The sequence below is a fragment of the Podarcis bocagei genome, assembly GCF_964188305.1.
Source record: "Podarcis bocagei genome assembly, chromosome: 7".
Classification (NCBI taxonomy): Eukaryota; Metazoa; Chordata; class Lepidosauria; order Squamata; family Lacertidae; genus Podarcis; species Podarcis bocagei.
Genome location: NC_138132.1, coordinates 35,169,589 through 35,737,636, shown reverse-complemented (window position 1 = coordinate 35,737,636; position 568,048 = coordinate 35,169,589). Strand labels below are relative to the sequence as shown.

At 46.2% G+C, this 568,048-nt stretch overlaps 20 protein-coding genes and 6 long non-coding RNA genes across 59 annotated transcripts; 14 read left to right on the top strand and 12 right to left on the bottom strand.

Annotated features, from left to right (window-relative positions):
• Positions 1–124,573: 124,573 nt before the first annotated feature.
• LOC308590730 lies at positions 124,574–154,497 on the bottom strand. The gene is made up of 4 exons (XR_014009890.1): positions 154,378–154,497; positions 130,836–130,971; positions 128,756–128,843; positions 124,574–126,685 (listed from the first exon to the last, which is right to left on the bottom strand). It is a non-coding gene; the product is annotated as an uncharacterized lncRNA (long non-coding RNA).
• Positions 154,498–209,712: 55,215 nt separating this feature from the next.
• LOC308592350 lies at positions 209,713–213,505 on the top strand. The gene is made up of 2 exons (XR_014010475.1): positions 209,713–209,935; positions 213,275–213,505. It is a non-coding gene; the product is annotated as an uncharacterized lncRNA (long non-coding RNA).
• A 7,169-nt stretch (positions 213,506–220,674) lies between these two features.
• CSF3R (colony stimulating factor 3 receptor) lies at positions 220,675–246,131 on the top strand. Of its 5 annotated transcripts, XM_081203654.1 has the most exons (17): positions 220,675–220,778; positions 221,649–221,739; positions 226,905–227,000; positions 227,880–228,182; positions 230,180–230,303; positions 230,568–230,758; positions 230,974–231,128; positions 235,189–235,360; positions 236,640–236,722; positions 237,388–237,601; positions 238,698–238,907; positions 239,143–239,244; positions 240,253–240,399; positions 241,774–241,914; positions 242,720–242,810; positions 243,727–243,808; positions 244,495–246,131. In XM_081203654.1, the coding sequence occupies exons 3-17, from the start codon at positions 226,931–226,933 to the stop codon at positions 245,008–245,010; spliced, it is 2,601 nt and encodes an 866-aa protein (XP_081059780.1). In that variant the 5' UTR covers positions 220,675–220,778; positions 221,649–221,739; positions 226,905–226,930; the 3' UTR covers positions 245,011–246,131. The 5 variants fall into 5 exon arrangements, with proteins under 5 accessions (XP_081059780.1, XP_081059782.1, XP_081059779.1 ...); XM_081203656.1 differs by lacking the exon at positions 220,675–220,778 and having other exon boundaries at positions 221,212–221,739; positions 227,883–228,182; XM_081203653.1 differs by lacking the exon at positions 220,675–220,778 and having other exon boundaries at positions 221,212–221,739.
• Positions 246,132–247,828: 1,697 nt separating this feature from the next.
• On the top strand, positions 247,829–253,543 carry MRPS15 (mitochondrial ribosomal protein S15). The gene is made up of 8 exons (XM_081203726.1): positions 247,829–247,997; positions 249,565–249,627; positions 250,144–250,219; positions 250,522–250,570; positions 250,830–250,914; positions 251,686–251,744; positions 252,463–252,654; positions 253,334–253,543. Exons 1-8 carry the CDS (start codon positions 247,886–247,888, stop codon positions 253,457–253,459), a joined length of 762 nt encoding a protein of 253 aa, XP_081059852.1. The 5' UTR covers positions 247,829–247,885; the 3' UTR covers positions 253,460–253,543.
• Positions 253,544–262,041: 8,498 nt separating this feature from the next.
• Positions 262,042–275,703, top strand: OSCP1 (organic solute carrier partner 1). 2 transcript variants are annotated; one of them, XM_081203696.1, is made up of 11 exons: positions 262,042–262,272; positions 265,686–265,715; positions 270,057–270,211; positions 270,580–270,747; positions 271,657–271,737; positions 271,904–272,007; positions 272,309–272,437; positions 272,529–272,598; positions 273,591–273,730; positions 274,168–274,231; positions 275,118–275,703. In XM_081203696.1, the coding sequence occupies exons 1-11, from the start codon at positions 262,161–262,163 to the stop codon at positions 275,265–275,267; spliced, it is 1,203 nt and encodes a 400-aa protein (XP_081059822.1). In that variant the 5' UTR covers positions 262,042–262,160; the 3' UTR covers positions 275,268–275,703. The 2 variants fall into 2 exon arrangements, with proteins under 2 accessions (XP_081059822.1, XP_081059823.1); XM_081203697.1 differs by lacking the exon at positions 265,686–265,715 and having other exon boundaries at positions 262,043–262,272.
• On the bottom strand, positions 266,205–277,902 carry LOC308592352. The gene is made up of 3 exons (XR_014010477.1): positions 277,586–277,902; positions 276,655–276,905; positions 266,205–266,507 (listed from the first exon to the last, which is right to left on the bottom strand). It is a non-coding gene; the product is annotated as an uncharacterized lncRNA (long non-coding RNA).
• Positions 277,903–277,954: 52 nt separating this feature from the next.
• Positions 277,955–281,049, top strand: LSM10 (LSM10, U7 small nuclear RNA associated). Of its 3 annotated transcripts, none has more exons than XM_081203737.1 (2): positions 277,955–278,055; positions 280,320–281,049. In XM_081203737.1, the coding sequence occupies exon 2, from the start codon at positions 280,340–280,342 to the stop codon at positions 280,709–280,711; it is 372 nt and encodes a 123-aa protein (XP_081059863.1). In that variant the 5' UTR covers positions 277,955–278,055; positions 280,320–280,339; the 3' UTR covers positions 280,712–281,049. The 3 variants fall into 3 exon arrangements, with proteins under 3 accessions (XP_081059863.1, XP_081059862.1, XP_081059864.1); XM_081203736.1 differs by having other exon boundaries at positions 277,976–278,055; positions 280,327–281,049; XM_081203738.1 differs by lacking the exon at positions 277,955–278,055 and adding an exon at positions 278,357–278,515.
• Positions 281,050–285,213: 4,164 nt separating this feature from the next.
• Positions 285,214–309,501, top strand: STK40 (serine/threonine kinase 40). Of its 2 annotated transcripts, none has more exons than XM_081203677.1 (11): positions 285,214–285,339; positions 298,424–298,537; positions 300,749–300,834; positions 301,148–301,291; positions 302,440–302,667; positions 303,243–303,295; positions 305,721–305,836; positions 306,077–306,221; positions 306,322–306,441; positions 307,264–307,348; positions 308,330–309,501. In XM_081203677.1, the coding sequence occupies exons 1-11, from the start codon at positions 285,336–285,338 to the stop codon at positions 308,546–308,548; spliced, it is 1,314 nt and encodes a 437-aa protein (XP_081059803.1). In that variant the 5' UTR covers positions 285,214–285,335; the 3' UTR covers positions 308,549–309,501. The 2 variants fall into 2 exon arrangements, with proteins under 2 accessions (XP_081059803.1, XP_081059804.1); XM_081203678.1 differs by lacking the exon at positions 285,214–285,339 and adding an exon at positions 291,242–291,356.
• Positions 309,502–315,628: 6,127 nt separating this feature from the next.
• On the top strand, positions 315,629–329,801 carry EVA1B (eva-1 homolog B). Of its 4 annotated transcripts, none has more exons than XM_081202178.1 (4): positions 315,635–315,950; positions 320,483–320,535; positions 326,928–327,013; positions 328,118–329,801. In XM_081202178.1, the coding sequence occupies exons 3-4, from the start codon at positions 326,947–326,949 to the stop codon at positions 328,537–328,539; spliced, it is 489 nt and encodes a 162-aa protein (XP_081058304.1). In that variant the 5' UTR covers positions 315,635–315,950; positions 320,483–320,535; positions 326,928–326,946; the 3' UTR covers positions 328,540–329,801. The 4 variants fall into 4 exon arrangements, with proteins under 4 accessions (XP_081058305.1, XP_081058304.1, XP_081058306.1 ...); XM_081202177.1 differs by lacking the exon at positions 315,635–315,950 and adding an exon at positions 318,502–319,034; XM_081202179.1 differs by lacking the exon at positions 320,483–320,535 and having other exon boundaries at positions 315,629–315,949.
• A 633-nt stretch (positions 329,802–330,434) lies between these two features.
• On the bottom strand, positions 330,435–335,602 carry LOC308592363 (IQ domain-containing protein C-like). The gene is made up of 5 exons (XM_081203744.1): positions 335,309–335,602; positions 334,374–334,517; positions 333,877–334,186; positions 333,497–333,579; positions 330,435–332,982 (listed from the first exon to the last, which is right to left on the bottom strand). Exons 1-5 carry the CDS (start codon positions 335,372–335,374, stop codon positions 332,944–332,946), a joined length of 642 nt encoding a protein of 213 aa, XP_081059870.1. The 5' UTR covers positions 335,375–335,602; the 3' UTR covers positions 330,435–332,943.
• Positions 335,603–335,658: 56 nt separating this feature from the next.
• LOC308592351 lies at positions 335,659–339,526 on the top strand. The gene is made up of 2 exons (XR_014010476.1): positions 335,659–335,870; positions 336,962–339,526. It is a non-coding gene; the product is annotated as an uncharacterized lncRNA (long non-coding RNA).
• A 1,294-nt stretch (positions 339,527–340,820) lies between these two features.
• DCDC2B (doublecortin domain containing 2B) lies at positions 340,821–362,199 on the bottom strand. Of its 5 annotated transcripts, none has more exons than XM_081203688.1 (11): positions 361,722–362,199; positions 351,348–351,405; positions 349,877–349,953; positions 349,127–349,258; positions 347,920–348,066; positions 347,436–347,475; positions 346,762–346,830; positions 343,529–343,706; positions 342,078–342,181; positions 341,539–341,617; positions 340,821–341,097 (listed from the first exon to the last, which is right to left on the bottom strand). In XM_081203688.1, exons 1-10 carry the CDS (start codon positions 361,997–361,999, stop codon positions 341,546–341,548), a joined length of 1,155 nt encoding a protein of 384 aa, XP_081059814.1. In that variant the 5' UTR covers positions 362,000–362,199; the 3' UTR covers positions 340,821–341,097; positions 341,539–341,545. The 5 variants fall into 5 exon arrangements, with proteins under 5 accessions (XP_081059814.1, XP_081059813.1, XP_081059815.1 ...); XM_081203687.1 differs by having other exon boundaries at positions 340,821–341,094; positions 361,722–362,196; XM_081203689.1 differs by having other exon boundaries at positions 341,555–341,617; positions 361,722–362,196.
• LOC308592358 lies at positions 343,686–347,913 on the top strand. Its single transcript, XR_014010486.1, has 3 exons — positions 343,686–343,818; positions 346,695–346,864; positions 347,775–347,913. It is a non-coding gene; the product is annotated as an uncharacterized lncRNA (long non-coding RNA).
• Positions 362,200–363,891: 1,692 nt separating the features above from the next.
• CCDC28B (coiled-coil domain containing 28B) lies at positions 363,892–376,056 on the bottom strand. 6 transcript variants are annotated; one of them, XM_081201811.1, is made up of 7 exons: positions 375,932–376,056; positions 374,603–374,746; positions 372,136–372,371; positions 370,332–370,504; positions 369,925–370,079; positions 367,976–367,998; positions 363,892–367,655 (listed from the first exon to the last, which is right to left on the bottom strand). In XM_081201811.1, the coding sequence occupies exons 3-7, from the start codon at positions 372,294–372,296 to the stop codon at positions 367,601–367,603; spliced, it is 567 nt and encodes a 188-aa protein (XP_081057937.1). In that variant the 5' UTR covers positions 372,297–372,371; positions 374,603–374,746; positions 375,932–376,056; the 3' UTR covers positions 363,892–367,600. The 6 variants fall into 6 exon arrangements, with proteins under 6 accessions (XP_081057937.1, XP_081057939.1, XP_081057935.1 ...); XM_081201813.1 differs by lacking the exon at positions 375,932–376,056 and adding an exon at positions 375,587–375,839; XM_081201809.1 differs by lacking the exon at positions 374,603–374,746 and having other exon boundaries at positions 375,896–376,055.
• Positions 376,057–381,533: 5,477 nt separating this feature from the next.
• Positions 381,534–393,454, bottom strand: LOC308592435 (alpha-taxilin-like). 2 transcript variants are annotated; one of them, XM_081203906.1, is made up of 11 exons: positions 393,272–393,454; positions 391,478–391,725; positions 390,409–390,735; positions 389,776–389,867; positions 387,976–388,150; positions 387,215–387,405; positions 386,043–386,162; positions 385,686–385,760; positions 385,160–385,252; positions 384,852–384,947; positions 381,534–383,828 (listed from the first exon to the last, which is right to left on the bottom strand). In XM_081203906.1, the coding sequence occupies exons 2-11, from the start codon at positions 391,689–391,691 to the stop codon at positions 383,484–383,486; spliced, it is 1,728 nt and encodes a 575-aa protein (XP_081060032.1). In that variant the 5' UTR covers positions 391,692–391,725; positions 393,272–393,454; the 3' UTR covers positions 381,534–383,483. The 2 variants fall into 2 exon arrangements, with proteins under 2 accessions (XP_081060032.1, XP_081060033.1); XM_081203907.1 differs by lacking the exon at positions 393,272–393,454 and adding an exon at positions 393,051–393,109.
• Positions 393,455–398,235: 4,781 nt separating this feature from the next.
• KPNA6 (karyopherin subunit alpha 6) lies at positions 398,236–432,290 on the bottom strand. Of its 3 annotated transcripts, none has more exons than XM_081203910.1 (14): positions 432,086–432,290; positions 414,259–414,395; positions 413,120–413,215; positions 412,693–412,792; positions 410,423–410,517; positions 409,202–409,333; positions 408,189–408,277; positions 406,362–406,461; positions 405,582–405,745; positions 404,885–404,963; positions 404,439–404,564; positions 402,731–402,858; positions 400,837–401,015; positions 398,236–400,149 (listed from the first exon to the last, which is right to left on the bottom strand). In XM_081203910.1, the coding sequence occupies exons 1-14, from the start codon at positions 432,087–432,089 to the stop codon at positions 399,962–399,964; spliced, it is 1,617 nt and encodes a 538-aa protein (XP_081060036.1). In that variant the 5' UTR covers positions 432,090–432,290; the 3' UTR covers positions 398,236–399,961. The 3 variants fall into 3 exon arrangements, with proteins under 3 accessions (XP_081060036.1, XP_081060034.1, XP_081060035.1); XM_081203908.1 differs by lacking the exon at positions 432,086–432,290 and adding an exon at positions 417,417–417,487; XM_081203909.1 differs by lacking the exon at positions 432,086–432,290 and adding an exon at positions 417,425–417,466.
• A 1,982-nt stretch (positions 432,291–434,272) lies between these two features.
• Positions 434,273–437,214, bottom strand: FAM229A (family with sequence similarity 229 member A). The gene is given in 4 exon segments (XM_081203946.1): positions 434,273–434,510; positions 436,277–436,414; positions 437,036–437,130; positions 437,134–437,214. Coding segments are annotated over 4 exon segments (402 nt in total). The 5' UTR covers positions 437,200–437,214; the 3' UTR covers positions 434,273–434,407.
• Positions 437,215–440,230: 3,016 nt separating this feature from the next.
• On the top strand, positions 440,231–443,948 carry TSSK3 (testis specific serine kinase 3). The gene is made up of 2 exons (XM_081203934.1): positions 440,231–440,576; positions 443,221–443,948. Exons 1-2 carry the CDS (start codon positions 440,405–440,407, stop codon positions 443,880–443,882), a joined length of 834 nt encoding a protein of 277 aa, XP_081060060.1. The 5' UTR covers positions 440,231–440,404; the 3' UTR covers positions 443,883–443,948.
• A 1,374-nt stretch (positions 443,949–445,322) lies between these two features.
• On the bottom strand, positions 445,323–461,065 carry BSDC1 (BSD domain containing 1). 5 transcript variants are annotated; one of them, XM_081203913.1, is made up of 12 exons: positions 460,702–460,794; positions 460,447–460,506; positions 459,294–459,354; positions 458,378–458,494; positions 457,967–458,134; positions 457,821–457,875; positions 452,969–453,084; positions 452,368–452,436; positions 451,234–451,315; positions 449,392–449,922; positions 449,012–449,115; positions 445,323–448,199 (listed from the first exon to the last, which is right to left on the bottom strand). In XM_081203913.1, exons 1-12 carry the CDS (start codon positions 460,743–460,745, stop codon positions 448,167–448,169), a joined length of 1,440 nt encoding a protein of 479 aa, XP_081060039.1. In that variant the 5' UTR covers positions 460,746–460,794; the 3' UTR covers positions 445,323–448,166. The 5 variants fall into 5 exon arrangements, with proteins under 5 accessions (XP_081060039.1, XP_081060043.1, XP_081060042.1 ...); XM_081203917.1 differs by lacking the exons at positions 460,447–460,506; positions 460,702–460,794 and adding an exon at positions 461,014–461,065; XM_081203916.1 differs by lacking the exons at positions 460,447–460,506; positions 460,702–460,794 and adding an exon at positions 461,014–461,058 and having other exon boundaries at positions 459,294–459,378.
• Positions 461,066–469,044: 7,979 nt separating this feature from the next.
• On the top strand, positions 469,045–483,356 carry ZBTB8B (zinc finger and BTB domain containing 8B). 3 transcript variants are annotated; one of them, XM_081203920.1, is made up of 5 exons: positions 469,085–469,282; positions 473,730–474,706; positions 476,162–476,340; positions 477,700–478,021; positions 481,953–483,356. In XM_081203920.1, the coding sequence occupies exons 2-4, from the start codon at positions 473,761–473,763 to the stop codon at positions 478,006–478,008; spliced, it is 1,434 nt and encodes a 477-aa protein (XP_081060046.1). In that variant the 5' UTR covers positions 469,085–469,282; positions 473,730–473,760; the 3' UTR covers positions 478,009–478,021; positions 481,953–483,356. The 3 variants fall into 3 exon arrangements, with proteins under 3 accessions (XP_081060045.1, XP_081060046.1, XP_081060044.1); XM_081203919.1 differs by having other exon boundaries at positions 469,045–469,163; positions 477,700–483,356; XM_081203918.1 differs by having other exon boundaries at positions 469,086–469,282; positions 477,700–483,356.
• A 5,295-nt stretch (positions 483,357–488,651) lies between these two features.
• ZBTB8A (zinc finger and BTB domain containing 8A) lies at positions 488,652–495,834 on the top strand (the record flags this gene model as incomplete). Its single annotated transcript, XM_081203912.1, has 3 exons — positions 488,652–489,591; positions 491,123–491,292; positions 495,114–495,834. 3 exons carry the CDS (start codon positions 488,652–488,654, stop codon positions 495,444–495,446), a joined length of 1,443 nt encoding a protein of 480 aa, XP_081060038.1. The 3' UTR covers positions 495,447–495,834.
• On the bottom strand, positions 492,187–495,119 carry LOC308592460. Its single transcript, XR_014010513.1, has 3 exons — positions 494,373–495,119; positions 493,320–493,793; positions 492,187–492,219 (listed from the first exon to the last, which is right to left on the bottom strand). It is a non-coding gene; the product is annotated as an uncharacterized lncRNA (long non-coding RNA).
• An 11,688-nt stretch (positions 495,835–507,522) lies between the features above and the next one.
• Positions 507,523–517,677, top strand: LOC308592453 (ferritin heavy chain A-like). Of its 2 annotated transcripts, none has more exons than XM_081203940.1 (4): positions 507,523–507,972; positions 509,493–509,639; positions 516,640–516,765; positions 517,306–517,440. In XM_081203940.1, exons 1-4 carry the CDS (start codon positions 507,871–507,873, stop codon positions 517,354–517,356), a joined length of 426 nt encoding a protein of 141 aa, XP_081060066.1. In that variant the 5' UTR covers positions 507,523–507,870; the 3' UTR covers positions 517,357–517,440. The 2 variants fall into 2 exon arrangements, with proteins under 2 accessions (XP_081060066.1, XP_081060065.1); XM_081203939.1 differs by having other exon boundaries at positions 507,526–507,972; positions 517,430–517,677.
• A 247-nt stretch (positions 517,678–517,924) lies between these two features.
• Positions 517,925–525,137, bottom strand: ZBTB8OS (zinc finger and BTB domain containing 8 opposite strand). 3 transcript variants are annotated; one of them, XM_081203941.1, is made up of 7 exons: positions 524,674–525,132; positions 523,877–523,901; positions 522,465–522,586; positions 521,443–521,525; positions 520,750–520,802; positions 520,092–520,128; positions 517,925–519,903 (listed from the first exon to the last, which is right to left on the bottom strand). In XM_081203941.1, the coding sequence occupies exons 1-7, from the start codon at positions 524,759–524,761 to the stop codon at positions 519,817–519,819; spliced, it is 495 nt and encodes a 164-aa protein (XP_081060067.1). In that variant the 5' UTR covers positions 524,762–525,132; the 3' UTR covers positions 517,925–519,816. The 3 variants fall into 3 exon arrangements, with proteins under 3 accessions (XP_081060067.1, XP_081060068.1, XP_081060069.1); XM_081203942.1 differs by lacking the exon at positions 523,877–523,901 and having other exon boundaries at positions 524,674–525,137; XM_081203943.1 differs by lacking the exons at positions 523,877–523,901; positions 524,674–525,132 and adding an exon at positions 523,426–523,850.
• A 1,195-nt stretch (positions 525,138–526,332) lies between these two features.
• RBBP4 (RB binding protein 4, chromatin remodeling factor) lies at positions 526,333–538,073 on the top strand. 2 transcript variants are annotated; one of them, XM_081203927.1, is made up of 12 exons: positions 526,333–526,610; positions 528,810–528,957; positions 529,642–529,787; positions 530,394–530,567; positions 531,507–531,622; positions 531,724–531,884; positions 532,044–532,170; positions 532,353–532,430; positions 535,569–535,645; positions 535,735–535,792; positions 536,390–536,500; positions 537,087–538,073. In XM_081203927.1, exons 1-12 carry the CDS (start codon positions 526,595–526,597, stop codon positions 537,150–537,152), a joined length of 1,278 nt encoding a protein of 425 aa, XP_081060053.1. In that variant the 5' UTR covers positions 526,333–526,594; the 3' UTR covers positions 537,153–538,073. The 2 variants fall into 2 exon arrangements, with proteins under 2 accessions (XP_081060053.1, XP_081060052.1); XM_081203926.1 differs by lacking the exon at positions 526,333–526,610 and adding an exon at positions 526,750–526,905.
• A 1,025-nt stretch (positions 538,074–539,098) lies between these two features.
• SYNC (syncoilin, intermediate filament protein) lies at positions 539,099–554,377 on the bottom strand. Its single transcript, XM_081203928.1, has 4 exons — positions 554,155–554,377; positions 549,229–550,189; positions 544,269–544,393; positions 539,099–539,570 (listed from the first exon to the last, which is right to left on the bottom strand). The coding sequence occupies exons 2-4, from the start codon at positions 550,180–550,182 to the stop codon at positions 539,510–539,512; spliced, it is 1,140 nt and encodes a 379-aa protein (XP_081060054.1). The 5' UTR covers positions 550,183–550,189; positions 554,155–554,377; the 3' UTR covers positions 539,099–539,509.
• Positions 554,378–568,048: the final 13,671 nt, after the last annotated feature.

The following is a 568,048-nucleotide window of genomic DNA, read 5'->3' as shown; positions in this document are numbered from 1 at the left end:
TCCAAAAATGAAGGGGAAATGTGCCTGCGTCCTATGGGGCGAATGCAGGCTTTCGCTGAAGCCTGGAGAGCGAGAGGGGTCGGTGCGCACCGACCCCTCTCGCTCTCCAGGCTTCAGGAAGCTCTGCGCAACCCTCAGGAGACCGGCTCCGAGGGTTGCGCAGAGCTGCCTGCAGTCCCGGGATCAGCGCAGCTTTGGGCGGCCACCTGGAGCGGGGCGCTAAGTCCCGCCCCGCTCCCGGTGGCCGCGCAGAGCTGCCTGCAGTCCTGGGACCAGCGCAGCTCTGCGCTGCCATCCGGAGCGGGGCGCTAAGTCCCACCCCGCTCCGGATGGCGGCGCAGAGCTGCCTGCCATCCCGGGATCAGCGCAGCTCTGCGCGGCCACCAAGAGCCGGGGGCGAAGCTCCGCCCCCTCCCGGTGGCCGTGCAGAGCTGCCTGCAGTCCCGGGATCAGCGCACTTCTCCCCATCGCCAGCCCCACAAGCTCGGGGGACAGCGGGGAGGCAGAGCGTGCCTTCCCACTGTTCCCCGACCTGGTTCTTCCAGCCCCGCACCTGGGGGGGGGGGGGAAATAAAAATTTTTTTCTTTATTTCCCCCCAAAAAAACTAGGTGCGTCCTATGGGCCGGAGCGTCCTATGGGGCGCAAAATACAGTAATTATTTTTAAAGAAATAGGTGGCACTGGGGAATGAGTTGTATGGGGACCCAGTGTGCGTATGTGGGGCGGCTTTAACCATTTGCTACTGCTGTGGTCCCTACACCCCACATGCCTGCAGTTTGGTAGCTTTCCTCCCATTGTAAAGGGATCCAGGGGCCAACAATTCCGGTGTGGAGCCTGCTGCTGTCCATCTTCTGAAATGCTATTTATTTCTTCAAAGAGCCTGTCAGGGCCCTGTTTTATCCGTCCTCCCGTGCCTGTCGAACACATTCCACCTGCTTCTCTCGCGCTCACTCAAACCCTGAAACTGCCTCTGGAACTCCATTATTTTCTACCCAGCAGCTGCTATCTGCAAGCTTTATCTTCCTTTAGAATCCTCGGCTCTAATACTTTCTTAAAACTAATTTGGCATCCTGCAAGGCCTGTCTCTTCTCTCCCTTTTTCTTCCTCTTATGGGGCAAGGTAATCTCACCAGGTTGGGGGGGGGGGTAAATCTCAGGTGCCATTAGGAGGGTAAAAGTTTAATGATGTCTGTTAGCACTTTTGTTACTTCAACCCAGTGTGTAAATTATAGAATAACAAGTGGGAGGGGGGCTCTAATCAAAATCCTGATGGAAAGAGCATATATTAAAGTCAGTTACCATGAAGTGGGGACAAGATTTGTTCTCTCCCCCCCCCCTTTCTTTTTTTACCTGTCCACTATCAGCCCCCTTATAGCTACAGTGATAAACCTTTTCATCTACATCAGCCTTTGCCAACCTGGTGCCCTACAGACAGAATGATAGAATTGTAGAGTTGGAAGGGACACCAAGGGTCATCTAGTCCAACCCCCCGCAATACAGGAATCACAGTTAAAGAATCCCTGGCAGATGGTCATTCAAACTCTCCAGACCTCCAGCGAAGGAGAGTCCACCACCTTCAAAGTAGTCCATTCCACTGTTCCTCTTACCATCATAAAGCTCTTCGTAATGTTTAATTGGAATCTTATTCCTTGTAATTTGAATCCATTCATTTGGTCCTACCCTCTGGAGCAGCAGGGAACAAGCTTGCTCCATCTTCCATGTGACAGCCCTTCAGATATTTGAAGGTGGTTCTCATATCACCTCTCAGTCTTCTCTTCTCCAGGCTAAACATACCCAGTTACCTTAACCGTTTCTCATGACTTCTTTTCCTTATCCATTATCATCTTGGTTGCCATCCTCTGCACACATTCCAACTTGTCAATATCCTTCTTAAACTGTGGTTTAAGAACTGGACACTGGACTCCAGGTAGGGTCTGACCAAAACAGAATAGAGTGGTGCTATTATTTCCCTTGATCTGGACACTAGACTTCTGTATGGTCTTAACACTACAAGGACAGACCTTTTCATCCACATCAGCCTTTGCCAATCTGGTGTCCTCCAGCTGTTGGACTGCAACTTCCATCAGACGACAGGGGATGATGGGAGTTGTAGTCAACAACATCTGGAGGGCACTGGGTTGGGAAAGGCTGACCTCGTGAGACTTTCAGCCTTTGCTTTTTGAAAAAGTAGCAGTGTAGCCACCTAGTGGATAGGATTGAAGGCACAAAGCACATTGGTTGGACTTGGGCAAGGCCTCACCATTTTCTCTCAGCCTAGCCTACCTCACAGGGTTGGTTGCAGGTTAAAAGAGTGGGACAACCACCCTTCTGGGAGGAAGGAAGTATAAACGTAATAAATAATGATAATTTAAGTAAGATGCCCATGTGGGAAGAAACTCCCCAGAAATGCAGCTCAAATGTAGACGGTGAATTAGAGGTGGGGGAATTTTGAGGGGCAGAAGCAGAGGAAGAACCCAGCTGAGGTGCAGAGCAAACTCATTGCCATAGGTGAATTTGCATAGGGGAACTTCCTGCAGTGGCGGATCTCAAATTTCAACAGCACCCTGTGTGACACCAAAATTCAGTACCCCCACCCCGCTTCTCACCTTCCATTCTACATAATACTTGTAGCACCCCTCAAGGCTCTGTGTCCAGTTTGACTGACCTGGTTGCGCTCCCCATAATCCGCCTCTGCTTCCTGGTGAGTTTAGGTTTCCTACCTCAGGCACCAAAATGTTTAGGGCAGACCCTGAAGAAACTTACTGCCTCCTGGAGATTTATCAGACCAAGACACCCCTGTGTGGTTATCAAGAGACCAAAACCTTCCACAAAATCCACAGTCCTGCAAAACTTGGACAAGGGCCTCTGCTCAGTGTCAGAGCACCTGTTGTGCATGCAGAATGTCCCGGGTTCAACCCTCCAAGGCATCTCTAAGTTGGGCTGGGAGAAATCCTGGCCTGAAACCCTGCGGAAATGCTGCTGCCAGTACTGAGATAGATGGATCAAGGGGTCTGACTCAGTATAAGGCAGCTCCCCATCTTCCTGCTGTTCCTGTTCAGCAAAACAAAGGGAGACAAGCAGAGAGCAATAGTTTCTGGCTTGGCGGGAGGTGGGGGGTTGCCTTGAGTGCAAACTATGCAGCGTTCCACCCTGCTTCCTCCCAGCCTCAGCCAGCACCCTCCATATCATGGCATTTCATCTTCATTTCTCCCCATTGTCCTGAGCAGAACAAGCAACCTATTAAAAGCGTATAATCTGAGTTGTCCGCCAAGCGCCAAGATGTAGTGAAAATACATTATCTTCCCAGGGCCTGGTTAAAACCGAGATTCAGCTCTTTGGTGACAGTTCAAGATAATTGTTTCAAAGGAGCTGGAGGTAGAAAATACTTTAAAACAACTTTAGAATCAATAGCCATTTTAATTTGTAACGTGCAGCCCATATGCTGACAAATAACCTCGCAGGATGGCTGAATAATACGGCTTCAATTATATTTCTGTACAATATCTGTCTTATTTTGTGTCATGGTGCTGCCAAGCTAATTCAATTTTCTGCTGCCAAAGCTGTGGCTTGTTCCCCTTTCAATTGCAATACAGAACATTATGAAGAGCAGCAAAAATCTCTTGCATGAGAATGACACCTCTGCCTCCGAGCTGAATGCCATCAAAGGAGACAAGGGCTGGGAGGGAAGGCTTTCTTCCCAGCGAAAATGCCTAGAAAGCCGGTTGTGGGTTTCTTCTGAATGGGAATGTGGTACACGAGGGAGGAGAGAGAATGTGGCCATCCATGGGGGACAGCAGCACCTCTGAGGGTGTGAAGTGATGTCCTGGCTCCCTCTGTCAGGTATGGAGCTCTTGCTCTCAGCTTGAGAAAACCTGAAAGCTTTAGTCAAGAAATCAGCACATGACTTCAGCATGAGCACGAGTTCAAAGTACAGGGTACAAGATTCATAAGTTCTCAGATTCATGGCTAGGTGGGCGCTAAGACATTCCCAGCACTTGACACGCCCCTCCTGTTTGACTTTTGAAGAGCAGGGTGGGATCAGTCCTTCACACAATTCTCACCCCTAGCAAGAAGACTGTGCTTGCTAGCATGCCCTGCTTGGGGTGGGCAGGCAGGTCTGTTCACAGCATGGGATAAAATTTCCTTTAAGGGTCACACCAAATCCCCAATTACTCAGACTTTATTCAGTAATGTATTCCAAGAAAGGGTCCAAAAGAGCCTGCAAGAGCATTTCCATTACCACACACCCTATATGGGAAAAATATGTCATCTTGACTGTTTGTTCTGTAGTCAACCACCTTCTGCCACCCTAGCTAGCATCTCACTATTTATCATCCAACCATAGTCCTTGAAAACACTTACTCTTTTTTTAAAAAACTATACATGCAGAGCCCTCCTTGCACCTTCTCTGGAGCTGTTTTTCACAGTCAGCCTAGGTTCCTCAAAAACGGGTTTTGTGGTCAGGCTGAAACTGGCCTCACTGATAATGAGTCTGCAGAATTTCTACCTCAACACTGACAATCAGTGGTGCATCCTTGGAGACAGGACCTGAGTCATTCCTTTGAACTCACCATCAACCTCTGACTCAGCCAGCCCTGCTGATTGGCCAGCTTCCTCCTTGGCTACTGTGGGAACATCACTCTCAAGGGACAGAACAGAGGCTGACTCAGAGAGGCTCCTCTCCTTCTCTGCTATCTGGCAACAAAGCAGTGGACATCTCTCTGCTTGGGCTTTCCTTGCCCCCAGCCTTTGGTTTCTACTTCTCTGCCATATCTCGCCTGCCCCGCCTCACCCCAGTTGGTGCCACGGGACCCATGACAGGCAGTGGCATAGGAAGGAGACTGCGGTGGGTGCAGGCCACCCCGGGTGTCATCACTGAAGAGGGTGACAAAATGGCAAAAATATGTGTCACGAGCCTGCTTTCTCTGGGATTCTCCTCCCTCCTTCCATACCTACAGGGCAAAGAGGCAAGAGAGGTTCTAGTGCATCCGGTTTCAAGCTGAGGGGATGCAGCGTCCCCTTGGGCTCAGCTGCCAGTCACCCACAGGGCTTCCTCCAAGGAAGTCCCCTCAGGAGCATAGCACAAGGCAGCTCACGCCTGCCTTCATTCATCCTCCCATCCTCCGTCCCTTTCCACCTTTTCCCCACTCACTACCATGGAGCCCAAGAAGGAAGCGACGAACACTCAGAGCACTATCTTGCCTCCCTGCCTATATTCGCCGCACAGCTGTGGTGGCTCCTGCCCGGGCAAAGGCACGCCAGCAGACCCCTCTATCGCCCCGGTGGCTTAGTGAGGGAAAGGTGAGGCAGGCTTGGCGAGCAAGGCACCTGCCCAGCGCAGGCTTCAGCCACAGTCCCACCCTCACCCACACAGCTCTTCTCAAGCACAGAGGACAAAGTTAGGGGGGAAATGTTTTAAGTGCTTATGCTCACAATGTTAAGTAAATAAACCAGAAAATAACACTTGCAACTGTATCTTATTTTTCCTTCTTTTAATAAGTGACAATAAATTTTCCGCACTGGGCACCACCTGACCTTGCTACGCCACTGATAACAGGCAGCTTATGGCAGAAGAGGGTCCTTGGTGATGATGCCCAGCCAGCTGTTCCCCTGACCATCATCTGATACAAAAATCTTCCACGTGTTACTTAAGCAGCAGGGGTGTGATGGGGACAAGAGTTAGAGCATGTTTCAGACAGAGCCACTGTGGTGTGGTGGTCCAAGTGTCGGACTAGGAGCTGGGAGAGATCAGGGTTCAAATCCCCACTTGGCCATGAAGCTCGCCTTGGGCCAATCACTGTCTCTCAACCTAACCTACCTCACAGGGGTGGTTGTGGGGTTTAAATGGGGGGGAACCATGTATATCACCTTGAGTTCCTTGGAGAAAAATGAGGGAGATAAATGCAATAAATAAATAAATGATGCATGTCCAATCCTTGACATCTCTTCCCTTGATTGCTGTGTACTTGCTAACATTATGAGCAGCTGCTGAGCATGGGAAGTGACTTATTGAACAGTGTCGGGTTTGAAGTGATGTGAAAGTACTCCCTTGTGGCCCCTCATACTAGCAAGCCATCATGTTGCAGCGGTCAAGCAGTGAGTGTGTGCATGGGAGACAACCAGCCTTCACAAAATGAGCATTCATGTGTGAGTGAGCAGCATTGTGGAGAAAAGAGAGGAGAATATGCTTGATCTGCATTTCACAAATTCATGTTTTCTGACATTGTTGCTCTCGAATGGAGTCTTTTGACTCTTTTGAGCCTGGCTTTTCCTCTTGACAGGCAATCTCATAAAGAAGACATAAGAGGCTGCTGGTCCAGACCAAAACCTGCATAGTCCTTTTCTCACAGTAGCAAGCCAGGTGCTCCTGCAAAGCCCACAAACAGGACATTAGCACAATAGTTCCCTTCACCCATTTGTGTTCCCTAGAAGCTAGTGTTCAGAGGAATGGTACCTCTGATAATAGAGGGGATATATAATCATCATGGCTAGTAGCCATTGATAGCCTTCTCCATAAATTTGTTCATAGTCTTTTAAAGGCATCTGACTTGGTTGCCATCACTGCCTGTGGAAATGAGTTCCTTAGTTTAACTATGCACTGCATGAAAAAGTATTTCCTGAATCTTCCAACCTTCACCTTCACTGGATGTCTATGAGTTTTACTGTATAAAATCAATAAAAATGCATAGTACAGATGTGGTCTTAGGAGAAATGTGAATGAAAATGCTGATGAAATTTCACCATGACTCCCCCCCCCCAAATAATAATAATAATAATTTGCAAACTAGTGTGGAAATCAGAAATAAAACTTGAGGAATTGAGAATCTCAGAGGAAACAAGATCAACAGATTATGCACACTCCTATCTGAACAGAGTTAATTTTCATGGGATGTTCCAGTGTGAGTTTACAGTCAGGTCCTTCCAACTCTGGAACACTCTGGTGGTGTGTGGAAATGTAATCATTTTAGGTATGTTTACCCAGAACTAGATGAATGTTGTTGGTAGTTTTCCTTGCTGTAAGGTGTAAATAGGTATTTCTGTAATACACATTATAGGTAACAGTTTCTGTAATTCTACTTCTTCAACCCTGTGTAAGTCTTAATAGGAAGAAGTAACTTTTAACAGACTGAGGTGGAGGAGGAATCCAGTCATTTGGTTGAATGAGTGTGTCAGAGGAGGTAATTTTTATGGGAGAGTGGCTCTTTTCCTTGCCTGCTTGTAACAGCCTTCTCCCTATCCCCCTCCCTGTTTGCAATTAAGGCACCATATTTGTCGCTGTTGTCGTCGCAGTGACACTCAGCCCAGGCACCGCTGTCTGACACTAACAGGAACACCGCCACCATTTGGACTGCCAAGGACGGAAAGGAATGAGAGGTTGCTGCAGCCCGACAAGCTACAGACTGACAGTTCTTTAAGTCTGGTGGATGAATTCCCAACTGGACCCAGCTAACAGCTTAAGAAGAAACTGCAAAAAGCCCAAGAAGTAAATTGATTTCAAGACTGTGTGTTTTCTTGGGAAATCCTTCCTTTGAGAGGCTCGACCAGAGTTGACATTTCCACAGGCCCGGACAAGGAGGCTGCCTCGCTGGTGGTAAATGAAGGCCTCGGCTCTTGGCGAGAGGCAGCCCAGAGAGGGGAGTGACACCTCTAAGAGCTTTTTCTTGCTGTCACAACCAGGCACGCTGTCACAATTGTCTGAACACCAATTAAGTGGCTGCTGTGGGCTGTTTGAGACAGGCAGCTTCAGACCAACACTACCAGGGCCTATGAGCTGAGTCTGTGCGTTGGAAGGTATGGGGGGTGCTAAAAAGAGCCTTCACTTCCCTCCACCCCACTCCAAAGGTCACTGGTGCCATCAGTGTCCATTATGATTTCTTAAAAACATCACATTCAAGCTAGAGAGCAAGGAGAGCCATCAGCCGAAATAAATAATTAACACACTTCACCTGTGGATGACAATCATCACCACTAAAAAGCAGAAACCTACCAGATATGCCATTTCCCCACAGTTTTCTCAACCCCATGCTGCTCACCAGAGTGTTCCAATTTATCATAATTTAGAAAGTGGTGTTGATAGGGCCATCTATGCAGCAGCAGCAAATGGAAACAGGCTTTGATGTCCATTATGCCTTGCCTTTTTCCTTTTTACTGTACAGTACAGTGGCATAAAAATGACCTCCCAGATGTGCTGCTTCCGGAATGACTGGTATGGTAAATTTAAGCCTCCTAGTTTTTCATCCATTGACAAAATAGAATGATGATGATGATGATGATTTAAAAAACAAACACTTTATTACACTAATATGGAAGGTCTTTTCAAATGCCTTTGTTGGGCTTCATTCAGAAATGCAGGGAAGGGAGAGGGTCTTCAAAGCAGCAAAAAGAAAAAGTGGTGGTGGCCTTTGGGGGCCTCATATGAGGAACTCAAAGGGCACCTCTTTCCAGCAATTTTTGTGGGACATGATCTCCTGGGTGGCTCTCTTGCTGAGGCTTCAGTGCAAAGGCTCTGGAACTTTGCAAATGCTCTGTGTGATCAACCATGTGCAGTGCACTAGGCCACAGAGCTCCCATGCACAGGCCAGAATTGTAGAATTGGAAGGGACCCTAAGAGTCATATAGCCCAACCCCTTGCAATTCAGAAATCGGAGCTAAAGAATTCCTGGCAGATGGCCATCCAGCCTCTGCTAAAAACCTCCCATGAAGGAGAGCCCATCACCTTCTCAGGGAGTCTGTTTCACTGTTCCACAGCTATTACCATCAGAAAGTTCTTCCTGATGGTTAGTTGGAATCCATAATTTGAATCCACTGGTGTAGGTCCTACCCTCTGGAGCATCAGAAAACAAGCTTGCTCCATCTTTCCATGTGATAGCCCTTCAGATATTTGAAGGTGGTTCTTAGTCTTCTTTTCTCCAAGCTAAACATACCCAGCTCTCTCAACTGTTCCTCCTAAGTCTTGGTTTCCAGACCATTGATCATCTTGGTCACCCTCCTCTGACATTTTCTAGCTTATCAATAGCCTTCCTATTGTGGTGCTTCTCCCTCTTCACTCTCAATAGAGCATCTGGAATGAAATGCTGCTCGTTTAGTGTTTTCATTTCCATATCAAACATTTTCCTTTTACAAACTCATTTATAAACCATTTATCTAGTTAAAAATGCAGACTGCTTTAGAAAAGAAAGAAAAAGCAATCCAGAACAAGAGCGGGGAACCTCCAGCCCTCAGGCCAAATTTGGCCCACCAGCCCTCTCACATTTGACCAATGAGGCTGTTTTCCCCAAACCACATCCAGCTGCCCTGCCCCTGACAACAGATATTGCATCAGCTTCCAGGAAGGTAGATTCTCGGCTGGAAAGAAGGACCAAGTCTAAATCACCCAAAGTAAGTGATCTGACAAAGGACAGGTTAGAAGTGTTAGGTTGCAACTCAACTTGTACTGTAGGCTGATGGGCTGACTGCATGGTAAGGGTAGATAGAGAGGAACCTCCAGGCTTCCTAGATTGTACTTCCTGTGCTGACTGATTGAACTTCCTCCAGTGTTAGACTGATACTCTTAGGGTTGCTGACCTCACTTCCCATCCTTGCCTCCCTCCCTGTTTTTGGATCTCTCTTCACCTGCAATTCAAGAGCAAGAAAGGCTCATTGTAGCTAGAACTAGGATAATTTCTATCATTTCCTGTAATAAACATAGATTTCTTATTTTTATAAACTCAGATTATATCCAGGGTAAAGTGTGCTCCTCCAATAGGGATTCAGCATTCAGTTCATCTTCTGTCAGCATTCTAACTCCAAATGCTAACAGGATACACATACTGACCCTCCATGCTCAGATGACTACCATCACGCCAGAACAAAAAAAAGGGGGGGATTGTTTTCAGCTACGTTTTACTCAGAGTAGACCCATTTAAATTAATGGTGTTGGTCTATTAATATCAGTGGGTGAGTAAAAGCCAATAGATGACAACCCCATCTCCAGAGTGTGTCCTGCTATGACCCTTTGAACAGTTCTAAGACAAATGCTATTAAGCATAAACCAGTGGGGTGTAGTGATTAGTGTTAGACTAGGTCCTGGGAGACCAGGGTTCAAATCCCCATGAAGCTCACTGGGTGAGCTTTGGCCCCTCAGCCAAATCTATCTCACACGCTTTGGGGGATTAAATGAGGGATGTACACCAATGTACACCATCCTGATCTCCTTGGAGAAGAAGGTGGGATAAAAACGCAATAAACAAAGAAACCTTCTCTCTGCTTGTGACACACCATGATTTAGGCTGTTGAAATATAGTATGGAGGACGGCCTGGTGATGGAGGAGGAGGTAGACACTCAGCATTGGGGTTAGACCAAGCTGCCTTTTGATGCATTTTAAGATCTCTCCTGACACACAAGCAAATCCAAAATAAATTCATGAAATCCCTGTAGAGAGAGAATAAGGGGAACGAGTGGCCTCTCTTTCATTAAACACAGGCAATCTTTCTTCAGAAAACAGCTATCCAATTACTAGCATTACTTATTGACCCAGTAGTGTTTTCTATTGAGTTGGACATAGCGCCAATCAAATCAGACAATTCAGCAGTCAGATCAATGGCACCACATTTAACTCAGTCCATTGCAGTGCTTAGTAAATTATACCCATAAGAATTAAGGAGATGAATGTACTTGCGGCTCTTGCCGTCTCTGGGCTCTACCATTTTGGCACGTCTAGCCTAAAAGTAAGGGAAGATCGATAGGCAAGAGAAAATGTATTTGACATCAATCACAACTTTTAATACATTAATTTCTCCACCAGATTAATCAGCTATTGATCAAGTTTCAGCTTTCTGACAAAAACGTCATGTCATTGCAATGAGTTTTCTCTCCCCTTTGCAAGCCAGCAGGGTCCTCTGGAGCAGCCACCATCAATGTAATTACACCAAGGGTCAGGATATGCCCCTCCTGGGTTGTGTGCCAGAGGCCACATGACAAGCCCTATGGTTTGGGGCAGTGGAGGGAGAGGGAGGGAGAGGAATAGGATGTCAGCTGGCTCACTCCCAGCCATGACTCAGCATTCTGGAGCTGATCCAATATGCTTTGCAGACTAAGGCAAAGGACACAGTGATGCACCACTCTTCCATTCCGAACAGACTGTCAGCTGAGTCTTCCTCTGATGCTGAGCCCTGGTCAGCATCCTCCACTGCACAGGTTAGCTGAAACAGGGCAGGGAAGGGCCCATGGCCCACCCAGTTCTGACCTCCCAACATCTTGCCTCCACACCCTCAGCATCTGCCACCTGAAGCGGCTGCTTCACCCTCCCTAATGTTAGGGCCACCACTGTGATAACAAGTGCCCTGCTGGATGAGGCCAATAGCCCATCCGGTACAGCATCCTGTTCTCTCAGTGGCCAATTGGACAGGAGCCACATTGTGCCCAAGATGTCTTTGCATTGATATCATGGTCCCAGGCCCAGCTTTCCAGATTTCCCAACTGGTGTTGGCTTCCTTTCTTCCACTTCTCATGTGCATCTTCTGTCTCCTACCTTCCTGCTCAAACATAGGGACCCTCCTCTCCCTTTCCTCCAAAGCCTCCTCCACTCCTCATATCTGGGATACAATGGCCTGCCTTCATATATTGGGGTGATGTGTCTATGCATAACTATTAGTCACCTAAACTGTTAGTCATCAAAATGCAACCTCCATCTTCAGCAGCTTTCTCTACTTTTGGTCCCCAGGTGCTACGGGCAAGTGACAAGGAAGGGCTATCTCCTTGTTGGTTTATTTGCAAGTTTCTCAGAGGCATCAATGTCTTCGAGTTACAAGAAAGGAGATTACAACTAAGCAGGAATAACTTTTTGACAGTAAGAGCTATTTAACAGTGGAAAAGACTCCCTCAGAAGGTTGTGGACTTTCCTTCAATGGAGGTTTTTAAGGTGAGGTTGGATGGTCATCTGTCATGGATGTTTTAGTTGAGATTCCTGCATTGCCCTTGGGACCCTGCCAACTCTACGATTCTATGATCTGGACGCACCTTCATCTGATCCATCATAGGCAGCATTAGTCTCCTTTATAAGAACCTAAAGGTAAAGGACCCCTGAGAGTTAAGTCCTATAAGAACATAAGAATGCATGAATGTAAGAACAGCCTGGTGTCTCAGGCCAATGGCCCATCTAGTCCAGCATCCTCTTCTAACAATGGTCAACCAGATGCCTGTTGGAAACCAGCAAGCAGGATCTCCTGTGGTTTTAAGCAACTGGTACTGAGAAGCATTCCAGTGGTACTTCTTTTATGTGCCCTGAATCTTCAATCATTCAGCTTTGTTGCAATGTACACAAGTTCTAGTGATAGAAGAGAGAGAGAGAGAAACTTTCCTCCATTCACTCTCTCTTTTTCATTTACTCTGCTCCTTCAAGTCCTTTCCTGGACCACTTTCCAGTCTCATCTGAACCTCTTCCACCTTTGCCTCTGAACTATCCTCAAGCCACCAATTCTACTTGTCCCTCTGTCTCATCTAGGTCTTATGCACCTGCGGCCGACTTTTAATACATCTTTGCTTCTTAGGACCAGTGATACATTTAGCAACTGTAACCATAGCAATTTTGTGGTCTTACCCCACGCCCTGCCCTGCTCTTCATTGTGCAGTAGACAATTGCACAGCAAAAGTGCCTGCTTCACCAGCTGGATGAGGAATCTGCTGCTGCTGCGGTACGAGGTGCTCCTCCTGGATCCTGCCTCCAGCTGCTTTGTAAAAGGCAGCAAGCACCATTTTGCGACAGCAACATGCGCAGGAGGCTGACACAGGACTGAATGGAAGCAGATGTTTTGTGCAATGCAAAAGCAAAGAAAGAACAAGTAGGAGGGGGGAGTGAAACCCTGGAAGCCATAAATCTTCGAAGTTGACAGTTTCTTTAAAAAAAAAAACCCAAATAGGAAAAGCTGGCAAAAACTTTCCTAGGAGCAGAAATCAGAAAGCAAGGAAGGGGGGAGGGGGGAATGACTGATGAATCTAGTTCCAAGAATTAGCACACTGCTGTCGCTGCTCACTGAGGGTCACTGCTGAGAGGGGAGCAGTTTCCCACCGTCCTCCCCACAGAGGTGTCCCAGCTGGGGCCAGCAATGCTCCAGCTTGTGTGCTGCACTGCCAAATCAACAGTCCAAAAAGCTGTCATCCAGATGAGTCCCAGAGCAATGGTGTTTTTAAAGGAGCTTATGGATAAATTTGGAAGGCAGGCGGGAAGCACATCTGGAGAATCTGAGAGCTAATTTGAAGTTAGCTAGCAGGGCCTCCAAAACCCCAATCATCCTTCCTGGACAATGTGGTTACAGAAAGCCTCACAGGCCCAAATGCTGACAGATAGTTGGCTCTTTCTCAGCTTTGTGGGACAGCTTCTGGCCAGGATAATCCTCCCTGCCTGGACTACAAGTCAAGCTGCCAAACTGTCCAGTTCCAAGCTGAAGCCCACAGGGATGTCCTGGGAAGTCAGAAGCACACTGCAGGCTCACTTGCTGATGGTCAGGACCATGGAGAGCTCTCTGCTAGGACGGCTACAAAGCAATGAGCTCAGAATGCTGCTCCAGCCACCATCTGGAGTCCAGGTAGCCCTGCAATAAGGAAAGGACCACCTCTCAAGCACCCGCTCAGAGGACCACTGCTTTTGCTTTATGGGGCTGTGCTACACTCTACACAAGTGTAGAGTGCTGGGAGCTCTGGAGAGTTTCCTGCTGCACCACAACTTTGCACACAGAGAGCAGCCTCTCAGCAATCTTGTCAGCTGCCTGCCTAGCACAAAGCAGTTTCTCCACCATTCCTCAGCTAGTAAAAAAAAAAAAAATCAATTCTGCAAGGCTTAGGATTGCCTGGGCTTGAGCAAAAAAGATGACGAGCCTGATAAAATTAATTAGCAAATGGAGAGACAATCCGCAAGGCTGTTTGACGGGCTCAGTATATTACATATCAACACCGGCTTTATCGCCCTGACAAAAGAGGAACACTCTCGCCACTGAAGGTTATCTCAGGTGATGTGACAGGTACAATTGTTTTCCTTTCAAGAGTCAGCGTGACAGTTTATTGAAACGAAGAGCGTTTCCAGCTAACACTTGGCTGTCAGTCATTCAAATTAGCAAACACAGCCCTGCTGGAATCCTCTTGAATTTATATTAGAATTAGAGATGAACTGTTTCTAACAGAGTTTGCATCCCTCTTGGTCTGAACTGAGCAGCTGCCGGTAAACTCCAAGGGAGCAAAGGAAGGATTCACTCCTCTGTGGAGCCAGGGTGGGATAAGTGCCCTCAGTGATGGCACAGAAAGCATATTGGTGAAGCCTCTCCCAGCCTTGATCAGAACAGCCAGTGGTCAGGCCGGGGTGGAATGGACAAGATGAGTTGTCTCAGGGCCCATCTCCTGGCAATGTTAGCAAGATTTGTCTCAAACTAGTCTTTCTTTTGGATTCCTCAGACCCCAGGCTTTAACACCATTCCACCATCATTTGCTGACTCGGGCTGATGGGAATTGTTTCCCAAAACATCTGGTTGGGGAGACAAGTGTAAATAAATAATGTGTTCATTTTGATTCTCCATGGACTTCAAATCACCATCCACAGGGCGTTCACTGATTTCCACCCTCCTATCTCAAACCACTCCATGTAATAACAAGCATATTTCCCCCGGAAACAAAACACTGGATGTATATCTACCTAAATCTGCTTGATAGGGCACTAGGAAGTTATATGTGGGATCAGAATTATTTCATTTCACAGAGCCCAAAGCCAACCTTGCCGTCTTCTGCAAGACTAGCATCTTCTCAGTTTGGGATGTTCTTTGTGGTCCCAAAGTCACCTCCAGCATCCACTGGTCCCTCGTTCCTTTCTGTCCTTCATTTGCCGCAATCAATAGCTCATCCACAGCAAACGATAGCTCCTCAGGTCTGGTTCCCCAGGTTACCTTGTTAAATGCAACTTTCGCTAAAATTGAGCGGTACATGATGTCCTCTCATCCTATCTTCTATCCTCAATAGATCACCTAACCTTTTCATTACAGACCTCCCTCAAAAGCTACCTCCTCTCCTCTGCCTCAATTCCCCTCCCTCTCCTTTTTTTGCTGACAGGCAGATATGTTAAGGCCGTGCTTTGTGTTGTGCTGAAGTGACAAAGTTTCTTAGCGACAAAATTTCCCCCGATTCCTTTAGCAATAATGATGCCACTGAGCGGCTGCAAGCTGAGGTCTGATGAGCCCACTGAAGCCACTTCCCAGCCACAGCTGCCTTTAGAGAAATATTTGCATTCGTGATATCAGGCTGGGGGGAGGACTTATTAACACAGTGCATAGCTAAACTATGAAATTTGCTATTATAAGATGTAGTGATGGCCACCCAACTTGGACAGCTTTAAAAGAGGTTTAGATAAATTCATGGAATATAAGGCTATGACTGGCTTCTAGCCATGATGTCAGTGCCTCCGCTGTTGGAGGTGTCCCATTATTATTTATTTCATAAATTTCACCCAGTACTTGATTGTAAAAAGAAAAACCCAAAGCAGTTTACGAAAAGGATAAAACATAATAAAAGTTAACAATGATCATTTAAGACTTTCAGAAAGTTTTTTTTAAAGCAATAGAATAAAAATAGATTAAAATGGACACAACTTTCTAAACATCTTGGTAGGCTTGTCTAAACAAAAAGGTTTTCAGCAGACACTGAAGAGAGTACAGCGAAGGCACCTGCCTGGTATCCCAAAGTGTAGATGCTGCCAAAGTGTAGATGCTGCCACAGTAAAAGATCCATGTCTGACAAATATGGAATGGGCATTATGTGGTATCTGTAACAGGGCCAATTCTTGCAGTTAAGGCAATCTTGCAGTTAAACTGGTCCCAAGTTGTAAAAGGCTTTATATATTAATAGTAACACCTTGAACTTGGCCCAATAGCAGATTGGCAACCCACGCAGATCTCTGAGCACAGGCCTCACTCCTGTCAGCAATCGTGCTGCAGCATTCTGCACAAAGAGCAGCTTCCTGGTCAAGCCCAAGAGAAACCCTACATAGAGCATGTTGCAGTAATCCAATCTTGAAGTAACCAAGGCATGAACTACTGTGGCCAGGCTTTCCCAGTCCAGGAAGGGCCGGAGCTGCCAAACCAACCGCAGTTGGTAGAAGGCACTTTCCACTGAGACATCTGGTTGGCCACTGAGAGAAGAGAATGCTGGACGAGATGGGTCATGGTCCTGATGCAGATGCAGGGCTCTTCCTATGTTCCTATGCAAAAGCCAAGAAAACAAATTCTGACAAAGGACAGGAAAATGGCTTTGGCTCTGAGAAGGCCACTCCGGCCTCTCTTTTGCCAGATGAATAGTTCCCTCTGTGTTACTCCTTATTGATCAACTGTCCGCTTTCATTATGTGCAACACCCCTTCTTATACGGCTCAGAGCATACTTCATTGGGGGAGATTTGTCATTCCCTTTCCTTTTATTGACAAAGGCGTCATAAACCTTAATGGTTCTGGGGCATCCATTTGCCCAAGGAAGGCGAAAAGGCAGGAGACAAAGTTGAGGTTGACAGATGCAAGGCAAAAGTGGGAGGACTCAGGCAGGACATCCCCTAAATCGTAAGGAGGGTGATGGGGGATAAAACTTAATTAAGCTAGAACTTAATAAAGAATTGGATATCAGATGAACCATATTGCAATGGTGCGGGAAGGTTTGGGACAGCGTTGTTACAAAACTTTCCACAAATGATACCTGAAGGACAAGCACAAAATATATTTATTGCAAAAATGGAGCTTGTTTGTTAATCATTAGATTATAAAATTCCAAGATAAAGGTCAATCTTATACAATTTTTTCCACTTCTGTTACTTGACATTTCTCTTATGAGTAATAACAGTAACCAAGGATACCTAGTAAGTCACAAATTTATGCTTCCTGAGCTTTAAGTTGGCTATGTATTATTTGTATTGTGACATTCATTTTATGTTTTATGTGTATAGGTGCAATTATCTTTGTGGAATGAGATTACCTTTTGTAATTTTAAAAAGCAATTTAGTAATTAAAATTTAGTAACTTTAAAAAGAGTTTTTCTAGAATTTATATTTTCTCTCCTGGGATCAGAGTTTATAATCCTGGGGACCCGAATGCTATAACTGAAGGAGTGCTACACAGGCCCAGAGGGGCTATACAGGTTCAGCAGTGGCATAGTAGTTAGAATGTCAAACTAGGATCTGGGAGACCAGGGTTCAAATCCCCACCTGATCATGGAGGTCACTGGGTGACCTTGGGCCAGTCACTCAGACCTGATAAGGCGAAAATGTTGCTTATGAATTCTTGTCTTCTATTAACATTTTTGTACGAAATGTTATTTGTCTTTTTTTTCAGGAACAGGAATCTGTTTGCTTCTCAATACTATTGAAATGTTTTTTCATTTACATCCTTTGTATTGTCTGTATTCTCATTATTTTGTGTTTGCCTTATTGCATTTGTATGTCTGTACTTATTTTTGGGAGCCACCATGGGAGCCTTTTTGGCAGAAAGGCAGCTTATAAATAAACAGCAACGTAATGTAACCTGTCTCTCAGCTTAGCCCACCTCACAGGGCTGTTGTGAAGATTTCAGACTTACATAGTTGAAGGCTGTTTGGTTGAAATCACACAAATTAAATGCCTACCAGGCTCTGGGATGCTCTCAAGCAAGTTCTGGAATGCTTTGGCAAGATCTTATGGGAACTAGGACAGCCCCACAAGATCCCTTGAGAGCCTCCCAGCCCAAGCAAGAGCATCCCTGAGGTCCCTGCTCCTGCCAACTTAGCAGTTCGAAAGCATGTCAAAGGGCAAATAGATAAATAGGGAAGGGAAGGGAAGGGAAGGGAAGGGAAGGGAAGGGAAGGGAAGGGAAGGTACTTCCAGTGGGAAGGTAAACGGCGTTTCCGTGAGCTGCTCTGGTTTGCCAGAAGCAGCTTAGTCATGCTGGCCACATGACCCAGAAGCTGTCTGTGGACAAACGCCGGCTCTCGGCCAGTAAAGCAAGATGAGTGCCACAACCCCAGAGTCGTCCATGACTGGACCTGACGGTCAGGGGTCCCTTTACCTTTACAATCCCCAGAACATACCCCCTTCCCCAATGCAGATCATGATCGTACTGTATATAATTTTATCATGTCAGCTCCTGGAGGCAGGGATGTATCCTGTTATTTTTCATGAAGCACCAGACATGTTGAAGGTGCTGCATCACTATCACCTTGCATCACTATAACCTCTGTATGTGTGAGTTGTATGCTATCACGTATGTATGAGTTTATGTATGCCAGACTCCTAATAATCCCCAGATCCAGTAAGTGTTAGAATTTAATCTAGGCTTGGAAGGTTAAGATGGTTTCCCAACACAATTGCACTATAAAAAACCCTAGTATTTTTGAACCACAATCTTAGATGCAAACAAAAATAGTTTTGGGGGATTTAGCCCCCCTCCCATAAATCTGTAGTACTGTACTTGAAGGTGAAGCCATAAAAAAAAAATATGTATGTGAGGGTCTAGACTCTAGACCAGTGGTTCCCAAAGTAGGCAGTACTGCCTTCTGAGATGCAGGTGGGATTACCTAGGGGTGCTTAGAGGAAAGAAGGTGCCCTGGGGGTACTGGAGGTATAAATGACTATCAGACTTTGAAAAGCTGGTATCACTGGATCAAGTTCATCAGTTTTGTTGAATTAATTAAGCTAAATGGTTTCAATTGGATTTTGCATAACTGGGCAATTAATTGTTACTGTTTTGATTTTTACTGTGCTGTTATCTTCCTTAATGGGTCATGCAAACCACCATTCTGAATAATGCATTTTATAGGGTAAGGGACACTGGGGATGAGTTCATGGGTGGTGTCCCAAAAAGTCTGGGAATGATTAGTCTAGACTCTTCATGCGGTTTGAAGGACTCTGTGGTCCTCAGGACGTTGACCCCTATCATCCTTGACCATTGGCTAAGCTGGCTAGGACTGATGGAATCCCAGAATACCTAGGTATCGTCAGACTCAGATGCTTTCCACCTCTGCTGTAGCCTAAGACATTTCAAAGTTTGGCAAATGTCACATCTCCTATTAAACAGCTTGTCAGGATGACACAAAGTGAAGGTGAGTGCAATTTCTCTTCTTATTTTAAGATCAAAGGAGATGAAACATACTTAAAGTCAGATCAGGAAAGAGGTTCTCATTCGTTCATTCTCCCTCTCTCTCTCTCTCTCTCTCTCTCTCTCTCTCTCTCTCTCACACACACACACACACACACACACACACTTCTCTTAAAGGCCATTAGTTACTTGGCCTATTTTAGAGAGCCCAGAATAAAACTATGGCTGATCAAATGCCCCATGATAAATTCATACAGCAGAGTTGAAAGAGGGCTGTTCCTGTCAGGATATGAAAGGTGCTCAGGGGGGTTCTCCTGTCACTTCCATTCCATTAAGAGCTGCAATGCAGTTAATGACATTTCTCACTCCTGGTTGGCTAACGAGGCAAGTCCTGAATATTCCTGGCAGATCCAGAAGCTTCGTCAACTTTATCCTCTATAGTTCAGAGTTATATCGGTAGGAGCACAGGATCTACCTCTCCATCACCAACTTTCAGTTTGATTTCGAATGCCCATTCCCTGCTGTTTCCATAGGAATGTATGAGTCAGACCATCTGACTCAGTACTGTCAATATGGGGGAGGGGGGAGAGAGAAGGAAAGAAGCCCCCAAACTGTGAATAAATGGTTAAGTGCTGAGGGAAGAGGCCATCTATCATCTATCTATCTATCTATCTATCTATCTATCTATCTATCTATCATCTATCTACTGCATTTACATCTCATCTTTTCCTTCAAGGAGCTCTAGTTGGCATTGATGGTTCTCCTTTGCCTTGTTTTCAATCCCCTGTGAGAATATTTAGGCAGTGAGGCAGTGACTGGCATACAAGGTCTCTCAGTGAGCTTCATGGCTGAGTGAGTATTTGAACCCTGGTCTCTCCCAGGTCCTTGTCCAACATTCTACTCACTACAACACTCAAGTTCTCTAATGTCAGCATGTAGCAGCACTGTGCCCAACCCTCCATCTGATAAATTGGCTTGAACTCGGGACCTTCTGCATGCAAAGCAGATGTCCTGCTACTGAGCTATGGCCCTTTGCATGCTGCTTCTGTGACAAAGAATCATAGAATTGTAGAGTTGGAAGAGACCCTGAGGATCATCTAGTTCAACCCCCTGCAATGCAGGAATATGCAGCTGTCCCCCATATGGGGATCATACCTGCAACCTTGGAGTTATCCAGGCTGTGACATAAGTGGAAGGTCAAGGAGGTTGAGGAATAAGCATTGCAGAGGGTTGGACTACATGACCCTTGGTTCCCTTCCAACTCTACAATTCTATGATTCTATAAGCTCAGGAGGCGTAGAGAGAGGTAAGGTGTCAGAGGGACTAGGAGATGATGCACCAGGGAGGTCACATGAGAGGAGAAACCAGCAGGATTTCTGATACTGGTTCAAGATAAGCGGTCAAAAACTACAGATCCCTATTTAGGAAGCAGGCAGAGGGAACTTTCTCCCCAAGAAGGCTTTCCCTCTAGAACTGGGGCAGAGGCCTTGTATAGCCTCCAAAGGGATGCTGGAGCTCCAGGTTTCTTTGAATGTCCTTAGCAGTGTAACTTCCACACATGGAAGCGATTGTGGCATTTCCCTTTGGTACCTCCAAGCCCGGCCTGCCATAAATCAGCAATGTGTGTCCAAAGAACCTCCCTCTTCTCTGTTTTGCATGCAGAAACATCTAGCAACATGGAGCAATAATCAGTGACAGATAGGGGCCATGGTTGCTTAGGCAGCAACTCTTACCATGCTTAATGATGTAAACTAATTGTAAATTGCAGCAAAATGAGGAGCTTAATGGCACTTTTAGAGGGATTTAAAGACTGAAGAACTCAGTAATACGTCTAGCTGGCAGGTGGAGGGAATTATCAAAGAATCTACCCAGATAACTCAGCAGGACATGGTGAAGTTTGGCCCTGGCCTTATACAGCATTTCAGGGACTGATCCTCCTTTGCTGCTCCCTTCTCCCAGGGCTACACTGTGGTGTAACTCTCTCCCTGCCTTCAAATTCAGAAAAACACCATTTCCACTCATCTCCCAGCCATCATCCCTAAGCATGAGGCTAAGTTTCCCCGTGTCCCAGTCAGACATGCCGGGTTCCACATTGGGGGTGCCTGGGGCATGTGTGCTGCAGAAAATATTGGCCAAAAAAGCCTGGAGGGGTTCTAAGAGGGGATGCGGGAATGTGGTTCTCATGCTCCCTTCCAGGGAAGCCTGCGGTTCTTGAACATCTGGTCAGAGATTCTTCGTGAAGGCCATGGGGTTCACTAAGCCTGGTTGGTGTTCAGTATCAACAGAATGTGTCCTAGAACGCAGTCTGCAGTTCCTCAGCAGATAAGTCAGAGTAGAAAAGATTACCTGGAGGAAGAAAGTAAGGGGCTATAGAGACAAGCAAGTGGGATGGGCATTTAGAGGTCTTTAAAGACATCAGCAGCTGTGAGCCCTCACCCCAACCCCAAGCCTCTTGATCTGTCTGAAAGGGGAGGAAGCCAGCCTAATTCTTGAGGGTTTCTTTAAGAGAGCTCACTTAGTAAACCTGAACCTTTGCTGCACCTGTGGTAGGACCCTCATACTGGGAGTGATCTACTCATTATTCCCTTTCCCCATAAAAAGTGGGAAAGAAAGCCCCACCCAAAACCATTAGTGATGAGTCACACTCTGGATACAGAGTGCAACACTTGCTGGATTGGTTCATCTAGAGATGGTTAATGTGTCAGACTAGGACCTGGGAGACTAGGGTTCAAATCTCCACTTGGCCCCACTTGGTGTGACATTGGGGGCCAGTCACTGCCTTCTATCAGCCAAACCTACCTCACAAGGTTGTTGTGGGAATTAAAAAGGAGGAGGAGGAAAGCCATGTGCACATGAAATCCTTGGAGAAAAAAGTGGGATAGAAATGGAGTGGGATAGAAAAGTGGGATAGAAATGGAGCACATTAATAAGTAATAAAATGGTCCAGCATGAATTGGAAAAATTCAATACTGCTGGCAACTGTGTGAGAAGCCCTCTTTTTGATGCTGCCTTTGCGAGCGACAGCTGACAGCAAACACAAAAGCCCAGCCAATGACAACAAGGGCCTAAACAGAAATCCTTCCACTTCCCAGGCTTTCCCAGAAGTGCTTGTGGTATCAGGGGCAGCATTAAAGCGTTGAAGAGCTTGGGGTGACTTGCTCCAGCTTGAAAGGTCAAGGCGGGAGTCAGACTGGAGACTCCTCTCCTCTCCATCTTAAGCAGATGATCAAACTGTGCTTGGCTCTCTCTCTCTCAGCTCTGAGAAAGCCAATTGCCTGATTGGAATTCGCTGGATGCTTCACTGATGGAAAAGCGATGAGGCAAATGAGCAGAAGCGGCCCAAGCAGAAGGACGTGGCGTTGTGCAAAGTGGCTGCCCTTGCGTCTTTAAGCAGGGCTGTAGAGGGGGGTTCCAGAGCCCTTCTGAATCACCTTCTGCTTTTTTATTGTCTCTTGAACTTGGGCAGCTGCGAGCTAGCTCCCGAAAAGCAGACGGGGAGCCGGCTCTTCCCCTCCTTTCCCATCTCTCTCTCTCCCCCTTCTTTGCAGCACATAAAAGCTTAATGCTTTTTCAAGCACCTGTAGGACTCAGGGAGAGAAACGGAGCACAGCAGGACTGGAGACGTGGAGGAAAGGAGGAGAGAGAAGTGGGTAGGGGGAGGTTCAAAAAGGAGAAAAATTCCAAATGAGCTTGGGGTGGTGAACCAGAAATAGCCAACATGTGGCCCGAAAGGAGCTGCTGGTGCATTTGACTCACCCAGCCAGCCAAGGTGCAAACGACCCTTCAAGATATGCAGAGCTTTCTGCAATCCGGTTGCCCTCCATAAGTTCTGGACCACAGCTCCCATCATCTGGCTGGGGTTTACAGGACTTGTAGTCCAAAATAGCTGGAGGATGTCTGATCGGGGAATGCTGGCTTAGTTTACAGCCAAGGGTGGCCCATCCCATATCATCACCTGAGGCAAAATGGGAATGTGCCTCTCCCTGCCCTCCCTTCTGTCACCTCCATTTCCACCATCACTTGAATGCCCCTCCCTCTTGCCGAACTCAGCAAGAGCCAGGGCATTCCTCAAAGCCTTACCACTTGTCTTCTCGTCCCAAAGGATGAGGGAAGAAAAACAACAAAGCTGCATGCAGGAACACCCCAACTTTCACTGAACCCGGTGAGAGCCAGGGCACCTCTCAAAGCACTGCCACTTGTCTACTCCACTCTGGGTGGGAGGAGACGAGCAACAAATCTGTGCACAGGAGTGCCCTGGATTTTGCTGAACCCGGCAAGAGCCAGGGTGCTCCTCAAGGTGCTGCCATTTGTCTTCTCCACCCCTCCCTCTTGCCTGTGAGAGGGGGGCATTCTGGCGGAAGCAGTGGGGCAAAGGGGTGACACCTCTTGCACGTCTACTGCCTGAGGCATGTTCTTCAGCCTGCCTCATCAGTGGGCTGTCTCTGTAGACAGCAGTATTGAAAGACTTCTGGTTGATGCAGTCCCCCCCCCATCTGCAAAACTTGGAATGTGCCTTCCTTGAACTCTTGCATCGTACTGGAAGCTGGACACCAAGGCCCTCCTCTCCGATGAGCGCTGCAGAATCCGAGCCAAATTGGAGCTGCCGATAATGAACAACCCATTTCAGTTGCTCACCTCTGAATCTACCCTCTCCAGCAGGAGGGGAGCAGCCCATCTGTTTGCGCTCTGCTGCAAGCCGCGTGGCCGGGCTCATATCTTCGTTAGTAGTCTGCTAATGAGTCATTTCCAAAGCATCCTCCTCGCTACTTTTGTCTGCTAATTACACACAAACAGATGCACTGTAATATTACCAGTGACACTGATGAACCAGGCATTTAAATAAGTGCATTTCGAGCCAGCCTCGCCTTCTCTCTCACTTCAAATTGCTGCACCAGACAAAGGAGCAGACAACAGAAGAGGAGGCAAACCTGTTTGCATTTGGAAGGATAGCATGGGGGCGGGGGGAGTTCCAGTTCAGATACACCTTTTGTAAAGAAAGCAAGAATTAACTTCCAAATGAAAGATGGTGCATTTTTAAAATTAAACACCTTAATAACAGCCACACATCATCATCATCATCATCATCATCATCATTATTATTATTATTATTATTATTATTATTATTATTATTAGTCATTTGATTTCTTGCCCACCCATAAGCTTCCAGGGTGGGCTACAAAATTTAAATGGCAGCATTAAAACAGTTTAAAACAACTTACTGCCACAGGAAAGAGGGGCCCCTCTGTTGATTTTTTTATATATATAAAAAGATGTGTTTATTGCGTTTTCAGAAATAACAATGTACAAGCAAAATAAACGGTAAAGCAAGTAAGAGCAACAACTGTGTGGAACGTTTATTGCAGTTGGAAGGAAATGAACAGGTTCCCTGCACTTTTGCAAGACATCATAATAAAATAGATTCTGCAAAGAGACATCTTGGAAATCAGAGTCATGTATCAGTAAGGTAACCTCGCCACATAGAGGCCTGTGTCATTTGGGATCCTTCCCCCTGGTAATCTTAATGCTCAAAGGAGTCTCTTTCACATATTTGGGGCCCAAATCATATAGGGCTTTAGACGCTAATGTGAGAGCCTTGAACTGGGTCCAGAAACCCACCACCTCAAATTGGTTTAACCATCATTTTCTCTTCCCCAGGAGCCTGCCAGCTGTGCTCCTGTGGAGATGTGTTAGACCAGTCAACCTGAAGGTTCTACACTTAGGCAGGAATAACCAGATGGACAAATATAGAATGGTGGCCACTTAGCTTGACAGCAGTACATGTGAAAAGGTTCTTGGGGTCTTATCAGACCATATGCTTAACATGAGTCAACAGCATGACACAGCAGCAAAAAAAGCTAATGAAATTCTAGGCTGCATCAACAGAAGTATAGTGTCCTGATCAAGGAAAGTGACAGTACCGGTGCTTTTTTTCTGGGGGTATACGGGGGTACGCATACCCCTAAACAGTTTGTGAATAAGTTTGACCTCATTGAGGGACAGTATTTCAATATGAGTAGGAAAATGAAAGTACCCCTAAACATTTTTAAGGGGGGGGGGAAGCACTGGATAGTACTGCTCTATTTTGCCTTGGTCAGACCCCACCTGGAATAGTGTCAAGTTCTGGGCACCGTTGTTGTTGTTGTTGTTGTTGTTGTTGTTGTTGTTGTTGTTGTTGTTGTTGTTGTTCACTTCCACCCAAAGGAGCCCAGGGCATAGCTGGGCTGGCTGGCTTCACTTTGTAATAAAGCAGTCACCCACTCCCACCCCATCCTCCCTCCCACCCCTCCCACACACCCCACCCCATACAGAGTGATAGCATGAAATTTACAAACTGATCTCTCTGGGTTAAGCTGACATCTTTCAAACCACCTTTGACCAGAACAGTTGTCAAGATCTCTCCTCCACAGAAGCTTATCCAAGGAGAGTCTTTGGGTCCCTCATAAGCTTTAAGTTGCGTAGGTCATTGACCTAACGTTTCAACCAGGGTGTGTGAAAACTCCCTTTCTGATAAGACTGCACAGAGTCTCTGCAGTGCTCAAGGGAGCTAAGTATCTCCCAGCCTCAGTCTTGGCATAGGAAGGGTTGATGAAGCAAAGCTTTCCCTAGGCCCATTCCCCAGCTCAATAAATCTGCCTTCTTGCTCTGTAACCCAAACCCCACACCTCTGGAAGCTAAGCTTGCCTGGGTCACAGAAACAGTGAAGTAGAGATTTGATGGGGACCTGAAGTGTCATCTAGCCCAACCTCCTGCAAAGTAGGACTCACAGCTAAAGAACCCTGACAGGTGGCCATCCAACCTCTGTTTAAAATCCTATGTCATGTCAACTCCATGTAACACAGACTCCCAGCTTCCAGTTTTCACTGCCTCTTCCCCACCCCCTTTTGATTCTCCCACGTTGCAGCATCACTGGGACCCAACTCTGCTAAGTCTCCAGCTTTGCACAATCCCTCACAGCATGAAAAAGGCAACTCACCAATGTTTAAAATGTCTAAACATTCTAACATCCTACCAATGTCTTGGCTGGAAAGCCACAGTTGTTCAGAAGAGCTCTGCTGGTTTGGGCCAATGACCCATCTAGTTCAGCATGCTCTTCTCACATTGGCCAACCCAATGCCCCAATGGCAACAACACCCTTCTCTCCTGTGGCTTCCAGCAACTGGTTTTCATTTTTTTAAAAAAAAAATATTTATTGAGAATTTAAAATTACAGAGAAAAAAAGCAAAAGAAAGAAAAAAAGAAAGAAAAGAAATTAAACAATACAAGTCAATAAAAAGAAAAAAGAGAACAAAACACACAATACATCAAAGCCAAAAACAAAGGCAAACAAAAAATTAAAAACAAATCCAATATTCCCAAATCTTTATCTTTTGTTATCTTGTTTCATCGACCTCCTCACACCTCCCTTTTTTGTATTCTAGTTATTAATTATCTCAGCAAATCCTTTCCATCTTTCACTGTGTTCTGTCATTAAATTGTCTTAATTTATTTTAACCTTATCTTGCCATAAAAAGCCCTAAAGCTTAAAACTTATTTGTACATAACTCCTTATAGCATTTCTACTAAAGCCAAATAGTTTCATTCCAACATTTTTTCTAACACTCATTAATTTTACAATATTTCTCTAAATGAATTTTTAAACTTTCTTCCAATCTTCATCCACCGTCTCTTCTTCCTGGTCTCGGGTTCTGTCAGTCCTTTCTATCCATTCCATTTAGTCCATCAACCTGGTGATCTTCTATCCGAGGCTCTTAACTCTTTTCCATGTCCCTTCTGCAGATCTTCTTCATAATTATACCTGCACCTTACTTTGTCTTCTGCTGATCTTGTTCTTAGTTTCCTTCCTTTATCGCTGAGGAGTAGATCTCGGGGAGACTCCATCCTAACAATGTCTTTATCCCTTCTCGACAGGTCGGCCCATTCTCCATAGTCAGCACTAAAATCCAAAAGATATTTCAAGGCATGTTTCAAAGTCCCTCCAAAGTTGAAGGCCCCCACAACTCCAGACTCCCCCTGGCACAAAACCAGATCCCAAAAGCCAGAACAGCCCTGCATAGGGGGATCTATCCAATTTCCCATCTCCAATCCAAACGAGACTCCATCTCTCCAAATCTGACTTTCTCCAGGTTCGGTCATCAAAAACAACAGCTTATGTTCCTGCAAAGCCTCGGCTCTCTCCACTTGTATTACTTGAGGTCCAACAGCAACATGCCCTGTCAAAGCAGATTCCTGGGTCGGTTCCTGAGTGGTTTCTATATAGGTATTCACTGTTTGTCCAAAATAATTAACTGCAACAGTCATCAAATCCATCTTCTCATGTAGCTGTTCCAATAAAGCGCTTGTCTTGCAAAAAGCAATCACTAAGGCTTCCTCTGGGCACATTCTTGTTCAAGGTCAATGTCTGGTTCTCATGATCTTTAATCTCTACAGCTGGAGAATTCCCCAGATCGACTCCAACAACAGTTCTCAAAGCTCCCTCTAGGGGAAACAATTTCTATTTGTATCCGTCCTTTTAAAAGCAGATCCAGCAACAAAATTACTTTCGTTTTTCAAATATTTTGTTCCATTTAAATGCAAAAGGAAACATTGGAATCAATATGTTTTTCTTTTTTAACTATCTATCAACAAACATTTTATTCACAGTCAATGGACTTTCCCAAAACGTCTGTCTTCCTAGCAACTCGTTCCCAGGTTCAAGGCGGTGGAAATTTATCTTTCTTTACTCTCTCTCCTGCAGGCTTGAACAATCTAAGATTTCCCCCCTCTTCTCCTGCTTCCAAGGGGGGGGGGGTTAGTAGTTTCAGCCAATGGAGATTTAGTTCTTTACAAAAATCTTTCCAGACTTTAGCTTGCAATGTCTTTGCTTCAATCTATTTACAAAAGCGGAAGGCGGACTTCCTGTTTAGAACCTTCCCGCTTCGGTGCCAAATTAAGATATTTCATAGTCCAATTTTCCAATCTACTCACGGGTAGTTGTTTAAAGTCCAATTGTCCACAGGAAAAAGTCAGCGCTCTCTGGCAACAGCAATGCGGTTTCACTCCATGAAAAGAGCAGTCGATTTGAAGCACCGCGCCGCTCACCCCACGTCGCTCTGGATCCCCGAAACCGGGTTTCCCCGCAAGTAGGGGAGGCGCAAAAGGTGCCTGCCGAATCCCATGTCCACAGGCTTCTCCCGCCTGTGGTTTTTGATGGGTCTCCGCCTCGCCGTGGTGGTCCAGACCCTAATTTCCACGAAGCGGATTCCTCCCGATCAGAGGAAATCCGCCATTGCCGGAGGCGCTAACCCGGAAGTCGACCAGCAACTGGTTTTCAGAAGCATTACTGCCTCTGATCATGTAGGAAGAACCTTTTGTCCAAAAGTTATGCTTTGCTTTGTCCTCTTTTCTGAGCAGTGTGGGGAATTCCAGGATCCAAAGGCTAGGGGCAGACTTGCAGTCACAGTGGCAGGGATGGAAAGAGAGATGAAAATATTGAGGTCATTCATGTCTAGAAAGGACCCAGACTCCTTTACCTGAGTTTTAGGACAGACGTGCCATTTCTTCAGATTGCATCCACACCCTGCCCAGATTCCTTCTGCCACAGAAGTTTCTTGGCTGTTTCTTGGCAACTTCACACAGTTGGAGACGTTTCAGCCCCTGGTGCCATCCTTCTGCTCAGGCGAGTCAGCCAGGATTCTCATCAGGCATTCCAGCCGCCAGATGCCAGCATCCTTCTATGATGCTCTTCTGTCACAAACTAATGCCAGCCCCCTTCTTCATAAGGCTGATCAGTCACACAAGGGGGGGGGGGTGTGGTTATAACATGCCCCGTAGGCCATCATTTCATCTCTTGGAATATTTTGAAAACTGATGGCTGGATGGCACTGTAAAAGAAAAGAAAAAAGGTAAGCACAGAGATACTGAAGTTCCAAAACTGTAAGTGCCCCCCCCCCAGCAAAAAGATATGCTAAATGTGTGGAATCAGTTTATGGTGCTGCTGGTAAGGCCACTAAATCATGGCGTGCCATGGGCCCACTGTATCTTAGAGAGGCCATTTCCAACCTTTACCTTTGATAAAATGTGATGGCTAGTGGCAGCTACCTACTAGACTTACCTCCATCTACCTATGGCAGGGGCTGATGGGAACAACTGGACAACTGGAACATGACCAGTGAAGGAGACAGAAGCATCGATTGTAGCTGGTGGGCAAGAAGCCATCTTTGAGGGCTGGCAATGCATGCTGCTTGCTTGAAACGTAGGAAACTGCTTTATACAGAGTCAGACCATTGGGCTATCTGACTCAGGGTTGTCTGCACTGATTGGCAGCCCCTCTCCAGGGGCTTCCCAGACTAGCCTAAAGATGCCACAGAGAAGCATCAAGCATCATCTTTAAGATCCACCAGTGTTACCCACTAATGCTCAGGCTGATCTTCAGGCAGAAAGCAAAATGAAGGTGGCCCTCAAGGGGGAAAATGTTGTAGTCATGGGTGACTTCAGTTACCCACCCACCCACCCCAGGCTTGGTAGATGACTGTTCGGGTCACAAAGAAGCAGTAAAAAAATTCTATGTGCTCCAAGCAACTCTGTCCAAGAACAGACATTCAGTAATTCATTCAGCTATAGCTAAACTGTTGAATTTGCTACCACAAGCTGTGGTGATGGCCACCAGTTTAAGAGTCCCACTGGATCAGGATAAAGGACCAAGTAGTTCAGCATCCTGTTCTCACAGTGGCTAACCAGATACCCATTATGGGCAGTTAACAAGCAGGACCTGAATGCAACAGATTTCTTCTCACTTGTGATTCCCAGCATCTGGCATACAGAGAAGACAGCCATCCTAGCCAGGCCCTCTCAGAAGTCCAGAGAGGCCTGAACTTCTTCCAGATTTTGAGGCCCCTAGCCACAAGAAAATTAAAAAATGGTGATACACTGAAAACAAAAGAAGGCACCAGCAAGAGAGGGAGGGGTGGGTTGTTTATATAATCAGCTGGTCTGAGAGGACACTTCCATCTTGTGCCATCAGAACTAATATGGAAGAACCCCGACCAAACCCAAGAGGAGGCGTGTAGTGGTGATAGGGGATTCCCTACTGAGGGGAACAGAAGCAGTGATCTGTGGGCCTGACAAGATGTCTCGGGAAGTGTGCTGTCTCCCCGGGGCTAAGATCCAAGATGTAACTGAACGACTGCAAGGAATCATAAAACCCACTGACAAATACCCCTTCCTCTTGGTTCATGTGGGAACCAATGACACTGCAAGCAATAGCCTCCAGAAGATCAAAAGAGACTACGAGGCTCTCGGCAGGAAATTAAAGCAACTAAATGCACAAATTGTCATCTCGTCTGTCCTCCCAGTTGAACGACGTGGCCCAGGGAGAGAGGGGAAAATAGTGGAAGTGAACAGCTGGCTTCGCAAATGGTGTAAACAGGAACGGTTTGGATTCTTAGATCACGGACTGCAGTTTCTTGAAGATGGACTTCTGGCAAGTGATGGGCTGCACCTCACAACGGTTGGGAGGAATGTTTTTGCCAAAAATCTCAGAAACCTCATCAGGAGGGCTTTAAACTGACTAATGTTGGGGAGGGAGACAGTGCTCCTGAAGGTAGGAGTCTATCAACTGATGAAGATGATCATCCAAATGTCATAGACCAAATGGAGCAAACAGCACGCGGACCTAGTGGTGGGAGGAAAAAATCCTTAAATAAGAGACACGGGGGAATGATTAATGGACTTCAGTGTCTGTACACTAATGCGCAAAGCATGGGAAATAAACAAGATGAGCTTGAGCTCTTGGTACAGCAAACTAAATATGACATAATAGGCATCACTGAAACCTGGTGGGATAAGTCCCACGATTGGAATGTAATAATGGGGGGATACAATCTATTTCAGAGAAACAGACCAGACAAGAAAGGAGGAGGAGTGGCGTTATATGTCAGGGATGTGTATACCTGTGAAGAGATCCAAGATTTAGAACCTCAAAGCCAATGTGAGAGCATTTGGGTCAAAATTAAGGGAGAGAAGAATAACAGAGACCTCATTGTGGGAGTTTACTATAGATCCCCAAGCCAAACGGAGGACATAGATGATGCCTTCCTGGAACAGATGGCCAAGCATGCAAAAGGAAGGGAGATAGTAGTAATGGGGGACTTCAATTACCCGGATATTTGTTGGACGTCAAACTCAGCCAAGAGCATAAGGTCAAACAGATTCCTCACTGGCCTTGCAGACAACTTCATTGTCCAGAAAGTGGGAGAAGCAACAAGAGGAACAGCCATTTTAGATCTGGTCCTAACCAATGTTGATGACCTGGTTAGTGGGGTAGAAGTGGAAGGATCATTAGGCACGAGTGATCATGCTCTTCTGAAGTTTACTATACAGCGGAAAGGAGCAGCCAAGCATACTAGGACTCAATTTCTTGACTTTAAGAAAGCCGACTTCATAAAACTTAGGGAAGTGCTGGGTGAGATCCCATGGACAGCAATACTAAAAGGAAAGGGAGTTCATGATGGCTGGGAGTTTGTTAAGAGGGAGATAGTAAAAACACAACGTCAGGCAATACCAATGAGACGGAAACATGGAAGGTGCCTAAAGAAGCCAGGGTGGCTATCTAAAGAACTTTTAACTGAATTAAGATTAAAAAAGGATGTGTACAAAAAATGGAAAAGGGGGGAAACCACCAAAGAGGAATTCAAACAAATAGCCAGCACGTGTAGACACAAAGTCAGAAAAGCTAAAGCACAGAATGAACTCAGGCTTGCTAGAGAGGTTAAAAGCAACAAAAAAGGCTTTTATGGGTATGTTCGTAGCAAAAGGAAGAACAAAGAAACAGTGGGGTCACTCAGAGGAGAAGATGGTGAAATGCAAACAGGGGACACAGAAAGGGCTGAACTCCTCAATGCCTTCTTTGCCTCAGTCTTCTCTGATAAAGAAAACAATGCCCGACCTGAAGAATTTGGAGCAAATGATTCAGCAAAGGAAACACAGCCCAGAATAACTAAGGAGACAGTACAAGAATATTTGGCTAGTTTAGATGTATTCAAGTCTCCAGGGCCAGATGAACTGCATCCAAGAGTATTAAAAGAACTGGCAGATGTGATCTCAGAACCACTGGCAGTCATCTTCGAGAAATCCTGGAGAACAGGCGAAGTCCCGGCAGACTGGAGGAGGGCAAATGTTGTCCCTATTTTCAAAAAGGGGAAAAGAGAGGACCCAAATAATTACCGCCCAGTCAGTCTGACATCAATAGCAGGGAAGATTCTGGAGCAGATCATTAAGCAAACAGTCTGTGAGCACCTAGAAAGGAATGCTGTGATCACCAATAGTCAGCATGGATTTCTGAAAAATAAGTCATGTCAGACTAACCTGATCTCATTTTTTGACAGAATTACAAGCCTGGTAGATGAAGGGAACTCAGTGGATATAGCCTACCTTGATTTCAGTAAGGCATTTGACAAGGTGCCCCATGATATTCTTGTAAAGAAGCTGGTAAAATGCGGTCTTGACTCTGCTACCACTCAGTGGATTTGTAACTGGCTGACTGACCGAACCCAAAGGGTGCTCATCAATGGTTCCTCTTCATCCTGGAGAAGAGTGACTAGTGGGGTGCCACAGGGTTCTGTCTTGGGCCCGGTCTTATTTAACATCTTTATCAACGACTTGGATGATGGACTCAAGGGCATCCTGATCAAATTTGCAGATGACACCAAACTGGGAGGGGTGGCTAACACCCCAGAGGACAGGATCACACTTCAAAACGACCTTGACAGATTAGAGAACTGGGCAAAAACAAACAAAATGAATTTTAACAGGGAGAAATGTAAAGTATTGCACTTGGGCAAAAAAAATGAGAGGCACAAATACAAGATGGGTGACACCTGGCTTGAGAGCAGTACATGTGAAAAGGATCTAGGAGTCTTGGTTGACCACAAACTTGACATGAGCCAACAGTGTGACGCGGCAGCTAAAAAAGCCAATGCAATTCTGGGCTGCATCAATAGGAGTATAGCATCTAGATCAAGGGAAGTAATAGTGCCACTGTATTCTGCACTGGTCAGACCACACCTGGAGTACTGTGTCCAGTTCTGGGCACCACAATTCAAGAAGGACACTGACAAACTGGAACGTGTCCAGAGGAGGGCAACCAAAATGGTCAAAGGCCTGGAAACGATGCCTTATGAGGAACGGCTAAGGGAGCTGGGCATGTTTAGCCTGGAGAAGAGGAGGTTAAGGGGTGATATGATAGCCATGTTCAAATATATAAAAGGATGTCACATAGAGGAGGGAGAAAGGTTGTTTTCTGCTGCTCCAGAGAAGCGGACACGGAGCAATGGATCCAAACTACAAGAAAGAAGATTCCACCTAAACATTAGGAAGAACTTCCTGACAGTAAGAGCTGTTCGACAGTGGAATTTGCTGCCAAGGAGTGTGGTGGAGTCTCCTACTTTGGAGGTCTTTAAGCAGAGGCTTGACAACCATATGTCAGGAGTGCTCTGATGGTGTTTCCTGCTTGGCAGGGGGGTGGACTCGATGGCCCTTGTGGTCTCTTCCAACTCTATGATTCTATGATTCTATGATTCTATGAATATATTTTATTAATATTCCTGAACATTTTAAACTCTTTACTGTGGCAAATTTTATATAGGGTAGCAAAAATAGGGGGGGGGATCAAGCCTTTCCCCCAAATCACATCTCTTAATTGCTTACATGTGCAACTCTGAGCTGAGAGAGGGTTTCACATTTTCATAGAATTGTAGAGTTGAGTCGCAAGGGGCGTCTACTCCAGCCCCCAGCAATGAAGGAATCTCAGCTCAAGAATCCCTGACAGAAGGCAACCCAATCTCTGCTTAGAGATCTCCAAGGAAGAAGAGTCTACCACTTCCCATGGTAGTTTGTTCTGTTTTCAAACAGTTCTTGCCACCAGAGAGTTCTTCCTAATGTTTAGTCCAATGTTTGGTTCGATGCACATAGTAGCAAGTTGTGAAGCTCATCGAATGTAAAAAATAAAATAAAATGTCCACATCTGAGGGGCCTCTCTGAGCTGGAACCCCAGGCCAATTGGCCTCCTCTGAATAGCCCTGATCGTGGCTAGTAGCTACTGGTAACTTTATCACCCATCTTAACTTTTCTTGTTGTTTAGTCGTTTAGTCGTGTCTGACTCTTTGTGACCCCATGGACCATTGTCAGGGGGCTACTTGGCTGTCAAAAATGGCTTGTGAGGCCAGTTCTGGCTCATGGGCTTTGAATTCCCTGCCTCGCTCCATGGCAAGGTCTTGATCAAGAACATCTGAACAACTTTCGTGTGTGTTTTTGTGTTTGCCTGTGCAAACTGATCTCTAATCACACTCTGTTTCAAACCCTCTGATCTGTGTTGTTTGTCACAACTGGTCACCTTGCTTTCACCTGACCTTTTCAGTCCCTCCGTTCCACCAGTCTTTGGCTTGGGGTGGGGATCAGTGCAATTTGCATCCAGCAATCCTGACACCCGACTTGAACAAATTACTTTCTTTCCAAACTGCCTTTGAAGTATCTGAACTTAATGGACTATAACATTTATGAACATCTGAGTTCTTCCCTCAGCAGCTGTACCGGGTTATTGATGACCTAATTGAAATGCTGGCAAATATATTCCAGCAGTATATGGGAAGCAACAGACTACCCAGAGAGACCCTAGAGTCTGGGAAACCGTATGGTGTGCCTGCAATTTATTAGATGCGTGCAGGAGATCCTTGGCGATGTGAAAACAACAACAAGCTGGTTTTAATCAGAGAAAACTGCGAGCAAAAGCAGACTCTATCGGGAGCCCATCTTGATTTGGGATTTGCCTCTCTTTGCTGGATTCTCACCCATCTTACACCATTTCACCATCTCTCTGTCTTTTTGTTGTTCACTGGCCCCAAAATTGGGGAAATGAATTTAGATGGCTATAAGGCAGAAACAAAAAATATTTATTATTAATTTTAATAAATTATACAAGCCAGCAAAGCCATAGGGTAGAGACCAATGCTATCTGTTTTACCTATGACAGCTAAGCAGACCCTCTGTGATCAAAAAACAGTATATGTTTTGTCTAAATGGCAGCTGTGCCGTGGGCATAAGCAGAAGGGGGCTTCCTCAACTGACTCATGGGCTTCTTGGAGGCTGCTGCTTGGCAGCCTTTGGATGCAAGCGGGATGGTGGATTGGGTGGGCCCTTAGCTGGATGAACCAGCAGGACTCTTGTTACATTGTCAGCTTCTTGCTTTCAAAAAATGTGTAGACTCAGAGGCAAAGACCAGCAGTAAAAGCAGATCCCCACTCACTATGCTAAGAATGCCCTGGTTCATGCTAGAGCCAAGTTCAAGGTCTTAGTGTTAGTATATAAAGCCCTGAATAACTTGAGACCAGTTTATGTACGACATCACCTGACCCCGTATGTGCCCACTCAACCACTTAGATCTGCAGAACTGGAAGTTGCAGATGCCGCTGTAATAATATCTGTTCTGCATTTGTAAGAAATTGATATTTTAGTGAAGCAGCACCTACACTTCGGAACTCCCTGCCTATTGGTAGTTGCCATCCCTGTACTGTACCCTTTCTGGCACCTGCTAAAGGAAATTTTTAGTTTAGACAAGCCCACCCGGATACGTAGAACATTGACATGGCTTTTAATCTGTTTTCAGCCTATTGCTGATTTTAGTTATTACTTGAATGTTTTATATAGCAGTTTTTACTGATAATTTTATTCTTTTTGTAAATCACTTTGAGAGCGGTCCCCCCCCCCCCGCGGTATATATATCACTTTTATACACAAATAACTAGAATGCCAGGTTGAAGCACAGTGAAGATCTCAGAATTTAAAGACCAGCCTTTCTTCAAAAAATAAAGAAGACGCCATCAAACGTCACTCATCTTCTCTCCCATCTTGGATCCTGTTGGCACTTCAAGTTCTAGGTCTCTTACCATGGAAGTTAGTCTCTCACAAATCCAGAATTTTGAGCCACAGCTCTCATGTGTCCCAGCCAGTACTGTCATGGAGTTGTAGTCCAAAATATCTGGAGGTCGCCAGGTTGGCCTTGTGGAATATGGGCTTTGGATCCCAAGTATAGTCGTACCTTGGAAGTTGAATGGAATCTGTTCCGGAAGTCCGGTCGACTTCCAAAACATTTGAAAACCAAAGCATGGCTTCTGATTGGCTGCAGGAAGCTCCTGCAGTCAATCAGAAGCCATGGAAGCCCCATCAGATGTTCAGCTTCCAAAAATAGTTCACAAACCAGAATGCTCACTTCCAGGTTTGCAGTGTTCGGGAGCCAAAACGTTCAAGACCTAAGCTGTTCAAAAACCAAGGTACAACTGTACAGTACAACCCACTGGGATTGTCTTTTACTCACAGGCCGTGGCTCAGAAGGATGAATCCAGGCTTGATTCATTTCACCGTGCCTACACAAATGTTTCTAGTGTATTGGAATTATAATGCTTAACATCCAATAATTCATATTTTTGGAGATAGCAACAGCAATATAAATGCTTACAGAGGGGAATATATGGGGTGAAAGCTGTCAAATGTGCATCAAGGTTTCACAGAGCTACAGGTGGCCAACTGTATTTTTTCTTTTTTAATTCTCAGGGATGTTTCCGTAAGTCCCGAGACGAAGAAAGTAGTCAGTGAAAAAGGAGAGGGAAAATCAGACCCAGAAAAAGAGAACAAGCAAAGGAGAGAAAACATCAACTTTATCATCTTGAAGTGGAGGAAGGTTTAGCTCTCTGACTTCATCCACATGACTGAATTCTCACCCCTCCCAACCCCGTTTTGGTGAGAGGAAGCAGATAAAAAAAATAAAAATGCAAATTAATTTTCTACACCTTAGTGGACATCTCTAAATGGAGGGTGTCACTCAAGAGGCAATCTCTCCGACACATTTAGAAAAGCATCACACAATTTATATCTTGTGCTTGACAGAGCATCCAAAAGTAATTCCATTGCTGGGTAGTCAGGGCGTGATTATTTACCCGGTATGCCAGTCAGAGCTGGGAGGCTGCAGCCCCTGTAAAAGAAGGGCCCCGGCTCTGTGCCCATTTCAACGCTTCTCTGAGTCATCTTGTGCCTTGCTTGCCTCTGAGTCTTTGTCAAAGAAATATACCCAGGAGGCAACATGCTGAAACTATAGTCAACTGCCTGGCGGCCACATCCCCCCACCAACTTGGCCCTGGGATCCTGGCTATGGGTCCATGGTGTGTCTCTGTGAAATGGCTGGCAATAATAGCCACAGAACAGGGAATTTGTGAAGATGCCACCAGCCCGCAGCTGGGTCAGGTACTGGACCATCCAGTTTGGGAACCCAGGGGGATTCCTGCCTACCTGGCAGTGGTCCTACCTGTGAGGCAAAATAAGAACATAAGAAGAAGAGCCTGTTGGATCAGGCCAATGGCCTATCTAGTCCAGCATCCTGGACAGTGCTCAGTCTGATGCCCCAGTGGGAAACCCACAAGCACCTCCTGCGGTTTCCAGCAACTGGCACTCAGAAGCATTGCTGCCTCTGGCTATGGAGACAGAGCATAGCCATCATGGTTAGTAGCCTCTCTGAACAGCCCTCTCCCATCTGAATTTATCTAATCTTATTTTAACATCTTCCAAGTTGATGGCCATCACTGCCTCCTGTGGGAGCGAGTTCCATAGTTTACTATGTGAATAACACTTTTATCTTTAGGAATGGGGGTGGAGTCAAGAGACCCAAAGAGGTCAAGGGACCATGCCTCTATCTCCTTGACTTGTAGGAGCCACTATGCTGCTCAAGAAGCCCATAGCTGAGGATTGCAATGCGTCTTCCAGATGGTGCTACTAGTCATGCCCAGCTCTATGACTTACGCTTTGCTTAGTAAGATCCTCAGAATGCTCTCAAAATTCTTTCTTTGCCAGTGCCCCCTCCCACATCTGCAGGCAGTGCAACTTCCAAGAATGCCCATTAGCATCCCATCAGTCAAATCTATTTGAAAGCCTCCCTGATACAGCTGATGGCCTCTTCAATCAACCTAAATTGCCCTCATCAGCCAACAGGTCCAGGGAGAAGGCAGTTCCCCTGCACTTGGGCCTGACAGATTGCTGGGCCATAGCTCCATATTAATCAGGTGGCTTGTCACCAAAAAAAAGAACAGGACCATCTTATGGACTAGAACATGCAAAGCAATGGGTACAGGGGAGGGGGTGCTGGGATGGGCTGGCCAGACTGAAATGGAAGAGGGGGCTTTTTTGAAGCTTGCCCCCATGAAAGGTCCCTGTTTCGGTGAACTGGTGTGTGTGTGTGTGTGTGTGTGTGTGTGTGTGTGTGTGTGTGTGTGTGTGATTGAACAGTGACCAAAATATGGAGCTTTTTCATTTGGAGGGAGAAGGTAAGTGGGGCATGATAGAGGTTTATACCATTATGCATGGTGCAGAGAAAACAGAGAGGGGTGTTTCTGTTCCTCTATCATAACACTAGATTTAAGCAGACATTTGCCAGAAAGGTACAGTGAGCTTTACTAGCTGTAGGAAAGGTTGGGTGTAGAGCATTTTTAGCCCAGTAGCACATTGTTGGATGGTTGCATAGATTCCGAAAGCAGGATAAATGGAGAACACTTTGGTGTATAAAATGCCACTGGAGGACCAAGCCTCAGGAGCCTAGAAGCCATATTTTTCTTCAGTGAAACCCGAATACATGTTTTTTCCCCCTACACATTTCACCTTCAGTTCTGAATCTTTTCCATGATGCTCCCACAAATTATTTAATGTTGTTACGAATTGCTTTCAGTCAGGACCACCTCAAGAAATTTGGCTGCCTGAGACAAATTAATGCCCCCTTCTTCCACATACAGAAGCTAAATGGCTTGACAACTGAATCATCCTTCAACATTAGTAACAGGATAATGTTCCTCCATAGAATCATAGAATCATAGAATCATAGAGTTGGAAGAGACCACAAGGGCCATCGAGTCCAACCCCCTGCCAAGCAGGAAACACCATCAGAGCACTCCTGACATATGGTTGTCAAGCCTCTGCTTAAAGACCTCCAAAGTAGGAGACTCCACCACACTCCTTGGCAGCAAATTCCACTGTCGAACAGCTCTTACTGTCAGGAAGTTCTTCCTAATGTTTAGGTGGAATCTTCTTTCTTGTAGTTTGGCTCCATTGCTCCGTGTCTGCTTCTCTGGAGCAGCAGAAAACAACCTTTCTCCCTCCTCCATGTGACATCCTTTTATATATTTGAACATGGCTATCATATCACCCCTTAACCTCCTCTTCTCCAGGCTAAACATGCCCAGCTCCCTTAGCCGTTCCTCATAAGGCATCGTTTCCAGGCCTTTGACCATTTTGGTTGCCCTCCTCTGGACACGTTCCAGTTTGTCAGTGTCCTTCTTGAATTGTGGTGCCCAGAACTGGACACAGTACTCCAGGTGAGGTCTGACCAGAGCAGAATACAGTGGCACTATTACTTCCCTTGATCTAGATGCTATACTCCTATTGATGAGGCCCAGAATTGCATTGGCTTTTTTAGCTGCCGCGTCACACTGTTGGCTCATGTCCTCCAGTGCAGAAGTGCCAACTTGGCCCCGCCATTGTGGGTGCCTGGACCATGGGTGCCATGCAGTGTGCATGGCCCTGACACCAAAATTTGTGGGTGCTCAGCCCCTTCATGGGGAATTTTGTGGGTGCTCAGGCACCAAGGGCCCCAGGGAGTTGGCACCTATGCTTCAGTGCACCTGAAAGCAGCAGGCTAATTTAGGAGACGCATGAAAGACTTGTGGTCTTCAACAGAGGGTGGGGTCTTAGAGAGATGTTTGGTGTGGGCTGCTGCTGACTGCCAACATCTGCCACCCGAAGGAGGGCCTCACTCTGCCTCATGGTGGACCCGGCCCTGCTTTCAGTCATTTTGAACTCTCCAGAGCCCATCCTGAACTAAAAATATGAACGTTATAACCCAAAACTTTTACACCGACAACGTTCAGTTTTCTATTTGTTCCTTTAAATGTATTTTAGGAACAACAACAAATACCTCATAGGAAATTTTGCAGAGAATGTTTACTCAAGGACTGGAGGGTTATCACCAGAAAAACTTACAGGGGTGCCTCAAAATTCTTTGGTTTGTTGCCTTTTAAGGGGGATCAGACAAAATTGTGCAGGAAGAGGACGAGGAGAAGTCTCTCAACAGTACAGTGGTACCTCGGGTTAAGAACTTGATTCATTCTGGAGGTCCGTTCTTAACCTGAAACCGTTCTTAACTTGAAGCACCACTTTAACTAATGGGGCCTCCTGCTGCTGCCGCACGATTTCTGTTCTCATCCTGAAGCAAAGTTCTTAACCTAAGGTACTATTTCTGGGTTAGCGGAGTCTGTAACCTGAAGCATCTGTAACCCAAGGTACCACTGTATATGAAGCTGTTTGCATGGACTTGTGTGAAAGTGTGAGCCTGGGGGTGCTCACATAAGGCCCCTGCCCTAAATCTTTGTGCCACACCCTCCTCTCAGTCCCCAACTAACCCCATGTCATGTGACAATGTGAAAAGCCTGCACTTTGGTTCATAACTGGACTAAACAGTTGGCATCAGTAGTGAAGCATGCTGGATAACCACCCCCACGCTACCTATTTCCTCTCTGAACCTCTCTGCTGCATGCCACATGACCAGCATCTCGACAGTCTTAACGGCTGCAATGAGCAGACAAATTGATAAACCACTCAGCACACAAAAGATAATTAAAAGTACTATCTGTCCCCACAAGAGAATCTCCCTTCAGCTAGGCTCCTGATGGAAGACTGTGGTTTTCCTCTCTCTCTCTCACTTCCCCATGTATCTAAAGGGCTGCCACATGAAAAATGGAGTCAGCTTGTGTTCTGCTGCTCCAGAGGGTAGGACCTCAACCAAAGGATTCAAATGACAAGAAAGGAGATTCCAATGAAACATTAGGAAGAATTTTCTGAGGGTAAGAGCTGTATGACAGTGGAATGGACTCTCTCAAAAGGTCATGGCCTCTCCTCCATTGGACGTTTTCCGACAGAGGTTGGGTGGCCATCTGACATGGACTCTTTCGCTGTGATTCCTGCATTGCAGGGGATTGAACTAGATGGCGCTTCCAACTCTACAATTGTATGATTCTACGTTCTTAAACTTCGCGTCTGGTAAGGGTGCGAGTCACAGGGCCACAGCAAAAAGACTCTCATCCTGCAGCTTTCAGCCAAGGGTGGGCAGCCCTGGCATGGCACACTCACCAGCAAGACAGCAACAGGGCATAAAACTGAGCAGGCCAAGTTGCTGGTGGAGAAGGAGCCCAGCATCTGGTTGGCTCCAAAAGTTGGAGTTTATGGTGACCTTCACAGCCACCACCTTGAGTGTGAGGTGGATATTTGCTACTAGGGCTGACTTCTGATCAGGTCCTAACTATGTCAATGTAGTTTGGACAGTGAGTAGGTGGAAGAAGTCCTACACCTTCTAGGGGTGAGAGCTTGCTCTAGCATAGGTCTGGGCCTTCCTCAGCTGAGAGATGGGAAAGGAGATGACATAGTTCAGAGGATGTGCAGTGTGAGTCCATTAATGTTTCAGAGATTAGGAGAAGCTTGGCAGTGGCCCTTTGCATGTGGTTTATAATATTGTTGGGTGTGAGAGCAGTTTATGTAGCGTGGTTGACAGAGGTAGTCTCTGAGGTGGTGAATGGCTGTAGTGGTTTTGTGAAATGGATGGTGCGTGAGATTAGGTGAGTGATTGTAGGCAGGTGTTGATTGAAATTTAATATTATACTGCCTTGCAGGGTTCTCTGGTTGTATTTCTTTATTTTATTGTTATTTACTTTTTTATTTTGTACAGCCAAAGTCATTACAAAAGCTAATATACATAAAACAGAATAAAATACATTACACAGCTAAAATAATTATTAAGAAGAGGCATTCTGTCAGATAAGAGTTTTCTGCCCTGAATAATTTAACTTATTGTGCACACACCCCACTTTTCTCCTTAAAACTGCTGTTCTGAAGGAAAAACAGGACACTTTGCAGAGGTGTAGGGGGACCTGTCCCCTAATAAAAAGTTAATCAAATGCCCAAATGATCTCCCAACTGGGAGATTTAAATCTTTGCACAAGGCTCTTAAGTCCTCATAGTCTGGGCAAACCAGTAAGTAGTGGGGTATATTTTTAGGCACATTACCTCCACACTGGCAAACTCTCTCTTTGTAAAAAAATATATCCAGGGACAGCATCCTTCGACTATGGCAGAGTGCACAGTGGAGCTGCAAAGCCTTTTCTCCATTTCACGTTTGTGTCGCTGGTCACATAGTGAGGACAAGGAGTCTGAATGGGTAGCTTGGCATCCCAAGCGGTGTATTTGGACAGGCAGGTAGAAGTGCACTTTGGTATTATGCTTATGGATAGGGATATTGTGTATTTTGCTATGTGAACCATTTGACATGGCTTCATTGTACCTACTGTGTATATATGCCAATGTATTTATCAACTGCAAACAGCTTCAAAGTATTTCAGAAAGCAAGCAGTCTGGAAATGGAAAAAATAATCAATAATATTTTTTAAAATCTCTTCTGTCAAATACAGATGCCACTTAGGTGTTAACTCAGCTAGTTAAGAGCACAACAGTAGCCCAGGTTCTCGGAGAACTGAAACCACACATAGATCGTGATTGTAAACAGGATGGCATCTCAGACACCCACTTTGCATAGCCTTTTGAATTCTGACATTTTCCAGAAGAGATCAGGGGATTATCCCACCTTCTTATCCTTTTTCATTGCATCACCAAACTCCCTCCCTTTCCCATGCACACCTATGAGAATTAAGAAAAAACTTATTTAAGGGATAGAATTTCATAGAACTGTGGAGTTGCAAGGGATCCAAAGGCTCATCTAGTCCAAAAATCCTGCAGTATCTTGTTATTCCACAATCCAGGCTTCACATCTATACAATGTTCTCCAGGAACATCTTTAGCAGAGCAAGAAGTCTAGGTAAGGGTTCCATTGTTTGGTTGTGTGAAAGAGCTGGATTCACTTTAAGGCACATAATTCCTGATCCTAACTTCTTGCCCCAGCTTCATCACATACTTACACTCACAAAGCTGCAGGACCAGTTTAACTAGAGCCAGAAGAGGTAAATTTTGCAATCACAGAATCACAGAATTGTAGAGATGGAAGGGATCATGAGGGCCAAGGAATCCCTTGCCCAATGTGGGGCTTGAATCCATGACCCTGAGGTTAAGAATCTGAGGTATCCTAGCAGTCTTTGTCTCATTACAAATTGTCCTACTCCACCACTTCTATTTCACCTACTAGGATAGATACCCTTATCTATTTAGGGTGTTAGGATTAAATGAATTTATGTGTGTGCTAACCCACATCAATTAATTTGTGATTAAAAATCTCTTTGTTATCTCTTTGCAATGAATGGGTGTTTCATTTGGGCATCGAAAGAAATTTTGGTGTGGCATTTCTGAGTTTCAACAATTTAGATACAATTCATCCAAGACAGAGAGTATCTGACACTTCTAAGTTCCGCTCACCCCCTCCCAACAGGTGGGCGGGGTTTGCGACACCCAGCGGAGCTTACCTGGCCAGGTGCCACCCACCTGCGTCAAGGGGGCCGAGTATCTGACGCTTCTAAGCATCTGCCAGAGATGTTTGCTGGGCAAAATCAGCAGCAGAGAGGATGAGGCTAAATGAAGAAAGTAATCGTTTGAAGGAAAGGGGCATGCTCCGTAGTTCAGCATCTTGCATCACTCAATTTTCTGGTGCTTCCCAGAGGCAAAATATCTCACTGCCCAGTTCCACACCCAGCTTCTCGCAGATTCCTCTTATCACAGTGCAGAGAATAGAAATAATTTACACGACTCCCTCTCTCCCCTACAACTTCTTCATTTCCAAGCAGAGGTCAAAAACCCTTGGTTTTAGAGTGCTAGGGGGTGCTCTTGGTGCCAGTCTTTGCTTTTAATTTTCCCCCAAATGCATTTCATCTAGAAACTGCAACGTCCCCACTCCTGGTTAATGTACATTCTAATGACAACTGCTCTCTTTTCTCTCCTGAGTTAACTGATTTCCTTGGGCACTCTGCAAATAAATAGATTGGGGAGGGGGGAGGGAGGAAGAGAGCCTTGCTTCAATTTTAAACGATCTCCCCTTCTTGTTGCCAGCAGCATTCTGCGGAGTTTGTCCCCTTACAAGGTCTTTGAAAGTGGCTTCTATGCTAACGTCTTGAGGCTACAGTTGCATTTCAAAGACTCGGATGCAGGAAAATGCAAGCAGCGAGCAGAAAGGAAGGAGCAGCATTTCCAGCGCAACAAGCTCAGGTGGGGTCTGCAATCTGCCAATTTCCATTTGTCTGCTTACACAATGTACCACAGAAGCAGACTAAGCTGGATCTGTTTATGCTAAAATGAATACATCCCACAAGACTCACCGAAGAAGGACAACCTTTCCTTAGTTGGTCTCTATGGTGCTACTGGAAGGATTTTTATTTATTTTTTTGTTTTGTTTTGTTTTGTTTCAACCTTTCCTCATACATCATTTTGCACTTCCTCTTATCCCAGCCTATTTCTCCCTCTCTCTCTCTCTCCCTGTCAAGCACACACACACACACATTATGGTTGAGAAATGATGGGTAGCTTGGTGCTGGAATCAGGAGTAGCGTCCCTGTTGGGATTTTCTGGAGCTCATATGTTAATTTTTAAAATGTTTGCACAACTGATAAAAAACACACACAACAGTATTCCCATAGCAGGAAAATAATTATTTACTTTGACTTCAGCTGGATAAATGGGTCTTTATCACGAGGGTCCAGTTGTTAGGATTTTAATCTTGTTTTCAAGATATTTATTGTTTTTGTGTCTTTAAACTTTTTAAAAAAATTATCTTATGTGTAAATCACCTTGAGATAGTGGTTTAGAAGAATTATGATTGTATCAATTGTAATAATAATCATTGTAATTTAAATGTTCTGATTTGGGATTGACCCCACATAGAACAGCCAGGGTTAATATGTTATGGTGCAGAAAGGTATCGTTTACCTAGTAGGACCAGTTTCAACCATGTTCCCATTCTCTCCCTTCCCAATCAGAAAAAAGTAAACCCCATCAAAGTCGGCCAGACTGCATAATCTGAAATTGTTGTTGTTATTGTTTATTTGCCCCTCACCATGGGCGTAACCAGGATTTTTGTTAGCGGGGGGGGGGAGGCTTTTGTTGGGGGGCAGGCTTTTGTTTGGGAGGGCAGAATATCAGATTTGTATGATTTTTACTGGTTTTTATTGGTTTTTGGGGGGGCAGCTGTGGGATGTATTTGTTCAGTGTCTGTTAATTGATTCTCATGGAACTTACAGATTCTGGCTTCACACAATTAACTCAAGGCAGTGTCAATTTACTCTTGGCAGAAAGCCAAGGTCTGCTTGACCTAGAAACTACTTACTCTGATTGGTTAACGACCAGCACTCAACTCTGTTATCTAGGAATGCTAGCACAGTTTGGTGTGAGGTGTGTTAGGAGTAGAAGTGCTGTGTATGGTTAAGAGAAAGAGAGAGAAAGAAAGGATTTATTTTGCCTTGTTTTGTATGCAGAAACTCTGCTGGTTTTATTTTTCCTTTTAATAAATCCTGTAAATAGTTATTCTGAGTCTAGCTGACTGGTCATTACCACCTCGACTAGCTTCTTCGCTGTGCAGGAAAACTCTGCTACGTTTGGGCTAAAGCCATTAGAGCTATGCCTGACACTTCAAAGTTCCATGAGTATTATTACTAGAGTAGTCAAGTCCAACATTTTCCTGTTGCCTAGAATGGACACACAGGGGAATGTGGCTCCAGACAGGGAGGACTTCCTGTCATACCTGCTCTGGAGCTTCCTCCCTCTGTGTGTGACCAGGTGGATGGGCATGAATCTAGCTGAACAGTTAAAATGGTTGGCCACACAAGTATCTCTCTCCTGGTCTTGGACTCTTGCTCTCCTGGCTTTTAGCCAGCGCATGACTCAACCTTCACATAGGATGTAGCCCACAAGCAGAAAGTCTGAGATGTAGCTCAGACTTCTTTTCACTGTAACCACAAGATAAAGCCTGCCTTCAGATTACTGCTGTGAACGGAATGTGAGTAAAACTTTATTCTTACTTTTAAAGAAGACTGTGCTGTGTTATTATTTTAAGAGGGAAATAAAGGGGCAGGGCGTAGGAAGGGGGTGGGGGTGGTCCGCCCCGGGTGTCATCCCTGAGGGGGTGACAAAATGGCACACCGCGGGGGATAGCACTTACCGTGGGGCCTGGCTTGCAGCATGCCCAAGTGACACAGTGGCTCGGGGCCCTGTGCTGCCCAAAACGGCAGCCTGGGGCTTGCATCCGCCAGGTGGACTCTGTGGGCAGCTTGACACACCGCCCCCCTGGGCTGATTGCCACGCTGCCCCCATGTGCAGATTGCTGTTGCGCCCCCCTGGGCGGATTGCCACTGTGTCCCCATGCATGGATCACCGCAGTGCCCCCATGGGTAGATCACCCCACCCCCACCGTTCTGGGTGCTGGAGCATCTAGCTACGCCCCTGTAAGGGGGAAACTTACTGGGAACAATCCAGACTTGACAAGCCAGAGTGGATTGCTTAATTAAAGGATTCTAATGAATCATAGTACTTCCAATAAGTTGAAAAGGGAATGTGCTCTGCTGTTTACTCACTAGCATGAGTGAGGAGGGATAATATCAAAACAATATATCCTCTCCTACCTTCCTTAACATTCCCACAATAGCTGCTCCCCTGCCCCCCCACCGGCTACACCTATGCCCTTCATCCTGAGGTCCCAGAGCAGGTTAAAGGTAAAGGGACCCCTGACCATTAGGTCCAGTCGTGGCCGACTCTGGGGTTGCAGCGCTCATCTCGCTTTATTGGCCGAGGGAGCCAGCGTACAGCTTCCGGGTCATGTGGCCAGCATAACTAAGCCACTTCTGGCAAACCAGAGCAGCACACAGAAATGCCATTTACCTTCCTGCCAGAGCGGTACCTATTTATCTACTTGCAGTTGGACGTGCTTTCGAACTGCTAGGTTGGCAGGAGCAGGGACCGAGCAATGGGAGCTCACCCCGTTGCGGGGATTCGAACCGCCAACCTTCTGATTGGCAAATCCTAGGCTCTGTGGTTTAACCCACAGTGCCACCTGCGTCCCCCAGAGCAGGTTACAACTATTTAAAAGACAACATTAAAAACAACTTATCACAAAATAGGGTGTGTCCTAAAAATATGCATCTCATAGTTATGTTCACAATTTCCCCAACAAATACAGTTTGCTTCATCCATGTATCTATGATTTAATTGCTGGTTGTTGATTCTGGAAAGGGATTTGGTGGAAATCTCCCACCCTGAAAATGCCCCACTAGTGCAGCTCACATGAGTAGCAGTTTTGGAAATGCCACAACTTTTATAAGATGTAGATATCCAAACCTTTTGTACCTTATGAGGTGGTTTTTTTGGCACCAACCCCTGGATTGAAAGGGTCATGAAAAAGATGGGAAAGTCGTCAGTCATACAGACATCCATGGGACCCAGAAAGGAGCAGTAGAGGAAGCAATGGGATGGAGGGGGAGAGTAAGCTTAAAAAGACACATAAGATCTACTTCAAGGATACAAGGAAAACAAATGGACCCAGTGCCCTTGCATCTGACTGGGAAATGTCGGAAAGCACAGAGAAAGGGCATGGAAGGGCAAATCCCCAAAACATCCTAAGGATCACATTAGACCATCAGATAAATGACAAGCAAGAAAAAGATGCCAGGGCGTCTCAAGCACACCTAGACCAGGAGAGAGAGGCTGAGGCCTCTGGTTCCAAATGGATACAAGCCTTGTCCCATTAGGACAACCATTTCCCTGAGCTGGTTTCAGATCTGCTCACTGCCAATTTGGTGGTTGTGTTTGTCTCCAGACGAGAATCAGGACTCCCCCTTCATCCCACCCACCACTGCCACCCTCACGCCTTCTCTGGCAAGTTTCCGTTTCCAAGTTTCATGTTCCTGGACATCCGACAATTATTTTTTCATTTGAGAGTTTTTAGTTCCTAAGCGAACACAGCGTGGTTTATGATCTGCATTTCCCTGCTTTGATCATCCATTCAGCGGATCAGTTTGCATGTTTAGAGGTACAGAAGGATCTATAATGAATGCAAATGCTATGCATTAGGAGACAAGCATCAAGACATCTGAGCCTAATCCTTGTGAATCTCTTTCTTGCCCCCCTCCCCTCCACCACTGATACAATGTTTTCATATTTAATACATACAGGGAGTTTTGCTTTTATAAATAATGAACTGATCTCATCTGGAAGGCATCACATTGATGTTTTGGAATGGGCGGGGGGAGGGATGCAATATTCTCAGAACCCAGAGAGATCAATTTGAAATGATACATTAAGCGACTCCCCATATTTTTTTCAAAGTCTAGTCAAACTACAGTTTCCTTCAGTTAAAAAAAAATGGTGACAGCAATAAAGCATGCTACTTTGGTTTACCGGGGGGGGGGGGGAGAGAAGTAAGGCTTGTAGTGAGACAGCATGTTGGGGAAAGACTTTAAAATGTTGTTTTCTCATCTGACAAAAAACTTCCCCACTTAATTTAGCTTTAGTTGAGTTTTGTGTGTGTGTGGCAACGCTGTTTACTAGTGAGTTTCTCAGTTTATGGCAACATCAGATTGCTCTTTGGTCAATGGCAACCTCAGCTGCAACCTCAGCTCAGCCCTACCAGCAACTCTGTGCAGAGACAAGCTGTCTCATAAACAAGCTGTCTTACTAAAGGCTTTAGTAAGCCTTATACTGAATCAGACCAGTGGACTATCAAGTGTAGTACTCTCTGCTCTGATTTGCAGTGACTCTCCAAGGACAGCCCACCTACCTACGAGATCTGTTCCACTGGAACTTTTGGGGACTGAAGGAGGGACTTCCTGCAGGGAATGCATTAGCTCAACCCCTCACATATGCATTCTCATGTTAGAATTACAATGCCTCGGATGCATGTAGCTTCTTCTGAAATAACGTGCAGCCACAGGCCGCAACTTCATGCTTCACTTTCACCTGATGGCAGTTACCAGGGTCTTCAGCCTGTCCAGAAACAGAACCAATCAACAGATAGTGTTGAGCAGGAAGCATCTACTTGTGTGCACAAGTGGTTGCAAATTTCCCATCCTGATGCACCCTTCCTCACATTCCGGGTCGCATTTTTGGTCTTGAGGGTCCCTCAGTCTGCAGCAGAGGTTTGCAGTGAGGGCAGAGAGCTGCGTGGAAAGGATGGAGCAGGAAAAAAACCCAGTGCCTGCATGCTACTGCGTGTTCAGCTCTTGGCAACCCTTTTATACTGTCAAAAAAGCTTCCTTCAAGTCAGAATGTGTTCTTAATCTTGTACCTGGGATCTTTTGATAAAGAGTGGTATATAAATTGAATTAGTAATAAGAATAGGAATCCCAAGCCATTTACTGATAACCTTGCACCCGATGAAATTTTAATTCTGTAGCAAGAATTATTGAACTTCGCATGCATACTATGCAAACCAGAGATGGCTAACCTCTGACTCTCCAAAAGTCTTTAACTCCAACTCCCATTAGCTCCCACTAGTCCAGCATCATCTGGAGAGCTGCAAGTTCCCCATCTCTGATCTACACATTGGCATTATTTGTAAAAATGCTTGTGCTCCAATATATGGGTTGTGTTGTTTTTTGTTGTTCTGCTTTGGGATCTTGCAGATCTGACTAACTAAGATTATGGGTGAGCCCATTGTCTCTGCTGCATTCCAGTTGCTTGACAAAGACCTCCCTGTTTTAGCAAGAATTTTAAGGTAGTTTTCTATTTCAAGGGTGGATTGTAATTGTGCTTATTCTTTGTAAGAGACTTTTTTTGTAATTTATGCTTGGGACTTGTCCCTGCTCACTGTATACCCCTCCACCCCACAGCTCACCCCAAACCCCGTCCCCTTCCCTCTGCAGCTTACTAAAGGTTTAATAGAGGAGGGAAAATGTTAAGAGAGGGGTTTGACAAACCCCTCTCTGAAGCGCTTCCCCCACCTTTAACTGCCACTTCAGCAAAATTTAATCAAGATGAACCACTTTCTGATGTGCCTTCTATGCTTGCTTGCTTGCTTGCTTGCTTGCTTATTCATTCATTCATTCATCTATTTCATTGCTTTTCTGTCCCCCCTTTCTTTCTCCAAGGAGCTCAAGGTGGCAAACATGGTACCCCCCCCTCCTCATTCAATCCTCACAACAACCCTGTGAGGTAGGCTAGGCTAGGTTGAGAGGCGGGGACTGAATCAAGGTCATACCCAGTGAGCTTCATGGCTGAGCAGGGATTCAAACCCTGGTCTCCCAAGACCTAGTCCAGCACTCTAACCACTACACCACCACTGGTTATCTTTAAACATCTCTCTCAGCAGCTCATGTGGGCTGCCCAGCACCCACACCACTTGCTTGCTCACTCGCCTGCCTGCTGTTCTGTCTTGTCGCTGCAGTTGTTGCAGCTGCCTATCAGTGACCAGAACTGAAGCATGACAGCATTTTCCTTACCAAAAAATAGTATGGAGAGATGCACTGCTTAGAAACGTTGAACCGACTGTTTTTTAAGGAGAGGGCTTTTAATAGTGCTGTGTTACTTTCATTATCTGTCTTTGAATACCTTGTTATATATGGTTTTCATTAAATTACTTTTTAATGATTGCCTTATATATCTTTTTAGCTTTTCTTATTCTATCTGTGACATTTTAATTTGTGTTAAGCGGCCTTTGCATCCGCCAAAAAGGTGAGATATAAATCATTACAGGGAACCAGGCAGAGGGCCTTCTCGGTAGTGGCACCCGCCCTGTGGAACACCCTCCCACCGGATGTCAAAGAGAACAACAACTATCAGACTTTTAGAAGACATCTGAAGGCAGCCCTGTTTAGGGAAGGTTTTAATGTTTGATGCATTACTGTATTTTAATATTTTGTTGGAAGCCGCCCAGAATGGGCGGGGTATAAATAATAAATTATTATTATTATTATTATTATTATTATTATTATTATTATTATTATTATTATTATTATTTGTTGTTTAGTCATTTAGTCGTATCCGACTCTTTGTGACCCCATGGACCAGAGCACGCCAGGCACTGCTGTCTTCCACTGCCTCCCGCAGTTTGGTCAGACTCATGCTGGTAGCTTCGAGAACACTGTCCAACCATCTTGTCCTCTGTCGTCCCCTTCTCCTTCTGCCCTCCATCTTTCCCAACATCGGGGTCTTTTCCAGGGAGTCTTCTCTTCTCATGAGGATTATTATTATTATGAATAAATATATAAATAAATAAATTTCAAATAGTACATAAAATTTATACAGAGCTGTTTGACCATAGAATGGACTCCCTTGGGAGGTTGTATATTCTCCTTCATGGGAGGGTTTGGGGGTTTTTTAGTAGAGTTTTGATGGCCATCTGTCATGGCTGCTTTAGCTGTGATTCCTGCACTGCAGGGACTAGATGACCCTTTAGAACAGAGGTCAGCAAACTTTTTCTGCAGGGGGCCGGTCCACTGTCCCTCAGACCTTGTAGGGGGCTGGACTATATGGGGGGGAATCTTCCCCCCCCCACTGACTCTCCCCTCTCTTCTCCACAGTACCGGACGAGCCCCAGTGGCTGCTTACCTGTGCCTTGCAAGCAGCAGGGGCTGGCAGCAGCAGGGGCGGAGGGATGATGAGTGGTGCAAAAGGACTGGCTCCAGAGAGGGGATGCTTAAAATGGCGTTCAGCCAACCACGGCTCAACAAAGCCCAGCCCCCTTCCTCCTCTAGGCAGGGCGGGGAGAAGCCAGGAGGAGGGAGGGAGGGAGGAAGGAGGCACCCCCGGTTTGTGTGTGAGGGGGGGGGAATGGCACAGCCCGAATGATCAGAATCCCCACACTGCGGCAGCAAGAGTCTTAATAGCACAAGGATGGAAGAATGAGGAAACACCGACTAAAGAACTGTGGCAAGAAAAATTGATGGACCATGCGGAACTGGCAAAATTGACACACAAACTACGTGACAAGGATAACTGTGACTTTAAAGATGAATAGGAACCTTTTATAAAGTATTAGAAGAAACAACAAAATGAACTGGACTCCTTGGCATGTTTTGAATAAACATTCACAAATCCTTTATTGGTAATATACAGACAGATAAACTGAGGATCTTTACAATTTTATAATATGCAGATAAAACTATGCATCGAGAAACCAGAGAGAGGAACTGAGGGAAGTCTTGGGGGGGGGGGAGGGAGGGTTATCTTTTTTCTTTTTCGGGGGGGAGGTGAAAAAATGGGAGGTGAATGGGGATGATGTATTTTTGTTAAAATTTGTTAAAACTGTTATGTTGAAATTCCTAATAAAAATATTTTTTTAAAAAAAATCCCCACACCGATCCACACGGCGATTCCCGGACCATCCACGGGCCAGATCCAGGAGGCCATTGGGCTGAATCCAGCCACCCGGGCCTTAGTTTGCCGACCCATGCTTTAGAACTTCTATGAGTTTATGTGAAATATGCATACTTTCTGGAAGAACAATGCATGTGGAAGAGCTTTGCATGTTAGCTCAGGAGCAGCCATCCAGCAAGCAGCAACTGCGTTGTTAGGATGAGCTATTGTGCTGCTGCTTCTTTTTTTGCTGTGAGTTGATATTTTTAATTTTAGGTGCCAGTATTTCTGGCTTCCACATTTCCACTCTCCCGCTTTGCCCACTTGCTCTCTCATTATTGTGAGGAAGCCGGTGGGGAGCTCGTCTGTTTTCCCCACCCCACCCCTTCCATTTTCCTGGCTAACCCACCCAACTCAAGAAATGCTGGACAGAATCTTGGAAATAACCTTTTCCTCTCCCCTCCCCCCGCCAGAGATTCCTGCTGAATTTTAGATTTAAAAGGCAGTTTGCCTTTCAATAATGCATTTCCCCCTCAGCTGCCTTTGCTTTCAAATAAGTTCCTCAGAAAAGAAACCTCAAAAGATGAAGTTTCCCAAATACAAAACTCCTGAACTGAAGCTGCCTGCCTCCCAGAAGGGCTTGTTGGAGAGAGCAAAGAAATCAATGCATGAATTTCACAGGCCTCTCTTGCTCCTGTGCTTCTGAGACCTTGACCAGAGAAAGCAAGAGGTTTTGAAAGAAGGGTTTAATTCAAGGGGCTTGAAAGGAAGGCCCTCTTCCCTTCCCTGCCTCCCCCAATCTCAGCTATACAAGCTGTTTCCACAACAAAGCATGTGACCCTCCAGATCCCGTTATTCCTAAACCCAGAGATTATAATATGTGGGTCCCATAAGAGGAAGCTTAGCATATCATGGGTTGTACAGGAAACGGAAACGATTTGCATAATCCCTTTCTGATTTCATGTAGGGTTTAAAACCTGCTCGAACAGGGTTTGGGTTGGGCAAAATAAACCACAGCGAGAGCAGATGAAATGGTAGCCCTGCTTCCCTTCTGCAGAGACACTCAGGTTTTTCATATATATCTGGCATTTTAGACTGTGCAAACATGTGTCCCCCACCCCAGTTTCAATGCTGGTTTTAAGAATCTTTTTTTTTTATTTACAAAATCGGATTTGGGCTGATGCTATCTAGCTTTTCTGAAATACAAAATCTCCATATCATTAGTTGGAGGTGAAAACTGATCTGAAGTTTAGTGAAAACCCATTGCAGAGCAACAATGTGCATGTGCGTGCCCTCCCCAATTCTAATAGTATGGAATTCCCAGAATATATTCCCATGATTGTTGCTGTGGCATCCATCCATCTTGAGAGACAATGGATTGGGCTTCCAGGGGTGAAGCACTGGTGCCAACTGCTTGGGGCCCTGGGTGTCCGAGCACCCACAAAATTCCCTATGAAGGAGCCAGGCACCCACAAATTTTGGGGCCAGGGCCAGGCACACTGCATGGCACCCACAGCCCTGGGCACCCATGGCTGCAGGGCCAAGCTGGCACTCCTGGGGTGGTTAAACCACTGAGAAGTTCAAGGGTGTGGAGAATGTTACAACACCTCCAAGTTGCAACACTTCCTTGCATGCTGTAAATGGGACATGAAAAAAAGTGTGACATAATGTCCTGAAAACTTCTGCTATAAATATTATAAATGCCTTTGGGCAAAAGATGATATCAGAAAGTGCTCTCTCTCTCTCTCTCTCTCTCACACACACACACACACACACACAAACACACAAAATACACAACCTCTGTGGTCAGTACAGAGCATGGAAAGCCACCAGCTTTTAGCGATGATTACTGCATTGCAAGGGGTTGAGCTGGATGATCTCTTGGGTTCCCTTCCAACTCTACAATTGTATGATTCTATTATTCTTCCACAGGCGGCTTGTTTGGCTTCCGTGCTGTGGACTCAGCACACATGACACGAAGAAAGCAATCTGCAGTGGGACTCAGCCACTGGCAAGCCTCTTCCCTGCTGCTGAGCATTTTTTTGCAACAGCAGGAGGGGGAGTTGGCAAGAAGAGAAGGCTTAAGCCAGGGGTAGGCAACCTAAGACCCATGGGCCAGATGTGGCCCAATTGCCTTTTCAATCCGGCCCACAGACGGTCCGGGAATCAACGTGTTTTTACATGAGTAGAATGTGTCCTTTTATTTAAAATGCATCTCTGGGTTATTTGTGGGGCATAGGAATTTGTTCATTCTCCCCCCCCCCCCAGAATATAGTCCGGCCCCCCACAAGGTCTGAGGGACAGTGGACCAGCCCCCTGCTGAAAAAGTTTGCTGACCCCTGGCTTAAATCTTCCCTCCTCACCCACCCTCATTGGACCGCTCAGCCAATCCAAAGGAAACAAATTCAGCCGGGTGAGGAAGGGGTCCGGGAAAAGAGGACCTGAGGATTGCATCTGGCTTGCTTTCAAGAGGTTGCCCAACCATGAATCCAAGAATGTGTCATGCCTGAGAAGCATTATCAGTCCCTTGAACAGGAAAATCAGGTGCTGGACTAGAATAAAACTGGAGGCACTGAAAAAAACCTTCTGAGGTTTACAGAAGCCCAGATTATTAAATAAATAAGGGAACAAAATGCCCTTGAAATACCCGCTTGGAGACTGTGGATGCTCAACAGCCATGATAATTCTGAAGGTCAGCTAGAAAAGAAAAGGCGAGAATCATAGAATTGTAGATTCGCACAGTTCCCCAAGGGGTCTGTAGTCCAAGCCTCTGCAGTGCAGGAATCACAGCTAAAGCAGAGGGGATGGGAGTGCCCAGCTTGATGCCCTTGCAGCTGACTATATCCTGGGGGACAGCTTGGCTGGCTGGCTGGCTGGCTGGCTGGAGAGTTGTGATAAACTGCAACCTTTTGTTGCAGGCACTAAACCCCCCATTTACCATTCTAAGTGTGCTCATTCTTGCTATTACAAATGAGTGTTTGACAGAGTTGGGAGATTCCGCCATCATATCTACCTCGATCTACCCACAGGCTGCCCACTGTGCCACAAACAACTCTCCAAATATCCTCCGTTGGGAGCCCGCATGCTTCAGGTATGCATGGGAAAATGTGAGCACCCGGGGATAAGTGTGCTTAATTCAAACTGCTCTCTCCAAAATGGATCCAGTGATAGAAACCTCCTCCTGTGGAAATGAATTGCTAGTGGGTGATTTGCTGTAAATGATTCATCCCATTCGGCATAATCCTATTGTGTTAATTAGCAGCCTTGTGACAAAGTAGCTTTCGAGCAGCCCCTGAAATATTAAAATGGAAGCGCTTATGAATAATGGCGGGTGCTGTGCAGCAAACAGGCTGTTCTCCACTTAGAGACATTCATCTCAACGCAAGCTTGTGTGCACCTGGAGCAAGGGCCAACAATATATATATATATATATTAAGAATAACTGTACTGGAATCCAGCCGCATACTTACTTATAAATATAAAAAACCTCTTTTTCCTCATGGGGCTCCTATGTGGTATCTGTAAGATGTGAGATTTTGTAAGCACAATAAAAACAGTGGTGAGATGAGTGGAAAACACATTCTGCATCAGGAGAGGCGGGTGTTGGAGCAATGTAGCTCTGATGCTGCTGTTCTGGCAATCCCAAACCCATCTGCCAATTTCATTGGAGCCTGGGAGGGTTTTTTGCAAGGGGAGGAGGCTGAGAAGAGTCTCCTTCTTCCTCATAGAATCATAGACTCATAGAATCATAGAGTGGGAAGGGCCCCTAAGGGCTATATAGTCAACCCCCCTGCAATTCAGGAATCACAGTGGTTTGGGAGCTGCATGGTCAGGGGAAAAACAATGCTGTCCAGGGTTGTAAAGACTGCAGAGAGAATAATTGGGTGCATTCTTCCTACCTTGGATCAAATCTACGCTTCCAGGTGTCATACGAAAGCTGCAGAGATAGTGCAGGATAGTGCACACCCCGGAAATGATCTCTTTCAGCTTCTGCCTTCTGGAAGAAGGTACAGGGTTATTAAGATTAGGACTAGCCGCCTGAGAAACAGTTTCTATCCAAATGCGATTTTGGTTTTAAAGGCAGTGTAAGGTAGTCTCTATAGGAGTATATTGTATTTAATTATGGGGTATCAGAGTTTTTAGGGGGCTAAACAGGCTGGGATAGCTGGGATAGCAGGCTTGTTGGTTTTGAATGTCTGGTGTAGATTTTTTCAATTTCGTTGTTCTGTATGGGACAATGACAATAAAGATTATCGTATCGTATTCATATCGAAAGAATCCCTGACAGATGGCCATCCAACCTCTAGGGAGCAGGTGGCACTGTGGTCTACTGAACACCTTGGGCTTGCCAATCAAAAGGTCAGCAGTTTGAGTCCGTGCAACAGAGTGAGCTTCCATTGTTTTGTCCCAGCTGCTGCCAGCCTAACAGTTCGAAAGCATACAAGCACAAGTAAATAAATAGGTATCGCTGTGGCAGGAAGGTAAATGGCATTTATGTGTGCTCTGGCACTTGTCACAGTGTCCCATTGTGCCTGAAGCAGTTTTGTCATGCTGGCCACATGACCTGGAAAGCTGTCTGTGGGCAAATGCTGGCTCCCTTGGCCTCACAAGCAAGATGAGCGGCACACCCCATAGTCGCCTTTGAGTGGACTTAACCGTCCAGGGGTCCTTTACCTTTACCAATCTCTGCTGAAAAGCCTCCAGTGAAGGAGAGTCCACCACTTTCTGAGGGAGTTCATTCCACAGTTGAATGGCTCTTTTCATCATAAAGCTCTTCCGAATGTTTAGTCAGAATCTCCTTTCTTACAATTTGAATCCACAGATTTGGGTCCTACCCTCTGGAATAGCTGAAAGCAAGTTTGCTCCACCTTCCATTTGACAGCTCTTCAGATATTTGAAGGTGGCTATCCTATCTCACCTCAGTCTTCTTTCCCCCAGGCTAAACATACCCAGTTCCTTCAACCGTCCTCCTATGTGTTGGTATCCAGACCCTCAATAATCTTGGTCACCCCTCCTCTGCACGTTTTCCAGCTTATCAACGTCCTTATTACTGTGGTGTGTCCCATTCTGCATTCTCAACAGAGCCTCAGGAATGAAATGCTGCTCTCGTTTTAGTGTTTTCACACACACACCATCACCACCACCATCAAATCCTTCTCCAAAGCAGTCCCACACTTTAAGTTACAATCCCACCACCATCACTTCTTCTTGACAGCTTAATGAGTGGTTGTTTTGTTTACTCCAACATACTTTGGAGGAATTCACTCAAACAGCACAGTTCCTCTTTGCTTGGCAAAATTTGACGACTCATAGCCAAACTCTTGGGGGAGTTCTTTTTTTAAAAAAAATAAAATTATTTTTTTTTAGTTTTATATTATTATTATTTTCCATAATTACATCATGGCAAATAATGACAAATTAAATTCCCCACATTCCCCCACCCCACCCCTACCCCGTGACTTCCCTCAACTTCCCCTTCTGGTTTATTACATTTAAACCTCTCCTGCTTACCATACTATACTTCAATATTATATCCTTAAATTAAATGTTGTTATATTCTCATTATTTTAACCTCCTCTTTACAACTTCTATGTTTATATTATTAATTGTAAGTGTTTACTCAAACACTGCTAGTGAGTCCATTTCTTTACATTGATTCCAGAGATACAGCACATATGGTTACCAATCTTCTTTAAAGTCTCTGTTGCCTTTGTCTCTGAGTCTTTCAGTTAGCTTTGCCATTTCAGCAAATTCCATCAGTTTTTCTTGCCATTGTTCTTCGGTTGGTATTTCATCGCTTTTCCATCTTTGGGCTAGTAAGATCCTAGCCTCTTGCAGCATACATGAATAGTTTTTTTCATAATAATAATAATAATAATAATAATAATAATAATTTATTTATACCCCGCCCATCTGGCTGGGCTTCCCCAGCCACTCAGGGCGGCTTCCAAAAGAATATTAAAATACTATAATACATCAAACATTAAAAGCTTCCCGAAACAGGGCTGCCTTCAGATGTCTTCTAAAAGCCTGGTAGTTGTTGTTCTCTTTGACATCTGGTGGGAGGGTGTTCCACAGGGAAGGCGCGACTACCGAGAAGGCCCTCTGCCTGGTTCCCTGTAACTTGGCTTCTCGCAATGAGGGAACCGCCAGAAGGCCCTCGGCGCTGGACCTCAGTGTCTGGGTAGAACGATGGGGGTGGAGACGCTCCTTCAGTGCAGGAACCACATATTGGACCAAGGCCGTTTTTTGGCATATCTTGACCTGAAATGCCTAATAAAAAATGCTTCTGGTCTTTTAACAAAAGTTATCTTAATATTTTTTTTTTCAATTCATTATAAATCATTTCCCAAGCTCTTGGAGGATATCTACCTTGCAAACAGAAGAAGTCTTGCATCAAGAAGAGCTAAAGGAAGGATGGATGGACAGATAGAAGGAAGAAGAAAGTATTTCTTTGCACTGGTGTCTTGCCTGATCCCAAGATATATCTCCCTGTGAATCAATGAGCACCACAGCAAAGAGATCATTAAGAAAATATTAAATGGGTAGAAGAGGAATCTTGCCATGGAGAGCTTATGCCAGCTTCCAACCAATTTACTAAACAGCACTTGCAGGAAGAGGTTTATCATCTCATAACACTGCCTGTGCAATTGAATTCCTAGAAAGCCAAGCAAGGGAATGCATTCCTGCAGCAAGACCCCACATTTTCCAAGATGTGGGGATGTTTTTGGGTTTGGTTCACAAACCACCTCCCCCCAAAACACAGCCTGAGCTCAGTTGGAAATGAAAGCCCCATTGAATGATGTTATCAACTTCAAGTTTGGACTGGCCTTGTTGCTTTGCAACCCATTTCATTTCCTCATAGAATTGTAGAATTGGAAGGGACCCCAAGGGTCATCTAGGTCAACCACCTGCAGTGCAGGAACCACAGTTAAAAAATCCCTGACAGATGCCCATCCAACCTCCAGTTAAAAACCTCCAGTGAAGGAAAGCCCAGCTCACAAGAAGGAGGGAGGAGAGCACCATGCTCATAACCCCCAAATGTGCAAAATATGCCATGTGCAAAAAGGTCCAGTCAAAATTAGAATATCTTTAGAAAGACCAAAACATAAGGCTGCAAATTTTGAGGGGCTGAGATTCAGTCATGTATTAACAAATTCAGGTAGCAGAATGAAAGCTGATTTGGCACCCTTGAGCATTAAGCCCACTTCTTCCCCCAAACAGACTTTTGTGTTAAGGGGAGTGATGAGAAAATCCGGGGGGGGGGGGGGGAGATTGTCGGACAACACTTGTGCAGATGTACCAGTTTCTTGCCTCCCTGCTAACAAATCAGAATGGATGCTCATTACATAGCCGAAGGCATCTAACCTCCCTGCAAACAAATCAGGATGCATGCTGAATAAGCAGTTTGTCTGGAAGCCCCCTGAGCATCAATCCTCATTCTGCCATAGTCCACCCTTCCTCTTTCCATATTCAGGAAATCTAGCAATCATTGGCCCCAATTGCAACACTGCTTTTCCCTTTAGCAGCTGATTACAAGAGGAAAGAGAGGAAGGTTAAACACAAACAAAGGGGAAACTTTTCAAGGAGGGACCCGAGGCATTCAAAAAGCTATTGGCAGTATTAAGTAGTCCATTAAATTGTCCCCGGGAGTGCTGAAGAGGCAGTCTGTTTACAGTGTCGGGGGCAGGAGGCTAAAGTACTTTGCTTGGCAGGCTGGTGTGATTTAAAGCCTCGGCTTCATCAAGTTGAAACACAAACCATGTTTGAGTTTTCTGGCCTGTGCCATAAATATTGGCGAAGTGAAAGCTGAGAGAAAGATGTGGCTCAGGTCGAAGGGTGTTTGGATAATCGCCGTGCCATGCCTGGACCGGCAGCGAGGTGGACGTTTTAATTATGTGACCTGATCTCAGTGCGCACAGCATCCAGCCTCATAGCCACATGGCACCATTTCCCAGGACAGAGTCTGAGACTAGGAGGTTGCCTTGAAGCCTTTCCCAGGTGGGTATAACAACCAGAAGGACCAGTATGGATTTCATGTGCCTGGCAGGTTTGTCTGATGTCCAGTTAGGGGTGGGAAGAGAATGGTTTTAGTTTGTTGTGCAAACCACTATTCTGGATAATGCTTTTTATAGGATAGGGTAGAGGGCACTGTGGGTGAGTTTACTGAACTTAAGGAGGCAGCGGACCATAAAAGTTTGGGGACCACTGGTGTAGACTGACCAGTCATTGCTTTGGAAGTTGCCCCACCTTGTAATAGAGGGTTGATGTCAGGGACTGTGCTAAGGAGGGCTGCACTAAGGCGGAATGCTGCTCCTGATCAGGATCCTGAATCTTCCCAGGAGCAGGAGGACAGTATAGGTTTGGAACAGTGGTTTGCAGAGGGACATAGTTCAAAAGGCAGAAGCTGGGAAGTACTGGATGGGGAACAGATAGGAGGAGAAGCACTGGGGGAGGGAGGGAGTTAACAGACTCACTTTCTCTGGAAAGTATTCATCCGCTTAGCCGAAGGTCAAGAAGAGCAGATAAGGTGGCAGCACAGAATGCACAATGGTAATGAGATCAGGTTACAAGACATGGAAGTGACATGAGTCACTAGGAAGGAAGTGGGTGGAACCCTTAATTAGGAGTACCTTCATTCCTAGGAAGGGGGTTCTTTGTTATCTTGCCGTGATCATTAAAGTTTCTAACTGTTAAGAAGACTCCTTTCTCCTTGTTCTGAAGCCTGACAGTTGGACTAGAACCAGTGGTTGGCAACTTTTGGGGGAGAGCGGATTTGAGATTTCAAGAGAATGCCACAAACACCCCCCACTCTGGTTGTACTCACATACACCCCGGCTCAGTTTCCCTGTCCCAGACAAATGGAGAGGAAGTCCCATGTGTGCACAAACACACACATTGTTTTTCCAAGAGGTCTGGGTAAAAGTCAGAGGCAAAATTAAAATGGATCCTCCTGAACTTGCATGGTTTTAGAGTGCTGTCTCCTCCTCCACCACCACCACCCATGCAAACATCAACATCAAATGAAAGCTTCCTGCACAGCAAAAACAACAGCCAGAATCACAAAACCATCTTAGGTGCCACCTACCTTTCCTGGACTGATCACATCCGTGACCAGTCAGGAGTGTGCTGGCTCTCCACTGACAAGGCAATCAGGTTTCCATGTGGCAGCAGCAAAAACCACAGCCAGCACCAGAAAACAATTGATCCAGAGCACACAACACTCATGGAATTTCTTGGATTTAGGATGACAGCCAACCAGCAGCAAGTGACAGAACACATCTGCGTACACATTTGAAGATCCATAGGGATATCTGCCCCAGTTCCAGGTTTTTGTGCCATGTCAACACTAGAACTTACCAGAATCACCATGATTGTTACAGTTCAGTCAATGGAAACAGATGTGATTTCAGGGAGGGGGGCTTTGGGAGGGCAGCAAGTCATGCAATTTCAACAGAATATGTTTTATTGGATCCTTCATGCCTATGGGTGAATCATCCTACTATCCCTCCCTCCCTCCCCCTCTCTTTCTTCCACTCAACTCTCTGTCCATTCGCACTCCCTCCTGACTCCAGTGGCATTCTCTCCATGAGCCTCATCCTCCCCACTGTCCTTTCCATCCCCCCTCCGTCCCCCCTCTCCTACTGTCTTGATCCCCCACACACAGACACTTTATGTTCAGTGCTCAGACCTCAATCTGAGCCTTGAAATGCACCTAGAGCTGAGAGAGGCAATGGGAAAGAGCATCCCTTTCACCTTCCACCTTCAGTTTGATGTTCTATGGTCTACTTAAAGGGCAGGGGGCAGAGACACAAACCATGAGCCCCAGTGCAGATGTAACCTTGAGCCAAGCCATGGCTTAGCTCTAAGTAGCAGGGCAACAGGGGGGGGGCATGGTAGGAGTGAAGGAACTGTGGTTTTCACTGTAATTTCCTGCACACTCTGACATTCATACTTAGCCTCGGTTTGACTTCGTTTTCTGTTAACACTGGGCCATTAGGCAGCTTTCAATGAACCTGCACTTCACTGAATATGCTACACATGGACAGATGCCAGAAGGGTAATAAAAAATACCAAACGTGCCAAGTGAAAATGAAATGGCATTTGGAGGGAGAAATCAAAAGCAAGTTTCTAAATCAAGATTGCTGAATAAACACACATGCAGAGAGAGACAGAGACAGAGACAGAGACAGAGACAGAGACAGAGACAGAGACAGAGACAGAGATAGAGATAGAGATAGAGATAGAGATAGAGATAGAGATAGAGATAGAGATATTGCTGTTGGTTGGGGGTGAGACTGGTTGGTAGATATGATTGATTGATTGATTGATTGATTGATTGATTGATTGAAGATGATGATGATGATGATGATGATGATTTATAATTTATACCCCACCCATCTGGCTGAGTTTTCCTAGCCACTCTGGGCAGCTCCCAATCAAGTATTAAAAACAATACAGCGTTAAATATTAAAAACTTCCCTGAACAGGGCTGCCTTCACATGTCTTTTAAAAATAGGATAGCTACTTATTTCCTTCACATCTGAAGGGAGGGTGTTCCACAGGGTGGGCGGCACCACCGAGAAGGCCCTCTGTCTGGTTCCCTGTAACCTAACTTCTCGCAATGAGGGAACCGCCAAAAGGCCCTCGGCGCTGGATCTCAGTGTCCGGGCAGAATGACGGGGGTGGAGACGACTGAGTGAGTGAGTGTGCCCCCCCCCTTCTGACTGGGTTGCCCCAACAGAATATTAAAAAATCCCACAGGCTACTTTTAAAATGAGGCTGCATTTTAAATTGCATTTTAACCTGTATTTTAAATTGGGTTTTCTCTTCTATTATGATTTTACTGTAATTTTACTGGTGTTAGCTGCCCTGAGCCCGGCTCTGGCCAGGGAGGGCGGGGTATAAATAAAATTTATTCTTATTCTTAACAAAACAACAACAACAAAAAATCCCACAGCAACAAAACATCAGGCAACTTCCTGATACAAGACTGCCTTCAGGTGTCTACCAAAGGTTGTATAGATGTTTATCTCTTTGACATCCAATGGGAGGGCATTCCACAGGGCAGGTGCCACTACCAAGGAGGCCCTCTGCTTGGTTCCCTGTAACTTCATAGATTTAAGTGATTTAGAAACACCAGGCATAAAAAATTGCATTTGACAAGTTAATTCTTGACTTCAGATTTGTCAAAAAGCCTATGACCCTTCATAATTCAAATTTTAAAAGCTCAATAAGAAACACTTTGCTTTATTGTGCTAAGAGCTTCTGAGGACAACAATGTATTATACGAAGTGGTTTGAAAAAGTATTAGGACTACAGATATATCTGCATATGAGTTGAAATGCACTGGAAGATAAGCCAGGTTAACAAAGTAGAAGCTAAAAAAACAACAGGAATGTTTTAAACCTCACACATTTTAGTGTCTGCAGCCAAGGACTAAAACTGCATACATAAGATAATGGGGGGGGGGTTGGATCCCACACTGAATAGGACTTTGCAAGAGCTTTAATTTTGTTTTGAAAGAGGAGAAAAAGTGAATTACTGAAACCATCTTTTTATAAATTAAAAAGGGGGGGGTTCTTCCAGAAGCAGTCCTGAGAGTCTGAGGCAGCAAATCTAGCAAATGATGCATCATTCTTGAGATTTTGCAACAAACACATGGCAGTACTGGTCCCTAAGAGAACAGCGAACAAGGAGGCCACTGGGAGGGAAACCCTGATTTTTGCCCCATGTGATGCCTGGAGTTTTTCTTGGTATTAAGCCCAATAAGAGTGGCTGAAGAAATAGACTGGCTGGGTAACACTGCCATCTATAGAAGGCCCTCAGGAAATGCAAAGTTTACTGGAGGCTAACAACAGATTGCAGGACATGTCTCAAAAATATCATAACCAGCACAGTGCTAAATCACAAAATCATAGGATTGAAGAGCTGGAAGGGAGCCCAAGAGTGATCTAGTCCAAACCTTTCAATGCAGGAATCACAGCTTAAGAATCCTTGACAGATGGCCTTCCCACCTTTAAAAACTTCCAAGGATGGGGAATCTGTCACCTTTCGAGGGAGTCTGTTCCACTGTCAAAACAGCTCTTATACTCAGAAAGTTCTTCCTAATCTTCAGTGAGAATCTCCTTTCTCCCAAGGTATAAAACTACCACCACTACTCTTGACCAATTTAGAAATGACATTTGAAAATTATGAAAGGGGGGAGGGAAAGTCAGAGAAATTTTTGTAGACAGGGTGCAAGGCTTCTTTCATATTGTCCAACTTTCAAGGCTACAAATAAGCTTAAAGGAGGTCTGGACTTCCCTGCAAAACAAATCTGTGGTTGCACTGATCTCAGGCACTTCGGATAAAGCTCTTGTGGTGAAGGAATTCCTCTCAGGGGGCTTCTCCAGATCAGGAAGCGCAGGCAGCTGAGGAGTCAGCTGAGCACCGGAGAAACATTTGGTAGTTGGGGGGGGGGGCAGGCGGGAATGCATGCTCTACCAATGGCCCTGTCACAACCATACCACATACTCCACCAATGGCCACCTCACAATGATAAGATGATGATAAACTGCTTTTGATGTTATTTTTTAAATTGTTCTGTCCTGCCCTGAGCCTTTAGGTTGAAGGGTGGGTGGGTAAATAAATCAAAATAAAAACAGCAACCTTGCACTTACCAAAATTCTTAAGAAATCATAAAGTACCCTGAGAAAGAGTCTTGAGAAATTCAAGGAAAGGTTTTGTCACAGCCTAGATGGCAACATTTGGGAAGTACCTCAAGCACTTACCTCAGCAGTATGTAAGAAGCCAGTGTTCACAAGAGTAGCTGACACCCAATCTGTGGTGTGTGTTTGTGCATGAAAAACCTCTCTGGAGATGACGGAGAACAGAGGAGTGGTGCCAGTAAATAACCCTTCCCCTGCCTGCTACTTTGATGCTTCCAAACACCCTCTTCCAAACAGGCTTTTCGCCTGCCTGTGCCCACACTGCTGAATGCAGTAAGTCCTGCCCCAAGAGTGGAAGTGCATGGGGAGCAGTGGGGCACATCAGCTGTCAAGTCATGAAGCCATGAAGGTCATCGGGTAACCTTGGACCCACCTCAGATGGTTGTTGTGTGGATGAAATGGGGAGAGAGAACCATGTACGTCAGCTTGAGGTCTTGGGTGGGAAGGTGGGATATGACCTAATAACAAATAACAAATAATAACAGTAATAGAATAGAGAATCAGGAAGGGGGGAGACTTCCGGTCGGTGCCAGCGCTTAATGGCGGTCCTACCTCCGAGCTCCGGAGAAGGACTGCTTCGCAAGTTCGGGTCTTACCCGCTACGGCGAGCGGGGGACCCCTAAAATCCCAGGCGCTGAAGCCTGAGAACAAGGAGACTCGGTGGGCACCTTCGCGCCCCCCGGTACCGTGAAAGAGCCTTTTTAAAGGCTACGGATCGACATCGGGAGAGAGCGCGGTGCTGAGAGTCGCTACCCAGCCTGCGAAGTGAAGCCGCGTCGCCATAAGCGGAGAGCGCCGATTCCTTCCTGAAAAGAAAATTTTGGACTGAATTCCCGTGAGTAAGAGCTGGAAAACAATCGGGACCCTTTAAATTTCAGAAATTGGGCTAAAAACGGGGAGATTTAAACAAAGGAAGTCTGCCTCCCCCCGACTGCATGAAAGTGAAAGCAACGGAACTCTAAACCTGCATCCGTTTAGACCTGCTCTTTGATCATATAAACCGGACATTTAGACCCTTGATCTCCCCTCTAGCAAGCAGGGCAGAGGGGAGGTGAATTTGACTAACAACTGCATGATTTATTTGGAGGAAAAAACCTCTGCTATCTCACCTATTTGAAAGCTTGAAAAGGTCTGCCTTTTTAGTACACTGATTTGACTTTTCCCTGTGAAGTGACACTTTGATACAAAGTTTCCACAGTGCCTGACTTTTGTATATTATAAGAAGAAACAGTATAAACAGTATACTGGGCAACTGTTGCAATTTGAAGTTATAAGACTTTAGCAACATTGACTTTGACTGTGTTAATCTCCTTTCTTTTTACATCTTGGACTGTCTCCTTTGTTCTTGTATTTGGAAACTTCCTTCTATGGCCATTTTGATTTGCTCCCTCTAGAGGATAAAGTAAAGTCCGGCACGGCCTAAGACAGTGGAATTTTCCAAGGGAGAATAAATCCCGTGGGAATTGACCTTGACATGAGTGGACCACAAGAAGAGATAGTTACAAGAGCCAAGATCAAGCAACAACAACAACAACAACAGTTGCAGCTGCAACAAGCAAAGAAAAGAGGCTCAATTTCAGGCGCAACAGCCGGATTAGCTGGAACAACAGGACAAGACAAAGGAGCAGCCGTTTCTATGGAAGCTGTGACAGAAGCCTTGCTTAAGATAAACCAGACTCTGGAGTCTCTGACAAAACAGACTTCAGAGAACACACAAAAATTAACAGAAATATCAACAAGATTAAACCAGAATACAGAATCTATAAACAAACTGGTCGAGGAAAACGCCACCACGCGCCAAATTGCCGAAGAGGCCAAAGCCACTGCTGGAGAGACGCAGGAGAAATTAGAGCCACTTGCCAAGAAGGTCTATGAGCATGATGCAACTTTGGCCTTGTGGGAGTTACAGAGGAAAGAGAGAAACTTAAAATTAAGACTGATTCCGGAGAATGAAAGAGACAACCTTGTGGAATATTTGACACGGGAGTTTGCGGATTGTTGGGACCTTGAGGAAGACGAATTCAAAATCACAACTGCCTTTAGACTGGGTAAAAAGCAAGATAGAAAGACACCGAGAGATTGTCTGATCACACTCAGATCTAAGGAGGAAAGAGATAAAATTTTAGGACTACACTTTGAAAAGGCCTTGCAAATTGGAAATTCAGCTGTACAGATCTTTAAAGACATACCAAAATACATTTTGGATTTAAGAAACTTCTACAAGGACTTGGTTCTTTTGTTAAAGAAAAATTCTATCCGCTTCAGGTGGGAGTTCCCACAAGGACTGTCATTTGACTACAAGGCAAAGAAAGTGAAAATAAAGACAATTCAAGACAAAGACAAATTTTTGGCAAGATACCAGGAGGACCTACAGAAGGGGACTGTGGACGTACTTGCAGAACAGAGGAGAGCATTGGATATCCTGAATCTCTCGATTGGACAAAAACCACCACCATCAGAAGAAGAGCAACAACTTGGAGCTGTCGGAGGAGCCTTAAGAAAATAGCAAGATGGCTCTACAATTCCTTAGCTGGAATTGTAATGGGCTCAATGGGCCTTTGAAGAGAAGACAAGTATTTCATATATTGAATAGAGAACAACTGGACTTGATATGTTTACAAGAAACCCACATAACCAGAGCCCATAGGAGACTACTCACAAATAAAAGGCTGGGACAAGAATTTATTTCATCAGATAAAGTTAAGAAGAGAGGAGTGGTAATATATGTGAAGGAGAAATGGGCTCCAAAAATGATATTCAAAGATGAACAAGGGAGATACCTGGCTGTGGAGATACAAGTACAAGGAGAAAAATTTCTAGTTGTGGGAATTTACGCACCAAATGAAGGCAAATCTGACTTCTTTAAGAGACTCCATGAAACTTTGATGGACTATCTGGATTACAATATGATAATCATGGGAGACATGAATGGTGTGGTCTCCACTAATATGGATAAGGCACAAAGACTAACAGTCACCAAAGAAGGGAGGCTCCCTAAGACTTTTTTCGAAATGACTGAAAATATGGATTTGATAGACATTTGGAGAACAAGGAACCCTCTGGAGAGAGAGGGAACCTTTTTCTCCCAAGCAATGATGACCTGGACCAGAATTGATCAAATCTGGGTTACTAGTGGAATGGCTCCAAAGATTAAGAAAGTGGAAATCTGCCCAAAAACTTGCTCCGACCATAACGCCGTGAAGATGGAGATGAAACTTACAATAACTGGTCAATTTAGATGGAGAATGAATGACACCCTCTTTCGAGATAAGGAGATTCTCAAGAAGGCCCAAAAGACTCTAAAAGACTATTTTGAAATAAATTTGAGGACCGACGTGGAGAAAAGAGTGATCTGGGACGCAAGTAAAGCTGTTATGAGAGGATTTTTGATTCAACAAAATTCAATAAAGAGGAAAAAACAAAATGAGAAAAAAGATAAGATCTTGGAAATGATAAAGGAAGCAGAGAGGAAATTAAGAACAAAACCAAAGTCTCAGGACATTTTAAGAGAGATCAAGTTATATCAAACTCAATATATGGAATTGATGAACCAAGAGATTGAATGGAAGATAAAGCAAATGAAGCAAAAGACTTTTGAATCAGCAAATAAATGTGGCAAACTTTTGGCATGGCAATTGAAGAAAAGGCAGAAACTAAATACAGTTACAAGCCTAGAGGTGGATGGAAAGAACATATCTAAACCCAATGAAATTAGAAATTGCTTTTTAAGTTATTTCAAAAAACTCTACACCCAAGGCCCGCAAAATGAAGAAGATATAGACAAATTCCTTGGAAGATACGGATTACAAAATATCTCTCAGCAAAGTAAGATGGACTTGAACCAGAGAATCTCAGAACAAGAGATAGAGGCTGCCATTCAGAATATGCAACTGGGCAAATCTCCGGGACCAGATGGACTGACTTCTAGATACTACAAATCGCTGAAGGAATGGCTGATTCAACCACTAAGAGAAGTTTGTAATGAGATTCTTGAGGGAAAAAGGGCACCTGAATCGTGGAAAGAGGCATATATTTCACTCATACCAAAGTCAGAGACTGAAAAGACCCAACTCAAGAACTACCGCCCAATATCACTCCTTAATGTGGATTACAAAATTTTTGCAGACATTTTGGCAAAAAGATTTAAAAGAGTTTTGATGGAGAAGATTCATAAAGACCAAGCAGGCTTTCTCCCTAAAAGACACCTAGCAGATAATGTAAGGAATGTAATAGACATCTTGGAAAAGCTGGAGGTGAATATAAACACTAAAGCAGTATTGATCTTTGTGGATGCGGAGAAAGCCTTTGATAACATCTCTTGGAGTTTTATGAGGAAGAATCTTCATGGGATGGGGGTAGGCCAGGGTTTTGAGAATGGTATGGCTGCAATATATTCTGAACAAAAAGCTAAACTGATTGTAAATAATGTTGTGACTGAGGAACTTAAGATAGAAAAAGGAACACGACAGGGGTGCCCAATTTCCCCATTACTTTTCATTTCGGTTCTGGAGGTGTTGCTGAATATGATAAGAAATGACCAGCAGGTCAAAGGTGTGCAGGTCGGAGCTAAACATTATAAGTTAAGAGCGTATGCAGATGACCTAGTATTGACTTTGCAAGAGCCAAACACTAGTACGAAAAGGGTCTTAGAAATAATACAACAATTTGGCCAGGTAGCTGGATTTAAGTTGAATAAGCAAAAAACTAAAGTTTTAGGGAAAAACCTAACAGATATGGAAAAGGAGAAATTTCAGGAGGAAACAGGTTTGACAGTGGTCAAGAAGGTGAAATACCTAGGGGTTTACTTAACACCTAAGAATGTCAATTTGTATAAGGACAATTATGAAAAATGTTGGTCAGAAATTAAAAAAGATTTAGAAATATGGTCAAATCTGAAACTGTCAATGTTAGGCCGAATTGCAGTAATTAAAATGAATGTATTGCCTAGAATGTTATTTTTGTTTCAGACCTTGCAGATTCTTGACAAGATGGAATGTTTTAAGAGGTGGCACAAAGACATTTCGAAATTTGTCTGGCAGGGCAAAAAGCCCCGAATTAAATTCAAAATACTGACTGACGCTAAAGAAAGAGGGGGTTTTGCCCTGCCGGACTTAAAATTGTACTATGAGGCAGCAGCTTTTTGCTGGCTGAAAGAATGGATGCTCCTCGAGAACACGGACATCTTGGATCTGGAAGGTTTCAATAATGCTTTTGGTTGGCATGCATATCTTTGGTATGACAAAGTTAACAGTACTTTTAAAAATCACATTGTTAGAAAAGCATTATTTAATGTTTGGTTAAGATATAAAGACCTATTGGAAAATAAAACCCCTAGATGGGTGTCACCAGTGGAGGCTAAAGCAGTGAAGAAACTCAATATGGAGGTCGGATGGCCGAAGTATTGGGAAATTTTAGAACAGGATGGAGACAAGTTTAAACTACAAAGTCAGGAGAAATTGAAGCACAAAGTAGAAAATTGGTTTCAATATCGCCAAATAATGGAATTTTTTAAACAGGATAGGAAAATCGGTTTCCAGGTGGAGAAATCAAAACTAGAGACCGAATTGTTAGAACCCAATACTAAGAATTTATCTAGAATGTATAACTTGCTGTTGAAATGGAACACACAGGATGAAACAGTTAAATCGGCTATGATTAAGTGGGCGCAGGATGTTGGACATAACATTATGTCAGATGACTGGGAATGGTTATGGAACACCGGTATTAAATTTACGGCATGTAATGCCTTAAAGGAAAACATTATGAAAATGGTTTACAGGTGGTACATGACCCCAGTCAAACTGGCAAAAATCTACCATTTGCCCGATAATAAATGTTGGAAGTGTAAAGAGACTGAAGGTACTTTCTATCACCTTTGGTGGACATGCCCGAGGATAAAGGCCTTCTGGGAAATGATCTATAATGAAATGAAAAAGGTACTTAAATGTACCTTTCCTAAAAAACCAGAGGCCTTTCTCTTGGGCATTGTCGGCCAATTGGTGACAAAGAAAGATAGAAATTTCTTTATGTATGCCACAACAGCAGCAAGAATACTCATCGCAAAGTATTGGAAGACACAAGATTTACCTACTCTGGAAGAATGGCAGATGAAAGTGATGGACTATATGACATTGGCTGAGATGACAGGCAGAATCCGTGACCAACGAAAAGAGACGGTGGAAGAAGAATGGAAAAAATTTAAAAGCTATCTTAAGGACTACTATAAACTGAATGAATGTTAAAATGTTGTGGTTGCCAGAAGCAATAGGGTACAGGGATACAAGGTTAGACAATAAAAGAGAACTAAGATGACAGAGATTAGAAAGTAACAATTGGGAGTTGCTAGTTGAAATATGGACATTGGGATGCAGAGAGGGGGGGTATGGGGAAGTCCAAGAAAAGAGGTTTATGAAAATATCTTTGAAACTATTCGTGTATGTTTGTCATTTTTTGTGTTTGTTTGTTTTTCTTAAAAATGTTGTAAAACCAATAAAAATTTATTTAAAAAAAAAAAAGAGAATCAGGAAGGGGGGGGGGAGATGGTTTTTCATCTGTGCCAGGCAGATATTCATGTCATATCGCTGGTCTTGCTTATCTCAGTATGGTCTACTGACCAGCAGCAGTTCCCTGCGGCTTCAGGCAGAAATCTTTCCCAATCTCAGCTGTGAATGGCAGTGGAGAAGGGATTGAACCCATGATCTTCTGCATGCCAAGCACAGACTCATAGAATCACAGAATCACAGAGTTGGAACGGACACCAAGAGTCATCTAGTCCAACCCCCCGCAATGCAGGAACCACAACAACCCTTCCCCAGAAGCTAGGGACCCCTAGCTTTGGGAACTTATTTCCATAATTCACAATTGATATTTGGATGTGGCAATGGATCCTGGCTGAAGAGGCTTTACAGAGGGGGCAGGGATTTGTGATGGTAGAGGAAGAGGAGATGTACCAGCCCCAATGACATCTAAAGGTAGCCACCCAGTTCAGAAATAGATCCCTGTGGACCAGATAATGGAGATAAGCACCAAAAGCATGGGGGCTGAATAGGAGCCCCAGCTCTGTTCCAGAACCTCTTTGAACTACAGAATACATGAGAGGTAAGAAGAAGAAGAAGAAGAAGAAGAAGAAGAAGAAGAAGAAGAAGAAGAAGAAGAAGAAGAAGAAATAGAGTGTAGGCAGTGGAAGTCACACTGAAAAACTACTTGTATCTTATTGTGATAAAACTTTTATATGGAGAAAAAATAACAAAGAGAGAATCTCTGAACATGTTCAGATTGCCTTAATTAATTAATTAGCTCCTCCTGCTTCTTTTTCTTATTAAAAAAGATAAAGTATGAACAAGGACCTCTGGTGATAAATAGCATTTCAGCTTCCAGAACCCAGAGGGAAGGGTCATGAATATTCAAGATATGCTAATCTAACCATCTTTCTATCCCTTTTCCCAACTCATAAGCCGGATTGCTGGCGATTTCCTGGGAAGCTGGACATCGCAGGCCCCCCCCCTTATTGCCATGAAAACCCAGCCGAAGAACAAAAACAAAACAAAACACCCCAATAGAAATAATTGTAGCCTCTCTCGTCTGCCGCTCCCTTTTCTCTAATATGAAAAGTGCCTGGCAAAATGAGATGTCTAATCCTTGGAACATCTGCTTGGAACAGGCAGCAATCCCTTAAATGCCAAGGCACACTTAACAGAATTCTTCTCTTCTCTGTGGGGGCCTCGGGGAGAATTTCGCTGACATAAAGCACCCCCCACCGCTGATGCAGATGATCACAATACAAATGATATTTGCATGCTATGATATTCCTGTAGCACAGCCCCAGGGAGGTACCGCAGAGAGCCAACACAATAACATCTATTAATCTCCTGCAGTTCCACGTTCCCCTTCACTTGGAAATTCATTTCCCGATCTAGCAAATAACCTGTGGCAACCATGATACTCATTTGGGCTGGGGAGGGAAAGACGCCGGCAGGCTGATGGGCCTCCCCCCCCCCCCACCGCACACCGCCTGTTTGAGCAAAGTGCACTGGGGTGAACTCTTAGAATTGGACAATGTCCTGTGTAATTTGATTGCCACCATTTCACAATCTTTCAACTGCACAATAAAAAAGAAAGATAAGAAAGAAGAGGGGAGAAATGCCCAGCAGATCAAATCACATTGCCAATTTTACGTTGTTTAATCTCCCTTTTTTCCCAACCTTATTTTAAGCGCAACTTTTGGACCATCCTGACAAATTTCATACACTCCAATAACTGCCTGTACTTTGCCTCCCGATATCATAGAACTAATTTTAATAGCACAGTAGGAAAGGCTTTTTCAACTGCTGGGTGGGAATCATTCTTCAGCAAATGGGATTGGGAAAGAGCTACAGAATCATTCCAAAAATGTGCAGACGCCTTTGCTGCCGAGAGAAAATACGCATTTGGCACCATCCTATGTTCCTAACAAATCCACGCAGTCTGTTAGCTGTTGTGTAGAGATGCATGTGAAAGGCTGGCAGTCAAAATGGGTTTCGGAGAGCAAAGGAGGGACTTAAATATTCCATGAAAGCGATTGTATGGCGAGAAGCAGCTCTAGGGAACAGCAAGGATGAAAATGAAACCCAGGGAAGCAGCCATTTTATATCATTATAGAACTTGCACTGTGCTTAGGTAAAGTTCCCTTTCTACATACATCAGGCTGCAGCCCACATCACTTGTAAAGTTTAGAGCAGCTATTGTTACCGTCTGCGGAGAAGGAGGCTGCCTTTTCGCTGCCAATCCAGCACCAAATGAGGACCGCCCCCATTTTATAACACCAGCATGGGAATTTCAAAAAGGAGAAGAAGGGGGGGCACAGTGACGCCTCTCCCTCCTCCTCCCCTGACCCCCAGCCTCCTCTGCAAGGCTGTCACCCCACAGCAACCTGCCAATGGAATTCTAGATACCAACCTGCACCGCTATCTTGGAGAGAGATAATAGCACTAAGGGGAAATGCAACTAAGGTTTGCTTTCATGGGACAGGAGACCTCTGAGAGATGAGCAGCCTGGTGCATGGAAGGAACTGAGAATGTACTCATCGGTTATCTGAATGTGGATTGCAGTTACCATGGAGGAACCCGGTTCCCAATGTAAGAGATATAAAGGGGAGCGGGAATGCAAAGACGACAACGACAACAACACCTTCGCAACTGATGTGCACTCAGTAAGAAATACAATTCCATTTGCAAAAGCATCAGTGCTACATGGATGCTGTTGTAGCACCAGATAGCAGGCAATTTCTGCTCACAAAGGAGCCAATAAGGCTGAGGAGACAGGACCCGAGAGCCCCACTCTGTCAGGGTCCAGCAGGCGCAGAGACGTTGCCAGCAACTGCTAACGGGGATTGTTGTTGTTTTTGTCCGTGTTTGTGTTTCTGAGTTAGACTCCCTCTTTGCCTCCCCCCTTGCCCTCCTCCAAGCTGTGCTCCAGCCTGAACCATCTGGCGGAGAGAAATGCGCCATATTAAAGACATATGCAGAGCTGCCTAAGAGTCCCCCCAGCTCTTCCCCGGGCTACTGTGACCATGGTGTTTTTTGTGCACAAGACTTCTTCAAGCAGGGGGAGGCCAAAGGGGGACACTCACAGGCCTCCATGGCGATCACTTCCTCTCCCCTCTTCCCCCCAATTGCCTCCTCCACATATTATGTTAGATGCAAAGATGGCTGAAGGAACACTGACAAGAGTGGACCTGGAGGTCAAGATAGCAGGCCTTCTAGCCTGGATTTGAGGTGACAACATGGGGTCTGCCATTAAACTCTGAAGGGTAAGGTGGCATCGCCCACAACTACAGAGCAATGAGATGGGAGTTGCAGTCAAGAGAGGCAGTGAGGCAAAAAGCACATTCATTCATTGCATTTCTATTCCATCTTTTCATCCAAGCAGCACAAAGTGGCATACATGGTTCTGCCCATCCTCATTTAATCCCTGCAGCAACCCTGTGAGGTAGGTTAGGCTGAGAGGCAGTGGCTGGCCCAAACTCATGGCTGAATAACTGTTAGGATGTTATATATGTGGATCTGGGTGTCCTGGGTTCAAATGCCTACTCAGCCATGAGACTCACTGGGTCACCCTGGAACAGTCACTGCCTCTCAGTTTAACCAACCTCACAGGTTAGCTGTGGGGATTAAATGAGGATGCAGGCCACAGTAAAACACAGAATCCCCAACACATGCCAATAGCTTTCCTGGGCATTTGCCCCTGTCTCTGCTGCGCTACCCCAATGCAATCTGAACAGAAATGTATACGCCCCAAGGATGTAAAACGTGCCAGACTTCAAGAGCTCCACTGCAGTGTTTCCACCCATCACCTGAAAGCACTAATGATCCCTCTCCTGCCCTGCAGGAGAGCAGGCTGAGGACTCAGCTAGTCTGGATCAGGCTGCTCCCCAGCCCCATAGGAGTGGAGGTGTTCTCCTCCTCAGCCACAGCTGCCCTCCCTGCCTCCGTGCTGCACCAGCAGCCAATTATCCCTCCCCGCTCTTTGGCCTTCTGCAGCCCCCCAGGGTCTCAATCAGAGGATTTGGTATCTTATCAGAAGATGGAGATTTCTCAGAGAAACGGCTTCTTCATCCCTCATTCTCCCACTTGGATGAAGGGAAGAGGAGGAAGTTCAAAGGCAGACTTTCTGGATGAATATTTTATGTTAGAATATTTTCCCTTGTTGGCCTGTAAGGAATGTCATTCAGTGGATGTTTCTCTCTCTCTCTCTCTCTCTCACACACACACACCACATATGCAAGTGATTGTGTTGGATCAGTGTTTTGTTTTTAAATCAGGCATAAAAGCCATTTAAAATTGGGCTGTTTGGGGGGAGGCACCCCTCCCTCACAATATGTTCTTGTTCTTCATAGTAGAGAAAACACTGGATCACCATCATTAAAAAAAATAAAATTAAATTCCGTGGGTTGTTTCCATGCTAAAGCCCTTTAGCAGTACTGGACCACTATTTTCCTACAATCAGATGAAAGTGTCTTAAAGCAGAGGTTCCTCACAGTTGTGTATGTACTATACCTTTAAAGCACATTTGAAGCACATTCTTTCCCGCAAAGAATTCAGGCACTGTAGTTGCTGGGAACTGGAACTCTGTGAGTAAAGTATAGTGCCCAGAATTTTTTGAGAGGAAGAATGTGCACCAAATGTGCTTTAAAAGTATACAGTGTGTACACAGCCAGAATGTATTATCCAGGAGGAGCCAAGGTCCTTCCATTGATTTATATGGATTTGTATACGGGATGGTTTCCATTTTTATACAATTGATGTAAATAAAGGAAGGATCTTGGCCATCACTGGGCAATAAATAATGACCCCTGGGCACTTAACAATAAAAAGTTGAAAGCCAGAAAGACCATCAACAAGAGCTCTTAAAATTAATCAGAGCAAATTAACATTACAAAACTAATAAATACAAATAAAACCAACAAAAGCATAGGTGCCAATTCCCAGGGGCCTTAGGTGCCCAAGCACCACAAAATTCCCCATGAAGGGGCTGGGCACCCACAAATTTAAGTGCCAGGGCTATGCACACTGCATGGCACCCAATACCCCAGGCACCCACGGTCATGGGGCCAACCTGACACTCCTGGACCTAAGCAAAACATACTTTAACAAAGCACAGCTGAAAACAGTGAAGATCTTAAAATGAGAGGATAGAAAGGCATTTATCTGGCACTGAGAAGCCTAGGCTCTCTGGGGAACGACATTCCCCAGTTTGGGTGCCACTGTCAAAAAGGCCCATCCACCTTATCTCATTCTCTAATGTTCGCTCCAAAGAAAATGAGCCCATTTCTCAATGCAGATCCAGCCCACTTTGTTGTTTCCTCTTGTGAGGTTTCTGGATGAATGTCCCTTGGCTATTTATTTACTTATATTTATATCTCACCTTTCTTCCATCGTGGAACTGAAGGAGTTTTCCAGGGAGTGTCCCATCCAGGTGCCAACCAGACCCAGACCTGCTTAGCTTCAGGAAGGCATTAGCCTCCTCTCCCTTCAGGCCAACTCTTGTCTGAAGCTCCTTGCCTCCTACTTGCCCTTAGTGTCAGTTTCCATCCACACAGGGATGGGCTCCCTGTAATTACTAATTCCCCTAATCCCTCTGCTACCCAAGAAAGAGAACTTGCCCTGTAGCTGCTTTCCATAGCACAGCTAATAGCCTTGCTTCTGGCATATTTAATAGAGTTGAGCCAACCAATGTCATGGAAACAAATCTCTTGATCTCAACTTTGGGGGGATTTTTTGCAGCGACCCTTTCATTTGGTAGCTGTCACTTCAGCACCATTTTTTCTTTCTTCTTATATTTCCTTCCTGGAAATTTGAACAGGGGCGCCGTAGTCAGCACAAGGCAGGTGGTTAGAGCCATTTTTGGTGCCACCTACCTTTTCCAGAAGTGCAAGCTGGATTTCAAAGGGGCAGAGGAATCAAAGACCAAATTGCAAACATGCACTGGATTATGGAGAAAGCTAGAGAGTTCCAGAAAAACATCTACTTCTGCTACATTGACTACGCAAAAGCATTTGACTGTGTCAACCACAGCAAACTATGGCAAGTTCTTAAAGAAATGGGAGTGTCTGATCACTTCATCTGTCTCCTGAGAAGTCTCTATGTGGGACAAGAAGCTGCAGTTAGAACTGGATATGGAACAACTGATTGGTTCAAAGTTGGAAAAGGAGTATGACAAGGCTGTATATTGTCTCCCTGCTTATTTAACTTATATGCAGAATTCATCATGTGAAAGGCTGGACTGGATGAATCCCAAGCCGGAATTAAGATTGCCGGAAGAAATATCAACAACCTCAGATATGCAGATGACACAACCTTGATGGCACAAAGTGAGGAGGAATTAAAGAACCTTTTAATGAGGGTGAAAGAGGAGAGTGCAAAATATGGTCTGAAGCTCAACATCAAAAAAAAAAAATGAAGATCATGGCCACTGGTCCCATCACCTTCTGGCAAATAGAAGGGGAAGAAATGGAGGCAGTGAGAGATTTTACTTTCTTGGGCTCCATGATCACTGCAGATGGTGACAGCAGTCACGAAATTAAAAGACGCCTGTTTCTTGAGAGAAAAGCAATGACAAATCTAGACAGCATCTTAAAAAGCAGAGACATCACCTTGCCAACAAAGGTCCATATAGATAAAGCAATGGTTTTCCCAGTAGTGATGTATAGAAGTGAGAGCTGGACCATAAAGAAGGCTCATCGCCGAAGAATTGATGCTTATGAATTATGGTGCTGGAGGAGACTCTTGAGAGTCCCATGGACTGCAAGAAGATCAAACCTATCCATTCTTAAAGAAATCAACCCTGAGTGCTCACTGGAAGGACAGATCGTGAAGCTGAGGCTCCAATACTTTGGCCACCTCATGAGAAGAGAAGACTCCCTGGAAAAGACCCTGATGTTGGGAAAGATGGAGGGCACAAGGAGAAGGGGACAACAGAGGATGAGATGGTTGGACAGTGTTCTTGAAGCTACTAACATGAGTTTGACCAAACTGTGGGAGGCAGTGGAAGACAGGAGTGCCTGGCGTGCTCTGGTCCATGGGGTCATGAAGAGTCGGACATGACTAAACGACTAAACAACAACAACAGCCTTTCTTGGACTAATCACAGCAGTGACCTGAACCAATCAGGAGTGTGCTGGCTCTCCTCTAACAAAGCAGTCAGATTTTTAGATGGCAGGAAGGATGGGCCACGCTGCTGTATTGCCTCCTTTAAACTGCCAATTTACAGATGCTTTGCCCATTTAAATGAGACATTCTGCAGCACATCACAATCCCTTCACCTCTCTTGTGAATCTGAAGCATCCTGCTTCTCAGGCAAAGAGAGAAGAGAGTGCCAGCAAAGTCTCCCCTTTAAACTGTTGGCAACCCCATCTGCAAATAAGAAACCAGGGAAAGTGTTTGATGCTCAGCCAGTTGCTTAGTGTTCGACATCATTCTATGTGCTGCAGTTCCCGGTATACCAGCTATTTCAGCACACTGAGATATCGGCAACTTTCATCGGTTTTCAAATCAAAACTGGAAATAAGCAGATCATTTGTTCCAGAAACATTACTCCAAGGTTTCAGATTTTGATTATTGTTAACAAAATGACATTTCCTAATCCATACTGAATCTAACATGGGGAAAGGAAGGAGGAGAAACAGTCGGATAACATAAGCTTGGCACATAAACGATTATTAATAGCACAAATCTTAACTGTGCTAAGCTCAAAATATCCCAGCCAACATGATACTTAAAAAAGCAAAAACAAATATCCATTATAAAGAAAGACATTACAACCAAGGATGTTTCCAGTTCCAAGTGAGAGTGATCGTTAGGTGAGCCAAATATGTTCATAGACACCAGGAGGACAACTGGTTGATCTTAGTCTGTATGGGTAAAAAGGGCCAGGAGTATCTGCATAGCTAAGGCTCTGGTCAACCTTTGGAGGTCAAAGTCACAAACAATTTTTGACTTGTTCAGCCATCTGAATCTGCCCCAAATAAGCCAAATTTTATTTGATTCATTCTGTAACTATCAGCAACTTCACACACACAAAAGTGGGGTAGGGTTAAAAAAATCTTAGTGTTTGCTTGGTGACATCAGTTCCACTTGCATTATGACATGGATCTGTGCTTGACTATCTTGGAGAAACCCCTGGTCCTTCTATTGACCACAGTCATCCACACTGACTTGCAGGTGTTCCTGAGAGTTGTTCTTGCCTATACTGGGACAATAAGCTATTAGAAGTTTGTTTGTTCCAGTGTTTGTGCCATGGCTATTTGCCACTGAAAAAATGGAAACAAAAAAAGGTCACGGTTTGCAAAAAATAATAATTGAAACCTCTTGGCCTTAATATCTCCTTTGACAAAAGACATATTGGCTGCCTTGCCAATATGCCACCAATATACTGAGTTTTAGATTGTGGCATCTGGGTGAAAAGAACCATGTAAGCTACAGCTTGTGGAGGGGAAACATTTGTTCTCTCTGTGGTTTTAAATCTCCACAGCACCTAATTTTTATGATTAAAAGCAATAATGTTTAAATTTAGCAGCAACAACAAAAAGACTGGGGGAGGGAGACATCAGGGAAAGAAAATCAATGGGAAGATATTACTGCTCTGAATGACCAGTGTAAATTTTTTGAGGTTTCATTGTTTGCTCAATGTAAAATGAGGGAAGCATCCTGATTGACTAATATTGCCTTAATGAATTAAAAACTCTTGGCAGGCTCAATGTTTTGCTTATACTCTGCGTACTGCAGAATGGAGTGCACTTTAGTTCATTCACGCTGGAAAAAGAGGCCTGTAATGATGGGCAGGAGGTGATGCAGACATCTCTGAGGCTGGACTCGTTTCTCATTTTTACAGGCTTCTGCTGTCTCCAGGAAGCTGCATTTAGTGCAAAGAAGAACATGGTGAAGATGCTTCTAAGGGCCAAACTAGAGAGGAGGCCAAATAACTCCCTAACTTCCTTTCCCCCACTATTTGTCCTCTTAAAAAGAAGTAAACTATGCTCCAACACTGCTTTTCTTCCATTGAGGGGTAATGTGCCAAATCTCCCTGCTTTCCTGTCATTTAAAACCTCTTTTTCAGCATGTTTCTTCAGAAAGCATGAGCTTTGCTCTGTGTCTTTAATTTGAACTCCTATACCTGATTACCAAAGCTGGAGCTTCCGAACCAGGCCCAAGGGCAGCTCCACAAAGATCACATTATAGTAATCCAGCCTCGAGGTTGTGAAGAAAGGCCTGAGCTGCCCATCAATTCCCTAAAGTATCTCCTAAGGAACCTGAGATACCTGACCAGGAGAGGAGAGGGAGGCTTTAAAAACTGAGCTGTCTTTGCAGTCTTTGTTCCCTCTCAACCTCAGGGTTCCAATGAACCTTCTGTGAAGCTGAACTCATAATTGCATTGGAATTATTGTACAGCAGCGGCTAGGCTAGGGCTGGATCTAGACACATCAAAAAAGTGTTTCAGGAAAATGCCTTGTAAATCTCAAAGTGGGAAATCACCTTGGCGAAAGACAGCCATCTGGTGCCACAGTGTTATAACGCATATAAAACACTTTCTCTACTAATGTAGCTGAGTCCTAGGGTTAGAACCGCTTCAGAACCACAAGGCTCTGGTTTATTTTGTATTCTGTCTTGACCTTCTGCCTGTTTTCCCCCTACCTTTATTCCTAATAAAGTTTCTTAAATTGACTACTGGAGTGTGTGTGGTTGCCAGCCTCAGGGTTTTAGAATTCCCACATGCCATTCAGGCTACTGTACATTTAGAATTGGAGTTGCAAGTGACCAGCACACTCTCTGGGAGAGAGAGAGCACGAGCTGCCTTTACACTCTGTGTAACTCCTAAGGGAACCTCAAAGTGTAATGGCTTTAGTGCATCCCAGGCCCCCTCCCTCTGGGCTGCAGGAGAAGTAAGTGGTGGCAACAACTACCAGAGAGTAAACCTACTGGAAGCACTGCGGGGCTGTTGTGTTGCAGTTGGGCAATGAAGGGAGTGTGAGAGGCTTCTCTTGAGATTTCCCCCTCTTTGTCACAGAGGTTACCAACAGGTGGACTACAGTGGTCAGGCTATCCCTGTTCAACAATGTCCATAGTTGGCAAACCAGACGAAGCTGGTAAAAGGTCTGGAGAAGCCACACTTTGTAGCATTTGTTTGTTTGTTTGTTTGTTTGTTTGTTTGTTTGTATGTTTGTATGTTTGTTTGTTTGTTTTATATACCGCCCTATACCCAGAGGTCTCAGGGCGATTCATAGAATAAAATCAAAATATAAAACCCCAAAATACATAATCAAAATAAAAACAACAACCCAATAACACCAACACCCCAAAAAAACACATTTTAAAAGGGCATAGTATCTTCACAACATTTAAAATACGACAATTGGGATCTTGCTCCTTGACTTCCATTTCCTATGTGGCGTGCCTTTTCTTTGCTTTTCAGGAGTGGAAGTTCATATTGATGCATGTTTATTCATATGGGTTCTGAGAAAACTAGTGTTGGCAATGTGGCTTCTCAACTTTTGTTACAAGACCTGGTTGTTTGTCGAATGTGCCCACTGTGCTCTTTCGGCACCATATCCTTGCATCACCATCCCCACTACAACTTGTCTGCTCTCTAAAAACAGATCAGATCAATGCAGCAATGCCCCATTGGCTTCCAAGTGTGACATCACACGGGTCACAGCAACCTCTGAACCAGCATGAAATGCCAGCTCAGCCCAACTCCTCCACAGTCATAACCTCAGCTCTGCCCAATTAGATCTCCTGCACTCATGGCATCACGTGAGTGCCACAGTTATAGCAGCGCAACTCTGACATACACTCACACCACCTGCACACCTTTGCATTCTGCCCTTGCAAGAGGATGTAGCAGAGATCCTATCCTCATCCAGCCAGTGTAATTCAAGGCGGGGGTGGCATGTTAATCTGCTTTTATTTTTATCGTAACATCTTTACACTGCCCTGGAGCAGGTTCGTTTAAAAGGCTTGTATCTTGCAGGCTTCGGCTAATACAAAGCACATTTTTAACAACTTTCCCCCAGAGAATTCCCAGAAAAACGCTGTCAACCCGGGGAAGTGTCAAGCTCAGTTAGCAAAAACAGAGTAAGGCACCTGGCACTGAGGGAATAAGGGTGCTTGCCTGTTCTCTCCCAGGAAGCCTGTGATCATTATAGTTAAAATTCAACAAGATTTGAACCAGGAAATGGTGTGGTGTGTGAGAGAGAATGTGCTTTTTTTTTAATGCTGCACTTTCTAGGGTTTATTTTGAAGTGAGCATAAAATTCCACTCCAAGGATGCATTTTACTAGACAGACTTTTATTAAGGCCAGTGGCATTTCTTCCTTCCTTCCTTCCTTCCTTCCTTCCTTCCTTCTTAGCATCCAACTGTATGATCAAGCTGTGTCAATGTGACTAGAGATTTTCAAGTAACTTAGTCATCATCACTATAGCTGTGGATTCACTACATCCTCTAACAGCAGAGAAAAATGCAGCTCCGCACCATACATTTAAAGTCCCTCCAATGCACATTTAAAGTGGATGACTTTCCCCATAGAATCCTGGAACTACAGTTTGTTAAGGATGCTGACAGCTGTCATTCTGTGAGGGGAAACTATGGTTCCCAGGACTCCTGGGGGGGGAGCCATGTGCTTTAAATGTACGTTGGAGGGGCTTTCAGTGTGTGATGCTCAGCTTTAGTGCATCTAACTCTGAATCTGCCAATAGGATTAAGTGAAGTGTTAAGCCTTATTAAACCTAATAAGTGTTACTTACAATAAAGCAGGCATTGGGTCTGACTGTGTATTAACTGATTAGATTTGCCCTGTATAATGTTGTGAGTTTCGGGGGTTAGTCTTCATGATGCCTGTGTTCAGTGATATCTTTCTAGGGAAAGAGATACCAGAACTCACCATCAACACTTTCCTTGTTGCCTTTATAATGGCAATTGTGCGCCTCTGAGAGGTGCCAGAACTGAGTTTCAGTGAGTTCCAGCTGGGGAAAAGCCCTGCCTGTGTCCCTTCTAATTCCTGGCATCCTGGATCCAGCAAGGGTTAAAAGTGAATGGTATATTCCATTGAACTAGTCAGGCAAATTGCTTTGTGAGATAGTTGCCACCTAAGTACCACTAAAGATCTAAATAGTTAAAGCTATGGTTTTCCCAGTAGTGATGTATGGAAGTGAGAGCTGGACCATAAAGAAGGTTGATCGCCGAAGAATTGATGCTTTTGAATTATGGTGTTGGAGGAGACTCTTGAGAGTCCCATGGACTGCAAGAAGATCAAACCTCTCCATTCTTAAGGAAATCAGCCCTGAATGCTCACTGGGAGGACAGATCCTGAAGCTGAGGCTCCAATACTTTGGCCACCTCATGAGAAGAGAAGACTCCCTGGAAAAGACCCTGATGTTGGGAAAGATGGAGGGCACAAGGAGAAGGGGACGACAGAGGAAGCGGTGGTGGGACAGTGTTCTCGAAGCTACCAGCGTGAGTTTGACCAAGCTGCGGAAGGCAGTGGAAGACAGGAGTGCCTGGCGTGCTCTGGTCCATGGGATCACAAAGAGTCGGACACGACTAAACAACAACAACAAAGTACCACTAAGCATAGTTGTTAGTATAACAAAGGAGGTTGCTGTGTGCCAGAGAGCAAATGGGTAGGTCCTCTCCTTCACCTGGCTGGTAGTGAGAAAGACTAAAGCAAGAGAGAGCTGGGATAGAAACAAGCAGAAGCCATGATTGATTTCTGCCTGGTTCCAGGACTGTGACTATGGGAAAACTTCTGGGGTGTTAATGCTGTGAGCCCATCCACTGTAGGCTCAGGTCATATATATGTGAAAATACACCATATATCATAAAGACACCACAGTCTCTGCTGTCCATCAATCTGAGGAACCCCTGGAATCACTTGGACATTGTGGTGGGGTGGAACAATAATAGTTTTGTAGTTTGTAGGGCAGCAGTTGAAGAAGGAGCAAAAAGGGTTTTCTTGTGTGTGTGTGTTTCTTGTGGCTGATTAGCTGTTTTCCCTGTGTAAAGGTCAGAGGGGGCAGGGTTTCTGTTGAGGCAGGGGATTAGCTGTGGGAGGAGCTTATCAGAGTTTGTAGGGCAGCAGTTGAAGAAGGAGCAAAAAGGGTTTTCTTGTGTGTGTGTGTTTCTTGTGGCTGATTAGCTGTTTTCCATGTGTAAAGGTCAGAGGGGGCAGGGTTTCTGTTGAGGCAGGGGATTAGCTGTGGGAGGAGCTTATCAGAGTTTGTAGGGCAGCAGTTGAAGAAGGAGCAAAAAGGGTTTTCTTGTGTGTGTGTGTTTCTTGTGGCTGATTAGCTGTTTTCCATGTGTAAAGGTCAGAGGGGGCAGGGTTTCTGTTGAGGCAGGGGATTAGCTGTGGGAGGAGCTTATCAGAGTTTGTAGGGCAGCGGCGCGCGCCTAGCGGCGCGCGCAGTTATATCCATCTTTTAGATTTAGGGGAGCTAGTCTCAAACGTTTGTTGGGGAAGACCTAGGTTTTTTTTTTGTGGGCGAAGTTATTTGTCCTGTCTTCAAGCTTTTTATGATGGAGGACCTCTGTAGCCACCCCCAACAACACGATCTCAGGATGGAAGGGGAGGGAACAGCTGCAGTCGCCTGCGATTCCTGCGCAATGTTTGCCATCTTGCCAAAGGTTGCAGGCAGCTTCACCTGCAGCAATTGCATGTTGATTGCCCTTTTAAAAGACAAAGTCCAGCAACTGGAGGAACGTGTAGCTACGCTCCAAAGAATTAGAGAGCTGGAGCTCTTCTTGGAAGCAACAGAGCACACCGTCCCCACCAAGGAGGAGACAGGGGACTCCCCTGAGAAGGAGGCTAGTTCATCAACACAGGAGCCAGATATATGGAGAAACGTGACTCAAAGAAGTAGGAGGCCCAGGGTTCACTCTGATTGTTTAGAAATACACAATCGCTTTGAGGTCCTCTCCCCTAGCATGGAAGACGAAGAGCAGACTCCATTTGAGGATCTCTCCCTCATTACAGTCGATCAGGTATATGAAGACGAGCAGCAAAGTCAGTCCTCAGGGAATGTGCAGGCGACCTTGGAACGGACAGCTCACGGAAGAACCCCGACCAAACCCAAGAGGAGGCGTGTAGTGGTGATAGGGGATTCCCTACTGAGGGGAACAGAAGCAGTGATCTGTGGGCCTGACAAGATGTCTCGGGAAGTGTGCTGTCTCCCCGGGGCTAAGATCCAAGATGTAACTGAACGACTGCAAGGAATCATAAAACCCACTGACAAATACCCCTTCCTCTTGGTTCATGTGGGAACCAATGACACTGCAAGCAATAGCCTCCAGAAGATCAAAAGAGACTACGAGGCTCTCGGCAGGAAATTGAAGCAACTAAATGCACAAATTGTCATCTCGTCTGTCCTCCCAGTTGAACGACGTGGCCCAGGGAGAGAGGGGAAAATAGTGGAAGTGAACAGCTGGCTTCGCAAATGGTGTAAACAGGAACGGTTTGGATTCTTAGATCACGGACTGCAGTTTCTTGAAGATGGACTTCTGGCAAGTGATGGGCTGCACCTCACAACGGTTGGGAGGAATGTTTTTGCCAAAAATCTCAGAAATCTCATCAGGAGGGCTTTAAACTGACTAATGTGGGGGAGGGAGACAGTGCTCCTGAAGGTAGGAGTCTATCAATTAATGAAGATGATCATCCAAATGTCATAGACCAAATGGAGCAAACAGCACGCAGACCTAGTGGTGGGAGGAAAAAATCCTTAAATAAGAGACACGGGGGAATGATTAATGGACTTCAATGTCTGTACACTAATGCGCAAAGCATGGGAAATAAACAAGATGAGCTTGAGCTCTTGGTACAGCAAACTAAATATGACATAATAGGCATCACTGAAACCTGGTGGGATAAGTCCCACGATTGGAATGTAATAATGGGGGGATACAATCTATTTCAGAGAAACAGACCAGACAAGAAAGGAGGAGGAGTGGCGTTATATGTCAGGGATGTGTATACCTGTGAAGAGATCCAAGATTTAGAACCTCAAAGCCAATGTGAGAGCATTTGGGTCAAAATTAAGGGAGAGAAGAATAACAGAGACCTCATTGTGGGAGTTTACTATAGATCCCCAAGCCAAACGGAGGACATAGATGATGCCTTCCTGGAACAGATGGCCAAGCATGCAAAAGGAAGGGAGATAGTAGTAATGGGGGACTTCAATTACCCGGATATTTGTTGGACGTCAAACTCAGCCAAGAGCATAAGGTCAAACAGATTCCTCACTGGCCTTGCAGACAACTTCATTGTCCAGAAAGTGGGAGAAGCAACAAGAGGAACAGCCATTTTAGATCTGGTCCTAACCAATGTTGATGACCTGGTTAGTGGGGTAGAAGTGGAAGGATCATTAGGCGCGAGTGATCATGCTCTTCTGAAGTTTACTATACAGCGGAAAGGAGCAGCCAAGCATACTAGGACTCAATTTCTTGACTTTAAGAAAGCCGACTTCATAAAACTTAGGGAAGTGCTGGGTGAGATCCCATGGACAGCAATACTAAAAGGAAAGGGAGTTCATGATGGCTGGGAGTTTGTTAAGAGGGAGATAGTAAAAGCACAACGTCAGGCAATACCAATGAGACGGAAACATGGAAGGTGCCTAAAGAAGCCAGGGTGGCTATCTAAAGAACTTTTAACTGAATTAAGATTAAAAAAGGATGTGTACAAAAAATGGAAAAGGGGGGAAACCACCAAAGAGGAATTCAAACAAATAGCCAGCACGTGTAGACACAAAGTCAGAAAAGCTAAAGCACAGAATGAACTCAGGCTTGCTAGAGAGGTTAAAAGCAACAAAAAAGGCTTTTATGGGTATGTTCGTAGCAAAAGGAAGAACAAAGAAACAGTGGGGTCACTCAGAGGAGAAGATGGTGAAATGCAAACAGGTGACACAGAAAGGGCTGAACTCCTCAATGCCTTCTTTGCCTCAGTCTTCTCCGATAAAGAAAACAATGCCCGACCTGAAGAATTTGGAGCAAATGATTCAGCAAAGGAAACACAGCCCAGAATAACTAAGGAGACAGTACAAGAATATTTGGCTAGTTTAGATGTATTCAAGTCTCCAGGGCCAGATGAACTGCATCCAAGAGTATTAAAAGAACTGGCAGATGTGATCTCAGAACCACTGGCAGTCATCTTCGAGAAATCCTGGAGAACAGGCGAAGTCCCGGCAGACTGGAGGAGGGCAAATGTTGTCCCTATTTTCAAAAAGGGGAAAAGAGAGGACCCAAATAATTACCGCCCAGTCAGTCTGACATCAATAGCAGGGAAGATTCTGGAGCAGATCATTAAGCAAACAGTCTGTGAGCACCTAGAAAGGAATGCTGTGATCACCAATAGTCAGCATGGATTTCTGAAAAATAAGTCATGTCAGACTAACCTGATCTCATTTTTCGACAGAATTACAAGCCTGGTAGATGAAGGGAACTCAGTGGATATAGCCTACCTTGATTTCAGTAAGGCATTTGACAAGGTGCCCCATGATATTCTTGTAAAGAAGCTGGTAAAATGCGGTCTTGACTCTGCTACCACTCAGTGGATTTGTAACTGGCTGACTGACCGAACCCAAAGGGTGCTCATCAATGGTTCCTCTTCATCCTGGAGAAGAGTGACTAGTGGGGTGCCACAGGGTTCTGTCTTGGGCCCGGTCTTATTTAACATCTTTATCAACGACTTGGATGATGGACTCAAGGGCATCCTGATCAAATTTGCAGATGACACCAAACTGGGAGGGGTGGCTAACACCCCAGAGGACAGGATCACACTTCAAAACGACCTTGACAGATTAGAGAACTGGGCAAAAACAAACAAAATGAATTTTAACAGGGAGAAATGTAAAGTATTGCACTTGGGCAAAAAAAATGAGAGGCACAAATACAAGATGGGTGACACCTGGCTTGAGAGCAGTACATGTGAAAAGGATCTAGGAGTCTTGGTTGACCACAAACTTGACATGAGCCAACAGTGTGACGCGGCAGCTAAAAAAGCCAATGCAATTCTGGGCTGCATCAATAGGAGTATAGCATCTAGATCAAGGGAAGTAATAGTGCCACTGTATTCTGCTCTGGTCAGACCACACCTGGAGTACTGTGTCCAGTTCTGGGCACCACAATTCAAGAAGGACACTGACAAACTGGAACGTGTCCAGAGGAGGGCAACCAAAATGGTCAAAGGCCTGGAAACAATGCCTTATGAGGAACGGCTAAGGGAGCTGGGCATGTTTAGCCTGGAGAAGAGGAGGTTAAGGGGTGATATGATAGCCATGTTCAAATATATAAAAGGATGTCACATAGAGGAGGGAGAAGGGTTGTTTTCTGCTGCTCCAGAGAAGCGGACACGGAGCAATGGATCCAAACTACAAGAAAGAAGATTCCACCTAAACATTAGGAAGAACTTCCTGACAGTAAGAGCTGTTCGACAGTGGAATTTGCTGCCAAGGAGTGTGGTGGAGTCTCCTACTTTGGAGGTCTTTAAGCAGAGGCTTGACAACCATATGTCAGGAGTGCTCTGATGGTGTTTCCTGCTTGGCAGGGGGTTGGACTCGATGGCCCTTGTGGTCTCTTCCAACTCTATGATTCTATGATTCTATGATTCTATGATTCTATGATTCTATGATTCTATGATTCTAAGGCTGCAATCCTAGGCACATTCACATGAAAGTAATATGCTACTCAACACAAGAGCCCATAAGGAAGCCATGGAGGCAATGGGTTGTTCTGTGTCCATCACCTGCCTTTCTGCAGAGGCAACAGCAGTGATGTCCAAACAACACAAATGAATACAGTCGTACCTCAGTTTTCAAACAGCTTAGCTCTTGAATGTTTTGGCTTCTGAACGCTGCAAACCAGGATGTGACTGTTCCGGTTGGCAAACTATTTTTGGAAGCTGAAAGTCCGATGGGGCTTCCATGGCTTCCAATTGGCTGCAGGAGCTTCCTGCAGCCAATCGGAAAGCTGTGCTTTGGTTTCTGAACGTTTTGGAAGTCGAACGGACTTCCGGAACAGATTCCGTTCAACTTCTAAGATACGACTGTATATTAAATCAGCAACAGTCCTCCTAGGAAAAACATGAGCACCAACACAGCACTGAGCAAATTAAAACCACACAAACCCTACCGTAAATGCCTGTTGAAATACAGAAAGTTTCCTGCCTAAAACAGGGAAGGAGGAGGAGCCCATTGGGTTTCCCTAGGGAAGGAGTTCCCCCTCTGGGGCTCAGCCTTTCACATGCCTGCTTTATTCTACAGTCTGGATGGTGCAGGTTCCTCTCGCTGACCTGCCATCCGCTGTGCCTTCAGTTGCCTGGCCCCACGCATGCACAGGGGTGCTCCTTGGGACTTAACCCAGAGGAGTCGAATGGAGCAAACCTGCAGCTTTTAATATTCCCCTGGGGGACTTGAGATAGTCACCAGAGGAGGCCCAAACTCAAGATCTTCCCAGGAATCATAGTGTTGGTGAAACCTCTCGCTGCTTGTCAGGGCTGGTGATTCATGAGTCAACCCTTGATTTTGAATCCCATATTCTTTTTGCTTTATCATCTTAAAGCATCCAAGACCTATTTCTCTTGCTTGCTTGCTTGCTCAATCACTTTCATCTTTGCTCTGCTTCCTCTTAGGCAGGGGACAAGAGTGAGGGTTGCAAGCTGCACCCGGCCTCTGCCTGTCACATGCAAAATGGAAAAGTATTGGGTAGCCATTTTCCTCTCTTACAAGGCCAGCTTATGACAAGATGAGGATTCCTGCAACTGATCGCTCTAGTGGATTCCACAGGCTCATGATTCTTCCCAAATCAGAAAAAAATTAACCCCTTGCTTGCTTGCAGTCTTAATGCAAATAGGACATCTTTACCTGTTTCTCGGATTAAGCAAGCAACAACCCTGCAGATTGTAATGGAAACAACAACTAGGGTAGACAATCAGTGGTAGCCTGGATTGGACCAAGCTGATTAGATGTCCCATTTCTCTCTCTGGGGACTAAGGGCAGGCAGGCGACCCATCAGGGCAGATCATCACCATACATATAAAGCACATTCAACCCCCATTCAAAATGCATGGCTTCCCCCAAAGAATCCTGGGACCTGTAGTTTGTTAAGGCTGCTGAGAATTGTAGCTCTGTGAGGGTGAAACTACATTTCTCAGGAGTCTTTGGGGGAAGTCATGTGCTTTAAATTTTTGCTGCTCTGCATCTCGAAACCTCATTTTTACATGTGATTTTTCTGAAGATTTTCATTTCCTGCTCTTGGCTGCCAACTGACTGGGCCCTGAGGCTGGTCTCAAAGACAGAAGGCAGGACTGGCAAATGCTGCCAGCCATTTTTAAAGTGCTTGGCTATAATTCTGTTCCTTCTCTTAGATTTGACCAATGAAATTTGTCAGGTGAAACTGTACCTGGCCAGGGAAAGTGAGGAAATTCAGTTCTCCACGAACTGGCCTTTTTCTCCTCATTCAGAACACACAAATTTCTATTTAGCATGTGGCTATATATATATCTGCAACATCTGTCTCAAATGGACACACGTCCACCTGCCTGTGAAGGGATTGTGACTGCTGTTTGCAAATCAGATGGGAGCTGGTTTGAGGGGAAATGCATCAAACAGCAGTATTACTCAAGGAAATACAGGATGGATATGGATTTGTGGCTAACACCAGCAGTGGTAGTGCACAGGAGCCAGAACAAACAGTAATATGCACACCACGATGAGACTTACCACCACATCAGCATGCTTAGGAGTGTGCTGTGAATCTCAGACATGCAGAAGGCTGATTGGGGAGGGGGAAACTGTTTGTCCATGCTCATAAGAGCCAGTGTGGTGTAGTGGTTAAGAGTGATAGTCTCGTAATCTGGTGAACCGGCTTCGCGTCCCCGCTCCTCCACATGCAGCTGCTGGGTGACCTTGGGCTAGTCACACTTCTCTGAAGTCTCTCAGCCCCACTCACCTCACAGAGTGTTTGTTGTGGGGGAGGAAGGGAAAGGAGAATGTTAGCCGCTTTGAGACTCCTTCGGGTAGTGACAAAGCGGGATATCAAATCCAAACTTTTCTTCTCTTCTACGTCTTCTCAAGGATACCTTCAGTATGACTTTACATGTTCCAGGTGGCAGCGGAGCATATGCCCGCCCTGTCCAAGGCAGGAGTTCTCCCAAGGGGGACGGGGCACGGAGGGTGCCCTCCCAACCATGGGATAGCCGCTTGGGTGTACAGAGCAGCGCGCGCACCCTGCAGCCAGGGGCGGAGCTAGCCGCCAATGGCGGACATTCAGCATACCACCCGGCTGCAACTCAAAACGAAGGGGGAAGTGGCGCAGCTGCCCCCCTTCCCCCGACGGCTTGGTGTAGGCTTGGAAGTCACGGGTGGGCAGCATGCCAAATGTCAACCCCTCAGCAAAGACACCCTGGGTGGTCCGCCCCCACCGCACCCCCTCCCTCTGCTCCTGGTTGCAGGGAGCAATGTAGTGAAATTCAGCCCTAGCCCTATCTGACTCACACTTCCAAAACCAATACAAACTGTCCATTGGAATTACAGTGGTACCTCAGGTTACAAACGCTTCGGGTTACGAACACTTCAGGTTACAAACTCGGGTAACCCAGAAGTAGTACCTTGGGTTGCAAACTTTGCTCCAGGATGAGAACGGAAATCGCATGCCGGCGGCGTGACAGCAGAGGGAGGCCCCATTAGCGAGAGCGCGCCTCAGGTTAAGAATGGTTTCGGGTTAAGAACGGACCTCCGGAACGAAATAAGTTCATAACCCAAGGTACCACTGTAAAACTTCCCCAAAATTGACAGTGCAGTTGTCCAACAACAACAAAATCTTCAAGATTGCATGACTAAGCAGAAGTGCACAGCAAAATGTATCTGTTAATGGAAAGAACATACAAAGAGGCAATATATAAGAAGAAACAACCTACAAACGTGTCAATATTAGGAGAAATGCTGAGGGATTTTCATGATGACTTTATTTATTTTTTAAAATGCAAACTTTAGCAAAAATGTGGCAAACTGAATTTAAGATTGAAAAAAAATGTAAAACTGAAGGAAACCAAGGCTAGTATGTTTGCCCATCCTCGTCACAGCTCTGGGGAGCTCTGTCACAAGCTAAGCCCTGGAAAATGCAACAGTTCAGGATCCGAACTTGCCGGGCACGTAAGATGAGCCTGCTGAATCAGGCCAACAGTTCATCTGGTCCAACATCCTTTTCTCACATTGGTTAACCAGATGCCCCGGTGGAAAACCCGCAAGCAGGATTCAACCACAAGAGCCCTCTCCCCTCCTGTGGTTTCCAGCAATTGGTGTTCAGAAGTAATGCTGCCCCAGACCCAGGAGGCAGAGCGTAGCCATCGTGGAAGCCCTTAGGAAGTCACTGGAACCCATTTTGCACGAAGCAACCCAAGCCATGTGCTCTGAGGGATGCAGGAAGCAGTCTCCTCCTCCCCTTTCTGCTCTACTTCCAGACAACTGAGCAGCAGCACTGACCTGGAAGCAGCTCAGCTTCCTTTCCATCGCGGGGAGGCAGTTTTCACCTGCGGAGCAAACTTCTGGCCCCTTCTTCTATCTCCTTCCCTTTAAAGAAAATAAAAAGCGGCAGTGACATTTGCCTCAGCTCCTCCTCCCTGCCCATGACCCTCCTGTCACACGGAGAAGTGGGACAAGACCCAAACTGTCAAGTCATTAGTCACCTCAGTGGAGAAGCTATTTGTATCAGGCGGGCCTCCTGCAGAGGCAGCAGCAGGTTCAAAGCAGGCAGAGCCGTGCGCTGCTAAGCACTCCCCTCTGGATCAAGCAGATGCTTCACGAGGCCCACCACACAACGCAGAGCATTTCAGGCCCAATGCACACAGAAAACCAGATGCACGGGGGAGCCTGTCATTTAGAGAAGGTGGTGGGATCATCAGAACAGCTGGGTTCCCCTGCATTAAACACAGAATTGGGGAGCTTAACCTTTCCTAATTTGATGTAAGGATGGGACGTCGCCAACTTAAATAAATAGGCTCTGATGTAAATTGTATGCTGTCTGATCTTGATGTAAACCAATGTAAAATAATAAACATGTTTTCAAAAATAAATAGATAGATAAATTATAAATAAACCACTCTCCACAAAGTGCAGGGAACTTTGATAAACAACAACTCTGAAGATCCATACTTCACTAACTACTGTTTTCCCCCTCATTTCCTGCCTTGGGCCAGTTGCCAGCTCTCTCTGACCTACCTAAGATGGCTGTTGTGAATATGTAGGTTATAAAATGCTTGCAAAAGGGTAACCTAGTCTGTGCAGAACCAATGTGGTGTAGTGGTTAAGAGCGGTAGTCTCGTAATCTGGTGAACCGGGTTTGCGTCCCCGCTCCTCCACATGCAGCTGCTGGGTGACCTTGGGCTAGTCACACTTCTTGAAGTCTCTCAGCCCCACTCACTTCACAGAGTGTTTGTTGTGGGGGAGGAAGGGAAAGGAGAATGTTAGCTGCTTTGAGACTCCTTCGGGTAGTGATAAAGCGGGATGTCAAATCCAAACTCCTCTTCTCAATTCCTTTAAACTGAGTGATATGTCTTTAAATTGTAAAAGGCCATGTTTTTCTGTGTACGCATACCGCCACAAATTAGCACACCTCCAGGGTTCCAACCAATCTTAATCTGGCCTGATTATTACCTGTTTTAGATCCATAAATCCCGGGAGGGGGGAATAGAACCTGCTCCCCCTTTCCGGTGGAAATAAACATCCCCAGTCAACAGAAAATTCAAAACCCACATTTAGCACTGGGCATTTTGAATTAGTCAGATTTTCTTGGTCTCTCACACATGGCGGCTACTGACAAAGAGAGCAGATTCCACCACCACCTCCTTTCCTCAGCGAACAAGAAAATGTGTCCAGTGAACTGCAGAACATGAGCAGGAAGGATTCATTGCTCATGTCCACCAGCAGCTGTGCATTCAGAATTGTAGGCCCAATTTTATGGAACACCCTTCCAGGGGCCCAGACGGGCTCCCTCCCTGCTGAACATCTAGCACCAACTGGAGATGCTTTTATTCCAGCAGGCACTGCAATTGAATTCTGATTTTATAGTTTTAACTGATTTTCATTTTTATTGTATCGAGTTATTTGTAAACCACTTAGAGATGATTATAATTAAGCGGTACATAAATTGTCACTAAAAAATAAATAACATGCTTTGTTGCTTCTATTTTTATGGCACTTAAATGGGAAAGTGTTTTAGCATAAATTTTATTTTATTTTTTAAAGACCTGCTGCTTTCCAATCAGCACAATTTAGCACAGGGAGAAATTAGGGATTTATAAAAGTCTTTAAAATAACCATTTTATTTTTTTTAAGTCAGCTCTAGTGTGTGCTATCCTTTTCCTGCTTTAGCAACCTTGACATACTCACTTTGCATGAAGACAGTGCAGTTAGACCAGGATCACTGTAATATGCTCAAATCATCTTGCCCCTGTGAGCAACCTGGCTGCCAAATTCTCACCCGCTGAAGTTTCCAAACCAACTTCAGGGGCAACCCTACATATAGAACATTGCAGTAATCTAATCTAGAAGTTACAGAACATAGAGAACAGAACTTAGGCTATCCCTGTCCAGATAGGGACACAGCTGGGCCACCAGCCAAAGCTGATGGAAGCCACTCCATGCTACTGAGGCCACCCGAGGGGACCCTCCAGGTGTCTCTATTTTCAAAGGACAATTCCAGATATACAGAAGCTGCCCCTGTTTCTGATTTGATCTCAGAATGTCCCACTTTTCCTTAGGACATCCCTATTTTCATCAGAGAAATGTTGGAGGGTATGGAGCTATGCAACCCCTGAGCCAAGGAGATAAGTAATTATATAACCTTTAGAAGACATCTGAAGCAGCCCTGTAGAGGGAAGGGTTTTTTAAAAAAAATGTTTAATGTTTTCTTATGTTTTTATATCTATTGGAAGCTGCCTAAGAGTGGCTGGAGCAACTCAGTCAGATGGGCAGGGTATAAATAATAAAATTATTATTACTATTATCATTATGGAATAGGATGTCCCTATTCTTCTGACAAATGTTGGAGGGTATGCCTGAGCCTCAAGCAACAGCAAAAGGATCCAGAAGTATGCCCAAGCTACATGCTTGCTCCTTCAGAGGGAGGGTAACCCCATCAAGAGCAGGCAGCCTCCCATCCATTTGGTCTAGGGAACTGCCCACTAACCAGTGGCGTAGCGTGGGGGGTGCCAGGGGTGCCGGCCGCACCGGGCGCAACATTTGGGGGGGCGCGTTTGGCCGGCCCCCCTCGAGGAAGCGGGAACCTCTCCAAGGCGCAGCGCGCCGTCGGTGGAGGAAAAGAGCCGCGCAGCAACAGCAGCAGCAGCAGCAGCAGCAGCAGCAGCAAAGCCGGGAGGAGGAGGAGGTGGAGCGAGCCTGCTAATTGCTTGCTGGGAATTACCGTAATTTTCGCTCCAAAACACACACTTTTTTGCTCCTAGAAAGGAAGGGAAAATGCCTGTGCGTGTTACAGAGCGAATGCACTCACTGGATCCATGGCTGCCGTCAGTCAAGCAAAGCGGGAGCTGCTTGCAGGGCTTTGCACGGCTCTAACTTTGCTTGCTTTACAGCCAGGAGGAGGGGGTGGAGCTGAGGAGGAGGGAGGGAAGGAGAGCCATGCCAGCAAAGCGGGCAGCAGCCGCTTACACGCGAGGAGGGACAGACGGGAGCCATAGCGAGCCGGAAAAAGCGCCACGTAGCCAGCAACAGCTGCTGCAGCCTCAGCTAGCAAAGGTCCGTGCGCTCTAAACGGAGCAATGAGGCTGCAGAGGGACGGCAGGGCACAGGAGGGCTCTGAGCCACGAGCGCAGTGAAAACCAGTAAAAAGGTTTTTTAAAAGGCTGCTGGGGACAGGAGGGCACGGGATGAGGGAGAGGGGGAAATTACAATTCTCCCAGCGTCTCAGCTGATCCGCTGAGCAGGACTTGGGTTGCAGGGGATTCACCATTAGCTGTGTAAAGCAGCAAAGAGGGAGAGAAGGAGCAAAGCGGGAGAGGAAAGGAGCTGCTTACACTGCTGTAAGTGGCTGCTGTCCGGTTGGCTCCTTTAAAGCAACAGTGCTCTTTCCCTCCCCCCTCCCCACTCAGCTCTCCGAAAAGCTCCTTCTCCACCCACCCCATGCGAGCTCCTTTTCCCCTTAGACCCCTCTCCTTCATCATTAGCAGCATCCTTCTCCACCCACCCCACGCGTGTTCCTTGTCCCCTTAGACCCCTCTCCTGCATTATTAGCCACATCCTTCTCCACCCACCCCACGTGTGTTCCTTGTCCCCTTAGATCCCTCTCCTGCATTATTAGCCACATCCTTCTCCACCCACCCCACGCGTGTTCCTTGTCCCCTTAGACCCCTCTCCTGCATTATTAGCCACATCCTTCTCCACCCACCCCACACGTGTTCCTTGTCCCCTTAGACCCCTCTCCTGCATTATTAGCCACATCCTTCTCCACCCACCCCACGCGTGTTCCTTGTCCCCTTAGACCCCTCTCCTGCTGTGCTGGTCCCGGGGGTAAGGTACCGTGAGTGTAGCAGAGTCCACACGAAGCGGGGCGAGGTCCGATGCAGAGAGACGGGTGGGGAACAGGAACGCTGGAACAGAAGGCTGAGCAGGTAGCAGGAACACCGGATGGTCGGGAACAGGAGGCCGAGCAGGGAACAGGAGTACTGGATAGTCAGGAACAGGAAGCCAAGCAGGGAACAGGAGTACCGGTTAGTCAGGAACAGGAGGCCGAGCAAGGATCAGGATCACAGGAAGGTCCGAAGCCAACAACGACGTTGCTCCCGCAACCTGGGGCCGGGATGAGTGGGCTTTTATCCTCTTCTAAGGTCAGGGGCGGTCCCGACCCCCAGGAGTCCCGCCTACTCTGGCCTTAAGGCGAGCACTCCTCCTGGGGGCAACTAGTTCCCTTCGCCTCTCTGCCCTAAGCCTCTGCAGATCAGGAGAGGCCGAAGGGTTACTGGGCCCTGGAGGAGGCTCACCTGTGGCCACTGAGTCATCAGGCCCCTCTGGGGCCAGGAGGACTTCACCTGGGGCCAGCTCCTGCTGTACTGCCACAGGTGCAGGCTCTTCAGCCTCTAGGCCTTGCCCCAGTTCAGCCGGCCCTGGAGGCGGGGACTCCTGTGCAGGCTGGGATTCCTCTGTTTCATCCTCCGAATCGGAATCCCAGGCCATCACACCATCCCCCCTCCCAGGCCCCCCCTCAACCGAGGGTCCGGACCCGGCTTGCCGGGGTACGTCGCATGGAACTCTCGGAGGCAGGCAGGTGCGTGGACGTTGGCCGCTGGTTCCCAGGAACGGTCCTCCGGTCCGTACCCCTTCCAGTCAATGAGATACTGTAGCTTTCCCCTGCGGTATCGGGAGTCCAGGATGCGTTCCACCTCGTACTCAGGCTCTCCCCGAACCAACACTGGCTGCGGTTGGGGACGGTTCGGGTGGAACTCGTCGGGTGGGGCCACAGGACTCAAAAGGGACCTGTGGAAGACCGGGTGAACCTTCAGGGTTGCAGGTAACCGGAGACGGAATGCCACAGGAGAGACTTGGTCCACGATAGGGAACGGGCCGGTGAAGCGGGCGTCCAACTTCCGCGAAGGTCGAGAGGGGTGGAGATGGCGAGTGGAGAGCCAAACCAGGTCACCGACGCGAAGTTCCGGCCCCACCTGGCGGTGGCGGTCGGCCTGGGCTTTGTACGCTTCCTTGGCCTGGTGCAGTTGCTCCACCAAAAGCTGTTGCTGGGACTGGAGCTCTTGAAGCCACTCCGTCACTGCCGGGACCGCGGATGCCGGCAGCACCTCTGGAAACAGCCGTGGATGATAACCATAGCTGGCCTGGAACGGGGTCTGCTGGGTGGACGCATTCACCGCGTTGTTATAGGCGAACTCCGCCAATGCCAGGTGGTCGACCCAGTCATCCTGCTGGTAGCTGCAGTAACACCGGAGGTACTGCTCTAGCACCGCGTTCGCCCGTTCCGTCTGGCCGTCGGTCTGTGGGTGATAGGCTGACGAGAGGCAGACCTCTGTCCCGAGGGTCTGGTGTAATGCTCGCCAGAACCGGGATGTGAACTGAACGCCCCGGTCGGACACCACACGCTCAGGTAGTCCATGCAGGCGGAAGACATGCTGAAGGTACAGCTGCGCAGTTTCCTTGGCTGTGGGTACAGATGGACAGGGAGCGCAGTGTACCATCTTCGTGAAGTGGTCGGAGAAAACTAGAAGGCAGGTGCAGCCACGAGACGGGGGTAACTCCACTACAAAGTCCAAAGACACTGTGTGCCAAGGGCGTGGTGGAACCGGCAACGGCTGAAGAAGGCCGGAGGGTCGCCCCGTAGGCCCCTTGGCCCGCCTGCAGACGTCACAACCAGCAACGTAGCGAGCCACGTCAGCCTTCAGGCGGGGCCACCAAAACTCCCGACTGACCAAATGGGTGGTCCGATACCGTCCAAAGTGCCCCGCTGCTGGGGCATCATGGGCCATCCGGAGAACCTCCAGCCGTAGTGGCCCTGGCGGGACGTACAGACGACCGTGGTGCAGCAGCAGGCCCTGATGCAGGACCAGCCCCGGATATTGTGGACTGGACCCTTCAGCCAGCTCCCGAAGACGATCCTGGGCCCAAGCGTCGACCCGCTGCTGTTCCCGCACCCGAACCTGCAGTGGCTGCGCCTCCTGGGTGGCCAGGAATGCAGCCGGAGGTAGAATCGTGGTGGGTTCTGCTTGCTGTACCGTGTCTGCGTTGTCTTCAGGTTTCCGGGACAGAGCATCCGCCTTCTGATTCTGAGAGCTAGGGATGTAGCGGATCCGAAACTGGAACCGGGAAAAGAACAACGCCCACCGGATCTGTCTTTGGTTCAGCTTGCGGGTGGTCTGGAGGTACTCCAGGTTCCGGTGGTCGGTTCTCACCTCCACCGGATGTCGTGCCCCCTCAAGATGGTGGCGCCAGACCTCAAAGGCTACCTTGATGGCCAGTAGTTCCCGCTCCCACACAGTATAGTTACGCTCCGCTGGGAGGAGCTGGCGGGAATAGAAGGCGCAGGGTAAAAGTGGCGCTTCCGGTCCGTGCTGCTGAGACAAGACAGCACCGAGAGCCGCACTGGAGGCGTCAGTCTCTACCACAAAGGGTCGAGAAGGATCCGGATGTTGCAAGATTGGCGCTCTCTGGAAACAGGCCTTCAACCCTTGAAACGCCTCCTCCGCCTCCTTGTCCCAGGAAAACGGCGTCTTGGGGCGCAGTAGTCGGGTCAACGGGGTGGTGCGGTGAGCATAGTCCGCAATGAAGGTTCGGTAATAGTTGGCGAACCCCAGGAAACGCTGTAGGTCCTTGCGGTTCCGAGGTGCCGCCCATTCTCGAACCGCTGCCACCTTCCCAGGATCCATCTGCACCCCACCTGGTGAGAGTCGGTGACCCAGGAAGTCCACTGACCGCTGATGAAACTCGCACTTGCTGAGCTTTGCATACAGACGATGCTCGCGCAAGCGCTGCAGCACGGTCCGGACATGGCCTTCGTGGCACGCCGGGTCACGGGAGTAAACCAGAATGTCATCCAAGTACACCACCACGTACTTGTCTAGCAAGTCCTGGAACACGTGGTTGATGTACCGTTGGAACACAGCAGGCGCGTTGCACAAACCAAAGGGCATAACCAGGTATTCGAACTGTCCGTACCGGGTCCCAAATGCAGTCTTCCACTCATCCCCGGCGCGGATCTGAATCAAATTGTAGGCACCCCGGAGGTCTAGCTTGGTGAACACCTGCGCCCCTTGCACCCGCTCCAGTAACTCCGAAATAAGGGGCAAAGGGTACCGGTCCGGGATGGTGATTTTGTTCAGGGCCCGGTAATCATGGCAAAGGCGGAGCTCCCCACATTTCTTTTTAACAAAAACACTGGCGCAGCAGTGGGCGAGGTAGAAGGCCTAATGAACCCACGCTCCAGGTTCTTGCGCAAGAAGTCCTGTAAAGCCTCGCGCTCTGGCTCGGTTAACGAGTATAAGCGACTCACCGGTAGAGGCGCTCCGGGCTGGAGGTCTATGCCACAGTCAAAGGACCGATGCGGCGGCAGCTGGTCTGCCCCCCGTTCCTCAAACACGTCGTGATAGTCCCGGTATTCAGCGGGGAGCGTTGCAGCAACCTCCTCAGTGGGCGCAGCTGCTAGCATCTCAGTCTCAGCAGGAGAACTGGGGTCTGGGAAGTGTACAGTCCGTTTGACCCAGTCAATCCGCACATTGTGAGCCTCCAGCCAGTCCATCCCAAGCACCAGGGGGAACCGGGGCATGGAGGCAATATCCAGAGTTCGCATCTCACGGTGCTGCTGGAGGCACAGGACCAGGGGCTGGGTCTCCTGAGTGACGGCACCCGAACGCAGGAGCCGTCCGTCGATTGCCTCCACCTGCACCGGTTCTGGCTTGTTCCGCAGTGGCACCCGATGCTGGGCAGCAAAAGCAGCGTCCATATAAGAGCGGGTTGCGCCCGAATCCACCAGCGCATGGATAAGAATCCATGGCCCCCCTGGAGGGTATAGATGTACCGGAACCATAAGGTGTTGTAATTCAATTGGTGCGGCCCCATTCTGTGCTGTTTGGGACCCCAGGTAGCCAGGGCCATCAGCTACTGGGGTTTGGTGGTTTCCCTGCGGCTGGCGTTTCTCAGGACAGGACCTTGCATAGTGTCCGCTTCCGCCACAATAGAGACAAAGATTCCCCTCCCGACGCCGCGACTTCTCTGCGGGGGAGAGGCGTGGCCGCACTGCCCCAAGCTGCGTAGGTTCCTCCAATGACTTAGCTGGGCCCGTGGGGCTGCTGGTCGACACTGGGGCCAAGAACTGGAGGTGCCGGCGGTCCCGAGCCTGACGCCGGTCCTCTAGCCGATCGTCAATCTGTAGACTCCATTGGATAAGGGTGTCTAGCGTGGTGGGGCGTTCCATCGTGGCCAGCTGGTCCAGTATCTCATCTGAAAGCCCCTCGAGATACTGGTCCCGGAGAGCCGAGTCGTTCCAGGCCAAGTCCTGTGCCAGCAGCCGGAATTCTGTGGTGTATGCGGCCACCGTGGACTTGCCCTGTCTCAACCGCCGAATCGCCCGGTTGGCTTGACTCCCTTTCTGGGGGTTGCCGAACGCGGCCTCCAAACGATTGCAAAACCCCGTATAGTCTGCCAGCAAGGGGGAGTCTTGCCTGAGTAGCGGCAACGCCCACTTGGCCGCCTGGTCCTTTAACAAACTAATCAAAAAGTGCACCTTGGTGCGGTCGTCAGGAAAGTTCCAGGCTCGCCCCTGAATATATAGCTTGGCCTGGGGCAGGAACATAGGAAAGCTGGCCGGGGCTCCATCAAATTTCTCAGGCAAAGCCACCGGGTACTTGCCAGGAGTCGGGGCGTCGGCCCCAGGAGCCGGTAGGGCTTCTAAGCGTTGCTGAAGTGCCACGACCGCGTCACTGAGCTGCTGCATGGTGTGAGTTAAGGCCTGGTTCTCCTGGGCCAAAGTCACCAGTGCAGCCGCCTGGTCCTCCATGGCCTCTGGCTCTTCCCGAACGCACCTCTACGAAGGGGGAGTGCGGGTGTGGCGGGAGCAAACTGTGCTGGTCCCGGGGGTAAGGTACCGTGAGTGTAGCAGAGTCCACACGAAGCGGGGCGAGGTCCGATGCAGAGAGACGGGTGGGGAACAGGAACGCTGGAACAGAAGGCTGAGCAGGTAGCAGGAACACCGGATGGTCGGGAACAGGAGGCCGAGCAGGGAACAGGAGTACTGGATAGTCAGGAACAGGAAGCCAAGCAGGGAACAGGAGTACCGGTTAGTCAGGAACAGGAGGCCGAGCAAGGATCAGGATCACAGGAAGGTCCGAAGCCAACAACGACGTTGCTCCCGCAACCTGGGGCCGGGATGAGTGGGCTTTTATCCTCTTCTAAGGTCAGGGGCGGTCCCGACCCCCAGGAGCCCCGCCTACTCTGGCCTTAAGGCGAGTACTCCTCCTGGGGGCAACTAGTTCCCTTCGCCTCTCTGCCCTAAGCCTCTGCAGATCAGGAGAGGCCGAAGGGTTACTGGGCCCTGGAGGAGGCTCACCTGTGGCCACTGAGTCATCAGGCCCCTCTGGGGCCAGGAGGACTTCACCTGGGGCCAGCTCCTGCTGTACTGCCACAGGTGCAGGCTCTTCAGCCTCTAGGCCTTGCCCCAGTTCAGCCGGCCCTGGAGGCGGGGACTCCTGTGCAGGCTGGGATTCCTCTGTTTCATCCTCCGAATCGGAATCCCAGGCCATCACACCTGCATTATTAGCCACATCCTTCTCCACACACCCCACACGTGTTCCTTGTCCCCTTAGACCCCTCTCCTGCATTATTAGCTACATCCTTCTCCACCCACCCCACACGTGTTCCTTCTCCCTTTAATACTTTTCCTTCCCTCCCCACTTAAAATGTGGTTACAAAGCACGGATCCACATGGATCCTCAGGATTTTTGCACTGGGTCACCCCAAGTTCACCATCAGATCATATAGCATATGCATGGCTACAGCCTGCACCAAAACACACACACGCACCCACTGTTTCATGGGGCTGCAATGGCACAAAAACGTGGTTACAAAGCATGGATCCACATGGATCCTCAGGATTTTTGCATTGGGCTACCCCAAACTCACCGTCAGATCACGTCTGTGGCCACAGCATGAACCACAAAAATCATACATCCACTGTTTCGTTTAGAATATTTTTTTCTTGTTTTCCTCCTCTAAAAACTACGTGTGTGTTATGGTCAGGTGCGTGTTATAGAGCGAAAAATACGGTAAGCGAAAGGCTGCTCCAAAGCCTGGCGGCGGGAGGAGGTCTCTCCGCCCCACCGCCAGCCTTCGGAAGGCTCCTCCGAAGCCTGGCGGTGGGGTGGAGAGACCTCCTCCCGCCGTCAGCCTTCGTAAGGCTGCTCCGAAGGCTGGCGGTGGGGCAGAGAGACCTCCTCCCTCCGCCAGGCTTCTCTCCACCCCACTGGCAGCCTTCGGAAGGCTGCTCCGAAGCCTGGCGGTGGGGCGGAGAGACCTTCTCCCGCCGCCAGCCTTCGGATGGCTGTCCTGAAGACTTGTGGTGGGAGCAGTGGCGTAGCGTGGGGGGTGCAGGGGGGGCCTGCCGCACCTGGCGCAACATCTGGGGGGGCGGAAGAGACTCGAGTGCTAAAATCCACGGGTTAGGGGGCGCAAATTACTTGCCTTGCCCCGGGTGCTGAGAACCCACGCTACGCCACTGCCACTAACAGGGCCTCAGTCCTCTGGATTGAGCTTCAGCTTCTTGGCTCTCATCCAGTCCATTATTGTCTCATTCTCCTGGAGAGATGAAAGGCCAAGCTTGGATTTTTGGATCTCCAGCTTAGTTAGCCAGAATAGGAGCTCTTCACTATCTAATATGCATTCCCTACAATAAGCATAGGCTTTCTTATTTTCCCAAAATTAAATTCTCAGTGTGATGTATCTCAGAAGTGTCCAATAACAGCCAGCTTCCAAGTTAACTCTGCTAAGTAATTCCAAGACATAGCAGGTTATACCCAAACAAACACGGAAAAAGTGCAATACCCTGCAAAGTGTGGCAACTCAACTGCCCTTCCTTGTGGAGCTCACAGTGGAGGAGCAAGGGTTGTGTAACACTAGGAGGCACCAGTCCCGAAGGACCCTATTAAAGCAGCTATTTGCTTCTTCTGTCTCAAGCATGCTGTTATCTTGAGCAAAGAACATATCTGTGCCAAGTTCAGGGATGCTGGCCCATCCGAGGAAGATGCAACTGGGCTAGGGACTGAGCGCAGGCCACCCAGGGTGCCTCCTCCCACTGAGCAAGGGGGACAGTGGCTGTCACACCAGGATAGATGAAGTGGACGGCACACCATCATGCAAATAGCAGCAACGCAGCGATAACAAGGGATGGAGCAGCATTAAAAATGCAGATGGGAACAGATGGCCCTGTGGAATGATGGACGGGGTGTTGAGAAGAGATGACAAAATCCAGAGAACAAGTTTGGTCTTTTTTTTTTTCCTGGCTCTGCTGACAAGGAAAACCCACCAGAACTTTGGAACCCTAAGCTGGGCTCCGCATGTCATTTGTCAGGGAGGGTCGGTGTGTGAATGACACAGATTTGGCCAGGGGTTCAAAGGCAGATCCACACCATACATTTAAAGCACCTTCAACCCACATTTAAAGCACATGGCTTCCCCTAAAGAATACTTGGGGGTGTAGCTTCACCCGCACCGAGCTACATTTCCTAGCATCATGGGAAAAAACTTCAGTTCCCAGGATTCTTTGGGGAAAGTCATCACCTAGTTGTAGCTCTTGCAACCTGCCCATTCTTTGTCATGGTTGTGAGGACCATAGCTGTCAACTTTTCCCTTTTCTTGTGAGGAATCCTATTTAGAATAAGGAAATTTCCCTTTAAAAAAGGGAAAAGTTGACAGCTATGGTGAGGACACTTAAGTGGCCAGAAAAGTTTGTTGTATTACAAAGTAACTTGTCTGACTAGTTCCACAAACTCCTCTTGTCAGATTCTAACTTTCTGGGGTACAGGAGCTCAAGAACTGGAAGGGGCTGCAGGCACCATGCAGAGTCTCCAGCCAAACTCACAACAACGATTTTCTCTGAACCTGTGAATCCAAAGCAATTGCTACATGTGCAGCAATGCAAGAGATGCAGCAAATGATTAGATAGCTCAGGGCTCAATCCACCCCATAATGTTTTGCAAGTGGGAGAGTTGCAACTGTCCAGGGACATCCTCTACATTGGGGCATCTGCAAGAACACTGCTGGACAGCTGTGCCACCGAGCTGGCTCTAAGGACAGAGACCACAAACTACGGCACAAGAACTGAGGAGCAAGTCCTTCCAGCTCTGAAATCCTTGAATTCAGTGAGAAAGGAAGAAAGAAAAGCCTTAACTGCCTCTTCCCTCTCCAGATTTTTTATTGTGACATCTAATATATTGCAATGGTTCCTCCCATCACCTCCAGATTATACAGGTTGTAGTAAACAACTCCCACGTCTACGTGGCTTGCTAAACTTTTTGGTCCATGGAAACTGAAGTTGCTTGTAAACCCAGAGGCCAGTGAAATTATCTCTAAACAAACCTTAAATCACAGCCCCCAAGAAACAGCTTGCAAAAGTGCAGCCACTGGGTTTTACAACTCAGAAGTAAATCACCTTTAAGACAGTAGCAACTTCTCCCCATAGTTGGCTCCAGGTAAGTCATCGCCATAACTGTCTAGGCACACACATGCACACACAGGGATCTCAGATACAAAAGATATATAATGGTGCCTGCTCTGAGTCTTTTCCATTCTGCAGTGGCTAGAATTGCACACGCTTTTCGTCAAGAGACTCAAGGACAGCCTCTCTTCATATAAGGCAACCTGAACCCTGCAATCAACATCTGAGGCCCTTCTCAGAGGCTTTTCATTCTGATTTTCTGCCAGGCACCAAAGTGTCTTGGGACAGCCCAAAATGTCACTTTTGATGTGAAAACGGGGGCAAGTGTGAAATAAATAAAGTATTCGATATAAGTGACCAACTTTCACAAATGCATGCATGTCTAGGGTAAACAGATCCAGTATCTAAAAATATAGGACATTTGATCTGCATATTGTGCCAATGTTTTTGCATATATTTTCGTGTTGTCAGTATGGCATATGTTCAGGCTGTTCTCTCCGAATAGTTTTCACATTTTTAACTGCAATATGCTAATGTGTAAGAATGAAGGCACAAAGAATCCTGTACACTGAAGTCTCAGGAGGACCTGCATCTGGACACAACACAGAAGCGGAGGCGGCCCTCATTTGCATTCCCAAGCCAAGCCCAGAGGAGAGTTGTAAATCCGCAGCTAAACTTCACTCTGCCTTGACACAAATCAAAGTTGGTGGCTTGTCACAGGCACTGTTTATCTCCTGCCCCTCCACTGCAGTTGCAGTACTCGGGGCAGCTGAAAACCATTTGAAAATAAATAAATAAATTGTGTTAAATAAAAAACAATGAATCAACCATCATAATCCACAAAAATAAAACAGTGGCAGAAACAGGGCAGCAGCAATAACCAGCCTAGTTACACTAGGACCAGACCATGTCATTACTGAGGAGCCAAATTTAGTCGCCATCCGAAGACTATCCCTGCCTATGGATCTGGTCATAAGCAGAAGGATACAGGTATCAACAAGGGTGTCCCACATGATCTTAAGGTGCTACTGTGCAATGCCAGGTCAAGGATTCATAAGACTGCTGCCATCCAAGACTTGATCGTGGGTGGAGGAACTGACCTGGCATGTGTAATAGAGACTTGGTTGGACATGGCAGATGGACCTGTTCTTGCCACTGCTTGTCCTCCTTGAGTCCCAATCAAGAGAAGGGGGGATATAAATAAGGAGGAGGTGGTGGTGGAAGACTGGACATCATCTAAGCACTGCTTAAGCTCTGTGTAAGCAAATCAGGAGGGATGTTGTCTGGAGGAGTCATGAGATCGATTGATCAGACCATGCACTGGTGGTGGTGGTGGTGAGGCTCCTGGAAGCATGTAAAGGATTGCTGTTTGGTTCTCTGGGTTTGAGGTCCCCCTCCCCACGCTAAACATCAGTTTCAAATGGCAGAGCACTCCTACCGCCAAGGGTCCTCCAGCAGAAGCAGGAAGCTGTTCTAGGCATTGCCAACCCCCATGCATGCCCCTCCACCAAGACTACCACTCATCTCCCACAGCTCACAAGATGGATCACTGGTGCCCAGAGTCAACTTCCTCAACCACTGCACATCTGACGGTCACTGTGGTATTACTGGAAGTGAACACTGGAGGAAGACCTCTGTGTTCTAAATTGGCTCCTTGCCACTGGGATACAAGAATGAATCCAGGTCCCTCTTCCAAATTTTTTCTCTTGCAGGAATAGTTTTGCTGCCTTCTTCACAGCTCTTGGTGTGGGGCGGGAGGAGGCATCCTGTTTTCTGCCATCTTCATGCAGATCTGGTGTTTTCCCTGCAAAGTCACCTGGGCCTCCCTCTTCCTCGCGCCCTGTCTTCTGCAGCATCTCTCCTCTTGACAAAAGAGGCCCTGCTATGATTGGCAGAGGACTACAGCACCCAGATCGTGGCAAATGAAGCGCTTTCAGCACAAGCAAGTGGCTTTGTTTCAGCCTGCCAAATGCCATTAATCCAAGAAGAGGAGAGGAGAAAAAAATGACAAGAATATTTAGCACCGGGACAATGTTTCATTGTGTTTGTACACTGTTCAACAAAACCCAGCAAGCTGTAATCTCTCCTGGTTCCTATTCAACAGCTCCCCAGCCATCAGGTTGCTGCACTCTCTGAGCAGCCTCATTAATAATCTTGCCTCAGGCAGGGCCTCTCGGTTGCAATGTGATTTACCAGAGGAGGACTTCAGGCTTTGCTCAGGCGCATGACGCACAAGCTCAGGGCCATAAAGCAGCCAGTGGGATTCCAGTGGCAGAGGCTCCTGGCTGGAGTAAACCCAGCTCATCTCCCACACAAGCCCAGTGAGACCAAAGCAATACCTGTAGCCCATCCCTCACCTATGATGTATAACGTTCCATTTGCCTATATCACCCCATGCAGAAAATGTACCCTGTATGGAGAGTGAATTCTCATTTCCCATTCGGAGAGGGTATTTTGAGAAATTCACAGCGGATGTTTTTTCTGGGAGAGGTTCTGAGTATGCAGTTTATTTCAGCTGTAAGGCAATAGGGCACATCCTGGCAGACTGGTGCCACCTACGTACCATGTGCCTAACTGGGGCAACGGGTCTCCAGCACCAGTTAGCAGCAGTCACAGGCACTTGGTGAGGCAGAGAAGCAAAGTATGGTTTTTATGTTAGCAAAGCCGGATACTGATTTTAGAAACAATGAAGTTGGTTGTTCCCAAGCCATTTGTCAGGGCACACTAGTGTGCCATAAGAGAACTGCCATTACAAATAAACTAGATACTAAATTGGTCAGGGTTGTTAAAATAAAGAGATCGTGAAGAGCTGCAAAAGGACCTCTCCAGTCTAAGTGAATGGGTAGTAAAATGGTAAATGCAATTCAGCAAAACAAGTGTAAAGTGATGCATGTCAGGGCAATTTTTATTATTATTAATTTCACATATATTCTCATGCCGTCTGAACTGGAGGTGACAGACCAGGAATCAGACCTTGGGGTCATATAGTAGGCAGCTTGATGTGGCAGTCATGAAAAAGGCAAATTCCATCTTAGGGATCATTAGGAAAAGAAATTGAAAATCTAGAATGAAATCAGCATGTTCAGAATAAGCTTATATTATTCCAGACTGAGGGGGGAAATACCCTTTCATGCTACAAATGAGTTAGGGTGTACAAGAGTCCCGCTCTCTCCTACTCCCAGTCCTAAATTCAACTCACCACAGTTACTCATCAGTTTGCGAACTATTTTTTAAATAGGAAGTTCTCGTGAAAAATCATTAGCATTTTTGTGTGCATTTCTTCTAATACGTAGTACACTTTTTCACACTGTTTTTACTTGTTATGGACACTGTCCCCTATTATAGACATTTTCTCCTGCGCATTTTCTGCTTGCAGAACTGCAGAATTGCAAAATTCAGACATGTGACTCTGGAAGGATCTGTGTGTTTTGGTTCAGGCAGTGGGAATTAGGGAAGTTCACATGAAAATGTAACCTGAATGGCATTTCTCCACACACACACATAATCCCCAGCTTCCAGGAACCAATCCAGCCTCCCTACAATTCTCATCTCTTTGCCTTAGCTACCAAGGAGTGAAAGGCTTAGCACTCAGCAGTGCTGCAGGATTCTTCCTTCATGACCCTCCTCTGCCTCCTCTCCCCTCCAGGTGAGATTGCAAGGGGGGTTGCCAGCTCTCAGCTGACTTCTAATGAATTCCTTGCCTTTATTAAAGTGTGCCGACCAGCCCCTGTAAATATTCCATCTCTCCTCTCCATTGCACTGCATTGATCACGGGGGCCTGTAGACCAGAGATAAACTTCCTCCACATTTATTTTAATAACTTCCCCTCTTGTTGGCATGAAATGTGACCAGACTTTTGAAGGAGAGAGACTGATGTGAAGTCAGGAATCCTTGGCTCCCTCTCCTGCGGAAAGAGAAAAGTTGGCAAGCAGGAAGAATGGGGGTCTGGCTGCTGCCAAGGTGGCCCCCTCCCTTCTCTCCAGGAGAACCCCCTGCAGCTGAGGCCTCGGGCTGCTGAGCCGGTGGAGGAGGCTCAGACCATGTTGGATGCTGATTGAAAGAGGAGGGGGAGAACTATGTATGCCGCACCTGGAGATACTGGGAGGAAAAGGTGGGATAGAAATGCATTTAATCACTCACTTAGTCACTCAATCAATCAATCAGGTGATCACAGGGTTAGTTACAATAACTTAAAATACAGTAAAGCAATACAGTGCAATTAAAACTACCCAGTGTTTGAGGGCTATCAGAGTGATCAATAAACACCTGCTGGTAGAAACAACATAAGAATATAAGAGGCTTCTGGATTAGGCCAATGGCCCTTCTAGTCCAGCATCCATTTCTCACAGGGGCCAACCAGATGGCTCTTCCGGGAAATCCTCAGGCAGGACCTGAGCTCCCCACCCCTTGCGTTTTCCAGCACCTGGGATTCAGAAGCTTTCCTGCCTCCAACTGTGGAGGTAAGTACCTAAGAAGTGCCTGCTGGATCAGGCCAGTGGCCTATCTAGTCCAGCATCCTGTTCTCACATTGGCCAACCTGATGCCCCCAAGGGAAACCCATAAGCAGAATTTGAGCACAAGACCACACTCTCCTCCTGCGGCATCCAGCAACTGAGATTCAGAAGCATCACTGCCTCCGACCTTCGTGCCCAATGTATTGTTCTGCTTTCCTCTGGACTACATCTGTTGTCTGGGCATCCCAGGACCTCCATACACACTGCTCAAGCTTGTGCCCCTAGGAGGTCTCTTCAGTGCTGCTAACACAGCAAAAAGAACACGGAAGGCAGCAGATACTAGTTATCTATCTCTGCAGCCACAGCTGGCGCTGTGATTCTCCAGTGGTTTGACTTCACCAACAACTGCCTCTGACCTGCAATTTCCTCCGACCTTGGCAGCAGAGCACAGCCGCCCTGGCTAGAGATGGGTAGATTCTTTGCTGGCCTAGAAAGTCCGGGTGCAGGATACCATCCAGTCCAATCTGGTTTAAAAATAATAATAGCCTGGCAGTGGTTTATTGCCCTATTTGAAAACTTCCCTTTCATGTTCGCAGCTCCAGGCACACCTGAAGAAGAGCAACCATCCTCTTTTGATCCTCTGCTGGTCTGGCTTCTGACTCGCTCATGAGGCTGCCAGCAGATACCTGGCTCACTATTTCCACCTAGAGATTGCCAGGGCAACTGTACCCTTTTCAAGGTGACCCAGTGGCATTCTTTGTCAGGCTCAGCTCATGGGAAGAAGGAGGGGGTGGAGGAAAAGGCTTCTGCATTTCTCCTCCACCTCCTGCCCTCCCCTCTCCCCCACCCACCAAAGACTGTTGTTTTCAATTCGGCTGCAGCTGCCGTCTAGAGGAATGCACAGCAAAGAGGCCCCATCTCCTTTGTTCCCCGTGGAAAGGCTGTGAGCAGTTTCATCCAACCCGCCATCTGGGACTGGGCTCCCTCCAATTAATTTGCCAGTCCCTTGGGCATGCTGGAAGGGGAATTGAAACATGAAAAAAGAGAGTGTGTAAATCACATCTTAATAGACTCATAAAACACACGCAGGCGTTCAAAGTGAGGTCCGAGAAAACTGCACAGACACCGAACAGGCAAGGTGCATGTCTGTGGACCTGCCACTCAAACGGCCAGGAAGTTCCCCTTCCAGAAACTCTCGCAGTATAAATCTCGCTGATCCCTCTTGCCGGATGGAGGCTCCAAATGCGATTCAGGAGTTATACTGCTCTGTCATTTCCTCTTCCTGGGAATGCCAATCACCTGGCAGTAATAAGATGGGTTACATCTGCCACATGCCAAGTGCGCTAACTTAATAAATGCCAAATCATAGACACAAATTTGTTGAATCGCGGAGCGGTGGGGGTGGCGGTGAGGGAAATCCTTCAGATAACCCATTTCAAGCCTTGCCTAACAAGCATCTGCCTAAAGAGGGCAGTTTTCATGCTGGGGAAACCCCTCGTGGGGGCTTCTCCTGGAAGCCAAGCATCCCTAAGAAACAGCAGTGCCTCAACTCCTGACCTTCCTTCTTTGTTAACTGCATTATATCCCGTCTTCCTTCCAAGGAGCAGAAGATGGCATGCCTGGGTCTCCATGTCCCCCTTAACGGATCCTCACAACAACCCTGCGAGGTAGGTAGTGGGCCGAGAGAGATGGCCCAGGGAGCATTGTGCCTGAGCAGGGATGTGAGCGTGGCTCTTCCCAACCCTCACCCAACACTCTTAACCACTAGGCTGTGTGAGTTTCCTCCAATGTCCTCTGCATTGTGCAGCTACAGTGGAAAGTTGGAGGTGACTGAAGAGGCCAGAAGGCTTGGCTAGCATAAACCTCTATGGACTGAGGATGCACCCCTGGGATATGCTGCCCAATCCTATGCAACAAGCAGTGGTTCCTTAGCAGGGCAGTCAGTTTAAAGAATCGTAGAAAAGACTCCCTGGAAAAGCCCCTGATGTTGGGAAAGATGGAGGGCACAAGGAGAAGGGGACGACAGAGGATGAGATGGTTGGACAGTGTTCTTGAAGCTACCAACATGAGTTTGACCAGACTGCGGGAGGCAATGGAAGACAGGAGTGTCTGGCGTGCTCTGGTTCATGGGGTCATGAGGAGTCCGACACGACTAAACGACTAAACAACAACAACAGAATTGTAGAGTTGGAAGGGTCCTGCGGGTCATCTAGTGCCAACCCCCTGCAATGCAGGAATTTCAACTGAAGCATCCATGAGAGATGGCCATCCAACCTCTGCTTAAAATTCTCCAACGATGGAGAGTCCACCATCTTCCGAGGGAATCTGTTCCACCCTCAAACAGCTCTTACCCCCAGAAAGTTCTTCCTAATGTTTAGTCGGAATCTCCTTTCTTGTCATTGGAATCCATTGGTTTGTGCTCTATGGTCTCTATTAACCCACCACACAGCAGCAAGGCGGGATAGAAATGTTTCAGCCAAGCAATAAACCAGCTGATAAGTGGATGCCTCTGGAATTCTTCTTTGTGGATTAGTATTTTCTCCATTGCCCCAAATAAAAGACTCCGCATGTTTGACACCCTCCCTTTTGATGCCATATGTAAAGCAGAGTTGTTGCTCGGTAATTATTTCCAGGCCCGGTTTCAAGGTCGCCGGATCAAACGGTGTTCAAGAGGGAGAAGCACACGCTGCATTGTCCTTCATGTTATGATTAAAAGAAGTGAGACCAAGCGGTAGCAGGAAGCAGGGGGGGCACCTGTTCAGCAAGGTAGCGCTCTCCTCTCACACAGAGGAGAAGTCAAGGGTTCCTTTGAGGGCTTTGAAGGCAGGAAACTCCGCACAGTGCCGCGAGAGATTAAATATCCCCCTCTGCCATTTCACTAGGCCTGCAGGAGGGGACAAAGCGGAGGCAGTAAACTGTGTGTGTCAATTCAGAGGGCAGCTGGTGGAGGAGGTTGCCAAGCTAAAACACAGACACTTTGGCAAGTACCGAGTTTCTCTCTCTCTCTCTCTCTCTCTCTTTAAGAAGAGTTTTATTTGGAAGGTATCTGGAAAACCGCTCCCCCATCCTCATCATAGGTGAGAGAAATATTGTCAGCACTTTGTGTGTGGCTTCTCTTATGCCTCATCTATAAAGTCCAGTTAGTGCAGAATGCCTACTTTCCAACACGATGTGGCCCAAATCCAGGACGCCATCTTCTGGGTCCTCACTCCTGTGTGAGTCACGTGACCTAAAAACACTTTTTCCAGCACAACATCCCAAAACATGTGTTTTTGGGGGCCATGCCCCCAAAAAGTGCTGCCCAAAATTGTGCAAGATTGTGGTAGCCATTTTGGCCACTGTCCTCCTACAAAAAATACCCCCTGGGGTGTCCCATTTTTTTCTGGGGCAGTTGATGGGTATGCAGAAATTTGCCCCATGATTCCTCACAGAAGTGAGGCCTTGTCAGCATATGACACCTGTGTGTATTCTAAATGCATATCAGAGGTCCAATCTGCTTGCAAAACTCAACTTTATGTTTTCCTAATTGTATTACTTCCTCCCATCTCAGTTTCTCCACCTATGCATGAATGTTGGATACTGGGTTGAAGGGAGATTGGGGGGAAATGCATTTAGTGTGGTCTTGCTGATGCCTAAGAGGCTTTTTTAAAAATCTGCCTTTTCAAACTACGTAGCTCTCAGAGTTGTAATACATTTTTTAAAAAAATAGAAATCCTAATTTTGAATTCACATTCCAAACGTTTGCCAAATTTTGCGCCTCTGCCCAGTCCCAAGGCAAAACTCTCATGACCCTGAGCTCAATCTCCTACTAAAAGGGCTAGGGAACCAACACCCATATGCCACTTCCTGAGAGTTCACAGGGTGTAGTGTTTGGGTGTATGGGTTCACTCGGGTGCAGTGTTTGGGTGTATGGGTGTCAAAAAAAAAGTATCAAAACCCTGCAAGAAGAAAAACTGGATGTGGCAATCTGTCTTTCCTTCAAAAGTTTCATCTCTCTGAATTTTGTGACACAACTCCCCAAGCAAAATGCATACATGAGGGGAACGTGTGCATGAAAAACCTGAAAGATGCATTAAATTAGAGGGAAACGCCTGCAAAAATGTGCGTAAAATGTAGGCCTCAGGAGAAATTTACACTAAAATGTTGATGAATGTTCACAAGAACCTTTATTTTTTAAAAAACCAAAAAACCTCACTAACTATGCTGAACTGAATTCAAGACAGGAAAAAAATGAGAAACCGAATTTGAGGAACCTACCCACCCCAACTGTTAATTACGTGCATTAAAACAATTGTGCACAATTTCTCTTATTCTGCAGCATCTGCTTTATTCTGAATTTTTGCACAATTAACTCTGCTGGGAGTGGGGCAAAAAGGGAAGTGAGTGCTTGACCACTTGAAATGCCATCCCACAACTCTTTTGGCTTCTGACAGGGTTTGCTGCTGCTGCTGTTCAATGAAACCTTTGATTGTCAGAAAGCTAAATTTTTCATCCAAGGCCCCACCTAGTGGCTTTTGTGCCTTCCCTCAGTATTGCACCAGGTACCAAAGGGCCCGGCTTCATTTTTTCCCGCAGGGAGAAAACGAGGGAGGCTTTTTGCAATGGCCTTTACAAAAGGAGAGGAGTCCCATCCAGCAAACCCAATTTTATAAAAATCCAGCCAACGGACCATGGAAACAGGAGCACAAAAGATATTAAATGTTGCCACCAGCTAGGAAATCTGCCTGCATCTTCCAAAGTACAACTGCAGAAAAATTCCTTCCATACTTGTTGCACAATTCTATTTAATGACAGGTTGTCAAATAAGCTAGCTGACAGGTGAACAAAGAGCTGAGGAGGGAGAAGAAGATAAGGCACAGAGGCTGCTGGCTGTGTGTTGATGATGAGGACTGTGAGGGCTACTAGCCATAGGTGGCTATGCTCTGCCTCCACAGCTGGTGGCAGCAATGCTTCTGAATACCAGTTGCTGGAAACCACAGGAGAGGAGAGGGCTCTTATGCTCAAGTCTAAAACCAGCAAGATCCAGGTTCAAATCCTTGCTCAGCCACAAAGCTCACCATGGACTGATGACTTTCCCCCAGCCTGACCTACCTCACAGGGTTGTTTTGAGGTTCTAATGGGATGTAGGGAGAACCAACATGAGAAAAGGGGAAGGAAAGTATAATAAATAAGCAACTGCTGTGCCCAAACACACCGCTTTCCTTCTGTGCTTTTGGCCCAGAGCTGCCACCTGGCTGGTTTTCAGCCACCTGTCCTCCTGCTGCCGCCCATCACAGTGTTTGGCTTCTCTGTTGCTTCATGTTTTCTCTGCAACTCTTTCTCCACAGCCTGTTGCTCCTCTGACAAGAAGAGGCAGAGATTTCCAGAGCTGTCAGATGCTGCCATCTATGGCAAAGAGCTTTGCAGAGAGGAGGAGGAGAACAAGCAACCGCAAAAGAGCTTTGAGGCTCAAGAGTCTGGCACACCCCCCAGATTTTTACTGGGAATTTCCAGCAGGGCTCCATCCACCCCAGGGCCATTTCTGCTCTTTGCCACATCTCCTCACAGAGCACAATGGTCCTTGTGAATTTCTGTGGTGCTGAAGTCTGCAGTGAGGAATCAGAAGCCCATCCCAGACACAGAATTTCATCTTTACCATTCTGGGAGTTTGTGCCATTTCATTGTCATGCAGCTCACGCCAGACCCTTTGAGCGATTAGCCGCACCTAGAATGAATCACAGGCATGGGGAGGCTGGGATCCTGGTATCACCCTCCCTCCCTGACACCTGCACATTGGTAAGCATTCAGCGATCGGGGTGGAGCAGGAGATCAAAACCCCCGCCTACTTAATTTAGTTCTATATACAGAATGAATTCTGCAAAGGGGTCACGTCTGTCTTTGAAACTTCCTGCTCGGTTTTTCACTTGTTTATGTTATTTGTTTGTTTGTTTGTTTATTGTGTCTATACACCACCTTTTTTCTCAAAGGAGCAAAAAGTGGCGTACATGTATCTCCGCTCTCCCCCATTTTATCCTCACAACAACCCTGTGAGGTAGGTTAGGCTGAGAGGCTGTCCCTGGCCCTCAAATGAGATTCATGACCAAGTGGGGATTTGAACCCTGGTCTTCCAGGTCACAAAGCTTCCAGCCACTACACTGCACTGCCCCTCTGTTTACTCAGTGGGCACCAAGCTCCCCCAACCAGGTGCCCTCCAGATGGTTTGAACTACAAATTCCAGCTGGCAATGAGAACTGTTGCTGGTCTTCACCACGCAGGCGGCAGCCTTTGTCCATGTAGCCCTGTTTTGCCCACTCGGACTGGCAGCGCGTCTCCAAGGCCTTGGACAGAGATGGGTGGGACTCATTGCCCCCTGCTATCTGCTATCTTTTTAATTGGAGATGCTGCCGGAGAATGGAGGGTCTTCTGCATGCGAAGCAGCTGCTCTGCTGCTGAGCCAGAGACCCTCCCCTGCCTCTGCAATCATAACTGATGCCTCATGCTGCGAGGTGGGAAGCTCTTAAATTCATATTCTACGCTCTGTGATTAGCAGAGTCCAAATTCCTCTTCTAACTCCAGCCCATCAAGCACAACATTGAAATGATCAGTTGCGGCAAGAAAGGGAGGCGGTTGAAGTTAAGGCGCAGGGAACTCCGACCCGCTCGCTGCAGGGAGGAGGAGGCGGGTTGCCTGAACAGAAGATGAGCTACTGAATACTGACAGGTTGCTATCCAGCCTCTGTTTACAACCTCCAACAAAGGAGAGTCCACCAATTCTGAGGGAGTCCATTTCACTGCCAAACAGCCCTGAGTTGGAATCTTCTTTCTCGTCATTTGAATCCATTTGTTCGGATCCTGTCCTTCAAAGCAGCTGAAAACAACCCCTTTGGATATTTGAAGACAGCCATCATATGACCCACAGTCTTCTCTTCTCCAGGCTAAACATACCCAATTCCCACAGCCGCCCCTCATAAGGCTTGGTTCCCAGGCCCCTTATCATCTTGTTCACCCTCCTCTGCACAGAGCCAGACTCCGAGTTTTGTTCCCTGTAAGGTGCCCAGGGAAGGGTTGAAATGGGGACTCTTCTCAGTGGGACCCCAGAGGCACCTGACTCTCTGTGCCATTGTAGCAGTTGGCCTGAAGCACTGCTGCCTCTGGTGGCCGGAGGCTGATACTGCAGATACATGCTTAGCAGGAATCAAGCGACAGGGAGCCAATGGAGTTCCTTGTAGTCCTATAAAATTATCAATGCCTTGCAGACACAAAATGATCCACCTGAGACTGCCCCTGCTGGACGCATAAAAGGGAATCCTCCTTCACAGAACATGCAGATAAACTACGGAACTCACTTCCACAGGAGGCAGCAGCGGCCACCAACTTGAATGGCTTTAAAAGAGGATTAGACAAATGCATGGAGGAAGAGAAGGCTATATGTTCCTACTGACCATGATGTCTATGCTCTGCCACCACAGTTGGAGGCAGCAATACTTTGGAATATCAGTTGCAGGAAGCCACAGGAGGGCAGAGGGCTCTAGTGCTCAGGTCCTATTTGCCGGTTTCCCTTACGGGCATCTTGGTCACTGTGGGAACAGGATACTGCCCTGAACTAGCAAGCTCTCCTTATGTTCTTGTGTTTCCTGGCCCACTTCCAGACCCCAAAGACAGACCCCAGAATCGTGGTTTTGTGGGTCCTTACAAGTGATTGAATTGCACAGCTGAAGCCCTATAAATGCTCCAAGGGGTCTTCCGGGATGCAGCTGGTCACCTCCTGCCCCCTATGGGCCTGTTTCCCCCCCCCAGTCCCCCTGCCATGTACCCCTTCTCCCTGAGCCACTCACCCCGCTCCCGGTCTGAATGGCAGAACAGTTAATAAGGAGTGCTTTTCCTCTATTCTACTCAGAGCCGTGATGGAAAATACATTGGCTGGAAGTGAGACAAAAATCAATAGCCCATTCCATTTAACAGGGCGACTGCCACAGTAACTAGATTGAAGTGGATTAGGTGCCTGCTGTTTGGCTGACCCAGGCAGCCGCAGCATTCCAGGGCAGGCGCAGAGGACTGGCCTGCCGCAACAGCCTGGAACCCCACCTGCTCTTATCTATTAAATACCAAGCGCCCAGCAAGCGAGCGAATGAAAGAGCAAGCGCTCTTCCTCTCAGGCTTGTCACCGTTTGCTTTCCCCGGCTGTGGAAGGAGCAAAGTCTACAGCAGCATTACTAGATTCATGGGCAGCTTGCAATATCGCCCAGCTTTCAGAAAGCGGGGGGGGGGTGTTAATGTGAGGTGCCAAGCCCAAGGAGTTTGGGCTCTGTGAAGAGGAGGGGGATCTGGATTAACCCCCCCCCAGGGGTGCCTGTTGCACCTGTGGTGTGCTGATCAAGGTGTTTATTATGAAGCAGGTGGCCAAGGACGCAGGTTCAGCCTGTGTTTGCTAGACAGGGCGCCACAGAAAAGAGATGACTTTTTATTTTATTTAGTTATTTCATAATATATATATACACCATTTGATTGTTGCTGGGTTGTTGTTGTTGTTTTAAAAAAAGTGAAGTGGTTTACGAAGAGAATAAAACAATGAAATTATCAATAGAACAGCATTCAAAAGATAAAATCAGCAGTAAACTAAAAACAGATCATCACATGCATCAACATTCTGCATGTCTGGGTAAAAACAATAATAATAACTTTACAGTTTGTACCCTGCCCATCTGATCAGGTTGTTTGTCTAAACAATAATGTTTTTCGCAGGCACCGAAAAGAGTCCAGTGAGGGCACCTGTCTGATGTAAATAGGCAGGGAGTTCCAGAGTGTATAATAGAGGTGAAAATGTCAGGATGCTCAGTCCGTGCTTTAGAGGAAGGAGGGGAACTGTGCTGCAGTGTAGTTTCATCTCAAATTCAGTTGTGATTCTGCCTGCATTTACATAAAGGGGCAAAAGCTTTCCCTCTCCCTCTTCTCATGGGAGAGGGAACTTTTGCAGGAAATCACATCGCCGTTTGGAATTGAGGGCTGAGGTGGACAAGAGCAGCACTCAGAGAAAGATTAACCAGAAGCTGTGAACACGTGAATGCAAGCCACAAGCTGGGAAAGCTTTATTGAGATACCAAAGTGACGCCCCCTGAGGTCAAATGACTCCAGGCAAACCCAGGTGGATCTTCAGGATCAGGACACTGAAGATAGAGAAAGCCTGGGGAAGATGATCGAAATCAGTCACCCAGCATCCCAAGGGGGAAGACAGCTGTCAAAGGATATGAAAACTTCGCATGTTAATAATCCTCACAATTTTGCCAAAGACTTAATGCCCAGCCTGTCAGTAACACTGACAGAAGCTATTATGGAAACAAGATTGGAATATTTCAGTAGCACCGGCATCACCAAGGCTTGGCTGCAGATGGGACACACTCTCTCTCACACACGAGAGAGAGAGAGAGAGAGAGAGAGAGAGAGAGAGAGAGAGAGAGAGAGAGAGAGAGAGGCCTTATCTTGGATGCACGACACCAGCAGAGCGGCTGGGAACGGGCTGGATAATTGCAGATGAGATTAATTCACTCTGTATAGATTTTTCCCTTAGTGCATTTTAATTAACTGTTTGAATCAGCAAGCCTTTTCCCCAAAACATCGTTACATCTTTATTAATATTATTATGGCACTTTTTCTTCATGTTCTATCTATCTCCCTCCATCTCTCTTCCTCTGCCTCTCTCGGCTCTTGAGCATGGACAAAATCCGGATCTTGGATAGATGTGGATTTCATCTCCTCTGTGTTATCAAGGTCTGCCATCGCTAGAGCAGGATTTCCCATCCTCCTCGTATTGGATTCCCCAGCAGCCACCCCCCTTTCCTTCTCCTTCCCCCACAGAATGCAGCTTGGCTCACTCACTTACTCACCATCTGGAGCTCTGTGCCGCCCCTCTTGGCAGATCACCTGCTCACTGCTCAGGGCCCACACCTCCAAAGGTCAGATCAAGGTGTGGCCCTGATTACCTAGCAGAGGGAGATGTGGAAACCCCCCCCCCCAGCTGAAAATGGGAGCAAACAGAACACACCAAAATAGCAGGATTTGACCAGTTAGTCAAACCAGTTAGCTTTGCAGAGGAGCTAACCTTGGAAAATAAGGCCAAGTCTATGTTTCAGCATGTCCTGCATTCTTTGAAGAGACGAAAGAGTTCTGGTCCAGGATCAATGTAGCCCCCTCACTTTACTACCCAAGTCCTTGCAGTTTTAATTGATAATTGATTCTGCAAATTTCCAAGGAAGCCTGTGGTCCCCTCCCCCTGCCCCTCACCACCTTGGATGTTGTTTTTTAAAAACAAGAACAAATAATATCATTTTTCAAGGGCTAAAATATAATTATGAGCTTTGTCTACACGAATTCCCAGAGGGATGGCAGGCTTCCTCCTAATGTTGTAACAGAAAAGGCAAACATAATAATTAAAGGAGCCCACTTAATATATTGCCGGCAATTATGTTATTAGCGAGATGCAGAATTGAGGCATTAAAACAGCAGAAAGCAAGAAGACGCTCTATTCTGACGCATTTTTCATTACCGCAACCCTGCCTCGCAGGGCTGTTGTGGCGATGAATGAGAGAGGAATTTCACAGCGCTCTGCATGCTAAACAGGCCATAAAACTGGAAAATATTCGGGCAGCAGTGATTAAAAATTAAGATAATATCACAGGAGCTAACAGGGGCATTATTACACAGTGTTGTGTGAGCAAATTAAAAGCAAGCCGATTCTGAGTACACATTAGGGAGAACATCCTGGTGGTGAGAGCTATTTGACAGTGGAATGGTCTCCCTCAGAAGGTGGTGGACTCTCCTTCATTGGAGGAGCAGAGGCTGGATGGCCATCTGCCAGGGATTCCTTTGCTGTGACTCCTGCATTACAGGGGTTGTGCTAGATGACCCTGGGTCCCTTTCCAACTCTACCATGCAGATGTATAGGAAGAGAGGGGAGGCAGCCTGATTCAAAATTCCTGGTTGGCTTCCAAAAAAGAACATCTCAAGGGGATGTGAACAAGCGAGACGTCCAGCTCTGGGTTGCCCACTCAGTGAGGAAGGGAGGTGTGAGGCCAGCCTTGCCCCCCCACCCAAACCCTCCACACTGGCTCGGCTGGACACACCACCTTGCTTTGCTTGCAGGTAACTGCTGCATCTCACGGCCAGCAATCTCAGCCTGGGCACAGGAGGATCCCAGCTCTGCATGCAAGATGGGAGGCAACGCAAGCCAAACCCGCCCCCCACCTCGTTGCCTCCAGGAAAGGCCCAGTGGAATGCCCCTATTTCCCTCTCTTTTTTACCCAAGTAAGAGTCCCGAACAGACACATGCAATCTTGCAGACGGGAGATTCAGGCTCTGTGAGTGATCCAAACCAGGCAGCCAATCATGATACTCAATTAAAGTGAGGAGGAAGGGAGGGGGGATGGACCACCAGGGGCTGCGTTGGAAAGAAGCACAAGAAACATTCTCTAGCTCTCAAGTTCTCAATGTGGCTCCCAAAGGCACCACAGTGACCCTCTGATCTACCCCTTGCCACCCACCAATCGCCCCTCCCAATTTTAATATATGTAAAATAATAATACAGTGGTACATCTGGTTAAGAGCTTAATTCGTTCTGGAGGTCCGTTCTTAACCTGAAACTGTTCTTAACCTGAGGTACCACTTCAGCTAATGGGGCCTCCTGCTGCCGCTGCGCCACTGGAGCACGATTTCTGTTCTCATCCTGAAGCAAAGTTCTTAACCTGAAGCACTATTTCTGAGTTAGCGGAGTCTGTAACCTGAAGCGTCTGTAACCTGAAGCATCTGTAACCTGAGGTACCACTGTGATGTGTGTTTCCTTTTGTATTTGCATTGGTTGGAGGGGGTGCATATTTTTTGAGGTGCAGGACTGCTTTTTTTCCACCTGAGCTTTTTTTCTTCTGGGGTATGTGTTTTGCTCGTTGGGAAGGAGAGGTCCTGAGTATCTCTCTCTCTCTCTCTCTCTCTCTCTCTCTCTCTCTCTCTCTCTCTTTTTCTTTTACAAAATGGGTATTTAGTGCTGCCCATGAAACTTTCTTAGGTCTCCAGTTCTGCCTCCAGATTCAAAATTCTGGGGGGCCCCTGCTCTGAATTCATCCCTTCAAGAGAGGGACAAGTGAGTGGGGTGTGAGCCTACAGACCATCTCAGGGTCAGCTGAGGGAAGGTGGGGGGGTCAGTTGCTGGAAGGAGGGGGCAAGGAGCCTGAGGCAGCCCTGGGGCCAAATGTAGCCCTCCCAGCTAATCTATCTGGACCTCTGGATTCTCCGCAAGCCATGCCCCCTCACTGGCTCGGCTCTGCACCATCCTCTGGTGCTTTTGTCTCACTGGGATGTGCCCTTGGCTTGCAGTGCTGTCTCTGGCTTGCCCCTGTGTATGCTCACACTCATACGCAGGCGGGTGCAAAAATGTCAGGCCTCTGGATGGCTGAAATGTAGCCCTGCTGTACAGTCACATTTAGGGCTGGGGGGGGAGGATTTGACTCGGTTCACTTTTAGCAGCAAACATCCCAAACCCCCACTTTCCGAAATAATACGGGAACCAAAATGCAGGAATTCGCATTTATCTGAATTTTTCAAAAATGTACTCCAACCAAGCAATGTTTGCAAAAACAAACTGGGAGGGGGAAGGTTGTTCATCAGAATAAATGTGTCATTGAAAAGAGCATGCAGGAAAATGAATTATATTTGAAGAAATTGCTTGACCTAAGGTACACATCATTAGGAGAAATCAACACTGAACTGCTGGTGAATTTTCATGAGAATTTTTTTTAAATGCAATTTGATGAAGAATGTAGAGAACCAAACGTAAAATTGGATGTATAAGAAGCTGAGAGAATCCAAAGGGACAGGCCCACCCATCCCTTGCCACATCAGTTGCCTCACCCAGTTTTGCATCTGGCCCCTCCAGTTTTGTATGTGGCCCCCAGAAGGCTGACCACTAGGGAATGCAACCCTTGGGCTGAAAAATTTCCTTGACACTGATGTTGGGAAATATACACATACCCAGCATTTATCTCCATATAGTCGGGGGGGGGGAGAAGATGGCCAGCTGGAAGGGAATCCATGGGGCAGAAGGGACTATGAGGGAAGCTGCAGGTAGGCAGAAAGATCTGCTTTATTAACACATGTTCAGCCCCAGGAAATACAATTAAAATGTGATAACTGAGAGAATGTTTGCTCATCCAGTCCTGTTAGACAGGACTTGTGGATTTTGAGGGCTGTCACTGGGAAGCGGAGTTCATAGCTTATTAGAACTGGATAGAAAAACTTTGAAAAGGACTGGCCTGTCATCAGCAGCGTGTCTTCACAGAAATGTTGTCTTTTCCGTTATTAATTTCATATAGCCCAGGCAGCATTCAGAACGCTGTCTTAAGTTTCATTCTATCTGTCCATTTGCCCTCTTTTCCTGACACTTACTTTTTAATTTAATTTAATGTTACACCTGTCTTTCAGGCTGGATGGTGTTTCCACCTCGTGCCTTTTAGCTGCATTTTAAACAGAGCGGGTTTGATCCAGCCAGATTTAAGCACTTCCCTTTCAGCATTGACTTCAGCAGGAGAGCGCTGCAACATGAGACTCTGTGATGTTGCTTTGAAGGGAGTTGGACTAGATTAGCCTTTGGGTCCCTTGCAACACTACAATTCTATGATTCTATGGCGTTGCCTGAAGCTGGGGGCTTTTGCCTTTGATAAATTAACACAAGTACACACACTAATAATAATAAAAACAATCAGGCAGCATTTGAACCCAGTCCTGTTGACTACCTGGATGATATCTTGGCAGGAAATTTATGGCAGAATTCTATCAGTTTTAACACTTACAAGCAGCCCAGACTTCAAGAGCTAAGTTTAGATGAGGGCTATTAAGTACTGTCGAGTGAGACCCGGAGGACACTATAAAGGGGAGGGGAGGCATTAAATTCAGGCACTGAAATGCAGAGGTCAAGGCCATCTGCACACACACACACACACACACTTCCAGCATCTGCTCCAGTTGTGCCTTCTGCAAGCAGAGAGGGCTTTCCGCCGCTGCAGCTTTCTGGCTCAACGCTCGGGAGTCACCTCCATAAACATTTGTTTTAGGTCAGCTTCGGAGTGTAAACACTCCTGTTCACACTGCTCAGGGGCTGAAATTATTTAGATGTTGACACTGAAACAGGATAAGCTACTGATCTGTTTGAAAAATGCTTGCACCAGGCAGAGCCTGCAGGGCCCGGTAATCTCTGCGCAAAGTTTATACAAGCACCAGCTGTTGAGGGGAGTAAATTGAGAGGATAAACACACAGTGTCAGAAGCCTTGGCTCCGTGGGGTGGGGCGGGGGGGGTACGTGAGTTCCCTCCTGGGACCCAGAGGTGCTCTTCAGTGCTGAAGCATACCTGCCAAGCTGACTGGCTGAGGATCGTCATCCCAGATGTACAGCTCAACACTGACCGCAACATGCTCAGAGGCAACTCGACCGTGTTTCCACCAGCTTCATTTCCACCAGCATCCCTACTTTCTCCTTCAGAGTTCGGCTGCAATAGTGTCTGGTCATTCCCTCCCCTCAAGGAACCCAGAAACTGTTGTTTTGTGGAGATGGGGGACTGGGAGCTCTGTAGTGGAGGGTTCGTGGTGCCTTCCTCAAACCACAATTCCCAGATCCTTTAGGGGGAAGCCATAAGACTTACATAGATATAAATGTGTTGTGCTCATGTCCTTTGCCCATTTCTCATACAAATGTGCCGCTGCTGTCCTCCTTGCGGGATTCTGCTTTGGGGTTGTGTTTTGAAAGAAACCTGCGCTTCTGTTTTAAAAAAGCAAGCAAACAAACTTTGTGCAATTGCACCCACAATTCTCCTCAGCATGCACAAATAATGTTGCTGTTACATGCAAAAAGCAGGGGCAGGATTATGCATCAGCCAAAGTGGTGCAAGATCAGAAACAAGCATGAGTGATGGAATCTATGGCGAATGGAACCTGGTGATCTGCCCAACTATCTCTTGCTGTTGCAGTCAGCTCCTGGTAAGCATGCTTGTGTCTTGTGAACTGGACCCAGGTGATCTGATTATGGGACTAGAAAGGACCAAAAGGTGATCTAGTCCAAGCGCCCCCTGTCTGCCCAGCAGCCCCTATCTAGGAACCATTTCATGGCATCAATCCACAGGGTGACACAGAACAAACAGCAGCCCTGCAGTTTTATCATATGGGTCAAGGAACCTCCTGGAGCCAGGAAGACAAACAAGGGATATTCATTCATTAACCGTGGAAAGTGCCCTTTTCAGATACTGAAGGGTTTCTAATTGATTGCTTGATTGATGAATCGGTTAAAAAAGTAAATGATCAACTGAAAATCTTCTAATGGGTTGACTGTTCTAATCATCGCTAAAGATGGCCAAGTCATTGTAATCAGCAGAGGCAAATGAGCCAATGTAGCAGAGTAGAGGGGATTTAATTTGGATTGCAAAAGAAAAGCCGCCACACACTGTTCAAAGAAAAGGCCGCCATCTTTAGTGTTTTCTTCTTTTATTCCTTGCTCCGGTACACAACAGAACAACAGCGAGTGCCTCAAAAATAAGCAAGGGGGCCTGGGCTCCTAATTCACATCCACACTGATTGTAAGAATATGGGAACGTAAGGTCCTGCTGGATCAGGCAAATGGACCATCTAGTCCAGCCTCCTGTTCTCACAGTGGCCTACCAGATGCCTCTTCTGGGATACCCACAAGCAGGATCTGAGCACAAGAACCTGTGTTTCCTGCAACTGGTGTTCAGAAACATTGCTGCTTCCAACTGTGGAGGCAGAGCAGAGCCATCATGGCTAGTAGCCATCAATAGCCCTCTCCTTCTTGAATTTGTCTAATCCTCTTTTAAAGCCATCCAAGTAGATGGCCATCAGTGCCTCATATGGGAGCGAGTTTAAGTCCTTTGAGAAGCTCAGAGCAGTACAGGCTGGTCTATTGGGGCAAAATCTTACCCTACCCACCAGCATCAGTCTGTCCTCAGTGAGTTCACACCTATATGCTTTCTTACCTGCAACCAGTCCAGTGGTGGTACTACCTATCAGCTTCCTCTTCCTTACTTTCAGTGTTGGTTTTGCAACCTTAGTGGGGAAGAAGGGGCTGAGGAGGATGGGGACAAGCTGTCAACTGTCATGGTGATGGTTGTGTGGCTTTCTGCACCAAACCACACATTTGTCAGGTTGCTGTGCACCACAGTCTGAATCCAAGGCACAAACAATACCTCCTAATACATTGGCATCCATTTCTAGTATATCTACAAGTTGTTATGCCTATGGGCTTTTCTTGCCATCAGCAGACTTGCTTGCCTTGACCAATGTGCCAGCCTACTTTCCACAGGACTTGGAATCTGTAGATTTGCCTTTTGCCAAACTGAAACTTGGCAGCAACCTCAACACGTGTGTTGAAGTTGTTCAGTTCACTAGATGTGTTCCTCACTTCCCACAGCCAAAGGAGTCCTGAAGTGACCTGCAAAAATAAAATTAAAAAACGGAAATCAGATCATAACTAAATGCTTGTTAAAAGGATGTGAGTGGTGCATTTTGTGTTGAAGGAAGATTTTTTAAGCCTGCACATATTTCTCATTCTGATCTGAGCACATTGCAGAACGTCAGCTGAATCTGTCCTCCCTTGTAGCTTCATACAATCTGCACACACAAATTCTTCAGCTCTGGACTGCATCTGGCCACCATCTGGTGTGTGAGATGCTCCAAACGGAGACAAGAGATGGAGCATTTCACAGCAGATCTTCCAAGCAGCCTTTTTAGAAATCCCTGCAAGCATCTAATGCTGGTCTGAAAGCCCAGCAGTCCATCCCTCCCTCCACTGCAGTGTGCCACCTTGTGCCCATCAATGTGTTCCCCAGAATATTCAGCGTGCCTAATTCCCTCCACAGACTAGTGCTGAGACAAGGACAGAATAGAGAGATGTCTGAGGAACTGGAATCCTCAGAATCCCAGTGGAAGCTGACTTAGGGTGCAATCTCCCATATGGATGCATGGACTGAGACAGACTCGTCCTCCAGATCTTGCAAACTTCTCCAAACTTTTGCTCAAACGAGGCACATAAAGTTTTGCAAAATGCAAATGTTAAGACAAAATAAGTTTTGACTTTCATACATTGAGATAAAATACATAACATACATGTTAGAATTCCTGCTCCATGGTTGCAGTCATGGGATTTTTGTCTATCACACGGTGTATGTTTTGACTCCACAGAGTGGGAAGTGACGGAAACAGGACGTTTGTGTTACTGTGTTCCGTGAAGTGGGACTATTGTCCTTTGTTCTTTTTCTCTTTGCTGTCTGATGCTAGAGAGAGGGGAAGCCATGTTGCAGTGCTCCATGTGTGTTTATATGTAAATAAAGTAGATTAGCCAAAATGCTAAGTTGCTGAGGTCTGTTACGTAAGCTGTGAAAACTCTGCGGATCCCTAAATGTGCCGATGTCTGTTGACATCAGTTGCTGTGATGTTTGGGCAGAAGAAAGCTTTTGAAGCTCCCGAACAAATGACCAGGAGGGAGAGAACATGCCAGTCGGGCATGTGTCCTCTGCCAGGACAAGCTCCTGACACTTAAATGTAAGCAGAGGAAAGGCAAGTGTGGATGAGCCCTTGGATGACTTTCAAAGTGGCTTATACAAGCTCATTGAGGAGAGGGCTGTCAATGCCTTGATGCCAAGCTCTGCTTCTGAATACTAATTGCTGGAAACCAGAGGAGAGGAGAGTGCTTTTGTATCCAGGTCCTGCTTGTTGGTTGACTATTAGGTGTGCTTAGTGGGACTGACAGGGGCTGGAGTCCCACAGGTAAAAGGTAAAGATAAAGGACTCCTGGACAGTTAAGTCCAGTCAAAGGTGACTATGGGGTTGGGGCGCTCATCTCACTTTCAGGCCAAGGGAGCTGGCGTTTGTCCACAGACTGCTTTCTGGGTCATGTGGCCAGCATGACTGAACTGCTTCTGGTTCAACAGGACACCAGCCACAGCGGTACCTATTTATCTACTTGCACTGGCATGCTTTCAAACTGCTAGGTTGGCAAGAGCTGGGACAGAGCAACGGGAGCTCACCCCGTCGTGCAGATTGGAACTTCTAACCTTTCAATCGGCAAGCCCAAGAGGCTCAGTGGTTTAGACTATAGTGCCACCCGTGTCTCACAACATCCAGAGGGCCACCACAGAGGGCTGAATGTGGCATAACCAACTCTCACAGAGGCTCAGAAGCTTTTCTGACAGCTCTCCTCCTCTGGATGACCCTCTCCCCTGAGAGGTTCCTTCTCCTGGTCTTGCCTTCGCCTCGTGGCTGCTTCCTGTAGTCCTGTAGTACATATTAAGGTATCTTAATATGTAGACTTTATTGTGATCAGAAACCCTGATAATGCAGGGAGGCTTCTAACTGTCCTCAGATAAACATGCTGAGAAGTTCCCTTCAGACTTCTCATAGCAGGAAGGTTGGGGCAGAGGGGGGCACCCATTCTACACTAAGATGGGGGGGCAAGGGGGGCAGTTTAAGCCTGAAGAGGACTATATAGGTTTCCGTAATTCACCTTCATATCATTTTCAGCAGTAGAAAGATGGGTTTTCTGGTAATAGCAGCATTACACACAGAAACACATCTGGTTGTCCCCTTGCCAGCTGCAAGAAAGGAATTGGTGGGTCTGGGGAAAAACTGTTGTAAGCACAATTAGCCTTCTAATTAACAAAAATTCATAATGAGCACTCACAAGTCAAATGGGTGTTTTGTACATGAGATAGATGGGACACATCCGCCATTCAAAAATGAATATTTATTTCGTATGAAATTTTAATTTTTCAGCATAATGAAAGGCTAATTCATTATGAATTAGAGATGAAAACATTTCAGGACTTTGGTGACAGTAAATGAGGCCAAGACAAGCGCCTTGCCAATTAGCCATGGAAGACAGATTGGCTGAGCCTACTCATCCATTTCCGAAACAGAATCTAAGGCAAACACGTTCACAACATGCATTCACTAACACTAACCGGGTTTGAAGCCAAGAATGTATTACTAATCACTTCCCCATAGAAATGCTATTTGCTATGCAACCTCTAGTGTGTTCACCCTGGAAAACATGTAGTGATTATTCCGTTTTACAGACATGGAAGTAAAACTGGGAGAAAATGATTTGTCCAAGACCACACAATGAGCACAGGAGACCTAACAGAACCTACTGGTCTTGTTCCCCAAGCAGAAGTAATGTAATGCAAAACAACTGTTGTTAAGACATTTCATTCTGAAACTTCTAGACAGAGCCAAACAGGGGTTGATGACAGGTGGGTGTTCTGAACCCCTTAACATAAATCTTGACTACCTGACCCGCTAACATAAATCCTGGCTAGGTAGTCAAGATTTATGGGGACTTGCTTTATTTTGACCCCAAGTGCTCAGAAAAATCTGTCAAAATCTTTCTACAATTTCCATTTTTAGTTAAGTATTTTTTTTTATTTACAGGATTTAGGAGGGGCAGCTGCCCCCCCTTGGCTCTGCTCATGGTCACACCCCCATTGAATGGGCACTTGTTGCCTTTCCAGCATTGGCTTTTTAATCCATGTTCACACAATACTATCCAAAATGCATATTTACTGTAGTGTGTACTTGGTTATAAAATGCTGCTGTTTGACGTCGTTTCTCAGACCAGCTTCACACTGCTCAAGTCCTTCAGCCATTCCTGATTCATCTCTAGCCAATATGTGAAAACCTTTGCAGAGGGTAAATATGTCCCTGTCCCATCAATGCCACCTAGTGCCGCCATCCCCAAACTCGGCCCTCCAGATGTTTTGGGACTACAATTCCCATCATCCCTGACCACTGGTCCTGTTAGCTAGAGATGATGGGAGTTGTGGTCCCAAAACATCTGGAGGGCCGAGTTTGGGGATGCCTGACCTAGTGTGTTCACAGATTGAAAGGTAATGAAGCCATGCTGATGTGAACAGCTGGAAGTAGGGGAAGAGCTGTGAACACCACACACAGGGGTAGCACTTCACTGAACTTTAAGGCTGTAATGTAACCACACCCACAGTTGGACTCCAACTCTCATCATCCCTGATCATCAGCCATGCTAGTTGGAGTCAGAGCCCAACAATATCTCAAGGGCACCATGATGACAAAACTAGCCCCTTGGAGCTGTGCTTTCTATATCAATTCCATGTGATTCCTGGCTTGTTGTTCTCTGTTGTTCTCTGTTTGGTGGTGTAAGGAATCCAAAGGCCTTGTCCAAAAGCAGCAACATGGAGAGCTTTTGAGTTGCTCCCCCAGGAGCTGGCCCTCCCTTCAGATCCTTCATCATCTTATTTGTATGCCATCTTTCCGTATAAAGAATCATTCTCAAAATGACTTGCAACAAAGAAAGCAGGAATGCATTTCAAAATCAAACTTCCCCCCAGCCCCGGTTTTAATAAACACATGTCTTTTATTTTATTTTCCTTTCTTTTCATGGGTTACTTTGAATTGCCCACGGCAAAAGAAAAGGATTAATAAATTTAACAATAATAATTGTAAGAACACTTGCATAATAATATAGTGCAACATAACAGCATACTGAAAAAGCCCCAATATTTCAGTACAGTACTATAAATATAGCAAGATTACATTAACATTACACCTACCAGCAATAGCAGAAATAACAAGGGAGCTTGACAGCGCATCCTTTCCAAAGGGCAATTCATGTAAAATGCAGGCATCAGAAAGAGCGCCGGGTGAATATGTATTTTAAGACACCAAGCAAAGAGATATTTGAACCACCTGAAACAAGAAACAACCAAGGCTGTTAGTCCAATCACACAATGTGCACATTTCCAGTGATAGGGGCTTTGATGCTGGGAATGCATCAGCAGAGAATATAACCTGTTTTCTGCAGGAGAACAAATGGAAACAATGTAGTGGAAACACCAGTAGGTTGTAATACCTAAATCAAGAAGAAGGAAACATTTCTTAATCAGCTGCAGCCATGTGTATTGGAAATGGAAATGAAAAAGATAAAATCCCACCTGCCTTAATGTTAAGCTCTCAGGTAATTCAGATACGGAAAAAGGATCTTCCACGTTCTTCTATTGCTCCCACATCCCAAAAACCCACAGGCTCATTCTGCAGGTTTTCTTTGCGGTCCTTGCATAAGCCCTCTTTTCAGAGCAAGCCATTTACAAACATACACAGAATTCTAATCCAGCACAGATTTAAAATTTTACAAATTTTCAAAGATGTTCAGGTTCTGGAATTCAGTTGTCAGGAGTCCAGACTGCTCACCACTTGACCATTGCTCTCCACCCTGCTTCCAAGCCTTTTGTGGTGTCTTAGACTTTGATGCCACACACTTCTTCATGGTATATATGCAAAATGTTCTATTAAGCCATAAGGCTAGAAACTGGGTTTGGCTTTTGTTTTAAGTTTTAAAACTCTGTTTTATTGTTAACATGAGATGTAGTACTAACTGCTATACTTAACTCCCTGAGAAATTGAGTTTTCTTTTCTAAGTTATTATCTCTAGAGGTTAGGACTTGCTTTTCTCAACAACTAGCAAAACTAGCTGAAAGTATGGTTAAATAGTCAAATTGCAAAATAAACTGCAAGATGATAAATTCGTCAGCAATCTGTATAATTTGCAAAGGTCACAGAGGCACCATTTCTTAATGCAGAATGTGGAATGCCAAAGTGAAGGTTGTTTATTATTTCTCTTGCGCACGGCCTGGTGTTCAGTGCAGCTCCTCCACCCATCTTGCTCTTGGAATCCGCCAAACTGCCATGGATTTGCCGGTTTGTTTCTCCTCATATATTCTTTTTTCAACAATCGCTGCGGCTGCCTTGGCAACCAGAGACCGAAACTGACAAAACACCGATCAGTCTATTTCCATTGTCCCAGCTGCAATAAATCTAAACTGTGACATAAATTAAATTAAACTTTCAAAATACTTTTAGTTTTATTGGTGGGAAAGGGATTTTAAAGTCTCCCCCCCCCCCAGTTCTAGTAGCAAACACACACACTCACTTTAAAAGATCAAAATAAATGTGCTATTTGACAATGGCACATCAGCTGCTGGCTGATTTATGAGAAAGTCACAAACAGCCCCTTCTCTTTCCCCACATTTAATTTGAATTTAGTACATGTTACCTCCAGTTTAATAACTCGCTGCTCTCTTGCTAGCCACAGGCTGCCAGTATTAGCATTATGGACAATGGAGCCCCAAAGGCCCTGCAGGGGGCACTTGCTGGCTTCTGGGGAGATATAAATAATCTGAAAATCTTATCAGTTAGTCTTCACATGTAGAGCATCTCAGTGTGATGGCCTGGGACTCGGAACCAGAGGAGACTCAGTCTGCACCGGATCCTTTGCCTCAGGCATCATCTGAACCAAGTCTGGGGCCTGATCCTAAAGAGTCGCAGTCTGCACAGGTTCCCCTGCAACAAACACCAGCTGGGCCGAGTCAGGGGCCTGAACCTGCCCTGACTCCAGATGCGGGGATTACCTCGTTGCTGTCAGCTGGGCCATCAATTACAGCTGCTCCACTACCAGTTTGGTCAAGGGAGGCTGAGGCGGCTCCTGGGTCTAGTAACCCACCGACGTCTCCTGAGCTGCAGAGACTAAGGTCTGAGAGAAGGAGAGACCTGAGTACTCGCAGGAGGAGTGCTCACCTTCAGGCAAAACAGGGAGGTGAGTCGCCGGGTGATCAGGACCGGCCGCTACCCCAACAAAGATAAAAGGCTGTCGGACCCCGCCCCAGGTTGTGGGAGCAGCACTGCTGTATGTTAGATCCTGCACTTGTCCTTGCCTGGCGTCCTGCCTTGGCCCTGTCGGACTGACTCCTAGCAGAACCTTCGGATTCTGGACTGGTCCTGAACCACGTTTCATGGAGTATCCCTGGGCCCAGCACACTCAGAGCTGCTCTCTCCCATTCTTCAGTGCCATCATAACCATCCATATGAGTTCCAGGAAGTTTGTTTGATCAACCCCTCATAATGAGTGAGATGCAATGGAGCCACCAAGTGTGGCCATGCCAGGCACCAGAGCTGGGCTGTGGATGGGCTGCTCCCCAGCCTCAGCTGAAGGTTGGCCAAGGACAAGAAGAGGCAGCCACCACTCTTCCAGCATTGACACCAGGCCTGGTCAATGCAAAGACTTCATATAGTCTCCCCTGGGTTGATTCTGAACATGCCTCCTCCTTCCAAAACCAAAGAGAGCTCTGACTCAAATCAATGGATTCAAGTGACAAGAAACGGCATTCTGAGTAAACACTGGAAATAACGTCCTGATGATATGAGCTGTTTGGCAGTGGAATGGACTACCTCAGAAGGAGGTGGGTGCTTGCAGGGGATTTGGTGAGGTGACCCTTGAGATCCCCTTCCATCTGTAATATTCTATGATTCTATTATTCACTGGAGGTTTTTAAACCAAGGATGGATGGCCATCAGCTTTAGAGTGAGACAGAAACCAAACTGTGGTGTCACAGGCAAGAGAGATTATGAGCTGAAGTGTCAAACCAAGGGGAAGGCAAGGGGGCAGCTGCGTCCCAAAGGGCAGCAGAAGGATGAGTTTAAAGTTCAGGCAGAATTCTGTGAGATGCAACTCATGGTCAGAGAAGAAGTTTCTAGGCCTACTGAGTGACCTACAGAGGAAGCAAGGTTTGGCTGATGGAAGAGAAGGGGAGAAGCTGTGATTTCTGTGTTGCAGGGTATTGCATCAGATGACCCTTAGGGTCCCTTCCAACTTTACAGTTCTATGATTCTATGATTTAGTGGAGGCTTTTAAGCAGGGATTCTTTAGCTGCGATTCTTGCAGTCCAGGTGGTTCTGTAGAGTAGAGCACAGCCATCATGGCTAATGGCCTTCTCCTCCATGAATTTGTCTGATCCTCTTCGAAAGCCATCTAGGTCGGTGGCCATCTCTGCTTCCGGTGGGCGCAAGTTCCATATTTTATGCACTGCACGAGGAAGGACTTTCTTTTCTCTGTCCTGAATCTTCCAACATTCATCTTCCCTGGACCCCCATGAGTTCTAGTGCTATGAGAGAGGAAGAAAAACTTTCCTTTTTGCACTTCTTCCACAGCCCCCCGTTTGGCCTGAAAGTCTTCCTCTCACCCATCCTAGATATTCCTGGGGGCCCTGCAGCTGGAGACAGCTGAGCCTTCATTGCAAGGTGGCCAAAGTTTATGCTGCTGAGAGTTGTCTCTGCTGAGCAGACTGGCAGGAAATCAATCCCAAGATATAGAAGCATCCTCTCTTTCATCCTTTTTTATGATTGTTTTAAGGTGAATTATTAAAGGTCATGGAGGGTCAAGTGCACAATGTAATAAAGTTGGAAATAGCTGCCTCTATCAACAGCTGAGAAAGTAATACCCTGTTTATTCTCCGCTACCATAGCGAGATTCTGGTCATCTCGCTTTGAGAAATAGACTTTGTGGCATGTAGAAGGAGATTAGGGATTGTTGCAGCTTGATCAGTGGCAATGATCTAACAGTATGACTTGACCCTCTAAAAATACCTAAGAAATCATAGAATTGTAGAGTTGGAAAGGACGTCACCTAGTCCAACACCCTGCAATGTAGGAATAACAGCTAAAGAATCCCTGACAGATGGACATCCAACCTTTGTTTATAAACCTCCAATGAAGGAGAGTCCACCATCTTTCAAGGGAGTCTGTTTCAAATGGTGGGATTCTACACCCGCAAGACTTTCTGGGAAATTCCCGGAATGCAGAACCTTCCTTCTATGAATATTTATAGCTGGTTTGTCCTGAGGCTTGGTCATATAGCGCCCCCTCTCTGGATGCAAAATGTGGTGGAAAAAGAAGAATGCAGTGGTACTGATTGAGGTAATGGAGATCCCTCTTCAGAATTCTCTCCTTTTTACAAACCCCCACAAGCAGAAAAGGAGCACAGGAGGAAGCCAGACAAGGAGATAACATCTATCCTTTATCTGCTAGTTTCTTTTTTTCATTTGAACTTGCCTAGATTTATTGCATAGGGATGCATTCAGAATAATTGGGTGTTATTATTAACTGGGAGCAAAACCTCCCAGCTTCAGTCCCAAACATCACACAGAGCTGGGAACAAGTCCTGTGTGCAGCCGTGAAAAGCAGCTGCAAGTCACTGTTAATAATATTGAGACAGGTGAGCCAAGAGTCTGACTGATAGGGACCCACCACACATACTTATTCCAGGGCCCCCAGATTGGTCAATTGGCCCTTACCTGATCCTGGCTGAACTGGAGAATACCTAGCGTGGATCTAGGCCCAAATCATTTTGGGCTAATGTTTAAATAGTCTTCCTTTAACCCTAATTGAATATGGAAGCGAGTGGGTGGGGGAAGAAGCTGTGTCTCTCCTGTAAGCTGGCACAGGCTGGGGCATTTCATTTTTTTTATATATAAATTTTTTTATTGGTTTTTCACAATTTATATAAACACAAACAATACACAATACAGACATACAAACACAAAGACAAGCATGTATAATTTCAAATCCTTTTTTCTTAAAACTTACTTCACCGACTTCACCGTACCTCCCCTTTCTGCATCCCAATTCCCAAATTTGTTTCAGCAAATCCTCCCCCTTAATTTTATCTAATTTTTCCTTATTCTTTTCTTTTACTTAATCTTTTACAGCTGTAGTCCCCTATTATCTATAGCCACAACATTTTAGCACTCATTAATTTTACAATATTTCTTAAGGTAAATTTTAAATTTCATCCAATCTTCTTCCGCCGTCTCTTTCCCCTGGTCTCAGATTCTGCCAGTCATTTCAGCCAGTCCCATATAATCTATCACCTTCATCTGCCATTCTTCCAGAGTGGGTAGTTCTTGTGTCTTCCAATACTTTGCAATGAGTATGCTTGCTGCTGTTGTAGCGTACATGAAAAACGTTCTATCTTTCTTTGGCACCAATTGGCCGACAATGCCCAAGAGAAAGGCTTCTGGTTTCTTAGGGAAAGTACATTTAAGCACCTTTTTCATTTCATTATATATCATTTCCCAGAAAGCCTTAATCTTTGGGCATGTGCACCAAAGGTGAAAAAAAGTACCTTCAGTTTCTTTACATTTCCAGCATTTATTATCAGGCAAGTGGTAGATTTTTGCAAGCTTGACCGGGGTCATGTACCACCTATAAATCATTTTCATAATATTTTCCTTTAAGGCATTACATGCCGTAAATTTCATACTGGTGGTCCACAACTGTTCCCAGTCAGCAAACATAATGTTATGACCAATATCTTGTGCCCACTATATCATAGCTGATTTCACTGTTTCATCTTGTGTATTCCATTTCAACAGCAAGTTATACATTCTACAGCAAGTTATACATTCTCAGGCTGGGGCATTTCAGAACCTGAGTCAAAATGCCCTCTGCTGCCCCTGTGATGGGGGTGCAAACTCCATAAGGAATCTTCACTGCTTTGCAGGGAGGAGATCCTTTCTGAATGCCATCCTCCTGCCTGCCCGTGGGGCTTTGTATCAGCTCTTCCCTTTAAGAGAAGCTGGTGCAAAGCCCTGCCACACCACCTGATGGGAGGGCAAAGCTGGTGGCAAAACTGGCTGGTGAAACAGGAGTGATGACCCTTGGGAGATGCCACCTAAGGCAGCCGCTTCATCCAACCTCATGGGTGGGCTGGCTCTGCCTGCCAGTGCACTGCAGAGAGCAAGATTCAAGCTTCCACTTAGCAACTGTTTGTTACAGGGACTAACAGTGTAATCCTATGCTAAACATGTCTACCCAGAAGTAAGCCCCATTGCATTCCAGGAATGTGGATGTAGACTGCAGTCTAAATTATGTTACATATAAAGATGTTGTCGTTCCACATGTCAAGACAATCTTGAATGGTTCCACCCTGTATAAATTGTTATTCTTGTTCCTGTTTGTTTCTTAAGTGTTTTGATTGCTCCTATCTTATAAAACCGTCTTTTTTATGGCAGCCTTGCCATTTTTTTCTGATAAAATAAAAATAGAAACACTCGTGAGGATTAGACATATTACATTGCTGTAACCGTGTCTTGCAGAGGAGAAGAGTGAGCTCTCTCCAAGAGAAAGTTTGGGAAACTTTGCAAATATTGCAAGATCTTTGGGGCTGGAGAAAAGGCTGTGAATGTGGAGTTATGAAAGTTTCAAAAGCCCACCAGTGCCCCTTTCGATAACTTCCTGTTAATTCATTTATTGGAGTCGCCCAAAGATAAATCAATATGAAGAGACCAGTAAGTTCTGTTCATCATCATTGCCTTTTTTCAGGCAACGGAAACGCCGCACTTCTGTTCTGCTCAACTCAATTATCCCTCGGCTCCATTTTTAGAGAAAAGAGTCGTGATTACTTTTTCTCTCCCCTCCCCTGCTGGCTTCTGCCTGGCTAAGTTAATAACATTACAACTTGGCTTGGATGCACCAGAGGATTTTGCAATTACTCAGTGGGGAATTCAGATAGTTATGGGAAATGCCACCCCCACCCCTTCCCCATTCCCTGCATGCACCTGGAGCGCAGGATAATCTCGGGATTCAGGAACACCCTGGACTCTTTGCTCTGTTTTCTCACAACACAATAAAACTCAGTAAAACAGCACAATAATCTTAGGGATCCCCGCCTCCAGTGTTTGCAAGCTCGGAGAATCAGCTGGGCAGGGCAAGCACAGCTCCTGGATTATTAAAAGCTGGGTTTTGAGCAGCAGGGACTGAAACGGTGTTAAATAATGATGTACTACATTAGGTTAATCTAATTTGTTCCCCCGCTAATAGGGCATGTACATGGTAATAAGCAATATCACGCATGGAGCCATGAGGCTGTCAGTGATATAGGGCTGCTGAAACTTGCTTGCCCAGCCCCAGAAATTTGTGTGGAACAACAAGGAAAGCAGCCTAGACCCAACAAACAAAATGCTCATCATGTCAATGGCGGGCAGCATTTGGGTGTGTGCAGAAGTGTCTCAAAAACCCAGAGGTCTGTCCTTGGCATAACACTCCCCCTCCCTGAACTGACACTGGGGCAATTTTGAGAGGCAGCTCAAGAGGCAATTCAGAGGCTGCCCAGGAGGAGGACTGGCAGCTCCCCTCCCCTTATCGATAGGAGGGAAAATGGGCTGAACTTACCAACAGGAAGCTTTCACTAAATGTCAGTAGGGCCCCTTTACAAATGGAAAAGGGTCTTGGTCGTAAGGAGGGCAATGGCTCGATAATATACCTGTAGTGGTATGTTAAGTGCTGTATGGAACCTCGGTTTTAATGGAGATGCACTCCATTGTCTCTCAAGACAGACAGGTGCCAACAATCTGGACCTCTTGCATAGGTGGGAGAAGTCAAAATAGCATTGTCAAGCTCACTGCAGAAAAGCAGTGCCTAGGCTGCATCAAAGAGCATTAGTGTGGAAACAACCAGAGAGGTGGTGGTGGAAAAGTTTTTGCTTGGAGACAAAAGCAAAATTTGGAGCAGTGCTCATTTTTAAAGAGTAGCCGAATTTTGGTTTGTATATTGTTGCAGGAAGTGTGAATAATAATAATAATAATAATAATAATAATAATAATAATAATAATAATAATAATATCATTTTTATGTATGCCCCATCCATCTGGCTGGGTTTCCCCAGCCACTCTGGGTGGGTGGCTTACAGCATATCTAAAAACATAATAAAAACACAAAGCATTAAATACCTTCATATGTCTCCTTGACATCTGAATGGAGGGCGTTCCACAGAGAGGGCGCCACTACCGAGATGGCCCTCTGCCTGGTTCCTTGTAACTTTGCTTCTTGCAGTGAGGGAACCAGCAGAAGACCCTCAGAGGAGGACCTCAGTGTCTGGGCTGAGTGATGGGGGTGGAGACACTCCTTCAGGTATACTGGGCCAATGCTGTTTAGGGTTTTAAAGGTCAGCACCAACACTATGAATTGTGCTCGGAAATGTACTGGGAGCCAGTGAAGATCTTTTTAGGACTTAGGTGAATTTGGAAATGTAAACCAAACCAAATTTCTCCCCCACCCTTACACATGGGGGCTATTTGAAGCAGATAACTCTAAAGCCCCTTTGGGCATATACAGTAGAACTCATTTGGATGAATCTGTGGGTTGTAGCTCTTGAAAGGATAGAGATGCAACCTCCCATTTCCCTGTGATGCTTCTGCCTGGCTTCCCTGATTCACTGTATCTGACAGACTCTCTGGTATTTAGCTTGCCACACAAGTTCTTTGCCTTCAGAGTGCTCACCAAATGAGAAGTATGCAAGGAGGGTGTGATTATAGTGCAGCTCATTAGCCAAGCTTAGTTTACCACATTACAAATTTGGGACTGGAGAAAGGTCAGCGCTGATCCAGTGGAGTAGGAAGGTCTTGCGCACAGAGTCTGTTTGGGAGATCTCTTAACACCACCTCCAATCAAAGGGAGCAGAAGGATGCCTATGTAGAGCTTGCCATTCAGACAGGAAAACCTGGTTTCAGGTAATGGGTGCCAAAATGTGTGTAGATTTTGCTCACAGTTTCAAGGCTGCAGGACTATCTGAAGTTATGAGTTCTTCTGCGTGCCCTTTTTTCTTTTTCCGTAGTGCAGTTGCAGATTCTGCCTTTTGTGGAGGGAACGGAATTGAGGACCCCCAACTGCTCTGCTCTTTGTAGGACTGGGGAACTCTTCTTCCACTGCAATGAATCTTTTTCAGTCCCTGCAGACTATCTTCCCTTCTGGGCCACATGCCAAGAGCCACGTGCCAGTGGTGGGTGAGGCAAGAAGTGAAGAGTGGGTGGACATGTGAGTCTTACCTTTCTACATAGAATCACAGAGTTGTAGAGTTGGAAGGGACCACGAGGGTCATCTAGCCCAACCCCCTGCAGTGCTGGGATCTTCTGCCCAAAACCATGACCGTGAGATTAAGAATCTCATGCTTGACTGAGCTATCTCAGCAACATTCCCACTGCACAAAAAGGTGTCCTATATATACAGAGAGAAACCTCTATCCAAATGAGTAAGAAGCATAATCACAGTTGCAGCCACTCATGAAGGAATGATCGCCAGGTGTGGAGCACACTTCCACCCACAGACAAGCCACAGCTGTCTGAACATCATGCCCTCTATCTAACCTTTGCTCTCTTAGTAGCGCCCTGTCTGTGACCTTTGTTCAAGGGGAACATTGTTCAAGGGAGAAATGACACGGTGGAAACAGGTGCCAAAATAACTTTGTATCACCCCATGATCACATGATTGGAAGATGTGTAAAGGGCACCGTCCAAAATGTATCTGACTGGTTTTGCATATTGTGCTAATAAAAAGAGCCTTCGCAGAGCTAGCTGGCAGCTTGCTTATGCACAGCTCACCTGATGACCAACACCTGTCTTGTGTCCTTCACTTCGCACTTAAAAGTATTTGAAGAGGCTACAGAGCATGTACCCTCCAATATTTCTCCATTGAAAATAGGGACATCCCATTCCATAATGATAATTTTGCTATTATCATTATTATTAGGTTGCCCCAGCCACTTTGGGTGGCTTCCAACATGTATAAAAGCATAATAAAACATTAGACATTTTAAAAACTTCCCAATGCAGAATTGCCTTCAGACAGCTCGGGGGTCGGATAACTCCATACCCTCCAATGTTTCTCCAAAGAATAAAGGGACATCCTACCATGTGTGTCTAGGAGGTGATATTTGGATATTTGGATCTCTGAAACCAGACTGTCCTGTGCTCCACTGTCCAAAGAGGGAGGCATCCCTCTGTCTCCATCCCTATCATTAGCACATCCTCTCATTAGGCCTGAATTCTTCCCTGGATGGTTCTGAAAGTCCGTGGCTTCAGACACTGCTTCCATTAAGCATCATTTGATGGAAAGTTCAGTTTTGCCTGTCATAGAAAAGGGAGGGAGGTTGTGGGGAAAGTGCATCGTGCGGCTTGTCACTCTGCGTCTGACAAGGCAAAATTACCCAGAGCCGAGCATCTTTTCTTATTTATTTTAAATACTGGGGGAGAGTTTATTTCGTTGGTGCCTGGGGCCCGCAAGGTGTCATTTGCCGCCAGGCAGCTGACATGTGATTTCATGAATGTCAGGCCTTCTGGTGGAGTGGAAGAGTTTCCTTCTGGAAGCACAAAAGAAATAAGTAATTGGAAATGGGGAGTGAATTCATCTGAGGGGGGAAACTAATCAAGCCGGCCAACACCTGAATCCTTGGTGGATGCCCATCACCATTCCTGCAATGTGCCAGGGGCACGGGTGAGGAAGCCTCGTGCAACTGGGGAGGGTCACGTGGATACCTTGTGCACATACGTGCCTCGGGCATGTCCTGGGGGTGTGAGGTGTCACTGCCTACACACACAGTTCTGTGTGGCCTTTGCCTCCAACTGCCCCTTCTCATATCACTTTTCCAGCTTCTAGCTAAGCAAACATTCTTGCCTTTCAACCTGAGTTTCCCATTATACATTTCTCATTATATGTTCTGATGTGGCTATTCCATTATCCTCAGAATCTAAGGCCGATTGCCTTATAGTGTCTCCTTCTCCACCTCTTGGTTCAAGACCCCAACACAGCTACAGGAATGTTCTACAGGGGGTTGGGGGGGGGGACAGAGGGTTGGAATAAATCATCCTTTGTTAGCTTGGCACCCTCTAAAATCCCCATCAGCACCAGCCAGCAGAGGTGCCATCTTCTCAAGATGATTGAGGGGCCCCGATGTGAAGTCCTGACGTCATGCATGCAATGTCATGAGGAGCCAGGAGGTGGAGCCGATCTCCTTCTCAGCAGTGGGGATTGGGCTCCTCAAAAAAACACCATAGGGGGCTCAAAGTGCCTCAGCCCCTAGGAGCTGGCGCGTATGCCAGCCAGTATGGCCAGGGCAGAAGGGAGTTGTCATAACCCAAAACATCTGAAGGCCATCAGATTGGCAAAGGCTGGAACAGGAACCTTGGAAGCTGCCCAACACTAAGTCAGACCCATAGGCCCATTTAGCTCAGTATTGTCCAGACTGACGAGGGCTCTCCAGGCTTTCAGTCAGGGTTCTCTCTCAGCCCTACCTAGAGATTTCATGGGGGGTGGAACCTGTGGTCTTCTGCATCCAAAGAAGATGCTTCTACCTACCATTGAGCTATGGTCCTTCCCAGTGCTTTTTTCTGGGGGGGAACGCAGGGGTACGCATACCCCTAAACATTTTGTGAAAATAAGTTTGGCCTCATTGAGGGACGGTATTTCAATATGAGTAGGGAAATGAGAGTACCCCTAAACATTTTTTTAGGGAGGGAAAGCACTGGTCCTTCCCCTAACAAAATGGCGCCTGGGTTCCTTCCACCTCCATGAACTATCATCTCCCTCAGTCACGTCACAGCGGAGAAGTTTGAGTCAGCAGCTGGGGAACTTTCTTCCCTGCTTTTGCTGATGTCTGTCATGGGCTTGCTCCTCCTGAAGGGGTTTTTTCCCTCCTCTTTTTCTTTTCTTCTCTCCCCCCCCCCATTTGTAAATTTTTCCAAACAGCTTCCAAACTGTGATGCGACTAGTAATGAAGAGGATGAGGAGAAATCAATAGAGCAGCCGAGTGAGGGGAAACTAATGAGATTCTGTATCTGAGCCTCAAATGCATCCACTTGACAGAGGAAAGAGCCAGCAGAGGGATCCACTTGTTGCTCAGGGCCTTCTTGGCTAACGGGCGATATTGACTCACGATGAGCAAGAAGTATGGAAATAACAGCAATGATTTAGTGCCTGCCTGCAGAGCCAGCATGAAGAGGAAGTGGAGCCAGGGAAGGCTATTTGGGGGGTGCCACCATAAAGAGTGAAGTTCCCCAAGAATGTGTTTTGTGCCAGCATGCTTCTGAAGTATCCAATGACAATGCCCTGTTGGACTCCTCGAAAGAAACCCAGGGATGTTGACGTGACCTGCGGTGATTTCTTTCTGGTAACTATTGCTCATATCAACTTCATTTTGGAGAAATCCTCAATATATGCGGGTGTTTGCACACACTTAAATTACATTCCAGAGAAGATAGACAACAAAAGTGGTTTCTGGGAGTGAAATGACTTGTGCTGCATGGCTAGAAGGACTAATATCCACCATCATCTCATGGTCTGAAGATCTTACTGCCCTTTCTGCATTTGAACACAACCAATAACAACTGCTACAGTTTGTTATTCTCATTCTTCTTCCATTTTGCTATATTTGCAGATAAAGATGGGATACACCTGATGGACCATGCCTGCCAGCTTGCAACCCAAAGATAGTGTATTCCCCTAAAGATTTGAGGTTGCAAAAGATGTGGCCATCCTGGTTTCTGCTATCCTGCCCATCAATCCCTTGGCCTGTCCCTGTTTGTCTCCTGCAGTAGTGCTGAGAGAAAGACCAGCTCTCTGGGTTGCAGCCGGCAACTCCAGCATGGATGTGTCTTCTTCTGTCCTCTTGGACAGAAATGTTCATGTGAATGGCTTCCACCTTCTTCTGATGGTTCTTCAGAGCCCCAGGGATTTCCTTGCCTTCAAAAGAAAACTGTGGAGCTCTTCATTCAGGTGAGTTGCTTCCCCATTGACCCCTCCATCATCAGATGTGTAAGTAGTTTTTCCCTTACATCAGTTAACCCTTCCATCAGTTAACCCTTCCCCCCTCCTTGACTCTCGACTGGGGTGGCTAGCCCCAACATTGCTGCCTTGGCCTTCCTCCCAAACTGTGTGTGTCCCAGGGGTCTGCAACCTTTAAGACAAAAAGAGCCACTTGGACCTGTTTCTGAAGAAAAAACAACTGGGAGCCGCAAAACCATTGCGACATTTAAAACAAATATATCTCCGGAGCCGCGATCTGACAGCGGGTGGGAAGGTGACGTCAGGACGGTGCGTGACTAACGCACGCACCGCCCCCATGCGACGTCACAGCCAGTACAGCGCCCGCCACAGTGGGGAGTGTCGGGGCGCACAATGCGCCTCCTCCCCTTGCTAGTATCCGCCCCGGAGCCGCGGCAAAGGTGTAAAAGAGCCACATGTGGCTCTGGAGCCGCGGGTTGCAGACCCCTGGCCTAGCCGTTTACTTTGCTGTTCCTTCTCTGTCCTTGCTCCCTCCCTGCTTAGAACCCCCTCTAAATATGCCACCTTGCCAAGCCATTCTCCTCCAGCTGGTCGAGCATCTCTCCTCCTTCAGCAGGGCCACCCTGCCCAGCCTCTTCTGGCCTGTTGGGCTCACCTGTGCAGCTGACCCTTGGGCTAACAGTGTGAGCACCAGCTGCTCCTGACAGTCTGGTAAAGTGATATCTTCAAAGGCAGGTGCACCCCACACCTCTCCCAATACTGGGGGAGCGGATCAAATAGCTACAACTTCCTTCTCTACAAGGGACAGATGAACAGCAGCAATTAAGTGATGCACTATCCTAAACTATTTCAGACCACTGCCCCCATGCTTCCATCAACTCATCCTCAGTCCTCACCCCCTACTCTATGAAAAGCATTATTCAGAATAGCAGTTGGCATGACCCACTAAGGTAGATGGAATTCAAAACAGTAGCAATTAGTTGCACATTTATTAAAAATCCAATTAAAACTGTTTTGTTTAATTAATTTAATGAGAATTGTGAATTTGATCCAGTGATGTCAACTTTTCAAAGTCTGGTACTCATTTACACCTCCAATGGTCCCCTGCCACCCACTTGCTTCTTGGTGCCCCTACTAGGTAATTCCACCCTAGGGGTGGTACTGCCAACCGGGAGCCAATGCAATATAGTCTAGTAATTTCAGTAGCTGTATTTTTGACTTTTATTGCAAGGGGCGGAATGTGCCCTATAGTGAGGTTATGGAAAGAGTATAATTTCTTTCTTTCCATATGTTTATACCCCACCCTCATAATAGCAGCCGGCGATGGAGGAGGGGAGGGGATGATAACAATATAAATTACAAGACAAACAGCCTCACTTAAAATATCAATAAAAACATACAAGGAAGCATAATAAAACAAGCAGCAGAGTCAGCAAGATATATATATATTGGTGAGGGTTTTTATACCCCAAAGGTTTGGCAGAATAAAAAAAAACTTTTTACATTATGTCTGAACATAGAGAACAATCAAACAGAGATCAGGAGGGAGTAGAAGAGCCCCAGAGTTGGTATGAGAGGAAAGCGATACTGTTTAAGAAGATTACTGTTTTTCGTTGCTTAGGAAGCCATTGGGAGGAATGGAGGCAGGTCTGTCCCTCAGGAAATTAGACAGCTCCAGAATGCAAGGAAAGAAGACCCTTCACAGAGGGGAGGTAGCTGTCCACTTCTGGGTCCTGCCTCACTGCTGGGGAGTAGAACACAGCATCCCCCCCCCATTGCTATCACAATGATGGTACCTGAAACATGTAGATGTCACCAAAATCTGTTTTGACCCCAGTGGTCCCTCTCTGTAGCCTTCAGAGTAATCACGAAATATTTATAACCAGGAGAGTGTTTTGATTTGCGAATATACATTGAAGAGCCTTCCTTAAGGTGGCACCCACCTCTCAAAGGTGGTCCATAGCGTGGGGGGATTTATTAATCCATATTACGGACCGGATCCAGTTCCCCACGGTTCCTGTATACGTCATTTCATGCTGGCAGAGTTACACTCGAGACAGATCCATGCATTTGAATTTATGGGGTAGGGCTTGCTTGAGGCAACGACCTCTGAACTCCCCGGGAACAAATCAGACTGAATCCTCAATAAATTGGCAACGTCGTGTAATCTCCCCACAAACATCATGCAGACAATTCAGGGTGGATGCTAAAGAGAGAGGTGGTCTGGAAGTGACCCAAACAAAAGTTGTGCAAGCACACAGCTCCCCATGAGGCCATTTGTGAAATGCCACCTTCCTGGCACTTTGGGAAACATGGAAGCAAGTTCAATGTCTGGCTGATACACAAATCAACAGCCACACCATTTTTATCTGACATCAAATGTCTTTTTTTCTTTTACTTTGAGGCTCTTGAGTGTCGGTGTGATATAGTGGTTATAGCATGTCAGAATAGGACCTGAGAGAGACCAGGATTCAAATCCCCACTGAGCCATGAAGCTCACTGAGTGTGGCCTTAGATGCCAGTCACAGTCTCTCAGCCCAGCCTACCTCACAGGATTGTTATGGGGATTAAATACAGAAAGGGAGAATCATGTATGCCATCTTGAGCTATTCGGGGGGGGGAGGTGGCCAATAAATAAATGCAATAAATGGAATGAATGAATGCGAGCATACCTCTACCCATGGGGGCTTTAAGCAATCCTACTTGGTGGAAGGAGGGCAGGAGATGGCAGCTGTCCTCATGGCCTCCTTGTGGGCTTCCCAGAGGTATCTGACAGCTGCCCATTGACAGCAGGACCCTGGGCCAGATGGACCTTCTCGGTCTGATCCAGAAGGGCTTTTGTGACATTTATCAGCACAGAAAGCTACTACTAGTCTCCTGCTCTGACTGGTCGTGACTTTGCACAGTTTCAGGTGGGAGACTTTCCCAGCCCTGCCTGCATGAAGCTGCTGCCAGGGTGACCGAACCTGGTATGTTCTGCATGCCAACCATCAATCCTGCCTCTGAGTTCTCTGAGTTCTCTGAGTTCTGGCCAAGACAGAAGGGTGTTTGTTTGTTTGTTTGTTTGTTTGTTTGTTTGTTTGTTTGTTTGTTTGTTTGTTTTAATAAACCAAAATCTAATGCCTTGAGCAAGGCCAAAAGCAGGCAAGAAGCTCTAGGCACCTGGAAGAAGCTTTAATTTCATTGCCTTGTTTCTCACCCAGCGGCGAAGGTCTCTTCCTTTCCACTTTGTCAGATTGTCTTTTTGAACCCAGGAGAAAACAGCTCAAATGCTCCTCTCTAGCGCAGATAGATTTAACTTCACCTTGATTAGAAATTCAACTCTTTCCTCTATGCTGGCTTATACTTTTTCAGAGACAAGGGCCCCTCCCCACCCCTCCTCCCTCCTCCCCCCTCTCCACCCCCACCCCTTTCTCTTTTTCTTTCCCCTCCTTGATTAAAAAAGAAGAATCAATATTTAAAGGGAGGGGGATTAAATCAGAAGGCAGGCAGGCATTTTCTGCTCTGGCTCCTTTCCTGGAAGGATGCCATTTTCTCTGCTCTTTAGAGAATACAAAACCCATAATAATAAGCGGACGGGATAAGTCTCAGACCTTAACTCCCCTCTATGGTTAATAAAAGTCTAGTGTTTCTTTATCTCAGCCTGACCCTCACCAATTCTATTCGCTCTCCCTTCTTAATGCATTTTCCGGGTCTTCTGACAAAAGCGTTTTGCAAGATGGATATACATTTGGTGCCTGGCTATAAGAAGGAAGGCGGGCAATGAATATGATGGACGGGACATACCAGTGGACAGAAGATGTGACGTCGAACAGAATTCTCTCTCAGAAGAAAGAACTGTACTGTGGGTTCCTTGCAGGCAGCTCGCCCACGACGAGAGTAAGCAGCTCGCGTGAATAAACCATCAACTAGCCTATAGATTGCCTGTTACCTTCTTCCTTCCTCACAGTCCCCAGCTTGAGGACTAGAAACTTGCCTTTTTAACAAAAATAATGCAAGTGTTCTTTGGGGCTGTGCCCACAACTCTGCACATAGATTGAGAGCCCAACTAGAGGGGGCATTAAATGTGTGTGAATGCATTTAACGTGTTTCAGGTGGAATTGCAGAGTTGGAAGAGTCATCTAGTCCAACCCTCAGCAATGTAGGAAACACAGCTTGTAGGCTTGTCTCTGGGCCTGGCTGGCATCTAGAGGCTTGAGGTCTGGCACTTCTCAGTGGTGAGAGAGTGCTGAGAGAGTGCTAAGGAAAGCATCCTTCATTCCAGCAGCCATCTTTCCTGGCCTGGGGACATAAATATCTGGATCAAGCGCAACTGCCAGGAAATGTACCTGCCTATACCTTGGAACTCCCTACCCACCATACCCATTCGAATACTTTGCATCTGGCTCTATGGAAAGGCCCATTCTTCAATCTCAAGAACACTTATGTGTTTGTCTGGGATCAAAATGGAGCAGCTGCCCTCTGACAGCCTCTTGCCTAGGAGAGATCCCTCAAAACCTGATGCTCTGGACTTGGGCCTGATTGTCTTGCACCAAGACTCTCCCCAAGTGGGATGATGAGGAGAGCCTGCTGGATCAGGCCCATGGCCCATCTACTCCAGCGTCCTCCTCTCACAGTGGCCAACCAGATGCCCCAGTGGGAAACATGCAAGCAGGATTTGAACACAAGTCCTCCTGTGGCTTCTAGCAACTGGTACTCAGAAGCACTACTCTCTCCAACTGTGGAGGCAGAGCATAGCCAACATGGCAGGAGCCATCAATAGTCCTCTCCTCCATTAATTTGTCCTGTCCTCTTTTAAAGCCATCGCTGCCTCCTGCTGGAGGGAATTCCATAGTTTAACTATGTGCTGCTCAAATGACTTGTTTTTCCTCTGTCCAGATCTTCCAACATTCAGCTTCACTGAACATCCACAAGTTCTACTGTTATGAGAGAGGGAGAAAAACACGGTTATGAGAGACGCATCAGCTGTGCTTCAACTTCCCCGATTCTAGGCTTGTCTGTTCCCCTTTGGCTCCATAACAGCGCATCGGCGCAAGAGGAGTTAAACCGCTTTCAAAGACAATAAGGCTCTTACCCAGAGAGCGCGTCCCAATTAGGTTCGGCAGCTATGAAATCCATTGACAAAACTAAATCCTGTAATCTCTTTTTAAGAACCCTTGTAATGACTGGATTAGAGCAATGCTCCTTTGCTACTCAGAGCATAATAGCTAATGCTGGGGGTGGGGTGGGGGGGACATGACCCCAATCCAACAACCTTAATCAGGGTGCACCTCCCACCTTCTTATCCCATTGACAGATTGATAAAATTGCCACTTGCAGACTGTGTCCAAAACTGCTAATTTTGGAAAGGTCTCGTTAAAGTGCACTTAACGAGCTGATCATTTCCCAAGCGGCGCATGTCCAATGCACACACACATACACACACACACAATTGCATCATTATTGTTGTCATTATTAAACCTATTCCCCGCCCTTCACTGACAGGTCGAAAGGTGCATTTGTAACCATTTTTAATTCAGTGTTAAAAACAGCTATAGCAAATCACAGGAATAGTGTGAGTCCTATAAGTACACATACCCCAGATGTCAAAGGACAGGGGAAAGATGGTTTCTGTATATTAAGAAACAACATCCCAGTGATGGTAAGCAAACCAGTCATGGTTGTTTGGGGGGGTGGACAACCAGGAGGGGGGACCTCCTTTATTTCAAGGGTGTTACTTCCAAGTGCAAGAAAAATCTCAGGTCAAAGAGATTATACAACCAAAAAAACAAAAGAAGAAGAGGAGGAGGAGGAGGAGAAAAATCTCAGGTCAAAGAGATTATACAACCAAAAAAACAAAAGAAGAGGAGGAGGAGGAGGAGGAGGAGGAGGAGGAGGAGGAGTTTGGACTTGATATCCCACCTTTCACTCCCCTTAAGGAGTCTCAAAGCGGCTAACAATCTCCTTTCTCTTCCTCCCCCACAACAAACACTCTGTGAGGTGAGTGAGGCTGAGAGACTTCGAAGAAGTGTGACTGGCCCAAGGTCACCCAGCAGCTGCATGTGGATGAGCGGGGAAGCGAACCCGGTTCACCAGATTACAAGTCCACCGCTCTTAACCACTACACCATGCTGGCACAACATTTTGGCTGCCACACTATCATGTAGGTCCTTGGAGCTCCTTAGAGAAAAAAGTGGGATTGAAATGCCTTAAATAAATAAACAATAAACACACTTTTCATAGAACTGCAGAGTTGGAAGGGATCCCAAGGGTCATCTAATCCAACCCCTAGCAATGCAGGAATCTTTTCCTCCTCTTCTGAGATGTACACAAGTAAGGAGAATGGGCGGCAAGCCTTCCTAGAAGCATTTTGTTGTGGGCTGGGGAAATCTCTGTCTGGAAAGGAGAGGAAGGGTCTATGTTATAGTCCTGGGCATACTGGCAAGAGGCCCTGAATGGAGGATACACCCTCTCCTTTTTGGGTGGGAGGGAGTGGGGGTGTCTATTGCCGACCATTAATTGAGCTCCCTTTCGGGAAACCCAGGCTCCCTCCCTCCTGCCCACCCAGAGCACAACTCCACAGGAGCCGCCACTTAGCCACAGTATGAAAATCCACTGGGCCTTTTGTGCAGGCTGGCGTTTCGATTATTTTTAATGATGTGCAGCCGTGGCTGGGGAGGAGGAATCAATGGCAAGTTCAAAAGACTTCTGGTGGGGAGGGCTGCCGTTTGCTTTCCAGAGGCGGGAGCTTCCCAGGGGGTGCTGGGCAGCCTCTGAGCTTTGTTTAAAGGGGAGACGGATTCCGCCTTGATGTTCTCCTGGGCGGCTCTTCCCATCCTCCAGCTAACAGCAGGCATTGATTTCGGATTGCGTGGCGGGGCTGGAGGTGAGGCGGCCGCCGTATATTTCACTGGTGGGCCCCGGCTTGAAAGGCTGTGTTATTCATGCGGTGCCTTTGAGTTACAACCATTTTTGTGTGTCAAATGTACCAATTCCGGCAGATTTAATGGAGTTGGCCTCTGCAGCCCCTCTCTCAGTGGCAGTTGATATTTTCTACATATATCAATTGTATCTACAAGCACATGGCAGATCCATTATCCTTGCAGTTGTGGCTTTTTCTCCCTCTCTCTCTCTTTTAGCAGAGGAATGGGAGACATTGAGGATCCTGGTGGGAATGCCACATGGGGAAAGGGGGAAGATATCTCTTGTTCTACACCCTTTCATTTATCCCATGTGAATTTCCCCTTCCTGTTACCGAGGAGCTCACAGTAAAAGAAGCTCTCCAGGTTTAAAAAGGTAAAGGGACCCCTGACCATTAGGTCCAGTCGTGAACGACTCTGGGGTTGCAGCGCTCATCTTGCTCTATAGGCCGAGGGAGCCGGCGTTTGTCCGCAGACAGCTTCCAGGTCATGTGGCCAGCATGACTAAGCCGCTTCTGGTGAACCAGAGCAGCACACGGAAACGGCGTTTACCTTCCCGCCGGAGCGGTACCTATTTATCTACTTGCACTTTGACGTGCTTTTGAACTGCTAGGTTGGCAGGAGCAGGGACCAAACAACGGGAGCTCACCCTGTTGCAAGGATTCGAACCGCTGACCTTCTGATCGGCAAGCCCTAGGCTCTGTGGTTTAACCCACAGCACCACCCGCATCCGCATCTCCAGGTTTAGCCTCTCCCAAAAAATCAGGGCTGCAGGTGAGGCAGAGACAGAGCAGCTTGCAAATGAAAGGCGGAGCAAGCTTGTTTTCTGCAGGGCAGAAACTCGAATCAACGGATTCAAATGGCAAGAAAGGAGGTTTTGACTAAACATTAGGAAGAATTTTCTGATGGTCAGAGCTGTTCAACAGTGGAGCAAGCTCCCTTGGAAGATGGTGGACTTTCCTTCATTGGAAGTTTTTCAGCAGAGGTTGGGTGGCCATCTGTGAGGGATTCTTTAGCTGTGATTCCTGCATTGCACTAGACTAGATGGCGTTTTGGGTCCCTTCCAACTCTGCGTTTCTATGACTCTCACCAAATTTCCTGGCAGATTCTACTAAAGCTGCAAGCCCTCATGACAGTGCTCCACCTCAAGTGTCAGAGGTGGTATGCACCTGAATTCCAGATGCAAGTGAGAAGTGTGCAGCTGTGCTCAGGTTCTGCTTTCAAGCTTCCCATGGGCAACTGGTTGACCACCGGGATAACATGCTCCTTTGGACTGATCCAGCAGCCAGGATCTTCTGGTGCTCTTAATTAACAAATTTGGGGCATCTGGAAGATCCACCAGGAGTCATTCAAGAAGAAGGTGGGACTTCTTGGAGAATTGTGCCTAATTACATAAACACCTGGAAAGAAATTCAAAAGGAACTAGATATTTGGAATAGGATAAAACTCTCTTGGTCAGGTAGAATGGCAGCAATTAAGATGTGTATACTGCTGAAACTTCTATTTTTATTTCAAAATGTCCCCGTGATTAGAGGAAATTCTATATTCAAAAACTGGCAAAAAATTCTCTCCAAATTTATATGGCAAGGTAAAAGACCGAGAATTAGATTTAAATTGTTAACGGACAGAAAAGATAGAGGAGGATTTGCAGTCCCAAATTTGAGATTGTATTATGAAGCCTCGTGCCTTTGTTGGCTCAGAGAATGGATTGTCTTAAAAAACACAGATGTGTTGGATTTAGAAGGCTTCGATTTAAGATTCGGTTGGCACGCCTATCTCTGGCAGAATAAGGAAAAGGTGCATAAAGGCTTCTCAAATCATATCATCAGAGGATCCTTGTTAGAGGTGTGGGAAAAGAATAGGAAATTGTTGGGGGGGAAATACCCCTTGGTGGTTATCGCCCGTTGATATCTTAACCATAAAAAAACGAATATAGAAGGTGAGAGATGGCCCTATGAAGACCTCCTGGAAAGATCTGGAAAAGGATGGAAAATCAGACCCTACGAAGAGTTAAAAGACAAACTAACAGGCTGGCTGCAGTACCATCAAATTAATGCCTTATGGAAAGAAGACCAAAAAAAACTGGGATGAATGAGAAAAAATCTAGGTTCCAGGTAGAGATTATAGAAAGTAAAACCAAACTTCTATCCAAAATGTATAACCTGTTACTAGAATGGGATACTAAGGATGAGGAGGTCAAGGAAGTTATGATAAAATGGGCAATAGACTTTGGATATAATTTGGATTATGATAATTGGACGAGGCTATGGAATAAAGGTATGAAATTTACTGCCTGCACCACCCTTAGAGAAAATATGGAAAAGATGATGTACCGTTGGTACATCACCTCCGTGAAATTAGAAAAAATGTATAAGACCAGGGATAATAGGTGTTGGAAGTGTAAATCCAAAGAAGGCAGTTTCTATCATATGTGGTGGAAGTGTGAAGAAATAAAAAAAAATTGGGAAGCCATATACAATGAATTGAAAAAGATACTTAAATACACCTTGTTAAAAAACCCGAAGCCTTCCTCCTAGGTATGATCGGAGACGAGATTAAAAAAGAAGACTACATAATGTTTCAATATGCAACTGTAGCTGCTAGGATTCTACTAGCCCAAAATTGGAAAACCCCTAATATCCCGACCGTTAAAGATTGGCAAATTAAACTAATTGAATACTTAGAATTGGCAAAAATGACGCAGAATATCAGACAGCAAAAAGATACAAAGTTTAATGACGATTGGACCAAATTTATAACATATATGGAAACAAATTCTAGAAATCTAAAAATCACAGTAGGTTTAACATAATTCTTGCGATGCATAGATGATATAAAATGAAAACTGCAGAATGGAATTACAATCTTATATAATCCAAAACCGAGATGGAGGGAAGTCAATTCGTGTGTTTCTTTTTTGGTCCGTTTACGTTTTCTGTTGTTTGTTCTTGTTCTTGTTTTTGTTTTTGTTTCCTTTTTTCTCTTTTTTATGTACGGTTGTTTTGTTTTTCTGTTTGCTTATGAAAATTAATTAAAAGGATTTTTTTTAAAAAAGGAGAATTGTGCCTAGAGGTTGGGAGTCGGGAAAATGTTTCTAGAAGACTGTCTTCTATAGAAAGGCGAACAGCTTCTCAGGTTAATCCTGAAGGAGCTTCATCATCATCAACCAAGCCCCATTGGGTAGCCTCTTTTAAGGGGAATAAATATCCCCAAAAGCCAAACATTGAGATCTTCGAAGTCATCGAAAGAGCCTCTCCTTTCATAACCAACTGGCAGTTTTCCCCACCTTTAATTTTTCTTTCAGCTAATTACCTCTAATTATCTCTCATCATAACAGACAGCATGTAACTAAATAATTAATTGGTGGAATATAATGCACGGGGAAAGTGTGCTTCACTTGCACAGCCAGCCCCCCCCCCCCAGTTGTTCTCCTCTGATTAAAATTATTGCTCTTCTCTTGAACTTCATTTAATCTGTTCCTCCTCATTTCTTTTTAGGGGGTGGGGAATGCAAGAGAAAACTTCAGTACAGTTTCTTCCCAGCAGAGTGGGGAATATGCAGCAGGAAATAATTGGTATCTTTTCCTTGTTCCTTCATCTCTAGAAAGAGGGGTGCTGTGGAGGGGGTGGGTATGCCTGTTCTTCCCATTCCCTCTGGCCTGCAAGACCTTCACCCTAAAAGGGTGATTCTGGGCAAATGCAGCTCAGCCTCCCAGCCTCACTCAACTTAGCCTGCTGGAGCGCAAGTCCCAGAAGGGTGGAATCATAGAAATTTAGAGTTGGCAGGGAGCTCAGGGGTCATTTAGTCCTACCCTGGGGGATGCAGGAATCACAGCTCAAGAATTCCAGACAGATGGCCATCTAACCTCTCCTTAAAAACCTCCAATGAAGGAGAGTCCAACACTTCCCAAGGGAGCCTCTGCCAATCAGCTCTTACCATCGGAAAGTTCTTCGTGAGGTTTAGTCAGAATCTCCTTTCTTGTCTTTTGAATCCGTTGCTTCATGTCCTCCCCTCTGCAGCAGCAGAAAACAAGCTTCTCCCGTCTTCCGTGAATCAGTGCCAACAAAAGGAACAGATGCAAAGTCAATGAAAGATGACCACCAGGGCGGTTCACCCAGGCAGATGTTCCCAGAGATCTCCATCACAGCAGGGGAGTCCTTCCAAATGGCTCCATCCTCCCTTATTCCCAGGGGTGGGCAGTCTAAAATTGTAACTTACAGCATGCTCAGTAATGCAGCACTGTCTTTTTTTATATCTCACATGAGAATTAACAGCACCTACCTGCTGCCTGGAGGTGAATATGCGGCTGCATTTTTGATCCATCACCGGCTGGCACCTTCCCAACCGAGAGGTACGGCTCCATTCTGAACTTGGCTGCCATATGGAATCCTACAGGGAAGCTGATTAGAATATATATATGAGAGATGCAAATCAAACTCTGTTTCCGCTTTGTGCGGGGGGGGGGCAAACAACACTTTGTCTAGAGTTTTGCATCTCTTCTCCCCTCCGATTCGTTTCCTTTTATGAAAAGAAGCTTTAAGTCAGGAGCAGGTGGGGAGGAAAGGTGCTTAACCCTTTCTTCTCATTCTGTCTTTCCCCAAATCACCCCGAGTCACATTTATTTATTTATTCTTTCTTTCTTTCTTTCTTTCATTGCATTGCTATTCCACCATTCTTTCCAAGGAGCTCAAGATGCTGTACATGGCATAGGTAAAGGTAAAGGGACCCCTGACCATTAGGTCCAGTCGTGGCTGACTCTGGGGTTGTGGCGCTCATCTCGCTTTATTGGCCGGGGGAGCCGGTGTACAGCTTCCGGGTCATTTGGCCAGCATGACTAAGCCACTTCTGGCAAACCAAAGCAGCGCACGGAAATGCTGTTTACCTTCCCGCTGGAGCGGTACCTATTTATCTACTTGCACTTTGACGTGCTTTCGAACTGTTAGGTTGGCAGGAGCAGGGACCGAGCAACGGGAGCTCACCCCGTCGCGGGGATTTGAACTGCCGACCTTCTGATCAGCAAGTCCTAGGCTCTGTGGTTTAACCCACAGCGCCACCATGCACGTTTATTCAAAATCCAATTAAAACTATGCAGTTTGATTAATTCAACAAAACTGATGAACTTCATCCACTGATACCAGCTTTTGGAAGCCTGACAGTCATTTACACATCCATAATGCCTCCTGCCATCCTCTTGCCTCTGAGCACATCCTCATGTAATCTCATCCGCCTAACGGCGGCCATACAACCCACTTTGGGAACCACTGTGGTATCCCATGATTGGCCAACCCCACGGCTGACAGTGCAGTCATACACAGGTGTACTCAGAAGGGTGCCTGCCCACTAAGGGCTTATTCACACTCACCTTTTACCCCACTCTTTCCAGGCACTGGTCCACACTTAAAAGCTCCATACCTGAGTGTGTGTTTTTGCCCCAGAGCTTTCCCTGCAAAAATCCTCTCTTTAGCGCTCAATCAGTTTGGGTTTCCCATGGATTGCCATTTGCTCTGATTGAGCTTTAAAGAGTGGGTTTCCACAGGGAAAACTCTAGAGCAAAAACAGAGGCACTCGAACACAGAGCTTTAAAGCGCAGGCCATGCCTGAAAAGAACGGAGGAGAGGTAAGTGTGGATAAGTGTGGAGGTAAGTGAGTTCAATGAGACCTAATCCTAGGTAAGGGCATGGAAGGTGGCAGCCTAAGAAGTGTTGTAGACTCCTTTCCTTTCTTCTTCTTCTTCTATATTATAATTTTATATAATTATAATTATAATTTTACTTTTCTTTATTAATTTTTGATTCTTTTTTTATTCACTTAATCTGTTTGATGACTGTAAGTTTTGTTTTAATTGTTTGTGTATGCTACAGTGTTGCTAGAGCTCTCCTCCGTGAGCTTCTCTGGTCCTTTTCTAAAGCCATCTAAGCTATTGAGAATCACCACATCTTGCTGCTACATAACTTTCTTATTATACTGAGAGGTACTTTCACCAGTCTGGTACTTTCATTCAGTGATCTCAAGACCTACTTTTATGAAAGAGGTAAACAGAAAAACAAAAAAAAAACCCACATTCCTCTCCATTAGACCTCTCACAGATATGAATTCTTGAACGTGTTTCTAGAATAAAAGACACCTCAAATCATCCTTGTGTGAGCCAAATACTGCAATCAGGCAAAAGGACCATGTAGTGACACTCAAAGAATTATCTCCTAGGAGGGGAAGGTGAATTTTAGGCAGGTAGATCTGAGATAGCAGACAGGGACAGTTGCAATTCTACGCAGGCGCAGAACATAAGCAAGAACCTCAGAATCTATTTTAAGCAAGCTACTAGTCCTTATGGCTGCAAAACTCCAGGGCCAGTATGTTTTCTAGTGGGTACAGAGTCATTACTTTTTATTTTTATTTTTTTTAAATGATATTTATTAAAATTTCAGAAAAAAGAATTACATAGAAACAAAAAGTACAAAAATAACAGACAAAACTAAAAATACAAAGAAAATATAAAATACAAAATACAGAATAAAAAAGTAAAAACACTTACAAAGGAAAAGAAAAAAGAAAAAAAAGAATCAATCTTTCCATGCCTTACATTCATATCCTTGTTTCCCTGACCTCCTCATACCTTCCTTTTTTGTGTTCCAATTCAATTAGTTAATTCAGCAATTTCTTTCCCTCTTTATTTTCTCCTAATCCTTTAACTTAATATAGTATAACTTTAAATTTTTACCTGATATCAATCCATTTTTACATACACCTTTATAGCATTACTGCTTAAACCACTTAACTTCATTCTAACATCATTCTAACATTCATTAATTTTACAATATTTCTGTAGATAATCTTTAAATTTCTTCCAATCTTCTTTCACCAACTCTTCTCCCTGGTCTCGGATTCTGCCAGTCATTTCCGCCAATTCCATGTAGTCCATCACCATCATCTGCCATTCTTCCAGAGTAGGTAGGTCTTGTGTCTTCCAATACTTTGCAATAAGTATTCTTGCTGCTGTTGTGGTATACATAAAGAAAGTTCTATCCTTCTTTAGCACCAATTGGCCGACTATGCCCAGGAGAAAGGCCTCTGGTTTCTTCAAGAAGGTATATTTAAATACCTTTTTCAATTCATTATAGATCATCTCCCAGAAAGCCTTAATCCTTGGGCACGTCCACCAAAGGTGAAAGAATGTACCTTCAGTTTCTTCACATTTCCAACATTTATTATCTGGCAGATGATAGATTTTTGCAAGCTTGACTGGTGTCATGTACCACCTGTATATCATTTTCATAATATTCTCTCTTAAGGCATTACATGCCGTAAACTTCATACCTGTGGTCCATAACTGTTCCCAGTCAGCCATCATTATGTTATGTCCAACATCTTGTGCCCATTTGATCATAGCAGATTTCACCGTTTCATCCTGAGTATTCCATTTCAACAGCAAGTTATACATCTTTGACAAAATCTTAGTTTTGGGTTCTAACAGTTCTGTTTCTAATTTTGATTTTTCCACCTGGAAGCCAATTTTCTTGTCCAAATTATATGCCTCCATTATCTGATAATAATGAAGCCAGTCTCGCACTTTGTTTTTTAATTTCTCAAAACTCTGCAGTTTCAGTCTGTCTCCATCTTTTTCCAAAATTTCCCAATATTTCGGTCATTTGACCTCCATATTGAGCTTTTTCTGAGCTTTCGCTTCCATTGGTGACAGCCACCTTGGGGTTTTATTTTCCAATAAATCCTTATATCTTATCCAAACATTGAACAATGCTTTCCTGACAATATGGTTTTTAAATGCTTTATGTGCTTTGACCTTATCATACCACAGATATGCATGCTATCCAAATACATTGTTAAAACCTTCTAAATCCAAAATGTCTGCGTTTTCAAGAAGCAGCCAATCTTTCAACTAGCAAAAAGCTGCTGATTCATAGTAACGTTTAAAGTCTGGCAGGGCAAATCCACCTCTTTCCTTTGCATCTGTTAGTATTTTAAATTTTATTCTAGGCTTCTTGCCCTGCCAGACAAATCTAGAAATGTCTCTCTGCCACTTCTTAAAACAATCCATTTTGTCTACAATTTGCAATGTTTGAAACAAAAACAACATTCTAGGCAATACATTCATTTTTATCACAGCAATACGGCCCAGCAGTGAAAGCTTCAAATTTGACCAAATTTCTAAATCTTTTTTCACTTCAGCCCAGCATTTTTCGTAGTTGTCTTTAAATAAATTCCCATTTTTTGCTGTCATGTTAATCCCCAGGTATTTCACTTTCTTAGCCACTGTTAAACCTGTCTCATTCTGAAACCTCTCTCTCTCAATTGGTGTTAAATTTTTCTCTAAAACCTTGGTTTTTAACTTATTCGGTTTAAATCCTGCAACCTGACCAAATTCTTGAATCAGTTCTAAAACCCTTTTGGTACTAGATTCTGGCTCCTGTAACGTCAATACTAAGTCATCTGCAAATGCTCTCAATCAGAGGCATTACTTTTTAAAGCTGCAGTTCCCAGAGTTCCTTTGAAAGGTGGGCTAATTGTTGAACCTCGCTGGGAACTGTAGCTCTGAGAGGGGGAACAGGTGTCTCCTAATGAGGAAATCCATGGCTGTTAAGAGTGGCATAATAGGGCTTTAAAATGAAGGTGAGGATGTGGCCTTTGTCTTTCTTGCTTCAGGCCTTATGCACAGCAGGAAAACATTCAACCAAACAGGGTCAAACTTCCTCAGAATTGCACACCTGTTCAGGGCACATGCTACTCCAGCAAACATCATGCCCCTCTGCCTACCCTACTCTTGCCTAGTTGACTTTAGAATTAACCCTTAAATTACAAACTGGATGATCCCTGCTGTTGCACTTCCAGCAGGCACTGCCCATCCTTGGTGCAGAATATTACTTTACTTTGTTCATATATACTTTGTCTCTGCATGTTCTGTATTATTTCATTAATACTATTGCCTGGTACAAGTTTGTCATGGCCTTTGGCTAAAAAAGAAAAAAAAGCTTGTGCACTTGAATTAAAACAACAACAACAAAATTATCTAACACACAAAACAGCCCTGAAATTCAGATCCCCACTTCAGAGGGTCAGCAGACAGACAATGCTGCCTTCCTGTCACTTGCTGGTGTTTCCTTTGCCGAAGGACCAAATGGTGAAAATTTGAGGCGTCCTTGTTCATTGGAACCCACAAAGTGCAGCTGGGGGATAGGAGGAGGAAGGTCAGTGAAACTCTTCCCTGCCATTCAAAGCGGGAGGGATTAAACTGCAATTTTGTTTCAAAACAAAACGGGGAAAGTGTTGGGAGAACAGCGGGGGAACCCAAGATGGATAAAGGCTGCCAGCCCCTGCGGCTGCTTCCCTTGCCTAATTGTGAGCTTGCCCAAAGCTGCCAGGTAGAGGCTGACCTTCCAGCCTAAGTCCTTGCAGGATTAATTCCATCTCTGGGCACCTTGCAGAGAGACATTTACCTCCGCAGCCTGAGAAGTCATCAACAGGGCAGCAATTGGGTCTGTCTGTGGGGGAAGGAAAGTCAGGGAAAGGTTATCAATGTGTTCTTGCCTGTGGAAAGAGAGGGGAGGGTCATTCAGAGCAAGTGATGGAGGAGGCTTCCAGCACCATCCTGGAAGAGGCACCCTCCTCCCCAGAAGGCTGGCTCTTGGCTCCACGATTCCTGGGCCAGAGGCAGCCTGCTGCTCTTTGCATTTAAAGGAGTTGAATCTGGACCTTCTTTCCAAGGCTCACTGATGCCGACAGGCAAAGCCCTTTTTTATTTACACAGGTGTTTGGCCTGATGGACTGCTTTGTTCAGCTCTGCTGCTTGGTGTTTTATTCTGTATTTTTCTTTTAATTATGCTTTTTAACAAGCTGCCATTTTTATCTGCTCTTATATGATTTTATCTTCGTATTGCTTATTTGTTTGTGAATTGGTTGCTGTGGTGTGTGTTTTTATTGCAGATTTTATTGTTGTTAGCCACCTTGGGCGTTCTTTTTTATGGAAAGGAAAGGTATAGATGCATTAAATAAGCAAACGGCATAGACAAGGTACTTTTTGCAAATATTGATTTGTAGGCCTGCAGCATCTGTTTGAGCAGAAGGGGCTGAGGTGGGGGCCAAAGCTGGTGCCCCGTCCCATGAGTCGCAGTGCGATTCACGATACTCCCTCTGGATTAATCAATCGCAAGTGTATGGTACAGAGAAGCAAACGTGTTTGAGCCAATCCCAGGTCCTCTTCTGTATTTCCCAGAATCCCTTCCTGCCCTGCTACTAGCACGTGGAGGGCGCCAGCGTCAACTCTGTCACTGAGGAATGAAACCGGGAAGGACATGTGGGGAGGCGGAGAGAGAGAAATAGAAGAATGGATCACTGAACCTGAAATGCTTGTCCCACTGGGCTGGGACTGGAATCAAGGTAATAAACATCACCTCCTCCTGCGAGCGACGTGACAGCCAAACCAGAGAAAAACCACTCAAACTGTGCAGTGCCCAGGCTGGCTGGCTGAGCAGACTGAGAAGCTACACACACAAACACACACAAATATCCCTACGCCTGCATGGCAACAGAAGGGCAGAGCAGAAAGGGTTTTCCTAGAAATAAACCAACCCATTGCAGACCCTTCTGACCCTCCTACCACAGCAGGGTGATGGCAGAAGGAACAGGAGGAAGGCAGCTGTAGAGGGCACACTTGGCCACCCTCTAGTTTTTTGAACACTCATCCTGGTTAGCTTGGACAAAGCTTTAGGGACCATTCATTCTGATTTATTTGCAGGGCAGTTCTCAGACAATGAGTATTCATCTATTTCTGCACCTTCCCATTCATCATTTGCTCACCACACACTTTTCAATGCCTCTCTCTTTTACACAAATTTTAAGGTGCACACATAGCGGACACACACTCCAGAAAACCAATCCTTCACCCTTCCAAAATTAAGAAATATCACTTGAGGGGGGACACTTTATTTGAGTATATTGGACACTTTATTTAGAAGTTGTGTCTCTTAAAACGTGTGTGTGTAAAACAAAAAGTGTGTTTTTTAATATTTCAGAACTTGTGTTCTATCTGTGCAGATATGTGCACACAAACAATCAATGAATTGATTTACAACTCACAAGATTCGTTGACTAATATTTCCTTAATATGTTGCTGGGTGTCTGTTTTTGGAGGGGAGGGATTTAGCTGCATACTGAAAATTTAGGGTTGCACAATTAAAGTGAATTAAAGCATTTGGTCACTCTGGCACAGCAAATCAATTTTTAAAAAGCAGAGAGCTGTGCACAATGTTAGTCCTAAGAGTGGAACTTAGTTGGGTACTACCGACACTTTTTGCCATTGAGAAAGAGTATGGAATGAATGAACAATTAACAGGGGGAAGCACAACCTTATTGAGAGACAGTGTGGGGTAGTGGTCAGCATGTCAAACTAGAACCTGGGAAGACAGGGTTTGAATCTCCATTTCGCCATAAAGCTGAAGGGGCAACCTTGGGTCAGTTGCTGCCTCTCAGCCTAACCTACCTCACAGGGTTGTTGTGGAGATAAAATGGGAAGGAAGAGAACTATGTATCACCACCTTGAGCTCCTTGAAGAATAAAATAAACAGCCTGCAAACAAATCAGGAAGTGGAATGCAAATGCTTGACAAAGGCCAGACATGGTCTCCCCTCCATGCAGGCTCTGTGCAAGCAAATCAGGATGGATGCTCCATAAACAGAAGCCCCAGTTTACACCGATGCCTCTCTGCATCTCCCTGGCTGTGGTCTGGGGGGGGGGGCTTGCGAGGTAAGCCAGGAGCAAAAGATGCAGCTTGGGGTCTGGAGAAAGTGGTCCGATGCTGCCACCTACTGTCTGGCCTAGCTAATTTACCGCCCCACCCCCCTGGCTCTAATTAGCCCCTCGGATCATCAATCAGCTGACAAGTTGTCAGCCCTGCGCTCCCAGAAGGGGACCCTGGAGGGCTTTTCAAATTGACTCTGATTACAAGGGGCACTTTGCCTTTCTGCCTGTTTTGTGTCTTTAGTTTTGCTTTGTCTTGGCTGCCACCACGGCTAATAGATTTACATGGGGGTTGCAAAACGACATTGCGCGAAGACCTGGGTAACCCCTGTTGCCTGGGAAATCCTGTAAAAAGCCTTGGAACTCTAAAACCGTGTCAGTGGGCTTGTCCACACTTCGGTTTGCCCTGTGCCTAGAAAGCACAGTTCCAAGCACTTTTCCACTCGTCCCATGTTTTTGAGGCATGGGTCTGAACGGTTTTGCCTTTGTCCCAATGCTTTCCCCAGGGAAACCCACTATTCAGCACTCCATTGAAGCAAATGTCAATCCAGAGAAAACCCAATGGACATTTGCTCCGATTCAGCAGGAAAGATCAGGTTTTCCCAGGAAGAAGGGGTGGGGAAAGTGGAAGTGTGGGTGGGCCCTGTCTCAGTTCTCTGCAAGGGCCAGTCCACAGTGTGTACAGTTGAGAGAGAGAAAGAGAGAGAGAGAGAGAGAGAGAGAGAGAGAGAGAGAGAGAGAGAGAGAGAGAGAGAGAGAGAGAGATTGGCTTCTCTATCAACTTTCTCAAGGCCAAGCAAAATTTTATAAACTTCTATCACCTCTTACTCAGCCTTTTCTTTAAACCAGGGTTTCCCAAACTTGTGTTTGCTCCAGCTGTTTTTGAACTACAACTCCCATCCTCCCTAGCTAGCAGGACCAGTGGTCAAGGATGGTGGGAACTGTAGTCCAAAAACAGCTGGGGACCAAAGTTTGGGAAACCCTGCTCTAAACTATAAATCCCACACACTGCGATCTTTCTTCATGGGAGAGTTGCTCCATCCCCTGCCTCATTTTGGTTGCCCCTTGCTGAAACTTTTCCTGCTCTAAAATATCCTTTTTGAGGTGAGGCAAGTGGAACTCTACCCAATATTCCAAATGTGGTTGCACCATAGATTTGTATAACAGCTTTGTGATATCCGCAGTTGTATTTTCAGCCTCCTTGGATAGAGTTAGTCCAGGGCCTGAGGGTAGTTCACTCATCCGATCAGATTCATTTATTTGTATCCAGTCATCAGACCATCACAAAACAATAGCACTGGTGTAAAACAAGATAGCATCAATAGAAATTAGCTCAGACTCAAATAAAGCAGTATACAACAAAATAAATTTGAAGCGCTGGCTTTTTTTCATCCTGGCAGACTTCACCATGCCCCTTTAAAAAACATGTCCCTCTTTTAACAAATATTAAAATAAAAGACTAAAATAGAAATGAAATTAATTTAAAACAAATCTGCATTAAATTGTGAAAAAGCTAAAAGCATACTTTTATAAACTTCTTTCATGTTGCCTCTTATTGCCTTTTCTTTAAACTAAAAAGTTTCCATTGTGCATCAATGGTTTTTCCAAAAAATTGTACTGGCCTTAAGTACACCTTCAGCAGATTATTTTGCTGATGCTGCATATATCATACAGGAAGCCAAATTGTGAATTATATTGTTATAGCTGTTGGAATATCTCTTCCATCTCTAAGATAGTAGAAACCTACTATGAATTTCTGCTTTGGATCTTTTGGTGCCTCTTCTTAATAATATAATAATATAAATTTATTATTTATACCCCGCCCCTACTTGGGCCTCATACTAAAAAATGCTCTTTGTGGCTGGATTATCAATTTTTTTGTTTAAAAGACAGAAACCTCATTTACAGGAACAGAGAGGCAGCCCCCCAGATTTCCTTGTAAAGGAATCTACCACTGTCTGGAATCTGGTAGGTTCATGATCTGGCCTGGGTCCTGATCTGCCCAGTTCAAATCAGGTGAGTCCACTTAGGAATTTGAGTTTGTTGGATTACTGGTTTTAGGAGCCTAAGGGACGCGAGTAGTGCTGTGGTCTAAACCACTGAGGCTCTTGGGCTTGCTGATCAGAAGATCAACGGTTCGAATCCCAGTGATGGGGTGAGCTCCTGTTGCTCTGTCCCAGCTCTTGCCAACCTAGCAGTTCAAAAGCATGTTAGTGCAAGTAGGTAAATAGGTACCACTGTGGTGGGAAGGTAAACAGCATTTTCATGCACTCTGGCTTCCATCACAGTGTCCCATGCACCAGAAGCGGTTTAGTGATGCTGACCACATTACCTAGAAAGCTGTTTGGACAAACTCCGGCTCCCTCGGCCTGAAAGCGAGATGAATGCCACAACCCCATAGTTGCCTTTGACTGGACTTAACAGTCCAGGGGTCCTTTACCTTTTTTACCTTTTTAGTAGCAACCTATAACCGGTATAGGTTAAGTCCTGTTTGCAACCTGGTTCTAGCGATGGAGCTCCTTGTCACCATGTGCAGGAGGGGAAAGCAAAGCACTCACAGTAATGAAGTATCTTCTGCTGATGCCTTTTAATTCCCCAAATGATTAATTTTCAGTGGATTAGAATCAGGATGGCTATTTAATTAACAGGAATGTCAAGCTTACTTATGAGTCATTTTAAAAGCCCTAGTGATTGACATATTAATATGTAAGAAATCAATTAGTGTGTCTCCTCCTGCATACGCACACCTTTCTCACTAAGACTCATTCCCCCCCCCCCCAAGTTTAGAAGGAAGAGGAAAAGAAGTGCAGGTTTAGAATGAAGGCAGCCTCTGGATAGATTGGCACCCTTGCTCAGCAGATCTCTGATATGGGGCTCGTGCACCACCACCACTTCATTTGTGGCAGCTGTGTGAGTCTGATGGAGACCAGCAAAGCCTCATGGCTTCATAACCTGATGGGGTCCATTGTTGATGCTATCCGCTTGGGATTATGGGAGAAAAAGCTTCAGGGTTTTGCAAAACATTTCTACATTTAGGGGAAATTCCTAGGCATAGATTAACTACTCTTTAACAATAAATAAATAGATAAATTATTATTATTTATTATTATTATTATTATTATTATTTATTTATTTATTTCTTCTTCTTCTTCTTCTTCTTCTTCTTCTTCTTCTTCTTTTTCTTTGGTGATCATTCGTAGCTGAGTAAGATTGTCTTCCAAAACAGGGTTTTAGCAGTGAGTCCGTAAGTGACTGTGGAGGCCAGTTCTGGATCCACACATCCTTCCACAGTGGGGACATAGGTTTCTGGGTGGGAGTTGATCATGGGGAGGGTTTTCCAAGCATGCCTTCCTCTTAGCACCTTTCTCCTTTTCGTCCTAAGTTCGAGTGTCTTCAAAGACCATGACACCTTTGGTAAAGGCTGCTCTCCAACTGGAGCGCTCGCAGGCCAGTGTTTCCCAGTTGTCAATGTTTATAGATAAATAAAGAAACAATAGTTAGTATACAGACACACATCATACCTTATATACTTATGTAAAATATGTTTAGCCCACCCTTCATCACCTAGGGATACCAGAGCTGGGTACAACCAGAAACTGAAAATCATAAAACAGTTCCCAGTTGCAAGCCAAAACAACCCAAAAGCAAGAGCAATAGAGAGGGGAGGAGGGAGGGAGAAGTGGAGAGGGGGAAGAGAGAGAGAGTCTCAGATAAGCCTGCTGGGGAATGCAAGTTTTGAGCTGGTGCCTAAAGGTCGTCCATTTTTCAAAGCTGGGGGCATTCCATAGTCAGGGGGCCACTGCAGAGCACACCTTTTCCCTGGTTGTGGCATAGCACATCTCCCTTGGATGCAGGTCAGCCAGAAAAGCCCCTGCTGCCCTCATTCATATGCAAGCCGAATGGCACAGGAGGTGACAATCCTGCAATCCCAAAGTCGTCTAGCACGTTGAAAGTTCACCTAGCAAACAAATCTGAATCGTGGAAATTTGCTTTCCAGAATTTCCCCTACCAAATAATTTCTGCTTCAAAAGCCCGTGTTTGATCTCCCATAGAGCTGTGACATGATTTATCCTGGTTTTAACACATAATACTTGGCACCACACGGCATAGCAGGTGCATGAATGGAAGATAGATGAGACTTCCCTGCCGATTTAATACATCAAAGCTGAGAATGACACAAACCGTCTGAAGCAGCTGCCGAGTGACATGACAAAGCCACACAGTTTAGCCCAGCTCTGGGAGTTTGCAGCTTTGTTAGAAAGAAAAGTAAGAATAATTGCCACCATTGCCAGAGACACTGGGTGCTTCCTCCATAGGCTGCATGGGTTGAGAAGGAGGCTGGTGAAAATGGACAAGGGAGAGGTGTGATGGACACCCCTCGGAATGATCTCTCTTAACCTTGGAAGCAAACCCCTTGGAAAACATGCACATCTCTCTGCAAGACATCCGCTTAAGTACTTGCCATCTGTTTGCTCACATGAATTGCTTTCCCTACTCTGAAGAAGCTTGTTTAGGACTGTTTGCATGTTCTGTCCCTGAGAGGTTTGCAAATGAGATGAGATGCCGCTTGGGTCTGTTTGCACAGCAGCTGTGCGTCTTGGCAACCGAGATGGCAAGAAGGGGACTGGGCTGCTGTGGGTTGCTGGTCCTTACCTCCTGGACCGAAGGGCAGGTTGTCTTCATTCCTCATCCTTCAAAGTAGACTGGTGTGCCAATTGACAAAGGCCATGCCCTAGATTCTCGCAAGGCTGCCTTTGAAGAGTCTTCGGAAATTGCAGCTGGTCCATGTGAATATTGATGGGTGCTCATCTAAAGGGTCTACAAGGGCTGCACTGGCTACCCTTTTGCTACCAGGCACAATACATACTCTTGGTGATAATGGCCTTCAAAGCCCTCAATTGCTTAGGTTCAGAATGACCACCTTCTTCCGTACTTTCATTCTGACACAGAAGCCCCACATCTCATCTATATAATTAGCCCAGCTGAAGGCAACTTACAGTGGGTGCCAGTGTGACCCTTCCTTCACCCAAGTCATTTATAAAGATATTGAATAACAACGGGCTCAGAACAGAACCCTGAGGCACTTGTCACTTTTTCCCAGGATGATGAGGGATCATTAGTGAGCACTCCTTGGGTTCAGTTAGTCAACCAGCTACAAATCCACCTGACAATAACCTTGTCCAGTACATATTTTACCAGCTTCCCTGCAATAATATCATAGGGGACTTTGTCAATAGCCTTAAGGAAATCAAGATACACTATGTCTACAGCATTCCCCTGATCCACCAAGCTTATAACTGTATTTTAAAAAGAAATAAGATTGGTCTGGCATGACTTGTTTTTGATAAACCTGTCCTGGATTTTAGTAATCACAGTCTCCCTTTCTACATCAACCATTTAATGATCTGTTTTAAGACCTTTCCACCTATTGATGTCAAGTCAGTAGTTACCTGGGTCTTCTTTTTTTCCCCTTTTTGAAGATGGGGGGACAACATTTGCTCACCTCCAGCTTGCAGGGACCTCACCTGTTCTCCAAGAATTCTCAAAGATTATTGACAGATTATAGATGCCGTCATTATACACCTTTAGGTGCCAGGCAAAAATGTTCCTCATCAACCAAGCCTTTGGGTTATTAACACTTTTAAATGTGTTTGTGGGAGAAAGGAGGGGTGCGGGGATGGAAGTTTATTGGTTTGAGGGCTTTGTTCTTACTTGTAAAAACACATGTATTTTGTGTTTTTATATTGTATTTTATGTTGTGAACCACCCTGAAATCTAAGTATGAAGGGCAATATACAAATTTGATAAATAAATAAATAAAATATTCAACACTTCTGTTTTAATTTGCTGCAATGGTCTCTGTATTTTTAATAGCTTTTCCGAGAGTGCTGAGAGGTAACAGCCACACACTGGGGTTCCTACATCCACAGGAAAACAGGTGGGTGGAGGGTTAGTATCTCAGCCTCTCTTTTTGTGGCCACGGTGGCTTGGTCCTCTTATCTAGGAAAAGGGGAGGAGGCATTGCATTCAGAAGATCCCAGTTTCAATGTCCAGCTGAAAGGCTCAGGTTTCAGGGGAAGGTAAAGACCTCTCTCTACCTGAGACCCTGCAGAATGCCAGTAGGATACCATGTGCCCAACAAAGGTCATTGATCAAGGTGACTAGGCAGTATCAGTCCAAAAGCAGGACATGGAGCCAAGTCGAAATGAGAGCAGAAACTCTGCTTCTTCCAAGCATGTCTGAAGTTCTTGAGAATCTTTAGCCCAAAAAGGAGGCATGCGTGACAGGGCAATAGTTATCCAATACATCCAGGTTCAGGCCCTCTTGAGGAAAGGTCACACTAGCACCTCCTTTAAGGTTACAGGCACCTGCCCCAGCTTCAAAGCATCTTTCTATCTATGCTTTCAAGGTGAATATCGGGGAGAATCATGCAAAACGCTTACATGAAGCTTGCTAACAATGATGTCTGACTGAGATATTCAAAGTGTTCATCATCTATGGTCCCCCCCACGCCCACCCCAATTTCCAATGTGCTGGGCTCACCACCCAAATTGCTAGCTTGAAATATGTGCTCACTGTCTCTCTCTTTCTCTCTTTCAGCTGAAGAATGAGCAAGAACTGAAGGGTTAAGTCAGTGACTGTTTCACAGCTCAGGCTGCAGGGCACTGGGAATCCAGGCGCTGATTGCTTAAATTGTAGATTGCCTCTTGACATTAATTACTATGTAAATCCAACAGATTAACATTGTTGGATGATGAGTGACAAGTTTCACTTGGAGCTCGTGTTCTCAGGTGTTTGGCTGCTATGGAAGTTGCCATGGCAATCTTCTCACTTGGAAAGAAAAAAAAGATACTGGTAGCCAGCATCCCAGGCTGCACACAGAGGCATTGTCTGGCTGCCAAAGCACACAGTGCAAGGTGGTTGATGGTGCCAAGACCCCAGGGTCTCCCCTCTGCTTCCCCAGAGATCCCATTTTTGAAGGTCCCTTGCTCCATAGATGTCAATGTTTCCTTTTTTTAAGGGAAATTCCCTTATTCCAAATAGGATTCCACGCAAGAAAAGGGAAAAGTTGCCAGCTATGCTCTTGCTCCCTCTCCTTCCCATCTCATCATCTGTAGATCAGAAGGTAAGGACATTGTTAGCTATAATATTTTTCACCTTCAGAACCATGGAGAGCAAATCCACCACACCACATCATCAATGAAAGTCCCCTCTCTTGATAGGATTTCAGGGAGACTGGCAGTTGCATGACCACTTTCCCTTATTGTGTCAATCTGTGAAAAGGCCTCTCTTGGCTTCCATGGGGCATGGCATGGTGACCACCTTCACTTTGGGTATTGAAACCACCGCCCCCAAGAATGGACACGAAGGATCACCCAAGGTGGCTGCCCCAAGGTCACCCAGTGTACTTCATGACTGAGTGGGGATTTGAACCCTGGTCTCCCAGGTCCTAGTCTGATACTACCCTGCACTGGCTTTCATGAATTGAACCCCACCCACCCCCACCCCACCCTGCAGACAGTGGCAGCCTGGGAGCTCCCAAATGTATGTGAAGCTTCAGCTGGTTCCTCTTGGACATCTCAAGGCCTGATTCTTGGAACTGCTGTGACAACTATTTCCCTTTTGGGGAGAACATCTCTCCATCACCTACAAGCTGCCGTCTGGTGTTTGACAGAGTGTCTGAAACAATCCCAGTGCAATCTTTCTTTGTTGCTGCATTTATTTCCTCGTGGTGTCACTCAGTCTCTTGGCAAAGTATGATGAAGAGCTACTTGTTTCTGTCTCCTGCCTCCCCCGCCCGCCCGCCCACCCACCCACCCACTCACCCACTGGTCTCTTCCCTTCCTCCTGCCTTCACCTTGCCCAAGTGACAAGAGGGATGTCTTTGCAGAAGAAGCTATTGTGAACTGATGGGGCTAAGAATGAGCCTGTGCCAATCTGTGATAATCAGAGCATGACACAGTGATGTGTAAGGGAATGGGCTGGGCTTGGTATTATTGGTGCCAACTGTAGCTAAACTCTTGCTCAGTTCCTTGTGGGCATCTCCTGTTAGAATCTATCTGTGACAGCAGTGGATGGATGTCAGGCCTCAAGTCCCCTGCCAGTGACTAAACAACCTCTCCCCTTTTCTTTTCTTTTCTTTTCTCTGTGCCACCATGGTGCAAAAAGGACACTGCAGTTGGCTTGATTGATAGATTGATTGACTATAGCGCTTGCACCCCTCTCTTCAGACAAAAAGGCTCCCCAAGCAGCTTACATACAATCAAAACAAGACAGTCCCTATCCACAAGCTTACAATCTAAAACAAAAGCAAAAACAGAGCACACAAGGGGAAGGAGTGGAAAGAGGAAAGATCAACAATCAACAATGAGGCATCAGTTTCTAAACAGTTGCTTCTGCACTGACCAGCTGGCATAGTTCAGGGGCTGGAGGTGCCTGATGGAGCTGGGCCTCCAGCAAAATTGATGAAATGAGCCCTGCTTCCTATCAGCTGCTGCTGCTGCTACTGCATCACTTATAAGGTGACACATGGGGCTCAGAGGGCTTTTTCACCCAACTTCTCTGTCTTGAGTGAAGATGACATTACCCTCACACTGGCCATGTAGCTCAGCCCTCACAGTTAAAATTGGCAAAACAGAGAGGAAAACATTCTGCAGTTGTGGCTAATTGTTTTTCCCTGCAATTGTTGGGTTCCAGCACAACAAATGGGGTGTTTCATTGCTGGTAAACGTAAGGTTTTTAGGGGTGCTGCTGCGTTGGCTTGTGAGCCAAAGTCCAAGGTCTGGGAGTCAGCAGACAGGAGGTGCCAGGTGAGACATGAAAGGAAAGAGAGAAGGTGAGGGTGGCAGCCAAGGGACAAGCAGTCAAGGAGGTCAGAGTTCCAGACAAGAGATTCCACAACATTAGCAGGCTCGGAGATCTTGCAAAGGTAAAGCGGTGAGTCATTGTGAGGATTGCACAATATTAGCCTTATATTGACATGCTGGAATGTGCGCAGAGGATGGTGACCAAGATGATACAGGGTCTGGAAACCAAGCCTTATGAGGAACGGCTGAGGGAGCTGGGGTATGTTTAGTCTGGAGGAGAGGAGAGGATAGCTATCTTCCAATATCTCAAGGGCTGTCTAGTGGAAGATGGAGCAAGCTTGTTTTTTCCTGCTCTGGAAGGCAGGATCTGAAGCAATGGCTTCAAGCTGCAAGAAAGGAGATTCTGACTAAACATCAGGAAGAACTTTCTGGTGGTAAGAGCTGTTTGACAGTGGAGCAGACTGCTGGAAGGTGGTGGGCTCTCCGTCTTTTGAGGTTTTTAAGCAGAGATTGGATGGCCATCCACCAGGGATTCTTTCACTGTGATTCCTGCATTGCAAGGCTAGATGACCCTTGGGGTCCCTTCCAGCTCAACAATTCTGTGCTTCTATGAGAGAATACTCTTGAAATGCTGAAGAAGGGGGGCTGTTCTGAATCCATCTGTGGTGCAACATCAGGACCAGGGTGATGTTTTATTCCATTTGTATCACTTGTCTGTTTGGTTTTAGTTATTTAATTATGTGAGCTTATTTGCACCGCTTTATACTATGCCCTTGAGGGTAAGAGCTTAAGTTAACTTATTTGCATCGTTTTACCCAATGTTGTAAAAGGGACGTGGGTAGCGCTGTGGGTAAAAACCTCAGCGCCTAGGGCTTGCCGATCGCATGGTCGGCGGTTCAAATCCCCGCGGCGGGGTGAGCTCCCGTCTTTCGGTCCCAGCTCCTGCCCACCTAGCAGTTCGAAAGCACACCTAAATGCAAGTAGATAAATAGGGACCGCTTTCTAGTGGGAAGGTAAACGGCGTTTCCGTGTGCTGTGCTGGTGCTGGCTCACCAGAGCAGCTTCGTCACACTGGCCACATGACCCAGAAGTGTCTCTGGACAGCGCTGGCCCCCGGCCTCTTAAGTGAGATGGGCGCACAACCCTAGAGTCGGACACGACTGGCCCGTACGGGCAGGGGTACCTTTACCTTTACCTTACCCAATGTTGTATGGCTTGATATTTTTATTCCTTGCATTTAGTGATATTGTGATTATTTATAATTGTTTCTAACAAGCTTTGAGTTGTTATACTTATTCATTTGATACGTTGTAAGCCAACCTGGGCACAATTTTGTGGGTGAGTAGTCTAGTGGTAAGAGTGTCAGACTAGGATGTGGGAGACCAGGGGTCAAATCCCCACTCAGCCATGAAGCTCACTGGGTGACCTTGGGCCAGTCACTCACCTTCAGCCTAACCTACCTCACAGGGTTGTTGTGAGCATAAAATTGGGAGAAGAACTACGTTTGCCCCCTTGCGTTCCTTGGGTGAAAAGGTGGGATATAAATGTAATAAATAAATAAATGGGTGGTGATGAGATGAGGATGCTCTGCAAGCAATTGGGAACTTTAGTGCTGCCCCATAGAGAGGGAAGCAACAGAAGAAGGAGTAACATCATCTTCTTGAACGTTTTGAAAAGGTACCTCTGGACTGACCTTTGCTTGAGCGCTTATACCAGCAAAGACACAGTGTTGGTGAACACCTTTTAAAGCTGCTAGGGGAGCAGGGCATGAAGATGGCCAGTAAAACATCTCTTCCCACCGCACATTCAGTTTCAAGGGATATTTTTTCTTTATTATGCACCAGGAGTGCTACAGATTATTGGAAAATGGCATACACTTTCAGCTTCTGCTCCTTCCCTGTAAACCTACACACCCACTCACCCCAGACGAAATATTATTTCATGTGAACTGCTTGACCATGCCGGCTTTGGAAAATCAGATTTTGCCGGGGGCAGGGGAGGCAGAATGAAGAGCAAAGGTGGAGCTGCTACTCCATCCTTTGTTCTGCCTGAACAAATACGTGGAGAGAGGATAAAAGAGCCTTGCAAATTATAGGGGCAAAGGGGTTGTCTCCAGAACCACAGGTAGGGCAAGCCCACCGAAAGGCACCCTAGTGGCCTCTGCCACAGGGATGTAGTGGGACAAGAGAACATCTCTATCATTATGCTTAATTAGAGCAGAGGTATAATTAGGGGTGATGCATGTATTGCAGGAAAAGACTCTCACAATGGACAATTAGCACTTTGGTGAGCCCCTGGGAGAAAGAACTGAGGGGGGGATTGTTGTTTCTCCTTCTTTGTTTCAGAGGAGAGGTCAAAAGGTGTCATTTTGTGTGCTGGGAGGGCGGAGGAAAGCGAGTGTCCTTCCCCAACAGCCTTCCCCAACCTGGTGCCCTCCAGGTGTTTTTGACTCATCAGCCTCAGCCCAGCCATTTGATGCAGGAGCTGATTGGAATCGTAACATCTATAGAGCAGCAAGTTGGGGAATGCTAGTCTCTATAGCCCATAATGTATGGCAGAGAGGATGTTGATGATGTGGGTCTTTATAGGAGAATGATGGTCCAGTTAACTTGTTGCTCGGTTAAATAGGAGCCAAAACTAAGTCAGACTTCCAAACCTAATTGCAGCACCAGGACATAGTTTCAGTTACAGTAACAAGGGATATTTCCCCCAGAACATATGCTGAGTGTGATTCCATATCCACTAAGCTATCCACAGCCTGCCTGTCCCTTTCTGGGTGACCTGGTGAAAGGTTTCTACTTTATGCTTCTTTTTTGAAATCCACCACAAGTTTTGCCAACAGCTCTCCCCCCTCCACACACTCACACACACACAAAAATACATCCAGGAAGTGTCTTCCCAGACTCTGACTTCCTCCTCCAAATTAATCTGCTGCCAGCCTGATCGTCTTGACTTCTCCACCCATATTTGAAGAGGCGTGGAGTAATTAGACAGGCTGCACTAGTCTAAGTGGCAGAGGACATCTAGGACTGGGCACATCCTCCTGCCACAGGCTCGTGAATCCTCGCCCAGCTCTGCCTCCGTGACTCCCTTAATGAGCAGCCTTGTCTGCTCCTGACAAATTTGGAAGGCTCTGTGAAAAGGCCTGGCTGCTCCTTCATCTCTGGACCGTGTGCGCAGCAGCAAAACGACTGCAGAATATTTTCTAATGGCTTCCCACTCGTAATGCCTTGTCTTTGGAGGGGTGCTGAGGGACTCTGGCACTAAGCTTCTGAGGCTGCGACCTTCCGAAATCCAGCTTACAGCTGAATTAACCAGCTTTGCTCAGGTGGATGCCTGCAGAATTTCAATGGGGTGCCTGCCCACAGCTGTGCAACAGGTGCAAAAACCCTGATGGAAATGAGGTGGCTGCTTTAGCTTGCGGAATCAGGTGAGGTGGGAGGGAGGGAGAGAAGCAATGCTATATTTTTTCCATCATGCCAATTGATCACCAAGGAGCCCAACATGATAGCAGATTGCCCAGAAATCAAAATAGTGTTGTGTTTACCTGGGGTAGGTTTGTATTTGTCTGGGGCAGGGAATAGGAGAGATGTCCCTGTCAAATGGGGTTTGGTCGTTCAGACCTTTTCTACCTTGCACAAACCAGTCTAGAAATAACAACTGAGAGGATTAAAATGTTCTCTTCTGGACAGAGTCCCTCTTGCTTCATCTTTCCAGATGTTCCATCAATAATTCTGGAGGCATCTCCATAAAAGGCGCACAAGTGTCTCTTGACTCCCAAAACTGCTAAAGAGAAAGGTGAGGGAAGTGGTCATGTACAAGATGCACATGCTATATCTATGTGGCAAGTGGAGTTACTTCTAAAGCAGAAACAAATTTTCACCCAAACCGAACAAAATGGTCGAAACTTGTATTTGAATGTCCAAATTTTGATTTCAACCAATATTTCCAAATTAATAATGAAAGTTAAATCAATAATGCTAAGTTCACTTCTTGATTTTAGAAGGGAAATAACCCAAGTGGTTATGTGGTACCAAATATCCATGATTATAAATGTTGCAAATAAAATAATATGAATTCACCATTTCAAATAAAAAATCAGGTTCGGGAGACCTACTTTTTCCAGACATACCTTCAAGTCAAATTTCACCTTAAAGTGTCATAGGGATGAACCCTCTAGTCTTCAGATGTGTGAACAGGCAATAACATCAGGCATTCCACACACCCCACTACCCACTGAGCTGCCGTCAAGCCCCCACAATTTTGCTGCCTTAAAAGGAAGGAAGGAAAGGAAGCTGAGTTCCCTTTTAGGAGGGGAAAGGGAGATGGGCATCTGTTCTAATGTCCTCCCCTCCCCAATTTCCTTCTCCCAACACTCTCTGTGAGTGTCCAGGTCAGGCTGTAACTCTCAGCTGCAATCACAAGCACAAAGGCACAAGCTATTACTGTCTAATCACAGTGATAAACCACCAGCCAGAATGAGTGCAATAGGGGAGAGAATCGAAAAAGCTACTTTCTCCACTTAGGTACAGAGTAGATTCTGAGAAAGCAATCTTTCTGCCAATCAAAAACCCACGAGGCTCTCCGGCTGCCCACAGTACGGTTGTTGCATCTTCTTCCTCTTCTCCTACCTGGGTGGCAGCCATTTTCCAGAGTAGAAACAAGCCCTGAAGACTCAGGGTCCTTCTCAGATCATCTGTTTGTTTGCAAATGTACACATTGAACAGGTATTGTGTGCGAGCAATGACAGGAAGTCAGAGCTAGTCCCAGTTCTTCAGCAATATCTGCCACAACAAGATTGTGGCTTGAGGCTCAGGTGGTCTCACTGGCTCGGAGAGCCTTCCATCAGCTTCAGCTGGTGGCCCAGCTGCACCCCTATCTGGGATAGCCTAACTTCTGCCATCTATGCTCAGGTAATCTCTAGGTTAAATTATTGTGATGCACTTGATGTAGGGCTGCCTCTGAAGACAGTTCAGAAACTTCATCTGCTGCAGAATTCGGCAGCCAGGTTGCCTGCTCACTGGGGCAAGACAGTTTGAGCACATTACACCAATCCTGGCCCAACTGCACTGGCTGCCACTTAGTTTCCAGGCCCAAGTCAAAGTGCTGGTTTTGACCTATAAAGCCTTAAATGACTTAGGACCACAATACCTCAAGGGGCCATTTCTCTGTGATCTTCATCTGAGGCCCTTCCTCGTGAGAGGTAAAGAGAGTAGAAACACAAGAATGGGCTTTTTTCTGAGATGGCTCCCCATTTGTGGAAGGCTCTCCTCAGGAAAGCTCACCTGGTAACTTCATTACATATCTTTAGGCACCAGGTGAAAACTTTTCTTTATAATCAGACCTTTGGCTTATTAACATTCCATGGCCTTTTAAACGTGTTAGTGGGAGCGGGGTTATTGGTTTTCTTCTTATTCTGTTTTATTGTGTATTTTGTGCTCTCTTTTTGTATTTTGTGTTGTGAACCACCCTGCGATCTTCAAATGAAGGACGGTATACAATTATAATAATAATAATAATAGATTCTCTTTTTCTTTCTTTAAAATAATTTTTAGTTGATTTTACAAGTGTAGAGTTGTTACAAGTGTAACAATTACATATTCATATGTAATTACATATCCATATTTAGAGATTTCTCTGAATCTCTAGACTTCCCACCTTCCCACCTCCATGCGGCCTATTATAAACCTTTTCAACTGCATATTATTTCATCATCCAAATTTTATGTCTCTCCATTTTGTCCATAATATCTTCCACATTACAAGTGTTATTGCAATCCTGCTAATGTTTTCATCTGCTTACAGTGGTCTCTTAAGTAAATTATAAATTTTACCCATTCTTTATTGAAGTTTTGGTCTTTTTTCCTGCGCTCTCCGGTCCGTTTTGCCATTTTGGCATAATCCAACAGCTTAGTTGCCATTCTTCTCTGGTAGGGGCTTTGTCTTTTTTCCATTTAGTAGCATCCGTGTGGCTAATAATAATAATAGATTCTCTCCTTGGCTCAGTGAACAAGGAGCAGAAAGCCAAGGCCATGAGTTAGCCCAAGCCATGCGGAAGAAAAGGGGCATCTTGTCAAGGTGGGTTGAATGGAGCTGTCCAGCATCTGCCATTTACTGAACACACACTGCCTTTTCAGCTCAGTGCAAATGGATGCTCACCTCTGCTTATCGGGGTCATTGTTTCCAGCAATGAAGACACTTGCTGCTGTTGCTTCTCATTTCCCATGGCTGAGCCCTTGCATCATGAGCAGGTTCTGCGGCTCACAGCCCAGTGGCCCCCTGTCTCATAATAAGCTACACTGGTGCTTTCCAGGCTAGTGAGCCTCTTCATGCCCCTGCCTTTTCCCACAAAATCTTCAAAACAGCAGAACATGCTTGTGCCTTTCCCTCCATACCTGGTGGCTTGGGCCTTATCTAAGTTCCCAGAAAGAACCAGCTCCCCCCCCCCTTGCACACTACTCTGCCCACCTGCGTCTCATCGCACAGCCCAGCTTCGAGTCTTTAGTCTTGTGGCCAACATCCTCTTTGTACCGCACCCATGTGCTGCCTGCATTGAAGCTCCTGCCAAGAGGCTGTGCAAGGATGGAGATGCTTTTCAGCACACAACCACAGAGGCCTGCTGTGTGTAGCCACAGCCAAGTTCCCTTCAAGATGCCAACACACCAAAGGGATAGTCCACGCAGGGAGTTTTCTGGCTCTCAGGCGACTTGCAGGCAGCCAGAGACAATGGGAGCCCTTGCAAACAGTGCAGCCTGGATGGTGTGGGCAGTTGTTGACTTTTTTTGGTGCTTAGAAATACCACAATGTGACAATAGTCTTTTTATCGCTTTTTAGGATTTACTTGACTTTCAAAGGGCTTCCCATTTTATTTGCCACTTTAACTACATTTTTAAAAAGCTTTTCAGATAAATGTTATATATTCATGACATTTTTATCTTACCTTCCCTCCAAGGAGCTAAGGATGCCATATATGGCTTCACATACCTGCATGTGAGGAAAGTTAAGCAGAGAAGAAATTACTGGCCCAAGATCGCCCAGTGAGCTTCATGGCTGAGTGAGGATTTGAATCTGGTTCTTCCCAGTCCTAATCTGCCACTCTCCTAACCACCACACTCTGCTGGCCCTCAAATGCATCCTTTATGAACTTCTCCTGGCCTAGTCACAGGGAAATCAACAATATATTGAGGCCTGGTCAGTCTGCCTATGGAGCAGCTCAGGGCTTTGTTGGAGGATGAGTCCCAGGACCATAGACAGATCTAAGAACAGTCAACCTTGCCAGACTGAGCTCTTTCTTGGGCAATCATGCCAGGACAAAGCGAGCTCCCTTGCTTGCACTCCAGCCACACTTGGCAGGCCTTTGGGCATTTCTGAGTGGGTGGCCTCTGGAGCACGTCCCCAGGGGTCTGTGGTTAACAGATTGGGCCAGGTAGGACATCCCCTCTCTCTCCCTTCCTTCCCCTTCTATTCCTCCTGGACCTTGGTTCCTCTGGGCGATGAAGGTCTCCCATCTCTTCCTCAGGGGAGTTGGGGTCTGCTCTGGGAGCCCCGTTTTCAAGGCTGTTACCCAAAGATACAACTGGGTCAATCAGTCTGCAAATGGGTGCCTCTCCCTCCCACCCACTGCAGGAGGGAAACTTGCATTCTGAGTACATCTGCAACTGCCGTTGGAGGAAATAGACGGGGAAGTGTAATTCATTAGAATCAATTTCATTGCAGAATTTGCCACTATCTGGGTGTGATCCATCTTCCGCTGTTAATATCCAGAGCATAATCTGAACATACTTGAGCACTGGGAGTATTATAGGATGCCTGTGTGTGCCTGATTGGCCACCCACTTTCTGCACCTCCTGTTATTCAGATAGGCATGTTCCAGACTAAAATGGACTGGCCATTTCCCCATCCTGCTTTAAAAAAACCCCTTCTCAACAGCACACATATTCAGCTGCTAGAAGAGATCCATCAGGCATTCTCACTCTGTCAGCTCAAATTGCTTCCCAAGAGCTTTCTGCACCAGCTCTGAGCTCAGCTGAATTGTTTGCTCACTGAGGTTCGCCGGCACTTTACTGGCTATACTCTTAAGGTCACCCAGTGCTTCACATTCATTTTCCCCCAAGTTGGATCCGAACTTCAGAGTTTTAAGTAGCTGCCAAAGTCTCTCAGGGCTGTTCAGAGCTGCTGGGAACTTGGCAGAGGATGGAGGAGACCTGGCTTTTGCAAAGCAGAAGGCGCAGGCAGAAAGTCATGATCCAAGCACTCCAGCTGTCATTGAAGGGTATTCATGTCATGCACAGAAGAACAGTTTCCCTGCTGGGGTCAGGTATGAAATGAGGAGAGAATGACTTTCACGGTCCTGGAGGAAACTTTTCAAAGGAGAAACAGAGAAATCAGAGCACCTGCAGAACAAAACAAAAAAAAAATTGGGGAAGGACCCCCACCCTGCAAAATACAGGCAATTGGGGAGCCATGTGAAGATCCAAATGGAACCTTTTTGCCGCAGGGAGGTCTGCAAAGGAGGACTCGTTCTGACAGTGCAAAGAGGAGTGTCTCTACTGCTAAAAGAAAAAGGGCAAAGAGCACTTTTATTTTAAAAAGCGCAGACAGTCTGCCTGAAATGGTGGGGAGAGCAGAGGCATTCAAATCATTGCTAGGCACCTCAGTACAGAGTGTTATGCAAGTGGAGTAGGAAGCTGGCCTCATTCTGGGTGGGAGTGCACAGAGTGTCCTCCTCTTTGAAGGCACATCTGAACACAGCCTAAGGGCAAGCGATGGGACAGGAATTCAGTTCAGCTCACGTTTTAATGCCAACCTAATTAGCACCTTCTATAACGATACATGAACCAAAGCACAGCTGTCCAAGTTTTGGGATGAAGTTCACCAGCCAAAAAATGTGGTACAAAATGGGGGGAACTGTGCATAGAATGCACTTAGTAGCGAGAATAACATAAAATGCATTATATTAGGAAGAGTTGCTTACAGGTATGTGTATATTAGGAAAATTGTGTACCCAATTGAATATACTAGGGAAAAGGAGCGCTAAAGTGCTGCTGTATTATATATTGGTGTAGAAATATGGCAACCCAAACTTGTCATTTGAATCTATTGTTTCAGTTCCTCCCCTCTGGAGCAACAATAAGCAAGCGTGCTCCATCTTCCGTGTGACAGCCCTTCAGATATTTGAAGAAACTGTAATATCACCTCTCAGTCTTTTCTTCTGCAGATAAACATGCCCATCTCCCTCAACCATTCCTCATACGGCTTGGATTCTAGACCCTTGATCATCTTGGTTGCCCTCCTCTGTCCATCTTCCCATTTCAACCATGGTGCCCAGAGTTGGGCACAGGATTCCAGGTGGAATAGAGTGGCACTAGTACTTCCCTTGATCTGGACACTAGATTTCTGTGGATGCAGCCTAGAATAGCATCAGATTTTTTCCTGTTTCTATAATATGCCTTTTTATCCTGAGGCTGGCCTTGATGCTTTCCCAGTAACCAAATCCCAGAGTCCCCAGTCATGGCCTGCGGATTCCCACTGGTCAGCAATGGGTTCTCATGCCTCCCAGCTCTCCAGTAGCATTCTGCCTGCCTCACTGATTCCTACCTCCTGGTATGGGCAAGGATTCTGTCACTGTAGTGTTTCAGTCCCGACTCAGCTGAGAATCAGAAAGCAGCAAGTGCCTCTACATCACACTCTGAAAGTTTCCGGTGCCAGGGGAAATCCCCACTGGTACTTTCCCCTGCTTCCCCCCACCCTCCACAGCTATGAACTATATATTCAGTTTTCTGCAGATTATGTTTCCCTCTCAGGCAATGTCTCCCTGCTTTTCGACCCACACAAATGGGAAGATAATAGGGCCCAATTGAAATAGATACACATTAATCTTAACAGACTGAAGTGTTTTCCACAAGGTGTTCTCTTTGGCTGCAGCGAGCTGTTCCAGCTGGCCTTTATCTGTATCATTTCTTTGCTCTCCTTTAACAGGATTAAGCACATTCTCCACATGCCCCCCCCCCCCGTCCCTATAATAGCATCACACTGAATACATGATCTTCCCTTCAGATATAACAGCAGGCCAAATCTGGGAATCCTCTTTTCCATTTCTTTCCCTCCCCACGCGCAAGCTAAATCCCGTACAGTTGCTGAAGCAGCAACATTGACGGTGGCAACAGCAGGAGGTCAGACATCTTGGCTTGTGAAAACGGGCCCCAAAGTAATGGGCTATGAGGCATCATTCTTGAAGAAGTAAAACAAGCAGAGGGGAATTTATCTTCCCCCTTTGTGGCACTGAGTTTCAGCTTTCCTCGTTCTCTATTTTGTCAGACGAGCTTTCAAGGCCAGGTGGTGACCTATCAGGGGTGCTGCATCAGCAGGGGGTTGGACTAGATGTCCTCTGAGGTGCCCTTTCAAGTCTCTTCCAACTTTACAATTCTATATCTTCCCAGAGAAATAGGGGTCCTCAGGGCCCCCCACTTACAATTCCACCAAAGGAGTGCTGAATTTTAGAAATGAGAGTTGATGTATCTTCAAAGCAGCTTTCATTAACTCACTAGAAAACCTCCTTCCTAATCCCAGAAGTGTGAAGAACACGCTTTCTGTTTCCAGTCATTCTTGGTGGCGCAAATCTTTGGCCGCCAGCGCTGGTCTGGGCCGTGGCATCATTTGCACGTGCAGCTTTGAGCTGCAGCTGATCTGCCGGGGCTGCTGAGGACCCATTTTCCTGCTTGACAGCAACAGCCTCTTCTTTTGCCCCTGTTTCAGGGCCAAAGATGCCCCTTGAAGGCCCTGGCTGAGGCTGAGCACCATGTGCAGGTCCAGCCACTCTCCTCTGAACAGCTGAGAGGCTATAAATCAGCTGCCGAGACACCTAATCCATTTTGCCGACAGAACCGTGGCAGGCCCTACACCGCTGGTAACTGGATGCTAAGCACACTTATCACTGCTTCTATTGTTGCCCGACGAGGATGGTTTGTTGTCAGCAAATTCCAATTAATTTCACCAGAGTCTGCTGACAAGACAAATTAAGGAGTCTTCCCTTCATCCCAGCTTCTGCCAGGAGCTCGCTGTGGAAGGCGCTGGCATTTTGGCCAGGCAGAGACAGGCACCCGCCTCTCTTTCTCATCGCTAGCATTATCCCCACGACTAGTGATATATCTGCAGAGGTCAATGGTTCATCCCAAAATGGTCTGTGAAGGTGGGGTTGTGGCAGATACCCTTGTGGCATGCATTTTTCAGACAGGTGCCTGGGAAACACCATTCCTTCTAGACCAGAATGAGGCTCAGGTCTTTGGTATGCGTGACAGTATTATATAGTGGCTAGTCCTGGGAGACCAGGGTGCGAATCCTCCCCCAGCCACTGTGTGAGCTCTGGGCCAGTCACTGCCTCTCAGCCTAACCAACCTCCTCACAGGTTTGTTTGGGGGATTAAATGAGGAGGAAGGAGAACCACCTTGAGCTCCTTGGAGGGGGGGAAACGGGACCTAAATGCAGTTAACAACTAAGTAAATTTTATGTCATAATAAATGTGTTCATTTAAATGTTCAGGATTAGACAGCGGAGAAACAGGTTTTTGAAGGCTCACAGTTTTTTGTGCATGGGATTCAGAGGTATTGAAGTACCACGGCTAACTGTGACAATAATCTACTTAAATTCCCTCCCCCCCAAAAATAATTATTATCATTTAGAGGTAGCTTCAATTTGCCTTTCAAAAGCATATTTAGAACAGCTGCCATGCCCCACAAATGTCACGGGGGAAATGAGGCACAGCAGCCATTTTGAGTGCTGTGTTCTCACATGATTTCATGCTGAGATCTCACCCTTAAAAAGCACTTCTTCAGGGTGGTGATCTCAAAGGGTGCCCCAAAATGCACGTTTTTGGGTGCCGTGTTCTTTGGGGGCAGTATCAACTCCCCCTCTCAGCTGTCCCTAGCCTGCGGTATGAGGCTCATTGAGACTCATTGAAGCTAATGGGTCAGTTGTCCCCAATCAGGGCCCAAGCCACCATAAATGGGCCTCCTACCCAATGGAAGCAAGAGACTCTGGCACACAAAACGCACACACCCAACGCAAGCTCAGAGGAAACCCTGTGGATGCTGCCTGCTTTTAGTTCCAGCAAGGGTTGGGAGTTATCACAGGGTGGTAGTCCACTGAGCATTACTCAGAGTAGACCCACTTAAGTTTATGAACATGACCAAGTTAGGTCCATTCCTTTCAGGGAGGTCTGCTTTGAGTAAAATTTAGCTGAATACCACCCAAGGAAACAAAAGGTGGTGGGTGTTATGTATTCAGTGGTCTGTGTCTGCCTGAGCTTGAGTCTGGACAAAGGATTCTGAGCCCCTGTGTTCTGATTCGATACATGATATCCAGTCACAGAACATTTCAGGATTTGGGCCTCTGCCATTGGCCCTTAAACTCTGAGTCATGATTCGGAAGTTTAGACAGTCAATCACGGTGGGAGTGGGAGTGGCCCAGACCTTCAGAAATGTATATACAGTGGTACCTTGGGTTACAAACTTAATTCGTTCCAGAGGCCCATTCTTAACCCGAAACTGTTCTTAACCTGAGGCACGCTTTCGCTAATGGGGCCTACCACTGGTGCGCAATTTCCGTTCTCATCCTGGGGCAAAGTTCTCAACCCGAGGTACTACTCCCGGGTTAGTGGAGTTTGTAACCCGAAGCATTTATAACCCGAGGTACCACTGTAAGCAGTTGCTTTGTCCCTGTTGTCCAGTTCTGTTAGGTCAATAAAGGTTCTTGCTGTTATCACTGTGTCTTACCTCGTGAGAACCCACTTACACTTCGGTGGTATTCAACAGTAGCCCTACTCAAGACCCATTGAAGTTAATGGGTTTACTCTGAAAAGGACTCAGCTGAACACAATCCAAAGTTTCCTATCTTGGTCAGGGCTTTCTTTCAGACCTTGTCATGACACAGACATGCACAGCAGTCACCGGCCACTAGAGGGGGCAACACAGCTCCTCTGATCTCACTAGATTGGGTACCCTACAAGATGGGCTGATAACAATCTGGATTTCCAATGTGGCCAAGACACAAAAATCTGAACAACCTTTTCATGTATATGATGAAGAAAGAACTGGCAAGATTTGAAATATCATTCCTTACATCAAGGCTAACACTACATTCAGCAACTTGCCAGGCTGATATTTGGGTGGGTGGTGTTAAAAAAGGATTCTCTGGGCTTTTCCCCCTTTTGAAATTAAATCATTGCTTTCCTTCTGTCTCCCCCGCCTCCCTTTGCTGGGTTCGGTGGCCCAGGCCCCTGTGGAAGAGCTCTGGAGAAGCATCGCAAGCTTTGTTTCCACCAGCTGGGAGGCCTCACTCTCACCAGGCAGACTATCAGCAATGCCACATGCGATCTGCGCTATTCATATGACATCTGCGTGCGTCCCCAAGATGGACAGCCGCCCCAGGAAGCCACTTTCCATAATCAAGTATCATAATAGCCAAGCCTCGCTCCCCTCGCCGTCTCCATCTCCCCTTCCTCGGGGGGCCAAATGGCTTTAATTTGACAGCAGGATGCTCATTAAGGTCAATTATGGGCCATTTTGTTATTATCTGAATTACCTTAGGGTGACATGTCTGAAGAAGGCAATTCATACTTCTTGTTTAGCAGCTTGGGAAGGGGAGGTGAGAAATTTCTACAGCCACTTTGTTTGGGCAGCATCACTTTCCTGAAACATTGATAACAGAAAAGACACAAGGTGGGCAGCTGGCATTATACTTACCTGTGGGCAAAGCAGTCTGTATTTCATAAGAAACAGAAGCAAATATTTTCAATTGTTTTAGAAATCACTTTTTAAGTAGTTCAAGATGCTTTGGTTTTCAGGTATGAATTCTTTCAAAAATGGATTTCCAGGACTTCTTGCTAAAAGTACTGTTGTGGGTTCAGTCTAGGGTCAGTCTAGATGATGCCTTGAGATAAACAACTACCTGACATCTAGAAAACATCTGAAGGCAGCCCTGTTCAGGGAGGTTTTTAATGTGTGACATTTTGATGTATTTTTAATCTTTTTTGGAAGCCGCCCAGAGTAACTGAGGAAACCCAGCCAGATGGGCGGGGTACAAATAATAAATTATTTATTTATTTATTTATTTATTTATTTATTTATTTATTTATTTATTTATTTATTTATTTATTTATTTATTTATTATTGAGTCCCATCCAATTATTGGGATCTTGTATTATTGGGGTAGAATGTATGAGAGCCAAACCAGTCCCTTTGTCTAGGTCAGGGTTTGTCAAACTTGGGTCTCCAGCCGTTTTTGGACTACAACTCCCATCATCCCTAGCTAGCATAACCAGTGGTAAGAGATGATGGGATTTGTAGTCCAAAAACAACTAGAGACCCAAGTTTGGGAAACCCCGGTCTCGGTAATGGTACAGTCATACCTCGGGTTGAATGCACTTCAGGTTGAGCGCGTTCGAGTTGCGCTCCACGGCAACCCGGAAGTAACGGAGCGCGTTACTTCCAGGTTTCGCAGCTTGCGCATGTGCAGACGCTCAAAATGATGTCACACGCATGGGCAGAAGCGGTGGGAAGCGACGCGCGCATGCGCAGACGTGCCGTCACTAATTACGTTTGCTTCTGGGTGCGAATAGGGCTCCGGAACAGATCCCCTTTGTATCCAGAGGTACCACTGTATTGGCTACTATTTAAGCACCACAATTAACATAACCAAAGAAGTTGTTCTGTGTCATAGAACAAATGAGTGGATCTTTGCTCCACCAGGGGCAGACCTTGGTAATCTGGCACCTTGTGTGAGGTGAAAATTTGACAGACACCCTTGTACTGCCTTCCCAGAGCCAGGTAAGAGAGGTGCTGGGCTTTAGGAAGGAGGCACAAGGACTCTGGCAGGGAGGCGGAAGGACTCTAGGACCTTGTCATAGCAGCTCACGCCTCCTTCCTGAAGCTGGGTCAAGCACTTACTGGGCTTTGAGAAGGCACCCCCTCCACTCAGCACCCAGTGCAGGGAAACCAGCCAGGCTGCCCTAAATCTGCTTCTGCCTCCACCCTCACCTAGCTGCTAGGGAGGCGAACAATAGCCAGAGCAGTGTGAGAGAGCTGAGCTGGAAGCTGGATACACAGAGACTTGCTTGCTCTGTGCCAGATCAGAAGCTGTGACTAATGGAAAAGCAAGATCTGTTAATGCTGTGAGCCTCTCTCTCCCATGCTTGGGTTGTATACATGTGTAAATAGCACCATCTATCCTAAATACACTATCTCCACTAGCCTTCATCCCAAGGGAACCAAACACTGGGTAAGTGCAGGAAGCCTTGGGGTCTCTTACCACTCAGAGATGGAGTGGCAAGTAGCAGTACTAAAAACATACTACATGTTTTGTCATTTCCAGAAGGTTGTCCCACTCCCAAGGTTTCCACAAGGTTTCCGTGAGAAAACAGCTCACAAAAGTTCTGCAATGCCAGGTAAGCGGGGAGGTTATGCTCAGAGTGCAGCTCCCAGCCCTGCAGGCATCTGCCAAACCCACAAATGTGGAAAGTGTGCATTGGCTAACTGACCCACCTTCCCTCAGCTGGTTGCCACAGCGTCCCCCACAGAGCAGCGAGAGGGGAAGCCTGCATTGTGCAGAAAGCGGGGAGGTTTTTGATCTTGAGACTCCAACATGCGGGTAAGTTTCCACTGTGCACTGGCAGCACAGATGGACACCAGGAAATCCCCACCACAGGTCTGGCCCACTGGTCACCCTTTCTGCCCTGCAGGGTCACAGGTTGGTCACATGAGAGCCTACAGGTTAGAAACCTCACACGTCCTGCACTTGTGCCTTAACCTGCAGCTCCATCAGTCTCTGTGCACATGGCCTGGGTTACTGAAAAGGGGTTGGCAAATGTCCATTCCTCATCCCAGCAAAACTCAAGCCCCCCACTTCCTGTTTCCCATCTCAACCCTCTTCCCCAGTGAGCTCTTGGGGAGATCAAAGAGTTGCTTCCTGTGTATGTGCAACTGCGGTTTCCATTCCCACTTGTCGAAACACGTCCCTGCCCCACCGCATTGCTGAATCTTGTGGTAGCCAGTTCCACAGTTTAACTACATGCTGCCTTCCTTTTGTCCATCTTGGCTCTTTCAGTGTTCAGCTTCACTGGACAGCCCTGCTGGGCTCTAGAGAGGAAGGAAGACTTCTTCCTCTACACCATGCCTTGGTCCAACTGTCAAATGAGCTGCAGCTTTATCATGTTGATCTGCCAATATAATGGTTCTACCCTGAAAATCTGTGCAGTAATCATAATTGTGACCATGTGCACAGTTCCTTTTTGAGCAAGTGCAAGTAACACTTCTGAGACTGAGGAGGGAGGGGGAATCGCGGGGCAAACAAAACCGTAGCTGTCAACCTTCCCTTTTTTGTGGGAAATTCCCTTATTCCAGCGCTGTTTCCCGCTGCTTCCAGCTGCTATCCCGGATTGTTAAGATATCCCGTAGACTGTTCCCGGGACAGGTGAGGCTGCTGATCCTTTATTTTTGAGGCTGCTGATCCCTTATTTTCAAATCTGAAAGTTGACAGCTATGAACAAAACTACCTCATTTGGCACTCTCCTTTTTCTTTAAGTGAGTAGATGCGGTGTGGAGAATCTTTCCTTCCAGGGGGGGAGCAGAAGGAGAGACTCTAGAAGCTGCCATGTTTGGGTAGTTGATTCCTCCTGATTAAGGAATGGTCTGTCTCTGAGTAGATGCCTGCTTTTGACCTGAAAGCAGAACCATGGCTTTGGGGTGCTGCAGACTTTTCTTGGCTATTGCCCTCTTCTGAGGATCATGGTCTCCTTACCCCCTAAGCCCCCTTTTCCACCTCACTCACCTGGTGCATCTCACACATTAGCCGGGCACAATTATTCCCCAGGGAGCACAGGAAAGTGGGGCATGGGAGAGACCTCCCTTTCCTTCCCCCACTGCTTATGCTTTGGAACTGGAAATTTCACAGCATGATTTAGTCCCCGCTATGAAAATCACAGCTATTTCGCTCTCTCCTGCTGGGTCAGAAAAAGAGGAGGAGGAGGAGGAGGCTGCTGCCGCCACCGTGTGGCAAGAAAAAAACACCTGAATGGGCAAGCCCCAAACATATATTTTTTAGATGTCCTTTTTACGTTGAGATTCGTAGATCCTTTGCTGAAGAGGCTCGCCGATCTTTCAGACAAGTCTAAACTTAATTCTCTCCTCTTAGGCAAAGATCACAAGACGACCTGGCTGGTAGCCAGATTCTGCGCCCAGATTTGTAGGCACAGATCATCCTCTAGAACAAAATAGCTTACTAGGGAAATGCTGAAGTCGCCCTTTGGGGTGCCTCAGGGTCATTTTTTTATGGTAGCCCAAATCTCAGCTGTATGGGTACATATCTCAATTTTAACTCGTGAGCTATTGCTGCAATCTGCTCCAATTATATATTTTATCTTTATGAACGCTGCTTTTATTGTGTTTTGTTATGTGAGCTGGTTTTTTACTGTAATAAATTATCTATCTATCACCTGAATGGGTATTGGAGGCAGTTTCACAAGAGAACTTAAGAAAAGCCTGCCAAATCAGGGCACTAGCCCATCCAGTCCAGCCTCCTGTTCCCACAGTGGCTGCCCAGATCCCTGTGGGAAGCCTGGGGCCTGAGCACAAAGGACTCTCCCCTCCTGTGGTTTCCAGCAGTAGGATTGTGCCTCACATGAGGGCTACGTTCGGGGGGGGGGTGTAAAGGCAAAATCATGCAAAGTCAGAATGACCCCCTGGAACCATGTGAGCAATCTTACCTTCTGGCATCAGCGCAAGATCTCATGAAGGCCAGCAGAAACCACACATGACCTTCCCAGAGCCCAAAAAGCAAGGCGGTGGGCTTTAAAACCCTTTCCACAGCTCTCTGCCTTGCTTGCCTGGCTCTGGGAAATGCTGCCACAGGCTCTGGGTGCTTGCAAGATCTCAGGCAGCCCCTTCTGATGCTTTCCCCCCACCCACTCCTCCCACCCCTTAAAAAAATGTCCAAGTGCATAAAACTACAATCACGTAAGTAAAATCCATTTAAGCTGTGATCCTACTGTATTCAGAAGCATTGCTGCCTCCGCCTGTGGAGGTACAGCCTAGCTATCATAATTCATGAAGTCCAGGCATATAGGGGGCTGGTTGCCCATTACTTCCTGAATGGCCCCCTGCCATCTACACTGACTTAAGCCCAGCATGCCTCCTTTTTTAAATCATAAACTGCTGGAAAAGTGGCAGTGCAACTGTGCTCGCTTTGCAACCCCAGAGTGACACTTGCAGTAAGTTTGATGATTTCTCCCTGGTCCCCTTTTCCACTAAACTCTGGCTTTGATCAATGGACAAATTGAGTTACACTTAAACTAATAAGAGAGATGGCTGCTGAGGGACTTCGGCAGAGATCTGGGCAGTGTTGACAGTCCTCTCTCAATATATTTTGCACCGCGAATCCATGAAATCAGCAAACCTCACAGTAACACGGTTGTCCTTGTGAACTTTTCAGAGCATTGACTGAAGCCTTGCGGCTGCAAGGCATCCTGCTAACGAGACATGGCTGGTCCAGGAAACCTTCCTTAACTGGATTTTTTTAAAAACCTTCCAGGCAGCTTCTTGTGCCGCTGGTTCAACTCTGTACAATCAGGAGAGAAGAAGCAGCATGGGGAAGAGCCTGGTGATGGTGCTATGGTGAGTGCTAGGTCATAAGAATGTAAGAAAAGCCTGCTGGATCAGACCAATAGTCCATCTTGTTCAGCATCCTGTTTTCACAGTGGCCAAACAGATGCCTCAGTGGGAAAGCAGGAAGCAGACAGAAGAGCCCTCTCCCCTCCTGTGGTTTCAAGCAACCAGCATTCAGAAGCATGGCAGCAGAGCACAGCCATCATGACTGGTAGCCATTGATCGCTCACTCCTCCATGAACTTGTCTGATCCTTTTTAAAAGCCATCCAGGTTGGTAGCCACCACTGCTTCCTGTAGGAGTGAGTTCCACAGTTTGACGATGTGCCGTGCAAGGAAGGACTTCCTTTTATCTGTTCTGAATCTTCCAACATTCGCCTTCATTAGCTGTCATGAGTTCTGGTGTTATGAGAGCCTTTCTCTAGCCGCTTTCTGCATTGCCATGCATTATTTTACATTTTCATGTCACCTCTTCCTTGCCTCTAAACTACAATATCCTCTTTGAGGTGAGGTGACCAGAACTGCAAACAGGATTCCAAATGCAGCCGCAACATAGATCTCTATAATGGCATTATGATATAGGTCAGGACAAGACGAGCCAGGCAGATGGCCCTAAACAGAGTCAATTGCTGGGTTTGAGGATGCTAGAAGGTAGGCACAAAGAAGGGGTGCTACTGGGTGCTGCCTCCAGTGCCCCAAGGGTGCAGTTCAAGGGATATTTCAAGGTGCAGTTGAACCAAGTTCCCATGTTGGCTTGCAGCTTGCCTGCCTCTTACCTGAGTGGTCAGGAGATTCTGCCTGCTCTCATTTCAGTGCTGCTATTGCCATGCTGTCCAATGTGGAGAAACTCCTTCTGAGCAAGTGCCAGGCGTGGGGGGGAGGGGAGGAAGAGATGTGCTCAGTTTCTGAGAGCAAAATTTTTTGACAAGAACTGGGAGCAGACTTTGTGGGATGAATAGCTTTCAAGATCTCGAACATCGGCAAATGTGTAGCTGGCACGTGACTCCGGCATGTTTTATTCATCCTTTCCTAAATGGTTTCCAATGTTTTGTCAGGAACAATTCACCGTTTTACAAAGCATCGATTACAGCTGCCTTTGGGATTCCTGTTTGGTGTCACCACAGTGAAATATTTATAAAGACGTGCTCAGCAAAGGACAGAGAAGACTTGCCAAGAAGCTCCAGCTTTAGCTTGGACAGTAAGCAGGAGGGTGCGACTTAGGCTGCCTGTACCAAAAGAAAGTCGCAAACCTGCAGCCCAATGTCCCTCTTCCTTATACAACAAAAGCAGGATTCCGCAATCTGTATAAATTATACCAAGCAAGCATGTGTACACAGTTTATCTTGCTTTGCAAAAAATATTCTGCAGTATTTAATATTATTTCTCATAATCTCTTGAGAGCCAGTGTGGTGTAGTGGTTAAGAGCGGTAGTCACGTAATCTGGGGAACCGGGTTCGCGTCTCCGTTCCTCCACATGCAGCTGCTGGGTGACCTTGGGCCAGTCACACTTCCTTGAAGTCTCTCAGCCCCACTCACCTCACAGAGTGTTTGTTGTGGGGGAGGAAGGGAAAGGAGAATGTTAGCCGCTTTGAGACTCCTTAAAGGGAGTGAAAGGCGGGATATCAAATCCAAACTCTTCTTCTTCTTCTTGCATTGCAGGGGGCCCTTCTACCTCTGCAATTCTATGATTCTATGGGAGGAGGTTCATTGCTCATCTACAGCCCTTTTCTGCCTCAATACCCCTCTTTGCCCCCTGGAAATCTTATTCAGTCACCCACTGGGGCTCAGATTTCACCAGATACTGCTCACACATTTTCAAGCAGGTCCTGTCAATCCTAAGAGGATCATAAGACCTAGAAACTTGCTTTCGTTTTGCTGATGTGAAAGCCCAGGCTCTTGGGAAGCACAGTCCTGTGGCCAAAAATACATTCTGCAGCATTTCTGAACTCTCGCGGAATCACAGCCCTGATTATAGGCAAATATTCTGCAAGCAACCAGCCAGAGAAATAACCCCTTGTCTCAGCAAACAAAATCCCTCAGGTTCTGCCACAAACTCCCAGAGAAACCTTCACTATTTCTTGTTGTGCCTATGTGTGCGTATGCAAACATATTAATGGATATATATATATATATATATATTACCTCCAGTGTCAGTGACATTCCACTTGCAGGGAATTATGACCAGAAGAGTGCTATTGCACTTGGGTCCTCCTTATAGGTTTCCCACAACTATCTGGTTGGCCGCTGTGAGAGCAGACTGCTGGACCACTGCATTGCAGGGGGTTGGACTAGATGACCCTCAGGGTTCCTTCCAATTCTACGGTCCTATGACAAAGGACCATATAGTTAAAGCTATGGTTTTTCCCAGTAGTGATATATGGAAGTTAGAGCTGGACCATCAGCTGATCGCCAAAGAATTGATGCTTTTGAATTATAGGGCTGGAGGAGACTCTTGAGAGTCCCATGGACTGCAAGAAGATCAAACCTATCCATTCTTAAAGAAATCAGCCCTGAGTGCTCACTGGAAGGACAGATCCTGAAGCTGAGGCTCCAGTATTTTGGCCACCTCATGAGAAGAGAAGACTCTCTGGAAAAGACCCTGATGTTGGGAAAGATGGAGGGCACAAGGAGAAGGGGGCAAGAGAGGACGAGATGGTTCTCAAAGCTACCAGCATGAGTTGACCAAACTGCCAGAGGCAGTGGAAGACAGGAGTGCCTGGCGTGCTCTGGTCCATGGGGTCACGAAGAGTCGGACACAACTAAACAACTAAACAACAACAAATGATTCTATGACTAGATGGAGCATTGGTCTGGTCCAGCACCCAGGTTCTTCTTATGTATCCATCCAAACAGATGCCTACAAACTAAAACACGACATTCTGCCCACCCAAATAGCTGATTGTGTGTATTTAGAAGGCAAATGTGTCCAACTCAGAAACACCAGAAGGGGCTGGGGCAAGGTGCCAACTGCCTCATGGTTTTGGTAAGAAAGGCAGGCAGTTCTAGCGATGCAGCTTTCAGCAGTCAGCTATCTCAAGGGGCAGTTGATGCCAAGTTCCCAGGGACAAAGTAACAAGGAAATGTGGGAGGAGCTAAAACTGCCAGCATCATAGTGCCATTATACAACTTTATGGTGAAAACACATTTGGAATCCTGTCTACTGTTCTGGTCGCCTCAGCTCAAAAAGGATACTGTAGAGTTGGAGAAGATTCAGAAAAGGGCAAGCAAAAATGATCAAGGGGTTGGAGCTACTGCCCTATGAAGAAAGGATGCAGTGTGCAGGGCTTTTGAGTTTACAGAAAAGGCAAGGAAGAAGCGACATGATAAAACTTTGTAAAATTATGCATGGCATGGAGAGAGTGGGTAGAGAAAAGTTTTTCTCCCTCGCTCATAACACGAGAATTTGTGGGCATCCCATGAATCTGAACATTGGAAGATTCAGATCAGATAAAATAAAGTTAAACTATGGAACTCTCTCCCTTAGGAGGCAGCAGTAGGCACCAACCTAGATGGCTTTAAAAGAGGATTAGACAAATTCACAGAGGAGAGGGCTTTCAAGGGCTGCTAGCCATGATGGCTTGGCTCTAATGCTTCTGAATATCAGTTGCTGGAAACCACAGGAGGTGAAAGTGATCTTGTGCTCAGGTCCTGCTTGCAGTTTTTCTGGAAGAGGAATCTGATTGGTCACTGTGAGAAGAGGATGCTGAAATAGATAGACCATTGGGCTGATCCAGGCAGTTCTTTTTATGACTTTGTGCAAGGGAGGGAGGAATTGATGGCTCTCGACTCTGAACCTTTGCCAGGGATGCAATAGCTTTGAAAGCAGCTAACATTTGCCACAAATGCCAGCATTTATGTCTGTATCAGCTGGGTTAGGTTTCCTAGACTGGGGTCAGATATTATTAAAGGTCTGCAGGGGCTCTTTGCAGCGTTATGAAGGGAGGGGGCTTATCGGAGAAGGAAAATAACGTCTGCTCAAGCTTCCGGGAACATCTGCCTGCTGCTCTTTCAAAGCTAACAGGCCTCCTTTTGCAACTTCTGAATGTGAGTCAATAACCACCGGATATTTTCACCCAGCCCAGTAAACACTGCTGGCACTTTGCCATGTGTTTGAGGATGCTTCTTTGAACAGGATAAAAATAATTGCTCTCCTGGCACTTGTGGCCTAGTTTCCTCGAAAGGTTGACAACCTGCCAGGTGCAGATTAGAAGCAGAGTGGAAAACGGACGCCCCATTAGCAGTAGAAGGACCTGGACAGAAAATGAGCAGCAATACATACCAGGCAGCCCTCTCCCAAAGGTGTGGTGGTATGGTGCTGTAGATGGATGGGCCAGGGCCCAGGGGCAGGACACCTGTTTAGCCCCAAGGAGGTTCCAGGTTCAATCCCGAGGTAGAGCAAGATATGTTTCCACCTGAGCTCTATAAGGAATACATAGATTGATGGGTGTCTATCCTGGCTGGCTCACTTACTGCCATAAACAACACAGGCCAAATCCCCTCTGTATAGAAAATGAGTATCATTTTCCTGATTTATAAGAAAGGAGATAGGGAGGAGCCACAAAACTACTGGCCAATTAGTTTGTTAGGCATCTCCTCGAAGCTATATGCATGGCATTTCCCTCAAAAATTATCAGACTGTTTGCAAAGTAACATTATCCATGAAGAACAAGCAAAATTCAGAGGGTGACACAGTACCAGTGATCAATGTTTGAACTTTAACTGTATTATAAGGAAATATACTAAGAACATTAAGAATAATTTTATTATTCTTATTCTTATTTGTTTTTTTTTTAAAAAAAAAATTTTTATTGGGTTTTCACATTTTATATAGACACAAACAACACACATAACACCAAAACAAACAAACATAAAAAACAACAAAAATGAATAGTTCCCGAAAATCTTATTTTCTAACCCTAGTCCTTGACTTCCCCCCACACCCTCCCCTGCATCCCTGTTCCCAGATTTGTGTCAGCAAGTTGGCATTTCTTCCGTCTTAGTATTAGTCCTTTTATAAAAAAAAACAAAAATAAATTTTCCCTAAGTTGGACCCCAATTCTCTTCCCTCGATTTCTCATTTTTTCTTACATAATTTTCTTATTACTAAACCCCCTGGTCTTGAGTGTTGTTTAAATTTAGATACTTCCCTCCCTCCCATCCCCGCTTTGCGTCCTTTCCCAAGACATGTCCAAAATAACAGTTTTTAGCCTGGATTCCGGACATCCGAGGCTCTCAAATCTCTTTCAGTCCCTCTCCGCCAATTTTGTTGGTAGTCCTTTTTGTCTATCATCGAGTCTCGAAAGATTTCCTTAACCATCAATCCAATCAGTCCATAGTCTCTTCCCATATTTAAAGGCAACTGCTGAGGAATTTCCACAAGGCCTAAGTCTTGGTGATAGTCAAAAACAAAGTCTATGTGGAGGCCCCAATTGTACTTCTTTATTTCAAGTTCCTGAATTCCATAAAGTCCCAGGGCCTCCACTTTCGTCTTCTGTATCTTTCGTAGGCTTAAAGTAGATTTAATCCAATAGTCTCCTTGCTTGTGTTCTCCAGATGCCGACTTCTGGTTAGTATTTTCCCAGATAACTTGTTCTCTTTCTTGTTTTGTCTTCTCCTCTTCTTTGTTTATAGTTTCGAATTCAGCTGTGGGTTCTTTCTCACTCAGGCCCTCATTACATTCAGCAGAACTACTTGTTTCCAAATCCGAGGTCGTCAATTGTTTACTCATAGCTGTAGTCTGCTCCTGTAAGGTTCCCACCAGTGAAAACATCCTTTCGATTTCTCTCAGTATCTTTCCATCCACAGCCATTGTAATTCCACAGAATTCCCCCTAGAGGGAATCTGGTTACTGAGTAATCTTTTCTCCAACAATCCTCTGTCCTATTGTTGTTTCTTTGTTTCCCAAAATTTTAGTTCAATTGTAACTCCTTTTAATCCGGAGAGGTCTTAAACAGCGATTTTTTTCACTATTAATAGTCCATTTGACAGCTTTTGACAGCTGTCAAATTCTGCTCCTCTATACAGGCTCCAAAGCAGGTCGCTCCCGGGCCCGGGAAGGAGGGTTGTTTGCCACAAAACAAAGACTCTTCCAACACTCCACTCTCCTGCTCAAATTTACCTTTCTAAATCTTGGAAGTTACTGTCTTTTTAAAACTCACCCTTTACAGGGTAGGCACTCCAGCTTAGCCTTATTTCATTGCTCTGGATCGTCTGCAAGGGGGGGTGTGGGGACTTCCTTTTGGCACACCCCCCGGTCGTCTCAAATTCAGAAGGTAAAAATTTTTAAGTTCAGTTCCAAATTACTCACGGGTTCTTTTTTCAGTCCGAATTTCAAGGAAGGAAGTCAGCGCTCTCCAGTTATGGCTCGCGGCTTCGCTCAGCGGCGGTAGCGGTCGACTCTCAGTGCCACGCCGTCCCCTGTATCCCCTCCGTAGCCTTTAAAAAGGCTCATTGCGAATCAGGGGGGGCGCTTAAGGCACCCGCCGAGTCTTCAGTCCGCAGGCTTCTGCGCCTGCGGTTTTTAAGGGTCCCCGTGTCGCCGGCACGGCAAAGACCCATCCACCGCTGAGCCGATTCCCTCCGGAGCTCGGAGGGAATCCGCCATTTCCCGATCGCGCCAACCCGGAAGTCTATTCTTATTCTTATTTGAGGTCCCGACTGGGCCTCAAAAATCTCTTGGAGATTTCCAGCACATACGGTAAACAGAAATGCATATCTATAAATTACTCTAAGACCAAGAGTGTGATTTTTGGCAACACAATCCTAGCTATAGGTGGATCAGCAGGCTATAAAACAAACTCACTCATTTACATACCTGGGTTGCACAGTGCTTTTTTTCTTTTAAAAAAAATGTTTAGGGGTACTCTCATTTTCCTACTCATATTGAAATACTACCCCTCAATGAGGCAAAACTTAGATTCACAAAAAATTTAGGGGTATGTGTACCCCTGCGTCCCGTCCCCCCCAGAAAAAAGCACTTCCTGGGTATACTCTTAAATGAAAGTCTCTCTTGGAAGTGTTACTGTATTTGGAGGCAGTGAAAGTCAAAGCACAGTAAACTATTGGGGCACTGACGAATTTATGTTATAATAAGGGAGGGCAGCTGATTGAACCTGCCCTAAAGATATTTGGTAGTAAAGTACTTACTCAAATGCTCTGTGGTGTTGAAATCTGGGTCTCTGATTCCAAGTCCGTTAAAGTTTTGGAAACTGTGCAGAATTTTTTTAAAAAATCAGAAGCTATACTCTACCATCAGGAATATCAGCAGCTCTTCTTTGTACAGAATCCAGGTGGCCAACATTTAAGGCAAGAGCAGACTGCACTGAGTTAAAGTATATTTTTTAAAATCCAACTATAGTGGTTCCTTGGTTGTTGAACAGCTTGGTTCCCGAACACCATAAACCTGGAGCTTCCGATTGAGTGCAGGAAGCTCCTACAGCCAATTGGAAGCCGAGCCTTGGTTTTTGAACGGTTCCAGGAGTCGAACGGACTCCCAGAACGGATTAAGTTTGACAACCAAGATACCACTGTATGCCTATTGGGCTTTTTCCTGCTTTTTGCTATACAGAAATGAATGACAACCAGCTCTGGAAAGCAGCTTGTCAAGATGTTTTAGTCTACTATTATTTTCCAAGACTGAGCTCTGCTTTGACCTTGAATAAGTGTCAACTAAGAAACTGGCTCTTCTGGGTAGAATCTAGAAGGGACCTGCAACTAATTAGAAATATCACATTTCTAATGGCATCCATTCTTGAGAACAGAGCATTTTAGAGCTAGTTGCAGTGCTGGTGTGAAGGATTAGAACTCCCTCGCCCTGCGCACAGGTCACAATCTCAAATTGACCCTGCCTGTAACAGTGTGTGATCCAGGGGCAATCACAGATCTCTGGGGTTGCGACTTCCATTTGGCCCAAAGGGGACCTAGCAGGCAGCTCTTGAATGATTCCCAGGATTCTCTGGGGATGCCTAGACAGCTAAAGCTGTATTGAAATCATAAAATTGCAGAGCTGGAAGGGACCCTGAGGATCATCTAGTCCAACCCACTCCATTGCAGGAATATGCAGCTGTCCCATATCAAACCTGCAACCTTGATGTTGTCAGCACCAAACTCTAACCAACTGAGCTAATTGCAAAAGGTGTATAAAGCACAGCACGGATATGCTCTTCTTTTTTTTCCTTTCACATGTTGGAGACATCAAAGCAACATTTAGGCAGCTTTTCCTGTTTACAGTGACCAGCTGGCAGAAGCCTACATCTCTTACCCCAGTGAGATGGCCCTCTGGCTGATTCATTCAGCATTCCCCAGGCTGATGCTTCGGAGGCTGCCCCACCGTCAGGGTAGTTCTCAGCCTCAGAAAATTTTGCAACCTGCTTTCAGCATGAGACAATATTAAAGGCTTTCTCACCCATAATCCTTTTGGCTTGGAAAACCCATTAGGGACCAGGAAGGATGCATTGTGGGAAGAGGGCAAATACTGGGATACACAAGCACTGCTTCATGAGCTGCAAGGAAAGGAGAGGGGGAAATCTATGTTGCCTTTTTATAAAGCCATTGTTTTCATTTTTGACAGGTGCATCTGTGGCTGGCTCAAGAAGCGGCTTTCGGTGCCAGGACTCAGCTTAGCGACATGTAAGCTGATAATGGAGAGTGTTGTTGAACATATGCAGAGTGCCTGTCCCTTACCACCAAGAAGGAACAGGTGGCCACATCGAGTCTGGGATTTGAAAGAACAACTAACAAGTCAGAGTGAGAGTTGACTGGCTGGAATTTGGCACCAGGTGCAGCAAAACAAGAATTGTGGATTGAATCCTGGCAGTGAGCTTGCTTCCATCTGAGACAGATCAACATTTGCCAGCAATAAGTGCACTCACAAGGCCGTTGCTTGAATTTCCTGCGATGGCATCAAAAATGCCAGATGCCAAAGGGAAGGCTTGTGCAACTTCTGTGGGAAAGGTATGTTTTGTTGGCAGAGGGAAATCTAATCCATCAGGTGTCGGAAAGAGTGTGTGGTACAAGGTTACTACTACCTGAAGGAATTTGGAGTTGGGGATATTTAGCCTGGAGAAGAGAAGCTGGGAGAAGGAGTGATATTATATCCACCTTCCAATATCTGAAGGTCTGTCACATGGAAGATGGAGCAAGCTTTTCTCCAAAGAGTAGGACTCAAAGCAATGGATTCAAATTACAAGAAAGAAGATTCCGACTAAACATTAGGAAGAACCTTCAAACAGTGAGAGCCATTCCCCAGTGAAACAAACTACCTCAGAATATGATAAACTCTCCTTCCTTGGAGGTTTTTATACAGAGGTTGGATGGCCATCTGCCAGGGATTCTTTAGCAGATTTGGAAAATAATCTTCTCAAACCAGCTTGGGAGAATGAAATAAGAGCCGCATCGTTTGCATAATGAAGAAGCAGAAGTTGAGCCACGTGCATCGAAAGGAAGAAGAGAATTCCTTCACTCAGATTCCTGCATTCCAGGAGGTTGGACTAGATGAGCCCTGGAGTCCCCGGCCAACTCTATAATTCTATGATTCCTCCTCTGACAATACAGTGGTACCTCAGGTTAAGTACTTAATTCGTTCCGGAGGTCCATTCTTAACCTGAAACTGTTCTTAACCTGAAGCACCACTTTAACTAATGGGGCCTCCTGCTGCCGCTGCTGCATGATTTTTGTTCTCATCCTGAAGCAAAGTTCTTAACCCGAGGTAATATTTCTGGGTTAGCGGAGTTTGTAACCTGAAGCGTATGTAACCTGAAGCGTATGTAACCCAAGGCACCACTGTACTAGAACACGGGATCATCCAATGAAACTGGCTGGCAGTATATTCTGGCTAAAGCAAAGTGTTTTCCCTGCACTTTGGCTTATGCATAATTGGCTTATATAATTTAGCTTATATATTTAATGTATTTATATCCCATCTTTCTCCCAAGTTGGTATTTAAAGGTATTTAAACCCATCATTATAAAATACAAAATGATAAAGACAAACTAGTTAAAAACAATAGCTCAAATACATAAAAACACTTTTAGAATCAGCAATAAAATACCTATGGCTCTGGCAGTAGCCCCATGGTCAGCCTCATCTGTACCTAGATTTCAAAGGCCTGTCTCAACAGGAAGGTCTTAGCCTGCCAGCAGAGAGATAACAAGGAGGAATCCAGACTAACCTCTCTTAGGAAGGAATCCTACAGCTACAAAAATGATGTGGTGCTGAGGAGGGCCACACACAGGCTTAGAGGCTTGTGTGTATAATTTTATTGAATGTTAACAAACAAGACTAACAGAGTCTTCCAACAATTCAGCGACTGAGCATGTGAGGGTGTTCTTACATTCCAAATGAGAACTCACTTCAGAAAACCCCTCCAGGGGGAGCAGGGCGCAGAATAAGAGCCACCCAAGTGGTACTGAAGGGTTAAGCACGCAGCATTTCAAGGCACAAAGTGCCCCCCTTGCTCTCTCCCGCCCTGCCCCCCAAATTCCCTGCCCTGCCTTTTCGCAATTTCTCATTTGCGGCAGCCTTGCCAAAGTGCCTGCCTCAGCAGCCTGCCAGCTCTCATTACCCAGCAGGTAGGAGAAATTGCTGGTGACACCTCACTTTAGACTGATAACAGGGGCGCACCTGGTACATTGTTCCTTTTCCTGCCATCAAAACACCGGCCAAGGCTTGACTTCGGCTTTCAGCCCTGAGCAGCTCTTTATTCCAGGTGGCAGAATAAGAAACAGCAAGGCCTCGGAAGACTGGTGCCTGAGGCAGGAAATCAAAAGGACGGACGTCATTCTCTCCCCTGCCTGCATCGGCTGATCACATCATGCACACATTAACACACGGGAGGCACCAATCTCCTGGGACGTTCTCCTGCACAGGCCTCCCTGAAAGGAACAGGAAAAAGCATGCAAGAGCCAAATACATGCATGAGCAACATGTAGCGACTCAGCATCAAAATAGGCATTTCTGTGCCTGTTTGACTCCACAGTAGGGGTGGGAGGAAGTAATACTTAACTGTGCCACTGGCGGGCAGGTTATTTTAGACCAAAATGAGTGGCAGCACCCCCTGCGGAGCGGTGGGATTACCTAGGGGGCACTAAGAGGCAAGGGGGTGGCAAAGGGGCATTGGGTGCCACACTGCTAACCAATGCCAGAGTGAGCATCTTTTGGTCTGGTGCTTGTACCAGAGTGCCTGCTTGACCGAAATACGGGACATTCCGGGATCAAAACAGGAATTTGGGCATTTGGGCATTCTTCCTTCCTATCTTCCTTCCTTCCTTCCTTCCTTCCTTTCCTTTCCTTTCCTTCTTTCTTTAAATTATTTATTTGGTTGTTCAAATTAAAATTTTACAGTCACATTATCCAACTTACAACATAAAAACAAGACTCCAAGGAATCCCTTGGACTTCCCTTCTCCCCTTTGTGAGTCCTATTGTTAATCACTTCCTCCTGCATCTTTTATGATAATCCAAATCGTTTACCACTCCATTGTGTCCAAAATTCACTGTTAGACTATTAGTGATATTCCAATCCTACTAACAATTTTAACTGTTTACAATGGTTTTTAAGATAAATTATAAATGTTCCCCATTCCTTATTAAAATCTTTCTTTTTTCCTTTCTTTCTTTCTTTCTTTCTTTCTTTCTTTCTTTCTTTCTTTCTTTCCATCTATCTAAACTTCTTTCCCTTGCACTGGATAATTTTTTTAAAAAAACCCACCAAAAACCACCAATTAGCATCATGTTTGTTTTTATCAGATTAAGTCGACCTTCTCCAACCTGATGCCCTGTAGATACTTTGGACTACAGCTCCCATAAGCCTGGCTGAGGCTGATGGGAGTTGTAGACCAAAACATCTACAGCGCACTTGGTTGGAGAAGGCTGAATTAGGCACACAGACACAGGAACACAGACCAGCCACCTCTCGTGCAATGCCATTTTGCACAGCCCAGGTTGGGGAATTCCTTGTTAGGTGACAAACATCTGCTTCCCGCCTTACTATGTGAAACCTCTGGCATAAGAGGAATGGAAGGCTGCAAGTGCAACAGCACATTCTCCCAATCCCACCTGGTACACTCTTCCTAGGACTGGCTGGTGTAGACTACAGCGCCTCCTTGAAAGAGTGGGGGACCACTGCCATCTAGTGAACGAGTCTAGGAAGGACAGGCAAGAGTGAGGTATCTAACTAGTGTAGAGATGTCCTGAGCCATGCCTGCTCTTGCATCTCAGCTGGAGACACATGTAAAGGTGGCTTCTCTCCTAAGGTGAGGGCAAAGAAGAAGGAAGAGGAAGGGGTCAACAACCCTCAGCAACTGTGGTAAGGTCAACACAGGTTAGGTCAGAAATGATAGTTGAGGAAACGTAGAAGAAGCTGTCTACCAGCTCTATCTGGTTCGCAGGCTGAGACCCTACCTGCCTGCAGACTGTCTACCAGAGTGGTGCATGCTCTGACTATCTCCCGCTTGGACTACTGCAGTGCGCACTATGTGGGGCTACCTTTGAAGGTGACTCGGAAATGACAACTAATCCAGAATGCAGTAGCTAGACTGGTGACTGGGAGTGGCCGCCGCATATAACACCTGTCCTGAAAGACCTTCATTGGCTCCTAGTACATTTCCGAGCACAATTCAAAGTGTTGGTGTTGACCTTTAAAGCCCTAAACAGCCTCGGTCCAGTATACCTGAAGGACCATCTTCATCCCACCATTCAGTCTGGATACTGAGATCCAGCACCAAGGGCCTTCTGGCGGTTCCCGCACTGTGAGAAGTGAGGTTACAGGGAACCAGGCAGAGGGCCTTCTCGGTGGTGGCGCCCGCCCTGTGAAATGCCCTCCCATCATATGTCAAGGAAATAAGCAACTATCTGACTTTTAGAAGACATCTGAAGGCAGCCCTGTTTCGGGAAGTTTGTAATGTTTGATGTTTCATTGTGTTTTTAATATTCTGTTGGGAGCCACCCAGAGACGGGTGGGGAAACCCAGCAGATGGGCGGGGTATAAATAATAAATTATTATTAGTCCATCTGTCATCTCTTTCCCATGCAGACTCTCTTTCACATCAGCCTCCAGTGCAAGCTGCATTGCATCCCAACAATTCCAGCACTATAGGCTAATGGTGAGCAGTGCCAGAGGTCAACATGGGTGGAACAAACATTGTAAATATTACCTTTGTACAGTCACATTTGACCTCAAAAGAGGAAGTTTCCCCAAAATGAGGAGATTGGTAAAAATGAAGTTAAAAGGAAAAGCCAAGAGGGTCAGTCATTCCAAAATGCTTGAAAGTTGTTTAAAAACACAATATTAGAAACGCAACTGTGTACCATACCGCAGATCAAAAAAAGTACCATGAAGACACTGGCTTGGTTAACAAGCAAATAAGCTATTAGAGGCAAGAAGGCTTCATTTTGAAAATGGAAGTCTTTTGCAGATGAAGAGAACTAAATGAAACACAAACTTTGGCAAAAAAATAAAGTGCAGGCAGACAGTAAAGGATGCTAAAAAAAGAATCGGAGGAACACATTGCTAACAGCAACGACTTCTTTAAATATATTAGTAGCAGGAGACTGTCTAGGCAGGCAGTTGGATTCTTAGACGACAAGGGATTCAAAGGTGTGCTAAAGGAGAATAAAGAGATTGCAGAGAAGCTGAATGATTTCTTTCCATCTGTCTTCTCAATGGAAGATATGGGGCAGATCCCAGTGTCTGAATTAACTTTTGCAGGAGGCAAAACTGAGAAACTAAGACAGATAGTGGTGGTGAGAGATAAAGTTCTAGACCTAGTGGTCAAAGTAAAAACTGACAAATCACCAGGTCCAGATAGCACCAACCTGAAAGTTCTCAAAGAACTCAAATGTGAAATTGCTAATCTTCTAATAAAAATGTGTAACTTGTCCCTCAGATCAGCCTCCATACCTGAGAACTGAAAAGTAGTGAGTGTAACACCAATTTTTAACAGGGATTCATGTACTGTCCAACTTTTTCAGGTCAAAACCTGGAATGAGCATCTTCCAGGACACACTCTCAGGTGAGTCACATGACCTGCACCATGCTCTCACACACATACCCCAAGAAAGTGGTTTTTTTCAGGGTTGTGATCTCGTGTGTTTTGGGACACCACATGAGACTGCATCCCCAAAAGGCACTTTTGGGGGGCTGAGACCATAGCGCAAGAGTGCATGAGATCATGGCACCCAAAATGGCTACCATGATCTCATGTGAAAAAACAGGATGTCCCATTTTTTCCAGAACACGTGGCGGGGATGGGTTCATGGGGGATCCTGGAAATCACAGGCTGGTTAGCTTAACATCTGTCCCAAGAAAACTGGTGAAAAGTATTGTTAAAGTAAAAATAACCAAGCATATAGAAGGACAAGCCAGCATGGCTTCTGTAAGGGAAAGTCCTGTCTTTCAACCCTTTTAGAGTTCTTTGAGAGTGTCAACAAGCATATAGAGGTGATCCAGTTGACATAGTATACTTGGACTTGGAAAAAACTTTCAGCAAAGTACCTCACCAAAGACTCCTGAGTAAGCTTAACAGTCATGGAATAAGGGGAGAGGTCCTTCTATGGACAATGAATTGGTTAAGTTGCAGGAAGCAGGATGTAGAAAATGGAGTCCCTCAAGGATTGGTCTTGGGACCTGTTCCTTAACTTGTTCCTAAACAATCTAGAAATAGGAGTGAGGCAGCCAAGTTTGCTGATGATACTAACTTGTTCAGGGTCATTAAAACAAAAAGGGATTGTGAAGAGATCCAGTAGGACCCCTCCAAACTGAACAAATAGGTGGTAAAATGGTAAATGCAATTCAGTGTAAACAAGTGATGTGTGTCAGGGCAAAATAAATCTTAATTTCACATATAAACTCATGGGGTGTGAATGGGTAGTGACTGACCAGGAATGAGGCCTTGAGGTCACAGAGGATATCTCAATGAAGATGCCCACCCAGTGTGCAGCAACTGTGAAAAAGAAATTGAAAATAAAACTGCTGGTATCATAATACCATTATACAAATCTATTGTGCAAGTGGATAGAGAAAGGTTTTTTCTCCTTCTCTCCTAACGCTAGGACTCATGGACATCCAATGAAGCTGGAAGATTAGGGACAGATGACTTCTTCACACAGCACACAGTTAAACTTAGGAAGTCACTCCCACAGGAGGTTGTGACGGCCACCAATGTGGATGGCTTTAGAAAAGGATTAGGCATGTTGGGCTATCCATGGCTACTAGCCATGGTGTCTTTGCTCTGCCTCCAGAGGCAGAAACAGAAAGTCCTCTTGTGCTTGGTTCGGCTTACAGGTTTCCCACAGGCATCTGGTTGGCCACTGTGAGCACAGGATGCTGGACTAGATGAGCCATTGGCCTGATCCATCAGGCTCAGTTTGGAAAAGTCCTCAAAGGGCTGCCCGGTTTAAGGATAACCTTGAGAAGGGAGAGCTGGGGAAGGAGCTTGAAGTTTCCTGTGAGCATCTGGTGAATAGACTGGACATGGAATAGACTCACCAGGTCCCCCTATGGTGAGAGGCATTCTATTTCTATGTACATTACAGTAATCATTTCTAAATTTGTGCCTATGCATAAAAATGAGGATACGTGAGTTCTATGCAAATATTTGTCCCCTGTTTGTGATGCATTTCATTGTTTCTGGTGAGGCACTGGTGTCCCCGCTAAGCTTGGGAGATGACTCATCCACATCTGACTTGCTACCAGAAGCCACGTAGACTTTTACTTTGCTGCAATGATGGGAAAGCCTCACTTCTTCTTTGGAGGTTCCCACTTGCATTTATGATAAAAAGAAACCTCGCATCTCAGCTAAGCCTTCCCAGCCAACAAACACCTCTATGTCGTCATCCAACTTGTTTCACAAACAAAGGAGGGCTGGCCTGATTCCTTGCTGCCAAACCAGAAATACCCCTACAAAGGTCTAACGGGCTCTGCCCTATATCTTCCATTGATCTGAGAATATAAACCACTTGTTACCTGACTGTGAATGCACTGGAGCACATTGTGTGGATTCTGGTAGCCAGTGCAACAGGTGCACAACCGGCATTATGTGTTCCAGTTTCAAGCCCTCATCAACAGAAGAGCATCCATTTTTTGCACCAAGTGAAGTTTCTGAACCATCTTCAATAGTAGCCGTACATGAAGCACATTACAGTAGTTGAACTTGGTTAGCACTAGTGAATGAGTAATTGAAGTCAGGTCCAGCCACTCTGGATACGGTCGTGCTTATGGCTCACAGCCTAGCATAGCAGCACAAGTCAGTGAAAGTCATCTCCCTGTCCCCATCCCGTCCTTCAGGGGGTATGCGACCTCATCAGCCAGCTCCCCAGCACACATTACCTCCCATTTCATCTGGTTTAAATTTCAGCTTGCACTTCCAAACAGCTTCCATACACCTGTCCAAGAAAAGCACAGATCCTTGGGTGGGTGGGAAAGGGAGGTCAAGTTGTATGCCATTTGCATACCTGTGACTCAACACGGAGATCAAATCTCCAAATAACTTCTCCCAAATTTTAAAGAGCAGGTGGGAGGAGACTTCTCTGTGTGAATCACAAAATGCTCTGTCCAGACAATCAATGAGCTGTCAACTGGTTGTGCAGTGGCCTCGAAAAGGGCAAATTCCATGATAATGGATAATTAGGGATAGAATTGAAAATAAAGCTGCTGCTATCATAATGCTGTGATACACATCTCAGGCGTGAACACATTTGGAATCCTGTGTACTGTTCTGGTCCCCTCACCTAGAAAAGGATGTTGTAGCATTGGAGAAGATTCAGAAAAGGGCAACCAGAATGATCGAGGCGATGGAGAGAGTCCCCTATGAAGAAAGATTGCAGTGCATGGGACTTTGTGACTTAGATAAGATGCAAGTAAGAGGCGACACGGTAGAAGTTTATAAAATTAGGCATGACACGCCGGCTCCCTCGGCCAATAAAGCGAGATGAGCGCCACAACCCCAGAGTCATCCACAACTGGACCTAATGGTCAGGGGTCCCTTTACCTTTACCTTTAAGAAAGTGGAGAGAGAAAAGTTTTCCTCTCTTCCTCATAACACTAGAACTTGTGGATATCCAATGAAGCTGAATGTTTGAAGATTCAGGGAGGACAAAAGAAAGGACTTCTTCAGACAGTGCACAGGTAAACTATGGAACTTCCTCCCACAAGAGGTACTGACAGACCTGGATGGCTTTAAAAGATTATTGGACAAATTCATGTAGGAGAAGACGATCAATGGCTACTAGCCATTGATCCTGAAGGAGCATCTCCACCCCCATCGTTCAGCCCAGACACTGAGATCCAGCACCGAGGGCCTTCTGGCGGTTCCCTCATTGCGAGAAGTAAGGTTACAGGGAACCAGGCAGAGGGCCTTCTCGGTAGTGACGCCTGCCCTGTGGAATGCCCTCCCAGCAGATGTCAAAGCAATAAACAACTATTTTACTTTTAAAAGGCATCTGAAGGCAGCCCTCTTTAGGGAAGTTTTTAATGTTTGAAGCTGTACTGTTTTTAATATTCAGTTGGAAGCCGCCCAGAGTGGCTGGGGAAACCCAGCCAGATGGGCGGGGTATAAATAATAAATTATTATTATTATTATTATTATTATTATTATTATTATTATTATTATTATTATTATTATTATTACCCTGTGGCAATGCTTCTGAAAATCAGTGGCTGGAAACTGCGGGGGGGGGGCTGTTGTGCTCGGATCCTTCTTGTGGGTTTCCCACAGGCATCTGGTTGGCCACTGTGAGAAGAGGATGCTGAACTAGACGGGCCACTAGCCTGATCCAGCAGGCTTTGCTTATATTCTTAGGAGATGGTTCCTTCTGCCCTTTTTCAATCTGCGTGTCTCTTCCTCCCTTCGCCTTTCCCCAGCCACTCCATTGCATTCCCCTCCCTATTTGGTCCCCCCTCCTCTTTTTCTGGTTTTTCCCCCTGATTTGTTGGCTCTGCTCCAAAAGACTGTGTTTGTCTCCATGGTCCATGACCAAGGAAGAGGAAGGAGCAAGCAATGTTTTCCGTCTGACACTTTTCTGCCGGCTGGTCCCTCGAAGCTTCTTCCCGCAGAGATGGGTGATGCACGTCACCATAGTTACAAAAGAAGCTTGTTTTTCCTGTAACAAGCTGCGAGAAATTGCATCACCTTTCCAGGCCAAGGTGGGTGGTTACAGCAGTGACTCATCTCTGCCCAGCCACTGGTGGATTATTTGATATTAACAAGGAGCGCTTGAGGACCCCAGAAGGGAATAAGAGGATATGAGATCCAAGAGCTGGACTGATTTTTAATCCAGCTCCTGACATGCAGCCATATATAACTCCCTTCCATCCAAATCAGGAGGGGATGTGGAGGTGTTGAACAGGTGTCTGGAAGCAGTAATAGACTGCATGGGGGCTAAGAACTGAGGCTGAATGCTGATAAGATGGAAGCGCTGTGAGTGGGAGGTGTCCCAAAATGGAAGTGCATGGGTGGGTTGTCCCCATGTCCAGGAATTATGTGTACAGCCAGAGGCACCAACTTGAGCAGAAGATTGGGGGAGCCGACGATGCACATATTGTTTGTTTGTGCGACTCAGGAACGCAGGGAGGAGCCAAGGGGAGGAGCAGAACGCAGCAGCAGTGCACCTTCAATGACTGGCGGGTCCTCCTCTATGGCGCTCAGCCTCCTACCACCACCACCAGCCCAGGGCTGCTTCCCCCTTCCCTCCCCTTCAAGGAAGTTCTCAACTAGGACCAGGGCCTTTTCAGTACTGGCCCCGACTTGGTGGAATGCTCTGTCACAAGAGACCAGGGGCACGCGGGACTTGACATCTTTCCACAGGGCCTGCAAGACAGAGCTGTTCCACCTGGCCTTTGATTTGGACTCAGTCTGACCCTTATGTTTCCCTCCCCTTATGGTTTTGATCTATGGGCTACCAATAAAATGAGGCTGGATTTTAAATTGTATTTTAACCCACATTTTAAATTGGTTTTTTCTTTTCTTTCCCCCCCCCCCCTTATGTTTTTATTGTAATTTTACTGGTATTAGCCGCCCTGAGCCCAGCTCTAGCTGGGAAGGGTGGGGTATAAATAAAAAATTATTATTTTTATTATTATTATTATTATTAGCCCTTGCTAGCCACAGAAAGTAGCAGCTTCTCCCAGCCTCTCACCCTGGGAGACCAACATTTCACAGTCTCTCACCCAACATCCCTCCATGAACCATCAACCATCCCCATGGTGTCTCTTGATTGTTCTGTCCACCGCATATTATCAGTATACTATGCTATCAAACATACTGCTGATGTGGCATATCACTGAACATTGTCATAAGGCAAACCCTCAAGCAACCCCTATTTACAAGGCACAGTCCCAATGTTCTGGCATCAATGCCCCTGTTGTAAAATGTTCTTGTACATTCATTGCCATTCTTCTATTCATTTATTTATTTTTATTGCATTCAAAGACCACCTTTCTCTCCAAAGTGGCATACATGGTTCACACACCCCCTCCTCAATCCTGCAACAACAAGGTAGGCTAGGCTGAGAGGCAGTGACTGGGTCACCCAGTGAGCTTCATGGCTGAGTAGGGAGTTGAACCCTGGTCTCCAAGGTCCTAGTCCAACACGCTAACCACTATGCCACACTGGCTCTCCATTTTCAGCCTCCCCCCACCCCACCTGAACATCTAGCAGTTCAGTTTTAGAAGACATGGGGAGTGGGGGGTCTTGTAATTGCAAACATCTAGCCAAAATTTTGCACCAGCTTCCCTCCCATTCCTGCTATTTTAATATGCAATAGTAGGTAATCCTTAGTATGTATTTAACATAGCATGCAATGGTATATCATCCTTAATATATATTTGACATGCAATGACGTGTACTCCTTAGTATCCAATGCTTGTCATGCTCAAAGTCGCTGCATAGATTCCAGTTGCAGCTATTCTAGAAGTACAGCCAGATCCATTGTGACATCAAACATTCTTTTCAAGAAAGAGGAACTGTTACGGTATGGGCAGTTTACTAAGACACTGTGCTCCGGAAGTCAGGATGGGACAGGCTGTTACAGAGTAAATGAATACAATGCACAGCAGGCAGAGAAGAGATTGTGTAATATGTGCAAGAGGAGAGAGTCAGGCAGTGATCCTTGATGGGTGAATAAGGGATGTTCCAGCGACGCCAGTGCTGTGTCCAAGAATCAAGGCAGAAGTAAATAACAAGGGCTTTGTTCTAAGATTAAAAAGTACCGGGTAACACACTCAACAAGTGTGCCCCAGCTTAGCGAGTCCCCATTGTTACTTCCCATCTCTTGTAATAGGCTGAATCCTTTCAGTTGGCTATTCCTTCCAGCTGCCTTAAAAGGAGACTTAGGGGGAAACTGCATGTTAAATCACCATATTTCTCCCTCTCCATACTCCCACAACCCAGCACTACAAAAGATAACCCTTAGTCCATGCAGGTAGTTATTTAGCTTGGACAGGCCATCTCTCTGGTTCATTCTCTGTCTGAATGGTTGAGGGAGTTGGGTATGTTTAGCCTGGAGAAGAGAAGATGGAGAGGTGATATGATAGCCATCTTCAAATATCTGAAGGGCTGTCACCCTGCTGCTCCGGAGGGTAGGACTACAACTAATGGATTCAAATTGCAATAGGGGAGGTTATAGCTAAGCATTAGGAAGAACTTTCTGACAGTAAGACCTGTTTGACAATGGAATGAGCTCGCTTGGAAGGCGGTAGACTCTCCTTCCTTGGTGGTTTTTAAACAGAGTTTGGATGGCCATCTGTCAGGGATTCTTTAGCTGTGATACCTGCATTGCAGGGGATGAACTAAATGACCGTTGGGGTCACTTCCATCTCTACAATTATGTGATTCTATGATTCAAGGCAGGTTCTGGTGTCGTCTGTAGTGCTGATGACACAGTGAAATCATCCGGCACAGCACAGCTCACCTGCCTCACTTTCCTACTCTGATGGAGCCGAATAAGAAACATCCCACACACAGTCATCAGAAAGGTCATGAGTATAATGTTCTGTTCTTTCAACCAGCTTACAGAGAGATGTTAATCTGTATTCTCCCTTCCACAATATCCCAGGTTTTTCGAAAAGTATGCTTTATTTATGCATTTTCAGTAGTAAATACAGTTAAAATGTCTAACTCAAAAGCACCCCCATTTCCCCTCCCCCTCCTTCCCAGCCATCCCATATAATTCATATAATTTGCATAGACTTAAGGTGTTTAACAAATCATGTGTAAATATTGAGATCAATTGTAAATATTGGGTAATGTTCATTCTCCAAGTAGATTGCTCCAGAGAGTCAATGGCAGTGTCTTTGTCCTGTAGTTTCTGACATGGGGGGGGATGTACCATATGTCATCAAAATCTTAGATAGCTTTTCTATGAGTGCAACTCTATGAGTGCAAAATCTTAGATAGCTTTTCTATGAGTGCAACTCTTCTCATAGCATGGATCCTGTATCAAATTAGCAGCTGATTTCCAATTTTGAGCTAAAACCTGTCCAGCAGCCACCATAAAAAGGATTAATAGTTCTTTAAACAAAAAGTCTTTTAAGCCTTCAGTAAACAAGTTTAATAATGGTAGTTTGGGATCACAGGGAACTGTTCCACTTCGTCTATTCTTAAGCTATGAAAACCTTGAATCTTCTTGCAGCTCCACCACATGTGGCAATAAGGTCCCAATTCTTAGCAACCTCTCCAACCTGGTGGGTTTGCTTGTGAGTTTGTTTTATAGCATCTGAGACCTATGTTGCATTTCTTTCTGTCCTTGCTGATATAGACTTAAATGGTTGTTTCCCCAAAAAAGTTATGCCGCTCACTTGGCTCAATATTACAGATCAAATCTGATTCCTACAGAGATTTTAAGGAACCTAGATTACCATGTGACAGTAATTTTTAGATGTGTAATAGTTAGGAGAAGCTGTTCTATGGGTTTGAGTGGTCTGATGGCTTGAGACATCCCTATAGGGTTGGAAGTAAAGTGTTTTACTTGAAGAATAGTCAGCCAGTCTGTAGCCTAGTTTTTCTGTTAGCTGAGTGCCTATCAATAGGGTCTTTATACAGATCCCTAATGGTATAAAAAAAAGTTTCCAGTCATTAAATTGTTGCTCCCTAGTTTTGCTATAAAACAGGGTGTGGTGATAGAAAGCTATAAGAGAAAGATGGCGGGAGCTAATCTTTTAATAGAGTCATAGAACTGTAGAGATGGAAGAGACCCAAAGGGTCATCTACTCCAACCCCCTGCAATGCAGGAATCTTAGCTAAAGAATCCCTGACAGATGGCCATCCAACCTCCATTTAAAAACCTCCAAGTCCATCACCTTTTGAGGGGGTTTGTTCCATTGCTGAATAGCTCTTACTCTTAGAAAATTCTTCCAGATGTTGCGCTGGAATGCTTGGTCCATGTGGTTTGCAAATGCAGTTGGTTTTAATGCGTCAGGAATGGAACAGCTGCTGCCTGTTTGCATTTGAAAGAATCTCATTCCAGTGAAATTCATGCACATTGCTGTGTTTCATCATTTAACATGTGCTATGTATATGGGCTGTATTATGATCCCTTGTCAGAATATCCTAGGTTTCTTAACTCAAACAAAAAAGCTGCATTCAAATTGTTGTTCATTCGCACCCCAATGTTGCTCTGTTTACACTTCAGATTCCATTTGTTTTCCCCTAACTATTTCATTCATGACAGATTCTGAAGATATGCCTGGTTTAGATTTTAAAACTCCAGCAACATTCACTTCCGGAATGCAGGCTCCCCCTCCTTCCCTGAACTGAAGGTGACATCATTGGTGACTATGACAGAACAATAGGCCTAGGCCAGCCTTGGTCTGGATCTGGGGTGTGGAAGGCTCAGAAACCTGTCTTGCTCTCTGTGCTGAGTCCATAGAAAGCTGTGGCTTTCTATGTTCCCTCCTAGAAACCTAATGGGGGAGGAAGATATGCTCCATATGAATAGATGTGTAAATAAAACCAATATTACAAAGACACCACAGTCCCCACTGATCTTCATTCTAAAGAAACTGAAAGGAAACTGATTCAAGTGTTACGGAACATAGTTTTGTTAGCTCTTTAAAAACGATGTGGGCCACAAGTTTGCTGGCCTCAATCTTTAAAGCCCCTAAATGGCTTGAGAATAGAGTGACTAGGTCCCACAAAGACTTGCCTTTCTCAGAGGACTCCCACACATGTTTTTTGAACTAAGGTGGATGGCAACAAGAAGTTTTACCTCTGGAAAGATGTTCCCCTGGCCACATTCCTGATGACTTCTAGAAAGAGGCTGAAAACATAATCTCTTCCACTTTTAATGTAGCTGCTGTTTTAATGCTGTCATTGGGGGTCTTAACTGATTAACTTTCCATTTTGTTGTTTTATTGCTTTTGTGGGACTAAGTCAAAGAAGCTCGGTGGTAAGAGCATCACACTTTGCATGCAGAAGGTCCCAGATTCAGCTGCCAAGAAAATCCTGGGAAGACTCCCAACTAAGATCTTAATATTAGTTTTCTGATATATCCCCTCCCCACTGATCTTCCAGGATGAGAAGAGGTCTGAAGAGGGTGGAGCAGAGACAGCCATGTCAGCAGAGTTCCAGATTGCATGGGAAGGACCCACAGGAGGAGGAGATTTAGGCAGCTGTGGGAAGGCGGGGATCTTCAGCCTCCACAATGGCCTCATAGGAGCAAGACCTACTGAGAAGAGTTGTTGTGCTCATTAGGCCTGGCTTTCCTGAGCTGACCTGGTTTCTGCTAATAAAGAGTTAACATCACATACTGCGTGTGATTTATTGCTGTCTGGCTCCCTGACAGTTGAATGCCTGTGGGTAGTCCCAAAACAGAGTCTGTTTCAACAAAATTTAAGGAAAGAGTGAAGATGGCGAACGTAGTCATGAATTTAGCCCAGAGCAGCAGAGTGAAATTGACAGCTTAAAAATGGCTATCTGGGATCTTGAACATCCAGTGGAGAATAGGAGGATCAGCTTTGGGCAACTGGCATACGTGAGACCTGCCCTTGCTCTGGAGTTGCTTGTTTCCTGTTGGTTTCGCTTGTTTGTTATATCATACTTTGGGTTCAGTGTTTCCAGTTGCTGGAAATCACAGAGGGGACAGCGCCCTTGACACCCAGCCATAGTTTTATTATTATGTTTAATGGTCGTCTTGTTATAATTTTGAGGATCCTTTGGGTGGGTTATAAATGAAATAAGGGTGTTCCAGAACCAGAGTTACTAAAAAACATCTGCTCCAACTTCAGTTTGTTTAAAAGCAGTTCCTTTCAAGCCCAAAGTCTCCCATGCAGCCCTTGGAGTACCCTTAAATCCTTTGTGAGCAAGAGACGTGCTGATTCAATTAAAATGTATAAAGGGAGCACGATGCTGACAAATTCAGTTGAATGATCAGCCTTGAGAGACAGGATGGAGTTATCTTCCAGGGGTTTGCTTTTTGTTACATGGCATCCCAATCTCCGTGAGTCGTGCAAGATTCTGGGAGTTCCAGGTTGTGTTCAGGGTCGTGTTTCCATTGCGAATTCAGGGCACAGTGGAGTCTGTAGCACTTTAAGATATATGGTTTATTTTACACCTATATATGCCTAAAGTCTTCCAAGGATGGGTGCAGAACATTATACCCCAATAGTGTCTCTCCTTGCCCCTCTCATAGTTCAGCAGCTGAGGTTTAAAGCAGCTGCCAGACATGGCTGCTAGTCTCTCAGTGCAGTCTCCTCCAGCCAGAGCCAAGATGGTTTTGCCCTGCCCAGCAGCTCATGGAAGTCTGGGTTTGTTCTCCTTCTTCCTCCCAACACATCCTTCACCAAAAACCCAGCCCTCCTGCAAAACAACACTCCTTTTCAATCACCTCTCACACACTCATCGCCTTGGCAACATCTGTTTGGTACTAACCTGCGCAACTTCTTTGGTGTTATGGGTACCTGACCATCATTTCATAATGACCTACATTCAACCACCCCAGCCAGACAAATTTGCACAAGCTAAACCCAGGAATTTCCGTAGGCACAGTTCAGGAAAACTGCTGCAGCCTGTATTTATCCCTTCAGTGTCCCAAATATTAGCTATATTCAGACATTCATTCATTTCTTGGGTTTAGCATACCTATCAATTGCCCTGGAAAACCTGGGACTTCCCATTTTTTCTTATGAGACCACGGCGGCCATTTTGAGTGCCTTGCTGTCACGTGATTTTGGGCCGAGATCTTGCCCCGGAAAAAGTGGTTTTCCAGTTCCATGATCTCATGTGGCGCCCCAAAGGCAAGTGGAACATCCTCTCAGAGGACCATTTGGCCTATGTAAGCAGACTCACTCAGTGCCTGACTTCATCATCTTCATTTTCACCAGTGCTATATAGCAATATTGTTATTACTTACAGTCGCCAGCCTGGCTGCTGAGCTTGCTGGATCAGAGCAGAATACATGTGGGGGTTTGGGGAGGGCAGTCCAGCAGCTTCTAAACTTTCATTAACATAAGCTCACTGATTTCTGTAGCAATATTGTTGCTAGCTCAGAGGAAAATGCACTTGGGGGGGGGCTGGGGGCAGTCCAGCTTCTTCTGAAGGGTGATTACAATAAGTGCTGGTGGGTGTGAACTTTTACTTTTTGCTTTTTCACCGTAAATATAAATCTTGATTAAACCTCAAGTGTGGAATTGTTCAAACCTTTGGAGTTACGAAGCAACGTTTACTCCTTTGAGCATCAGGCACACCTGGCTATTTTATGCCTGGAAATCAGTAGAAAAACATGTTCCATCCCTTCAGCAGAAACAACTCAGTCGGGGATAATTTGATTGTCCTCTATTTTCTGGCTTTCTGACACTTCCCAATTGATTGTGTTTCCTTGGGCAGCGGTGTTTTAACTCTATGCCGGTTGGTTTATCTTGTTAACTAGCACTTGCTTGGGGATCAGACTGTCCTCAGCAAATGCTGCCTTAAGACCTGCCTGGTGAGTCATGCATCCTCTTGTCTCCTGTGTGAACCCCAGTCCTTCCATCCTAGGCTCAGGTTGTATATATGTGTAAATAAAACCACATATCCTGAAGATACCACAGCCTCCATTGACCCGCATTCCAAAGTAAATGAAGCCTGGGGAAAGCACATGGAACTCCCAGAGTTTCTCACCACATGGAGGTTAGGGTGGTGTGTAACAATGCATTGAGATGCAGTGTGGAGTAGTGGTTAGACCTGGGAGACCAGGGTTCAAATCCCCACTCAGCCATGAAGCTCGCTGGGTGACCTTGGGCCCGTCACTGCCTCTCAGCCTAACCTACCTCCCTAGGTTGTTGTGGGGATTAAATGAGGAGGGAGGAGAACCATGTACAACACCTTAAGTGCCTAGGAGAAAAAGGTGAGCTATAAATGCAATGAGATAAATAATAAATACTGTCAGGGAACTGACATCGGAGCTAGAGGTGGAGGGAAGGCTCTCAAATGATGCTGGAGAAGGGCCCAGCAGGGAGAGAGGCAGCTCAACAGATGGGGAAGCAAATCAGCGCAACACCAGGGATAAAGGGGGGCAGATGGGGGAATCGGCGAGAGGGCTCCAGGACTCTTCACCAGACACCAGCGGGGAGAGCACGGGTCCTCCGCTACCCACGCCCTCCCTGCGCAGAAGACTTCCGCGCAGGGAGAGTAGGAGGAGACTTGGCGTCAAACAACTTTTATGTTGGAAAAGGTTTAAGAAACGCCCACTGACGGATTCTGCTAGCGACTGAGGCAGCCACGAAGTGAAGGGCTGTCCAGACAGAAAGGTTTAACCAGGCAACATAGCCAGGAGAGGCGGCAACTTACGCACGAGCAACCCATACTCATTACAAATACATTGGGCTGTCGTGTAGAAAATTGGCAGATTAGTGACTGCAATTTGGCATTTTAATATTTTGCTTTATCTTTGTCCTTGTTGTTACCCACCCTGGGTCTTGCAACAAATGGTGGGATATGTTTGTTGCTTTCTTTTTTAAGGTTTATTAAATTTTCTCAGAAATACAGTCATACCTTGGTTTTCGAACAGCTTAGTTCTCGAACATTTTGGCTCCCGAATGGCGCAAACCCAGAAGTGACTGTTCCGGTTTGCAAACTATTTTTGGAAGCTGAACGTCTGACGGGGCTTCCGCGACTTCTGATTGGCTGCAGGAGCTGAAAATCAGAAGCTGCACTTTGGTTTTCCCGTGTTTTGGAATTCAAATGGACTTCTGGAATGGATTCTGTGTGACTTCCAGGGTACAACTATAGCAGTACAGTAGAACCTCAGGTTACAGACGCTTCAGGTTACAGATTCTGCTAACCCAGAAATAGTACCTCAGGTTAAGAACTTTGCTTCAGGATGAGAACAGAAATTGTGCGGCAGCAGCGTGGCGGCAGCAAGAGGCCCAATTAGCTAAAGTGGTACCTCAGGTGAAGAACAGTTTCAGGTTAAGAACAGAGCTCCAGAACGAATTAAGTTCTTAACCCGAAGTACCACTGTATAAAAATGAAATAAACCATGTAGAAAACAACCAGAAACTGTGTTACAATTATGGTAATGCAAGTAGGCAGATCCAGACTTGATTTTGCACATTTTAGTCAATGAAGGAACCAATAACCAGAGTGTCTAATACAGCTGTAGAAGCAGGAAATCGCAACCAGACAGCCTCACCAGCCGTGTGTTGCTGGGGGTGGAGGGTTTCCAGTGCACGATTCTTGCTGATGAAACATATGAAAGGGAGCCATGTAACACTGAAGTGGCCGTGTTTCATTACCCCTTCAGCATCCTCTGTGGATGGGTTAAGTGGACGACGCAATATCCCACACTTTCTTAAGCCACCTTTCACAAGATGAACAGGTAGGAGACTTCTGGAATCTGGAATCCCTTTTCTTTTGCTTTCCTTTGACACGTTTATTGAGTTTTCAAAAACTACAGTGTACAAATGAGACAAACAATAAAGAAACAAAGAACGATGACTGTGTGGAGCACATTGTTGCAATTGGAATGAACAGGAGGCTTACAGTTGCATCATAATAAAACAATAGATGCTGTAGTCTTGGATGCTACAAAGGCAGACTTTTATTCACCAGGGTTTTTTAAAAAGAGGTTGGATTCTCTAGCTGTGTTCCCGGCATTGCAGAGGGTTAGACTAGATGATCCTTGGGATCCCTTCCAGCCCTATGATTATATGATGTTATTATTCTATGAAGGGACATTTTAGAAGTCAGAGTAACATATCAATAAGGCAGCCTCACCACACAGCGCCACTTGTTGTTGGGGGCCTAAGCTGTCAGTGCACTCATTGCATTTATAAAGCATCTAATCGGAAACCATGCATCCTCAAAATGGTCTCATTCCCTAACCCCTCTTAGAACCCTCCTCTGTTGGGTTAAACACTCAGACAAGACCATGTCCTGCACTTTCTCAAACCAATAGGGACACCATGCAGACTCCCAGCATTGGGAGATTTTGAATCTGGCTGCAGGCGGCAGCAAAGCAAGCAACTCCTTGTTTTATATGGGTGGAATTTGAGACACTTTCCATGGCTTAGCAATCTCAGTTCGGTCTGCAGCTAACAGCAGCACTACCAACTCTTTGTGCACAAAAGGGGGGGTTAACTCACTTTCAGTGACTAGGAGTGCCAAGACTGGATCAGGAGTGAAGGTTTGGTTTGTTATTGTGGAGAGATCCACAAATATAGATCACCAATAAGATGTTAGTTTTTCACACCCTCTCCCTGCCCCCCACATATGGGGAAAAGTGCCCTTATGGCCACAAGCTCTCCAACATAGTGGCATGAGATAAGTTGTTTTTTAATAAACAGGCAATAAAAGAAGAAATATCAGCTTGCAAAGCAGGGAGGGGGAATCAGCTCTGCAAGCAGTTATGGTGAAGATAACCATGAGGACTAGCTTCCAGAAGCCCAACCTAGTGGAAATATTCTCTGCCTTCAGTAGGCACATGACAGGACATCATTCCGTAACAACTCCTTTGCGCAGGAAGTGACACCATCCTAATGTGTCAAAAAAGTGGTGTGGAATTGTGCAATTTGCCTGTTTTTCACAATCACACTCCGCTCCAATGAAGTAAACATAGAGCTCAGTTGCCTCTTTGTGGAGCCCTGAAAAGGAGTGCAAGCTGGCAAGACCTGAGCCCATTTCAGATGAGAGGTGTGGAGCTATCAGTGGAGAAGAAAACTCAAGCCCCCCTCCCTTCCAACCCCACCCCTCACCATCCAAGTGTCCCTTCTAAAGCTGGGAAGAGAGTCTACACACCTGGAAGCTGTTCTCCCACTTCCACCTTCCAAGCGTGGATATCTCTGCATATGCCATCAAAACACTCCTTGAATATAGTACTTTGGTCAAATCGATCCCCAACAATATGACCTGTTCAGGCAATTCCAAGTTTTGAAGAACATAAGAAGAGCCTGCAGGATCAGGCCAATGGCCCATCCAGCCTAGCACTCTGTTCTCTCAGTGGCCAACCAGATGCCCCAATGGGAAACCTGCAAACAGGATTTGAGCCCAAGAGCCCTCTCCCCCCCCCCCTGTGGTTTCCAGCATCTGGCATTCAGAGGCATTTACTGCCTCAAACAATGGAGTCATATCATATAATCATCATGGCTAGTAGCTATCAATAGACTTTTCCTCCATGAATTAGTCTACTTCATCCTCACATCCTTGTGGGAGGGAGGGTTATTGATTTGTTTCATCTTTGCTCTTGTTTTTATTATGTACTTTGTGGGGGGGGGGTTTCTGTGAACTCTCGTGAGATCTGCCCCGACAGCAGTATACAATATAATAAATCAATTAAAAAAATTAAAAAACATGGAAGGGAGGCAACTGGGTTTACTTTCAGGCAACCTGTTTATTTATTGAGAATTTTGTCCCCTTTTTTGTACAACATATGTAGCAGGTTAAACAACACTGGCTTATTTATAAAACTAAATTCTGATTTGTTTGTGGGGAGGTTATACAACGTCTCATCAAGCATTTGGTATCCCACACTTCCCAGTGCATTTTCCTGTCACTTTCCGTATGGCAAAAACTTCAGGGTTTTTTTTTTGTTTTTTTTGGGGGGGGTGTTGGAGCAGGGAAGCAAGTTGGCTGCCCAAGAGCACCAAATTAGCTTTAATTGTACAACAATAATTTGCCAGCATGTGATTGAAACCCACACAGAAATAGTGACAGTGAAGCTTCCAAAGCCCTGTGCATGTAGAACCTACCAAGCTCCAAATTCCCTCCATTCTGACCACTGGAGCATCTTTGGATCTGTACTTTGAGCAGGTACCATTGTTGAGCTTTTAAGCTCTCCCCCTTGCTGGGGTGGGCAGCATAGCCTTCTCAATGTGCTTGCTCTAGAAGCCTAGAGATGCTCATGTGAGATTTCACAGGAACTTGGATGGCCCTGCAAAATCTCAAGGGAGCATCCCAGAACCCATGCGCTGAGCACCCGCCCCCCAGCAAGGCAGAGAGCTGAAAATGTCTTTCCATGCTGGGAAATGCCAGTCAAAAAGAGCTTTCAAGATTGTTTGCACTTAACTTGCATATTTTCAACCAGCCAGCCTTCAATCACATAAGGTTGAAATCCCTCTAGTTAAAGGGACATAAGGTGTTGTCATATTGTAATGAAGCCTAGATACTATTTTCTACTGCTCAGCTCAGTTGCTTCGAGCATGGTACCGAAAATGCCAAGCTCATGGGTTCGATCCCCATATGGGCCACCTGTATATTCTTCCAACTCTACAATTCCATGATTCTATCATTTTAATAGAAATAAGTTAATCTTTGACTTGTTGCAAGCACTGAAGGATGCCAAAGACAGGGACCTAGAATGCATTCCAACTTTCCTTACCCCCCACCCCTCCCGGGTCTCGTGGCTCTTTAAGAAGTCCTCCATGCCAAACTGATGTCCCTCTTGCTTTGGCAGAAGCTGCCCTGCTGTTCAGCATTCTGTGGCCGACTCCTTCCCCCAAGCAAGTTGCAATTTGGGAGCTTTCTGGGGCAGCACAACAACAGCTCTGACGCTAAGGAGAGATTGCAGGGAACCTAACACACAGTTCCGAATCAATTTTATCAAGTGAGTCTCTTGACGATTTTTCATAATCATATGCACACTTCAATTTTATTTTATTTTATAAACTACTCCTGATCCCCCTTGCTAACAGAGCAGAGTCAGCGGGCAGTACCTCCCCTTTGGGGGCTGTGAGATTGTCTGGGGGGGGGGACACTAAGAGCCAAAAGGGTAGCAGGGGGCTCCTGCAGGTGTAAATGACTATCAGACTATCACTGGATCTGTTGACTGAATTAAACAAAATGGTTTTAATTGGATTTTGAATAAATGTGCAATTAATTGTGACTGCTTTGAATTTTATTGTGCTTTTATCTTCCTTTGTGGGTCATGCAAACTATTATGAATTATGTTTTTTTTATAGCGTATGGTAAGGGGCACTGGGGATGAGTTTATGGAACCAAGAGGATGGTGACCCAAAAAAGTTTGGGGGCCACTAGTCTAAATCCTAATAGATCTTGCTGGGCTGCACAGTCAGGCCCAGTCACACCTTTCTGCCCCCCACCTCCACCTCCCGAAGATCACCCATGCGGCTGTCTCTGCTCTGACAGTTTCTGAGCCGTCTCTGCCTGACAGCAAAGGTGATGGAGATTGCCACACCGCCTGCACATTGCAAAGCCCCTATAAAGCTGTGAAGGTTGGGGAAGTTGAGGCAGGGGCTGCCTCTCCCAGCCCTGCGTGCCATGTGTGTGTGAGTGTGCCAGCCACACAGTTCCTTCCTTCCTGAGAGACACTGTTGGGCAGATAACGCCTTTGGAGAAGCATTTTGCAATTACCTTGCTGAGAGGGCGAGAGAGAGGAGCGGAGTAACGGCAGTCCTTGAGCTGGGAAACAGAATTTTGTGTGTTTTCCCCACTCTCTCTTTACAAACTTATTGAGGGGAGTAAGCACATTGGCAGGTGATTCCACTCCAATCTCCAGCATCGCCATTTCCCAGAATGAACAGAGAGTCAGTGGAAAATAAGCAGAGGTAAGTTCTGGGGATCCCAGATATTTTTTATTTTTTAATTGCTTGCCACTCAATGCATGGGGCCATGTGCTCAGTTGTGTCGTCAGATTATGACTGTGTTTTGCCCTGTCCAGGGTCTGCTGTGTTAGAAAATGTCGTCCTAAATATGTTCTGGGGCTCACGGGGCATTATTACCCCTTCTTCCTCTGTTAGGTGGTAGTTGTGTGTGCCAGTTGTGGGTGGGAATGCCCAGCCAAAGAAGAGTGGCCAGCTGGCATTTTGGTGCTGGGTAATGCTGACATGTAGAGCTAAACATTGTACCAGGAGATAGTTGGAACTCTGCTCCAGATATGTGGGACACAGGACAGCTCTGCTTGTGATGGAAACATCTCCAGAATGAAGTTGTGGGGTAGAAATCAGAAGAATGGTCTTGCTAGGTCACAGAACTGTCTAGTCCAGACCCCTCAGCACCCACAAGTAAGGCTTGAGGGGATGACCATTTCCCCCTTTGTCCCCATTGTCTGGTATTAAAGCAGAGTGCCCCAGCACATGGAGGTTCCATTTAGGCTCCATGGCTAATAGGGAACAAAAGTGGGACCTCCAACCAAATGTTGGGGTGTACCTCCTTTGCCCCCCAAACAGGAGTTTGACTGCTGTTAAATCCTACCCTTGCATTATGTTGGGAACAGAGAGAGGCCAGTGCTGTATCTAGCGCTTGCTCGGGAACAGAAGAAGAGGAAAACACACAACTAGGAAAGACAAAAATGGCAGGAAAGCAGCAGGCATGCCCTGGACAGATCACTTATTCCCACCAGTGAAGGATTTTGCCAATGGGATGAGGGAGGAATCTGATTCCCTTCTCACTTAAAGGCAAAGCTCCCTAATTCACCCTTTACGAAATGAAGCTGCCCTTTGAAATGGTCACTTCTCCGAATCTTGCAATGTCATTCTCCAGCCAAGTAATGTGTGCAAAAATGCATATTCTGGGATAAAATACATTGAAATGTATATATCAGTGAAAATAACAGACAGAAATGCATGCTATAATAAGGAGAATTTTTTTGCAAGAATGTGTAGATTGGGGAAAACCATGTGCACATTAGGAGAAATTCACACTAAAGCGCTGGCGTATTTCCACGAGGACATTTTGTATTAAAAAAAACCAAATCGCAAGCTGATGCATGGAAAATTTAGAGAATTGAACTTAAGACTGGGAAAACAAGACACTGAGATGAACCGAAACTGACTGACTTGTCCCTCTGTAGATGCCACCCACCCGTGAAGGGAGCCAATGACTGCTCACAACATCAGCCACCATTCCAGAAACCAGCCACTTGTCATGGTTGTGGGGTACCCAAGCAATTAGGCCAATCAGACCTGGCATTAAAGAATGAGTGGTGGCTTGTGGGTTTTGCCTCTTTTGAAGTATGCAAGAGTTGTTATTTAAGAGTGGTGATCCTAGCCTACCTATCCACAGAACTACTAAGTATAGGGCCCTAACCCACGCACCAAGTCACAACTCAAATTTCTATCAGCCTCCCCTAGCTGTGAGCTAGCCTTATGCCTGTGAAGTTGCCACAACCCTGTGCCTTATCCTTGGCATTCAGACATGCATCTGTTGCTGGAAGAACTAGCTATTCATTCTGATGGACCCATCACAGCAGCTGAGCTTGGGGCACTTTAGATTCTTCTTCTGAGTTCTATGACAGCATAATTTAGTTTTGCTACAAGCGTCAACACATACAAGTGTCGGGGATCCGACAATAGCAGGCTCAGAATGTGATGCAGGATTGGTGGGGTTGTTGTAGAAGTGTCCTTGGTTTTCTCCCAAAATGTTCAAACTACATATCTGCAAATAAACTAAATTGTGCAAAGCGCCTGATGCTCTCTATCATCTAAAGCTAATTAAATCCAGCAGCACAGTGCCTGGAACTTTTCTCCACTCAAAGAAGTGAGGAGCTCAGAGCAGTTGTTTTTATGCTATAACTAATGTAAAAAAGATAAATGGAGCAGAGAGTTGTAGACTTGAGGCATAGCATGACAATCCCTAATTTGCCTGTCAGCTCACCAGGGGTGGCCTTCAGAACTATCCCAATATCAGTGATTCATCTCATTGTTTTTGTCTAGCCTTTTCCCCCCCTTACTTCTCACCAAGAAGGTGAGCATGTGTCTGGCCTCCCTCACTGCCCCAGAAACGTCATTGGGGACCCACATAATTAAATGCCACACACACAAAATTCTGCATATAGTAAACTAGCAGGTCAGGAAGAAGCCTAGGCCAGAAGCCCTTCTCTCTGACAGACGGGGGGTTACAAATCTACAAGGCCTGCTTCAACCAAAGGCATTAGTACCCTGCTTTCCATCCCAGGCTCAGCTTTGCAGCAGCAAGGGGGAATTCCTCTGAGAATGTGAAGAGTGCCTTTCCCTTGCTAACCAGACACAACCCTCCCACACCTGGGATTCAGAGACAAAGGTCACATCCATGCCATACATTTATAGCACACTTATACTACTTTAACAGTCATTACTTTCCCCACCCTCAAAGAAACCTGAGAGCGGAAGTATTTAATGGGGATGGGAATTGTACGTCTGTAAGGGGTCCCCTAACAACTCTCAGGGACGTGGGTGGCGCTGTGGGTTAAACCACAGCTTGCCGATCATAATGTCGGTGGTTCGAATCCCCACAACGGGGTGAACTCCCGTTGCTCGGTCCCTGCTCCTGCCAACCTAGCAGCTCGAAAGCACGTCAAAATGCAAGTAGACAAATAGGTACTGCTCTGGCGGGAAGGTAAACGGTGTTTCCGTGCGCTGCTCTGGTTTGCCAGAAGTGGCTTAGTCATGCTGGCCACATGACCCAGAAGCTGTATGCTGGCTCCCTCGGCCAATAAAGCGAGATGAGTGCCGCAACCCCAGAGTCTTCCATGACTGGACCTAATGATCAGGGGCCCCTTTACCTTTACCTTTAACAACTCTCAGCACCCTTAATAAATGACATTTCCCAGGATTCTTTGGAATAAGCCATGACTGTTAAAGTGGTATAAAGGTGCTTAAAATGTGTGGTGCAGATGTGAATGTAAAATAGAGGCAATCTCCAAAAGAAAGCGGAAGGGGTAGTGGAGAACATTAGCTCCCCACCAGGAAGGTGTGTGTGTTGCATTGGTTATGTAACACCTGCCTTGGATTCACTTGACCAACAGCAAATCAACACCTGCCCCTTCTTACACAACAGCTCTCCTCCGGGGCTGATGCTGACATCTGAACCAGACTTGCAAACTGCCTTTCAGATTCAGTATTGATATCAAGGGTGGCATAAAACAAGGCTGTGTTTTAGCCCCACTCCTACTTAATCTCTGCATAAATGACATCGTTCAGGAGCTCTCTTCTCCCTTTCCGCACACGCAGCTCGATTTCTGCAGATGGTTTGGCTCCTGTTTCATTCCCCCAAGTAGGTGTGAGATTATTATTTTCCAAATCTGGAACTTATGGCAATCAGGGAGGTTAATTTGCTGATTATATTGACTAAATTGGTGGTGTGCATCAAAAGGCATACACAGCATAAGCGGTTGTATAATTGAACAGTGTTGCCCACTTAAGTACTTTGGCTTTATCTTTGCGAAAACTCTCTGTGGCGCATTTATTTTGAGGTGCTTAAAAATTCACCTGCCTGGTCATTGCAGGGCTAGAAAGACACTTTATTATACTTCAGACCACCATTCATTTGAATCAATAATAACAGTTTCTGCTGCTCAAACTGTATCCTGCTTGTTGTATAGTACAGCTATCTGGGGCAGCTCTAGCAGAGATTAATTGGATAGCATCCAAAATAAGGCTGTGTACAAATAAGAATAACAATAACAATAACAATAAGAATAATTTATTATCTTTACCCCGCACATCTGATTGGGTTTTCCCAGCCACTCTGGGCAGCTTCCAACAAAGATTAAAAATACATTAAAATTAAAAATACATTAACATGACGTTAGCTGCAATCCCTGTTGTTACATGCCACCCCAATCTCCAAATAGTAAGAGGTTTTTATTGTCTGATTGACCTTCTGACAATTCTGGAAAGAAGATTCCTGCATTGGACTAGATTATCATCATGGTCCTTTCTGATTTTATGTTGTTGCTGCTGCTGTTATTGTTGTTTTTAAAAAAGAGGGACTAAAGAAAGCGTGGATAAGCCCTGAGTCCTACTCAGAAGAGACCCACTGAAATCAATGCACCCACGTTCATAAATTTCAAAGGCTCTTCTCAGGGTAGAAGTGACATTGGTTACAACCCTCTGTCAGCATTTTAGTGCAAATTTATCCTGATATGCACATTTTTGTATGTAGTCTTGACTAATTTACACATTTGCAAGCACTTTCTCCAAAAATAATGCGAGCTTATGCTGTTTTCACTAGCGCATGTATCTTTTTGCACACTTTTCCCTAATAAATGTATTTTGGTAAACATTGACCAGTTGAAGAACTGCTTCACAAAATATGGATAAGTGGAAATTTTGAAGTTTCTCCTAAAATATGTATTTTTATACACATTGGCTAGAGAACTGCATCTATATTTATTTGCTTGTGGGGTGTTCATATGCCATCTTGTTATTAATTTGTTCATCCAGCACTTTTCAATACACTTCCCTAATGACACATACACAAAAACCTGTTTGACTATATCTGGCTTTCTTTAATTGTAAACTATTGATCATGAGAGTTGCTAGCACACAGAAACAACAACTTTTCTAACACAGTTGGATAAATGTCACACTGCTTATGTCAATCTTAAGGATTAACAAAACTTTGCAACTGCATTGTCTCATCACAGCCTCTGCATCTTCTGTTCTTCCTGTGTCCCAAAGATGGGACACAGACCTTCTAAAGCCAGGTCATGGATATTTTTGGCATGCCTGAAACCAAACGCAGAGGGCGCAGAGCAGCCCAGAACATTGCCTAGCAGGTGCTAATGCCTCGTGATAATCCTCTTTGTGCAATGCAAAAGGGGGTGAAATTCTAACTGCACACCTTCTTATTAGATGTGTCCCCTTCCTCCAAGGTAAATCCCACCTAGGTTTAGGACTGGCAGCATTTATTGCCAGTTGCGTGAGGTGAAAACATCCCCCTCCCCCGCCATAGTGTCATGAAGGGATTTCGAAGTTCTAAGTGCCTGAAAGTGTTTCTCTCTGGATTCCAGGTGATGCCTGAACCCTGAGCAACACCATGGCAAGCCCTAAGAAGCAAATGATGCTGCTTCTGGGGTGCTCTGCCTGCTTCTTTCTGCTTCCAGGAGGTAAGTTGCCATTCTGCTGTCTAGATGGAGCCAATTTGGGGCATAAGCACAGAATTATAAAATTGTAGAGTTGGAAGGGACCCCAAGTTCCTGTAATGCAGGAATCACACGTAAATAATCCAACCTCTCATTAAAAACCTCCAAGGCAAGAGAGTCTACCACTTTCCAAGGAAGTCGTACAAAAGATTAAAAAGGGGTACAGTGGTACCTCGGGTTAAGTGCTTAATTTGTTCCGGAGGTCCGTACTTCACCTGAAACTGTTCTTAACCTGAAGCACCACTTTCACTAATGGGGCCTCCTGCTGCCGCCACGCCGCCGGAGCACAATTTCTGTTCTCATCCTGAAGCAAAGTTCTTAGCCTGAAGCACTATTTCTGGGTTAGCAGAGGCTGTAACCTGAAGCGTATGTAACCTGAAGCATATGTAACCCGAGGTACCACTGTACTTAAATACAATTCATCATAATACTTAACAGTATAGAATAAACAGCCATGTCAAAGTATTCACAATTGCATGTGCCACCAACCACATACAGCTGTAGTGGTGCATTTTGCCACAGCTGCAGCAACAGGTGGATTTGTGAGGCCTCCTTCCCTGAGGTTTGGTGAGAGCCATGTTGCTCTCCCAAGCCTATGTGTTGCATAGTGGTTAGAGCATCAGACTAGGACCTGGGAGATCAGGGTTCCAGTCCCCATTCGGCCATGAACCTTACTTGGTGGCCTTGGGTCGGTCACTGCCTCTCTCAGCCTAACCAACCTCACGGGGTTGTTGTGAGGATAAACCAGGGAGGAGGAGAACTACATAAGCCGCCTTGAGATTCCTTGGAGGAAAGGTGGGATTCAGATGGGATAAATCAATAAGCCTTTCTCTCCTTGCCCAGCAGGATCCATGGCCTGCAGCAGCATCGCCACAGACTCCCCAGTGGTTCTCTTGGGAGCCACAGCAAGAGCTTCTTGCACCATCTGGAGAAGCTCCTGCCTCATCCGAGACGATGAAGAAATCCAGATGATGTGGAAACTGGACGAAGAGTTCCTGACAGGGACCCAGTACAGTTTACACAATGGGGTAGAAGTCTCCAACATCACCATCGGGCCCATCAATGAGACCGTGACCACTTTGAGCTGCTATGTAAAGAGGAAACAGAAGCCACAGATGATGAAGGTCATCCAGATTCGTGCAGGATGTAAGTGCACCCTGGTGTTGCAGAGCAAGGGACATGGGGCAGGAGGGATCTTTGATATACGTGGGCATTCATTTTAACAAAAGAATCAAGGTGGTTTACAATGATAAAAGCAGTAAAATCATGATCGGTGCAAAACTTCCAGAAAGCAACAGTAAAAGGAAATCCTTGTTAACAAGGGAATCCCGGAAAAGTCCACTGGTGTAAAACCTCTGCATTAAAAGGAGAACTACTTGAAAATGATTTACAGATGGTATTTAACTCCAAGTAGGCTTGCTAAGATGTATAGCACTGAATCAGATGTGCTGGAGATGCAAAGACGTGGAGGGAACGTTCTTTCATATGTGGTGGGCTTGTAGAAGGGTAAAAGAGTGTTGGGAAATGATCCATAATAAATTGGGAAAAAATGTGTAAAAGTACTTCCCCCCCAAAAAACCCAGAATCCTTTCTGTTGGGAATAATTCAGACTGAAATTCCCAGGTGTCAAAAAAGGTTATTTATGTATGCCACTACTGCAGCCCGTGTTCTGTTAGCCCCAAAATGGAAAACAAGTGAGGTCCCAACCAAAAAAAGAATGGCAACTTAAGTTGACAGAATATGCGCAGTTTGCAGACTTAACATATAGAATAAGCGAACAAGAAGAACATATGTTTAGAGAAGATTGGAAAACATTTATTGAATTAATGGGAAATAACTGTGTACAGCTGAAAACGCTGGCAACATTAAGATAAATTCAACAGTGTAATTAAGTTTTGATGGATGTAATAATGGAATACTGAATGGTATAGTTTTTGTAAAATATGCAGGGATTTATGATATGTAGAATGAACCATGGAAAGAGAAGAAGGGAAGTCATTGATATCTTAAGCATGTAAAAATGAGTACCAGTACTTTAAATTGTAAAACAGAAAATTTAATAAAAATTATAAAGAAGAAGCAATGGGGGCCAGGAGTACCTCTCTTCAGAAGCTGACCTAGATCAGAAGCAGCACAACCCCCCAAAGGGCCTGCGTCTTCTCTGATGGTGGGTCTTTTGAAGTAGAACTAAGTGTTTATTGTCAGGAGGTAGGGACATTTTTTGATCTATTCTAGTCCCAGAGTATTTAAGATTTAAAAAGTCAAAACCAGCACCTTTAATTGAACCCAGAAGCCAATTGGTAACAAGCCCAGCCCTACCATGAGGTAGAGTGAGGTGGGAAACCCTGGTGAGTGGGCAGTGGCGGTGAGGCATCGGAGATGAAAGTGGTATGTGCCCCCACAGTCTGCTGTCCACAGGTGGGGTGGCAGGCATTGTCCCATTGCTTGTGTTGAAGGAAGACTTGGCTGCCTGTCAGGTCAGCTTCAACATGTGGATCGGGCCCCTTTGCCTCAGGCAGCAAAAGATCTTGGGCTGAGCCTGACTGGTAGCCTGTAAAGTTGGCAAAGGATCTACTGTGATGTGATCCACTCTACCATCTCTCTAGTCAAAACTCTGGCAAGCAACCATATTCTTCTTGTGGAAACCATTGCAGCGTGTCCCGAACAGATCGTTCCAGAGGGCTTTAGTAAATAAGCAAGGCTGTATTCTTCAGGTGAAGGGAGAAATTATCAGGGTCCCTAACTGATCTGCCCTGGATGACAATTCCTTTCTGATAGAGCCAGAATGAATATTTTAAAAATGGGGAACATTTATAATCTTTAACAGCCAAGTTTTGCATTATTTTTTTCTCCATAGCATTCCAGTGCTTTAGATTTATTGGCATCTGTTGATTGCTATGTTTTTGGTAGGTATCAAATATGTAATTTTATAAACTGCCTCATCTCAAGTGCTGCTACTGGGAAAAGAAATGCTGTTTGTCTGAAATTCCATTGCATGTCCACTGTGAAATATCAGAGACAAATCTCAAACACAGAATTCAAATGTCATTGGGTGGCAGATGCAGATCTCAGTTCAGCCCCACTGAATGCAGGGATGCAATTCATCTCCTTCTCTTCTTCTGACCCCCTTTCCCGCCATTCAGATCCTCCAGCACAACCCCAAAACCTCACCTGCGTTATGAATGTCACCACGAAGAACCTCACGTGCCGGTGGGACCCTGGGCAAGACAGCTTCCTCCCAGTCAGTGTGGCCCTGAAGGGATCCCGGTAAGGAAATAGAATTTTTATTAAGAGTGTGGAGTGGGGGCAGTGGGGGAACTTTGTCTCCCACATTCTGACTACTTAGAGGGTCTGTAAAATTTGGCAGTTTTGTACCTGCTTGAACTGAACTCAGCACGAGCACATTAAGGCACTGATTTGTGGAGTTCAGTGTCCCATTTCACCCACCCCTGCGCATGGTGGGACCACAGAGAAGTCAAAGGTAATTCCTCCTCTGACAGCCACTGACTGACTGCTCTCTTGGTGTTCCAGGAATCAGGGAGTGTGTGAGGTCCCCACAGAGGCCATCCCCGCAAGCTGCACCCCACTGCCTGGCCAGAACTCCTGCACCATCGGCCGAGAGAACCTCCTGCTCTACCACCCCATGATTTTCTGGCTGTCAGTGAACAATGCCCTGGGAGAAGTGGGCTCTGAGCCGCTGTGTGCAGACCCCATCGATTTAGGTGTGTGGAGGCAGAGGCAGCAGAGTCCGCCCTGACTTTGCACCTTTTTGCAGCACTTCTGCCTGAGGTGGGGAGTTTGGAAATGAAAGATGCAAATGCTAGCTGAGGCTTGCCATAGAAGAAAAGCCTGGCTGGATCAGACCTTCAAGATCAGACTTTAACACACACACCACTGCCCTTGCCTTAGCTTTTTGCCCTGCCATTTCTCATTTCAGCCAAGCTGGACCCCCCAACCATCCACGCCATGCAGTCCATCCCCGAGGAGACTGACTGCATATCTGTCATGTGGGAAGCAGGGAGAGACAGCGAGCACATGCACCAGTTATGTGACCTGAGCTACCAGGCAGAGGGCGACCAGGAGTGGAAGCTGGTGAGTATTGCTATGTATTGAGTGGTTTGTGTTTGCCTGAGCTTGAGTCTGGACTAAGGATTCTGAGCCCCTGTATTCTGATTCGATACATGATGTCCAGTCACAGAACATTTCAGGATTTGGGCCTCTGCCATTGGCCCTTGAACTCTGAGTCGTGATTCACAGCTTGGAAGTTTGGACAGCCAATCACGTTGGGAGTGGGAGTGGCCCAGGCTTTCAGGAATGTATATAAGCAGTTGCTTTGCCCCTGTTTCCCAGTTATGTAGTTCAGTAAAGGTTCTTGCTGTTATTGCTGTGTCTTGCCTCATGGGAACCCACCTACACTTCAAGTATCTCTTCTGAACAGGGAGCCTGGAGATTGAAGCAGGCCTCCCCCTGCTGCACACACACCCAGCTCCATTGCTGAAGGGGTTTCCTAGCTCTCATTCAAGGGCAGCTTTTTGATGCAAGAGAAAGCGCACCCCCAACCTCCAGGACACGCATGACTTTGCTGTTAACCCCTTGATGACTGTTTTATTTACTCATTTATTCCCATATTTACCAACCCGAAAGTGCAATAACAGGGTATTACTTCATACTGTATGCTAAGCAAACAAACCATAAATAATCAGAGAAAGAAATGCTGGCACATCAATATAAATCAAGGCATATTTCCCAAGCTGATGTGGATGGTGGATGCTGAGCTTCTAAGAAGCATAGGAAATAAAGTCTCACCAGGTGACACAGAAGTGTTCTGAATCCTCCAGCCCCCTGGAAACATGCAAATATATGAAGTCCATAAGTTCTTATACCAAAAAGACAATTGTAGATTTCTCAGGGTTTTCCATTGCTGGGTGCTTGTATCCTAGCTGCTGGTAGCATCCATGTCAAAAGTTCTTTGAGCAGCAAGTTTTCATGTTGTCCATCCACATATTCAGTAATGATAGTGTGAACAGATGATTTAATAATTTTAGGTATTTCTTGATACGCCTGAGACCAGAATAATGACAAGATGGAAGAATACCTGTTCTCCTTCGCTCCTGTCCTGTGTCACATCCATCATCCCTAAAACATACACACAGCACCTGGTCCCTTAACTTCACACTTCTTTCCCAGGCTGTTTCCTGGCAACCGGCAAGCCAGGGGCTCATCAGCCTCATGTTGGCCCTGCCAGCTTCTATTGCTGCTTTTTCTTTTGCTCCAGTGGTATCCCTGCTGTTCAAATAAGCAAATGTGCTATTTTTCCTCCAGATCAGCTCACCCACAATTAGCTACGATTTGTCACCCTGCCAAGCACAGCCTGGTTGGGGGCTTGCAGTGGTCCAGTTTCCCTGTTACTGGAGCATCAAGGGTGCAAGTCACTCCTCTTGGCTGGTGCTCTCTTACCATACCTTACCAGTGATGTCTGAGGCAGCTTTTGCCAATCAGATGCCCTCCAGATGTTCCAGACTACAACTCTCATCAACACTAGCCAAGGCAGCCGTTCTGTTTTTTTTAAAAAAAATCATATTTATTGAAGTTTCCAAAACTCAAAAAAAAGAAAAAAGAAAAGAAAAAGAAAAAATAAACCTTTACAATTGAGACCTTACTTTCATTAACATCTTTCCAGGACTCCCCCATCCCCCTCCCTATTGTATTCCCCTTTCATTAATTTGGTTCCACAAGTTCTTACTCCCAATTTAAAACTTATTTTGTTTAACCCACTATTCAATTTAGTAATATAACCACTTTCCCTTTACATTCCACCATCCCTCATCATTAAAAGAAAGTTTTTTCCCCCAAGGTCACCCCAATTTCCTTCCACAAATTCCCTTTTTTTGATAAACACGTCCAAACAAGGTAAAAAATATAAAAAGATTCAAAAAATAGTTGTACACCCTTTGGATTCCAAATCTCCCCCCACCCTTCCCCGGTTTCGATTCCCCATGTCCATCAATCTATCTACTGTCAGCCTGGAGATCTCACGTCCATAGCTGGTTGTGTTTTTTTTTCCAGTTCCACCTTGCCGGTTGTTGTTTTTTTTTCTAATAATGTTTAACTTCAGACACCCAGTCTTAAAGAGGCCCCTAACAGGCCTTTAGTTTTCCTTGGTCTTTCACAATAATATGACTCCTCCCTTGTTCTTTCCAAGTCGTCATCAGTCCTTTGTTCTTTTTTCTCACTTTCTCAGGTTTCTTTTCCTGTTCCGCTGCAAAAACATTCAAATTCAAAAACTTGGTTCCTCTACAGGGGTTGTTGTTAGTTCAGGAACAAAAACTTGCGTCCAGTCCCTTCCATTCTTCAATAGATGATTCTATTGTCTCCTTTAATATAAACACCTCTGTAGACAAAATACTGTTTCGTTTTTGCAGCTTTCCCAGAAGATAACAAGTCCTGTGCGATTCCAAGAGTATTTTTCCACTTACGACGGTTCTTGTAATGTCCCAAAACCCCTCTAGGGGGATTATAGTAACTTTGTTTCCTCAAATCCGAAAGTCAAATTGTTATTCCTTATTTTCGACAATTTATATCCAAATTGTAACAAAACTAACCAGCAAAGTCCTCATAGCAAAGTCCTCTTTATATTCTCCAACTTTGACAGCTACTTTGACAGCTGTCAAAGTCTCTGTCTCTCTTCGCCAGGCTCTCTCGCGGATCGCCCCGGTTCCCGGGGGGGTTGCACTTTCACTCTCACCATCCACTCTTCTCCTCCAGCACAGTTCTTATAATTTCCCATCGTGGAATTAATAATTTTTATCAATAAACAGAAGCAAGCTCCTTTCTCGACCTTAGTTGCCAAATCCTTGTTTTAAAATGTCTACAAAAGGGGGGAGACTAACTTCCTTTTTGGATCTCCCCCGCTCGTGCCGAATCCGGAAAAAAAATATAATTTTTTTTCTCCTTTTAAGTCCGATTTCCAAATTACTCACGGGTTGTTGTCTATAGTCCAAATTTTCAATAGAAGAAGTCAGCGCTCTCCGTCGAATGGCATGCGGCTTCGCTCGGCAGGGAAAGCAGAGGACTCATAGCACCACGCCACCCCCATCCCCCGCTCCGTAGCCTTTAAAAAGGCTCCTTCGCGGGTTGGGGGGCGCTAACAGCGCCCGCCGAGTCAACCCTGTCCACGGGCTCCGTGCCCGTGGTTTTTGAGGGTCCCCGCGTCGCCGGCGCGGTAGGACCCAACCCCTGCCGAGCAGGCTCCCTCCGGAGCTCGGAGGGAGTCCGCCATTCGGCGATGGCGCCAACCCGGAAGTCCTCCAAGGCAGCCATTCTGGACTGCAGCCATCACCAGCCCAAGCCAATGGAGCCATTATGGACTATAATTCCCATCAGCCCAGCCAGCATGGCTGTGCTGGCCAAGGGCACAGAGTTGGTGACGGCTGGGCTCTGAACACAGGGGTCAAGGAGAAATTCTATTCCATTCACATTGAAAGCCAAATCTATTAAATTTACACTTTCTGAAATGATATGAGATCTTTGAAATTTGCACATATCCGGATTTTGTGATGCAGTTCTCCGATCGACCATTGTTTACCAAAATGCATTTATTAGGGGAAAGTGTTCATTAGAAAGAATATATTAGTGAAAACAACAAAGAAAAATGCTTTATTTTAGGGAGAAGTGCTTACAAAGTATGTACATTACTCAAAACTGCAGACAGAAAGCGGGTTTAGTAGGATAAATTTTCACTCTAACATAAGGTTACCAGATTTTTTTTCAGTGAATCCAGGGACACTTTTCAACTTCAGTTGAAAGGGATGGATTTTGTCAGGGGACTGATTTGTAAATCCAGGGACTGTCCCTGGGAAATGGGGACATCTGGTAACCTTACTCTAACACTTAAGGATTTCCAAAAAGGATTTTTTCTTTAAAGGCACAGATTGCTGGAGATCTGCATTCAGATTGGGAAAATGAGAAAGGGAGAGAAGTGAACCTGGCAGATCCTTCCGTCCCTACACCCAAGGGGCCAATGGCACAGCAGCCTTGGACGATTGGCTGTTATTCTTTGTAGAATTGTACAGGTGGAAGGGGCCCACCCAGTCCAAGCCCCTGCAATACAGGAATCACAGCTCATTCTCGTTCTCGCTTTTCACCCCCCCAGGTCCACAATATCACCAACCCCACCTGGGAAAGGCAGGAAGTGTGGCGTGTGCGGCACTGCGGCTTCCTCTTTGGGACCCTCTACCACTTCCAGATGCGCTGCCAGAGATTTGGTGGAGCCGGCTACTGGAGTGACTGGAGTCCAATGGTGAACTTCACCACCCACGAGAAAGGTGGGCGGAACGGAGGGGCAGTTTCTTCCGAAATCCTGTGGCCCTGTTGTCAAGGGGCAAGCAGGGCAGGGGGCTAGTCCAGAGCCCCTCCTAAGCTCTCAACTGAGAAGCTCATCCAAATAAGAAACCAGGGGTTCCTCCGTTCCCTGTGCTGTTGAAGGGTTTTGAGTGAGCCAGGAGGAGTTGCTGGGAGGCAGCCTCAGAACCGATCCAGCCTCAAACCATGCAGAATGAGGAGGGAAAGAGTTTATCTGCCAACGCTTTCGTACAGCTGTTCTGTTCAAGAGCATTTTCAAAAATAAAAGGACCGCCAAGGTACCTCCAACAACAACTGTTGAAAAACAACAGGCTACCTTTTTTCCTTGGGCTGACGGAAACAAAATGGAAGTCAGGGGTGTCATGAAAGGCAGCACCCAGGAAAGGATCACTTTCCACCACATGTGTAAAAAAAACCAGCCACCCACACAAGGCAGTTCAGTGTACCCACAGTCAGGCAACCTGCAATTTTGTATTATTATTGTTATTAATAATAATATCCTGCCCTTTTGTCAGATCAGTACTCAAGGCACAAATTAAAACAACACAGATAAAATACGGAAGGCTAAAAACATAACAAAAGATAAGAGTTTTATTACTTTCAAACAATTATCTTCCATATGTTTTTAGACTTCCGTATTTTATCTGTGTTGTTTTAATTTGTGCCTTGAGTACTGATCTGACAAAAGAGCAGGATGTTATTATTAATAATAACAATAATTAATAGAATTAATACAATATAAAAAACCAGCTCTGTTAAAATTCAGATAATAAAACAGCACAGCAGTATTAAAAGCTATTGAAAAAGAGTCAGTTCCCAAAGGCCTATTGGAATAAAAAGGTATTTAGCTGCCGGTAGAAGGACTACAAGAAGCCAGTCTAGCATCTCTAGGGAAGGAGTTTGAGAGTCTAGGAGCAGCCACCAAGAAGCCCCTCTCCCACATCCCCACCAAGTGTGCCTATGATGGTGTTAGGACTAAGAGAAAGGTCTCCCCCAAAGATCTCAGAGCTCAGGGAAGGTTTATATGGGAGAATATGGTCCTTCAGACAGCCTGGGCCTATACTGAATTTTCTTCCCATGGATGGGAAAGTCCAAATTTAGCAGTGGTGGGAGTGTGGGCTGCCACTTTAATGAGGATACGGTGTGGACCCTACCACAACAAAAACAAGAGAGACACAAGCAACTTCAAATTCACATTAAACTCCAGTGTAGATGGACCCAAAGCTTCTTTTTCTCTTCCAGCGCCTTCAGGAGAGCTTGATGCCTGGTGGAAAGTGAAGACCAGGGAGGCAGAGGCAAGAATGGAAGTGCAGCTGTTGTGGAAGGTGAGGGGCGGGGGACTACACTGCAGACCTCAAGGCCAACCATTCTCCTGCAACCTGGTGCCTTCCAGGTGTTTTGGACTACTACTCACATCAGCTCCAATCTGACCATTCCAAAACATCTGGAGGGCACCAGCTTGTGCAAGGCAAGAAGCCCTCGTGAGATCTGTGTCTTGCATTCTTAGGAGGCATCGTCATAAGGTGCAAGAGGCTAATCCAGGGTCTTCTGCTCCCACCCATGATGGATATAATGTGCACTTTTGATTCACTCATTAAGCAAGCAACCCCTTACAGTAAAGTGGGCAATCAAGAAATGTTGGGAGATTCAGGTCAGATAAATGAAAGGACTTCGTCACGCAGCTAAACATAGTTAAACTATGCAACTCGCTGCCACAGGATGCAGTGATGGCCACCAAACTGAATGGCTTTAAAAGAGGATTAGACTGATTCATGGAGGAGGGGGCTGTCGATGGCTATTAGCCATGATGACTCTGCTCTGCCTCCACAGATGGAGGCAGCAATGCTTCTGAATACTGGAAACCACAGGAGGGGAGAGGGCTCTTGTGCCTGAATCCTGCTTGCAGGTTTCCCACTGGGGCATCTGGCTGGCCACTGTGAGAAAAAGATTCTGGACTAGATTCTTATGTTCTTCTGTTCTTATTGTGCAGCCAATGAAACCCAATGAGGCCCATGGGAAAATCTTGGGTTACATGGCCACCCTCAGCACCCGGCGGCACAGCGGGGAGCCATCGCCACTGTGCAACACCTCTGAGACGTGCTGCACTTTCTCACTTCCACTTGGAACCCAGAAGATTTATCTCATGGCCTACAACGCCAGAGGCTCATCTCAGCCCACTGAAGTCTACTTGTCCGAGAAGAAAGGTAGGAGCCTCCTCAACCTGGGGACAGCTCTCCTGCAAAGAGTCACTTTTACACACCTCTTGCAATACATTCACTGTCTCAAGAATATGAGCGTATTCACTGCCAGCTGCAGGATTTTTGGGTTTCCCTCTCCACAAGACTCGGGGCTTGGTTTTTCTGTGTGCCACAGGTTTCTGTTTTTTTCCATCCTGGATATTCATCGCTGTTCTACTGCTTGCCATCCACACTAGTGGATGCAACTTGACCGAGGGTATCAGGGTGGGTGCGCAAGCCCCTCACCTCAATTGCTCCTCTCTCTCTCTCTCTCCATTCGTTATCTGCTCTTTGGAAAACACACACAGGTATTTCTGTACCTATCCAAAGATTTTCCAAAGATAGGTACAGGATGGGAGAAATGGGCAAAAGGGGGCTGTGCTTTGGATTTTCAAAATTTTTAAAAAGCTTATACTGAGGTCTTGCATAGGTCTTCCACGACTAAGGCACAGCAATGATAAAGAGGTCAATTGCCATATCGAAGTACACATATGTACTGTGTGGAGATCATATAGAATCATAGAATTGTAGAGTTGGAAGGGAGCCAAAGGGTCATTTAGTCTAACCTTCTGCAACGCAGGAGTCACAACTGACAAATAGCCGTCCAACCTCTGCTTAAAACCTCCAACAAAGGACAGTCTACCACCTTTCTGACCGTGAGAGCTGTTTGAAAGTGGAACAAACTAGAATCACAGAATCGTAGAATTGTAAAGTCAAATGGGATCTGATAATCATCTAGTCCAACCCCCTGCCATTTCAGGAATCACAGCTGAAGAATCCCTGGTGTCTAACCTCTGCTTAAAATCCTCCAGTGAAGGAGAGTCCACCACCTTCCGAGGGAGTCTCCTTTTGCTGGAGGCTTTTAAGCAGAGGTTGGATGGCCATCTGTCAGAGGTTCTTAAGCTGTGATTCTGACATTGTAGGCTGGACTAATGACCCTTGGGGTCATTTTCATCTCTCTGATTCTATGATATCCTCCCCCCCCCATCACCAGTTTGCCTTCCTATGCTCTCTTGCCTATAATTCTAACCATCTCCCCTGCATCTTCTGATACTGTCCGTAGGTCAACCTGTGCCCAAGTTCCAGGCCTCCCCTCACAATGAGACAAGCATCTGGGTGCACTGGGATCCCCCAGCGACACCAGCCAGGGGCTACATCATCGAGTGGCACACCATGACCTCAGTGGAAGACTCATCCGACGGCAACCATGGTCACAACAACATGGGATGGACCAAAGTGCATAGTGGCACCATCACACATGCTCTGATCCAAGGTGAGAGGGAGAGAGAGGGCTGGAACCTTTCATCCATTGGAGGAGCTGCTTGGGACACAAAGGAGGGGTGCCCGTTAGTGGGGTAGGACAGCTGAGTGTCCCTCCACACTCTTTCCTGTGAAATGGGTACATATCATCCTAGATTGTTCTTCAGGGCCAGTCACCAGCTCACCTTCTGATGTTCTGGCTCCCGTTCTCACATTCACGGACAACCTTCCCCCCTTCTCTCTTTCAGAAAACGTGAAACCTTTTCAACGCTACAACATCTCCATCTACCCACTCTACAGGGACAGAGTGGGGATGCCCCAGTGTTTGGAAGTTTACACCAGGCAGAAAGGTATGGCCTCCCCCTGCTTCTTCTCAGCTGCCATCATCTGGGGATGCGCAGTCTTATTTGGACGCATAAAACTATCTTCCTTCCAACAAAACTGTCTTTGTCCGGCATCTTGGGAACCATCCAGACCGATGTGGGTGGTTGCAGGGGGGAGGTTCTTTTCTGCAGCTTGTAATTGATACAATAATAGTGCATTAGTGGTGGATTTATGTTGGGACCATCCACATGCCATTCTGCTTTATTAGTTGTGCTGCAGAGCTTGACCAGTGTTATCATATTATTCCCGTCTGGAGGCAGAGGGGAACTCTTGCGCTATTGTGCAACAAAAGCCAGACAAGCCCCACCCCCTGATATGCACTGATTGGAAACGAAGCAGCAGGTCTGCCCCAAAGAGTATTGGAATCGCTTATAACTGCCCTGATACCATCATGAGAACACACAAATGCATCATAGGAAAGACATCTCCAGAGGGTCCCCTTAGACTTGGAGGATTCCTCCCTTCCCCCAGATATTCACGCCCCACAACTTAATTTCCAAAATTATAAATTCCCATGCTATTATTTGAGTTAACCCTAAACTTTTTGGATGCCACTTCCTCTGATTGAGTTAGGGGGTACCTGTGGATGTACAGTGGTGCTGGAAAGATACTCTGCACATGTTCAGGCACTATCTTTCTGAGATGTAGAGCTAAGAGCAGCTTCCAGGGATGACTCCTAGCAAGCCTTGGTCCAGATTGCCTTTCTCAGGGTGGATTCACACCATGTGATTAAAGCACACCCAATGTGCCTTTAAAGTGCCTAACTTCTCACCCCAAATGGGAACTGGAGTCTTCCCCTCCCTCACAGAACTGGGACTCAAACTACCATTCCCATGATTCTTTGGGGATAGCCATGTGTTTCAAAACTATGCTGTGGATCTGCCCTAATAAAACCCATCAGTCCACCTGCAGCCTCCTGGTGACCCTGGTCTGCTGGTGGCAATAGTAATAACCCCCCTTTTTTCCCTCTGCAGCTCCAGCTGACACCCCCAAACTCCACCCGGGGAGTATCAGTAAGTCCACAGCTCAGCTTCACTGGGAACCCATCCCGGTTGAAAAACGGCATGGCTTCATCACCAACTATACCATTTTCTGGAATGGCACCAATGAGGACCTGAAAAGTGAGTCACACCCATACATTCAGCCCCTCCCAGTTGTGTCACTTCAAATCCCCCCAGCAAAGGGTGGGAGGACTCTGAATTGCCTGGCCAGTGGACAAGGAGAGCTCAAGTAGGGCTGGAAGAAAGGATCTGCCTTGCTGCACAGATGGCTGGGTGTCTAACTTCACCTCTGGTCAACAGGCCTGGAGGTGTAGTGGATTTCTTCAACAGCCCCACCATTATGATGTTTAAGACAACTTTACGTGGGGCTTATCCACACTTACCTGTCCTCTGCTCTTTCTAGGCATGCTCCGCATTTTAAAGCTCCATGTCCAAAGGCCCCTGTTTTTTGTTTTTGCTCTGGAGCTACTATTGTTGGCTCCGCGTGAGTGCTAAAGAGCAGGTTTTTGTGGGAAAGCTCTGGGGGGCAGGGGATGCTCAGACACAGAGCTTTTAAACACAGGCCTGTGCCTGGAATGAGTGGGGCAAGAGATAAGTGTGGATAATTCCTTGGTCATAGCAGCAGCCTCTGGAAAACCCACAGAAGTGGAGTCCACCAGCCTGTAAATTACCCAGGCTTATACCGAGGCTTTCCCTTACCTTACCTTAGCTTTATGCATGCGTAGAAATTAAGTCACTTTGGGCTCATGCACACTTCTGTTTGTTTCTAGTCATGTATTTGATAGGTTCTGTTTTTGTTTTGTTTTGTTGTCCTGCCACTTTCCTCAGAAAAGCCCACTTTTTACTGCTCAGTTGGAACAAACGTCAATTGGGTTTGCTGCAGATCGGCGTTCGTTCTGATTCAGCAATAAACAGTGGGTTTTCATGGGGAAAGCAGCAAGACAAAAAAAAGAAACCTCTTGGACCCCTGGCTAGAAATCTCCAGACAAATGGAAGAAATTGCGGGGGGAACAGAAGTGTGGGTGAACCAGTTCTTGGAGGAAAAGAGTGCCTGGATCGTGAGAACTGGATGTCTGATTCAGTGAAGAACAGGGTGCCTTCTTACTATTGGGCTACGTACCTCAAGAGTGAGATTTTCCCGCACAATCTCGACACTTTATACAGTCCGAGCAAGCAGATTCTCCTCACTACATCCTTTCACAATCTCTTCTATGCTTTTCTATATCCCATCACATGTAGGCTGCCTATCAAAGCATATACTTCCACTGCATAGGGTTTCGTATAATTTCTAAAACCTACTGGGCCAGAACAACATGAGTCGTGTTGGTAAAATTTACGGTGACACCAGCTTTCATAGGCTAGACTAGAGGCCACATTTTCTGAAGCGTTGCCAGGTGGCCTTTTGTCAAATCTACCTACCCTCTGGCCTCAGAACCCCCTGCCTCAGCTACACATTCACCCTGGGGGGGCTAAACATGGCTGCCTTTTTCCTAGGTGCTGTCGTGAACTCTTCAGTCGACACCTTCACCATCGTGGGTCTCTGGCCTTCCAGAATGTACAGGGTGCACATCATGGCCTCAACAGTGGGTGGGAGCACCAACGGTACCATCCTCACGTTCTACACCAAGGCGATTGGTAAGGAGAACCATAGGACAGAGGGTGGGGCTGGGTACATGGGGGCAGTGGGCTGTCCCCATGCTCTGCCTCCACACTTGGGGGTTGCAATGCTTCTGAATACCAGTTGCTGGAAACCCCAGGAGGGGAGAGTGCCACATGTGAACTGGCTGCATTATAATGATCTGGCAGGCAAGCAGCCTGATAAGCAGCAAGGACTCTTCGTCAGTTTTATGTAAGTTTATTTACAAGAAAAACACATCCAGAACACAGCTTCCCACCTGCTCTCATTAACAGTAGTTGATCAGTCTGAATCATTGTCCCTTCCCCAACAGAAAGAATGCCAAAATCCCACCTATTTTCTCCTTCCCTTCCATTGTTCTCTGAGCTTCTCCAGTCTCCTAGTATGGGGACTGAATGGCTGACCTGTCTCCTCCACACTCCCAGAAGACACAGCCTCAGACTATGGCTTATCTGCTGGTTGCCTGGCAATGCTCTGGCCACCTTCTAACTCTTCCTCTCCTTGGGAGCTAACAGCATCTTCCCAGGGAAGGAGTGGGGCCGGACTGCCCTTTCTAGACTCTGACAGCCAGCTCTTATCTGCAGAGTCGGCCCCCTGCTCACTTAGCTCAATTTCTGAGGCTGACTCTTCTGCTGCACTCAGGGGAGCACATTCCTGACATGCATTGTGGCTCACATTGCAAGGCTGAACAAGTCCAAGTGCACCCCATCCTCCTTTCTCTCCTCCAGCCCCAAATGCGGAAGGTCCTCTTAACATGCCACCACTATCACCTGGGCTTACTCCTCTGTGATCTCTCTCTTCCAGATGACATGGACCTCCCCTTTGTCTACATGCTGATTGGACTCCTCTTGCTGGCAATTATTGTCCTGGTCATCTGTTTCCAGAAGAGCAAGAGGTGAGTGTTGGGAGGAGCTGCAGAACTCATCCTGCTTGTCATCTCTTAGAGCAGATGAGGAAACACAGTTGTTACCCAGAGGGCCTCAGATAGGAAGTGAGATATTTGCAGGAGGAGGAAAGGAAGAGGCCAGGGAGGAAAGGAAGAGGCGTGTAAGTAGGGAAGAAGCAGGGAATGAGCATGAAAGCAAAGGACAAGAGGAAAGAATGAGTTGGGACTCGGAGTAGGGAGGGAAGGAACAGTCAATTTCAGTTATTTAGGTTTCTCATTTTCCCAATCTTAAGTTCAGTTCTCCACATTTTGCAGCTATTTGTAATTTTAAAAAATCCTCATTAAAATTCATCAGCATTTTAATATGAATTTCTCCTAACAAACATATTTTATATGTTTTATTTGTTTTATATGTTACATATTTTATATACTGTACTCTTTTGACTGACATACACATTTGTGCAAGAATATAATGCACTTGTGTTATGTTGATTTCACTAATATATTCATTTTTGTGCGAGCTTTTTATGCACTTTTGTGAACATTGAGTGGATAACTACATCACAAAATTCAGATAAGTGTGGCTTTCAAAGGATGGTGATTTCCTGATTTCCTATGCAATTGATGTTGCTCTCCTATTTGGACTTCAAAGCATAGCGAGTATCAGGATTTAGGGAGGGAAAAGTGTGGGTCAACAGTATTTGGAGAGGGTGGGACAATGGGGAATTAAAGGAGGAGCAATAAGCTGGGCCCTTAGTGGTTGAATGGGAATCAGGCTGACACAGCGAAAGAAATAACATCCTGCCTTTTGTGGGATGTCCAGCCAGCCTAAACACTTTCCTCCTGGGATGTTGAGTCTCACCAGATCTCTCTCTCTCTCTCTCTCTCTCTCTCTCTCTCTCTCTCTCTCTCTCGTGACCCACAGGATGAAAACCCAGTTCTGGCCCAGCGTCCCTGACCCAGCCAACAGCAGCCTTGGCAAATGGGCACCAGCCATTCTGCAAGAGGTAAATGTAGTGTGGGGGGTGGAGTCTCTTGGGCTTAGCCTGCTGCCCCTCCTATTCCTCCCCTACCTGCGCAGGCCTTTTGGAATACTGACCCACATTTTACACACATCTCAGCTGCAGTGTGAGTCATGGGCAGGTGGCACAGCTGGGAACATGGGCCACCCCTCTGTCCTGACCCACCCTGAGTTCTGCACATCACGAGCCCCACATCATGCAGTAGCCACAGCTAGGTATCAGCACATACTGACCCCAAAGGTCAGCAGCCACAGGCCAGGGATGTTTAAGGACATGGGCCTCAGCTGTGCTTTGTTGGCTCAGGTCAGCCTTTGCCACCCTCCTGTCTTCAAGCTGAATTCGACCACAAAGTCCATCAGCTGCAGCCATCACTGGCACCAGCATCATATGGCTATGATGATGGGAGTGGAGGTCCAAAGGGTCCAGAGGGCACCAGGTTGGAGACAACTGGCCCAGATGAATACATGGATGAATCCAAGATTATTGGAGTTTTCTAGCTATGAGGACCAACACTGCAAAGCCTTCATGTTCAGAGACCATCTGATGCTGAGGCCTCACCGGGGATGGTTATTCCACCTCAAGGGATGATGGGCCTTTCCTCTCACCCAACAGGGGGGTGACCTGTACTGTGGCCATTAGCTGTTAACTTGACCTACTGCCTTCTTTCCCAGGAGATCCTCCAGGCTCCAAAGTCGTGCGAGCTCAGCCCTGTTGTTGTTTCGGCCATCTTGGTGATTGAAGCGGATGAGAAGAAATGCCTTTCCTGTGGGAAGGGGGAGCCTGCTAAGGCCCTGGAGGATGGGTCAATGACAGCCTCCTTGGAATCTTATATGGCTAATGCTGAGACCACTTTGCCAACCGATGACCCAGCGCCAGCCTCTTACGTGAACAGCCCGGAGTCTGTCCAGTACGCAAAGGTGTTTGTGGACAGCTACTGCAGCCAACAGAAGGCCTCACCCAGTTTCTACATGCGCTCCAACTCCACGCAGCCCCTCCTAAGCGACAGGACGCCCAGCCCAAAGCCCTACGAGAACCTGTGGTTTCACAGCGACCATCCAAACAGAGAGCTTGACTACAGTTGTCAGGAGGATGCCGTTTTCCTGGACAGGGCCCTGTTAGATTTCCCGTTGCTCCAGGGCCTCAAAATCGATGGGGATGAAGACCTGAGCAACTTCCGAAAACTGTAGAACCTGATTGACAGGGGGAGCATCAAACTGGAGCTGCTTGTGGCTTCTTGCATTCTTCTTCTCCTCCTTCACTGGAGGAAGCACTGAATTATTCCAGCCAAACATCCAGCCACCTAGATTTTGTGTCACCCTCGAGAGACTAAGAAAGTGGAGCGGATGTTGGGGTGGTGTTCCCTGAGTGATACATTTTGCTCCCCTTCAGGGGAAGGGGTGTATCTCAGTAGCAGAACATCTGCTTTGCATGCAGAAGCTCAGTATAAGGCAGCTTCCTCCATTTCGAACCAAGGAGACAGAACTGAAAGGAGCCCTGCCTTGGGTTCCTTCCCCTTTCCATAGCTGTGGCCCCCTATTCAACCCCTGCTGGTGACCATGTGCTGCCCCCTGCTGCTGTGACCCTTGACCTGCATGGACGACCCACCTCCCACCTCAAGTCTACCAAGCACCTGCAAATGGAGACTCCCCTCTCTTTCCCATGTAGCACGGTCTCCACGGCTCAGAAAAACAGGGGCAGCCCATACCTAAAGGCAAACTCCCTGTGCTGGCCCCATTTCTGGGGACATCTGCCTCTGCTGTGCAAAGGTGTTGAGGAAAGAAAGAGCAGCCGTGGAGAAGCTGCAGAAAGCACAGTGCCAACTGGATGAGAGTCACAATCCAGAACCTCCCAAGGTGGGGAGGAGGGAAAGGAAGAGGCATGAGAAAAAGAGCAGCCCAAGAAACTCACAATCATTGTGAAGTTGCTCCTTTCTCATTGCATCAGTCAGCTTTGTTTGCTAAAAGCCATCGCAGTCATCACAAAAATGCAAAAGATCAGGCTAGCATAAAGTCGTGTTGTGCAAAAGAAATACTGTGTTGCTCCTTCTGTAGCAGGAAACAAGGGTGCCCACAAAATGTCAATTTTTGCCTGAAAGGGTTTGGAGGGGAAACCAAGGAGCAGCTTGGAGAATTGAGAAGGGGAAATGGGTTTTTCCCTGTTTAGCACAGCCTGAGCAGGAAGTCAAAGGGGATGAATGTTCCCAGAAGTAGGGTTGGGAAGGCCAGTTTTCTTCAACATGTTTATACCCACTGCTGCTGTTTATTTATCATGTATATGGAACATTGCAAATTAAAAGTGCTCCACAATTCTCCTTGTGTTTGTCATCGTTGTAATTCTTGCACCCTCCCGCAACACCCCTCATGCAGAGATTGCAGACAAGAATTGGCTGCAGTCCCTACTTCATCTTTGTTGGGTGGAAAGTCAGCACATGATCCCTAAAGAACTTCCTAGGAACTTTGGAAGATGCAGGTCTCATAGTTCTGTTGCGATCTGTGATGGAGGAGCAGGGGGAGCATCAGCTATTACTTTCTAGCTTTTCCCTTCATATTCTGCCAGTGCATCTGCAAACCAACCCAAGCAGTTGCTCAGGGGCAGTTGCATTTTTCAGGGCCCCAATGGAGAAGAGTGGAATCAAAGCATGCTCCACTTCAGGGCACATTGCAAGGTCACAGAAGGTCTGGTGGGAGAGTGTGAACCCTCTTGCTCACATCACATGCAAACCATTAAGGCAGTTGCAGTCCTCCAGAAGGGATGGGGGGAGAAATTTGGTTTGCGTTTAAAGGTGACACTGCCATATTTGTACTTCCTGAAACAACATGCAATTTGAAATACAGCTATCCTTCCGAATTCACACTTATCCAAATTTTTAAATTCAGTTCTCCAAGCAAGCAAGGATTTAAAAAGTGAATATATTAGAGGAAAATTGAGCATAAAAATCAATATATTAATATTCAAAAAATGACTTTAAAAAGTGGTTGAAAACACAACAGCACAAAACAAATACAAAAAATGTAAGTCAAAATCCAGGATAGCTTGGCCAGACACATACATTTTCAAAGCCATTTAAAAGTCACTGGAGCTTTAATTAACATTAGAATTGAACTAGCTCACTATAAATAGAGCTTGCATACAGGGAAGGGCATTACTGCACCAAGACTTTACCACACCTCTGTTTTAATTCCCCTTTCACTACCTGTAAATAAGTGTATTGCCAGTGCTAAAGGATTTTAGTGTGGAAACAACCCCAGAGTTCCTTTAAAGGTAAGTCGAGGGTCCCTCACCAACCAGCTACTGAACAGGTCACAAAAATATTATTCCCACAATTAAAGGGAGACCCTTAGATTTGCTGGTGCAGCACTTCTTAGGGGCACCTAAGATTCCTGGTTCAGCCTACAGTGTAGGATCATGGCAATGAAAATAATAAATTGAGTTGGGGCAATAACACAACCCTGCTTAACACTTGATCCCACTGTGAATGGTTCACTTTGAGAGCCATTGTTATCTGCAATTGTTGTCGTCATATTATCATGGAGGAGCCGAGGGATGTTCACCAGAAACCTATGACCTCACTATGGAAGGACGTGTGGATCCAGAATTGGCCTCCATTGTCACTTACAGACTCACTGTTAAGACCGTGTTCATGGAAGACAATCTTACTCGGCTATGAGTGGGAGAAGGAGGCGGTGGTGGAGCCCTTTTTGCACCATGCAGAAAGTCCCAGCGCCAGGTCCAGTCCCAGCAGGCATCTCCAGATCAAGGAGAGCTGCTGCCAGCCAGAGCAGGCAACGCTGGCTTAGGTGGCCCAAGTGAGCAAGCTCTGCCAAGCACTGAAGTCCACAGTGAGGTCATAGGTTTCGCAGGCGGCCCTCGCTCGGCATCAGAACGAAAGCAGGCTGGGAGCGGGCGCTGCCATTCATCACCTGAGGGGCGGGCCTCACCCTCTTCTTTTACCTTCCATTGGCTCCGACGCGCAGGGTATCAATCGATGCTTTCGGTGCTCCCGCGGGGACCTGGCCTGTGACGCACCAAGATGGCGGCGCCCAGAAACTAAGCCGGGAGAGAATGTCGCTGGTGTTGCTCAGAGGAGTTTCGGCGGCGGGGGCTGCCGCGCTGCGCGGATGGAGCTGCCTCGGGTCGAACGTGGCAGCGGCGGCGGCGGCTCGGGGATCACTGCGTAAGGAGCTCGGGGTTGAGTAATTCGGACCGCGCGCACCTGGTCCTGTTTACACGGCCTCTGCTTCGGATTAGATACGGGCCGCCCCCTACCTGGCACCTTGGGGTGCAGCTCCCATTCAGTCCCAGACAGCACAGCCGGGCGGAGCTCAAGGGAACGCGGCCACGCTGTTTGGGGGGGTTGATGGGGATTTCAGTGCAGAACACCGGGAAGGCACCAGGTTTGGTGTGGATTCACACCGTCCCCGTCTCTGCAAGTGACAGAAAGGCCCCTTTCTACAGGGTGCTTTCCAAACTGCTTGCAAAAGTCACATGCATCTCATCAAAATAGAATTAAAAGGAGACCCGGGTGGCCTCATTGTCCAAGAGCATGGATATGATTGGCCGTCAATCTGCTTTAAGGCACCCGGGGGAAGTGGCTAAAACGCACTGAAGACCCAAAGACGAACACATCTATGCATGTTCTTTGTTGGTGTAATAGGAGCAGAAGGCAGGACATGGGGAGGGGATTGACCTGGTAATTACCTTGCAGTGTGGCAGACACCTTCCGCCATCCCACTTATTTATTTATTTTATTATTACATTTATATTCCACCTTTTCCCAAGGAGCTAAAGGTGCTGTACACACCTTTTGCCCCTCTCCTCATAAGAACCCTGTGAAGTAGACATAATGCCTGGCCCAAGGTCACCTAGTGGGCTTCATGACTGAGTGGGAATTTGAACACTGGTCTCCCAGGTCCTAGTCTGACACTAACCACTGTGCCACACTGGCATCTGGTGGATGGAGATGGAGCTTCCCAGCAGTGATGGCTGCTTTGGTGTCTCTGTAGCTCTGTCGCGGGTTCTTGCAGCACTTGTCATGTTCCGTGTGCCAAGGCCTCTCACTCCATCTCTCTCCCCACCTATTAAATGCAACATCAAGCTCACAACCAAGGAGGCAGTAGAGTGGGCTGTTTCCTCCGTTCCTGGTCTTAATGCACTAAATGATCTTGATTACGGCCTTGGATTGTGAAAAGAATATGGTGACTAAGAAGTTGCTGTTGTATGTCAAAAGAACTTGTTTACATGTCCCTTGCATTGGAAGCAATTTCCTCTTTCCCTGTAGTGGAACCTCTACTTGAACTGGAAACTGCATGACACTACTGAACTTAGAATAGTAAAGAATATGCAAAGGATTTTGCTGTTAGAGATCTTCCCTCGCCCAATGCCCAAAATGTGACTTTTGATCACATCTAGCAACCTGAGCAATTGCAGCAGCCTTGTTGGGAGTGAAAGGCAGAGCAACTTACTCTTTCTCTGCTCATTCATTGCCCGCATTTATTGGCTGTGGGGCAGAAAACAGAATGCTTTCTTCAAATATGAAATGTTCCATCTACTTATGAGCCTAAAAATTGCTTCTCCACAGATTGTTCTCAGACTGGAAGAGCTGTTTTATCTCCCCAAAAACCAAGAGAGAGAAGTGATGTGCCTAATTACTTCCAAGGAGCAAAATGCTAATGTGCTGTTGTGTTATTGTATTGCATTGATGTGGCTCAAGTGTAACCCCTGCTGCTTTTCTGTCCTTTTAGATAAGAGCCCCCTCCTTCAAACAGCCAGGGATTATGCCAGGCCTGTCCGTAGAAAAAAGCAAGGTTTGTATTACATTCTCATTGTTGTAAGCAGTTGGTCTGCTAAGGCTGTCACCTGAACTGTTTGGGATTCCAGTTTTGAGGGAGTTTCATGACTGTACTGGATATTATGGGTCTGAGTCTCTATCTCTTACCCCATTTCCTAATCCATTGAAATGGAAAATAAAATTGCTTAGATGGTTTTTTTACAATTAAGCAGCACACAAGTTCTGTTAAATAAAAAAGGGTGATTAGACATGTTAAGATATACCACTTGCTACATGTTCTGTTGGCCCAGGTGAACCAACTTCCTGCTGGCTTGTGGGTCACCATGTTTTGCAACTGGAGTCCCTCTTTAGCTTCCACAATGTACTTCCTTCTCTTTACCTACTGAGAGATGCCAAGAGCTTCTCTTTTAGACATCAGCTCATGTGTTCCCACCAATACTTGGCTGACTACTGTTAGAAAAAAGTATTCTGTACTAGAGTGAACTAGCAAGGCAGCTGCTCTGCTCTTATTGCTGTGTTGCTGTTGTTGCAGAAATCCCCAGCCATTTGGATGATCTGCCTCCCACAATGCTGAAGAAACCTTATGCCAACATCCCAGTTATAGACAAGTAAGGTTTGCGAGGACCAGTGAAGGACTGTGACTTTCATGAAAAGGGGCTTCATGGAGGAAACAGCAAGTCTGCCACATTGGGCTGCCCTTTAGGGGCCCCCAAAATGCAACCACTTAAGCCTCATTTTATTGACTGGGGTCCTCAGATGATGGGGGAGGTCCTAAATTAGTGCTCCTATAACTTACATTTAATTCTGAATATCTAACATGGCTCCCTTGATTTCTAATCTCTCAAAGCTGTTCCCCAAATGTTAAGCAATTCGGGGACAAGTAATCAAAGGACTCTCTGCTTTCCTGCAGGGTAGACGATGTTGTGAGAAGGTTGCTGTCTCTGGAAATGGCAAGCCAGGTCAGTGTTCTCCTACATGGGTAAATTGGGATTGGGGGCTAATCTTGCTTCATTCCCCTGCTCTTCCATGCTTTATCATTAAAAAAGCCATAAAAGCAGAATTTCTGCCTTTTCTGTAGGCAGGCAGGTTTGCTGTTGGCATTGTAAGCAAACGATGACCTGCCATCCCTGCATAGTGGAGTGGGGTTGAGTGGCTATTAGTTATCTAGTTGTATTAGTATCTAGTTGTATTAATTTTGTCTTCCCCTTCTGCATGCAGAAGGAGAAAGTGAAAATCAAGAAACAGCAGCTAGCAGACCAAGTCCGGAAGTTCCCAACTGACACTAGCTCCTTAGAGGTCCAAGGTAAGCAGAAAAATATGTCCCAAGAGAAAAGCTGCTGCCTCCTATTTCCTTCGCTGTCATCCTGTCTGTGCCCCAAGGGAGTAGCCCCAGCGGGCACTTCAAGGGATACATAGCAGAAAATGGAGCTATGAAAGGGTACATCTGGAAACAGAGATCCAACTGGATCCTACTTGGCAAAGGCCAGTGTTGGGCAGAGTTGCGGCAGGATGATCTCTTAATGTTGAGAGACATTTCCTTTTATATCGAGAAGATGACAGATCTGCTTATGTGCTTTCCCTTCCTGTATAAAAGAGCTGGAGCCAAATGGAGCTGGTCTCTCAGCAGAGCAGGTGGGGTGGTCCTGCTTCTCTTTTTGCCCTATACCAAGGTGGAGAACCTACAGACACTCAAGTGTTCTTGGACCCCTGACCATTGACCATGCTGACTGGGACTGATGAGAGTTGCAGTCCAACAACACCTGGAAGGCTAACAGTGTTCTCAACCTCTGCCATATATCTACAGCCAAAGTCCACGCAAGGATTTTGAAGTAGCCAGAGGGAAGACCCTTAGATCTTCCAGCTATATAACATCAAACTGTCATTAGTCAAGTGCAAGCTCTAGAATAATGGAAGCACGTCCAGCAGCCAGCTCTAAGTGGTCAGTTCCCTGTGTTTGCTTGCTGGTTGGCAATGTCTATGCGCAGTTTCTAAAGCAGGAATTCAGAAACATTCAACATTGGAATAGGCACTTTGTCTCTGGCCTCTCTGCAGTGACTTTCTTTTGCTGTTGCAGTTGCATTCTTGACAGCCAAGATCCGCACGCTCCAGGAACATCTGCATATGCACACCAAGGTAACCGTCTTTGATGCAAGTACAATATATGCTGTATTCAGAGCCAGCTGATAATTTGTATTTCAGGGTGGAGCTACTGTTGAGTGCCAACTGCTACAGCCATTGTTCAGATACAAAGCGATGTCAGTATTTCTTTCAAAGTTGGATCTTGCACAGCACTAATTACATAAGATGTCAGAACCAACATATATATGCATTTTACAAAATAAAACAGTTAATATCCATAGCAGTAAATACAGAACAGTGCGGCAAAACTTTATAGTCCAGGGAAAGCCTGTGCATAAAAGGTGCTCCTTTTCCCGCCTCCTAAATTGGAGAGGGTGTTCCAGAGCTTGGGTGCCATCACCAAGAAGGCCCACTTCATAGGTACCTTTAGATTCATTTGACTGAACTCGGTAGACCTAGCCCTAGCAAGGCCTCCTTAAGATCTTATGATTAGCTGAAGATATACAAATGTATAAAAAGAAGATAGTCTGCAAGGTATCCTGGTCCCAAGTAGTTTAGGGCTTTATATGCCAGCAGGAGAGCAAGAGAGGCTGCTCCATTTGGGCTGTTGTGGCCATTTGGACTGTTGTATAAAACACCAGCTGGATCCTCACAATTTCTTATATGCTGATACTTCGTGAGATCAGCCACCTTGGAAAGATGTCCTGAGATCTGGGATATAAACAATTAATAGTAGTGGTGGTAACTAGCAACAAGTAACCCTTGTCCCCAGGACACAGTCAACCGTCGCCAGATGCTGATAGCCATAGACCGGCGGAAGATGCTGCTGAAGTACCTGCGCAACACCAAGTACGATGTCTTTGAGAAGACGTGTAAGGTGCTGGACATCAAGTACGAATTTCCCCCATTGTACTGCCGGAGAGCCACCCGGCGCTGGATCGCCAAGAAAGCCTTGTGCAACAAGGTACGACCACCATGGCATGTTGCTGCCCAGGCATTTGGAAGCAGAGTTCCTCTTCTGTAATGGATGAGCTTCGGGGGGGCCTGGTGCTGCTATGTGCTCCCATCAACTGGGAGACATCCGGAGGGCACTGGGTTTGGGAAGGCTTTCTTAAAGCAATATTACTCTGTTAAATTGCCAGGCAGGCCAGCGAAACCTCCACCCTCCTCAGTGGAGCTTACATTTGTTTTGTATTTTGCATGACCAGTAGTGCTGGGGGCACATATTGGGTAGGACTGAGGGTGTTAGCAGCCACCCTGAGCAGCACCAAATAGCAGGAGTGCAGTGTTAGAATTCTGTAAGATATATGAGATTCTGCCTTGTGCCAAGTCAGATGCTTGGGCCATCTAGCTAAGTATTGTCTCCAGTCACTGACTGGCAGCAGCTCTCCAGGGTTTCAGCAGGAGACTTTGCCAGCCCTATCTGGAGGTTCCACAGATTGACCCAATGTGTAAAGCAAGGGCTCTGTCACTGAGCCGTGGCTCTTCCCATGAAGTAATAAATATAATCATAGTAAATGCCCATTGTCAGCTGGTATGGGGATTAGACCACTCCCAATAGAACTCTGGGATTTTGTAGTCTTGGTCTGTGCTACTGACTGCCTAACTGCCTCTCACCTCCCTTCTTCCCATTAACCCTCTAGGTCTATCAAGAGGTACAGAAGCTGAAAGCCCCGCAGAGACTGAAGCAACGGGAAGAGTGGCTAGAGAGAACCAGGGCCAAAGAAGCAGAGAAGCAGGCATCACCAACTGAAGGCAGCCCAGTCTAAGCCAAACCTACCCTATGTTTGGGAGGGGGCTCATATTGAGCAACATCTTCTGAAGCTGATAGACAATAAATGATTTAATCACCACTGTTTCCTCTGCCTTGGGTGCATATGAAAGTCTGTTTGTGTGTACAGAGTCCTGTTGCTCCTATTCATATGGTTCAGAGGCCATCATCACTGGGTTAATTTAATCGCTTCCAGGTTAATCATGCTAGTCTCTTGTAGCAAAAACAAAGTCTGCAGCACTTCTGGAGAGAAAGGAATGCCATATTTAGGGCTGTAACTGATCCCAACCAGAACAGACGGTGCTCTGGATGCCTCCATTGGGATTCTACTAGTGTCTAGTTAGAACAAATGTGAGCAACTTTATCCTGGAAATGCCCTGCAAGCCTGTCACAGCAGGCCTATGAGGAGTCCAGCCACTTTTCCCTTCAGGGTAGGTTTAGTTAGCCTATTCCACCACTCAGAATGACTCCAAATGGCTACTTGGGGACAGCTTTTACCAAAGGTGTCATGGTAAATGCCTCCCTGGAAACCAATGTCCCCACTGTGGAAGGACATGCGGATCCAGAATTGGCTTCCACAGTCACTTGCGGACTCACTGTTAAAACCATCTTTATGGAAGACAATCTTACTTGGCTGCAAGTGATCACCAAATAAGAAGAGGGTGCTGGAGTGATTCCTTTGGTAGCACAATCATACGCTTTTACTCCTGTCATGGCTGTTGCTGTGAGACACACTACTTGTGCTCAAGCTGCTGTTCTGCCTGTTCAATTTCCTGGAGCTCCCCTGCAAACAAGGTGCAGTCTGGGCTCCCTGCAGTGCCATAGAAGGCCATGAGCAGCGATTGTGTCAACAACACTCTCCATCTCACCATTCCACAGCCTTCCAACCAGAGCACTGAGGAACCTGAGCAAATTCTGTAGGTCTCCAGGGGCTACCAACCCTACAGTTGACTAGCCGCCACCACCCTAAAGTGCCAATCATAATCCACACTATCAATATCACTCCCAGTCTTGTAGCAAAGACCAGTTCAAGGGTCTGGCCTACCATCTAGCAGTGATGTACTTGGATGAAGGAATTGAGGGGATGTTCATCAAATTTGCAGATGACATCAAACCGGGAGGGGTAGCCGATGCAGCAGAAGATACAATCAGGATTAAATATGACCTTAGCAGATTGGAGAACTGGGCCAAACTAACAAAATGAATTTTAATAGGGACAAATGTCAGGTTCTACACTTAAGCAGGAAGAACCAGCTACACAAATATAAGACTGGGGAGACCTGCAGTGGAACGGACTCCTTCATTGGTAGTCTTTAAGCAGAGGTTGGGTGGCCATCTGTCACTGATGTTTTAGTTGTGATTCCTGCATTCCAGGGGTTTGGACTAGATGACCCTCAGAGTCTCTTCCAACTCTACAATTCTAAGATTATTTGATTGTATGAACAAATAGGGTCAGCTGAGAAACCAGCAACTTTGGGTGCCTCCTTGCCTTGAACTATTTCCATGTCTGCTGGCCTTTGTAACTAAGAAGTGCCTGAGTTTGTGTTTTCCCTCCTTCCTCCAATTTCTTTTCCATTTTGTGTCATGTCCCAGATTGCCCTCAGCTGACAATCTTATTACTGATCTCTGTAAGCCAATCTTGCAGCCTTTTTACCTGAAGAGGGGGGGGAGAGACACCAGGACAGAGTGAACAACCTCCTGAATAAAGTCTCGCCACTAAAAAGAGGGGGGGTCCATTTTCACTCTAAATTCTCCAGGCCTTGCAGTCCTCTGCTTCCTGCTTACCACTTCCCCATTGCTCAAATACACATGTGGCCTGACCACAAGGAACTGAAGACTTGAGTTTGCCTTGCAAAACATTTGTCGCTGCCATTCAGATTTGCCTTTTTGAGGTTGTTTCTGAGTGGCCTTAGCCCTAGCTATGTCCGAGCCTGTGACCTGCCAGCCAGTTGCCACAGTCTCACCTTTGACCCTGTCCTCAGAAGGCAGCTGGAGCAGTGGGAGGTATGACTGCTGTTCAGACTGCCCCATGTGTAAGTAAACGTCTGGGTGTATTTTAGCCTGCGGAGATCAATTTTATATAAGATGGAGGAAAGCTGCTGTGGGTTATTGTAGACTGACTCCCCTCCTTAACACATTTCCTAGATATTTGTCCAATGATTCCCATATTGCTTCCAGGTTATATGTGTTTAAAACTTGCCACCTGTTGCAATGTAGACCTGCAGCTGTTGTACCTCAAGGCTCTTTGTGAAGAGAAGCTAAGTTGTGGGGTTCTTTAGATTAGGAATGCATGGAAATCCATGCCCACCACCTTGAGTTCCTTGGAGAAAAAGGTGGAATAGAAATGCAATAAATAAATAAACATTTGAGGGGATTCATTAAGCAATTGCAAAATATAGAAAACATTTTGCTTTCAAATGCTGAGATGCCCAGTTGCTTAAGCTGTGCCCAAGGGAACTTTTACCATTTTCCCTACTATACATGACAACTGCCTTTGGAAGCACTTGCCTTATGGCATGGAGGGAAGGGGTTCTCAAGAAGTGCAAGACCAGTGCCCCCTTAGTGCTCAGAACTAGTTCCATGGGTCTTTGGATCCAGGGCAACCTCCGTGCAGGTCCTAGAGTGACCCTTTATTTATGTGGCTGTTTTGATTTGCAGGAGTGTGGGGTTCGCTTCCTGTATCCAAATCTAACAGCATAAAAATGTGTGATATTCTTTTAAAATCAAGAGAGGTTCAGCTTGCTGTTTTCTTCCTTCACTTGGCTTTCACAGACAGTTATTCTGTCCTTAATTTTAAAGACTATTAAAGTTTATGTTTGTGAACTGGTCTGAGTGTTTGTGTGCACACCTGCTGTCTCAGTCCCTTAACCATGAAGGGGGACGATCTGTGCAAAAAGTACAGTTAGCAGGAATTATATTTTAAGAAGGGCAGGGTTAGGGTTATTGATGTTTGCCTCCTCACCTGTGTGTTTCATTTGGGCAGGTTGTGTTGGGCTTCTCTGCCCAGCAGTCCTGGCCTGTTACGTGTCACACAAATACGGGGAGAACTGTTGCCTGGGACTGGTGCCTGGCGGCTTGACAGCACTGCGGACTCACATGCGGCTCTCCTATGGCATTCCGGTAACACTTTCCTCCATCACATTTATGGTGTTGTACAGTCTGTTCCCCCAGTAGATGTGCTCTTACTCATTGATCAGCAGGGGTCTGGAGAGTGAAAGAAACAGATGAAATGTGCATCATCCAAGAAATGATTTATTTCTACACAACTTGTTTGTAGTCTTCTACAGCAGGGGATTGGTGAGTTCCTGAGATAAATGCAGCCCTCTATGCGACAGAGTGATGCTTGGGGCAATTAGTTGCTTGCTGGCCTTTGCTGTCACCTTCCCTCTCTTCCCTTGGATGCAAAGGCATTGCCAGGTTCTTAAAAGACTCAGGGCACAAATTTGGGCAAATTGAGATGGTGGGTGGGTGGGTTTAAACCACGCTGCACTTAGTAGTGTGCCCAACTACCCTTTAAGCCAGAGGTGGAGCCGCTGCGGCCAGGGCCGTCTTACCCATTAGGTTTAGTGGCGCCCTGTGCCACGGCACCAGCCCATCAGGGGCACCCAGCAGCGGGAGTCCGGGACCAACCGGGAACAGCTCCGAGGGCATGCTGAGCGGTGGCGGCTCTTCCTACGGCCAGCTGCGCTCTCTCGCTTCCTGCCTGGGAGAGGGGGCAGCGGCGATGGTGCACAAAGCTACGCAGCACCCTTCTCCCTCCTGCCCGCCCCATGGCAGTAGCAGGACTGCTGAGGAAGCCTGCGTGGCAAGTGAGCCTCGAGCTGCCCAGCGCAGGGGGCGGGGAGGACGGGGAGGGGGAGGGACGCCGAGAATGTCTGCCCCCCACACCTTCCATCGAGGAAAAAGGTGGAGGACAGATTCATTCAGATTTGGGGCAGTGGGAGGGGAAAGCTGGGGGGGCGCACTACCATTACGACTCAGTTCGGAGGTAAGGATGGACCTGAGAGCGTGCTCTCCATGCAGTTAGTGGTTAAAAACAGACAAACACCAACAAAAAGTCCTTTAAAGACGAGGACGGGTTTTAAGGTCCTATTAGATTCAGCAGGGCTTACTCTCAGGTAAGTGCAGTTAGGACTGCAGCCTTTGTGACCCAAGTTTAGGGTCCTTTTTAGGTTCAGGATGTCACTGCTTTACACCCACACCCGCACCCACACCCCCACAATATTTGAAAACGGCAGCTTTGTACCTAAACACAAATTGGCCAGGAACGTCATTCTCTCAGTTTATTTAAAGAACAACGAACTGGTGATTGCTTTAACTTTTTGATATGTGGTGATTTGAATCATGAGGATGAATTAGAAGAACTGCTGAGTCTTGAATGAGTCTTGCTTTGGAATTGAGGACTTCATTAGATTTTCTTCTGCCTTTTCATTTTATTTTGTTTTAAGGGCTTGTTAGAGATAATGTGTAAGCATGGTGTCAGCTCCCTAAAAAAAAAAAGGTCGACAACTCTGCGAAACGGGGGGGGGGGGCGCAGAGGGATCTTTGCACCACAGCACGGGATATGCTTTACACGGCCCTGGCTGTGGCTCTCCACATGTTGTTGGACTCCAACTCCCATCAGACCCAGTCAGCATGGCTAGTGGTTAGGGATGATGAGAGTTGTTGTGCAACAACTTATGGAGGGCAACGTGTTCCCACCCTTGTGGTAAACAATGCTTTCTTTAAAAATGAAAGATTTAAATAAGAAGGGGGGAGGACAAAGAGAAAGGACCTGGGACTCAGGGAGGGGCCACCCCTTAATAACCTCTGTCAAGGGCAGATAGCAGCAAAGAGGCATCATGCAAATGAGGGATTACTCCTCTGTTTTGCAAACTGTCTCTTAGGGACATAAGAAGCTGCCTTATTCTGAGTCTGACCATTGGGTCCCTCTAGCTTAGGACTGTCTACACTGACTGGCAGCTGCTGTACAGGGCTTCAGGCTGAAGACATTCCCAGCCCTACCTGGAGTTGCTGGGGATTGAACCTGGGACTTTTGCATGCAAAGCAGATGCTCTAGCACTGAGGTTCACTGCTTCTCCTCTCCCCAAATCCTCTACCTTTATCAGAGCTGGCTGGGAGAGGAATGAATAATCTTATGGAGCAAGGCGTCAAGGAAGGGGAAAAGCTAATACTGATGCTATTCTAGGCTGCTTCAACAGATGTTTTTAAGCAGAGGTTGGATGACTATCTGTCATGGATGCTTTAGTTGAGATTCCTGCATTGCATGGGGTTGGACGAGATGACCCTCATGGTCCCTTCCAACTCTATAATAATTCTAGGTGATAAATTGCACCATAACTTCTCCAGCAATTTGAACAGAAACAGCAGGGAACAGTTTGTTCTGAGGCCTGGAACTGCCTTGTTTCATTACAAAACAGAACAGACATTATTTCTGTTGCTTTTGCAACACCACAGATAACTATTTCCAGCTTTTTCTCAACAGCCCAGGTTGTCTTTCATTCCATCCAAAGGGTAGCATTACAAAAGCCTTTGTCATGTTGCAGAGGAAGTTAGAAGTGCTGTGGTGAGTGCAACAAGCAGAACAGAAGAACAGGTCCTGGTTAAATAGCTTCATATCTCGGTGGTGGTGGAAATTGGCAAGGAGGACAATATTGATTTTTCATTGGGTTGGACTTCTCCTTGCCACCTACAAAGCATTCTCACCTCTTCTCTCTTTTGCTGAACAATTCATTCTTCCACTGTATAGTGTGAGCAGGTTGGTTCAATGCTCGCCTGACGTTTATAGATGTTTGGACTCTTTTTCAAAAGCTGCAGTATAAACTGTAAAGTATGTCATCTTTGATTTTTTTTCATAAAGGCGCTTCAGCAGGGTTTATTGAAAATAGCGATCCCCATCTCTGTTTTGACTGAAGGCAGAGGAAGACATGTCTTTATCTGCTATCTCATTTTTCCTTCCTTAGGAGCCCACAACACACTAGGTAACTGTTTTCACCAGACAGCCCATGCTACTCCTGAACAATATGAACTGCTTCTTTCAGGGGAAACAGGAGTAAAGTGGTGCTAGAACCCCAAACTTCCAGTAGTTAAGTGCAAACCCTATAGAAATAGTGGCTTGTCCAGCAGTCAATGGTCACTGTGAACACACTCAAGTACTGTAGCATGTTGCCCTCTTTCAAATCCCTGCTTGGCTATGAAGCTTTAAGGGTAGCTATGGGAAAATTGCTATTTTTCATCCTAGCCTACCTCATGGGATGGTTGTGCAGCAAAATGTCAATGTGAACTTCTTGGAAGAAGGGAGGATACCATTTTTAAACAAATGTATTGGGTATATCTTTCTCCTGTGCATGATCTGATTTTCATATTATTAATATTTAGTATTGTAATGCTTCGGAGCATCCAAAGGGCTTCCTGTACATTTTCTTGTGATCCTTACAACAGTCATGTGAGGCTGGAAAGTATTATCATATCTGATTCTGAGAGATGAGATTCCAAGGGACTGCCTGGTTCATAGCTCAGCATCTTAGCCAGAATATGACAGCTGTATGCTCCTCATGCCCACATTAAGCTGATCCTGTCCACTGGCTCATTGTATGTTTCTAAAGACCTGCCTGTGTGCAAGGCTTGAAGGAGTGTATGTGGAGCAAAAATGTATTCCAGATTTGAGGTGCTATGTCTCATTAAATCTCTTTTCTTTGTTTGAATCATACAGGGCACTGTTTTTAGGGATGCCATGTCAATGTGCCTTTGTGGCCTGTGTGAGTTGTGCCGCATGGGCCGTGAAGTGCACAGCCGCTCTCTGAATAAATAAGTAAATGGAGGGGCAAAGGTGGGTCTTGATGGAAAAGTAGCACTGGCATTTTTTCCCCTCGAGGACAAAAATTCTGTTGGAATCTGACGATCTCTAAGCACAGATTTCAGTCAGATGCCTAAATACAGTGGTACCTCTGGTTACGTACTTAATTCGTTCCGGAGGTCCATTCTTAACCTGAAACTGTTCTTAACCTGAAGCACCACTTTAGCTAATGGGGCCTCCCGCTGCTGCCACGCCACCGGAGCACAATTTGTTCTCATCCCGAAGCAAAGTTCCTAACCCGAGGTACTATTTCTGGATTAGCAGAGTCTGTAACCTGAAGCATCTGTAACCTGAGGTACCACTATACAGTCGTACCTTGGAAGTCGAACAGAATCCATTCCGGAAGTCTGTTCAACTTCCAAAACGTTCAGAAACCAAAGCGCGGCTTCTGATTGGCTGCAGAACCAGCGTCAGACGTTCGGGTTCCAAAAGAACATTCAAAAACTGGAACACTCACTTCCGGGTTTTGATTGTTCCGGAGCTGATTTGTTCGGGAGCCAATGCGTTTGAGTTCCATGGTACAACTGTATTTGAGTCCACTTGCAATTGGTTACTGCTGCAGCAGGGAAATCACACTGTTTAAATTCTGATAGTTGCTTAAATTGTGAAACTTTGAATTTTGCCATTTAGGAGGGAAAAAGGAGGAGAGACACATGATAGGTTTATAAAATTATCCACACTATGGTGAAAGTGGATAGAAGTTTCTCTCTCTCTTTCACATTTGCACATTTGTAGCCTAAGCTCCAAGAGCCTGCCTGGACATCGAGAATCTGCCTCAGGGGCCGCGTTCATGTCTTCACCTGCCAGATCAATTTTGCTGGTGGGCATTAGAGACGGGGTCTTTTCAGTGATGGCCCACAATTTGAGTAAAAGAACAAGGGATGCAGGCGGCTATGCATTTGGAAGGGAACTTCACTGATTGAGGCAAGAAGGCGGAGCCAGGCCTGACTTTTGCACCTTGTCAATTGTGTGTTTGTGTCACTAAATGTGTTTACCGTATGAAACTGCGACTGGAACTGAGAGTGGTAATACTTAGCCCCGCCCTTTCCCCCACATGATGCTTCTATTTTTGTTTTTGTTTTTTTATTCATTTTCACTTTTAGCATTTGACATCATACACAAATCATAATCACTTTACAAATGGGATTCTCAGAATCCCCGAACTTCCCTCCACCCTTGTATTCTTTTCAAACTGAATCGTATCATATTCTCCATGTTTCTTAAAACTCACTTTTTATCATAATTCTCGCTTCATTGCAAGTGTTTGTAAAATCCTGCCAAGGTTTTCAATTGTTTACAGTGCTCTTTCAAGTAACTTAAAAAAACATCCCCATTCGTTAGTAAATTTATGGTCCTCTTGATCTCTGATTTTCCCGGTCATTTTTGCCAATTCGCCTGAAGCTTCTAAATGGGTGGGATATAAATAATAAATTATTATTAATTATTAATTATTCTTATTCTTATTACTAAATCTTCCCCACTTTCCTTGCGTTTTTCAGACATGCGGGGCAAGAACTGGACACTGCATCTTGAGCTGCGCATGCGCCAATAAAAAGCTCATCCTATTAACATCCGACTCCGTCTCGATTATACGCCAGAGGATGAGAGGGCGGGAAAGAGGATGAGAGGGCGGGCCGTAAGCCCATCTAGGGAAGTTGTGGGCGGAGACCTAAGCTCCGCCTATAAAAGGAGACGAGACCTGCCAGCAAGCAGCCTTCCGATTGGCGGTGGCGTTGTCCAGGCAACGGGGCCGCTGCCGTCGTAGCAGCAGCCGCCGCAATCAGAGTCGCAGCCACAGCTTGTCTCCTGGACGGAAGCCCGGCCGTGTGCGGGTCCCGTGGCCATGTCGCTGAGGACGCTGCCGTTGCTCGTCCTCAACCTGGGCGGGGAGATGCTCTACATCGTGGACCAGCGGCTGCGCGCGCAAAGCATCCCGGGAGACAAGGCTCGCCAAGGTCTGGGAGGGGCCCCGCCTATACCGCGCTCTCTCTCACACCCACACACCCCTTTCCTCTCCGGCTACAACGCGGGGCGAGGGTGTCATTTAATGGGGTGGGGGAGGGGGCTGGTGCCTCCTCATAACGCCTATTCGGGTTGGGAGGGGCGAGTGCCACGGCGAGGGTGAAAGACACCCTGCCCCAGGCTGTGAGGACCATTTTTGGGCAACGCGCATCTACTGCCATCCCGAACATGTGTCTCGTCCAGATGTTTTGGACTTAGGAACGCATGGTGCTGGGCCCAATGAGAGTTGTAGCCCCAAACATCTGGAGGGCACCAAATTAGGGAAGGCTCTGCACACCTTAGTGTGATATAGTATCTTGCCCACTTACAACTTGGGTCTTGGGTCTTTATCATTATTATTATTATTATTATTATTATTATTTATTATTATTATTATTATTAATTGAATTTATATACCACCCTATACCCGGAGGTCTCATGGCGGTTCACAGAAAAGATCAACATAAAAACCACAATATATATAATCAAAATAAAAACACCCCCCCCCCAAATAACAAGGGCCACATTTCAAAAGGGTAAAGGATGTCAAATCAGATCAACCAAAGGCCTGTTTAAAAAGAAACGTTTTTGCCTGGCGCCTAAAGGTGTATAATGAAGGCGCCAAGCGCACTTCCCTGGGAAGAGCATTCAAACAGACAGGGAGCCACTGCAGAGAAGGCCAGTTCTCGTGTTGCCACCCTCCAGACCTCTCGAGGAGGGGTGTACATTTCCCAATACCTGTTGAGGTAGGCAAATCAAGTACACCTGATCATAAGTGTGGTTAGTGCAGGGGTGGCCCTCCACTTGTTGTCAGACTGCAATCCCCATTAGCCCCAGCCAACATGACCATTGGTCTGGGATGATGGGAGTTGTAGTCCTGAGTTGTAGTCCTGTAGCCATGAGTCAGAGGGAGTTGAAAGGTGGCTTTTCTCCAACCATCTCCCAGTGCAAAGCCAAGCTTTTATTGTGAGTGTGTAGGGAGTCCCTTCTTTCCTATTCACTGTATAAGACATCTCTCCAGTCTTGTTCCAAGAACTGGGAGAAGGTCTTACCTTAAAAAAAAACCCAAGTATGGGTGTTGGGGCTCTGTAACCAGAGATCATTCTCTACACAATCCATGAGCCATTTAAGAAATTGCTTCCTTGCACAAACTAACTTTCTCAATTTCCAGAGCCTGGCAACTGTTAATACCACACTCTCCTGAATCCCCATATCAGACAATTTCCTTGTAGCTTTAATTTTGAACTCTTATAGTACATCATTTATTTGATGGCTCTTACATGCCTTCAAAACCACAGAGCCTAGGGTTTCCTGATCAGAAAGGTTGGTGGTTCAAATCACCGCCACAGGGTGAGCTCCTGTTGCTCGGTCCCAGCTCCTACCCACCTAGCAGTTCAAAAGCACGTCAAAGTGCAAGTAGATAAATAGGTACCGCTCCAGTGGGAAGGTAAACGGTGTTTCCGTGCGCTGCTCTGGTTTGCCAGAAGCAGCTTAGTCATGCTGGCCACATGACCCAGAAGCTGTACGCTGGCTCCCTCAACCAATAAAGCGAGATGAGCGCCACAACCCCAGTTGTCCACGACTGGACCTAACAGTCAGGGGTCCTTTACCTTTACATACGGTACCATCAGTTGCAGATAAATTTTCAGGCCAGCCAAGGCGTCCTACCTAGAGCAGCTTTTCAGAGTAATGTACTTCCCCCTGTCACAGATTACAACCTTCTGGGTGACTTACAATATTCTGACCAGGCAACTTTATAGAATAATAAAATGATGTTGAATGTGAAACAGCCTTTATAAAGTTCTGCCACCATATCTGAATGACAACTTGTGCAGACAGTTTTAAGTTCTATGTCTTAAAGTGACTGGTAACCTTGTTAGGATCAACATTTCTGAAGACACTGCCACATTAGTAGTACTTGGGAACACTTAGAGGGGAGAATATTTCCACATGGTGAGCTGAATGCTAGAAATGTTTAGTATTCTAATGGAATTCTCTAGAAATAAGTCCTTTGCAGGATTCCACAATTTCCTTTGCCATAGTATGCCACTACCCATTAGTGAACATGTCGAGACCCTTCCCTCCCACTTGGAGCTGCAGTCATGCTACACTTTGGAGTCCCTCAGAGCATTTTGGAAGAACAGCATCTTTCATGGACAATCGCCCCACCATTTCAAGGTGGGGGGGAAGGTTTGTCTGATCTGCTTCCTAGGTACTTGAAGAATAGCCTTGCTGCTTCTTGGGCATGAGCATATAGGGCTAGCATTGAAAGGTGAATGTTGCTCCTGATGTACAAGGTACCCACAACTTACACAAATTTAACTTATGCGCATTCAGCTTTACACACTTGGGGGGGGGGATAAAAATAAAGAAGGGGACAGGCATCCAAGAAAAAGGTCTTTGGCAATCCCACCTGCCATTGTACCCAATATATTTTGACTATACATGATTTTGACTTTAGGTGTGATCCCTGGAACATAACCCTCATATAAGTTGAGGGCATACTGTACTAGAAACAGACCATTAAAAGGAAATGTAAAAGAAAAAATAATAATGTAAGTCATGGTTGACATTCTGATGCAGGTGAAAAGGACTAGAAAAAGATTTCCGTTCTCTAGGCACCAGCATCAAATCCTATAGTATACTACGGTAATTCTACTGCAGAAACACTTAAAATTCCAAGCTACTGATATGCATGTGTTTACATCTTGGGCTGGTAAATAGCATGAGTTCAATTCGTCATACAGCTTACTGGACAAGTGGCTGAACTCAAGAGGAAAGGTGGGAAACAAATCTTGTTACGTTCTTGGTGATCCAGCATGCATGTATCATATTTTTTCTACCTTCAGACTTAAAGTATGGGGCAATGGCTTTGTACAGATTACATTTGCTCAGAAGTATTGGAGTTGCTCTAGCACAGTAACTCATCTATGGGGATCTGAGGATACTCAGCAGTCAGCACAGTCATTTTGAGCAGTTAGTGCAATTATTTCTGTTGTATCTCATTTGTTTGAAGTGAATGCTCCACATTAAGGCTGTGCAGCTGCTGCAATACTTTGCCTTTTCACCAGATTTTATGCTGGGAAAATAAGCCTCTTTCCCCCACAATGTGTGGAGTGAGATTACAGAAGTGTCATAGGTCCATTTTTATAATGCCTGTATATCACCCCTACCATCCACACATTATGGCTTTTTTTCCACTTTAAAATATTAGTTGAAAGCTCTCCTTTGCTTTGCAGCTCTAATGCAGCAGGGTACTAAATACTGTTGGATTCTTTTTTACTTATTCCCCCTCTTTCATCCTGCTTGTCAGTTTGTTGTTCTTAGTACTTGACCCGTCATTTTTTCTGTTTTATGCTTCGTGTAGATGAATGGACTGATGTGGACAGGAGACGAGGTACTGTAACATTTTTAGCCCCCTGCACAAAGAGGTTTTTTTCTCTCACTGAGATTCCAAACTATGCATACACAGTATCTTCTGGCATGCTATTGGAAGATCCCTTCAGACCAGCAGCATTATATTTCTGGAGCTCGGGTGACTGACAACATTATGTACCACATTTATAGCAAATCCTGGAAGAAATTCATTGAACCCTCGTTGGTCAATTCTTATGACTTTAGTTTAAGTAACTTATAGTAGTGTTGGCATGCTGGGCAACTGTTAGGAACCTGGGAAGCTGCCTTATACAGAGTCAGACTATGGTTCATCTAGCTCAATATTGTCCTCACTGACTGGCAGCGGCTCTCCAGAATTTCAGGCAGGGGTCTCTCCCAGCCCTACATGGAGATGAGGGATTGAACCTGGGACCTTCTGCTTGCAAGATAGATTGCCTGTTATTTGACTCTGGTCACATATTATCACATATTTCAAGAATACCATTGTGAATATGGCAACTTGTCATTTTTTTTTTATTTGATTAGGTTATCATTTGTTAGCAGGGGCAGGCACGAGGGTTGCTTGCTAGTGACAAACTCCACATCAAAACACTTTCCACAGGCTACCTTCTTTAACAGGCAGTTCCAAACAGGAGCAGAAGCAGTCATTGATGAGTAAAGTGTCAAGCTAGGACTAGGAAGACACAGATTCAGATCCTCACTCAGCCAAGAAAGTCATTAGGCAATTGTGGTTAAGTCACACACAGGTCTGTTGTGAGAACACACTGAGGGATGGGCCGACTGCCCTCAGTTTCTGGAGAAGAAGCCAAAATAAATATGCATTAAAAATAAATCATTCATTCCCCCTTTTAAAGTAAAAGTTATCCAGTTTTGTTGTAATTAGTATGAGTTTCAAATCGGTTGATGACTGTCTTGCTTTAATATTAATGCTTTGAAAATACTTGACCGTCATTTGACAATATTGAATTAGTCAATTGACCAAGTCTTTTTTTTTTAACCCATCAACCACCACAACCATCATCTGCCGTCTGTCTAACTGAAACAGGCAACATATAGAGTTGAAAGATTTTGCTATAGCTGCACAGGAGCTAAGAACAAACCATAAATGCAATAGACTGTCATAGTGCACATATGTATTAGGATGTGCTTTTAAAGCCTATGAACTGCCTACAGTCCTTCTGTGTGTTGATTGCAGTGGTTTTATTTTATTACTCTAACAAAATTTATATACCAATTGTAAATGAAACCTCAAAGTGGAACCTCTAATGATGGTGAACTCCTGTAAAAACCTGACTGATTAATGACTGAAATTTTGACTGGCAGCATTTTTTAAAAATAAGTTATTTATTAAGATTTTCAAAATATTACAAAAGAAAAATAGAAAAAAGAAAAATACAAAATAAAAATAATTAAAAACAACTCAGTCTTTCCATTACTTATTTTTCATTAGCTTGTTTCCCGGACCTCCTCACGCCTCCCTTTTTTGTATTCCAATTCAGTTTGTTGGTTCAGCAAATCCTTCCCCTCTTTGTTTATCCTAATCTTTAATCTTAAAATATTGTAACATTAAATCTTTACCTATTAGTAATCCATTTTTCATATTCCCTTATAGTATTGCAGCTAAAAACCACTTAGTTTCTATCCAACATCATTCTAACATTCATTAATTTTACAATATTTCTGTAAATAGTCTTTAAATTTCTTCCAATCTTCTTCCACCGACTCTTCTCCCTGGTCTCGGATTCTGCCAGTTGACTGACAGCATTTTAGTGGCATGTTGTACATACACAGAGCTGCATAGTGTTCCCGGCTGCATCAACACTTCTGTAGCAGGTGTAATTGACGAACAAGTGAATGCTTGACTAGGGCTTTCTGCATTTTAAAAACAGGCAGGAATGATCCTGAAACATAAAAATAATTCACTAGTGCCTTGGAAAAAAAACTTATTGAAAAATTCATCTTAGGTAGTAGCTCAACATCTCTGTTGGCAAAGGAGCAGGTGTACAAGCATACTATGAGCAGTATGCAGGCAGAGTGTACCCCGTGGTTCTTGCTCTCTTCCTGCTGTACTGCAGAATTAGTCACCAGTTCTCTGCCTTGAACTATGTCTTTTAATCCACAACTTTCCTCATTAAATCCCAAAATTTACTGCTGCTTTAGTATGGCATTATTGCATATCTTTAGATTGCATCATGCTGTTCTGCATCATGCTTAATACCTGGAGTGGGTAGAGCTGAAGAAACCACCAGGTATGTTCCCCCCCCCCCAAGTATACTGTGTAACCAAACATAACCCCCAAATGCTACAAGATCTCTGTTTCTATTGCTCAGATGCATAGCAGTCTGTAGGTAAATGAGGGAACGAGGGAGTCTGTGGTTTTTTAAAATGCTGTTTGGTGGCTGAATTTTAGCCCACCTGCATTTGTCTATGTGTCACAGGAGGCCAGACCAGTGGATTTGGTATGGAGGAAGTGTTAACCACCTATGGCTAATGGCTACCCTAAATGCTGTGTATAGCGACTGTACTAGGTAGCCTTAATTGGTGGTGGCTTAATAAACCAAACTGTTTAGGAGTGAAAAAGAAAAGAAAAAAAGCAATTCCACCACAGGATTCTGGTGTGGATCGTAGAACAATGCAGGATTTCTCCACTTTCATTTACCAACCCAAACTCAACTGGCACTAAACACCCTGTGCCACCCTGAGGGTTGAGAGGAAAACTGGCTGGTAAGCATCCTAATCTTCTACCACCCCTAGTGACTTATATTTTGGGACAGTGATGCAATGTACTATCTCATTCAGTTACACGAATACAGTGCAAAATGTCAGAGGTCACTATTTGGTGTGATCATGTTTCTTTCCAATTCCAAACTACTAGAGAATTTTCCTGGCTGGGGCTGACAGAGAAGCACAGAAGCAGAACTCTGTCAATTCTCTTTAGAAGCATACACTGAGGGAGAGTTTACTACAACTTTGTTAAGGATTGCATCAGAGCGGGTCAAGAGAAAATTGCATCACTAAAAGCTCTGCTTATCCATCCTAGTCTCTCTGTGCTTAGCAAGACCTGCTGGATACTAGATTGAACAACTGCTGTTACTTAGCACAAGGGAGAATGAAAATGGGAGCTAGAAAAGACTTTGTGACTGGGCATAGAATCTCAGAATCGTAGAGTTGGAAAGGACCCCAAGGGTCATTTAGTCCAGCCCCCTTCAATGCAGGAATCACTGCTAAAAGTCCCAGGCAGATGGCCCATCCAACCTCTGTTAAAAAAATTCCAGTGAAGGCTTAGAGAACCAGAAGAGTTTGCCTGTGTCCACTTCCACCAGGGAGTGTGAGGAGGGGACAGTACTTGGCAACAGATCAGGATAAAAAACCTTGTAAACTCAGACTTTATTGGTATCCAAATGAATATGGTTTCTGTAGCAGCTAGGACCCATACAGGAAACTGTATTTCATTTCAGCTTGACTAGGAAGATCCCAGGCACCTAAGATCAGAATTTTGACATTTTGGTGAAATATTTTAACCTTTTCTCTGTACACAGGTACACAGTCATTTCTAAGACTGGTTTTTACAGTGATTCTCTCCAATGTTCAAGACTTATCTACATGACCAAATATCATTTTCTTAGCATTAGGGATACCTACTATGGTACATGAGAGATTCTTTGTAGCCAACTCTGCTTGCACACTACTGGGTATTGAATGTAAAAGAAATAACATCTAGTGCTTGAGTATTACTGGTGTAGTACCTCTGGCAATAGTAACCCTGACCACTACATCTGAATATTGTTTCAATCATTTTATCGACTTCTCAGTATTTGGTTGTGGTTATCAGCCCAACTGCAAGTGATTAAACAATGGGGGACAGGGTGTTGTGATTCTCTTCTACCTCAATTTACTTATCATGGATTCAGGAGCCTCTATAAAATGTTTGCAGAAGAAAAAGAATGGATGCAGTTTGCAAATGCAAAAGGAGACAAATTATTTCAGATTACCATAATCTGCTGTTCTACTCTTGGAATTTATTGAATTTGGAAACAGTAGTTTCAATGAGGGCAACCGTGTGTCATTACTAAGAAAATGTTTCCAGATCCTGTGCTCTACCAGCACTGGTGAAGTCACTGGTAACAAAGGCTGGGAACGGCTTCTGTGCAAGTTTCCTTGAACTGAAGGGGATTTGGAGAGGATCACAGCTTCGCACAGAAGACATTTGTGGGGCATGGTGTGTTTCAGTTGGAGAGTGGCCTTTGGAAGTCCCTCCTCAGCTATAACTGTCTGTGTCTTCCTGTGAAACAAAAGCAAAGCTGATCCATTTGTGATAAATTTGAATCTTTTGTCTTTTCAGTTATGAATGACATCATAGGGGGTATATTCAATAAAAAGTTTATGGACGAGCTGTTTAAGCCGCAGGAGCTCTATTCCAGGAAGGCCCTGAGGACAGTTTTTGAGCGTCTGGTTCATGCCTCAATCATGAGACTGAATGCACCCAGTATGGATAAGGTGAGGATGAACCTTTCTGTTTCCCCCAATGTTGTATGGGGAATTCAGGTAACTGTCTATCAACAAGTGCTGTCATCAAATGAAACTAGTATTCGCACACTAACATTCAGGAAAAATTGAGGGATAAAGGAAAGTGATAGCTGAATCAGGGGAGAATGGCAGCTTAGGTACACAAGGGAGCTGAAGGCGATGAAACCGCAGTGACAACTAGATCAAGATCAAGACAGGTCTAACCAAGCACAGGCTCCTATTAGGGTGGCGCACAGAATAAAATTCAGCCAACTGCACAAGAAGACAGCTGATTAATATCTAATAAGGCTCAGCCTGGGCTCTGTGATTTAACTAATTCCAGTTTCCTTACTTTGTAGCTCTACGATCTAATGACCATGGCATTCAAGTACCAAGTTCTACTCTGCCCTCGGCCCAAAGACATTTTACTCATCACTTTCAACCACCTGGATGCTATCAAAGATTTCATTTATGAAGCTCCCAAAACTCTGGCCCAGGTTGATGCAACCTTTAGGAAACTCATTGATGTAAGAGCACACCATACCTTTTAGATTCCATTCAAATGTATGTATGATACGAAGGCAAAACATATTGGAGTATGCCCTCATATTGGTTTTCTACTGTATAGTGTGCTCCCCCTTCAAGCTGCTGCAATGAAAGTCTGGAGATTTCACCAGTAAAAGCAGAAATAAGACAACTGAGTAAAATACAATGCAATCATGTCTCGTTTCCAGGGTTATATCAGTGTTGCAGTACTGATATTAATAACATTCAAAAAGTAACAAAAGTTTTGAAATAGATTCATGAATTCATAAAACAAGCATGTTTTACTGGGGGTTAGATTTCTATATCTGGGACCTCAGCGCCTAGGACTTGCCGATCGTATGGTCGGCGGTTCGAATCCCCGCGGCAGGGTGAGCTCCCGTCGTTCGGTCCCAGCTCCTGCCCACCTAGCAGTTCGAAAGCACTCTTAAGTGCAAGTAGATAAATAGGTACCGCTTTATAGCGGGAAGGTAAACTGCGTTTCCGTGTGCTGCGCTGGTGCAGGCTCGCCAGAACAGCTTCGTCACGCTGGCCATGTGACCCGGAAGTGTCTCCGGACAGCGCTGGCCCCCAGCCTCTTAAGCGAGATGGGCGCGCAACCCCAGAGTCAGACACGACTGGCCCGTACGGGCAGGGGTACCTTTACCTTTACTAGATTTCTATATAAGTTTACTTGAATCTGGGAGACCTGGTTTAAAATCCCAGCAGCAACTAAATAGCCACTGGGGTGTCCTCAGGGAAAGTTGCTCTTTCTCAGTTGCCTGTCACCAAAATGGAAATAATCTTCTGCCCACAGTTATGAGGATGCATGATGCACTTAAACATCCATGTGAATCATACACTTGAATAATGCTAAAGCGGCAGCAAGGATTTATTCTGATTTTCTTCCACAGACATACGGCTCTCTCTCTGCTGGCGAACTTCAGCTCATCCGGCAGACATTGCTCATCTTCTTCCAGGACATACACATCAGGGTGGGTGGCTTTTTAATTTTTACACATCAGTCCAGGAGCTTGTGATAGTAGAGCAAGGATCCCTGGGTGAAGTTGCATGGTGTAATATAGGAATAAGAAGGTGTTGGGCAGAAATTCTTTCTAAGCAAGACTGCTTTACAGACAAAGTTTTGTGCTTCTTCCACAGGTTTCCATTCTTCTCAAAGATAAAGTACAGAACTCAAATGGCCATTTTGTACTGCCAACCTCTGGCCCAGTTCCTTGGGGAACAGAGGTTCCAGGGCTCATCAGGTGAATCTTAGACCTCTCTACCTTGCACCCTGCTTTTTCCATGTAGCCACTAGATAGATGAGCTGCACCTAGTTAACCATCTATCCCAATCTTAAGGAGAATCCCTAGTGCCAGGCTGCATGGGTCATCTGACTGAGACAAACCTGCTGGAAGTAGAGGAAAGAGTGTATGTGCGCTACCCTAGGCCAGCAAATTCCCCTTTATTAACTCTCCCATCTGTTCTGTGAGATAGAGGGTGTTTTTTTCCTTGCTCACAAAAGCACTAGAAGTCACCACAGTGCTTCAACTTTGCAATTTTCAGACTTTTCAACAGTAAAGGGGATGAAATTAAGAGGACTGAGTTCGTCAGTGGTGGAAATTACCAGCTTCCATATCGAGAAGGCTCATTCGACCTCTATGGAGACAGAGTAATCAAATTGGGAACAAACATGTAAGCCGTGGAATGCAAAGCCACATTTCAGTTGGGGGCTCTCTGCAGTTTTCCTTTGTGTCTACTATAAGCCTTTATCAATTGCCTCTAGATACAGCATCAGTCGGCCTGTAGAGACAGACATGTCGGGGGCAGCCAAAAATTTGGCATCTCGTGTCAAGGTCAGTATCTTTAGTCTACCTTCTTAATCAACCTTTCCCAACTTGCTGCCTCCAGATGTTCTTGGATTACAATTCCTAATGCTCCAAACAGCCAGCGATTAGGGGTTGTGAGATTTGTAGTCCTAAATATCTGGAGGACGCCACGTTGGAGAGGGCTGCTCTTAAGTAGTGCTGTGCAGAAAACCACTTTACTACCTAAATGTTTTCTGTTTCAGATTAGGATCCTGTATCCTTTAGTAATATAATCAGTCCTTCCCTCTAGATGCCATTTTGCTCAGACAGAGCATCCTTAATCATATCTTTTCAACTTGGAGTTTGTTTTTTTCCTGGTCTTTTCTTTTGATCAGGTTGTGTCTGTTGCTGAATGCAACTTCTATAAGCCAGTGTTGGTGTTTGCTTAAGAGCATTGAGGGCTGAGAGACTATTGGGGACAGAGAGTACTTTGACCCAAGGCCACACATAAACATCTCATCCCAGTGATCTCCAGAACGAGAGAGAGAGATTTAGATGTCCACTTAATTATGAATTTCACACCAAAATATCTCCCAGTAATTCATATTCTGTAAATTGCATGTTGCTGCCATTAATTATGTGGAGATAACTGATAACCTCTGGAGCAATGAGCTGCTTTATAGATTATTCTAGACGTTATTTTATGATATGTGCATAAGTTGTATCCAATGCTAATCATACTCAAAGAAGGCTCATTGAAATCAACAATCATGCCTATCTCAGGCACATTAATTCTCAGGCACATTAATTCCCATGCCAGAACATACTCGGCTACAACCATATACAGAAAGTCTTTTATGTCCCAATTTCAAAAATGTCAGTTGCAAAGCTGCTTTCAACCAAGATGCCAGAGCCCCAGCAGCCTTTGTTGCAGCCTTTACAGTATAGTGCTAGGAGGCCACAACCCTTGTAAACAAAGTTCTTCCAATACTGCCATTGGTTGCCTCTCCATGTAACAAGCCCACTCTTGTTCCATGTAGGAGAATACTGCTCCAAACCCTCTCGCTAAAGAAGAGCTGAACTTCTTGGCCAGACTCATGGGAAGCCTGGACATCAAGAAGCCCCTTGGCAACGAGGCTGGTTTCCGGCTGAATCTCTTCACCACAGATGAGGAGGAAGAGTATGATCAGTCTCACTTGCTTTATTGGTGGTGGGTGAGAGTTGGCCGTTCAGCCATCTAGTTGAATCAATCCGTGGGTGAGAGGCACGTACTGAAGCCCTTGCATGACACCCCCCCTTCCTTTTGGGAACCTTTGCTGCAGAACCTTCTTTAATTAGTACCACTATTGCAGAAAAGGCTCATCAGATGCAGCAACGGGGAGCAATTGTCAGGGAATTGCTATTCATTAAAAATTCAAACAAGTGAGGTATGTGAAAAGCTGCTAGAGGCATTACAGCTTACCAAACAGATTGCATTTGTAGCATTCTATCTGCAAATGAATAGCATTTAATCATGGCTGGTTTAGTTGAGATTCCTTCATCATAGGGGGTTGGACTAGATGACTCTCATCTCACCTTCCAACAATTCTGTGACAGCTCTTTATTCTTTTCCTCAAGACATGCTGCACTGACCCGCCCAGAGGAATTATTGTATCAAGTTATCAACATACAAGCAGACAAGGTATGCAGTCATTGCCCCCTAGCCTCTCATTTCGAGAGTAAGCTGAATAGTTTTCAAACTACATGAATGTGCATTTGGTGAAGTGTATTGTTATTGATGTCTGTTGCTATGTTACTTCCAGAAAATAAAATAGGTAAGGAACTTGGGACGGGGGGGAGGTAATTTTAGTTAGGCATGCAAGCATTTGAGTTTCACAGAACTCTTGACTGCATGGCAGAATCTCTCTTCTGCCTGATCAGCCTGCATAAAAGATGAAAAGAAGATAACACATGGGGAGTGTGGGAGAGAGAAGCCACCACATTCTGTGAACATAACTGAAAAAAACCTTGCTGAATCTGAACCTGAGCCTCTCTATACTAGCATACTATTTCAAACAGCGTCTGGTCAGAACCTGACAGAACAAGAGCACTCCAGTGATATTTGTTTCCTGCATCTTAGATGGTGTGCTGCCTTTGAAAACAGAAGTTCCACAGAGCCAGTGATAACTTGCGCTTTTTGATGAATTTGTCTAGTTTCCTTCTTTTTGCTTTTAATATGTATTACTGATAATCATAAAAACTGTCTAGTCCCCTTGAAGCCAACTTGACCAGTAGCCATTGCCACATCTTGTGGTAGTGAGTTTCATATGAGGTGTGTGTTATGTACCTGGAACTTGGGGTTTGAGAACCAAGAATGTTTTTTGCTGCCCTCACAGCAGTCAAAGCTCCTTTTGATTTTCAGAGGAACATTTTGATGCTCTTAAAATCAAAACTACGGTGTTGTGTTGCTTCTGGCAACTGAGGTTAAATTGATTTTTTAAAGCTGGTTACTGAAAATAAAGTATTGAATTGTCAAATTATGATTTATGTTCTCCCATAAGTAGAACCAATTGGACTCTTTTAAATAGGACCCTCAACGGAATGAGGAGCTGGCTCGCATCATGGGAGAGTTCGAGGTCGCAGAAGAACCAAAGGAGAGGATCAGCAAGGGTGCTGACTTGCTGGCAATGATGGATGAGCTGGATGCTGAGCATGAATGCAAGTCTCTCCCATCTTGAGGAGGAGAGCACCTGGCTGTCAGCCTCCTGTAGAACAGAGCAGTTACCAAGGTCATCCGTTTTTGTTGGGTCACTAAGGCTGGATGTTGCTTAGATGTGTTTGACCAATTCTGTCTCTAGCTTTGGTGAAATGGGGTCATGGTCAAATAGCAGTTTCATTCCTGTGCTAATAAGGACCTAGATTGTGCCTCCCAGAGTTACAAGCTGGAGCATCTGGAAAGAAAGTGGGCATTTATGTCCTGTGTGCATACACAGATTCCCTCTATAGGCTTCCTAATTAAAGGTCCAAACCGTGTTATATCACTAGTTAAGTTTGTGAGTGTGTTATAACACGAGCAGAAAGACCAGTTCCTTCATTTTGCTTATGGGGACCAAGTTTTTAATGGTGTTGCAACCAAGGTCTTTTTAGTTGCAGCAATAAAGACCAGAAACAAGATGTCCTTTTGCCTTTTTTATCACTTACCTTTTAAGGCTCTCGCCACCCCACCTGTCCTGTGATAACCCACCGCCTCACATGCCAAGTCCAGAAGTTTACTCATAAACAAATCCCCCTCTGTTTAGTAGGGTTTCCTCCCAGTAAGTGTGCAGAGGATTGCAAGCTCTGAAAATCCCTGTAGACATACATTGACAGAGGAGAGAAACAACACTCTTACTAGTGTTGCCACTGTTTATTTCCCTTTATCAGCCTGGTGCCCTCCAGGTGTTGCTGGACTACAACTGGGGCTGGTGGAAGTTGTAGTCCAACAGCATCTGAAGGGCACCAGGTTTGTGAAGGCTGCCCTAGATGCCTCTCCCACTGATGAATTTCTGCTGCTTTTACAGCTGTTAAAAGCACAGCAGCCCTATTGGCAAAAACCTTGACAATTCTGATTGTGGGACAGCATGGTTTAAGTATTGTTGTTGGCATCCATCTGTCTCAGGAGACAGTGAAGGAGTGTGCCTTTGGGGGTGAAGCTAATCTATTGGATGGTTGCAGCACCTGCCGTGGCTGTTGAGACTAATACAAGAGAGTCGTTTTGTTGTAGCTGGGTCAGATGAAGGCATCTGGTGGTGCTGGTGCAGATACACTATGGTATTTCTTCTCTCTACACTCTTCCCAGTGGTCTTTCCTCCACTGGTCACTGCTATGGATACACAACCTGACTGTCTATCTCCAGGCACTCCAGTGTTCTGCAAGGTATTCTCACACAGTGGGGTTAATGCTGCCAGCCTTCATGTCACGTTTGCAGACATCTTTTTTAACACAGAGTTGGCTGGCCAACAGGCCTGGTGCCTGAAGCCATTTTCCCATAGAGCATGTCCCTGATGATACCCAAAAGCTTCCTGACACAGCACACATGTAAGGCGTTGAGTCGCTCCTGACAATTCTAAGTTGCCCATGACTCACCTCCATAAGCAGCGTGCTCAACACACAAGCATGGTAGACCTTTATCTTGGTATGGGATGTTAGCATCACATTGTCGTAGCTGTATTGCCAATATGCTTGTCCAGCTAAGCATTGATGGAGGCTGCTGGTTATGGTGAAATCCGGATAGACAAAACAGTCTACCATCTCAAGCGTGTGATCACCAGTGCTAATGCATGGAGTGCTGGCAACGTCCTGACCCAGGATGTTCGTAATCAGGCTGATGGAACTGCCTGCAGGTTTGGTAAAATGGTTGATGAGTCTCTGTGGAGCTGATGCATTCATATTAAGTGAGTGCATAGGACTCCCAAATAGATTCTAACTAAGGTAAAGGTACCTCTGACCGTTAGGTCCAGTCGCGCACAACTTGGGGGTTGCGTGCTCATCTCGCTCTATATGCTAAGGGAGCTGGCGTTTGCCCGCAGACAGTTTCCGGGTCATGTGGCCAGCATGACTAAGCTGCTTCTGGTGAACTAGATCTAGCCTAAATAAAAAAATTCCTTCCAGTAGCACCTTAAAGACCAACTAAGTTAGTTCTTGGTATGAGCTTTCGTGTGCATGCACACTTCTTCAGATACACACTGTGTATCTGAAGAAGTGTGCATGCACACGAAAGCTCATACCAAGAACTAACTTAGTTGGTCTTTAAGGTGCTACTGGAAGGAATTTTTTTATTTTGACTATGGCAGACCAACACGGCTACCTATCTACTACTAGATCTAGCCTATTTGCACAGAACAAAAGCTGCTTATTAGAGAAGATAGTTCTACTTTCATTATAAGCTAATTATAAATCCATTACTACCATTAAAGAATAGTGTATAAAAACTATATTTGAAATATTTTAAATTTGAAAAATGCAGCTTAACACACAGCTCGTCATGTGTAGTTAACTAAATCTTATCCATGTTTACCGGGCAGGAAGCATTACCCTGCTCAACAAGGGTTGCTCCAAAATACTTGATTGCAGTCTGATGTTACTGTGATTAGTAAAATCACACCCGGATACCGGCAATTCTGAGCATGTTTAGTTGAGTTAAGGCGGCTTTGAGCTGGAGCTTTGATGAGCCCATCAACATCGCCGAAACTTCAACCTCCCCAGCTTTTAGGCGGCTTGTTCGCGTCACTTTCAGGGCGGAAAGCGAATCTCCGAGCGCACCAGCTACGGGCGGAAGCAACGGAGCAATCACAAGCCAGCTTTCTCCTCCCCCATCTCGAGCCCCGCCTTTTCTTCCATTCTGGCCAATGGGGCTGCTCCACTTTCTTCCGGTTGGGCATAGAACCGGCGAATGAGGAGCAAAGTCTCTTTGATTAAGCCCCCTGTCGATTGCGCATGCGTGCTTCCGCTTTTGCGCTGGGCAAGGAGGCGGGAGATCCAAGACAGGTAGGCGAGCGGAGACTCCGCTGTGTGCGCCTCTTCTGCACGGGACCCGATCCGGATCAGGAGCCGCCACGAGCTGCCCTTTCCCCTTCCCTAGCGTTGCCTGCGGAGCGAAAGGCCGGAGAGCGAGACAGCGAGAGTTAGGCAGCCAGGAGCAGGCCTAGGGGGCATGGGCGTAGCCAGGATTTTTGTTAGGGCCATTTGTTAGCTAACAGAGGTTCTGCCCCCACCCCCTGTATTTTTATTTATTTTTATTGAAGGGAGCAGCTGCTCCTACCTGCCCCCCTTGGCTACACCTATGCCAGGGCAGCTCATGCTGGGGACCCCTATCATGAGCCCCTGGGTCTGCTTCTCCTGCCGGCCGGCCTGCCTGCTTGCTTTCTGCGCCCACGGGATTTTCTGCGGCCCAGGAGGCCCCATGAGTGGATCGGGCCCTCTTCCCCACTAGAAGGCCACCTCCTTGGTGAGAGGGACTCTTTGGGCCACTTGGAAGTTGTTTTACAGAAGAACATCAGAACAGCCCGGCTGCAGCTAGATTGAGGCATAGGAGGCCAATCTAGCCCAGTGTACTCATCTCACAGTGGCCAAACAGATGCCCCCGATGGGAAAACCCCAGAGCAGGACCAGAGGGCAATAGCAGCACACACACCCTCCTGCTGTTTCTAGCAGCTGGCGTTAAGAAACACTTCTGCCTCAGGCTGTGGAGGCAGAGCCTGATCTCCATCATGGCTAGGAAGTATCAACAGCCTTCTCCGTGGATTTGCCTAATCCTTTTTTTTTTTTTTAAGGCTTCCAAGTTTGAGGGTTCTTCTCTCTGTATGTATTTGCCCACAGCACTTATGGGTCACAGCTGTGACTGTACTCATTGGCTAAAAACAGAAAGGCAGGAATAGGCTCATATCACAAAGCAATTGCTTCAAATAGCGATTGCTTCAAATGCCCACACATTTTGCTTCCTCACTTTCCTTCTACAAGTGTTAAATTCAATTTAAGAAACACAGAGAGTAGGAGTATAACATCTAGATCAAGGGAAGTAATAGTGCCACTGTATTCTGCTCTGGTCAGACCTCACCTGGAGTACTGTGTCCAGTTCTGGGCACCACAGTTCAAGAAGGACACTGACAAACTGGAACGTGTCCAGAGGAGAGCAACCAAAATGGTCAAAGGTCTGGAAACGATGCCTTATGAGGAACGGCTAAGGGAGCTGGGCATGTTTAGCCTGGAGAAGAGGAGGTTAAGGGGTGATATGATAGCCATGTTCAAATATATAAAAGGATGTCATATAGAGGAGGGAGAAAGGTTGTTTTCTGCTGCTCCAGAGAAGCGGACACGGAGCAATGGATCCAAACTACAAGAAAGAAGATTACACTTAAACATTAGGAAGAACTTCCTGACAGTAAGAGCTGTTTGACAGTGGAATGTACTGCCAAGGAGTGTGGTGGAGTCTCCTACTTTGGAGGTCTTTAAGCAGAGGCTTGACAACCATATGTCAGGAGTGCTCTGATGGTGTTTCCTGCTTGGCAGGGGGTTGGACTCGATGGCCCTTGTGGTCTATTCCAACTCTATGATTCTATTCTATGATTCTAGTCTAACAACAGCTGGAGACCCGAGAGAGAGAGAGAGAGAGAGAGAGAGAGAGAGAGAGAGAGAGAGAGAGAAAGAAAGAAAGAAAGAAAGAAAGAAAGAAAGAAAGAAAGAAAGAGCTCAAGAGTCTGGACCCGGTATAACAGTATTCCTCTCTCAGTGGCCCTGACACCAGGTCTGCCATTTATTTATTTTCATTTATGTACTAAACTTACTAGTTGCTTGTCACCAAACAGGTCTTGCAGCAACTTACACTGAAGCACATACAGTATACATAAATACATTATGGGAAAGAGAAGAAATTCAGCTTTCTCGCTATTTTACTGCTGGTCCTTCCAAGTGAGAATGTTTGGTTGCTGAGCAGTTGGCCTCTGGGCATGTGCAGCCCCTTTTGATTCTTACTGCCTGGCTTGTAAGGAGAGGCCAACCAACACACAGAGTTCTGTACTGAAGCTTGCTTAGGTGCCTTTAGAGATCCTGCAGAGCCTCAGTTTGGGTTTTGAGGTTTCACCTGTGTACTCTCCAAGCAAAACGAACATGAACTGTGATTTTAAAATCATGAGCTGAATTCCATGGTTGGCACAGAGCAAGCACAGACCCGTTCTCTATATAGCACAAGAGAAAGTGATTAATGGGGCTAACTCTCTCACTGAACTCTCCTCTTCCTCCTGTTTCTGTTCCAGCCATCAGGTGGTGCCACGCCATGGAAATCAGCCACTCCGTGAAGGAGCGCACCATCTCGGAGAACAGCCTTGTCATCCTGCTGCAGGGCCTCCACGGACACGTCACCACTGTGGAGCTGCGGGACGAGAGCATGGCTGTGGGCCGCATCACCAATGTTGACGCCTTCATGAACATCCGCCTAGCCGAGGCGACGTTCACTGACCGGTGTGGCCATTCCACCTGGCTGGATGATCTGTTTGTGACGGGAAGGAACGTCCGCTACGTCCACATCCCTGACGACATGGACATCACAACCACCATTGAGAAACAGCTGCAGCTCATTCACAGAGTTCGCACTTTTGGTGGCCGAGACAGGGGCAGGAAGGAGTTCCTTAAGCAGACCTACAAATGAGCAGGCTAGTGCCCTGGATTTGCCATGTGCCCCAAACTCAGCCTGACATTGCTTGTACTCCTGATGAAAAAGCACATTTTTCTGGACTGAGATTAGAAGTGACCTGTAAACAACCCTCCCTGATTTTTCTAGATGCCTTACCTGGCTGCACTTCCTGAGTTCAAGAGTTCACCAAACTTTTCTATAGAAAGGGGAAGTGGGCATTAGGTCTCTTTGTAAGAACAGGTTCGAATACAACTGACCTTAGCAACAAATAGGAGTCTTGCTTTCTGTGGACTAATACTCTCTTCACCCTCTTCAGCCTCTTTTTTCCAAATAAACTGTTTACAAAATTTTAAGATCCACTTTCCTTTTACAAACTGTTTCTCACCAGACCAACCAGCAGCTTTTTGTACGTTGAAAATCCTCATATCATCCCTCTTTAACAAGGATTTGCAGGCTGAGAAAAGTAGCAGCTGAGCCAAGGTTAAATTACAGATGAGAGAGCACTCAGTCCTTGTACAGAGTTTGACTCTTTACTTACTTACTTACTTACTTACTTACTTACTTACTTACCTACTTACTTACATTTATATCTCACCTTTCCTCCAAGGAGCACAAGGTGGCATATACAGTTCTCTTCCCCCATTTCATCTCCACAACAGCCCTGTGAGGTAGGTTAGGCTGAATTAAGTGACTGGCCCAATGTCATGGCTGAGTGAGGATTTGAACCCTGGTCCCCCAGGTTTTAGTCCAACACTAATCGCTGCACCACGCTGGCTCTAGAACCTCAATAATGCAATATGAACATGTAGTAGTAGTATCAGGAACTTGGTCTATCTTGCCTAGCCTTTTCCACCCTGCTGCCCTCCAGAGGCTGGACTACACTTCACATCATCCCTGGCTATTGCTCATGCTGGGTGGTACTAATGGGAGTTGTAGGAGTCTGATTTAGCCCAGTGCTGACTAATGGTGGTGGTTTTCCAAAGTCATGGGCAGAGAGAGCTTTCTTAGTTCTGCTGCATCAAATCTTTCCAGTAGGAGATGCCCAAGGATTGCAAAACATAAACCTGTCATTGAGCCCTTCTCTCACTCATCCTCTTGTTTGATCTGAAGTTGCATCTGACAGAGTGCATTCAGTTCATAATACAGCTGCTGGGCATCATCTCTTTTTGCCAGAAGCACATGTGTAGACTGTAATGCCTTCTCTTCTGAAAATAATGGAGGAGGGCAGCTGCAGCCTTACTAACATCCCATAACTGTTGCTCAGTTCCCCCTTGCGTTTCACCCATGGGCATTACTTAGTTGAACTGGCAGCCCCACTCCAAAGTGGGCAGCAGGTACTATGAGGGCAGGTTGCTGCTAACTATGGCTCTTTCGTTAGGAGAGAATGGTTTGCACCATGGATAAGCAATGCTTGGGAATTGTCCTGGCTCTCAGCTGGATGAGGAACTAGAACTCTCAACACCATTTCTTCCAAAAGTTTTAATGCATAAGTCAGTTTGGTACAGAAGTCAGGTTCCAAGGCGCAGAGTAAGCAGGTACATCAGAGGCTATGTGACCAGTGGTGCTAAATGTCTGGTTTCTAAATGTCGGTCTGTAACATGGGGGGACAACTAACATCACCCCTCTGGATTTCAGTGGTCAAGCTGGAATATAACAGTTCAGGCTTCAGGTATTTTAGGCCCAAGTTGCTCAGGGCTTTGTATATCAATGCCAGAACAATGTCAAAGAGCAGTCCCCCACCCAGTGTTATTGTCTGGACACAACCAAGCAAGTATGAGTGGAACCACTAATATAGTGTCTCCACCCATCCCACTCAGGTGATCCAGTAGGTTACCATGACCAATGCTATCTAAAGCTGCTGAGAGATCAAGCAATTGTTACAGGGCCATGCACCACCATATTTCTCCCATTACAGGTCATCCATCAAGGTGACCAAGGCCAATTAATTCCCAAAAACACGCCTAAACCTGGATCCTAATAACCAGTGTCATCCAGGAACACTTGCAGTTCTGCAGCTTCTCCACCATCTTCCCTACAAAAGAGGTACTGTACTGGCAACAGGCCATCTGTTATTTCCCACCATTAAGTTCAGCTACTCTCTAGGCAGATGAAAGAGCAGCATCCCCTCCTTCCTCCAGCAGGCATTGAAAGCTGCTCTTCCTGCCAAGTCTGCTGACTTGCCTAGTACATGTTGAGGGGTAACTGGCACAGGAGAGGAGCTGGACTTAAATGCCTTTGGGCTGATGATTCAGAGCTTTCCAGGGCCATTGAGGACACAGCAGACAGCCTGCCTGTCTGCACCAGCTTTGCTTTTCTTCCCAAAATCTACAGCCCAAAAGAGTTAATGTTTGTGTGGATCCATCTTAATGTGTGCTGAATGCTGCAGCAATGTGGGCCCCACAGCTACACTTTCACCGCCATTGCATGCACGTGACTCATCTGCACTGCAGGAAATGTTAACACGTCCCCTTCACCTGATGGAGCAGGTGCAAGTTTACAAAGTGAATCAAAGGGTGTGCAGAGGCTGCCTGGCACATGTTGGTGTGTCTGTCTGGTAACAAAAACGTGGCATCTTGGCCACATCACATTAAGGAGCCAATGAGGGCCATGGAATTCTGTGTGCTCCATATTTGCTATGCTAACTAGTTTGGACATGCTGAAATGTCTCCCGACTTTTTGCTTGCAGCTACAGTGGTACCTCGGGTTACATACGCTTCAAGTTACAGACGCTTCAGGTTACAGACTCCACTAACCCAGAAATAGTACCTCAGGTTAAGAACTTTGTTTCAGGATGAGAACAGAAATTGTGTGGTGGCAGCGCGGCAGCAGCAGGAGGCCCCATTAGCTAAAGTGGTACCTCAGGTTAAGAACAGTTTCAGGTTAAGAACGGACCTCCAGAACTAATTAAGTTCTTAACCCGAGGTACCTCTGTATATGTATTTTGAGGGTCTCTAGTCAGACTACACACGTGGCATTTGTTGTTATTTATTGCATTTATATTGCACCTTTTCCACTATGGAACTCAAGGTGCTTGCATGATTCTCCCTTTCCTCATTTAATCCCCACAACAACCTTGTGAGGTAGGTTAAGTTGAGAGTAAGTGACTGGCCCAAGGTCACCCAGTAAGCTTCATGGCTGAGTGGGGATTCGGACGCCAGTTTCTCAGGTCCTAGTCCAACACTAACCAGCACACCACCACTGGCTCATAATTCAGGATTCTTGGCTGCTGCAACAACTTCTAGAAGAAGTTATTTCTATCCACTTCAGTTGGCACTAGACAAAGCGTGGGAAGAGCCTGGCTTTATTTCCAAACGGTGCTGAGCACCCCTGCCAATGATAGCAAGAGGGAGTTGCACACCCAGAACACAGAGCTGTTTGCAGAAAGAGTCTCCAAATTGGCAGAGGGCTCAAGTCAGGTTTGGTGACTGCAGCCCCACTTCCCCTAATGCCGGCAGTACTAAGGAAGGCGAACACTCTTTTGTTACCTCCCTGGAGTCTGTTGTTTGCACAAGTGGCAGTTGAGGCTCCCATAGAGTGAGTCATGCCTGCATGATGCAAGTGCTCAACTGAGGGAGAGAAAGCGAGCTGCTGTTTGTCCTTCTCCCTCCTGCCCCCATCACCCAAGCATGACTCACCAGTTACAAAAGTGGCTGAGGGTTGCTCTGGGTTACTTGCTTTTCACTTTTTTTAAAAAAAACCTCTAGTTAAGAGATATGGCAATTTGAGGCTGTCAAATAAGGAGCAAGCGAAGGCCCCATCAATATTTTTTTTTTTTTACTGCATTTATAGCCCACCTTTTTCTCTCCAAGGAGCTGAAGGTGGTGTACAGACATGTTTCTCCTCATTTAATTCCCACAACAACCCTGTGAGGTAGGTGAGGCCGATAGGTAGTGCTTTGCTCAAGGTCACACAATGAGCTTCATGGCTAAGTGGGGATTTGAACCCTGATCTACCAGGGTGTTGTACTGTAGCCTTAGGATCAGGGAGACCAGGCTTCAAATCCCTACTCGGCCATGAAACATGTGCGCCGCCTTGAGCGTCGTAGAGGAAAAGGTGGGAAGATAAGAGTTATAAAAATAAATAAATAATAAAGCCCCCTTTCCCCCTAGGCCAGTTCCAGGAGCAGATTTGGTGGAAACAGCTAGGCCAGGTTTCTCATGTGTTTTGCTTTTTTAATAATTAATTATATTTAAGCACGTTGATCCGAAAGAGAAATAATAAAGATAGATTAATACAGTTAACCTATGGTATTTAAAGTTACGTCAGTCAGAGCCTGCCAATCATACCCTGCGCAGGTCTTTCATTCGCCCTCGAGTAGGTGAGGGGCAGGGCTGATTTCTTACCGAAGGGAGGGGTGGGGGACTCGAGTTCACCAATCCTACACCGGCACTCCCCGCCTACTTCCCCCCTTCCTCTCTTCCGCCCGGCCTTGCTTCTGTCGGCGCCATCTTTGACACAGGCCGAGGCTCCGGGGAAGAAGATGGCGGCGGCGGCAGCCTGCGGGGGCGTGGCCGGCGTTAGCGATGACGGCAGCGCGCGTCACGTCCGTTGTCAGGTGGCGGAGTCGAAGAGCCCGAGTTGGCTGGGACAGGCGAGAAGCGGACGGTGGCCGGCGGGGCCGGGCCCGGAGGCGGCGGCGATGGGTAAGAAGAGGCAGGCCGCCCCCTGCCCGCCCACCTACCCCCGCCGCGGTGCGCGCGAAACCTTCTCTTTCTCGGGGCGGGGGTGGGAAAGGGTAGGTAGGTTTGGAATGGGGTCTCCTGGTAGAGGGCATGGCTGGCCGGCTGACCAGCTGGTGTCCTGAGCAGGAGCCCTCCCGCCGCCTCTCCTCCTCCTCCCGTACGGCAGCAGCTTTGGCTGTTATGAATGGCTCAGCCGCGGCAGCCCAGCAGGGAATGGAGTGGAGTCTCCTGGCAGAGGGTCTGGCTGGCAAATTGGCGTCCTGTACAGGAGCGCTCCCCGTCTTCCTTCCCACCCCTCGTTCAAGGGCCAGCCGTGGCAGCCCAGCCCTCTACGTACTGCTTGGACTCCCGTTGCAGTTGGTGCGCAGTCTTTCTTGGGAGTAAGCCTCGCTGAGCTCCACGGGGTGGCCTTCCCAGGAAGGCTGCTTAGGGCACGTAGGACTGCAGGCGGCGCGGAGCCGAGGGGGTTAGTAGATCTGGCATACGGTGTTTGGGGCGGCTGAGAGATGGACGGGGAATCGAGGAGCGGGGACCAACGTGCCCCTTTGCAAGCTTTTTGGTCGGTAAGCCACCACGCCCCTCCTTCCCCATCTCCGGCCTCTCACTGGGATACGGGTTTGTGGAGACAACCCCCTGAACACCTTCGTTGCGGAAATCAGTCGCTCATCACCGGCATAGAGTCCCCCCGTCCCCAAAAAGAAACGGTTGAAGACTCCCGCTCTGTTCCTTGCAGGGCGAGGACAGAGTTGCTTTGGCCATGGCTGCTTCTCACCCTCAGGTTTGCCCTCGTCTGCAGTCTGGCCTACTCCTTCCGTTCAGAAATCGGCCCCCTGCTCACTGATGTTGCCCCTCTACTTTGATCCTTTCATCTTGGTCTCTTGCATTTCTCTTCATACACACCCTGCTGGCCGCTCTGATTTCATGTCCATTTAATGCTGTTGCAATCAGAAAAATATGGGGGGGGGGCGACGTTCAAGCCCTCTTTTCTCTCTTTCCCTGCCTGCCCCCAGCTGAGACTCCTTCCTCTCCCTTCCGTGACCACGCCTCCTCCCATCTTCCCCCCACCCACCGGTACCCCACACCGGCCAGTTGCTTTGTTTCTGGCATGTGTGCTGCTTCAGCTCCTCTACCTGACCCCTTCCAGGGCTGCTGCAGCATGCCATAATTCCCCACACTGCCATCCCTTCTCAAGAGATCTGTGCTTGGCTTTGCTCATTTCTCTGGATGGGGATGATAGATTAAGGAAAGGTTGCAACCCATGAGGGCTTTCCTGTGGTGGTGCTGAGTGCAGGGCAGGAAGGAAGGTGAGAGGAAGGACTCTTGGCCCAGGAGAGGCTGGGAGCCCACATGCAGTTAGAAGAGCACTTTTTCAGGGGGATGAAAACAATCCTTGTTCAGGAATGACAGGTGGGCTCCTTTGCAGAGCTAAGAGAAATATGAGGGCTCAGCCTTCACCCTGCAAGTAACGGGCAACTCGTTTTGTGTATAAAAGTTATATCACAAGAATTTGCTTTTTGCCCTCTGAGAAAGTGTGGTCCCACAGATCAGGATAGTCTTTGTGGTACCCTCTGGATGCTATTGGATTACAGCTCCCATCAGCCCCACTCCATGTGGTCAGTGTTCAGGGACCACTATCACTGGATGTGGTGGGAACCTGGCTATGCCCAGCTCTGCCATGGCAAACCATTATCTCTGCTTATTAGTGAGCATGGCTACTGTGCTGTAGAGTTTTTGAAGCACTTCACCATCATTATCTAAACATGATTAGCTACAGCTACTATCTCAATGTGGCTAATGTGGGAGCTGAGTTTGAAGGGAAAAAAGATTGGCAGTGGCCATTGTAGGAGAAGAGGTATGGGGGAGAGAGGGAGCTTCCACATTGCTGGCTCTTAGCCACTATACTTGCTCCTCTCAAATGAGAATAATGGCACTTGTGTTCCATGATGCAGAAAAAGATCTTGCAGCACTTTTGCACCTTAACAGCTCCTTGCTTTCTGCTGTGGCTCCACTTGACAGCTGTGGGGGAAGTTCACAGGTCTACCACTGGCTAAAATGTTGAGGTGGGACAAAGTTTTCCCAGTCCTCTGACTCTGGTGTCACCGGTAGCTGGAGCAGAGGTATAACCCTCGCCTCTGCTCTGTCTCTGTCTCCAGAAGTCTATGGAAGCAAGTTTCCTTAATGAGAGAAAGCTATAGAAATTCTACTAGCAGCTACTCGAATTAGATTTGGAAAATATATATATATATATGGCAGTTTGATCCTCGTGTCCAAGAACTTGAGATATCTTTGACCTAGGAATTGAAAAAACTTTCCAGCCCGAGAGGGTCACTGTGTAGCTGTTTCACAGGTCTTCAGCATGTGGAGAACTATGAGTCTTCTTAGGTCTTCTGATCTAAGCCCTTCTCTCTCTCTCTTGCCTTGTAACATTTGTTTTTAATTGCAAATATACATACGGTACTGAGTACAAATAGAGTAAGCCTTTCTCCTCTGTAGGCATACTTTGCCTCTGATTCCATTGTGTGATTTTGGGCAAGCTTGTCTTATAAAACAGGCCCAGAATTCAGAGCTTGTTCTCCTTTCATGTGTGTACCACTCTCTTCCCTTTTCAACCTGAAGCTTCTCGGGGCTGCTTCTCTGCTCAGGTCTTCCTTTTTCTTGTCACGTTGATAATGCTGCAACTTAAGGTGTGGTTTTATAGTAAGGTGCAGTCCACCACTTCAGGTGGAGAGAAAGGTTGAGAGACTAGGCTTCATTTTACAGTCCTCTCTGCAGGTAGTAGCTTGGTTGTGTCTGCTGGCTTGCAGACCCAGCCATAGCCTTGTAGGAAAGTCAGGTAATGATACCCATGATGGTGATCCATAGAAATCATTGGCATTCCTGTCACCTTACACAGAATCTGTGTAGCTTGTAAATCTTGACAACTTTTTTTTTAAACCTCTCTTTGATTTCTGATAGCTTCTATGACCCTTGGATATGCTCTGTAATTCTGATGGGAAGCTGGGGGGCGGGCAGTGAGAGGAGCTGATTTATGGGCATAATGAATACATCTGATATCTTGTGCTTGAGGTCTTTACGGAGGAGTTAGTCAGGTATAGAGTTAAAATCTTAGCTGTCAGAGATGAAAAACTTGGCTTCCTGTGTCTTCATGTGCATGAATGAGAGTGAGAAAATGAAAGGCAGGCCATGTAAATACATCCTGTGGTTTGCTTCTGGTTATGTGTTAGTTCACAGGCAGGCTGCATAGCACTTAACCTGATGTGCTTTTGTGGGGTCTATTTGGCATTCTGAGCATTCTGATCTTCCTTTTAAACATGATTCTAGCCCTGATTACAGCACTACACCCCAGAAGTAAAAAGCAGTACTCTAGAAGCATGATTGTTTATTAAATTTATTAGTTGCTTTCTTTTTTGCCGCAACTCAAAACGACTTAGAACATTTTAAACAAAAACACAAGTTAAAACCAGCAAAGAAAAATCTCTACATTAAAACGCTCCATCCATGCAAAAATGCCACAGATAATTAGAAGCCAAAGGCCTGGATAAAGAGGAATGCTTTTGCCTGGCACAGGAAGATATGTAGTGATGGCACCAGGCAAGCCTCTGTAAAATACAATTGATCAGAGCCCAGAGTAACAGAGTCAAAGTGTGTGTTTGCACACATGCACATATATTTGGGTTTGATCTCTAAATCCATATAGCAAGATATTTTTCCAAGGCTGGTTCACATTTGTCGTGGGTATCATTTTCCAAATAAATGCAGTGTTTTTGCCAATGGCTGTTGGTCTTCTGATCTGTTTGGATAGATGAAGCTGCTTTATGCTGGCTCATCAAGCCTACTGCTGTCTAATCTAATGACAACGAATGTGGAGACCTCCAGATGGTGTTGGGCTAAAGCTCGTATTAGCCCCAGCTAGCACAGCGAGTAGTCCAGTATGATGGGGGTTATAGTCCCACAATATCTGGAGGGCACCATGTTGGCTGTTCCATCTAGCATGCAGCTGTGTGGTTTCTTCCCTTCCTAATCGAAGGTGCTAACTAAAGATTGGACCTGGGACTTACATGCAAAGCATGGACTCTGGCCTTGAGCTATGGATCTCCTCTACGGACATGACAAGCATAGCGTGTGCAGATTGCAGGTGCAGATACTGAGCAAGATGCTCATGTACTTCTATTTCAGTGCATTAGCTCCACACGGGGTCCAGAGGCTGGCAACACAAGAACAGGCCTTTTCTGTGTTGCCTCCGTTTGTAGAATGCCCTCCCTAGGAAGGCTCACCTGGCACCATGGCTACATATCTTTAGGTGCCACCCAAAAACATTCCTCTGTTAATGATTTATGGCTTCTTAATGCTATGTGTGTTGATATATTTTCTCCTTTGTTTTAATTGTATGCATGTGATTTTTGTTTTGTTTTTGTAAATCACTTTGAGTTTCTTGTAGCAAGAAAAAGGGACAAATATATTTTCTTAATAATAACAATAATTATAGCTCCTCAATGAGAAACTTTGGTGACTGATAGCACAGAAACCTGTCCTTGAAACAGGTGCCTGACCCAGGACGGGTGTGCACAGGTCAGTGGTTCTGTTTGGGCTGCTATTAATTTGCTCTAGGAGAGGCAGCAACCAGATTAATCAATGCCTCCTGTGGTTCCCAACCCTCGCCCCACAGACCACTTGAAAAGTGATGCAGGTCTTGGCGGACCACGTGATAGTTCTGCCTGTTGTAGTAATTGTAATATGCTGTGCTAGACACTGGGTTTTTGGTTTTTTTGCATTGCTTCTTTTACTTCTCATATTTGGGTTTTATTGTATTGCAATTTGAAATCAAATGGTAAAATACAATGTAAGAAATAAGAGAAGCAATAAAAATACGATTAAAAACAAGTATGAATGTTGAATGTGATGGATTGCCGCTGTCCTGTCTTCAGCCACAAATCCACAGCCACACCTCAGACCACCTGACAGGGCTCAGAGATTGCTGGTGGTCCACAGTTTGGGAACCCTTGATGTATCTGTTCTTCAGGAATCCCCAAGTGGCAAAGCTAAGGAAATCTAGGTTCACTAGTCGGGCCCAGAACAATTTAACTTCACATAAGTTCAGACCCCTTTTTTCCGGGCCTGGGGTCCTTTGTCATGGACAAGCAGTTGTGTCCCCTCACTCGTGCTTGGAAAGGTCTGTTTGCTCCATATGCCTGTGTCTTCCGTATTGCTTTCTGCCTGGCATCTGGCCCACAGAGACCATGTTTTTCTCTGCGGATTGGGTTTTCAGTGAGTTTCTCCTCTAAAGTTCCACATGAGGCCACAAAGCAGAAAGGAAAAGTGTCCTGGCCCCATCTTTCAACCAAGAGGCCAAGGGCTGTTTGGGGGTTTGTGCTTGCTGTTCAAATCTTTTGTAAGTCGTCTTGAGACTAACTCAATCAAAGGCAAGTTATAAATAAAACAGCAAGGGACTTCTGAGAAGAAGGCCTTCCCTCCCTTTCAAACTCCATTGGTTGAAGTGCCCATTTAAAACTGGCTTCTGGCTCTGGGGATGAAGGTTTTGGAAGAGTGCAGCTGTTAGGTATCATGACCAGGCTGGCTTACTATTCTGGAGTGCCATGGCCTTCCTCCACTCGCCCCACTCTCCTTATCCGTATGACCAAATGTGGGCAAGCCTTGTGGCTTGCTCTGAGCTAAACTTGCCAAACCCACATAGCTGGCATACCTTCGGCCAGTGAACGGCGCTAAAATAAGTTTGACCAGCGAACGGCCCACTGGGTTGCTGATGTCCCAAGAAAAACAGAGGGTTTTTTTGCCTTTGAGCAACAACTGGGGCATGTGTAAATATTATTTTGGGGAGACATTCTAAAATTTTTCTGGAAAATTTAAATTTATTTCTCTCCCCCCCCCCCCAGCTGCTCTAAATCTTTGGAAATCTCGTTTAGCATGTTTGTTTGCCTAATAGTGCAATTCTAACAATGTCTGCTGGGGCTTACTCCCAGGTAAGTGGGGTTAGAATTACAGTCTTACAGTTTTGTTTGTTTGTCTTGTTTATTAACCTATCATGTTCCTTTTTTGAGCTGTAAGTTTCCTCCCCAGCCCCTGTAGCCCAAGTCAGTGAGCTGAAATTTTGGGTTGGGGGAGACCAATAAAGTGCTGTTAGCGTGGCTTAAGTATTATAGTTGGGGAAAAAATCAAAACTTTACTTGGAAAATATTTTTATTGACATACGCAGAAATACATTAAGACCTGACAGCTCAGTAGCATATGCTTCCCACAAATCATTGGATTTTAACAGCACAGTCCTATGTCTGCTTCCACAGAAGTGAGTCCCATTAAACACAGTGGAATTTACTTTTTATAAAGTGTGTTTAGGATTGCAGCATGAAGGGAAAATGAAGGATCCGAAGACTGTTAACGTACTCATTTTACAATATCTGAAGAGCTCTGTGCATAAATATATGTGCTTCCTAAGTATAGTCACCTAAATATCATACAATTAAAACATCGATTTTAGGTTTGAGTGGTATTGTATCTGTCCCAGTTGCCCAATCTGAGTTGTGTCTGTTCATTATATTACCAATCTTATGAAGTAGTGCATTTCTAAAAGTGGAACGTTTTCCTTTGAAAAAGGTAATGGTGGGAAATTTCCTACCCAGCATTACTACTGGGTAGAAGAACTTTGCACTGAGTTTTTTTGTGTCTCTGTGCAATGAGTATGTCAGCATACATACAACTTTTTTGCTTTTTACCAAGGTGAGCTCCTTTGAGATTTTGACTGATGGAAAAGTCTTTGCCCTCTGACGAACCTTCTTATCACAGCCTTTAGCCTATCAGTGAATGGGATCTGATCAAAGTACATACTGTAGTACCTTGGGTTAAGTACTTAATTCATTCCGGAGGTCCGTTCTTAACCTGAAACTGTTCTTAACCTGAAGCACCACTTTAGCTAATGGGGCCTCCTGCTGCCGCCGGAGCACGATTTCTGTTCTCATCCTGAAGCAAAGTTCTTAACACGAAGTACTATTTCTGGGTTAGCCGAGTCTGTAACCTGAAGTGTATGTAACCTGAAGCATATGTAACCTGAGGTACCACTGTATTGGATTGGTCAGACAGGGGAAATCAGACGTTGGCACTTTCCTTGCATGGGTTCACCAGTAAGGTGTTTAATATTTGTGTCATCATGGATCAAACCTCTTGTTTAAATATCTGTATCACCTTTGGGGTCATCAGTTATGTAGCAACACAACATGCAAAAACTGCACGTTACTGCAGCTGAGTTATGGTTGGAAGTGTCAGTGTGACAAAAGGCTGAAAGTGAGACCTGTTTGCTAATCCTATTTTTTATTAGTCACCAAAGAACACTTTGGGGGTGTATTTTCAGTGGCATAATGGGGCATCAAGCTGGAGTTCCGTTGGCGGTGAGAGCTACCAAACAGGGAGGAGGACTTTGCTAAGAAACATATACACAGTTGTAGATAATCCTGTTCTGTGTTTCGGGTGCTATATGGCAGCATGCAGTGATTATCAGGGCTAGGAAAGTATCATTCCAGTGCAGAGGTATTGGAAAGTTGTGATACTTTTAGGAACCAGAGTATCTCCCAACTGTAGGTGCAGGTTAGACTGATGAGATGTAGAGAACTCAACAAGATATACGTGTGTGTGTGTGTGTGTGTGTGTGTGTGTGTGTGTGTGTGTGTTTGTGTGTGTGTGTGTAGTGGAGTGGATATTCTCTTGCATACTGCTCAGGGTTCTCTTGCAGAGGATTAGAAGGGGACTAGGGGGTCACTTAGCCCAGTCCCCTTTACAGCAGATACAGCATCCCTGGCAGACAACTGGCAGTCTCTGCTTAAACAACTCCAACAGAGGTGCCCATCTCTGCCCAAGGTAATATTACCGCTAGGGCGTTCCTCCTGATGTTTAGCTGAAATCTTCTTCCCTGTCATTTCCACCTCTTGATACTCGTCCTTCGTAAGATGTCTGTGCATAGTGGTAAGCAAACCAGGCCTTCACCGGTCTGTCCTGACTGGTGACAACGAGAGAGTTTCATCACAGCCCTGAAATCTTCCAGGTCCTATCTTGTGAACATGAATACTCCAAAATCTACAAGCTACTCTACCTGCCCAGCTGGTAAAGAAAAGGTCTCACCAGAGATTTCCTATCATACATGGAGATATCCATCTCCAGATATCTGAAGGGCTGTCACATGGAAGAAGGAGGAAACTTGTTTCCTGCTGCTCCAGAGGTTATGACCCGCATCAATAGATTCAAATTACAAGAAAGGAGGTTCTGATTAACATCAGGAAGAACTTTCTGATGGTAAGAGCTGTGGAACAGACTCCCACAGAAGTTGGTGGTGTTTTTTTAAGCAGAGGTTGTGTGGCCATCTGTCAGGGATCCTTTAGCTGTGATTCCTTCATTGCAGGGGGCTGGACTTAGATGACCCTTAGAGTTTCTCCCAACTCTACAATTCTAGCATTCTGCAAGGCCACCTTGGATAGAACTTTTAATCCAAAGCAAACCTTCTGGTCCTTCCAGTCTGTTCCCACCATTTCTGGAGCATCAGAGAAGAAACATAACTTCCTAAGCGCTGGAGAGGTAGTTGTGTGATGTATAGCACGGCGGCACTTGGGTAAGGCCAGCCTCATTTGTTTGGGGTCCTGCCTTTCCTCTTATCCCTCCCCTCCCCTCTGCTTCTGGTTCCTACTGGGCTGGTTATATGAATTGATTGGTATGGTGCATCTTGAGCCCTGTTCACGTGCTATTTAAGCGTGTAACTTAGCACGTGAGAAGCTTGTGGGGAGGGTGCTAGCTCTCCCCACCCCCGTTTTCAATGCTTTCCACTAGTGTTCCAAAATGTACAGAGACAAGAGGCTTCCTGCTACAGACAGCTTCCCTTCAATTTGTGGAAGGTGATGAAAACAAGCTGGGGGCACAGCTACTGTGTTTGTCATGCAGTAACCTGCATGCTTAAACAATGCCTGAGTGGGGCTCTAATCTCTAGTTTTCCAAAGTCCCTAGTTCTTCTGTTTTCCAGCTGCATCAGCCTTTGTTCAGGGCTGAAAAAAATCCAGACGCCTGATGATAGGTATTTGATTCTGGTGCCTAGAAAGCCAAATACTGAAATAGGCCTAAAAACATACTGCTGGCACCAAAAAGCCAGGTGATGTCACCTAAGACCAACCTTCACCCACCTGGTGCCCTCCAAATGTTTTGGACTACAACTTTTCCTTAGCCCCAACCTCTTTTATGGTTCCAGAGTGGGCTTGGTGAAGCCTGCTTAAGTCTTTTAAATAACTTGCACACCTTTGGTCATCTGGATGGTGAAGGCTGTTAGATAGAGTTCCCTGGTCCAGGGCAGATTCACATTGGCGCACTGCCTATCCAAGAGAGCTTTTAAAAAATACTTACTTACTTATTTACTTACTTATTTTTAAGCCTGCCTCAACTTTGTGCATCTTCTGTATGCTGACGGTCCCATGCACAATCCCTAGCATGTCAGGGCGCTCACCAGCATGCACCGCGTCTCCACTACAGCCGCCAGAAGGATATTGGAAATTTCCACTTCCATTTTAATCTTCGGAACTCCATAGTTAGTTGAAACAAGCCAGTTTCATATACTGTGGCTTTAAGCTGCCTTTTCCCCATTGACGGTTGTTAAGGCTAACCAGAGTTTGTTGGGGTTCAAGCAGCACAGCAAGCTATGCTTAACCTAAAACGCAAGCCAAACTCCCTCCTGCTTCTCTGCACCAAAGGCAGGGGAGGGGAGGGGCTGGCTGCAATGCCTGCTCGTAATGCAAAACATTGGTTTAGATTTACCTCCGTACCAGGTCGTCTTCTGTATCCCGTATCCGTTTGCTTACTTCCCCTGCAGCAGATGGCATTGTCATCAAGAACCACTCTTGCCATGCTCCTCTCTTTATTAGGAAAGATTTCCTTCTAAGGACGCATCAGTATTTATTGGGTGGGACTGCAGGCTTGTCTCCTCATTTCTAGGCACATTTTTTTCTCCAGGAATTGTTTAGGGTTGGGGAACCTGTGGACCTCCAGTTGTTGTACTCCTGCCCACATCAGCCTCAGCCAATGATTAAGGATGATGGGAGTTAAACTCCTCACTCTCTCCCTGCAGTGCTTTATCTGCCGTGCTGCCTCTCTTCTCCCTAACAGCAACCACAGACACCCTGAGAGCTTTGAGGGCTAAAAACACAGTTCTCCTTGTGTGGCTTCGCTGTCATCCTGCATAGCTAGGCTTTGCGGCATCTTCAGCAACTCTGAAACGGGCTTTCCTTGCGCAGAACTTGCAGGCCAGTTGTGTTGCAGATTTTGGAAGCCAAGAGGGTGGGCTATGGTTCAGTAACAGAAGGCGCTGCGCTTGGCTGGCTGCTGCTTGCAGGCCACGCAAAGTAGAATGAAGCAGATGTTTACTTTTGCTCTTCGGAGGCAGCCAGATCCAAATCTGGGGGCCAAAGTGCAGAGAACATCTGGCTTTGAATCAGGCTGCAGCGTTGCTGCCTTTCTGAGCCACGTGCTTGTGCTTTTGGCATCACAATACCGGCATTTTGGCACCTAGAAAAGCTGTGTCCTGCAACCTGGATAAATTCTGCCAGTTACATATTTTCCTCTGTCTCTGCCGATGGTTGCAGCTCAAACCCCAGGCAGTAGCAGTGACTGCTTAGCTCTACCCCCCCCCCCAAACTTTGAATGTCTTTACTGGACATAGATTTCCTCATGGATTATTGTGAGTGCAAAAAATACCTTTATATTAAAAAAAAAGTTGAGATTTTCCAGATTGCTGAATTCTGTGCTGCGTTTGGGTGATGTGACATATGTTTCTGCTCTCAGCCCTCCTGCATTGACTGGTGCTCTATGGAGTCTTTGCTGTTGAGTTTATGATTCTCGGTCTAGAAGAGATGGGCAGGCAAAGCTGGCCAGGGAGACCTGTTCTTGTGTACCAAGTAAACTCAGAGAGGCGAATGGGAATGTGTTGTGAGATTTTGGATGGCTCTTTTGGTATCCCACATTCTCCCCTTTGACCGTAATAAGGCAGTGCCCTTCTGCCTATTCTCCTCATGAACAAACAGATCTTCTTCTCCCATAATCTCTGCCACCAAGTATCAGCTGAAGGCAGGTGACAGCAGCTCTTGGAGGGTTGGCTGAGCCCACAGTTTCACCATAGCTTCTGTGTATTTGTTTTATCAGTGAACTTTCACAGGGTGAGAAGCCCGAGGGAGATCCCGGCCAGATTCCCCCATGGGCTCCCTTTGTTCCTCTTTTGACAGAACATCAGCCACTGCTGGGAGATCCCCTTGGCCCCTTGCCACCTGGGCGGCTCTCTGTCCTGGCAAGGCTGCAGCAACAGCTGACATTTCAAGTTTGATGACAAATGGTGCCCGCCAGGAGTCTCCAGGGAGAAGTGACTCATCTCCTCTGCATGCCTGTCAACTTCAGCAGCGTGGGAACCTGTCTCGTATTTCCCCATTGTGTCACATTATGCTCAGTTGCTTCAGCCTTGGGTGGGTGGTCCTGTGCGCCAGGGGCTGAGCAGGCTCACAGTCCCCATTTTGAAATCCCTCTTGTGTTTCCAAAGACCACCCTCAGCCCTATTTTCCTGGATGCGTGTAGGGTGATGCCTCTTAAGGAAGGTGAATGTGCTTTCAATTCAGCCACCATTCCTTAGGCTCTTGGCTCCAGAAGCTGCAATGTGGGCAGCTTCAATGCCACTGCTTCAGTTTGTGGCCACTGCTGGTTCATAACAGGAGCACCTGGGCCTTTTTACATCTCATCCTATTTGACTCAACCTTAGAGGCGGTGTTCACATTATTGGTGATTTTCTGTTCTTGTATGAAAAGTCTAAATGTGCTTGGATTTTGGCTATGATTGGCAAAGCAACAGTCCTACATAACAAGGCTGTGACAGCTGCTGATGCTGCTGCTGCTGCAGCAGCAGCTGAGCCTCTTTTATCTGTGGATCACTTGAGGCCAATCTGGTGTCTGATCCTGGGCATTGGACAGGGGCACAGTTAATTTCTCTTAGCCTTTGGTTTGCCTGTATGTTTCATCTGCGACCTTTGCCCAGGGTGGGTAGTATCTGGTGGCTGTGAGTGCATGGTAAAGGCACAAGGGAATAAAGAGGGTTTCACAGCCATCTTTTCCCAGGGGCTGTCCCTGGCAGGGATGGAATAAAGCGGGAGAGAGTTGCATTTATTGACTTGAGGACAGCGTTCAGAATTAGCCAGGCACCAGTCGCACTTTGCACCCGGCTATGGAGCACTTGCGACCAAGTGAAGATGCCAGGATGGTGCCTGACATCTCCATCATCTGGGGATCATTGTATCTGGACTGTTTTCACACACTAATACCCCGTCCTGTAGAATTCTATCACTTGTTTTTTATAGGCACAATTAGAATGCATTTCTGGAACCAAAATGCTTTTTCTGTGCAGCTTGATCAGGAGCAGTCACTATTAAGAAAAAGGTTGGAATAAGCCAGTATATACATGGACTGTCTCTGGATCAAGTAGCTTTTCTTCTTTAAGTTCTCAAAGTTCTTAACCTAGCTCAAGGTTGTCATCTGACCTAGCCAGATGTTTATATGAGAATCAATCTCAGTCAGTCCATTGTTTGAAAATTAAGACTTTAGAGACATTTTACCCCAAAACGGCAACTAGACATTCCGTTTTGGCGACTGTAACCTTGGTTTAAGGAGCCATTTGGCGCCTAGCTTATATATCTGAGTTTCTAACACTGCTCGAGGAATCACCTTCGCTCCTAGAGCAGGGGTCACTGTTTTAGGACCATTTTGAATTTTGAGTGAGTACTGTAGGTGCCATTCAGAAAATAGCTGTTGGCAGGGAGGCACATAACACAAAATTAGAGAGACATGCCAACCTTATGCTTACTATTGGAAGTCAGCTATGTTCGGCGGGTCCTGAGTTTGGAGATCATGCAATACTTCTCTCTCTCCCCCCCCCCTCTCTTTGTAGCCTAGTATACAGCATTACAGAGGGAAAGACTTGAAGGTCAGGGGGCTCCCTCAGGGTCTCACAATGAGTGTCTGCTCTCTTTCCCCAGAACTCAGAATGAACCAGCGAGTGTCCGACAGAGGGGGCGGGGAAACATCCACCAAGGCTTTCTGCCCAGGAATTTCCAGCAGCAACACCAAGCGGGCAGGACCTTTCATTCTCGGTAAGCAGGAACAGAGTCTGTGATCTGCTGCATTGCACCTGGCGAAGGCAGGCTGCAGCCTACCCTGTGCCTACTCTGCAGCTGGCATGCAGAATGCATGTTAATCAAATGTGCATAGAGCTTGCATCGGGCACAATTAGTTCTCTGGCAACATGGTCATATTCTGCCCACCCCTCTGGCATCTGAGATCCCTCCAGATTCAAGCTTATTTTCACAGCCAGGTGGCTTAGGAGTTTGTTTTTTTCTAAATTTGGTAAAAGGGGGAATAAGTAAGGTTCTGAATGAGAGCTCTGTCCCTGGTACCACATTGGTGCTCCTCAGTAGCACACAGTGTTGCTCACCTTACAGCTAAGTCACTGCTGCTTACTGGGAAAGTAGGAGGGGCAAGGTGGTGGGGAGGTCAGTGCTGTGCAAACACACCGGCAGAGATGCTGTATTGTCTCTGCTCCTGCCGACCTCCTTGCCCCTCCCACTCTCCCTCCTGGTAAGCAGCAGAGACTCGGCTGCCGTCATTCAAGCACTGCTCCACAGATCTGGCCCTGACTTAGAGCACTACCTTTCTCCTTTTTGTGGTTTGCTGTGTCCAGTGCCCAATCCTGGCCACCTTGTTTCCTTGTGATATAGCCCAAGTGCAGCCTCCAAAGGTCCTGTGGTGGTTTAGACTATGCTGGCAACCACTGAGCAGCAGGAGGGCTTGCGCCAAAAGTAAAAAACAGCCAGGCTCTTCTGGCATGTGTTACGTTTCTGCCATGATCCAATTCTGGAGGAGGTGCCCTTTCTTGTATCTCCTTAAAATGTAGGTATGCTTTCTCTCTATTTAGATGTGCAATCAAGAAGAATAGTAATATAGTTCTAAGTTACCAGATACCATTCCGTCTTTATATTTCCTTATTCAGATTAATTCCAGGTTGCTACATATTAAAATACCAATCAATAGCACCAAATACACTTAAGCCCACTACAATGATAATATAATAAGATGCAGTATGGTCCAGGATTATAAATGCAGTCATTAACCATAATCACTTAAATTAGTTTGAATAGATTATAGCATTTAATATCTAATCCATATCTATTCCTCAGAAAGTTTAGAAATAATGTTCAGTGGTGATGAAAACTTTGTCCGTCCGTCCCCCAGCCTGCCATCTCTTAACTGAATGTTCACAGTAATCTTGGCAATTTCTACAATAGTCCAAATCTTGAGCAATCACATTTTTGTTGATGTGACAAAAACAATTGACTCTCCACTTTTCTGTAATCACTATTTTTGCAGCTGACAATAGTTTTCACACTAGCCCCTAATTTTCTTTCTTTACTGTGTCATTCACATAACCTACTGACCTCAAGAGAGGATCTAGTGGCATTGTGTAACCTCATGTTAGGCATAATGTGTAGTTAGCTTGTTTTGGAAAAGGATTTCATTTACAAGCAAGCTCACCATCTGTGGTAGAAATTAGCCATATTTTGAGTACAGCACCAGCCATGATCTGTGGCTTTTAAAATATTCTAAACTTCCTGTCTGGGGTCAGATACCACTTACATAGTTTAATGATTCTCTCCTTTTCCAGCAGATGGTTTGAGGTGAATCCCTTGCAAATATGAAGTGTCATATCTGATATGATATATCTGAGCCATTCATTTCTCCCTAGGCTTCTTAAAAGCTATTAACAACTACTATGCAAAATTTAATAATATACTGTACATTTTTTTACTTCTTACCATAAATTTTTAACACCAGATTATTTGAACTACTGGATTAGTATGACAGTACTTCAAAGTCTTACTATTTTTAGAAATACAACTGTTGAGATGTAAATATTGGAGCCAAAAGAGCGGCTTCCTAATTTTTCAAGCATATCTGTTCCACTCACTTCACTAACACAAAGGGAGACAGTAAAGATAATCCTGGACTTAAAATATATATATATTAAAAAACCGTATCCCATACTTCCTAAACAGCAGTCACACAAACGTCGTTTATGTGGCCGCTGTTTTCTGTTTCTTTTCATCAACCCTCACTTGGGGCTGCAGAGCATTTGGGCCTCCATGCTCTGAAGCTCTGTGTGACTTACAGAAAGACATGTAATCCATCCCGGGCAGGGAAAGGGAACTTCCTGATAATCAGGGTCGGCAGCTGAACTGCCAGCAGTGAGCAGTGTAGGTGATGAGTCAGAAGAAGCAAAGTCCATTGTTCTGCTTTTGCCTTCTCAGGGCCTCGCTTGGGCAACTCCCCAGTTCCGAGCATCGTCCAGTGTTTGGCAAGGAAGGATGGGACAGATGACTTTTACCAGCTCAAGGTAAACACCAAGCAGGTGGAATCCTTTCTTCTGGAGAAGAGCTGGCCAGGTTGCGCAAGCATCGGCAGCTGCTGCAGTCTGTGGCCTTGTTCCTTCTGTGATGGTCAGCCTTTAAACCACTGACACCACAGCACAAAGTGCTGCCAGGGTGCTGCAGCTCTGCCCAAGTCCCCAAAGGTCGGGCACCAGGGTTTCCTTGGTCCAGCTGTAAATATTCCAAGCATAGAGTTTGATGTTGGAGCTTGTTGACTTTCGAGAAAGAAATGCAATATGTGTGTGTGTGTTTTCTTTTCTTTGTCTGCTTTCCCCAAAGATCCTCACCTTGGAGGACAGGAATGACAAAGGCACGGAAACCCAGGAGGAGCGCCAGGGCAAGATGCTGCTCCACACAGAGTACTCGCTTCTCTCCCTCCTGCACAACCAGGACGGCGTGGTCCACCACCATGGCCTTTTCCAGGTAAGCACAGCCATCCTGGGCACACTGGAGTTCTGTATCCCTGCCCAGCCCAACCGGTTGCATTTTCTATCAGCTTTTGCCCTTTAGAGAGATGTGGGGCCTGTGTTTCTCAAAAGACACTGCACACCTATCCAGCCGCTCTTGTGACCACATATGCCCCCATATTTGCTTCACTTATATGTCACTCTATTGATATTATAGTGTTTGCAACATGATCCACCCCCCAAATGCTATTATGATTATTATGAGCTGCTTTGAGCTCAGCATCTGTTATCTGAAAAGTGGAATAAAGTATCAAATCAGATCAAATATATTTTAAAGCTGCTTGCTGAGGCTGCCAGTGCCACAGTGACTCCATGTTTTGCAATCATATTGCAACAATGAAATATCACTCTGTTCAGGCTTTGCTACAGTCTTCAAGTTCTTCTGACTGTAACTTGTTTTACCCGGTTTTAATATTTTTACATTGTTGTAACCCACCCTTGGACTTTATGGTGAAGGTAAGAAATCGCAGTTCATAATACAGACTGCGGGTGACCCACGCTGAAGTGTTTAGGAATGTTCAGTGGAACATTCAGCAGTTCAGCCTTTTGAGTCTGTGGCACATTAGTGGGAAGAATTCCAGCACACTTCCAGCAATAAGGCCTTTTCTCAGGCCCCCCACCAAACACACACATCCATCCATGTAAATTCAGCACATGACTGGAGAAGGTGAATGGGCCAGACCTGCCACACATGCTGCTGTTGTGCTGGTGGAAAGAGACCTTTCTGGAAAGGAGGCTTTTGAAACAGAAGTGCTGCATCCAGTATTAGTCATACTTGGAATATACCCATTGAAGTTAATGGACAGGACTGACTTAGGCCCATTAATTTCAGGAGGTCAGCTCTGAGTATACCTTAGTTTCCTCCAACCCCAAAACCATAACTGGGCTCTTTATTGCATGTCTGTGATCATGCAGGTGTAGAGTTTGGGGTTGGCTGTGACCTCTCATGCCAAGGAGTGGCGGCCTAGATAGGGGTCTTGGCTTTTGGGAACTACACAAGCAGCAAGTATGGGGGTCAGCCACTGATGGATGGAAAGGCCAGTTTGGCACCATCTCTCCCAGATTAAAATAACGCCTGCCTCCATCCTTTTTGGGGCTCTGCAGGACCGAGCCTGTGAGCATGTGGAAGACCTGGAATCCAACCGGATGGTGCGTAAGATGAAGAAGCGCATCTGTCTGGTGCTGGACTGCCTCTGCGCCCATGACTTCAGTGACAAGACAGCCGACCTCATCAATCTGCAGCACTATGTCATCAAGGAGAAGCGCCTCAGTGAACGGGAGACCGTCGTGATTTTCTACGATGTTGTGCGGGTAGTGGAAGCCTTGCACAAGGTAGGGTGTCTCTACTTGTCTCAGGGAACTGTGAGGAAGATGTGGGGCCCTTGTGGGGTTTTGGCAGCCACGTGGCTGTGTGGGAGGCCTGGTGCTTTGGTGGGGGGCATGGGGTCTGCCGATGCTGAGCTAGAAAGAGTTCTGTGCAAAGCATCTTCTTATATCCAACTTAGTTGGTGCAAAAGTCTTCAGGTCATAAAGAGCCAGGTGAAATGAACACGTGATCTTGATCCACTCCATTTTCTGCAAGCACAACTTTAGGGTTGGGGGGATTGAATTAAGCATTTAAGTTTCTTATCTTACCAAATAGTCTACTTTGTTCTACAGTGGTACCTCTGGTTATGAACTTAATTCATTCCGGAGGTCCATTCTTAACCTGAAACCGTTCTTAACCTAAGGTACCACTTTAGCTAATGGGACCTCCCACCGCGCCGCTGCTGCGCGATTTCTGTTCTCATCCTGAGGTAAAGTTCTTAACGCAAGGTACTACTACTGGGTTAGTGGAGTCTGTCACCTGAAGTGTTTGTAACCCAAGGTACTACTGTAACAGTATAAATTCCGTCTTGTCTTTCTAGAAGAACATTGTGCACAGAGACTTGAAGTTGGGCAACATGGTGCTGAACAAAAGGTGAGCCCCTTTTGCAATTTTCACTCTGGAACATTATTTGCAGCTGGTGGGATTTCTGCGGATTGAGGTGGCACGCCAAAGAAAGTTGATCTCCTGTATGTGCTGGGAAACACCTGCCAAGAAAGCTCTTGCTTTTCAGTCTGTGCATCCACACACAAATCAAACAGCAACGTTAGAAGGCGGTGTCTTGTTTGCTTGTTTTTCCCTGGAGAAAGCACTTTGGCCTTCCTTAGGAGTTTAGCGAGGTCACAGGGGAAAGAAACTGGAGGAGGGAGGCCATGTCAGTCTCATTCCCCCAGACATCTGATGCGGGCACTTGTGTTGCAGCCATGTCATTTGTGTACCAGTTCAGGGTTGACCTCGTAAGAGCCTCAAGTGAGATGAGGCTAACTAGTTTGATCATCAGAGTGTACCGTATTTTTCGCTCCATAGGGCGCACCAGACCATAGGGTGCACCTAGTTTTTAGGGAGGGAAATAAAGGGGGGGAATTATCATCCCCCCCCCCCAGGTCCAGGAGCGGCGGAAAGATTGCTCGCAACCTTGCCGCCACTCCCAAAGCTTGGGGGTGGGGAAGCCCGAGCTTCCCCCAGCCCCCAGAACAGGCCGTGCTCCCACCGCGCTCAGAAGGCTTGCGGATAGTTGCCTGAAGAGCGAGAGGGGTCGGCGCACACCGACCCCTCTCGCTCTCCAGACTTCAGCGAAAGCCTGCATTCGCTCCATAGGACACACACACATTTCCCCTTCATTTTTGGAGGGGAAAAAGTTTGTCCTATAGAGCAAAAAATATGGTAACTTCCAATAGCTGCCAATGCCCTCTCCCTTCCTTTGCTCCCATACAACTCGGGGTCACAATGAGGAATGCCACTGACAGCTCCATGCACCCCTTTAAACAAGATGTTATCTCACATCAGTAGGTTTTGTATCCATTGCTTGCACACACTCACATGCTCCACATAATGTGACTCACATTTCTGGCAAGACTTTGCCTGTTCAAGCCCCTGCCACCCACAAGCACAAGTTATATCTGTTCTGAAACATACAAGGCATGCATGTGGCTTCATGTCTGGCTTGTGAGCTTCTTGGAGATACTTAAGCTGCTGCATTTGGAAAAAGGATACTGGGTTAGATAAACCTTCTAGGGCCGCTCTTACACTCCTAAAAATGGAAATCCCAGGGATCCAGCAGTGTTTTGCATTCAAGGTGGCCACAAGGCCATGTTCTTATGGGCATGTTCTTGTTTCTGTTGCCACCGCTGCATTAAAAGCACATCAAATGGCCTTGTGGAGCGAGAGGTGTGAAGCAGGCAAATATCTGTTGAGCAACAGCCTAGTAGTGCAGAAATGCCCTTTGGGTGGCCCTCGCTCATCCAGGATCACAGTGAGGCAAGCGGTGCCATTTCTTGCTCCTTCCTGATCCCCTGTGGGATGAGGTCAGTTTTTGGCTGCCTGAAAACAGCCATTCATACATTTCACAGTTGAAGCACCTTGGATGCTGATCTCCTGATGGCTTCATTGCCAAGAAAACATTGTCGTCTGCCAGGAGGACATGGCGGATGTTTATGAGCTGAGGCCGTACTCCACCCCTCGCTCACAGGAGAGTCATCAGGAGCTGGCTGTTTGGAATGCTGACTTCTTTCTTTCTTTTAAAAAAGTCTCAGTTAATTTAGCCAAAGAACATCCAGGCCTGCTGATTCTTGTGCATTCAGGACTCTTGCTCCGCCGTCCCTCCCTCCCACTCCCAACTTCTCAAAAATCTACTCGTATTTCTTGAGTGAAGGTCAATAAATCTGACACAGATGAGCAAAACCTTTCAGGGGAGTGCCAGGCCCCCAACTCTCAGGGGGTTAATGCAACTTTTGCCATCTTAGTGCTCTCCGCATCTGTGGAGGACTGAAGGATGTTTTAGTCCAAAACGTCTGGAGGGCATCAAGTTGGTGAAGGCTGAATCAGGGTTTTGAGGACGATTCTTCACACTCTGAACATCAAAGTTTAAGCTGAACCTGAGGTCACAAATTTAGCTAGATAGCCAGCAAAATATTTATACAGTGCTTCTCCAAGTTCCTCAGGCCAATGTATATGGTCATGCATCCATACACCCACATGCCCTTGCCAACTACCGCATGAGGTAGGCTAGACTGAGAGAGTTACTCACTGGTCTTAGGTCACCCAGAGAGCTTTGCAGCTGAAGGGAGGGTTTGAATTTGTGTCTTCCCAGCTAATCTGCTACACCACAGTGGCTCTGAATAATTCTGATGTGTATGTCATACCAAACTCCCAAAAGCCCCATTTGGTCCATCCACTGTTGTTAGCTGCTTGGCATTATTCCTCAGAGCGGCCTTTGTTGACACCCCGGTCATTCATACCACTCCAACACCCCTCACTCCCACACCCCGTTACCCAGCCACTAACTTTTTCTCCCCTCCAGGACCCACCGAATCACCATCACAAACTTCTGCCTGGGGAAGCACTTGGTGAGTGAAGATGACCTCCTGAAGGACCAGCGTGGGAGCCCCGCCTACATCAGCCCTGATGTCCTCAGTGGTAGGCAGCAGCATCCCGTGGCATCCCCCAGACCTTTCTCCCAAAAGGGCCTCCTCCCTCCTTTGCACGCATGACATCGCAGGCATGTGACGCAGCACTGAGCCCCTCCAATGTTGGGCCCAAGATGGGAACGTGAGACCAACCCAAAGGCTGGTTGCTTAGCGCCTCTCCTTTGTCTTCCTCCTCCTCCTCCTGGATGGGCTCTGCTAACTCTCCAGGGCCGTCTCTCTCTGTTTGCAGGCAGGCCGTATCGTGGGAAACCCAGTGACATGTGGGCCCTGGGCGTGGTCCTCTTCACCATGCTGTACGGGCAGTTCCCCTTCTACGACAGCATCCCCCAGGAGCTCTTCCGCAAGATCAAGGCTGCTGAATACACCATCCCCGAGTAAGTGGGGGTCGGGGGCATGCCTGGCCACGGGGTTCTGGGCCTTGGTGTCTCTGGTTTGGTAGCTCCACTGCCCCTCACTCTCGCTCTTTCCTGACAGAGATGGGCGGGTGTCGGAAAACACTGTGTGCTTGATCCGAAAGCTGCTCGTCTTGGACCCTCAGCAGCGCCTGACCGCCTCCGAAGTGCTCGACTCCCTCAGTTCCATCATTGCTTCCTGGTGAGTGTGTGGTGGAAGGGGATAAAATCCTTCAAAGAGCCCTGCAGATGGATCAAGCCAAAGGCTCATCTCACCCCTCCAGCCCAAAGCTGGCCTGTGGTAAAGGAGTGAGCTTTGTTGGGAAGGCTGGGTGGAGGAGTCTTTTGTAAATGCTTTGAACATTGGCCAAAAGACACAGGAAGTGTTGTCTCAACTTCTTGGGAAGGAACACCCTGGGCCATGTCTCTTGTTTCTTAATGGTGGATGCGGCATAATTTCACCCTCCTCCTCACCTTGCTCCCTTTGCTAGAAGAGCATCTTCTTGAGCTAAGTTTTATACCCTGTTACCAAGACCCAAGTACCGAATCAAGCACAAGAAGCCACCTTTACTTCTCAACTAAATGGAAGCACCCCATTTGTGTCCTTCAGTGCCCAGCCCAGGGAAAGGCTTGCCTTTCTTGACAGTGGGCACTGTGGAAGACCTCTTACATTTCTAACTACCAGGTCTTTAAAAAGATATTGTAGAGCTGTCAAAGGACAGTCAAAAGGATCCTGGGGATGGAACAACTGCCTGCAGCATGTGTTGAACAAGTGCCTACAGCACTTGACCCTTCGGTCCACTGATAAAGAAGCATCCATAATAACCTTTGCACCATGTTGCCCCCACCCCACCCCGGTCCTGTGCTGCTGCTTCACATGCTGAGAAATGGTGAGGTGGGTGGGTGGGCAAGGCTCCTGGGTGCAGTGTGTGAGGGTTGCCGTCTTCCAACTGGGGGCTTAGGCCACCTCTGAGGTTGTCACAAATGTGCCGCTTCCTGACCCACCAGCCTGTCTCTCCTGCAGGCAGTCCATGTCCCTGCTGAGCGGGCCCTTGCAAGTGGTGCCTGACATAGACGACCAGGTGGCCAGTCCAGAAAGCGCACATGAGGTAAGACCTGCCTGCTGAGCGGGACCACTTGCCCTTGAGGGAGGCGGGCTCTGCGGCCTGATTGGATGGCGTGTCTTGCTTGATTTGCATATTTTCTGCAAGCTGTGCGGAGGGTCAAAGGAGCTCCGCTCCATTCTGAAGCCCCATTCTCAGGTGGCTTGATCCCAGATTTTGCTTCCAGAGCCACATGGGAACTCTTTGGTGTGCATGTGTGTGTGTGTCTTTCAGACAGAAGCTGTGAGGACATTTAGTGTGATCTGTTTTCTAGTCAGAAATGAAACAAGCAGGGCAGAGCAGGTACCCAGCAGCATCTGTCTCTGCTGGCCTTGGGGGCTTTTTCCATCAGTTGGTTCCCAGCTGATGAGGAGTGATGGCTGGGGAAAACGAATGCCTTGCTGAGAAAGTTCTCTGAGATAGCAACACATTTTTAAACCCAATTGCAATTTTATTGCAGATTCTTAAGTATTATTAAATGCTACTGGGGATCTGAAGTCAACCACCTCTGCCTGTCCATGAAATTCAGCTGGTCTCTTGGCCTCCTCTTTTTCTCTCTCTTCACCTGCAGGTGGCCCCTTCCCTTCTTAGCTGACTCCACCTGCCTTTCCTCCAGGCCCCTCCTGCTTTCCCTTTGGCAGTTGGACTGTTTGAGGACATTCCTGCCAAATATTAAGAGCCCCCAGGTTGTGTTCAAGTGCTGCAAATCTGGCGGCTCCTTGCAGCAGAGACCTTTGTCGCCTCTCAGAGCTTGCTTTCAAGTCATATGCCCACTGCTCTGAACAAATCTGGGATTCCCAGGTGTTTGAACATGGAGGGGTGGGAAGCGACTTGTCAATGCAGAAAACGAGCCTGGCAGGCTTCCTGGTGTGTGCAGTGGAGCAGTGAGCTTGTGTACAAATGCTGGGGGGAATGGGGGATGCTGTTGCAAGCAGGTCTGGCCCCTACCTTCCTGGTGGTTTCTAACCGGGCTGCTTCTCCTTGCAGGCAAAGGTGACAGAGGAGTGTTCGCAGTACGAGTTTGAGAACTACATGAGGCAGCAGCTGCTGCTGGCCGAGGAGAAGAACACGCTCCATGAGGCCAAGAGTTTCCTCCAAAAGCGGCAGTTTGGGAACATCCCTCCGGTGCGGCGCCTGGGCCACGACGCCCAGCCAATGAACCCCTTGGACGCGGCCATCCTTGCACAGCGCTACCTTCGGAAGTAGCTCCTCCCACCCCACCGTGGGTCTCTTGCCCCCGACGGGGCGTGCGACAGTGACAGCCAGGTCCCAGGATCCCTCACAATGTAGCAGTCTTTCCCTGTGTGCTGAGTGCTCAGTCGGCCTCACCTGCTGGGCTTTGCCCTCCGACCCCGGAGGGGGCAGCAGGGGAAAGACCCCAACTGTCTGGGGAAATGGCTGGCGGATTTTAACTCCACACCTAGACAGCTAATCTGCTTTTAATCATGACTCTGAAATCTACCTCTCTGCCTCTTTTTAACCACACTGTTCTCTGGACTGAAACGAGGAGCGTTTTTTGGCAATGTTTGCCCCCGCAGGCTTCTTTTCTGACGCAGACGTTGGACTGCTGCGGAGACCATGTGGGCCGTGCTTCGCTCTGTCTGGTTTGAATAAGCTTAATCATTTCCCCCTCCTTTCTTCCCTCCCCCCTGGTGGGTTTCATGAAAGTAACTATTTCTTAAACCCTCTCCCCCATCCCCTTTGTTCTATTTTTAATTTAACACCTGGTTTGAATATATTTTGTGTAAACGTTGGTTTCGGGCCCTCTGCGTGACCACAGGCTTAGCAAATGGGTTGCCTCCACTACGAGCTTCTCTCCACGTGAGAAAGCCTCACTCTGCAGATTCTGACCTGGGGAAAGAGTTCCAAACCAGGGGCTGTTTAAAAAATGTAGCTTTTCTGAGGGCCCAAACCTCCCTTTTCCAATCACTTTAATTATTTGGGGATATCCTGGGAGGGTTTTTGTTTTGTTCTGTCTTCCTTTCTTTTTTAAATGGTAGCTTTTGAAAGGTGCAGTAACGTTGCATTAATTCTGTTGACATTTCTCCCTGCCTCCTCCTCACCCACACTGGTACGGCTGAAGGGATAAATCTGTGAAAAATGTGAAAAGGGTTTGCTTGCTTCGTTTTTGTTTTGTCCCCTATCCGCCCCGCCCCCCCCAGGCTGTCTCAGGTTCAGAAATGCCTGCTGGTCTCCACTCCTTTATGTGCTCTTTGCTTTGTCTTGCCATTGCCATCTTGTCACAGACAATTCCCCCACCATGACATTTATTATTATTTTTTTGCGGGGGTGGGCAGGAGTGCCCCCTGATGCTGCGCAAACGACAGGTCTTGCTGGGACTGGGCTGGATCATTTCTGAGCCTCGTTTGTTGGAATTGGATGCCTCTCTTGCCAGATAAGCTGTTCTCAAGCAACCCTCCCTAGGCTGTTCTGCCCCATTTCCACTCCCTTCCCATTTCCGGTCAGCCTTCATCACCCTTTCAAAAATTGTCTCAAAATGTGAGGTGTCCCCTCCCCACCCACCCTGTTGAACCACTGGATGCCAGCAGAAGCAGCATTGCAGTATCCAGGAAGCGACACTGACCTGAAGGAAGTTGGCTCAAGACCTCTGCAGTCTGGCTGGTGTGGGGCTGTTGGATGGCCCTGAGATGAATGAACCAGCCAAGGACAACGGCCTCCCTTAGTGTGAATGTTTTTGCATGGTTCAAAGAGGAGGACTAGCGAAGGTTGTAGATCCTGAAATATGACTTCAGCACAAGGAATTCTTTTCTACTGACGAGAACTGCAAAAGAATTCTGCAAATCTCTTTAAAAAGAGAAAAGAAGAAAACCAACCACGTGTAAACTTCCTTGCAGAACCTTTGTGCCTGATCTACACTCCCCTCCCCTCTGTGGGGCGGACTCTGCTTTGGCTGTTCTCTGGCTTTCTCATCGTTGCTAAGTTGGGAAACAGAGATGGAGTTAGGGAAACCCAGGAACAGTTTATGTTGCTCTCTCGCTAGGGATGGACGGTAACCAACCCCTCAAAGGTCACCAGCCCCCCATGCAGTCTCGCCAAGAAACACAGCATAAACCTGTCTATAAGGCATTAGCTCTGTGGATCAAGCCAAAACTGGATTGGTAAACGCTAACAAGCTTAATGGCACCCCTTGCTTGGCCCAGGTGGGGGCAGTAAATTTGGGCTCCCATTTCACAGCCCCTTCTGTGAGCCAAACCTCTCCAGGTGAGCCAGTTGCTGTAGGCCTCTGGATCTTGTGTCCTGTGGCCCAGCCTCCCTGGTGGTTTTTGGGACTGTTGCTTGCAGCACCATCATAGCCCACAAGATGGAGGAATCCCTCTGTCCGGGGGGGAGGGTAAGATATTTCTCCCACTCCAAATCTGAGTTGCCCATCATGTCATCTGGAAGCACATGCGAGGTGTCCTGCTTGAGCGGGGCCTGCACACCTCCAAAATGAACTATTCTGCTGAAATAAAAAAAATCCTTCCAGTAGCACCTTAAAGACCAACTAAGTTAGTTCTTGGTATGAGCTTTCGTGTGCATGCACACTTCTTCAGATATTCTGCTGAAGACAGAACCTTAGCAGTTCCCCTCAGTCCTACCTACAGCTTTCTATGGGGTTGCAGTCCCAGCTGATGTGTTTTCTTAACAGTATTGGAAGGTGGGGGAAGAAGTGTAGGATGACAGGCGAGGTGTGGGCCAGCTTTCACGGCAACTTTCTAGTCCACTTCCCAAGCAGGAGGTTTCTGTGGACTTCTCCTCTGCCTGGAATATTTCCTGTGTCAGTAGCAATAGAAGCCCCCTGGGCAGGGCCAGCTCTTCCTTCCCCTCTCAGAATTCAGGCAGGGCAGACACTGCTCCCTCTGCTTCCTTTCTCTCTCTCATCTCCCCTTCACTAGTACTGACCATCTTCCCCAGCAGAGCTGGCTGTGTGTTTTGCATTGGGACTCTCTCCATCCTCAAAAAACATAGCAATACTCGACAGGCTGTCAAGCTGTGCGCTCCGCCCAACTCTGGACATGGTGATGAAAAGCAAACTGAAAGGAAATGGGGAGTGAGGGTGTGTGGAAATTGGGGTGAGCTGTCTGGGTTGTGTTTTTGTGGATTACAAGCCGGGTGAGACACCAGAGACAAAAGATCCTATTGTAAAAAAATTGCAAAGATAATTTGTATAGAGACCTATTTTTGTATTACATCCAACTATTCCTGCATGTCAGCAATAAAATTTCATAATGTAGAACTAAATCTGTATTGTGTTGGAAGGTGCTGGCAACTTTTGTCTGGAGCCAAGCTGTGTGTGTGTGTGTGTGTGTGTGTGTGTGTGAGAGAGAGAGAGAGAGAGAGAGAGAGAGAGAGAGAGAGAGAGAGAGAGAAGCATGTGAAAACAGAATTCTGTTTCAAGAGAATTATTTTGCTAGCTTTTAAACATTTTTACAGAAACTCCTAGTTCTCATGCGTCTGAAGATGCGCTTGGAATGAGGTAGGCAATATCTGCAGAAATCTTGGGAGCTGGAGGGAAGGAAGGCTGCACATGAGAAGACGAATTGCACATGGGGAGGTTGAGCACATGGGATCACTTTGTGAAACTTATGAAAGGCCTGCAGTTTGGGTGCAAAATCTGAGTTGTCCAAGGAGACAGAATATAATGTGTCTCAAATAAGCAAGCCTTGCAGTGAGTCAGAGCGAAGGGCTTCTCGCCGCTGCCTAAGGAGCATCCCTTGAGTTGTTTGTGAAACTCATTTGTCAAACACCAATGTTCTACACCTGTGTTATCACTGGCAGTCAGGTATGTCCTTTCTGCCCTGGTGGTATGGGTGCTTGTGGTAGTTAAAACTCTTCTACTTAGGAATGTGTTGAGCCCCAGCTGGGAGAGAATTCCACTGGTCTGTCTTATCTAACACACTCAAAATTCCTCTGAAGCACCACTCCACCATTGAGGAAGCGAAACCCAAGAGGGCACAAGCTGGTACTCAACTGGGGAAGGGGAAGACACTCAGATCTCTCCCTTGCCGCCCGCTTCTGACTCTACAGAGTCGGAGGAGGGCTGCAGGAATAGTTTTGTATTTCCCATGCACACAGACATTTAGGCAGCCCTACGGTGAAACGGCGTTTCCGTGCGCTGCTCTAGTTTCGCCAGAAGCGGCTTGGTCATGCTGGCCACATGACCCGGAAGCTGTATGCCGGCTCCCTCGGCCAATAAAGCGAGATGAGCGCTGCAACTCCAGAGTCGTCTGCAACTGAACCTAACGGTCAGGGGTTACCTTTACCTTCACAGTGAAAAATGGCCTGGCATAGAAAATCCAGGAACCTTCGCAGCAGGGCTGAAGGTAAAGTGAGCTAGAGTTTCCAGTCCAACAAGGCACCGTTAACCCACCTCTGCCTCAGTAACACACTGGTTGGTCCACATTACAGCAAGCTCATTAGGCGGGACATCTCCTGACCAGCCCTGTGAGGTAGGCTAACCCAAAAGGATGACTAGTTCAGAGAGTGCTCTGGCTCAGGGAGGTGGGTGGATTTGACATTGACCCCAGTCTAAAACCAACAGCATGCTGCAGACCCCCCTATGCTAGGCTGGATGCTCCCTCTTTTGCACGCAGCTGCCATGCAGAATCAGTCTGACTATTAATTTGTTCCTCTCACCTGGTGTCGCCTGCTTCAGGGTATTGGGCACAACTCTACCACCTGGTATAGCCCCCCCCCCAGTGCTTGAACTTGGGGTTTCCAGCCAATCAGGTGCAGGCCCTCTCCATGTTCTCTGGGCCCCAGAGGATCCTCTGCAGCGATCTGGTACAAAGGGGCACTGCTGAGGTGTACCCTGCAAGTGATGGTGATTTGGAGGCCTGCTACCAGGGCTAGGTCAGTTGCCCAAGCCCAAGCCCCCCGGCCACTGCTGGCGTGGCAAGAAATTAAGAGGTGATGTGATAGAAGATTACAAAATGTGTGGCATGGAGGAAGTGGATAGGGGAAAGTTTATCTCCCTCTCCCATAACACATTCGAAGCCAAAAGCTGTGAAGGATTCAGGACAGATAAAAGAATCTTTATGCAGCACATAGGTAAACTGTGGAACTCTCTCCCACAGGAGGAAGGGGTGACCACTGACCTGGATAGCTTTAAACGAGGATTGGACAACCTCACGGAGGAGAAGGCTACTAGCCAAGATGGCTACGCCCTGTCTCCACCGTCAGAGGCAGCAATGCTTCTGAATACCAGTTGCTGGAAACCACAGGAGGGGAGAATACGCTTGTGCTTGGGTCCTGCTTGCAGGTTTCCCACAGGCATTGGTTGACCACTGGGAAAAGAGGGATGCTGGACTAGATGGGCCACTGGCCTGATACAGCAGGCTCTTCTTGCATTGGGTGCTGCAACAAGGGCCTGAAGAGAAGTCAGTGAAAGGACTGGGGCTCCCAGTGTGGCACCTTCACTTGCTCCCCTGAAAGGGATATGAGGGCAAGCAAGGACCTCAGGCTGGACTCTTCCACTACTGAGTTAATGCCTGGCCCTCTTTTTGGCACAAGAGGGTTGGGCGCTGGATGCAGCCCTGACTGGGACTCAGTCCCTCCTGGAAGCTCCACCCTTTGCAACTGCAGCAGCAGCCTTCCCTTCCCGCAAAGGAAGATTTGGGGTGGGAAAGTCTCTGCCAGCACTTTCTCCCCAACTTCCCAGTTCAAGACCTGGAAGGAGAAAGGAGCTTTTCTATTTGGGCTTCCCATCTTCTTTGAGCAGCTTCCCTGAGGGTCTCTTGCACCCCCACCCCAAAAGAATGAGAGATGGGGGGCTGCGCACCCAACAGGTTGGCCCCAAACTTGTTTTGGGGTTGGCAAACTGCTTGTGCAACTTTGTGCCAAACTGAGGAATTGGGGACCTATTTTAGCATAATTGGAAATCCCTTTGTATAGGAGTGAAGGTGATTGAGATGGAGCCAGCCCACAAGGGGTGGCTAGGGAGAGCTCTCCAGAGGTTGGGGGTAGCCCTTGAGGACACAGCATTGCCCCTTCCTCACTACTTGCCATTGCTTCCCAGTGCCAGTGTCCACATCCCCTCCTGAGTGCATGCTTTTCTTTCACAGCTCAATAAGCCCAGCCCCACTCTCCTGCCCCCTGGATTTGGGGGACAAGGCATCTAGGCAAGGAGGCAGGGTTAAGTTCCAGCCCCATTTCCCTGTGGGACTGGGTGGACAGAAATGGGCTGTGCTGCTGGCACAGCTGCCCTTTGAGGTAATAGAAGTGGACTAAGGAGCACCTTCTAAACCCTGGTTGGACTAATGCCTACAAAGTCTCCTTCGACCCAAGTAGAAGTTGCACGTGATTGAACACATAAGAGTCTTGTGGAGGAAACAGCCTCAGAAAGAGAGAGCAGCAGCAGGAGGAGGAGGATACCGGTGAGAAGGGAAGGGAATGGCCAGATCTAGAACTTTGGGTTAAATTTGTTGGGAGAGCAGCTGGTTATAAATGAGGTGGGGGGGGACTGAATTTATGGGTGGGGGTCTCTGCAACACTTGGGCAGGACCTGCAAATGGTTGAGAAGCGGAAAGAATGAAAGGAGAGAATTTTCAGCCCAACATGCTATGTTCAGTCTTAGCATGTCTTCTGGGAGTCACCTGCCAGTGGTGGGTGGGGCCAGACACAAGAGTGGGCGGAGCAGCGGAGGTGACTCCTACTTCCTGCATTCTAGCCACACAGGTCAGAGTGGGTGCATGCCTGCACACCCACGCTTCTCCCTCTGTCCAAGCAAGCAGGAGGCCTGATCACACAGCTCATGGGCACGTTCTAGCCAGGCAAAAGCAGTTGAGGAGGGTGATGAGCCAGGCAGATGAGGGCTGTGGCCTTGGGGAGAAGGGGTGTGCCCTGCGAAAGACTCCCAGCCACATTCAGACCCAGGTTTGAGGTTCTCCACCCCTGATAACAGAGAGTCAGCTGGTCTAAAAGGGTCCCCCATCTCGAGTCATTCCCTGGCACAGATCCACCCTTAAACTCCACAGGACACACAGGGGCTTTTTGCAGGCCTGCCCATGAGCACCAGAGCAGGAGATATGGGAATGTGTGAAAGCCATGAGGTCTCTGGATTTACACCTTCAAGAGCTGGATCCTTGTAGCTAAAGGGAGCTGCAGTTTGTGCCCATGAAGGACTTGTTGTTCTGTCCTGGTAGGGATCATGTCTCTTGTTCTCCCGCCTCTCGTCCTATTCTATTTTTTAAGGTTAAACCAACTATTCCAGCTGGAATATTTAATCCTCCTTCCCTCCCATCCACATGGAATTTCAATACGCATAATTGTTGTTGTGTACTCCAGTGGCCAATTTTGTTTAAAGGCACCTGCCTTCCCTTGCTTGTTCTACCTGAAGCAGGTTAGCCATCAAAATAATCCAGCCATCCCTGCTCTCGCTCCCTCTGTGTGGGTGGAAGGGGGGGAGCTCTGACCCGCCAGCCCCCTCTCAACCACTTCCTGTTGCTCAGCAGCGTTAATGGAAAACAGACCCCATCTTTGCCTCTCTGACTCTTTTCATTCCCAAGCAAGAGGACGGAGCAGGGGGGGTCCTTCCATGGCAGAGGGGCTCCATTTTCCCCTCCTGGCACCCCTGGTGCTCCCGCGTCCCTCTTCTCCGTGTGCCCGGTGAGTATGCCATGGCGAGCAGCCTTCCCCCACCCCACCCCCATCTCTAATGTCTTCCCACCCAGGGATCTAGGCGACCCAGTTCTTTGATCACTGGAGAAAGAGGAACGGCTTCTGCATCTGGCTTAGAAGCCACTTAGCTTGAGGTTCTCCACCATGTTTCACATGGAAGGTAGCGGAGAAATCTCCCCCCACCCCGATTCTGCTCTTTCTCTGTGTGTGTGTTCATGTGTTTACTTGTATGTAGGGAGAGGAACCGATCTGGCCCTGTTAGCTCAGTGCAAGCATGCTCAAATTTGCGTCTTGGGCACAGACTTGAGTTCTCTCAGATGCTAGAATTCAGCCGGAGAACAAGCTAGCCACCTTCCTCCTCTCCGGTCCTACTTAACTTCTGCAACCCTTCTAACCCTTGGAATTAGGGAGCCATTGTTTTCAAATGTGTAGCAGTTGACTGTAGTTACCCAGCAGTGTCCCTCTGCATGTGTTCAATGATGCCATAGCTATTTCACAGAACCATAGAGTTGGAAGAGACCTTGAAGCTGGTCCACTTCAAACCCCTGCTCGGTGCAAAGACGCCCATTGCTTCAGCATCCCATGCAACCTCTGCTTAAAAACCTCTAACAAAGGAGAGTCCACCACCTTCTGAAACAGCCTGTTCCAAATAGCTCACGTTATCAGGAAGTTCTTTCTAATAAGGCAAAATCCTTTTTCATGTGATTTGAATCTGTTGTTTCAGGAGTCCTACAGATTTGCCCCATCTCTGTGACAGCCCTTCAGATATTTGAAAGTAGTCGTCATTGTATCTTGTTCAGGCTAAATATACTCAGCTGCTTCAACCTAAAGACCTAGGAAGAAAGGGGTCCTCTTGTCCCTCCCCTTGTTAGTTTGCTTGCTTGCCCACCCCAACCCCAACCTCTGGACACATTCCAATGTGTCAATATCCTTTTTAAGCTCCAGTGCCCAGAAGTTAACACTGTTCTCCATATGAGGCCTGGTCACAACAGAATGGAACAGCACCATTCCTTGTGATCTGGATGCTATCATGCTGATGCAACCTAGAATTTCACTAGCCTTTGTAGACACCCCATCCCACTGCTGACTCAACAGTGGGGCTGCTGATTCCATGTGTCCCAGCGCTGAATGCTAGACTCTGTGTCAGCAACTAGCATCCTTGGGTAGCTTCCAGAATTGCAGTACCTTGGCATGGTCCACTGCTGATGCCTGCCCTGGACCTCCTATAATTTTGATGGGGTGGGGGAGCACTATGAGCATTGCAATGGGGTCTATCCAGCTTTTAAATTTCCCAACAATGCCCCTGGCCTAATGTTGCTTTGGGGTACTGTATGAAATTTTAAAAGTACATAGATTTCACTGCCCAGCAGTCAGCTAAGCCCATCAGAGGACATTGTTGCCCAAGGCAAACCCGAAGCTGGCTCTGATGAAGGCCTTGAGAAGGGGCTCCAGGTCCAAATCCACACCCTTCTTCCACCTTGCCCTGCCTTTAAAGCCTGCTAGGGTCAAAGAGATGAGATAAAGTCCACAGGGCGCTAGGCTTCTTCAAAGCTCAGTGTTGCTTCCTGTGTTTGGGCCATGAAAGCTTTCTCCTGCCATCTTGGCAGCACATGGCTCAGCAATGAGGACTGGAGCATGATGGCAATGCCCATTCCTGGTAGCACATTCCCAGCAGGCCCAGGAATTGCTGCTGAAAAGTCCGGGCGACATTCTTGTTCGTGGCTCTGGCTGGGGCCAAATGGACTTAGCTGCCCTCGTTGGGTGCTCTTCAGCAGTTGCAATAATGCATATATAGAGTGCTGCAGACTCCCCTAAGTAGTCGGGAGCCAGCTGAGAATACTGCAGAGACGAAAGCATGAGCCAAGGGCACCCCAGGATGACTGTCAGCCGGTGGCCTTATTGCAAGCGCACACCCTTTGTCTTGGGACTCCCTTTCTCTTTCCACCTGTAACTGCTTCCTCCTCCAGCTCTCCAGCCTGCCAGCTGACTACGAAGATGCAGGACTTCCTTGCTCTTGTGCCTCCAACAGCACTGAGATCCTTTGTCCTTTCACCTGCTAAAGTCTGCGGCCCAATGTGCTGTTACAAAGGCACAGTTACACTTTGCAGCTGAACAGTTGGCACCCTGAGTCACCCCCTCCACTGCTCTCTCCCTGCACTTCAAGCCTCTTGACTTTGCTTTAATCATTAACCAGATGTTTGAGCTGTGCGGAGACCAGGGAATGGGGGGGAGGCGCTGGATGGTGGGAGCTTATAGGAACTGAGCTGCTGCATTGAGGGGAGGAGGGGAAGATTGTGGAAGAGGTTGCAAGGGTCAACCTAGGGCCACTTCACATTATTTTAGTGGCCCTAGTCTGGACTCATAATGTGCCTATGGCAGGGTCCCCTCAAGGCTGGCAGCTTCAACCTCATCACCCCTCTTTGTGATAGTGAAGTGTCAACTCTCACTCAAGCCTGGCCACTTCATTGACTTGCCTCTCTCCCTCCCTCCCCCCCTCCCTCCCCCAACAGACTCGCCAACCAGCCCTTTGTCGGACAGATACCGCCAGACATATCAGTACAGATTGGGAGAAGCCACTGAACTGGCTGGGGGAACAGCTCCACTCCTTGAGGCAGTGACTGCCCCCCCTCCGCCGCCACCACAAACAAGAGAGGGGCCCCAGCACCCCCCATTTCCTGTGGCTGAATACTTGGTATCCCTTCTCCTGCTCCTTGCCAGAAGCCCCCCCCCCACCCCACCCCTCCGAAGGGGGTCTGTGTTTTCTATTGCTGGCCTGGCTTGACTCATCTCTGCTGATGTGTCACATTTTTTGGATTTTTCTCTTCATCCTCCATCCATCCGGATATTTCTGGGAAAAACAGGATCTGGCTGCCCCTGTGTCCACTGCCCCACTTGGGCTAAACTCAGCAGCCATCGCTCTCAGTCCCAGGAAAACTCCAGCTGCCAAACTTGCTGCAGCCAAGGAAACGGGACAGCTGCTTTTGAGCTCAGTGTTGTGAAGCGGAGAAAGAGAGAGGATGCTAGAGGAGGCCTGATCTTTCCCAGCCCCATTGCCACTGCTGGGGTTCTGAGGTTAGTGACTAAAAGGCTGAGGGACTTAAAGGCTGGAGTGCCCAGAGGTATGAGAGCACTTTCGTGTGCCAGGAAAACATGTGTGCCAAATCTGAACCAATGGCGGAAGGGAGCAGTCACTATATATTTCTGGAGCAGATGGCCGGATCCTTTTCCTTATCAGGCTGACCAGCATTTCTAATGTATTTGGGGAGGTGGGGGGTGGGCAGCAACCCACATTCTTGGAAGGGTTCCTGCACTGAAAGTTTGGTTGTCTGAATGCAGTGTTTCTCCCTAAGACAGGGCACGTGGTGTTTGTCTTTTTGATAACAGGGTTTGCAAAACCTGCTGGAACTGGATGCTGCATTTGTGGCCTGTGCACGGTTTTGACATTTTGGGGGGGAGAAGTCTTGGCAACAGCAGGAGAGGTTATTTTGACGTGCACCAAAAAAACATCCCTTGCAGGGTGTGCCAACCAGTGTGGCCTCCTGGGACCAGTGCCTTGGCTGCAGTGCTTGTTTTCTCTCCTGTGGGGCTGAGTTAAACTTAACATGCCACATGTAATGAGCACCCCTCCCATTGGAGGCATGCTGCCAGGGTGCCGTTTTGGGAGCTTAATCCGAGAACCGCTTAGCTTGGAGAAACAGGAACAGAGTGTCTCTGCGCCATGTGCAGAGAGAGACTTTCCCCTCTCAAACTAAGAAATTGCTGCTCCGGTATAGTTAAGCTTACTGACTAGTTCCCCATCCAGAAGGAGGCAGCCTTGGGGGAGCCCATCCAGCACCCCTCCTTTTTAAAACCAAGCTCTGCTGATGAAGCCCGGGACCAAATCTAAGAGGCCCAAAGGAGCCGTTTTCTGCCTCTGCTGGCAGGAGGGTGTTTCTCTTGCCCTGGCTGTGCAAACACACCCACACCCAGCGGGTCTTGATGCCAACCCAAGCCCAACCTTGGAGGCCTCCTTGGTGCGGAGAGAGAGGGTCCTTTGTGTGGACCTCTTTTGATCCTGACTTCCTTCCATGGACTCTGGGCCCCTTTGACCACCACGATAGGTGGGCGGGCACAGGGACAGCTCCTTTCGCAAAGGATTTTGCAGTCCATTGGCCCTTGCAAGCCTCTCCTCCTTGCTGCCTGGCCCTCTGCTGCCCGGGGGCTGCTCCTCCCCGGAACGCAGAGAAACAGGAGGCCTTCTCTTCTCCTCCCTCTGTGTGTCCCTGGGTGTGTGTGTGTGTCCGTCCGTGTGTCCAGCCCAGGCTTCCTGCTCCAGGGGAGGGGGCGGGTTCACTGTCCAAAGGGAGCCAGGCCGGTCCTGACATTTGTGCGCTTCCAGCTGCACGGAAGTGAGCGGCAGTTTCCATTAGCCGCTCAGTCCAGAGGCCAGTCTGCTGCTGCTCTGTAAGATCCCGCTCAAGCGGGGGGGGGGGGGGGCTCCCTTTCTCCCCTCCTTCTCAGAGGCTCCTTTCTTCTGACAAGGACTGCAATGGAGGCAGAGCAGCAGCCTTGAATTCGGACAGACCCTGCGCTCGGTAAGCCTGGCACCCTTTCTCAATGTTGGTCTGATAGCTGGATTCTGTGGCTGCTATTTGCATGAGCCGCTTTGTAACGGTCCCATTCAAATCTGCTTTGAAGATAGCAAACTTTTCAGAAAGGAGAGCTGGAAGTTGCCCATCTACATCTATGCACTTGGATAGCAGACCAAGCACAGGGCCACAGGTTGCCTGACAAACTTCCCTGCCAGGGTGAGATGTACTGTATTTCCATCTAAAGCACAGTAAATACTTGCAAGCTTTCGTGAATTAGTGCATCCAAATTTTGTGCAATTGCATCCTCTTTGCCCCTCTTTTGGTGTTGCATCTCATCCTTTTTGGGTGATGCCTGAGTGGGGATCTTGTCCCTGTGCCATTTGGGAAGGATGGGCTGATAGAAGGAGCTTTGTGGAAGGAGCTTCTCAGTGGAAATAGTGGGTGAACAAGTCTTGGGATTCCAGTCCGATTCTACTCTGGCAACTGTTCCTTTAGAAGAAGTTGTGCTTGTTCCTAGAATCAAAGAATTGTAGAGTTGGAAGGGACTCTAAAGAGTCATCTAGTCCAACCCCTTGCAATGCGGGAATCACAGCTAAAGAATCTCTGGCAAATGGCCATCCAACCTCTGCTTTAAAACTTCCAGTGAAGGAGAGTCCCCACCTCTAGGGAAAGACCTGTTGGTTCTATCTCTGGCCTCTTCCACGCATCCTTTACTGTAGTGGCATGAATAACCTACTCAGGTGTAGCTCCTGAACCTTCATGGCTCACTTTCACCAATGGATGGGGTAACTGCTCTTAATTTCACAAAGCAGACCTGGCTAGCTATCACCTCTGCCCTTGGCAGAGACAGAACTTCTTATTAAATTCTAAGCCGAGTCTTGCCAACGACTTGTATCTCCAGTCAAGGCCCCCAGTGACATCTTAATATCCTGTTGTTACTGGGTGAGATCAGTTTCTACATCTTTAATGCTCTGTGGAAAATCCCATTTCACGGAGCCTTTTCCAGTCCCTACTAACATTATGTCTTCAGCCAAAGCTGCAGTTCACCGTAACATATTCACAAAGTCTCCCCCCACCCCCAAAAAACCACCCAACTTTCTAGATTTGCTCTCCCCCAAATAACAGGCAATGTTTCCTCAATGTGAGGGATGCTCTCTGTGCATGCTTTTGGTTATTATTGCCTTTGTTAGTAGCTAGCACATTCCCAGAGATGCGCTTAAAGCAACATTGAGCACCAGGACTGTGCCTGAAGCTGCATCTGTGTCTGGCTTCTGCTGGTTCCCCTTCCTCCCCGCCCCCTCCCTCCCTCCCCTGCATTCCTGCACTCTTGGCTTCCTGCTGCAACAGGCCAGGCATCATTGGGCAATTTGGTCAGCACAGGAGAGACTCCAACCAAGCCAAGCCAGTTTCCATTTTAATTTCAGGCTCAACTGGAGGAGGAACTGCCTGGTCCCTCTTTGAAATTCATTCACCCTCCAAAAAAGGGGGGGCATCTAGGAGAGTTCCCCAGAAAGTACCAGCGGGGGCGGGAGAGAATCTGAGGCACCTTCTAAATTGCTTTCCCTACTCACAAAAGGTTCCTCTGCAATCTTTTTCTTTCTTTTTTCTTTATTCTCCCCTGCTTGATATTTGAAAAAATAGGACAAAGCTGGGTTTTGTTGGTGAGATTGGTTTCATAACAGAAATCTCTATTTTTAAAATTATTCCGTTATCTCAAATTATTTTGATCAGATTATGGAAGCATTTATCTCTATGCTTATTAGCTAAAACAGATGAAAAACAGGTCATGGGGGGACCCCTTTGCTACCCACACCCCAATATATGTGTGTTGCACTCCAGTTAGTGATCAATGGCACACGTCTGTTTTTCTGCATTTTTCTGCATTTTTCGGGGTTTTTTAAGGGTTTCATCCTCTGTGCCCAAATGTCTCATTTTCATTTCCGAGTTTTACAGATATTTTTGCAAGTGGTTTTTAGACTCCGTTTCCCATTGCATCCCTGCTGTACTGCCATGGGGTTGGTCGAGGTGTGTGTGCGTATTTTCCAACATCACAGACAAATGAGAAGAGGCAGTTCTTACCTTTGATGAAAGTTAGCAGCAACACCCCCTTACAACTTTGTTGTTATCCCCGACTTATGTGGAAATACTGCTTAGCCAGTTTGGTAGGAGCTGAACAGACCCCTGATGCAGGACCTTCTCTGCATTCCTTGTAGAGATGGACAGTGGGAGGTAACAGGAGGAGGTGCTCTCCTTCCCAGCAGAAGTGACCAAACTCACACCCCAGATCAACAAGGCAGTGGTAGTCAACAAGCTAGGTAAAGGTAAAGGGACCCCTGACCATTAGGTCCAGTCGTGGCTGACTCTGGGGTTGCGGCACTCATCTCGCTTTATTGGCCGAGGGAGCTGGCGTACAGCTTCCAGGTCATGTGGCCAGCATGACTAAGCCGCTTCTGGCGAACCAGAGCAATGCACGGAAACGCCGTTTCCCTTCCCGCCGGAGCGGTACCTATTTATCTACTTGCACTTTGACGTGCTTTCGAACTGCTAGGTTGGCAGGAGCTGGGACCGAGCAATGGGAGCTCACACCATCGCAGGGATTCGAACCACCGACCTTCTGATCAGCAAGTCCTAGGCACTGTGGTTTAACCCACAGCACCACCTGCGTCCCTTAGTCACCAAGCTAGAAAAAAAAGCGGTTTAGACAAATTCACAGAGGAGAGGGCTATTGTTGACTAACAACCATGATAGCTACTAGCCACAACCAGACAGAGACAGCAATGCTTCTGAATACCAGTTGCTGGAAACCACTGGAAAAATCCTGGTTGCTGTTTCCCCTTTAGGGCATCAGATTGGCCACTGTGGGAACAGGATGCTGGACTAGTTGGGCACGGGCCTGATCCTGCAGGCTGGTCTTATGTTGTTATGTTTGGGGCCCATAACTTTGCATGGTTTATCCTTAGCATGTTCAGAAGAGGAGGTAATTTCCCCCCCAAAACAACCCCCTCTTTCTTCTCTGGCCTGCTGCCCAGCCCAGCTGCCTGGCTCTCATCAAAGGGTCGCTCAGAGCTTTAGGAAATCTTGGACTCATGAAAAGCTTGTGGGGTGAGGGGGGAGAGTTCTGTTTGCAGATGAGGCTGGCATCTGCCTGGATGGCTCCTGGAAATGGGTGGCTGTGAGCTGCTCCTTGCTCAAGGGGGCATCCAATCCAGCATGTTGTCCTGAATGGGGGTGGGGTGCTTTCTATCTATTATTCAGTGGAAGTGGGGGCCAGGAATAATTATTTGCCCAAGGCCCTGTTTAAGGAGTCAGTGCTGTGGGTAGTAATAGTGGTGAAAATTTGTGTTTACATGCAGCTTGAGAATCTTCAAAGCTTTTGACTCAGATCTAGTTTGAACCTGAGAGTCTCAGACCCAACCTGTCCTTCTGTCCCCAAGACCTTTCTGCTCTGATTGCAGTTTGATCCCCGTATGGGACAGCCACATATTCCTGCATTGCAAGGGGTTGGACTAGATCAGTGTTTCCCAACCACTGTTCCGCGGCACACTAGTGTGCCGCGAGATGTTGCCTGGTGTGCCGCGAGATGTTGCCTGGAGGGAGGCGGGCGAGTCGGGCGGCGAGAGGCGGGGCGGCGGCGGCGAGGAGAGGCCGCCCAGCGCGGGGCTCTCGCCGTCTGCCTGCCTGGCTGCCTGCGAGCTCGGCGGGCAGCGCCTCCGTCCGCAGCGCCCGCCTCGCGGCTCTCATTCCCTGCCCCTGCCAAAACTCACCCAGCCAAGCCGAGCTCTCCTTCCTGCCTCGCTTTGCTGCCTCCTCCCCCCCCACCCCCAAAGCTTGGAGGTTCCCCGGCAGGAAGGAGGGAACTTAATCCTCTCCAAGGGCTGCGGAAAACAGACATGCAAATGGGGGCTTGCCAGCTCTTCAAGCGCCGCCGGCTTTCTTCAGGAATTACCGCCCACCGAGCCCGGTAACGCTGACAGGCCGAGCTGCGGGGCTTGGCAGCGCAGCCGGCAGAGTGTGGGAAAGGGCGGCCGCCACGCGCCGGGCAAGGCGAGACTCGACGGGGAGGACACCGGCAGCAGCGCCCCCCCCCCCCAGAAACCCGCTCCGGGCAGGTAATTCACAGAGAGTGGACAGAAGGAAGCCTTAAAGGGCTTCAGCCTCCCAGAGTGGCGGGGAATAATAATGATAATGATAATGATGATAATAATAATAATAATAATAATAATAATAATAATAATAATAATAATAATAATAATAATAATAATAATAAAATTGACAGGTGGTGTTTTTCTAGGTGAGGGGGTGGGGACTGTAATAACAAAAAAATCAGCTGTATATCAACCGCTGTTTTGCAATGAGGAATTGCAAATAAGGAAGATCAAAAGGAGAATGTTTTTTGGGGGGGGACTCTCTTCCTCTTCCTCCTCCTCCTCTCGTTCTTGCTCCTCTTCCTGGCAAAAGGGCTGCTGAGACCCCTTCTCTCTTGGGTGCCGGTGGGTGCTGTGACGTTGACGCTGCTGTGGCAAGTGCCTTTACTTAGCAGAGTGCATTCCCCTTTACACAGGAGGGGAGGAAAATAATTGAAACTTACACTTTCGTGTGTTCCTCCCGGTGCGACGCTGCGCTGCGCGCTGACGTCACGGGGCTGTAATGGTGGTGTGCCTCGAGATTTTTTTCATCAAACAAGTGTGCCTTTGCCCAAAAAAGGTTGGGAAACACTGGACTAGATTATACTCAGGGTTCCTTGCAGCATCTACAATTCTGTGACTACCAGCTTCTTCCCTGGCCCTTGTTCTGTCCACCCTGGAGTGTGTCCTCTGGACCCTTTGCAACATCCTTTCAACCTGCCAGAAATAGCCTTGACCTGGAAGACTCCTGAGTGCGGCTGTTGCTGGGTGGGGGCAGAGGAAGAGGCAACATCCGGTCTCCAAACAACAAGCCATCTTCCCACCGCTGAGGATGCATCTTTTCCTGTGACAGTGGCAGGAAGTGCCCTGGGGGTGGGGGGCTTAACGGATGGGGGAAGAGAGGAAACATTTGCTGGGACTCTGTTCCCAGGGTCATGCACAACTGTAAATTAAACATTGGGCCTCAGTGCATGACAAGGCAGTGTGAATAATGCATTGGGTTTGGGTACGGAGAAACTTGGGTTCAAACCCTGTTCAGGCATGAAACTTAAAAGGTCTGGGTCATTGAGAGGATTAAATGCCACAGGAAATTCTTTGTATCCTTTGGCGCCCCTCTTTTCAGCTTGCAGAGTCACTGACAGATGCCTCCATCCAAGCTTGCCCGGGGTGTGGTGTGTGACGCATGTCGGAAGAGGCCCCCTGGGAGGGATGACTGTCACAGGACTTTGTAGCCTGAGAGGCTGTCCTGTCCAGCAACCCCATGACTGGCCTGGGGCCTGAGGGAAGCAAGGCAGCTGTTTTGCTAATTAATGGGGGGCAGCTGTTTGGCACAGTCAAGCCCCCAAGGTTTCTTTTATTTGGCAATTTAAAACTATCTCAGCTGTTTGCCCTTTAAGCTTAAGAGTTCTGGGGCTGTGCACCCCACAGTGTGAGCAAAACCGAGAGAGAGGAGTTCTCAGGAGTGCCACAATCAATTTATTAAAAGCCCGACCCATTTTAGAGAAATTCCTTTGTTGGAGGCATCTTAGTAGACCTGCAACCCACATGCATTTAACTTGTGTGCATTCAGCTTTATGTGACCTGGTTCTAAGAAATGATTCACAGTGGGGGCAGTGTATCTTGTTTTTATCCCACATGTTACTGAGGTGCTCATTTGTAGTGGTCTTTGTGTTTGACCCACATACAGTTTCCTGCATGCACACCAAGTGGCATATTCTACATAACTGCTACTGCACATGGAGAAATGTTGGCTGGTATAAACTGTTGGATTTGTGAACATGTAAAATTTACTTGTATGATTACAGTGAATGCAGTGTCTGCAGGGATGGTGGCCAGAGAGCTTAGATATTCCCAAGATAATGGACTATGGTGGATTTTACATTAGAGTCGCTGCGGACCAACCAGTGCTTTAAGTTCCTTGTTCTTTTGTGATTAAAGGTTTGCTCTCTAAACATAGAACGCTATCTTGAGATACCAATGTTTGTGAATACGATTCTGAAGACCATTGGTGACACTGTCCTATCTCAGACCACAAACAATTCTGTCCTTGCTCCTCAGCAGGGATATTGATAGAAGGTCCTCTGTGTTCTTTCTGAAGGCACTTAGCCTGATGTTCTCTGAAATTCTTCATGGACACCCTGTCATTTAGTCCTCTTTCCAGTCGAGCTGCCTCCTGTCTGAATTAATCATTAGATGAACCATGTCTCCTAATTCTAAGGAATTGGGCAGGACTAATATGCTAATAACGACCCCTCCTCCCTGTCTTCCCAGGTGCCACTGAGGAGCCACCATGGAGACCCACAAGCGGGAGATGGAGCTGCTGAGCAACAGTATGGCAGCCTATGCACACATCCGAGGTGGGTCAGGAAATGGGGGCAGGGGGCGGACATATATGTGAGCAATGGCAGTCTCTGGCACTTGGCCAGAGGTGGCATCTTGTTCCCACTATCCGTCCTCAGCACATTATCTTGGAATGTGGACGGAGGATCTAACTCCTGTTTCAAAATGGCAGATCAACCTCCTTCCTTCCCATCCCCAGAAGGGAGTCTGGTTTACCTGCATTTATGAACTGACCAGCCAATTTAGCCACCAGCCTTTGGATTTCTTCTCTCAGAAGCCAATATGTTGTTGTTGTTGTTGTTGTTGTTGTTGTTGTTGTTTAGTCGTTTAGTTGTGTCTGACTCTTCGTGACCCCATGGACCAGAAGCCAATATAGTCCACTACATTTCAAGTTCAGGAACCCTCTTGGTCAACTTAACATTATAAAAGTTATATTGCTCCATACAGTGCAGTGTGATTTAGGATACCTCCTTGACTTCATAATGGAAAACAGTGGGAGGCATTCAACACCATGCTCTTCCATTCATTCATTCATAAACTAATTCGTATAGAGCTGTGTCATTGAGGATGAAGGCTATCCATCCCTTGATGTGCAATTCACAAACGCCTGAAACTGAGCATTTACAATGTGAAATAAATAAATAATACTCTGGTAACCATTTAAGAAACCTCAGCGAAAGACTACAATGTCAAATTAATTGCCTTCTTCCTGTACCCACTTCCGTATTCCTCATTACATCCCAGCTATTCAAAGGCCATTTCTTTATTTCACACAGAAGAAACTGTATCCCTAAATTTTCTACATACGTCATTCTACTTTCCCTCCACCATAGTATTTATCTAAGTTTTAAGCATTTAGTACTGAACAGCACTTCACCTCCAGCTGCACAATAGTTTAAATCTCTGGTGTATTTCAGTGTTTGGCTACTAAAATTCCAGCATCCACAAAGAAATGGCAAATCAACACAGTTTATTACCGCCTAATGTCTACAGAGTCTGTGGGAGCCCCAGCTCTTAACCATTTCTGTCCCCTTCACTACCATTTGAATCTCAAAAGCCGGTCTTCTCTGTGGTCTTCCCAGCCTATTTCTGACCCTCCCCTCCATGTCTCTGTCATCTAGATCACCCTGAGAGCTTTGGCCTTTATTTCGTGCTGGGGGTCTGCTTTGGCCTTGTCTTGACCCTCTGCCTGCTGGTCATCCACATCTCATGGCAGCCTCAGGCCATCCCCCGCAAGCCCCGAAAAAGCCTACGCGACTTCAGTGAAGATGAGGACGAGGAGGATGATGACGATGAGGAGGAGGAAGACACCATTGACCAAGCAGCTTCTGAGCCCCCCTTGGCTATGACGGAGCTGCCGCTGGAGGCCCACTCCACCCCTGATGGGACCCTCACGGTCAACGTCTTTGCCTCGGCGGAAGAGCTGGAGCGTGCCCAGCGGCTGGAGGAGCGGGAACGCATTCTCCGGGAGATCTGGCGCAACGGGCAGCCTGACATCCTGGGCACAGGCACTGGCACCATTGGCAGAGTCCATTACTATTGACCCATGGTTGGCCATGGTCACATTCCTCACCTGGGCAGGGTGGACTGCTACTGAACTCTTGAACCCCCTTGTCTCACCCCAAGGGATTTATGGTTAATCACTTCACCCAGCCAGTATCTCAAACATTGTGAGACCTGCCCTGATGCCAGATAAGAGGCAGCGGTATTGCACAGGGGTGAGAGAGGATCAAGTGACAGTGATAAAATGGCAAGAAGGACCAAGATGAGTTAGTTAAACTGTTGGACAGCAAATTCAAGGACTCTGCTCCTTTTCCACCTGGGAACTTGAGAGGGAAGGCAGTGCAGGCCTAGTAAAGGAGCAGCACACAGAACTAATGCCAGTTCCTTTGTTTATGTGTGAGGACTATTCCTGATTTTCACAATGGACATGTGTAGGGAACATGGAAAGTGGTGTAGCAGTGCCCACTGCAGTAACAGAAAGGTACGGGGGTTGCAGTTCACCAGCCTGAACAGACCAAAGTCAGTACTTGCAAGCAGGACTCTAGCTTGCATTGTGCTTAACTGATTTAGTAGGCAAAAAAGGAATAAGGTGCTCTTGGGGAGGATTGTGGTGGCAGTAGGGGGGGGGGTCTTGTTGCACCTGTCCAGGTACCTCTAAAGGGATGGGTTGGAGGGAATAGACTGCAAGGACCTTCGACCCACCTGTGCTTACACACAACCACATACCAAGGGAGACATATCAACTGTGACAAAGTTCTGTATCTCCCTTTTTCCTGGCTGTGTTGGAAGCCTGTTTTTCTCCTACCCCTCCCAAATGGTGCTTATTATTTCAAGGAGTTGCATAGGGAACAGGTAAGTGCCAACTTCAGTATTTTTCCACACTACCGGGAAACTCCCAGTGAATTCTCAGGGTGCAGCACTTCATCTCATCCCACCTTCAGCCAGGTTGATGCACAACTGGGGCGCATCCTGCAGGGAGGCAGCTTGGGGATGACCCCAGCATATCCTTTGCTGCCTGACTCCTCTCATCCCACAAACAGTGGTTTGGCTAAGTATTATCAAGCAGCAGCATTGTCCAGTTGCCTTTATGGCTCTTCCCCCGGATGGAAAAAAGGGGGGATTAGCAACCCTCCCACTGGTCCTGTGAGGCTTTGTGCCTGGTGCCCATGTACCCCAGAGGGGGACTCTTTCAACTTTGCACAGACCCATGTTGTATACAGGACCTTGGTTTTTAACAGGCCGGTAAACTTTTGTGTAAAAATGTGCCTTATCTTTCATAAACATCATTCCAGTTTTCCACAACTTGCCTTGTGGTCTCACCTCTGGTCCTCTGCCTAATTTTACCTGGGTAACAAGGAAAATGGGGGAAGCAGGCGGGAAGGCTAGCTTTCCTCTGCCCCTGATGGAACCTCTTTTGGTTGAGATGCTTTGCCAATGCCTCTCTCTCTAAGCCCCCTAATGCACAGGAAGGAGCCAGATGGGAGGTTTGAGAGGGCGGGTGAGTCTGAGAGACTCTTGGCCATGTTCCAAGCATATTTTGGTAGTATAACTTCCTTTAACTTTCTCTCTGTCCCCATCTACACACGCACAGACCAGCCAACATGAAGGATGTCTAGTCTTTTCCTGAAAAAGGCTGGTTCTCCTCTGCACCAGACCTTCCCTGTGTTGTTAGAAGAGTTTTTTTGTACCCATGCTACTTGAAGGCTCTTACTGACCTTCCTTGTTTGGGAGCCCTCTTCTTGGTTCCCACAAACCTCCTCCCCACCCCCCAGGGTTGGGGTTGGCTTCCCAGGGCCAAAGCCTCTGTCCAGTAGCCGCATGTTTTCCCCCAGAGACACAGCACTGGTGATGTGGGAGGGGTGGAGAGTGAGAGCAGAGTAAATCTGTCTGGGCTGGGGATGGGCAGTGCGGAGCAGGGACAAGCACAGCTGAAAATCAGATGCTTAAAGAGTTTATTTTGCAATTAGGGAAAGCAACCAATTCTTCCATCCAAGAAAACAAACCCCACCCCTGACAGCATCTGGCCTCTGGTAGGACATTTGGGGTCATTGGTCCTGGGACAAAAAGGGCTCAAGGCACACACCCCTTCCTCCCTGCTCCTTTTGCTCTTTATCCCACTCCTCCCTAGTTTGGCTTGATAAAAATAGCCCGTCCTCTCCTCCTGCTGCTGCTCTAATTGGAACCAGATGTTTTCCTGCAAGGGGGGGGGGCTGGGCAGGAAGTTGCCAGGAATGCAGTGGATGAGGGGATGAGAAAGGGTGTTGGGGGAAGGAAGCCATCCTGCATCTAGGGAGTGGGAAAAGAAGGCAAGGCTTCTGGGTCCAAATGCCCCAAAGAGAGCCTGTGCCAGCCCAGGCTCTTCCCATCTATTGAAAGTTAGGAATGTGACATCTGTTTTTTGTATCCACATCATCAACTGTGTTGGGATTTCACGCACACAGCATCTCCAAGGCCAGTGTCTCTAGTCACCCTGAAATCCTTCTGGGTCCTATCCTGCCCCACATTTTTTCAAGGCTTGTGTGCCACTTCTTTCTGTCTGTGCATGGGAAGGTTATTATGCCAGCTTCTTAAGTGAGGATTAATATAATTTTCCTTATATTATCTGGTGTAAGGGGGAAGTTAATGAGTGAGGCTTATGACCACCCCACCAAAACAAACATCATTTAGCTGGCAATTACTGTTGAAATTAAAACCTGACCTACCCAATTCAGTTTGGGTGGAGGAATAGAAAGGAGGGCCCCTCAACCTCGGCCCTCCAGATATTTTGAGACTACAATTCCCATCATCCCTGACCACTGGTCCTGCTAGCTAGGGATCATGGGAATTGTAGGCCAAAAACATCTGGAGGGCCAAGGTTGAGGAAGCCTGGTCTAAGAGATTCCGGTACTGCCAGAGCTAAGAGTTGAAAGGTTACCTGTTTAAGTGAACTTCTTCCCGTTCCCTTAAAAGGGGGGAAATGTCTTGATCCCTACAAGTGTGGGTGATGAGACCCCAAACAGGGTTAAACATTATCTCTCTAGTCACCTGCCTCCTTGAGTCCCTTTAGGGTTACGAGCAGGACAAACAAAGGCACGTGCCATAGAACATACCACTTATCAAGTGACATCTATTCTTTAAGAGGGAACCATGATATACAAACTGCCAAAAAAAATACAGGTTCGGAAACTCCCTTCAACCCCTTGAAGGAAACAGGAAGCCAAAACTTCAGGCAGAATCTCTTCTTTCTGGCCAGAACGGACTGCCTGGAGCTCTGCCAAACTGGGAGCCTAGAGGTTCTGAAGGAAACTGGTTCTTAGCCAGGCTTGTGCATGTGCTTGTTTAGTTTCAAGTAGTCACGGCCATATCTCTCCGCTCCCAAAGAAGCCTGGGACCAGGATATTGGGTGCCTGGCCAGTGCTCTTGATAGCCATTTTATCCCTTTGAAAATCCAAGTTTCTAGCTGCAGAGAGGTCCTGTTTGCATGGGGCACCTTCTAAAGAGCATCTCGTCAAAAGTAGGAGTAAGGCAAGTAGCAGGGAGACCATAGTGGACTTGAGTTCTTCTTTGGTCTCAGTAAGCCATGGTTTGGCCTAGTGCAACATGAGAACAAGGACAACAAAATAAGTAATGGAATAGAGACATTCAGGAGTTGTCTACGCTAGACACTTGCAGTTCCCCTAGAGTCCAACAGCACTTGTTTTGCACATTTAGAAGAGATAACACATTGTTCCCTCATTTATTATGGGACACCTACATGATGATGCCACCCAGTTTTTATCCTCTTGTGTGTTCTCCATTGTATCGGCTTTTCCTTCATCCATCTTCCCTTAAAAGTCTCTGCACTACACCCTCTGTCACAGGTGTGCATTTAAATCTTTTTAGAAATTGTCCATGGAGGATGGAGAGGTGGGTGTGGGTGTGCTGATGCACATCTAAACACTGTGTGGCTTGAATGTAGCCTCTTCTACAAAGGTTAAGAGCCATGTCTGTCACTTCACAGTGATATTTGTAAGCTCTGGAGTACAGTTATGGGAGCTGAACTCTATGAAGCCACAAAGCTCCGCCTCCAGTTCGGGACTTACCTCCTTCTGTCAAATCATCCACATGCAGCCAAGGTCAACAACCAACAGACGGGAGAACAAGCCAATACAGAGACCATAAAGGGTGCTAGTAGCTCATGTAAAGTTCAGATTTCATCCAAGGTAGACCAGCTATCAGTCTGTAGAAATGGGCTCTGAGCCTCACTCACAACAGATAAATCGGAAGAGAATCTTCACTGTTGCTTTCACAAACATCAAAGCTGGGGGCATGTGGAGTAGCCAGCTCCAGGGAACTACAAGCTTTTTCCTGCAGTCATGGTGGGAGCTGCTCCCCCAATGCTTTCTTCCCCCTGATGGCTGGTAAGAGCAGTTACATCTGTTTCTGTTTGACTGGGAACATAGGCTGGAGACCTCCAAGTAGGCAGTCACTCTGGGCTCCCCAACTTCTGTTTCAGGATCAAATACTACGAAGAAGGGAGGGAGGGAGAAAAGAGAGAGGAAAGGAAGAAATAAGGAAATGAGTTGCAGATGAAATCTTGTCCTTTGTACAGCACCTAGGGCACCATTGGTTCTGAAGTGAATATTAAATTGTAATAAGCACCAGTACCCCCATTAGGCTCCAATGGATAGTGCCTTTGCCAGTTTTAGCTATTTGGTGCTGAACTGTCTGCGGAAGCGGACAAACGCCAGCTCCCTCGGCCTGTAAAGCGAGATGAGCGCCACAACCCCAGAGTCGTTCATGACTGGACTTGTCAGGGGTCCCTTTACCTTTTACCCACCCACTGAGATTCAAAGAAACAAAAGCTGAGGGATCATCCCAGACCCACCAGCTCTTTTCTCAATGGTTGGAGGGTGCTGTAGGCATCTTACAAAGGTGTGAACAAGAAGTCACAGCTCCGCACCACAGCACTGGCTCTCCTAGCATCTCCTCCCCATGCACAGAAGACACCCCATGGTTCCTTGAGGACCAGCTCTTACGTTCTTACGGCTGGCAATCGCTTGTTGCAACCACAGCAGCTCCATGGCCAGGTGCTTTCGGTAGCACTGGAGGTCAGGCACAGCTTGGGGCATCTCTGGTACTCTTTGGAAATGAAGCTCTGCACAACAAGAGGTGCACAAAAGGTCAAGAAACCACTCTTAGTTTGCCACCCCTTTTCTCTCCCCTCGGTTGGCTCCTCTTCCCTGCCCCCCACTACCAGGTAAGTTTACTGGGGCAGGGACTTGCCTTTTCAGCATAAGCAAAAAGCACTATGTTGGGTGATGATGCTGAAGAACAGAGAAAAACAGCAACTGTACTGCAAAGCAAAGGAAGACAGTGGGTGGGAGCTTGGAGTCTCAAATTGTTCCACATGCCTTACCTTGGCTCCTCGGAGACTCCATGTTGAGGATCATGCTGCTCCATTCAGACAACATGCTACTATGGCGCTTGCCTTCCTCACTCTCTCCTGGCAAGCTGCAAGCATTCCCAGGGGGCCTGCCCACAAGATGTTCCTCAGCCTCAGTTTCTGCCACCACTTCAGCTGGTGATTGCATCTTGCAATCAAGGTCTTTTTTGGAGAGTAGCTCTTCTTGACGACAAAGCGCTGCCTCCTTTTCATGCAACTTGTTCTTGTTGGCCCCTGGCTCTTGGACACTTAATTCCTTGGCTTTTATTGGTTTCTGGACAGACTATATTTAAGACAGAGGAAGAAGAGCACCATTTTCAATGCATGGCTGCAACATTAAGTATCACCCACACTTTTACTGATGTCAGTTTTCATTTCCCTCTTCTCTTTCCTCCTCGTGCAATTAAAAGCCAGCGAAATTATAAGCACTGCCAGCTTCTACCAAGAGCAGAAAGAACCAGTAACCGTACCTTTGGAAGAAACACCGGCACAGGCATGGAATGACTGTTCCACTTCAGCCAATCCAGATCCCCTTCAATCTCCTTGACGATGCTCTCATATTCCCCCTTTAAGCTTTTAAATCTCTTCCTGACCAGGTAACCCCTGACATGAGCCTAGGAAGTAAATGAATCATAAAAAAATAACAATCACAAATTAGGAAGAAATTAGAGGCCATGAGCCCAAGCCTGGATATAACACAGGCCAGTCTTCTAGGGCTGCCATGACTCCCCCCCCCCCACTTCCTGGTCTTGTGCCTTTAAAAAGCAACCCAACAAGCAGGAATTATACAGTGATGCTTTTTCTATCTCCATCTTTGCCAGGCTGCTGTGGAAGATGCAGGAGAAAGGCGAGTTAGGAAGTTGGCAGTTCTAGTATACTGCGCTCCTGACCCCAATCCCAAGAGAGGAGATGTTGGAGGCAGGAAAGGAAAGGAAGAGGAGCAAAATGCATATGTATGTGTGCATATTTATATATTACATGCTACCACCACCACTTTTGAGAACTTTTCCCTACGGCATTCTTTAACAGAAGCCACCATTTCCATTTAAAAACAACAGCAGCAGCAGCACAAAATAAACAGCAGAGCAGTTTATTTGCTGCAAGGGAATCACTGAGGAAAGGGGTGGGATGGGTGAAATGTGTATTTACGCAAAGCAGGCCATGTTGGGAAGGGAGAGTAATGGCTCAGTGGTAGTGCATCTGCTTTGCATGCATAAGCTCCTCTCGCCTGCTTTGCACCCACATCAAGCCTCCCGCCCTCCCAGGGCTGCTGCTCCTTTTCAGGGTCCCCAGGGGAATGAGGCCATGATAGGAAGCCGAACCATGAGGACGAGCACCATAGGTCTGCCTTGAGTGGCAGGTCCACCATGCCAACCGATGCCACCCACTAAACTGCTTCCGGCACCTGAAGCGTCACCACTCTCCTCCTCAGCATCAGTCGCTGCCGCTCTTCCTCGCTCTCCTCCATCATCTTCCTCGGCGTTGGCTGCCCTGGCAACCGCGTCTCTCGATGACGTCAGCGAAGCGCGACAAGCGCGGGCTCTTTTCGTCTTCCTTTTTCCTGAAGTTCCTCAGAGCGGCCGCGAAGTGGCGCTGTCCAGGCGCCCTCTTCGTTCTCCGGGCTGGATGACGGAGGCGAATGGGGAAACTAAAAAATTTCCGTTATTTGCTTTCAAATTAATTGTAACGTCTGGCGCGCGCACGACCCTTCCTCCAGCCCACCTGCCCCCCGCCCACTGCCCGCAGCCAAGTCTCGTCGGCAGCTCGCGGCGGCTGTTGGCGGCGAGCTCTCGCGAGGCTTGTTCGCAAGGCATCGCGGATGCCTGAGCCGCGCCATTTTGGAACTGGCTGGCAGACTGGAGCGAGGCCTTGTGGGCGCGGCGGGGGAGAAACGGCGGCAAAGAGGAGCGTTCAAAATCCGGGATCCCGACTGGAGCTGCTGTGCTTTACCGGAACTTGGCTGGCAGGTGAGAGTCGCGGCGGCGACGCCGCTTCCTCCTTCTCCCTCCACACCGCCGACCGGCCTGAGGGAAGAGGAGGCGGAGGAAACAATGTTTGCGTGGGGGGGGGGGGGCGGGGCGCGTCCCGGGGGGGGGAGAGGGAGGAGAAGCCAGGCTCTGAGGCTCCCATAGTTCGGTCTTTCGCCCCCTACCTCGAGCATGTGGCCTCTCCGTCCTTCCCCCGTCTCCTTTCTTCTTCCAAGGGGAAAAAATGGGACTCAAGTTCCGTTGGGGTCCGGCTTGGTCGAGGAGCGGCAGTTGGAGGCGGATTGCGAGGGAGGGAGGGAGAGTGTAGATAGGGCAACCTGGGGCGGGGGTGGGGGGAGTCGTACCCGACTTTACCTGGCTATGAAATGGGAGGGGAGCATAGCTGTCAACTTTCGGATTCGAAAATAAGGGATCAGCAGCCTCACCTGTCCCGGGGACAGTCTACGGGATATCTAACAATCCGGGATAGCAGCGGGAAACGGCGCTGGAATAAGGGAATTTCCCGCAAAAAAGGGAAGGTTGACAGCTATGGAGGGGAGATGGAGGGCAGGAAACACGCACGCAGTCCCGCAGGTTAGGCGCTGAGATCCGCGGGCGCTTTTCCTCCTCCGCCCCCTCTTTCTTTTCCTCGGGTCCCGGATCCGAGCTTGCCACCTCTGGTGGTTTGCAGCGCCGTCCTGTTGCGTGTTTACTTAGAAGTAAGCCACACGGTGCGTTACGGGGACTTTTCCCAAGTAACTCTTATGCCTTGGGGTTGCAACTGCAACTCCTCCTTTCACCGAGGACTGCCTTCTCTTCTGCTAGTTCGTTGGGCCAAGGAGCGTGCTTGGTGACAGTTTTAATTCCTCCGGTTTCCTTCGCGCCTGCCTCCCATGATAGTATCGCCGTTTCATCCTGCAGTAAGACATTTTCACCTCTTTTTTCTGCCGACTTTAGTGTATGCTTCCAGCGCAATCGGCGTGGATTTCGTTGCATGTTCTTATTTTAAGACTTCCTTGTTCACAAGTACATGGTGTTCACGTCTGGAGAAAGGAACACTGATTGCAATGTGTCTTGTCTCTTCTTCCCAGCCTGGCCTTCTAGGTGATCTGGATTCTGAACATGAGGATATTTTGCAACCTGTTGCCTCACTTGTGGGGGACAAAAGGTAGCTGGATGTTGACCTGCAGAGTCTGCTTCGGTTGAAAGGGAAAACGTTGACTAAAAAGCGAATTGGGATTAAAACCAGCTCAGTCACTTTTCCACTTCAAACACTTCTGAAGTCTGCAGAACCTACCTCATGAACTTTTGAAATTCTCCTTAAATTCAGGATAACACCTTGGACTAATATTTTCCCACATGGAATGGATAATTGTATAAACTTCTTAAGTTCTTCATACTACTTTCAAGAGCTGTTTTTGCTTTCTGGTTCAATCATTTCAGGCAAAACTGAGATTTAGTGCTTCGACACAACAAAATGCCGAAAAGAAAATGTAAATTTTCTGTTGGGCTACAGAAGAAGTATACCTGTTTTAGAAGAGGTAGAGATGATTTTGAAGGTGAATGCATGATATGTAAACCGGGTACATTTGTCTCTGTGGCAAATAAAGGAGGACGTGACTTGCAATCACACGTGGAGTCCGAAAAACACAAAAAAGCAATTCGAGGCGAAGCTTCCTCAGCACAATTAACAGACCTTTTCATAAAACCATGTAGCAAATTGGAAGATGAAGTAACTGCAGCTGAAGGAACTTTTGCTTTTCACACTGTTAAGCACCACAACAGTTATAATGTGATGGCGTGCACATCAGGCCTACTGAAGACGACATTCCCGGATTCCAATATCGCAAGGAAGTTTTCAAGTGCAAAAACCAAGACAGAAGCAATTGTAAATTCTGTCTTGGCACCCGATTGTTTGGAAAATGTTTTGAAAAGCATTGAAGAAAATGACGTATGTTATTGTGGAGTTTCTACTGATGGGAGTAACCATGGTTCAGTAAAGGTGTTTCCAATAGTTATTCAGTATTTTGACTGGAAAAGTGGTGGTTTGCAGTCCAAAATAATTGAAATGCAAAGCCAACCCAATGAGACTGCAGATACAGTCTTGTCATACGTGAAGGAAACTCTTGAAAGTAAGGGACTGCTAAAGAAATGCATAGCATTCATAGGTGACAACTGCAACACAATGTTTGGAGGGATACGATGGGATTCAGAAGGAAGAAATGTGTTCGCAAAGTTGAACAATGAGCTAGATAACAAAACTTTAATTGGTGTGGGATGTCCAGGACACATTTTGAATAATTGTGTTCATCAGGCAGCAGAAACTTTGGACATTGATGTTGAGAGCATCATTTTCAAGATATACCAGTACTTTCACATCTATACAGTCCGAACGGAGCAGTTAAAAGAGTACTGTGAATTTGTAGATACTGAATACAAAAAGCTGCTATCTCATAGCAAGACAAGGTGGTTGTCATTATTTCCAGGCGTCAATAGACTCATTCGCGTGTTTCCAGCTGTCAAGGCATTTTTTCTCTCGCAGAATAATCCACCAACAGTGTTAAAAAGGTTTTTTGAGCACGCGTTTAGTGAGGTTTATTTATTGCACTTGCAGTCTCTCATGAGTATGTTTCACTCATATATTTTAGAACTCGAAAGGGAAAATAATTCAGTTGTAGAGGTACTGAAAGTTCTGCTTTGTGTTCAGAACGTGCTCAATGAACATAAAAGCAACAACTTTATGTCCCTCAAAGTTAAGAGCCTTCTAGAAGAAAAGCGTAAGGAGGGTCTTGGTGCAGAGTGTAACAAATTCTATGCAGATGTAAATAGCTTATATGACAGCTGCATAGAATATCTGGGAAAATGGATGGAGTCCATGAAAGAGTTTTCATGCTTCATGTGGATGTCTCTTAGTGAGTCACTTGAGTGGGATAAGGTAGAACTTTCCATAAAATTTCTCCTGGACAGGGATGTTTCCATAGATGATGTGAAGTGCTTTGATCAATTCTGCAACCTCAAGAAGTTTGTGGATCAATACAAAGGTGATGATAGGTTCATTAATCTTCAGGCACATCAGAAGTGGACCAAGTACTTTGAGACTTCCCAAAACATGTGTCACTCAGAACTTTTGAAGATTGCACAGTTTTTTTTTGCTGTTGCATCACATGATAATGCAAATATGGAACACATTTTCTCTTTGATGCAGAGTTGGTGGAGCAAAGAAAGAGGCCACTTATCCTTGGAATCGCTGCGGAGTATATTGCTAGTACAATATAATTATAAGCACTTTACTTGCAAGGAATTCCATTCTTATCTCTTAAGCAATAAGCAGTTGTTGAATAAGATAAGATCTACAGAGAAATATGCTTGGGCCAGACAACATCAGAAAGAAGAACAAAGTGCATTTGAAAGTGACATACCATAAGGTAATTAAAAGTAGAAGTTAGCAAATGTGTCCTCTTTTTTGTTCTTCAAAATATGGCAACCTTAGTCTGGAATTGAGAGGGATGTTATGCACTGTTGACACTAAATAAATGTTTTGTACTGACAGTATATGGTGAATGCTAATGTATAAGTTTGCTTGAAGACAGAGATGCATTATTAAACAGTCTGTCTCCCCACACTGCCTCATATTTAAATCAAGCCTTGCAATTATGTATTTGTTCCCCATCTCTCAGCCTTAGTTCCCAAGGCAGCTCACAATGACATTTAAAAATCCATCCAAGAAATGAAAGGGCCCCTGAGCAAATGAATGGGGAGGGCACAGGAGGGTGACACAGCCTAGAGGAGCCTTGGGCAGAGCAGCAGTCCCCTAGGATTGCTATCAGTCAGATAAGTCACTAAAGTGTAGTGCCAGTTCCCTCCCTTCAAAACATATTAGTATTAAAAGCTGAAAAGCTATAGGAGAGCCAATATACTCGCACGCACCCTCCACTGGTATAGACCATCTAGCAGGACCATCAAGACATTTTCAATCCCAAATCTGGGTCAGAATCAATTTTATAGCAAATGTGGTTATAGTATGAACAAGAATTGAGAAAACATTATTTTAAGACACAGTTTGCCAGTCTGACTTGCACTGCCACAATGATGTCTCCCAGCCCACATAAAGCCCCTGAACTCCTGGCTCAATGCCCCCTTGATCATGAGATGATGAGGTTCCTTACCACCTTCTCCCTTGAAAAGTACTTAGAACTGAAGGAGGCAGTTGGACACCTGTTTCCCACACAATGTGCTCTCAAGGCTCAGATTAATTCTACTGGACCCAACTTTTGCACAAATCCCTTGGAAAAGTTAAGTGAGTACATGCACACTTTCTCTTGCACACCCCTGGTATCTATGATGTTAACTGTCGTAGTTACAGGTAGGTAGCCGTGTTGGTCTGCCATAGTCAAAACAAAACAAAAATCCTTCCAGTAGCACCTTAGAGACCAACTAAGTTATTGGTATGAGCTTTCGTGTGCATGTACACTTCTTCAGATACACTGAAACAGAAGTCACCAGACCCTTATATAGAGTGAGAGGGTGGGGAGGGGTATTACTCAGAAGGGTGGTAGGAATTGCAGTCGTCAACAGGTTTACCACGCCTATCAGCCAATCACCCATTCCCACCACCCTTCCGAGTAATACCCTCCCCACCCTCTCACTATATATAAGGGTCTGGTGACTTATGTTTCAGTGTATCTCAAGAAGTGTGCATGTACATGAAAGCTTATACCAGTAACAAACATAGTTGGTCTCTACTGGAAGGATTTTTTATTTTTATTTTGCTAACTTCTGTTTACCCATTCCCATATTTGTGTGTGTGTCACTGTATTAAACTAGCAAGTATCAGTTGTCTCACATACACAGTCCCATTGAGGTCTGCACCCCTTTCTGCCTCCTGGATCCCACCACCACAGCCCACCTCTGTGATGTGATCCTCAGATGTACATTCCAAAGTAGAGAGCATTCCAATGCGACATCTTTATTGTAAGAACATCCATAAGATAAGCATTTGAGTCGAAGATTGCACAAAACCAGCATGTAGTTGTTTAAGGATCTCACACACACGCATATCTAGGAAAAGCCTTGCTGGGTCTTTGTGTTACCACAGTCTTTTCTCAGGTGAAACAAAGTTTCTTCAAGCCGGATGGAAAGGAGGCTTTCTTGTCACTTCTTCCTGCGAGTCACCAGCAGAACACTGAATTGTGTGGGCCTTCTGTAGTTTGTCAGTATTCTCAACCTACTTGATGCATAAAGAATTAGAAATTAAAAAACAAGGCTAGTACTGTCTCCAAAAAATATTGAAATAAGCATCCAGAGGGCATTGGAAGGAAGGTTGGACTGGGGTGCAAGTGCTGGAGTAGGAGAGCTGTAGGAAGAGAACAGGGATGGGGGACTTGTGGTGTCCCAGGTGTTGCTGGACTACAACTCCCATCATCCCTGACCATTGGGCCATGCTGCCTGCAGGGGACAATGAGACTTGGGAGCCCTGCAAGATGTGGAGGGCCACTGATGTACCCCACCCCTGTCTTAGAAAAAGGTAACACGTGCAATAATAAATGGTATTTTGTGCTCAAGTGATTAACCACCTTTTCTAAGCTGAAGGGGTTAAACTATGGATCTGTTTTTTTCTGTGAAAGGTGCTGCAGACAACATGCACATTTCTCTGAGACAGCTACTTTACTTTCCGGCTACTTTACCTTCCTGCGTTGCAAAGCTTCACTTTTGGGCACAACTTCCTCTTCTACAGTTTCTGCAGCTTTCTGGAAAAAAGGGGAGATAGAATTGAAGAGGCCCAGGAGGATTCACAACACACACAGCTGGAGAAGTGCTTTGTTGCTCCATACAGCAGTAAGTCCCAGTGAAGAAAATGGGACTTGCTTCTGTGTAGAGGGCTGTACAGTAAGTTGGCCACAGCCACAAAGCCAGTTGCTTTTTAGAATCATGGCCACAATTGGAATGTAAAATTTAACAACAGGCTCCTTGTGTGAGGATGGAGATCTAAAAAAGCTTTCAGCTTTCAAGTCAATGTAAAGGCAAAGAGACTCCAACCCAATATTCAGAGTTCTCCATAACTCCTCCCCCCGACACATTTTGAGAGTGAATTCTTCCTGCTGAAGTTTCGACACCCACTGGGATTCTTTGCGGTGATGACAGTTTCCATTCATAAAATCAATCCAGAAGATGTTGACCTAAAGAGAGGCCCACATAACCTCCTCATACCTGGTCAAGAGGCAATTCCACCTGCGTGTTTTCATCATCTCTGATTTCCTGGGCATTCTGTATCTCTTCCCTTACACCTTTTATTTTGTAAACACTTCCTTCATCTGTAGGAAAATAAAACATTTTGAGAAAACATTCTGTATCCTGGGGCATCCTTACCAGAGGAAATGGGATTGCGAAGGCAGCCTACCCAAATGGCCTGCAAGTCTGAAGTCTTCTTCACTTTGGGGGAATCCTATGACCTTTCCCCTTAAAATTAGGAGCACCCTTTCATTTCACCCAAGAGGTACTTCTGAATAACACAGCTACGTCATATTCCAGAGAAGTTTTCAGCATCTCTCACACATGATGGGATTCACTATGACAAAACACAGTTCTTGCCACCAGCTGAGGACAAATTCATGGAAGACAGGGGGCCTTCATGGAACCTTCAGGGGGCACAGCCTAAATTTAAATCAAGCTGGCTCAACCCGAGACCTTCCACAACCTTCACAGCACACACACCGGTCATACTACATGCGGTTGGGCTTTATGTGAATTCTACCATCTTTATTACTACTGTATGAAGGATAAAGGTAAAGGGACCCGTGACCATTAGGTCCAGTCGTGACCGACTCTGGGGTTGCGGCGCTCATCTCGCCTTATTGGCTTATACAGCTTCCGGGTCATGTGGCCAGCATGACCAAGCCGCTTCTGGCGAACCAGAGCAGCGCACGGAAACACTGTTTACCTTCCCGCTGGAGTGGTCCCTATTTATCTACTTGCACTTTGACGTGCTTTCGAACTGCTAGGTTGGCAGGAGCAGGGACTGAGCAACGGGAACTCACCCCGTTGCAGGGATTCGAACCGCCAACCTTCTGATTGGCAAGTCCTAGGCTCTGTGGTTTAACCCACAGCGCCACCTGCGTCCCTGTATTAAGGATACTACAATCCATATTAAACCAACCAATGAAGACATTTGGTTGCCTGAATGAATACACTTCCCCTCATAGGGTTTTGAGTTTTGTTTTTTTAATGACCAATGAGGCTATCTTTGTGTTATGTGCGACATTCATTCATTTATAACATTTGTACTCTGCTCTTCAGCCCAAAAGGCTCCCAGAGTGGCTTACATGCAATCAAAACAAGACAGGCTTATCAGCTAAAAATTCACACAGCACGCAAGGGAAAAGGAACAGGGAGGGAAGAGGAAAATAAAAAACTCAGGCACTACACAGCTGTTCCTATATTGACCAACTGGCACAATTCAGGGGCAGGTGGGACCTGATGGAAATGATCCTCCAGCAAAGCTGATTACATTAGCCCTGTTGCTTCCCATCTCTCCCCCTGAGGCAGCCTGAGAGAATGGCTGCCCCCAGGATGACAGTTGAGGGGAGGAAGAGGAGGAGGTCTGGTGGGGCTGGCATAGCTGACAGAGATTCCAAGCAAGAAAACCTCCTTTTCCTTTTTACCTTGGTCAGAATTCTGGTTTGAGTTCCTCCTGATACGCCGGACCTGGCCTGGCTTGGCGTGGAAAATGGAGTCTGCCTCCTTGCGCAGGTGCTTTCTGCCTTTCCGCGTCACCGCAGAAAGATTCTGGCTGCTGTCCTTCTGCACAATCCCTGTGGACTGCACTCTCCGAAGGTTCAGCTGCAAGTGTGAGACAATTTTATCATTCTCAGGAGAAATTTATTTCTAGGAGTGGTGCCTTATTTGAGCTGGGAGCCCCACCATCTCCACATTTATGAGTGCTGATGCTCAGGTGAGATGTTTCTTCACAATCACACAAGTTGCCATGGCTGTCACTTGTGAGCTCCTACACTCACATTTCACTGCTGACACAACTAGGCTCTTTCCACCAAAAAAAGAAAGCTAGTGTGGTGTAGTTGTTAGAGTGTGGGACTAGGACCCAGGAGACTAGGGCTCAAATCCCCACTCGGCCACTGGGTGACCTTGAGCCAGTCATAGCTTCCCAGGCTAACCTACCTCCCAGAGCACAACAACCTACCTCCCAGAGCCTTACCCACAACAACTTCAAATTTGGTGATGACCTGTTCCTTCAGCTCAGCAGCACAGCAATGGGCACCCGCATGGCCCCACAGTATGCCAACATCTTCATGGCAGATTTAGAACAACGTTTCCTAAACTCCTACCCACTCAAACCTCTCTTGTACCTGCGATACATTGACGATATTTTTATCATCTGGACACATGGTCAACAGACCCTGGACACCTTTCACCAGAAATTCAATGATTTTCACCCCACAATCAACCTTACAATGAATCAATCTATGCAAGAAATACATTTTTTGGACACTACTATAAAAATACAGGATGGGCGCATAGACACCACCTTATACCGTAAACCAACTGACCAACAAACATATCTACATGCCTCTAGCTACCATCCCAAACATACCAAACAGTCCATTGTATATAGCCAGGCACTACGTTACAGCCGCATCTGTTCCAATTCTACAGACAGAGACTCTCACCTAAGAGATCTACAGCAAACCTTTTCAGAACTAAAATACCCAGCAGATGAAGTTAGACAACAGATCAACAGAGCCAGACTGATACCCAGAGAGAACTTGCTGCAAGACAGACCCAAAAAAGAAAATAACAGAACACCTCTAGTCATCACATACAGCTCCCAAGTTAAAACAGTACAACGCATCATCAGAGATCTACAACCTCTCCTGGACAATGACAGTTCTCTTTCTCAAGCTCTGGGAGGAAGACCTTTCATTGCCTACAGACAGCCACCCAATCTTAAACAACTCCTAACCCACAATAATACTACGACCAGACTTAACACGGACACTGGCACCAGAGCCTGCAATAAACCCAGATGCCAGCTTTGCTGCCACATACACCCGGACAACACCATTACTGGCTCCAACAACATCATACATACCATCTCGGGACTATTTAATTGCTCATCGTCTAACATTGTGTATGCCATCAAATGCCAACAGTGTCCTCCAGCTCTCTATATTGGACAAACAGGCCAAACCTTACGCCAAAGAATAAACGGACATAAATCTGACATCAAGAATCACAAAACAGAGAAACCAGTAGGAGAACACTTCAATCTCCCAGGACATTCTATACAAGATCTCAAAGTAGCTGTTTTACTACAAAGGAATTTCAGAAATAGACTGGAAAGAGAAGCTGCTGAATTGCAACTCATTACCAAACTTAAAACCATGGATAGACCTGGTCTGAACAGAGACATTGGATTCTTATCTCATTATACATGACTAAGCCATTTCTCACCTTCTCACCCCTTGCCTTTTCCTGTAAGACCTATTACAGTCGTTAAGAGTCGTCAACAGGCTAATCTCGGCTATCTGCCAATCTCCCATTCCCACCACCCTTCTGAGTAATACCCCTCCCCACCTCACTATATAGAAGGATCTGGCAACTTCTGTTTCAGTGTATCTGAAGAAGTGTGCATGCACACGAAAGCTCATACCAAGAACTAACTTAGTTGGTCTTTAAGGTGCTACTGGAAGGAATTTTTTTATTTTGACTACCTCCCAGAGTTGTGAGGATAACAGTGGGGAAGAGAACCATGTGTGCTACCTTGTCACTTTTGAGCTGGCCATCGGGTTTGAGGGAGAAGCAGGGCTGTTTCCACACAATGATTGCTAAGGTGGAAGACACACCACAGGATGACTTTTCCCACTCCATATTCTCATGCTGAAGCAAACTTGGGGAAAGGGTCCCCACAAAATAAAATGGCAGACTTGGGTAGCCAGAGAACAAGTGCTTTCAGCACATCCATCATTTGTTATCACTCTCTAATTCTAGAGGGTGGACGCAATGGCAATCTCATGGAGATTCATCCACTTTGAAAATGCACCATCTCAAATCGGGGTGTGGAGTCTTCCTGGCCCAGTGGGCCTCATGACCTTCTGTTCCCACCCTCACAGGGTCATTACGATGCTAGCTGCTTGGGGGCTGCAGCAAGAGGAGCTTGGGCAGGCCGATGCTTGGCAAAGCTGCATTCTGGAGGGATTGGCTGTGCAACCATGGGTTGAGTTCACCTGCTGATGGGCAATGAACCATGATCAAGTGCCCCACAGGGAATTTGGTCATGCAGATGATCTACCTACGTCTATACCTGATGTTACATTTGCAGAGCTAAGCAGGATCCAGTATGGTTTAAAACTGGATGAAAGACCACGTGTTGAGATTCCTGCATTGCAGGGGACTGGACTATAACACCTTTGGGGTACCTTCCAACTCTGCAGTTCTGTAAATCTATTATTCTATATGACATCAGGTATGGGGAAGATGGGTGTAGTTTGGGGAAAACAGTCTCACAGGCCAAACTGGAACCCACACAGGGCCAAATCTGTCCTGAAGTCTGGAGATTGCTTACCCCTGTCTTAAATGGTTCAAACATTTGTCCCAAATGGCATATTAAGAGCCATCATTTGCTTTTCGGGGGGGGGGCAGATAGAAGTATTTAATGATGGAAGGGAGAGATACATACAATAAAAACATGTTTTTAAAAATATGACATCAATGAATTTTTAAGGCTGCACAAACCTTAGGGGTCTTTGTTAAGTTCTTTGCAGTAATATTACTTTTACTGATGACCATGTAATCACAAGCTCCCTTTTTCAGTCAACACGAAAGAGAAGCGTGAGGAGAAGCCCCCATTTCCCCAGAGCTGCTGTTTGTGTTTCTCTACCTGTTGTGGCGGTTCAAGGAGTGCTGAGTCACTGGACCCCTCTAGCGGAGCCAGGTGGAGCTTAGCTAACTGGAAAAAAAGAAGATATAAAATTCCCACCAGGGTAATTGTGAATAAATCAAATTAATTGTTAACTTAACCCAAGGCTGCTTCATTTTAAAAAGACAGGCAGACCCAGAGGGCTGGAATTCCGAGTAGAGGAACCAAAGTCTATCTACATTTCAATTGGGTTTTGAGCCATGGCAATGGAAAGGGCAGACTTTTGTGGCACAACATCAACAAATCCTATGCACTGAGATTTAGCAATGTGAGATTTTAGCTTCCCTGGGATCTCTTTTATTTGATGAAATGGGGGTGGACCAGCCCAATACATCACACAGGGAAGCAAGCGTTTTACAGAAATCACACTATTTTTGAAGAATCTAACATCTTCAGATGGTCACTGGAAACCCTTTTTTAAAAAATGGATTTTTCCCAGAAAGGGAAAATCTAGAATAAAATATTTTTCTCATAAAATATCGTGAGAAAAAACATGGGCTGGCCATTCTGCATGAGCACCACCAAACCCACCATATGACACACCAATCCATCTGGAAGTCTTTTCCCCGCCCTTCCCCCTTCAACCAGCAGAATCCCTGGTCGGCACCATCCCTGGGGAAGTCAGCAAAACTTACCCCTCGATTGTGGCTCATTCGTCTGCTATTTGAGTGGTCCCTGTAATCATAGAAGCAGGAAATTCACTGTGGCCCACACCCGGATAAGTTTAGTTAGGGAAAGAGGGTCTGGACAGGTAAGATTTATTTTAAAATAATAATTCTTATAGTGCTAAAAAGTTGCCTTTGGTACGTTGTTATATCTGCTATTATGTTGTTTTACTATGTAATTAGGACATTGTTTTTGCACTGTTTGATTGTGAAATGCATTCCTGTTTCCTTGGTTGTAAGAGCATAATTTGTTTTGTAGAAAAGCGGCCTACAAATATGATTATGAACGATTTTTATTTTGTTTTAAAGGGCTATGTTTGGAACAAGAGGGACTGAACAAGTTGTAGCAGCATGAACCCAACCACAAAGGAGTGGGGAGGGGCTGGTGTTTACAGACTTGTAGCCATCTAAGGAGTGGCACTTGAACCAGCCCCCAGTGACTTCAACCACCTACCGAATTGGCTGGTGTGTTATCTTTGGGGGCACTAGCAATTCAAAGTAGGGCAGGTCTTTGTACTTCTCCAGGCCCACCGCCACGTAGTAGTTGCCGCTCACCAGATCTTCACCAGTGGAGACGGCATCGCCATTGAGCTTGCAGAGCCTGGCCAGAGACAGAAAAGCAAATATCTACAACAGGCAGGGAAAACTAAACGGGGAACGAGATTGAGGATGGAGAGAAAGTTCTATATTTGAATGGGGAAGGGCCATAGCTCAGTGGTGCAGCACCTGCTTCACATGCAGAAAACAACCTTTGCATGGGAGAGCCACTGCCAGTCAGTGTGGGCAATACTGAGCTAGATGGGCTAATGGTCTGCCCATCTGAAAGTAGGTTCCTGAAACTTCACTATAAATCTGAAGTGAAACTAGCAAACCAAAATGCTTACGAAGCCTTGAGAACAGACTTTGCACCTTTCTGCATTACTGTAAAACAATAATAATAATGAATTGGTATTCTATTCAAACATTAAACCTACAAAACAATGTGGGTTTAAATGTCACTGTCTTCCCTTGAGAATTGTGTTGACAGCCTGGGAGTTTGAGCAGAATTGCCAAATTATAGTTCCCTGAATTCCTTGGGAGGAAAACCATGACAGTGATGCCAATATAAAACAGAGTGCAGCTCTCTTCCTACAGACCACGTAGTTGCTTGTAACCCCCAGTCAACAAACCTTGTTGCACATATTCCTAGGAATGGGCACTTTCAGAGGAAGAATCTAGCAATGCCAATTACTTTTATTTATTTATGGCATTTATATCCCACCTCTCCTTCAAGCTCAAGGCGGGATTCTTCCCCATTTTATCCTTATAACAACCCTGTGAGGTGGGTTGGGCAGAGGCCCACCCAGTGAGCTTCATGACTGAGTAGGGGTTTGAACCTTGGTCTCCCACATCATCATCCAATGCTCTAACCACTACACCTTTGGAAAGGCAGCCCCATACTGCAAGCATCTCATTCCCAGCTGATTTTTCTACTTGTAAACTACTTAAAAGCCTGTTTTGGCATTAAACAACATATAAATAGCCAGTGTTACAGAATTCAATAAATCCCACATAGAGGTGCCTCCTAGAAGACAAAAACCTTTGGGTCCATTTCCCAAAGAATCTCGTTACTGGAAAGTGAAAGGCAGGCAAAAGGGGTGGAGCTTGTTCAAAGTACTCACCTTCTAACAGCCCCAGTCCGCAGGTTCGCCTTGATTGACAAGATGGACAGGACGGCGCTCCACTCCTGCAGGGTGCTCTTGTTGAGGATCAGGCGGAAGGGGGGGCTTAGCAGGTCCCCGTTGCGGAAAACACTTCAACAGAGAAGCAAAGGGACAGGCTGCATGGGGCATGATTTCCATAGTCACCTGTATGTGTAAGCTCTCCATTCCTTTGGGAAGGGGCGTGGCTCTGTGGCATGGTTGCATATGGAAGGTCCCAATTGAAACCCCAGTGGCACCTGGTAGGGCTGGGAGAGAACCTGGCCTGAAACTTTGGAGAACCACTGCCAGTCACTGTAGACAATGCTGACCAAGATGAACCAGTGTATGAATGGTATACACTGATGGTATACAATGATGACCACCAAATCCACCAACTACATACAACAAAACAATGCCACTGTTGCTTCAGGAACCTCCAAGCCGCCTTGCATCCAACAGGTACTCAATTCAGATTTATACATTTTTGTTAACCACACACCAGCTAAAAGCAGCACGAAGCCCTTGTGCCAAGAAGTTTACCCCTATCACAGTCAAGAAACATGGCTTGAGCCAGGCCTGGAGTGAGGGACGGGGCATGTTCTGCCTTCAGGACCCTTTCCTAATAATCTCTGCACTCCCCCCCCCACCACCACTGTCCAAAGAACATTTGTTTTAGTTCTCTACTGCTCCAAAGGGGAAATTGTCAGAAGCAGCCAGGGAGTCACTCACTGTATAATGCAGGGCAAGTTCGCCTGCTTCCTCCACTGTGTCGAAACAGGCATCTTCTGGGGAATAACTGGGTAGCTCTGAAGACCAGAAACACCAAAATTGTTATTGACAACAAGAAATCGCCAGCCGTGCTCTTGGTGCTCTGCAGATAAGCATAAACGGAAAAGAGACCAACAGGGGTCTCTACCCCAGCAACCTTACAATATGATTTTTGGAAGACCAAAAGAGGGGAGGGAGGACTAAGTCTGACAAGCGACGGACATGGGGTGACTCAGAAGACTGAGACAGCCCAGGAAAGCCTGACAGGTTTATGCATTCTAAAGTTCAAACTCAGAATTTGAAACCAGACAGCCAACAACATGTTAAATGGGCTGCTGCCCTCCCCACTAAGCCCAGAACTATGGCACACAGCAGTGAGTCATTGTGGCCTTGGCAGGCCTGTTCCTAAGAGGCACTGCTAAGACAAGGTCTTTCTGTTGTCATCAACACAGAAAGAAGCCTCTTTCACAATGGCTTGCTGAGTGCACATCCTGCTGCTATAGTGACTAAAGCTTTACTATACACACAGCTCAGTTGGTAGAGCATGAAACTTTATCTCAGGGTCATGGGTTCGAGCCCCAAGTTGGGCAAAAGATTCCTGCATTAAAGGGGGTTGGACGAGACCCACGTTGTTCCCTTCCAACTCTTACAATTGTATGATTTTTAGTCTTGTAGGGTGGATGGGACTAACTCAAGGGGTTCCACTCAGCCTGAGGAAGATTCAGACCTTCCTCCACAGATTTACTCTTCAGATTCTTCAGAGGTTAACCTATATAATTCATATCATCTTCAATGAGTGGACCATTCTGTACCCCACCACTGCTTGCCTTTCGACCTAAGTAGAATCACAACAGTGATAGATAGTTCAAGGTCTTGTTGCTATATTTAAGAGAAAAATCAATAGATGGATGGATAACTTACTTGCATCATCCACTAGGCATTGCAATTTGTGTACAAACACACACATTACTACTACTATTACTACTACTACTACTACTACTACTACTACTACTACTATTTGTACCCCCACCCATCTGACCGGTTGCCCCAGCCATTCTGGGTGGCTTCCAACAAATATAAAAGCATAATAAAACACCAAACATTTAAAATCACTTAAAGCTGCTTTCTACTGAGCCTAAAAACACAGAAACAGGGCAGTTCAGAGCCCTCTTGCAGGTTTGCTTCACTGCATTGGCTTCTCAGCGACTGGCCTATATTGGAGTGGGTGGGCCAAGCAGAGAAAGTAACTTTTCCAGACTAAGTCTGAAGGCAAAGCTTATTCTTTTGCTTCCATAGTGCCTAATATGCCAATAAATATTTTTAAGTTGTTTTTGTGTGTGTGTGAAAACCGCTTTAAACTGCTCATCCTTTAAAGCAGTATCAGGTTCTTACAAACAGCCAAGGCCTTTCCCTGCCCCACTCTGGAACTCACCTGCACTCTGTCTTTCTTCTGGTTCCCATTGAGCTGCTTCATTCCAGGGTTTAGATAGCTGTCAAAGCAGTGAGGGAAGAAAATGAACAGGGTGAGCAAGCAGAGGTCAAATCCCAGCTCAAGTCCGGCTCACTGATTGGGTTTTGAAAGTCTACTGTTGCCAAGTCTCACTCTCCCCTGCTATGGATTGGACATGTAATTTAGCTTTACAGCTTCTTGTTTGGTGGAATTAATGTCCCCTGACAAAACCAATGTGGTTTTTATAAGCAGCAACATTTAATTAAAAAAACTAGTTTGATCTGGAACAAAGTGCTGCGGTATAGCAGGGGTGCCCTCCAACACTTGCAGGGGTGAGCAGGTAAGCAGGCACCAGCAGCACCATGGCCATTGCTGCTGCTGCTGCTGCTTTATTCCCAGTGTTCAAAATTAGCCAGGAGCCAGGTGCATTTTGAACCTGACTGTCAGCCACTTGCAAACAAATGAAGATGCCAGGGAGCCAGGATGGCGCCTGACATCTCCATCATCTGGAGGTACATGCCTGGGGATCATTGGATCTTGATTGTTTTCACACACTAATATCACATCCTGTAGAATTCTATCCGTTATATTTTATCTGCACAATCAGAACAAATTTCTAGAACCAGGTTTTTTTTCCTGTGCAGCCTGAACAGGAGTGTGAACAGCATTAATTGTTGTGCAAACCTAGAAAATAGTGACTCCCAGAAAATAGTGACTCTTTGGAGGCGATCAGACAAAACCAGAGACACTGGTTTACAAAAGCCAGAAACGACCCCTAACTTCGTAGTGTATCAGCCCGCCAAAATGCAAACTGCCAACAGCTGCCTCTCTGTCTCACACCCACCTCTCTCTTCTGCTAACATCCCTAACTGTCAACGACCATTAAAATCCCCTGACCTCTTGAGGAGCAAATAAAGACTAGGGTCCTAATCCAGTCTCTAATATATGATTATGACTACTTCTACAAATTATACACTTTTTGGCCCAAAGGCCCCCAAAGTGGGAAACGGCATGTTAAAACAAAATATTTCTTTAAAATATTTATAAATTGCCTACTCCTATAAAATATATTAAGGCAATGTACAACAATGCACGCACACACCCACACACCCATAAAGTGCCACAAAACAGTACAAAACAATCATAAAAAAGACTGGCTCGTCTTTTTAAAAATTTAAACAACTGAACAGGCCTGTCGACATAAAAAGATCTTCAAGAGACATGAAAGTCAAAAGCAAAGGATGCCCTCCTCTGGTTAATGGCAGTGATCAAGCTGGTGTCCTTATTTCATGGAGTACAATAAATGCTACCATCAAATCAGCAAGCAAAGGCAGCCAAATCACAAGAGGAAAAGCTTCCCCAAGCAAGATTGCTTACAGGTGACTTCACCAACCCTCCACACACAGCGCCTAGAAGAGTGTACAGACAAGAAGAACCACTTCTCTAAAAAAATGAGAAACACTTCTAGAAATATTTATTAAGTCCAACATGCCCCCCCATTATTTCTAGCAAAATATAGCCCCTCAATAGAAGCCTCATTAGACTTGTGTGTCCTGTCCCTCCGAAACCTCAGCCGTGACCTCCAAAGTCAAAAGCACTTGCAGAAAGGTTCTAGTTCTCTCCTAATAATAATCATAATTGTCAGAGCTGCTTCAAGATCCTAGCTCACAGAGGATCACGCTAGCCAGCGGTCATTAAGTAAAAGTCTTTATTGAGTTACAGTTTCCATTCCCAAGCTGCTGCGTGCAACTCTACGTCTAATGGCTAGATCGGCGAAGCTCCGTCTGAGTCTCCGCCCCTTGTGCACCAACTTAATATCCTAGCCCTGCTCCACCTTTTCCGCCTGACTGCTCTCCTCTGGGTCCCTCTGCCCCCCGGGGTCTCTTCCTTCCGGGATTCTTCTGACGCCGACCCCCCGGAACTCCCTGTCTCCTTGCGCCGGGCTTTAGGACCTGGCTCCCTTTCCTGGCTGCCTACTGCGTCACTTTCCTGTGCATTTGAACTTGGCGCGCGCGCCCAACCTTCCACTTTCCGTCTGACCGTTTCTTCGCTCCCCGATGGAGGTGTGGCCACTCCTGACTCGTGCCCTCCCCCCTGTTGCGAGCTGCCAGCGCTTGATCTCTGGCGCTCTTCCTCTTCCCTGCTCTCTGGCTGTGACGCTGGTCCCGATTTCCAACTGCTCTCCTCGGAGTCCCCTCTGGCCCTATCTTCCTGGGGTGTCCCCCTAGGCTCCCCCCTTGCCCTGACCACTGGTGCTCCTTTCTGTGAATCTTCTGATTCACTGGAAAGACTCGGAGATCTCGGGTCGTCGTCATCACTCATCTTTTCTTCTGCCTCCTCCCCCTCGCTCTCTGTTTCCTCCCTTGCCCTTGCCTCTGCTCCTGAACCCCTGACATCCATCCCCCCCTCGAAGCCCCCCGTTCCCCCCTCCCCTCCTTCCGGTGCGGGAACTGGGTGCTGCTGTGTCAGAGGGACGAACGTCGGATACAGTTCGCTTCCCGTGGCGGGCCTCCATCTGAAGTCTCCCGGTTCTGCCTCCCTGCTCTCGTCGACGACGGTCACCTCCGCTTCCATCTCTGTGCCGCCGTGCTCGAAACCAGGGTCGTCCCCGAAAACGTCCATGTCCGTCTCTCCCTCACTTCCTCCTGGCGGCGTTGCTCGTCCTGGACCTTCCAGCCACTTCTTGCGCCACTGCTCCTCTGGTCTATCGTCCCACCAATACGAGGGTTCTGAGGCAGATCCCGAGGGTGACCCCTCCGGGGAACGGGCGTCTCGTATCGGGTCCTCGTCCGAGTCGAACCCCCGGAATGTGCTGGCAGAAAGCGTTGGCGTGAAAAGCCAGTCGTCGAAAAAGTCTGCTGGCATTGGTCTATGTGGGAAGAGGGCATGAAACTCGTCTTTGAGCAGAGGTTCGTCCAAGGCGTAGCCCGGCACCCAGCTGTTCGCACTGGCCGGGGTGCCCTCCTTGGCGAGAAGGTATTCTACCCCTTCTTCCCCCCATCTGGAGTCCAAAATCTCCGTGACTTCGTTGATGCGTTCCTTCTGTGCCACTCCCGCGTGCCCGGTTCCTTCTCTGAGCGGACTCGGTGCCGTTCCGGGTTCCTGAAACCTGTGCGGTGCCTTGTAGGGAGTGAGCACCGATCTGTGGAACACCGGATGCATTCTGGAACCCTCCGGAAGCGCCAGCCTGAAAGCCACCGGGTTGACCTGCTCTTCGACTTGGTAGGGCCCCAGTTGCTTATGCCCCAGCTTCTTCTTGGCCAACGACCTGGCCGGCACTGCGTGGGCTGCTAACCAGACCCAGTCTCCCACATGGATCTCTTCGCCAACCCTTCTGTGTTTGTCCGCTTGCACCTTGTATGCATGTTTGGCCAGCTCCAGGTGTCGCCGCAGCTGATCGTGGACCTCCTGCAACTCCGACGCGAACGCATCTGCTGTCTGCGGCTCCCCCTCCCCCATCCTTTCCAGTCCCGGGAAGGTTCTGGGGTGCCTCCCGTTGTTAGCGAAGAACGGCGTGACCCCCGTGGACACGTGCTTCGTGTTGTTGTAGGCAAACTCGGCGAGCGGCAGGTAATCCACCCACGTCGCAGGCTGTTGATTCGCATAACATCTCAGGTACTGCTGCATGATGGCATTGACCCGCTCCGCCTGCCCGTTGGTCTGCGGGTGTCTCGCCGACGCCAGGTTGATCTTGACGTTCAGGAAGCCCATCAGCTTCTGCCAGAAATTCGAGATGAACTGTCGCCCCCGGTCGGACAGAATAGACCGTGGCAGACCGTGAACCTTGAACACGTGGTCTATGAACAGTTTGGCGGTTTGCTCCGCCGTGGCCACCTTGGCACACGGAATGAAATGTGCCATCTTGGAGAACAAGTCCACCACCACCAGCACGGCCGTCTTGCCCCTCGAGCTGGGCAGATCCGTGACAAAGTCCAGGGCCACTCTCTCCCATGGTTCGACCGGAGTTTGCAGCGGTTCCAACAGTCCGGCCGGCGGTTTGTGCACCAGTTTGGCCCTCTGGCAGGTGTCACACCTCGCCACGTAGTCCGCGACCTCCCCTCTCATTCCGGGCCACCAGAAGTCCCTGGCGACTAATTCCACCGTCTTCTCCTTGCCAAAGTGCCCGGCAGTGGGCGCGTCGTGCAGCTGCTGCAGTACTTTGGCGCGAAGTTCGTCTCCCGGCACGTAGATGGCCCCTTTACGAATGAGCAATCCATCTCTCAGCTGGAACTCGTCGGTCGCTGCCGTGCCCCTGTGCACCTCTGCCATCTTTGCTTGCGCGAAGGAGTCATCCTGCAACGCTCGCCGCACCGCCTCCAGGTCCACTGTTGCCGCAGCGCACACTGTTGGTGCGAAGATGTGCATGGCGGCCGCTGGCTTGGCGTCCTCCAGATATTGTGGCTTACGAGAGAGAGCGTCCGCCATGATGTTGGTGTCCCCCGGGACATACTCTATTCGGAAGTTGAAGTTCGCAAAGAACTCAGCCCAACGTATCTGCCTCTGGTTCAGGAACTGTGCCGTGCGCCAGTGTTCCAGATTCTTGTGGTCCGTGCAGACCTGCACCGTGTGCTTGGCGCCGATCAGGAAGTGTCTCCATGCTTTGAATGCTGCATGAATCGCCAGCAACTCCCTGTCCCAGATGGTGTAGTTCTGTTCGGACTTGCTGAGCTTCCTGGAGTAAAACGCTCCCGGCCGCCAGACCCCCTGCGGGTCTTTCTGCAGCAGGACTGCTCCCACGGCTCTGTCCGAGGCGTCTGTCTCCACCCTCATCGGCCCGCTGGGGTCGACATGCAGCAGCTGCTCTTCCGACGCGAAGAGACGCTTGAGTGCCTGAAAGGACTGCTCCGCCTGCTCTGTCCAGATGAACTTCTTTTTCTTGGAGCTAAGCGTGTCCGTGATGGCCGCTGTCTGCATAGCGAAGCCTTTGATAAACTTGCGATAGAAGTTCGCGAAGCCGACAAACCGTTGGACCTCCTTCCGGTTGCGTGGGCTCTTCCAGTCCAACACCGCTCGAACCTTGGCGCTGTCCATGGCGAGCCCCTTGTCAGACAACTTGTAGCCCAGAAAATCCACCTCCGTCACGTCGAATTGGCACTTCTCCAGCTTGGCGTAGAGCCTATGCTGCTGTAGCCTGCTTAGCACTTCTTTGACGTGTCTGTCATGCTCTTGCTGCGATTCCGAAAAGATCAGGATGTCATCTAAGAAACAGACGCACGTCTTGTAGAGGAGCCCTGCTAACACGTGATGCATGAACGCTTGAAAAACGTGGGAGCCATTTTGCAATCCAAAAGGCATAACTCTATATTCGTAGGTGCCCAGAGGCGTGAACATGGCCGTCTTCCACTCATCCCCTTCCCGCATGCGAATGAGGTTGTACGCCCCTCGCAGGTCTAACTTGGTGAACACGCTGCCCTTCCGTACCTTTGCGAGGAGGTCGTCGATTCGGGGCATGGGGAAGTCCGATGGCTTGGTCACACTGTTTAAGATGCGATAGTCCACCACAAGTCTTTTTTGGGGCGTGTCCCGCTTCTTAACAAAGAATACAGGACTGCCCCCCGCTGCCTTGGACTCCCGGATGAAACCGCGCTCCAAATTATGATCTATGAACTCTTTGAGTTCCTGCAGTTCGTCCTCAGACATGGAATACAGCTTCCCTTTAGGCAGCGCCGCCCCCGGCAGCAGGTCAATTTTGCAGTCATATGGTCTGTGGGGGGGTAGCCTGTCTGCCTCCTTCTCGCAGAAAACCTCCAAAAATTCTGCGTACTTGTGGGGAATCGCTTGCAGCGTGCCTAGCAGCAGCTGTGACTCCTCTTCCTCTCCTTCCTGCCGGGGAACGATGCAGTGTTCAGCACAAAAGGAAGAGCCGAAGGTCAGCTGCCTCTGGTACCAAGCCAGCGTTGGGCTGTGCTTGTCCAGCCAACTCATGCCCAATACAATGGGCGTGTCCGATAGTTGAGTGACGTTGAAGCTGATGATTTCCTTGTGATTCCCAAGGCGCATCACCATTGGTGGCGTCTGCTTCACCACTTGCCCCCCTAGCAGCTCCCTGCCATCCACCGTGACCACCTGCAGGGGCAGCGTGGCCGGCAGCAACTGTATAGCGTGCCGGTCTACAAAGTCCTGCCCTATAAAGTCCGCATTGCTTCCCGAGTCAATGGTGAGCGGCACGTCCATGGTGATTCCATTGGGCAGCTGGAGCGATGCGGTGAGCCTCACTACTGGTTTGGGCGGGAGGGGGTCCATGGGCTGTGAAATTTCCGGGGACTTCTTCACTGACACGTCTGGCTGGGCCCCATTGCCTCTTCCTCCAGCCAGACATCGTCGTTTCCCTGCTGTGGTCCTCCTTGTTGCGTTGCTGCAGTTACCATTGCTGAGGCTGCAGTGTGCTTGTGGAGCCTCTGGGGACACTCTTTCGCCATATGCCCTGGATCCTCGCAGATGTAACACTTCCTGTTCCCTCTAGGAGGCTTCGCTTTCACTGTTGTCGGTGCTAGGGCTCTGGCTGCTGATTGAGCCCTTGCACTTCCAACCTCCATAGGTTCCACACCTCCTCCTTGTGGAGGCGTGGATTGCGCACGCGCTGCTTCTCTGGGAAGGAAGGAGGAGCCCCTGGCTGGTTCGCGCCCTCCACGCCCTTCGTCCCTGCTCCACGGACGTTCTTCCAGCCGCACCCCCACGGCTAGCGCCCTCTGAACGATCTCCTGCGTGGTCCGGGGTCTCTCCCCCCTCGCAATTTCATCTTTAACCGAGCCGTGCAATCCCTCCCAAAACAGGTCTCTTACAGGAGCCGAATCCCTGTCCCATTCCAGAGCACTGACCAAAGCGAAAAAGCGGGCATGATACTGCCTTACGCTGGCCCTCCCTTGTTTCAGTCCATGTATCTGCTGCCGAGCAAGATCCACGTCAATGCTTGATAAGAAACACCCATCCATCGCTTTAATAAAGGCATCCGCATTTTGGAGCGCCGGATCCTTATCCCTACACAAATTGCGCAGCCATGCTTTAGCTTCCCCATGCAAATGGGACATGATGAACCCCACCTTCTCTTGCTCATCTCTAAAGTCTTTTTTCAGCAGTTCCAGTGCGCACATTACATCTGCTCTAAAGTTGGGGTACTGCTGCAGGTTCCCATCGAAGTGAGAGACCAGACCGCCTGTTCGTCTCGCCAACCCAATTCCCTCCTGTTTGGGTGTCAGTTGCCCGTGCTTCGTAAGCATGTCCAACCTGACCTGGAGATCCCTGCAGGCGGCAGCTGCCTCCTCCTCTCTCTTCCTGGATGCGAGAGCCTCGGCATTCAGTTGTGACACTGCTTTTCTGAGTTCCTCTATCTGCTGCTCAGCCGTCATGTTGTCTGCCGTTCGTGAGCTAGCTAGTGGGCACCTGCTTCTCTCCTCTCCTCGAGGCTGTAGATGCCCACAATCAAGAGACGGAGCTTACTGTCAGAGCTGCTTCAAGATCCTAGCTCACAGAGGATCACGCTAGCCAGCGGTCATTAAGTAAAAGTCTTTATTGAGTTACAGTTTCCATTCCCAAGCTGCTGCGTGCAACTCTACGTCTAATGGCTAGATCGGCGAAGCTCCGTCTGAGTCTCCGCCCCTTGTGCACCAACTTAATATCCTAGCCCTGCTCCACCTTTTCCGCCTGACTGCTCTCCTCTGGGTCCCTCTGCCCCCCGGGGTCTCTTCCTTCCGGGATTCTTCTGACGCCGACCCCCCGGAACTCCCTGTCTCCTTGCGCCGGGCTTTAGGACCTGGCTCCCTTTCCTGGCTGCCTACTGCGTCACTTTCCTGTGCATTTGAACTTGGCGCGCGCGCCCAACCTTCCACTTTCCGTCTGACCGTTTCTTCGCTCCCCGATGGAGGTGTGGCCACTCCTGACTCGTGCCCTCCCCCCTGTTGCGAGCTGCCAGCGCTTGATCTCTGGCGCTCTTCCTCTTCCCTGCTCTCTGGCTGTGACGCTGGTCCCGATTTCCAACTGCTCTCCTCGGAGTCCCCTCTGGCCCTATCTTCCTGGGGTGTCCCCCTAGGCTCCCCCCTTGCCCTGACCACTGGTGCTCCTTTCTGTGAATCTTCTGATTCACTGGAAAGACTCGGAGATCTTGGGTCGTCGTCATCACTCATCTTTTCTTCTGCCTCCTCCCCCTCGCTCTCTGTTTCCTCCCTTGCCCTTGCCTCTGCTCCTGAACCCCTGACAATAATGATTCACCTCAGCCACTCTCCACAGGTCTCAGGCTAAGGGCTGAGTCACCTCTTCTCTCTGGGACCCTCCAAAAGCCACTAGACTTTGGACACACACACCTCTCTGTTTTTGGCCATGTTGGCTGGGGCTGATGGGAGCTGTAGTCCAAAGCATCTGAAGGGCACCAGGTTGAGGAAGGCTACCCTAAACATTGACCACCAGATACACCGCTCTTTAAAGCAGCCCTTTGTTACCTGCCAGTAGATTGGCTGTATTCCCAGCAGACTGGGGGATAAGAGGCACTGAAATTCAGACTGTTCCGTTACCTTGCACATCTGCTTTGTAAGTCAGGAGCCCATGCATACACAATACTTGCTGGGGATAATGCCTGTGATGTTTGTGGACTGACATCACAGACTTGCTGCTGTCACAATCCAGGAGGGGAGTCTCCCTGGGACACAACAGCCCATTGTGGGGCCTCCTGTATCGATACGGGAATCCCAAATGGGAAGGGTGTTGCTGTGGCACTCAGGTCCTCCTTGTGCGCTTCCCAGAGGGCCAGAGTAAGAACAGGGTGAGAGACCCTCCAAGTGCCCCTATTTTCCAGGGACAGTCCTGGATTTACAGAATGTCCTACTTTTCCTCTTTTCATCAGAGAAATGTGGGAGGGGATGCAGTTATGCGACCCCTGAGCTAAGGAGATAAGTAATTACAACCTTTAGAATGGGGTTGCTCTTGCTATATTCCCAAAAGTGAAAATCCGGACAAAGTTGTTGACCAAAAAAACAAGTAAGTCTTTGGGCCCTTGGGGGGATTTTTAAAAGCATTTTTATTTTAAAAATCACCCTAGTTGCCCGGACACCATTTTGACAATGATTCCCAGATGTGTCCAGGAAAACCCAGACATATGGCAGCCCTACTTTAGAAGACATCTGAAGGCAGCCCTGAATAGGGAAGTTTTTTAATGTTTAATATTTTATTATGGTTTTTATATACATTGGAAGCCACCCAGAGTGGCTGGGGCAACCCAATCAGATAGGTGGGGTATTACTATTACTACTACTGAATAGGACGTCCCTATTTTCATCAGAGAAATGTTGGGGAGTAAGGGGTGACGGGCTAGATTGCCACTGGCCTGATCCAGCAGGTGGGCTCTACTTATGCTCTTAACTTCCACTCAAGCCATCAGGACTCGTGTAGGAGATCCTGCCTCAAGGAGGCCGGAGGGTGGCAACACGAAAATGGGCCTTTTCTGCAGTGGCTCCCTGCTTGTGGAATGCTCTCCCCAGAGAGGTTCAGTTGGTGCTTTCATTATACACTTAGGTGCCCAGAGAAATGGTTCCTCTTCAACCAGGCCTTGGGCGGAATGACATCCGGTGCCCTTTTAAATGTGTGGTGGGTGGGGGGATTATTGGGTTGTCTTTGTTCTTATGCTTATTATGTATTTTGTGTGTGTTTTTATATGAGAATTTTACTATGTGAACGGGTATAGGGCAGCATGCAAATTTAATAATAAACAAATAAAATACCATGTGCCAGCAGAGGGAGTTTTCTTATAAGACGACTTGCCAGACACAGCGAGATTCAGTGTCTATTTCTAGTCACCTCCCAAACATATTCCTAAAACGCTCACAGCCACGAGGCGGCTGTACGTGAAAACAAAAACATTGGATAGGCTCAGGGACAGCATACAGGAGAAAGGGTTAACTCTGTTTGGCATGGTCTTTCAGGTTTAAATGACCTCCCCCTGCCCCCAGTCCTGTTATTTGCTCAACAGCAGAAAACGTGCACATTGAACCAGCATGTTTCTCTACAGAGCTAACTGCAGCTTGGGAAGACAATTTTTATCTAGGGAAATGGTGCGGGACAGCTGGGTTGAAAGCTTAACTCCCCTTTACACAGTCCGTCCGTCCCCCCATTCCGGCAGCTCCTTTCAAATAAAAATCTGGCATCCTGCGGTGCCCCAGGTGAGAAGACACCCTAATTTTTGGTAGGAAATCAATGCCCTCATACCTGACTTCATCCCTCCCTGCCAGTCAACATAGCTAACAGGTTCACAGTCAGTGGAGCTGATTTTCTGCAGAGAGCCTGGGATTATTTGGGGTTGGGGAGGGGGGCAGATATTCTGCTGCCATCGCTATGGCAGGCAACACAGCCAGCCTCCAAGTGCCTACTCACTCCAGTCTCTTGAATCTCTCAAAGCCTCCTGCAACATACTGGCACCCGTTCTGCAGCTCGCCCAGGTCGGAGACCCGATGACCGTGCCGGGGGGTGTAGATGCTTCTGATGGCCGTGGGGGCATGGATTGTGCTGGTCACCTCGTTCAAAAAGGCCTCAAAGGTCAGGAACCGCCGGTGGCTCACCACAAACTTCCTGCCGTGGAAGAAGGGGTCCCCGTTGCGATACACCATCACGTTCCTGGCCACAGGGGCCGCTGCCACTGTCCCTGAGCTCATGTCCCTCTGGCCTGTGGGTACCAGCAGGTTGCTTATCTTGCAAATCCCCTTGGCCAAAGTTGGAAAGCGGAGCAATGGGGGCAGGGGGCAATCCTAGGGAGCTGCCACCACTGCAAACCCTTCCAGTCTGAGCAGGGCCTTTTTGCCAAGGTCTGTTCTGAGAGAGCAAGGCTTGCCGTTTCCATAGCTGCCAGCTCAGCAGGGGAGGAGAAAATATCCTTGTCAGGCCAGGAAGCTGAGCCACATCAAGAGCGAGAGGGAGGGAGGGAGGAAGAGAGTGAGTCACTTTTGGCTTGCCATGGACACCGATCCTCCCTTGAACAACATTCACAGTCCAGGTTCCTTCCTTTGACTTCAGAACCTATCCAGTTCTCAGGCCCGCAACATGGGAAGCACTTGAGCATGTGCAGAGTTCCTCCCACCTAGGATTATAAGCGAGGCTTCCAGGCCCTTCTCACTTACGTTGAGAAGTGATGCCACTGGTGGACACAGCTTGGGAACGTATATTTTCACACTACAGTGGTGCCTCGCAAGACGAAATTAATCCGTTCGAGTCTCTTCGTCTAGCAGTTTTTTCGTCTTGTGAAGCAACCCTATTAGCGGCTTAGTGGATTAGCGCTATTAGCGGTTTAGCGGCTATTAAAGGCTTAGTGGCTATTAAAGGATTAGCGGATTAGCGGCTAAAAGGCTATTAGCGGATTAGCGGCTTAGAAAAAGGGGGGGGAGCGAAAAAAAATTGGAACACTTGCAAGACGTTTTCGTCTTGCAAAGCAAGCCCATAGGGAAAATCGTCTTGCGAAGCAGCTCAAAAACGGAAAACCCTTTCGTCTAGCGGGTTTTCCGTCTTGCGAGGCATTCGTCTTGCGGGGCACCACTGTATAGGCAATACATTTATTTTGCAAAGGAATTTGCAATCCTTCCTGTGCTTGCCTACCTAACAACTCGGCAAGGTAGTCCATTGTTAATTCCAATTTACAGATGGGGAAAAAGAGGTTGAATGTGTTGCCTACGCACTGAAGCCACAAGACTTGCCCCTGGGCTGCTTATTTGTCAAAGCAAGCTCTGTAGACCCTGGCAGGACTAAGTACTACAATCCCAAACAGCCGTGTGAGGCAGAGCAGAGTGTCTCTTGGAGAATATTCTGTGACTGTTCACAGAACCTGGTGCTCCATAACCATCTCCCTGCATCGGGCATTGCTGTCCAGCCAGGTAGGAAATGTGGCTGCCACCTCTGATGATCACAGATGGTTTGTATTCTGCAATTCAGTACAAGAACAACAACAAAAATGCAGATAGTGGCACAAGGGGCAGAATCCAGATTCTCCAGCATCTTAACTTTTCTCAGGGGGAAAAACATAGCCATAAACCTTGCAAAGGATGTGGGTAAATCTGACCACAGCAGGCCGATTTGTTGCACAGCATCTTGCTTGTACCCACAGAAAGCAGCATTGGGGCAGAAGTGATGGTTTGGTACTAGGCAGAGGACACTTCTCTGGAATACTGGGTGCATAGTCTGCGATAATCCAAAGCTTTGTGTGGGATTGCTGGGAGCCTACTTTGTTTCATACACTACAAATCTTAGCCTTTCCCAATATTATTGCCTATCTGTTTATTTTTCCCCCTGCCTTCTAAATTGGCAGGGGTAGGGCAATCATGATTAGGAATCTGGAGGGGGTCAAGTATTTTGACTCTCATTCTAATTAAACCCTACTGCCCACTTGGCTACAGGATGTGATTTGAACTCCAGAAGTCTGGAAACCGAGTTGTGATACCATTTGCAGCGTAAAGCACATCAGCAGCGACTGGGTGCTGCTAAATTGCAGTGTCGCCAAGTTAGATGTCAAAACCAAAGACACAAAATAAACTTACCTACCAAATATACACACAAAACGTTTGTCCTATAGAAAGTTTAATAACTATTTATGAGCTGATTTTACAAAAATTGGACTCCACCCCCTTCCACGATGAACGTTTCGTGTGTTAACAAGCATAACAACATTTACAAAATTACAAACCACATTCATTTGTTCAGTAGACTACAATTTTCACAAAGGTTTAGAAGAGCTTGGGAGGGAAAGAGAACACAAGGAAGTGGACTAGTAATACAAATTAAAGTTTGCATACTTTATCTGCTTCTTGTGATTTTAAATGCAGCTTTTGGGGGGGGTACACACTACCCAGTCTTTGCCAAATTTGTGCCCTCCAGATGCTTTTGGATACAACTCCAGACGTAGCCAAAAACAACTGGAGGGCAGCATGTTGGTGAAGGCTGCATTAACCCCTGCCTTCAGCAGTCCTATGCATTAACAAAGAATTCTTCTATGGGACTTCAACTCATTAAGCACTCAATCCACATCCTTATACCATCAGTTACTAAACAAACACTAACTGGGCCATGCGAGATCCTCTGCAAGCCTCAAGGGACGGGCAGTGCACTACAGGTCCAGGTATCCAAATGGCTCTGGCAGTGACTCCGGGTTCAAGGCTAAGGGTGATCAGGAGAAGGAGGCAGCAGCACCAGAACTGGGGAAGGTGGAACTGAGGGTCAGAAAAACCTCAAGAAATATGGTCCTCAAGATTCCTGCCCCTGATACTCCTCAGCGCTAATTTCTTCTGCAGGAAGGCAGAGGTGGCTCCCATATGCATTAATCTGCATAGAGAATCTGGATGTTGATCTGGAGTTAGCTAGACCTGCAGAGCCATCAGCTGCAGCAAACGCCAGCAGGCAGTAGAGCAGCTGTCAAGGGCTAAAGCGGAGGACAAGATCAATTCTGCCACATTGCGCAGGCTGCTTGGAACTTTCTGCTGACCCTCAGGGACAGTCATGAGAGGCCCTGGCAACCTGATGAGGTCGTCACAGGAAACATTATCCCATCAGCATAAATAAGATACTAAAAAGCGCAATGAGAACAACAGCCACGGTGCCTCAGCAAATGTGGAATCAATAACATGATTGACAACAGAGTGTCAAAGTGACCTGGGCAAAGGGGTGCTGGAAAAGGAAGGGGCTCACAGATTATAGGCACCCAGAATCTACATCTTATATGGGCTTGCCAAGCAAGTAATGAAATTGATAGGAAAGTTAGAAAACACAATCTTTCTGGTATATAGAAAGATGTTCAGAGAATCCCTCTCTTTCTTTCTACCTGCCTGCTTGGGGTCTAACTCTTTTTTTTTACATCCTGTCACCCAGCTAAAGGCCACAGGATCCTAGCCCACAGCTACTGATGGTTAAGTATTTTATTCCAAAATGCTACATGTGCCATCAAACTTAGAAATTCATTTTCACAACTAGATGGCTCCAAGTCAGAGGCTAAATTTTCTGGAAACCTTGGTTTGCTCGGCACAACAAAGCCACTTAAAAGAAAAAGAAAAAACGAGCTTTCTGCAGTTAAGAAAGTGATGCACTAAAAATTGTGAGATAAACAACTGATTAAAAGGAAGGCATAACACCATCACACAAGCAATCCAATCACAATGAATGTCCATTGTCGTATAACGTCCCTGAAAACAAATCAGAACGTTTGCTCAATAAAAACCAGACACCGTATCACCCCCACATAAACATTGTGTAGGCAAATAAGGATGAATGCTCAATGTAGAGCCCATCTGGAGGCAATATCCATATTAAGTTCTAACGGTACTATACTGCAATATTACATTTCTTCAAATGCCACAGTTATCTGTATGAAGAGAATAATATACCTTGAATGAAGCAAATGAATAATAAAGCTTCATTTCATGTATAATCTTGAGTCTTTTTTCACTGGCTATGCATTACTGTCTTACTAGGTTCTGACTGAGCAAATGTGAACCCTAATTAGATTCCCCAAGTTGTTAACACTGGGAAAGTTTTGCATCTCTGTTTTGTTGCCTTGGAACAACTGCCAGAGCCCTGCATGTGATGTAGGGGTAACCTAGCAGAGTCTTGGGTTAGGCCTGTCTGGGGATTCCTAGGGCTGGGTTGTGGGGGCGGGAGGGGGGGGTGAGAAATGAGGGACAAGCCTCAGGGAAGAGAAAGGAGGTAGCCCAGGAATAGTATTTCTACACCTCTAGCAAACCAGCTGTTTGTGTGCATTTGCAAGGGGCAGAGCTACATCCTGAATAGAGAGAGCGCAGAAGTTCACCTGGCAGCATGTGAAGGGCTGTGGAGCAAGGAAACTTCCCCTCCTCAAGTGACAGTGGTTCCCTGAACTGTTCCACAACCTGTCCTTCAAATCTGGTATCAGGGGGAACTGGGTCCTCCTTTTCATGGCAGAAATGAAACATGCAGACCAAGGATTGGATGATCCCAATGATGAGGATAATAAAAATAGTAACACTTAACATCCGTATAGCACCTTCACATGTACTCTCTCTAGCTGTAAAGCTTAGCAACAGCTCTGTAAGATATTATCATACCCCATATTGCAGAGGGGGTACTGAAGCTGAGAGAAAGTGACTAAGGACAATTAGTCAGTTTGTGGCAGAGGCAAGATTCAAACTGGACACTTCTTGATTCAAATCAGTCTCTTAAGCCACTACACTACACCAGCTCTCTACAAATAGGCCTGGAGGATAAATTTGGGTCTGGCTTGCATTTTAATGAAGAACTCCATAAGTTGTGCTTATTAACACAATGTGTAATGTGTAAATAAAAATACAGCTATTCTTCATAATTCACACTCCTCTGAAGTCTAACGCAGTTGTCCAACCAAACAATGTTTTTAAAATGTGTATGTTAGGGGAAAGTGTGCATAAAATGCATACATTAAGGAAAATGACATACAAAAAAAATGCATTTGGGGAAATTGCTTGCAAAAATGTGGTTAAGGAAAACTCTGTATAATTAGGAAGAATTCAACTGAAATTCTGATAAATTTGGCCTTCCCTAGTCATAAGACCACTTTCCTCCTCCAGGGGCAGTTTCCTATTAAACAGTTGGCATTTAAAAAAATGTTGATGGGGCACCAAACAAACAGTCATGAAAATGAGCATTCATGCTATGCTGGGGGGAAAAATATTAAAACTGGAGGCAGACAACTCTTGGCAGAAGCAGCAAGACTGATGGAATACATCACCGTTAAATTTGCTGGCCTTGTGCCTGTCAAACTGTGTGCGTACAAACATGGCATGTGTGCAAACTGGTCTGGAGCTGTAGGAGGGGAAAAACAGCGGATCCTGGTTCTAAGGACTGTCTGCAGGCAGCCAAGCCCTAGAACCTGCATCTCTCTGTCTTGGCACAGGACATTTTGCCAGTCAAAGCCAGAGGCCTGCATGGCCCAAGAGGGCTCCCCCAGCACCCCTTGCCACATCCCCCAGGGCCCTGCAGTCTCTGTTTGCCCTCTGTCGGTCGTGGGGCGCAGGAGTCTCTGCCGGAGGCTGGCTTCCATGCTGCCTCTGCAGTGTGTCCCCAGTGCACTGAGGCCCAGGAGTCGCATCCTTTTCCACCAGGCTCCATCTAACTTATCCTTTCCGTGTACAGTCCAGAAGTAGTTCTGCGCGAGGGTCTTCTTTGCTCGGCTCTGCAGCTGCTTCTTTGCTCCCTTTGTTTTTCTTTTTGAGGCTTCTTAATGAAAACAGTCAAGAGAAAAACCAGGCAGCCTCCAACTCCTCCTTGTTCTAGACTGTGGACGCATCCTCCAAGTCAGGGTTTTCTGCCAGGTGGAGCTTTTGTCTGAGGTGTCTTATTAAGGAAAAATGAAAGGCAGCTAAGCTATGATGCCCACCCACCCCCTTCTTCTCTGCAGACATACCTTTTCACTCTGATGCTGCTTCTCTTGGGGAGAGAGAGGAGGAGGAAGCCAGAGGGAATCTCCTATTTAAAAAAGGAGTAACTGGACTATTCAACCTTGCCTATCTGCCACAGATGGATAGACTACTTCCTCCCTGTACCCCACCCAGCGTCCCACCCTTCACCCCCACCATCGCCTCTGCCCCCAGTCCGCCTGGGAAATGGCTTGGGCATTCGCACACTGGGCACCATAAGGAGGATACATGGAGTTGCTGAGTTCTTCCAGCTGCAAAAGCAAAAGAGAGTCAGCCACAAACAAACACAAGGAGCTCTTAAGAGGAGCTGAGTAACAGGAGCCTTGCAGGCACTGAAAAGCAAGAGGTGTCCTTTCTGCACTGGAGCAGCTGACGTTCAAAATCAGCCTCTCCAAACCTGGTGCTCTGCAGCTGTTTCGGACTACAACTCCCATCAGCCACAGATAGCACCTGACCGGTGGGAGCTGCAGTCCGTAACTGCGGCAGAAGAGCATGCTGGGAAAGGCAGCTGAACATCACAACCACACTCTGTACTGCAGTAACTCGGGAATGTGGTGCTGAAAAAATGTAAAACTCCACGGACAGAAACTCCACATTCTGCAGTGGAAATAAACTGGGGCCACACTAAGCAAGTTGATGGAGCTCTGTGATAGGATCATCCCCCTCTTTATTTGGCAAATAGCAGCTTCTGGGAGAAGGCAGTGATAAGCATCAGGGGTGCATGCGCTGAGTGAGTGAGTGAGTGAGTGTGTATGGTAGTGTTTTTAACACACACACGCACAAAACCTTATTTTTCAGATAAAGATGCCCCTGAAACAGGTATTTGCTGTTAAGGGAGAAGCCAGAGGAATCTCCCACTGCCACCTCTGTGGCTGCCATTTGCCAATATTTAAAGAGAGGGGATATTTAGCCTGCAGGTACTTTAAAAATGGATCAAGATTAAGAAAGTTAAATTGTTTCCTAAAATGCAGAAGAGAGCCCCATAGATATTGCACCAACACGGAGAAAGCTCTATTGCAGGGTTTTGGAACTGGATCTGGCCAGGAGGCTGGATGGACCCTTACCTCCCCCATAGGCCAAGCTTGATAGGCAGGCCAGTCAATCACCCAACACGGATCCAGTTTTTGTCCATGCAGACGATCAGCTCATTGGTGGGGCTTGCGGAGTGCTGCTCACAGGACACTGCAAGTCCTGATGATCAGCTGATCACCAGTACCTGCAAACCTCTTCTGTCTCAGCCACACCTTTACCTGCCCAACACCTGATCAGGTATAGGGCTTGGCCAAAACCACCAGACTGGCCATAAATATTGGAGGAGCACAGAGCAAGGTCTCCCCCAGCTGGCAGATGAGTGTAAATTTGCCAGTAAGTAAAAGATTGATAGGGACGCGGGTGGCGCTGTGGGTTAAACCACAGAGCCTAGGACTTGCCGATCAGAAGGTCGGTGGTTCGAATCCCCGTGTCGGTGTGAGCTCCCGTTGCTCGGTCCCTGTTCCTGCCAACCTAGCAGTTCAAAAGCACGTCAAAGTGCAAGTAAATAAATAGGTACTGCTCCTGTGGGAAGGTAAACGGCGTTTCCATGTGCTGCTCTGGTTCGCCAGAAGCGGCTTAGTCATGCTGGCCACATGACCCGGAAGCTGTACGCCGGCTCCCTTGGCCAATAAAGCGAGATGAGCGCCGCAACCCCAGAATCCTCCATGACTGGACTTAACGGTCAGGGGTCCCTTTACCTTTAAAAGATTGTTACCTATCACCTGCAAATGCACCCTACACACAGACTGAGTAGTTGGGATGTCATGGATGCTTATAAACTTCTCAGGGGGAGAGGCAATTATATTTTAAGTATGCTGGGTTTCCATAACAAAGGCATATACACCCAATCATGTCTTGTGCTGGACAACATATGTGACTTGGGCTACTTACACACTATATATTGTAGCGCACATCCCCCCAACTCAAAGAATTCTAGGCACTATGGTTTACCCCTCACAGTCTAACAATTCCCAGCAACCTTTAAACTACATTGCCCAGAATTCTTTGAGGGAAAGTGTGTGCTTTGGATGTGTTTCAAAGTATATGCAGCCTGAGCTCTTCAGTTCTGGGCTGAACAAGGAGGTCGGAGAGGGCGAGAGTCTCTCAGCCAGAAAAGGGATTCCAGGATTCCTCACAGCACTCACATTTGTCAGCAGCTGATCCAGGTTCCTGTCGGCCACTGTCTTCTTCTGGTCCTCAGCAAGTTCCTCCACGTAGACGTCCAGGCTGAAATGCAGGCGAGCCAACTTCTCTTGCATCTCCCGAACGTGCTCCAGCTGCTCAAAGGAACATTCCTTCCCTGCATTAGTTGAGAAAAAGAACACCAGCGTTATTCCATGGAGCTTCTAGGAGATGCCACCCCCAGTTAGCTAGGTGAGGCTGAGAGAGTTTAATTCAGCTAATTGCACTTGCTAAGCAAAGATTCGAATTCAGGCCTTGCCATTCCCCATCCAACACCCTGCATATTACAACACACCATCCAGAAACAGATATTTCTGAGATGTTTTTCTCCCTCGGAACTCAAGGGCCGAGAAATAACTGAAGTGCTTACCAAAAGCCTGCAGCTTCCCCGAATGGAAGTCGTTCAAGAGGTTCAGGAGGCCCCCCTCCATCTCATAAACATCCGAGACGTCGGTCAGGAATGAGTGCTGCAGAGGGGTCCCCACAGCTGCTGTGGCAGCGCTGCCTCCGGGCTGGGGAGCTCGGGGCTTCTCCTTGTTTGCTCTGCATCAGACAACAGCAATAAGAAAAGGTGACGGGTGGGGTGGGACTGGGCAGGAAGTCCGTCTTCCTTCCTCAGAGCACAAAGGAAGCCAGAGACAGCCTCCAAGATTGTCCTCAGCATCATTTCCACTTTCCTTGCCAAGGAGTCAGGGGCTCTGCCAATGCAATGGCCAGTTGGGCATGCAGGGCTGGGAACACGCCAAAATCTCTCCTAGGAGGGCAGCCTCACCTCCTCCTATGGAGGTTGTGGGAGAGAGCTGAGGGATCCTCCACCCCAAATTATTAACAGGGAGGCATTGGGGTGATTGTTTTCCAGGGAGGAACAGAAAGTTGGGCAGCTAACTGGATAGCAGAGTCTTTTTCTTGTATGCAGACTTCTTCTCAGCAGCTGGCCTCCCCATAAATGCTACTAGAAATTGTGCTATATCATCATTGGACATTGATCTGCTTACCCACAACTTTAAAGCAAAAGTTCTCAGCCCAGAACTTTCAGCTCAGGAGACATATTCCTTCCAACTCCCTCCCACCTCCCACACACCAGGCCACAAGACCTGGACTAGGAAGTCAATTCCTTTTGCTTTGTTTACTGGATAAAGAAATGCCATTGACTCAAGGGCACGGCCTAGATTCCACCCCGGTACCCACCTGGCTTGCTCTAGCAAAGGTCTCCTTTCATTTCAGTGAGGCCTGCTCCGGAGGACATTGCTCACAGCACTCAATCGTGTCCATCTTCCCTCCTGCCACCCTTAAGGGCAGCCCCAAACTGGAAGCCTGGGTCCCCTTTGCCTTGGGTTATAATTTGGGGAGAAGTGTCATTTCAAAGGGAAAAGAGGTGGGCTCTCTCTAAGGGGAACGAACCTTAGGTAAGCTGTCGCCAACCTGGCTGGAGCTGGTGGGAGTTGTAGTCCCAAGCATCTGAAGGCTGCCTTAAGGCACTGTGGGGTGGAGCAAGGACCGCTTGTGACTTTAGCAAGGCATAACCAAGACACTGTAATTCTTCATACATTGACTTACTGTTTTTGACTGTGCCCTGTTTGCTACCACAAGGATATGCTGAGATAATTTTATTCAAAAGCAGGGTTGCCAAGTTTTTCATTTTCAATAATGTTTCCAGGGGCTAAGTGCCTCTAAGCATGTGCCGAGTGCCCTCCTTCTGTGAAGGCAGACAGCTTTTTTAAAAAGCAGACCTATTAATTTTCTCTTACTTAAAAAAATTATACCCTGCTCTCCCCCTACGGAAAAAGTCAATCAAAGCAGCTTAGAGATGTAAAAAAGCAACAATGATGCAACCATTCAAATGCAAATCATCAAACTCAAAGCAGTAGCAAAAAGCAAGAAAAGGGTGCCTCTGGGCAATGGCAAAATGCCTTTCTCTGATGGAAAGCAGCTTGGTTGAAAAAATAAATAAATCAGCATAAGGTTAAAATGTCCTTAAGCATGCATGGAGTGTCCATTTCTGAACAGTCCTATTTAAAGGTAGGAACACAACATAAGCATTAAAACACCTCCTCCCCAGTTTCACATCTTTCCGCTTGGCAGTGGCTGGACAGATGAAATTCTAGCCAGCTGAGTTCTGGGTTCAAATCCCTCCCAGAGGAAACCATGCAGCTCTGCCCCAACCTTTGGCTGACCTCTTGAACTTGGCTCTTTGCTTTGGCGAAGGGAGATGAGGCATCCCCAGGGAGAAAGAGGTGCTCTTGCTCGAAGGGACTGGCAGCTTGCGGAGAGCACTGGCTGGAACTGGCTGAGCTAGGTGGGCTTTGGGACTTTTCTTCTTCTTCTTCTCCTCCATCCCGGAAGCAGCAGGTCTCTCTTAATCACACACCGGAAACTGCTCAGGGGAACGGAGAATCAACCTAAAGATAAGCTAGAAAGAGATAGCAACAGCATATTGGTGGCGTTCAGTCATGAACGTAACTAGATGGACCCTCCAGTGCTCCAAGGCAGTCTTCCTCTAAACATCAGGCGCTGGGACAAACAACACGGCAGTGGCCAGTCCCAACATGCTCTGCAGGGGAGCTTCCATAGGAACACAGGAAGCTGCCTTATACCCAGTCAATTCCTTGGTCCATCCAGCTCAGTACTGCCTGCACTGACTGGCAGCAGCTCTCTGGGGTTTCCGGCAGGGGCCTCTCCCAGCCCTACCTGGAGATGCCATAGGGGATTGAACCTGGGACTTTCTGCAGGCAAAGCTGATGCTCTGCCACTGAGCTATGGCTCTTGCGCCTTCCAAAGGAATCTGGCTGGCCTTCAGTGAAAATAAAAGGCTGGAACAGATATTATTTATTGTGTTGTTTTTTTAAAAAAGCCATTTTTTCATCAGAAAATTGCAGGGTGTACAAAAGTTTTAATAAAACTCTTCACACAGCTTGCAAATATTCTTTATAACCCCAACGGTAAACGAGATGATAAGAGACATATAAATATGTCTTCCCAATTACATAGATATGTGAGGCTGTCATTGCACAGCCCCCACTGAAGGATTCATCACAATCCTGGATTTGCAGGAAGTTGTGGTGGGGTAGGGGAGGAAAAGAGAAGGCAGGCTGTACAACAGCATGACAATGGCAAGGGAGTGAGAAGGGAGGCACACTGAGAGGGGAAGCAGTTTTGTCAGGTGTTGCAAGTCCAGGGAGCGTTCTGAAGACAGCAGCCTGTTCTGTAACCAGGACAAGAAACAGACTTCCACCACTTCCAGGCTTCCTCTTCCTCACATCCCATCTCCAACCCTTTGAATCAGAGGTGGGGAACTGGATCTAGCAAACAACAGCAAAGGTTTGAATAAAGAACCTTCCATACAATGAAATCATTGTGAGCTCCTCATCCTCTCTCACACACACAAGAGTCAGGTGAAGAATAAAAAGAGAAGGGAGAGACACTGAAGGGGGGAAATCGCATAAGTGGGGCTGGAAGAGCACAGTAGGGAAATAGTGGTATTAAACAGCAGCACAGGTCTCAATAAAGCAGGGGTGGAATGAAGCAGAGCAGGGGATGGTTATTTTAAACAGTGGCAGAGGTTTGAATAGAGTGAGTCGAGGTGGCATAAGGAGGGGTGAAGTGGCAGGTTAGAAGAAGGTTTGAATACAGCAAGGAAGTGGGAAGGCTCTGTTGTGTTAGCTGCTATGATGCACCCATTTCTGCTACTTCTCCTTGTTAAAACAGCTTTGTTTTTTTAAAATAACAACCGCCAGTGTCTCTCCATCTCTGCTGCACTTGAGCCTCTGTCATCGTTAAAACCACATTTTTTTGCCTCCGTGTCTCCAGCCCTGCTTTACTCAGATTTCTGCTGTTGTTTGAGTATAGTGAGAACTGTGTAAATACAACGTGAGAACACTTTCTGACTGTTGCTATTTTCGGGTAGGATTCAGTCACACACTGGCAAATCCAGGTTGCACAGTTTTTTTTAATGCTCGAGCACATCAGTTTTGCCCCCCCCCCCCAGAAAATATTGTTTTGGTGATAAGAAAAGTGATGGGGGAAATGAACTGGAAGGTTTTGGGATAACATTTGCTCAATGCAAGATTGTACAACCTTCCCACAAACAAATCAAGGTGACTGCTCAGTAAGTCTGGATGCGGCCTAAGTCTCTACTGCTCTCCCCTTCAAAAGGACACATCAGGCATGGGTTGTATTACCCCTGGAGTTTCTCATTACTTGGAGACAATAATATGAGAAAATGAGGTGCTGGGTGTTTTTGGTTCAGTGGAGATACCTAAGTACCCTTCTTAGAGTCACAGAATGGTAGAGTTGGAAGGGACCCAGGGGTCATCTAGTCCAACCCCTTGCAGTGCAGGAATCTCAGTTAAAGTATCCATGACAGAGCACCATCCAATCTCTGCTTTAAACACCACCAAGGAAGGAGAGTCCACAGCCTCCCGAGGGAGGCTGTTTGACGGTCAAACAGCTCTTACCATCACAAAGTTATTCCTGATGTTTAGTCAGAAACTCCTTTCTTGTAACTTGAATACATTGGTTTGGGTCCTATCCTCTGGACAAGGTGAAAACAAGCATGCTCCATCTTCCATGCGACAGCCCTTTAGATATTTGAAATGGCTATCATATATCCTCTCAGACTCCTTTTATCCAGGCTAAACATACCCAGATTCCTCAACCATTCCTTCTAAGACTTGGTTTCCAGACCGCTGATCATCTTGGCTGCCCTCCTCCGCACACATTCCAGCTTGTCAATATCCTCCTTAAAACTGTGGTGTCCAGAACTGGACACAGTATCCCAGGTGTGGTCTGACCAAGGCAGAATAAAGTGGTATTATTACTTCCCTTGACCTGGACACTACTGTTGATGCAGCCTAGAATAACAGATGAACTACCAGAATATACAACTCAGAAAATGGCATCGCTGATCAGCATTGGGGCTAGGGAGAGACACCTTCAGTCCCCACCCAGCCACAAAGCTCACCAGGTGGTGTTGGGAAGATGTCTTGCTTGCTTGGGCTAACTTAGCTCTCAGGGTTTGTTTTGAGAATAAAATGAGGATGCATGGGCGTAGCCAGGAGGGGCAGGGGGCAGCTGCCCCCCCAATCAATCAAAATCAATACAAATCTGAGGTTCTGTCCTCCTCACAGAAGCCTGCCCCCCCAACAAAAATCCTGGCTATGCCCATGTGAGGGTGGGGTAAGTATTTTACACCCCTTGGCTCTGTGTAAGAAAACTAAGGTAGAATTTAAATTAATTTCATAAATAAATGTGTTAATATTTCAGAAGGGACATTTTGAGAAGGGGCGGTAATCCTCTCTCCGCCCAGTTCTCCAAAGCTGACTGCTCCCTGGTGTTCCAGCCCCTGCTCTGTTAGGGCACATGGTCCCATCAGGGACACCTCTTGGTTTAGGGCCAATTATCAGAAGTCGGTCGTTGGAGGGGGGAGTGATGGGTGTAAGGGCTCCTTCTCCAGCAGTAGCTGCTGGGGTTGTCAACTGCTTGGGTGAGGAGGACTGGTTCTCCCGCTATGAGAAATGCCCTGTGCATCTCATTTAGGTAACAACACTAAACGCTGAATTGCTAATTTGAACCCTCCCTGGCTCATCGACCTTCTGTTTTCGCTCTTGCATCACATAAGGAGCTCACATAAATAGATCGATAAACAAGACAGCGCAGAGGAGGCGGCGATGATGCAGCGCCTTAACAAACAGCCCTGTCTGGCTTCTAAGAAGAGGTGGCTGCCCGAGAAAAGAGGTCCGGGTCGAGAGAAGGAAAGGTCTCGCTCTCCGCCGGCAATCTTAAAAGGCCGGTTAATCCCACCCACCGCCATCTGCCAGCAACAAAAGATGCCACCGCCAATGTTCCGACTTGGAACGCTGATTCCTCGCTCCGCGTTCCAAATCAGAACGTTCTCCTCGCCGAGGTTCCACCCGCCCCGCCGCCCCCACTTCGTACCGCATGGGGTGGAGGACGCGCTGCGGAGACACTGACCTCTGCGGCGGAGACCGGCCACGGGGGACGCTCCCGCGGCGGCTGCTCTTGCTGCTGCGCGCCAGAGAAGCGCCGAGCGCGTGCGCGAACGCGCGCACTCCCTCTAGGAGAGGCAGTGGCCAGGCAGGCCCCTCCGCAAAGGGGCTTGTGGAAACGGCGGCCCGATGCTCGGGGTCCGCTCCGCCTCGGATCGGCTGCAGCTGGTTTCCCCGGGCTCGGGCGGAGGGAGGCTTGGTGACCAGAATGACATGCCCTTTCACTGGATCCGACGCTGCCACTGCCTTCGTGGACAGCAGCCGCTGTTCCATTGCTCAGATCCGGGCCCTTGGAAAACTAGCTTGCTCCCCACTCCCGCTCTGAGCCAGCCCATTGCAAACGCCCGTCTTAAACCCGTTTTGGAGGATAGGGTTCAGTAGCCCAAGAGCACGTCGAAGGGAAAAGGTCTCTGGGCGTGGACAGAAGGCATTGGATTCCACCTAGGTAGGCCTTCCTTTGCCCATCTTCTCCTCCCTGACCCCACAGCTTCCATTAAGCCCAAGTAGTAAATTAGACTTCTTCCCTCCCTTCACGCCCAGAAAAGCTTGACCTGGTACATTTCTCCAGGGTAGAAGCAGGACTTCTATAAAGAAAGAAAAGGAGGTGGAGCCCCCATCCCTTGAAAAATGTAAATTAGAAGTTTAACTGCTTGCCCCAAGCAGAAGCTTTAAGCCTGACATGATGACCTGCAGAACCTCCCCAGGTTATTCTCCCAGTGGGGGTGGATCTGTGTTCGGTCATATTCATAGCCTAAGGCTTTGGGGCAGGGTACACAGCTACAATTCCTTTATCACAAGTGTTGCTGAAGGAGTGCAATACTTGAAAGCACCCTGTCCCCCCCCAAAAAAAGCCTGAATAGGGGCTAGGATACCTCATGGCAGAGTTGTATGACTAGAGATATGAGTGCTACTACACCCATGTTCCAGATTTTGTTGGACCCAACTCAAAATCGGTCCTGGCCAGTGGTCAGAATTAGAAGGGTGTCAGGTTACCCCACATTCCACAGTCAGATCCGCACCAGTTCATTCAAAATTACATGGTTTCAGCAAAGCATTGGGAAGAACTTGCCATGCTAATAGCGCAAGATATTCAATCCTGGAACTGTGGTGGACACTCTTTTTGGTTAAGAGGTTTTTAAACAGAAGCTGGATGGCCCACACAAGGCTGCTGCTGTAACAGTACATTGGATGGTCTTTGAGGTCCCTCATGGCTCCATGGTTTCCTTTTTTAAAATGTAGCTAGAGTTCCACTTAAATTATAATACAAATTAGGAAGACCCGTTGTAACTTCAGTCTTCAGTGTTCTAGACCAATAAAAAAAATCTGAGTTCATAGAATCATAGAATCATAGAGTTGGAAGAGACCACAAGGGCCATCAAGTCCAACCCCCTGCCAAGCAGGAAACACCATCAGAGCACTCCTGACATATGGTTGTCAAGCCTCTGCTTAAAGACCTCCAAAGTAGGAGACTCCACCACACTCCTTGGCAGCAAATTCCACTGTCGAACAGCTCTTACTGTCAGGAAGTTCTTCCTAATGTTTAGGTGGAATCTTCTTTCTTGTAGTTTGGATCCATTGCTCCGTGTCCGCTTCTCTGGAGCAGCAGAAAACAACCTTTCTCCCTCCTCTATGTGACATCCTTTTATATATTTGAACATGGCTATCATATCACCCCTTAACCTCCTCTTCTCCAGGCTAAACATGCCCAGCTCCCTTAGCCGTTCCTCATAAGGCATCGTTTCCAGGCCTTTGACCATTTTGGTTGCCCTCCTCTGGACACGTTCCAGTTTGTCAGTGTCCTTCTTGAATTGTGGTGCCCAGAACTGGACACAGTACTCCAGGTGTGGTCTGACCAGAGCAGAATACAGTGGCACTATTACTTCCCTTGATCTAGATGCTATACTCCTATTGATGCAGCCCAGAATTGCATTGGCTTTTTTAGCTGCCGCGTCACACTGTTGGCTCATGTCAAGTTTGTGGTCAACCAAGACTCCTAGATCCTTTTCACATGTACTGCTCTCAAGCCAGGTGTCACCCATCTTGTATTTGTGCCTCTCATTTTTTTTGCCCAAGTGCAATACTTTACATTTCTCCCTGTTAAAATTCATTTTGTTTGTTTTTGCCCAGTTCTCTAATCTGTCAAGGTCGTTTTGAAGTGTGATCCTGTCCTCTGGGGTGTTAGCCACCCCTCCCAGTTTGGTGTCATCTGCAAATTTGATCAGGATGCCCTTGAGTCCATCATCCAAGTCGTTGATAAAGATGTTAAATAAGACCGGGCCCAAGACAGAACCCTGTGGCACCCCACTAGTCACTCTTCTCCAGGATGAAGAGGAACCATTGATGAGCACCCTTTGGGTTCGGTCAGTCAGCCAGTTACAAATCCACTGAGTGGTAGCAGAGTCAAGACCGCATTTTACCAGCTTCTTTACAAGAATATCATGGGGCACCTTGTCAAATGCCTTACTGAAATCAAGGTAGGCTATATCCACTGAGTTCCCTTCATCTACCAGGCTTGTAATTCTGTCAAAAAATGAGATCAGGTTAGTCTGACATGACTTATTTTTCAGAAATCCATGCTGACTATTGGTGATCACAGCATTCCTTTCTAGGTGCTCACAGACTGTTTGCTTAATGATCTGCTCCAGAATCTTCCCTGGTATTGATGTCAGACTGACTGGGCGATAATTATTTGGGTCCTCTCTTTTCCCCTTTTTGAAAATAGGGACAACATTTGCCCTCCTCCAGTCTGCCGGGACTTCGCCTGTTCTCCAGGATTTCTCGAAGATGACTGCCAGTGGTTCTGAGATCACATCTGCCAGTTCTTTTAATACTCTTGGATGCAGTTCATCTGGCCCTGGAGACTTGAATACATCTAAACTAGCCAAATATTCTTGTACTGTCTCCTTAGTTATTCTGGGCTGTGTTTCCTTTGCTGAATCATTTGCTCCAAATTCTTCAGGTCGGGCATTGTTTTCTTTATCGGAGAAGACTGAGGCAAAGAAGGCATTGAGGAGTTCAGCCCTTTCTGTGTCCCCTGTTTGCATTTCACCATCTTCTCCTCTGAGTGACCCCACTGTTTCTTTGTTCTTCCTTTTGCTACGAACATACCCATAAAAGCCTTTTTTGTTGCTTTTAACCTCTCTAGCAAGCCTGAGTTCATTCTGTGCTTTAGCTTTTCTGACTTTGTGTCTACACGTGCTGGCTATTTGTTTGAATTCCTCTTTGGTGGTTTCCCCCCTTTTCCATTTTTTGTACACATCCTTTTTTAATCTTAATTCAGTTAAAAGTTCTTTAGATAGCCACCCTGGCTTCTTTAGGCACCTTCCATGTTTCCGTCTCATTGGTATTGCCTGACGTTGTGCTTTTACTATCTCCCTCTTAACAAACTCCCAGCCATCATGAACTCCCTTTCCTTTTAGTATTGCTGTCCATGGGATCTCACCCAGCACTTCCCTAAGTTTTATGAAGTCGGCTTTCTTAAAGTCAAGAAATTGAGTCCTAGTATGCTTGGCTGCTCCTTTCCGCTGTATAGTAAACTTCAGAAGAGCATGATCACTCGCGCCTAATGATCCTTCCACTTCTACCCCACTAACCAGGTCATCAACATTGGTTAGGACCAGATCTAAAATGGCTGTTCCTCTTGTTGCTTCTCCCACTTTCTGGACAATGAAGTTGTCTGCAAGGCCAGTGAGGAATCTGTTTGACCTTATGCTCTTGGCTGAGTTTGACGTCCAACAAATATCCGGGTAATTGAAGTCCCCCATTACTACTATCTCCCTTCCTTTTGCATGCTTGGCCATCTGTTCCAGGAAGGCATCATCTATGTCCTCCGTTTGGCTTGGGGATCTATAGTAAACTCCCACAATGAGGTCTCTGTTATTCTTCTCTCCCTTAATTTTGACCCAAATGCTCTCACATTGGCTTTGAGGTTCTAAATCTTGGATCTCTTCACAGGTATACACATCCCTGACATATAACGCCACTCCTCCTCCTTTCTTGTCTGGTCTGTTTCTCTGAAATAGATTGTATCCCCCCATTATTACATTCCAATCGTGGGACTTATCCCACCAGGTTTCAGTGATGCCTATTATGTCATATTTAGTTTGCTGTACCAAGAGCTCAAGCTCATCTTGTTTATTTCCCATGCTTTGCGCATTAGTGTACAGACATTGAAGTCCATTAATCATTCCCCCGTGTCTCTTATTTAAGGATTTTTTCCTCCCACCACTAGGTCCGCGTGCTGTTTGCTCCATTTGGTCTATGACATTTGGATGATCATCTTCATTAATTGATAGACTCCTACCTTCAGGAGCACTGTCTCCCTCCCCCACATTAGTCAGTTTAAAGCCCTCCTGATGAGGTTTCTGAGATTTTTGGCAAAAACATTCCTCCCAACCGTTGTGAGGTGCAGCCCATCACTTGCCAGAAGTCCATCTTCAAGAAACTGCAGTCCGTGATCTAAGAATCCAAACCGTTCCTGTTTACACCATTTGCGAAGCCAGCTGTTCACTTCCACTATTTTCCCCTCTCTCCCTGGGCCACGTCGTTCAACTGGGAGGACAGACGAGATGACAATTTGTGCATTTAGTTGCTTCAATTTCCTGCCGAGAGCCTCGTAGTCTCTTTTGATCTTCTGGAGGCTATTGCTTGCAGTGTCATTGGTTCCCACATGAACCAAGAGGAAGGGGTATTTGTCAGTGGGTTTTATGATTCCTTGCAGTCGTTCAGTTACATCTTGGATCTTAGCCCCGGGGAGACAGCACACTTCCCGAGACATCTTGTCAGGCCCACAGATCACTGCTTCTGTTCCCCTCAGTAGGGAATCCCCTATCACCACTACACGCCTCCTCTTGGGTTTGGTCGGGGTTCTTCCGTGAGCTGTCCGTTCCAAGGTCGCCTGCACATTCCCTGAGGACTGACTTTGCTGCTCGTCTTCATATACCTGATCGACTGTAATGAGGGAGAGATCCTCAAATGGAGTCTGCTCTTCGTCTTCCATGCTAGGGGAGAGGACCTCAAAGCGATTGTGTATTTCTAAACAATCAGAGTGAACCCTGGGCCTCCTACTTCTTTGAGTCACGTTTCTCCATATATCTGGCTCCTGTGTTGATGAACTAGCCTCCTTCTCAGGGGAGTCCCCTGTCTCCTCCTTGGTGGGGACGGTGTGCTCTGTTGCTTCCAAGAAGAGCTCCAGCTCTCTAATTCTTTGGAGCGTAGCTACACGTTCCTCCAGAGTTGTCCTCTTGAACTGGGACCTGAAAGTTTGGTGTTAATGCTTAAGAAGTCTAACACTCCCTCTAAAGCACTACATTGGTTTTAATTCTGAATCCTAACCAAAAAATGATTTTGAAGCTAAGCAAGTGAAAAATATTTCCCAGACCCATTTTCACCGCTTACAGTACACATGAAAGTGATACAAAAACTGTCCCAAGCCCCTTGAAAAGGGCCAAAATACCCTTTATAGCGAATTGGGACGGACATCTGGAAATTGGTGCTGTGTGCCAAGCTCAATAGCCTGCCTCAATATCCATGATGGTAGCGGAGAAAAAAGGAGCACAGACATGCAGTCAAGTTTATGTTCATTTGTATTGGATACAAAGATATATATATATATAACAGATCTAGATATTGCCTGTACCACTGCATTAAAAAAAATTGAAAGGTTTTCTTGAAACATCTCAGTGTTCAGTTCTGTCCCACTCCAAGAATAAAGTTCTATCTCCCATTTACATTCATCAGCTTTTGGCCAAGCCCTGCAAAGTACAAGGAAAAGGATGGGAGGCGGCCCATTCATATCATAGACTTGCTCTCCCCACCCCTACAGCCACCCCAGCCCCCCATGCACCCTTGAAATTGCTCAAAGGTTGAGGGACCCTCCAGAGAAGATTGGGTGTACGTGGGGAGAGGGGATGTAACAAAGGTGAAGTCCTGCCATATCTGCTGGTGCGATGCTGGATGTCACCCCAAACTTTGATGAAATCACTACGTCCAGTAAGAGAAACAAGGAAGCAAAACAGCTCTGCAAGAAACCTGCCAACCTGGGTGAGAAGTCAGATCATACAAAATGCATTGCTAATACTGTTTCCTAAAGCCCAACTTCCTTTAACACAGAGTGTTTGAAGTCTATAGGGCTGGGCCTGAATGGTGCCTGCCCACAGCTGTTCCCAAACACCAACACTCAACAGCTCAAAACACAGCTAACTGAGGAATAGGCAGCTCAGCAAGACAGGAATTACAATAAAGGCTAATAATGGTCCCAGCGAGGAGGGATGCAGAGTTTTAAAAGCAAAGGCAGCAGCTACTAAAACACAAAGAAGTCTGTAGTTGGGTTTTAAGCCCAAGCAGCAGCAGAAATTGAAATCACAAACAGAAAAAGCCTCTATGCGTTTAAACTAGCCATGGCAGCACTGAGGACTAAATAGGAAACCTCTTTTTTACTGACATGGAGCTGTGTAGACAAGGTGGCCCAAGGAAAAGTGCTGTTAAGAAAAGGAAACAGGAGTCCGGTCATGGAGGACAATCTCCAGGCAGCTCCTGATGTGTGTTAAGTTTGTTTCTAGTTACTGGGCTTTGCTGCCTGGGAGGTTAGGGTTTGTCTCCCTGAGCCTCTGGGACTGTGAAGGACGTTTAGAACCAAAGTATCCCAAAGAGGAGTATATAACACATGCGGGGGATTCACGCCCCCTGCCCGCCCCACCCCCAGAGCATTCCCCACACGCAACCATGTGCACGGGTGCTCATCATGTGCAAAACACTTAAGGAAGGAAAACCTTTGGATTAAATCTTTAATACATACACTTGTGCGTGTATAAGCATAGAGGCAACGGTGAAGTCGTAAGGCTGTTGAAACATAGATTCTGGAAGTAGCAAAGTCCTAGAGAGGATGCTCCCCACCCACCCTCTCCTCAAACCAACAGGTCTCTCAGTCTCTTGTCCCCAGGAAGCAAAGTCACATCTATTTTATTCTCCGCTTTCCTGGGGGAATCTACATGCTAAAAATAACCTACTAGATAGCAAACTCTTGAGTCTCCTGTTCTGGTTTTAAGCCTCTGGGTCTGGTCAGTATATGAGAAAAATAAACAAATCCTCCAAAGGGCCCCATGATGCCAACCTCCTAAATCTGCTTTCATGGCATAGCACCCACAGTGAGATGTAGCAGCCAAACCGAGTTTGGGGGAGGGGAATAGGATTATGGTTGGCAAGATTCCCCCACGCCCATACTTCAGAAGGTATTCTGGTGAAACTGCCACACACTTAGAGATGTTCACACGACACACAAGGATGTGGTTCAATCTAGTTCCTAGGCCTATATATAAAAAGTGGGAGTTGCCCTGCACATCATATCGTGTAATATATAGTGAGATAATTTTTATAAAGCAAAAAAGAAAAGAAAAACGCCTTCAAACTTAAACTGGAACACCTTAAGTGCCTGGGGGGTGGGGGACTGAGCTTTGTCACCCCAGGCCTGGGGCCCAGTCTCTGGAGAGGTATGCCCGCCTCTCCCCCTTCCTCCATCTTTACTCAAGAGAGACAGCAGCTTCATCCATCTTTTCCCGAGCAGGGGCTCCTCCTATGCTTGGCTCCCCAAACCTCTCGGCTGGTCCCGTGCAGCACACCGCCTGTGCCAGAGCAAGGCACTCCTCCACGGTGGTGCCCTGAGGTGCCAGCTCCTCTGAGCTGCCTTGGGATGGGTCCTTTGGTGGTCCCTGGAGGTCCGTGCTGGCAGCGGGAGGCACAAGGGCACACAGGTCCTGCACCTTCTTGTTCAGGTCATTGCGCTCTGTCTGCAGGGCCCGGCAGAGCTTCTCCAGGCGCTGGATTTTCACTTGGAGCCCTTCCAGTTCTTTGTCCCGGAGAGTTTTCTGCAAGGGGGAAACAAAATCAGTTTCAGGGCCAGGTTCTGCCTGCTTGCCAAGGTACAGAAGAGGTCATGAAAAGGCGACAAAAATAAGTTGCTTAAATTCAGCTGCTAAGACGTTAGGAAAGCTGCTTGTTCATTAAGATGGGAAATGTCCTTAACCAGCTTACAGGCCAGCTCTGGACCAGAGACTAACTAACCCTCAGCCACACCCTCCCCTCCTTGTACCACTGGGTGTAGAAGCCCCACAGCAAGGAGTGCAATGTGTGCTCTGGAAGAAGAAACTTCCAAGTACAAGGACAGGGAAGTGCATATCCCTGCTTCTTTCTGCTCCACTCCAACTCACTGTGGCATCGAGGTTGGCCTGGAGCTTCTAGTCCCAGCCAGCAATGAAGAACAAAAACAAGGGCACCATTCCTGGGTTGCCTTTCTGTCAACTGGCCAGCGCCCAACTCCAAAGCCAGGACTGAGCGCCAGGCAAAGAGCAAGAACAAAAACTCAAAGGCTTGTTGAAAGGAATCCTGACTCAAGAGCACGGAATGCCAAGAGCAAAACTAAGGAAGTGAGAGAGCAAGAGAGGTTTCTTCTGATGGAGAGGATTTGTGATTTCACCAAAATGCCTTTTTTTCTTCTTCAAAGAGTGGCACACTCTTTGAGGAGGAGGATGCTTCCAAGGACTGAGAAACTACGCCCAGGCCATCTACAAGTCGAGACTTCAGCAAAAGGTTGCTCAGCATTTCCAAGCTCATCTCTAAAACTGCAGAGGCAGCAGCATCTTGTACTGGATCTGCCAATATTTATTATTCTCTACTGAGTGCAGATTCAGGGGGGAAATGAACATAATCTTCCAGAAAATCTGATTTTTTTGAACACTATTTAGATCCTTGAGGATTTCAAAGATTTGAAGGGGTGGGCACAGTTTCAATCCCTCATAGGAATTTCTGGGGCCTGTCTGGCTATGCATTTGACCCTGAAGCTCCTCTTTCCCCTAGAGAAGTCAATGTGGGTAAGGCAGGGGCGACGTTACCTCTTCTGCCATTTCCAAAAGGGCCTTGTTGCTGCTTTCCCAGCGGGATCTGTACATTGTGGTCTCTTTCTCCAGCTTCTTAATCTTCTTTGTCATCTATGGGGTTGTAGCAAGGAAGGAAAAAACAGCGAAAGTCAGTCGGTCCTGGGACGCTAGCAGAGAAACAGTTCAGGGGCTGTCCTCCCCTCCCAAGGCAGCAGCTCAAAGGGATGGGCACTTCAGAATTTAAGCGTTGTTCAATAGGAGTGACAATATAAGTCAGAGCTACTCCTCCCACAGCACATGAAAGCAGCACGAACATACAGTACCTTCTCCATTTCTTGCTTGAAGGTTGTGAACACTTCACTGCTTTTGGATAGTGTGTTCTGAAACTCCTCAAACTTTGCTGTGTAGAGGGCCAGCTGGAAAAGAGGAGGGAAGGAAAAGAGTTAGCATCTACAACTCTTTCTTTAGATCAGGGCTGAGTAAGAGAAAGGGAAGTGCTCTCTCTCTCTCTCTCTCACACACACACACACACGCATATGCAGACATTCTTCAAGCACCATTTACTGAAAACACTGCAAGTACAGTGGTTGGGTAGGAAGAGGGAGCTACTCAGGACTCAGCTGGGAACTCAAACGAAACCATCTTAAGTGCCTAACAACATTCCAGCCCAATTTAGGTTTGGGGGAAGCAACTGTTCCTTTAGCCATGCCCCTGTTGTGACCAACTGATCCTGTCAACAGGTCACAAGAAGGAAATTTGTTTCCCCATTCTAAGAAAGTGGATTTTGTATAGAAAATGTGAACTATAGCAGGGGGGGCAGAGAGAGAAGAGTGTCACCCACGCACACACCTGCTCCTTGAGATGCGTTTCCTGTTGCTTCATCAACTCGCACATCCTCTGGGACTCCACGGCTTCCTTCAATAGCTGTGCAAGAGAGAAGGAACAGGGGGAAGGCAATGGAGTAAGAGAAATTAACCCCACCACCACCACCACCACTGCAGGAGAACAGCGCCCTGCAGCCTGGAACTTCCCTCCACCTCCATCAGTTAAGAGGCAAGCAGGGCCTGATGCAGCTCTGAGGAATATCAAAGAATCCAGGAGGAGGGGAAAGGACTCCCTAGCTTGGATGCAGCTCTCCTCCTAAGAGATGCTCAGCTGCAGCAGCCAGACTGGGGCTTCTCCTTGGACCATTTGAGCAAGACTCACAAAGTCTTTCTCCCGCTGATGCCTGTCCTCAGCCTCCTTCAGCATCTCCTGGGCCTGCTGGAGCTTGGCATCCACCAGCTGCTGCTGCAGGTCCTTGTGTTTAAAGACCTTGTCGATGTGCTGCCAATGGAAAGACAAAACAGGCTGTCAGTCAGTCAGCAGCAGCAGCAGCAGCCGCTTCTGGCAAATGCAAGAGCAGAAAGTCACAGGCACAATACCAAGACACAAATATCACTTTTATTTTTTACAAGTCACGTTAGCCAAAAGAAAGCAATCGCTCATGGGGAGGTTGCTTCTGGCATACAAGAAAAAAAGCTGCAATGTTTTGGTTTTTTTCTGAAAGTGAAAGCATTTTAATTTGGGGGCCTGCATAGGACAGGTCAGTTTAAAGCCAGCGTGCAGACTCAGGTATCAAAATGGTGCGTTTTCAGCTGCCAACAGGGCACTTGCTACAACAAGCACAGGAAACTGTCTAATACAAAGTCAGACCCTTGGGCCATCTAGCTCAACATTATCTATTCCAGCCTTCCCAAACCTGATGCCTCCATATGCTTTGGATTACAAGTCCCATCAGCCCCAGCCAGGACACTTATGAGACTGATGTAAAAACCAGAGACCCCAAATGCATATTTTTGATTTTAGAAATGTTTCAATAATTGCATTTAACCTTTGGCTAGAATGCATCCATGAATGATTCCTGTGTGCCTGCATTTTATGACTCCTAGTAGCTGCATTCCTTTCCTATCTGACCCTGAAAGTGGCATAAACGGTCACTTAGGGTGTTTTGCTGTGTCTGTTTTGAGTTAGCACTAGAGTGAAATCCGGCACCCCCTTGAAAGGTTCCAAGGAACAGATAGGGACAGGAATGTCAACAACCCTGTCAAAGGCCTGGTTGCTAGGGAAACAGTGATAAATTGGGACATTTGCAATATAAACTCTGGGTCCCTAACTGGATCTGCTGAAGCTTGCTGTAATTCCTTTGGTTCTGTGTTTTATTTAAAAGCTGTTCCCTCACTTGGGTAACAAACAGGTGGCGTAGAAGTAAATTCTTATCATAAGACTAAGGCTGCAGAGATTTGGGGATACTTCTCCTCCCTACCTCCCCAACATTCCAGTCGCCCCTCACCCCCCCGTCACAATGCACACCCCACCGCTCACTGTGGGCTGCACACCTCCTCTCGCAACTCATACTGCTCAATGAGTTTCTTCAGTCTCTCGGCTAGCTCCATATTCTCCTGGCGTAGCTTGGAGTTGCGCTCGTTGTGCTGCTCCATCTGCAGCTGGATATCGTTGAGGGTCACCTGGAAGTGGGATGTCACCTCCTTACGCTTCTCTTCTTCCTCCCGGGCTCTTTGGACACCTTCTTCCTAGAGAGGCAGGTTGGAAAGAACATGTGAAAATCAGGGGGCAGAAGAAGGGCGAGAATGAGGACTCCTGCGGGCAGAAGGCTCTCCGGGTGGGGATACTTGGCACCCCCCTTAAAGGGCTTCTGTTCAGTGGCAGCGATGGAAAAGGGAATGGCTGAAAGTCACAGTAGGCAGAGCTTAGCTAAAAATGGACTGGCTCGCTGGAGAAAAGCAATTATTTATCATCCCTTATTGGAAAACACCTGCTGAAATCCAATTCAGAAGCTGTTATATTCTTCCTTCTTCCCCGATCCTGCCCCCCAACCAATTTGTCTACAAAGTCACAGACTGGGGGCTCCACTGTGATCATTTAAAATCAGCCAAAAGGGCAACCTAAGACATCCAGTATGGCAAGCCAGGAGCTGCCCCCACAACAATGTTATCTCCCTTCTTAGGCTGAACTACGCTGCTTGGATAGGCTGCTTGGATAGGCCTTTCTCTGACCAAGAGGCCTGCACATGACACTGGTACAGCACCCGGGGCTTTGATGAGGGTGGGGGAGAGGCTACCTACAGGTTGGGCCTCACTTGCCTTGAGGGTGCGGTTGTGCCTCTGGAGCTCCCGGCACAGGCTCTCCAGCTTGCTGCGGGCCAAGATGGCCTTGCTGTGCTCGCTCCGTAGATGATCCTTCTCCTGCACCAACTGGGTCTGCTTCTTCTGAAGGATTTTCATTTGCTTCTGAGAGTTTCTGTGCTCCTCCAGCTGGCAGGACAAAGAGAAGCAGACCAGGACAGGCATAAGGAATGGTATCCACATAGCAGTAAAATGAGTGTTCCCAAACATATGAGCAATAAGGACAGAGAGGGGAGAAGAGGGAAAACTAGTACTGAAGCAACATGGTGGAGGGATGCATCATCCTGGGTGGCCCTTCTGTGCTAGAAATACAGCACTCTTTTTCTGGCTAGGCTAAAGGCCAATGAATTTGGATAGGCAGATCCCTGAGCCACAAGAGAGATCAGCCACCCAAGTCCCAGTGGGCAGCCTTCTTCCCTGGATGCAACTCTAATTGTTGGGACTCTCATGTATTCTACCTCTGCAGTCCTTTTCAGTTATTATAAAATCTTAAGAATGCAAGCAGCACAATGCAGTGTTGGGCATCAAGATCTGAAGGGTGTTTGTGCCACTTAGGCAAACAGACTTGTAAGCCCCCTTCAGACCTTACTGTTCAAAGCTGAGGGTATCCTGCATTTCATCATGAGGAAGCTTCTGTCAAATTCACATAACGACGTTAAATAGTGTCCAGATCAAGGAAAGTTAATAGTACCACTTTATTTTGACTTGGTCTGACCCCACCGGGAGCACTGTGTCCAGTTCTGGACCCCGCAGTTTAACAAGCATATTAAGTAGGAAGCATGGCATTGCAGATATTTTGCCATAGATTGGACATTGCAAAGACGATGAAACTCCAAAGAAGGTCAGTTGAGATTGTCTAAATTGTCAGTGGATTGATATGCATTACACCTGACACTGTGGGTTTGGTGAACAAACTGGGGCAGAGATGAACCTGAACAATAACCCCCTATTACAATCAGGGGTAAGAGATAACTGCCACTGGAAGCCATTAGCAGAAGTACTCTTGTTCAGTGAACAATGTGAGAATCCTAAAACTGGAGCCACTTGTGCCTAAAGTGTTTTAGGTATTTCACAGGTCTAAGGCAGCTCTCTTAACCCCTTAACTGGTAAATCTTCTGGTAAGGCCTCCTTTACCAGTGGTTTGGGAAGGCCTGCTCTACAACTCCTCTCCACCCATCCTGCCAGCACTGGCAGCAACCTGGCAATAAGCATACTGCTGCCTGCGGTTTAGTTTAGGATTCCCAAGAGGCAAGGCACTGCTAGAAGCCTGTTGAGCACTTCTGCTTGGCCATAAAGGTTTCTGAAAGTGTCTCCTAGTACAAAAGGAGGGAGCACTCTGCTGCCTGGGTGTTTTGCATTCCTCATCATAGACAAACTACTTTATCTATGGTCCCTATGAAAAACTCCCCAGTCCCTTGAAGACAAAGTTTGCCCCTTATGAAGGGCCAGGCGGTTAAGTGGGATTTGGATATGGCACGCACATCCCCAACGTTTAACCTACACTTGCACCAGACTATAATAGCATATGTATTGGCTTTAGCAGACGAGTTGGGTGATGGAGTCCCACTTGTTCTGAACCTGTTATGACCCACAACAAACCATACAAGATTCAAAGGGAAAGCATGCACACCCTGCCCCTGGCATCTGGTTTCCTCAGAGATAAGCTCTCACTTTCAGAATAAGCCCTCTCCTGTTGCCTCCTGCACTAATACCCCACTCAAGCATCCCTCCCTCTCACGTTGCCAGACACTGACCAGTTCAGCATACTTCTTGCAGAGGGCTGTCAGTTTCTCCTCAGATGTGCTGAGAGTGTTGAGGGTCTGCATTAACAACGTGATCTCCTTGCCTGGAACACAAAGGATAATATAGACACATCTTCAGATCACAATGAAAAGAACTAGGGGGCGAAGAGTTTGAGACCAAAAGAATCTAAGGAACTAGAAACCTGTAGACTGTGGAAATTACTACCAGTTTTCTATAAGCTTGTAGATCGGGGTGGGGAGGCAGGATGTGGACTGGTCTCTGCTATACACTTTCCTGCCTGCCTCATTGCTCTTTAACAAAGGGCATTTTCCAGAAAGCAGCCAGCTCACATTATATTTTTTCAGTCATCATAATGTGAAAAATCTCTGCCTTAAGCACTCGACAATCTGAACTTAGGCAGTCCAGAATGTCTATAACAGAAAGTAGTTGAGTCAATACCAGCCACAACAGCCCTGGCATGACTATTCCAACATCAGAGCACAGCAGGCAGAGAGACCAGAGGCCCATGAAGAGATTGCAACAGTATGTGATTACTCTTTAACAAGGGCAACTGCGTTTAGGATTAGGACATAAACTGAGGATGGGACAGCAGAGCAGAGCACTATCAGGAAGGAACCACCTACCAAGCCCCTTAGCTTTCTTTTTTTCTTGGGCTCGTTTCTGATCCCGCTCGCCGCCTTCATCACTGGTCCCTCTGGGTCCCTCTTTCTCTCCATTCATCTCAGGGCAACTCTGCTCCTGCTCGCCATTCCTTGGGGACTCACTCTGGCACTTTTCTGCCTCATCCATCTCTACAGGTTCACTCTGCCCATTGTCATCTCCTGGTCCTTCCTGGTTTGTATCCAGGCAATATGTGTTCAGAATGTCCTCTAGTTGTCTGCTTAGCTCTTCAGAGACATCACAGGTAACCGGTTGGTGGGGCTGGGATACAGCCTCATCCACCAAAAGTGCTGCAAAAGGAATAAATGAACAACACTATTTAACATTAATACGCAAGATATTAAATGTGTGAACATGTGCAAACTGGAGAGAAGGATTTTACTAACTAAATAATATCAAATGTTATTGTGTTTCAGATCATTGTGCAAAGTTTATAGAGTCTACTAGAGTAGCATAAAATATTTCAAAATATTCTGCTCTTAATGTGCTAGACATTTTACTAACAGCACAGAAGAAATGAGCTGTTTTTTTCCTGTAAAATAAGGCCTGGAAACTGATAACAGAAAATTGACATAAAAACTAACTTCCTGGGTAAGGTTCAAGCAGTTAACAAATAAGCACTTTACATAAACCACTGCATATATTGCGCTGAAAATATATAAAAGTCATTTTTTTGCACTTCTTAGCAATGTAGACACTAGTGTTTAGTAAATAAGGTGCTGGGAATAAAGGTGGTACATTAGGATTACAGCACGGGGGAGGAGGGGAAGAGAGGAGACCAACGCTTCCTGGAAGAGAGCATGGTATGGCCTCAGATGTGTTTTGGCTTTAGAATTATCAGTCGATGAAAAGATGGGCATTGTGAGATTTAAGAACGTATGCAATATAAACAACAATCCCTTTTAGCGGTGGTGGTGCAAAGACAAAGGAAATAAATGTTTAATGCCACTAGCAGCTTACGGCTGAAGAAAAATGTAAAGGGATATAAAAATTAACATTTGAAAGGGCAACGGGCCTCATGATAACACATACCCTCTTTCTTACTCTGCTCCTCACTCATTGGGTTTTCAACATTTCCGTCAACCAAAGAGTTCAAGCTGCACAGCTCAGGCTGGTGTGGACATTCACAGTTTTCTGTAGTTACTATGGAAGCCTCAGCTAAGTCTTCCAACCCCAGCACACTACTCATTTTGGAAGGGCTGGCAGGTAGAAGGACAGCTTTGCTTTCCCCATCTTGGCTCTTCATTGTAAGTCACCTTCCAAGCCACTTCCAACAGCGTCTGGTAAAAGAAAAATGTGGCCCTCTGTTTAGCATTAAGTTCAGAGGATGACTGGCAATTTCAATGGAAATTAAAAGTCATTACTAGGTAAGAAAACACCACATTCAGGAGAAAGGATAGTTGCTAGTGCAGTCACTGAAATCATGCATCATTCATTACAGCTTGGGACAATTTGTATGGTTGCTTTCTCTCAGCATAGCGGAGAGCTTTGCTCTCATAGGTTTAAAAACACCCCTGATTTATCTTCCTGCCCTGGCCACACCCATCCCCATCAGAAACAAGGTAAGAGAGGCCTGTTAAAAGCTAACATGTGAACACTATCAGTTGAGGGAACCTCAAACTCCTAGCCCATTCCCATTATGCCCCTCTCCTATGCAAAAAAATATGTGGCACATTTCCACACAGTCCCAGAGAACATTGCCAGTCCCTTACAAGAAAACAAAATGCCCTCAGATGTTCTCTCATGAACCCCACCAAGTGACTTACCTCTCTGTCTTATCAGCCAAGCCCTACTCCAGGGCTGGCCCACCCATGAGGCAAGTTGGGGCAGCCACCTCAGGCGGCAGGGTTTACAGGGACAGCAGATCCAGTCCCCAAGGAATGCATTGCTGCCCCCTCCCCAACGTTGCCTCTGCAGTGGTGAATAGGAGGCACTGCTGGTCTCCTCCCACTCGTTCCCGATGTAGAACTTTATTCCTTTCCACCCTGACTCCCGCTTGTTCCTGATGCAGATCTTCACACACCTCTTCTCTTGTGGGCAGCTTTGTGCCATTTTGTGGTTTGTCTCAGGTGCCAAACTGTCTTGGGCCAGCCCTTCCCTGCTCCCACTACAACCGCCTTAGGGCATGAGCAACTCATGGGACCCCTACTTCCCTTAGCTCAACACCACCTATGATTTTTATTCCCTCAGCCCTAACACCTTGTTATTACATGAGTTGGGAATTCAGGCCCCAGATGCTCCCTGCTTGGCTCCAAATGTTTGCCTGTTCACCTCCCACACCAAGCCCTGGCAAATATACCCCAAAGGGCCCCCTCAAGAAAACAGCACTACTGTTTCTCCCTCTTCCATGCACACAGCTCAGCAGTCTACTGACCTCAGCCCCCGTTTCTTTGCCACTCAGTCAAACACCCCAAATACCCGGCGTGGGTTTTACTGCTTTTACCAGCCCATGGCTGCTGCCGCAAGTTTCCTTTTATGTATTTTGAGTTGCTGTTGTGTTTACCTTTGCAACTTTGCGGGCGGGGAAAGAAGGCCTTATGGAAACCCACAGGCCTCCTCCTCCTGCCACTCAGTCCCAGCCCCGCTCCTCATACAGTTTGCCTACCTTTTCAGCCAGTCCCAGCCTCCGTCGTGGCCCACCCGGGACTCCTCCCGCCCCCCCCCCGAGCCTCAACTTGCCGACCCCACTACGCATGCTCCCCCGGGGGAAGGGCGCTACCGCGGCCCTCCCTGCTCTCCACACGACCACGTCACTCACTCAGTTGTCGTCACCCTTAGTGCTCTGACGTCACGGCCCAGAGGTATGACGCGTCCTACCAAACTCACCGCCCAGCACCCACGGGGCTGCTCTGCTCGCTTTTGCTTTTTCCCTTTTGCTGCTCCGCCGCCACTCTCTTCTTAACGAGTCGCCGCCGCCGCCAGCGCTTCCTCCCGGTTCCAGTCTGGATTTAGCGGTTCCCAAAAGCTCGAGAACGCAGCTTCGGCCCCGGGTCTCAGAATTGCGCATGCGCCGCCAGCCGCCGCCAGCCAATCAGCGGGAGCGGCCGGGAGAAGCATGCTGGGAAACTTCGATGGGGTGGAAAAAAGCGGCACGCGAGGCGGGAGTCTGGGCTGCACTACAGCTCCCGGCATGCATCACTCCGGGGGAAACGGGGCGGGGTTAGAGGCAGCCTCGTTAAAACTACAACTCCCAGCATCCTCTCGAATGTGGTCCCAGGCTTCTTGCTGGAGAACAAATCCCGGCTAGTTCCACGCACCCACCCCAAACAAGGAAGGTGGCAAATGGAAAGGGATCTTACCCAATGACAGGGCGGCGGCTCGCAAGGGAGAGCTTTCATAATTAACATTTACACTGACCCTTAAAGTGCTAAAAGGGTTTCAGATGCGCTATCTCGTTGTACTTATAAGCGTGGAAGGTAGATAACCTTGCTCCCTATTAGAGTGAGCATACGTCTGTCTGTGCGTGTGTTGAGATTCATCCTTGGCAATCAGTGGCGTAGCGTGGGGGGTGCAGGGGGGCCGGCCGCACCGGGCGCAACATCTGGGGGTTAGGGTTAGGGGGCGCAAATTACTTGCCTTGCCCCGGGTGCTGACAACCCACGCTACGCCACTGTTGGCAATGGTCGCTTTGCTACCGTGGCCTGAAAACAAGCCAGGCTTCCTTAGATTATTAATGGGTAGCCGTGTTGGTCTGCCATAGTCCAAATAAAAAAATTCCTTCCTGTAGCACCTTAAAGACCAACTAAGTTAGTTCTTGGTATAAGCTTTCGTGTGCATGCACACTTCTTCAGTGTGTATCTGAAGAAGTGTGCATGCACACGAAAGCTTATACCAAGAACTAACTTAGTTGGTCTTTAAGGTGCTACAGGAAGGAATTTTTTTATTTAGATTATTAAAACACTGAAATTTAACCATACGGAAATTCAGATAAAGAGGTCTTACAGAAGACCTGTGCTATATATATATATTTAAAAAGTTCCAATGTATATGTGCCGCAGTTATTGTCTCCAGGGTAGCCCCTCACATGTGTTGCTATCTTGAGACAATGATGAGAGTCCAACACGCAACAATTGAAAAAAGGCTAGCTAGCGTTGTTTGGGCTTTGCAAGGTTGTGATCAGGCAAGGAGCAAATGGGTGTGACAAACCACTCACTCAAAAATAAATGAATAAAAATTTAAAAATGCTAATAAGCTTCCACCACATCCATGACTTCTAATGTGACCATCTTTTTACTTAACAGGTTTTCTGCAGTATGAGGAAATCTGAATTAAACATATGGACAGTAAAAAAGCATGGTTGCACAAGTAGCACCAATTCTACAATAGACTTATCAGATTAATGCAGTTATTATTGCATTCCCTTATTTTATCCTGCTTGCTAATTATGTTGTTTTCATCAATGTGATTCATTCTGTCTGAAAGGTGAGCAGATAAATATATTGTTAAAACCCCAGAGAGAAATAAAAGTGCATTTTGCAGTGCATTAGTCTAGTTTTATCCATATAGCAGTATAAAGCTTCTAGGTAGGAATTAGGTTTCCTTAAATATACTAGACTATTTATGCTAGAAATAATTTTTCTAGATTTCAATTGGAAATTTCAAGTATATTATCACCGTTCTACATTAATTCAGTTCACCAACATAGCAACCCTCCTATGAAGCCTCTTTATGTTCTGTGGTTATATGGATGGCTAACCCCCCTCCTTAAAAAGTGCAGAGCTGAAGGAGGAAACTGGAACAGTAATACTCTATGAGATTTTCAAGGGCTAGATTAGTTCTACTGGATCCAACTTTTCCCCTGGATTAGGCCGCTCCCTCACAGAGAGGAAGTGCATACATGAATACACAGTTTCTTTTACAAGGGATCTGGGTAAAAGTGGTCAGAGGGGATGGCACCCATGTCACTCAGCAATCCAAATATCAACCTAAAATGACTGTCAACAACCTCTAACTTAATCCTTGGAACATTATAGATTGCAGTCCCCTTTCCTTCAAGCAGGAATTCTATTAATCACAGGTCTTGGGCTTTTTGTTATCAAAAGAATGTTGTCTTCTACACAGTAATAATACAGTAATAAGTTTTCTGTCCCAGTCTGATGACCAATTAGCCAAATGACACTTCCATAGTAAAAACAACCACCCCAAATACTTCTAGCTTTGTCTGCTTTGAGAAATCATATCAGCTGTAATAAGATCCTTCACCAAGATGCTCAAATAAGCGGCATATACATTATGCCTCACACTCATCTGATTTTTTAAAATCATGCTAAGAGATATAAACCAAGTTTTCTACCACCACAGCAAAGTTGCATCACAATTACTCGCTGGAAGGTTTAAAGCAGCTTTCATCCACCTGGTGTCCTCTAGATGTTGCTGGACTGGACCTCAACTATCAGTACCATTCAGTACTGGCTAGGGTTGATGGGAGCTGCAGTGCAATAGCATCTGAGGAGGGCACCATGTGGGCTGCCTTTAAAGAAGCATCTATTTCTGATTATGTCCTTTGAGATGTGATGGGTCACATAATTTCTTAAGGCAAGAGAGGGAATCCTCAGAACGGATGCTTTCAGTAGTCCAGGTCCTGGTCACAGTGGCCTTGTCCTGTTCCAAAAACGGTATTATTCGGGCCTCCAGAACAACAGGTAGATGAGTAGGCAAAGGAATCGTACATATTTTTTTACAGACCAAGTAGACCTGGATACCTACTTAAGGTTCAAGGAGTCTGCATATTTACAAGCATATTTTAAAGCAAACAAAGCAGACCAACTCTAACTTTCACATCATTGGGATTGTAGGGGAAGGTACATTTGCCCTTCATGTAGCTAACGTCTTATTAGGAGTGTGAGAGAACAGAAGAGCTTGGTTGTTGGATGAGCATCATTCAGCCCCACCTAAATTTCTCAATCAATGTGAGCAACAGTTGCATTTGTTGATATGCTTGTATTTGAGACGAGGCAGTATGGTTATGAGTTATAAACAGACATATTAAAATCAGCCCTGGCCTGACTGGAATTCCTAACAAGGGGGGAAAGAACATAGGTAGAAGTTGTGTGGCACAGGAATTTCACACCATCAGCTGGGTGTATTACAAAGATTGTAGAGAGACATCAGCATATAGATCAAATATATTAAAATCCACTTATATTTGCATAATTGACGTACCTGGGGCTTCCCCCCCTTGCTCACTCTGCTTCCCCCATCTCCTTGCCTCAGTTTCCCTCCCAATGACCATAATGTGGGTTTTCTTTCTCAGCTTCCAAATCTACATAAAAGGCCATAGTATCTCCTCCACCCACCCACAGAACTTCCCATCAAAAAGACAATCTCTCTCTCCACACACCCCAAATTCTCTCTCACACCTGACCGGAAAATCCTCCCTCAGTAGCTGGGAACAAGAACAGCATGGAGGAAGTTCCCCCTCCCAAGCACATTATAGTGGCACCACCCTCTCCCTTGGTGACCCATGTGGGCTCTAAGGTGGATTCCTGCAAAGGCCAGCTTCCAGGCATCAGATCACTCCATGTTCCTCTTGCGTCCCCCAGCAGCTCAGCCTGCGGTCACAGGATGACAACAGACCAGTACAAATTCAGACAGATGAGGATGTCATTAAGTAGCAAGAGAAGGTCCACCACCAGTTCCATTAACAAGCCAGCCTCTTCCCATCTGCCACTTCATAGCAGCCACAACATTAGGTCGAAATAAAAGAAGGGATGCAGGGCCACTTCATTAGCACAGCTCAGAGAGCATCAGTTTTTGGCTCCTCCTCTCCTTGAACTTTTCCACTTTAGCTGGACCCTAGAAGAACATGTTAACCAAGAACTTGCACCTGCACGGTACACATTCCCCACATTCAATTTTAACTTGTACTAAGCCTTTTGAGGGTGTATGTCTAGGCATCTATATTGCTTTGCTTGTGCTTGAGCCTTTGGTTCATTTAAATCAGGAAAGGGAAACTTGTTGCCCCTTTGGATGGCATTTGACTCAAGCTCCTACCAAACCAAGAAAGCTGGGCCAGTTGTCAAGGATGATGGGAGCTGTAGTCCAAACATCATCCGGAGAACCACAAGTTTCCCACTCCAGTTTATATAACATGGAAACAAAAACAAAAAAAGGAAAAACTGCACCAGGAGGATGAGATTGGTGTGTCAGTAAAGCAGACTCCTCCACATGCTGCAACACGACTTGTATAACCTAGACTTAGATCCAGGAGAGGCACTTTTTATGACCTTTTGGGTTATTTCAACAGGCAGAATTCTTGTTTAACTTTTATTTCTTGCAGCAAGAACTAAGAAGCCCATATATTTACTGTGGCTGTTTTTCTTCTGGCAGGATTTCAAATCCTAGCATCAGTTTAAGGCAAAAAAGGAAATAGTGAAACTGTCTCTATCCCCCACCCCTTTATATTCCCCGATCTATGCTTGTACGGTGGGGACCTTCAATTCAATACTCTCTATGCAAGCATCTCTAAAATCAGTAATTTATTTATTTTATTTATTTATTTATTTATTTATTTTTAAAACTATGCCACCAACTGCATAAAGCAGTGCTGCCCGGCAGTTAAGAGTGCCAACCCACCTATGACTGCCGAGTAGATTCAAAGCCTCAGCTGCATCAAGAGAACACTGTGGCCTCAGTCAGGAGTACTTTCCCTCCATTCCCCTTCAACAGTAAAATGATGTTAACCTACCTTGCAGGGTCACTGCAAGACACAAATAAAAGCATGCATGCCATTTTGCACATTGGATCCTGGATACTGCTAGTTATGTTAAGGAAAACAGTCTTCACTCCAGTTCTTATCTGGATTGCAATCACTGAATGCACAGATGTAGTTTATTAGTTTCCTTGGCATTTGTTTCACTTTTTTTCTTCCTTTTAAACAACAAAGAGCAAATCTCTATTACAAAATGCAGCCCAAGGTTTCGCATCCAGCTTCACACCTGCCTGAACTTCTCTTCTTGAATGCTTTGGGAACCCTGAATTCAAATGTCGGAGAGTGAGAAGAAGAAAAGGGGGAGGGGATATGTGCATACCGTAAGCATTTAAGCAATCTGAAGGGGCCATTCCCCATCGCAGAAATAAGCTGATAGTTTGCCTTGGCCAAGTAATCTATACCTGGTAAAGGGAGTTCAACTAATCTGGCACTTCCTACAGTAGGTAAAAGGAGAACTCAAGATAACCAAAGAGGTTTTCATGGCCATGTGTTCCTAGGCAGGCCTGCCACACAGTATCCTAATATATATACCTTAGAAGAATTATAGTTCCCCCCCTCTGGAGACCAAATTAGACAAATATCTACGTGTATATATAATATATAAAAAATACAGAGCTTTCTCTTCTTCATTTTGAAGTAGAATGTATACGACACAGTTGAGCAGGAGGTAATTCTGAGAAAACACAGGCCACTTGACTCTTTGAGCTGAGAGCAGATTGTGCACCAAGTGCAGGCACAAGACCTGCTCCAGGAAACATGTCAGGTTTGTCCCCACCCCAGCCAGCCAAGACCCCCAAAAAGGGAAAGAATTCCTTTCAAAATAAATGACATGGAACCAAAAGGCTTCAATAAGGTTTGAATTTTTTCTTCAAGTAAAGATGCAGGATGAGGTTTCCTCCACCAGTTCAACACTTCAGTCAGTAGCAAATGTAAGAGAAGCCCACCTTCATGGTTAGCTGTGCTTTGAGTCCTTTTAACCGAGGCCTCTTCCTCTTCCTTCGACTGGGCCTTCAGGAGACAGTGGGAACTGCTGCACTGTTTGAATTCTGAAGCAGTTCAAAAAGAATCCCTCCACGAAGGACAGTCTTTCCGATGCCTGGTGGGATGGGGCTGTCCAACTTTTCCTGCATCTGGGTACAGGAATATTTTTGAGGAGGGGACAGGAGCAGCAGCAACTTGGCCCAAATCCCTTGAAAAGGTGCTGTTTGGCAAGAGGGTTTCGGGGGGCGGGGGGACACAGAACAATGAGGGCCAAAGTGCTGCTTTTGGCAGATCAATCAAGAGTCTTTAATAAAAATCAAGATGTGCAAAAAAGAATTTTTTTAAATAGTTGAACCCAAGCATCCAGGATTAAATTCCTTGGTTGTGATCTACGTTATTTTGCCTTCTCCCACTGGAAAAAAGTCATCTCTCAAGTACCCAAATGAAGATACACATTTGAGAAAAAACCTACACAAAAAACCCCAGAGGAAAACCACACACTAGAAGGTGTAACTGATTTACACCTCCACTTTCATCCACCTCAGCACCTGCTTTTTTGACACACATGTGCAGCAGCAAAAAGAAAAAAAAAATGTATTGTGTGTAAGAATCTCTCTTCTTCTGCTTCTTCTTCTTCATGAGCGCGAAGTACTGCTGCCATGTGTCAGTGAAGGAGAAAGCTGTTTTGTAACAGGTGGAGTGGGCACTTTGCAGCCTTTTGTTTGGCTGAGAAGAGAACACGGCTGGGGGTGTGAAGGCTCTCTGCAGTTAACTTTCCAACAAAGTTACGATGTTCTCCCCCCTTCCCCCACTCTGCACACATGTTATAGCTGGAAGCCTTCCATGGGGGCCTCTGGTTGCTGGAATATAAACTGCTGCTGGGCCTCGTCTACCTGGGGAGCCAAAGTGGCGTCGTCGTCATCGATGCCAAAGTAGTGCTCAATCAGATCAAAGGCTTTCTGGTAGATCTCTTGGTTTTCATGGCTCTGGAGAAACTCTATTTTATCCAAGCCTGGAGGAGAAACACATTGTCCTTGTTACTATGCATACACAGCTCCACCACCTGGTGCTATGCTTTGGCTACAACTATGGAACTCACTCCCACAGGAGGCACTGATGGCCAACAACCTGGATGGCTTTAAAAGAGGACAGGACAAATTTATGGAGGAGAGAGCTGTCAATAATTCTGTCCTCGTGCTCAGAGGCAGTAATGCTTCTAAATACTAGCTGCTGGAAACCACAGAAGGAGGAGAGAGTGGTCTTGTGCTCGAATCTTGTTTGTCGGATGGGAGCTGTAGTCCCAAACAGCTGAAGGTTGGCAAAGGTTGTGGCAGGGTTTGGGGAGGACTAAGGAGGTGTGCCAAAAAGTTCAAGGAAATGGTGGACCTGTGAGGAAGTTGAGAGCTTCCATCACACCAGTGAGTCTGGGAGGTGGTTCTGGCCATTAAGAGAGAAGGAAGGAAGGAAGGAAGGAAGGAAGGAAGGAAGGAAGGAAGGAAGGAAGGAAGGAAGGAAGGAAAGGAATGACTTGCAGGTGGCTGAGGCTGGTGGAGATGGAGGAGCATAGGTCACATGCGGGTATGTGTGAGGATGTGAAGGAAGAATCACTGGCAATTTATTGGGAAGTGTTTGCAAATGAGGGTATACTTATTAAGTTGCCTCGGGAAAAGAGTTTCAAGATGCAGGCTGGCCAACTCACCATAAGCTTCCTCAATGAGGCTGCAATAGGGGTTGATGCCAGAGCCATTCTGCTTGGCCTCCTGTTCACCCAGTCGCAAAATGTTCTCCAGGCCATTCAAGGCCACTTGAACGATCTTGGAGTCCATGACAGTCAGAAGGTCACACAGGGGCTTGATGCAGCCAAGGTTGACTAAATACCTGAGAAAGGGAACACAAATGCTCAGAACTTCACCTATGTTCAAAACCAAACCAAACCAGGCAGACGTTACTGACTGAAGTTCAGGTCAAATTTATGTAACTGTTTCAAGTGGGTGGGTGTGCGGGGAGGTAAGTAACTCAAGCTTGCTTGGAATACATGCCCTTCTGCCCCACCATGTTCTCACACAAAAGGGCTGGGTTATGGCAAAAGATGTGAGAATGGTACTCTGCCCACGTTCAGGAGAAACTTTAGGTAAGCTTGGAGATGCAAGAGTCTTGGAAGATTCCAGGGTTTAAAAACCTGCAAGGTTCAGCTAAAGTTAAAGTGCTGAAAGTAACAGAAAAAGTATGTCCTGGTTGCCAAGTTGTGCTACTCTGTTTTTAGACATGTACATTTTGATCTACATTCTATTATCTCCCTCCAAACCCCCAGGGAAGTGCTTGCCAACCAACTGGAAGGTTACAGTGCTCTGAACAAGGATGCTTCACTAATCATCAGACTTACCTGCTGTGAATTAATACTTTTTTTAAAGAAGCCCTTTGTTCTAATGAAAAATGTAGCAACTTAACAGTCTGAGGCAATGAAATCCGCATACACTGTGGGAAATAGGCCCTTGTCTCACCAGTAATACTGATGAACATTAGTTTCTGTTGTTTGTTTGTTGCTGTTTTGAATAATTTTAAATTGTGTTTTATAAACAAGGCTCATAGGAATGATAAATGATACAAATAAATAGACCACATCTTCTCATGGCATTTGTAGTAATATCTACAACATATGGTGCATTATTAGTGGTCAATGTACAAGTTATTGGTTCGGGAATTGGTTTAAACAAAAACAAAGGTGAAACAGAATAGAACAGAGTTAACAGATAACATTCAGCATCACACAGCTAGACACCGAATCGGGAGTTCTTGCAGTTGTGCTTAGATTAAGTATGAGTGATAGTCATTGATGAACATGGGAGGTGGGTTCAGAGTGAAGATAATAATTCATCAACTAGATTGGGCTAAAATGCTGATGGGGAGGGTCGTTCATTTTCTGGAATACTGGAATACAGGCATATGTTGTGAAATTAAACCACACTGGGGCAAAGACATCTTTCTTGATCTGTCCATATGTTAACTATAGTTTATTTGTTACTCTCTCAAGGAGGGCTGTTTCCCAAACTGTTTTGTACCAATTGTCTATTGTTGTGATAACCAGTTTCTGTTAACTATAAAGAAATAGGGTGTGTGGAGTGAGAGAGAGCTCTCCTCTTGTCCATGCTCCTAGCCTCCTAGCCTGCACCTGGTCATTCTTTCTCATGAGAGCAAGAAGTGCGGCGAGGGAGTTACATGTCACTCATTCTTCCTACCACAAATAGTGTCTCTTTCTGACCAATTCATAAGTCTCTCAACAACCCATTCCTGACTTCTGACTTCCTCCACAATTTAACCAGTTCCTCCATATTCTTTAAAAAATAAAACAACACAAAATAAAATAAAATAAAAGGCAGCCCAACCTAACTGCAGAACCCCTCTTTCTATCCAACTTTTTTGGCCAAAGACCATAAAAGCAAGATCAAGACTAGGCACAATGTATCCTAACCCATGCCACAAGTCCTTTCACGGCGAAGTTCTTCTGGAACTGCTGGTAATGACAACACTGTGATACAAAGAGGGAGGGGAGCCAACTGGAAAGACTTTGCAAAATGAGAGCAGCCTCAACCTACTTGATCTGCTCTGGGGTTCCTCCTGATGTCGCATTTGTGATTGCCCAAGCAGCTTCTTTTCTTGTGCGAAATTCAGCCTTCTGCAAGATCTCGATCAGCACTGGGAAAATGTTGGCATCTATGACTGCCTGCAGGGGGAATGTGAAAAAGAGAACAGTGAGTCCTTCTCCTGCAAGAAGAAACTCCTGCCATCCGTATTGATGGGACAGTTCAATCATTCCATCAGCTTCCCTTTCTATGGGCTCACTCTCCCCAAACTGGATTCTGGCTGATGTCTCTTCCCTAGATCTGCTTAGGCTCAGGCAAAGCTTTCCTTATAGTAGCCTGGCAGTATTGTCAGATAACTTTCTTTAAACCACTGCCCTTTGTGCAGTTATCACTAGCTACTGTTGGAAAGTTAGAGAAGTTTCCACAACAATTTGCCACATGGCAAAGGAAGGGAGGATGGAAAGGGAGCTGCTGCCATTTCAGAAAATTAGTTCTCGCTGGCACTCAACAAATGAGTCCCACAGCTCTTTAGATTCAGGCTTTCAAAAATTCTAGCAAGAAATTCTGGAGAACCTCACATGTCATTTCATTAAGTTTTGGGGTCTTTAATACTTTGAGTTGGTGTGTGGGGAACCTCCAGATATTGCTGAACTACATCCCCCATCAGCCCCAGCAAACATGGCCCATGGCTAGGGATGATGGGAATTGTACTTCACCAACATCTGGAAAGCACCAGGTTCCCCACACTTGACTCAGAAGGTAGCTATTCAATTTCTGCTACAGGCTTTGCAAACCCATCTTTTGAAAAGGAGCATTTGGTTTCAGGTCAAATGATCGGGGAAAGCATGTGATGGAAGGTTCAGGGGTATATCAAATGACTTAAGATGCAATTTGGGGAGTATATGTTCTGAGGGGGAAAACAGATCCTGCTGCAGGTTATCTCTGTAGAAATCAATTGCTACCTTCAAAAAATGCTACAATTCCTTATGAACATCAGTCATTGTCTGAGCCATGCAGCCAAGAGCATTTTGTTTGCTTTGACTACTATCATTTCTGCAGTATTATTCAAGGAGAACAAGTCTCAGAACACTTCTGCTTAGGAGATGCAATCCAAAAGCAGGCAGGCAGGCAGGCTTGTATATCTGCTTGGTCCAGAAGAATTTCATTCTTTTGAAGAAGCTTTCACATTCCAAAGTATTTTTGCTTTAGCAGTAAGAAACTGCCTACTTATTTCCATCCTTACAATTTGTAAAAGTTGTAGGAGCAAGATTAATATAAATCTCCCACCTAACTGCTTTCCCCTCCCTGCAGTATCCCCAGGCTTGTACCGTAAAGTACCATAACAGTATGGGTGCCACACCCCAGGGCTGGCTTTCTCAGGCACCTGCTAAGGTCAATACTCCAGCAGTGGCCTGCTGTCAACTGCTACAGCCTTCTGGCCCTGTTCCACCTCGCCACTGCCACCTGCACACCCTCTCCCTGAAAGCAGACAGGTGAACAAGCAGTAGTGGCGACAAGGAGGAAAGGATCCCCTTGCCCCAAGGGCTGACCCCAAATGCAGTGCTGGCACTGTTATTGCATCAGCACCCAGGTACCCAACAGGGAGACTGCTTGAGAAATAGCCAATGATGTATGCCCTTCCCATGCCATCTCTCCCACTACATTACCAGAGTAAAAGACCCAAAAGGTCTGCTGCCCTTTGAGTCAAAGCAAGCTGTACCTGTATCTGAGCACTGTTCCCCGCTGTGACATTGGAGATCGTCCAACAAGCTTCTTTCCGGATAGACTCTTTGGAGCTGCTGAGTAGATGAAGGAGACAAGGCAAAGCTGAGCAATTCAGGATCACCTGAAAAGGAGTTGAAGAGGCACTTGTTAGAGAGCTGCTCCTACCCAAAAGAAGAACACCAAGCTCTTGCTCTCTAGCTATCCTGAAAAGTCTCTGTTTTTGGTACAATTCACAGTGGCAAGAAACAATCCGGCTTTCCCTGTATGACTGCAAATCCCCCCCCCCCCAAATGAAGCCAGTGTTTGCTATGATGACACTTTCACATCTTCTCCCAAAAGCCTAACAGAAATGCATCTTCCAGAACCAGCCCTCTGCAGTGGTTGTAGGTTCCCTATCCTGAATTTGGGACGGCCCCATTTAACTCTTATTCCCAACGTCACCTGGGTCTGGATATCATCCCCCGTCACAATGTTGCCAACAGCTCGCAAAGCTGGGGAGGCCACCTTGTAATCACTGTGCCTGACAGGAGAAGAAAAGGAAAAGATGCCCACCTTATTACCCAGCAGAAAGAACACCCCAATCCCTATCTCAATGCTTCACTCCTCTTGGCACTGGCTATGCTCCACCATTTTGAGTGTGGTATTTCTGCCCTACTTAAGACATCTACTTTATTTTATTTATTTCGTAAGATTTATGCGCCACTTAATTGTGTGTATAAAAAAACACAAAGAAAAATTATGGTGCTGTTCACATTATCCCACCTATTTATTCCATTTTAAATCCAGTGTATGCACACACACACACATATGCAGGGGCTGGTGCCATTCCATGCTTCCTATGTCAGAAGGTCTCAGTACCTATAATGTACATTAACATTATCCCCCTTCTGATGAATGGAAGCCACATGAGCCATAATAACAGTCAATTTTAATTCCATATGCTGCTTTTGTAAAACTTCCAAAGGGTGCCAACATTTCCCTCAGGCCAACATGTGGCTAAAATTGTGACACACATATCCCTGCCATGTAAGAGATATGTCCTCCTATGAATCCCAGCTAGAGAGGGAAGGCAACTCTGCCATTACACACACACACACACACACACACACGCACCATCCTTCAGAGGCTGGACACTTACATCAGCAGTTCCACCAGCCGCCGACACACCCCTGAATCTATTACAGCCTGGATTTTCTCATTGGGACCATCCGACAGGTAGGAGAGGGCCCAGCATGCATCCGCCAGCAAGTCTGAGTCACTGCTGAAGAGTAAGCGTGACAAGACTGGCAAACACGACGACACCTACCAAGAAGCACAATCGTAAGAGAAAGATAGTAAGATCCCAAGAGAGGCAGAATGACAAATAAGCCCATGACAAATTGGGGTTGGGGACCAGGACAAGTTGCAAGCAATGAAGGAGAATGCCTGAATGCCTGTCAATTGCAAGACCAAACTCTTCTCCAACTTGACTCATAACATAAAAATCCATTTTGGGAAGGCGGGGAGGGATTGTTTGAACCAATGGCCCAAGCTACAAATCCGCCACCCTTCATTTCCCTTACCCTGGCTTGGGACTGTTGCTCACAATCACTCTGCTTACTGGAGAGCACAGCAGTGTCACAACGGGATGTCCGTGTAGAAGAAGCTCATGGTGGCCTATTCCTGGCATGCTCATTACTTCACACACAACACAGGGTTTAGTAGTGTATATTTTTGCCAAGGGCCAACCTTGAAACTTTCTTCCAGATGTAGTAGCTTCTTACTACTACTGGGTTAGACTTTTTGGCCCCACACATTACAAAATATGAAGCATGTGGATGGAGTGTGGTTGTGGGCATCTACTTCAAATGGTATAGTCTAGAGTTCTATGACATTCTGTGGAAGGTGCCAGGGCAGAGGCCGCACTTTTATATCTCACCTTCTCAAATTCAGGGGGTGGGTTTTTCCCTCTGCACAAGTTTGACAAGGCCCAGACAGCATTTCGTGTCATTGTCAACCTGGTGGATTTTGTGAGGAGTCTGGAAAACAGGCAAATTATATTTTATATAAATATTACATTGCTAAATATAAATCTAGTGATTACGATTGTTTGTTCTTACAGTCATCATTTTTATCAGTTAAAACTCTTCTAATCCTTAAGTCCTTTTCCTTTCAGCGACAGCTTGAATTCAAGCTGAAGTGCAAAAGTAGAAAAGGAGAATCTGAAACACGCCTAGACCTTTCTGGGTTGTTTAAAGGAAAGCTGAGTTACCTCAATCCAAAATCCAAAATGCCTACTATGCCACAATGAACACTTGCAAGACATGTCTTATTTCGCATCATCAAGTTTTATCCTGCCTTTTCTCCCACCTACTCAGGGCAGCTTATGTGGGGTATCCTATTTTAACATTTTTGATTACCAGGTGGGCTGTCCCACCCAACTATCGTGCAGCCAGCTAGCTGTCAAGCACTTGGGAACTGCAGTGCAAGGGGCTTTGCAAAGTGCTGAGCACAGGGCTGGCAACGCTGCTTTCTGCAGGGACCAGCTATGTGATTGAGTTCCCCACAGGTAAGTCTACCACACAGCAGATCCAGCCACATCTCTATCTGCCCCACACCAGCATCATATGTGACATCAGGTGGGGGGCAAGTAAGCAAGATTTGGGGGTGGGGGGAGGGAGGACCATCTTGCAAGCCAAACTGCAAACTGTGCCAGGCCACATTTGTCCCATGGGCTGGAGATTCCCCAACCATGACTTAGGAGAGATTGCTTAGGCTGAGAGAACTGGATCATGGTCTGTTCTGGTTGAGGGTTCCCATAAGCATCTGGATTATCTGTGAGAATGGAACACTGGAGATGTGTTTGGCTTGTTCCAGCAGGACTGCTCTTATGTCACCTAGCAAATTTAAATGACCAAATGGAAACCTGAATCTATTAGCCTCTCTGTTGCTCAACTAAACATGCTTGTTTATTACATTTATATCCCACCTTTCCTTCAAGGAGCTCAAGGTGGCATATAAAGTTTTCCTCCTCCCCCATTTTAGTCTCATAACAGCCCTGTGAGATAGGTTAGGCCAAGAGTGTGAATGACCCAAGGTCACTGAGGGATGAGTGGGAATTTGAAACCTTGTCTCCCTGGTCCTAGTCTTAACCTATTCATTCATTCAATCAATCAATCAATCAATCAATCAATCAATCAATCAATCATTTTTAAAAATTGTATACCACCCTTAGAGCTCAGGGCGATTCACAATATAAAACTGGCTCTCATCCACGTTCTGATCTTCATCCAGCATTCCATCTTCCTTCATTATCAGGAAGGAAGGAAGGAAGGCCTTGCACGTTCTTCCCTGACCAGAGATCTTTCCCAGGCATCCCTCCTCAGGTGAGCCACATCACTAGCATCATGCTAAACCACCATAGGCTTCTTGCAATCTGGCCTTCACAAGGTGGGTCACACCAAAAATACCTACAGGGTTGTTTAAAGCTATTGGAGTGATAAGCTGTGTGTTACTAAGAAAAATGAGTCTCCATCCTGGACCTCTAGCCAGTCTGGTCTGGGGAGAAGTCTCCTCCAGACTCCAAATATGGTGATCAATTTGATCCTACTCAAGAGAAAAATCCCACTGGGTCTTCCCAGGGCAGTTTCATGCCACCTAACAAAATCTTTACATCCATGGCTGTAGAATGGAAACAAAGGAACACACGCACACAGGCATTGCCAAGGAGCACCCGAAGTCGGAGTTTCATGCAACAGCTACTCACAACAACAAGGGAGGGAGGATGCCACAGTTGAGGACGTAATCACGGCAGGCAGAACTGTCTCCAGCAATGTTCCCCAGTGCCCAAACAGCCTGGAAGAAGAACAGGAGCTTCAGCACTCAGTCATTGAATGGAGAGGGAATGGTGGAGCAGGAATCCCTGGGCCCCCCCTCAAAGAATCCAATAACTTGTGGCAACTTTCAGCTATTTGTCATTTTTGCAATTAAAACATAGCAAAGCTTTTTTTCCTGAGAGTTTCTGCACACACCAATGTGGGCAGATGTTAATTGCTGTAGGGAGCTACTGGCAAATGTTTGGTTGAAATCAGTGTAAAATGCATCTCTAGCTTTCTGATTTTGCTCTCCCTACTTTGAATCATTGACCCACAGCGATTCAAGCTCCTATGTTCCCTTGCTGCCCCATTCCCGTTCTTGCCAACTGCTCTTGAGCATGCCTACAAAGCACTAATGCCACCACAGGCCCTGCCCACTGCTCTGAGCAGTCAGGATGCTTTTGTTATTACTATTTATTAAATTTATATACCACCCTTCATCAAGAGACCACAAGACAGTTTACACACACACAAACACACGCCGCATTAAAAGGCCATAGATTGATTAACAGCCCAAGGCCTGGTTGAAAAGGAATGCCAATGATATGTAACTAAGGCACCTGGCAAGCCTCCCTGGAAAAAGCATTCTACAAATGGGGAGCCACCACAGAAAAGTCCCATTCTCGTGTTGCCACTCTCTGGGCCTCCCGTTGAGGGTGCACATGAAGAATGGTATCAGATATTGACTGCAGGGTCTGGGTCAGTTCATACGGGGAAAGACAGTCCTTGAGCTTTCTGTGACATCACTGCAGCTTTGTCAATGACACTGAAGAGGCAGGGTAGGGGCTTCACAAGCAACAGGGAACACCCAGTTTTTCTATCATATAAAAGCTTTGCAGAAAAGAAATTATTTGGAACTGCTCTCCCACAGCTAAGCCAAAAGCTCTCCCTGAAAACGCCTTACCTGCTCTTGGACATCTTCAAAATCAGAGCTCAACAATTCAATGAAGATTGGAACTGCTCCAGCTTCTATTACTATTTTGGTTTGTAATGAAGTGCCCGAGGCAATGTTTGTTAATGCCCATGCAGCTTCAAACTGAAAAGTAACAAGCAACCAATTAAAGGAAGTCTCCAACAGAAGTACACTGTACAACAGAGCAGTGGCCCCCAAACTCCCCACCCCAGACACTTGAAAATTATTGATGGACATAGTGGACCACTTAATGTTTTTTCTGCCTGTTAGAGAAATTGCAATGAGCTGTGCGAGATGCTGAGTGATTTTTAATTGTCTTTTTATTGCTTCTGTTATTTCTAATTTTGTATTTTATTGTATTACAATTCGCACACCACAGAATTCAAATCGTACTGCAATAAAATACAACACAAGCAACAAAAAAGCAATAAAAATACAATTAAAAATTCAATATTAATATTTTATATAGACATGCCATGGACCACCTGAATGAAGGACTACAGTTTGGAAATTCCTGCAACAGAGGATTCGTTTTCCTGGATTTTAGCTAAAGCAAGTCAAAACTGACTTCTCACAGAACTGTTCAGTTTGTGCCTTGAGAGAAACATTTCACAGAGCAGAGCATTTCAGAGGTTGGACCCTTTGTTGACATGCCGTGACCAGGGCTGTGGTGAAAGTTTGACTTAGTCAAATTTTCTATTGGGGGTGTACAGGCAAAATTTGGAACCCCTATTCCCCCCTTCTGCCCAAAAAAACAGGAGCCATTTTACTGAGTCTCTGAAGATACAAAAGACACCCTCATGGAAGTTTACCCATTTTAGCTGTAGTGGCTAAAGCATCACTCTTAACTTTTTAAATTTTAATTAACTTTAATTTGAGAGAGCACAGTCTCCATTTTCTTTTCCCCACTATGCCCCAGATTGATGCTGTGTCTGGGACCATGGGGGAAATGAAAGGTAGTCAAACAACAGAACCAAAGTCTATAGACATCACATGTAAGTGAGCTTTTATGTTATAGGTTTGTGGGCGGATGCTTAACATTTGGTGGGAAGGAAAGTCAGACCACAGTCGTGGCTACAGTCACAAACAACCCCATGCAAAGGCACAAACACTACGAGTGACAACAGGGCCAATTTAATTTCCAGAGAAACAGATGACAACATTGTCGATAGCACTGAACACTAAATGCAAAGGAATCTCATTCTCACTTACCTGCAATGTGCAGTTTTCACTTTTTTTGAGGAACTCCACAAACCTGTCCACCACACCCTGAGTATTGATCACTTCATCTATTGGAGGATTGGGCTCTAAACAGAGGGGGAAAGACTACTGTTAACACATACTTTTTTCTCCACGACACCAGTGGTATGCTAAAATAGCACTTAGGCACTTAGTTTGTAAGCAGTTAGCACAGATAGTGATGTGAGGTGAGAATATTCTCTGCTAGAAAATTCTCCGGAGAATATTCTCCACAGCTCTCTTCAGTTTTGCCTTAAAAGTTTGTCGGACACAAAGTATGCTTTAAAAGCTTTGGCTGTAAAAGAAGAAGTAGAAGATATTTTGTCAAATTGTATAAAGTCCTTGATACTAAATGAGGCAGTACGTTGGCTAAGAGTACTAAAATTTCGTGACCTTATTGCTCCAATAGTGAAATGGATAACATTATTAGAATCGGACACACCAAGGTTAAGTAGGGTGGTTGAGTCATTTAAAGAACTAGAGGATCACTTTGAAAAAGTGATGCCTTTGAGCAAGAAGAGAAACAGCTGAAAGAGGCAGTTAAGAAAAGAAATGGCATTGCAGCCAATTCACTTTGCTGCAAATATCCTTGATCCCAAGTATAATGGCGTTCATTTATCACGAGATGAACAAATTCAAGGTACCGAGTTCACTGATCTCAAAATATCAGCTAGTGTACCAAATAATGCACAAGATATTTTGGCAGAGCAAGCAGCATAACGTGTGAAGGAAGATTTTTTTAGCAAGTTATATGTGTTATATCATTTTCAATGCATTAAAACGAATATTCTCCATTTTAAATGAAAATTCTCTAATATTCTCATTAATCAAGAATATTCTCCAAAAGATTATTCTCGAGAATTTAACATCACTAAGCAGAGATGCCCTTTTTATCGGTTACCATCACTGACACGAAGGCAAGCTATTTGTTCCGACAGCTGAGGTTCTCAGCATTCAATGAAGGCTACACCTGGGTCAAGGAAAGATTGCGTATTGACAAGCGCCTAGCTCCTGCATGTGGTGGACAACATAGAGCTCAAGGTCAGAAATCTCACCACCAGGCCATCCATATTTTCAAGACTCTTATATTCTAAATTAAAATGACCGTTGCATTAATAATATAGCATAAGAACGTCAGAAGAGCGCATATAGTCCAGCATCATGTTCTCCAAGTGGCAGTGGAATACCTAAGGGAATCTTGCAAGCAAGACACTGGTGCAATAGCACTCTCTCCTCACTTGCTATTCCCAGGAACTGATAAACAGAGGCATACTAGAGACAGAACATAGTTTTATCCTCCATGAATTTGTCTAATCCTCTTTTAAAGCCATCAAGATATGAAACAGATCCCACAATTTAATTATGCACTATGTGGCTAGGTACTTTCTCTCAATGACTCACACCCCTTAATCATTCAACATTCAGCTTCATTGAATGGTCAAGGTTTTAATGTTATGAAAGACAGCAATAAACTCACTTTTCTACCCACTTTCTCTACACCATGCATAGGTCTACAGACCTCTCATATCACTCCTTGCTCATCTTTTCTCTACATTAAGAAGCCACAAATGCTGCAACCTTTCCTCATTGGAAATCAGGGTTGCTCTTTTCATAAACTTTTCTAGCTCTACAATATCCTTTCTGAGGTGAGACAACCAGAATTGTATACAGTATGCCAAGTATAGTCACACCATATGATTTGTATAACAGCATTATGACATTGTCACTTTTATTTTCAATCCCTTTCCTAAGGATCATTAAAATGGAACTTGACTTTTTCACAGCTGCCACTCACAAGGTTGACATTTTCATCAACTGATCCACTATGGCACCAGTTCAGGCCCTATGTGTATATATGTGATTTAACCCTATGTTCAGGTTTGTTTAAAACCATCTGCTTTCTTCATAAGAAGCTCTTCAAATTAGGGCCAACAGGGCACACATACATCCATAGGCACTGTTGGAAAGGGTCAAGAAATTGTTTAAAAATCTAAAAACACCATCTCTCATTCCAAGAACAATCAGGGTTGAAAGGTTATCAATATTCCAACCCCATGTTTGTATATCCCCATTCTTAACTTATTATACTTCACCTATTCAGTCCACTTTCATTCATGAGTTTTTCATATGTTTCTGGCAAACTAAGCAATTAAAGCATCTTGAGGTCAACCAAACAAACAAAATACACACAACATTCCTACAATTTCTATTTACAATAGAAAATTCTAAATAGCTATATTTACCTTTTGAAAGCAGTTTCCTGAAGCGCTGGGTAGTTAGTAGCTGAAGATCAGGGTCCTCGGAGAACAGCATTTCCACCATCTCCCTTGTGATTACACCTTCCTGAAAAAAAGCCCATGTATAACAGTCCTAAGGCTAGCTCTTCAAAGCAATGCCCAAATCTAACAGTTCTTCAGATGAGAAACTACCAAACTGGACCCAAGAACATGCAGGCTTAGATCTTGTAAGGTCCTTTTATTTCATTTTTAATTAATAAACCAGGTCCTCATCTTACACCTCTGCAAAAAAACTAAAAAGGAACAGCAGAGAGTAAATTACGTTACTTAAAACAGTTCTTCATTTCTGTACTAGTAAGATTATAGCGGTATAAGCCAAAGCACAATAAATGCCATTAGATGGGAATATGACACAGCTTCTGAGAATACTTACCCCACCTGTGGTGGAACTGACAAATGAGTCTACATGAGGACTGTCAGACATAGCAGCATCTTCATTAATTAGCTCCACATTTCTTCGTTTAAAGAGCTGAAATAGAAAATGGATATGTATCAAATCAATGGCAAACAAAAATGCCAAATGTTGGGCATAAGCAAATGCTTTCAGGTCACTGTAGTCCCCTTCACTCTTTGAAAGCAGGGTTCTATTTGTTCCCATCAGCATTTAAGATTCATCAGTCATGAAATCCTCTTGTGAGGATTCTTCACTTCTAAGAAATAAAGAGTTCTAGGACACAAATTCTATAATAGTGCAGTATGACTGAAGAGGAGTGTGTGCACTGCTGGCAATAAACAACAATAAGCAACCTTTTTCAATCATCCAAAGCACTGTTTACTTCAGCTGCAGTTAGCTTAGCAAGAGACACAGCACATCCTGGCTTGCTACTCGTTCCTCAAGCCTCACGATCTACAATTTCAGAGGGGTATAATTTGTGGTTTGCCTCCCTCCCCTGCTGCCCCCTCCCCAAATCCAATTTGCAGAACCACATCTTCTGAAACAGATATAGAACAACACTAATTGCAAGGGCCACAAAACTCCTCATCAGGAAACACTGGTGCCTTACACAGTGTTCAAGTTGTTGAACACTGTGTAAAGGCACTGTCTAGAAATTTAGTTTATTTGCATTTTACTGAAACTCCATATAAGGGCATTTTTGAGATACAAGTGGGAGATCAAGAACAGTAGTTTTGTTTATTAAAAAGGAAAGGCTCTCTAGTACTTCCTCTTATTACCTGTTATGGTAGCATACCAGATCAAAGACAGCCCCAGGTAATGCATGTGTCCACTTATTAAAACTGGAACCCACCCACCTACCTGCAACTTTAAGCCGTCAAGTGGTTAGGTCAATTCAGACCCCAATGTTTTATTATCCATTTTGTTGTTCTGCCAGCTGCCTAGGAACCACATAGCCAGTGATGGCAATGACCAAAGAATCATTTACACAAGAAGTTGAAACTCATCTGTCTCCTACACTCTAGAAACACAGAGCACAGCCAGAAGTAGAAACTATCAGCCTGGGCCATATTTCTGGTCAACCTACATGCCCTGCTCACCATCCACACAGGAGTTACCTGCTGCTCCCGCTTCTGTTTGCGTAGCTGTATCCCTTCTTCTTCTCTCCTCCGGCGCATCTCCTCGGGGTTCAGTGCCTTGTTTTTGTAGCTCTTCATTCTGTAATTGTTCTCTTTTGCTGGGCTCGCCATGGTTTCTAACAGCGGAAGAAAAGAAGAGGTCATTTTTACTCCATTTCTTTGGGCAACCAAAAGAAAACAGGCATTGTCCTCAAACGTAGGCACTGTTTTCAACACTTGCCAAATGGTACCAACAATCTATTTGCAGATGAGGAATATATCATGAAGTGAGTCGGGACATTGCATGGATAAGGCTCCCTATGCTCTATCCCAAAGTATGGCTGGGAAAGACTCCTTACTGAAACCCTGGACCACTGCTGCCAATCAGTGTAGACAATACTGGGCTAGATGGAGCAATGGACTGAATCAGGATAGGCAGCTGCCTATGCCTTAAACACCCACAAAAACTCTAGCTTTTAAAAAATTTCTCCTATAGAAAGGTGTATACACACACACACACCCCCCACAATATCTAAGAGCAATGAGCCCAGAAGAGAAAATGAGTAGCAGTTCATTTCTTTTTATTTTTCTTTCCTTTTTTGCCATATAAACCTGCAGATTTTATTTTCCAGCAGATGGTATGTGTGGGTGAATGAAGATTAGGTGATGTTCTCAGCATGTAATCCACCCCACTACTGTCCATTTAATTAAGTGCCAGATAATGTCAAGATGACATACAGCTTCAAGGACTCTTTCTCTTTGATGGTGGAGCAGGGGTTGATAGAACTGAATCAGCTAGGATTCAGATTTCTTTTTAAAAATATATTTTTAATTTTATTTTATAAACCAACTTTCTACTTCTTTTTCTGTTACACATTGCTATCCATCTTATTTAGTACTTCAGTATTTATAACGGAACTTGTTTATTCTAAGAGGAGTTCTGATTTTTCAATATGATTTTGCAAGTATCCTTTAAACACCTTCCAGTCCTTGTCTAACTTCTCTTTTGAGATCCTTCCAATTTCTCCCATTGTTTTGGATATATTGTAATACTCCAATAATTTGGTAAGCCACTCTGTTTTTGTTGGCATTATACTACTTTTCCAATTTTTCGCAATCTGCGTATAAATATAATGTCTTATCCTCTTCCTTTAAACTTCCTGGCACTATTCCCAATAGCAAACCTTTGATGTTTTCCTAAATAAATATCTAAACATTTTTTTCATTTCGTTATATATAGTTTCCCAAAATTGTTTGATATTTAAACAATTCCACCATATATGCATCATAGTGCCTTTTTCTGTGCTGCATCGCCAGCAGACATCGCCACGGTTTTTATTCATTTGGCTATTCTTTCAGGTGTTAAATACCATCTATGTTGTATTTTAAGATAATTTTCTTTCAATATACAACACGTAGTGAATTTCATATCTTCTTTCCACAATTTTCCCCATTGTTCAAGCATAATATTTTTCCCAATATCTTGCACCCATTTAATCATGGATGCTTTAACCAGTTCATCCTTTGTTTCCCACTCTAAGTTCAAATTGTATAATTTAGATTTTTTAAAAAATTTATTGTATTAAATATTTATTGAATTTAGAAATTTCTTTTTCAAATCCTATCTTTTTGCCTTTCGCTAATCTATACTTAATTTGAATATATTGGAACCAATCACTAATATGAACTTTAATTTCTGTAAAGTCCTTTAATTCCAATTCTCCATTTTCTTCCTCTAATACAGTTTTATAAGTGGCCCAGTTCTCTTTCATATTTAATTTTTTCACTGCAACAATTTCTGCCGGCGATGCCCACCATGGAGTTTTTGGCTCTAGGAGTCTTTTATTTCTCCCATATTTTATATATAGACTTTCTGATTATATGCCCTAGGAAGCCTTTATGTACTTTAACTTTCTCATCTATTAGATAGGCATGCTATCCAAATATCGTCTCTACTCCCTCTAAATCCAATTCATCCGAATCGTCTAGTTTAATCCATTTTTTTAACCAGGTCAAACCCACTGCATCATGGTATAACTCCAAGTCAGGGAGGCCAAATCCTCCTCTTTCCTTCTTATCTATCATTATTTTATGTTTTATTCTCGGGGGGTTTTCCTGACCACACGAATTTGGCCAAATCTCTTTTCTAATTATTAAAGCATTTTTCTCCTCCTAGTATTGGGATACTTTGAAATAAAAACATCATCCTTGGTAATATGTTCATTTTTATTACTGATATTTTCCCTAATAAGGATAAACTTAGTTTTCCCCATACTTGCAAATCATTTTTTATTTCTTTCCATGTTTTCCCATAATTCTCAAATCCATAGTATTTGTTGTTAAATTAATTCCAATATACCTTATTTTCTTTTTAATTTCCAATCCAATTTCTTGTAATTTCACTTTATCTTTTTCTTCCATATTTTTGTTTTCCCATAATTTAATTTGAATCGTGCTAATCTGCCATATTAGTTTATACATTCCAATATTCTGGGTGTGCATTGTAGGGGATTTTCTGTTGTGATCATGACATCGTCTGCGAAAGCTCTTAACTTATATCTTTTTTTTCGCCAACTGCTATTCCTCTTATTTGGTTGTCCTGTCTTATTTTCTTTAATAGAACCTCTAATACTATTATAAACAACATTGGGGATAGGGGGCATCCTTGTCTTGTACCTTTGAATACACTAATTTCTTCTCCAAACTCTCCATTAAAAATAACTTTTACCTTCTGTTGGTTATATATTGCATTTATGCCTTTTTGGAATTTTTCGCCTAGACTCAATTCTTTTAACAGTTTGAGTAGCAGTTCATTTCAATCTAAAAGGATTATAAGGTATCTGACATAAATGGTTAAAATGATTAGCTGCTCAGCTGCCAAAAAGTCCACCTCTGTTCCAAAGCCAACCTCCCTGCAGAGAACACCCTAGAAGCTCTGCTCTTAGAGTATAAGTCCAGGAGAACTTCTCCAACACCAAACAGGAATGCTCTCAAAACCCAAGTTGGTCAAACATTCCACCTTTGGCCAGGTACAGAACCTGCAGAGTGCGCCAGATTGTTTCTTCAATCTTATGCTACTGCAGGTAGCAGTTGAAGAAAAATGAGGGAAGGATGAAACTGAAAAGGAATTTTTATATGACACAAGTAGGATCTAGCACCTGTTTACCCAATTCTCAACTTCCAATCCCACTTTCAGCCAGCCTTTGGTCCAGGCTTTGCCCAGGCCTCAACCCCACCAATGAAGTCATAACGAGGTATGCATGATAATGGCACCCCATTTCCATAGCAACATCACGTGTCACAAAAGAAGATTTTCAACTTCACTGCAAAGCTGGGCAGCAAAAGAAGCTTGTCAAATGGGCTATAGTGGGGAACTACCAGTAAAGCAGCTAAGACAGCTCTGCTTCACTCAGGATGACTGCAAAGCTCTTCCTGGAAAATTTCAACTTCTCGTTCCCACCACAAACTTACATAATGTCTAAGGAATGGCTGCAAATCTTTAACAATCTAGCCCAGATCCACTTCCCTCTCAATCCTCCTACGGTAGTTACTTTTCCCTGCTCTTGAACCTCTTATTCCACTACTCTCTACAGCTTTAAGATCATTTGCTCCTGAATTCTTCCTGTTCTCCCTTGGTGCCGCCTCTGCCTGGGAATTGTCTACGAAGTACCACTCATCTTTCTTTCTTCAAAACTCCCCCAAACCCAGATTTCCCTAAACTGTTTGAGCTCAAGCTAGTCCTCCACTCCCAACCACACCCATCTAAGTGCTATGTACAACTGCATTTTCTCACCCCTCGTCACCCTCCTGCTTCTGTCTCCTACCAAAACTTAAGACTGGTGTTTTTAGAAAGGCCAACACCCACCCTAAGTCCTTGAAGACACAGAGAGCTATAAACCTATCTAATCATTCTCACTGAAGGTCAGTAGCCTTGGCTGCTCAAGCCTTTACCAAAATTGACTCAGGAAGCACAGCAGAGCCGGGTCCAAACTTCAGCTATGGCTTTCCAGTCTCCTGTTAACTATGTCGCTGCTTTGTGCTTCCTACCTCACTAATCATCTCCGCTGAGTAACTGCTGAAACCCAGATGTCTAAAACTGGGCCTTGCATTGCTGAGTCAGACTCAATAGCAGACAGAAGGGGGCGGGAGCTAATGTGTATATGGATTAGACAAATGCAGCAGTGTTTTTATCCCAACTCACATCCCAATAAAGGGAAGCCCAAGCAGCAGGACTTGTGGGAAAAGAAATGTGGGTGTGCTGGGGGTCAGCAGGACAGAGAAATTCACCTGTACAGAACTATATGAAATGTTAGAAACAGCCCACATCACTTAAAAAAAATATTATTATGCCAAATGTGAAAGAATCAAGGCTGCATCAGAGGTTTACCTGGGTTTTTTTGGGGGGGGGATTTCTTCCCCAACCACCTAATGCTGAGAACATTCACCTTTTTGGCACCTGTCTGCAGATATCAGGTGTATTTTGATGGAATCACTGTTTTTTAAATGGGTCTCTTTCTTTAGATCAGTCATACAGGTGATGCTAGTCAATTGACCATCATGTAGCCTAGCCCAGCCAGCATCAAGGCAGTATGCAAAACAACTGGACTATGTGCAGAGGTCACGGAGAGCAAACAAAGCAGCAGTAGGTTCACTCTCAGGATCCATTCCTTGCAAAAAGTGCATGGAATAGATTCTGATCCTTCATGACACAGTAACATCCTGTGCCTACAGCTCAGAGGTTGCAAAGTACACACTTAGAGCTCAAGAACTTAGTCAAGGGCTGGAGTATACATTATAGTTTGATGGCAAAACACACTGTCTACCTTCCCCACATCTCTCCTACACTGGCATTCCCTCCCAACTTGGAATCAGATGTGCACACCAGTCTAGAAACTGGGCCCAAATTCATCCAGCAATCTCCTTGCTTGCAGTCTTTGCTTCCATCTTGACTAGTGATATCCTAAGCCCTGCTAGGCTCTGTGGAAATTCCAAGTTCCAAACAGCTGCTCCCCGTAAATATGGAATCTGACAGTACTACTGTTGAGGGGGACAGTGGAGAATTGCTAAGGCACTGCAAAGGAAGGGAGAATAAACACACAGATCTCCAGTTCTCTTAATTATATACCCAGCGGGTGTCTTTAAGGGACCTCTCTGACAAAATCCTGTACTATCCAATACAGAGCTCCCATCACCCATTAAGAGACTGGCTCACAAGTTAAATTTGGCAAGCTGACGGCAGAGTGTGACAGAGTGCTTGTCATCTTTGGCTCCTGGTGCCAAGGGAAGTATGAGGAGCCAGTGAGCAGTTTGGCAGCAGACACCACCTGCAGACATCATCGGCTTAAAATGCAGGCTCCTCCATGCAAACTAAGTCCAGGATTCAGCAGGAGTATTTTGTGATGGTCTCACTCTGTGCCAAGCATGCGGCAGTCACTAGAGAATGACCAACTAGATTTCCCCCTTGCTCATTTCTCTGGATTGAGAGAAACTCTCACCTCTGTTCATCAATCAAACCTTTATTAGGCATTATGCAAATAAAACCATAGGAGAGAAAATAACATGTAAAAGCCTTGGAATATATATAAAAAGGCAGCAGTTGGCTACATACATATATATATATATATACATATAGAATCAGTGGTTTTCCTTGTTAACCTGCTCCTTGGAGGACTGCTACCAAAAACTCGGCTACCCCCGCCGTTACCCTTTGGTCAACGTCGGATAGGCAGAATGCCACACATTCACCTTGCTGGGGTTCCAGACCGCCCAAAAGAGGGGACAGCACGCGTTGACGGAGCGTACTGTACAGTGGGCAATGAAAGAGAATATGCTCTACAGTGTCCGGGACATTCATAGAGCATCTGCAGAATCTCTTGTTTCTAGGGATGTTTTGATATCTTCCCCAGACAAATGCTGAGGGAAAAACATTCAACCGGGCCAGCATAAAAGCCCTACGTTGGGCTGGGATTATTAATTTAGTGACGTAATTGGCTCTGCTATCTAAGATATTTAAATCATAGAATATGGGGGAGCAAATTTTGTTTACAGCTGCCATAATATTTTGTCTCTCGACATCCTTTAGTCTAGTTAGGATATTATGGAAGATGTGTTGCTCATTAGAATTGTACAGGGGCTCCAGCTCGATGCCTAAAGATTCAATCTTTTTTTCGAGGTACTGATACCATCTTGATTTGTAGGAGTCTTTGAGCAAATCAGCGAGCAGGCTTGATGGAGGGCAGCGAAAATGGCAGCGTAACCAGTACTTTATTGAGGTGGACCAGGCCCAGTATTCCATTGTGTGTATGCCTATTTCTGCACACATTGTTTCATATTTGATCACAGCTGGGAGTCCAAGAATACGTCTCAGAAAGCTGGAGTGAATCTTTTTTAGATCACTGTTATATGCTTGGACCCATAGCGGGATTCCATAGAATATCTGGGCTTGCACTTTTGTTTGAAATATCTGATTGGCCGCAGGAATAAATTGATTACCTTTCTGAAAATAAAAACGGGCAACTCACCTCTGTTCAAGCCTGCCTTCTCCTGACATACTCAATATGCAAAGACCATCACACCTTCAGAAGACACATGCCCAGTTTAGATCCCGTTTCATGTGTCTGAATCCCACAAATCCCTGTTTTATTTATTTTTAGATGCTTTCATGCTGTTGTTTAATTGGTTTTAGGGACACGGGTGGGCTGTGGGTTAAACCACAGAACCTAGAACTTGCCGATCAGAAGGTCGGCGGTTCAAATCCCCGCAAGGGGGTGAGCTCCCATTGCTCGGTCCCTGCTCCTGCCAATCTAGCAGTTTGAAAGCACGTCAAAGTGCAAGTAGATAAATAGGTACCGCTCCAGCGGGAAGGTAAACAGCGTTTCCGTGTGCTGCTCTGGTTCGCCAGAAGCGGCTTAGTCATGCTGGCCACATGACCCGGAAGCTGTACGCCGGCTCCCTCGGCCAATAAAGCGAGATGAGTGCCGCAACCCCAAAATCGGTCACGACTGGACCTAATGGTCAGGGGTCCCTTTACCTTTACCTTAATTGGTTTTAGGCTATATTTTGTTTTAACAGCATTGTTTCTTTTCACCACTTAGATCATTTTCAAATATTAAGCTGTTGATAAATGCTTTTCTAAAATAAATAAGGGCACAGAAACCCCTCTCAGACTACCCTCCATACATTCAAATAATGTGCGATGGGAAGATCTGAATCATATCATTCAATTATTTGTTTTATTACAGTACATCTGTTTGCCATGCATATATCTGTATTCTCTGGATGGTTTTTACCCATCAATAAAAAATGCAGAATGCAAAATTTAAATGGTAAAATAAAAATACCACTTAAATAAACCAGTTATGTGCCCTGAATTTCACTGGGTGGGTGAGAGAGAAGGTGCAAGTGCTTGCCCAAGTTGAGAAGGTGTGACCCAGCAGTCCAATGTGGTTTTGGAACTGTCAAGCTTTCTGTCTGCTCCCCCAAGTCAGAAACAGAGCCAACCTCCTGCTTTACAGAGATTCCCTTTCCAACAGGGCTCATAGTGAATTTCACGGCCAAACACAAAACCACTACCAGATGTGTACCTACAGCCAGTAAGAGAAAAGGGAGGACAGGAAGGGAAAGCAGAGCCCTGCTTTGTCCATACAGTAGAAACAAAGAGGCTCCACTCTCTACATACAGCCACAGACACATTTAAATTGCCATCCCCTAAAAGTTACCACCTCTCCAAAGGGCTCATGTATAGTAATTAGAACTCTGGTAATATTGACTCCTGTCAGGACCAACTGGGCTCCTGTACAGCTAGGAACCTGTTGTCAATGTAGTGGGACACAAGAGGCTGAACTCAACATTCAAACAATACCTGAGCCACTTGCTATTTGCAACCAGTTTAGCAGACCCAACATACAATCTGCTTTAGGAACATGTGTGTAGGCAAAGCCAGTACCGCCGATTCCAGCGTATAAGACGTCTTTTTAACCCCGGAAAAGAGGTTTAAAAGTCGGGGGTCGTCTTATACGCCGGGTATGGCTTCCTCCCGGCAGCGAGCCCACTGCTGCTTCCGAAGCTGCCGCCGCAGCAGCAGTGGGCGTCGCGCTCCGCTCTGCATCGGTAGGAAGCCGCCCAGCAATGCTAAGCTGGCTGGCTTCCTCCCGGCGCGGAGCCTGCTGCCCACGGCGGCGGCGGCAGCTTCGGAAGCAGCAGTGGGCTGTGGGCTCCGCACTGGGAGGAAGCCACCCAGCAAAGCCGGCTTAGCATCGCTGAGCAGCTTCGCCGGGCAGCTTCCTCCCAGTGCAGAGCCCGCCACCCACTGCCGCTGCCCAGCGAAGCTGCCGAAGCGTATAAGACCCCCCCAAATTGGTGCTGCCAATTTGGGGAGTTGTCTTATACGCCCAGTCGCCTAATACGCCGGAATCTAGGGTAAATGTCATTTTAAGGGCTCAGCAAGCAATGGCCCTGAAATCAAACCCATTCCCACTCCTCACATGCCTTCCTGTCTGGATTGCCCAAAGTATCTTAAGGTATTAGAAGGAAGGACGGCTATGAGCACATAAGGAAGTGTGTAGGCAAGACTTGATAGCAGGGCATGGGGGAGGGGGAGGGGGGAAATCTCAAAGAAGTTTACAACCTACATTAAAACATCAAATAAAAACAATACAGAAGAAAACAATACAGAAGAAAGTCAAATATAAAGTATACATTAAAAGTAGTATACCGTATTTTGCGCCCCATAGGACGCTCCGGCCCATAGGACGCACCTAGTTTTTTTGGGGGGGTCGCTGTCCCCCGAGCTTGTGGGGCTGGTGATGGGGAGAAGTGCGCTGATCCCGGGACTGCAGGCAGCTCTGCGCGGCCACCAGGAGCGGGGCGGAGCTTCGCCCCCGGCTCCTGGTGGCCGCGCAGAGCTGCGCTGGTCCCAGGACTGCAGGCAGCTCTGCGCGGCCACCGGGAGCGGGGCGGAGCTTCGCCCCCGGCTCCCGGTGGCCGCGCAGAGCTGCGCTGATCCTGGGACGGCAGGCAGCTCTGCGCCGCCATCCGGAGCGGGACGGGACTTAGTGCCCCGCTCCCGATGGCTGCGCAGAGCTGCGCTGGTCCCAGGACTGCAGGCAGCTCTGCGCGGCCATCCGGAGCGTGGCGGGACTTCGCGCCCGGCTCCCGGTGGCTGCGCAGAGCTGCGCTGATCCCGGGACTGCAGGCAGCTCTGCGCAACCCTCGGAGCCGGTCTCCCGAGGGTTGCGCAGAGCTTCCTGAAGCCTGGAGAGCGAGAGGGGTCGGTGCGCACCGACCCCTCTAGCTCTCCAGGCTTCAGCGAAAGCCTACATTCGCCACATAGGACGCACACACATTTCCCCTTCATTTTTGGAGGGGAAAAGGTGCGTCCTATAGGGCGAAAAATACGGTAATTAACTGGAAATTAAAATATTATGTTACAAGTTTTCCTAAATAAAACATTAACACAGCAAAGTTAATTTTTAAAAAATTCTTAAAACAATTCAAAAGAAAACATTGCTAAAGGAAGTCAATTATCAAACACATATTTAAAACAGCATAATTAGCAAGAAAACAAAATATTATCATAAGCATAGAACATGTTCTGCTGTTATTGCTGCCAATCCTGGCAATGTCGGTTCACGGTGGCTGGCAGCTGTAGATGCTCAGACTTGATGATCTGGGTCTGCACTAAGAGACAACCAAGATGGTCCCTGGCATCTTCAGCAACCTCAGCTTTTATAGCGGGAGTTAGTCAGGGCCTTCCCCTCCCAGGCCAGGTAGAAAAAAGGCTACAAGCCAGGGAAGCATGTCTTCCATGTCTCACAGTCTTCTGTTACTATTTCTGTGGCCTTTTAGAAGTAGGTGGGTTGTTTTTAATGCATTTCTCTTTCCTCTTGGTTTTAATGTATCTATGTGGGATTTGCTGTTTGTTTGGTTGCAACTTTGCTTTAGACTGCCCTGGGCAAGATAAAGCGACTGACAAATTAAGAAAAGAAAGAAAGAAAGAAATGCACACACTGCAAACTAGGACTGATCCCAATGGTAAGATTGATTACCGAAGCCAAGAGTTTTGGGCACAGCGTCCTCTGTGCTGACAACATCATCATCTTCATCCCAGCAATTCTTTCAGCTCGCCTGGTGCTGTGGTCACGGCTGGCTTACTCAATCCCACCCACCCAGTGAGCTCACAAAAGCCAGCAGCACATGAGCATCTGTGGAATGCACTACTCTGCTGACCAAGCTGGCTCCCACACAAGGGAGGAAAATAAAGCATTTTGAGATCTAGGACATAATGATGGCCAAGCAATCCTGCCAAAGGAGGGCAACAGTTGGACACCTCCACCACACTTGTGTAAGAGATGTAGATCAGAAGTAGGGAGACGTTTTGGCTCCACAGGCCAGATCTTTATCAGAATCTGCCTCTCAGGGCTGTCCACCTGTCAAAATTGCGCTTTGCATGTCTTCCTGTTCCCCACTTTTAAGCTCTTGATCTCAGAGGCTTAAGCTTTCAATATCAGGAACTTAAAGGGGTAGGAGTGAGACTATAAAACTTTGCACTCCAATTTGAGCTTCCAGAGGATCAGAGAGGAGTGCAGGAGCCTTTGCAAAAGCTTTTTTGAACCAGCTTGCACACGAGAGCTGCTTCAATGGGGCACTTTTGCACAGGGCTTAAATCCCTGCTCAGCTAATGAACAGGCTTGAATCCTGCTACATTGGTTGCACAATCTTGTTCATTGCTGGGAACAGGATAGTCCAGCTAACACAGGATTAAACCCTTTTCTCCTGCCCCATTCAGCTAACATCATCTGTGACATAAGCTGATAGGTGGGTGGGCCTGCTTTGGGGGAAATAGCCTTGTTGGCCAAATTGGATCCCCTGGCTGGCCAAGATTAGCCCACAAACCAGAAGCTCCCCTCTCCTGATGTAGATATACTATAAAAGACAGTGATGGAGGCCATCATCACACCTAGAGGTGGCAATATCCAAATGTCTCAACATCTGGGTGTCTGAAATGTTTCCAGCTCTGTGTCACACAATATCGGTGGGGATTAGACAGATGCAGTCCACCTAATCAGATCACACATTATCTGAGTTTTGACAACTGCATTATAATGGCAGAAGTTACAACCAAGATAGCTAAATCCAAGGAGACCCAGACCAAACAAAATGACTAGCACAGTTATGTGGGTGGTGATCAATTACCAAACAACAGGGTTTAGTTCATGGATGTGCAACCATCCTACTCTGTCTCATGGTCTTTTCACTAAAGTAGGAGCAGGAAGTCAGGGCCACATGTCACTAGTCTACACTATGGCTGGACCATCAGCCATAGTGTGTGGCAATTTTTTATTACATTTAGTTGGTTTAATTGATTTATTGTTAGCCACTTTGAGTTGTTATGTACAAAAGTTGAGGGTATATGATTTTTTCCCTTTTAAGCATCATTGCAGGCTCCTTCAGGGTGTTCCTGGAGTACTCCCTTCCACGCCCCAATTGCAGAGCTGGAGCGGCGAAAAGGTGTGCAAGCCACTATTCTCTCAGCCTCACTCCTACATGTACAAGCACCTGCAATATGGGAATAATATTGATCTGCAGTGACTGCTGTGAATTCCAGAGAAGTAGCTGTGTTAGTATGTTGAAGCAAAGTTTTGCAACATCTGAAGACTAAGATTGTGTAGTTCATGTCACATTACAAAAACATACGCCACAATAAATCCATTTTTAAGGTACTATAGGGCTGCTTTAGGGCTGCTTAGGGATCACTGAGATAATGTATGAATTGCTTTGTACACTCAAAGTATCTTGCTTGCTAGCAGCAAGGAATCCTTAACTATGACAAGTAGCTGAAGGTGCATCTTCAATGCATCTACCAAACAGCCTACACCTGAACCCACATTTTAGGAGCTGTGTCATCCACTGCTACTAACTGCTACTTTGCAAGTGTCCAGGCATTCATCTGCCCTGCCTTCCTAGCAGCACTTAAACAGATTAGGATTTTACTTAACACAGCTTTGGAAGTGATATAAATTATCTGTCCCCAATTTCAAATTTATGGGAATCAACAGCAACAACTATCAAGCAACAATAAAAACTTAGCATTTACACACCCACAAAAATTCTTACAGCCCTCCACAAGGTAGGCTAACTTTCCCAGCACAATGAGGTGAGGCAGGAAGCCTTTGGGAACAACATCCTGCCTAAGACAACCTGATGAGGTGAACTTTGAACTGGTCACTTCCTGGCTCAGTGCTGATTTGATGTTCTCAGTCTCTCAACTACAGGCAGGACCCTGGCTCAGTCCTGTTCAACCCTTGCTATGTGCATTAGGTGCTCTTCCAGCAACTGATACAGTGTTACAAAGACCAACTGAAATACTGCAGCGACCAAGGAATAGACTATTGCCAGTACAGTACAGTGGTACCACGGGATGCGAACGGGATCAGTTCCGGAGCCCCATTCGCATTCCGAATGGAATGCAAGACGCGACAGCGCATGCCGTGTTTTGCTGCTGCCGTTCATGCGCATGCAGTAAAACCCGAAGCGCATTCAACTCGAGGTATGACTGTATACCAAATGTACTCCTAAAGTACTCCAGACAAATTTACCGTATTTTTCGCCCTATAGGACGTACTTTTTCCCCTCCAAAAATGAAGGGGAAATCTGGGTGCATCCTATGGGGCGGGTGCGTCCTATGGGGCGAATGCAGGCTTTTGCTGAAGCTTGGAGAGCGAGAGGGGTCGGTGCGCACCGACCCCTCTCGCTCTCCAGGCTTCAGGAACACATCCACAGCCTAGGCAGCCCTGCGGGAGGTCCGGCAGGGATGTCTAGGCTGCGGATAGCAGCCTGCCGCTCGGCGGGCGGGGCGCCCTGAAGCAGAGCGCCCCCCCCCACGCCAGGCAGACACCCGCAGCGTGGGGAGCCTTGCAGGAGTTCCCGGCAAGGCTCCCCATGCTGCGGATAGCAGCCTGCCGCCCGGCCTGAGGGGCGCCCTGAAGGAGAGCGCCCCCCGCACCAGGCAGACATCCGCAGCGTGGGGAGCCTTGCAGGAGTTCCCCACAAGGCTCCTCACGCTGCGGATAGCAGCCTGCCGCCCGGCGGGCGGGGCGCCCTGAAGCAGAGCGCCCCCCGCGCCAGGCAGACATCTGAAGCGTGGGGAGCCTTGCCGGAGTTCCCGGCAAGGCTCCCCACGCTGCAGATAGCAGCCTGCTGCCCGGCGCGAGGGGCGCCCTGAAGCAGAGCGCCCCCCGCACCAGGCAGACATCCGCAGCGTGGGGAGCCTTACAGGAGTTCCCCAGAAGGCTCCCCACGCTGCGGATAGCAGCCTGCTGCCACGCGCGAGGGGCGCCCTGAAGCAGAGCGCCCCCCGAGCCAGGCAGACATCCGCAGCATGGGGAGCCTTGCAGGAGTTCCCCAGAAGGCTCCTCACGCTGCGGATAGCAGCCTGCCGCCCGGCGGGCAGTGCGCCCTGAAGTAGAGCGCCCCCCGCGCCAGGCAGACACCCGCAGCGTGGGGAGCCTTGCAGGAGTTCCCGGCAAGGCTCCCCATGCTGCGGATAGCAGCCTGCCGCCCGGCCTGAGAGGCGCCCTGAAGGAGAGCGCCCCCCGCACCAGGCAGACATCCGCAGCGTGGGGAGCCTTGCAGGAGTTCCCCACAAGGCTCCTCACGCTGCGGATAGCAGCCTGCCGCCCGGCGGGCGGGGCGCCCTGAAGCAGAGCGCCCCCCGCGCCAGGCAGACATCTGAAGCGTGGGGAGCCTTGCCGGAGTTCCCGGCAAGGCTCCCCACGCTGCAGATAGCAGCCTGCTGCCCGGCGCGAGGGGCGCCCTGAAGCAGAGCGCCCCCCGCACCAGGCAGACATCCGCAGCGTGGGGAGCCTTACAGGAGTTCCCCAGAAGGCTCCCCACGCTGCGGATAGCAGCCTGCTGCCACGCGCGAGGGGCGCCCTGAAGCAGAGCGCCCCCCGCGCCAGGCAGACATCCGCAGCATGGGGAGCCTTGCAGGAGTTCCCCAGAAGGCTCCTCACGCTGCGGATAGCAGCCTGCCGCCCGGCGGGCAGGTCGCCCTGAAGTAGAGCGCCCCCCGCGCCAGGCAGACATCCGCAGCGTGGGGAGCCTTGCAGGAGTTCCCGGTAAGGCTCCCCACGCCGCGGATAGCAGCCTGCCGCCCCGCGGGGGGGGGGGGACGCCCTGATGCAGAGCTGCCGTAATTCCACAACTGAGGTGCTGCAACCAAGAAGGCCCCATCTCGCGTCACCACTCAACAAAATACAAGTGCTGACAGGACAAACAGGAGTTCCCTCGTAATAGGGCTGGGCAATATATTGATATATCGCCCCAAACTGGTGTGAAATCCATATTGTTATATCAGTTTCATAATTTTTGACTTGGCAATATATCATGAATCACGATGTGTGTGTTCTATACAAAAATCACAATGCAGGGAAAACCATGAAGCCAGCCAATGCCTCTACACAGCTCCATCCATCATAGTACATCAGTATATTGTGATGTTTAGCTACTGATATTCTGTCACGATGCTGAAAACCGGGTATCGTCCAGGCCTACCTCACAGTTCTCAAAACACAGATCAATAGTTATTGAAAGAGGTGCTCCGTTAAATAATTGTGTCCTAAGTTGTTCAGGGCTTTATACACCACTCCCAACACCTTCAATTGGCCCCAGTATCAAAAAGGCAACCTGTGCAGTTCTTTAAACAGCAGCAATACGTGATCCCATTTTGCTGTTCTACTTTACTGCTTTTTACTACATACATGATACAAGTAAAAGTCAGAGGATAATCAGGGAACAGATTCCTTCATAGTTTGCAAGTGCGGGAACTACCTATTCAGAATGCCTGCTTTTGAGGTGGTTTGGCAATACTCCCTTTTCCACATGGACTGGCAGGAAGAACAAAGCCATCCTAGGCACAGAAAACATATGAATATAAGAAGTTGCCTTATACAGTCAGGCCATTGCGCTCTCTAACCCTGTACAGGCAGCAACCAATTTGCATGGAGGTTATGTTCCAGCTGCCCTGCCCTGTCCCTTTTGTGACACTTCCGAGTTCGATGTGATGCATGTGTGTGCAGTTGCACACATATCAGACGTACCTAAAATGGTCACTGCCTGTACTTCAACTTGCTGCAGCTCACCAACGTCTCAGATACGAGGTTTTAATTTCCCACCCTGAGGATTAGTGCTGAAGCTGCACATGCATCCCCCAAAACTGGAGCTGAAATTGTGTGGATATGCCCATCCAATTCTGACACGCACAGACTTTTCCAACTTCCTTAAGTCAACGCTTAACCTAGAACTTAAGTAAGATGCAGAAACCAAGCAGAGAATGATGAACCTGAGCAGTGCTTATCTGACCTCCTGGCAGCAGAGCTGCTGCTACTGCTGCTTACAAGGAGGAATGGGGAGATCAGTGCTGGGCAAATGTGCTGGCTGAGCCAATATGGCGCTCCTGTCAGTGGATTTGCATAACAGCAACCTCCTCACCTCTTCTGCTACTGGGCCTCAGAAACCAGATGTTGCTGCCTACTCTAATTATTTTGCCAACTTGTAATAATCACTTGTAGAGAGTTCAGATCTCCTCTACTCAGGGAAATTGTTAACTGGAACAGTTGGTGTGGTGTTGCACTTTTTAATGTTCTCACTGTGCCTGCAATGACCACCAGTGTGCGAGAACACGTGGGTAAGTAATTTTTGCAGGACAAAACTACTTTTGTAATTTTGGGGGGTAGAGAGATGCAAAACCTCAGTCCTCCTCTGCAAACACACAGAGTTTCATCTAATGTATGAAGACTATCAAGAGTAGCTATTAATACCACTTTGATATCACTGCAGAGGTAATAAGGATAAATAATCCAAAGTAAAAGCCAAAGATGGTTTTGGGGTTTAGAGGAAGCAGCACAGCTCTGAAAGGCTGTAACAGGGATGATCTTCCCATGCAGAAGATCCCAGGTTAAATCCCCAGAATTCGAACACATTGGGTTTCAGTTATCAGGGCTGGGAAAACCCTCTGCCCAGGGCCAGAAGGTCTACTAAGGTAGCTGGTATAAGGAAGAGATAGGGAAGCTGTGGCCCTCCAGATAATGTTGGGAGTACAAGTCACATCACCCTCAGCCCCATGGCCCAAAATTGGGGATTATGGAACTGGGAATCCAGCAACAAGTGACTGCCACCTTTCCCATCCCTGGTATAAGGCAACAAATTGTATCTTACTACGCATTCAGAAGAAAGTAAAATAATTTCAGATACCACCAATATGTCAGTGACTGCCCATGGAAACTTTCTTTACTGTTTCATATTGTTACTCTGCAAAATTAGCCCCGGAGTGCACTTGTCATGCTGTGTGAACAGACTCAAAAAGAGGTTTGCACGCCCAGGAAGACCTCAATAAAAGCCAAGTAGAAGTTTATCAAGGGCAGGAATGTAAATTTAGAGCCACACAGGCCCTCAAAATACTCCCAATATCCACCTTCTGATGTACCGTATTTTTCGCTCTATAAGACGCACCAGACCACAAGATGCGCCTAGTTTTTGGAGGAGGAAAACAAGAAAAAAAATATTCTGAATCTCAGAAGCCAGAACAGCACAGTGAAAGCAGCAATCCCTCTTGCTGTTCTGGCTTCTGGGATAGCTGTGCAGCCTGCATTTGCTCCATAAGACGCACACACATTTCCCCTTTTTAGGAGGGAAAAAGTGAGTCTTATAGAGCAAAAAATACGGTACTTAACATAAGAACAAATTTGGTATAATGGTTAGCGTGCTGGACTATGACTTGGAATACCAAGGTTTGAATCCCCCACTCAGCCAGGAAGCTTACTGGGTGAACTTGAGCCAGTCACTTACTCTCAGCCTTATCTACCTCACAGGGTTGTTGTGGGAATTAAAGTAGTAGGGAGAGACCCTAATGTGTGCCACTTTTAGCTCCTTTGAAGGAAAGGTGGTATATAAATGCAATCAATAAATATAAATAAATAAATAAACCTGGAAGCCAGAGAAGCGGGAAAGAACTACCTCAACCAAACCAGTCAACGCCACAGGATATCAGGGACTTTTGGGTTGGGGAGGGAGAACGCACGGCTCCCGGGCGCAGAAAGCAAAGCCCCGAATGCCGACAGGGACACCGACGGAGGGCCTTCCTAGCCCACAGAGAGGGAAAGAGACGGACACCTAACAAGCGCTGCCTCTTGGCGCGAGATGGAGCACCTCGTCCGTAGGGAGGAGAACTGGGGACACCTCACCCACCCGCCCCAAGGGAGGGAAGGGCTAGAACTGGGGCCGAAGCCACGCCAGCACGGTTGGAATACCTGGAGCCAGGGGCGTGGGCGCCGGGGAGCAGCAGTGAGAGCTGCCGGAAAGGGAGGAAGAAGCCGAAGAGGGAGAATCGGCCGACGACCCGCCCTCCTGTTGGGTTATTTATATATCTCCCCTCACACACACAGACGTATCGTGAAGGGCTGGCACTTCTCTCCTGCCTCAAACTCAGCCGCGGAGGGAGACGGGGGAGACTCCCTCCTCCTCCTCCTCCTCCTCCTCCTCCTGCTGCTTAGAGGCGGCCCAGAAGGGCAGCAGAATACAGCCCCGGACTCAGCGGAGCCCCCGCCCCACGTTCAAGAGACTGAGCGCGAAGGCCTCGCTGGAGCAGCGAAGCCAGAGGCCGGACTGCGGTGCGGAGAAGACCCGGGAGAGAAGGGCCGAAGAGGCCCTCAAGGAAGGGAGGAGACCCCCTCGCCGCCCACCCCGGGAGCCCAGAGAGGGGGAGAGAGAGGCGCCCGAGGAGGCGCCCCATGCCCGGCGCAGGCCCTCCCCGCCGAGCGCTTAGCCTCACCCATGCCTGCGTGCGTCGGTCGCTCTCTCTTCCCTCCAAAGGCGGCGGCAGCGGCGGCGGCAATATGGCGGGCGGGGCCGGAGCGGTGGGCCAAGCGGACGCGCCGGGAGGCGGAGGACGGGGCCGAAAGGGAAGCCGACGGCGGCCGAAGCGGGACAGAAAGCCTCGGTGGCACCGAGCGCCCGAGACCGGCCCCTTCCCTGAGCACGCCCCTTTTTTAAAGAGACAGGTGGGCGGGGCGTGGGGAGGTGGGCGGGGCGAGGAGGAAGAGGCCGGTTTGAGACAGAGACAGAGCCCTTCGGGCGGGATGCAGGAGCGGGTGAAATCCCGGCCGGGCAGGCCGTGGCAGCGAAAGGAGACGGGCATCTGGTGGCCGCTTCGAAGGAGGCAGTTTTTGTTGTGACCTGAATTTCCTTAGGCGAGGAGAGCCCGCTTCCTCCGCTGCGTAAAGTGATAAGGCGGGGGGGGGTGTTTGTATTTGATGAGAGTCAGTCCGTTAAATTAGTCGATTTCAGATACATATTTTGACGGTTTCGGAAAGGGGCCTCCCCCCCCCACTAGTTAATCAGTGCTTTAAAAATACAAGAACTTTAAGCACCATCACAAAATTATTTCCAGCAATATGTTATCCTCTTGCAGCACAAAGAGTCTTGTGGCACCTAAAGGCTAACACATTTATTATGGTATAACCTTTTGAGTTATTCTGAATTACAGGTCAGAACATTATGCATCAGATGAAGTTGACCGTAGGTCATGAAATCTTGTGCCACAACAAATCATTTACCCTTTCAAGTTACCACTCTTTGTCACCTAAAAAGATACATTCCTGCTCCTCCTGTGCAGGAGGGACCATCTCTTCTAAGGTGAAGACTGCACACATAGAATCTAAAAATAAAAAACCCACAACTTTTTTGAAGTGCCTCTTTCGAAATGAAGTAAAAAACAGCTAAAGAGTGCAGTATTCAGTTGGGCACTAGCTCCTTCCTTTATTAGAATATTTTGTGCCCACCTTTGGTACCCAAAAACAATACAAAACAGAGCATCTATTTAAAAATGGGGTGGGTGGGGGTGTTGCACATGTGAAAGGCTATGAATGCAAAGCCACCTGCCACCCACCAGGGGGGTCTCAGCAAATGGTTGTAGCATTTAGGCAGTCTCCTGTGTGGCCTTTTAGATACCAATTAAATGGTGCTCACAACAAACTGGCACCCAGTAGAGCTGCTTGAGAACAAGTTTTAAAAGTTGATTTCAGCTGGGCCAAGTTATTAACCTCACTACTGTATTTTGAACTGGCGGAAGTTTCTCAGAAGTCTGCAAAGACAGCCCGTTATGTAACACACTGCAGTAGTCTAGCCTGGAGGTTAATAGTGTAGACATACATGGCTCAGATTATTTCTGTTGCAGAGTGGGGCAGGTTAGATGGGGATCATTTTATGTCAGATGTGCTACTTGGATTGTCTTTAATGAAGTAGAACTTTATCAAGTAAATTAAAAATCCAGTAGCAATATTGGATGCACAAAGAGCTTTTAAAGGAACTACAGAATTGTAGGTTTAGAAGGGACCCCCTGAGGGTCATCCAGTTCAATCCCCCCCCCCCCTCTGCCCCACAATGCAAAAATCCTGCTTGCAGCTATCCCTGGGAGGGCTCGAACCACCAACCTTCTGGTTAACAACCACACCCATTGACCCATTGTGCCACTCAGGCTGTGAACCTGCCTCAGGTGTGTTTGTATGCACAATCTCATCCAACGCAAACTTTTCCACTCAGATGAGCCATCCACCAACAATACTGCCATCCTCTTAGGATGGAGGCTGTTTATTAGCCGTCATCCATTACTGACCCCAGACGCTGCTTTAGTGCTTTCACAGCCTCCAAGGCATAGCAGAACTGAGTGTTAGCAGCATGGGCGGAATTAATTTTTTAAGAGAGAATAAGTGCTTGAGCTTCCATGCAAATAAAGCTCTCTGACAGAGAAGCTATCCCTCCAAATCCCACAAGGGTTTGGGGACAAGGTGGTCATGGCAGATGGCTGGGCTTACGCATCAGGGAGGGAAAGGTCCAGTTGCACCCTTTTATTACCTGCATGTCCCCGGGGCTGATTCCACTCCCCACTGCAGGGTTGATACGGGGAGGGGAGCAGCAACAGAGAGAAACGAAGCAGAACTCCAGGAAGGACACCCACAGAAACATTTTAAGGTGTCCTTTTATTAAAATGTGCGTCACTGTTCTGTGTGGCTTGCTTTGCTGTTGTCCGGCTGTCAGTGTGTTTCCTGGGACAGCCGCTGTGGCCTCAGCACTCGAGCCCGACCTAGGGGAGCCTTCAGGTGGTTCGTGGCCTGTGGCTCCCACCCATGGCAATGTAGACGTCAATGGGGACGTTGGGCAGGGTCAGGCAGTGGCACCCTGGACATCTTCGCAGCTGCCTGCCCAAAAGACAGAGAGAGTTGATCCCTGCATTTGTTAGGAGCTGCATATTCATATGCACTATGCAAAATGAAATGTGTCCCAGAATGCCATTCTATTTAAAATAAAATAAAATCCAAGTTCCAATGTCAAACAGAACTTAGGTGCTCCACTTCACTAACACAGGCAATCGTTTCCATGTGTGGAGCTAGTAAGTGGGTGCAACTCACCAGGACCCATGATGGGAGGTGCTCAAGACAAGGACAGATTCCTCTAGTTATCATTGTTGCACCAAGTCTTACCTTTGGGGACACATTTAGGAAACCACTAGGAGCAGCAGAGTGGGAAGTGCTGCTTAACACAACCTTTCCCCCCTCCCCCGGTCCCCCCCCCCTTGGTGTTTTGGACTACAGCTCCCATCAACCTCTGATTTGAGTTGTAGTCCAAAACATCCGGAGGGAACTAAGTTGAGGACAGCTGGATATTTGCCTGCACAAGCCCCACTGGACTAAAGGAAATATATTAATTAGCACATGGCAGGGTGGGGGGTGGATATAGATCTGGATTTGCCACTTCAGGCTTTAAAACACTGTGGGTCAGGGGAACGTCAATTCCAGATTTTCCCATCTACCTTCAAAATGCTGCACAGAGAGAGTGACAAAGGACAATATAGCTGTTGTTGTTGTTAATCATTATTTATATTTGGATCCCACATTTCCTCCCAAGAGATCAAGGTGGCTTACATGGTTCTCCACTCCCATTTTATCCTCACAACAACCCTGTGAGTTAGGTTAGGCTGAAAGTGAGTGTCTGGCCCAAGGTCACCTAGTGAGCTTTATGGCCGAGAGGGGATTTGACCCCTGGATTTCCTGGTCATAGTCTTATACTTTCTGAAGACATCTATTGCTTGTTAGTCTCCCTACCACCAGGAAAATAATATATTTTATCCACTCCACACATATTTTCTTGACCATTTCTATCCCTCATCAGCTAATTTATTCTAACAGCCTTTCATCTGGTCTCTGCATAAGCTGCAGTCAGGCTAGCAACTGACAACTGTTGACTGAGCCCTGTGAGGTTTGCATATGACTAGAGGTAATTTGCTGCTAAATTACCAAAGGACGATCCAGAGCAAATTTAGTGTCATTTCTTCTGCACTGCCTGATGGTTTGGGTGTACAGTGGTACCTCGGGTTAAGTACTTAATTCGTTCCGGAGGTCCGTTCTTAACCTGAAACTGTTCTTAACCTGAAGCACCACTTTAACTAATGGGGGTCTCCCGCTGCAGCCGTACCGCCAGAGCACGATTTCTGTTCTCATCCTGAAGCAAAGTTCTTAACCTGAGGTACTGTTTCTGGGTTAGCGGAGTCTGTAACCTGAAGCATCTGTAACCTGAAGCATATGTAACCTGAGGTACCACTGTAACTAGTTCTGTCCACCCATATTTTCAGAGGCAGATTCCCTCATACACTTGCCTGCTCGATGCAATAGAAGACAGCTTAGCACCTGCTCTCCACAGAAAGAGGAGGAGTGGCAGTTTAGGGAAACAGGAACCTGCCTTTTTTGAAGTCCATCTAGCCCATTATCATCTATGCTGACTGGCAGTGGCTCTCCAGGGATTGAGGCAAGGGCAGTTTCCAGACCTGCTTGGCTATAGCAGAGACTAAACCTGGGACCTTCTGTGTGCAAAGGAAATGCTCTTGCCAACTGAGCTACCACAGCCCTTCTCCTTCAGCTGTGGTGCCAGGGCTGAATCCTGCCTGTCGCACTGTGAAACGTTTCCTTACCTTGTTGCAGTGCGCTCAGGGGCAACTGGCTCCTGTGTTTCGGGGGCAGTCGCCAGGCTGGGAGAATCTCCTGCCTCTATTGGAAATCTCCGAGCTTGTGGGGTCTCTTGGGAGCTCATGTCCGAGCCCCAGACCTGTCTATGGAAGAGAAGGGTTCAGTGGGACGTCCCTCTGCCCCTGCACCAGGCCCATCCACCTACTCCAAAATGCCAGCTGGGTAAGCAACTCAAGGAGCATCACACACCAGCCTAGGAAGCTCCTGGTTCTTCTGAGGGTCCCTTGCCCCACTCTCAGGCCTCACAAATGGGTGCTCAGAAGACATATCTGCCGATACCAATGAATTCTTTACTCCATTGGTTCGTTTTAGGGTTGTGATCTTTTGAAAAATACTCTTAATGTCTACAGTGTTTTTGTATATGCTGCCTGCTTAGATAATACATTGATATGTGAGTCACAGAAAGGGAGGGGAGCAAGAGAGAATCTGGTTTATGTGATTGGAAATGCAGCAATAGTGTGTTCACAAGGGGGAGCGGATCCCATGTATTTGTGCATTGCTAAACATCCAATAATTCTACATTTCTGACCATGTATGAAAGAACTCAGAGGGGTGCCAGATGCTGCCTGGAAGCCCCAGCCAACCCCATACTTCAGCTGCTAGGAAGGTAAGTGTCTGTCTTCCTGTTCCTGTTCCTGTCCGTCGTTCCCCCCCCCCCCCCACGTACTACAGTATGGCTGCAACATTATTTAAAACAACTTCACCTTGTACCTTCAACCGAAACCTGACACAGAAATTGCGCAGGGGAGGCCTTTTCCTGGTGTGGAGAAAAGTTCGCCCCAGGCACTCTAAGCGGACTCTAGGCCAGCCCAGCCCAATACATTTCACTGCTCCCAAGGCAAAGGGCAAGAGGACAGCCGCTACCCATCCTGCAGAGGAAAGTTGCTGGGCTTGCAAGTGAATCACAAGCAACAGGGTGGTGTCCTCTGCTGCACCCAAGGCCCCAGGTTAGTTTGGGGGGGGGCAGGGCAGACCACATAGCATGAACAAGTCCAACCAAGGGGAACAGCTTGGGGTGTTAAGGAACAGCAGCTGAGGGACCACTACTATTGCCACTGCCCCCCAGAATCTACCACCTGAGGTGGTCGCTCCATTCTGCCTCATGACAGGGCCGACTGGTTCCACTCCTGCTTTGGTTGAGTATTGTTTGGGTGGCCCCACCATGGGATGCCTGGAGTCTGGTATCCTGGGCCAGCCTATTCTTCTGTCTTGCCCTTGGCTCCTCCGTCCCAGCCTTACCTATCAAAGGCGGAGGAGTACTCCCTAAGAGTCCACTGGGCAGGTTGAAGCGCCTATTGCAAAGGGCAGGCTGGGACGGAGCCCAGAGGGAGGCAGCGGCTCAGCGGCATTATGACTCGGAAGGGCTACGCTTGCATCACAATGCATCCTGGCCTTCTCTCTGCTGATGGTCTCCAGGGCAGGGAATCCTAGGCTGAAAGCTCAGCCCAAGCCAGGCGGGCCCATTCCCTTCCTAGCCTTGCGGACAAGGAACTCAAGAGTCACTTCTTGCTCTCTGACAATATCCATCCATAATGGCATCCAAATCTGGGACGTTTGTGAGAGGACAGTCTCATTTACATTCACAAACCAGCCAACCCTATATGCTTTGCCCCTATTGTAGCACCAGTGTCTTCTATTACCCCCAGGTAAGAGCTTCTTTATTCATATCAGCTGACAGGTTTATATGATACCTCCAAGGGTTTGCAGTTGCTCAGCTCCTAGCAATTTTCCCTTTAACAAACCCTCCTCCTCCTCCAGCCTCTCTAGTGATGTGGCTTTCAGGTCCTCCTGAGGCACAAAGGTGATGCTAGAAAACCTGTCTCTCTTGTCTTCCTTAACATGTGGCGCTGTATGAAAATGCCCACAGTGCCTTAAAGATGCCAAGCAGAAGTTAGGACTCCACCATCACGGGTCTGTTTAGAGCAGGGATGAGGAACCTGTGGCTCTCTAGATGTCCTTGCATTACAAAGTTCCCTTTGTCCATGCTAGCTGGAGGAAGGGGAGCTGGAATCTACCAATGTCTGTTGGACCACAAGTTCCCCATCCCTGGTTTAGAAAGAGAAACACCAGTCTTTACCTAATGGGTAAAGGAGGGATTAATTTTGGTTTCTAACTTTCTAGTGTACAACATGGGCCTTGAAGATTTCATTTGAAAAACCACTTACAATGGGTATATTTGTTTCCAAACTCCAAGTTATGTCATCTCAACCCTTCAGATCTTGAGTTATTCATACATTTACCATCATAACTGCATAGTTCCAGGTCTTGCTACCAGCATACAAGATGGTGGTCTTCAGTTTCCCCAAAAGCACCAACATCAAAGCCCAAAGTGCTATCAGGCAGCCATTATTACAGAAGTCCAAAGAACAAAATTAGTGTTGTATTTTCTTTCAGAAACTGATCATCTTCCTTATAAAGATCTGCTTGAACTGCTGGGACCTTTAGCTTATAAAAAAATGGTAATTGTGAGGGGTTCTCTAGTCTAGTTAACAGATGATGGAGAAAAACAAGGAGGAAAAAAACCCATCAGACCCTGCTGTTAAATTTCTCTGATAAACCTGGCTGGCCCTTCAGAAGGCATAATGCTCAGCTAGGTGGCCTACTGGGGTTAAAATTAGTTTTGGGGTTCATTTTGACAGAATATTGTGCCCTTTTTTTTGCAAATTCTGGAAGCTCTCTGTTGTTCACACAAATAGGTGTGTAGTCATAAGTTTGGGAAATGTGTGTGTTCTCTTCCTTTCAGAGGTTCCAGATGAAACACTGCTGTCTTAGAGGGGATGGGCAATGAGACTGGATACATTGCCAAAATAGGGGCTAGCACTAGCCGCTATCCTCTTGGAGAATACAGTGAGTGGGAGGGTGAAAGAGCTGTCATACCCTCCAACATTCCTCAGCAAATAGGGACATTCTACTGGTGTAGGAAAGAATGTCCCTATTTTCTGAGAAATGTTGGAGTGCATGCTATCTGGCCAGAATTGAGGAATGAGGGAATATAGGGAATATAGGAGAGGCAGTGGGGATGGCAGTGGAGGCCCACCAGCCTGCTGTAGGTCTTCAAGGACAGGAATAAAATCAGCTGCATGCTTCAGTTTCTGTTTGGATAGTTCTTCCTTGGGGATCTTAATGAATGAGAGAGCAAGTTATTTGGAGCAAAGCCCCTGCTTGGCTTCTGGCTGCAAATGCCTCTAGGGCATCTCTCCCCGTGCCCAGTCCCAACCCACGAGGCTACTGTACCACACTGGCTCTCTCTGTCCCATTATATATCATAGATGAGTGATTCGAAGTAGACCGCCGACTGATCCCCAGCAATTCCAGCAGCCACAGGTGCAATTCCCAATGTGGTGTTTACAGATACAGAAGCACATGCAAAGTCCCCCTCCCGCAGTGCCCACAGGTTCCCTTCTCCGTACTTGAAATTTGGTTTGAATGAACAAGTTGCGTTGTGTGTGGCACCCACAACAGATTATCTGGTTTGCAGATGTGTCCAACGACAAACTCTTATCTTAAGGAAATCATCTCACTGAATAAGAAAATGGTTGAGGGAATTAGAGTACTTACTCTTAAGAGTTGCCTGACGTAGTTAGACCCAAATCCTGCCAAGTAGCCTCAAGCCAGCAGACTTCCATGATGGGGAAAAGGAGACTAACTTAATTGTCCATGTTCACCCTGGACAAATAAAGAGGTTCACTACACTACAGTGTGGACTATATTCATCTCTTACCCAAGGCCTCAAAGCTGTAGGCCTCTTGGCAGGTTAACCCATCACCCCCCTGGAGGGCACTGGAGGAAGCTGAGGGCTTGGGCAATGCAGGCTCTCCAAGGAAGCATGTCTGCTTTCCTCCCATTGGTGCAAAACTACTACCTCCAGCCCGGGGTCCTCAGGTAACACAAGGTTGCATCACAATGGGGGCTCAAAGTTTCAAGATGTCCAACCTCAGTTTCACCCCTCATCAAAGGACCTTGTCTGGGCAGGAAAAATGATCTAGCATCCTGGGCTGCAACCAATGCAGACCCTGGTCTGGGAGGCGAAGGACGGCGATGTATATACTTTGTGATGACATGATGTCCTGAGAATGACAGATGAGCACGTTCAAGACACAATGGAGGAGTTTCTTCTCTCCCATGGTTACCAGATGGGTAAAACCATTGGAGAAGGGACATATTCAAAGGTCAAGGAAGCTTTTTCAAAAAAACACCAACGAAAAGTGGCCGTGAAAATTATAGACAAAATGGGAGGACCAGAAGGTAAGAGCCAGGAAAAAGCATTAAGCACAAGACAGATAAGGTTCTGCCAGTTCACACACCTAAATTGAGGAACGAATAGGCCCGGTAGGTTGTATTTTCCTCCAGGGAGCTGGGATCCTCTGGCACAATTGACTGCAATTGTCATTGAAACACTCTGCAAAAGCATTGCCATTCCTCTGAACGGAGACTGGGCTGTCTTTGCCGATGTGGCTGACTAGATTGTTTTACAACAACATGTAGCAAACTGCTTACTACTTTGCAGGATTTGTCCTTTTTGCAGGTGCTTCACCAGAATATTTGGGGTGGGGTGGGGAGAAGAGGAGGTAAGGACAGTGAACTAAAGATCCCTAAGAGCAAGCAGGAACAGCCTACTCCTCTATCTTGTCTGGAAATACAGGGCCCCTTTAAACATTACTCTAGTTTTGTCCAAATTGCTTTTATGCAAGTGGTAAAAGGAACCACCAAAACAGCAGGGCTGATTATGCAGCAACCAACAAAGGAAGCTCCCCATGGGAAGACGTCTGAGGTTAGTCCTTGCCCATGGAGGTGGCATTGCTATTCAGCCTGTTGTGGACAGTTGAGAAGGGGGTGTATCACAGCTCCAGCTTTTTGCTGGAGGGCCAAGTGGCACAGAGCAGCTTCCAACCAGCTAAAACTGGTACACTAGCTGTGGCTTTTTCTTGCACATAGAGCCTGGCCATAGTTATCCATGGTCTGACATTCTCCTAGTTAGTACACTGGGTTGTGTGGGGACCAGCTTTGAAGATTGCTTGGGAAGGACAGCTAATTCCAGACACAGATGCAAGCTTCCTCACTAGGATCAGGTATTGGAAACACATTTCACCAATAATGGTCTCCACTAGCTCCTGGTGTGTTTTCAAGTGCAATTCTAGGTGCTACGTTTTCAATCCATGGCTTATGATCTGGGCAACTGATGGAACATTCCAACATTGACCAGTCCAAGCCCCCAAATCTATGAAGGTCTTCTTCACTCCCTTTTCTGAGGGGTGCTGAATGGCAATTAGGATGAGGACCTTTTTGGTTGTAACCCCTCTTTTCCCAGGGAAGCTTGCCCAGTACCTGCTTAGAGGTCTTTTAGGCACCAGGCGAACCCCTATTTATTTTCTCAGGCTTTTTAAAACTAGATGGTTTTTAACATTCATTTCTAGTGTACTGTTTTAGCATATTGAAAGTCAGCATATAAATGCTTCAGTTGAATCATATCTCCACCTATGGTGGGGTTGTATTAAGAGGGCAAGAATTTTGGGCAATGGTATTCAGAGAAATTAGTAAGATTTTAAACTACCACTTTCTCCCAACTTCTTATAGTAGCTAAGAATAAGTAGCTCCTTATAGTAGCTAGAATGACCGTGGCACTGTTTTCAAAAAATTGAGACGGGGCCAATCTTACTACTTGGTACACTGAAGTTTGGATATTGCCTGCTGGAAAAACTAATAAGCTAAGAGTCCTTAGGGCCAAAGAAAAAGGGATTTCATGCCTGTTTGGTCTGACTTTATTTCATTTGTAAGCAAGGAGGAACATGGCCAAGGATTCCCCCTCAGCCTATGAACTAATATGACTTATAAAGTATTCAAATGTCCTGAATCAAATGTAACAACTTTCCCTTGTATAATAGGGCATGTTCTGTAACTGTCTTTTTTTTAACCATTACATCTATGCTGTAAATAGTTCCACACATTCACATACTTGTGGTTTATTTATTATGGTTTATTTTATGTCTTTGTTTGACAGTGAGCTATAATTGGTGATTATCTTTGTTTTTAACATTCATTTCTAGTGTACTGTTTTAGCATATTGAAAGACAGCATATAAAAGCTTTAATTGAACCTATGGTGGGGTTTGTACTAGAGTGCAAGAATTTTGGGCAATGGTATTCAGAGAAATTGATAAGATTTTAAACTACCACTTTAGCCCAACTTCTCAATTAGCCCTTTTATTTATATTTGTCGAGGGTGATAAAAATTTGCATAATAAAGACTTGCTAGTACACCTCCTTATAGTAGCTAGAATGACCGTGGCACTGTTTTCAAAAAATTGGGACGGGGCCAATCTTACTACTTGGTACACTGAAGTTTGGATATTGCCTGCTGGAAAAACTAATAAGCTAAGAGTCCTTAGGGCCAAAGAAAAAGGGATTTCATGCCTGTTTGGTCTGACTTTATTTCATTTGTAAGCAAGGAGGAACATGGCCAAGGATTCCCCCTCAGCCTATGAACTAATATGACTTAGTATTTAAATGTTCTGAATCAAATTTAACAACTTTCCCTTGTATAATAGGGCACATATTTTGTAACTTTTTTTTAACCATTACATCTATGCTGTAAATAGTTCCAGTCGCTACCTTCCACACATTCACATACCTGTGGTTTATTTATTATGGTTTATTTTATGTCTTTGTTTGACAGTGAGCGGTAATTGGTGATGGACTATGTATATTGTCATCACGTCTTGTTTGAGAACTTCCCTGGTACCATCATGGTCATTAACAGAAACACATAATTTCCCTGGAGGGACTCCTAATTTAATTTTACCAGGAGTGTGTAAATAAGCTCTTCTCCAGCCAGCTTAGTCACTAGTTAGCCCCTGATGCATCTTTGCTTACTCTGTCATTTCCCTCTGCAGAGTTTATCGAGAGATTCCTGCCCAGAGAGCTCCAGATCGTCAAGCGCTTGGACCACAAGAACATCATCCGAGTGTACGAGATGCTGGAGTCAACGGACGGGAAGATCTACCTGGTGATGGAACTAGCAGAGGATGGAGACGTGTTCGACTGTGTCCTGCAAGGGGGGCCCTTGCCTGAGAGCCGGGCCAAATCGCTCTTCCGCCAGCTGGTGGAGGCAATCCGCTACTGCCACAGCTGTGGCGTGGCGCACCGTGACCTCAAGTGCGAGAATGCGCTCCTGCAGGGTTTCAACCTGAAACTGACCGATTTCGGATTTGCCAAGCTGCTCCCCAAAAACCGGAAGGAGCTGAGCCAGACATTCTGTGGCAGCACAGCCTACGCAGCCCCCGAGGTGCTGCAGGGGGTGCCCCACGACAGCCGGAAAGGTGACATTTGGAGCATGGGCGTGGTTCTCTACGTCATGCTCTGTGCAAACCTGCCCTTCGACGACACGGATATCCCCAAGATGCTGTGCCACCAGCAGAAGGGGGTCTCCATTCCTGGCCACTTGGGGATTTCTGAGGAATGCCAGGACCTCCTCAAAAGCCTGTTGGAACCGGACATGATCCTGAGACCTTCCATCGAAGAAGTGAGTTGGCACCCGTGGTTAGCAAGCTCCTGAGAAAAGGACCATGTCAAAACTCTCCCCAAATAAAAGGGGACAGGCTGTTTCCAAAATGCTCACATATATTTTAACGTTATGCTCAGTTTCTGGTCTATCCTTGCCCAATTCTTTGCACACTTCCCCCTCTCACTGGGCAAATTTGAAGTGGCCCCGGCCTCCAGAGATATATGAAGAGCAGAGAGGTGTGTCTTCCCTTGCCAGTCTCTCTCTCTCTCTGCCATCCAAAGCTGCCTCTAAGAAGCATTCCAATACAGACCAAGGGCATTTGTGATGACTCTTAAGGAGGGTGATTGGCTCTACCCCAGCTGCCTCTCAAAGGCACTGTTTTCAGTGGGCATCCCACAGGAGTACTTGCTACTTTGCAAAAAATATTCCATGTCAAATATAAAACCCTAAGAAGCTGTCTTATACTGACCAATCAATCCATCTAGCTCAGCATTTTCAGCTCCAGCCTAAAAGAAGAGGTAAAAAGCTCCAGCCTACACCAACCTGGTGTTGTGAAAATGTTTTAGACTAAACAAATGCAGGGCAGCAGGTTGGCGAAGGCTGATCTGCTCTAACTGACAGGGAGGTTTTCCCCAGGCTGGTACCTCAAGAGCATTTTAACTGAAGGCCTCAGGCACGTAGAGCACAGGGTCTGCTGAGTGACAGCCCATCCTTCCATAGGTGATAGATATATCTAACAAGCTTCTGCAATCTCTTTGGCTATGAGTGGGAAAAGAGCAGAACAAGGCAACTAGAGCGCTTGCAGCCAGAGGCCAAGCAGGGGCTGTGGATTACTTGCTCCCAAGAGTGCTCTTTCTCCCTTTTCATGAAGGCCCCAAAGAAGGAACTTTCCAAACAGAATCTGAAGGAAGCAGCTGTTTTTATTTTTGTCATGGTGGACCTAGAGCTGGGGCGGGGGGGAGGAAGGGAGGGATCCCACTGCCACTCCCACATTCTCTCTCCTCTTCAGCCACCCCTAAACACCTTGCCCTTCAGGCTAGAGGGTACAGATCCTTCACCCTCCCATCCCACCATACCTTCCAAGAGTATAGCAGCTAGTTGTAACCCCTATTCTGGCAATACAGCCTGTCTTGTTGCACATCCCCTCTAAGACAGCAGTGTGTTATTTGGCATCTCTGAAAGGAAGAGAATCATAGAATGGCAGAGTTGGAAGAGACCCCAAGGGTCATCTAGTCCAAGCCTACAATGCAGGAATCAAAGCTAACAAATCTCTGGCAGGTGGGCAGCCAACCTCGGTTGAAAAACCACCACCTTCTGAAGTTGTTGATTCCACTGTCAAACAGTTATCAGCGTCAGAAAGTTCTTCCTAAGACTTTGAATCTGAACTGAATTTGAAAAAACACACACTTCCCAGACTATGGCTGCTACACCTACTTGCACAACAGGGTTGGCTGGGGGGGGGGGAGTCAAGAAACCAATATCACCAGGCCATTTCTGTAGAACTCTTTTAATTGCTGTTAACGGCAAGTCTGTAAAAGGTTCAGGAGAAAGTCATCATTACAAAACTAAACAGCTGTTAGAGTCACTTCTTCACCCCAGCTAGAAAACAGTCCAGGGAGTTGCAGTATAATTTAAAAATGAGAGAATATTGCACAACCAAGAGAGAAGAAAATGAACTATGGAGAATTATGATGAAATCAGAGCCTCAGTACTTTTCCCCAACCCCAATTGGGAATGAGCCTCGTCCCCTTCCTTGAAACAGAATCTGGCTCTCTACTACCATGCTTTGCCCCATCATCACACAGACACATCTAAAAAAGCAAGCTGACCCAGGAGCCACAGATGTCCCTTGACAACCACCATCCTTCTCAGACACTTGGATTTGGGCTCTTCTAGGCAGATGTCACACCACTGATTCCTGGCACCCCTATGCTCTGCTAAACTCAATGTGATCCAGTCTTCAAGGGGATATAGAACATAGCTCATTTTCTAAACTATCTTCTTGTCCCGTGGCTTAGCCAGGCCCTCATATGGATGATTAAGACACATCCAAAAGCAGCCCCCTCAAGACTGTGGTGGAGCTCGTACCTGCAAATGCAGGGAACATTCATTTTTGCACTATGCTGGAGAAGGGCAGTGGGGCACATGCTACCCTGCCCCCCAAAAATCTATCCTGTTTTAGATCACAGGAACAGAAGTGGCCTTAATACCAGCAACTCAGGCAGAAGGTCAAACCCACCTCCTGCTGCTACATGATCTTTCCAAAGGGAGATGGCAGGGACTGAGACAGGGATGCAGCATGAATGTATGTGCTCTACCACTGATCCCCATTTCAGAAGCAACAGCTCATGTGGACCGAGGACAAACACAACAAGAATACTGTGAACAAAGCAACCAAGAAACTTGGGTGCTTCACTCCCCTTAATCTGCTTTTAGGGATGACTCTGTTGCTAGTTTCCCCCAAATGGGGGTTCATTTACATGGGCTGGCTCATACAGGAGCCTGCAAACATGTCTCCACACCATCAGAAGCCTCTAGGAGAGGTGACTGTAGCAGCTATAAATTCTGACAGCTACTAAGCGACCCATGGAGAGCCTCCTTCCAGCTCTCGCACAGCACTGCTGCGTGCTCAGTTGCTTACTTTCCTTTTGGCAGTGTTTGGCTTCCAATTGGAGCAGGAAAGAGAAATAGTAGCAGGAACTTTCTTATTCCTGTCTGGTACTCTTAAGAAGCCAAGCACTGTTGAGAAGATGAATGAATGAGCAGCAGCACTGTGAGAAGGCTGGAAGGGAGTCGCCTTTGGATGGCTCTGACAAATATCAGATGCTTCTGAAGGCTCAACCACAGGGGCTCTGGTATGAAACCAGCCTATATTGCATCACTGGGGAGGAACATAAGCACATTTCCTGTCACAGCTGTATGCATCAGAGAGATGCTGAACCTCTGCACAACTCCCATTTGTTTCAACGGAGTTTGTGCACGAGAACTTCCTAATGGAGAGGAAGCCCATTTCCATTTTGGACCCATTTTAGAAAAGCATGAACAGAGCTAATCAGTTCTGAGGTCAGAGATGCTCAAGTAGTTACATACGCTTTCGACTCAACTATGTTGTGGCAAGGAGCATATCAGGAAAAGGGGGGATCGCACCAAAAGGAAACAGATATGCCTAGAGAAGGTCAGAGGGATGTGGGCAAGGAAGGAACACAGCCTTGTAGGCAGTTGTAGCTCTTGGCAAGGTTGGGGAGCAGGAGAGACCTCTCCCTGGGGATGGGGTTTTTCCAGAGGCTTGCTACATACTAGCCTTCACTAAGTTGGCGATGGCTGCCATAGACAGAGATTGACAAATGCATCAGTCCAAGTGGGGGCGGGAAAGAGGGGCATGAGGCTTTGGCAAATGCTGGTCCTTCAACACTGACCGTCAGTGCTTCTCAGGGATGCCTAATAGCAAGGCCACCAGCAGAGGAGCTGCACTTGCACCATTCAGCAGCTCCACAGAAACTCACACCCAGCCCTTTTCAAAGAAGGTCTCAGCAGCACAACCCAGCAGGAACATCTCCTTCCACTTGCGTTCAATTCAGGGGAGCTTGTGCAGCAGATGCTCCCGCTAGTGTCACGTGCTGCTAAGCAAGGATTCGGCTTAAGATTTCATTTTTATTTTTTAAAAAGTGCTTCAAGTCCCAGAAAAGCAGAGAAGGAGCAGTTCAGGAGTGATAGGTAGGGATGAGAGGACTCTCCCAGCTTTTCAATGTCCTGGCTTCCTATCAGGCAGTGCAAGATGCTAAGGGAAATGGGTAGGAGCAATCAGACACCATGCTAGAGGGGTTGTCTTCTCCTTCTCTAAAAGCTTATTGGGTTTCATGAAAACACTCACACAGAAGGAGGCACAGCTAGGAAGTGGCCGGCCTAGTGAAGAACAGGCATAATAATCCTAATTATCAGACTCACCTCACACCCACCCCAAACCACCATCAACTGACACCCACCTCAAACCGTGCCCTCCCCAAAGGAAAATAAATCCACACTGAGACAGCTCTGAGAGAAGCAATAGTCCAGAGGACCTACTGGGAAGATGCACCTATCCCTGTGCCCCACTCCCTCTGCCGAGGCTCTTCGGCAGCCCCACGTGATACCAGCCACCACCAGGATCCAAGTGTGGGTTATGGTCCAAGGTCCCCAACAGGATTTCAGCAGAGATGAGATGCAGCCAGCCCGGAACACATTTACACAGGAAAAAGGAACCGGTTGCTCTGTGGTTTAATTCACATTGGATGGTGCGGAGGGGGGAAGGGGGTGGGGGAAGATACCAAGATGCACCACAGAAGTGACGGCCCCATGTTATTCCCAGTCTTCCCATTCTTCATCTTCCATCTGCAGTAGGAGAGGGAGGGAGCGCAAGAAGAAAGGTGTTTTAAGGTAGGATGTTACAAAGAGACAAAGAGCAAGCACTGACCGAGGTCACACAATGATTGTGCACAGGATTACACCAAGAGCTGCCAGCAAATTAAAGCATTTTAAGTTGATTGATCCTTTGCCTTGCAAAGAACCAACCAAGCAATCCAGTCTATGTGCTGCTGAAACATTATTAAAACCTGAGACCAGAAGCCATATATACAGTTGCAATCAAAATTATTCAACCCCCATTGCAAATCAGGTTTATTATCAAAATTTTACAGACTTTCAGCTGTTGGCAATGAGGAAATCAAACAAATACAATTGAAATAACTCAACCCAACGGATACTTCAAGTGGTTTCCCCAAATTCAGCTAAAATAGATGTGGCCTTGAAGATACAAGTGATTGGATCCCAGTCAGCCGTCTTGCCAGAGAGAGAACTAAAGCATTAATATAGTCCTCCTCTTCCTCCTCCTCAGTGCCTGGCTGCTCCTCTTCTACAAAAGAGCAGGCGTGGCATTTTTCTGAAGCACAAGGACATGCCTGTGTCCAACACAGGTCATGTACATGTTAGTGTCACAAAGGTGTGAGCAACAAAATAAAGAAAAATAAGGTCCTCATTGTCTCTTCTGAAAGCCCTCTTAAGCCTGCAACGCTACAACCCTTTCCCGGGAGTAAGCCAGTGACCAAACAGCAGCCTTTTTTCAAAAGGCCTTTGTAATATGTTCTGCCACCATCCCAAGAACCCCAGGGGCGGTCTTCTGGACCTGGCTGCCTGCAAGGACTCACCTCCCCAGAGATGTCCCCCTTGGAGAGGGCCAACTGCACCTCTTCTTCAGTCATGTCCAGGTCAAAGTCCTTTTCCCAATCCTCACTAATATCTGTGCTGGAGCCTGAAATGAAAAGAACAACAGAGGCATCCCGTGCTCAAGGCTTTTGATGTACCACAAATGCCACAGCAGGAAGTAAATCACTAAATAACAACCAATGCACTCAAGGCTGTGCGGCATCCACACCTTTGTAGCCAGACCACACCAACATGGAAATGGGTGCTGTTCCACAGCTGTCAAGGATCAAGAGGGGCTTGAAAATGGGTAACTTTCCACATGCTAATGCACATTTACAGAGGGCTGAGGTTTGGCTCACTGAGCACTGTCCAGGCTACCCACCTTTCTTCCCATTGTTGGAGGGAGTGGATTTCCCACTGTCGGAGTTGAGTTCAAAGAGTCGCAGATCCATCGGCCCATCCTCTCGCAGAGTCTCTGTCCTGCTCACTGGCTTGGCCTCCACTTGCTCCTTGGGTTGCTCTGGGGAAGGCTTTGCCTCTGGAGCAGCTGGGGAAGGATGTGCAGGCTCCGCTGGCTTTGCGAGTGAGGTCTGCTCCTCTGCGGTAGCTTCCTGCAGCCTCTGAGAGATGTCCCCTGCCCCAGAGAGCTGGGCTCCAGTCTGTAAGGGCACAGCAGGTGAAGCAGCAGCAGCAGCAGCAGCAGGGTTTGCAACCTGAGTCACCAAAGAGATGCTTTCGCTGCTTTCAGATGGAGTCACCTCTGCCGGGGCAGTGCTCAGCATAGCCCAGCTTTCCACCGATGCCTCTAGGGTCGGAGTGAGCACTGCTGCAGAGGTGGGGGAAGCTGGCTTCACCTCTTGGGGAGATTGCGAGCAGACGTTAGACTGGGAGGAGGATGACCCAAGGAATTCCTCTGCGGTAGAAGAGGTGAGAGAGTGAGGCAAAACGGGTGAGAAAATGTGTCACTGATGACATTCATAAGTAGGGGAAAATGAGACGGGGGAAACAAGCAGGGGAAAATTCTTGCTTTTCCCTCTGACTTGGTAAGGGAAAGACTGATCAGGAAGTTTTCCTTACAGCCTTCTGAATACTAATAATGCCAGGAGTTTCCCTCCAAAGAGAAGGTTTCTCTCCCCTGCCCTTCTCTTTTGTACTTCCTGGCGTGTTATTTCTTAGCAATGGGGGCACTACCATGCAATAAGCCATTTAATTTCCCCCTGCCAGGATGCCTGCAATTTTTTCTCCCAAGCTTTAAAAATGTCCAAAAATTGTAACACTGCTAAGCAAAACAGCAACTAAGATTTTTTTGTGCAATAAGACAAGCAAAAACTTCATCTGGATTCATTAGTGAAACTTCAGGTGAGGGCCCCGTCTTTATATATGTGTGGCTTATGTTACTCTGTACACCAATAGGGCTACATTAACCATCAAGGCAGACAAACCTGGGAATCCCCAAACAGAAACAGAGGAGGATGGGCAACTTGCCTAGAAAAACCCACACTTGCACTGCAACCCAGAGCAAAACTTTAGGGGGCTAGAACATGTTTGCAGACTCCATCAGGAAAGGAGCAAATAGTGGCCCTCACCATGTTTAAATAGCTAAAACAAGCCCAGCTGCTAAGGAGGCAGCCAATATTGCAACTTTTGGCCCAATGAAAACACACCAACTCCAAATCTGTCTCCAAGAAGATTTCAAAATGCTGGTTCTCAACTATGTGGAGGCCTGAATGACCTGGGAACTGGTTACCTGAAGAACTGTCAACTGTCAAATAGATCTGCTTATGTCCTGAATTCATCAGCTGAGGCCTTGCTTCAATTAACTACACCTTCAGGGGTTAGACAGGTGGCTACCAAAGACAAGACCTTTTCTAGCATTGCACCAAAATGATGGAAGGCCCTTCCCCTTTATTATTCTTTTAGGCACCAAGTGAATTCTTCTCTATTGTCCCAATTTCTGGAGATAAAAAGCATGAATGGTTTAGTCATTGTATTTGTTCTCAAGGCAGATGCTCTTCTGATGTTGATCTGAGTTCTATTTTGTATTTTATCCTTGCATGGTTTTAATTTGGCATGGAAGTTGCCCCCAAAGGTATTAGTGGAAAGATGCAGTAGGCATCATTTCAATAAATAAATTGTGCATAAAGTGCAGGAAACTATAAACAAAAGGGTCAGAAGACACCTCCAGGCATCTTGCCCAGCTGGGAAGCAATTTCTGTTCACTAACCTTCTTCCTCCTCCCAGCCTGGCTCCTCTGAATGAACACTTTGTTCTGCCCGCTGCTTCAAAACCTCTCTCCGGACCTCCTCCTGGGACAGAAAGGAATTCAGATGGCTGTCAGAAGTTGCTCACCTGCTGACCAGGAAGAGGGCACAAGGCTACCCCTGCAGGCAGAGTTCAAGAGCTCATACTCCTGGGTGAGAAAAGATTTCTGACAGCTGCACATGGGAAGGAAGGTGGCAAGCAAGGGGAAGAGAGGAAATACTTATAGAGCTAAACCAAAGGGACATGCCCAAGAGTAGGACAGAAGCTTCTGGGGTCAGGCCTCAAGGCAAACCCTCAATCCCCTGGAAGGTACTATGGAAAGTCCTCACCTGAGCATCAGAACAGATCAACAGGAACCCCATAGGCCTGAGTGTAAACCCTCATCTGCAGGTTTACCAGTTGGTGTTCATTGCTCATGATTCTGGCAGGCTGACAAGACTTGGGCTAACAAAGGCTTGACTTTAAAATGTCTTGGCACAAGCAAAGAGTTTCCTGCTAACAAACAATCCCTCACCATACAAAACAACCACTCCTTCCACTTCTCCTTAGTTCAAGCTGCACTTTGCATCTTGCACTTTCCAAGTCATTTGAAATGTGACCACATATGCCGCCTTACCACTTGCATGCTTGATTCTTCCAACTGCTCCAGTCTCTTCATAAGGGCATGATTCCTGTAGTCTGAAGCAGCGGCACTCTCTTACCACTTCCCACCCCCAAACTGAGTAGGCCAGAATCTCAAAGAATTCTACAAGCCTAGGACATTTCCAAGGGTTCTGCTGTTCCACAGTGCAACTGAATGCTAAGTGACACACTGTCTGATTCAGGAAAAAAGACAGGAAGGGCTTGGCAGGCAAGCTGCATTAAGGGATGAGGTAGGAGCCACTCTGTGTGCCCACAGGTGCACATGAGAAAGACCTATAAGCATCTTTCCCTGAACTTAGAGCCTCTCTCTGGAAATGTGACTTAGAAGACTGTCCTGGAAAGACACTGTTGCACCCTCCTTCAGACACCCTTGTGTTGCCCCTTACTGCATCCTGCAATAGAGAAAAACTGACTCTGTCTCAGTCGCTCCCAGAGATAACCTCTACAAACTCACCTGCTCCAGCTGATGGACTTTGTAGAAGTAGCGTTGCCAGAATTCAGAATGGGACACAGCCACTGGCACCTGATGTCAATAGAAGGAAACAGAAGAATGAACAGGGATGCAGTGGATACAATTGTCTTAAACCAGAATCACATTAGGGGAGTACACACAACCCCCTCATAGGTTCACCCAGGAGAGCAAGGCAGTTGTGGGGTTGCACTCCATAGCCCCATCAACACCAAGTGTGAGACAGGCCCTGCATGCATATACAGAGACTCCTCCACACTGGGGGGACTAATAAGACAGACTGCATGGCTGAATGTGTGTAGGGAATTATCGGTAGAGAGATTACGTCTACCGATTAGGTAAGAGAAGAAACCCTTAGATTTTAAGACACTGCTGCTCCCTAGAATCTTCTGTTAGAAACCAAATTTTCTGCATGCAAAAGCATTACACAGGAATTGCAATGGGCATGTTCTGGAGCCCTGCCTCTTCCTTCAGAACAGAGAACAGCACCACCCCACAGATAAATGTGAGCAGCTAACTTCTAGAGCAACTGTTTGAAAACAAGACCCAGAAGATCAAGGGACTAAGCCACACTGCACCACCTTACCATCTTGGAGTAGAGCGCGCGGATAGAAGGGCTGTTCACCAGCAACTCCGAGATCTCCCCTTTCTTCTCCTCTAGGTTGAAGTGCAATAGCCAGGCCTCAAAGAGCTGAGAGGGTCCTGTAGAGGATGGAAGAAACACCACCATATCACAGCGGAAGTGGTACAATCAGCTTCCATACCTGAGGACTGGAAAGTGACCAACGTAACACCAATTTTTGAAAAGGGATCCAAGGGGGATCCTAGAAAATTGCAGTCTGGTTAGCTTAACATCTTTCCCAGGAAGACTGGTGGAAAGTATTGTTAAAGAAATCTGGAAGGTGGCAACACGAGCATGGGCCTGTCATGGCTCCCTGTTTCTGGAATGCCATCTCCAAGGAGGCTTGCCTGGCACCTTCATTACATTATCTTTAGGTGCCAGGTAAAAACACTTCTCTTCAACCAGGCATTTGGCTGATTATCATTCTATGACTTTTTTAATGTGTTTGTTGGTTGTATTATGTATTTTGCATTTTCACTTTGTATCGTGTTATGAACTGCCCTGTGACCTTCAGAGGAAGGGCTGTACACAAACCTAATAAATAAATAACAAAATTATGCATGGTGCGCAGAAAGTGGACAGAGAAAGGTCTTTGTCCCTCTCTCATAATGCTAGAACTCAGAGACCTTCGATGAAGCTGAATGTTAGAAGATTCAGGACAAACAAAAGTACTTTTCCAAAAAGCATATATAAAATTTGCTCCCCCAAGAGGCAGTGATGGCTCTTGGATGGCTTTAAAAGAGGATCACACAAATTCATGGATAAAGCCCACAACAGCTAATAACCAAGATGGCCATGTTCTACTCCACTGCTGGAGGCAGTATACTTCTGAATACCAGTTATTGAAAAACACTGGAGGGGAGAATGCTGTTGCACTCAAGTCTGTCTTGCTTGTGTGCTTCCTACAGCCATCTGTTTTGTCACTGTGAAAACAAGATGCCGCATCAGATGGGCAACTGGCCTGATCCAGCAGGCTCTTATGTTCTTAAATGGCCAAAGTTTGTTGGACAACAAACCAAAACCAGCACTACACCATGACAGACTGCAGTCGCTCAAGGAGGCAGTGGTGAAAATTACGTTAACTTGTTTTTCCTGTAATGTATGCTGTGCTGTGTGTGATTATGACAACGGGATTCCTGCCACACTGCTGCTTGTGAGATAAAGCTACTTTGGCAGTGTAAACAAAGTGACATGGACTTTAAGAGATAAAGCACAGCCTGCTTAACTGTGGAACTATAGCCATGGATGAGAAGCCTTGATTTCAGTGTCTGCTATTTGAGAGAGGCTTATAGACAGAGATATATTACAGTGGTGCCTCGCAAGACGAAATTAATTCGTTCCGCAACTTTTTTCTTCTTGCGAGTTTTTCGTCTTGCGAAGCACGGTTTCCCATAGGAATGCATTGAAAATCAATCAATGCGTTCCTATGGAGACCGTCCGGGGACAGAGGGTCCCTCTTTTGAAGCAAGGGGCGGAGGGGAGAAGATCGCTTCTCCCCGTTGACGCCCCTTGGTTCAAAAGGGGTCCGGGGACAGAGGGGAAGGCGCGCGCGAGAAGCAAAGCTACAGGGAAGCAGGCAGAGGGCCTTCTCGGTAGTGGCGCCCGCCCTGTGGAACGCCCTCCCATCAGATGTCAAAGCGATGAATAACTACCTGACATTTAGAAGACATCTTAAGGCAGCCCTGTTCAGGGAAGCTTTTAATCTGTGGTATTTTACTGTATTTTTTGTTTCTATGGAAGCCGCCCAGAGTGGCTGGGGAAACCCAGCCAGATGGGTGGGGTACAAATAATAAATTATTATTTATTATTATTATTATTATTATTATTATTATTCCCGCCGCCCCTTGCTTCAAAAGAGGTCCGGGGTGCGGGGGCAAGCTTCGTTTTGCGAAGCAAGCCCATAGGGAAATTCGTCTTGCGAAGCAACTCGAAAACGAAAAAACCTTTCGTCTCGCGAGTTTTTCGTCTCGCGAGGCGTTCGTCTTGCGGGGCACCACTGTACAGAGAGCTCAAATGGTGGGTGGGGGTTGGAAGATTAGACACATTGAAATTCTCAAGATCTGGACATTGACACATCCACACCTTCCTGGCTTTAGTGGAATATGTTTTCTGAAGACAGTACCCAAGGGTGCCATGACAAAAAGTAAAAGGGGCAGCCCCCTTTTGGCCCCATCCCCATAATATAAGCAGTGCCTCTGCACACAAAAAGTTCCTTTAACTATGTTCATTTGGCCTCAATGCTGTTGAGAGATCATGCAACCATGAATTTGTTCAATCCTTTTCTTTAAAGCCCTTTACAATATAGGTACCCCATGTTTAGCGACAATAAATCTCAAATGTTAATTATGCCTTGTGTAAAACTGCTGATTCCTTTTACCTTTCCTGAACCTACCACTAAATCAAATTGAGTCATCCCAAATTATAGCGTTATAGAAAGAAGAGGGGTGATTTTCCTAACCATTATCATGTCTTTGCTTTGTCATTCTTTTTAAAATAAAATTAATACCCCCCACAGGGAAATTACTCCAGTACAATGACATTGCATCACCAAGAAAGTATTCGGATGTGTGTGTGTGTATGCGTGTGTGTAAATGATACAAGAAAAACAAAGAAATGGTAGGCACAAAGGGGCCTCTTCAGTAGAATTCTCTTCCCAAAGAAACTTGCCTGGCACCAACATCAACATCATATTGCCACCAGTTAAAGACTTGCCTCTTTCCCTAAATATATAATGATTATTTCCCCCCTCTCCTTTTCTTGCTGCTCTGGCCATTTTATTTTTATATACATATACATATACACATACACACACACATATATATACAGTGGTGCCTTGCAAGACGAAAATAATCCGTTCCGCGAGTCTCTTCGTCTAGCAGTTTTTTCGTCTTGCAAAGCAACCCTATTAGCGGCTTAGCGCTATTAGCGGTTTAGCGGCTATTAAAGGCTTAGCGGCTTAGCAGCTAAAAGGCTATTAGCGGCTTAGCGGCTTAGAAAAGGGGGGGGAGCGAAAAAAAATCGGAACACTCGCAAGACGTTTTCGTCTTGCGAAGCAAGCCCATAGGGAAATTCGTCTTGCGAAGCAGCTCAAAAACGGAAAACCCTTTCGTCTAGCGGGTTTTCCGTCTTGCGAGGTATTCGTCTTGCGGGGCACCACTGTATATTACACACACACACACATATATTACACACACACACACACATATATATATGCATGCTTTTCTGCTATATCTCATCTTCAACACATACTAGGTTACAGTCATACATAAACTAATAGAAAAAAGATAGCATAGGTATAAAACATAAACATCTGGTAGAAATAACATATCTATATTCTTCCAAGATTATTTAAATCCTCTATATCTTAAATTATTAAGTATGATCACTTTCAGTGCTTTGAATCTCCTATATAATTTTGGAATTTGTATTGTATCCTTTATTATTAATCATCTTGAGATTTTTTGGCTAAGACAAGGAACAAATGAAACAACAACAATACATAGATTCAACTAATTCCACAAAATGCCTCCCCACCCTCCACCTGTATGTAGGTTTAATGCTCCAAGCTGGCATCCCCAAAGCAGGTTTGGCAGGCAGGCATCCACCAGAAGACTTCCCACACATTTGTTTACAGTTCCTGCCCTTTCTTAAGGCACTCTGCAGACGGCAGAGTTCAGGCTATGCCATGGATGTAAAACCTCTGGACTGTGGGCCAATCTTGTCCAGCTTGGGGGTTCAAGATGGCCCTCCAGGGCTGGGGTGATAAGGATATAGGCTGGCTAGCCTAAAAAGCTTCTACACCCCTGCCTTACACTGTTCTTAGGCTCAAGTTTCCATGGTTTCTGCCCACATACAGGGGTGCCTCGCAAGACGAAAATAATCCGTTCCGCGAGTCTCTTCGTCTAGCGGTTTTTTCGTCTTGCGAAGCAACCCTATTAGCGGCTTAGCGCTATTAGCGCTATTAGCGGCTATTAAAGGCTTAGCGGCTAAAAGGCTATTGGTGGCTTAGTGGCTTAGAAAAAGGGGGGGAAAGCGAAAAAATCGCAAGACTCACAGGACGTTTTCGTCTTGCGAAGCAAGCCCATAGGGAAATTCGTCTTGCGAAGCGCATCGAAAAACGGAGAACCCTTTCGTCTAGCGGGTTTTTCGTCTTGCTAGGCATTCGTCTTGCGGGGCGCCACTGTACCTATATTGCAGGTAGGATCTCAGCCTGCCAGAACTGACTCTTCTGACCTTAAAAGACCAGCATGTGTGTGCAGCCACTAATGGCTGGAAAGTGGAGTGCAAAACTATCCTAGTGCAAAACTATCCTCTCCAGGCCTAGAAGGTGACAGGGTAGCTTCACCCTTGCCAGTCTGGCACAGAAGACTGTGAGGATAGGGGGAGTGGCAGAGGGTGGGGGAAAGCAGCAGGAGAGGGGAGGGGAAGGTGCAACTTGGCTTTTCATGAGAAGCAGGTGCCTTGCAACCCTTCCTCATTATTTGCAAAAAGTCCCACTTGCCAGAGGTCACCCGTGGCTGAGCAGGAATTCTGAGAATAGCCTCCCATGTTGAAGCATAACGCTTCCACTGCATCATGCACCAATCCCCAACCTGTCACCCTACCTCCTTCAGACCTTTCTACTGCAGCCCCCAAACCCAGAAGTTACTTTTTCTTTTAGTAAGGCCTGCATTTCAAAATCTGGGCCATCCCATCAGGTTTTGCTTTATGAAAGCAAACAGCATGTTGTGGACTTCAGTCACCCTCCAGGTAGATAGTTCACCCAAACACTTCCCTGACTGTGCGGTTTTTCAGTCCAAATCAGCCCCCAACTTACCATCAGGTTCATTGCAATAGGTGGCTGGGTCAGACTGAAGGCTGTACAGCCGAGCCTGGAAGAGGACAGACAGGGAGAAGCATATGAGCACAAGACATTAATGGCGCGGACAGAGGCCACCTTTTGGGGGTAGAGGCTAGAGGCACCTTGGCACTGTCGTATAACTCTGTTGTTCCAGAAGGGGTTGCCATCAGGGTTATGACGTCACAGTCAATGGTCATATCTGGTGAAGGTGCAAATGTTTCGGAGATAACACCCAGGAAGTTGGAGAGCCCTTTTCTCACTTTCTCTGTCGCACCGGAGGAACTTTCCGTCTTCACAAAAACAAAGAAATTCACAATGAAAACTAATCTAAGGCAGAGGAACCAGAGTGGGCAGTATCCCACAAAGCCTAGCATTGCTATGGGCTTGATACACCAAATCAACAAAGAGAATAATGAAAAAAGTTGTCGGGAGAGGGAAATGGCAAACACAAATGAAAACCCGCCAGCCCTTCCCAATGATATGCATTCCTGCCCCTGCCTCTCCCTCCATTTCTGTTTTCAATGCCCACTCACAGCCAGCTTCTCCTTGACCACACTGGCAGTGGCAGCAATGGTGCAGGCTGTGTCATGCTGGACCACTTGCGTGAACTCGGTCAGGTCACGTTTCATGAACTCCAAGGCCTCTGTGGACTGTAACAGAGTGAGAGGAGAATATACTTATTGTTGGGTACACTGTGGCTGAATTTCCAATGAGTGTGGTAGTTAGCCTGGGTTGGGGGTTAACAATCAAAGAACACCAAGTGTTTATCAATCTAAGAGTGTGGCCACCAGGAGGAGAAAACAATAAGAAAACATCCAAAACAATAAGAACCTGACAGCTCTTGTTCCAATCACCTCACGTGGCTTCAGGAGCATGTTCACAACTGATCCCCAAACAAGCATTTTTTATTCCAATAACAGGTACATGAAACGTGACTGTGAGATGTGAATGCTACTCTAATGAACCAAAGTATTACCCTGGAAGATCAGGCCAAGGTGGGTCCATCTAGTTCAGCCTTCCCCAACATGGGGTCCTCCAGCTGCTTTTAACTACAACTCCCATCAGCCTCAAGATCCTACAGCCATGCTGTGTGGGACTGAGCTGTAGTCCAAAACAGCTGGATAATACCAGGTTGGGGAAGGCAGGACTAGTTCAGTATTTCATTTCCAACAGCTAGCAAGCAGGTGCCTGAGAAAGGCTCATAAGCAGGGGCACAAAGATCATGGCCTTTCCTTGGCACCTAATACTAAGTACTATAATAAGCAAAGAGGTTTTTCTTACAAAGGGAGTCATCAGTCATTAATTCAGAAGTAGCCAACTTGATGCCCCCAGACCATGATGGACTCCCACCAGCCTCAGGCAGCATGGCCAAATATCAGAGTTTGAGCTGTGTCTTTTTGACATCCTCTTTCTCTAGTTTACCAGTGGATAAAAAGCAGACCCACCTACCTTATCTTTGACTGACTGAAGGCTTTGCTGTAGCCAGCTCCTCCACCAGCCTCCATCTTCCCTATTACAGGACAAACATATGAAGCTGAAATTGGGAATTTTACATAATAAACACAAGACAAAGAATGCAGAACAGTCAGCTACTGCAGCAAATCCTACAACGGCAGCCTTTGTTTCTATGAAATGTTAACAGAATATTTTTCCAACCCCAATTCAGGACCTTCCCTTTCAAGAGCCAATGCAGAAACACCTTAAAATCAGTACAGTACTACACTTGTGTCCTTGGCTTGGCCTCCTCCTGCCACAAATAGAATAATAATTTAAATTCTTAGGCACAAGTTCCAAAGATTTCAAAACTTGTGCTACACTTTCAAGCACTACTGCAAACCAAGGCTCCCATTTTTCTCATGAATTGTTACACATTACCTCCTTCCTTCTCTCTCTTTTGCCCTTTCTCAATATTACCTCCCAAAATAACCAATTACAACCAAGATAGAAAGCACTTTAATAACTTAGCAGGTATTTAAATACTTATTTAAGTTTAAGGGAATATTATTGAACTCCTACAACATGATATGAACGATGCAAAAAATGTAATACAAACTCAAGCCTCCTACAGTATTTACTAGAAATCTATGAAAAAGGGTATGAACAAAATAATCACTCAGGCTTTTACAGCACACAGCCTCAAAGACATACAAGTGAATTAGAGGTTCCTGTGCCACCTGTTTAAATCATATAATTTAGTTTGGGGAGTAGTGAAAGAATGTGGATTTACTGGTTCCCTCCTCCCACACACAGCCTTTTTAGTTTGCCACAATTAATACATCATCATGGAACACACTATAACCACGAACATATTCTAGTGCTACTTTAGAGTTCTGTATATAAATGACTATACAAGTGGTCTAAGAGCAGGGCTTGGCCAAGCAACCTTTGATTCAAAGCCTTCCTCAAACCATTAAACCCCCTGCATAGCAATCAACTGCACTTCAATCTCCATGTCCCCACCATCTGTCACACTAAGGTACTACCTTACAAGGCAGCTCAAAAGATGCACATGGCAAGAAAGGTAAAGCGAGTCAGTGATGAATAATCTCATATATTAACAACAGACCTACAAAACGGGCCAGACTGCAACACAGTGGCTTACCCAAGGCTGCCAGAGAGTCTGAACCCAAGTCCCACACATCCAAACACATCATTTGAGGGGCTGTAACAAAGAGGATGTTTTTCAGGACCCTCTTTTCCAGTTGTCCCCAGATATGCCCACTTTGACAATTCTGAGGCCTCACCGCACTATTAGCCCCGAATTCCTAGATCTCTTCCCAAAACAGCCAACGTTGCCCTACCACCAAGCAATCCTAAACTGGCCACACACACCCCATACTATACAGTACAATCCTACCTTTCTCCTCCGCAACCTGTTCCCCTGAAAAACCCACACCTCATCTTCAGGCTTCGCGACCACCGCCAGGGCTGCCTCTACAAAACAAGAGTGCCCAGACTCAAGAGGGAGGGGGCGGGGCTAACAACACTAACTCAGGGCCAAAGGAACGCACTCTATGCATTACCAGCGGTACTCTTTCCTGCCTAATCAGTCCAGGGGTCCCGAGGCGGAGCTCTGGCACAACCTCCCGCCCCTGCTCCTCATTCGCCCCCAGGTCTCCCCCACCCCAGTCGCAAAGGCACCACTCCCAGCGATACCAGTTACGCTCACCCTTCCGCCATCTTGGCCGTCTGACGTCACCAATATTTACTGACCTTTGACACCCAGCAGAAGCCCCGCCCTTTTGACGCAGCAACCGCCACTACTTCCGGGGGATCCCCCACTTTCTCTCAATCGGGCTGTCACAACTTCAGTGTTACCATAGAAACACTTCCGGCTTCCACGATAGAGAGCTCTGGGTAGAGTGGCTTCCCTAGGGTTACACATCGTATCTGAAGAAGTGTGCATGCACACGAAAGCTCATACCAAGAACTAACTTAGTTGGTCTTTAAGGTGCTACTGGAAGGAATTTTTTTATTTTGACTATGGCAGACCAACACGGCTACCTATCTGTAACATCGAAGTAGAAAAGGCTTGTGGCGATGCCATTGTTTTCGTATTATGCTCCTCACACGGGCGGCTGTCAAAAGGAACCCGGAAGTGAGGGCTGGAGTGGGGAGCGTCTTCTCTCACTCTCTTTTTAATCTGTATGCTTCTTCTGAGTTTGGTCGGCCTCTGTGGGTACGGCAACAACCGAGGGCCAAAAATACTCGCGCGCAGCACGTTCAGCGTTTAACTCCCTTATCTCTGCAGCATCGAGGCGGAGCCAGGAGAAAGGTCCTCCCCTTTCCCCTCCCTGGAGCTAACGAAGGAAATCCCGTAGCCCCATCGAAGTTAGCATTCTGCAATCACCCGCAGCTCTTACACTTACCGGGATTTCACAATAACGCATTTAAAATATAATCTAATAGATACATATGTATGTATGCATGTATGTATATATCATTTCCATTTGAAAACTCTCATCGCTCCTCACCCGATCTCAACATATTTGTTGGCATCCCGTCTGTTCCGAGAGACCATGGAGCACTCCTCCGGGGGTGAGGTCAAACCGCTGCGTAGGCAGCACGGAAGTGACTCTCCTGGGGCGCAAGCCTGGGCAGCGGACATGGAAAGTCTAGTGCAGTGGTTACCAACTGTTGGTCCGTGGACCCCAGAGGGTCCACGTAACCCACACAGGGGGCCCGTGGCACCATTTACAGTGGTACCTCGGGTTAAGTACTTAATTCGTTCCGGAGGTCCGTTCTTAACCTGAAACTGTTCTTAACCTGAAGCACCACTTTAGCTAATGGGGCCTCCTGCTGCTGTTGCGCCATCGGAGCACGATTTCTGTTCTCATCCTGAAGCAAAGTTCTTAACCTGAAGCATTATTTCTGGGTTAGCGGAGTCTGTAACCTGAAGCGTATGTAACCTGAAGCATATGTAACCTGAGGTACCACTGTATACAACAAAAACTAACACAGAGATATAAAAAAATAAAAATAACGAAAAGTAGGAAGTACAAAAGTACTCCCTAAAGTAGGCTTTTGGAAAACAGGGGGACCGCAGTACTTCGCTAATTGGGAGCCACAGCTCTAGTGGTATCATAGGCGCCGGGTGCGGGGGACCCTTGGTGTTCCAACCCCCACAACATTCCCTATGAAGTGGCGGGCATCCACCATTTTTTGTGCCAGGGGCATGGAGGAAGCCTGTTGCACCCAGCCCCGCCGGGCCCAGGAATGCTGTCTCAGCAGCATCCTCACGCGGCACTGCCCCAGCCGAGGAGACGGGCGGTAACGCTGCATCATTGATATCAACAGGATAACTTCAATCTTTACCACTAACTTCAGAAGAGCCCAACACACTTTAATAGACTATACGGTGGACCAAGGTTGTAGGGGAACTTTTCTGTCCGAGAACCTTAGCAGAACAATTTTGTGCATGTCATCTCAGAAGTAAATCCCACTGTGTTCAATGGGCTGCGGTTCAAAACATCTGGAAGGCACCAGGGTGGCGAAGGCAGTGTAATGGGGTGACCTTTCCATTCTATCAAGCACACAAATGATATGTGGGAAGCTGATGAAACACTTTCCTGAGTATCTTAAAGGGAAACAAGTGCAAGCTCATATAAAAATAATAATCTAGGACCAAATGCACCAGCACCTCAAGGCTCCTGCTTGTTCTCCCCACTATTTACGGTATATACAAATAAAACTGGAGGGCTTTTGTTAATGAAGGACACTCCTGTGATATGCTATATAAACAAAAAGAGCTGGTGCCCCTCATATGCTTTGAGCTTCAATCAGCCCCAGCCAGCGCAGCTGTATTGTGTTGGTGCTATGGGAGCTGTTGGGAATTGTAGTTCAAAGCACCTAGAGGGCACCAGTTTTGGGAAGGCTGCCATAGTAGCTAAGAAACTCAAGTTTCCAGATAATTTCACCTGAACCCCTCTTGTCCAGCTATAATCATTACCTTTATATTGCCATCTGTGCACATGACACTTTACAAAGAATAGATCCTTGGCCTGAAAACTACACAAGAGAGACAGCAGTGAAATGGGAGGCAACTAGGCCTAAACTGTTCGTCTCATTTTCATCCTATCCTTCCTCCAAGGAGTGCTTGCCATCCCCAGGGAGACATGCCTGCCACATTGGTTGTTATCTTACATACCACATAAACCCTATCTTATTCACTCAGGTCTTTGGTGGGTAATTTTTAATTACTGGTTGTGGGTCACCACCACCATCATTTAAAAAATATTTTTAACTGCCACCCTAGGGAGTTCTTGCTTCTCTTGTTAGTTGCACAACTAACTAAAGACTAATTTGTTTTAAGACAATTTTTTAGTAGTGAGCAACAAATAATAATAATAATTGTACATAATGGTGAATTGTTCTTATTTGTAGGAGAAAGGCAGTACACAATTTGTTGAAAAGAAATAAATACATTTAAGCCATGAACATCTAGTCTTCCTTGTATCTTTAGTCTTTAGTGTGTGTTGAAATTTAGCCTATGCCTATCTTAGCAAGGCCACTCTTGTGCTCCTATATAGCTTGTGCTATTTATAGAGTAGGATGGATATTCCTCTTTTTTTCTCTTTCTTTCTCATCTATCTATTCCTCCACTCCATTGCTCCACAGGGAATTTCCAGAGGAAATACGCTTGGCTGATAAAGCAGCCAGTGAATTCATGCCATCTGCTTTCAATCAGTGACTCTCGGAGAGTCAGCTTCACACAAGTTGGTGGGTCCAGTTATTCTAGCATGAGGCTACCATATACCTATATTTCAGAAAGAATGCTTAATGCAGTACACACACATATATGTACAGTACTAGCATTCTCTAAGCTGGGAGTAGATTTGGAGCTGTAGGGGGTGTAGATTGTAGACTGGGAAAATGCTGAGTACCACCTAGTCTGCAAACTAGGGGTTGTGCCTATGATGCTGTTGCTTGTATCCTGAGAAAATTCCTTTTATCCAGAGTGTAGCCTTCTGTTATTTTACATCTCTATAGATCCCAATCACAAAACATAAATTTGTAGTAGCACATCTCTTTGTTTAAAGCACCCCTCTCCCTGGCCACAAATTCTTCCTTCCTCCTCTCCCTCCCTCCATTTGGAGTCTTTCTGGGGCAACTGCCAAGAAATGCAGCAAGCCCAGGTGGGATCCAAGGGGTAGAGGACACAGAGGGGCTTTCTGTCTGCCTTCTTCCAGCTGCTACCTTTGACAGTTGTTTTGCAGCTGCCCTCACTTAAATTATTTATTTACTTAACTACATTTGCAGAACCATAGTTGTATAAGCTCACAACATAAAATGTTCACATACAATAAAAATAACAAAATCAAACAAGTTTCTGCCTACAAAAAGCATAAAACCAGATGTCTGAAAAATCACACATGCACAAAACCAAAGCCACAGTTTTTTTTTTTTTTAAACCAACAACCCTAGGGGAATTTAAAAAAAGTCTTCACCTGACACCAGAATGTAACCACAAATAAGCCCCCCTTTTCCCTTGTGTGACATGTTTTTCTTTTCTAGATTACAAACCTGTAGGCTAGGGATTGCCTGTTTTGGTAGTATGTAAGCCTCTCTGGGAGCCTTTTTGGCTGAAAAGCAGGGTACAGATGCTCTAAATAAAGAATATATGATAGGGGTTTAGAGGAGTCAAAACATTTCACATATGTACAGTGAGAGGCTGATGGGAGTTGCAGCCCAAAACATCTGAAGAACACCAGGTGTCATGAACTGGCAGGACAATGAGGAGAGAGGACAACCCAGCAAGATGTGTAGCCGTGACTGGTACACACCGCGGCAAGCTGGGGGTGGAGAAGGAGAGGTTGGGGGCATAGAAAGTACTCAAGGGAAACAGAGGATGGCTAGGGGATGGGGGTCAGTACAAAGGAACCAGAGGAGCAGGACTCGTCCCCAGAGCCAGAGGGGCCCCTGTGTCCATGAACACAGCAGGCCTGGAGGCATAGGAAGCACTGGGGGGTAGCTGGCCAGGTAGGGGCTTGTTAGCTCTGGAAGGAGGTGTGTGAGTCCTCAGCTGGAGTAAGCTCAGGAAAGGTAGGGTCACATGCTTTGTCAAACCCAGGTGCTACAGTCAACATTCATGGTGTAAAAATGAAGTAGGAGGTGAGGAGGTCTGCTCAGCTTCCCACATTGATGGACCTTGGTTTGGAGTTTCTAGGAGCTCTACGGGACTACATTTTGGGACTGTATGTACCAGTGGAGACTTGCTGCAGGTGTGCTAGGGGTTCAGGACACCAGGAGGGCAAAGACTGTGCTAGAGCCTTCATACTGTTGAGGCATCACATTTTCTCAATCAACAGAAAGCAAAATTAAAACATGTTTCCCATGCAATGCTCTCTCTTATGGCAAAGATGCTTCTGTAAAGTTTACTCACAAGTGAATCCCATTCAGCAAAGATCCTTTGGAATGTTAACTGAAAGTGTCCTCCTAGCATGTTATGCCCAATATCAGTTTGTTCCCAACCTAGGGGGTTGTTTAAACAGTTGTTTAAAATTATTTCAAGAAACTGCATTATGAGCCCCTTTTGGTCCATGTGCATCAGCTGGAAAAGTGGAATAAGCCCCACCCATGCTGCTGATGCACCCAGTGGCCCTCCACACTGGTGCCATTCCGTCAGTGTATGAGGGAGGTTTATATATATGTACACTGAGGTATGTGTGTAGAGATCCTCCATGCAAGGGGAGGAGGATGGCCTTACTTGGGCCTTGTTTTGGAACTCTTCAAGTCGTTGCCCTAGAAGTGAATACAAAACTAAGCTAGATGGATCAGTGATGTGACTGGGTATCTAGACAGGTCTTTGGTCTGATCCAGCAAGACTCTTATTAGGCATAGAAATTTATCAAATAAATATGGACCATAAAGAAGGCTGATTGGCAAAGAATTGATGCTTTTGAATTATGGTGCTGGAGGAGACTCTTGAGAGTCCCATGGACTGCAAGAAGATCAAACCTATCCATTCTTAAGGAAATCAGCCCTGAGTGCTCACTGGAAGGACAGATCCTGAAGCTGAGACTCCAATACTTTGGCCACCTCATGAGAAGAGAAGACTCCCTGGAAAAGACCCTGATGTTGGGAAAGATGGAGGGCACAAGGAGAAGGGGATGACAGAGGACGAGATGGTTGGACAGTGTTTTCGAAGCTACCAACATGAGTTTGACCAAGCTGCGGGAGGCAGTGGAAGACAGGAGTGCCTGGCGTGCTCTGGTCCATGGGGTCATGAAGAGTTGGACACGACTAAACGACTAAACAACAACAGCAACAGGTATATTTATCTCTTAATTTGGCTTTGTTCAAATATTTTATCAGCCTTGAAGCTTGCTATAGGGAAGGGTCATAACTCAGCAGTAAGTACATTCTTCTCATTCAGAAGGCCACATGTTCAAGCCCTTGGCTGCCAATTAGCCACTGGGCAACATTCAAGGTGCTAGTGGTATACAAAGCCCTCTACAACCTGGGACCAGGTTACCTAAAATATTATCACCTCCCTTGAATACCTTACCAACTATTGTACTTGCGGGAGAGGGCACCCTACTGATATCACCTCAACAAAGGCTCATTTTGTGTGATGTCAGAATTGGGCTTCTAGTGTGGTGGCACCTCCTACCCTTTGGAACTTAATCCCTTTACATATCAGATGGGCGCCATCTCTACTGTTTTGTTGGAATCTGTTGAAGACTTGCCTCTGTGATGGACAGGCCCTGGGAGACCCAGGTCTCCAGGAGACCCAGAGACTAGTGTAGTAAGCTGGTAGGACCACCACTCAATCCGAACAGGGGGGGGGGAATTTAAGTGAGGTGACAGTTTAACCATCAGGTAGGGACTCTCCATGTGTATGAGAGAGAGACTATATGTGAGGATAGACAGTGACTGTCAGTGTGGGCAGTTGGGATTTGAACTATCTGAGTTCGGTTAACTGGGCAACCCAGTTTTGAGTCCTTCAGGGAATATTAAATCCTAGAATGGGCTGAGCAGATGGGAAAAGCCTACCTTGCCCAGTGCTTTTTTTTCTTCTAAAAAATGTTTAGGGGTACTCTCATTTTCCTACTCATATTGAAATACTGCCTCTCAATGAGGCCAAACTTAGATTTACAAAATGTTTAAGGGTATGCATACTCGTGTCCCCCCAGAAAAAAAGCACTGACCTTGCCACTTGTTCTGATTCAGCAATAAACCATGGAAAGCATATGGGGCAAATAGAGGTGTGGGTGACTTGATGAACTCTGGTGTTTTGTGCCTAACGTGAAACTACCAAGCCCGAAATTTAGAGAGAGTGTAATTAAATAAACATTTCAGTTTTATTCCAGAAGTGCCTCTTCATCCTTTGAACCTCTGAGGATTGAGTGGACACTGGGCAGAAGTACAATACCTAGCTGCTGTTTGATCATAAACGCTACAACAAATAGCTATTCGAGACCTCTTATGCATTAATAACAGGGAGTTTTTATCTATTAACTCAGAAAATTGGAAATTGGTCATGTTGCCCTGCTCTTATCTTCAGTGAGGGTCTCTTTCAACAACCCTTCTGAGTGGAGATGATTATTTCAGCCAGTATCCATACCGGATTTGAAATTGTTTTTATATTTGTAATTCTTTTAATATGACTCTTGGGGTTGGTCCAGAGGGTGCAACTGGTGCAGAATGTGGCGGCTAGGTTGCTTGTAGCGGGGAAACTACCACCAACATATAGCAGCACCCTGCTTCTGGGATTTGCACTTGCTGCCAGTCTGTTACCAAACAAAGTTCAAACTGGGATGCTAACATTTAGGTCCCCACATAGCTGAGAACCAGGTTACTTGAGAGGCTGTCTATTTTGCATCCAACAGGCCACCATGGTCTGCTGGAGAGTTTAAACTGCACGTTCCAAAAAACTTGAAAGCCCCTTCCACAGTAACTCGGAACAGGGCTTTTGTGTGGCTGACTGTTTTGTGGAAGAGCATACCTGTCCAGTTCTGCCAGGCACCCACTATCTGCACTTTCCAGAAACAACTGAAGGCATTTTTGTTCCGATGGGCTTTCCCTAGCTGGATAAATGTACTGCGAGTCTTGTTTTAAATGTATTTGTTGTTCTTGTGCTTTTAAATATCTAATGTGTAAACTCACCTCGAGATGGCGGTTTAGAAGGCGATTAATTTATTACTCATTATAATGTAAATGATTTTAACTATTTTTGTACATGCAGTTGTTTTAACTGTTTTATGGATTTTTTTTATGGTATTGTGAAATTTCTCCAAGATGCTTCAAAGGAAGTAATTCGTGATAGAAATAACATACATACTAATGCACCTATCATGTTATTTCTATGTAATGAAAATGTCTAATAACGAACTATAAAGGAATTTCTTCTGGCTTGCTGGGTAGACTTCCATCCTCCTTGTAAGACCCCTTTGGCCCCATTAAGAAAAGCGGAGTGGCCCCAGTTGTCCCCGATTTTGCTAGCAGCTTAGAGGTTCACGATTATGGAGATATAATAACCAAAGCAAGCAATACACAGAAATATTTTCTTCCCATTGACACTAACCCAGCCCGCGCCCGCTTTATCACAGCTCCTCAAGATGAGGGAACTACAATCCCCATCAGGCCATGGGCACGGCGCATGCTCTCTGGGAGGGGAAGGGTAGGGGGCGATGAAACCGCCGCACAGGCGCAGCTGAACATGCTGGGCCAGCTCCGCCTTCTTTCGCTCGCGGCTGAAGCTGCGATTGGCGGCTGGCGATGCTCCGGGAGTTTGGGCGGCTCCTGCGAAGCGTGTGTCTATGTGTGTGTGTGTGTCAGGCTAGGTAGAGCCGTGCAAGGCAAGGGACCGGCTGGAAGGTGAGCAGTACAGAGAGAATGGAAGCGGCTGCTGCTGCGGTTTTTGGTGACGCTGCTCCGCCTTTGCATTGAGGGGGAAGAGGAGGAAGCCTTTCCTGGCTAGCCGTGCGTGAGCATAGGTGGGCGCTGCCAGAAAGGGCCACTGCCCTTCCCCTCCTCCGGAGACTGCTGGACCTGGGTGGTACCCGCCTCTTCTCCCCCCTCCCATTTCCCCCCATTACAAGCTAAATGGGGAGGGGGGGAAGCATTGGCCCAAGAAGCCTATCCTCAGCTTCTCCTGTACCTGTGATATTTCATCTTCTGTAGAAATCAGTAGGAGGTGAAGGCTGTAATAGCAGAGAGAGAAACCTTTTTGTCACCTGTGAGCGTGTGTGTGTGTCTCCAGGCAAAGGTGCTGTTTGCTGGGGTAACGGAGCAAAAAAGGGGTGGGGAAAGTTGGCAGTGCTAGAAAGACGTTGGAGCCAGCTTTGTATGAGAATTGCACATTTCCTCCTTGTCCTTGTAGTTCTGGGAGAGGTAGTGGAAGCACCCGGTACCCTGACTGCTCTTACGTCCTATGCTCCAAGGTTGAGATCTTATATCGAAAACAGTTGCCAGGGCTGAGTCTTGAATGACGCTGAAGAGTGTGCTTTCATGTGTGTCTTTGGGACTTGCTACTTAAAAGGAGACCCGCTGGGGCTGAGACTCTGTGGCAAGCATGTGTGCGGTGACCTGGAATTTCCCACTGTAGGCAGATTCTGGGTGCTCAGTAGGGAAGGGCAATCTGTACAAGCTCAGAGGCACTGTCCCTATTGCTTAGTGGCACTGGACCAATTTGAGACATTTGAAGTGGGAGCTGGATGGCACTTATTTTGCAGGTTGAAAGATCCAGCCTCAAAGTGCTGGACTTGGTGTCCCTGAGCTTTACAGAGCTGTGATCTTGTGTTGCCTATGAAGGGAATTCTCTAGTGCTAAATTTCTAGGAACAAATATGTGTGGGCAGCTTGTGGGTACCCTGGTGGTAAGGGGAATGCACTCTGTACAGTGGTACCTCAGATTAAGTAATTAATTCGTTCCAGAGGTCCGTTCTTAACCTGAAACTGTTCTTAACCTGAAGCACCACTTTAGTTAATGGGGCCTCCTGCCACTGCCGCGCTGCCAGAGCACGATTTCTGTTCTCATCCTGAAGCAAAGTTCTTAACCTGAGGTACTATTTCTGGGTTAGCGGAGTCTGTAACCTGAAGCGTATGTAACCCGAGGTACCACTGTACATGCTTTGGGGCTCTTTATTTTACTTCTTTTAAGTCCTTGCATTTCCAAAAGTGTGTTCTGTATTCATCATTTTGGTTTGGTCTGTGGCTGTATTGGCATTTTTCGTAAAAGGGTCCCATTCCATCCCCTCACTGTTTGCACACAGTGAGGGTGGGACAGAGGATAGTGTAGGCATAGGCAAACTTGGCCCTCCAGATGTTTTGGGACTACAACTCCCACCATCCCTAGCTAACAGGACCCGTGGTCAGGGATGATGGGAATTGTAGTCTCAAAACATCTGTAAGGCCGAGTTTGCCTATGCCTGGGATAGTGTGATAAGTTTGGTCCCCTGGATTGTCAAGGCTACCTTCTTGCCAACACATGTTGCAGTCCCCACTTGCATGCTCTCAAATTTAGAAGAAAATGAGATCTTATTCTATGTACTGACTTTGTTGGCATCCATTTGTCTCAAGGGACGAAGGAGTGCTCCTCTGGGGGTGAAGTCAAACCACTGTGTTAGCAGCACTTAAGTGACCTCCCTGGGGCGCAAGCCTGGGCAATGTGTATGGAGGACCTGGGCAGCCCAGACAACAATAACCCCTCCACCTCTGAGCCTAACTGATGTCCAGAGGAAAACAATTGGCACCAGCTTGATTGCAGGACTTGCCAGAAGGAGGCATATAAGGTGCCATCCAACTTAGGGACTGATCTCTGGATTTGTGTAGGGTTTAGTCCTTCTCCCAAAAATATCCTGCAAGGCAGTGGAGGTTTAAGATCAGAATTTCCTTCTCCCATCTTTCCCTGGCTTCCCTCTACAGCTTATGCAGAAACCACCTTCTTGACTGTTGGACCCAGTATTGGTCTTGTTTGCTCAATCCTCCAAAGCCTGTCTTCACATACAGGGAAGTCCATATCTCATGGAGGGTTTGAGGCCCATCAGCTACCATCACCTGGTTTAGTTGGCCAGTGGAAGCTGTTCCCAGGTAGTGGCTGTTGTCACATGCTGACAGTTTCTAGGAGCCATAGCTGAGAGCTGAGTTCAGGGTAGGGACAAACCACCCTAGAAAAGCACGATGTGTCCCCAAGCTGAGGTATTGCCCCACCCCTAATATCCCATACACCCCTGTACAGTGGTACCTTGGTTGTCAAACTTAATCCATTCTGGGAGTCCATTGGACTCCTGGAACTGTTCAAAAACCAAGGTGCGGTTTCTGATTGTCTGCAGGAGCTTCCTGCGCTCAATCGGAAGCCGCATTGGATGTTTGGCTTCCAAAAAATGTTCACAAACCAGAACAGTTACTTCCAGGTTTGTGGTGTTTGGGAGCCGATTTGTTTGGGAGCCAAGCCATTGGACAACCAAGGTACCACTGTACTGACTGCAGCAACACTAATGTGGTGGTTTCAGGGATGAAACTCATCTATAATCTCAAAAGGAATTTATAGTTGCATGCCTTGATTCTCTTGCCTGCAAAATGGGTGCCTCATCCCAACTGTGTTTCTCTCATTTTTATTCTAGTAATAGCAAAGAAAGAAGGCTACCATTGTGTCAGTAACACAATAAATGTGATCCCCCCCCCCTGCCATTTATTCTTAACCTCTGTAGTGAGGACTGTTTTCTTCTGTCTGCAGCCAATTTGTGAAGGAAAATAGGTTTGGAATAGTTATGGCAAAAAAAATGTGGAAAGTGAGATTCTGGAGAAGATTATTAAGGAGAGTTAGACTGGAGAAGTGGAGGTGAGGGGGGCTGAAGGAGATGTGGTAGCCCAGAACTGACAAAAGCATGCAAGTATTTCAGGGGTGAAAAGGCTGAGTGATCTCCCCATGCTCCAGTTTTTAGTGTGTGTTTTCCTTGCTGGCTGTGCTGAAAATTCTTTGTTCCTAGGACTGACTGGCTTCCCCTGGAGGGTTATGCTACACAAGCCACATGGTTGAGGAGGAAGAAGAGTCTGCTTGGGTCCTAATGCCCTCTCTGTAGAAGGGTGACCTTGCATAGTTTTGGACTTTCGCAAGAGGAATGTAGCGAGAGAAGCTGCATTCCTGTTCCCACTTTCTCCGCTCCTTCAGGCACAGTGATTAGATATCCCATTAAAAAGCACAGGTTTTTCTCTTTACTTCTCCATTCCACTTGTGCATTTTAAGAACTCATATATGGACAAATAAGTCCTATAATCCTTGTACACCAGCTGGCTGCTTAACCCCGCCCCCCGATGAATTTGATGTTCAGATTCAGGCCTATCTGCCTTTTGTGGCAGGCACTGTGGGTTAAACCACAGAACCTAGGGCTTGCTGATCAGGAGGTCAGCGGTTCGAATCCCCGCGATGGGGTGAGCTCCCATTGCTCGGTCCCTGCTCCTGCCAACCTAGCAGTTTGAAAGCACGTCAGAGTGCAAGTAGATAAATAGGTACCGCTCCGGCGGGAGGGTAAACGGCGTTTCTGTGTGCTGCTCTGGTTCGCCAGAAGCAGCTTAGTCATGCTGGCCACATGACCCAGAAGCTGTATGCCTGCTCCCTCGGCCAATAAAGCGAGATGAGCGCCGCAACCCCAGAGTCGGCCACGACTGGACCTAATGGTCAAGGGTCCCTTTACCTTTACCTTTTTAAGGGCTCCTAAAATATGTTAAATGGTGAAGGAGTTGATAGCCAGACTGGGAAATGCATTTTTCTGCCTGCAACTGTGGAGAGCATCTTTTGGACCAGACAGTAGTGAGCTAGAGATGAACCAGTTGTCCAACTTGTAATTGGGCAGTTCCACACATCAATAGATCATTGAAAGCAACTTTTAGCATAATGTGTAAATTGGCAATGAATGCTGGCAAACCCCTGAGTGGATACAATTCTCCTAAGTCAAGCCATTTTCAGACAATCTCATGCTGATTTGTCTGTGGGGAGATTAGACGATGTTGCATCAAGCAAATGTTATCTCACATGATTTCCTCATCACTTCACACAAAAAGTTCAAAGTGGGTTTGTTGTTCAAGAGCTCCAGAGCAACTTCAAATGCACTTCCTGAATTTGCCAATATTTGATTGAATCTCATCTGAAAATAGCAGTAGTCTGAAAGCGTCCTAGTGTGCTCGGCTTCTGGTTGAGGTGATGTGTTCAATATAGGTCAATGTAGATGGAGTATTCAGATTACTGGGTTTTTAAAGGTTTATTGCCAGCATATGCATCAGCTGTTCTGGCTGGAATTTTTCTCTGGTCCTCAAGTTTTCCAGATTCAGTTCTGTGTGCCTTGGAGGGATGGGGAGATATGCTACGATGGGGAGGGACTCGATCTCTGTGCATGAAAGGAAAGGCATTTCTGTGCTAATGTTCTGTTCCTGCATTTTCTTTCAGAGTCAAGAGGTAGTTCTTTGCTGTAGGAGCAATGGAGATGCAATCTTACTACACCAAACTCTTGGGAGAGCTCAATGAGCAGCGGAAGAGGGACTTCTTTTGTGACTGTAGCATCATTGTGGAGGGGAGGATTTTCAAAGCCCACAAAAACATTCTGTTTGCCAACAGTGGTTACTTCAGAGCTTTGCTGATCCACTACATCCAAGACAGTGGCCGACACAGCACTGCTTCCCTGGACATTGTTACATCAGAGGCCTTCTCAATTATCCTGGACTTCCTTTATTCAGGGAAGTTGGATCTTTGTGGGGAAAACGTGATTGAAGTTATGTCTGCAGCCAGTTACCTGCAGATGACTGATGTTGTCAACTTCTGCAAGACATACATCAGGTCGTCACTGGACATATGCAGGAAAATAGAGAGAGAAGCTGCCTTTTATCAGGCAGACAGTGGGAGCTCTAGTTCTGCTCGAGAGGGCACGTCGTATGGGGCAAAGAGCCAGTGCTCAGCGTCAGTTTCATCTCTGCAGGAGAAAGAGAGGGTTCCAGATTGCCAGCGAGACCCTCCCTGCGGGGAATGTTGCAGCTGCCACCCCATTCAGCTTGTAGTGCGGGACCCTGTAAGCAGTGACTCTCCAGATGACACAAATTCTTCACTGCCCAAAGTGGTAGAACCCAAAGTAGAGTTTGATGCAGACGAAGTGGAAGTAGAAGTTGGCGAGCGACTACAGCAGTACCCAACACCACTGACGATTGAGCAGATAGAGGAGGGGCTCCATAGTGGCCAGGCCATGGACCTGGCATGCAACAACTATCACATGAAGCAGTTTTTAGAAGCTCTGCTGCGCAACAGTGCAGCCCAGAGGAAGGACGATGTGGTCCACCATTTTGTCCGCGGGTTTGAGGGTAGGCCAGAGGATGCAGGAGTGCCCATGAGTTCCGTGGTGGACATTCACAATGACTGGTATGGAGAGGATGCAGGTGAGATCAGATCACATGAGGCTGGATGAGATTCCTCTGTTGCAGTGGATAGCTTTCTGGATGAAACTGTAGATACCTGCAAGGGGGAGTAGGGGAGAGACAGCAAAGAATAAACATACACCCTGTTTTGATGACTTGTAACATTGCCTTGGCAGTGCACAGTACCAAGAGTTCACTTTCATTAGGGCCAACCAGAATGTCACAAAATCACGAGCAAGTTTTTCAGAACGGGCTGGATATTGGGCAAAAAGGGGTGGGGTGGGCAAGGGGCTGCAGGAGAGAAAAGGAGGAGGGTACAATATGCAAGCCTACAAATCTACAGCACGTAACAGTCTTAAACTCGAGAGCAGAAGTCTGTTAACCAGACTGAATTAGCTGAGACTTTGCTTGGTGCAAAACAGATTTCAGGTGGTACTGAGGGCTGTTGGGAAAAAAGAAGCAATTACTATTTGTCCCTTTATATATATTTTAAAAGCCTCAAACAGTTCCCTGGGTCTGTCTCCAGCACCAAATGGAATGCAGGGGTCTTTTGTAAGCAGGTTAAGAATTCCATTGTGGTCTTTTTGTTAGCAAATATAGAGAATAATTTTAGATGGTACACTAAACAGTAATTCAAAGTCAAATTAGGTGGCATCACTTCATGGTTGGAGGGCATATATAGCCTGCTGCCCCCCTCCCCAATGTCCTAGCTTCAGGTCGTAAAATACCTTTTTTCTTTCAGTTTGAAGATTTCTCTCCTGGAAGGTTAATAGAGTAATCCTATTCGAGTTTACTCCAAAGTAAGTCCCATAGAATTAATTGCAGCAGGAAATTGCTGGACTGCAGACTTTTGGTAGAAATAAACAGTGTTTATAACAAGCTTGAAATATCAAGCCGTGGGTGAGCAGGCAGAAACATCCTTATGAATAAAAAGCAAATTTTGTAGCATTTATTTTCTGCTGTTGATGTGCAGAAAAATGGTTTGCAGTAGTATGCTGAAGCTGGGTAGGCTAGTAAAAAATCATGAAAATGCATTTTCCCAAGACAAGAGTTGCTATGTTTCTGTGTGGAATTTGGATGCATTTCCCCCAAAGAAAGCAGGGAAAATCCCTCCTTTTGCAGGGAGATTACATTTCCTTAGTTTCTTCTTGACCCAGTGCCCTCCAGCTGTTTTGGACTACAACTCCCTGGCTGGGGTTGATGGAAGTTGTAGTCCAAAACATCTGAAGGCCACCAGGTTGGAGGAAGGCTGCACTAAGGGAATTCCCACCACACCCTGATGCTGTGTCAGCTGTAGCAGTAGTGTTGTGTGGCATGTGTGTGACATGGCTAGTGATACACAGCAAAACAACCTCTTTCTCCTTCATATATTCTAAACCAAAAAAATGTGTTTTTCTTCAGTTACCAGCATTTTAAATTCTGACCCCACTTCAAGAACAGCGAGCTGACACCTCTGAAATGCTTCTGTTTCCAAAGGTGATGTGCTGGTTGTGCCGATCAAGCTGCACAAGTGCCCATTCTGCCCATACACGGCCAAACAGAAAGGGATCCTGAAGCGGCACATCCGTTCGCACACGGGCGAGAGGCCCTACCCATGTGAGATATGCGGCAAGCGCTTCACACGGCAGGAGCACCTCCGGAGTCATGCTCTGAGTGTAAGTCAGAGATGTGCAACAAGAGGCGAGTTAAAGAGGAAGCTAAATTGTGGGGTGGCTGGTGCTGCTGTCACTCCCAGGACTCTGACAGCAGAATCCTTAACACCCGTTGATTTTAAAAAGCAGACTTCAACTAGTGCTAATACGCCCAGGAGCCTCACCAAAATGCTGGAGAGGATGCACCTCACAGGGACATACCTCCACATGTGGTGGGAATGTTCCAAAATCCAACTATTCTGGACAACAACCATACAAGAAATATGCAAAATAACTAAGCAAGTATTAGAAGTCACCCCAGAACTCACCCTATTAAACATCTTCCAAGATAATAATGCCCACTACATCATAAAGAGCTCATAACGCACCTAATCTGAGCAGCCAGAAACATCATAGCCAGACACTGGAGAGACCTGTCAGGAGTAAGCATGGACCAATGGTACCAAATAGTATGGGAAACAGCCTTATTAGAAAAACTAACCAATAAACTGAAACTGACACGGGGACAAATAGAAGAAGCCTTCTTTATTACATACACAGTCCAACAAGACAATGACAAGAATCCACCAACAGCATACGAATCAATTTGGCTAACTTGATTCAAAAACACCCACCCATCCAACTCACGCATGAAAACAAAGTTCACCACAGCCAATCACAAACAAACAACCACACCCTAGGCCAACCCCAACCTCTCTCACTACCAAAGGAACACAAGTGAATAGTAAAGAGAACCCGCACAAGCAACGCTGACACAAAACCTCACACATCCATTAAGTAAAATAGAAACATCGTCACCCAACTCCACCCCCACGCACCATGGCCCCCTCCACCTCTTTCCCCCTTTTCATCCTAACGTAACACTAATGTCTCAACAAATGAAACTGATCTGTAGAAAATGTAACTTGAAAATAGAGACATTGCACATACTTTTGTAAACCAAGAAATCTTTAATAAAAAATAAATTTTAAAAAGCAGACTTCAAACCACTTGTAGGAACCTCTGCCCCCACCCCCCAGTATAATTGGGCCTGGCATGGCGCTGACTTTTGTCCAGGAGATGATGTTCCCCAAACTGATAGCCACCTGCTCCACACCTGGCATTGAATGTGGCGACCATTTTCATGTCCACTTTGTCCATTTTCAGGTGAGGTTTGGATTCAAACCACCCCTGGAAATGGACTTTTGCCATGATCAGCAGTTAAATAGATCCCTTCTGAACCTTGATAGGTGGTTGGGGCTGCTGACCTGTCAAAATTGATCTGTGGGGAGTGCAGAGCCTGGCCAGAAGGCCAGATCTAGTTCAACCTGTCATGCTTGTGCCAGCCACTGACCCTTCCTGCTTTGTGTCACGATGCTCCAGGTCCATCGGTCAAACAAGCCAATCATCTGCAAGGGCTGCAGGAGAACGTTTACAAGCAGCCTGTCCCAAGGCTTGCGCCGCTTTGGATTGTGCGACAGCTGCACTTGTGTCACGACTACGCACGAGGATTCAATGCCCATTAACCTCAGTCTGATGGAACCTTCATCTGAAGGCCAAGAAAAGAGCGACCCAGACAACGATTGGCCCATCTATGTGGAATCTGGTGATGAAAATGACCCCCCTGAAGATGATGATGCTGACCCTGATCCTGACGACAAGCAGGATCTCCATCGAGAAGCACTTATGTAGCAGCAGAAAGAGGGTGGGGAGATGTAAATTCTTTTTCTTATTTGATTTGTCATCTTGACAGCCGGAAAACTGCATATTTATCCCAAGTTGTGAAGTTTGTGGGGTTTTTTATATATGAATAAATTCCATTTCCTAGAACAGGTAGGAACAACTGGACTTTTAAAATTCTGAAATGTCTTTTTAACTTGTTAGTGCTGTGCGCTACACCTTTGAAAGGAATTGTGTGTCCAGGCTGAGCAGAGGCTATGTCCCTTGCAGACCTTCTTCCACCCTTTGGATATGAGGCCAGGCTTTGTCCCTTTATGGCCAGTAATCTTCCATGTTCCTGTGATCTTGCCTCTCCCCCCCCCCCCCCAGTTTCTCCCTCTCCTCTCAGGATCTGGGTTTCAAACTTAATTCTGAGGTGCTGCTCTCTTTCCTGGACTTTTAATTCTACCTTAGAAATGTAGATGAGGACTTAATCAATGCAAACAAGGCTAAAAGTCCACCACCATTAAAGCATATCCAAGAATGAACAGTTGTGTATACATAAATCTAGAAATGGCTCTTTTTATACAGTATTTTATTTTTTACTGTATGTTTATAAAAACTAAATACTGACACTTCTGTTCATCCTCAAGAAACTTGTGAGGAAGGTATCTAGTCAGGCAGCAGATAAACAGTATGCAGATTTCTGTGGCAACTTACTTGAGGGTCTGAGCCATTCAACCAGGCACTGACCATTTTTTGTAGTGCTTGAACCGTAAAAGGCCTTTCAGGGTTAGGCCATATATCTACTACTAGCCGCATACTTTTGACGAGTTTTGAAGTGGGACCATAACTCAGTGGTACAGAAAGCCCCAGGTAGGATCCTGGCAACATCACCAGCTAGAAGGATCAGGTAGCAGCAGGCAGTAGGAAAAGAAGTCACTGCCTGAGGCCCCACCCTGGAGAGGAACTGCTGCTGCTGTCACAAATCAGCATAGAAAATAATGGGCTGAGTGGACATACCTTCCTATGAATTAGAGTATTTTTGTTTCTGATCTGTCTGGAGACAGGTCCAGCACACAATCTGTTAAACATTTATTTAGGTAATTACTGAAGATGTTCTTCTCATTGCGCAGGCCTATTTTTTTTCCTTAAGAAAAAAACAAAACAAAACCAGCATGCCTGCGTGCCTTTAATGGATTTGCAAAATCGTACCTGCTTATATCTCTTAAGCACCAGGAGAACAGACATGGCAGCAGCAGGAAGTCCCTCACAATGAGGGGAAATGTGAGAGGGATAAATATAAAATCCTGAAGAGGATCTCATGAAATGCCTGAGAGCTGGCCATACAGATGCTTGTTGGAATTGCAAGAACCTCAGTCCCCCCCCCCCCTCATTTAAGCAACAAACTACTCAAGGCTACAAGAACACCAGAGTTCTGGTCATTGTAGATGGCGTGAATTGCCCCCTTCTCAAATAACTATACTCATTCAATTATTGTAAAAAATGTGAATAAGCAAGGTAGCTGGCCGCTCTTCTGCTTATACGACTTCTCTGGCATAGCCCCTGTGCTCTGGCTGTCCTACAAACCCCCCACCCACCCCCTGTATATGTTCCTGCTACTTGTACAGTCAGTTGGTCGTATTTGTTGATCATTGTGGTTTCTACATTTGTACTGTCTCATGAATTGCTCTTAAGTACTATTCCTTGTTAAAAATTTCATCTTGGGCTCCACCCTTTTCCTGTTGAATGGCAGGGATTTGGCTTCTTGAAGGATGTGAGGTTACTTGTTTTACTTTTCTAGTGCTGAATTTCTCCAGGCTATTAAACTGGCTGGAAAACTGTGAAATGTCTGTAGACATAAGATAATGAAGATACCAAAACAATTCAGTTAAAATCAAGGTGCATAACTGTACATGGCAGTTCCTAGCCATCTTGGTCATTTGAAAGATTTGGGATTATATCTAAACCTGCTTACCTGAATGACAATGGCACACTCAGGTTGGCCACCAGTCTTACAGGTCTGCCTTAATGAGGCTGATGTTCCTGTTCTATGTTGGGCAGCTCTGATATGGACTGTCTTGCAAACAGCATTCTGTCTAATTTGTGATGCTTGATGGATTATATTAACTTTTAACATGCAGGTTTCTTCCACCTGCTTCTTCTTGAAATGAAGGGGTAACTTTTCTTGTGCGTTCATAAAACACTACTGTAGAAGGGGTTATGATATCACAAATGTAGCATTTTTATATCATCATGAGATTGTGCAGGATGAAACAAGGCAAGGAAAGAAGCAATAATCTTTCTTTTTTTAAAAAAAAGTTGTAACTGTATAGCAAAAGAAAAAAGAAAAAAAGATATTTACAATAGGCTCCCTTTTTCCTTAAAAGAACCAAGGCTCTGAAGTGCAAAGTCCTGAGACCACTTTTGTAAGGTGTCTTTCTGAATAGGTGAGACTTGCATAGTTATTGGAAAACACAGTGAGGGGGGGATGTAATCTGATCTTTCAGAAAATTGGTCTTGAGAAACATTTTGAAAGGTTCAGCCCTGAAAATTAGCAATGGCTTTCCCCAAAGCTGAGCACAAGGGAGCCTGGAGTTTACAAAGCAGTTGAAGGTGCTCTTGAACCTCTAACGAATGGAGTTGTTCATTGAATGCAGGTTAGGGACACAATTTGTGCTCCTAACTCAGGCTTTGCCAACCTGGTGCCCTCCAGATGTTGAACAACAGCACAGTGTGTTGGCAGAGGCTAGCTGTATTGCAACATTTGGAGAGCCTCAGGTTGGTGAAGGCTATTCTTAACCCATTAGCTCAGAGCATTTGGGATACTTGCTCCTTTCTGTCCTCATTCGGACGGCTTATCACTTTGTTTTGAGTTCTTTAGAAACCACTGAAGACTTGTGATGCCCAAGATTTGTAATGGCTTGTATGCTAAAACTGATATGAGTGGCTTTTCACACAGTGCGTCCTGGAGGTGCATAATCAGAACTAGGAGGAAATGGACCACCCTTCTAGATTTGAGAGATGTGGATTCCTTTTAGGCTGCTTCTTTTGATTCTTAGAGGTTTTCTTGTGTACCTTGTGAGTAAAGAATGAATCTGTTGACATTTTTGTGTTATGGGAGTTGGAGTGGAACAGATTCCAATCTCATTCCTGTTAGGAGACTGCCAAAATAAGATTTCTAATTGTTTTCAAGTGGATCCCGTGTGTCATCTTGTGTTTAATTGAAAATGATGCACTTGACTTGCTCATCTGTGGCAGGTGTTTTGTAAGTGTAGTACATGCTGTGATTCTAGCTCAGTTCCATGACGTGTCCTTGGAACCCTCCATTAAAAGTGTGCAAGCAAAAGAGATACTGCAGTTCTAAGAGACAATTTCATGGTGCTTAAAGAAGAAATTGAAAGCCACCTGAGCTTGCCATAACTAATTTTGCAGAGGGAGTTTCCTCCCCCCCAAGTGTATTTTCCCTAGTTTCCCCCTCCCCCTAAATAAATATGCAGTTGGTATATTAATGGCACATTGTACTGCTAGGTAAACTTCTTCATCTTGCAATCTTACTCCTGTCCTAAATGTTCATACTTGGAATTAAATCCCATTGATTTCAGTGGAAGTTGCTTTTTAAGCATTTATGGTGTCTGCCTTTCAGAAATTCATATGCTTGATTTTGTTAACAGTGAATGGTAACTTTATAGCCATAGCCCTTTTTAAACTTTTTTTTTTTTACAAATGAAAGTTGTGATTAGGACCAATCTAAGAATATAAACATATATTAGAAATTATGACTCTTTAGGGAAATCTTCCTTTAATTTATGAAGTTTTAATCAAGGACTGCAAGCTAAATGGAAGCAAAAAACAAATTACTGTAAGTAAACAGAAAAGATATTGGCTGAATTTCAAGCAGACAGCTCAATGTTCTCACATGCTGCATGTGATATGACTCTTCCTGTCATCTGTGTTAACTTGATTCTGTTCTGCAGGCATCCTATTGAAATCAATTGGACCAATGCAACAATGGATTGTGTGTGAATTTCTGAAAGTGCAGTCATATCAGTTTGGATTTGTTGTAAGTGGATGTTCTGACACAGCAACATAGAAGAGCCCTGCTGGATCAGGCCAAAAGTCCATCCAGCATCCAACATCCTGTTCTCTCAGCGGTCAACCAGATGCCTGTGGAAATCCCACAGAGAGGAGCCAAGTGCAAGAGCAACTCTCCCCACTTGTGCTTTCCAGCAATTGGTATTCAGAGGCAAGCTGTCCTGGAAGGTGGTACACAGCCATTCATGGCTGCATGAGTTTGTCTAATCCTCTTTTAAAACCATCCATGCCTGTGGCTATTACTATAGTTTTAACTGTCTCCTGTGGGAAGAAGTACACCATCAGTTTACAGGTTACTTTATATAGCTTCGTAAGGAAAATATTTGTAAAAGCTGCTCTGTGCTCCCAACGAGCTTTCAAAATCCTACACAGAACAGAGCAAGGGTAGGGAGAGATAAGGGAGTGACTAATGCCATGATTACAGCTCGAGTACAAAGCTCTTTAAAAAAGTTTCCCTGAACATCTCAAAGAAAGATGCCACATTCTTAGTTGGTCAGGTAAGAGCTTGCACATAACTTAAGTCATATGCGCTTCATTGGCAGCAGGTGTTTTTTGCACATGTAGTTCTGATGTGTGTGTGCACCAAGTGCTGGGGGTCTTCTGTTTAACGCAGTCAGCACAGCTCTGTGTACACATTTCCACTGCCTGCACGGAGCTGCAACTGATATTACAGGGAATGGAGTGACTCATATTCCCCAAACTTGAGTTCTATGTGCCTGTGGAGCTTTGGACTGGGATAGGGCCCATTTGACCTGTAAATTATAACTTGGACTTGGAAGCCATTTTGGCATATAAGTGGTTATATAAATAATAAATAGTAAGGGGGCCAAAGGTGTAAGAATTAAAGTGGTCTTGGTGGTATGCAGGGAAACGACCTGATCTGATTGCTTTCTTAACATACCAGGGCTCACGAGACTAATCAGAACTGCGTGTTTATCTGTGGGTCCCTAAAGGGAAAGTAGTACTGAAGTGCCATCACTGCCTGCCTAATTTCTGGTGTCTCCTTTCTGATGTTTGACTTGTGTCAGGGTAGATCAGAAATAAACCAAAGTTGAGAATCTGCAGAGACCACCACTATAGCAGCTATTTTTATTTTGTCTTTTTCTTCCCGGGGAGGCGGGAGAAACAAATATGAAGTGCTTTTGTAATTTTGTTTCTGCAGTGGTGCATTATCAAGTCTTGTATGTTTAAACTGTTTATGTACTATACATGTTTATATAACTGTAGTCCAGTACTTTTATAGCTGAAAATGTGAAAAAATAAATATCAAAATAACATTGAAATAATGGTGCCGCCTTCTATTTGTATGTAAGGTACTCAGCTGTGTAAGAAGGTAGTTTGGGGTGCACAAATAGTAGGGTGGTTTTCCAACCCACCCACTTCAGATGTAGACTTGGGACTGAGCATTTGCCTGGTGCTCCTGTGGTTGGAGTATCAGACTAGAAATTATTTTATATTATTATTATTATTATTATTATTATTATTATTATTATTATTAAATTTATATACCTCCCTTCACCCGAAGATCTCAGGGCAGTTATCAAGATAAAAGTACAAGATAAAAGTACAAAATAAATTGATTATACAAGAACTAAACTAAACAATAACCCCCCTTCCACAAACAAATTTTAAAGGCTGTAGAATATTAATCAGCCAAAGGCCAAAGAGAAAATTATTCATATGACACCTGAAGATGTATAATGAAGGTGCCAGACAAACCTTCCTGGGAACGGGGAGACCAGGGTTCAAATCGCCAGTCAGCCCAACCACTAACTCTTAGCCTCATCAAGGTAGGCTAAAATGGGCAAGTCTCATATGCTACCTTGAGTTGCTTGGATATAAGTGTATAAATTATACCATCTAGGGTAGCCATATTTCAAAAAGTGAAAATCCGGACACAAGTTGTTTGACTTCCCTCCTCTCCCCGCCACCAAAATCCACCCTTCAGATATGCCATGCATCCAGATTTTCCCAGACATTTTTTTAAAAAGCCTGGACACTGTTTACAAGGGCCAAATACCAGCTATGTCCAGGAAGTTCTGGTCGTATGGCAGCCCTACCCTTGGCAGGATGTAAATGCAAAAACCCCAACCGCATACATAAAGGGGATCTGCTGGTTGAAGCAGCCTTTCTTATGCACACAGCCAATACGGATGCACTTCTGGATATGAACTGTCATATGCACTGTGATGCTCATCCAGTCTCAGTGAATTGGTTGAATAGGTCTTTAGTGATTTCGGAGGGATGTGTGGTCTTTTCTAATGGGGAGTAAAAGGAAACCAGCTTATTTTATGCACAACTAGAACTTGGATTAGAGAGATTGTCATGAGAAGCTGCCTTATACCATGTCAAACCATTGACACATCTAGCTCAGTATTGTCTGGTAGTGACTTCCCAGGAGGTGCTGGAGATTGCAAAGCAGATGCACTGCTAATGAGCTGCTGTCCTGACCCATAAATAGAAACCAGTGGGACACTCACCCAAAGGGGGGGGGGTACCATGCAGTCACCAGTGCAAGCCCTTTTTCTGGATTTTTTTTATTCTAGGGGAAATCCCTTCATAGAAACATGCTGTCAGCTCCTGGTGGCTGTTTCAAAGCCCATCTTTCCAAGAGCTCAAAATGGATCAAAGGTGGTGGATATGAATAATCCTAAAAGCGTTCCCCTTTTTTAAAAAAAGAAGTGTTACAATTTTCAAAGTCATTTGCATGCCCAATTTCTTTTCCTGCTGGGAGGTTTGTCTGTTTTAGGTCCCCAAATCATTTCCCTTGATCCAGGAGGAACTGCCTCTACCCTTCCAGCTAAGTGAGGGGACAGATTTAAGAGCACCGTGAAAGGGCAGGAGGTCGGTAGAGTTTATTCGTTAACCAAAGGCGTTTAACCATTCAAGAGTTCCAGTACACAGAGACCAAGTGTTTCGTGTTCAGCAGCCCCGGATGGCTCGCTGGGTTTCCAGCCAGATCCACGCAGCACACCGTGTCTTGGCCCAGCTCCGCCTCGGGGCTTGCCTATTCTCCAGCTAAGCCCTCACGTTCCAGCTCTGAGGGCGAGAAAGGAGCCGCACCATTAAAACCAAGGCGGTTCGGAGCTGCAAGAGCAGCGGTCGTTGACCTTTTGAGCAGAGCAGAGCCCAGCGAGGGAGGCCCGTCTCGAGGGGCTCCTCCAGTAAGTGCCCATTTCGCGCGGCTCCTTTGGGCTTCGAGAGGCTCGCCCTACTGCAGCCGCCCTGGAGACCCCGGGGAGGCGAGCGCGCTTGCGCCCGCTGGAGAAGCGGGGGGCAGCCGGGCGCCCAGCTGGGGCTGGCAAGGCGAGGCGGCGGAGGAGGAGGCGGCGGCGGAGGGGAGGGGGAGGCGCCCGCGCCGTCGGCAGGCGCAGAGCGGCGTGCGCGCCTGGCCCCTGCCGCGCTCGCTGCGTTGCCCCTTTAATTGTGTCCCCAGCCCTCGGGCGTCTCTCTCCAACGCCCACGTCAGCAACTACCTTTTGTTTCTCTCCCGGCCGGGCTGCTCAGCGCTTTGGGGCGGCGGCGCCCGGCGAGGTTTCGCGCCCTCACCCGTCGAACCCCGAGCCAGCGCCGCTTGCAGAGCCCCGCCGCCCCTCGAACGCCCGCCTCACCGCCGCCCAGCCCGCGCCTCTGCCGAGCGGTAAGTCAGCGGCGCCTCCGCGGCAGCGCCAGCAGGCCGAGCAGGGCGTCCTCCGGGCTGAGGCGGCTCTAGGGTCTGCTTCCCCGGCTAGCGGAGGATGTCCGGCCGCGCCGCCTCTCCCTCATCCTGCGCGGCGCCCCAGTCGGGCAGCGCCCGGCCAGCCCCGTCAGGCGGGCGCCATTTGCTGCCGATGCCGCCCCGGGCGCGGCGTTCGGCTCGCAACAAAGGGCTGGCGAGGGACCGACGGAGTCCTCCCTGCCGCGCGTGCGGAGCTCCGAGCCGGGCAGGGGCACCTTCCGCGCCCGGGCATCGAGTGGCGGCGGCGGCAGCAGCAGCAGCGGGAAAGGCCACGCTAGGCAGCCCGGCTGCAGCAACGGCTGGGAATTCCGCATCGCCTCCCGGCGCCCTTCCCAGGAAAGGCGGGCGGGTTGGGTGGTGGTGGTGGTGGTCCTCCTCTCGGCAGGGCGCGCGGACCGGTCCCCCTCTGGAGGCGACGCCAGGGATCGGTCCCTGGTGACTTGGCGGGCGCGCCTCCAGCGCCGTCGGGCGTCCCTGGCTCCTGATGGCCGAGCCTCCAGCTCGGGGTGGGCGGGCAAGAGACTGACGGCGCCCTCTGCCAATGTGCGGCGCCGGCGCCCCTTGTGCTGCCGGGCAGGGCTAGGGGAGGACCGGCGCTGCCGCGGTGTCGGCCGCCTGCTCGGAGGCAGCTCCTCTGATTGCAGCGTCCGCGCCGCCGCCTGGGCGCCCTTTCTGGCGGCGAGCGCGGCGCACCTGGCGAGCGGAGGGGCAGCCCTGCCGGTGGGTGCGGGGCTGGGACGAGAGGGAGGCGGCGGGAGCAGTGGCTCCTCGATCCCCCGCCGGCCCCTCCACGCCACACACTCGGCATGCCAGCAAGTCCCGTTTCCCCACTTTTCGCCTCCAGGCTGGAAGGACGCCTGTTGTCTCGGGGGGCCCGGATTTGGCGAGTGGAGTCTCCAGTTGCTGACCTCTGCGCTAGAGTCGCGGAGCTCCGCGGTGCGAAGGGCTGGGGCGCTGAGTGGTGTGACAAGGCGTCGCGCTGCGGGCTTGGAAAGCAGCAGCCCAACCCAACTGGCGTGCCCGTTGCAGGTTAAGCCCAGATCGGCTGCCTTGGGAATAGCGATCCAGCTGGCTACTGTCGGGACTGAGAAGCAAGCGCCGGCCCCCTCCCTCCCCCACGACAAAAACGGGACATACAATTAGGGCATAACGGGGTGAGGGACAACTTCCATGTGACAGTCTGATGATGGGAAGAAAGTAGTGATTGCTTAGGAATGGTGGGTTGAGCTTGCTGGACCTCAATAATGACAGCTTGCAATGTTAGGCAAACTGGCCTTGCATGTGATTCCGGTTTCACAAGCTGTGTGAGGGGATGCAAACCTGTTGGCATTTAAACCAACTGACCTTACTGCTCTGGGGTTTCATGTAGGCAGATGTTGTGAGTCTGGGGGCTTCCAGACAGTGGCTTAATTTGCAAACTGGTTGTTGACAGCAGGGTTTCTCTCCCCCCCCCCCCAATTTATTGGATTTCCCCCAGAATGGGTAAATCCAGATTAAAGTGGGTGGGAGGAATACAGACTGCCATTTTGATGCCGTATTTTATCTAGAAAATTCAAACAAGCAATTGAAATGTGCCTGCTTGAGGAGTATCCATCTCACAGTCATCACCCAGAGAGATTCAGTCTCTTATATGTGGCCAAAATGTCCAGCTCATCATAACTGAGGTGATGGACACTGGCTCCTTCCATCATGCTCAGCTCCACAGAGGCAAAGATGCTGGTGTACAACCGTGCCCTTATGGTGCAACTATTTATTGGGCTCTGGATACACAAGTTAGGAAGCTGCTACAGGTGCGAGAGAAAATGCTGTGTACTGAGCACCCCTTTCCTGGCCCCTCTGGATGTTGATGGACTCCAAATCCCATCAGCCCCAGTCATCGGGGATGATGGGAACTGTAGTCCAGCAACATCTGAAGGGCTGCATATCCCCCACACCTCACTCAGAAGTAAAGAGTTTCAGGGGGACTCTGGTTCAGACCAGGTGTGATGTGAAGTGCCTCTCAGTACAGTATTATTGTACATTTAAATGTTTTATCTTCTCCCTTAGTTCTAAAAAGCTCAAGCAAGCATACCCCTATTTTATCCTCATAACAACCCTGTGAGGTAGGTTAGCTGACAGAGAAAGTGACCAGCTCCAACTCCCAGTGAGCTTCATGACCAATTGGGGATTTTTGAACCTGGGTCTCCCAAGCTGCACCCCTGCACTCCAACTAGTACACCATGTTGGTAACTATGTTTGAGACCATAGCCTGGGGCACATTAGCCCTTTCCAAATGGGCCATTTTTCCAATTAAAGTTTTACCCCAGGGTGCTTTGCCACCCGTGGGGCAGAGAGAAAGGTTCTACAAATATTTCCCCCCAAAGGGAGAAAAGTAGTTAGGAAGATTTTGATCGGGGGAAATGGCCCATAGGAATTGCTGCTGTCCCAGACATATTTGGCCTGTTGCTCTCCCCGCCCCGCCCCACTAAAGACACTAAAAATAGGCCAACCAGTAGTGGACAGTTCTTGGAAGTGTGCTGGTCAGTGGTGGAGCATGTGCTTTGCATACAGAAAGTCCCTGGTTCAATCCTTGGCATCTCCAGGTTGGGCTGGGAAAGGCTCCCATTCACTACTCATTGCAGACAAGACTTGAGTTAAGTTGTCTAATGGTCTGACCTCCCAGTGGCACCTTCCCAATGCTCACATCCAGTTTGGTCCTTGAAGATTGCATTCTGTCACTGACCGTCTTGTGCTTCACCATGTCTCTGTGAATGACTTAGAAAGTAGCAGCCATTTCTGAAAATCTTTCAGCTGCGGTTTATATGTAGCAAAGAGACCTGTTTATTCTTTTTTTTTTTGTAGAGCAACACAACCCTGTTTGAGAATGGAGATTTCTTCCCATCAGTTTCATCTCCTGCAACAATTAAACGAACAGCGCAGGCAAGACTTATTTTGTGACTGCAGCATTTTGGTTGAGGGGAAGGTCTTCAAAGCCCACCGGAATGTGCTGTTTGCCAGCAGTGGCTACTTCAAAATGCTCCTTTCACAGTGCTCAAAGGAAACCAGTCAACCAACAACCGCAACTTTCCAGGCTTTTTCTCCCGAAACATTTTCCGTGATCTTGGATTTTGTGTATTCAGGCAAACTCTCCCTCACTGGCCAGAATGTGATTGAGGTCATGTCAGCTGCCAGCTATCTGCAAATGACTGACGTTATTAGTGTTTGCAAGACATTCATTAAATCCTCCTTGGACATCAGCGAGAAGGAAAAAGATCGCTATTTTAGTCTCTCGGACAAGGAAGTGAACTCGAATGGCGTGGAGCGTTTATGCCTGTATGGGACTGGGTGGAGAACGGAGAGCAGTCCCCCTCATTCGCACTTAAGCCCAGATCAAGGGACATGTATAGTGGGTGGAAATTCTTGGACCAATTTCAATTATTACCCAGCCACTCAGAGAAATGCCCAGCAGCTGTCCAAGCATGACCAAAGGCAAGAACCCATGAAGAAAACCAGTAGACATATAGGGCTGCCACAACCCTCTGATGTTCCTCACTATAAGGCAAGTAAACTTGAAGAGCGAGTTTCAGAGCCTATAAGCCACACTTCTCCATCTGAAGAGGACGTCCAAATTGATTCAGAAGGTGACTCTGGCCATTCCAGCTACCAGTACGGCCAGGGATCCGACACCGTCCCCAGAGGCTCGGCTGTGTCACAGCAAGAGCATGATTCTCCACACCCTGCTGGCAAGTCAAAATCTTCCAAAGGGGATGAGCCATACCCTAGCATGCCCTCGGTACTGGGTGTGATGGGGAACTGGACGGATGGTAAGGATATTCATTTAGCATACAGTCAATTGCCGCCTTGGCCCTTGGCTGCATAAAAGTTTAAAACTTTACCTTTTAAAAATGAATGTCATTTATCGGAGGTGAACTAAATTTTCCATGCAAGGAGAATGATTCAAATGGATCCAGCTATCATAATTGCAACAATGACCTCTTTGTGTGTTGAGCAGTCTCCTTTTTCTGTTCAGCTTACTCAAGGTAGAGGTCAAGTTTTGTGGGATACGGTTTTGATGAAATGAAAAATAAAACTGCTTCTTGCACCCGCTGAAATCCTTCATTTTTGTGTTTGGGCTTGTGGTACCTGAAGCAGATTTCCTCCCCTCTCTCCCTGCAGCCAAGGGCCTGCACTTTTTAAAAAGTCTTGCTGCACCACTGAGGCAACAGTTCTTCCCTCCATCTCTTCCCCCATCGTAATGCCACCTGTAGCAAGATGCTTCTTCTCCCCGCTGCCTGGCAGGGCCAGTTGTGGTGCCACCCTGCTCAGTAAGATCATAATTTCTTAGCAGTGCTTCCTAGGATTGTGTGTGTTCTTTCAATAAAGCATATCTGCAACTCAGCTCTTTTGCTTTGTGCTTTCTGCACTGGTGGCAAGGAAGACTGGGTCTTGCTTAATTTCCAGTGGGGCTGTTATGGGAGGTGGAAAAAAATACATCTCTTACACCACTTTTGCAGAGAGGCTTTTCCCACTCTGCAGAAGAGGGCTTGGTGTAGCCCCAAGGAAGTATTGCTGTATGAATTAGATGACCAAATGCCTCCCACCAACGCCACCACTTGGACTAGTGCTTTAAAAGTTTTGCTTGACCATTCAGATATCAGTTCCATCTGTTCCCCTAAATTGTATAGCCTTTGCTGTATGGTAAGGCCAGCCATGATGGAGCAGGGGAACTGCCCCTGGCAAGGAGATTCATAAAGCCCCTTCAAGAGGGCTCTGTGTGTTCCGGTGACTGCAATGTGCAAGAGCAGAATGCCGTATTGGGTGCAAAAGAGAAGGGCTGTAGCTCAGTGGGTTTAAAGCACATGCCCTGCATGCATGAGGCCCCAGGTTTGATCCTTGCTGTCTCCCTTTAGAGCTGGGAAAGATTTCCACCTGAAACCCTGGAGAGCTGCTGGCCTGTAGACAATATTGAGCTAGATTGACTGGTCTGATTCTACATAAGGCAGCTTCTTGTACTAAATTCAGCATCCTGAAAATCCTAAAAAGGTGAAAGTGTGTGGGTCTCAGAATCCAGAGTGTTGCTGGACATGGTCTCTTGTGGTTGCATGGTGTTGGGGCAGGACCCAACAGAGTTCACTACAGCTTCTAATAACTAGCAGCAGCAAGATTGGGTAGAATAAACACAGGCAGATTAAGTAAAATTGCATAATTTATACCCATTGCAGAACTTAATAATAATAATAATAATACAGTGTTTGCAGTCTTGAAATCAGTTACTTTATTTTAACTAAAAGTGTCACTGTGCTAGGCGTGCTACAATTTTTGCAGCATTTTTAAAGCTTTGCTTGGTACTCACAGATGATCTGCCTAGGATGAGGTTCAAATGCCCCTTCTGCACTCACGTGGTAAAACGGAAAGCAGACCTGAAGCGCCACCTTCGTTGCCATACGGGAGAACGGCCGTATCCGTGTGAAGCATGTGGAAAGAGATTCAGCAGGCTGGATCACCTGAGCAGCCATTTCCGAACAGTACGTTGGCACATGTTGTATTTTGAGATGATACACCCCGGTAACTACTTAATATAGAGATGCATTGACTTGCATCTGTCTGTTTTTAGGAAACTTGCTTTATTCTGACGCCGGGCTTGTCTACATATCTAATTTCCTAGGAGGACCTATTTCTCAGTATACCTCAAATCTTAATCCCAATGGGGCCAGGACCTAAACAAAAAAATGTTAATATTGGTGTGATTCAGCCACAGTAAATCTCTTTGAATCCCTTTTAATTTCAGTGGTAGAGTTCACCATATGCTGGGTGTCTCCCACTGAAGCCAATAGAATGGCAAAGTGATAGTTAAACTCTGGAACTCACTCTCACAGGAGGCAGTGGTGACCACCAACTTGGATGGCTTTAAAAGAGGATTAGACAAATGCATGGAGGAGAGGGCTCTCGATAGCTACTAGCCATGATGCTTATGCTCTGCCTCCGCAGTCAGAGGCAGCAATATTCCTGGAAGCCATAGGAGGCCAGAGGGCTCTAGGGCTCTGGTCCTTCTCATGGGTTTCCCATAGGCATTTGGTTGGCCACTGAGAACAGGATGCTGGACTAGATGGGCCACTAGCCTAATTCAGCAGCAAGGCTCTTCTTATGTGGTCAACTTCAGCTGGATCATGCCCTATATTGTTTCTACTGAATTTCTAGAGTGCCCTATTTTGAGAGCTAAAGGCAGAAAATCATAACATGATGATAAAAATGTGTGAGTAAAATGCCTTGTAGCATGAATGTGATATGATAAGTAAAATTGCACAATATAAAAATTGTACCGTTTCTTTTCTGCCTACCTTAATCTACGCAACCATTTCTCCACCGCCATCCGGAATTTTCACTTTCAGTGATTTAAAGAAATACAAAATACACAAGTACATATTCTACGGAATTTATTGCTCAGTTAATCACTTACCGTATTTTTCGCCCCATAAGACGCACCGGCCCTTAAGACGCACCTAGATTTTAGGGGGGGAAATAAAGGGAAAAAAAATTATTTCCCCCCCAGGTGCGCTGCGCTAATCCAGAAGCTTGGGGCAAGCTGAGGTCAGCGCGCCCCAAGCTTCTGCGTGCCGGCAAGCAGTCCGCTGCCGCCCCAAGCCTCCCGCACCCGGCAGGAGGTCCCGCTGGGTGCGCAAGGCTTGGGGCGGCAGCGGACTGCTTGCGCGCACCTAGAAGCTTGGGGCGTGCTTGGGGCTTCTGCATGCCGGCAAGCAGTCCGCTGCCGCCCCAAGCCTCCCGCACCCGGCAGGAGGTCCCGCCGGGTGCGCGAGGCTTGGGGCGGCAGCGGACTGCTTGCGCGCACCTAGAAGCTTGGGGCGGGCTGAGCTCAGCACGCCCCAAGCTTCTGCATGCCGGCAAGCAGTCCGCTGCCGCCCCAAGCCTCCCGCACCCGGCAGGAGGTCCCGCCGGGTGCGCGAGGCTTGGGGCGGCAGCGGACTGCTTGCGCGCACCTAGAAGCTTGGGGCCAGCTGAGCTCAGCCCGCCCCAAGCTTCTCGGTGCGCGCAAGCAGTCCGCTGCCGCCCCAAGCCTCGCGCACCCAGCGGGACCTCCTGCCGCCCGAAGCACGGGGAGCCCTCTGGAGGGCTCCCCCTGCTTCGGGCGAGTGTCTGCAAGCCTCGCGCACCCGGCAGGAGGTCCCACCGGGTGCGCGAGGCTTGGGGCGGCAGCGGACTGCTTGCGCGCACCGAGAAGCTTGGGGCGGGCTGAGCTCAGCTGGCCCCAAGCTTCTCGGTGCGCGCAAGCAGTCCGCTGCCGCCCCAAGCCTCGCGCACCCGGTGGGACCTCCTGCCGGGTGCGCGAGGCTTGCAGACACTCGCCCGAAGCAGGGGGAGCCCTCCAGAGGGCTCCCCGTGCTTCGGGCGACAGGCTGCCGCCCCAAGCCTCGCGCACCCGGTCGGACCTCCTGCCGGGCGCGCGAGGCTTGCAGGCATTCGCCCCATAAGACGCACCCCGATTTCCCCTTCATTTTTGGAGGGGAAAAAGTGCGTCTTATGGGGCGAAAAATACGGTAGTACCTTCCCCCTTTCTTCTTCCTGTTGCAATAGATGCTTATTGTGGATTACTGAAATTATAATAAATAAAAAAACTTGAGTGAATAGACATAATTATGTAGGGCTGCTGATAGGTGGCACAGGGGGTACTAATGCACTGGACCCTATAGTCAGCAGGAGCCCCAGAGCATTCATTTAAAAAAGTATGTGTCTAGCCCTTTTAGAAAAAATGTTTTGAAGCAAAATCTGCAGGTATCCTTATAAGTGATATCTGTGAGGTGTTCCAGTCTGGCTGCTCCTGACTTTCAATGAGTAAAGTCAGAGCTGGAATTGATGAGTTAGTTGTTGGGACACCAGGCTATAGGACTCTAAAGAGCTGCTGTTTACCTTTAGTGTACTTTTCTTGTTTTTCCCCCTATATTCCAGTGCTCTTTCCTTTTTTTCCTAGCAGCCAGCAATTTCCTGTGGTGGGCTTGTCTGAGATCAGATACTCCCTAGATCAGTGTTTTTCAACCTTTTTTGGGCAAAGGCACACTTGTTTCATGAAAAAAATCACGAGGCACACCACCATTAGAAAATGTTAAAAAATTTAACTCTGTGCCTATATTGAATATATATAAAGTAATTCTCTTGAATAGGAATCAAATAAACACAAAGAAGCATGGTTTAACATTCAAGCATGGTTTAATATTTTTTTCTTTAATGGCAAACAAAAACGTTGCGGACCGTTTTCTGCTCAGCGGGGATCGATCCGCTGATCCCCGCTGAGCCGGCGGATGACAGCTCCGTCTCCACACTGTGTGTGGAGAGGGAGATGTCAGAGCCCCGCTGCTCTCTTGGGGAATCGGATGAGAGCGGACCGCCTGTCCGCTCTCATCCGATCCCATCCGATCTGATCCCCACCCAGGATGGAGGGAAAATAGGGTGGACACAGTCCAGCGCCTGCCTAGTGGGCGAAAATTTGACTTTTAAAAAAATATATCTTTCGAATTTTTCAATTTTTCCCACGGCACACCAGGCAACATCTCGCGGCACACTAGTGTGCCGCGGAACAGTGGTTGAAAAACACTGTCCTAGATGTTATTTTCTATAAATACTACTATACAATAACTGTGTGTGGATGTTAAACTCTGCCCCCAAATGACATGTAAGATGTGAATCCTTTGCAACGAGGCATAGGCAGCAGAGCTGAAGACTTAAGAACTCACTAAGAATAAAATGTAACTTGCAGTACAGCACTGTTCATGTCTCCTGAAAGCCTCTTTGTGTTTAACTGAGCAAACCCACTGGTTAGCGGGTACAGTATTGCAGCCTAGGCTTTGTTGTAGGGTGGGCATTGGGAGAATTCAGTGTTCTTCTGCCTTTAACAATTGTGGGGTAGGCAAGTTAAACATTTTCTAGTATGGAAATACAATTATGGGAACAGCTTCACTTACGGGTATAGGACGATACACAAATTTAATAAATAAATAAATATGGGTACACAAGGGAGTAATTTGTAAGAGAGCACAGTATGTGAAGTGATACAATGATTTTACCACTACACACTGTGGATGTTAAGGCAGGAAGTTACCTTAGCTCACAGTTTCTGTGCCTTGGGGACCATTAATTAATTTTGAATAGCCATATCTTGAACTGAAAGGATTTTTCGTATCCTGGAATTCTTCCTTTTCACCACAATAGGCTGCCTGGGTTAAATTTTAGTAGCAGCCTCTCGATACTGAGAGCGTTGCTGTATGGAAGGGGAACAAATCATTTTTCTATTTCCCTTTTGAGCAGTGATCAGCATTCTCCCTTTCAATTTTCACAGATCCATCAAGCTTGCAAGCCCATCTGCAGAAAATGCAAGCGTCATGTGACTGAGATGACGGGGCAAGTGGTCCAAGAAGGGACAAGGCGCTACAGACTTTGCAATGAGTGCCTCTCCGAAGCTGGCATAGACAGCATCCGCATTGATTTGGACACTGAGCCACCGCCTGAGTTCCCGCTAGAAGAGGACAAGGATTCTAACTGGAATTACGGTGAAGACAACAGATCCGATGTGGAAATTGTAGAGGACGGGTCTACCGATTTGGTCATCCAGCAAGTGGACGATAGCGATGATGAAGCTGAGGAAAAAGATATAAAACCAAACATTAGGTAGTTATGAATGGACTGGATGTTAAATAAAAGTTCCCCCTTTACATTGTCATTCCTTTGTTTTGACCATTGACTCCCAACCAGCCTGTGGTTAACATACAATCTATTATATAGGCTTTCTATGACTTGGGCTAAACTTGCATGCATTTATGGACATGCCATTGTGTCTATATTGAATTTAGTTACTCAAGGGTATCAATATTTTGTTCCATAAGCAAGCATACATCCTGAGATGGTACCATGTATGAACAATTACCTGCTGAAGTGCGACAGTGATAACTTTTGATAGAATAAAATGGATCTCTTTTAAAACCTTTTTCAATGTTGGGGAGCACTTCAAAATAAAGTTAACAGCTTCATTGTAAGTTACTCTATTAAAGCTTTTGACAGCGTGAGGGTTTTGTTTTTTAAAAACTGCAAGCATAACAAAGTGCAATGATAATTAATTTATATTTAAATATACACAGTCACACACACTGCAATCCTATGCATGTCTACTCAGAAGCAAGCAAGTTAAATGGAGCCTTTTCCTAGGTGAATGTACATAGAATGCATAGAACTGCAAATGTTGCTAGATCACCCAGCTATTTGAGTTGTTGCCTTGTTCTAACCTGGCACATCGGTCCCATCCGCCATTCTTCCAAAGGAAATTTAAGTGGAGAACAATGCATAATCCTTCTCCAAAATGCACAACTTCCTCGAAATGATTATTTACTGAGAAACATTAGGGTAATTCAGCCTTTCAGAACCAACTCTCTTGATTTCAACATCTTCGAAAAGCCAATTTTTTTATGTCTTGCAAGCAGCAGTCACTATTTTCAAATGCAGAACCAAAACATGTTGTGGCAATTCAAATGTTTCTTTGAAGTTCTTTGTGCGTACCCATCTTTGCCCACCCATTTTTCAAACTGGATATTTTAAACCTGCACTATCACTAAATTTGAAACGGGTACCAATGTTCTATCAATTCATCTCACAGTGTGACCCTTTTAAATAAATCGCTATAATTGGTTCATTTACAGAAGGGAGTCTTGAGTCAAAGGGTGCTTCCAGATGGGTGCTTGCTGTACTATGGGTGTTCCACATGCATTTCTTTTTATTTTTTTGCAGCATCCACATGCTGGCATCAAAATGCCAGCTATATTTTTTGCCATTTAGTTGTGATTTACCCTTTCTAGGAAAAATCAGGTAAGTTATTTTTTAAAAAAACACCACTGTTGCTAGTGCCATGTTTATGATATCTGAATAACCCATTTACAGCATTGCCTAGAAGCACCCTAGAGAAAGCATATTGAGTAAGCAACATGGTACTGTATTCCAGAATCAAGCTATAAGCAGGAGGTGGGAAGCAGGTGAAATCTTCTGAACACATTTATTTTCCTCTTCAAATGCGGCTGCTGGGGGCTCTGATACCTGTGCTGTATCACAGGAAAGCTCCTATAGCAGGCATAGGCAAACGGCCCTCTAGATGTTTTGGGACTACAACTCCCATCAGCTAACAGGACCAGTAGTCAGGGATGATGGGAGTTGTAGTCCCAAAACATCTAGAGGGCCGAGTTTGCCTATGCCTGTCCTATAGCGTTCCCATTTGATGGTCGGAGGCTTGCAGCACCTATTCCAGGCAGGCTTCCTTGGCGCACTTGCAGGCAGCCCCGAACAGCTGAAGTTGCAAGTGTGGAAAGGGAGGAGAGGAGCTGAATTAGGCGTGGACTGTTTACGCTCCATTAATGAATTTATATACCTCGCCTTTCTGCAACAGCACACGAAAGGCGGAACGAAAAAGGTGCCGAATAAGAGATGAACGATGCAACCTCAAACCATGACCGAATGCACCCTAAAAACAAAACCAACCAACGAAACAAAATGCAGTTGAAACCTAACAAGCCGCAGCTGTAAACGCAAGTAGCTCAATCCAAGACTGAGCATTTGGGGGTGGAGGGTGTTTCTCCTCCAGCTCCTCTTTCTCTCCACAGCTTTAAATCCAACCTACCCCGCAACGGTGCTAGGGCAGGGAAGGCAGCCTGGTCCTTGGTGTCGTTTTCTCCGTAGCATCATCGAGGGGTGGGGGATCGCGGGGGTCAGTAGGCGAGGGTGAAGCGCAGCCGGGAGAGGAGACTATGTCTTAAAGGGGCGCGTTGCCCCTTTAAACGCCGCCCCTTGTTGTAAATAAAAATATGCCCTTTTCCCTTATGGGGTATCCAAGAGCCCATATAGAGTCCTTACATAGGTTCCCTATTGGTAGGAGAAAATAACAGAGGCCAACCAGAGAATATTGAGAAGCAAAGCAGCTAGTAAGCTTGATCTTTATTGATCTGTTGCAACAGGGTACTCCCCTCACACGCAGGAGAGGAAGAGGACCCAGAACAATGGCCTGCAAGGCCTTATAAAGACTTTTGAAATTCCCCTTCTCTAGATCAGGACCACCCCCAGAAACATTATGCATACATCACAGAAGGGGTGTAACCTAAGACCACCCCTCAGATACATCCCACCTACATCACAGAAATTTAAATGTTGTTTTTCTCTTGTCCTTGTTTATCTCCTGTCTAGCAGGTTACTTGATTGGATTTTCTGGGGAGCCTGGCCATTCTTTTGTAGTGCTAAAATACTTATTTCCTGGGCCAGGTCACAGGCTCACACCTTATTCAAACACAGATTAAAGGAAGAGACAATGGGGAGGCTTTTCCATTTTTTAACCTTGCAGAGAAAGGATTTGGTCAGTTTAGGAATCAAAATGGTTCCTGTGCTGATCTATGTATGTGCAGTTATGAACATTACTATATATCTAAAACCATAAAATTCCTATCACAATATTCCCCCCTTTGGGGCTAGAATTTTTCCTAAAAATTTTTGCCCCACAAATAATAACATCGTATGTTGTAAATGGATGTGTTTGTATAAATATATCATAAAAATAACACATGTTGCGTTTTGCTACTAAATTACTTGTGGCATTCTAACACTTTGGGAGAGACCATTTACTCAATAGTGTTCTATGCTTTACACCTAGCAGGAAGGTAAGGTCCACTAATGACTGAAAAGTGCAGTTTGCTTTCCCCCCCCCGCCATTTTTGTGTTCTCAGGTGTCAAGGTAGCTCTTCTGTGGTCTCACACTGACATAGTGCTACAGCAACACATCCCTTCTGTTGAATCCCCTCAGGGCTTTCATTTAACCATGTCGCCTGGCATTCACCATAGCTGGCACAGGTTTTGGGCATCTCGTGAGGGAGAGGTCTTCGCCTTGGCCTTTAGCTATGGGATTTTATTATAGGCTGTGGTCTCGCACTCGCACAATGGGAAGTTGCTCACTTGCACTTAAAGGACCAAAAGCTAATTGCAGCCTGGATACACTTGCCCAATTCAAACTGAGTCCAATTTGAATTTATCTTGCCCCATGGTTCTCAAGTCTTCAAACCAATCTGTTAAAGAAAACCATTCTTAAAAAGGGCACTTTGTCCAAATAAGTCAATTTAACTCTATAAGGGATCATTCCTGCTAAACTAAAGCATATCCACCTTCATGTACCTGGTGTTTTATGGATCCAGAAGTTTGTCCTTGGCAAAACGAGGTTTAACACATATTAAAATGGATAGGGAAAGATTGGCATAGTGTCAGGTGGGACAATGAAATGTGGTTATCTAAACATTGGACTACACAATAGTGTGAGCTATTAGAAAGTATAAAATGCATGAGAATTCTCCATTGGTGTGTAAGCAATAAGACATTAAACATAAAAACAGTTACACACAATATTCCCCCCTTTGTGGAAATTACACTGTCAGACACATTTCAACATTCTTACATAATAACACATAATACAAAAAAAAAAACTAATTAAATATCTGTTACATATCTTGACACAATTGTGATCTTTTACGTATGTATCTTTTGAATCCTGGAGCACAGTCTTAAGGTTCAAAAGTGGGAAAATGTCCTTGCAATTCAACTCCTCCCCCCTTTGTCAGGTCCACTCCCCCCTTTGTCAGGTCCACTCCCCCCCCGGCAGTCTATATCCTTTGAAAGAGATAGCTATGGGCACTTTGAAAACTCTGTTGTTGCTGGTCTTGTGATGGGTTGACTGAGTTGAGGGGTTGTTGCTGCTCATCATTGCACATCTGTAGAAGTGATATCCTGTAAGGGGCAGGGTTTTGGGGTGACTTAAAAACACAGTTAGACATCAAAGGGGCAAAAGGCAAAAAGGATGTCCTCCAGTTTCCATGGGAAGCTGCAAATAATAACAATTTTAGTGGATTAAACATTTTATTCATTATCATTATTGGACTATTTTGATTGTTGTTAGCCGCCTTGAGCCCAGCTTCGGCTGGGGAGGGCAGGATATAAATAAAATGTATTATTTATCATTATTTATTATCACATTTCCATATAATTACTGTTATTATCTGCTAAGTTTGTTTGCTTTCTTTCACTTAATAAAAAATTACTCCACATGTAGAGAAAGAGAACTGTAAAAAATACAAGAAAGGTTAAAAAATAAAAAGAAAGCAAAAAATTAGATTACCAGTTAGATGAAAATGGACTTGACACAAAGACATCAGATCCAGAAAATAACTATTATTAAATAGTACAAAGATATTATCAAAACCACACATATTACTACTGGACTGAAAAAAAAAATGGGAAAACAATGGGGAAAACTTAAAATTCACCATGTGCTATCCAATAAAAGAACTTCATGAGACTGACTTTCAACATGTGATGAACATGTCCCCAAAGTAAAACACACACACACACAAATGACCTATGAGGAACCAAAAATAAATAAATGCTAAGACACACAATTAATAAGCAACCTGAAGTAACCTGAAGTAATCTGTTTTGGCATTCTAACATCCCAAATGAAAATAAAAGTGTTTCTTGATGTGACATCATCAGCTGTAATGTTAATACTGGGAAATGAGTTAATACCAAGAAAATGAATGGCAATTTAAAGTTGTGCAGGTACCTTGCACTAGCCAAAATGACAGAATTAGTAAGAAATGCTCAGGCAAAAAGGTAAACAAATACCATTCCACAAACAATGTTTGGTTGTGCTTCGATTAATTTAATGGAAGAACTGATAAAACGAACTTAATAAACGAAAACAGATTATTTGTAACCTAAAAAAAATGTCAAAGCCACAAAGAGATAGAAGGAAATCAACTAATGTAGCAGGGATTCAGACTTGTTTTGCTGAACAGAAAGAAAGTGACTGTTTGGCTTTAAGTGAAGAAAGACAAAAGGAAAAACAAATGCATTTACTTTTTATAGAGTATTTAAATCACTGTTTGCATCCCTTCATTATCATTTGTGCTGTGGGAGAAAAGAAGGGACACTCTGTTAAAAGGGAAAATTATTTCATGTGAGAGGTCTGTCAGGAAATGCTGTTCCTAAAATGCATAGGCATATACACACCTGTTGAAAGGGAAAATTATTTCATGTGAGAGGTCTGTCAGGAAATGCTGTTCCTAAAATGCATAGGCATATACACATACACACACACACACAAAAAAAAAACTTATGAAATTTAAATCCCATTGGGGGGGGGAGAAACTACTCAAGAGAGGAACTCACAGTGGGAGTGCTTTGATATTTACCTGTGAAAAGAATTTGGCATGTCCAGTACTTAACTCTATTGTCTTAAATAGCCCCTGGAGCAAAACACATTAAGGATGATTTCCCTCAATGGTTCCAAGTTTTACATTTGGAAGAAACCTCCTCTCCCCCCTTACAGTTCCCCCCTTCCTCTTTCTCTCTTCTTTAGCTGATCTAGCCTCTGTGCATGTGCAGAGTTCATGTCTCAGCAAACCTTTTATACTATTGAAAATGTTGCATCTTTTGGCTCAATTAGAATAAGGAAGGGAAAGGTAAGGAGTAGATTTTAAAAATAGGGTTAGATTTTAAAACAAAAAAGAGAAACTCAGCAATTCAAGTATTCACCATTCAGCCCAAGCAAACGAGACTGCTTCCTTTATGTACAGGAAAGGGCTATCATTATTGGTCATTTTATCTGGTCATTCGCGGAACAATCAACCGCTCTCTTATTTATGAGTAAAAATGGCCAGGTAAGGAGTAGATTTTAAAAATAGGGTTAGATTTTAAAACAAAAAAGAGAAACTCAAAGCTAGCAATTTCAGCCCAAGCAAACTGAGACTGCTTCCTTTATGTACAGGAAAGGGCTAATATCCCTCTGGCCATTCGCGGAACAATGCCACGCCCTTATATATGGGGAAAATGGCCAGAGGATCAGAATTCATAGGATTTTTTCTTTCTTTATTTTTTTTTAAACATTCTCAGTCATTTCAGCCTTACCATTTGCAGACAAATTTTACTGCCCCTTTATTTACAGGATTGGTCAAGGCGCATTCTACTTGACTATATGAATTTTTATGTGCTTAAACTTTTAATAGACTTTTAAGTTTGATTTTTTTTTTTAATAGTAGACAAAATGATAAATACTGTAATCACTCAACTGCCTGATATCACCAGTTCTGCTTCAAACATCATGGCTTCACCTCACACCTTTTAAAAAAACAAAGAGCAAATCTGGGCTGAATTTCAACTCATCAGCCACAAATTGGGAAAGTTGAAAGGGACCTGGGGTCATCTAGTCCAACCCTAAAATACAGGTTTCATAGCAAGATTTGAGCAAATCTGGGCTGAATTTCAACACATCAGCCACAAATTGGGAAAGTTGAAAGGGACCAGGGGTCATCTAGTCCAACCCTAAAATACAGGGTTCATAGCAAGATTTGTTAGACAAAATGATAAATACTGTAATCACTCAACTGCCTGATATCACCAGTTCTGCTTCAAACATCATGGCTTCACCTCACACCTTTTAAAAAAACAAAGAGCAAATCTGGGCTGAATTTCAACACATCAGCTACAAATTGGGAAAGTTGAAAGGGACCTGGGGTCATCTAGTCCAGTGTTTCCCAACCAGTGTTCCGCGGCACACTAGTGTGCCGTGAGACACCGGCTGGTGTGCCGTGGGAGGGAGGCGGGCGAGAGGCGGCGGCGAGAGGCGGCAGGGAGGATCCGCGTCGAGCCGGGGCGGCTCCGCGGTGGTCGTGCCGAGCGGCGGGGCAGCGCGCGCAAAAGGGAGGAGCGCGAGACAGCGGAGGAGGAGGAGGCCGGCATGTCCGGGCAGCAGCAGCAACAACAGCAGCAGCAACTCCCGGCGACGGCTCCTCCTCCGCCCGCTATCGCAGCCGCCGCCGCCTCAGCTGCCGCCGCCGCCTCAGCTGCCCTCGCTCTGCTGCCTCCTCCCACCCCGGCAAGGGGGAGGGAAAAAACTTTCATTTTTGTGCGTCCCTCCCGGCGTGACGCTGCGCGCTGACGTCACGGGGGCGGGGCTTTAATGGTGGTGTGCCGCGAGATTTTTTTCCGGTAAGCAGGTGTGCCGTTGCCCAAAAACGTTTGGGAAACACTGATCTAGTCCAACCCTAAAATACAGGGTTCATAGCAAGATTTGTACTACCAGAAACACACACATTCACCTCTCACCTTTAAAAACAAAGAGCAAATCTGGGCTGGATTTCAACTCATCAGCCACAAATTGGGAAAGTTGAAAGGGACCTGGGGTCATCTAGTCCAACCCTAAAATACAGGGTTCATAGCAAGATTTGTACTACCAGAGAGACACACACATACTTATGTACACAGACACAACTGGGGAAGAGACCACAAGCCATGCGCCTATCATGTACTAAGGAAGAGGAAAATAAAAGTACCCAACCCTTTTAGCAGATCTTGAAGCTAGTTTGAGTGAGTGTTTACTTCCTTAGACTAAAGAGTGAAAGTTCCTAGATAAATTATCTTTAAAGACTGAAGTGAACATTTTTCCTAAGATAGGGAGAGGATCTCTTATAAAGCATAGTTAAAACAGCCATAGATTTGATTTAAAAGGAATACAAAAGTGACAATTTTTCCTGAACTTGCAGAGGAATAGTAAGCCTAATCTATGCCCCCCCCCTTTGCAGTTTCCTTTAAAGGAAGCTTACTCGGAAGTAAATTTACCTGGCACAGAATAAGAAGGAGAAGGAAAAAAAACCACCAGATCAAAGTTAAAACTGGACTCAGATATTTTTCTTAGAAGCAACACCATACTTTCATAGGCATACGCTTAATGAAATACATACACTGCATTTTAGCTTGAGAGAGCAGTTGTGCTCAACTAGGCTTTTGCAGCAGAAACATTAGGTTAACTTCACCTTCTCACAAACTCAAAAGTTACAACAAACATCATTTGCCATTAGACTTAGAATCACCCTCCTCACTTAAAACTAGAAGAAAGAGGTGGGGTAATCCTCCTTTCAGAACACAAGTAGCACGCATACAGGATTTTACCACTTGGGAGAAAAACTCTCTTTTAGAGCCTCTTTAACAAACACTTGCACACTTCATTCTCAATTTTTGTCTTGTTTAAGATTGATAAGGCTTCAACATGGCTTCCTTAGATTTAGAATTGGAGCAAGCTTGCATTTTTATTTTAGATGGTACATTTAAGATAAGCAGCTGCTGGATGTTGCCTAAGTACAATTTAAACACAGGAAAAACGTTTCTTAAAGTCCAGACGGGAAGTAAGCACCAACTGGGCTTCTTTCCCATCAGGAGTCTGTGGGTTCATTTCTTTTGATTGAGGTGCACCCATTTTCAATTGAAAGGGTTTTGGACCTGGGCAAAACTCCGAAGGGTCCGGAAAAGGGGAAACCTGGACAAAAAAACTTGGGGATACCTGGACAAATCTCCGATGGGAAAAACCTGGGGATACCTGGACAAATCTCCGAGTGGAAAAACCTGGGGATACCTGGACAAATCTCCGAGGGGAAAACTTGGGGATACCTGGACAAATCTCCAAGGGAAAAAACCTGGGGATACCTGGACAAATCTCCGAGGGGAAAACTTGGGGATACCTGGACAAATCTCCAAGGGAAAAAAACCTGGGGATACCTGGACAAATCTCCGAGGGGAAAAACCTGGGGATACCTCACTTAATCTCTATTCTACAACCCACAGCAACCTCCCTGCCTTTTACAATCTAACTCAGAGTCCCTACTGAACGCTTGCACACTTGCAATGCCAGATTGAGACTCTGGAATATGAAAGATGGAAAGGAATTCAGCGCCCTTGCGTTCTCTATTCACAGGTCATTTCTAACAAAGATCGCCATGGCAGAGGTGCGGCTGCGCTGGAAGTTAGTTTTCAGTGCAGAAGAAATTGCACAACCTTTCTGGACAAAACTCCGAAGGAATAGGTTGGCATAAAGAATTAAGTGGAAGAAATCACACACAACCTTTGCCTGGGCATACTCCGAAGGGCTAAGGCTGGTGTTGAGATCGAGGGGACAGAAAGGAGTAGAAGGCAATTTTTTCAAGAGTTAAAGTGAGGAAAGAAGTAAGGATTTGAGAAGTATAGGTTTGCTGTGGTTTGCAGAATCCCACCCCACTACCCATTTTTCCTACTCATACTCACTTCGCAAGCGCTGTCCTGGTGATTCCGGGATCTCTTGACTGGTTGTTTAAGGCCGGCCTGATCAAGCTTTGCTTCCTCTGGTTAGCCCCGCTGAAACTCCAAGTTATTGCCAGACCCTGGGACCGATGGAAGACTGGTTATTCCTCCTGGCAAACTGCCTGGTGCGCGCTGGATAACCAGTCCTTCCTCGTTTCCAGAATCCGGGTAACCAAAAGTCCCTTCGTGCGTGGTCGCCATCTGTTGTAAATAAAAATATGCCCTTTTCCCTTATGGGGTATCCAAGAGCCCATATAGAGTCCTTACATAGGTTCCCTATTGGTAGGAGAAAATAACAGAGGCCAACCAGAGAATATTGAGAAGCAAAGCAGCTAGTAAGCTTGATCTTTATTGATCTGTTGCAACAGGGTACTCCCCTCACACGCAGGAGAGGAAGAGGACCCAGAACAATGGCCTGCAAGGCCTTATAAAGACTTTTGAAATTCCCCTTCTCTAGATCAGGACCACCCCCAGAAACATTATGCATACATCACAGAAGGGGTGTAACCTAAGACCACCCCTCAGATACATCCCACCTACATCACAGAAATTTAAATGTTGTTTTTCTCTTGTCCTTGTTTATCTCCTGTCTAGCAGGTTACTTGATTGGATTTTCTGGGGAGCCTGGCCATTCTTTTGTAGTGCTAAAATACTTATTTCCTGGGCCAGGTCACAGGCTCACACCTTATTCAAACACAGATTAAAGGAAGAGACAATGGGGAGGCTTTTCCATTTTTTAACCTTGCAGAGAAAGGATTTGGTCAGTTTAGGAATCAAAATGGTTCCTGTGCTGATCTATGTATGTGCAGTTATGAACATTACTATATATCTAAAACCATAAAATTCCTATCACACCCTGCACCTCTTTCTCCGACGCCCACACCCGCGTTGGGAGACACCCCCTACCACGACCCACGAAGAAAGAACAAGGCTCCCTGCTGCAAGCGATCGGCCCCTGTAAGGCTGGTGGCTGCAGTGTCCTGGTTTCTGACATTTCTCTCCCACGCTCCTTCCGTGGGGGGGGGGGCTTTCCTGGGTGTCTTCCAGCCACTGACCAGTCCAAAACTAGCTGAGCTTCTGCCACGCGTCGCGTCCCCGCGGCTCAACCTCCCAGCCTGTGTCCACCCCAGGAAGGAATCGATCTCACGCACTGTTTCTCTTTCCTGCAAAAGGGACTGTCATTGGGTTTTTGGGTCGACAACACCGGCACCCTCGGAGGAGGCCCCGAGGGGAAGAGCGAAGAGGGTCTTTCCCGCCAACCCCACCTGCCCCTTGCCCCATCGTGGCTGATTCTAGAGGACCCAGCTGTGTGGCTGGCAGCACCTAGTGTTGGTGATGGACCGGGACCATTGCCCGGCCACCTGGCCTCCCTCCCTCCCTCAAACACCCGGTAATTCAACATCTACTAGCCAGGATGGCTGCTGCCCATTGGGACCGATAGGGCAGAAGGCAGGGAGCCCAAAAGTAGGTGGCGCCAGAGCCAATGACAAGCAGAGCCAATTCATACTAGTTTTGTTTTTCTCCTCCTCCCTGCTGAGTTTTGCAAAGGCAGCACTCAGACTAAGGAGGGGGGGGGGACTGGCTGGCAGTGCCCCCCTCTGGACTAGTTGTAAATAAGAAGGCAGAGAGGTGGGGCGGTGTCCCATAAGCCCCCTTGGGCCAGCCTCCACTAGACTGTGTACCTCCAATGTCGGAGGCTTAACACTGCAAAATAGGTCATTCAGATACTGTATCACAAAGGGGGCCATGGGCCACTTTTTTAAAAACAAAGAAAAACATTTTTTTAATTTTTTAAAACAGAAAAAACAACCATCGCCATCACTTAGCTCAAGTCTGCAATATAGTCCATACAAACAATGTCTGCATCAATTTAACACAAACACTTCAAAAGCCAGACTATACAACGTGTTGTCTATAATGTGGGGTGCCGATACAAAAACTCTCATCTGTAAGTCACATTACTGGCAAAAAAATGGCAAAAAACTGCCCCACCTGCAATAAAACATCTCTTCAGTATTGATTTCTACAGCCACAGCAGGCACTGCAACTCTCCAACTTTACCCCCAAAGGCAGACTCCTCCATTGTTTCCCAGGAAAGAAGGGTGCCAACAATATGGTTGTCCTGACTCATGGACTACCTTCTCAGGGTCGCCAGGTGGCTTTTCAGCTTTGTGGGAGGGGCTACCAGGAACTGGGTGGCAGGGACTTACCAAGCTGCTTCTGCTTCTCCTCTCCTCCCCTTGAAGGGCAAGATGGTTCTCCAGAAGGGTTTTCCCTGCTGTGTGGCTGGCGGCCAGGGTAAGGTCACCTGAGGAGGAGGACCAGGAAGGCGGTAGTCACGTAATCTGGGAAACCGGGTTCGTGTCTCCGCTCCTCCACATGCAGCTGCTGGGTGACCTTGGGCCAGTCACACTTCTGTGAAGTCTCTCAGCCCCACTCACCTCACAGAGTGTTTGTTGTGGGGGAGGAAGGGAAAGGAGAATGTTAGCCGCTTTGAGACTCCTGAAGGGGAGTGAAAGGCGGGATATCAAATCCAAACTCTTCTTCTTCTTCCATGTGTGGTTGTTTGATGAATGCTGGTGAAAACTCACACCAAGTGCTTGCAGGATCAGCACCCTGGTGTGTTTCTTTGCTGTTTCCCTGGCATCAGCCTACCTTCCCAGGTGTCATGGCAACCCTTGTGCCACACTGCAGAGTCATGCTCTTGCCTGCAGAAAGGTCATTAAAGATCCGAGTGACAGAGGACCTCTGTCTTCCCTGCTGAATGGTTTCTTCCTGTGTCCTGACCTTCTTGCTTTGAGCTGAAAGGCCAGCTATGGTGGCTGGTCAGTTACTGTGGAAACTTTCAGGGTGCAGAGCTGGATCAGCCCTTTAAGAGGGAAGTCTTCTACTTGCCAGTTTAGTGTTGAGCAATAGATATGAATTCCCAGGTGCAGCTGAACTACCACGTGGACTGTGAGGCTGCTGTTAACCACATGGTGAACCTGCAGCTCCATGCCAGTTACGTCTATCTTTCCATGGTACCTTGTTTTTTAATCTCTCTTGCGCTTTGAGGGAGCATCACCAGAGAGAAGCCCCTTTGCATGTCAAATGGCCTCATGTGTGCTGTTGCAGGGGGCTGAGAGTTGTGTCACCCAAGTCTGTTTTAAGTGAACATTTCATGGGGCTGGTGCCAAAAGCATCACTCAACAGTGGCTGGTGCTTGGTGGGGTGGAAAGCAGGGAGGTCAGCAGCAGGTGGCGCTAGAGCGAATGTCAAGCAAAGCCAACAAACACTAGTTTTGTCCCTACCCTCCTCCCTGTTGAGTTCTACAAGGGCAAGAGTGAGACTAAGGAGGAGGAGGAGGAAGCTGGCAAGCAGTGCCACACCCTGGACTGGTTCATGTCAGAAGGCAGGAAGGTGTGGGTAGTCTGAGAGCAGACCGAAGTTGGCGTGGCAGTGCTGCATTCGCCCCATGGACCAGACTCCACTGGCATGACAGCTGGTTGGACCTGGTCACACAGGAAGGCACAGAAGAGAGCCTGCAGACAGGCCGTGATTACCTGGAGCAACAAAGATATCTGAAATCAGGGCCACTGTAGTCATCATGCAGCTACCCTCTCACTGGCATTGCCTGTAAGCACATGGTGGCAGGGGGCATGTTGAGGGGGGGTCCAGCAAGAGTTGGGGAATCTCTACAACATTGGTGTTGGCCCACCCTGAAATCCAAACACAGTTTCTCCCATTAATCATATTTGCAACTCCCAACATTTTAAGCAAAGCTACTGTTGGTCCCCAGTATGGCAATTGTTGTTGTTGTGTCCGACTTTTCGTGACCCCATGGACCAGAGCATGCCAGGCACTCCTGTCTTCCACTGCCTCAGGCACTCCCATTTCTTTAAGAACTTGCCATAGTTTGCTGTGGTTGACACAGTCAAAGGCTTTTGCATAGTCAATGAAGCAGAAGTAGATGTTTTTCTGGAACTCTCTAGCTTTCTCCATAATCCAGCGCATGTTTGCAATTTGGTCTCTGGTTCCTCTGCCCCTTCGAAATCCAGCTTGCCCTTCTGGGAGTTCTCTGTCCACATACTGCTTAAGCCTGCCTTGTAGAATTTTAAGCATAGCCTTGCTAGCGTGTATAACCTTGCTAGCGTGTAGTATGGCAATTAGTGTCCCCTATTTCCTGTCACGGGTCAGGTCAAAGTGTAAAGGCTGATGCATTTTCCTGGGCTGCTTTAGCATAACAGCCTTGTTAACAACAGGTGCATCATAATAAAGACTGAACAGTTTTGCCAATATTGACATTGATTTATAATTCTTAAGATTTTAAGAGACCGGCTGGAATTGTCAGAAAATTATAACACTTGCCAATGGAGTGTTCTCAGTGAATGGTCAAATTTCATGCTCCCTTCCATGTTTTAGCAGCAAAGAACTAAGAAAGCCGCCAGGCAACTTTGCCTAAACCTGATCCACAGATGGTTGAAACAGCAGCTAAATTGCTGCATAGTCTGCTTAATTGTTGACTGGACTTTTCTGTTTTTCTCCCCCTCCCTGACCTCAGTCCTACTACTTCAGCCGTGATGATGTTGCCCTCAAGCATGTAGCTACATTCTTGAAAGAGGAATCACTCAAGAAGAGGGGATACGCAGAGATGTTTTTGAAATACCAGAACAAGCGAGGGGGGTGCATCATTCTTCATGACATTCAGGTGTGTGGTGTCTGCTTTCTTGATTAAAGTAGTCAGCAATTGAGGCAAACTAGTCCATTCCCTGTGGTGCCACAATCAGGACATCTGCCTCTGTTTGGTTTACCAGTGTCAGGATGTCTATCTATATGTTTGTATCTTTTATTTTATTTTGCTTTTTAAAATTAAAAAATAGTCTTTTCACATGGAATAAACATACTTTAAAATACAATAAACTAAAACAATAGCAGCAAATCTCTTGTTCCTTGGAAAAAGGTGTAACAGCAGCTTGAAGCTGGAACCACTACTTAGAACCCATTCATAATGTATTTTAAAGACTCTAATCCACTAGGCCTTTCCAGATGTTTCTGTGGGGCTGGGCAGGTTGTCTTGACTGATGGTCACATCTCAAATGGGAGATGGATGGATTCTAAATGTTGTAAAAAGATGAGGAACTTATCTTGCCCTTGTCCTGGTTACAGACCACACCTGAGCACATACCATGAGTCTATTGTCAGGCTTGTTGCAGATCACCAAAATCTAGCTATTTCTATTTTTTTTTTTTTTATAATGATTTTTTATTTGCTTTTTTCCAGGGTAAAAATACAACATCAGTAACACAACAAAAGCGGTTTTACAGAAAGGAAAAGAAAGTTATAAAGAAAAAGAAGAAGAAATTCACTTTTTCAGATCCATTTTCATAATCAACCAGACTTCCCCACGTCCTCCATCCCCTGCCATCTTTACAATGAAAAATAAACAGCAAATTAATACCTTATTTCAGTTGTTTTTGTGTTTTCATTTAATTATATAGTCCATAATTTATACGTTTCAAAATCTTAAAACTTAGTTTCAATCATTTACCAATTTCAATACTGAAGCATGTTTTTCCAAAGCACTTAGCAAACTCTCAACATTCATATAACTTATAATGTTTTTGTAAATAGTCCTTAAATTTCTTCCAGTCCTCTTCCACTGCATCTTCTCCCAGGTCTCGGATTCTGCCTGTCATTTCGGCTAATTCCATATAGTCTATCAGCTGCGAATGCCATTCTTCCAGCGTGGGTAGTTCCTGTGCTTTCCAGTATTTAGCTATAAGAATCCTTGCTGCTGTGGTTGCATATAAGAAGAAAGCTCTATCTTTTTTTAACACTCTCTGGCCCACAATGCCCAGGAGGAAGGCCTCTGGTTTCTTACAAAAGGTGTATTTAAACACCTTTTTCAACTCGTTATAAATCATTTCTCAAAAAGCCTTCACCCTCGGGCATGTCCACCAGAGGTGAAAAAAAGTTCCTTCAGCCTCCTTGCATTTCCAACATTTATTATCAGACAAATGATAAATCTTTGCAAGTTTGACTGGGGTCATGTACCACCTGTATACCATCTTCATAATGTTTTCCTTTAAGGCACTGCATGCCGTAAATTTCATACCGGTGGACCACAACCTTTCCCAGTCTTCAGACATAATGTTGTACCCAATGTCTTGTGCCCATTTTATCATTGCTGATTTAACTATCTCATCTTGGGTATTCCATTCAAGCAACAAGTTATACATTCTTGAAAGCACTTTCGTCTTAGGTTCAAGTAGTTCTGTCTCTAATTTTGATTTCTCCACCTGGAAACCAATTTTTTTGTCCTTTTTAAAAATCTCTAGAATTTGGGCATAATGAAACCAGTCTCGCACCTTTCCTTTCAATTTTTCAAAGCTCTGCAACCTCCAAGTATCACCATCTCTCTCGATTATATCACAATATCTCAACCAGCCACTCCCCATATTACGTAGTTTTATGGCCTTGGCCTCCGTCGGTGATAACCACCTCGGGGTCTTGCTTTCAAGTAAGTCCTTGTATTTAGTCCAGACAATAAGTAAGGCTTTCCTGACAATATGGCTTTTAAACAATTTATGAGACTTTGCCTTGTCGTACCACAAATATGCATGCCACCCATACACATTGCTGTGCCCTTCTAGATCTAGGACATCAGTGTTTTCCAACAGAAACCAATCTTTCATCCAGCAGAGAGATGCAGCTTCATAATACAATCTTAAGTCCGGCAGGGCAAACCCCCCTCTTTCCTTTGCATCTGTTAATATCTTAAATTTTATTCGGGGCTTTTTGCCCTGCCAGACAAATTTCGTAATATCTCTCTGCCACTTTCCAAAACATTCCACTCTGTCCACGATCTGAAGGGTTTGAAACAAAAACAACATTCTTGGCAATACATTCATCTTTACCGCAGCAATTCTTCCCGACAAGGTAAGTTTCAATCTTGACCAAGTTTCCAAGTCCTTTTTAATTTCTGACCAGCATTTTTCATAGTTATCCTTAAATAAATTCAAATTTCTCCCAGTCAAATTAACCCCCAGGTATTTCACTTTTGTAACCACATTTAATTCTGTTTCCTTCTGAAACCCATCTATTTCTGCAGATGTCAAGTTTTTTGCCAGAACCTTAGTTTTTTGTTTGTTCAACTTGAATCCCGCCACCCGACCAAACTCAGAAATTAGTTCAAGAGCTCTTTTTGTACTGGTTTCTGGCTCCTGTAGTGTCAAAACCAAATCGTCTGCAAAGGCCTTAAGTTTGTATTGCTTTTCTCCGACCTGTATTCCCTCCACCAGCTGATCCCTCCTAATCCAGTTCAGTAAAACCTCCAGGACAGAAATAAATAACAAGGGTGATAGGGGGCACCCCTGTCGTGTTCCTTTTTCAATTTTGAACTCCTCCGTCACCACACTGTTTACTATCAATTTAGCCTTTTGTTCTGAATAGATTGCTTCAATACTATTTTGAAACGCCCTTCCCACTCCCATCCCTTCCAAATTTTTCTTCATAAATTTCCAAGATATATTGTCAAAGGCCTTCTCCGCATCTATAAAAATCAAAACTGCTTTTGTATTCATATTTGTCTGAAGTAACTCCAAAACATCAATAATATTCCTAGTATTATCAGACAAATGCCTACCAGGGAGAAAGCCTGCTTGGTCCTTATGAATTACTTCATTCAAAACTTTTTTCAGTCTGTTTGCTAAAATATCAGCAAAGATTTTATAATCCACATTTAGGAGTGAGATGGGACGATAATTTCTGAGTTGAGTCTTTTCAGATTCCAATTTTGGTATCAGAGTGATGAATGCTTCTTTCCACGATTCTGGTGCCCCCTTCCCTTCCATGATCTGGTTGCATACCTCCATTAATGGTTGTATCAAATGTTCCATCAGAGTCTTATAGTATTTGGAGGTAAGCCCATCTGGGCCCGGGGATTTGCCTATTTGCAGATTCTGAATGGCTCTTTCAATTTCCTGTTGTGTTATTCTACAGTTCAGGGTTGTTTGTTTGTCTTGTGTTAGCTTTTGCAGGCCATGACTTTTTAAGAAATTATTTATTTCAATCTCTGCTTGTGGTCCTTGGGTGTACAGCTTTTTAAAGTATCTCTGGAAACACTTTCTAATTTCTTCTGGTTTCTGAATACATTCTCCTTCAACCTCCAGATTGGTAACAAAGTTCAATTTTTGTCTCTTCTTCAGCTGCCATGCCAGCAGCTTCCCGCATTTATTCGCCGACTCAAAAGATCTTTGTTTCATCTGTTTAATTTTCCATTCAATTTCTTGGTTTATCAATTTTGTATATTGTGCTTGATAAAATTTTATTTCTCTTAAGACCTCTTTTGATTTTGGATTTAATCTCAATTTTCTTTCTCCCTCTCTTATTCTTTCCAAAATCTTGTCCTTTTTACCATTCCAGAGCTTCTTTTTGATAGTGTTCTGCTGTATCAGGAACCCTCTCATAACGGCTTTACTCGCGTCCCAGATTGTCTTCTTTTCCACCGAAGTATTCAAGTTTATTTCAAAATAGTCTTTCAGCGTTTTTTGGGCCTTCTTCACGATCTCCTGGTCTCTAAACAAGTAGTCATTCATTCTCCATCTGAAGGATCCAGCTGGTGTAAGTCTCAAGTCCATTTTCAAAGCATTGTGGTCGGAGCAGGTTTTAGGACAGGTCTCTATTTTTTTTGTCTTAGGTGCCAGTCCTCTTGATATCCAGATTTGGTCGATTCTTGTCCATGATAGATGGGCCTCAGAGAAGAAAGTTCCCTCCATGCCTAGAGGGTTCTTTGTCCTCCAAATGTCAATCAGATCCATATTGTCTGTAAGTTCAAAGAAGGTCTTTGGAAGTCTGCCATCCTTGTTCAGATTTTGGTTTTGTGACTTATCCATGTAGGTAGAGACTACCCCATTCATATCTCCCATCAAAATGATGTTGGTGTAGTCAATATGATCCAGCATTGTCTCGTGCAGTCTCTTGTAAAATTCCGATTTCCCATCATTTGGTGCGTATATTCCAACTATCAAAAATTTTTCTCCTTGTGATTGTATTTCAATCGCCAAAATTCTTCCTTGTTCATCTTTAAATACCAATTTTGGTGCCAGGTTCTCCTTTGCATAAATCACTACTCCTCTTTTTTTAACCTTGTCTGATGAAATAAACTCTTGGCCTAGTTTCTTGTTAATTAACACTCTCCTGTGGAGCCTGGTCACATGCGTTTCTTGAAGACAGATGACGTCCAATTGCTCTTTTCTTAAAATATGAAAAATCTTCTTCCTTTTTTCGGGAGAATTCGCGCCATTTATGTTCCAGCTAAGTAACTGCAGAGACATCCTGGATCAATTTATTTGTCAGTGGGGGTGTCTCCTTTGTCTTCTTCACCTGGAGGTGGAACCGGCTTGAAACCAAACGAAGGAGGTGGCCAGGCTCCTGCTACTCCTTTCCGAAGGTCCTCCCCGTGATCGTTTAAGAACTTTTCTTGCTCCTCCGCTGTTCTAATTCTTACCTTCCTCTCTTTCAAGGTAAAAGATAGTCCTTGAGGGAATTCCCACCTATAAGGGATTTTATTGTTTCTCAGTAGGCTTGCTAGGTCTTTATACGTGGTTCTTAAATCCAAAAGCTGTTTTGGTATATCTCTGAAGATTTCTGCCGTCTTTCCCTGTATCACCAAAGAATTTTTAAAATGTAGGCCGAGTATGTTGTCTTTTTCTTGCTTTGATCTCAAAATGATCAAGCAATCTCTTGGTTTATCCTTCTTGACCACTCTTCCTAGTCTAAAAGCGGTGACTATTTTAAAGTCCTTCTCTTCTGTCAATCCCCAAAATTTGGAGATTTCTGTTGTCAGAAAGCCAATCAAGTCCTCCTTTTCGGATTCTGGAATATTTCTCAATCTGAGATTATTTTCCCTATTTTTCAATTCTGCCAGGGACAGGTACGCTTGCTGTTCAGTTACCTGTCTGCTCAATGGCCTCACCTCCCCTCTTAATTCCTCTATCCTCTTTTTGTTTTCGTCTGTTTTTATATTTACTTCTTCAACAAATTTTCGGTTTTCTGTTGTAACCTTTTCAATACTACTTATTGCCTGTGTATTTTTAGTGACCTGGTCTGTCAATTTATTAATGGAAGCTGTCACCTGATCAAATTTAGCAGATTGTTCATCAAATCTAGCTGCCTGTTCGTCAGCTTTCTTATTTAATGCTGCCAGTTGATCCAATATTTCTTTAGAAATAGGGTCTATCCCTCCAGCAGCCATCTCCCCTAAGGGTGGTTGTATAATTTGTCCTTCTTGCAGACCTGTCACAATTGGAACAGACGATCTGCGTAACTGTCCAGGCAAAGTTGTTTGCACAAGTTCAGATTGTTTTGCTTTCTTTCCAGCTCTTGTTTTTGGTGCGCCACTCATTCCACAGCTGTCCCAGAATCAAGGTCAAATTGTAAATCCCATGGGAAACAATCCAGAGGGAGTAAACATCCAGGAAAAAAACCGGCAGTTCTCAGAGACTGTTAGTTCTATAATCCAGTAGGGGGAGCTCCCAAAAACAAATTTAGAAGAGATGGGTAAAGAGTTTCCGCCATTAAATCCCCACAAAGAAGGAGGAAGAAAAAATAAAAATTAAATAACATCCAAAACAGGGGGATCTTCCATTCAATTTTAACTGCAGAGAGTAATAGTTCTTAACAAAGGTGCATGCAACAGTTCCTTTTCTTTTCCAGATACAAAATAGCCCGATCTAGTTTTGTGGTTTATATACAGTTACCGCAGTCCGATACAACTTATATCCAGGCAGATCGGGAGCCGGGTTTCGAAACTTTGTAATCCACAGATTGGGAAGAAGAGAGACCACAGTTTTAATCCACTTACGAAACTGTCATAACTTTTTTTAAGATTTAAACAGTCTAGATCAAGTTTGCAAAGTAAATTCCAACTTCTTTTAAGCTCCTTTCAATGCTTCCGCTTTAGAAAAGTCTTTGCTTGGCACTTTAAACAGAGCCGGAAGACTGACTTCCTTTTTGGCGTCTCCCGCTTTCAGCCGAATTTCACCAAATCAGTTCCGAATAAAACTTTAGGTTTCTTACTCACGAGTAAGTTGTTTCAATTCAGTTGTTGAAGGAAGAAAGGTCAGCGCTAATCAGCAGCAGCCGCGCGGCTTCGCTTCCGCGGAAAGAGCGATGGATTCACAGCACCGCTACCCCCTCCACGTTCCGATACCCCTTACGGGGTCTCTTCTGCGTTTCCGAGGTCGCTTCTGGTGCCCGCCGAACCCCACGGCCACGAGCTCACTCTACCCGTGGTTTATCTAGATGGGTCGTCGCTGTGCCGCAGCGCACGACCCTTTTCCGCGGAGCCCCTCTTCAGCAGCTGAAGAGGACCGCCATTGCTGAGCGCGCCGCCTCCGGAAGTCAAAATCTAGCTATTTCTAAATGAGCGGCTACCAGCAACAGTGCCAACATCGCCCAATGAGATAAATGTTGATTTGATTAATTTATTATTCCTAGCAAGGCTAACAAAGGTGTTGGATTTATATTACAGATTAATCTGATTTCTTCAAAGACTGCTGACCAAAAGCAGAACACCTTGTCACGGCACCACCAAAGATGGATGATGTCTATCTATATGCTTGTTGATACTCCCAAAGAACTCTGATAGGAAATTAGGGCAAGGCCTGTCTTGCTAACCCAATTCTTCTTCGGCCTCTCCTTAACAGAAGCCGGAGCAGGATGAGTGGCAGTCCAGCCTTGAAGCCTTCCAGAGTGCCCTGCGGCTGGAAGGAAACGTGAACCAAGGTCTCCTGGACTTACACAGGCTGGCTCTGGAGAAGGAGGATCCTCATGTATGTCACCTGTGGTTAGTGAGCAAAATAAAAATAAATAAATGGGTAGACATTTGGGGAGAATGGAGAACCCTGAGAAGGCACTGAAAAGCTCATTCTAGTCACCTGGTGCCCTCTGGATTTTTGGAGTACAACTTCCACCAGCCTCCAGCCAGCATTGCCATGCAAATCTGGGCTGATGGGAGTTGCAGCCAAAACCAACTGGAGGGCACTGGGTGGGGGAAGGCTACACTAGAATCTCTAAACAAAACATGTAGACCAGGAGCTGGCCCAACATTCAGAGACAGGCAGCCCCCTTGGAAAGACCATTTCATATTCTCAAATATTGGCTTGAGCCAATGACAGCTCAGGCAGAAGCCTTTCCCAGCCACACTATTATAATACACAAGATCACTTTCATGAGTGAACTTGGGCCCTGGGCCCTTGAGCCTTTTAAAGCAGGTGCTTCACCCCTGAGCTATGAGCCCTCTGCTCACAGCACTCGTCTTATCTAGTATCAAAGCCTTTGAGCATTCAAAATCTCCTTTTTTTCTGAGCTAGCAGATCCCAGATGTGATGAGGATGATCTGGGTTGGGACTCACCACCAGTGACTGTTTCAAAAGAAAAAGGAAGTGCAAGCCCTGAGCAATTCTTCTTCCTCCCTTGCTTGCCTTCTCTGTGCAGCTGTGTCACTTTCTAAAGTCTCAGTTTTTGGAGGAACAAGTGAAGGCCATCAAGCAGTTGGCAGACCATCTATCTAACTTGAGGCGCCTGGGAGTGCCCCAGGATGGTTTGGGAGAGCACCTCTTTGACAAGCTCACCCTGGGGGCGTGCAGCTGAAATGGCAAAGGACATGCCCCAAATCAGTGGCTATTTGTTATACACGAAGCCCTTGCAATAAAACATGGATGTCAGTTGAACCCAATCAGAAAGGTGTGTGTGTGATTTTGTGGGGGGGGGGTATGTGGGACCTGCAAGATTACGTTGCAGCACAGAGTGCTCCTTTTCAGGAGCCCAGCTAGCCATGTAACCATTATTTATTAATTATTATTAATATGAATAATTAAATTTATATTCCACCCTATGCCTGCAGGTCTCTTGTTGGAAGTTTCTATTCATTGCTTCTAATGCAATAATATTGCCAACCAATAAAACTACTATATGCACACAAGTGTGAACTTACGTTTTGTAAAATGGATTTTATTTTTACATGTTTTTTTAAAATAGTTCTTTTAAATTAAAACCAAGAGTCTCCTTTTTCTGTCATTCACGTAAATAGATGGGTGCCTACTCCAATCAATACACCAATAACCTCACACAATTGTAGAGCTAAGTGGAACACATCAAAACTGAAATCACACACAAATTAACACAGAGTACCACTCTGTCTACACCTCTTATGATGCTTTCTCTTCTTATATGCAGCCATCATCAGCCTAATGCCCACCAGCTGTTTTGAACTACAAGGCCTATCAGCCTCAGCCTGCAAGGCCATGCTAGCTGAGACTGATGGGCACTGACAAAGGCTGCCTTCTAGAAATATTTTGTACCCTCTCCTGACAAAAAATGCGGGATTTGTATCATGGTGCAAAGGGATGGCCCAGTGTAAGACGCCTGCCACCAAGATATGCTCCTCTGCAAGCCCCATGAAACAAATGCTGCTTATAGGAGACTGGGACCCGTTGTTTCAATCACAAGTTGTGTGTGTTAAGTCTGCAATTCAAGTTATGTGTGTGTGTTCATATAGATTATCAAAAACAAATGCTGCTCCTCGGGAGTGGGAGGCAATTGTTTTTGTGCTCTGTTCCTTTCCTGTCCTCTTTCCTTTCAGTGGAGACATAATAGCTCTGATCTTTAACTGTGGTTAAGGCATTGGGAGTGTGGCATTGACTGCGAGGCTCACTTTTCCCCAGCATGCATGAATTCCCTTCTCCATCCCATGGTTTGGTTTAACCAGCAGCAGTTGGTGAGGCAGTGCAGGTGGGGTATCTTGGTTCTCCTGGCCTGCCAACACAGCAGGTCACTGTGGAGAGGGGAGGACTGAAGCATAGGGAGCTTGGATCCACTGCCATGTGCCACACCAGCCCAATCTCCCCACACCTCACCCTCTGATAAGCACCAGCAACCTGCTGTTAGGAAGCCAGCCAAGCAAATGTGCCTCACCAGCCACTACAGCTCTAACCATGGTGTAGTGCAGGCACCCCCAAACTCGGCCCTCCATATGTTTTGGGACTACAACTCCCATCATCCCTAGCTAACAGGGCCAGTGGTCAGGGATGATGGGAATTGTAGTCCCAAAACATATGGAGGGCCAAGTCTGGGGATGTCTGGTGTAGTGTAATGTCTGAATCAGGAACGCTAACCAGGATTTCTTTTGTAACCCTGTTCTGGAACAACCTATCTGCTAGGGCAAACCATAGTGTTGTTGGTGGGAACTTACACATGAACAGGAGGAAGAGGAAGCCTGAGAGGTAGGCTTCTGACATCTCCTAACCGTGGTTGAAGGTGACTGGGAACATTGTGACAGCATCAGACTACTGTTTCAAATGGCTTTGTAAGGGGAGAGGATTTAGGCTAATTTCCTGGCAACTTCTCACTGGAGGAAAGCAGCATTTTATGGTGGGTATTTTACAATGGGCTATAAATGACAAAAGAAGCAATAGAAGAGGTAGTATTATTAAGACAGAAGAGAGTGAATAGTCTTAAATCCCTGCATTTCCTGTCACTAAAGAATATTAGTCTCCCACCAGAGTAGATAAGGAATTAGAACCCAGCATTTAAAAACCACATTATAGGCTGCAGTACCAGATCATGTTTGGGCTAGTAATCAACACATGCACACCATCTTTTCAATGCTTCCTGCTTGATGCATCAGCCTCAGTAACACACCAGAGCTGGACATTACTTGGGAGTCTTCTATTCAAGCTGCTACATCCAACCTGATGCTCCTCACCACTTTGGTTCATTTAGCCCTCTGCCGAGTCATTTCCAGGAGGACAAACACTTTGATTAGGATGTACAGCACTTCTGGCAGATAAACCAGGGTGATGCAGTTTTTTGTGGCACTTTGTTTAGATATCAATAATGACAAAGACCTCGGGTGTTTCATCCTCATGAATCTGCATTGCTGAATAGGTTATAGCTTTGACCTCTGTGCCCTGCAAGGGAAGAAAAAAGACAATTTGAGTCTATGAACAGGAGTCTAGGAGCTCAGCTGCACAATGATAGGCAGAATCTCTGGTAGGTCTAAGAATGCATGAATGGAAGGGGTGATTTGTTAGTTAAGCCTGATTTATTTCTGGGCCTCTAGTACGCAGGAAGGAAAACAACAACATTCATAACATACCTGGGGATGCTTGGGCAAAGAGAACTCTTCTCCCCACCTTAAAGAGGGAGAAAGGGTAACGATTATTACAAGGTTACTGAATTATGTCACAGTGCAGGAAACCCCTCTGGTCATTTTACAAAAGACACGTGGAACAATGATGAATGTTGAGGAAAAGAGGAGGCCATTCTGGCACCCCTAGCAGCCAGAATGATTTCCCACCCAAGAACCTAGAGAGCTATGGCATACAAGGCTCTCTACTCCAGTTCCCAAATGGTCCATATCCAGGAGACAGTGCAGGGATCTACTGGAGGAACACTGTCCCACATGCTGAAGTGTGAATCAGGAATTAAGAAGGCCAAGACAGCTCCTGGCATCTTCAAAGGCCTCCATTTCTTCTTCAGAACCAGGGATTAGTTTGAGCCCTTACAGCAAAGCAACATTGCCAAAGCGGAAATATGCATTCTCTTTAAAGAAAGCAAACTCTTCGCTGTCCCCATCCAGGAAGGATCCTGGAGGGGCCCATGGTGAGAGTAAGTGGGGAACTAAAAAGGCTCCTGGCACATGCAAAAGGACACCTGGTACACTCTCTATGGAAACTTTCACACAGAGCCAACATGTCTTGACTCCCTGGCATTTCCATCAACATTTTTAAATGGCATGATTCCACTTAACTCACCCAATAGATCTTATTCTGAATCTTATTCGGTCAATGTGGAGCACTTTAACTTCCTACAAAATGGGGGAGGGGAACAAACATATAATTAGTTGATTTCAAACAATTTTAATCTTTCACATAGCTCTAGTAATAACTGGAAAAGGTACCAGGTATTTCAGTTCCTTGCAGAAAAATAAATCCCAACCATCCAACACAACCTCAAGGCATATGAAAAGCAATACATTTCAGAAGTCAGAGGTGCTTCTCTTTCAGTCTGTATAACAATTTCTTTCTCCCCATTCTAGCATCTTCAACTTCTCCTATAATCTAACTAGTTTTTCAATGAATTTCCAGAACCTCAATCTATAAACTGTAAGCAAATTGCAGAGAAGTTCACCACCTGCTACTCTGAGGAACATCATTCCCCCCCCCTTTTCTGTTGTTGATTATCAAGCCTGGAGAAGACTTCTGTGAAAGTTGAATGCTGGCTCCCTGCTTTATGATTACAGTTGATGCTAATAAGGACAGTACAATAATGTTCCTCTTTATGTTTTTTCCTTAGCTCGTTAGTTTCTTGATGCTACCTCAGAAATTAATGGATTAAATACCTTGGCAATGCAACAACATGTGACCAAACTGTGACACTGTGCAGAACACAATCCAATAATTGAGAAATATCTCAAGACTGTAAGGAGGAAGAGAGCAAACACTCACCCTGGGAATGAAAAACTCATTGGCGCTGAATTTATAAAGCCACTCATCCAGAAAGTGGAAGAGAAGAGACAGCATGTCATGTCCTGTTGGAGAGAAGCGGGGGGGGGGGGGGAACGACGGACATATTGGGAGCTTTAAGGTGCAGGACTCCCTCCAACCCAGGTATGTGTGGCAAGCCTTCCTAATGACAGACAGATGTCAGTGTAGGCTCAAACTCCCACTCAATTCCCCTTGCACCACAGATCATGGCTCAGCAAGAGATCAGAGAGCCAACCCTTGCGTGGGGACCAATAGGACACCTCACAAACCATGGACCGTATCTTTAGGCGTCAGGCAAAAATGTTTTTCTCTAACCAGGCCTTCAGCTTGGGCCAATTAACATTCTATGTCTTTTTTAATGTGTTTGTGGAAGGGGCGTGTGCATTATTGGTTTGCTTTTGTTTTTATTATGCATTTTGTGTTCTCATTTTGTATTTTTATGCAGTGAACTGCCCTGTGATCTTCGGATGAAGGGTGATAAACAAATTTAATAAAAATAAATAAATAAATGTCATGGTTTTTTGTTGTTGCTCTGCTTGCCTCTGAGACTGAACATCATCTGGATAGCTCAGTTAGTTAAAGCGTGGTGCTCATAATGCCAAGGCTGCAGGTTTGATCCCCGTAAGGGACAGGTGCATATTCTTGCATTGCAGGGGAATTGGACTAAATGGTCCTGAGGGTCCCTTCCAACTCTATGACTCTATAATTCAAATTCTATGATTTTAAGCTGAACTTTCTGCTTGCCTGTTTCCTGCTTGCAAAAGCATCACCATTTATACTTACAGGCCTGCTATGCTAAGTTTAAGCAGTCCAATTTCAGTGAATCCTGAATAAGCACAGGCCTCAAACTATAGGGTGTTACTCTGTTATAAATGTGTTTGGGAAACAGCAAGTGACAGTTATGCTGGCAAAATAGTAAAGATAATCATTTGCCACTGTGTTTATTAACCTGTACTGCTGTAGTTCTCAAAGCATCACCTTACCCTCTGCTTCCACCTCTACTGTGTCCAGAGGTTCAACCGTCTCTGTATCCGTCATGTACCCAAACATGGCCATGGCGCATTGTTCAAATGCTTCTTCCAAGGTATCTCCCCAGGCATGCAACCTAAAAACACACACACACATTACAGGGCAGTAGTTATAAGCAAAAGATGAGAATGTACAAGGGAGAAACTTGCACTAAATATAGGAAAGAACAGTTGGCCCCACTTCTAACAAGTTCACTATTTGCAGTTTAAGAATTGCCCGTTCTAAGGATCCGCATATAGTAGTCACCCTTGAAAACTTTGTACTTGGAATTTATGAATTCCTAGCTTCATCTTCTGCACAACTAGGAACTTCCTTTGTAGGTGGAAAATAGAGCAGCAGGAACATCCAGCACACAACAGAAGGTGTGCAGCATCAATCCCCACTTCCCCATATTTGTTGCTGTTGGAGCTTTCAAGAATTGTGCTAAAATATGAGCATTGTGGGAACGGGGGGCCTGTGATAGGTAATCTGCTGCAGACTCTAAGAAATCTGGTTAGCCATTTCTTGCACTTGGCACTTTTTGGGGTATTTTTTCTTATTACCATAGAGTGATAGCAAAAATCCAAAACAGCCTTGTGCTGAAATACAGAAGCCATGACAAGAAAACATAACAACAAAACTCTAGGCATACATCTCGTTTAGAGGAGTTATAGAGGGCACACCACCCAACCTGTAGCACTCTGTAGCAGACAAGAACTGTGTAAAGAGGTAACGCACACACACAACTCATGAGCTAATTATATATGCTGCCATACTTCCCAGCTCTTGGCACTTTTGATGAACTAGATGTTGGCTATATTATTATATGGAAAGGCAATATACAAATTGAAAATACTGACAACACTGTTCCCCCATTGAAATCCCTGAGGCTTTTGGGTTTTCTCATATAACCCCATCTATTGGGAGGCCAGATACCTTTGAAGAAAAGCTATTGATTCAAGAGGTAGAACGTCTGCTTTGCACAGAAAAGGTCCAGATTTCAATTCCTGGCACCTCTTGGGAAAGCCAGGAAAAGTCTTTCTCTGAAACCCTGGAGAGCTGCTGCCAGTCAATGATTGCAGATGCACCTGAGCTTAATGCACCAAAAATCTGACTCAGCAGAGGACAGCTAACCCTGTTCCATGTACCTAGGCAGATTTTATCTAAGCAGCACACTTGTGCTTGTTTATACAGAAAAGGTCAGATGTGCTATCATCAATAATGGGGAGAATAACTGGTGAAATATGGTATTAGCAGGGTGGGAAAGTACATGCATTATGCAACTGAGGAATATTTTCCCCCTTTAAAGACTATTTGGGTCATTTTGCTTTTTGTTTTGCCTTCTCATTGTCCCTGTTAGATTGTAAGCTTATAAATAAATACTTACTGCACATCAGCAGTATGATCCAGATCTAAATAGGGATTAAAAAATATGAAAAAATATGAAGCTACCTGGGGCAACTTAAAATAATTTATTCAATTAAAAAAAGAAAAAAAAAACAGATCTAAATGACCAAGTTAGGGAAAATAAGCGGTCAGAACAAGAATATTCCAAGCACAGTAAATTCATTTACACGTACAGCATAACAATACATCGCAAGAAGCTGACCCTTCTAGAGTGAGGACAGGGGGTGTAGCAGGTTCGTGTCACCAAAAAGAAAGTTAAGACGAAGTGAACTGCACAGAAGTATATTAAGCCCTCCACAGCAAGCAGTCTCAGATTTTATTTTCGAGAGCAAAACTTCGCCTTGTCTGCCAAGTTTCAACACGCTCTCCTAGCCTGTGAAACAGCAACGCTTTACAGGAGGGCAAAACCTTCAGCATGCTGGACAAACCCTAAAGTGACAGTCTGGGTCCAAATAAATAGCATTGCCTTGCTAAAGATTTTAGTTTATTTTCTCCTACAGACCCAACAGAGCTACGCTGTTTATGGGTGTGCGGAGCCAACGCTGTTGCTCCAATCCGCCCCCCCCCTTCTCTCTCCGGGGCGCAATACAAGACTCCGGAGAAGAATCCCACCCAGCAACGCCCTGCAGCCTGTACCCGGCACCCTCTTCCCCGCCCCCGGTTCAAGATGTACAGGCGCTCGGTTAGTGGAAACTCTGGAGCTGAGCCCAGCGCTGCATTTCCACCAAAGAACTATAAATCCACGCACAAACTAAGACCGCCCAGGAGTACACTCACATTCATACTTCTTATTGAGAGGAGGGTACTTCGTCTTAACGGTTTTCTGGTCCTCTGTCAAGTTGTAGTCCCGGTAGTTATCTGCCATGGCTTGCTGCTTTTGCCACGCAAAATTCAATTCACTTCCTCCTCCTAGGACAGAAGAGGCGAAAGATGGCCTCCTTCCTGCCTAAAGCATGTCAGCCGCAGCCAAGCCCGTATTTAAAGGAACAGTTCCCTTCGTTATAGATCTATCTGTATCATATTTGTATATCTGTATCCATGCTGCTTTGTTAGTACTTCCCCCTCCCCTGAAAAGCGGCAATTTGAAATTTTGTGCTTTTAATTCTTAGACCTACACATCGACCTGGCAAAAAGACAATTAAACAAGATGCTCCCTTTCCCTGAGTTATACTTGCTGTTTTTAAATGAAACATTCAAACCAGGGCTGCTGTGTGTTCTTCAATAGCTGACTGCTGTCAAGCAGAAATTCATTAGGAGAAGCTTTTCCTGGCATATATGCCAGTGCAAGGGCAGGGAAAGCTTCACCTGCTGGATATCTGCCTGGCCTTATACAGCTGCGAAAGGCACAAGAGTGGCCTAAGAAGAAGATAGTTGACAATCCTTTTGTTCTTTTTTTTATTGATAGCGTAGTAACGGTGCCATAATTTTAAGGTTGGCATTTGTATATTAATTTTATTCAGTATGCTTTCATTCCACCCTCCCAGAACCATAGAGTAGAGTACAGGATTCTTCCTTTCACAACCTGGTTATCACCACTGTAAAATAGGCAAGGCTGAGTGATGGGGACTGGCACACCATCACTTAAAGGGAATTTGGACCTGGGTATTGTCAGTCCTTGTTTGACACTAACTTCTGGAACAAAGCAGTACACAATAGATGATCACTCTTTTTTTAATAAATAAAAATATATTAAGAAATATGCTACATGCTTTAAGCAAATCGTGTTCCTCTCACTCTTTTGGTTAATCTCATATTGGAAGTACTTCATTTGTTTTGAGGTGATTATAACAAGCCCCACTATGCAATGGGCCTTACTCCCTGGATGATGTGCATATACGTGTTTACTTACTTACTTATACCCACTTATATATAATGTAACAAATACAATTAGACCATTTTGCTTTTTTGTTGGCATATAAAGGGCAGGCATAAATACACAAAGCACCTGACGAAATTTATTTTATTTCTATGTGCCAAAGCACTTGTGAAGTTGGGCATTTTATGATGTTAGCTGCTCTGAGCCCAGCCTTGGCCGGGGAAGGCAGGATACAAATAAAAATTTATTATTATTATTTTTAGATTGTTACTCCCATTTTACAAGTGGGAGTGCGGAAGCAGCCACATGTACCTCAAAAGCCAATAACATTCAGTAGATTTTTTTTCAGCTATCACATTTCCCGAATCTCAGCCCAAAAGGCAATGTTTGCTCCTCCAACCGACTCGTACAACCACCCCCGTTTCGCAAGAGCGGCCTAGCAACTCTCAGGCCGCCTAACCAAAAACAAAATGGCGGCCCCTACGGAAGCTTCGGCAAGCCACTGCCCTTCTTCCGCAACGACGAAACGGGAGAAGGGAGGGGAGGAGAGAGCGCGTGCGCCATCCTTCCCTCAGCGAGCACGCCCACTCGGCCCCGCCCCTCCTCCCCCATTCCCGCCGTCGTGATTCGCCGAGAAGATCGCGGCGGCTGGGTCTGCGATTGGACGGAGTTGGCGCGAACCCGTCTCGCGCGCCACTGCCGTTCTGAAGTGAATTGTGAAGGGGGGGAAAGGAGGAGAACTACGACGACTCAGAAAACAATAGAGGAGCGCTCAGCAGCCCAGCGCGGGGAGCACGAGGCGCCTAGTGAAGGGCGGGCTGAGTCCTGAGGTAAACTAGGAAGGCCGCGACGTCGCCGGCGCTCCCGAAGAGAGTCGGAATCATGGCGGATAAAGAAGGTGAGCGGAGCGGGCGCTGCTGAGGCGGGAGACTCGACTAGGCCTCACTCCCCCCTTCCCCCTCCCTTTCCGGCCTCTGCGCGGGCCCTGGCAGAAAAGCGCCTCGTCCAATCCCCGCGCGTGCTTCCTCGGCCCTGCCCCCTTTCCCTGGGAGCCGCCCAATGGGGCGCTCCTCCCTCCTTTCCTGGCACCTTCCCTCCCGCCCCCTCCTCTTCCCTCGCCTCCTTCGTGGTTCTCGGGTTATTTGCGTGGAGCTGCTTTGTAATGAGGCGGGGAGGGCTGCAGGATGGCTCAGGTGGGCTTTTCGCAAGGGCGGCTCGCCGGCCTCTCAACCCCCCCCTCCCCCCATGGGCCTCGAACAAACTGCGGCTGTTCCGCCGGCGGCGCTTCTCCAGCCGGGGAGGGAGACGCTCGCGAGGTGGTGGTGGAGGAGGAGGAGGAGAATTAGGGCGCGGGAGGGGTCCCACCGCCTCGTAAATTTCAGCTTTTGGGGTGGTGGTGGTGTTATGTAGCATCTTGTGTAGAATGTTCCTTTTTTCTCCACGGGGCACAGGGCTGCGTACATGGCTTCCTTCCCGTCTCCTCTTCCCCCGCCCCCGCTTTAGATTCTCAGCAACCTGTGAGGTACATTAGGTTGCCGGGAGGGGGGGGGAGAGTGTGTCTTAAAGGCACAGGGCCCTAGAAAAGAAAGAGAACGATGCCATTTCTTTTCACACTTTCTCTTTGTGTTGCAAACAGCCTAGATCGGTTGTTCTGTTTTTAAGAAGTGCTCTTCTTTAGAGAAGGGAGTGAGCAGATTTCCACGTTGCTGATTTTTAGTTTTTTAAACTAGAACTCTGAGATACACCTGAAGCCAGATTCAGGCTAGTGTCTAGGGGGAAAGAGGCACAATGCACAGTTAAATAAGAACATGCATAATCCAGGGATTCGTTTTCAGTAACAGAAGTTAAGCTTTCATCCTTCAGCAAGCCACTGCCTATCCCAGCCCCCAACTTCTTTTGTTTAATAGTGCCATTTAGTCAGGGGAACCTTTTTCATTCTTGTCATTGCTCAGATTTTGAGAGTGAGAAGTGCTTGCTGCAAATTGTCCAGAGGTCACTCCTCTACTTTCTGTTTAGCCTTGTTTTAGCAGTGTTCAAAGTGCCTCAGTTCTGTTACCTAAGTAATCAGTACAAAAGCCCTGTAAAGTAGATCTTGCTCCTCTTGCAGGTGGGAGGTTGAGAATACAGTAATTTGTCTAAAGCCATCAATTGACTTAATGATATTATAAATGAACTTTGTGTGGAGATGGTTCCCAATGTGTTGGCATCAGTCTTTCTAGAGACACAATGGAGTGTGTCTCCAGGGGTGAAGTCAAACATTGAGGGGTGCAAACCTGTGCAGTGTGTATGGAGGTCCTGGGCTGCCCAGAGGTCAAGATCCCTGTCCTGGCCTTGCTGATGTGGTCCAAAGGAAATCTGAGCAATATGTTTGGCATCAACTTGGCTGCAGGAGTTGCCAGAAAGAGGTGTACAACCTACAGTTCAGCAATCCTTACAGCCACATCGTAGGAGTTATAGCTTAGCTGCATATTACAAGTTGGGGACTGATAAATGCTGCTTAGAGAATTCCTGCCTAATTTTGAATCACAGATTTCCTATCTGAGGTCTTACATAACTACTGCTTTGCAATAGAATTTAACGTCTTGTTGCTGTTCAGATGTTAGTTTGAAAAAACTAAAGCACAGTAGAATAGTAGCTCTGATGCTCTTTAGGAGAAAGCTTTTTTTCTATCCTGTTTGAATGAAAGTGAATGCAGCATTACATGAGTTTACTTGTAAACTATGTTATGATGCAACTGACAAACATGACTTACTTGGTGAAAATGATTCCTCCTGGCATAGAAAAACAATACCATGTTTATTAGTGCATGATTATGTAGAAGTAAGTTCAATTGTGCCTAATGGGACGTATTCCCAAGGAAGTAAGCATAAGGTTGCACCATGGGTGATCTTGCTGGCCTGCTATGCTCCCTCAGTGATTAATCAGGGTGACACAGTTTGGGGCATGGAAGAAATTCCTGAGTACAGAAGATGTGAATATCTTCCTCTCTACCCTAAATTCTAAATATATTTTGCTGGAGAGCTATGGTATGTGCCCATAAGGTTTTTAGGTTTGTTTACCAGCATTAATTAATGCATTCTTTTCTTATAATTGTCAGCTGCCTTTGATGATGCTGTGGAGGAGCGAGTGATCAATGAAGAATATAAAATCTGGAAAAAGAACACTCCATTTCTCTATGATCTTGTAATGACCCATGCTTTGGAATGGCCCAGCTTGACTGCTCAATGGCTTCCTGATGTAACCAGGTAACACACATGACTGCAGCATAAACACTCATTTAGTTGATTAAGGTCTATGCAACATAGAGGCTTCCTTTTGAGTAAACATCCATAGGACTATGCCTGCATTTCTTTAGTATATGAACAAGTTTGTTAAACTAAGTAAGGGCCAGTTTGTGCACACCAACATTAAATCAGGAAATTTATAACTGTAGCTTCTTGTCTTGTTCAATCTAAGAAACTGGTTAACAGCTCTGGAACAAGCCATAATATTATATCAACTTCAAATCCTGGTTTAGTATACTGGCTTCTGAAGCTGGAAACTATAGTTAATTGGATGTACTGGTTTAGTTGTGGCAGAGGGAGGAGCAAAGAAGTTGAGCATTTCTGACTGATAAACAGATGCATGATGGAATGCAGCCAGCATGTTAGCTTCTTTGAATTTGAGTGTCCCAGAAAGGCAATAAATATTTTAACATCTATTGTAACTCTAATTGCTACATTGTTTTGCTGCTTGTAATGTTTCATATTGTTGGGTAAGGAAAACCAGCAACTCTAGTCTTAACAGTTTCTGTAGTAGTAGTAAGGGAAATTCACATTGACTCTATTGGTGTTCCTAACATTCATGCCAGTGACCCTAATGAGGAGTCAATCCAAGTAAACAAACACCCTTTGACCTCATTGTTCCATTGTTCTTTTATGGCATTGTAGACCTGAAGGCAAAGACTTCAGTATTCACCGGCTAGTTCTTGGGACCCATACCTCTGATGAACAAAATCACCTTGTGATAGCCAGCGTGCAGCTCCCTAATGATGATGCACAGTTTGATGCCTCACACTATGATAGTGAGAAGGGAGGTAAGAGAACAAAATGGGAAAGAAAAGTGGGTTTCTTCCTGAATCTTCCTGATGATTTATCTTATTAGATTAACAAGGCACAGATCTTGGAGAGGACTGTTGGTGTTAGGCTAAGATAAAAAACTAAACTAACAAATGGCCCAGTGACGCTTTGGTTTCCAGGATGTATTTTCTGTCCAGAAAATTGGATATACATTAAACAGTGCAACTTAGTAGATGAAGTACTTGTCTGAAATTGAAGTCTTGCTGTTACAGAAATTATGTTTCAATATCTGGTTGATTAGCAATATGTTGGCTTACTGCTGTCTTGAACTTTTTTGCTTAATGAGTGATATAACATGTTACAGAGTGTAAATATGATATGTCAGCAGTGTTGTACCTATTTAAATATATATTGAGTGAAAGCTTTCTAAAATCATATTGCTTAAATAAACTTTGGGATATTGTTTTCCAAATGTAAACAAAAGACATACTGTATTCAAAAAATACCTTTTTTTAGTTCCATAATGTCTATATGGCATAGATTCTTGGTTTTAATTGGTTTATTTTGTAGTATGAATGACTTGAAACATGTAGCTATTATAGAAATGCCTTCTTTATTTTCAGAGTTTGGAGGATTTGGCTCTGTTAGTGGGAAAATTGAAATTGAAATAAAAATTAACCATGAAGGAGAAGTGAATAGAGCACGCTACATGCCCCAGAATCCTTGCATTATTGCCACAAAGACTCCATCCAGTGATGTACTTGTGTTTGATTATACCAAGCATCCATCTAAACCAGGTATTTGTCTGTTGTCATATCTGAACCTTGCTCCTTTTATATATGTACTTTGGGGATAAAATAAATTGATAGGCCTTGTCGATTCCAAGTATTGTATTGAGATTATTTTTAAAGTGTGGGAAGCTGCTTCTTTTCTCATTTGTTGTATATTAATGTATGCTTTGTTTACTGCCATTTAATTTAGTTTTGTTGGTTGAATCTAGGCTAGGAATGTATAGCAGGAAAATTAATGATGTTCAGGATACAGAGACTGCTCTTTAGTTGTTCACCACAGTTGTTGGTCTCAGAACTGCCTCAGAAAGCAAGACACTTGCAAGTGAGGCTATACTAATCTGATTTCATGCTGGAACAGAATTTAATAGTCATGTTTTCAGATAATTTATTAAGATTTGTGATGGACAAGCATAGTTTAAAAAACTTGAAAGCAGAACAAAGAAAAGGTTTAATTAGGAAAAACAGTATAAGTTCAGACAAATAGAATTAACATAGGCTGCTGAAATCTGTGATGGGGGGTGAATTTTAAGTGACATCTTATATTGTCCAACTAAATCAGGGTGGATAATTTTTTAGCTCCAGTTTGACATGTGGGCAGGGGTGCCCACCTGTCAATAAGCAGCTTTGCAAGGCTTCCACCTCAGAACTTCCAGTCTCAGAACTTTAAAAGGAGTGTTGGAAAGGCCTGTAGGGGCTGTATTAAAGTCTTTTGCCAGAGCGCTTTTTGAATCATCCTTCCTCTATCTCCTTTAAATGAAAGAAGAGGATGGTGGAGACTTTAAAAAGTACTATTAAGGACTGCTTTAAAGCGGCCCCTGTGGTGCCATTTCTACTATAAGCCAGGAAGAAGATCTGACCATATGTTTTAAGTGATTAATTTATCCTTATCTGCTATTTTATAATACTGCATGAATAATGCAAGCAATAACCCTATCTCCTTTGCAGACCCTTCTGGTGAGTGTAATCCAGATCTGCGTCTTCGTGGGCATCAAAAAGAAGGCTATGGTTTGTCTTGGAATCCAAACCTTAGTGGTCATCTGCTTAGTGCATCTGATGATCATGTGAGTATTGTATGCTTAGTTAGTCCAGGTATACATCATGTACATATCTGCCAAATGAATGTTTCTTATGTTAATGTATTTTCCCATTTTATCTCTTTAAGACCATTTGCTTGTGGGACATAAGTGCTGTTCCAAAGGAAGGGAAAGTGGTGGATGCGAAGACTATCTTTACAGGCCATACAGCTGTGGTGGAAGATGTTTCCTGGCATTTGCTGCATGAATCTCTCTTTGGATCTGTTGCTGATGATCAGAAACTTATGATGTAAGCAAAGTTATATATTTTGTTCACATTGAATTATTTTCCCTTGAATTCTCTTTAAAAGTTGGAGGGATAGGCGCTTGTTAATAGTTACACTTGCAATTAGTGTGTGTGAATCGGTCCATCAAAGGTGTTTCTTATCTTGAATTTCGTTTTTTGCAGTTGGGACACCCGGTCAAACAACACTTCCAAGCCAAGCCATTCGGTGGATGCTCACACTGCTGAAGTGAACTGTCTGTCTTTCAATCCTTATAGCGAGTTCATCTTGGCCACGGGATCAGCTGATAAGGTGTCTGTCTAGAATTTGCAGAAAACATTGCCCAATCCATAGTTGCAGAATTAAGGGGATTGTTATACTGTAGAACAGTATGTGTTGTGTTGAATGGTCCTAGGCTGTGGGGCTGTGGGCTGTGTACAGTACAATAAAGGAATATTCTTATTTATTAATTATGCTCTGGTTTTCCTGGCCAGACTGTTGCATTATGGGATCTGCGAAACCTGAAACTGAAGTTGCACTCCTTTGAGTCACACAAAGATGAAATATTCCAGGTAAGCTCACATAATATCATGTGACATTATTTTCTGATCATTTGACAACATGGCTGCTCTTAAAAGGGTCTTTGATTTTTCCTTCTCAGAATTGGCCTTGCTATTAAAATTTCAGACCAACTATTGACAGGTTTGCTCATCTCTGTGTTAGTTCAGTTAGAAAACTTAAGCAGATACGTTGATTTTTCTGCTTGTGGAAAAAGCATGTTTCTGATCCTTAAGCAGCAGATTTAAAAGATTGGAATGGAATATTCGGGCGGTGAGGTTTAAGTGACTGACTTGGCTGACAGAAAAAAACATTGGCAGTTACAAAGAGAGGGTTAGAATACCAGAATAAGTGTAGGACAAGGTTACCGTATTTTTCGCACCATAGGACGCACTTTTTCCCTCCTAAAAAGCAAGGGAAAATGTGTGTGCGTCCTATGGAGCGAATGCAGGGGGGGAGGCAGGCGGGAAAAGCCCTCAAGAGCCGCACACAAGCTTCGTGCGCTCCTGCGGGCTTTTCTCTAGGAGGGAGAAGGGAGTGACTGGCTGCAGCAGTCCCTTCTCCCTCCTGGGGGAAAAGCCCCCAAGAGCGGCACCCTCTTTAAAGGCTGCGCGGCTCCTGCGGGCTTTTCTCCGAGGTGGGGGAATTCCCCCACCTCCCAGAAAAGCCAGGAGAAGTCGCACAGCCCCTTTAAAGAGCGCACGGCTTCTGCGGGAGGTGGGGGAAGCTGCAGCAGATTCCCTCCTCCCGGGCTCCCTTTGAAGCGGCAATGTGGGAGGGGAGCAGCTTACACTCGTGTAAGCAGCTCTTCTCCCACTTTCCTGCTTCAAAGCAACCACGGAGGAGGGAAGGAAGGGGACCATGGATCCTCTTCGCTGCTGGAGGCTTCAGCGGATTCCCTCCTCCGTGATTGCTTTGAAGCGGCAATGTGGGAGGGGAGCAGCTTACACTCGTGTAAGCAGCTCCTCTCCCACTTTCCTTCTTCAAAGCAACCACGGAGGAGGGAAAGAGGGGACCCATGGGTCCTCTTCGCTGCTCGAGGCTGCAGCAGATTCCCTCCTCCCGGGCTCCCTTTGAAGCAGCAAAGTGGGAGGGGAGCAGCTTACACTCGTGTAAGCAGCTCCTCTCCCACTTTCCTCCTTCAAGGCAACCACGGAGGAGGGAAGGAAGGGGACCATGGATCCTCCCCTGCTGGAGGCTTCAGCGGATTCCCTCCTCCGTGATTGCTTTGAAGCAGCAAAGTGGGAGGGGAGCAGCTTACACTCGTGTAAGCAGCTCCTCTCCCACTTTCCTCCTTCAAAGCAACCACGGAGGAGGGAAGGAAGGGGACCATGGATCCTCCCCTGCTGGAGGCTTCAGCGGATTCCCTCCTCCGTGATTGCTTTGAAGCAGCAAAGTGGGAGGGGAGCAGCTTACACTCGTGTAAGCAGCTCCTCTCCCACTTTCCTCCTTCAAAGCAACCACGGAGGAGGGAAGGAAGGGGACCATGGATCCTCCCCTGCTGGAGGCTTCAGCGGATTCCCTCCTCCGTGATTGCTTTGAAGCAGCAAAGTGGGAGGGGAGCAGCTTACACTCGTGTAAGCAGCTCCTCTCCCACTTTCCTGCTTCAAAGCAACTACGGAGGAGAGAAGGAAGGGGACCATGGATCCACCGCTGCTCACGGCTGCAGCGGATTCCTCCTCCTTGATTGCTGGGAGTTTCTCTGGGCAGGAATTCCCTCAGCTTAAGTGGGGTGGGGGAAGTGTGGCAGGTAGGGGGGTACAAATTGGGAGTGGGCATTGTGTGAAGTGGCTGTGGATCTCCTGCCGCAGAACTGTAGGACTGTATAGAGTTGGGAGGGCCACCCAAGGGTCATCTAGCCCAGCCCCCTCACAATGTAGGAATCACAGCTAAAGAACGCCAGGCAGATGGTCCCCCAACCGCTGCTTAAAAGCCTCCAGTGGTGGAGACCCCAAACACCTTCCGAGGTCATAGAATTGCAGGGTTGGAAGGGAACCTCAGGAGTCATCTAGTCCAGCCCCGGTGGACAGCGGGCGCAATCCATCCCATTGCGCAAGACTAAAGATGCTGTGCAAGGCTAAAGAAGAAGCCAAGGCAGTGAGCGGGATGGATCGCGCTTGCTGCCTTGTCTTCTTTAGCTGCACTGGAGAGGTTTAGCTCCTGGCTGGAGAGGTTGCGCGGCCATGGATCCCGTGCGCTGTCTTGGCTTCTTTGCTCTTTGGGGCTGGGGGGGGGTAACCCGGGCTTCCCCCGCAGCCCCGAGAAGCTCTGGGAGAAGTGGACAGGCTGCATGCAGCCTGTCCGTTGCTCTTTGGGGCTGGGGGGGGATAATATTTTTTCCCTTGATTTCCGCCTCTAAAAACTAGGTGCGTCCTGTGGTCCGGTGCGTCCAATAGAGCGAAAAATACGGTACTTATTTGATGACTCAGAGTACTAATTTTCTTCATTTGTTATGGTGATAAAGTATGCATCAGTAAAGTGTGCAAGTAATGACTAATGAAGACATTTGGAGACTTTTTGAGTTCCCTAAATGTATCCCATTTGATGCATTGCACTTATTCCCAGGGGTGGAAAATATAACTAATAGGTCAGGTGATACATCTTAAAGACTTGGGTGGTTTCATGATATACTAACTTTATGAAGTGCTTCTAGAATTCTGGTTCTGAGGCACCACTTGTGTCAGTGAAATCGTGTATATTTGAAACACCATTGAAAAAGCCGGCAAACTCCTCATACTGTTCTGCCCTTTTTGTGGCTTTTCGGGTCACTTCCAGGTTTGGCGTGTATGCACAGTCGTGTACATATTGAACACACATAAATGGGGGCCGCCTCTCCATAATTTGGTTTCCAAATACAGACTGCTCAAAGGTGCAGAATGCTGGCAGCCTGGATTATACATTTTCAACTAATTAAAGCGTGTTTAACTTTCTGGTCATTATGATTGATGGTATCCCTCTGCTCAACTAATTGTGTAGCATATCTGAACTATGAGCAGTTTTCAAGAGCAGAATAATAAATAGGGATATTAAAGTGATTGGCTGGCATTAATGAACAGTTATTGTTTGATATGCTGTGTAAGAACAATAAAAATTGCATCAAAACTGTGATAGATACTAAGGCAAAATGTTCTATCTCATCCTAATTGATGCAGGTTCAGTGGTCACCACATAATGAAACCATTCTGGCTTCCAGTGGTACCGATCGCAGACTGAATGTTTGGGATTTAAGGTAAGCCTCAGATGTGTGTAGTGTTGTGGAAATGCTGAGTTCACCAGAAGTGCTTTTTGTGTGTCTCTAAATACTGTCTTCTGTTTCAGTAAAATTGGAGAAGAGCAGTCTCCCGAAGATGCAGAGGATGGCCCACCTGAGCTGTTGGTAAGTGAGAGTTTTGGTGTTGCCACCAATTCTCCCCCCACTCCCCAAGAAAAAAATGAGGTTTTATGCCTTTGTTTGGGCTTGGTCAGCTGGTGAGAGGCTGGCACTTGTGTACACAATCCTTGATCAGAGTTGAGTAGTCCTAATGTGTTTTATTCTGCTTTGCATGTACTCTTCCTTCTATGAACTATTTTTTAGCTTCCTCAGTGGCAGCTCTCAGCTAATCTATGAATGAGATGCTTTCTGAGTCCAGTATACTTTCTGTGACTCTTCTTCCATCTCAAACCCCCTCCCCCCAGCTGTGAATGAATTAAGCCCTGCAGTCGAGAGGGTGGTGGTGGGGGGAATAGAAATAAAAATGGATTAGCTCATTTGTGGAGTTGTTACTTCATTGTATTTTAGACCTAGGTTTGGATTTTTATTTTAAATTTTGCCTTACTGATAATCCAGCCTTTATTGAAGATTGGAGGGTTTTATGTTGGTAATTTACTATAGGTATCTACATGAGTCACACATATGAATTGCAACCCTGTTCTTGAAATATGTATTCTGTATTGGAATTGTGTACTTAAATAACTATCTTATTCTCAATGTTAGTTTATTCATGGTGGTCACACTGCAAAGATATCTGACTTCTCCTGGAATCCAAATGAACCCTGGGTAATTTGTTCGGTATCAGAAGACAATATCATGCAAGTCTGGCAAATGGTAAGTACTTGGTTGATTATTTGAGGGGAAAGTGAATCGAAAACTGTGTGCACAGAGCACCCATAAGATGCATATACCGTAGATTCCGGCGTATTAGGTGACTGGGCATATTAGACGACCCCCCCAAAATGGCAGCTGCAATTTGGGGGTTTGTCTTATAAGCCCAGTTGCCTAATACGCTGGGCAGCTCTGCGCTAGGAGAAAGCCGCCCGGCGCGGAGCCGAGCCAGCCGCCCGCTGCTTCTGAAGCAGCAGTCAGGAGTGCAGCCTGCCGCCCTAACACAGAGCGGAGCCTGCCGCCGCCCCTGACTTTTTAACCTCTTTTTCGGGGTTAAAAAGTCGTCTTGTACACAGGAATTTACGGTAATCTCAAACTGTAGAAGGTAGTCTGTCATCTTAATAAATATTTGGCAGAATAATGACTGAATCCTTGTGTCTGATAAAGGTATTGAATTTGCTGTGTGTTGGAAGTTACTTAGGGTAAAGTTTGTCATTGTAGTGTTTAGATTGTGCCCTTAGAATAGGAATTTGCTTAACTGTCAGATTGATACTTCTGTCTAATTTTTCATTCCTCTCTCTCTGTATAGGCAGAGAACATATATAATGATGAAGATCCTGAAGGAAGTGTGGATCCAGAAGGGCAAGGCTCTTAGATACTTGACCCCTTCAATCCTTGCTGTTTGTTTCCTGTTGTTGTCCTCTCCCTGCCCTGTTCTCCTAAGTTTCTTGAGATTGTCAGCTGTGCCGTTTTGCGAGAGACAAACACATGCACTGTGCATTCAACAGCCCATCTGTAGATATTATCCATCAGCCTTGCTTCTAACTCAGAAAGTGAACTGTTGCTGTTGAAAGTTGAACCTGACTTGAGCTAGCATCACACAGTGGCTTCTTGGTTGACAATTTTTCACCTGAAAACTCGTTGATTGAGAGCTGGTGTACACAGCCTGCTACAAGAAATTTTAATATAAACTATGCCTGAATTGTTTCAGTACAAGCGTTGGTAAGATCTGAATGTTTTCTACTGAGGGGAATTTTAGAGTAGAAGCTTCTCTCTATTTTATTTTTATTGGTCCCTCCTGATAAAAGAATATGTTTAGAGCTTTAGCTCTAGTCTTGTTTCAGATACAGATTAATCCAGTGCAGGGTCACCTATTCTTAACTTTTTTCTAGCTGCTGTCCTTGATTAGAGTAAGTCGGTCTGTCCAGATAATGCCTGAGTTTTCTTCATAATACTTTGGTCCTTCTATCCTTTTCTGATGGGGCAACTTAGGATGTGGATATGAATATGGTAGTCACCTATAACTGCACATTACTTTGCCCTTTTGTGTGTTTCTTGAACTGTGTTCTATTATCTTTCCTTTCTGTGGTTTTTTTTTAAACTGGGGGGACCACCAAGTTATGAAAGTGTTTGTTTTCAGCTGATATATGTAATAAAGACTGATATAAAGAATGATTACATGATATTTCACCTTGTATCAGCACATCTCCTGTGAGGGTGAACTGTTCCACCAGCAGCCCATTTAACTTTCCATGAACCATACAAGTGCTTCAGATTAAATAAATTTGGTTTTCTATGTGGGATGTGATTGTCTTTTCTTTTTAAAAAGAAAAAACTTTTAAGTTTTTTGGAACCAAAGTGGCGGCTTAATTGTGCGGCTTCTAAATTGTTAATGAAGTACAGTTATGCTAAAGAATGGAACGGAATGATATATTATGAAGTTGAAATCTTGAAATAAGTGGAAATCACTTTGCAACTGGCAATGAGAGTATGATGTAAAATTGCAGAACTTGCTGCTGCCTGTGTTTTGAGGAGGGTTGAGAGTGGTGAGCTGCCTGTTGAAAGAACCAATTTGATATGATCTGCTAAAATAATACAATAAGCTGGCCACCGGAAAGCGCTGGTGGGTATGTATCATTTAGTAGTTTGCGGCTGGAGATCTTTCCTTTCCAGGTTAAAGTTGATTCTTACAGGTCTCTCTGGTTCTTGTTTCAAACTGGATTTCCTTTGCCAGCTCAACTCTTGTCTGAAATACCCTCCACCCTGGGCTGGATGTCATAACCTCTCAGTGTTCATTCCCACCCAACAGTTCTTGCTTGAAGGCATTCAGTAACCATGTCATTTTTGCCACCTACCTGATACTGTTGAGATGCAGAAGGAAGGCTTGTGCACAAATCTCCTGACACTGTAGGCCTAACTTTGTACTTTGGCTTGGATGCTGTGTCAGTGGGAGAATGGAAGTAATGCAGTTACTTTGGCCCCAGTGGTTCACATCATGGTCGTCACCTTTTACAGGTTTTATACATAACAGTCAATAGCGCTCCACTAGTGTATGTTGCAGGTCCTTTTATCCTATGTGTAGAACTGTTCTTGAAGATGTTAACCTTCAAACTGGAAAACACTCTTATTTGTAGAATTTTTACTGAGGTGAGGGTAATGGAAAGAAAATAAAGACAAACCTGGTTGGTTTGCCATTGGGGTAGAATAGGGATGACTATTGACCTGCAGTCTTCTTAAGTGGATTTTCAGTCTGTTTAACCCAGTTGCTATGTTATCAAAACAACACTGATTTTTCATCCATTAATAGCAAAATGCTCTATGTGCGTATAAAAAAGCATTTAATTAGGACTTCTGCTTCCTATCCATAACATGTCAAAATTACAAACTGTTGCCTAAAATAACTAAACAATCCTGTTCTCAAACAGGTTTTGTACAGAATTATAACATTAAAGAAAGGCTGATTAATGTACTGACACGTCAGCTTTACACAAACCTTAAACTTTGAAGTTGTGCATAATGCACATCTGGTATCCTGCTGATGTGACATCTGTCCAGTGTAACTACCAGGCTTCAGACCATTTGCAGCCCTTTTTATAATAATAAAGATGCAAACCATCATAGCTTTGCTTATTGGCTGTGTCGTCAGATGGAGAGGATGTACTATCATTCCCACTAAAGAGACAGCAAGTAAGTAAGGAAGGGGAAGGATGTCCATGCTTATAAATCCATGATTCAATCTTGGTCTTGTTTAGCTTCAGACTTGCAGAGTTGTCCATAGATTTCTAAGCAGTCTCTGTAGGGATTGAAATTGAGTAACTAGTTGCTCAATGAAATAACATTTCACAAGGAAATCAGATTTCTTTGCTGTTCTTTCCCTTGTGGGACTCTCATCATTCCACTCAGCTTATTCCAGAGGTCGAGTGGGAGACCTGTGCTCATGACACCCCACATCTGCCAATTTAGATACAGTGACTGAACTGGAGGCCCCTCGACTGACTTCAGGTCCAATGTTGGACCATTTCGATCGGATCCTCCCTACTGATGTGGATAGATTTCTCCAAGTTGATAGGCCCACCACCTGCCTCCTTGATCCGTGCCCGTCCTGGCTGATTAGGGAGTATCCAGATGTTGCGCGGACCCCCCTGGTTGAAATAATCAATTTGTCCCTTGACACGGGGACATTCCCATTGGAATTGAAGGAAGCAGTGGTGTGTCCACTCTTAAAGAAAACTTCATTAGATCCCTTAGACCTATCCAATTACTGCCCAGTTTCAAATCTTCCATACCTGGGTAAGGTAATTGAGAGAGCGGTTGCTGAACAGCTTGGTAGGTTTCTGGAGGAAACATCGGCATTAGATCCATTTCAGTCCAGTTTCCGTCCTGGTTTTGGAACAGAGACTGCTCTGGTTGCCCTAACAGATGATCTCCGTAGACAACTGGATCGAGGCGGGTCAGGACTGCTGATCCTTTTAGATTTGTCAGCAGCCTTTGACATGGTCAATCATGATCTTCTGGACCACCGCCTCACAGACGTGGCGATACAGGGCATAGCCCGTAACTGGTTGTGCTCTTTTATCTCTGGTCGGGGACAGAGGGTGGCACTAGGGAGGGAAATGTCGTCGCGCCACTCCTTGGTGTGTGGAGTGCCGCAGGGCGCAATTCTCTCCCCGATGCTTTTTAACATCTTTATGCGCCCCCTTGCCCAGATTATCCAAAGCTTTGGGCTGGGCTGTCACCAATATGCTGATGACACTCAGCTCTATCTGCTGATGGATGTCCACACCGACTCGGCCCCGAACACACTGACCAGATGCTTGGAAGCTGTGGCTGGATGGTTTCGTGGGAGCCGATTGAAACTAAATCCTTCGAAGACAGAGGTCCTATGGCTAGGTCAGGATGGCATGGGGATGAGGGACCAACTCCTTTCTCTTGCGGGGGCCCAATTAGTGCCATTGCCTTCCGTTAAGAGTTTGGGTGTAATCCTTGACGCCTCCCTTTCCATGGAGGCGCAAGTTACAGCAACAGCCAAGGCGACATTTATCCACCTTCGCCGCATCAAGCAGTTGGTCCCTTACCTTTCCCACTCCGACCTGGCCACAGTGATCCATGCGACGGTCATCTCCAGGCTTGACTACTGTAATTCGCTCTACGCGGGGCTGCCCTTGAAGCTGTCCCAGAAACCAGCGGGTACAGAATGCTGCAGCGAGGCTCCTCACGGAGTCTCTGCCATGGGAGCATATTCACCCAGTGCGTTTCAAGCTGCACTGGCTCCCGGTGGAGTACAGGGTCAGATTTAAGGTGCTGCTTTTGACCTTTAAAGCCCTTCACGGCCTAGTACCCTCGTACCTACGGGACCACCTCTCCTGGTATGCCCCACGGAGAGCCTCAAGGTCCATAAATAACAACACCCTAGTGGTCCCAGGCCCTAAGGAAGTTAGATTGGCTTCAACCAGAGCCAGGGCCTTTTCAACTCTGGCTCCGGCCTGGTGGAACGCTCTGCCTCATGAGACCAGGGCCCTGCAGGATCTGATTTCTTTCCGCAGGGCCTGTAAGACAGAGTTGTTCCGCCTGGCCTTTGGCTTGGAGTCAATTTGATTCCCTCCCTCCCTCTCTTTCTTTTTTCTTTTCCTTCTCTTCCTGCGATGAGGCTACATTTTAATATTTTAATGTTCCATTATTTTAATGTTGTATTTTATTTTTGTTTTTAAGTTGTAATCATTCATCTTGTTTTTGTTATTGCTTGTAAGCCGCTCTGAGCCCGGCCTTGGCTGGAGAGGGCGGGGTATAATTAAAAAATTATTATTATTATTATTATTATTATTATTATTATTATTATTATTATTATCTTTTGCCCTCCATCCAATCCAATCCTACCTTTCCAACAGCCTCTCTGATATTGCTGCCTGAATGTTTCAGCAGTATTACTAACTGCACTATCTCCTATGACATGTGACCTCATTCATTTTCATTTGTCACCATGACGCGGGTGGCGCTGTGGGTTAATCCACAGAGCCTAGGACTTGCCGATCAGAAGGTCGGCGGTTCGAATCCCTGTGATGGGTTGAGCTCCTGTTGCTCGGTCCCTGCTCCTGCCAACCTAGCAGTTTGAAAGCACGTCAAAGTGCAAGTAGATAAATAGGTACCACTCCGGCGGGAAGGTAAACGGCGTTTCTATGTGCTGCTCTGGTTCGCCAGAAGCGGCTTAGTCATGCTGACCACATGACCCGGAAGCTGAACGCCGGCTCCCTTGGCCAATAAAGTAAGATGAGCGTCGCAACCCCAGAGTTGGCCATGACTGGACCTAATGGTCAGGGGTCCCTTTACCTTTTTTACCCTACTGATTAGACATGAACCCTTGACTTTCTCTTTTGACACTTTTCACTTTTGCCTCCTGGCTCAGTCTGTTGCAGAATGGTATACAGTGGTGGTTGTGAACCTGGTGCTTGTGGCATCGGTTTGCCCAGTAGTGCTGCTGCTGTGTGTGTATGATTGCACTAGTTCTTAAAGTGGTTCATCTTTGCCTCTGTTTCTTGGCCTGAGCACACCCCCTTTTGCCCATTCAGTCACCTTCCCTTCCCTTTCTGGCCCCTACAAGAAAATAGGAGAGGGAACAACACACTGACCGGAGGAAGCAGCTGACTACAAATAGGTAGATCAGGTTGGCTGTGTGTGTGCTTGAATCAATAGGGCATTTGCTACTCCCATCTATCTTGTGGTAGCAGGCACTCTGCCTACAGAGGCCATTCACCCCCTTTTCTCTTTTTGCTAAATGGGTGCTAGAGCTGGCAGGCCCTTTATCTGCCTTGTCCTTATGACACTGGCTCATTTTCTTGTGGAGGCACTTTCCCCTCTTTACTTTCTTATCACCTCCCTTTTTTGTTTTGCTAAACAGAGAGGTTGCAAATTAGCTGATCCTTACCTGCGCACCTTGTGCTTGTGGTGTTAGTGTGTTTTCTGGCTATACATGCTGTTTAGGGTCTTTTTGCTGAACATTGAGCAATATTGGTCACAATTTGCATTTTTGCTTTTTTCCAAGGAGACGGAGAAGACAATGGTTCCAGCAGGACATTTGCCTTTTGTGGTGCTGGGCATATTTTAAAGCAGTAACCTTTTAAAAGGTTGTAAAACTTATGCAGACAGAGCATTACTGACTGCATATGTTTACGTTTATGAAAATAAATGATAAGCACCAGCCCTACTCTCAGAAGAAGAGACCAGAAAGATGCTGTACAAAGACAGAATTTACATTCTATATAGTTCCAAAAAACAAGTAATTTTGGAATGCTTTCAGAAATATAGAGGCTCTTTTGCTGGCAAGCACTACTGTGCCATTTTGGGTGTCTCTCACAATCACTTCAGTTAAAAAGGCTACATTTTTGAGAAAATGAGTGCGAAAAGGCAGGCTTGTGCTTGAAAGTTTCCCCTGAAAACCTTTGTTAAATGGACAGGGAAATGTCCACATCCTCTGCACACTGTCCACAATTAAAATGTTCAGCCTTCTCTATGCCTAAACTATTCTAGGTTATATAGTGTAATCTGTTGCAAAGAAAGGACCTTTTGAATGGCCTATCCAACAAGAATTTCACATTCTACAACAAAGTCTAGACCACCTCTTGTTAAGCAGAATTAAGATAGTAATTCTTTGTTCACCTGGAAATCACACCATGACCAACCTGTACTCTTGTGAGTTGAAGCATCTTGGATCATGAAATGTTACATGGTTATATGAACTACTACCCAACACTCTTAATTTTTGAATTCCTGGCTGGGTGCCTCTTACACCTTTGGAACCCTAGATTTGTTCCCTTACTATCAGACTCTATCCATTAAGTCTTGCTGTGGCCTAGGGCAGACTTTTTACTTTATTTGGATTTTACTCTGCCACTGATAATACTTGTGTTCCTCTCCTGTGTTTTAGACTGAGCATAGGGAAGGGAAGTTTATAAAGGCCACACAATTCTCTCATACTCTTCTACCTTTAATTCCCCCAAAATGGCAACATCATATTTCCCTCCTCCTTCACACCTAACTATTCTCATTTGTTACACCTGCTTAATAACCACTATTTATGAAGAAGCACTATTTATGTTTGTTGCTCTGAACCCCTTACAAAGGAACTTCTCTACCCAGACTATGTGGACTGAAGTCGTTCATGCCATTCTCCTGCATGTTTTGGATAGGGACTGATTTCTAGGCCAGCCCTACCAAAGTGACAGGAGCCTGTCTGCCAGAATAGAACTAGGCCCTCAGTGGGAAGCAGTCCCCTACTATATTTGAGATATATGTCCTAGGTCAGTCATATTCTAGAACATCCTATTCCCCAAACACAAAGGGTTAGTCTGCAGAACACAGAGACATATCTTGAGCAAGCATGGTAACTGGAAGGACCTATAGTGAGAATTTGTCACTCCTTTCTCACTGCTGCTTTCAGATTTTCTTGCAGGCTTTGCTTTCATGTGGATAGTGTTTCAAGAAAGATAGTAAAACCTACTTGTAAATTGATAGTTCCTGGTGTAAGCTGGCCCTCAGCTCTTCCAATTCTTGGTTCTTCTTCTGCTGAAGTTGGACTCCATTCTTCAGCTCCCTCAGCCTTTCTTCCATCTCTTCCACCTGGTCCTGTGGATGGAAAAGCATTGAAATGTTTCAGAAAGGAATGTAGCCTGCATTTTAAATTCATCATGTAGTGTTTTGTACCTGATGTAATCAGGGCCAACATATGGCTGATAACTTAATTATTCTAGAGGGCATCACATTTTGCTGTCCAAACACATATTTCACATCTGAAGGAGGAAAACCACAGCATTCTATCAGAATCGATCAGTTTAAATTGTTCATTCCCTTTTGTGAATTACATGCTTAAAATAAAAATTTGTTATTAAGATAATAAAAGTGTCTGTGGCTTATATAAATTATGCAAGCTAATTTGACTAACTTGTTCTGTTAGTCATGTGCATAGCTGGGAACCAGGAAAAACTCTTGCTAAGCCTGCCTTTGACTGTGCAGGTTTTACCTGATGTTGCTTATAAACTTTCAGTCCCATCTCTGTAGCCTGAAAACTAAAAATGTCTCTTTTTATATATTAAAAAGGAGACATCTTTGGTTCTTGAGAGACTGAACTCTATGCTTTTTCTTAGGTAGTTTGGATTCCCCCCCTTTTTTTGCAGCCTTCAAGTAGAATTCTCATCTTTTTTAAAGCTGTCAGACTGAAATTAAGTTTACTCATCGTTAAACTATATAAAGACCATCCACCTCACATAAGTGGTTCTGCAAAAGAATGCAATGTGTGGATGGAGCCACCCAGTTTTTGTATTATATATAATTTGCCTTGTAGCTCCTTGGTTGAAAGGCAGAATAAAAATAAAATATTCTCAATTTTCCAGTTGTGCATAACTTGAAGTAGGATTGAAGAAGGAAGGAGTTGTCTTCACAATGCAAGCATAACATATTGCTCAGAAACCAACTGAAAGCAGAGTCCGACTCATTACTGATGGCATGCCCTTGCCCCCAGCTGACTGAGATAATGCCAGTCAAATGGCAACTATGCTGATTTGCACTAGCTAAAACTGGCAGCATAAGAAATCAAAGATTCATGAAGTTGGTGCAGTTCAGATAAATATGGTAAGTGTTGTGTGAAATCTTGGGAGGATTCCTCCAGAGCAGATTTTGGGGACAGTGGAGGAAGGATGGAGAAGCCTCATTGTCCTAGTGGATGCCTTCGTACTACAACCAATCTCTCCCAAAGTTTCCACCCACCTTGTATCACTGTGAAGTCTAGAAATTTGCTGGTGGAGAGAGAATCTCATGTTACTTGCAATGCAAAATGCAGAATATATGCTGAATGCCAGACTGGTTTGTGGGATTATTTCAGCCATACAAAAATATACCACAGCCACTGCTCAGGACAAATTTGTTAGAAGGCTCCGTGTTTGAGCCCGGAAGTCTAAATTATTCCTATTTTATTGGAGTTACTTTCCTCAATGGATTGAAGATTTGTATTTTTAAACTACCTGCATGTTATCTTATACTTTAGCTGTGACATTTCCAGGATTGACTGCTAGCCAGTGTTTGATTTTCAACCGTCCCCCAATCAAGACAGGGAGCCTTAGAACTCCGGCACAAATGACGTATATAGTGAAAGGGTTTAGTCCCAAATGCTGGCATTGTGGTCAGGAAAAAGGACTATATTCACACATGTGGTGGGAATGTAATCTGGTTAAGGAATACTGGCAAAAGATTATAAAGGTAATTTCTGATTATTTCAAATAAACATAGAAGTTAATAGGGATTTGTTATTTTTGGGAATACTGGGAAATAACAAAGTAATAAGCAAGAGTTGTACAAGATTATGATTTTAGCTGGAATGGCAGTTATTGCTTTGGGATGGAAAGAAAAGGCCAAATGGAATATGGAAAAATGGAATGATTATGTTTTTGAATGCGTACAATCAGAAATATTTGCACAGATAGTGGCAGAGGATAGATGGGCAAATAAATGCCAAAGAATCACAAATAAATGGGCATTTTACAGGACCTGGATAGAAAGAGGGGAAGCCAACCATAACATACAAGCTCGAATGAACAGACTGTGTATATTGATAAAGATATGAAGAAGGAAGGCCTGACCAGGGGCGGGGGGAGGGCTGGAGGGGGAGGGGAGGAAGGGGAAAAAAAGGAAACCGGATGGTATTTTGAATTGATTTTGTTATGTAAGCCTTTTTTCAGAAACCATATATATTAATGTTAAGTAGTTATGCATTGTAGTATCAATGAATTTTGTTTTGTATTCTTTGTTTTATAGAATACATATAATAATGTTATGTTACTAAGCAAATTTAATAAAACAGTAAAAGAAAAAGAAAAAAGACAGGGAGCCTTAGTCTTCAACCATTAGTGGGGGTGAAGGGTGTCTACACAGATGGCGGCAAGGATGGAGTCACAGTGGCAAGCCATACATTATTTCAAAGGCATTTTCCTTACACTTCCCGTATTGCAGTACTCAGGCCTGGTTCTAAAGCTGAGCCCTTGGTACAAATAAAGCACTGCTGAGATTCCTGATGTTACACAAGACTCAGTTGCCCTCAGAATTCAACTTGGCTGAATGTGTCATAGGCCGTTCCTACCCATAGAATGCTTCTTGCTTGCCTTCCCACAAAAATAGGCTGCTATTTGTGTGGTTCCAGAGAGGGCTCTCATCACATGGTTTGAAGCAGGGGTGGTTAACCTTCTTTAGGCTGAGCCCACATGCCGTCAGTGGGTGTGGCCAAAAGTGCCCACACAGGGGCACAGCCCTCCTTCCCCAGCTGATCCTAAATAGCTGAGAGGAGGTTATTGCCCCCTCTCCACTAATTAAGCAACCAGTGAGGGAGTGATTTGAGCTCTGTTCCACCCATTTCAGTGCTGTGTGTATATAAATATGTGTATATGTAAATAAAATTTGGCATTGCCCAAAGTGACATCTAGGAGAGGGCAGGGGTCGGATCTGGCCCCTGAAATGGGGTTTAGTCACCCCTTGTAACACTCAAAAAAGAAGTAAATAGAAAAATGATTGGAGCCCAGTTTTTCAATATGTTCAGTGTAAGAAGAGGAAATGAAAAAACCAAGAGCGATCAGGGTGTTGCTCTTCCTTCAGCTTCGAAACAGAATAAGCAATGTTAAAAGGAAGTGTAAGTAAAAGGTCCTGCAGCATCTGTTTTCACATGTACCTTGGTGAAAAGCTGCTAAAACATCTGCAGGGATTATGGGAGGGATTATACAGGGTGAGTCTTTTTAAAGAGGCCCCGTGGAACATGTTTAGTCTGTATCCACGGGGCCTCTTTTAAAGGACTCACTCTGTAGAACCCAGCCTTTGGAGGAGCTTGCGTATGTGAGTAGAAGGGGTGGAAAAGAGCAGTCACATTTGCATGGCAAGGAATGTGTCTCACTCAATTCCTGTAAACTTCCTTGGACCTTAGAAGACCCTAAACCTTTTAATATGCAGCATTTTCTACCATCTGTAAACAAACTTGAGTCAAGGAAGGCAACTGAGCCTCTTAGGAGCTGTTGATGGTTTGGTAAAATCCAGATATGGATGCTGGCCAGGCTAGTCTCCTCCCTCTTCCATTTAGAAGTAGTTCTTATTTTTAAAGAAATAGCATTTACACATCAGCCTTGTTTCTTGGCATGACTGTGTCAGTGCATTAAGTGAAAGGTCTACCTAGTCCATGGTTCTGTTTCCATAGTGGCGAACTGCATGCCTCTGAAAGTTCAGAAACAGGGATTTAAGGCCACAGTGATTTCTCTGTCGTGTCATTACCAGATGCTGGTATTCTGAAGTACACTGCCTCTGAATGCGGAGGCGTCATTTAACGACATGGCTGAGAACCACCAACATGTCTGTCCTCCAGGCATTTTTCTAATTCATCTAAAATAGTGCCTTTCACTACAGATCAAGTATGGAACATAGCAAGTCGGTTCATCTAGCTCATAATTGTCTAACACTGAGTGATATCAGTCTTTCCCAGCCCTACCTGGAGATGCCACAGATTGCAACTGGGACCGTCTATAGGAGCTGTGTCACTGAGCCATGACTCCTGTATTAATTCCATATATAAATTATGTGTTAATGTGACATTTTAACAACGTGTGAGGTGCATCTAAGACTTAGCATCTATACATGCATTTTCCTGGAAGGCAATACTTTATGCTCGGTAATTGTTTTTTAAAAAATCAATAAAGTTTGTAATAATAATAAAAAACACGTGGGGAGCTATTTTGGGATAGTCTCAGCTGGGAAAGAAAGGATTAAGCCCACTCTAGATGCAATCCATCCTGCTGAAAATCTCTCTCCGCCCCCCATTCTGGATTTAGGCTTGGGAGAAAAGCATTTCTGATTGCAGTTTTAAGGAAGAGAGGATGCTGTGGGCTGGTTGACTTCAAAGTCCCTCCTATTGGCTCCCAATAGGTTCTTTTCCAAGCCAAATTGTGATGTCTCTTTGAGGGGCTCCCTTGTATGAAAAACATCTTGCATGCACAGTATTAATATAGTCTTCTACCTGACATGCTGGTTCTTTTTACAGGAAGGAAAAGGTTTAACCTGCTCCTTCACTATTTCTCTCTCTTGGAGCTGATAGCTAAGATATACCTCTATAAAGGACCAGTCAGACAGAAATTACCCTGGTGCAGCCTGACAGGAGTGGCATCTCATTTTCCCAATAGTGTATGTGAGCTCAGATATTCTGGAGTCTGTGTCATGGCAGGCGGCATTTCATCAGATAGGCAGGTGCTACATTGACCTGCTTGGCAATTAGCTTTAGAGCAGGGGAGGCTGCAAGGCTGTTAGGCAGCCTTTTCCAACTGGTGCCCTCCAGGTGTTTTGGACAGTGACTTCCATCCTCCTTCCCCATTGGCTAATGTGAGCTGGAGTCCAAATCATCTGGAGGGTACCATGCTGGGAAAGGCTGCCATCAGGCATACCTTGTACTGAAGAACTTCTTCGTCCCGTTTTTGCTTAATGAGCAGGATCTGTTGCTCCAGGTTTTTGTTCTGCAGCAGTAACTTGCTGACCTCTCCCTGCAGTGGCCTCAGAGTTTCCTTTAATCTGTGAATCTCGCCCTGTGTCTTTTGCAAAGCCTTTCTGCTGGCTTCTCTCCTTTCTAAGAGGCGCATCAGCTTAGGCTCATACTGTTCTTCCAGGCCCTGACGGCTCTCCGCCACAAAGCTCTCAAACTCCATGGAAAGCCGCCTGCTTGCCTGGAGGTAGCAGCTGCTCCTCCGCCTCCTCGGAGCCTTCAGCTGTTCTCTCAACTGCTCCTTCTCTTTCTCACAAGTCTCTCTCAATTGGGATAGCTCCTCTGAAAGCTGGCTGACCCTGCTTTCCAGTTCTTCCCGGTAGACAGCAAACTGGGCCACGTCGTGCCTCCTGTTTTCCAGCTGGTACTGGCACGCCACACATTCCCGAGTCACCCTAAAAAGCTTCTGTTTCACTTGCCGAATTTCATCCCGCAGACTGTCCCTTTCAAGCTCCACCTTGGCATGCAGCCTGTAGGCTTCTAGGATCTCTCCATGGGCTTGTCTGATTTCCTCAAGAGCTGGTTCCCGTAGGAGCATCAGTTCCCGAATAAGCTGGTCCCTCTCCCTCTCCAGCTCTTCCACTGCTTCAATGCACTCCTGAAAATGCTTTCCGAGATCCTCAATGCTTATGTCTTCTGCATCATAATATACTTCCTCATCTTCCATGTCTTCCTGCAGCACCACTGGAGAGCCTGTGCTTTCTGTGTCTTGAAGGAATGGTATGTTGATGGGGTCCATATACAGCATCTCAGGGGTGTCTTCTCCATCAAGCTCTAAGAGTGCTCCTGGAACCCCAGCACCTAGCTCTGAGAAGACTTCTGCGTTGTCCAAATCCAGAGCAGGCTCGGAGTCTGCCATCACTTCCCTGGAAATAAAAAGCAATCATGGAATCAAACCTACAAACGGCTGAATGATGGAGCTCATTGAGCATAGGTAGGCATTTGAGAAGAAGCAAATGCACCATCCCTCAGCTGAGAATCCTGCAACTGCACAAAGCTTTGAAGAATTTGATGCTTTGTTACCAAGGCCAAGAAGTTAGATTCCTCCCCCAACTTCTCACCATATACCCCAACTGTTCCCCTAGAACAATGTTTCTCAAAGTGTGGTACATGTACCCCCAGTGGTACACAAAAGGTTTTCAAAGGGTACATGGCATACATTTTTATTTTGCTTTTTACCATAGATTTTTTTTGAGCTGCAGAAAACAATTCATTAGAATTTAGTATGAGAATGGTGTGCTGTATTAAAACTACCCCCAAATTATCTTTGCCCAAGAAGGGGTATGCTGGAAAGACTAAACTCTCAAAAGGGGTATGCAGTTATTGTAAATTTGGGCAGGTGTGGAGGATTCCCTGGTCCTGAATGGGGTAACTGTGCCCCTGAAGGACCAGGTGCGCAGCCTGGGAGTCATTTTGGACTCACAGCTGTCCATGGATGCACAGGTCAAATCTGTGTCCAGGGCAGCTGTTTACCAGCTCCATCTGGTACGTAGGCTGAGACCCTATCTGCCTGCGGACTGTCTCGCCAGAGTGGTGCATGCTCTGGTTATCTCCCGCTTGGACTACTGCAATGCGCTCTACGTGGGGCTACCTTTGAAGGTGACCCGGAAACTACAACTAATCCAGAATGCGGCAGCTAGACTGGTGACTGGGAGCGGCTGCCAAGACCATATAACACCGGTCTTGAAAGACCTACACTGGCTCCCAGTACGTTTCCGAGCACAATTCAAAGTGTTGGTGTTGACCTTTAAAGCCCTAAACAGCCTCGGTCCAGTATACCTGAAGGAGCGTCTCCACCCCCATCGTTCAGCCCGGACACTGAGGTCGAGCACCGAGGGCCTTCTGGCGGTTCCCTCACTGCGAGAAGCCAAGTTACAGGGAACCAGGCAGAGGGCCTTCTCGGTAGTGGCGCCCTCCCTGTGGAATGCCCTCCCTCCAGATGTCAAAGAGAACAAGTACCAGATTTTTAGAAGACATCTGAAGGCAGCCCTGTTTAGGGAAGCTTTTAATGTTTGATGTATTACAGTATTTTAATATATATTTTTTTGAAGCCGCCCAGAGTGGCTGGGGAAGCCCAGCCAGATGGGCGGGGTATAAATAATAAATTATTATTATTACTATTATTATAACCCATAATTCTCTTGGTGCATCAGGGGAAAAAATCCAGGCACAACAGTTATCTCACCCGGGATACAGTCTGTTTGCACTACTGCCTTCTGGCAGGAGGTATAGAAACATCAAGTCAAGGACAAATAGACTGAAAAACAGTTTCTATCCAAGAGCTGTGGCCTTTTTGAATGCTGTAACTCGATAGTGAGATCTGGGAGTTTTTGGGGGTGGGGGTGGGTGTGGTTGGAAGGTGGTTTGTTTGATTGTTGTTGTTGTTTTGCTTTTGTTGCTTTTAAGGGATGGCATCCAATTTCGTTGCACTTGTGCAATGTTGCACTAGTGTAATGACAATAAAGAATCTATCTATCTATCTATCTATCTATCTATCTATCTATCTTATCTAATAAAAATATCAGGGCCATTAAAAAAATCACAAAGGCTTTTAAAATGTGCTCTTAATGAAGTAGTATACCATTGTTGTTCCTGTAACAATTCTACATGTTTAGAGACAACTTGTAACCTTGTTGAACAAGCCTCTATATGCTGAGTTGAATGTGGTAAACTAGGTATGGCTGAACAAATTTTGGAATCAAAATGTGCTTTCTACCTTGGCAGTAAAAATATGACAATAATTTAAAAATTGTCAAGTCCTCTGCTCATTAATGATACTCCGGATCTGCTACCCAATGGGATCACCTTACTCTCCTTAGTGATAGCTTAACTCTAACTCCATGGGTTTTAATGAATTTAAACCTGCTTAAATTTAAACTGTGTTGCAACGTGTTTGTTTAACGTATGCATCTGTGATGCTGCATATTGTTACTTCCTTCAAGTTCTCCTCAAAACTCAGCTTTTCCACGAAGCTTTGGTCACCCCTTCCTTGCCCTCCATGCCATACTGTAACTAAGCCTAAGTAAATACACCTGCCATCATTCTTCCGCCAACCCACCTCCATTTCCCTCACATCGTTTTCTAGACTGTAACCAATATGGGGCAGAGACTTATTCTCTTACTGTTTATAAAGTGCCATGTATATGAATAAAAAGATAGATACAAAAATGGGTATAAAATATAAATAACAAGTAATGGCTTGTTCTAAGAGAAGATCGGGGGTAGAGGAACCCTGACAGAAATACACTGACCAGAACAGCTATATTAAGTGAATAAATAAATATACTTTAAGCATGTGTTGTATTGCGTTGACAAATGGGGAGCAAATGAGCTGAGAGGTGGTTTTTTTGTTTTGCTTTGTTTTGTTTTTTGCCAGGCTACTTAAGTACCAAGGGGTCAGTTGGAGGAGAATCTGTGTTGCTTTAAGTCATTGATTACTGAAAAGAGGGCAGCTTTTTTATTTTAATTGAAAATGCTGACGCAGCCTCAGATGTACAGAAGAGAGTGCCCAAATGAGCTTGCATGCACGCTCTGCAAGATGGCTGAGGATGGATCAAAATATCACAGCAGGCAAGGGATATTATTGAGGGGCCCTGGTTTCCAAGCAAGCAAGCAAGCATTGTAGAGTCATCCCCTGAAGGAAGAGGGTGTGTGCAGCAGCTGTCCTCAGATGAAAGACCTCTTCACAAGATAAGGCTTGGGTGAATGTGCACTGTGTCTAAATGGCAGAGAAGGAGGTGTTTAATCCACTGTCCTTAAGAATGTGGAGCGCCTGAACAACTTAAAGAGGTAAATGTTCTGAAATAGAACCAGCTGTAGTGAAATACCTGATGGGGTGGGGCTGAGCAGCACATTGAAGGGCCAGTTGGGTAACAGGCACTTTAACAAGGGGAGCAGGGAAACTTCCATGGGGTATTTAATGGGAGAGCACCTGCAGGGTGGCCCTGCTACCAGGATGTCAGAGGAGGAGACAAAGGACACATCCAGGGGGCACCAGCCCCCTGCCCTCCAGAGGCCATTGACATTTCAGCAAGCTTGGTACATGAGAGCTTCATGGCAGATGGTACCCTACCCTCTGTTAAGTTGTTGGGGAAGGGAGTGCCATTTGCATGTTCTACTTCAGCTCTGAGCACCACTGGAGATTATTTTCAGAGATAAACCTTCTCTTTTCCCAAATAAGGCATTTTTCCACCCTTGTGAAAACAGCAAAGTGAAGCAGCCTTCACTTCCATGCTTGCTATTTCTTAGTAGTTGGATACAGAAAGCTTAGGTGAGGATTGGTGCAAAGCTCTTTGGTTTCAACTTCTGAATTAGGACCGGAATCTGTCACCAATCATCTATCTAGCAGCAGCACGATTCCTTCCTTGTGAACATTTTTTCACAGGCAAATGGTCTCGCTTTCTACCCAGGCAGATTCAGACAGTCCCTGCTTCTCCCCCCTCCTCTCTGTAGCAGGATGTCGTGCACCCAGGCTGATATTTCTTACTTGGGCAAAGAAAAGAAACGTACAAAGCCAGGGAGGACAGCCTCTTTCTCAGTGGTCCAGCAGCGGGTGAAGGCACTGTACCTTTCTTCCTTTTTCCAGTCAGGCCTGCGCTGGCCACAAATGGTCTGGCAGGCAGCCCAATTGAGCCCACCCTTAATAAACCTGATGCTTTCGAATCTGAATTATTCACCAACCACACCCCGTTTCCAAAACCGTTAGGTTGCTCCCCTCTCCCCCTTAAGTGAGCCTCGTCCTTTTTAGCTGGGAGCATCTCCTTTCCAGCTACTAGAACAGAAAAGAGAGCCCACGCTCACCAATGAATGGTAGCAATTTAGCTCTTCTTACCTTTCTCTCCAGGAACCAAGTTCCTTGTGCCCCCGGCCGGACAGGGTTTTGGCATGGGGTGGGTGTGAGGTTATTAATAAACAGTGCAAGAAACCGGAGCCCCCGGGGCCACCCCCACCTCAGTCTCTCTGGAAACGGCTGTGCAATTCTAGTGGAAAGGCTGACACCAGATCCCTGCCTACGGAGTGGGGGGGTGGGGGAGGAGGCGGAGAAGAGGAGGCGGCCGGCTGGCAGGCCTCTCCACTCGCCTCCCAGTGCCAGAGGCAGAGTGGTTGGCGCTTGGCTCTGTCTGAACTTTCAGCAGCGGCAAGAGGAAGGCTGCGTTGGGAGGGGCTGGGAAGGAGCAAGCCTCTTTAACCCTCTCTCTTTCCATCACCTCTCCCCGCCCCCTTTGCATGTATGTTGGCAGCCACATGTGAATGCGTACATGAAATACAGGAATGCCTAGAAACTGAGGAGACACCTGTGCATGCCGAGGGTCATGAACGTGTGCTTTCCAGTACTTGCTGCTGTTATGTTCCCAAGGTGTGGTGGGAGGGAAGACTAAACGTCTGGTTTTGTGATGTGAGAGGAGGAAAGGATGAGACCAGAGTAGTAATGGGTGGGTGTTAGGAAATGCATAGACTTGCTGCGCAATCTTTTTTATGCCAGCTCAGTCCCACTGCGTTCTGTAGGGCTGCTTCTTAGGTAGGCATGTACAGTGGTACCTCGGGTTACAGACGCTTCAGGGTACAGACTCTGCTAACCCAGAAATAGTACCTCGGGTTAAGAATTTTGCTTCAGGATGAGAACAGAAATTGTGCGGTGGCAGCGGGAGGCCCCATTAGCTAAAGTGGTACCTCAGGTTAAGAACAGTTTCAGGTTAAGAACGGACCTCCAGAACGAATTAAGTTCTTAACCAGAGGTACCACTGTAATAGGATTGCAGGTTAAGAATGAACTTTAATTGGGCAAAGATGACTAAGGTAGCCAGCCCTAAAGGGTGACTGGCAAAATATGAGGGGTTTGAAGGAGCAGAAGGCATCACAGAGGAGTGGCAGGGGAGCAGTCCTAGTATTACTGTACATTAATATGGCATCATCCCTGCAAAAGGCATTTGGCCTTATGTAGCTCCCCCAAGTCATACTTGCTAACTGAGCTCTTCCTGCCTGGAGGACAATTGTCCAGGCAGCAAAATGCATCATTCAACACCCACGGGCAATAAGCCCACCCTGCTGCAACTCAGACCTCCTCACTCAGCTTTCTTCAGCTTCCTTGTCCAGGGATAAGGTTACTCGCCCTGGCTTGCTCCCTTGTTGGCTTTGAATTTCAGGTCAGAAGTGCAGTTGCACTGTGAACCCATGCCTCTCCTGGCTAACTACAAGAAGCATATTTAAGAGGAATAAAGGGTTATTTTTTAAAATAATAATAAAACACCGAGTAGTGCAAGCCACATGTCTCTCCCCTCTATTTGTGGAGGCGTTTGACTCAATAGCGTAGGAATGCTGTTAACTTGAACAATGTTTCGTGTGTGTATAAATACCCACCTAAATCTATCTAACGTTAAAACTGCCAGCAAGGTTACCAGCGAGGGTCAGCTGGGCTGGTAGAAAAGAACCTTCTATGGCATAAAAATAACAAAAAAGGAGTCTACTTGTGAAATGGCAAGCCCAGACACCTCTTTCTAGTTTATCCTAGAAATAACCTGTTTGGGGAAGGGGAGCAGAGGGACACGGGAACTGTTGTGGGCTGCAATCAGATGCCTTGAGTTAGCCCTGCTGCTCTCTGTTTGTGGACATAACTAGGCAACCAGATGGTGGTGTGTCATCTGCAGGGGAAGGGGGTAAGCAGATGATAATGCCTGTGGCGATGACCATTTCCAAGGACAATGCAGCTTATGGCAGATTCAGAACGTGCTGTGCTCCAGAAGCAGAGATAGCCCTGTCCTGGGGAAAAATGTAGTGGTAAATTTTGGACAGCAGAGTGGGGTTTAGGTGAATTGGGGCAGGAAGGGAAGTACTTAGAAAATGAGTTTAGTGGCAACCCTACCCACTAGGGGACTAGGTAATATCAGTAATTTGAATAGGCAATTCTCCTTCAGACCCTAGTTTAAACACTCTTCATTAAATTTTCTGTAGTATTTCCCCACTAAGCCACATTTAAAGGAACAGCTCTACAATACACTTTTGTACCTAGTCAGTATATAGGAGTTTGGTGCAGTAACGTCCACACTTTTTGCCCAATTTGAGCCTTCATGAGTTCAGAATGACTGGAAGAGATCTGCAATGTACTGAAATAATTTGTGAGCGCATCATGGAAAAGATGCAAATTAGATAGCACAAAATGTAGATAGAATGAATCTTGTTACTCAGGTTCTACTTAAGCAAGAAAAACTAGCTCCCAGAGCCCTGATATTTGATCTACTAGTGCATGGTCTGGTTGTTGCATACTTTCAAAGAGCTGGATAAATGGATAAAAGTTTGGTGTATAACAGACAGTTCCTACATCAAATTTTTATCCATTTATCCTGCTCTTTGAAAGTATGCAACAACCAGACCATGCACTATTAGGACGGAATAGATTTTATCGCCCACCCACTGACATTTTCTATCAGTGACAACACTCACAGTACCTTTCTGCTCTGTGTGTGATGTGTTTTGCTTCGTGTGAACTAGCCAAAGTCAGTGCATAGATGTTTAAGAATTCTTTAATACTGACAACTGCACATTCCTTCACAGGAAAGCCATATTTTCCTTATTTGGCAGCATTAAAGAAAATCTGCATGCACATAGCTAATGAAAACAAAATTATCATGTATAACTATCTAACAGGGTAGGAATCAATGCTTTCAGTGAGGATAAGTTATATGGAAGCAAAGTTGTAAACAAACAAACAAGGTACAGCCAATATAACACCCACCACTATAAAGTAACACATTAGTTTAACTACACACATTGCAGAGAGAAAGGAATGTTGCTACAACAAGCCAATTTGAAATGGAGAGCAGAGGAATAAAAATCCACAGAGCTAAAATGGGGTAAAATCCTAACATTGTTTTAGAAAACAGGGTATGTAAAAAGGCATCTGCCTGGTGCTGGAATGATATTAAAGGAGCCTTTTGGGATGGTGTTCCACAACTAAGGGACAACTGCTGAAAAGTTCCTCACCTGGTTGTATTTCACCTGGCATCAACACACAAAGGAGCCCCAGGTGATGATCTCAGGGTCCAGGAGCATGTGAGATGAGGCAATACTTCAGGTACCAAGGACACAGGCCATGAATAGCTTCAACAGTCAAAACCAGCAGTTTAAATTGAGCCTGGAGATTGACTAGGAGTCAGTGAAGGTGATAAGCATAATATTTCCATAACAACCTGCCCAGTCCTCATTAGCACCCAGGCAGCGATAATTTCTACCAACTAAAGTTCCTGGGTTGCTTTCAAAAGTAGCTCCACATACAACAACAGGAGATTATCAGGGCATGGATAATTGAAGCTGCATTCTGTCCAGGTAGGGCTATAGCTGGTGCAGCAGTCTAAGGCTCTGGGTGCTCCAAGCCTCAGAGGCCACGTGCCCCTAATGACAAAGGTGGGTTGACAAGCACCCCAAAGCTTCAGACCTGTTCTTTTATGGCAGAGCAGGGGGGCAACTTGTGGCCCTCCAGATGTTGGGTTACAACACCTGTTATCCCTGATCATTGGCCGTGCTGGGTGATAGCAACACTTTAACAGTCATTGGTACAATTAATGAACAGCCTAGCTGGAATGCAATGACCTCATTCACATGTAACATTAAGCCAAACTATGGCTTAGTACAAATCAGCAAATGTGTGTGCTCCTGAAACCAATACCATGGCCACGTTGTTCCTCCTTCTGGTGAATCTGCTGCTTGCATTGCACTGACCTAAGTTGTGGTTTCATAGAATTGTAGTCTTGGAAGGGACTCCAGTGGTCATCTAGTCCAACCCCTGCTATGCAGGAATCTCAGCTAAAGCATCCATGACAGCCAGCCATCCTCTGCTTTAAAACCTCCAGTGAAGGAGATTCCACTGTTCTACTGTCAAACAGCTCTTACTGTCAGAAAGTTCTTCCTAACATTTAGTTGGAATCTCATTTCTTGTCATTTGAATCCATTGGTTCAGACCTGGCCCTCTGGAGCAGCAGGAAACAAGCTTGCTCCTTCTTCCCTGTGACAGCCCTTTAGATATTTGAAGATGGCTATCACACCTCTTCTCAGGTTCCTGCAAAATACTGACAGTCTGAAGGGGCTGAGGGAGAGAGAGGTGGTGCCATGGGGAGTTGCAGGTACAGTGGATGCTCGTGTTGCGAACGTGATCCGTGTGGGAGGAACATTCGCAACCCACAGCACTGCGTCTGCGCATGCATGGGTTGCAATTTGGCACTTCTGCGCATGCGCAACCTGAAGCGTCTGTAACTCGAGGTATGACTGTATAAGGAAGAGTCTTAAACTGCACTCCTTTATCCAAATTTCCAATTATCTAGTCAGCAACTCTTTCGGAGAATGGCATATAATATCCTTTTCTCAGGTGACCAGCCACTTAAGCACATTTGGCACAAATGAAGTTTTCTTCCACCTCCTCCACACCCTTTCCTCAAGCCCAGCAGAAGCATTCATTCTGTTGGCTGTTCTGCGCCTCTTCCCTGTATCTCCCTTCTTCTTCCTTCTCCTCCTTCCATCATCAGCCAACTGCATTTTCAGCCTTCCAAGTCATTAAGCAAAATCGATTTGTATTTAGCAATCTCTGTGGCTCGCTGCTAGCTAGAGACTCCCCACCTCCAGCTCCTCCTCCACAAGGAGGTTTGTGTGCAAACCACACTCCATTGGCAAATCATGATCCGCTGATTTAATTGCTTCATTTTCTTCAGACTGACTTCCACAACCATTAAAAAGAGAGAACACAAAGCTTGCCTCTTTCTGTCCAAATCCTTGCTCTTTTGTCTTGTTCTCTCTCTCTCTCTCTCTCTCTCTCTCTCTCTCTCTCTCTCTCTCTCTCTCTCTCTGTCCCTTCTCCCATATCGCCTGCCAAAATAAGGCAGAGTCACACACACATTTACAGTATAGTAGAGAAGTTAGTCTGCAGTCTCCATCTTCGAACTTCATGGCAATAACATCCAACCTTGTTGTTGTGGTTGTTATTTCTGGTTTGATTTTTAGTTTTCCTCATTCCCCTGCCCCTTGCCTTGCATAGCATCTTGCCTGATGAAGAATTCTGCAAAAACTTGACACATATTTGTGACTTTTTAGTTGGTACTGATAAAGTTACTATCCAATTCTGGGTTATTTATATCAGTCATCCATTTGACTTGCTAAGGTTCTGGGGCATTGTTGTTTGATGAGGGTACTGGGAATTATTTGCTTAAATATCTCATGCCCACCTGCCTCACAGAATTCCCAGAGCTGCTTAGTGAAAGGGAATGACTGTCACACCAGTGTATATGCCTGTAGTGCAGCCTTCCCCAGCCTGCCGTTGCCCCCCCTCCCCAGGCAATGATGGCTGGGGCTAATGGGAGCTGTAGATCAGAACACCCGGTGGGAGAAGGCTGCTGCAGTGTCCGTCTCCCCAAGATCCACTACCACCCTATGCATGTTCTTAGCACTCCATTGGTTTACCCAGCGGTGACCCTGCTATGGCACAGCTCCTGGGGCGTGGCTGCTATTTTCAGGTGGGATGTAATCACATACAGTGGTACCTTGGGTTATATACGCTTCAGGTTACATACACTTCAGGTTACAGACTCCACTAACCCAGAAATAGTACCTCAGGTTAAGAACTTTGCTTCAGGATGAGAACAGAAATCGTGCAGCAGCGGCACAGCGGCAGCGGGAGGCCCCATTAGCTAAAGTGGTGCTTCAGGTTAAGAACAGTTTCAGGTTAAGAACGGACCTCCAGAACGAATTAAGTTCTTAACCGAGGTACCATTGTACCAGCAAATTCAGGTAGTGCATTTAAAGTTGATTTGGCGTCCTTGCAGAAGAAATCTGCTCTAAACTGGACTTTTTTCAATAATGAAAGTAACGGCAAAACGCATGGGAAGGTGTCTCATGACAGTTGTTTGATGCAACACTGCATAGCCTCCAGATGAGCAAACTGGAATGAAGGCTCAATGAACAGCTGGCACAATGTAAACTCCCTGCAAATATCAGGATGAATGCTGAATGAGCAGGTTGTCTGGAAGCAACCTTTTCATTTAAATGGAGCTCTTTCACTCTTTTACCCCAGGTGTAGAGATCTCCCCCTTTAGTGTTCCTTCTTCTTTGCTGTCTCTCTTTCCTGATTCCATCAGAGCTCTTCAGTGATTGTTTCCCTCATTTTCTGTGTGCTGTTTTTACTGCCGCTGGCTGCTGGGAGGTGCAGGCAGAAAATGGGGCTTGGATCTTCTCCAGTTTTTCAGGCGGAACTTTAAGTCCCGCCATTATTCACCCTTGAGCTTTTTGCTTCTGCTGCAGGGGAAGCCCAGCCCATCCATTACAGAACAGTTGTTATTTATGTAATTGCAGAAGCACTTAAGGCTCAGGGTTGGCATCCACAGACTAAGTGAAAAGGGAAAGTTGTATCAAGAGGCACCCTGAGAACAGGTTCAGCATAACAGCAAACCACCCCTTGCCAGGCCCTCATTGCCAAGAGGTAGTCAAACGGCTTTCTCTCAGCCTCAGCCTCAGCACACACACACCCGCCCAATACTCAGCAAACAAATTAGAAATGGCCTACCAAACAGGGTTGTTGTAAGGACTCATAGAATTGGAGAGTTGGAGGGGACCCTGAGGATCATCTAGTCCAACCCCCTGCAATACAGGAATCTCAATTAGATCATACAGGATAGATGGCCATCCAACCTCTGCTTTAAAACTCAGGACAAAAGGGAGAAACAAGCTAAGAGGAAGGCACTTTTTGGCAAACCCTCACCATGATCAACTCCTGCCTGGAAACCTATGTCCCCACTGTGGAAGGATGTGTGGATCCAGAATTGGCCTCCACAGTCACCTACGGACTCACTGCTAAGACTCTGTCCATGGAAGGCAATCTTACTCGGCTATGAGTGATCGCCAAAGAAGAAGAAGCTTAAAAACCTGCAAGGAAGGAGAGTCCAAAACCTCCCAAGGGCATCTGTTCCACTGTCTATACTTATGAAGTGTTTTATGCTGCAACAATAATTTTTCTTCTTCAAAAATGCGACATAAATGGTCTCATATTTACTTGAAACACTTATAACAATATTATCCTGCCTTTCCTCCAAGAAGCATGGTCCTACACCCCCATTTTATTCTCATAACAACCCTGTGAGGTAGGTTAGGATGCAGGTAGTTACTGGTCCAAGGCTGCTTCCACTATGGTACTAACAAGCTTCCCCAACCTGGTGCCCTCCAGATGATTTGGGGTACAATACCACCAGCCCCAGCCACCATGATCCACAGAGAGCATTAGAGTGATTTTGTTCTAGCAGAGCTCTTCCTGTGACTTCATGTTGAGGGTTCGTAAAGGAATTCCACAAGGGGGACTTTTCTTGCCCTACAAACAGAGTGGTCAGAGGAAGCCTAGGACAGGCCCCCTAAGGGTTGTGTAGTAGAAGAGGGGATTTTGGCAGGGTCAGCTGCTTGCATGGCCAATATCCAAAGGGCCCTGGCCTCATCTTCCTCTGGTCATCCTACACAGAAATGAAGGGAAGGGCTGGGAAAGTGCCCAAAGGCAGGAGAGTCAGCTCCCTGGGGTCTCAGTTCTCAGTCAGGAGAATGATTGGTCCCTTTCCCACTAGGGGAAATGCTTTGCCAGGTGCCTTTAGCCAGCTTTCCTACTTCACCTGAATGCTGCAGGCCCAGGAGATGCCCTGGAATCATGAATTTCTCCCTCTGCCTGCTCCTGAGAGAAGAGGGTGCTGAGAACATTTGGATCATGTTCTTCTGGGGAAAATCTGAATCACCACATTTGCTGCAGCTGTCGGTGACGATTTTCCAAAGAAGGGAAGATTTGCTAGGAGAGTGGTCTCAGTTTTGCATCATGTCCAGAGTTGCAAGAGTCGCCCTTCCCACTCTCTCTGCCTCCTCCTCCCCCTGGGACCTGGCTCTGCCCCTCCCCTCCAGAGGCTGATGCTGCTGGCAAGAAAGGCTCAGAAACAAAACATGGGCTTGCGATGAGGATTTTGGTGACCCTTTTGGGAGGTCGAGGCACCCCTTTGGCCACAAGAGGCCGCTACAGATACAGATATCGGCGGTGAGATTTTTCTCTGTGTGTGTTTGGCTCACACATAACAAAGTAAATAGAATGCAGTGGAAATGAAAGGTTTCAAGGCAATACTCGCTGTTCACTAGATCTTCCAATTCTCTACCTAAACCAGCTGCTTATCATACATTCCCTCAAATTTATCTCTTACTTTGTCAACAGTGTGAATAAATTCTGTATCCTCACCCCTTGGCCAGTTTCCCTCTCTAATCCTAGCCTACCTCACAGGATCGTTGTGATGATAAAATAGGGAGAAGGATGGACCATGTGCACCACCCTGAATTCCTTGGAGAAAAAGTGGGATAAAAAACACAATAAATAAAGGCTGAGTAACAGATAAAGTGGTACCCCTGAATGCTAGCATGTCAAAATTTTGCTCTCTGCCCTTTTATTTGGGTGTCCATGGGGTCACGAAGAGTCGGACATGACTAAACCACTAAACAACAACAACCTGCATCATAGGTAAAGGTAAAGGGACCCCTGACCATCAGGTCCAGTCATGACCAACTCTGGGGTTGCGGCGTACATCTTCCGGGTCATGTGGCCAGCATGACTAAGCCGCTTCTGCCAAACCAGAGCAGCGCACGGAAACACCGTTTACCTTCCCGCCGGAGTGGTACCTATTTATCTACTTGCACTTTGACGTGCTTTCGAACTGCTAGGTTGGCAGGAGCAGGGACCGAACAACGGGAGCTCACCCCGTCGCGGGGATTCGAACCGCTGACCTTCTGATTGGCAAGTCCTAGGCTCTGTGGTTTAAACCACAGCGCCACCCGCGTCCCAACCTGCATCATGCACCAGGTTAAAAACATATATAATGCAAAAACAAAACTCCGAAGAAAGTGTTGCCATGTCAACAGCCACAGCTGCAAATTCTTATCAGGCTGGGTGTGGCAAGAGTATTTTCCATTCTTCCCTCCTCCTCCCCCGCCTTTCTTACCTGCCTTGGAACCCATTCAAGGATATTGGGCAACAGGTGAGCATGCAATTGGCTGCAAGACAGAGCACGGATGGGGAGGGGACCAACTGAGCAGGCAGGAAGTCATCAAGAACAAAGGCGTCCCAGAGTGACCTGGGCTGGATATCCAAGCAGCAGGAAGGGCAGTGTGGGAGGGGACCAGAGAACAACCAATGAGGTGGGATAGGTCTAAGAGCAGCCAGCCTGATGTGCAGCTTCATCCTGACAGGGGCCATGGCCAGGTGTAGGAAAGACAACAGGCTCTCCTGCGCCTTGAGAAATGGAGGAAATGCAATGCCGGCAGTTGTTCTTTGTCATGCAGACTGCACCTACTAAAACTGCCTCTTCCACATGTGGGAGCCCAATCCCCTTTTCAGTCTGGGCCCCTTGATGATGCCGGTTTGGTGAAAGTACCAGACAGGTTTGCCAATTAGCCACAGCTAGAGAGACAATGTTCTTCCCCCTGTGCCTACACCGTTTTGAGCACTTAATTCTCCCCTCCCTCTTTTATAAATGCCACCACTAAAAGCACCTCAAGAACTGGATTTTGTACTATAACTGAGCTCAAAAAGAACAAACCTTTTGCCGTAACTTTGTGAATGCAGAAAATGACCCTATAAGGAAGGGAGACGACTCACCAATGGGTTATCCATCTAATTGTCTGTCTGTCTATCTGTAGAAGCTATGTGGTTTTCTATTTTGCTAGCCCTGTTTTAGAAAATAACAAGTTGTGGTGTGTGGATTTGTAATCAGGCCAGTGAAGAGGACTTGGCAGCTAGCTGGAGGTGTCATAGCTCAGGGGTGTAGCACCCTCTTTGTGAGCAGAAGCCCCCGGGCATCTGCCCCTGGCATCTCCAGTCAAAAGGATCCCAGGGACCAGGACAGGGAAAGATCCTTTCCCACCCAAGATCCCAGTGAGCCAAGGAAGGCATCACTGAGTGGGGCCTCCCACATCAAGGCCACCACCCTGCGTTGAGTAATCATGGCAGTGTGTAATCAGAACCAGTGTGGTGTAGTGGTTAGAGCAGGCTTCCTCAACCTCGGCCCTCCAGATGTTTTGAGACTACAATTCCCAGCATCCATGACCACTGGTCCTTCTAGCTAGGGATCATGGGAGTTGTAGGCCAAAAACATCTGGAGGGCTGAGGTTGAGGAAGCCTGGGTTAGAGTGTTGGTCTAGGTAGGACCTGGGAGACCTGGGTTCAAATACCTACTCAGCCATGAAGCTGCCCTTACATAATCTCTCAACCTAACCTTCCCCCACATGGGGATAGTGGGATAACTATGTATACCACCTTGAATTCTTTGGAGGAAAGGCAGTAATAATAAATAATTTTAACTAAATACTGCAGATGGGAAGCTGAGGCTGAGCAAGAGGTGCTTGCCTAAGACCCACCAGTGGGACTACAGTGGTGCCTTGGGTTACATACGCTTCAGGTTACAGACTACGCTAACCCAGAAATAGTGCTTCAGGTTAAGAACTTTGCTTCAGGATGAGAACAGAAATCTTGCTACGGCAGCAGCAGGAGGCCCCATTAGCTAAAGTGGTGCTTCAGGTTAAGTACAGTTTCAGGTTAAGAACGGACCTCTGGAACGAATTAAGTACTTAACCAGAGGTACCACTGTATAGCAGTGGCTGGATTCAAAGCAGGAAATTCTGATTCATTTCTCTCTTCCTCACTGTAGTAGTCACTGCCGATGGAAATGTTAAAGATATACGCCTCCCTTTTTTACTTTGTTGCTAATTATGGGCACTGTTGTCTGCTGCTTTTGTATGGCCCTGATTACATGTGGATTAATGCTAATCATTTTGGATACTGGGCATCACCTCCCCAAATCGGGTATTTGCACCCAAGCAACAGGGTGCAAATTGGTCCAGGGTGGGCATTTTCAGGAGTGGTTGGATCATCACTTCTTTCAAGTGTGCCGGAATCAGTCCCTCTCGCAAAGATGTGTTGGCCACACCCTGTCATATCCCATCAATGTGGTTTAATAAGCCCAGAGGTGCAAGGGTGAAGGGAGCATGTCATTGGACACATCATTGGAAGCACCAGGTGCACATCATCAGGCTGCATAAACTGAATCTGCAGATATTGTGATGGACATGGCACTGGAGGAAACTGCAATAAATGTGGCATTGAGATTTTGGTTTTGATAATTATTGATCATTATTTTGCAACAATTTGGGACCCACAATCCCAAACAATACAGTATCAAATGAATAACAGTATCAAATGAATAATAAGTTTGCAAAAATTTGATACTATGCCTTTTCCTGTGGCATTAAGATTTCAAGGGAGGCAAGTGACTTTATCCTCAAAGTGCTTTGCAAACAGGTCACCATGGGCTTCCAAAGGGTCTAAAACTTCCTTCTTTTCATCCAGCTGTCCATCAAGAGCATTGGACAGCAGACTGAGTTGGCCTCCTAGTCAGTCTTTCCCACTTGGTGAAATGTACTGCATTTGTATTTCTATTTAAATTATATAAATTGTTTCTAAATTTACACATAAAATAGCATATGGGAATCTTATGCAAAACAAGTGTCTGCCATCTTTTTTGATGATGCATTTTCTCTTTTTTTCGTGATGCCCATCAGTGTTTAGGATGGGAAGGTAGCCATCTTCCGTACTAGGGAGGAAGCCCCACTGAACACAGTGAAACTTTCATCTGAGTAAACATGATTTAGGGTAGCACTGTAAGGCCACAGGCAGGCAATGGTTCTTCAGAGAGGTGCTTCCCATGGTTTACACACATTTCCCTTATCCCTCTGCCACCTCTCATCAAACAGGTTTTGTGGAGTTTTGAAGCAATTCCAAACCTGCTAGACTCTACAGAGAAATGTACACACCACAATCAACAATGACTCTTTCAGCTCTTTGGAAACAAGCGTCTTTCTCCAGGCTTCAGTTTTCTTCTTTGGTTTTCTCTACAAGACGCGAACAGAGAAGCAAATGAGCAAAAGTAATGGTAGTTATGAATCAGCATACTACTACTTGTGGTTCATTTTCTGAATTGAGGGCTTGGGGGGGGATGAAAGGCACCTGGATCCTTCAAATGTCATAACAACTGCAGATTCATAAATAAAAACCTGAGAATCTGGGGAAGGCTTTGTGCAGCAGTGAGTGTTTTTATCTGGACACAGCCTGTTCCCTTCCATGTCATACATTCTGTATAGAAATTTGCCGTGCTGTTCTCTAGGCCAGCGTTTTCCTGTCTATATATCTCCCAGATGTTCGCCTTCTGATCCTGCCTGCCTGCCTGTGTATGTATTGTTTCCATGACTCTTGCCTTGGGTGTTTCTATGATTGTGTGTGTGTATGTGTGTGTGTGTGTGTGTGTGTGTGTGTGTGTGTGTGTGTAAGCTCTCTCTCTCTCCAAGGCTCTGGCTCTGTGTGTGGGCCTCCCACCCAGAGGCCCAAAGCCTCCTGGATCATCCACGGTCTCCTGGGGTGGGGGTAGGGGGTGGGGAGCGGATGAGTGATATGACTCAGTACAGCCCTTGTTCTTATAATTTCAGGGTGTGGCACCATTTGCTCTCTTTGTTCTCGTACAGGGTTTTTTTTTTTTTTGTCTTGGCATCAGAGGGATTTTTGCTGTGCAATCATCCAACATCCGCTCTGCTGACTGGGGAGGAAGCAACGGGGAATGGAAGAGCTCTGGCTGAGCTTGCTCCAGGCTCATTCATTTTGCCACTTGTGCTTCTCCCTCTCTGGACACATCTACGGAGACTGAGGCTGCTCAATGCCCTGTTCTGTAGTTTGGCTTGCGTACTTCCCTCCCTTCCCCTGTTCCTCTCCTCTATTCATGCCCCCTCCAGCGGTGAGGCAGGCCAGCCCTGCTTCCTGGCTTCCCATCCAAAAGATCCTCCTCCCACATCTGGGATGTGAACTTGTTGCTCAGACTGCCTGTTAAGCTTCCTTGTGATGTTCGGTGGATCCTGTAGCATTTCCTAACTTGTACCTGCCTTGGGGATTAACCCGGGAGGCCTTTTGGAAGAAAGGCAGCTGTCTTCCAGAGGGTGCAACCTTTTGGGACACCCCATCTTGAGGATTCCTGCCCCAGGGAGATCTGCCATGCATTGCCCCTGTTCTGTATTCAGTGTCTGGTGACACCTTGCTCAGTTGCCCTTTTAGGATTATTGGTCTGAATCTGATTGGGTCTTATGCTGGCATTTTATTCTGCTCCACTGTGGTTTGTCTTACAGTGTACTATTTTATTGTTTTCTCCTGTAAGACGGTTTTGAGAGCCTCGGCTGTGGGTTGGCCAGTGAAAGATTTAAATAACAAATATCACTGGGACATCACAGCAGACATTGTAAGAGGTGGAGTTGGGTGTGCTGTGGTGGCTGTGGCAGGGGATGGTTATAGTAAAATATGCAGGGATGTATGATATGTAAAATGAACCATGGATAGAGAAGGAAAGTCATTGGCTATTTAAAGTTTGTAAAATGTTAATTTGAAATTGTAAAACAGAAAATTTGATTAAAATTATTACAGAAAAAAGATGGAAGTTAATGTGCCAAGGTGAACTATCTTGGGCAGTGATGGCCAAACATGGCCCTCGGGAATTGTAGTCCCAAAACAGCCAATCATCCCTGACCACTGGTCCTGTTAGCTAGGGATGATGGGAGTTGTAGTACCAAAACAGCCAGAGGGCCAAGTTTGGCCATCACTGATCTTGGGCCTTTGCTAGCTGGAGAAAAGTTTGAGGGCTCATCCAAACT

Coding starts and splice junctions, on each gene's coding strand:
- CSF3R (XM_081203654.1), top strand. CDS start 226,931: ATGGCAAGCCCTAAGAAGCAAATGATGCTGCTTCTGGGGTGCTCTGCC. Junction 230,759..230,973: donor TGCAGACCCCATCGATTTAG/GTGTGTGGAGGC, acceptor TTCTCATTTCAG/CCAAGCTGGACCCCCCAACC. Junction 237,602..238,697: donor CTACTTGTCCGAGAAGAAAG/GTAGGAGCCTCC, acceptor TACTGTCCGTAG/GTCAACCTGTGCCCAAGTTC.
- MRPS15 (XM_081203726.1), top strand. CDS start 247,886: ATGTCGCTGGTGTTGCTCAGAGGAGTTTCGGCGGCGGGGGCTGCCGCG. Junction 247,998..249,564: donor GGCGGCTCGGGGATCACTGC/GTAAGGAGCTCG, acceptor CTGTCCTTTTAG/ATAAGAGCCCCCTCCTTCAA. Junction 250,915..251,685: donor TAGCTCCTTAGAGGTCCAAG/GTAAGCAGAAAA, acceptor TTGCTGTTGCAG/TTGCATTCTTGACAGCCAAG.
- OSCP1 (XM_081203696.1), top strand. CDS start 262,161: ATGTCGCTGAGGACGCTGCCGTTGCTCGTCCTCAACCTGGGCGGGGAG. Junction 270,212..270,579: donor ATGCACCCAGTATGGATAAG/GTGAGGATGAAC, acceptor CTTACTTTGTAG/CTCTACGATCTAATGACCAT. Junction 271,738..271,903: donor TCCAGGACATACACATCAGG/GTGGGTGGCTTT, acceptor CTTCTTCCACAG/GTTTCCATTCTTCTCAAAGA.
- LSM10 (XM_081203737.1), top strand. CDS start 280,340: ATGGAAATCAGCCACTCCGTGAAGGAGCGCACCATCTCGGAGAACAGC.
- STK40 (XM_081203677.1), top strand. Junction 303,296..305,720: donor AACATGGTGCTGAACAAAAG/GTGAGCCCCTTT, acceptor TCTCCCCTCCAG/GACCCACCGAATCACCATCA. Junction 306,222..306,321: donor GCTGAATACACCATCCCCGA/GTAAGTGGGGGT, acceptor CTTTCCTGACAG/AGATGGGCGGGTGTCGGAAA.
- EVA1B (XM_081202179.1), top strand. CDS start 326,947: ATGGAGACCCACAAGCGGGAGATGGAGCTGCTGAGCAACAGTATGGCA. Junction 327,014..328,117: donor AGCCTATGCACACATCCGAG/GTGGGTCAGGAA, acceptor TCTGTCATCTAG/ATCACCCTGAGAGCTTTGGC.
- LOC308592363 (XM_081203744.1), bottom strand. CDS start 335,374: ATGATGGAGGAGAGCGAGGAAGAGCGGCAGCGACTGATGCTGAGGAGG. Junction 333,580..333,876: donor GGAGTCTCCGAGGAGCCAAG/GTAAGGCATGTG, acceptor AGATGCCCCAAG/CTGTGCCTGACCTCCAGTGC. Junction 332,983..333,496: donor CGATTGCCAGCCGTAAGAAC/GTAAGAGCTGGT, acceptor CCTTCTTCGTAG/TATTTGATCCTGAAACAGAA.
- DCDC2B (XM_081203686.1), bottom strand. CDS start 361,999: ATGAGCTCAGGGACAGTGGCAGCGGCCCCTGTGGCCAGGAACGTGATG. Junction 349,259..349,876: donor AACTTGCCCTGCATTATACA/GTGAGTGACTCC, acceptor TCTCTGTTGAAG/TGTTTTCCGCAACGGGGACC. Junction 341,095..341,554: donor AAGCTTTGCAACGCAGGAAG/GTAAAGTAGCCG, acceptor TGCATCAAGTAG/GTTGAGAATACTGACAAACT.
- CCDC28B (XM_081201811.1), bottom strand. CDS start 372,296: ATGGAGGAGAAGAAGAAGAAGAAAAGTCCCAAAGCCCACCTAGCTCAG. Junction 370,505..372,135: donor CAAAGAGCCAAGTTCAAGAG/GTCAGCCAAAGG, acceptor TGTCTGATGCAG/AGCAAACAAGGAGAAGCCCC. Junction 370,080..370,331: donor GGGGAAGCTGCAGGCTTTTG/GTAAGCACTTCA, acceptor CAACTAATGCAG/GGAAGGAATGTTCCTTTGAG.
- LOC308592435 (XM_081203906.1), bottom strand. CDS start 391,691: ATGAAGAGCCAAGATGGGGAAAGCAAAGCTGTCCTTCTACCTGCCAGC. Junction 385,253..385,685: donor AAACGCATCTCAAGGAGCAG/GTGTGTGCGTGG, acceptor CCTCTTTTCCAG/CTGGCCCTCTACACAGCAAA. Junction 383,829..384,851: donor TTTTGGAAATGGCAGAAGAG/GTAACGTCGCCC, acceptor TCCCCCTTGCAG/AAAACTCTCCGGGACAAAGA.
- KPNA6 (XM_081203910.1), bottom strand. Junction 409,334..410,422: donor GTGAAAACTGCACATTGCAG/GTAAGTGAGAAT, acceptor GTTACTTTTCAG/TTTGAAGCTGCATGGGCATT. Junction 401,016..402,730: donor GGAACCCCAGAGCAGATCAA/GTAGGTTGAGGC, acceptor TCCCTTTCTCAG/GTATTTAGTCAACCTTGGCT.
- TSSK3 (XM_081203934.1), top strand. CDS start 440,405: ATGACAGATGAGCACGTTCAAGACACAATGGAGGAGTTTCTTCTCTCC. Junction 440,577..443,220: donor CAAAATGGGAGGACCAGAAG/GTAAGAGCCAGG, acceptor TTCCCTCTGCAG/AGTTTATCGAGAGATTCCTG.
- BSDC1 (XM_081203913.1), bottom strand. CDS start 460,745: ATGAGGTGTGGGTTTTTCAGGGGAACAGGTTGCGGAGGAGAAAG. Junction 458,135..458,377: donor TGGTCAAGGAGAAGCTGGCT/GTGAGTGGGCAT, acceptor GTTTTTGTGAAG/ACGGAAAGTTCCTCCGGTGC. Junction 449,923..451,233: donor AGGCTGGGAGGAGGAAGAAG/GTTAGTGAACAG, acceptor CTTCTACCGCAG/AGGAATTCCTTGGGTCATCC.
- ZBTB8B (XM_081203919.1), top strand. CDS start 473,761: ATGGAGATGCAATCTTACTACACCAAACTCTTGGGAGAGCTCAATGAG. Junction 474,707..476,161: donor CTGGTATGGAGAGGATGCAG/GTGAGATCAGAT, acceptor CTGTTTCCAAAG/GTGATGTGCTGGTTGTGCCG. Junction 476,341..477,699: donor TCCGGAGTCATGCTCTGAGT/GTAAGTCAGAGA, acceptor ACGATGCTCCAG/GTCCATCGGTCAAACAAGCC.
- LOC308592453 (XM_081203939.1), top strand. CDS start 507,871: ATGAATTCCCAGGTGCAGCTGAACTACCACGTGGACTGTGAGGCTGCT. Junction 509,640..516,639: donor TCATTCTTCATGACATTCAG/GTGTGTGGTGTC, acceptor TCTCCTTAACAG/AAGCCGGAGCAGGATGAGTG. Junction 516,766..517,429: donor TGGAGAAGGAGGATCCTCAT/GTATGTCACCTG, acceptor TTCTCTGTGCAG/CTGTGTCACTTTCTAAAGTC.
- ZBTB8OS (XM_081203941.1), bottom strand. CDS start 524,761: ATGGCAGATAACTACCGGGACTACAACTTGACAGAGGACCAGAAAACC. Junction 523,902..524,673: donor TCTCAATAAGAAGTATGAAT/GTGAGTGTACTC, acceptor ATCCCTATTTAG/ATCTGGATCATACTGCTGAT. Junction 521,526..522,464: donor AGTAGAGGTGGAAGCAGAGG/GTAAGGTGATGC, acceptor TCTCTCCAACAG/GACATGACATGCTGTCTCTT.
- RBBP4 (XM_081203926.1), top strand. CDS start 526,875: ATGAGGCGGGGAGGGCTGCAGGATGGCTCAG. Junction 529,788..530,393: donor CTATGATAGTGAGAAGGGAG/GTAAGAGAACAA, acceptor CTTTATTTTCAG/AGTTTGGAGGATTTGGCTCT. Junction 536,501..537,086: donor TCATGCAAGTCTGGCAAATG/GTAAGTACTTGG, acceptor CTCTCTGTATAG/GCAGAGAACATATATAATGA.
- SYNC (XM_081203928.1), bottom strand. CDS start 550,182: ATGGCAGACTCCGAGCCTGCTCTGGATTTGGACAACGCAGAAGTCTTC. Junction 544,394..549,228: donor AAGAAGTTCTTCAGTACAAG/GTATGCCTGATG, acceptor TTCCATCCACAG/GACCAGGTGGAAGAGATGGA. Junction 539,571..544,268: donor CAGGAACTATCAATTTACAA/GTAGGTTTTACT, acceptor CAATCCCTACAG/AGACTGCTTAGAAATCTATG.